Raw genomic sequence first — 494,258 nt, 5'->3', positions numbered from 1 at the left:
TTGGTAACCATAAGTTTGTTTTCTACGTCTGTGAGTCTGTTTCTGTTTTGTAAATAAGTTCATTTGTATTACTTTTTAGATTCCACGTATATATGATATCATATAATACTTGTCTTTCTCTGCCTGACTTACTTCACTTAGTATGATAATCTCTAGGTCCATCCAAGTAGCTGCAAATGGCATTATTTCATTCTTTTGTATGGCTGAGTAATATCCCATCGTATACATGTACCACATCTTCTTTATCCATTCATCTGTCATGGGACATTTAGGCTGTTTCCATGTCTTGGCTATCGTAAACAGTGCTGCAGTGAACACTGGGGTGCGTGTATCTTTTCGAATTAGAGTTTTCGTCTTGAAAAGCTTTTGTAGAAGGGATTCCTGGACCTCCCTGCAGAGATTCCGATTTGCTGAATCTGGAGAGGACTCAGGGGGTAGGTCTCGGAAGAGCCTTTGGAGACCTGGGGTGTACACCAGGGTTAAGAACCACTGACTGACTGAGGGCACCTCCCAACCCCAGCACTAGATCCCCTTGATTCTAGGGCTGGATCATCGTTCTCAGCCGGAGGGTTTAAATTCCAGCTCATTTATGGAAGGGACCAGGTCTGCCCTGAAACAGGCTCTGAAGACTGTTGAAAGTCTCTGAGAAGCAGAGCTCCGTGGCGGGCGGTGGCATCTTGACGATGACTCAAGCACTGAGGAGAAACATTAGAATGGTGAATGCTGCAACCCCTCAACCTCAGGAATATTGCCAGGCTTGGGAAATGGTCATAATCCCGTTTCCGTGTCTACGGAAGTCATGGGACCCAGTTCAGCACCCCTTTGGACCCTATGGTGAGCTGGCCCTAGCCCCATCGCCCCCTCCAGCACTGTCCAGCCCCTAACCTGTCCTCAGGGTGGGCGGGGGCGGGGGCGCTGGAGAGAAGTGTGGGCAGAGACACAGCAGTGGGAAGCCAGCGCCAGGCTCCCTCTCTACAGTTAATAAACCCACGGGTGACCTGGGGATCTTGTTAAAATGCAGATTCTCAGCTGGTGTCGGGCGTGGCAGAGATTCGGCACCCTGACCCCTCCCAGGTGACTACCGACACCCACCGCTGCTGCCGCATCCACGCGCGGGGGGCCGCACTTTGAGTAGCAAGGGTTCGGGGTTCAGAGGGAGGTTCTGGGGTCTGAATGCCTGGGTCTGAATCCCAGCTCTAGGTCATAACAGCTGCAAGACGCTTAACCTCTGAGAGCCTCAGTTTCTGCATCTGAGAAAGGGGGAAATAATCGTATATGTCATAGAATTGCGAGGGTTACACAAGGTGTGGAAAGCACAGTGCCTGGCACGTGCTGGGGACTGAGCACCCGTATTAAGAAGCAGATTGAAGAAGGGCAGTTGTGAGCGGAGCGAGCGCTGGGAGGAGGTGGAGAACCTTCCGGACTGGACTTGAGCTGGACTCTGGGTGCCGCTGTCTCTTCTGAGGTCTTTCCTCCCCACCCCACGCATTACCCCATTCCTCAGAGACTTCACCACTCGTGAGAGCTTGTGGAAACGGCTGCTGCTTTATCACGGGCACTTTCTACGAGGCTTGTCCGGATGGTACTGATTCAGACCCACATTGCTGGTAGAAGCCACTTATAGGGTTCCCTTGAATTCGGTGCCATTGCATCTGCCCAGCTGCCACGCCTCGATGCGCTTCAGATCAGCCATCCATAAACTGCTATCCTGTTGCTTTAGTCCAACTACAGAGAAGCCAGTAACGAGTCCAGACTGATGAGGGATTCAGGTAGAAATATTCTTTTTTTCCCCTAGTGAGATTTCATTGACTCCCCAGGCAAGACCCACTGGGAGCTGTGAATTATCCTGATCTTGTCAGCAGCTCTGGCTTACCATGGGCTGGCCCCGGCAGTGAGTACCAAAGGATGCTCATGGGGCAGAACCCTCACCTATACACCACTTTGTCCAATTTCTCCTGGAAATTCAAGACTCTGATAGGTGGGCTGCTAGCTCATCTTTTTTTTTTTCTTTTGTAACTATGAAAGCTTCGTGTAACTCAGTGAGCAAAAAATCCAGGCTAGGAATGTTGAAGCAAAAAACAAAAATCTTCCAACAAACAAAAGTCCAGGACCAGATGGCTTCACAGGTGAATTCTATCAAACATTTAGAGAAGAGCTAACACCTATCCTTCTCAAACTCTTCCAAAAAATGCAGAGGAAGGAAAACTCCCTAACTGATTCTATGAGGCCACCATCACCCTGATACCAAAACCAGACAGAGATACTACAAAAAGAGAAAATTACAGACCAATATCACTGATGAATATAGAAGCAAAAATCTTCAACAAAATACTAGCAAACAGAATCCAACAATACATTAAAAGGATCATACACCATGATCCAGTGGGACTTATCCCAGGGATGCAGGGATTCTTCAATATACGCAAATCTATCAATGTGATACACCATACTAACGAACTGAAGAATAAAAACCACATGATCATCTCAATAGATGCAGAAAAAGCTTCTGACAAAATTCAACACCCATTTATGATAAAAACTCTCCAGAAAGAGGGCATAGAGGGGAACCTACCTCAACATAATAAAGGCCATATACGACAAACCCACAGCAAACATCATTCTCAATGTTGAAAAACTGAAAGCATTTCCTCTAAGATCAGGAACGAGACAAGGATGTCCACTCTCGCTGCTATCATTCAACATAGTTTTGGAAGTCCTAGCCATGGCAATCAGAGAAGAAAAAGAAATAAAAGGAATCCAAACTGGAAAAGAAGAAGTAAAACTGTCACTGTTTGCAGATGACTTGATATTATACATAGATAATCCTAAAGATGCCACCAGAAAACTACTAGAGCTAATCAATGAATGTGGTAAAGTTGCAGGATACAAAATTAATGCACGGAAATCTCTTGCATTCCTATACACTAACAACGAAAAATCAGAAAGAGAAATTAAGTAAACAATCCCATTCACCATTTCAACAAAAAGTAAAATATCTAGGAATAAACCTACCTAAGGAGGTAAAAGACCTGTACTCACAAAACTATAAGACACTGATGAAAGAAATCAAAGATGATGCACACAGCTGGAGAGATATACCATGTTCTTGGATTGGAAGAATGAATATTGTGAAAATGACTATATTACCCAAAGCAATCTACAGCTTTAATGTAATCTCTATAAAATTACCAATGGCATTTTTTACAGAACTAGAACAAAATATCTTAAAATTTGTATGGAGACACAAAAGACCCCGAATAGCCAAAGCAATCTTGAGGGAAAAAAATAGAGCTGGAGGAATCAGACTCCCTGGCTTCAGACTATACTACAAAGCTACACTAATCAAGACAATATGGTACTGGCACAAAAACAGAAATATAGGTCAATGGAACAGGATAGAAAACCCAGAGATAAACCCATGTACCTATGGTCACCTTATCTTTGATAAAGGAGGCAAGAATATACAATGGAGAAAAGGCAGCCTCTTCAATAAGTGGTGCTGGGAGAACTGGACAGCTACATGTAAAAGAATGAAATTAGAACACTCCCTAACACCATACACAAAAATAAACTCAAAATGGATTAAAGATCTAAATGTAAGGCCAGACAGTATAAAACTCTTAGAGGAAAACATAAGAAGAACACCCTTTGACATAAATCACAGCAAGATCTTTTTTGATCCACCTCCTAGAGTAATGGAAATAAAAACAAAAATAAACAAATGGGACCTAATGAAGCTTTTGCACAGCAAAGGAAACCATAAACAAGACGAAAAGACAACCCTCAGAATGGGAGAAAATATTTGCAGAAGAATCAACAGACAAAGGATTAATCTCCAAAATATATAAATAGCTCATGCAGCTCAATATTAAAAAAACAAGCAACCCAATCCAAAAATGGGCAGAAGACCTAAATAGACATTTCTCCAAAGAAGACATACAGCTGGCCAAGAAGTACATGAAAAGCTGCTCAACATCACTAATTATTAGAGAAATGCAAATCAAAACTACAATGAGGTATCACCTCACACCAGTTAGAATGGGTATCATCAGAAAATCTACAAACAACAAATGTTGGAGAGGGTGTGGAGAAAAGGGAACCCTCTTGCACTGTTGGTGGGAATGTAAATTGATACAGCCACTATGCAGAACAGTATGGAGGTTCCTTAAAAAACTAAAACTAGAATTAACATACAACCCAGCAATCCCACTACTGGTCATATACCCAGAGAAAACCATAATTCAAAAAGACACATGCACCCCAATGTTCATTGCAGCACTATTTACAATAGCCAGGACATGGAAGCAACCTAAATGCCCATAGACAGATGAATGGATAAAGAAGATGTGGTACATATATACAACGGAATATTATTCAGCCATAAAAAGGAACGAAATTGAGTCATTTGTAGAGATGTTGATGGACCGAGAGACTGTCATACAGAGTGAAGTAAGTCAGAAAGAGAAAAACAAATGTTGTATATTAACGCATATATGTGGAATCTGGAAGAATGGTACTGATGAACCTATTTGCAAAGCAGCAATAGAGACACAGATGTAGAGAACAAACGTATGGACTCCAAGGGGGGAAAGCAGGGAGGGGGGCTGGGGGGGTGGGATGAACTGGGAGATTGGGGCTGACATATATGCATGGCTATGTATGGAATAGATAACTAATAAGAACCTGCTGTATAAGAAATAAATAACATTCAAAAAAAATTGAAAATGATAGGATAGATATAATATTCAATGTGTATCATTTATATTATATAAATTATATGTATTATATGTAATATATATATACACATGACTGTGCATATAATTATGATATATAAACTCATGTATTTGGGTTTCCTAGCTAGAACTGAATGTGCTTCCATAGAATAATTATCGTTTAAAAATTATCTGGATTGAATGTAGAGAGACACTGAAAATGAAAAGTTTTATGCTATAGTAGTAAACGCTAAAATTCATCCCCCCCCCAAAAAAAAGAACCTACTGTATAAAAAAATAAAAGAAAAGAAAATTCAAAAAAAGGTCTTTGAAGTGTCTTCAGTCTCATGGGGCCTTTCTTCCTGTGTCAGAAGGATGAAGGGATGGGTCAGCTCCTCCAGGATTCTTACCTGTTATTTCAGAGACTTAAGAACTTACATCTGAACTTTAGGTCTCCTCCATGTGATGGGATTCGCGGCAGGGCCTCGGTCTCTCTGGGTGGAAGTCTACGGCTGGGTGCAGCAAGGGGTCCTTTATTAATAAAAATGAGTCAACAGGAAAGGCAGGTGCAGGAGTCAAAGGCCAGCTTGGTTTGTGGTAATGGCGGACTTGATGATGGCAAGATTCCATTTGGAAGAATTGCACGGGTACCTGGTGCCTCAAGAGACAAAGCATTTCTCACTTGAGCTGTTTCTTATGCAGATTTGTCAGAAATGCACTTCACACATCGCTGTGTGGAAAACCTAACCTTACTTTTTAAAAAAATATTTATTTATTTATTTTTGGCTGCGTTAGGACTTTGTTGCTGCGCGCGGGTTTCCTCTAGTTGCGGCAAGTGGGGGCTACTCTTCGTTACGGTGCATGGGCCTCTCATTGCGGTGGCTTCTCATTGCGGAGCACAGGCTCTAGGCGCGTGGGCTCAGCTGTTGTGACTCGCGGGCTCTAGAGCGCAGGCTCAGTAGTTGTGGTGCACAGGGTTAGTGGCTCCGCGACATGTGGGATCTTCCCGGACCAGGGCTCGAACCCGTGTCCCCTGCATTGGCAGGCGGATTCTTAACCCCTGCGCCACCAGGGAAGCCCCCCTAACCTACTTTCAATGGCAAACCCACCATTAGGATACTGATTATGATAGTGACAAGTTCAAGACGTTTGGAAGTGTTGACCCTTATACAAAAGAGCCCCAAACCTTCAATTTTTTATAATTAACTTGTATTGCTCTCTCTGATTATGGAGTGATAGAGTTAAAAAACATTTTTTTAAAGTTACTCACTTGGTAATAGTTTTACTGTCTCCTTCCAGACTATTCATCTGTCCGTTTGTTTCTCTTGGTCCCTTTTAATCTGCTTGTAGCAACATCCCTCTGACCTGTTATCTTTGATCTAGAGTTAGGCTGAGAAACCAGACAACCAAACTTATTACAGTCGCGTGTGAAGAGTGGCCTCAGGACAGATAAACGCTTAGCCGGTCAATGCTGCTCTTAGGATAGAAGTTTCTAGAGTGGCCTCAGGACAGATAAACGCTTAGCCGATCAATGCTGCTCTTAGGATAGAAGTTTCTAGTGGATAGTAGAAGAACCTTTAGGCTGTGGGATCAGATAGACCCTCGTATGAATTGCCTCTCTGACTCTTACTGGTATTGGGAGCTTCAACAAATGACCTTATCGTACTCAGCTTCAGTTTCCTCAATGTAAAATAAAAATAATAACACCTAACTTCCATGGCTGTCGTGAGGATTAAAAGAAATAAGACGCCACGTACCTGTCAGTGTTTGGCTCACGGCGGTGCCTTGGTGAACACTGGTTCCCCCCTTCCAGGCATCATGATGCTGTGGAAGGAGAACGCCTCTAGGACCGAGGTTCTCAAACTTGAACTTGCACCAGAATGCCCTAGAGGGCTTGTGAAAATACCGGTTGCTGGGCCCCACCCCCAGAGTTTCTGATTCCATCAGAGAGGTTGGGGCTCAAGAACTTGCATTCTGAAGAAATTTCTAGTTATGCTGGCGATGCTGATGCTGCTAGTCTGGGGCGGGGAGGGCACAGTGGGCACACGCTGAGAACCTAGAACTGGTCCAGGAGATCAGCAGACTTTGGTCCAAATTCTGTTTGGCCACTCGGTAGTTATGTGCATTTGAACAAGTCATTTTTCTTCTCTGGGCCATGACTTCCTAGCCCCTCATAGGTTTGAGATAGATACCTAGCATGTAATAGGTCTTCATCAATCTTAACTTTTCCTTATTTGAGGCAGGATCCCTTCCTGTTCAGCTTAAGGACTTTAGTGTCCCAAGGAACAACCACAACTAGACAATTTTGTCCCTAAAATTATGTACATCTCACCTTAGACACTTTACAAGGAAGACCTCTGTCATTCTCTCAGGAGGAGCAAAAGTCGACTCTGTAATAAGTAGTAAATATGGGTCGTGTCTAGGTGGCTCAGTTTTCCACCTGTTGACCTTTTAGGGGAATGATGGATTGATTACAAAATATTTCCCCCTACAGACTAGAAAATGTTTTGCAGGTGGGTACATATACATCAGTGAGTACTTGTTCTGTTGGATATATGTGTGAGGCAGGCTGTAGGTTGGGGACAGTTATCTAAACTCCCATCTTAAAGTGTACTCCTCAGTGGCCAAGCAGGTACAACTCTAACTGGATTTATTCTGTTCAAATGACATACTCTCCAGGAAAGAAAAAAGAAATGTTTTTCTGCTGTGAAATTGGTTTGCTGGTGACCTGCCAAATGGAAGTCTTATCGTAGTAAATACATCAACTTTAATTATTCATTTCTATTTGCTTGAAGAAATATTTTTATGTGACATACATATGTTCATACACTCCCTTGTTGCAGCAATATGAACTAAATAAGTCACTTTCACACATCAATACAACTCCAAGAGTTATGATCGCTAACTTGTGTTCTCTGTACCATTCACACATTTTCCATTCGGCTGGAGAAAAGGTAGTGTCTGGGTAATGGGGAAGAATTATGGAGCAAAAGATGAGCATCTTTTCAGGGTGCTTTCAAGTAAAGGGAAAAAAAGCACAGGCTCCCATCTGCTATTACCGATGAACTGAAACATCTCTATCGACAGATTCAGTAATGTACAACTGGTTCTCCAAATTCATCTACTGAATCTACAGAACCAAAAGGAGATTTCAAGTCTTTGCAGCTGATCTGCAAGTCACCTGTGGCAGACACATCAGAGTCTGTTCCGCCATCTGGTGTTCATGCAAGGAAACGTTCAGCGAACCGAGTTAAACTGCCAACGTTTCATACATTATTGGCGGCTGTGAAATGGTTACGATCTCAGGGAAAGGCAATTCCAGCCCCTCTGCCAAGCTCTGGTAGGAGGCTGTTCGAGAATATCTATTAAAATTTAAAATGCACACACCCTAAGTCTAGTGATTCCACTTTTAGGAATTCATCTTATGAATATGTTTATACATGTGCACAAGGAAATAGGTATAAAGGTGTCTCAGCAGCATTGAATGTAATAGCAGGAAACAGGAAGCAAGCTATATGTCCATCCCTAGGGTACTAGTTAAATAAATAATGATATACCCACACAATAGGTCTAGCATGTAGCTGTTTGAAAAATAAGGCTAACCCTCCTACACTGTTGGTGGAAATGTAAATTGGTTCAGCCACTCTGGAAAACAGTATGGAGGTTCCTTAGATAACTAAAAGTAGAGCTACCATGTGATCCAGCAATCTCACTCCTGGACATATATCTGGAGAAAAAACATAATTCGAAAATATACATGCCCCCTATGTGCAATAGCAGCATTATTCACAGTAGCCAAGACATGGAAACAACCTAAATGTCCATCCACAGATGAATGGATAAAGATGTGGCATATGCATACAATGGAATATTACTCAGCCATAAAAAAGAATGAAATAACGCCACTTGCAGCAACGTGGATGGACCTAGAGGTTATCATACTAAGTGAAGTAAGTCAGACAGAGAAAGACAAGCATCATATGATATCACTTATATGTGGAATGTAAAAAATATGACACAAATGAACTCATACAAAACAGAAAGAGACCCACAGACGTAGAAAACAAACTTATGGTTATCTAAGGGGAAAGAGGGGGATATAAGTTAGAAGTTTGCAATTAACATATACACATTACTATATATAAAATAGATAACCAACAAGGACCTACTGTATAGCTCAGGGAACTATACTCAATATTTTGTAATAACCTCTAAGGGAAGAGAATCTGGAAAAAAGATATATATGTATATGTATAACTGAATTGCTTTGCTGTACACCTGAAATTAGCACAAGATTGTAAGTCAACTATATCTCAATTAAAAAAAAACTTTGAAAAAATAAAATAAAATGGGAAAAAAAATAAGGCAAATCTATATTAACATAAGGCAAATTTATAAGCACTTGAAATTTCCAAAGAGATTTATTAGCAGAAGCGAACCTCAAGCTGGTGAGTGTCGCCGGGGAAATGGCTTTGAGCTGTCCTGTTACTTTACTCCTTTCTTCTCCCATCCCTCCGCCCCCAGCCATGTATGGAGCATGGACTGTGTGTCAGGCACTGTCCTAGGTGCTGAGGGTGCGACAGGTAAAGACAGAGTCAGTCCTGGCACGGTCTGCACCCTAGGTGGGAAGAGAGACAATGATAAACAGATTATCAAAGGTAATTTCAAGTGTCCATTAAAGTGGCAGAGGAGGTAAAGCAGGGCCGTGTGGTGCCGAGTGAATGGGGGACAGAGTGGTCTTTTAGCCGGGCTTGTAGAAGGCACGAACCCCAGGTGATGAGGGGGAAGACAGCACAGAAATTCAGGAGAAGGGTCTCCAAGCACGGAGAGCAAGTGCAAAGACTCTGGTGAGTTTCAGAGAAAGAAAGAAGACTGTGTATATACTCCCAGCTTCATCCCTCCAGCCTACATGTGTCTCTTCGACTCCAGATTCTTCTACCCACCTTGGCTCTTGTAGGTACCCAAGTTTATCAGGTAAAAACCAACCTCGAAGTCAATCCTTTACGGGTCTCCCCATCTCAATAAATGGCATCTTTATTCTTCAATTGCTGAAGCCTAAAATTAGGGTCATTCTTGACTCTTTTTCTGGAATCTCACATCACATCCATCAGCAAACAATGGCTGTTCCTTTCTAATGGAACTGAATCTGATCACCGCATACCACTTGCATTACTACCACCTTGCTGCAAAGATGCATTGTTGCAATCGCCTCAGCAGTTGTTAGGGTGTTGGCTGTGGCGCGGGAACAGAAATATCATCCTGGCTAAGATGTTGAACTAAAAAGATGGCCCTTCCAATAAGATAGCCGTCTTTTTCTCTCTAGCCAAGAAGTAGAAGGCTCTATGTTGTGAGATCATCAGAGAACCAGATTCTTTCAATCGTGTGTCTCTGGTATTCCTTTAGGTATTGTTCTTTTCTTCACGGTTGAAGCAGGCTTACTACCACTCCTATTCCAGTCCACAGACAAGGAGGGATAGAAGTGAGAGAGAGACTGAGTGTGGAGGGAAAGGGCCGCTTCCTTTGTAAGGAAGCAGCCTTGAAGTTGACTGTATCCCTCCACTCACATCCCATTGGTCAGAACGTGGTCACATGGTCGAGCCTAGCTGTAAGGGAGTCTGAGAAATGTAGCATACAGGGGGACAGCCAAGGGCTCTGATTAAACTTGGGGGTGTTCTTAGACTAAAATGAATAGGGGAGAAACTCTAGCAGTCTCTGCATCCACAGAGATGCACCCCCAAAACCCTCCTTTAGGGAAGGACTTGTTGCCCACCTGAGGGGAGGGTGGCCAGCACAGGGTCTCCGCCGTCAGCTGCCCTGGGGCTGCCTCACTGCAGACTGCCTGACCTGAGGTCACACCCTGTCTGGGCAGCCTGCATCCCGTGATGGGCAAGTAGGGGACACACAGGCCCAGCCGTCTTAGGGCCGGCGATGCCTGCTCCAGAGCCCTCGCTGGGTAGCCCAAGGCTCACTGGGCTTGAATTTCAGTTCTACTTCTTTCTCTGTGGAAGCATCTGGAATTTCTTCAAGCTGGAACGGCTCTTTCCCCTACTTAATCAACCTACAAGCTGAGATTTACAGAGATCTTGTGAACTTTATCCTGCGCTTTCTGGCCGATGTGTTGAGCTCTTTTTGAGATCAACTGTCCACATTCTCTCCTCTGTGCAAAAACTAACAATTTATGAAATTTTAAAAGTCTTCATCCAATTTGTTGAAAGTATCGAGTAGAATGGGACTGGGGACAAAATTCTATAGTTTCCTTCTGGAAAGTTTCTCTAGCTTACCAGCTTTTCATAAAATGACCTGAGAGGATAGAAGAGTGTATTGTTGCGTGTGCAGTGCAAGGACCCTCGGCTCTAGGGTTCTGGTAGATAAAGGAAAGGTTTTGGAGCAGCACAAATATAAGAGGGGGCATTCCATGCTGAAGAGTCTAACGCGAGCACATGCAGAAACAAAGGGGGGCCACAAATACTGTCGACAGGTTAATTAACCAGTTGGATGCATTTTTACCTAGGAGACCAGGGAAATCGTCTCTAAAGGTGCTTGATGTATTTGTATATATTCATATAATGAGATGCTTAAAGAATGTTTCTTAAAAATCCATGATCTTCTTAAGGGGTTCATCTAAATCAACATTGTTGAGTGTCCACACTCACTTTAAGTTTGAAGATTTAAATTTAAAATAAGCAGCAAGGGGCTTCCCTGGTGGTGCCGTGGTTAAGAATCCTCCTGCCGATGCAGGGGACACGGGTTCGAGCCCTGGTCTGGGAAGATCCCACGTGCCGCGGAGCGACACAGCCCGTGCGCCACAACTACTGAGCCTGCGAGCCACAACTACTGAAGCCTGTGCACCTAGAGCCCGTGTTCTGCAACAAGAGAAGCCACCGCAATGAGAAGCCCGCGCACCACAACGAAGAGTAGCCCCCGCTCACCGCAACTAGAGAAAGCCTGCGCGCAGCAACAGACCCAACGCAGCCAAAAATAAAATAAATAAATTTAAAATAAATAAATAAAATAAAATAAAATAAACAGCAATAGGTCGTATTGCTGGGGAACATTTATGCTTCTTATTCTCTTTAAAATAGTAAACCATTCCCCAAGCTTTCTTTTACTTTCATTTTATTTATTTATTTGTTTGTTTATTTATTTATGGCCGTGCCACATGGCATGTGGGATCTTAGTTCCCAGACCAGGGATGGAAACCCGTGCCCCCTGCAGTAGAAGTGAGGAGTCTTAACCACTTGGCCGCTAGGAAGTCCCTACTTTCATATAATTTAGACCTATCAGAGCTAATCAAACCTCCTGGGGTTTGGTTTCTTCATATTATAGCTATTGAGCAGAACTTGCCACATACAGTTTGTATAAGCTGCCGCTAAGCCAGCTAATAAGACTGTATCCCAATTCACATTTCAGCATCTCACTCCCAAGGGTACCATCAAGAGAGAAGTCTTCAAATGCTTTGCTAAAATGGAGACACGTTATTGCTAAAGCATTTCCCCTTATTTACTAACATAAAATGAAGTCAGAACGAGAATTAGGCTTAATTTGTTGTAACCTGTTGGAAGAGATCACACATTGTTTTCAGCGATCGCTTCCCGTTCACTGAACTGCACGTGAACCGTCTTGGTTAACAGTTCTTACCACCAGGCTGTGGATTTACGTCAAACCTACTGAAGCTTGGTCTTCACAGTCTCTCGGTTTTCCTCCTGTGTCTTCAGGCATCTCTCTTGTTTATCATTTTTAAAAATTCCTTTTTCTTCCACCATGAAGTGCTACAAACACACTACATAGAATTTGTAGATAGAGAAAACAAGAAAAAAATCTGTTCCTAAATGAATTACTCTTTATATTTTGGTGCATTGACTTCCAGCATTTTTCTATATATTTTCTTGACACAGATCACAATGTTGTACATATATGTCTTAAAATAAAATGTCCGTGGTACTAGATGGGCTTCCTTGACGTCCTATAATGTAAAGATTGATGACAGTGACACTGAGGTCACAATTACAAGTTCATGCAACCTGGGATATATTTTCCTGGGTTTATAGCCCCGAAATGCATTTGGGATGGCTGGTTACTTATATTACTTTCTAGCAAAGCTTCAATTCCTTCTTCATGATGTCCATTTTCCTTTTTTCGGTGTGAGTATAATTTTCTTTGCTGGATAAGCCAGAAGAAAACGAAAAATTAAATAATTCAGTTCCCTCTTTGTCAGTTAACATGACACTGTGTTTAGAACCTTCAAACATTGTCAAGTTGGAACATAAATTGGGCTAACCTTTCTGGAAGGCAGTCAAGCCATTTATGTATCAAGATCCTTAAAAATGTTTTGCCCTTTGTCCAGGTAATTCCACCTCTAGAAATAAGATCCTAAGGAAATAACTGATTCAAAGATTTTGCAAAAGAGCTTAACTGTGGTGTTAGTCGTAATGGTGAAAGATGCCACCTAAATGTCCCAAAGCAGGAGGTGGTTGAAGTATAGATGATGGAAGATTATGTAGTTACTTAAAAAAAAAGCGTGTCTTTAAAGCATAAAACAATGATCTAGGAAAGCACTTATGATATGAAAATCGAACACAAAATTGTATTCTGAATATGATACTGATTTTGACTTGGTTGTCTTTGCAGCGTTGACAAACTTCTCTCATCCCGCACTTAGTTACGTCAGCTGAGGTCCTGACATTTTGCAGACTTGCTTTATGCTGCACGTGGATTCATTCTGAGTAATATTTCCCTTCTTCCATCCTCTTTTATTTTTATTTTTTAACATGGTCTTTTTATATCTGAGCTCATCAGAGGACTTCTTGGAAGTCGTATTAGTTTTCGGGCTGCCTTTTCATTCCCTTCTACGTCAGTTCATTAGCGGATGCATTTTCAGCATTTTGTTCTCAGGCCCTCATCTGCTAACCCTCCTTCCCTTCTAGAATCTCTAGTGATGAGATCATACTGATCTTGTCTTTGGATCTCTTACAATATGTTTTTCTACATAGTGTATGACACTTGTGTGTAGGGTCCCAGGGTTCTCTTCTTTGTGTTCCAAAGTGTAATGAATGGCCTTTTGTCCTAACCTGGGACTTTGAGTGAAGCAGGAATAGGGAGGGAGCTGGGAGCTTTCCCTCAACCCACACGTCAGGGCTGGACGGAGGGCTGAGGAGACTGAGGTCTGGAGGGCCAGGCCAGGGTTTGTAATGACCACTAGACGTTACCTGGGTGAAAATTTGACTCCACTGAATCTCGGGGGGAACATCTGTAGTATTTTCTATACAAATGTGAGTTCCTGCAGCAGGGAGTCTGACGATTTGGTAAATAGCTCCCAGGAACGCTCATTTAACATATTGGAATTACATCCCTACTCCTGTGTTTGTGGATTTTCATACAGACATATCTTATTTTTTTATTTTTATTTTTGTTTTTTTTTTTTGCCGCGCTGCGCGGCTTGTGGGATCTTAGTTCCCTGACCGGGGATTGAACCCGGGCCTGGCAGTGAAAGCGCTGAGTCCTAACCACTGGACCACCAGGGAATTCCTGATACAGACATATCTTATTTTTTCCCCAAATGTGGAAATGGATTTTCTGTCTTATCTATTGACAAGGTTTTAAAAATCAGTGAAAGCAAAATAAAACAAAAATCTGACATATTAAAAAAAAGGAAGAAAGTAAATGCCCGTACTCCTCTGCCTAGAGATAACTGCTACTCACACTTTGCAGTAGGGTACGGAATGTAGCTCTTTCTTTTTGTCTTTTGTTCTTTATGGTTTCTAGTAACGAGTACCAATTCACGGAGTCTCATTGAAATCTCTTAGTTTTTTGGTGGCTTTGTGCACAAAAAGTTATGCTTTTGTGCAGGAATTTCCAGAACTTTGGGGTAAGACATCTGAGGCATCGATATTACTGCTAAGAAGAATGTTAACGACAGCTAAATTTCATCAAGCACTCAGTATAAGCCAGGCACTTTGTAAGTACTCTGCATGCATTCTAATTTAATCCTGACCACGAGCGTGTGAAGTAGGTTTTATTTTCACCCCCATGTTAGAGATGAGAGCTTAACCGTAGAATGTGACTTGCCCAAGAGGCCACAGCTAGTAAGAGGAGGAGTCATGACTCAAACTCCAGTGTTCCCTGATTAAAGCCTCTGGCCCCAACCAGGACATCCCACTTCCTCCAAGGTGGTGGGCTTGTCCTCTTTCCCTGATGGAGTCATCCTATGAAGAACCAAATAATGTGCTCCTTTTCTCTGTTTGTTTCCCATTCTACTCCACAGACTCTGTATCCCAACTATAGGCACTTTTCATATACAGCTTAAAACCTGAACATCTGGTTGATGAATCCTCCCAGCAAAACTCCCTCCAGTTTCTGAGTAATATCCTCAAGTCCTTTGCTAAAATTCCACTCTTCTGGCATCTCAGGCCATGATTTGGGAAATAAAAGCCTTCTCTGCAAAGCGCGCTCCAGGAGAGCAGCACATCTCCTGTGTCATCACGGCCAGGTGTACACGTGGGCAATTGCATAAAAATGTCCCTCGCTCACTAACATGCAACATTGTGCAAGGTTGGTTTGGAAAGTGAGAATGGGAAACAGAGAAAAGGAGCACATTATTTGGTTCTTCATAGGATAATGGAAGATAGGATCAGTGTGAGACATACCAAGGGTTTTCTTTTTTCAACCCCTTTCTCTCCCACTCTGCCCACTTACCCCAATCTGTCGTATATGCCACTGTTAATATTCTTTCCGAAATACACACTTGACTTTGGTCCTCCCTTTCACTGCAAACTCTTAAACATGGCATATAAAGAGCTTTTGTCATCCAGATCCTACCTCCTCCCAGCCTCACTTCCCACTCTTCCTCACCTGAAACGTTCTGCTCCAGCAACATTCAGCTGTACTGCTGCTGTTGGGGTTACATCCTGCTGTCTTACGCCTTCCTGCTTTGACAGCTGCCTGGAACACCTACATCCGTATCATCTCACCCCACTCCGCCTCATGCCCTCTGAACCGCTAAACTCAAGGTTCTTTAAGACATAATCCGAGCGAAATATCCTCTGTGAAATGTCGGCAGACGCTTCTAAGGAAATTAAGAACCTTGGACTTTCATTTTTTCATTTGTAGCACCGCATCTCAGTCCTAGGAAACTGTGAACTCCTTACAGGCAACAGTCAAGTCTCGTGTATTTCTGAAACTCCAGTGTCAGCCACCAAGTACAGCTTAAGGAGGGCTTAGGAAATGTTTGCAAGAGAATGAATGAATATGTGGAACCTGGGAAGTAATTCACAAGCGATCAAGGAATCACACACTACAGAAAGTATAAAAAGTAATCTCACGTTGGCAAGAGAGAGAATTATGTGGTGGAACCTTATCAGTTGAACTTAGGTAAATACTGACATGCTGAATCCATGGGTCTTAAGCCCCCACTGCAATCATAATTACCTGGGGACTTTAAAGAAGTCCAATGCCTGGACCCTTACCTGTTGAATTTTTCTATTTTTTTTAAAAAAACAGTCTGAGAGATTATACTGTGCATCCAAAGTTAAGAATAACTGCTCTAGATAAAAATAGAAATTGCAGTATATAAACGTATTGGTTTCTACCAGGTGAAGGCTATTTGCAAGTAGGGGATCCCAGAATTTGCACAAAGATGTCTCAGTGCAGACTTTGGCTGACTATGCATTTCTAGACGTGTATAATCGTGCCCATGAAGCCCTGGGACACGTTCCTTTATCCCCTCTGCAAATGTGCTCACAGCTCCTGACAGACTTTGCTGTCATAGGAGCAGAAAGGCATTTGCATCTTTCCACTGAGAGCTTTAGTGGTGGAGGTTAGCTGGAATCCCAATCCATAAAGAGACAACATTCAAAGCGTTTTTAAAAATCTAAACCGTTGCTTAATGTTTAACGTTACGGTCAAAGTCTCTGCTTGTCAAGTAAATAAGAACGTTTTTGAACCTGTGATGCAATGGGATTTCAGGACTATGAAACCTTGGACTCTGAGTCTAGGTCTCTCTAGTGAATTTACAAAGTAAAGTAGGAAAGGATATAAAGTCAGTAAGAATTTTTCCGCATTTTAAAAGATTGTGATAGAGTTGATGTATGATGTTATGCTAGTTTCAGGTGTATCACATATGATTTGATATTCGCACACATTGTGAAACGATCACCACAGTAAGTCTAGTAGCCGTCTGTCCCCATACAAAGTCATCACAATATTGTTGACCATATTTCTTACGCTGTATCCCCAGGGATCGTTTGTTTTATAAGTGGAGGTTTGTACCTCTTAATCCCCTTCACCTATTTTATCCCCCTCCCCAGTCATTAAGAATTTTAAGTACAAGGTCCTATGTCTCTTGTGAAACAAATGTTGTCATGTATTCTTCAACCTAAGTGTCTATGTGGTTCTGTATCCTTGTTCTTGGTTAATAAAACGTAATATCCCAAGTGCAACATTAAATCCAAGGGTTGGCTTCTCTTTAGTGCTGATTATAAACCCCAACAACACAAAGCAGGCACTTGATGCATCAGAATTCCTTGGATTTTTATCTTAATGCTTTTTCCATTTGCTCTGCCAAATCACACTTTAATGGCAAGTTTAAATGTGTCTTTACAATGTCATTTCACATTGATTCTCAGCCAGCCCTTCGGTCATTATACTATTGTTACTGGGGTGTGAGCTGCACCATGTGGAGAGGAAGATAGACCAGACTACACATCCACCAGCTGGTGCTGAAGTTATAGGTGAAAATACATCACAATCTAGAAGATGAATGATTGCATCTCATCTTAAGGCTCATCACAAAGGTTTTTCGTTAGACCCATGTGTGTGTTTGTGAGGGTTCTGGGAACATTTTGTAATTCTCAGACACGTTCAAGTGGCAAAGCACGCAGGACTAATAATAATTTATAAATTGTGCAGATTACCATCCATTATGTTTGTATTTACTTTTACAAAGAAGGGAAAGTTTTACTAGCCAAAAAATTTAAAAAACGCAAACACTTGACTCTCCCTTAAAGCCGTCAAGCTAAGTTTGATTTAGTTGTTTCTTCGTTTTCCTGCTGCTACTATTTTTTGCATCATTTTCCAAAGTTCTGTAGTTGGCAAATAGGAGCTGGTTGTCGATGATTCAAAAAAAAAGTTTATATAATAATCTCATATATTATATATTAGTATATATAGTATATATTTTATATTAATAGAATATAAACATAAACCTAAAACTGAGAAAGTTCTGCCCATTGCATTGATTTTTAGGCAGTGATGTAAATAAAAGTTGAGGCCTCATATGGTCCAGTTAAGACCAGTATCTTTTTAAAAGTGGAAACCACCCAAAGGACATGCATTCTTTCCTGTTTTTAGTTATATTTTTAAACAATTTCAAACATACAGAAAAGTTCCAAGAATAGAACAAAAAACTTCCATATACTCTTAACCCAGAGACCCCCTTCGAGTTTCACCAAATGTCCCCTCAGGCTCTCATAGCAAGAGCGTCCTGTTGTCCAGTCACTTCTCCTGACTCCCAGGCTTCCTCAGTCTTTCTTTCCTTTCATGGCCTTTGCCTTTTTGAAGATTACAAGGCAGTTGTTTTGCATGGTGTCCTTCAAGTTTCTCATGACACAACCCGGGTTATTAGGTTTGGGGCAGGAATATCTCAGAAGAGATGCTGTGTTCTTCTCATTGCATCCTATTGTGGGGGAGCGGGGTGGGCACACAGTGTCAATTTGTCCCATTAATGGTGGTGTTAATTTTGATTATTTGATTCTAGTGGTATCTGCCAGGTTCCTCCACTATAAGTTTATTCCTTTCTCCTCTCTTTGTAATGAATTATTAATTTATGTGGTGACACTTTTAAGGCTATACGAGCATCTCATTTCACATCCTACTAACACCCCTAGTTTTAACATCCATTGATTTTTTTTGCCAGAATTAAATATTTCTATGATAAATTCCAAATTGTGATTTTCTAATTCCACATTCCTACTATATTAATTAGTTGGCATTCTACTGTCAGGAAGAACTTTCTTATCTTCCCATCTATTAATGTGTTTATCGCTATCAATGTAGACTTGTTGATTCCTGTTTTGGTCAATGGATTTAATTTGTTACTATGATTATTTATTTTACACTCAAGTTGTCCCATATTTGACTAATGAGAGTCCCTTCAAATGACTTCGGAGGTCTTTCTAACAGGTCCCTGCCATTCTCTGGGCATCACCTGAGTTGTTCCTCACCCCACGTTCCAGGCTTATCTTGCACTTACCCTGCCCCATTCCTAGAATCAGCCAATTTTCCAAGGAGCCCTGGCACCTTTCAGTGGGGAGTTGTATTTAGAAACCAAGATCTAGGCACTAGGTGTGCTCATTGCTACCGGCTATACTGCCATTCCCAGGCTATCTTAGTCGACAGAACTAGGAATTACATGTATACAGATGTACATATGTACACACATGCACACACCTTCTTATCTATATTTACTTCTGGATCTGTCTCTATGTAAGTAAAGTTTGCACTGATATACCCACTTGCAATACACCACCACAGGGTTTATTTGGGCTTCCGTTCTTTCCTTATTGCTACTTCTTTTCATCAGTAAGGAAACTGACTCCCATTAGCCTCAAGATATGTGCTTGTTTGCTCAATCCATTGTATATGCCACTCCCGTGACACCACTGGGCTGCCATTCTCACAAGGGCCACTCTGAATATCCCACTCAGGTCCACCCCATGAATTTGGAATGGAATTAGGAAGGAAGGAAGGAAGGAAAGAGGAAGGGAATAAGGGAGGAAGAATAAAAGGAAAGGAGGGAGGGAGGAAGAGAGACATGCATTTTTAAAATATATATATATATTTTTTTGATTTTTTTGGCTGTGTTGGGTCTTTTGTTGCTGCGCGCGAGCTTTCTCTAGTTGCCACGAGCAGGGGCTACTCTTTGTTGCGGAGCACGGGCTCTAGGTGCGGGGGCTTCAGTAGTTGTGGTGTGTGGGCTTCAGTAGTTGTGGCTTGAGGGCTCTAGACACAGGCTCAGTAGTTGTGGGGCACGGGCTTAGTTGCTCCGCGGCATGTGGGATCTTCCCGGACCAGGGCTCGAACCCGTGACCCCTGCATTGGCAGGCAGATTCTTAACCACTGCACCACCAGGGAAGTCGGTGCATTGTTTTTAAACTGAGGTATAATTAATATATAATGAAATGCACAGCTCTTAAATGTTTAGTGGAAGAGTTTTGATAATTTCATGTACCCAAGTAGCAACCACCTAAAATAAAATATAGACTGTTTCCACCCTCTCCAGAAAGTTTCCTCATGTGAGGAAGTACACCCATCAGCAAGCATCATTAAAAACCCCCTCCTCGGCTTCCCTGGTGGCGCAGTGGTTGAGAGGCCGCCTGCCGATGCGAGGGACGCGGGTTCGTGCCCCGGTCCGGGAAGATCCCACGTGCCGCGGAGCGGCTGGGCCCGTGAGCCATGGCCGCTGAGCCTGCGCGTCCGGAGCCTGTGCTCCGCAACGGGAAAGGCCACGACAGTGAGAGGCCCGCGTACCGCAAAAAAACAAAACAAAACAAAACAAAAAAACCCTCCTCATCACTGGTCCTCCCAATGTCTATCGTTCAGTTTACAGCTGCTGCCGAAACTGCTCTCCTCTATTTCAAACTTCTCCAGGTTTTCTTTTCCTGCTGTGCAGCCCGTGGCTTTCTCTCTGTTCCTCCACCCACCTCACATCTTTATTATACAGGACACCTTGGCCCTTTTCATTCGTTTTCTCTCTTTTCCCCCATCAAGGGAATTCTCCACAATAACACAGAGCTTGCGAGCAATCAAACATAAATCCTTCTTCTTAGGAAAGGAAGGTGGAGTGTGCGTGTGTGTGTGTGTGTGTGTGTGTGTGTGTGTGTAGACTGTGATTTAACCACAAAGGGGAAGGATGCTTGTTTTATGTTAGTGGCGGTGCACTGTTCTCCTCATCATGGAACATCATGTGTGTGTGTGTGTGAAGATTGTGATTTAACCACAAAGGGGAAGGATGCTTGTTTTATGTCAGTGGCAGTACACTGTTCTCCTTAGCACGGAACATCATGTTCGTTAGCAACATCATTAAGAATCGCTGTCTGACAAGAACATTTCTCAAACTGATGTGTCCCAAGGAGCTTTAGACCTGTGGATATAAAACACCATCACCCAAACGAGAACAAGCAAAGGCTATGTATTCAGAGCTTGCTACCGGAAGGCAGTTAGCCATCATCATTCGTGTTTGGCAGACACCCCGAATCTGTTAAAGGATGGGAAACCTTTACTGCAGATGAAAAGGGAAAGCCTCAAGCATGCCCTGACGGGAGGGTGTTGGTTTGGGGAAGCTGGATGTGGACTAACTGGAAGCCGGGCATCCTATGTGCTCGATTAGAGGAACACACTTGGTTTTCTCTGGTTGGTTCTAAGTTTGGCCCATTGTAGAGATTGTGGGTCAGAGCTCTGTCTTTATACGTTGTCTAGCCATTGTCCATTTGTACACTCAGTCCCTCAGAGCGAGGGACATGTAGGAGAACTCTGGGGTCCTGGATGGTCTGCTCTGAGCCCTTTTAAACAGCATCATCAGCCTTGGCCCATCCTCTCCTACTCGACTTCTGTACCTCTTAGTGTCCATACCTGTAATTTCACATCGACTTCCCAATCCCTCAAACAGATCTAGAATCCGGCTCGACAGACCTAAGGAGTCTTCAGAACGGATGAGGGGGGCTTTGCGTTGGTTTGGTGTGGGAGGAGATTGAGAATGCAAGGGTAGTGCTGAGGCGGGAAACCGGCTACCAGGAGGGTCGTGTTACTCTCTGCAGGTAAGAGAGGAAGCAGTCAGTTTGTGAGAGAAGATGGTGACCTCAGTTTTTTAGGCTTTATAATCTTAGATGCTGCTGTGAAGATGTTCTTTGCTCATATATCTGGAACCTGGAACGTCATTTTAGAGGTGAAGAGACCTGAAAATAAGCGATGGTCCTCAGTTTGCATGCCAAGGCTGGGGGTGGAGCGGGTAATTCAGCCTTTGCGTTTTCTATCCACCGCTACACAAACCAAGGATGGAGAGCAAGACGTCTGGACCAGAGGCCGGGCAACCTGGAACTACCAGGATTGCATCAGAGGCGAGACCGAGCTGTTGTGTGTCGTTAACATAAATGTCGTGAAGACAGAAACCATCTACCAAAGATTTCACAACAGACCCGCCAAAGTGAAAAGTAAATGATTAAAGAATGTAGGTCTTGGAGCTCCTTTCAAACCATGATCCTTTATCTTCTATTTACAGAGATAAAAGTACACCCCAAAATGGTTAATATTTAAGCGCTTTAATATTTACAGCTCTCTTTTTAGTAGAGGAAAGCCACTTTGGTAGTGCCAGCGTGAACCCTCCACGATGATTCCTCCCGTGCTCCTCTTGTTTTCAAGTTTTCTCTGCCACGTTGCTATTGCAGGACGAAGTAAGTTCTCTTTGCTTTTGAAAAAAATAATTCATATATCCGTCCCCCTTGTATAATACGCCAGGGATCCATAATGATTGGTTAAATTCCCTTTAGGGTGGATGCTTGAGAGAGCGGATTGGTGCTTGTTCTTTGATATAGCCCTGTCTAAAGTTCCCGCATGAGACATTTACCTTGTTTAAGCCTCAGTGTACAGACCTGTGAAATGGAGATGACAATAGCACCCTTCAAAAGTTGGTGAGATTAGACGAGGTATTGCATAAGTCAAGCATTTGGTACAGAACTCAGCGTGCATATTGTTGGTAGCACGAAATACTTTTCATCTGTGTGTGCTATAGCTGAACTTAAACCTGCAAATACAGATTTCTCGGGCAACTGCTCTGTGCTCTGTTTCAGTCTGTCCCAAGCCAGATGACTTACCATTTGCCAGAGTTGTTCCGTTAAAAACATCCTATGCCCCCGGGGAGGAGATCGTATTCTCCTGCCAGCCAGGCTACGTGTCCCGGGGAGGGATCCGGAGGTTCACCTGCCCGCTCACAGGATTTTGGCCCATCAACACTCTGAGATGCACACGTAAGTCAGCCTCCATCTCATGCATTCTCCCCGTCATTCACATCCTGGACATGTTGGGGAGATGACCTACCTTGTCATGCTCGCGGTACAGAAAGCCAGCAGAACTGTGGAGTGGAGGGCTGTGAAGAAACAGCAGGGTCTGTGGGGAGTTCCACAGGAGAAGAGGCTAAGGACAGTAAGTGCTATTTGCAGCACAGCCTGGAACTAGGGGAGATTTTAAGAAGAGACTTGGTACGATAAAAGGGGAGGAAAACACTGCTGATGTGAAAAGAGAAGTGGAGATTATATTACAAATTATATTTATAATAAAGTATAAATATATTAAATTAATAATGTACAGGAATATTATATATAATAATATATCATATGTAATATAACAGTTATATATGTATATATACATTCACAGATATCTGACTTTATGGTAGATGGTTGCTTTTTTATTTTTTGGCCTCGTGGCTCAGCCTGTGGGATCTTAGTTCCCGGACCTGGGATTGAACCCTCGCCCTCAGCAGTGAAAGCGCAGAGTCCTAACCACTGGACCGCCAGGGAATTCCCGATGGTTGCTCTTACTTATTCCTCAGAGCGTGGTTCCGTGATGCTGGCGTTATTTTTTCACAGTCGGCTCTTGAACAAAATCCACCTGAGAGGATTTCTGGCAATTTTATGCAGAAGTCAAGCAGCAAAAGTAACTGTATGGACCTATCCGAGCTCTGGCTACTTTGGTTGTACGGGTGATACCATTTGTGAAAACGATACGTGTTCATGCGGTGATTTTAATATGCTTTTTGATTAAAAAAGACAAAACGTAATTGTTAATGAAAAACCACTGTAACATCATTAGGGAAAAGTTTTCCGGAAATCAGCCTTAACTTTGGAACACTAACAACTTTCTTTTTCAAGTTATTTTCCACGTGTATACTTTCCTCATTGCAGTGAGTTGACACCATTTTGTGTTTTTCTATTTTCACTAGCATATCAGAAGCGTGGACTATATCTCTGTAGTCTTCATAATCCATATTTTATTGGCCGTATCATATTTCAGGTGGATTTACCCTTTAATTACCATTAATTAAAATAATACCATGATAGTGAACATTTAGACTGTTTGGTTTTTGTCATTAGAAGTAACAATACAGGGAATTCCCTGGCGGTCCAGTGCTTAACACTCCGCACTTCCACTGCAGGGGGCGAGGGTTCGATCCCCGGTCGGTCGGGGAACTAAGATCCCGCATGCTGCATGGCAAACAATACAAGGGGTGCCTTGGTGCATATATCATTTGACTTATTTTGAGTTATCTTCTTAGAATAGTTACCAGTAGAGTTACTGGATCAAATAATAGAAATGAGTTGATACATTTTAATCTTAATAGTAAATTCTATAAATGGAAATTGACCTTTATATCTTTAAATCACAGCCAGAGTATGTCCTTTTGCTGGAATCTTAGAAAACGGAACTGTACGCTATACAACTTTTGAATATCCCAACACGATCAATTTTTCTTGCAATACCGGGTAAGGACTTCTGGCTCACAGATGCAGCCCATTCCTGCGCCCTCAAGCTAATCATCAAGGCTGGTCCTTTTCTAGTCTTTAGGCTGGACTTGCCCAGTACAGATCACTGAATACAAATCCACAGTGGTGTTGAGGGCAGGGTAAGGGGTGGAGAATACAACAGCTAGTGAAATATGAAGTCAACGTTCTAAGTTTTCTGCTCCTGATTAGTTACTTATTTGAGGAGTACATTGAAATTATTGAAACTGGGTGATAATTCTTTATGACCTCTGGGCCAAATCTTGGCATGAGAGTTAAAATACTTTAGTAATCGGACTTGGGCTTTAGTTATGAGGCTAATTTCATCGACTGTGACCTCGTGGAAGAGAATTTTATGGAGAAGCCTGAGTGTGATGATGTAAACCATAATCTTCATCCTCACAGCATCCCCAGAAGAAAGCACTTATGGTTGGTCATATGACTTCCCTGCCTCACGAGCAAATACACCATCAGTGACACTGGCGATGGCTCATCGGCTGTAGAGCAGGGCAAAGTTTCACTGAGGAGGCTTGTTTGTGATTAGAGATTAAGAAATACTGTGTGTGAAAGAGGCAGTCCTTTCATCTGAAACACCAATTGACTGGTAGGCTTCATGATGAATGACCTTGAACAAACTGGCTTCAGGGACAATGGTACATTTGCAATGGAAATAGACTGCATTGTTTTTAAACATTTGGGTCAACAGGCTCTCAGAAAAGGAATATTAGGGATTATTCGGTTTGATTCACTTTTGTGATCCTGAAAAAGAGGTGGTTCTTTGCTTGGAAGCAGTTAACCTGACCAGCTGGTTGGAGACAAGGGGTTTGGGCACTGGGTAGGGCTGGCTTCCATACCCACTAGCGATGGGACCTTCCCATTCTTCAGCAGTTCCCTGCAGCCTTAGGCTGGGAGACTTGATGAGCCTCAGAGGAATGTTAAGCCTCTCAGGAAACAGTATTATAAGACGGAAAAGAAGCCAACAGTATTTTTTTGGGAGGGGGTCTTCGTTGCTGCGTGTGGACGAGCGGGGGCTACTCTTCGTTGCGGTGTGCGTGCTTCTCATTGTGGTGGCTTCTCTCGTTGTGGAGCACGGGCTCTAGGCGTGTGGGCTTCAGTAGTTGTGGCATGTGGGCTCAGTAGTTGTGGCTCGTGGGCTCTAGCGCACAGGCTCAGTTGTTGTGGTGCATGGGCTTAGTTGCTCCCCGGCTTGTGGGATCTTCCCAGACCAGGGCTCAAACCCGTGTTCCCTGCATTGGCAGGCAGATTCTTAACCACTGTGCCACCAGAGACGTCCCGAGAAGCCAATAGTATTAATCTGCAGCAATGTTTAACAGAAAAGACATTTGAGATGCCATGGGTGGATTATTTTATAATTTAGTGGATTACATTTTCCCTTTGCAGGTTTTATCTGAAAGGAGCTAATTCTGTTCAATGCACTAAGGAGGGAGAATGGAGTCAGAAACTTCCTGTCTGTGCTCGTGAGTTTGTGGGTCCCAGTTACAGGGAGGTGACTAGCTGATTTGCCTGGGACTTCCCGGGTTTTACCACTATAAGATCTACACCCTGGAAACCCCTCAGTCCCAGCTCCATGAAATGGTTGGTTGCCTTTCTGGGGACTGTCCATCCTGACATCTTACTCTGGAAGATGAAACAACCGCTTTGGAATGATAAACTCTGACCCTGACCCTGACTCTAACGCTGAAACTCCAGATTAGTTAGGTCAGGACGGCAACCCACTGAGTCTCTGTGTGAAGCTGCTTGTGTAAGCTCCGTACAGACAGAGTACAGAAGCAGGAGGTATTCCACAGGAACAAACAGACCTAAACTAGGACCACGATGTCGCTCAGGTGTCACAGATGACTTGTCGTCATCAGCAGCTATTGCAGGAGGTTCCCTCAGCAAAGTCCTTCGCCAATTCTGACTCTCAGGAACGTCTTCCAAGGTAGCATTTGGATCTAAGACGTATGGTATCATAAGCAACGTGGTCTTGTAGCAGGCAAATCAGTGGTGGCAAGACCTAAATTTCCTTCATCTTTTAGATTTTTGTTTTTTGTTTTTTTTTTAACCAGTACGCGGGCCTCTCACTGTCGTGGCCTCTCCCGTTGCGGAGCACAGGCTCCGGACGCGCAGGCTCAGCGGCCGTGGCTCACGGGCCCAGCCGCTCCGCGGCATGTGGGATCCTCCCGGACCGGGGCACGAACCCGCGTCCCCTGCATCGGCAGGCGGACCCTCAACCACTGCGCCACCAGGGAAGCCCCATCTTTTAGTTTTTTGACTGGTTCAGACATCTGATTTCCAGATCATATTTTCTTCTTTGGCGTCTCCAGCTGACTGTGTTTACCCTGGTATTTGATCAAAGTTTGCATTTTCCCAAGTTAATCTCTGGATTTTTGTTGTTGTTGTTCTGTAAAGAGTACTTTTAAAAGACTCAACTATTTTCATTAAAATGATAGTTCCTTCTTTTTTCAGCTATAACCTGCCCTCCACCACCAATACCGAAGTTTGCAAAACTTAGTGTTTATCAGCCATTGTCTGGGAACAACTCCCTGTATGGAGGCAAGGCCGTCTTTGAATGCTTGCCACAGCACGCAATGTTTGGAAATGACACCGTTACCTGCACAGAACATGGAAACTGGACAGAATTACCAGAATGTAAGGGTGAGTGCAGTGATGAGACAGAATCATCATGGGAGTGTAGAATCGCTTTTTTGAAGAGGATTGAAAATTTCTCTGTCATGGAGGGTTTCTAATGACCTTGTGCAACGAATGTTTACCGGCATCTGCCAGGTACCCAGGATGCCAGATGAGCGAGACCTGACTCAGCTCAGGAAGATGAGCTGTGATGCAGGGGTCTGTCTGCGGCTTCCCAGAGGAAGGGCTCGCGGGAGCAGTGGAGAATGGGGGAACGGCATAGGCATACCACACAAGGGCGCGGGATGGCGAGAGCCTGGGGGTGTGAAGGAGCAGGGTGTGTGCATGGACAGCTGAGTATTACTGTGAGGCTGGATTAAACTGGGGAGTCCTAAGAAACAGGCGAAAAACTGGGTTGCAGTCAGATCGATATAAGCTTTTGTAGTCTTTACCTAAACTTAAGAATCACAAGAATACTTGATTTAAAAATATATATGAAAATTCTTTCTCCTTTAATTTGACTCCTCATTACTATCTTTGAATTTGTCAACTGCATAACAAGTAGAATTTATCACGCACACCAGGAATTATACTAAGGACTGTTACCTTCTCCCGCAGTGGGTGTTACAGATATCTACTGAATGATTCAAACGTAAGTGCTTTTTAGCATAGGGAAACTACTACTACTACTAATACCTAGCACCTTTTGGGGGACTAAACTCTGGGCCAGGCACTGGTCTCCTCCTATATATGTGTCATCTCATTTAATTCTCCCAAGTCCTAAGCAGTGGGTTCTTTTTCTTTTCAGCCATTTACATAGATAGATCAGCCGTCAGCATGTTGTGACATTCTCTCTCTTTCCTTCTATAGACATACTATTTTCCCCCTGAATCATGTGAAAATAAGTTGTACACATCATGACACCCGTGAACACTTCAGCAGCATGAATGTCCGAAGAACAACATTGTCATATGTTATCACTGTACCCAAGACATTTAACATATTTGGAATTATTAACAATAATAATTTAAACAATTACATTACATACAATTAACAATATTTATTTCATATGCAAACTGCCCCAGCTGATCCAGAAGTATCCTTTATACACGTGTTTTGTTCTCTGTGAAATCTAATCATGAATCACGTATTCTGTCTAGTTGTCATAGCTCTTTGGTTTCCTTTAGTTAAGAGTTTTCCCCTGCCTTTTTGGTTGTCTTTCACTGACATTTTTGAAGAGTACATGCTAGTTGTCTTGGAGAAGTTTCCACAATGTGAATTTGGTCGATTATTTACTCATGATTGGATTTGAGTTAAATACTTTTTTTTAAAGAATACACTCCATCACACCAGAAGGCACATGGTGTCAGTCCATCGCTGTCATGCTTGATTTGATCCCTTGGTCAGGTGGGGTATGCCCCTCTTCTCTTGGTAAAGGCATCACTTTCTCATTGAATTAGTAAGCAACCTGCGGGTGATAGTTTGAGACGGTGAGAATATTCATTGTCTAGCAGTCATTTTAGCATCCACTGATAATCCTTGAGCTCAGTCAACTGAGACATTGGTGGTTACAAAATGGTGGCTTTCTAAGTTTATCTTTCTTTCTATATTTATTAGCTGGAATTTTTCTACAGGGAAGAGTTTTTCTTCCATGAACTATTTCTTTTTAGCGTTATTATAGACTCAGAGATTCTTTTGCACTCAATTTGTGGAAGAGCCAAAACTGATCCAAGCAGCCCAGCACTGGATTTGGTCCCCTTGAACCATCTCATTAGACTTCCTCCCTCCAGCCTGGCTTTCTTTACTGGGGTAAATAGGGATACGGGCTTGGGGCTGTACTGCTGAGGATCTAAAGAAAGCCGGGAAGCCTTCAGTTTTCTCCTTCATATTTCATGCTGGTTTCTTGTATAGTCTGAAGACAGTCATAAGAATTAGATTTAACATTTAAAATCCAAATAATGCAGTTCTAGTGTGCATAGAGGGAATCGCTGTGTTTTAATTTCATGGTCTGTTGGTTAAAAGAGACAGACTTTTTCCGTCTTTCAAACCCACCATCTTAAGACTGTGTGCAGATGAAGTTTGCAATAAGTACTACCTTGTGATTATGTGAAAGCCCAAAGCACTTGGTAACTCATTAATTTTCTTTCAAAGTGTTGTTGTTTCTATTTTAATATCCAGAGTCTCACAAGGATAAGATAAAGGGGACAGAATTAAGCACCAAGGTCCCCAGAAATTGTGTTCTAGGCACAGGAACACCCAGTGATTCAGTGGTATAAGAGAGACAAGCGCGTGGCTATTCCGTAACCACTGGACCCCACGCTATTTATACTAATACGTCTTACTGCTTAAACTTTTTAGAAGTAAAATGCCCATTCCCATCAAGACCAGACAACGGATTTGTGAACTATCCTGCAAAGCAAGTACTTTATTACAAGGATAAAGCCACTTATGGTTGCCATGATACATACGCCTTGGATGGACCAGAAGAAGTAGAATGTGGCAAATTCGGAAAATGGTCTGCACAGCCAAGTTGTAAAGGTAAGAAATAGGGGTAAGGTCTTGACCTGCCTCCCAATTCATGGAGTAGATCGCCTTTACTTGCCATCTTCTTGTTCCAGTCATCTTCCACTTTGTTTCTCAGACTTGATTCACAGCTACTGGGATTTATATGGGCATGGGGAAACTTCACGCTTAGCAATCCTGTTTGAGATGAAACTGCATGAAGTAGACATATTTTGTAAGCCTTGATAATATGGTGGAAGATCGTGTGGGCTTCCTATAATTGCTTTTAAGCCTTGGCCCATGAGCATCCTTTTTTGCTTTGTTCTAGTCAAGACCCTTCTCACTGTGGCAAAACCCAACCACACATTCCGGCTAGTTCCAGGAAATGGTGACGAATTATAAACAGGCAACAGGCAATTGTATGGACATTGACTATGAGGAAATGAAACACAACGGGTCCTCTTGAGGACTGCGACTGAAAGTCAGGAACTATTGCTACTCTTTCCACGTCTCATTGGCCTCACGGTCTCTCTCATATCTGTTTCTCTGCTTACTCACCTTGAACCTGGCTTGATGCTACACCAGGACCTCTCAACTAAAGGATGCATCACTCACTGGCGTCTTTTCCCTGAGATGCTGGTTGCTTCTGAGTTAGGTGTCTATCCTTGATCTGGTCCGTGTCATGCTTATGCAAAGAACACCGACTTTGCGCTGCATTTCTGCTCAAGTTGCTGTGGGCTGGACAGTTTTGTTTTTTTAAAATAATGTGTTTATTTTACTTTTGGCTGTGTTGGGTCTTTGTTGCTGAGCGCGGACTTTCTCTAGTTGCGTGAGTGAGGGTTACTCTTCGTTATGGTGCATGGGCTTCTCACTGCTGTGGCTTCTCTTGTTGCGGAGCACGGGCTCTAGGCATGTGGGCTTCAGTCATTGTGGCATGTGGCTTCAGTAGTTGTGGCACACGGGCTTCGTTGCTCCGCAGCATGTGGGATCTTCCCGGACCAGGGTTCGAACCCATGTCCCCTGCATTGGCAGGCGGATTCTTAACCACTGCGCCACCAGGGAAGTCTGGGTTGGACAGTTTAAATAGAAAAGGCAATTAGGCACAACAGGCAAAATGACATATGACTAGGTTGGGGTCCCCTAGAAGCAGAGCCTGAGACAGGGATTCAAATACAGTTGGTTTATTAAGTGAGTCTCAGGAAAAAGAATGTGAGGCAGGTAGGATGGAGCTGGACACTGGTTCTCAAACCTCACTGTGCATCAGAATCTCCTAGAGGGTTTGTTTAAACAGAGTCTCTGATTTGCTGGAGCTGCAGTAGGACCTGAGAACTAGCATTTCTACTGGGTTCCCAGGTGATACTGACGCTGCCAAGCCAGGGACCACGTTTTGAACGAGGATGTGGGCTCAGCTGGAGTCTAACTTCAGTTTAATCCCCCGGGAGCTCTGGACCATGGGAGTCCATCCTATCGAGAGGCAAGGGGACCTGATTATTTTGATCCCCTTCTCAGCCCGTCATAGGCTGCGGGCTGCTCCCTTCCCTGACCCTGGGGTTGTGGACTGATGTGCATACTCTCCTTGGAGAGGTGGCTCTCTTATGGCTGAAGGGCATTTTTCAGAGAAAGGAGCATTTATGAGCTGTTATGAGCCAACACTCACAGTGGCTGGTGGGTGGTGCAGCAACTCAATAAATGGGAGCTGAGTGGGGCGGGGACGCTTACCTGAAAGGGCAGGTATCTGATAGGGGACGCTTACCTGAAACGGCAGGTATCTGATAGAAGTTCTTTTGCACAGAAGCCCAGTATCTGATGCTTCTGCTCTGACCTTTTTTTTTTTTTTTTTTTTTTGTGATACGCGGGCCTCTCAGCGGCCAGGGCTCATGGGCCCAGCCGCTCCGCGGCATGTGGGATCTTCCCAGACTGGGGCACGAACCCGTGTCCCCTGCATCGGCAGGCGGCCTCTCAACCACTGCGCCACCAGGGAAGCCCTGCTCTGACCTTCTTATGTGGCTACTCCAGGGGAAGAAAAGGCGATCTTGGAAGCCACGATTAAAGGTTCTATTGATAAGGAGCAACAGTTAGCAATGATACTGATGTTACTTGCTGTCTTAGAACCTTCTCGTCTTGAGCACTTTGTTTCAGGTCTGAACATCTACTGGTTCAAATGCTACATTTTCTTTAAGAAAGAGTAAATGAAGTCCTGTCTTGACTACAAATATTGTCTCTTTCAGCGTCTTGTAAATTATCTGTTAAAAAAGCTACCGTGATATATGAAGGAGAGAGAGTAAATATCCAAGACAAATTTAAGAATGGGATGCTGCATGGCCAAAAAATTTCTTTCTTCTGCAAAAATAAGGAGAAGAAGTGTAGCTATACAGAGGATGCCCAGTGCATAGACGGCGTCATTCAAATCCCCAAATGCTTCAAGGGTGAGTTCAACACTGGAATGTTTAGCTAGCACTTACGCTTGTCCTTCGCCATAATCAGTACTTTTATTACCTGATGACTAAAAGAAGCCATGTTAATGTGGCCACTGGATTTTTTAAAAGAGAGTGGGGCAGGAGGAAATACCAAGATGAAGCAGTAAGCTGTATTTAGTTTCCCCACATTTTCCTTTCCTTTTCTTTTCCTTAAAACTCAGGGTTGTGGTTTCATTTGATGAGTGTTGAATTATGCCATCATGTATAATTCCAGGTTATGCTTGAATACTAATAATAATATTGAATGGAATACTGAATAATAATACTGATCACCTCTTGGTCCCAAATGATAAAGAACTCACCCCAAACTACAAAGTAACTCATGTCAATGGTCATTGGTTTATAGGTCTTCTAACATTTCTTTCCTTCCTTCGGCAATTCCTGGAGTTTGAAAAGTACCCATTAGCGCAAAGTGTTCGTTAGAGCTAAACATTTTAAGGAAGATGATATTGTGTTTGTGGGTGATAAAGAAGTGTATAATGGCCAGCATTAAAGCCATTAGTTTCAGGGTTTTTTTTTAAATTTATTTTTTAAAATAAATTCTGGATACAAAACTTTTTTTTTTTAACTACAAGCTATGAAAATATCTTCCCCAAGAATGTGATTTTCTTTTAACATTGCCTACAGTAACTTTTTTTTATTGGAGTAGAATTGTTTTACAATGTTGGGTTAGTTTCTGCTGTAGAACAAAGTGAATCAGCTATACGTATACATACATCCCCTCCCTCTTAAGCCTCCCTGCCACCCTCCCCCCACATCCCACCCCTCTAGGTCATCACAGAGCATTAGTTTCAGGTTTAAGGTCTACATATCTTTGTTTCTACAAAGGAGGAGCCAGCCAGAAGCTATTATTGCCTCCAGGTTTAGAAATGCTTCAAGAATGTTGACAGCCCTGTATCAGCTGGCAGAGGAGAGAGTTGGGAGCAGATTAGAGGAGAGAGGGGTCTGAGAAGTGGCCAGCTAGAGAGAGAGAAGGAAATGATAACTAGCAAATAATACCCACCTCATAGGTTTGATGATTAGAAATATTATGCGTGACATGGAGTAAGTACACAATGATAATAATGGTGGTTATTATCACTATAATTACAAATAGTTAGAAATGCACTGGATAAATTGTTATTGTTCAAAACACAGCAGAGCCCTAGTGAGACATTATATACTAAAGTTGACAAAGCACAGTAATCCTAGCACAGATCAGCAGAAAAAATATTAGCGGAAGATAATTTAAAAAACCAAACAGAGCTTTGTTAATGCACTTCCTCGTGCTGTTCTCTTTTAGAGTCTTCAGACAGATGCAGCACTGTTGGTGCATTGGCGATTACATAAAGGGCTGATACAGTTTTTTTCTTTTAATCTTGACTGTCAGAATTATACCTAATCTTTTATTTTCTCTCTTGGAAACGAGTGCCTTATCATTTCCCTGATTTTTCTCGCATCACTTAAAGCTCACACTGAATGCTTTCATTCACGTAATTCGATTTATTCTGCACGTTTATAAAATGTATTTGACTAGGCTTGGCTACTTAACAGATTTAAGAGATGACTGTTTCTCATCAAAAAAAAAAAAAAAAAAAAAAAGAGATGACTGTTTCTCTTAAAATGTTTTTTTTTTTTCTCCCCAAACAGAGCACAGTTCTTTCGCTTTCTGGAAAACAGAAGCATCTGATGTAAAACCGTGCTAAGTTGGTTTCCTGATTCAAAATTAAGTGTCATCCTTGTATGTGTTTGTCCAAGGAACCTAATGGAAATGGAAAAATAAAGTGACTGAATGTATCGCGTCAGCCATTGCAGTGTTACTCCAGGGTAGCTTACTTTGAATTATCTGGTTAAGAAACCCAAATATTCGGAACATTGTCCTTGCATGGCTGTGAAATGGAAAGTGTAAATAATTACCTAGGTAACCCAGTTACCCTCTCCCTAATTCGACTCCTAAACGCTTTCACCTAAAACAACTGCGAGGCAAGAGTTTTCTTAGAATGGTCCACAGACCCCGGCATCAGTATCGCCTGGTAATTATTACAAAGGAAAAAAATGCTGTGTCCCGGAATTTCCGAGGATGGCCCCCAAATCTACATTTATAACAAAGTCCCCAGATAATTCTTCGCATTCTGAAGTTTGAGGAGCATCACCAAAAAGGAATGCATCGACTTTCAGGCCAATAGAAATGGATCTGAGCCCTTCAAGTTTGGTTTACATAATGCCTAAATAGCTTTCCTTACCCACCAGAATTCCGTGACCGGTCACTGACATTGCTCCTTTGTTTATGTCTAACGTCCTTGGCCTTTTCTCCTCCTGTAGTACGTGCTGGCAAAGCCCACCCCAGGCTCTAGCTGCCTTCCCTGTGCCTGCACCAGAGCAGCTGAACGTTGCTGGAAAAAAAGAAAACCTCACAATTATGCTAATAGGTCCCACTTCGATTCACGAACGTGGGCCTCACATACGCTCTCAGCCGTGCCTGGCAATCCTACCGCATTTCACTAGTTTGTTCTCTCCCCAACTCCCCAACGTGGCTGTTTCTCTTCTCAGCCCTTCTCAAGCCATCGTCCCTGTCCTCTCTCTCGGCCGATGACCTTGCTCCTTTTTCGCAGAGAAAATAGAAAAGACCCTTTTCAGTCTTCCCATGACCAAGTCTACCATCTCAGCCATGTCTGTACCAGGGTCTCTGCCCTCCGCCTCGTTTCTCTGAGATCCCGTCTAAGGGCAAACCTCGTGTCCGGGATCCCGTCTTCTGTCTCCTACTTAAGGATTTTGTTCTTCTGATGAATGATCTTCCATGTTTATTTTTTTTCCCCTTTCTACTGGAGCATTTCTATCAGCATATAAATATGCAATAATATCACCACTGTTTTAAAAAAAAACCTTACTGTTACCTCACATCTTTTTCTAGCTACTGCTCCGTCTCTGTATCCCTTTTTATAAAAGTCCCAGAAAGAGTTGTTTACTTTGCCATCTCCACGCTCTGTACTGCCCATCGCGACTGGTAAACTTTGTCTCCGCACAGGTGTTTCCTCCGGGATGCGTCTTCCTCAGGATTCACCTGCCTTCACGGGGTGTGGTCCGACATCTCCTCCAAGATGCTTTTCTCTTCCTCCTCCCTTTACAGAAATCAGTGTGCCCCCCACTTCCCAGGATGTCATTCAAAATCTCCAAGTGCCCGTTACTTAACTTTAAAAAACAGCTTTACTTTTTTTCTCAATCCTTTCCTTCGATATTCTTCCCTCTTCCTCTCTCTCAACCTCTCTCGCTTCCCCCCTCCCTCCCTGCCCCCTCCTTCCCCTTCTTCTTCTTCTCCGCCTTCTGCTTCCCCCCCCCTTATCTTTCTCCATGACGTGTATTGAGGGTCAGCTTTGAGAGTGGGCGGTTACTCCCCTTTCTAAACCAAAAGGCCCTATTTAGGCATTTTGCTGAACAAAAACCCATCCACCCTGGATTTCCTCTTTTAGCACTAAGTTTTAGAACCACTGTTTTCCTTAACTTGTCACTTATTCACTTAAAACTGGACCTCCCCCCATCTTACCTCACAGCTGTAGGAATGGAAAGAAAGCAGTAAAAATTTTAGAGCCTTTCCCCTGCCCCAGACTGGATCGCTGGGTTTGCTCCAGAAAAGGAGAGAATATGTTGTTCTATTATCCTCCCTTTTGTTGCAGATATTTTCCTAATTAAATTTATTGTTTCAAAAATGTTAAATATATAGACTTTTAAAACTGTAAATGAAGCTTTTTTTTTTTAATTGAAGTATAGTTGACTTACAGTATTGTATTACTCTCAGGTGTACAATATAGTGATTCAATATTTCTATAGATTTTACTCCATTTAAAAAGATATTGTAAAATATTGGCTATATTCCCTGTGCTGTACAATATGTCCCTGTGGCTCATTTATTTTATACATAGTAGCCTGTATCTCTAATTCCCTACCCCTATCTTGCCCTTCCCTCCTTCCCTCTCCCCACTGGCATTCATTACTTTGTTCTCTATATCTGTTAAGTCTGTTTCTGCTTTGTTATATTCATTCGTTTCATTGTTTAGATTCCACATATAAGTGATATCATACTCAGCATAATGCTCTCCAGGTCTATCCATGTTGTTGCGAATTGCAAAATTTTATTCTTTTTTATGGCTGATTATTGTATACAATTGTGTGTGTGTGTGTATATATATATACATACACATATATATATATACACACACACACTACATATTCTTTTTTTTTTTTTTTCGCGGTACGCGGGCCTCTCACTGTTGTGGCCTCTCCCGTTGCGGAGCACAGGCTCCGGACGCGCAGGCTCAGCGGCCACGGCTCACGGGCCCAGCCGCTCCGCGGCATGTGAGATCTTTCCGGACCGGGGCACGAACCCGCGTTCTCTGCATCGCCAGGCGGACTCTCAACCACTGAGCCACCAGGGAAGCCCTACATCGTCTTTGTCCATTCATCTGTTGATGGACACTTAGGTTGCTTCCATGTCTTGGCTATTGTTAGTGCTGCTATGAACACTGGGTTGTGTGTATCTTTTCCAATTAATGAAGAAAACATTGGTAGAACACTCTTTGACATAAATCATAGCAATATTTTTTTGAATCTTTCTTCTAAAGCAAAGGAAATAAAAATAAACAAATGGGGGCTTCCCTTCCCTGGTGGCGCAAGTGGTTGAGAGTCTGCCTGCCGATGCAGGGGACGCAGGTTCGTGCCCCGGTCCGGCAGGATCCCGCGTGCCGCGGAGCGGCTGGGCCCGTGAGCCATGGCTGCTGAGCCTGCGCGTCCAGAGCCTGTGCTCCGCAACGGGAAAGGCCACAACAGTGAGAGGCCCGCGTACCGCAAAATAAAATAAAATAAAATAAAAAAAAAAACAAAAAAATAAACAAATGGGAAGTAATTAAACTTAAACGTTTTTGCACAGCAAAGGAAACCATCAACAAATCAAAAAGAAGACCTACTGAATAGGAGAAAATATTTGCAAATTATATGACTGATAAAGGTTTAATAGCCAAAATATATGAACAGTTCATACAACTCAACATCAAAAAAACAATCTGATTAAAAAATGCACAGAAGACCTGAACAGACATTATTCCAAAGGCCAACAGGCACATGAAAAGATGCTCAACGTCATTAATTATCAGAGAAATGCAAATTAAAACCACAATGAGATATCACCTCACACCCATCAGAATGGCCATCATCAAAAAGACCACAAATAACAAATGTTGGCGGGGATGGGGAGAAAAGGGAACTCTCCTACCTTGTTGGTGGGAATGTAAATTGGGGCAGCCACTGTGGAAAATGGCATGGAGGTTTCTCAAAAAACTAAAAATAGGGACTTCCGTGGCGGTCCAGCGGTTAAGACTCTGCACTTCTAGTGCAGGGGGCATGGGTTCGATCCTTGGTTGGGGAATTAAGATCCCACGTGCCATGTGGTGTGGCCAAAAAAAAAAAAAAAAAGACTAAAAATGGAACTACCAAATGACCCAGAAATTTCACTCCTGAATATTTATCTGACCATATATGTTCTTTCAAATCTGTTTTTTGTGTTTTTTTTAAATTCCTTGTCTTTTTTTTTTAACATCTTCATTGGAGTATAACTGCTTTACATTGTTGTGTTAGTTGCTGCTGTATTCAAATCTCTTTTGCTGGAACTTTTTATAAGGAATCTCCAGATGGAACTTTTAATAGACTATTCCATAAAAAACTCCCGGAATATGGCAAGTTTGTTGAGGATGGCTTCTTGCATCATTTTTTTCTTTGAAGGCATTTCAGGCCACTGGATAGGCTTGGGTCCTTGAAAATTAATCAGAGTAAACTTTAGAACTTAGGCCATAGTACTGATTCCTCTAATGATATTTTCACAGAAAGAAAAATCTGCTATTTTTCATTCTGAAGAGGCAATTTGGATTAGAGGAGCCCATCAGAAGAAACTGCCCAGTTGCAGCCCCTCTATTTAGTGATTATATGGTCCATTTAGTCCCATAAGTAGCCTCTCTATTTGAAATGTTTTTCTTCTTAAATGCTTAGATCACCAGGTTGCCTGTTACCAAAATTCAGCTGTACCCTCCCCAGCCAGAGTGCAGTGACCTTCCCTGCTGGCTGAGGTACCAGAAAGTATTCTTCTTCTCCCCCACAGGCAACCTGGTGCAGAAAGAGTGAAATTATAATCACAAATCGATGGTTATCATCCTACATTTTAACAAGGTTGAAGGTGGTCTTCCCATGCTATGTAATGTTGCTTAACCCGCAACTGCAGACCCATGGAACCCTGTAAGCTATTATGGCAGATGGGCTTCTAAACACAAAGGGATCCAGGTCGTCACTTTTATTTCGTGCTCTAACATGTTTCTTCAAGAAGTTATAGAAAATGAACTTTCTCATTTCTAAGACATTGACCAATCTTTCAATATATAGGATCTGATTTCTGAGTCCCCAAACTCAATGATAAGTATTTATCAGTAAAATTTCCCATCTACTAGCCCGAGGGTCATTCCCCACCTTAACACTGAAATAGATTTAAAAGAAAGAGAAAGAAAGAAAGAAAGAAAAGAAAGAAAGAAAGAAAGAAAGAAAGAAAGAAAGAAAGAAAGAAAGAAGGAAGGAAGGAAGGAAGGAAGGAGAGCTTGGGGTTTGTGCATGTGGGTGTGAGTATATGTCTGCACATTTGAGAGTGTGTGTGGTTGGTGTGCACATGTGTACGTGAATGTGTATGCTGTTTGAGTGTGTGTTTTGTAAATGTGAGCACGAGTATGTGTGCACGTGTACACGAATGTGTGATGTACGTGTGTACACAAGTGTGTGTACGAGTGTGTGCTCTTTGTGCCCGTATGTGCATGTGAGCATGCGTGTGTGAATGTGTTTACATGAGTGTGTGTGAGCGTGCAGCATACTTAGTTCTTTGTGTGCTAATGCTGCTTCCCAGTGGCATCTGCCACTTCTGAAAGTTCATGACAGACAGTTTGGAAGGAAAAGATTGACGTTTCCCGCGTCAGGCGCCGGGAAGCACTTCCCTTCCCATCTAGCTCACCTGTGTGAACTCCATCTTCCCAATCATCCCATAAGGATGGTAAAGACACTGAAGCTCACGGAGGTTATGTCAGTTGGTTTACACAAGTGACGGCGCTACAGAGCCAAACTTCAGGACTGTGTTTTCCTCCCTTTTTTTACACTGCTAGGGAAGCAATGCATTTCCCGGTGGCTTCCTGGAAATAACCGAATTCTAGAGCTGGCATTTTCCAGCCTAGGGAGGGGTGCTGAAACAGGGTGGTGAGGAGATTTTTGTAGAGGTGAGGCTAGGAAGTGGCCTAGTAGGTGGTTGCTGTTTGCATGAACGTTGGTGAGAGCAATATGTCTGCAAATCTTCCTCGACGTCCAATGGGGTTACCTCCTGATAAACACATTGTAAGTTGAAAATGCATTTAATACACCCAACCGACTGCTCATCATAGCTTAGCCTAGCCTACATTAAACGTGCTCAGAACACTTACATTAGCCTAGGGTTGGCCAAAATCATTTAACACAAAGCCTGTTTTATAATAAAGTGTCAAATATCTCATGTAAGTTATTGAGTACTGTACTGAAAGTGAAAAACAGAATGGTTTGGGTACAGAATGGTTGGAGTGGAGGGGTTATTTATCCTCCTGATCGCGTGGCTGACTGGGAGCCCTGGCTGCCGCACTGCCCAGCATCACCAGAGAGCGTCTGACTTCAGATCACTACCTGGGACAAAAGCAAAATGCAACATTCAAAGTTCGGTTTCTACTAAATGTATATTGCTTTCGCACCATCATATAAACTGAAAAATCTTAAGTCGAACCATTGTAAGTGGGGGACTGTTTGTGTTATTGAAAGGGAGAGGGGACGAATAGCCGAGTTTATCTCTGCTAATAGCCTCTGGCACAGATCAATTGCCTCAGCTTAGTTCTGGCAAAAGAAAGGAATCCAGAATCATTGTGTTACAGGTTGTAACTCTGTCTTCTAGTGGTGATGAAAAGAAAACATGCCCCATAATTCTTGGTTTCTACACTCCTTAAACTACATCTATCTGTGGTATAATTTATTCTTCTGTGACCTAGAAATAGAAAGTTCTGAATTATTTCCTACCCAATTTAAGGACTTCACTGGCTACAGGATTATTTTATTTATCTCTAATGTCTTCACATAATAATAATAATACTCATTCTTTGTATTTATAAATTGCTTTCCATTTAGATGACTGAGTCATTCATGTATTTCAATGTAATGATACAGAGAATCTTAATAATGCAAAATGGTGAATCACTGACTGAAATTTGGTTATTCAGAATATCAGCTTAGGCATCAGTACTGTGTACAGAGCCATTTGCTGATTTTGAAACAATAGATTAAAATATGGAAGACATGTATAACATGTGAAATTTCCCCCCAAAATGGGCAAAGGACTAGAGGACACTCTGTGGAAGAATTTGAAAAAAGGACTAATAGGGATGTTCAAATATTTCAGCTTTTCTAATAGCGGAAAACACAAATTAAAAAGAGATACTATTTTTATATATATAATTAGCACAGATTAGAAAAATTGTTGATGTGAGACAGCCGCTCTCAGGGACTGTTTGAGTGGAATTGCAAATTTGCAAAACACTTCCAGGAAGCAATTTGGCAGTAATGATCAAAAGCTTTAATTTCATTCATGCCTGCAGGAATATCTTTTATGGAGATAGTTGAAACTTCAACTGAGATGTATATATTAGAAGATAATTATTGCAGTATTATATAAGAGCCAAAAATTGCTAATAACATATATCCAATCACAGGAAAATAATTAAGCAAATTATGTTATATCCAAATGATGCAAAAATAGACACTAAAATGATCATATATATATGTATAAGATTTGAGAATGTATTTATAATTGTTAATAGTGGCTATTCCTTAATGGTAGAATTAATTTTTATTTCTTCTTTAAACCTTTCAGTGTTTTCCAAATTCCGTATAATATCATCAAAACTTTTATAACCTGAAAAAAATACGCAATTCAAAAATCTCAGCTTAGGAAGAAAAATTTTGTTTCTCTTTACAGTTAACTCTTGATTATTCTTGATAGTAAGTGGAAATAATTGCCTGATAATCCACCTCAGTGATCCAAAGTCACTAACATTTGTTTTTGTGTCTTGTACTTGCTTTGCAATGTGTTTATTATTCACAATCCTTCAAACTACTGGATAACTGACTTCACACTGAAGCTATTGAAACCTCGATTCCAAAATGCTTGAGAGGGCTTCCCTGGTGGTGCAGTGGTTAAGAATCCGCCTGCCAATGCACGGGACACGGGTTCAAGCCCTGGTCCGGGAAGATCCCACATGCCGCGGAGCAACTAAGCCCGTGCGCCACAGCTACTGAGCCTGCGCTCTAGAGCCCGCGAGTCACAACTACTGAGCCCGTGCGCCTAGAACCCGTGGTCCATAACAAGACAAGCCACTGCAGTGAGAAGCCCACGCACCGCAACAAAGAGTAGCCCCCACTCGCTGCAACTAGAGAAAGCCCGTGCGCAGCAACAAAGTCCAACTTAGCCAAAAATAAATAAATAAATTTATGGAAAAAAAAACACCCAAAATGTTTGAGTGGGGAAGAATACAGTGAATTTCATAACTTTATGTCTGAGGAGAAGAATACGGTGAATTTCATAATTTTATGTCTAAGTCAACGTTTTCTAAAATAGAGCTATTTTTTGGAGAGATTTGAGGGTATCTAGGAAGTAAAATTGAATGACTTACATCATCTTTAGTTTCATTACCTAGAGATTCACTGTCCGCCTTTGATTCACATCCTTACACGTTGTTTTCCTTTGTGTGTGTATATGGTGAGTATGTAAATTGGTAGAATGGCTTGTAAGCTGTTTTGTAACTCATTTTCTGTGAGTATTATTAGTAATATATTTATTACTATAGACTTATACATTTGGATCTTCAGGGAAATTAAGGTATGAAAGAATGCCTTTAGAAAACATATGTTTTTTTTGTTGTTGTTTTTTTTTTTTGCGGTACGCGGGCCTCTCACTTTTGTGGTCTCTCCCGTTGCGCAGCACAGGCTCCGGACGCGCAGGCTCAGCGGCCATGGCTCACGGGCCCAGCCGCTCCGTGGCATGTGGGATCTTCCCGGACCGGGGCACGAACCCGTGTCCCCTGCATTGGCAGGCGGACTCTCAACCACTGCGCCACCAGGGAAGCCCAGGAAACATATGTTTTATATGCATATAATTTAAAGTTGAGAGAAGTAAATTACTGTATCAGGTCTAAATTTGACTTTATATAAACAGAAAATTCAGAAAACAGTAGCTTAAACAAAATGGAGGTAACCTCTAGTCTCTGCTATAGTTACTATAATTTTATAGAACGGGATTTTGAAATATATGGATAATCAGATTTAATACTTATAACAAAATGCAGGCCTAGCTCAAAATATCTATGAAAAATTATCTTTCTAATTAGTAAAAGTCACATTGTCCCAAGTTTTATGTAGAGAATCATTGACTTCACATTGCTCAGTATTATCCAGACTAATTCTTAATTTTAAGTTTATATTTTGAAAATAAATAGATCCCTTTCAACTTGAGAAGTATAGCATGATTAACTTCCCACCTGGGAAAGAAAAACTATTTTGGGGGTCATGTTTATCCTATCATTATCAACTATGTTACCATTTGATTTTTAAATATTGAGGTAAACCATTAATTTGTTTTTGGAACAATCCTTCTATTTTCATTTAAGTCACTTGTGGCTGATAGGAAATAACATTTCCAATGGAAATAATCCTTCAATTTCAATACCTTTTTAAAGCCAAAGATAAAACAAGGTCCAGTATATATTTTCATATGGTAACTTTATAATCACAGTGATGTGTTTTCTTAATCTCTCCTCTATTCCCATAACATATTATTTTAAACCAGGTGGCATAATCTGACTCTAATATGGTTATTCGGTATTTGTGTTACTGCCTCCTACAATACTGTAAACTTTTGGAGGGAAGAAACTCATCTCTGACCTCCCAACTCTTGAAGCTCTGTTATACTTGGAACCATTTGAGGTAACTCATCCATCCCCTTCTCTGAGAAAAGAACCCCAGCTACTGTCCCCTAAGCACAAGAGTGAGCTGACAAAGTCATGTTTATATGATGGGATGCCCAGTCCTGACATTACCTGATTCGACTAAGTGTGCTCTCCTGATTCACATTAGACAGTCAGACTCACTCTCTTAGAAAGAAATTTGGCCTCTCCCACAGCAGGGAGCTATGGGGCGGTCATATTCCACTCCAGGTACAGAGAGAAGCACGAAAGACCCATCTGCGTTAATTCTTTGGTTCAATAAACATGTATGGATTGCCTCTCCGTGCTAGGAACTCTGGGTCTGCCGTGGTAAAACCCAGCAGATATGGTCCTTGTCCTGATGGAAACTATAGACATATTATTTTTATTATTTATTTATTTTTTTTGTGGTACGCGGGCCTCTCACTGTTGTGGCCTTTCCCGTTGCGGAGCACAGGCTCTGGACGCGCAGGTTCAGCGGCCGTGGCTCACGGGCCCAGCCGCTCCGCAGCACGTGGGATCTTCCCGGATCGGGGCACGAACCCGTGTTCCCTGCATCGGCAGGCGGACTCTCAACCACTGCGCCACCAGGGAAGCCCGACATATTATTTTAAAAAAAATTTTTAGATTTATTATTTATTTACCTTTATTTTTGGCTGCGTTGGGTCCTAGTTGCGGCACGCGGGATCTGTGCTGAGGCATGTGGGATATTTCGTTGCAGCGTGCGGGCTTCTCTCTAGTTGTGGTGGCAGGTTTTCTCTCTCTAGCTGTGGCGTGTGGCCTCCAGAGCGCATGGGCCCTGTAGTTTGCGGCACGGGGGCTCTAGTTGAGGTGCACGAGTTCAGTAGTTGTGGCACGCAGGCTTAGTTGCCCTGTGCATATGGGATCTTGGTTCCCCGACCAGGGATCGAACCCATGTCCCCTGCATTGTAAGGCGGATTCTTTACCACTGGACCACCAGGGAAGTCCCGCCTATAGACATTTTAAAAAGATCTTTAATATCAGTTAATATTTGACTACAAATTTCGATAAAGGCAGTGAAGATAAAGAGCAGGGGGCTTTGAAAGAGAATAAGGGGTAGTTTGAGAAGCACTGATGGCCTCTCTGAGAAAGTGACGTTTAGGGTGAGCTGTCAGAACATTCGTGGTAGAAGAAACATTCCGTTAAAACAATCTACACATACTAGACATTCAATAAATATATATTGAGGTGACAAATTATTATCCTTTATGAAATAACTAGACATAGAAGTCATATTAATTGGTTGCCATAGGTTTGTGGCCATAAAACCTTCGTGTGAAACAGTATTTTTCAGGCCACGCAAGCACTGGAACATTTACAACAGAGTATTTATCTGTCTTCACCCTTGGGGTCCCTGAAGGGACTCCGATTCCAGATATTTCTTCCCAAGTATTCCCAGGGTGGGGCTCATGCGTGCTCTGCATCTTCCTAAGCCACCATATGGTGGGCATCATCTGTTTTTCTCCGAGTGTGTGTAGCTGTGAGGATATTCTTCTCATTTCTTGCCTCTGATGCTCGCTGAAGGCATCCCTGCTGCTGCTGCTTTTCACTAATGCCTGCCCTGAGGTTGCTGGAACCAAGTGTTGAGGGCAGCGATGTCTGTACTGCGTTTGTCCATAATAGCTTCAGAAATTATGGACAAGAATGCCGCTATAGCTTCTGTTCTCAATGTTTAAGTTGATATAAAATCCATAGGGCAGAAGTCCTTAACCGAGGTTCCATGGATGGACTTGAGGAATTTGGGGAACCCTTTGATTTGTACTCATATTTTTGGGCATGTGGGCATTTAGGGGTGGTGAAGTACAGGGGGCAGGAGAGGTATAGCTTTTTAAGATTCTCAAAGGAAAATCTTCACCTTAAAAGATTGGGAATCACTCTGTTACAAGCAAAGGAGGAGAGCTGGAAGTCAACCCATGGCTAGTACTTTACGTGGAACCACCTGTCCATTCAATGTTTGTGTACTGTTACTGAACCATATCTGCTCACTGTCACCTAGGGTGAGTTACTTTCTAGAAGTTTCCTTGGTTGTCATGGAAGGAGATTTCCAATGGACATCGTGACACAAAAGCTTGAATCCAAAGGTCAACACAGCTCAGGTTCCAGTTGGCATCCCAGCTACATATGTATTACATAAATAACTATAAAAATCCTATGTACATATCTTAATTTTTTAAATATATATATGTGTGTGTGTATATATATTTATATATATATATACACACACATAGTGACAATCTCCTAGTTCTTGAAAATGTAAAAGGAGATTTTCTCTTCTTACTTTCACCTAAATATAGAAATTATTTTAAGAAACTTACCTTAATTTTTTTAACCTTTTAAGTCATGTATTTTTTTTTTCTGCTGCGATTTTTTCTTAGATGAACTTGACTTTGTTGCATTTCCCCCCTCAATCCCCTTTTTTCTTCTTCTACTTTTCTGCTAGTCTTCATTTAGACATCAATTGTCAAATTCATTTCATGTTCTTCCAGCAGCATGGTTTTGAACCTCTTCATTGGGTAGTCAAATTCCTGCAATTGCATGTGTGGGTATTGCATCCCAGATTCTCTGTGCAAATGACTGAATTACCCATTATTCTTTAGCTATAAACATGTTCAACTATGCTTTTGAGAAACTAAACATTCCTAAAAGTATTTCATAGCTCTTCTTTTCCTTAGCTTTAATAATTTGTCACTGAAACCATGAAAAACCGTTGGTTCCAGTGGGAGGGTTTGAAAAAGCACCTTGGAAAGAATATGCCTTCCCTCTGGAAGCTTGAAAGTAACTAGTTACAAATGAATGAATCTTCTATTTTCTTTATGGAAAATTGAAAAGATGCTTCAAGCTGTGTTTATGTTAGATTTGGCATCACACTGCGTGTATTGCAGATACTGCAGAAGGAATCCTGTGTGAAATTACATGAAAAACAGTGGTAAACTGAATTTCATTTAAGTGTTTTCACAATTTACATTTTGTTTCTGTTCGGTATTTTTAAAAATATATATAGTTCAGAGCCTTTCCAGAAATGTAACAGAAGACCAGAGAAAACCACAACATAGCAATGGAGACCGCCCCGAGGTGGATGAGACTTCCTGGGAGCAGCAAAAATACATTTTGCTCTTGATCTTGTTATTCTATCCAGAATTGGTAAACACAAAGCCTTTTCATACTATTTCAGCATCTTCGGAATTTGGGGTAAGTTTTTTCAGATCTTGGATAGTTATGAATGCAAAAAAAAAAAAAAAAGCAGTGTCCATTTTCTCCTTTAATTCAACGGTATTCACCTCTGGGTTGTGAGATACCAGGCAGTAAGTTCTCAGTTCTTTAGATTCTTTCTATGTCGTTTGTCCACCCTCTGAATATCCTACTGCAACCCCGTGTTCTTTGCTCTTTACCCGTTCTTTCTCTACCGCCCCTAAAGTGTTCACGAGCTACTTGTCCGAGCGGGATGCCTGAAGGCAGCAGCGTCCGGTGCGTGGCCTGGTCATCCCGGGAGTCTCTGCTTGGGATTGGTCTAGGGGCCGCCACGCTGGAAAGCGAGCCGGAAGCTGCGCTGAGGGCCGGGACGTCGCCATGACAACGCCGCCCAGCGCAGGGGGGGCGGGGAAACGCGAGCGCGGACGTGCCTGCTCCCGACCTGCTAGGCAGGGGCAGCAGAGACCCGTAGCGTCGCCAGCGCAACGGCGCCGCGCGGCCTGGGGGGCGGGGAAACGCTAGTGCGGAAGTCCCCGTCCCCGGCCTGCTGGGCGGGGCAGCCGAGGCCCGGAGCGTCGCCATGGCAACGGCGCCGCGCGCGGCCGCCGGAGGCTTGGGGAAGGGGGCGGGGCCTGCGAGCTGGGCACCTCCTCCCGTCCCACCGCCCAGCCGGCTCCTCCCACCCCCCGGGCCTGCTGCGAGGCTGCGACCTCTGCGCCCGCACGGATTTGAAACCTTTTTGTGGCGGCGGCGGCGGCGGTGGCGACGGCGGCGACGGCGGCGGCCGCTCGGAAAGCTTGCACGTAGGGGCGCCAGATTCTCGTTTTTCCGATTTCCCCTCCGGGGTCCCCACACGCGGGTTCTCGGGTGGAATTTTGCGCGGGGAGCGGTCGCCCCGTGGGCGGGCCCGGGCCTCTCTGCAGGCCTGTGGGGCGGGCGCCGCGGGGGCTTCTGGGCGCGGGCGGCCGCTGCTTCGCGGGCGGACTGGAGTCCGGGCCGCGCAGGGCGGGGAGGTTCTGAGAAAGTTGGGGCGGGTCAGCATGTCCGGGTCTGGGCACCTGACGGGGTCGCGCCCGGGTCCCAGGCCGGCGGGAACACTTCCCCCCGCAGCCGGACGGCGTCCTGGGCCCTCGGGGTGAGGGGTGGTCCCCGGGAGGCCCGGCCCGCCGCCGGCCCGCTGGCCACGACCCAGTGTCCCGGGTCCGAGTGTCCGAGGGACGAGGGACGTCCATGCGAGCGGCCTGTGTGTTGAGGGTCGTGCGCCCTTCCTGTTTACAGGTGCGTGGACACGGGGTAGAAAAGGCCGGTGCGGGGGCACGAGCCGCCCCGCAGGCCTCAGGCTGCGGCCCAGCCGCCCCCCAGCCGTCACTGGCCCCCCCAGGCCTCGGCGTGCTCCCCCGTCTCCAGGGTTATGCCAGGGCGCGGTCAGTGTCCGGTAACTGTCTAAACACCCAAAAGGGCGAGCCGGGTGAAACAGGCACCTGTAAACCGGCTTCATGTACCGGAGGACGGTTTTCAAGTTTTGTGTAATGATCCGCCATCTATTTAAAGTATGGTTTGATTGAACAAAATCGACTTCATGCAACTTTGAGGAGTGTGTTTATTCGGGGCCTGATGTATGTGAGGTGTGTTCCTTGTTGAGCGGTGTGGCTCCTTTTCCGCAGGACCGTTAATGTTTGTGGCCCGCTTATGCTCTGCTGACCCCTATGACAGCGAAGCACCTTGAGAAGGTCTTAGCCCGTTTTGTAGCTGTCCACATAGACACAGGTTTAAAAAAAGACAGTGCCGGTGAGTTAAATAAAAGACATGAGCCAACTATACTATAGCTATAAGCAAGACTCACCCAGTTTACTTCCTTTTTTGCGTTTGCACTAATTTATGTGACTGGCAGGCACGCTCTAAGTATTTTAAACCTAAGTCAAAGATACAGCTTTCCTTATTTTTTAATCTAATAATTTAAATCTGCAATTCTAATAAATCGTAATAAAAGTTTTTGATTAGCTGGGACTAAGTAGATATAACCTACTTATAAGATGTAATTTCTGTAGCAAGAATTCCTTGAAAGTTTGGAACGATAACTTAATTTTTTTTTCATTTTGTTGGAGAATAAATAAGGGATAGGAAAAGCTGAGTTTTAGCTTTTACCAAGTATCACAGTGATTCTTTATAGTGCTTTTAAAAAAAATGTGTACTCCAGTATTGCATGTTATTATAGCAATTATGATCGTCTTTCTACTTTTCTCCAACTTCTTTACTAGTTGGAGATATTGCTGATTCATATTTAAATGGCCAAGAGGTCAGATATGATGGATCTGAGAGCTAACGGTTTCAGAATTTTAGTTTGAGCTTTATGTTTAATTTCACGACTTTGGGTCTTTTTACTGAGTTTTCGTTTCTCTAAACATTAACATCGCCTGCGTGTGTCAAAGATTTGTTGAGAGTTAGTGATTATTAGGAATCTTTTTGTCTAGCTACGGGTGCTCTCAGGCATATGTTAGAGTACGTGTGCAGGATGAACTGTTTAAGCCTGGAAATACACTTCCAGGTCAAAGCTGTGCTTAAAATTCTGGGTTTATGAGTTTCCATTTGTTTGTTCATCCACTTGCTTTTCAGCTTTATGATCTAACATCCAGCAGTGGTATCATAGCCTTCTGTTACCAGGTACATAACTGATGGAGTTATGTATGAATGCAGCTAGTTATTGTAGGAATGCAAAACAAAACCACGCAACCAAATAATGCCAAGCCAACTAACCAATCAGAAAATGCGCTTAAATAAAATTTATCTTAACCAAGTCTTGAATTTGAAATATGTTTCTTCTACTGTAATGCAGAAGGTACAACGACCGGTTTTGGTAAATAGAATTAAGGGCAATAGTATTTCTATTCTAGGGGACCTATTTGGTACTCAGAACAGAATTAAAAAACAAAACAAAACACAGGCATACCTTGTTTTATTGCGCTTTGCTTTATACGCTTTTGCGTTTTTTACAAATTGAAGGTTTGTGGCAGCCCTGCCTTGAGCAAGTGTACCAGTGCCATTTTCCAACAGTGTTTGCTCATTTTGTGTCTCTGGGTTACATTTTGGTAATTCTCGCAATATTTCAAACCCTCCACCCCCGAAAAGGTTACAAATTGCTGAAGGCTCAGATGATGGATAGCTTTTTTTTTAGTAATAAAGTAATTTTTAATTAAGGTAAGTATGTACATTTTTTTACCATAATGCTATTGAACACTTAATAGACTATAGTATAGCGTAAACATACCTTTTATGTGCACTGGGAAAGCACAGTGTTCATGTGACTTGCTTTATTGCGATGTTTGCTTCATTGCTGTGGTCTGGAACTGAACCTGCAATATTTCTGAGGTTTGCCTGTATTAGGCATGTAAAAGTAAGACATTAATCCCTTTAGTTATTAGCTTTTATTTACCAGTCGATTGATTCTTCAGCTTCTATTATGTGCCGTGTAATGTGCTAGGTACCTACTAAGATGTGTCAGTCACGGTCTTTGCCTTTCAGGAGCAGCTCACAGATGGTGGCAGACCTGTAAATAGTACACAGATGTGTAAAAAAGAGGTAACAGCGTGATGAATGCCGTGGCACAGATGTGAGCAGTACACACTAAGATGGAGAGATGAGTCTGGGATGTGTGGGGCAAGCTCTACTCTGAAGTGATGTTTGAGTTGCATTTCTTGATGACTCCATGCAGTGGGACAGCCTGTGTGATCCTGTAAGGGCTTGGAGTGTTTGCAGAATGGCAGGGAGTTCACCGGTGGGACATGGTCATCTGTGCGCGTGTGTGCGTGTGCGCGCGTGTGTAGGGAGCTCAGAAGGCAAAGGCCCTGGCAGGCCGGCCTAACTTTGGGTTTGGATCCTGTCCCGTGGCAGTGGGCGGTGGAGACAGGAAGTGATGTGCGGAGCTTTGTACTTGGGACATCTCTGGTGCCAGTGAGGACTGAAGCAGGGAGAGTTAGGGTGAGTCGGCGGTGGGGAGGGCTTGCTCTGAGAGAGCGGCGGTGAGAATAGGCACACAGGCAGGTTCTGAGACCTTTCTGAGCGTTTGTTGCTGTGTTGGCTCACGGGGCTTAGCGAATGGGGACGGCGGAGGGGAAGGAGTCAGTGTGAAACAGCGAGGAGGCCCCTGACGGTGATGGAGGTCTCGGCGGCAGGGAGGACGGTCAGCGCTTCCGACGCGGGGGCGGGGGCGAGCACGTGAGGATGTGCTCCCGAGGAGGCGAGTTGGGCGGTGGAGGGAAGAGCATGCCGTTTTCCTCCCAGGAAGAGGTGAGCTTCCCACGTGGAGAGTCAGCGGAGCTGCAACGGCTTAGGGGCTTGGAGAGGGCTGGTAAAAGTTTCAGGGCTGCCTTGCGGACGGCGAAATGGGAGAAAACGGAGGATTCCGGTGGGACCTCAGGGCGGTGCCCGTTTTCTCCAGCAGACGCTCAGCTGAGGAGCGAAGGACGGTGTCGAGCGGTCGCTGTCGCTGTCGTGCGGAGTAGGGAGGAAAAGAGGCCGATCGGCCGGAGGGCATTTTGGTGGGCGGCAGCGATGCAGGGGGAGCGCTGGGTCCGGCCCGCTGGCGGGGGCCTCATAAGAGGGGCGTTGCGGGCGGGCTTGCGAGAGCCGTGGCTGGGAGCGGTAGCGTGGAAGTCAGAGACTTCTTCCCTTCCCGGCACGGCTGCCTGCCGGCGCGGGGGGAAGATCCCCGGCAGGGCTCGTCGGGCCCCGAGGGAGCCGCCGGCCCACCGCCGCGAGCTGCGAGGGACGGCCGGCGGCCGGACGCGGAGGGGCCGGGTCCAGGGCCGTCCGCGCAGGGGCTGCTGGTGTTGAGGTGGGCGCCCTGCTGAACGTTAGGGGCCCGCTGAGCAGAGGGAGGGCGTCTGTGGAGCAGGGCCGCCGCCGAGGCACACCGGAGCCTTTCCCCAAACGTGTGGTTTGTAAACCGGCCAAATGACAAATTGGGGACCGTGCATAGCGTAGAGATGGTGCGCATCCTTACCAAGGCATTTCGAACCTGAGAGGAACATGTGGACTCTTGGGTATACTTTTAACGTAAGAAATTTTGTCAGAAGCTCTGTGTCTGAGTTTGGGGGTCCACTCCCTTCATTTTCAGTGGTTTTCTTCCTGATTAGGAAGAAGTACGAGGACCAGTATTTTACGTTTTTTGATGGAAGTTAAACCTTTTACATTACGTACGGTTACAATCGCTTTCTTGGTGTTGCAGTGTGATGAATTTTTACACAGACTCAGAATGGGTTTTTATGACCTCGGGCGCAGAAGGCGCGGGACAGTCGCAGAGCCCCGTGTGCTCTCCTTGCGCCCCAGTGCTACCCCAGTGCGCCACCGAGCTGTTCTGTGTGCCTGTAGCTTTTGCCTTTTCGGGGATGCCGTACGAGTGGGTGTCGTCGTACAGCACGCGGCCCTCCGGGAACGGCGCCTTGCGCGTCGCGTCCTCGCGCATGGACGCTCATCCGTGTGGCGGGGCCAGTGGGCGCTTCCGTCCTCTCTCTGCCCGAGCGCTGTTTCGTTGTGTGGCGAGGCCACGGCGGTTTGTCCATTTCCCGGGGGAGGGACACGTGGGTGTTTCCAGGGTTTGGTGGCTATAGAAGAAGAAAGCTGCTAGAAACATTACATCCGGGTTTCTGTGCGAATGGAGATTTTGCTTCTCCTGAATAGATGCCCAAGAGGGGGATTTCTGGCTCCTCCGCTACGGGTATGTTTAACGGGGTGGGCGATGGCTAACCTGTCTTCCTGAGTGGCTGCACCGCTCTGTGCTCCTCCCAGCAATGCGTGAGAAGGCCTCTCGCGCTGAGCCCTCAGCAGCTTTGGTGGTGTTTGCCTTTTTAATTTTAGCTGTCCTAATAGGCAGGTAGTGATATCTCATTGTGGTTTTAATTTGCATTTCTCTGATGATTAATGAGGTTAAGCATCTTTTTCACGCGCTTACTTCTCAACTGTACATCTTCTTTGGTAAAGGAACTAATTTTTTTTGCTGATTACTTTTATTGGGTTGTTTGTTTTCTTATGGTTTAGTTTTAAAAGTTCTTTATGTATTCTTGATATAGGTCCTTTCTGAGGTAAATGATTTGTAGTATTTTCTCCCAGGCTGTAGCTTATCTTTTCAACTCCTGGAAAGAGTTCTTTGCAGAACAGAAATTTTTCATTTTGATACAGTCCAATATATCAATTTTTTCTTTTACAGGTAGTGCTTGTAGTGATATATCGAAGAAATCCTTGACTAACACCAAGTCATGAAGATTTTCGTCTATGTTTTCTTCTAAGAGTTTTATAGTTTTACATTTTACACTTAGGTCTGTTATTTATTTGGAGTTAATTTTTCATACAGAGTGAGGTTATTTGTTTAAATTTATTTATGCATATGGATCCCCAATTGTTACAGCATCGTTTGTTGTAAAAACTATCATTCCTCCATGAATTGTACCTTTGTCGAGTGTCAGTTGTCCATATTTGTGTTGGTCAATTTCTGGACTCTCTAGTTTGTTCCATTGGTCTATGTGTCTTATCCTTTCACCAATACCATATTGTCTTGACTGCTGTACTTTTATAGTGCATCTTAAATCAGGTAATGTGAGTGTTCCAAACTTGTTCTTCTTTTTCAGGATTGTTTCTGCTATTCTAATTCCTTTAACTTTCCACGCAAATTTTAGAATCAGCTTGTGTATATCTACAAAGAATACTGCTGGGATTTTGATTGGAGTTGCATTAAATCTATAGATCAATTTGGGGGTATTTACTGCTACCTTTGATCTCTTTCATGAGTTTTGTAGTTTTCAGCATACAGATCTTAATATTTTAATTTTAAATCTTTTACAGGCTGAATTATGGAAATGGGAAGCGAAGAAGAAAAATGGGAGAAGCTGGATGCGGAATTTGATCACTTTGTGGTAGATATGAAGCCCTTTGTTCTAAAATTACCCCATAGGTCAGGTAAGATTATGTTTGAAAATTACGTTCTTAAAATTAATTTTTTTCTTTGTATTATTTAGTCAAACCCATGAACTTTCAAAATGAAAAGTGGATTCATTTAATAACAGTTTTCATCTTAAGCTGATAAAGGATTGTTTACCTTGAGCTGTTGGAGGGTAAACAGAAATTTAGTCATGGTGAACTACTGAACTGTGGAAAGGTATTATTACTGTGAGACCACTTCTCACAGGTCATGAGCTTAAATTGCATGGGTCTTTAAAGTTGGCTGTAACTGTTTTTTCCTGCGTCTTTTTCCTCCTATCATGAAGATGGTTCTTCTTTCAGGAGCCTACTGTCCACCTGTCTCTGACCCTTTTGTTTATCAAAGCAGAAAAGAATCTGTTAGTCTTACATGCTCATTGGTTGACTGACTAAAATCAAGTGTGAATGCGTTTTTGTTGGCATCTTGTCTGCAATTCCTAACCTTTTCTCCTCTGTGAGTCTTTGTCTCAAGTAAAAAAGGTTTATCAGAGAGCAGTTGAAGAGAGTTTGAGGGGCAGGGAAGACCCTCTGAGTCATAGTAGGCGTAAGGCTGGCCGTAAAGGTAAATCTGATTTGGGAGCTTTTGCGAGGAGGGTTCGGAGTGGGACCAGGAGACGGGCTTTTACCCCCGTGTTGTCCAAGTCCCCTGTTTCTGTGAGGTGTCTGAGTCAACTTCATATTCAACATGAGGCGCTGACTCAATGTTAGATCTTTATTCCAGGGAGCTGCACTGGGAAGAGGGAGCGCAGTGTATGAGTTACGCGTTCTGTGGTCACCCATCGTACCAGGCAGGGCCTGCAGCCTGTCCGAGTCCAGGGTGGCTTGGCATGGTCTTCCCTTCACGCCTCTTCCTCTGCCTTCTTCTCTTGCCTTGTTGGATGGTAACCTCTTCTTTCTTCTTCTGCTTTTCTTAAAATGAATATTTCCTGTCCCGTGGCTCATTCACGATTAGTTGAATTAGTATTTAATGATATTTCTATACTGTGTCCTCTTCTGATACTCAGTGCCTTTTTTTCCTTCTTGTCTTAGATCTGCTGATTAGCATAAGTGTATATTAAAATCTCTCATTATAAATGTACTTCAGACTATCCTCATATTTCATCTTTTTTTTTAAAGATGCAGTATCACTTTTTAAAAATTAATTTATTTATTTTTGGCTGCATTGGGTCTTTGTTGCTGCACATGGGCTTTCTCTAGTTGGGGCGATTGGGAGCTACTCTTCCTTGTGGCGCGTGGGCTTCTTGGGGTGACTTCTCATTGCAGTGGCTTCTCTTGTGGAGCACGGGTGCTAGGTGCGCGGGCTTCAGTAGTTGTGACTCGCGCGCTCTAGAGCGCAGGCTCAGTAGTTGTGGGGCACGGGCTTAGTTGCTCCACGGCATGTGGGATCTTCCCGGACCAGGGCTCGAACCCATGACCCCTGCATTGGCAGGCAGATTCTTAACCACTGCGCCACCAGGGAAGTCCCTCATCTTCTTTTAAAAAGGGATTTGGGTACATAGAATTGGATTAATTGTGATCTTTGGTTCATGACTCATTGTCAGTATGTATTGGTACATCGCTGACCCTCTTTTATGTAATTAATTCATAATGAATGCTCAGACACTCACATCCCAGTCAAGAACCTGAACATTCATAATAACTTAACTTTCATTATAGTTAAATTCTACTTTTGATAATGGTTTTTGCCATTATTTTAAATAGAGGAATTAATTTTTTTCGCTAGCTGGATTGTTGTACTAAGTTGTATTCACCGACTATTATATGGATCTCAGTTTGCTGCAGGGCGTATAAACATATAGTTTGAAAAACTGTTTGCTTAAGTTTATCCGCTTTAGTTTGTATTTTCTTTTTGCACAAAGTACACCTGATATTTCAAGAAGTTTGTTTTGTGATTATATAATTTTCAAAGCTAAAAATACAAAAGTTATTTAGAGACTACCTTTCATACATGTAGTGATAAATCCAGTATGAGCAAAGTGGTAAATCTGCCCCAGGGATTTTTGTAGGTAAAACAATAAATGAATATGACCTTTAGAAACTAAGACATTGAAGCAGATTTATGATTTGTGTTAGATATATAATCCTCAAATTGAGTTAGACTGATAAAAGATTAATGTCAAAATGGTTTTCCTGAGACCTAAAAACAATTCTGTGTCGTGGTAAGATAAGATAATCAACAGGTCATTATATGTGGATTAAACTGTGCTACATTTTTAAGGTAGCTTTTAAAGGGATAATTATTTTTCAAAATTACATGTAAATATGTAACCCTCAATTGTTTTTAGAGAGGTTAAAAGAAATTCCTAAATAAATCATCCACAAATCCCTGAAGATTACCAGTTTAATAAATAAAACATTTGAGATTCAATTTTAGATTAGGTTTAAAATGCTAAATAAGATTGCATTCTCTCTCTCTTGGTTTGTGTAATGAGAATTACAGAAAGATTTTTCAACACAACGGAAATTATTTTAGAGATGGTTTTACAGCAACCTTTTTTTTTTTTAAACATCTTTATTGGGGTATAATTGCTTTACAATGGTGTGTTAGTTTCTGCTTTATAACAAAGTGAATCAGTTATACATATACATATGTTCCCATATCTCTTCCCTCTTGTGTCTCCCTCCCTCCCTCCCTCCCTACCCCACCCCTCCAGGCGGTCACAAAGCACCGATCTGATCTCCCTGTGCTATGCGAACAGCAACATTTTTGTCTCAGATTTATTTGGTAGCAATCCTGAGATCTTATTACTAGTTTAAAGTTAAACTCTAGACCAGGGTGGGTTGGCAAACTGTAGCCCCTGGGCCACATCCAGGCTGCTGCCTTTTTTATAAAGTTTTATTAGAAAACAGCCATAACCATTTGGTGACGTGTGGTGTGAATGGTGTGTGGCTGCTTTCATGCTACAGCGGCAGAGTTGGGTAGATATCATATGGCTGCAAAACCTAAAATATTCGCCGTCAGCCAATCCCTGCTGCAGACTAGAGCAGATGTTTTATGGGTCTTTAATGTAATGTTTTATTTTTTGAAAACTCAAGTCTCTAACAGCTCCTGTGTATTTCTAGAGCGGCAGAGGTGTGCACTTTGGATTAGAAAACTGTGTGAGCCTTCAGGAACAGGAGCAGGGGTCACAGGCAGGAGGAATCGGAATCTGTACGCAAAGCTCTTACTACACATGCTCAGGCGAGGGGCTCTCGAGGGCCCTTTCACTCACCGCCCTGAGCCAGGGACGCTGAAAACTTTACCTTCATACATGGTAGGTGTCTTTGACCAAAAGATGCATTCGTTTGTTTCTCTAAAAGTGTCAATTTATCATCCCATTTGGGAATGGTCATATTATTAAGCTACAAGTCCTAGAAAATATGTTAGCTAAAACTATTTTTTTGCTCCCTGATTCAGTTTTTTTCCACCTTGAATGGAAATCAGATATTGAGCTCTAATGGAACCATACTTAATTGATTTAGTCATCCTCCAGTATTCTACAATATTTCTAAAAACATTAAAATGAATTTTTAAATATTGGGCCTTAATTTTCCACTAATTTTCACTGGATTATGTAATAATTTATGGATGTCAGTAAATTCTAGTTTATTAAGCTCTTCTGTATGTATTATTTAATGTAACGAGAGGTTGGATTGAATTACTTTTTTTTAAAGTTTTTTAGAAAAATTTATTATTTATTTATTTATTTTTGGCTGCGTTGGGTCTTCGTTGCTGCGCGTGGGCTTTCTCTAGTTGCAGCGAGCGGGGGCTACTCTTCGTTACGGTGCGCAGGCTTCTCATTGTGGTGGCTTCTTTTGTTGCAGAGCACGGGCTCTAGGTGCACGGGCTTCAGTAGCTGTGGCACGCGGGCTCAGTAGTTGTGGCTTGCGGGCTCTAGAGCGCAGACTCAGTAGTTGTGGTGCATGGGCTTAGTTTCTCTGCTGCATGTGGGATCTTCCCAGACCATCGTGTCCCCTGCATTGGCAGGCGGATTCTTGTTTTGTTTTTTTTTATTATCTTTTGGCTGTGTTGGGTCTTTGTTGCTGCACGTGGGCTTTCTCTCGTTGCGGCGAGTGGGGGCTTCTCTTTGTTGCGGTGCGTGGGCTTCTCATTGCGGTGGCTTCTCTTCTTGCAGAGCACGGGCTCTAGGCACCCGGGCTTCAGTAGTTGTGGCGCGTGGGTTCAGTAGTTGTGGCTTGCGGGCTCTAGAGCACAGGCTCAGTAGTTGTGGTGCACGGGCTTAGTTGCTTCGCGGCATGTGGGATCTTCCTGGACCAGGGCTTGAACCCGTGTCCCCTGTATTGGCAGGCGGATTCTTAACCACTGCGCCACCAGGGAAGTCCCAGCCCATCTATTCTTTTTTTTTTTTTTTTTTTTCCTTTTTGCTGTACGCAGGCCTCTCACTGTTGTGGCCTCTCCTGCTGCGGAGCACAGGCTCCGGACGCGCAGGCTCAGCAGCCATGGCTCACGGGCCCAGCCGCTCCGCGGCATGTGGGATCCTCCCACACCAGGACACGAACCCGTGTCCCCTGCATTGGCAGGCGGACTCTCAACCACTGCGCCACCAGGGAAGCCCCCATCTATTCTTAATGACCGAAGGTAGAACATTTTCTGAAACACATGCAAATGTTGAAATATGAGTGTATTGTATCATGCTTTCCCTTTCACACTCATTTTATGGAATTGTAGGAAAGGGCTTTATTTTACTAATGTTAGTAATGTAAAGGCCTAGAGACCTGTCTTGGATTTTTCATCTAGCTTGTGGGATACTGCAGGATGACCAGAAACTTTTATTTCTGGTTTTTATTGATTTTGGTTTCTCTGCCTACTGATATGTGTGTGTGTGTGTGTGTGTGTGTGTGTGTGCGCGCGCGCGCGCGTGCAGAGTAGTTAATGATCACAGAAAGAAATAGGAGAGCACATGATTTAAAAAGAACTTTTCACTTATCTTTTCATACAGCTAATATTCCTTTTGTAATATAAATCATTATTATCAGATGTATCTGTCATGTAATTTTATCATTTATCAGATTTCTTATACAGCACAACATAACTAAAATGTAAATAAGTTATCCATTTTATGTATTTTAATATTTCATTGAATGATACATTTTTATATATTTTTATGTAATTGAATTTGAGTATTTGAAAGGTTGTCACTAAACTTGATGGAAATCTTAACTGATTATCTCATATAGTACATTTTGAAAGAATAATTTTTCTAATTTTTAAAAATCAGTCCATCTATTTTGATGAACCAAATCCAGCACAAGCCAAAGGATTGTCCAGCCCAGAAGGATTACCAGACTGGGTGATGGGCGAGCTGGGGAACGGTGAGCACAGACTCAGCGAGTCACGGACGCTGTCTTCTGGAGAAGATTGCTCTTTGGTACAGTCGCCGACCCATGTCCAGAGGTACGCCATGAACTTGGGGTTTCAAGTGTGTTTCATTATTTAGCCCATCTTTGGAACTGGTTAGTACATTCCATTATTCCATGTTTTTTTTATGGTAAGCAGTTGGTTTACTTTATATTTTTGCTATGAAGTTGAGGGCTATGAAGGAATGTTGTATGGTTAAAATAACAGTTTTGCTTTTCCATTTGTTGTATATTCAAGATTATAGTATGTTTTTAGCTGCTTTTTGGATATATGTTAAATATTTCTATCTAGTCCACTGCTTGGAAAGTGGTGCCTGAAAATCTTTAAATGACACAGTTCTCTGTTTCCCTTTATGACAAGCGTGAATTAAGGACATTTCACTGACTTCAACCAAATATAACATCCTCCATATCCATCTGGAAGCTTATGCTTGAACTTCTGTCCTTCCCCCTCATTGAACAGTGTTCGTTTTGATTTAATAAAACAATGAATGCAAACATAAACCCTATTAAACTGTGCTTTCTTACTAGAGTACTAAGCTTAAATAGGATTTTTAGTACAAATAAACGTGAACTTCTGAGTTTGTTAAGTACACAATAAAACAGTTGTTGTAGTATGACTTTTGGCCTTTAGGACGGATAGATTTAAATTGGACTTTTATCAGATTTTGAGTTTTACCTTTGGCATGTTCCCTGAAATGTTAAAGTATTGGACAGTGTCAATTCATACATTACTCCTCACCATTCTCTTGGTAATTTTAATTTTTGGAATTTGAATAGGTTATGGATATGTAATCTTTCTTTTCTGCTATAATTTTTTTTGGTTTATTCCTTAAAAGATACAGAAATCTTATTAGTAATTTGAAGTGTCTTCGTAGTTGATATAGTCTGGTTATGTTTTTCAGACCTCAGGTATTATGGTGGAAAAGAACAGGTGAACAGAAAGCAAGAGATCCAGTCCATGTGAAATTTTTTTATTAGAAAGGGGAAACAAATTAATATGGAACAGGAAGAGGTGATATAATTAAGGACATGTTTCGGAAGAGTGAACAGGAATGAATAGATGAGTCCAAAGCAGGCGGTGTTAAATACTAATTTTTGCCTTCCTAGGAGATTCAGAAGCAGAAGAGGTGTGACTGGAATTTTTGTTAGCTGTGTAGCAGTAAGTTGGGGTGTAAGGAGATTGTGGTCTCATTACAGAGACTGAGGCAGGGACAGTGTTCTTCCTGTCTGCACGGTATTAACAGTGCCTGGCCCTGGGTGGGCACCTGTGACCAACGGTATGAGTCTTAGTTTTTGGTGAGTGCCTACATGAGTCAGTGAATGGGCTGTTAGGCACTGCCACACATTGAATTTATTCTGGACACAGCCTCTTTGAGGCAGGCATATTGTGGCAGAGAGAATGGCTCACAAGGATTTGCAAAAAGTACTGTTAGAAAAAGTTGAGGGAAGGATAAATTTTAGAAGAAGTTAAGGGATGTGTGGTTATAGGCTACAGAGATGCCCTGTTTGTGTCCTAACCTTTTTATATTTTTAACAATGCAATTAGTAAAGGCAATGAAGGAACTGGAAAAGGCAAGTCTCTTTCTAGTCAAGTGTTAGAATTTCACTAAGGCCAAGGCCAAGTAGGGCTGCAAAAACAAAACTTCTCAGGGGTGTCTTTACTTACATGCTTCTCTTAACTTAACTTGATCTATTTAAAAATTTTAATTTGCATGTACATTAATTAACAGATATTTCTAATTTTATGTACATGAAGGCACTTAAAAGTAAAACTAACATTTACTTCATCTAAAGGCAATACAATTGATTTAAGACCAGATACAAAATGTGTGAGATCAGATCAGTAGTGGTGGTGGAATCTATTGATGGTCTGTCTTCATATTTTTTTCTGAAGTTGTTCCTTTGCTCTGAGTGGTCATACTGTGCTGCTGAAAAAGTTAGAATCTGCTCGTGTTGACCTAATACATCTCCTCCGTTCTGCAAGGAATTGTTTAAAAAGTTTAAGAGGCTTATAATATTTGACACATGTATGTTTTTGTAGTGAATAATTTATTGTTACTTAGAACTGAAGTTTAATGCTGCCTCATAAATGTTACAACCACTTCAACTTGTCCTTTGAACATCCTCTTTAATCTTAAAAGATTTTCCCCCTTAGTGTTTCTGTTTTGATCACTTTATAAAATCCTGCTTTACTTAGACCTTTTTGTATGTGAAGTATTTCTCATGGCATTTTAGATTATGCTGTTTGTGTCCTAGCCTTTTTATATTATTAAAGATGCAGAGTCCTTCTGAAGCCCCTTTGTTAGGACCCTATTCAACAGAGACGGCACCTGCCCTTTACCTTTATTCTTCCTGTAGGATATGGCATGCAGCCTCATTCTAGACACATTAGAAGTATTACGAGGTCATATTCTGTCAGGCTTATTATCATGCTTTTTTCCACCAAATACACATTGCACACTAGTAAACTTAGCATTTCACTTCAGACAGTTTCAACATATAACTAGTCCTGTCCTGGTTTTATCCTTTTTCATAGTTCTTGGTGTAAGCTTATGTTATTACCCATGGTTTATTTTATAAAAACCACTTTCCAAATTGCCTTGCCATTTTATTAGAGATCTTTTATTGTATTTAATGTCAAATAGCTGCTTCCTTTCTTGACAATGAAATACTTGAATTATATTTGAACTTGGAGCATGGTTTTACAAAATGTTACTAATGAGACCATAGACATAGATCTCCTGCCTGTACAGTTTGGTTAATTTCATTTAGACAACCATGAGATACATCCATATAAATGACTTCCCAGTCATCTTTCAGGTGCTTACCATTGAGAGATGGTAAAGATCCTGATTGTCTTTGTGGTACACAGAGTTTCAGGTGGCCCCGAGATCCTGCTCTGGGTGTTGACAGCCTTGTACAGTCCTTCCTCCTTGAGTGTGGGCAGGACCTGTGAGTGGCTTCTAACCAATAGAGTATGGCAGTGGTGATGGGCTGTCACGTCCATGAATACATTGCGATACATAAGACTCTGCCCTGCTGGCAGACTGGCTCTAGAGGCTTGCTGTCTTTTCCTTGCTGGCTTGAAGAAGCAGGCTGCCGTGAATCCCATATCCAGAAGGAACGGAAGCTGCTGACAATCGTGACAGTGGGGAAGCAGATTCTTCCCTCATTGAGTCTCCGGATGAGAACCCAGCTCTGGGCAAACCCTGATTGCAGCCTTGTGTGGCCTTAAGCAGAGGACTGAGCTCGGCTGCACCTGCACTTCTGACCCACAGAAACTATGAGAAAATGTATGTGTTGTTTAAAGCTGTTATGTCTGTGGTAATTGGTTATGCAGCAATAGATGACTGATACAGTTTTTATCCTCATTTTAGAAAATTATACAGTCTATATATGATGCACGCTCTTTGTAAAAACCTCAGTGTAGAACTATGAAGGGTAAAAAGAGTCCTTCCCTCCATGTTCTTGCTTCACTTCCCTCACGAGAGGTAGTTGGCATCAACAGTTTGGTGTGTATCATTCCATAGTACACACATACCCACACGTATGTAATTAAAAATTATAGGGCTTCCCTGGTGGCGCAGTGGTTGAGAGTCCGCCTGCCGATGCAGGGGACACGGGTTCGTGCCCCGGTCCGGGAGGATCCCACATGCCGCGGAGCGGCTGGGCCCGTGAGCCGTGGCCGCTGAGCCTGCGCGTCCGGAGCCTGTGCTCCGCAACGGGAGAGACCACAACAGTGAGAGGCCCGTGTACTGCAAAAAAAAATAAAAAATAAAAATAAGTTGGCTTGTACTACATGTGTTATTCTTTTGTCACTTAACTGTGTCTTAATCCTGTGTCATGTAACCTGTGTAATCTTTTTCATCACAGATAATAATCCATAGCATAGATTTACTGTAACTTACCCGTCTCGTTGCTTTTGATTCTTTAGTGTTAAAAGAACGCCTTAGTTAACTTCCTGGTGCATATATCATTATGCGCCTGTGTGTGTTTGGGCTATTAGTGATGCTGTAGCTGGGCACAGTAAAACATTTAATGGGTGAGCTGTTGGTGGGATTATTAGTAGGTTCAACACCTTGTGCAATGGTAACAAAAATATATGGGCTAGTATGGAATGATCTCTAAGATGTATAAAGTTCAAAAGAAGTACATAAAAGTGTAGTAAGCTTCCATTTGTGTGTGTGTGTGTGTGTGTGTATTTTAAAGAGGATATATGGATACGTATGGGTACGCGTGCATGGAATATTTCTGGGTGCCACATACGAAACTGTTTTACCTTTAGGGAGTGGGAGTAATCTGGTGTGAAAAGTTCAAAAATTTTTTGTACACATGTCTATGTTATTTTTAATAATCACACATTTTTTGATAAATGGTGTCAGGTTGCCTTCCAAAACACTATCTTATTAAAAAGCTTGGGCATACACACTATTTACCATAGTTATGCACGTTAATAAATCTAACCATATATAGCAAATACACAGATTTAAACATAAGAATGAAATTTTCCCAATGAACAGTCTCAGTGTTTGTGGATTTCACTTGTATTTCTAGTTTGTTAAAATAGGAACCAAGTGAGGCAAGTTGTACGTTTATGGAGCACCTACTGTATGCTAAATACTCTTCTAGAAATCTTTTGTAAGTTATCTGATTGCATCCTGTCTGTAGTTCTGTGAGGTTGACAAAATTGCCCTTTGTATTTATTGATGAGGTAACAGCTTCAGTAAGGTCAATAAACTTTCCCAGTGATGGATTCAGTATTGGAATCTAGGTCTTTGTGATTCCAGACCCCATATTCTTTCTGGTGTTCCATGTAGGCATGAGTACTTTATGCAGCAAACATGGAAACTTCACTATAATCCATTTTTTCTCCACTTGAGCTGTGTTAGCAATCTTGGGCGACTATACCTTTGTTCTTGGTTATTTCTAGGTTGAGCTGAAATGAGGCAGTTTGCCTTTGCTCAGATATCACTTGACACTTGGCAACCATGTATCCTCAGGCAGCTTACTTACTTTCTCTAAACCCCAGTTTCGTCTCCTGTAAGTTGGAGATGGGGGTAGTACTAACGTCAGAGTCGTGTGGGTGAAGTGCATACTGCACGTCGAGCTTCTGACCCGGGACCTGTGAAAGTGCTGGCTGTTGCTAACGCCATCATCAGTGGTGCGGGGATGGTTACTTTAACAGGCCACACAGGGGCTTGCTTGTTAGAGTGACTGCTCTTTTGCTTCTCTCATTATTTAATCTTCCCAAAGGGTATTGTCTTAAGGTCCATTGGTCATTAATTATTTTCAGTTCCTAAAAGTCATTCTGTGTTTCTGAGAGAAAGAAATTAATGCTGTGCAGAAAAGTTCAGATTGTAAGTATGATTCCTGCACACTCTCAGAATAAAGAGAGGTAATAGTATTTTAGAAGAGGCTTTTGGGAGTTTCTTGGTGGTCCGGTGGTTAGGACGCAGTGCGTCCACTGCTGGGGCCCCGGGTTCAATCCCTGGTCAGGAAGCAGATCTTGAAAGCCACGCAGCGTGGCCAAAGAAATAAAAAAATAAAGTAAAAATAAAATAAAAGAGGTTTTGAATCAGTCTTTATTTAGATAACTCAGCAAGCCCCCTTTTCCAGGATAGAGGGAACACAGTGTGGCTGGCCCTGTTTTTAAACATTTTATCACAGCGTGTATTAGAAGCTGCCTAAGTGACATTAGACTTCAGTTCTTGTCGTCTCTCTGTGCTTTTTTCTGTGCATTATCCCAAAGACAGACACAAAGGTAATAGATTTTATTTTGTCCTCCTGTTCTGTGAAAAATGTTTTGAAGCTTCTTTTTTTTTTTTTTTTTTTTTTTTGCGGTACGCCGGCCTCTCACTGTTGTGGCCTCTCCCGTTGCGGAGCACAGGCTCCGGACGCACAGGTCCAGTGGCCATGGCTCACGGGCCCAGCCGCTCCGTGGCATGTGGGATCCCCCCAGACCAGGGCACGAACCCGTGTCCCCTGCATCGGCAGGCGGACTCTCAACCACTGCACCACCGGGGAAGCCCTGAAGCTTCTTTTTAATGGCTTGTAATTATTTTTATAGCTTTTCAGTCAAGTATGATGTGGTCTGGTAGCTTATCACCAGAGTGTAGTTAGGTTCTGGGATAGGGGACGATGAAAAAGAATGATGTAATACCCCTTATTGTTTCTACTGGAAACTTTGGTTAAGAGTTACGAGTTAGGAGAAAGCAAAGAGGAGAGATGTGGAATCAATGCCGACCTTTAAACACTGCTTCACGGTGGAGGAGAGACAATGCTGCTTATTTTAGAGGGCTTCACTGCTGAGAAAGAAGGCAGCAGTTGTTTACATTTCCTCAGATGCCACTTTATAAAGAGTCATCATCCAGATTGCTTAAGAATTCTAGGAGCATGCAAGCAGAATTATTATTTATTATATATGACTTTTACCATATTAGATTTAGGTTAATTTTACATAAATTAAAGTTTTATCTTTTGATTTATGTTGTATCCTTCAAATAACAAATATGTTCATACCTTTAAGAAAGGACTTGGAGAATAATTATCCTATTTTACATGAGTGTAGAGGACTATAATTTGTGCATCTTGCTTTAATGAGATCTTTCCATGGGTTATTTGGTGCCAGATTTCAGTTTGGAATGAAGAATCTAATTATAGTCCTGCCCTTATGGAAAATATGATTTGCTTTACAGTGAGCCTCTTTATGATGTGGTTTTCCAGGAATGCATTGTGGCGAAGAGCGGGGACTGTGTCCTTTAAAAATGTCTCCCAGTACAGCCAGCGTTTCGTGTGCTGGTACAGTTTAAGAACATCGCCAGCAGATGGTGACCAAGTATAATGAAAAAGTGTACTTATGGTTGAGTATGTTGATCTGTGTGAAAAAACAGTTTTCACTTTAAAAATATTGATTTAATTTTTAGTCTGTATACTCAACTATAGTAGATAGAATCTTTTAAATTTGTTAAACTCCATTTCTATATGTAAATGGCACTGACCTATAAATAGCCTCTGCTTCTAAATTGTTGGATGAATTTACAGGGGAGCTTATCATTACCTTTCCTTCCTAGGATTTCTTTATGTCCATTGGCATAGATAATTATGGTTAGGGTTACATGTAGTAAAACATCCTTAAATATTATTCACAAAAAGTACATTCATTTTATTTAAGAATTGCCCTGTTGATTAGGCAAAGATACATTCTGCACTAGTACATTACGTATCTTCGTTCCATACGTATACTACGTATATTCTGCAGCAGTGTAATACAGCATCCCGCAGTGGTGGGAATGTTCCGCAGCTGTGCTGTCCAGTATCGCAGCCACTATTCACATGTGACTGCTGAGCACTTGCAGTGTGGCTACTGTGGCTGAGGAATTGAATTTGGGGTTTTAATTAGTTCAAGTAGCCATATGTGATTAGGGGCTACCAAGTGGGGCTTGGAGTTCTAGACCTGGGTCTTCCTGCCAGGTGGAGAGCTGCTGTCTAGGTGGGCAGTGGGAGGTGGGTGTTGGTGCATCTAAACTGCCTCTGCCCCCGGGAGAGACCTGTGCTGTGTGCTTACTGCACTTCCTGGGTATCTCCCTTCTTTGGTGAGGATCGCCTGTGATCAGTATCTGGTAGCTTCCTGTTGGTCAGTCTAAGGTTTAAGAGGACCTCTCCCCAACAAGTCTTTTTGGAAGAAAGAAAAATTAATCATTTTTCTTAAATTAATGAAAGAAAAGTCAATCTTTTTCATCATTGTGTTTGGAGAGAACGTTTAGTGAGGAACAAATGTGATTAACTTGGTCTTTTTGCCAGAATGGACACTTGTTAGGCAGATGTTTAACCTTGAGCTCTAGGGGTAAGACTGCTTCATAAACAAGGGATGGAAACTTTCTTAGGATCCTCAATAGAACAGTATGTTTCACACCCTCATGGGACCACTTAGCTGCTCATTAATTTTCAACAGTGATGTGCTAATTAAATATCATTCTTAGGTATTTACCAAGGCAAGGCCAAGTGACAGCAATTTGTAACTGAGATGGAATAGCTTTGAAAATAATGGCCTTGCATTTATTTTAGGCTTTTTTTTCATTGAGTCAGATTTTTGACAAATTTAGTCACTTCTAACTTTTTAAAATTTTTTAACGAGTGGGGCTTTGTAATAAGTATCTCTTTGTTTCACAAGCAAGTTTCTTTTTGTGAGATCATAATATTGAACAGTTTAGTTCTGATTGTTCTTTTAAACAAAAAAGGATGACAGTAAGCTTATATGTGTTGTAAAACTTAGAGGGAATTAAAATACTCTCTTGAGTGTTGATACTATTAAACCAGAGATATATTAATAAACGTTGATTTAAATGAGTGACTTTTAAAGCTGGTTTTTAATTTTAAAATCAAATGTGTTATTTTAAAGTAGGAAATGGGGAAAAATACAAAGTCTTAAAAAGTTTATGAGTCTCTGATCATTTTTTGGTTTGGTCAAGCTTCTCATTTATTTAAAATTTAGTTTTGTTTTTTTTATTCCTAATAAAGTTCTCTTTGAAATATTAAAATAAATATATTGTGGATCCGTGGAAGTTATTTTCATTTTCTTATTTTCAGTGTTATTTGATACTTTACTGCGGTATTAATTGTTGCTAATTATTTTTATGTTTCATTGATATTTAGCAATACCGTAAGAAAACTATTCCGCAGATGGTATATAACAGTATTACTTGCTGCTCAGATGAATGCACAGATGTGAAATCTAAAGTTAGTTCTCATTTTAGTTTTCTGATTTATAAGGCAGTAGTTGTATTACTCTTAAAAAGTTTTACCTCTGTGAAACATAGCATATATGTAAAAAGGTACAGTTTAAAGAGCAGTTAGAAAATAAACGTCCCTATGCTGCCAACCCAGCCAAGAAATAGCACATCACTGCTCCAGGAGACCTTCGGCCGTGCCTCCTCCCCCTTGTCCTGAAAGGCCAGCGCTCTGTATTCTGTGTTGATCATTTCTTTGCTTAGATCAACATAGAGAACATGACCAGCTCTCCAGAAACCTCTCTCGCTCCCTCCCAGTCATTTATCGTCCCCGCAAAAGGTGACCACTATTTTGCATTATATCAACATAGGTTAGTTTTTGGTTCATAAAGTATTTTCACTTTTTTCCAGCTTCTTTTGTTCAGCATTATGTAGTGAGATTGATCCATGTTGTTGCATTTAGCAATGGATTTTTCTTTGATTACTGTGTGAATATATCACATTTTTATTTCCATTCTGCCATTGTTGGATGTTTGGGGTTGTCCCAGCTTCTAGCTATTACAAATAATCCTGTGAACATTCTTTCACACGTCTTCTAGTGCACATATGTATACTGTGTTGACTTGGAAGTGTAATTATGGTAGATGCTGCCAAAGAGTTTTCCAAAATGGTTATAGCAATTTACATTTCCACCAGGAAGGCTTTCAAAGTCTGTGGCTCATCGTCTTTACCAGTACTTGGTTGTTCAGTTTCTTTTAGCTTCAGCAATTCTAGTCTGGTACTTGTGAGTTTTAATTTGCATTTTCCCTCATGACTAATGATATTGAGCACACTTTTCTATGCCTGTTGACCATTTGGGTATCTTCTTTTGTGAAGTTCCTGTTTGTTCCCATTTTAATAAAAATGGTTTGTCAGTCTTTTCTCCATTGATTTGTTGCAACTCTTTATATATTCTGGAAACAAATTCTTTGATACATGTATGGCAAATGTCTTCTCCCACGTTCACTGGTATGTTCTGTTGAACAATATTTAATTATAATATAATTATTTTTAGTCAGTCATCTCTGATATTCTTTTTTGCGTGTGTCCTGTTTAAGATTTCTTACCTTGCCTGTCTCAAGATCATGGGGATACCTTCTAGAAGCTTCCTTATTTTACCTTTCTCATTTGGATATGTGCTATATCTGGAGTTGATTCTTATGTATGAAGTGATGTAGGGGTCATCCCCCCACCCCTCCTGTGGATAAATGATAGCCATCTGACCCAGTATCATTTAAAAAAGCTATTTTTCCCCACTACTATAGTTGACACCATTATTGTAAACCAGAAAATCTTACTTGTGTGGGTTTCTGGACCCTTGTCTCCTCCGATGGTCTCTCTGTGTGTGTACTAATACTAACCACGCTGCCTTAGTTACTGTGGCTTTAAAATAAAGTCTTGATTTTTGGTAGTGCAGTGCATGCACTCCAGGTTTCTTCTTCTTTAAGACTGCCTTGACTCTTTTTGGTCCTTTGCATTCCCATATAAATTCTAGAATTATCTTGCCAGTTTTAATAACACACATACACATGCCCCTGTTGAGATTTTGATTGAGAATGCATTGAGTCTGTAGATCAACTTGGGAAGAATTAATATCTTTATAATATGGAATTACTCCAAGCCCCAGGCAAGCAATGCTCTGCTCTCTGTCACTATAGTTTTGCCTTTTCTAGAAGTTACATATGAGTGGAATCATGAATTATGTAGTCTTATGCATCTGGTTATTGTTTTTGAAGTTCATGTGGCATGTATCAGTAATTCATTCCTTTTTATTCCTGAATGGTATTTCACTGATGAGTATATTACATTTGTTTATCCACTGACTTGTTAATAGATATTTGGATTGTTACCAGTTTTTAATTATTCTGAATAATGCTGCTATGGACATTCATATACATATTTTTGTTTGGACATGTGTTTTTCATTTCTTTTGTGTAGATATCTAGCAGTGGGTTGTGTGGTAAGTGTATTTTTAACTTTTTTAGGGAATCAAACCATTTTCCAAAATAGTACCATTTGACATCCCCATTAGCAATATGAGTGTTCCAGTTTCTTCACATCCTCAACTCTTGGTATTTTCTGTGTTTTAGATTTTGGCCGTTGTAATGAGCATGTTAGTGGTATCTCGTGGTTTTAACTCACACTTTTCCTAATGACTAATGATGCTGAGCATCTTTTCACATGCTCACTGGCCATTTGTGTCTCTTCTTTGGAGAAATGTCTATTCCAGTAGTTAACTGCTCCCCACACGCCCAACATACAATAATTACTATAGACATTTCTAAAAAGGAGAATAATAGGAGGTACAAAGAAGTCCATAGCAATTCTGAAATCCAGTTGGGTAAATGTTGGAAGTTCCTTAATTAAGGCTCAAGATCTGGGTATAATGCTCCATGTCTCTTGGCTCCTCCCGCTAGGTTTTTGATTCCATCTTCTGAGTTATCCTTTCTTTTTCATGAAAAATAGTAAGTGTTTGCGTTTCGGTAGTTTGTGCTTGCAGGTGAGTAGTTTTCTTAGTCTGCTTCCTTCCAGAAGAATTTTGGGGGTCCAGTGGTCCCTTTTCATTTTGTACTCTGTCCCTTTCAGTCCAAGGACAGTGATTTTGCTGATATAATTTCCTCAAAACCTTTGTAGACCTCCTGTGAATCCTATGTGTGTTCACTCCATTAGACAAAAGCCACATATACTCATCTCTTTTTAGGTTGGGTTACTTCTCAGAAGATTGAAGGACAGTGTCCTTAAGTTTTTCAGAAGCCCTGTTGTTTGAGATGCACACCCTTAATCTTTTTAAAGGTCTTTATGTATGAATGTACTCTGATGTACCACCTTTGATCTTTTTTAAAAAAAAATAAATTTATTTATTTATTTTATTTTTGGCTGCATCGGGTCTTCGTTGCTGTGTGAGGGCTTTCTCTAGTTGCGGCGAGCCGGGGCTACTCTTCGTTGCAGTGCACGGGCTTCTCGTTGTGGTGGCTTCTCTTGTTGTGGAGCATGGGCTTTAGGTGCACAGGCTTCAGTAGTTGTGGCTCACGGGCTCTAGAGCGCAGGCTCAGTAGTTATGGTGCATGGGCTTGGTTGCTCCGCGGCATGTGGGATCTTCCTGGACCAGGGTTCGAACCCATGTCCCCTGCATTGGCAGGCTGATTCTTAACCACTGTGCCACCAGGGGAGCCCTGATCTTTTTGATCTTAACAAAAGGTTGTTGATTTGTACTGTTGGCTTAATCTCTCGGCAGTGCGCAAACTTAGCTTGGTGCCATTTCTTAATTGCTCATGTTTTGCCTCTGGAGAGACGGAGAATTTTTAAAACCATGAAGCCCCAGTTCCTTTTTCTTTGTTTGTCCTTCACTTAACTTACTACTCTCCTCTTGCATTTTACTGTAAGCAGCAAGACATACTTTGCTTGGAAATCTGCTTAGCTATAGCACTCACCCAATTCATTAGGCACGTTTTCTATTTCTCATGTTATTGAAGATGATGGGATGGCTTTCTACCACTGTATAAAAAGGATTTCTCACTTCCTTTTGAGCCCTTACTGGCAATGTCCTCAAATTCCAGATTTCTACTAACAGCCTGTTGAAGTCAATTTCGTGTTTCTCTGGCACACTACTGAAAATCCTTCTAGACTCTGACCACTACCTGGTTCAAAAGACACTTCTGAATTTTTAGGCAGCACCTCACTTCCATGTACCCAAATCATTATTAGTTATCTATTGCTGTGTAACAAATTATTCCAAATCTTAGCAGCTTAAAGCAACAAACATTTATTTCATGAGCATAGCTGAGTTTTCTGGCTCAGGTTCTCTTATAAAGCTGAAATCAAAATATTGGCTGAGACTGTGGTCTCAGTTGAAGGTTTAACTGAGGGGATAATCCATTTCTGTTCTCACTTACGTGTTTAATAGGATTCAGTTATATGTGGGCTCTTGGTTTGGGGCCCTCAGTCTTCTATGGCTGTCATCCAGAGGCCTCATCCAGTTACTTGCTTCTGGACTTCTCTGTAGGACAGCCCACAATAGGGCAGCTGGCTTCCATCAGAGGAAGTAAGCAAGATGGAAGCCAGAGTCTTTTTTTTTTTTTTTTTTGCAGTACACGGGCCTCTCACTGTTGTGGCCTCTCCCGTTGCGGAGCACAGGCTCCGGACGCGCAGGCTCAGCGGCCATGGCTCACGGGCCCAGCCGCTCCGTGGCACGCGGGATCTTCCCGGACCAGGGCACGAACCCGTGTCCCCTGCATTGGCAGGCGGACTCTCAACCACTGCGCCACCAGGGAAGCCCAAAGCCAGAGGGTTTTCATAAGGTCGTTTTCGAAGTGATAATCCATCACTTTTGCCAGATTCTGGTTATTAGAAGTAAGTCACTAGGTTCAGTCCACACTCAAGAAAAGGGCATTACACAAGGGATTTTGGGATAACTGGGAGGCATATTAGATATTGCCTGGCACAGGGTTCCCCAACCCCCAGGCTATGGACCGATAACGGTCTGCAGCCTGTTAGGAACCGGGTCGCACAGCAGGAGGTGAGTGGTGGGCAAGTGAGCAACCTTCATCTGCTGCTCCCCGTCGGTCACATTATCACCTGAACCATTCCCCTCCCACCCCCCGTCCGTGGAAAAACTGCCCTCCACAAAACCTGTCCCTGGTGCCAAAAAGGTTGGGGACTGCTAGCCTAGCACATACCTCGGACAAATACTAAAAGTATAATAGGCATACAACTAGAAAGAAATATAACTAGAGGGATTAAAATGGAATACAATGAAATAGTCAATGAACACAGTCAAAGGAGGTAGGGGAGAAAGAACAGGAACAAAGAAAGATGGGACAAATGTAAAACCAATAGCAAAATGGCAGAGTAAATAGAACCATATTAGTGATTACGTTAAATGTAAATGGACTCAACACTCTAATCTAAAGGTAGTGGTTGTTAGACTGGATCAAAAAGCATGAACAAACTGTATGTTGTCTGTAAGAGACATACATACAAGGACAAGTAAATTAAAACTAAAAGGATGTAAAGAGATGTGTAATGGGAGCAACAAACATAAGAAAGCTGGAATGGCCATATTAAATATCAGATAAAATAGACTTTAAGACAAGGAGAATTACCAGAGATGAATAGAATCATTTTGTAATGATACAGGGATCAATTCATAACCATGACATAACAGTTATAAGTGTATATGCATCAAATAATAGAGCTTCAAAAATACGTGTAGCAAAGGAACCTCCATACTGTTCTCCATAGTGGTTGTATCAATTTACATTCCTACCAACAGTACAGGAGGGTTCCCTTTTCACCACACCCTTTCCAGAATTTATTGTTTCTAGATTTTTTTGATGATGGCCATTCTGACCAGTGTGAGGTGATACCTCATTGTAGTTTTGATTTGCATTTCTCTAATAATTAGTGATGTTGAGCATCTTTTCATGTGCCTTTTGGCCATCTGTATGTCTTCCTTGGTGAAATGTCTATTTAGGTCTTCCGCCCATTTTTTAACTGGATTGTTTGTTTTTTTTGATATTGAGCTCCATGAGCTGTTTGTATATTTTGGAGATTAATCCTTTGTCCGTTGTTTCATTTGCAAATATTTTCTCCCATTCTGAGGGTTGTCTTTTCATCTTGTTTATGGTTTCCTTTGCTGTGCAAAAGGTTTGAAGTTTTATTAGGTTCCATTTGTTTATTTTTATTTCTGTTACTCTAGGAAGTGGGTCAAAAAAGATCTTGCTGTGGTTTATGTCAAAGAATGCTTTTCCTTTGTTTTCCTCTAAGAGTTTTATAGTATCTGGTCTTATATTTAGGTCTTTAATCCATTTTGAGTTTATTTTTGTGTATGGTGTTAGGTACTGTTCTAATTTCATTCTTTTACATGTAGCTGTGCAGTTTTCCCAGAACCACTTATTGAAGACACTGTCTTTTCTCCATTATATGTTCTTGCCTCCTTTGTCGTAAATTAGGTGCCCATATGTGAGTGGGTTTATCTCTGGGCTTTCTATCTGTTGATCTATATTTCTGTTTTTGTGCTAGTACCATACGGTTTTGATTACTGTAGCTTTGTGGTATAGTCTGAAATTGGGGAGCCTGATTCCCCCAGCTCCATTAAAAATAGAATTATCATATGACCCAGCAATCCCACTACTGGGCAAATATCTTGAGAAAACCATAATTCAAAAAGAGACATGTACCACAGTGTTCATTGCAGCACTATTTACAATAGCCAGGACATGGAAGCAACCTAAATGTCCATCGACAGATGAATGGATAAAGAAGATGTACATATATATAATGGAATATTACTCAGCCATAAAAAGAAATGAAATTGAGTTATTTGTAGTGAGGTGGATGGACCTAGAGTCTGTCATACAGGGTGAAGTAAGTCAGAAAGAGACAAACAAATACTGTATGGTAACACATATATATGGAACCAAAAAAAAATGATACTGATGAACCAAGTGGCAGGGCAGGAATAAAGACATAGACGTAGAGAATGAACATGAGGACACAGTGTGGGGAGGGGAAAGCTGGGGCGAAGTAAGAGCAGCATCGACATATATACACTACCGGATATAAAATAGTTAGCTAGTGGGAAGCAGCAGCATAGCACAGGGAGATCAGCTCGGTGCTTTGCGATGACCTAGAGGGGTGGGATAGGGAGGGTGGGAGGGAGATGCAAGAGGGAGGAGATATGGGGATATATGTATGCATATGGCTGATTCACTTTGTTGTACAACAGAAACTAACACAGTATTGTGAAGCAATTATACTCCAGTAAAGATCTGTTTTAAAAAAAAAATACATGTACCAAAAAGTAACAACAGCTAAAGAGAGACATAGACAAATCTACAGCCATTGTTGCAGATTTTAACATCCCTTTCTTAGGAATTATGGAGCAACATGACCAAAGAATCAACAAGGATTTAGAAGATTTGAACAATACTCTGAGCTACCTCAACCTAGTTGACATCTAAGAAATACCCCATCCAATAAGTGCAGATTACACATTCTTCAAGTGCACATGGTATGTTCATCGGGATAAGTCACGTCTGGGTCGTAAAAGAAATTCAGTTGGTCTCAGAGGATGGAAGTCACACGGAGCATGTTTTCTGATCTCGTCGGAATTTAATAAGAAACAATTATAGTACATCCAGAAAAGCCGTCAAACGTTTATAAATTAAAAAAACTCACTTCTAAATAACCTATTTGTCACGAAAGAAATCACAAGGGTTTATAGAAATTTTGAACCAAATGATAAAGAAAATACAACATATCAAAATTTATGAGATGCAGCTTAGAGGGAAATTTAGAGTTTTTAATGCTTGTGTCAGAAAAGAAGAAAAATCCAAAATCAGTGGTCACAACTTCTCCCTTTGGAAGATGGAAGAATAAGAGCTGAGTGAATCCAGTGTAAGCAGAATGAAGGAAATAAAATAGATAAGAGTGGAAATCAGTGCAACAGGAAAACAATAAAGTCAATGGAGGCAAACATTGTTTTTTTTTTTAAGTTAAATAAAATCGATAAATTCTAGTTAGACTCATGAAATAAATAGAGAGAAATACATTGGTAAATATAAAAACCTGTAGAATGGTAATTCTGGTTTACAACTCCACTTTTTATTTTTTATAGGGTTACAAAGGCAGTTGAATAAAATGATATCCAACTATATGCTACCTACAAGGGACAAGGGACTCACTTTAGATCTAAGGACACATCCAAGTTGAAAGTGAAAGGATGGAAAAGATATTCCATGCAAATAGTAACCAAAAGAGGGCAGGAGTGGATTTGTATTATAAGAAATGGATTAAGTAATAACCTGTTACAAGAGACAAAGAATGAACTTATATAATGATGAAAGGGTCAATGAACCAGGAAGATATAACAGTTATACACATACATGCACCAAACATCAGAAGTCTTAAATATATGAGTCAAACATCAACAGAATGGAGGGAGAAATAGCTCTACAATAGTGGTAAGAAAACTTCAGTACCACACATTCAGTGATGGTTAGAACAATCAGAAGATCATAAAGAAACAGAGGACTTGAACAACACTGCAGGCCAATTTGACCAAACCAATATATAGAGAACATTCCATCCAACAGCAGTAGAATACATTTTTCTCAAGTGCACATGGAATATTCTCCAGGATAAAACCATTTGATAGTCCACAAAACCAGTTTTAATATATTTTAAAAGATTGAAATCATACAGAGTATCTTTGCTGATCAAAGTGTAGGGAAACTAGGAATCAATAGTAAAACTGGAAAATTCATAAATATGTGGAAATTAAATAACACACTCATAGTCAAGAAGTCAAAAAAGAAATCAAAAGGGAAATCAGAAAATATCTTGAGACAAATGAAAATGAAAACACAACATACCAAAACTTATGGGATGCAGTGAAAGCAGTGCTATGAGGGGAATTTATAGTTGTAAAATCTTACATTAAAAAAGAAAAATCTGACATCAGCAACCTAAATTTACATCTTAAGGAACTAGGAAAAGAACAAACTCTGAAGCTAGCAGAAGAAAGGAAATAAAACAGAAAATGGGAAAACATTAGAGAAAATCATGGAAACCACTAGAAAAAAAAGAAGACAACTGAAATCAGACATGAAAGAAGAGACATTGTAACTGATTTTACAGAAATAAAACATTATAAGTGAGTACAATGAGCAGTCGTAAACCAACACATTGGGTAGCCTAGATGAAGTGGATAATTTCCTAGAAACACAGTCTACCAAGACTGAATCATGAAGAAATAGAAAATCTATTTCTATTTCTAGAACAGACCTATAACTAGTAAGGAGATTGAAGCAGTATTCAAAAACCTTCCAACAAAGAAAAGCCTAGGACCAGATAGCTTCACTGGTGAATTCTGTCAAACATTTAAAGAATAGTTAACACCAATCCAAACTCTTAAACTCTTCCAAAATTGAAGAGGAGGGAATACTTCCAGCTTCATGGTATGAGGCCAGCATTACTGTGATACCAAAGCCAGACAAAGACACTACAAGAAAACTACAAACCAATATTCCTGATGAATATTGATGGAAAAACCCTGAAAAAAATACTAGCAAACAATTCAACAGAACATTAAAAGGATTATACACCATGACAAAGTGGGATATATTCACGGAATGCAAGGAAAATTTGACAAATGAAACAATCATTATAGTACACCACATTAACAGAATGATGGAAAAGAAACACGTGATCATCTCAATTGATGCAGAAAAAGCATGTGACAAAATTTAACACTCTTTCATGATAAAAATACTTGACAGACTATGAATAGAAGGAAACTACCTCAAAAGAATAAAGGCCGTATATGAAAAGCCCACAGCTAACAGCATACATAAGAGTGAAAGCAAAAGTTTTACCTTTAAGAGCAGTAGTAAGACAGGGATGCCCACTCTCATCACTTCTATTCAACATAGTACTGGAAGTCCTAACCAGAGCAATGAGGCAAGAAAAAGAAAAGTCATCGAAATTGAAAAGAGAAGAAAAATGATCTCTGTTCACAAATGATATAATCTTACATACAGAAAACTAAATATTCCACAAAAAACTATTAGAACTAATAAACAAATTCAATAAAGTAGCAGGATACAAAACCAACAAATAAAAATCAGTCACAATTTTATACAGTAACAGTGAACAATCTGAAAAGGAAATTAAGAAGACAGTTCCATTTACAACAGTGTCAAAAAGAATAAAATACTTAGGAATAAACTTAACCAAGGACTTGTACACTAAAAACACTACAAAATATTGTTGAGAGGAATTTAAAAAGACACCAGTAAATGGAAAGACATGAGTTCATGGATTGGAAGACTTAATATTATTAAGATGTACAATACAACCCAAAGTGATATATTGAATAATATTGGGTTGGGTAACATGGGAAACCCGAATGAACGTTTTGGCCAACCCAATACAATCCCTATCAAAATTCCAGTGGCTTTTTTTTTCAGAAAAGGAAAAATACTTCCTAAAAGTCATATGGAATCTCAAGTGACACTGAATAGCTGAAACAGTCTTGGAAAAGAAAAGCAAAACTGGAATTCTAACATTTTCTAATTTCAAAACTTCCTACAATGCCACAGTAATCTAAACAGTGTCGTGCTATCCTCAAAGGATAGAGTGAGCTTTCTGCACCAGTGTGCAGTTTTAATCTTACCTCCCTTCTAGTAGCTAGCACCTCATAATAGAGATTAGAGGTGTGGAAAGAAGAAGAGGTAAAAAGTGGCTATAAAATTGCTAGAGTTGAAAAAAAAACATCAGAAATGTTACAACCATGTAAATATTTTGGATATAGCAAGGATGGATTTCCCAACCCAGGTATAGTAGTCTTCCTGTTTCTGGGAAACAAGGCTATTTTGCAGGACGGTCAATGCTGATGCTAGTCTAAGATACATGAAGGAAAGAGAGAACTGTACACAACCCTACAGTTCACTTTCACATTTGGTGTTTGTGCTGGGAAATGTGGGAAGCTAGATCTGTTGCCAGTTTTATTTACCTTTTGTAATGAACATATTTTTTTTTTGCATTTTAAATAAAAAATAACTAGCAGTTTTTGAATTAAATAAGTTTCTTGCTTGGCTATACTGAGATGCTAAATTCACTTGGAGAGAGCACCAAAAATATATATAAGTCCACACACCTTTGGAGATTCTAGTAGTTCTTTGTACTCGGTATTTGTTGAAGCAAAGAGGAAATGTACCCAAACCAACCTCTATACAAAGGACAGACAGCACTGTAAATGTGAGTGTGCCCGTTAACACATAATACATTGACCAAATTTGGTAAGCGAGGCACCACAATTTGTCAGTGTTAATGATATAGAGGCCACGGTACTTAGGTACCTGTATGTAGCAATCAATAAAGCGTTTTTTTTTTCCTTATGACTTCATGTTTTATGAAGATGATGCAAAGACTGTTGGGAATGATCTTTAACAAACTATAGAAGGGGTGTCGTCTGCTCTGATATCAGTCTGTGGTTCCTATTCACAAAGCTCCTTGAGGAGAGAGACTGTCTTGCTCACAATTATATTCCTAAGGCCTGTCACTGTACCATGGAGCACAGTTAATAACTCAGTTATTTGTTAAATGAATATGAATGAATGAACAAATTAATGATTGGATAAATTAGTAAAAAAGTCTGGTACTGGCATAAAGACAGACATATAGACTAATAGATTAGAATAGAGAGCCCAGAGATAAGCCCTTGCATATATGGTCAAATGATTTTTGACAAGGGTGCCAAGACCATTCAATAGGAAAAGGACAGTCTTTTCAACAAATGGCGTGGCAAAACTGGATATTCACATGCAAAAGAATGAAGTAGGACTCTTACTTTTTACTATATATAAAAATTAAGTGGGCTTCCCTGGTGGTTCGGTGGTTGAGAGTCCGCCTGCCGATGCAGGGGACGCAGGTTCGTGCCCCGGTCCGGGAAGATCCCACATGCCGCGGAGCGGCTGGGCCCGTGAGCCATGGCCACTGAGGCTGCGCGTCCGGAGCCTGTGCTCTGCAACGGGAGAGCCCACAATGGTGAGAGGCCCGCGTAACGCAAAAAACAAAAACAAAAACAAAAAAATTAACGCAAAATGGATCAAATACCTAAAGGTAAATATCGGGGGAAAGCTTCATGACGATGGATTTGGCATTGATTTATTGGATATGATACCAAAAGCACAAGCAGCAACCAAAAAAAGCTGTAGATAAATTGGACCATGTCAAAATTAAAAACTTTAGTGCATCAAAGGACGCAATCAGCAGAGTGAAAAGGCAACCCATGGAATGGGAGAAAATATTTGCGAATCACCTACCTGAAAAAGGGTTAATATCCAGAGTATGTGAAGAACCCCACAATTCAACAACAACAATAACAAACAACCTGATTAAAAAGTGGGCAAAGGACTTGAATAGACATTTCTCCAAAAAATTGATCAGTAATCATTCTGGAAATGCAAGTCAAAACCATAATGAGATGCCATCTATTAGGATGGCTACTATAAAACAAACAAACAAAACAAGTGTTTGGCAAGGATGTGGAGAAGTTGGACCCCTCTGTGCTGTTGGTGGGAATGTAAAATAGTGTAGCTGTGGTTGAACACCGTCAGCAGCTCATCAAAAAAATTAAAAATACAATTACCATATCATACAGAAATCCCACTTCCATGTATATATCCAAAATAATTGAAAACAGGGACCCAAACAGATACTTGTATAGCCTTGTACATAGCATCATTATTTTCAGTAGCCAAAAGATGGAAGCACCCCAAGTATCCGTCAATGGCTGAATGCGTAAAAATGTGGCATATGATACAATGGAATATTCTTGAGCCTTAAAAAGGAAGGAAATTCTGACCCATGTTACAACATGGGTGAACCTTGAAGGTATTATGCTAAGGCAGATAAGCCAGTCACAGAATGAAAAATACTGTATGATTCCACTTATATGAAGTATAAATTCATAGAGGCAGAAAGTAGAATGGTGTTTGCCAGGGGCTGAGGGGAGAGGAGAAAGGGAAGTTACTGTTTAATAGGTAAGGTGTTTCTGTCTTGGGAAGATGGAACAACTCTAGAGATGGATGGTGATGGTGGTAGCACAACACTGTGATTGTACTTCCAACCACTGAACTGAACACTTAAAAGTGGTTAAGAAAAAAAAAAAAAAAGTGGTTAAGATGGTAAATTTTATGTTCCATGTATTTTGCCACAGTTAAAAATATAAAATGGGAGAGAAAACACAAATTCGCAATGTCAGGAATGAATGAAAGAGGAGGCTCCACACAGATCCCACAGACATTCAGAATACGATGAGGTGGGAATTCCCTCGTGGTCCAGTGGTTACGACTCCTCACTTTCACTGCTAGGGGCCCGGGTTCGATCCCTGGTCAGGGAAGTAAGATCCTGCAAGCACGTGCTATGGCCAAAAAAAAAAAAGTATAATGAGGCTATTATAAACAACTTTGTATCAGTGAAAATTTGGATGAAATAGAAGAATTCCTTAAAAGACAAGAAGAAATGGGGAATCTGAGTATCCCTATAGTTAACCAAAGAAGTTTATTTTATAATTAACTACCTTCCTATAAAGAAATCTGTAAGCCCAGATGGTTTCCTTGGTGAATTCTATCAGGCTTTTATGGAAGAAATGATATCATCCTACATGAATTTTTTTCAGGAAATAGAGAAAGAGGGAATGCTTCCCAACTCACTTTGTTAAGTCTGTATTACTTTGTTTTCAAAAGAAGACAGACATTCCCAGAATGTAAAACTACATACCAATATTCCTGCATGAATATAGATTTTAAAATTCTTAATTAGCATATTGTATCCAGAAAATATACAAAGGGTATTATATCATGAATAGATGGTGCTCCTTGCATATAGAGAAAATATTCTAAATACATATATCTGATAAATGATTTGTGTCTAGAGTATGTGCAACTCAAGGAAAAGTAGACAACAACCCAATTAATGTGCAAAAGATTTTACAGACACTTCACAAAGTGTATATATAAATAAATGGCTAATGTACACACATGAAAAGATGGACAACATCATCCTTTATCAGGGAAATGAAAATTATAAAGCACAATTGTGATACCACTATACACCCATTAGAATGGCTAAAATGATAAAGACAGAAAACCAAGTATGGTGACAATGAGATGAAACTGGAAGTCTCATACAGCATTAATGGGCATATAAAGTGCCCCCACCACTTTGGAAAACAGTTTAACAATTTCTTACAAAGTTTTAGATAATTTACCACATGACCTCACAATTCTATTCCTACATGTCAAGAGAAATGAAAATGTATGTCCACATAAATTCTTGAATGTCCGTAGCAGCTTTATTCATAATAGCCAGATGTGGAGACAAGTGTCCATCAGTACATGAATCAAAAAGGAAATTAAGGTTCATGCATATAATGGAATACTTCTAATCAATAAAAAGAAATGAACTTTGATACATGCAACAACATGGCTAAATCTCTTCCTGAGTGAGAGGAGCCAGACATAAAAAGTGCATTCTGTTTGCTTCCACATATAAGAGATTCTGCGAAATGCAGGTTGCCTGGGTTTGTGGGAGGGAGTAGATTGCTTGCCAGGGAGGCCAAGAGGACTTCTGGGTGTGATGGAAAGAATCTGTATCTTCATTGTACTGGTTACACAGGTATATGCATTTGTCGGAACTCTACATTTTAAATGGGTATGGCTTTACGGTACATAAATTATACTTCAGTAAACCTAATAAAAGTCATATCTAGGTGTAGGTGAGACTTTCCTGGTGTGGCTTCTTCCATTGTAAACACCTGTGAACTAAAGTTGTAAGTTACCTCCCCCCCACCCCCCCAGTGGTGAGAGAGGGACTGGAGAATTCCCATTTAAAAAACAGGGAAAATGGGAGACACAAACCAATGACAGTTCCATAGAAATTCTGAAATCTAGCAGGTGCTGATTGCCAGTTTCTTGATTAGGGCTTAGTGCTGCTTCCTGGAAGTGTTCTTCATGGTTCTCTGCTCTGTCTTTTGGGTTCTTGACTTTTCCTTCTGAATTATCTTTTTTTTTTTTTTTTTTGCTTTTTAACAGAAGCAATGATTTGTTTTAAGCTGAGTAGTTTTCTCAGGCTGCCTCCTGTTTATAGGAATTTGGGGAACCAAATGCCTCTTTTCACTTTTTTTTTTTAATTTTTAAAAATTATTTTTGGTTGCATTGGGTCTTGATTGCTGTGCGCGGGCTCCCTCTAGTTGCGGCGAGCAGGGGTTACTCTTCATTGCGGTGCGCGGGCTTCTCACTGCAGTGGCTTCTCTTGTTGCGGAGCACGGGCTGTAGGGCGTGCGGGCTTCAGTAGTTGTAGCACGAGGGCTCAGTAGTTGTGGCGCACGGGCTTAGTTGCTCCGTGGCATGTGGGATCTTCCCGGACCAGGGATCAAACCCGTGTCCCCTGCATTGGCAGGCGGATTCTTAACCACTGCGCCCCCTCTTTTCACTTTGAACTCTGCCCTTTCATACGACGAGTCTAGTTCCTTGGCTTTGAGGCCATGTCTGTGTTCCTTGCCTTTCCAGGGCACAAAGCTTCTTATAAGCCAGAGCTTTCCAAAGTGGTCACCAGCACTGATTTTCAGCTTCTTCTCAAGAACAAGGAACTCCATCCCTGCTTTTGGTTTCTTGATGAGTTTGACTTTGTCCTTCTACTTAGAGGAACTTTGATTCTCTCCTACTTGTCCAGAGTCATACTTCCTGCTCTTTCTAGCTGTCTCTGAAACCAGAGCCTGGCAGACCTTCAGTTCCTGTCCTTTTTATGACATTACATTTTTTAAAATTAAAGTATAGTTGATTTACGATATTATATTAGTTTCAGGCATACTACTAGTGATTCGGTATTTTTATAGATTATATTCCATTTAAAGTTATTATAAAATATTGGCTATATTCCCTGTGCTGTACAATATATTCTTGTATCTTATTTATTTTATACATAGTGGTTTGTACCTCTTAATCCCCTCCTCCTACCTTGTCCCTCCCCCCACCCCTCTCGCTACTGGTAACAATTAGCTTGTGAGTCTGTTTCTGTTTTGTTATATTTGTTTGCTTTGTTTTTTAGATTTCACACATAAATGATAACATTCAGTGTTTGCCTTATCTGTGTCTAACTTATTTCATTCAGCATAATACATTTTAGGTCCATCCATGTTGTTGCAAAGGGCAAAATTTTATTCCTTTTTATGGCTGAGTAGTATTCCATTGTATATATGTACCACACCTTCGTCCATTCATCTGTTGATGGACACCTAGGTTGCTTCCATGTCCTGGCTATTGTAAATAGTGCTGCTGTGAACATTGGGGTGCATGTATCTTTTTGAATTAGTGTTTTCATTTTCTTTGCATGTATACCCAGGAGTGGAATTGCTGGATCATATGGTAGTTCTATTTTTAGTGTTTTGAGGACGATCCTTACTGTTCTCCATAGTGGCTCCACCAATTTACATACCCACTAACAGGGTGCTAGGTTTTCTTTTTTCCACATCCTCACCAACATTTATTTGTGGTCTTTTTGACAATAGCATGGCATTACATTTTTTGGGGTTTTTTGGGCATTGCATTTTTGTCCGAGCTAAAAGAGATGTTCTAGGTTGTTCCTTTAGGTTTTTCTCCAATGCAGTCTTGACTGGCATTGTCACTACTATTTCTTTAATTATTATTTTCCCAGTTTCTGTTTTATTTATGCCTTCTGGAATTCATATTATTTTGATATGAGAGATTTTGAATTTATCTTCCTTATCTGTTGCATTTTTATTTATTATATTCATCCCTTAATTTTTTTGTGTGTTCTCAGAATATTTCTTGAAGTAGTTTTCTAAGTCACTGATTTGATTTTATGCTATATTTTATCTGCCATTCTCTTCTTACATTGTGGTTTTAAAATTTGGTAATCATGTTTTTCATTTTTAAGCACATTTTTATGATCACAGATTGTTTATTTCCTTTTTATATCTGAAATGTCTACTTGAATCACATTGAGGACACAAATTAAAAAGACATTTTAGAAATTTTCCATATGTATAAGTTTCTTTTGCAGGAAGAAATTCAGTCAGTCTTTGTTTAGGCTTTTAAAGCTTATTATGTGTCTCATTACTTATCTCTTTATTTTTATAGTGACAAGTCTATGTTTCTGTAGTATTTGGAATCAGCAAAGACGCTGGGAGAATGTTTCTGGATTGTCGTTGAAGTATTTTAGCATTAGGAAAAAGTGAAAGGGGAAACTTACATTTCCTCTAGTTTTCCTCCTCCAGAGGAGGAAGGAGGCACTGGCATGCCAGGGAATCTTACTCATACACCGAGACCCTGCTTTCTGGGCTAGCTTGGCACCCACACGTGAATGAGCCACAGTCCCTCCTCCTCATTGGCACAAACTCCGTAGTCCTGACCTCGCTGTCATCGTGTCCCCCGTACCAACGGTAGGCTGTCTTCATAAGCACCATGACTTGCTATTTATTCTCTGTGGCAGGCAGCGCCTGCTGTTCTTCCTAAAGGATAACACAGGGTTAAGCTTTGCCCCCTGCCCTCTGTCTCCCTGTTCACCCTGACCTCCAGCCCCATCACTGTGAATCTGAGCCGTCTTTGTGCCTCCTTAGAGTTCCAGTTAATTGTGTTTCCAGCTGGAGTCATTATCAGTGGCAAGAGATGAAACTTCTGTGCTTAATGCCCCATGCTTCTTGTGCCAGCTGGATCTTAGCAATGATACTGACCTCCTTCTTTAGTTGGCTCAACTGCCTTCACAAGAAGCTGACTTCAGCAATGCCTCTGCTTTACTTGGCCTGCACTGGAGCATGTTTCAGGGGAAACAGAATGAATTTAGTTTGGGGCATGTTGAATTGGAGGTAGGGCTATTCAGTTTGTATTTGCAATGGGGTTGGAGGCCAAGAGAGCAGTTTGGGCTGGAGATGTAGATTGGTAATCAGAGCTTCTCCTTATTATTTGAAAAACTAATAGTATATTGGATTGACCAGGGAAAGCACATAAAAGGAAAATAAATATGGTTAGACACAGAACCCCAGGGATTATAGCATGTATGAGATGGGCAGAGAAAGAAAAGCTAGTGAAAAAGCTGTGAAGGAGATTTCTAAAGGACCGGATAGGAACCGGGAAAGAATGGTTCTGTGGAGCCAGTAAATGTGGCACCTTTAAAGCACCACCCCTAATGTCTTAGTGCCAGCAGCCAGGGTAAGGACAGATCGCGGCTCATTTGCTTGAGCACCTAGGAGATCAATGCTGACTTTACTTACAGCACTTTCAGGATGAGTGGAAGTCAGACTGTAGTTGATTGGAGAGGACATGGCAGGGTAGGACATAGATTCAATAACTTATTTTGAAAATTTACTAAGAAGGGAAAGAGGTAGGATCGTTACAGAAGACAGCTACATGTGACTTAAAAGGATGTGTTGTTTCATGTATGCACCCTGTGTAATAAGTAGATAAATGTTTCAGTCCTCTTTTTATTAATATTTTCTATGAGAAGAATTACTTTTAATATTTAAGCATTTTTCAATTTTTAAGTATCGCTCTTTTTATGATTGTTTAATCTATTCTTAAAGAAGAACAGGCCACTACTTAGTATGGTATATCAGGGTGTCTCTTCCCACATACTAAGTTTTAAATGCTTTATATCAGCTCAAGCACACTGGCTGATGAGATTATTCTCAAAATATTACTTTATCTCCTTTTCTCATTTATTTTTAAGTATTTGGATATCTGGACTACTGAGTAGGGGTATTAAAAAAAGCTACAGCTCTCTTTAAAACAACTTTTTCAGACATTCTCAATTACGTGGTAACTAGTCTAAGGAATGTTATTCTGTCAGTGTTAACTACCAAAAAACACATTAATTTTAATCTTGTCTTTTTGAACTACTGTTCCGTCTTTTGAGAATACTTAGTATGACCCACAACTTGTGAAGGAAATCCTGATATGGCTAGTGGTTGAAAGTCAGTGGCTTTAATTCATTAAATAGTGGTTAGTTTTCGTTTTGTGTCTCTTGAAGTAACCATTCAGAGAATAGATATTTGTAATCATGGAACTTCCATTGAAGTATCTCGAATAGAAATATATGGGAGAGAAGTGGACATGAAGGGAAGTCAAATATTTTCTTAGGAAACTAGATTCCCTAGGGTAATGGATAAAGTAATTTATCCATTATCCTTGGTAGTATAAAAATATGGCAGTACAGGAAGATGATTGCACCAGGTGCCATCCACATAATCCAGTTAAAGAGTTAACAATCTCATCGTATGTGTCTACCACTTCTGCTCTGTCCATTTCTCTGTTAATGGATATTTGGGTTGTTTCCATATCTTCAGCATAGTGCCTAGATAACAATGTAGTATTGTGCTCTTCAAATTTGTTAAAAGGATAGACCTCATATTAAGTGTTCTTACAACAAAACAAAAACAAAGGGTCACAGGGAAACTCTGGGAAGTATTGGATATGTCTGTTACCTTGATTGTGGTGATGGTATCACAGGTGTTTGCGTATGTTCAACCTCATCAAATTGCACACAGTAAATATGTTCAGTTCTTTGTATGTCAATTGTGCCTCAATAGAGCTCTTTTTTAAAAAAGAAAAAATATATGGGAGACTCTAGGCTAAAGTAGAGTATTGAGAATGGCACCTTTTGTACTATATTTTATATTGGAGAAAAATCTTTTTGTTCTAATTCATCTGGAAGCTTAAACTATTTTCCTGTTTATGCTCTACTTATGTTTTACCTAAATTAACATGGCATATTTTTAAATTTAGGACTTTGATTTATCTGTGGTTTCTGAGATGGCTTCAGATTAATTCAGACTTTCAGCTATGTGAAAGTTTTGTTATTTTATATATTTTAAGACTTCATCATGATGTGAAACATGAATCCAACAAAACTTGCTAACCTTTGAAAACAATTATCTTCTCTGAGACTGTATGCTTCAGTTTTTCTCTTCCTACACGTAGGAAAAGGGGAAATGCATGTGGTTTATTATAGTCCCACTTAATAAGAGCATTTGTTTGTAAGCAAGCATGTGGCATTTAGGTGACATTTTACTTATAGTTTAATAAATACAAGTGGTTATTATTCGTATTTCTTTTTTCTTTGCTATTGAAACGTCATTGTTAATATAAACAGTCATCTCATTTCCAAAAGGAAAAGAATATTGCAGTCCTAGATTTGAATACCCCTGTGTCCTCTGAATTCCCCCAATTCTGACTGTGACTGTTTTGGTCTCTCAATAGGGAACAATGCATTGCAAAGCTCCAAACCAGATCACAGTCTATGAGTCCAACCTACAGAGATGATGGACAGATTATTACCCCAAGGAGTTATGTAAGATCAGATTCTACTTTTGTTTTTTTTGTTTGTTTGCTTCTTGTTTTAATATATCTCCACATAGGGCTTTCCTGGTGGCGCAGTGGTTGGGAGTCCGCCTGCCGATGCAGGGGACATGGGTTTGTGCCCTGGTCCGGGAGGATCCCACATGCCGCGGAGCGGCTGGGCCCGTGAGCCATGGCCGCTGAGCCTGTGTGTCCGGAGCCTGTGCTCCGCGATGGGAGAGGCCACAACAGTGAGAGGCCCGCGTACCGCAAAAAAAAAAAAAAATCTCCACATATTTTTAGTTTCATATTGTTAAATTCCAACGATTACTTACAAACAATAAAGTCTGAAGGTTTTGGTGAATATCCTGGTTTCAAAGAAAGTGGTGTATTTGGTATGTTCCATAGCATTCCTTCTGCTTTCTCAAAGATTCTGAGGCATCGTGTTAATCAGTCTATCATTTTTCCTGTGCATTGAAGAATAACTTTGAAAAGGTTTTGTTTTTTAGTTAACTTTTCCCCTTTTACTCAGTATATGTCTAAAAATGATTAGATGCACAATGGTCATAAACTTAAGAAATTGGGATTAGTTTGTAGTGAAGTAGGGAACACTGCCTTCCTGATGAAGGTGAACTGTTCCTATCTTGAAATATGAATACTTCTCTTGCATGTAACTACTTAACATAGATTTGGTTTGACCATGGAGCTAATGAGCATTCCAGTCAGGTTGATAAAGAGGACTCTGCCTGCTTCCTACAGCATAGCTCAGCTTGTCTTGGGTGATGAGACTTTTAGTTACAAGCAAGTCGAATGTGAAACACGACTGTTTCAGAACATTTGCTCTGAACATAACTCCTTCCATTTTCTCCAGTGATGGAGGGGTCCAGTTTGGAACTTTCATAAATATCTTAATATAAAGAGCAGCACATTTTAGATATTTGTGAATTTATTATCAATCATTATATTTACTCAAAATAAATAAGGGAGGTGCATTTTAAAAGACATTCTCATTCACACATACATACACACACATTCAAAAAGCAAGGGACCAACAGTAGAGGCAATAATGAATTTTAATATAGTGTATATAATAAACCCAACATTTTGTTCAGTAGAAATCTGGAGATTCAGTAAAATATGAAGAACATTGTTTTTTCTTTCAAATTTTGAATTTTATTTTATTTATCTTTTTATACAGCAGGTTCTTATTAGTCATCAGTTTTATACACATCAGTGTATACATGTCAATCCCAATCGCCCAATTCAGCACACCACCATCCCCACCCCACCGCGGCTTTCCCCCCTTGGTGTCCATACGTTTGTTCTCTGCATCTGTGTCTGAAGAACATTTTAATGTATTTTTCATCACTTAAGATAATTTAAATGACCATAGATAAATAGATTTATTTGTTAGTAGTGAGGTTTTCTAAAAGCATGAAAATGCTATACCAAGAATTTAAATTTAAATAAAATATTTTGGCTGTACTGTAGGATGTACATTATTATTTTCCACAGACTTACTTTCTAAGTTTGTAGGGCTTTCAGGTCATTGTCCATTCCTGGGTACAGATCTTTGGCTGTCCTCAGTTAATAATTTTAATCTGGTTTGATAAGTTTATAATATAAATTATATGGGAGGGAAAAGAGCATGGAATTTTATTTTATTTTTTTATAAATTTATTTATTTTTACTTATTTATTTTTGTGTGTTGGGTCTTTGTTGCTGCGCCCGGGCTTACTCTAGTTGCGGTGAGCGGGGGCTACTCTTCGTTGCGGTGCGCAGGCTTCTCATTGTGGTGGCTTCTCTTGTTGCAGAGCACGGGCTCTAGGTGCACAGGCTCAGTAGTTGTGGCTCGCAGGCTCTAGAGCGCAGGCTCAGTAGTTGTGGCGTACGGGCTTAGTTGCTCCGCGACATGTGGGATCTTCCTGGACCAGGGCTCGAACCCATGTCACCTGCATTGGCAGGCAGATTCTTAATCACTGCACCACCAGGGAAGTCCCTTAATTTTTTTAAGAAGTAAAGAATTACTTTTTCATAATAAATAATTATGTTTTCATGATGTGAATCCAAAGCTTATTTCTCTTTACGTACAGTGTATGAATGAGAATTAATTTAAGAACAAAAAGCTTCTTGGACAGCAATACAAACTTCCCTGTTAACTAATTTTTTTTTTTTTTTTCTTTTTTGCGGTATGCGGGCCTCTCGCTGTTGTGGCCTCTCCCGTTGCGGAGCACAGGCTCCGGACGCGCGGGCTCAGCGGCCATGGCTCACGGGCCCAGCCGCTCTGCGGCATGTGGAATCTTCCCGGACCAGGGTATGAACCCGCGTCCCCTGCATCAGCAGGCAGACCCTCAACCACTGCGCCACCAGGGAAGCCCTGTTAACTAATTTTAATGAGAGTAAATAATCATTTTTTCAAGTGTTTCCTTACCCCCCTTTAAAGTTACTGTGGTATACCACAATTAAAACTTCTTGTGAAAGAACTTAAAGAGAAGGGTCTGGATTATTTTTTAAAATATTCTTTTGATTTTTTTTTTCTGAAATCTAGTTGCTGTGTGAATATATTGTGAAGGCCTCTCATAGCCTTAAGCAGCTGTAATAAACAGTCATTACTTAGAATTGAGAACTAACTCCGTTGTAACATAATCCTTTCCTCTGAGGGTAGTATAGCATTACTAAAAAAGGCACACAAAACTCTTATTACTCTGAATGACATATATTTTGTCCTGTTTTCTCCCTCCCTCCCTCCCTCCCTCCCCTCTGCCCTTCTTTCCTTCCTTCTCTCACTCCCTTCTTTCCCTCCTTCCTTTCCACTTTTGTTTCTTCCCTCCATCCTGTCTTTTTTTTCATCCTGCTTTTCTTTTTCTCTTTTGTACTTTAGGAAATTCATTCGAGGAAATCTGCTCTTTCTTTGGATGACAGTGACATCGAAGCTCGCCTTAATAGTTGGAATCTTGGGGTAAAAAAGTATTTGTTTCATGTATGTATGTTGATGTGGCAGAATCATGTTGTATTTGGAAAACATCTTCACTAATTTAATTCTAAACAATGACTATTACTGGCTGTTAGACATTTAGTACTGTGTGAGCACTGGGAAGGACTTGGGGAACAGGAAAGAGAAAGAACATTCCAAAGAAGCGTGAATGGTCCCTGCCCTCGACAAGCTGACTTTCTTGTTGGTGAAATAAGAGATATACACATGAAACAGTTAAATAAACTTTAAGATAGTGTATGGTCAAACTATATAACCAAAGTGAGTTATCTAGAAAGTAGAATCCTGAGGCGGAGGAGAGAGGAGGAGGACTTGGAGAAGCAAGGTCAGCTGGGTTAGAAACATTCTCCCGGCGGCCTCAGGATGAGCCGCCATCGTGGACGGCGGTTTTCATGTTCAGAGGCCAGCTGTGAACGTTTCTGGGTGGGTAGGGAGGAGGGGGCAGGAACTAGAGGCAGAAAGAGGCGTGAAGAAAGGTGTGGCCGTGACCGGGACTCAGTTATGGTTAGAGGGCAGTGCCATCAGGTTGGGCTGCATTGGAGCTTTGAATACTAAACTGAGAAGTTTAGCTTTTAAATTTTAGGCAGTAGTGAGATTAATTTTTTTCCCCCTCCACATTCCACTTTACATATATGCTGTTTAAATGCTTTCAGGAAGTGAAAAGGTATTTGATCAATTTTCTTAATCCCACTTTATTATTAAAATAATTTGTAACTTGAAAAATTTGAAAAACACATAAAGTCAGATGAATAAAATTTGTATTAACATTTTGTTAAATATATCTTTCCCTCATTTTTTTCTGTGTGTATTTATAAAATTAAGATTTAAACAAAATTGGGGTCATATTATAATTACTATTTTATTATGTGCTGTTTTAAGTTTGGTATAAGTTAATAATAGTTCTATTAGCATGAATATTAACGGTAGCACTAATTTTTCTTTTGAGTAGATAGTTCATAACCTATTTAAACATTCTGACATTTTTGGGCATGTAGGTTGCTCCCAGTTTATTGCTAATATAAGTAATACTGCAATAAAATTCCATAAAAGAGTCCTTTTATACCTACTTGGTTGCTTTCTTAGGTTATGTTAGGTCTTGGTACATTGCCCTCCAGAAGGTGTATACCAATTTGTTCTCCAACCAGAAGTATATAGGACTGTCTATTTCTTACTTCTTCACTGACATCAGGTGTTGTTAGTTTTTTAAAAAAACCTAAAACCCTTCCTACTAACAATGTTCTTTTTTAAAAATAAATTTATTTATTTATTTTTGGCTGTGTTGGGTCTTTGTTGCTGCGCGCGGGCTTTCTCTAGTTGCGGCGAGCGGGTCTACTCTTCATTGCGGTGCGCAGGCTTCTCATTGCAGTGGCTTCTCTTGTTGGGAGCACAGGCTCTAGGCGCACGGGCTTCAGTAGTTGTGGCACACGGGCTCAGTAGTTGTGGTTCACGGGCTTCAGTAGTTGTGGCAGGTGGGCTCAGTAGTTGTGGCTCGCGGGCTCTAGAGCACAGGCTCAGTTGTTGTGGCACACAGGCTTACTTGCTCCGCAGCATGTGGGATCTTCCCAGACCAGGGCCCAAACCCGTGTCCCCTGCATTGGCAGGTGGATTCTTAACCCCTGCACCACCAGGGAAATCCCATATAAATACCAATCTTTAATGAAGGCAGTGCTTTAGGACATGTGACTAGGTGGTATTAAGAAGGTCACAGTGGGTGTGCATAGACACGGAGAAAGGGAGCCAACCCTCCTTTAGGTGTCTGCGGTGGACTCCACGGTGGTGTAATGTCTGTGAAGACGGAAAGGATAGGAAAGAGACACATTTCAAAGAGAATAAAGAATGCTTAGTGGCTGATTGGTGGGCTGAGTAGGAGGGTGCCTGAAGGTTTGGTTGCAGGAAAATGGGAAGGTTGTGTCTCTGTCAGTTAATTGATTGTCTGATGGGGGAAGCATTTCAGGGATTTCAACGTGTTATTCTAGACTGGTAGGGTTAAGAGAGGCGGTAAGATTAATTGGGGAGTTCAAGGTTTTCAGCTCCATGAGTGAGTCTCCAGGGCTGGCGTCTTGTTTTGCAGCCGCACTGCTGTAGGTGGTGGCTGTATCCAGGGCCTGGGACAGATCTAGTCTTCAGAGACTTCAGAGTGAGGGGGCTGGCAGCGCAGTGGCCACAGTTAGAGGGGAGGGGACCCGGAAGGATTTAAAGCAGTGTGAATCTCCATGGCATTTGGGGAGTATGCTAATGAAAGAGAAGAAAGAATTGATAGTGAGAGGGCAATAAGAAGACCGTTTTCACATTTGAAGGGGTAGGGGAGCTGCCACTGGAGGGGAGTGCTGAGTTACTGGTGTGGGAGAGGAGCACAGGAAGTCCCTCAGAAGGACCCATTCTGTTTGCCAGAAAGCAGTATCAACGTGAAAAATAAAATTCTGGGCTGTCCTTTTAAAATTGCCTTTGCCCTTAGCCATTTGAGACTTCTGCTGTACACTTCTTAGCACATAGTACATAGAGTACTTTTCACAATTATTTAACTGTTCAGAGGATTAAAATTTTCATTCATATAAAAAATTAAGATAAAACATCTAAAATATTTTGAGGTAATGCCCTAAAACTAGGACTGCCTGGGGTTTTGTTTCACATTTTTATTGTTCAAAGAATGCACTAACAGTGTAAAATATGAAAGTCTTGCGTTTTTATATATTTATAACGCATCTGCATTAATCAGGTTGAACTGTATCTCTTGATCACAGTAGAATAATTTAAATACCCAGTGTATTCAAAAGCTTCGATTTTGCTTTGATTTTAGTTTTGTATGGGAATGTGCGATGCACTTTTGTTTCTTTCTTCCTCGGAATGATCAGTTTATAGCTAGTGAATTTTGTGCTCTGTACTAAGGGCACATGTTTTATGTTGCTGGCATGCCTGTCAGCACCTACTTTCTGATTCATTAGATGTTCTAGATTTTTAATTTTCTAGTTATTGTTGAAAAAATATATTTCTCCCCCAATTATATTCTTTCTTTTCTTACGAGTGTGTTAATACTTTCCCTAGGAATGCATAATTCAAGTAGGAATTTACTTGGTAAAGCTAGCAATTAAATAATACAATTCCTCCTGTATTATTTTTTAAATTACTCTTTAACCTTTTTAACCTTTAGCTTTTGGGAAGCTTTCTTGCTTTGTTAACGTATATTTCATGCATGACTGTCTTTATGTAAAATTTTTTTCTTTTTTCATGAGCACGGCTGTGGGACCCGGAAGGGGACGGCTCTCCCAGGCCTTCCATCGGGTCACCAGCCCCCCACCCGTTCCCACCCGGGACCTAGGTGCTGACTGAGAGCCTCGCTCCCATCAGGAGCCAACAAACAGTGGGGACGCTTTCGGTGACGCCCTTAGGTCAGGTCTCTTCAGAATTTGTGCAGGAGATCTCCCAGGACAGGCAGTGGAGAAAATGGGACCCGACGGAGGATGGAGTGGGGGAGGTCAGCGGGAGTGAGGCCCCCCGATCCCGCGGGGAGCTCCCGAGGGTGGACAGCACCCCTACCCTAGTCCGGCGGCCCCACTGAGGGCAGAGCCCATGGGGGAGAACTTCCTGTCCAGGGCTGGGGGGCACCTGCAAGCCCTCGGCAGCTGGAGACGCCCCCGGGCACCCCCTGTAAGGAGTGAGGGACCCCTGGCTGTCTTCCCTGTGGTCGCCCTGCCGGGGCCTGTCCAGAACTGTGCTCAGTCACCGGGCATAGCTGTCTCCCCGGCTGAGTGGACGCGTGGGCGAGTCCAGGTGAGAGGAGCGCCCACGCTGCCGAGCCTCGGAGTCCTGGGCTAAATAAAGTGCGCTAGTTGGAAGCCAAGGAGCTCAAAGCTAATGGATACGGTAGATGCTGCCGAACAGTTTTGTAAAGTGACTGCCGGTCTGCACCGTCATCGGGATGCACCGTCATCGGGATGCGGCGTGGGCCGGTTCCTGCCCCTCTACTTTCTCTTCCGTACTTGGTGGTGTCAGTCAGTTTTTCTTTTAATTATAAAACTTAGCCGTTCTTGACAGTGGTTAGTGACATTGGGAAGTGTGCTTTTAATATGTATTTTCCTGAGGACTGATAGAGTTAGATGCCGTTCAGTATGTTGACTGACAGTTTGGGTAGCCTCTCAGAGTTAAGTGCTTACTGAAGACTTTTCCAGTTTTCCTGTTGGGTTGTCTGCCTTTTTCTTCTGAATATGTAAGAGCTTTGTATCTGTTCTGGATGACTACTTTTGGAATATAGTATTGTAAATATTTCCTTCCACTTTGTTGCTTTCCTTCATTCTCTTACTGGTGTCTTTGATGAACAGAAATTTTAAATTTTAATGCTGTTCATCTTCACATTTTCATCTCATGAAAAAATGCTTTTTCTGTCCTGTTTAAGGTCTTTGACTATCTTGAGTTCCTGACGACGTTCTATGTTTTCTTCTAACAACTCTATTGTTTCACTCTTTCTATTTAGATTTACATGCCATCTGGGGCCGATTGTAGTATATGTTGTAAGATAGGAAGTTAAGATTTGTTTTCGTCCCTTATAAGTATCCAGGTGACACTCGCATTTATTGCAAAGACGATTCTTTTCCTGCTGCGCTGCAGTGTTACTCGTCTCATAAATCAGGTGACAGTACATGTGTGTTTCCATTCTGTTCCTTTGGCTTATTTGCTTTTCCTTGTGGCAGTGATTGATGTCTATATCTGTATTTCATTTGTGCTCATTAAATGTTTGTTGAAACGTGAGTAAACCAACAAATGAACCTTCATTTGTAGTATTTTTTTCTGTGGAAAACATTTTTCAAGTTCTAAAATATTGACTTAAAAACATTATTTTGGAGCATAATTGATTTGACATTGATGACTGAATTTATTTTATGCTATAGAAAGAGTTTTGGCAGTTCTTCTGACGGATGCTGTGACTTAAAAACGCTTATTCTAGTTGTGCTGCTAGTAATATATTGCCCGAGAATGTCCTTTCCTCTAAGACAGCTAAAATATCAGATAAAGTGTCTTTCTATATTTCTGGAACCTTGGAGCATCTCTATTTGATCAACATTAGTTAGTCTATAAGGAGGTCAGTTTGACCAAGTCCTGAATAATCTCTTCAAGAAACAAACTGACAGAACTCTTTGTAACCGAAAAATGAGGCTAAAAAACTTAACAAAATAAAATGTTAAAAGCCAGTTTTCAGTAGAGAGCTTTCAGATATCTGTATTTATGTCTAGTTTAAATTATTATTTATTTTATTATTATGACTCTGTTTTTCAAACAAGAAATGTTTTGTCACGTGATTCATTCATGCTATTGGAACTAAATTATTTTTGGCTTTGCTTTCTGTATAATATTTTGTTAGACTTTAATATTTCACATAAGTTCTTTTTATCTTCCATTTTGGACGTTTCTTACTGTGGTATTCTTTCTTGAGGTGTTATGAGAGAACAAGAAGTCTTCTAAAAGAGCATGAAGACAGTAAATGTTAAGACTACAGATTCCTGCAAGTCCATGGTACTTGTGGGTTACAAAGTGGGAACATTTAACTTCAAAGCACGTCGGCTGCTGTTATAAAATCAGAAAACAGACTGCTTATTTCCCTCAGATAGACTAAAGAACATGCTCTGCTATGAATAGTTCTCATTACATTTTAGAAGTGGGCATGAGACAAACACAATGTGTTGTAAATGAATAACAACAGCAGGAGATTTATACTTGTTTACAGTGTTCATTCTTGCTTTTAAATATTATAATAGATTTTTTTTTTGGTCAACTTGAGAGAGGAAATTTATGATAACAGGATGACTCCTTAATTTCTGTATTTAACGGCTTTTAAAGATGAAGAGGATGAAATAGGAGTTACTTTTGCATACTTGAGATGCTACATTGTAATTAGCTAAACCAATATTTTGTACCCTGCTTACAAATGTAGAGCCGGGTAAAAATAAGCCACGGGTGGTTTTCTTGGCTTTTGGTTTTAAATTTTAAGCTTAATTAGAGCTTGAGCATCTTTGGGAATTCTCTGTTTCCCTCTTCCTTTATTTTCCCCCTTATATTTAATTCTGCTTTATGAATTAGGGTTTTATATGCATGTGTCTTTGAAGGACTTACTTTCTATGCTGGTTTTCTCCATTCCAAAAATAGAGAATGGTTACTTACTTTTCGTATATATACCTTCAGACAATAAATATTTATTGAGTGTACTTTGCTACCTGCTGGAAATTTGCTGCCTCTGTTTTTCAAAAAGTTGTGTATATGTATAGTACAGTGTTATTTACTAAAGACTATGCATCTTTCTCTGGTATGATATTTAAGTAGATTTTACTATTATCTTTACTTAATAAATGTTTCCCAAAGTAAATGCACTAATTCATACACCCAACAGTAGTGCTCCACATCTGGAACACTTTTATTGTCAAATTTTTAATGTATGCCAATCTAGTGGCTGTAAAACACCATCTCTTTGTGGTATTACTTTACATTTTTCATATTTCTCAACAGATTGAGCATATTTTCATGTTTATGTTATTCAGATTTCCTCATCAGTGAAATGTGTCTCAAGTTTTTCCCATTTTTTTTTTTCAAATGGGCTGTTGTTCTTTCTTTTATTTTAAAAGAACTTCTTTACACATTGTGTAGACTAATTATTTGTGCAAATATCTCCATCCAGTTTACGGCTTGCCTTTTCAATTTATTTATAACATTTTTTTTAGAGAGAAGTTCTTACTTAAAGTGGTCAAATTTATTATTTCTTTTTTGTTTATGCTTTTTTAATGTGTTGTTTAAAGAAATTTTCTCTACTCCAAGGCCATGAAGTCATTCTTCTCAGTTGCCTTCTGAAAGTTTTTATAGTTCTGCTTTTAATTATAAGTATTTAATCCTTTGGGAATTTATTATACAGGGTGTGAGGAAGGGATCTGCTCTTATTTTCTTCCTCTTATTGAACACATCCTTATTTTCTCAATAATTTGCAGTGCTATATCTTTCATGAATCATATTCTTACATATATTTGAGTTTCTGGTACTTTCCAGTTAGTTCCTTTGAGTTATTTTCATTACTATAGTTTTATTATGTCTTGTAAGGCAACCCACCTTGTTTTTTTCCTTCAGGCACGTCTTGGCTATCCTTGTCCCTTTATTTATTTATATACATTTTATAATGAGCTTATTAAATTTTCCAAAAACCCTATTGAGATTTTGGTTTGGATAAATTTAGTCACTAGATCTAGTTAAGGGGAATTGACATTTTTATGATATTGAGGCTATCCAAAAACATGGTTTCACACTCTTTTTATTTCAGTCTTAATGTCTTTCAGAAAAAGCTAAATTATTTTCTCCATAAAGGGTTTATGAATGTTTTCTTAGATTTACTTTTAGGAGTTATATATTGTTTTATGATTATAAATTATGTCTTTGTAAAATCGTCTTTTTTCCTAGATGATTTTTGCTAATTTATAGAAATGCAGCTGACTTTTACATATTGGCATCCGGCAGCTTTGCCAAGCTCTTATTTGGTCAGCCTCTACTTAACATCTTTCTGTTTTTTGTCTTTATCTGTTGTGTTCTTTATGAACTTCCTGAAAGTATTTAAAAGTTGTACTTGAATATATATTGTTCTAGTGGTTGTGGAATGTAAATATCATCAAATATTGACCTGCAGGAGAGTGGCCTACCTTAAGTGGGCTGTCCAAAAAGCCTGATGAATCAGAGCACTGCAGACAGGGGAGGCAAAAGGGGGGCTGTATGACAGTTTTCTTCTGTTTCATGGATTTTTAAAAAAGTGATTCCTTCTGCTGACAGGTTTTGATTTTGATGTTCTATTTTTTTATAGTAAGCTTTTATGGACATCGGATTCTTTTTTCTGTTCATGATTATTTCTGTTAGGTTTTTCTGAACAAGCAATAGCCAGCGAGCGTATGAGAGTGGTGGCTTGGGTAGCGTACTTTATTTATTTCTTAGTTCAGGGAGGCTCCCTTCTCCTGCTCCACTGAACTGCAATACCTTTAGTAGATGGTGCCTTCTGTGGCTGTCATTTTGGCCTGTCTTCAGATTCCTTGATTTCTTCTTGTTTCCGTAGGGCCCTTTTCCGTAGCCCCTTTTTCTTTTTTCCTCACGGACAGCCTTCCTTCCAGGGCCCTCTCTACTGCAGAAGTGCTCGCTTCCTAAGACCGCCTTCTCTGGCCCACACCCTGTGACCCTCTTTGACTCCTCTGTCTCCAGCACTCTCATCTCTCAGGCTTTTTGTCTGACCCACTTAAGCCACTTTCCTTCTACAGGTGAATATTGGATGACATTTATGTCCCACCACTAGTAGGACCCTCAGGACTTGCTTTTTTTCCATGTTATCACTCAGGTTTGGCTTAGGATCTAATTCTGCTGATTTGTGATCTTTCTTTGGCCACTTATATGTTATTTGAATTTTTTGTAATCTCTTTCTCCTTGTTGTGATGTAGGCATGGGTGATGGGTATTAATAAAAATAAATGCTCTCTTTGTTCGTCTGTATGGATTTTTGGAGGATGGGGAGAGAAATTTAAATTCAGGCAGTTGCCATTACTTTATGGGAACCAGCCTGTAGGTGAAAGAAATTATTTTGTAAATTTCTTCTAATCTAGGTGCAGAAATATAGTTATTCTTCAGATCCTATCTGTCGCTATAGAGGCTTAAAATTTTTTTTTTGAATTTTATTGAAGTATAGTTGATTTACAATGTTGTGTTAATTTCTGCTATACAGCAAAGTGACTCAGTTATACATATATATATTCTTTTTCATATTCTTTTCCATTGTGGTTTATTAAAGGATACTGAATATAGTTCCCTGTGCTATACAGTAGGACCCTGTTGTTTATCTATCCTATATTAAATATTTTTTTTTTTTTTTTTTTGTTAACGGTACGTGAGCCTCTCACTGTTGTGGCCTCTCCTGTCGCGGAGCACAGGCTCCGGACGCGCAGGCTCAGTGGCCATGGCTCATGGGCGTAGCCACTCCGTGGCACGTTGGATCTTCCCGGACCGGGGCACGAACCCATGTTGCCTGCATCGGCAGGTGGACTCTCAACCACTGCGCCACCAGAGAAGCCCTATTAAAATATTTTTTGATTAAGTTCTATTTTTAATTTCATTGCCGCTATATTCTTTGATTAATTGATTCTTTACCCCGAACTTTATTGTCAAATTGGGTATGGAGTGTTCATCTTCCATGATTATTAATTATAATATACCATTTGAGAAGCTTTTTGAAAACACAGTGGGATTTTGGAGGAGTGGAACCCAGTAATATATGTTTGAAAAAGTTTGTCAGTTGATGCTAATGGTTTACTTCAGGGTAAGAACCACTATCCTAGGTTGAAGTCATAATTAGTGTTACATTCATATTCTTGTACATTTTGAGGTTATCCATGTAGCAAATTGTGAGTTTATGATGTTAAGAGATTGGAATTCCATGATAATGATTTTTAATTATCACTTCATTTGTGGATCAAATAGTTGAGATAATAATCAGTGTTTCTAATTGATCATATAGTACATTAATTCAATAAATATTTCATTGAAAGCCTGCTACATGCTAAGTATTATGCTAGGTTCCAGGAATACACAATTGAGAAGTCATCATCCTTGCACTCACTGAGCTTAAAGACAGATATGGAGACATACTGATTAAACACGTAAATATAACAGAAGAGCCATGAGAGACACACAGCGTACTTCAGGAGATGATAAGAGGGTGGGATCAGGTGCAGTTTGCCCCTTCCTTCCTTCTTTTCTTTCTCCTTTCCTTCTTTCTTCTCTTCCTTCCTTCCTCCCTCCCTTCCTTTATTCCTTCTTACTGAATATTTGTGAGACACCCACTACCTACTGTGTCCTGTGGTGGATGTTGGGATAGGTGTGTTACAAGACAGGCATAATCTGTTTTCAGAGTCCACAATTTTTGCAGAAGATAGATGTTAGCTCACAAAAAGAAGATGAACCTCCAGGGTACTGCTGCAGTAGTAGGAAGTTAACTAAATTTCCTGGTGGAGACATTCCTGAACTGAGAGTCTGGAATAAGTTAACCACATGAGAATGATTTCACAGGTTGCAAAGGCTCAGATATGGGAGAGAGTGTAGTGCTTTCAAGGTAAAGCAAGTTGTTCGGTGTCCTTGGAACATAGGGTATATTGGGGGATAGAAAGGTAGATATAGGAGGAATCCCAAAGGAATTTTGTATTCTGGTTCTTATTATGAAGGTAAAGTTAAGGATTCATACATCAAATCTTCCTGGGAGTGTAGCGATTAAATTGGGACTCGAAGGATGATAGGAGGGTACTTATAGGGGTTAGAAGGGTAGACAGAGGTAGAGAGGCACAGGAAGACCTACCGTATTCTGGTGATGTAGGTCATTCAGCGTCCTGGGGGATGAAATATGAGGTGAGGAGAAGTGGGGATGAGGCTGGGTGGTTAGGCTGTGAGAGGGTCATGCAGGTGCATTTATGGCACAAAGGAGTTTATGCTTTATATTTTATTTGTTCATGGGGCACTAAAAATATATTATGCAATACCCATTCTAAGAAACATACTAAATATTAAGACATATGGGAAACATTTTCATTATAGTTTAATTAAAACTCAAATATTAATGTCTTTATTTTATTTAAAAATTTTCAGATAGAAAATCCTCGGTACCTGAGACAGAAGCCTATCCCCGTTACTTTGGTAGGTGAGAAATGCATTGAACTTTTCCTACGGTTAGATATTTTAAAAGAAAATAATCCTCAAGATATTTAGAGAAAATAATGCAAGTCCACATTATGAAGCATAATAGTCCTATTAATCCTATCGCTTGGAAGTGAATAAATCACTATTTTTCTCCAATATTGGTATTATTTTGGCATGAACTTCAGCCAGTTTAGAGTTTACTTTTTGATAAACCAGGCCTGAAAAAGTATTGAATGACTCTTTCTCATTCAGCAGATGACTCCCAAATTCAGCCTGAGAAAATCCAGCAGTCTCCAGGAGGATCAGTTACTGTCTCGAATGCATGGGAAGGAGGTAGGATCGAGATATTTCTGATGTATCTAGTTTATTAAACAATTTTTGTATTTTGTGTAATGTGAATTTTCTGGTTAGAATAAGGTTGCACGGTAGGAAGAGGTTGTCATTGGTACGGATATAAAATACTGATGCAGGTAAGGCAGGGTTGTCTTCAGCTTTGTGTTGCCCGTCTTCCACTTTGTGTGTCCTGGCCCCAGGCCTGCTGGACAGATTGTGCTGAGGGGCTCTCTCCTGACTATCAGTTCCTGATTATCAGGGCCTGGGGGGGATGGCAGGTTTTAGAAGCAGTATCTTTGACCTCGGTGAATCCCTTCATTCTCTCTTTATCTCAGCTTCCTCATAATGTATCTTTCTAATTTCACTATTTTTACTGTTTCTACTATTTTAAATTGATCTGCTAAATTCAGCTATGCCAGAGCTGCTATAGGACACAATGTACTATCTTTCTTTGATCATTTGAAAATAGAATTATTAAAGAGGCAGTGGTGTTTATTGGTTAAGAGTAAAGGCTGTGGAGTCAAGAATATGTGGATGTAAATCCTCCTTACCAGCTATGTGAAAATGGGCAGATACTTATCCTCCCTCAGTCTCAGTTTCTTCATCTTACTTGGGAGGTGTCTGCTTTACAGGATTAGTAGGAAGATTTTGTGGTCTTTGGGTAACTGTGTACTCCACATGTATAATAGTAGTCATTAATTTGCTTTATTATTTTCTTTTAAAAACTTTTATTCTGGAAAATTTTAAAATCATCATTATTATTATTTTTTTGCTTATGACACCAATGAAACACTGGTCATCTATGTGGTACGATGAAAGACAATTAGATTAGGAACCTGAAAAATTATGTTCTTTTTTTTTTTTTTTTTTTTTTTTTTTGCGGTACGCGGGCCTTTCACTGTTGTGGCCTCTCCCGATGCGGAGCACAGGCTCCGGGCGCGCAGGCTCAGTGGCCATGGCTCACGGGCCCAGCCGCTCCGCGGTATGTGGGATCTTCCCAGACCGGGGCACGAACCCATGTCCTCTGCATCGGCAGGCGGACTCTCAACCACTGTGCCACCAGGGAAGCCCCTGAAGAATTATGTTCTTAATCTGCCTTAACCATTTTCTAGTTATATGACCCAGGGAAGTCAAGAATATTGGTTTAATTTTTGTTTAAACAGGGTTGTTACGAAGTCAAATGAGAACAGTGAATATGTATGTAACTTGTAAATGGTAATGCACTATTTAAATGGGCAAATTGTGAAAAATACTATTGGACTTAGATTAATGGTTCTAATTAATTTATTTCAATAATTTTATCTTTCATTTTAATGGGAGGCTTCTAAGAATTTCTGAAATTTAATTTCAATTTGGGTATTTTTAACATGATAGAATTTTCTTACCATCCTATTTATAAAATATCACAGAAGACAATGATATTTTTCTTAGATATTCCAAACAATATCATGAGCGTGTAAGTTTATTTTTGTTGATAACAGAGGAGGAAGCGCTCTTTTTTCTTTTAAATTTCTTTTTTTAAAAAACTATTCATGTATTTTAATTAATTGGTATTGGAGTATAGTTGCCTTACAGTGTTGTGTTAGTTTCTGCTGTACAGCAAAGTGAATCAGCTATATGTATACATATATCCCTTCTTGTTTAGATTTCCTTCCCATTCAGGTCACCACAGAGCACTGAGTAGAGTTCCCTGTGCTATAGGGTAGGTTCTCATCAGTTATCTAGTTTATATGTAGTAGAGTATATGTGTCAATCCCAATCTCCCAATTCATTCCACCCCCCCCTTTTAAATTTCAATCTGGTGGAGTGACTGCTGCTGATCTCAGTAATATTCCGTCGTTTTATAGCTCCTATTTAAGGCATGCAGGGTTTTGTTTCTTAGTGCACTGCTAGTGTTTGAAGAACCTGTTGAAATAAAAAGAAATTACACTCTAAAAAGTGTTTTTGAGGGTAATACTTATATTCAGATGCACCTTCTTTGGAACTCTTGTTTCGAAATTGTTTCCTTTTTTTTTTTTGTGGTACACGGGCCTCTCACTTCTGTGGCCTCTCCTGTTGCGGAGCACAGTCTCTGGACGCTCAGGCCCAGCGGCCATGGCTCACGGGCCCAGCCGCTCCACGGCATGTGGGATCTTCCCGGACCGGGGCACGAACCTGCGTCCCCTGCATCGACAGGCGGACTCTCAACCACTGCGCCACCAGGGAAGCCCTGAAATTCTTTCCTTTTAAGAAAATTGTCATTAATTGTTTTTACACGTCATTCTAAGCCATTGCCAACTATTTTTCCTTTTCCTTTTACTGTTGAGACTGCTTACCATAGAATAAATAATTGAAAGGACCTGGTGTCTTTTTGAATTTTTTTTTTGGTGTTTCGTGAAATAATGTCCTTATTCTTTATGATGACATCTTGGGTCAGGGGTAAACATACCAAGGCTCCCCACATACGTGTTGAAAGAGAAAACATTTAAAGCTGTTGTGTATTGCATTTGAGATTCATAATTTTAAATGTGTGTGGCTTTATTTTTTTCCCCACCCTTATGTTTTTGTTTTTCTTTTTGGCATACTGTAAAAATATTTGTGGCATCATTGAGAAGTTTGCATGTAAACATCAACTTACACCATATCTTAAAATATATCCAGTGTATATTTTGGCTAAAATAACTCTTTGTGTAGCTACATAGTCATTTCTGACTTTTTTTTTAAACTCCTTTATTAGAGTATAATTGCTTTATAATGGTGAGTTCGTTTCTGCTTTGTAACAAAGTGAATCAGCTATACGTATACATATATCCCCATATCTTCTCCCTCTTGCGTCTCCCTTCCACCCTCCCTATCCCACCCCTCTAGGTGGTCACAAAGCACCGAGCTGATCTTCCTGTGCTATGCGGTTGCTTCCCACTAGCTATCTGTTTACAGTTGGTAGTGTATATATGTCCATGTCACTCTCTCACTTCATCCCAGCTTACCCTTCCCACTCCCTGTGTCCTCAAGTCTGACTATTTTTGATGAAATTTTTTGATCATATTTTTTTCTCCATCCTAAAATATTTAAAAGTATATGCTGAGTTGCCCCAGTGTGAGAATTGTCTTAGTTTCATCTTTCTTTTAAAGTAGTATTTGTGATTATAAAATAATTTGTGGATTTTTATTAAAGAAAACTTGGAAAATATAGACGTATGTAAAGAAAGAAATAAAATCATCTGTGAAATAAAAACACTGGTAAAATGTCATTGGGTTGTCTTTTAGTCTTTTCTTTATGTATCCTGTAAACATGTTATTTTTCTTTAGAAAATTGAGATGATATCATATACATTGTTTTGTATCACTCAAGTATTTTATGCTACTGAATATTGTTCCTAAGCATTTATTTTCAATGGCTGTATTATAGTTCATATTATACAATTATCCCCAGTTAATTTAAATTATCCCTATTGTTGGGTATTGAGGTTGAGTTTTCACTAATATAAATAATTCTGGGAAGAATGTCCTTAGATGTCTGTCTTTATAAGCATTCTAAATATTTCTGTGGGGTAATGAATTATGTCTTACATGGTCAATTGAAATAATGGATTTTTGTAAGTTTAGTGTCATAAACAATTTAACCTCTAAAATAAAAATTAATGCTTGGAAGTGTCATGAACATTGTATGTGATTATAAGGTACAAGTAAAGGATGTATTATATGCAAAAATGAGAATGAATATAAAAAAAGCAAAGATAATTAGGAGCCATTTGAAGGTAGAGGAAGGTAGCAGTTTAGATTGCCTTTGTAAATATAAGATGACTAATTATATTTTTAATACAGAACATGTATTTCTTTAAAGTTTTTTTCAGTTTCAGGAGATAGTTTTTTAATATTTTCATTTTTGAAAATAGAGAATGCTAATCATTAAAAGAAAGATATTCAGACTTTAGGAAAAACATTGATTTTCCTGAATTACATGTGTATCTCTGTGCTAAACATAATATAACTGTTAGAGATCATGGTGTTTCCCCTGTTCTGGTCACTAGAAAGATCAGAGCTTCCACAGCATATTTTCAGCAACTGTAATATTTTATGACGTGTACTTTTGTGTGCTGTCCTTAAATCTTTGTCCTTAGTGGTCTCTTTCTAAATCTTTGTCCTTAGTGGTCTCTTTGTCCTTAGTGGTCTCTTTCTATTTCATATTCTTTGTCCTTAGTGGTCTCTTTGTCCTTAGTGGTCTCTTTCTATTTCCTTAGTGGTCTCTTTCTATTTCATATTCTTTGTCCTTAGTGGTCTCTTTCTCCTTAGTGGTCCTTAGTGGTCTAAATCTTTGTCCTTAGTGGTCTCTTTCTATTTCATATTCTTTTCAATTTTTTGTCTGTGTGCTTTAATCTTATTATATTTGTGTATATCAATATTTGTGTAACTGTATCAAATTCTTTCTAGAGTGGTACATGAATAGATGGATAAATAAAAAAGTCCATTTGCAAAAAAAAGAATTAACAAAAAAGAAAATACCAACCATACCGCTTTAATATTTTTGTCTGTTTTCAAGAGATAGTTTTCTAACTTGGATTTTTCCCTAAACTTAAATGCATAGTTACATTGTGATGTGTGTAGTTATCCTTTAGAAGGATGATCTTATGTCTACTTGATTAAGTCACTTTTGTTAGACATATACTTTTGGGCATGAGGATAAATGCTTTTCTGTTTTGAAATTCAGCAGGCTTGCATGTTCACATCAGACCACCCTGATGTGTCTTGTACATGTTCTCATCTACAAATGCTTTTGTTGTTGCTGGGTGGCATTTTAAAAATAAGAAATAGCATTGTTTCAGGTGAGTTAAGTTTATTTTAAAATTAAATATTAAATGAAATAGTGATCTTCATTTCCTCAGCACCTGATCTTTTCAAGGTAATCATTGCAGAAAATTTAACATGTATTCTCTTTAAGAGTTTCCAGGAATATCTCATTTTTAAAATACAAATAAGATCCTAGCACATACTCTGTATACTGTTTCATTTTGCTTTTTAAATGCTAACATATATTCTGATGATTTTTATATCAGTAGTATGGCATCATCTTTTTACATAGTTGCATTGTATTTTATTTTGCCGATGGACCGTATTTTATTAATATAGATTCCTGTTGGGGGACAGAGGTTTGTAGAGTATTTTGCTACAACAAATAGTGTTTCAAGAATATCCCTGTGTATATTTTTATGTATTGCATATTTCTTCTTATACAGTAAATTCTGTGAAGTTGAATTGCCCAGTAACAGGGTTGCAGGTTTAAAGTTTTGATTGACATTGACAGATTGCCCTTAAAATGAGGTTATGTCTGCCTCAGGCTGCAGGCTTGGGTGAGAGTAGGGAGTGGCCGCCAGTGGGTGTGAGAGTTCCTTTTTGGAGTGATGAAAATGTCCTAAGTTAGACTGTGGTGATGTTGCATAATTCTCTGATGTATTAAAAGACATTGAATTGTATATTTTAAGTGGGTGAATGTTATAGTATGTGAATTATGTATATCTTAATAAACTATTAAAAAAGGTTAGGTCTATTTGTACTTGCACCAATAGTGTATGAGAATGTCTATTTTCCCATTTCATCAACACTGAATTATAAACATTTTTGATTCTCTGTGAGATGAAAAATAGCATCTTGTTGCTTTGATATTTCCATTGCTTTTATGTAAGTGAGAATGAACATATTTTTTGTCTGTTTATTGTCTTTTTTTTGCGGACCTCTCACTGTCATGGCCTCTCGCGTTGCGGAGCACAGGCTCCGGACGCACAGGCTCAGCGGCCATGGCTCACGGGCCCAGCCGCTCCGTGGCATGTGGGATCTTCCCAGACTGGGGGACTGGGGCACGAACCCGCGTCCCCTGCATTGGCAGGCGGACTCTCAACCACTGAACCACCGGGGAAGCCCTGTTTATTGTCTTTTTAATTTCACTTTTGTGAGCTGTCTTTTCTTATACCTTTCCATATTTTTGTTAAAATTGTTTGTCTTCATTGTGATTCCTAAGAATAATTTATATGTTAAGGAATTCAGGTCTTTGTCATATATCTTACAAGTATTTTTCTCTGTATGTCTTTTGATGTATTTCTATTTTTTTACTGTATAGAAGTTTTCTTTTCAGTAGTTGGATCTATCAGTCTTTTCTCTATGGCTTCTGGTTTTTGTAGAATAGACTTTCTTATTCCAAGATTATGAAAAAAATTCGTATTTTTGTCTCTTTTAAAATCTTATTTTTGTATTTAAATCTCAGATCCATTTCACAGGGTTTTACTATGAGTAGTGATGATAACCTAGGTTAATCAATTCTTAATGTTATAAAATCAAAATTTAGGAAGTTGAAATGCTTAAGTTTAAGAATGCAGTAAGTGTGGAGAGAATTGAGTGACATGAAATTATATACAGACTACAGAGTTTGTCTGTGTTTAATAAATGATGCAATTCTTTTGATGCTTTAGAGAGTCCTAAAATATTTAATTAGCCTTTGGAAATCAAACTTTATAAAACACAACTTCCATTTTAAGTTTATAACTGTGTGGAAAATACCTTAGATGTTAAATGAGTAATATTTGCAATATTATTTTATTAGAGTTGAAGAACTGTAGTAGTTTTCTTTTGATTGGTAAAAACACACCTATAAAATATTTTAAGATTAGAAGTTTTTTTCAATTTATTTGGCATTGTGGGAAGGTTTGGTGACCGTGATCCTTTATTTTAACCTTAGTCTGTCATTCACAAACATACTTGGACTTGTTTGCCTTTGTAATTGCTAACACATTTCCTGTGATATCCACATCACAGAATTGTGTGACCTTGAGCACCATCAAGCAGTGGGGTTCTTTTTTTTTAGTATTCTTAAAAAAGATTTCTGACATAGATTAAGACATTTGGAAAACTGTTGTCACTGAAAATGAAAGAAGAGACAACACAAGGGGAGATCAATTTTCAGAGCAACCGTCAGTTTTCAGAGAACAGACAGTAGAAACTGCTCTTTTTGTGAAATAAAATAGAGTATTTCCTTTGAACTTCACCTCCACCCATATTGAATGTTCCCACCCATTGCCTAAAAAGGGATATTGCTTCTTTCTTACACAGAATGCCAATTAGGCATTTTTTCCTTTTGCAAATCTGCTAGTTAAATGTAGAATTTAAATAAATCCAAGATGATGTAATCTACAGTCATTGACATAATGAGAGAATTTATATTTTAAAACATTTCTTATGAATATAGCATTCAGATACACGGAGTCTTACAAACTATAATAAATAATTATACAAAGGAGACCCATTGGAAAGTGCATGCAGGCAAGGATGAGATCATTGCCAAGACGTCAGCAGCCTGCTGTCTGACTCTTCCCCATCTTACCTCATCCATCTCCCCCAGCAGTAACTGCTATCCTGACTTCTCCGGTAATTTCCCTCCTTTGTTTTTAAGCTTGACTTTACCACCAATGCCTGCATTCTTAAAAATGAAAATATTTCTGTTTTAGTGGATTTTGACCTTCATTTAAATAAACCTAAACTTCACATATTTTTTTGCTCAGTAGTATATGGGTGACGTTCATCCTTGTTACGCCATTTAGCTATGGTTGGCTTCATTTGCGTTACTTTCTATTCAATGAATCTTCCACAGTTTCTTGCCATTTTGTCGATGAATCTATTCTGATTTTTGACTTTTGCAAACAATAACCCTATGAACAATCTTGTACATGTTTCCTGACACACATGTACAAGAGTTTCTCTAGGGCAGTGGTTCTCAGCGTGTGGGCTGAGAACCCTGTGGTCCCCAATACTGTTTCATGAGGTCTATGAGGTCAAAATTATTTTTGTAATAATTTAAAAATGTTATTTATTTTTTTACTGTATTGACACTTGCACTGATGTTGCAAACACAGCGCTGGGTAAAACTGTATCCTAACCCACATCAAGGCAGTGGCACCAAATTATACTGGTAGGCATATTCTTCACTGTCACATGCTCACAGGGAAAAAATTACCAATCTTAGTTAAGAATATCCTCGATGAAGCAAGTAGAAAATTATTAATTTTATTAAATCTCGTACCTCAAACATGCATCTTCTGGATATCTGAGTGACGAAATGGAGCCATGTATAAAGAACTTATGGTTCATATCCAAGTGCATATCCACGTGCCAGAGGCAAAACGCTTGTGTGCTTTTTGTCACTTATGAATTGCAGTAGCTGCTGTTCTCGGGGAGTATCATATTTATTTGAAAGAATGACCGAGGGACAAAATATGGTTCTTTGGACTTGGATAGTGTCAGACATTTTCTCAAAAATGAACAAATTGAGCCTGTCACTTTAAGCAAAACAACTGACCATATTTGCTGCTGGTGATAAAATTTGACCTTTTAATACAAATTAGAATTTTGGCAACCTTGTATCAGTCACTGTGAGCTCAAGAACTTTCCAATACTAAGACCTTTCCAGTGAGATCGGTGGTGACATGAAACAGTGTGAAGTTTTTATATTAGGTAATGAAATTTTCAATATTTGGAAATCTCTATAACTCATTGAACTGATGTTTTCCAAATGAGTAATGGATGATGTTATAAAATCACGCATAGGCAAAAGAGCCATTCCAAGTTCAAGACAGACCAATAGAACTACTGTGACAGTGTGAAAAGCGTCATATTCTACAGTGCAAGTAACTTTAAAAACCTAGCACTTACGAGTGTTGGTTTACTTAAAAAGAATATCTACAGTTATTCAGAAAGGGTACTAAAATACTCCACTTTACAACTACGTATTTCTGTAAGGAAACATTTAAGGAAGAACTATTTTCCAGTATTACACGGCTCTTTGAGATTGTGGAGGAGGAGGGAATACTTCTCAACTGCTTTTATTAGGCAGTCCCGACATGGTTAAAACCAAAAAGAACATTCCAAGAAAAAAATCAAATCCCCGTAAAAATAAAAAAGTAGTAACAAAGTTCATTGTCAGTACACTGAGAACAGACTTTTATTTAGTAAATGATCCTGGTACAACTTTTCATTTACTTGGAAGAAAATAAAATTGGGTCCTCTCCTCTAAAAACAAAAGTAAACAAAAACAAATTCTGGATGTACCTTTAACCTATAGAGGCCCAGACAGAAAAAGCTTCAAAACAGCAAAAATCTTGACATCAGAGGATCTTTCTAACCCAAATACCTTTCCAAACCCAGAACGTATGAAAGAAATGATAGAAATATTTGACTCAAGTGAAATAAAGACTTTGTAAGGTAAAAAAATACAACAAAAGATCAATAGAAAAATAATCGATTTGGGGAAAATATTTGAGACAGACTGTGTCTTAATGTGTACAGCATACCAGGTTTTACTGATTGACAGACAGAAGCGTGGATTAAAATTGTGAAAGGGCATTTCATAGAAGACCAGATTCATAAGGCCCCAGGACATGTGAAAAGGGGCTGACACACAGTAGTTTTCAGGGAAGTGCAACTTAGAGTAGTAGTGAGATATCTACTCTTGGTGGAAATGTGAATTTGCCTATAACAGAGGGCAAAACCTATTAAGATACAGCCACCATTGAATCGTTGGCATGTCTTTTGAGAATCCACCCTGTAGAAATCAAAGTTCAAGTGTGTTGGACTCATATGTGAGAATGTTTTGCAGTGTTGTTTGAAGTGGAAAAAGACTGAAAATAGAGTGAATATGCATTAAGGAGGATATGGTTGAACAAATTTTGTTTTCTCCTCATTGAGGAATAGTTGGTAGCTATTTAAAAGAATGAAAAAAACTGTAGCAGGTGTTTTTAGAGTGATTTCCATGAGATATGGTTCAGAGAGAAAAGCAAGGTGTAGAAAACATGCGTTTTTTTTTTTGTTTTTTTGTTTTTTTTTTTGCGGTACGCGGGTCTCTCACTGTTGTGGCCTCTCCCGTTGTGGAGCACAGGCTCTGGACGTGCAGGCCAGCCACTCCATGGCATGTGGGATCTTCCCAGACCGGGACACGAACCCGTGTCCCCTTCATCGGCAGGCGGACTCTCCGCTTTCTCTTGGCTGCTGCCCCTAGAGAACTGGGGTTTGTTCCCCCACGTAGCCGACTGGCTGAGAGCGAGAATCTGAACGATTCTTCTCTAGCTAGTGGATTCCTGAGGCAGGCGCCAGGCGTCTGTTCCTCGCCGCGTCAACCAAGCTTGAGGCAGAGCGGGTGGAGGTGGTGGTGTCGGCTGTGGCCGCACGGTCACGTGGTGTTCAGGGCTGGACCTCGGAAGCTGAGGCCTGACGCGTTCCCTCGGGGAGGTGCTGTGGAAAGACACAGCAGTGAGTTGTGTCTCCGGCATCTGCCCAGCTCTGTCATGTTGCTGTTTGAGTTCGATTCCTCTGCAGTAGACCCCCAGTGCTTCTGTTGAGGATCTTCAGGTGGATGTGGATCACCCAGCGTCCTTTCTGCTAAAATGAGGAAGGATTATTGCGTGACTTAGAAGCCAGAGGATGGAAATGTTCAGAATTGCGTCCTTTTGCGTAGTAACCGGACAGCTCCCTCCCTGTCTGCCGCTCAGAACGTTCATTATTTTTTCTTTCAGTTTTATTGAGATATAATTGGCACACCACACTGTGTGAGCGTAAGGCACACAGCATAATGATGCGCCTTTCACACACATTATGAAACGATGACCACAGCAAGCGCAGTGAACATCCGTCATCTCACAGAGACACATTAAAGAGACAGAAACACTGCTTTCCTCCTGTGGGCGTGCTCAGGGTTCAGTCTGCCAACAACCTGCAGTTGGCGCACAGCAGGGTCCATTCTGTGTGCCCTGCTGCTCACTGCGTCCCTGACAGCTGTTCGTCTTGTAACTGGCGGTTTGCACCGTTTGACCACCCACCTTCCTCCAGCCCTCCTCCCCCCACCCCACCTCTGGTCACCACAAATCTGATCTCTTTTTCTATGAGTTTGTTTGTTTTTGAAGTATAATTGACCCACAGCACTATGTGGGTTCCTGGTACACAGCATAGCGATTTGATACTTACATACATTTCAAAGTCATCACCATGATAAGTCTAGTGACCACCTGTCAGCATACAAAAATATTACATAACTGTTGGTTATATTCCCCACATCATACCTTTCATACCCTTAAGTCATTTATTTGTACCTGAGAGTTTGTACCTCTTAATCTCCCGCACCTATTTCTCTCCTCCCCGGATCCCCTCCCCTCTGGCAGCCGCCTGTTTGTTCTCTGTATATATGACTCTGTTTTGTCATGTTTGTTCATCTGTTTTGTTTTTCAGATTCCACATATAAGTGAGATCATAGGGTATTTGTCTTTCTCTGTCTGACTTATATCACTTAGCGTAATACCCTCTAGGTCCATCCATGTTGTCGCAAATGCCAAGAATTTATGTTATGTTAGCTTTTGTTTGTAAAATTTTAAAATTTCATTTTGATATGTTTATTTGATTATGCACATTTATCATTAGTTCAGATTCATTGTTTATTTAAAACAGTAATTGAAAAATATGAAGTATGTTTCAAAAATTTTCAAGAAAATGTTTTGACAGTACGTTTCTAATATTTTAAAAGCAAAATTTCCTGAAGGTTGTAGACTAATTTTTTTTGCATACCTACTTTGTACCAATCATTGTACTGACTGTGGTTACTTAAATGATGTCATTGAATATAATTTTCACAACTCACTGAGGTAAGATAATTATCCTTAACTATTAGAAGAGGAAATAGAATCTCAGAATGGTGACTTGCCCAAAGTCACCACAGTTAATGTCTAGTGGGATTAGAATTAGAGTTAAAAATGAGGCCTGTCAGAGTCCAATGTACATACTCTTTTAAATAGTAAGGAATCAGGTCAAATACTTTCACATTTGAGATAATCAGTTTTCTGTTGTTCTTCTTAAAACCTGTCACTATTACTCTTTTAATCCTAGGATGCACTCATTATTATTAACACATGTTGGTTACATTTTGCTGGCTTTGCTCAGAACACTGGTGGGCCAGGGGTCAGTCTGAGGAGTCTAGGAGGCTAGGAGCTGTTGACGGACGCTGGAAAGAGATGAAGTCACTTCCCTGAGGGAGTCGGAGTCGGAGAACTGGAAAATCTGTGCATTATCAGTGATATGCCTATATGGACATTCTTTCACAAATTGTTATATTTAAGTATAGAGGTAAATAGAGCATTTAGAAATGAGTACGTAGATATGAGAAAAGAAAAAAGTAAAAAGTTGAATAGAGACTTACTCAATTGAAAAATAATAAACAAAGGCTAAAATACCAAGTGGGTTTAGCAAAATATCGCTTTAAAATGACTGCTTTTTGGTGGTGGAGTGGACTGGGGATCACTGACGAATCTGAGTTCGGTATTTTCACTTTTGCCTGTCAAGTGAGATTTATTCAAAAGACTTTTAATTAGCTTAGAAGTAATCAAAGAATGCAGCCAACATATTGATATATGTAGTATGATTGCTGGACTAGTGGCTATAAGGTAAAGGTGGAAAATGATACACTCTTTCATATAGGTAGTTATTTTAATTTGTGTATTTTTGCCAAAGGGAAAAGTAAATTAATCACACCTTTGAAATATTTTCCTTGAAGTTGGACATGAAAACAAAAATGATGGAAGCTCAATATCATGAAGAGAAACTTAAACTGCAACAGAAGCATGACGCTGATGTTCAGAAGGTAGGGTGTGTGCAGTTCATTATTTGATTGATATTGAATATTTGAAATACTCTAGGTCTTGTGACCATCCATCCATCCATCCACCCACTTATTTATGTACTTATGGGAGTCTGTCTTATAAATGGGATTTGCTAAATTAATATCCTAGCAAAAGTTGATCTTTAAACTTCATTTGCTAAACAGATGTATTTATGTAAATCCTTATAGTTTACATGACCTTTTAGTTCTTCTTTATCTATCGATGGAAGGCTGGTCTTCTTATAGTCCTTTACGTTCTATCATTACCTTTCATAAAGGCTGAAATAAGTCATCAACTGTAAATACTAGAGTTTGTTTTGGTCTAAGATTCTTTCAGTTTTCTGGCAATTAAAAATTCCTTTCTTTTTATTTATTTATTTATGGCCACACCTCACGGCATGTGGGATCTTAGTTCCCCGACCAGGGGTCGAACCCACGCCCCTTGCATTGGAAGTGCGGAGTCTTAACCACTGGACTACCAGAGAAGTCCCTAAAATTTCCCCTTTAATTTAAAAAGAAACCCTTGTATTTAGTTCTCTTTGGTATAGACTGCGTGCACTGTAATGCTAGTACTGCCAGTGTAGGCTTTTGTTTTTCAGTACCTCGTTGGGATTTATGCCTTACAGTATTTCAATTTGTACTTTGAAGTATAATTTTTCTTCTTAATGAGCACAGCAAAAGTCATCAATTTATAATTATTGTACATTGAATCTGAATTTATAACTGTATTTTAGTATTGATTTTAAAAATGTAATGGTATATAATGTATAATTTTAATATATGATGTATGAATTTGTAACTCATGAAAATTGATCCAGATGGAAGCCTGGTGTTGTCTGTTTTGGAACTCAGCCTGTGACCCTGCTTCACAGAGTTAAGTGACAAAGGTGGAGACAGGGAGCTGAGGCCACAGCATCACGTGCCCGTGCTTCCGTAGAGCTGAGAACATGCTAGTATTTAGTCAGGTGCGTGTTTGGCTCACCTTCTTTCAGAGCAACAAGACGGAAACCACTGGCTGAAAATTAGAAAGAGAAAAAATATTGAATCCTTTTCCTTCTCCTTTCCTCTTTTCCATTCAAATTTTAAAGGCAAATATTGCTTTCTCCTCTTACTAGTATTTTACTTTACTTTAAATGGTTCAAGAAAAACAGTTCTCTTTCATGGATATGTTAGAGATTCAGTAATATAATTTCAATATAGCATATGTATATGTCCAAATGAAATAGAACCTATTGATGTATAAGATAAATAAATATAGAAATATATTTGGGAAAATCGTGGTAATAGAATTTGAAATAGGCTTCTTGGTATGTCTGTTACAAAGCTCTGTTCTAAGAAAAACATTTAATAATAGAATCCTTTCCAGGAATTTCTCTTTTAAAATAAATTCTGCATGAAAAAAGAAAGCAATGCAACTAGTTTGAAATGCCAGGTAAAATATAAATAAAATCCTTGATCTCATGCTAGATTTGGAAAGGATATTCATCAGTTTGTTGCATGTATGCCATTTTCCAAGTGTTAGGAATTGGGAAGGAATAAAATTGAGAGTGTTTTATCTGTTTGCATACCTTCTTTATGGACATTGGGCTCAAACTATCTCCTTTTCTTATTTACCAGTCATTCTTAGAGGTGGGACTAAAACAATGAAAGGTGAAGTAAAATGCTGGTAATAAAAGCACTAAGAAAAAGTTGGTTAGACATTGGTGAATAACCTTTTTTAAAAAACTGAATTTGGGTATATAGGAAATATACCTCAACCACAAGAAAAGTGGATATTCATACTTGTGCCTCAATTTGGTTTTCTTTTTTCCCTTTGGTTAGTACATTTCTTTTTCTGCTTGCAAACTTTCTTACTCTTTGGTTATTCTCTAGTTTTTTTTTTTTTTGCGTGTAGATGTACTTAGAAGCATATAATTGTAATTAAGTTTATTAAATGATTCATTTAAAAACTTCTGACACAATATAAATTAAGGATGTAAAATATCCATGCAATTTTTGACATATTTTGAGCTGACTTTTTTGATTCCCAGTAGCAGAACTAAGTATAAAAGAAGCCTATTGCATCACGTGTTCCCACGTGTCTGGGAATTCTTGTTATTGTGCATGAAAGTGATAGAAGGACACTAGTGGGAGGGTTCAGGGATGTGCGTGTCTGCAGATGTGCTATCCCAGTGTGGTGGGGAGGTGAGTTGCACTGTATCAACATGTCAAGTTTCTGATGGCTTCTCTCTGCTAGTTTGTGGCGGCTTAACCTCTGAAGTATATTTTAGAGAATCACCTAATTTATCATTTACGGTCTCCTGAAGAATTGGTACATGAAAATTCAAAGCAGGTAACATGTCTTTCGGTAATCAGTTATTCTAGTGTAGTTAGTATTTTGTCAATGCGCTAACGTCTAATTTTGTCCTCTTTTCTGGGAAGCCATTTATGGGATTAGCTGAGATAGACTTGCAAAAATATTGTGCTATTTTTTAAAAAAATTATGTGTTCCATACATAAAACAGTATTGTATACGAAAATATTTTAAATTCATTTGCAGATTTTAGAAAGAAAGAATAATGAAATAGAAGAAATGAAAACTTTACACAAAAAGAAACAAAATGAGACGGAGGAGACTATTAGAAAACTTGAAAAGAAAGGTGATGTTGTATTGTTATATAAACCTTTTAGTAACACTTCCATCTTATTTTAGTTCTTGTATAAAGTAGAATTTTATTTCTGACCTTTTGTAGTATGAGAAGGGAGTGTTTATGTGGGTTTCCATCAGTCGACCTGTTGATGTGAGCTTCTACAGGACTTAAGAAAAACTGTGTGTGTGTGTGTGTGTGTGTGTGTGTGTGTGTGTGTGTGGGGTAGCAATGGTGGTTGGTTTGGTTAAAGATTTGGAAGAGTCTGTAACTGTTATTCCTTCTTAATTCTCTCCCTCTTCACTGGGCTGGAGCTGCCATAGGTCAGTCTTAGAATTAGAACTTACTGGCTTTCACAAGGAAGTCTAGAGAAATTACTCCTTTTGGTCTAATAAAATTCATTCCATTAAGTATCTTTATGCCTTACAGTATATGCTAGTATTGTGATCGACAGAACAAACATCTAAAAAGTATTCCCCATTTACACTTTCATTATGAAGGAAAAGAAAGCATGTAATCAAGTGTTAAATGGACTATGACTATAGGTTGAAACATTGAAATGCAACAGACAGTCATTAGGGAGAGTGCTGAAAATATTTTGTAAGATTGGATTAGTTGAGAGAAGAGTTCCAAGTCCTGGGATAGGAATGTGATATTGGTAAGTTGTGGAGGGGATGCTGCAAAACCATGTATCTAGAGTGGAGATCCTATACATTAAGAGACAGACTGAAAAAGATTAAGATAGGTGACTTGGCGTGACCTAAGCATGACCTTGAATTTCAGATTTAGAAGTTTCAAGTTTATCCCGTAGATGCTGGGGAGTCAGAGAAGATTTTTGAGAGGTGAGTTTTAGGACCTCATATTTTGGGTGGAGTAGTCTGGTAACAGTGGGCGTGTGAAACATGCTGAGGCCAATTCCCAGTCTGTTACAATACTCAGAGGCAGAATGGAGTGAGAGAGAGAGACAGAGAGCGAGAGGGGGAGAGGGAGAGGGAGAGAGAGGCGAGCACCCCGCTTATTAGGAAACTTGGTCTCTAATCCCAGACCTGCTCTTCAGCGTCTGCTGTGTCACATCAGCAAGCCTCTGCGCCTCGGCTTACTCGTTACAAAATGCGCCACTAGATAGGTCGTATATATGAAGTCCCTTCAGCTCAAGGATGTTATGCTTCCATGCTTCTGGAATTTTGTGTGTAAGATGATGAGGACCCAGAATATCTGAACGATGGCAGTGGGAGTAGTGAGAATGGGACGGAAGAAGCAATTGTGAAGGGTCTGGTGGATGATAAGAGGTCGGTGATGAGTAAGAGGAAAGTGGAGAGGTTTTCCTTGAGCCGCTCCAAATTCCAGTGGCTACAAAAATATTTAAAATTTATTTCTAGGTTTTCGTTTTTTACCCTGATTCAAACCAGGCAGTTTAAACATGCCTATGGTTTAAAAACATTATTTCCTAAGGCTTTTTGACTTGCAAACAGGGCTTAGTTTTAATTTTAGAATTGTGAAGTAAAATGTTGTAGATGCTATTAGACTAATATTAGGTTAACTTGGATTCTTCTTCTCACCTTATTTGTTGCACAGTTGAGATATAAGAGTGAAAGAAATTTCTATGTAAATGTTTATGAAAATTTTGCTATCTTGAAGTAAGTGAATAAAAACCTTCAGGAAGCTAAGGAAATACTGCATTCAGGCAGATACACAGCTGAATTTATTTTGCCATCCAGATGACGTGAATATATTAAACACATTTTCACTTGAATCAATGACAGTTTAAAGCATTTTGAAAAAGATAGAAATTTAAATGATTTATAAGGGAAATCTTTTATATAATTTAAAGCGTATTTTGTTTTAGTCACACAAACTTTGGCAGCGATTTTAGTGTGTCCAGCAGCAGCATGTTGTAATGACGGCCCTTCATCTGTGCACTCAGTACACATAGTTGGGAGTACTTGCCTCTGTGCCACTCTTTTGCTCTGTGGATAAAAAGTTGAAATATCTTTCTCCTCCGGAAATAAGCAAGTAAACCACTATAACACATAATGTAGTAAGTGACTTAGAGGAGAAATCTATGAGGCTCACGGGGAATAAAGAGGAGCTTCTTTCTGCCCCTGCAAGAGGAGGAGCCTGGTTGGCAAACGTTCCATAAAGAGGGCGCGACTCGGGCTGAGACTAAAGATGCTCAGTGTTGCAGCAGGGAAGGCTGGGGCGTGCCAGGTAGATCAGTGATCGCATTGGGCAGCGATGCAGGAGCGGACACGGGCTCAGGGATCTGCAGATGGGCTGGTACGTTTATGAGTTTAAACATGTGGAAGTGGCAAAAGATGAGGCCAGGAAGCAGCCAGATCATGAGGAGCTGTTCTCACGCCAGAGGTTTTTGGCCGCCGTCTTGTAGGGGAGGGGAGCTGCGGGGTGATTCTAAGTCTGGGGGTGGCGCTATGGGATCTGCACCGTAGGAAGACCTCTTCACAGCGGGGAGGATCCACTGGAGGGGAATGGTACCGAGGCCAGCACACATTGTCGAGGGAGTGAGTAACGGGGGATTCAGCCAAGGCTGTGGTAGTGGAAATGAGAAGAAGAGAGGAAAGAGTAAGAGAGATTTTAGGGGAGAGAACGGATAAGACTTGGAGGGAAATGGAATGATCTGTTAACTGGTACACTATGTTTTTATTATCATCAGACTCTTAACGTGGCAGCTAGAATTGGTTTAACTATGTTTTCATCATTTTTGACAGTTCAGACCCTTGTACGTGAATGTCAAGTTATCAGAGAGACCAAAGATAACCAGATTGCAGAGTTAAAAAAGATATGTGAACAAAGTACAGAATCTCTGAATAATGATTGGGAAAAAAAGGTAAGCCACATAAAATAGTTATGGAAAAATATAAAGGGTTATACTTTAACGGAACAAATTTAATTATAAAAATAATGGGTGTTCACAAAATATACAGAAATGTTTGAAAAAATAAAAATAACTTAATATTCTAGACTAACTGGAAATAGCTGTTCGTGTTTTGGTATATTTTTTCTGGAATTTTAATGGTTTGTAAACTAGTTTTCATTTAGAAAAGTTACTTTTAAGAATTCTTGAATTTAATTAAAGTTCTGAATTTTTTGTCAGAGCCAATAGATTTTAAGCGAAATTAGCAGGGATGGAACAGCAGGTAGTTTTTGGAAGTTAAACTGTTTAAACTTTGGCTGTAGGCCCTGGATCATTTCTTTTCTGAAATCTCAGGTAACACAATATTTGTAGCATAAATTTGTTTTTGATGTAAACAAGATCAGTAGTGGATGGCTTATTCTTGGAGGAGCATTTAATTCCGAAAAATATTTTCATAAAATTCAGCAGTGCCAAGAGTAATGTAAAAAATGCTCATTATGAACGAGTCTTACATAGTCACGTGCAGTACTTTCATTAGGAGCCCTTAGCCACTAGTTGACATCACATTACGTATGTAAGAGGAAAGAAGCACGTTACTTCTTTTGAGGAGCTCTGTGATAAAGGTCTGCAGTTAACTCCTCCTCCCGATTGATAGTCCCTGATTAATCTGGGTTCAGTCTGTTTTCCTGAGAGCTCTGATGCCTCCCCAGGCAGACACAGGACTTATCTGTCCTGGCTGTGGCAGCTTCAGTGCCAGCCTGGGAAGGGCCCATGTTCAGAGGGGCAGACTTAGCTCTTTTCTAGTTGCATTTTCATTTGAGTGGTTTTATCTTTTCTATAAATTTGGCATATTCTTCTGCTTGCGTCAGGTCCATTGTGTTCATAGTAGCCCCTGACTCCCTTTCCCCTAGTTCCTTCTTCCCCAATTTAAGTTGTCTGGTGTTTGCAGAGAAGAGTCTCTGTCTCCTGCCACGCGCAAGGGTACGTTTTATGCTTTCAGCTGGACCAGCAGCTCTTTCTTACGGTTAACACGGTGATTAGTGGATGTGAAACACCGCAAATGTGGTGAAAGGTCTTTTTTGTGAAGTACAGTCGCATGTAAATCTGGGCAGAGGTGAATGTCTGGTGCAAGCAGGGGAGGTGCCAAAAATGAGCAAGCAGAGGACAGACGTATGTTGTGATTTTGCGGCCATCCATTCAGAAAGTGTGACGCATCTGTACCGCCCGGGTGAGGTGAGGTGATGTGTGTGTGTGTGTGTGTGTGTGTGTGTGTACTCCCTCGTAGAATTCTCCATCCTACGTTTCTCACTTTAAGGCCCAGGTATCCAACTACCTCGTTAAGATCTCTCCTTTTTAGCTTTTTTAGAGTTATCCTGTGATTGACGCAGCAATGCCTTTCCTACCTACATACCCAAGAGAAATGAAAACGTGTCTGCACAAAAAGTTATACATGAATGTTGATAGCAGTATTATTCATATGAAAACCAAAAAGTAGAAATCAACTGCTGAGTGGATAAATAAAATGTAGTATATTAATACAATGGAATATTGCTGGGCAGTGGAAAGGTATGAAGGACTGGTACACGCTACAACATGGGTGAACCTTGAAAACGTCATGCTAAGTGAAAAAAGCCAATTATAAAAGACCAATTCTATGACTCTGTGTTAAATGTTCAGAATAGGCAAATCTATAGAGGCGGAGAGATGAGGGACATGATAGCTAAAGAGCACAGGTGTTCTTCTGGGGTGATAAAATGGATTTTGGTGATGGTTGCGTAAGTCTGGGAATATACAAAAAGCCCTTGAATGTCTGACTTGAATTGGTGCTCTGTATGCTATGTGAGTAAAGCTGCTAACGTTAATAAAGCTGTGGGGAGAAAATGGATCTCTCCTTGATCTAAATTCCATCATTCTCCCCAAACTCCATCTTCTTCCTTTACTGCTGAAGCAGCCTCCTCCCGAGGTTCCCCTTCTCCCTGTTCCCGATGGTGGTGGCATCTGCTCGGCTGCCGCACACTCTTCTTTCGCCTCACCTCTCACACCTCATCACTCGCACTTCTGTTCTATTTGTTGTGATTTATTCACATTGTCCCTCCCCTAGGTCTGGAGATCGTGTCTCTGGCCTCCGTCGCTATAACTGGACCCTCGGCACCTCCGCAGTCCGTGCCCCATGATACAGCCGTGTTGACGGTCTTTCTGAAACACAGATCTGGTGTTCCTCGTCACTGTGAATCACCCTAGTGGTTCCCAGTGGCCCTTGGGGCTACGAGGCTCTTGGTGATTGAGACGCTGGTCACCATTGAAGCCTCTCTTCCTTTGCCGCAATCCGGCTCCCCTTCTTACACTTTTCTACTGGCTGCACAAGACTGTGCCAGTTACCCGGCTCTGCCATGCTGTTTGTAATCTATGGGCCTTTTTAAAAATTGAGTTACGACTCACGTGCCATAAAATCTACCCTCTTAGAGTGTACAGTTCAGTGGTTTTCAGTCTGTTCATGAGGTCCTGCCACCATCACCACTGTATGGTTTTCAGGACATTCCTGTCAGCCCAGAAGATACCTGGTACCCGCTGTCACTCTCTTCCCATGTTCCCTTCCTCTGCCCTCTGCAACCACTCATCCACTTTCTTCCACACTTTGGCCTATAAAATCATGCAATACATGGCATTTTGTTACTGGCTTCTTTCACTTATCATAATGTTTTTAAGTTTCCTCCATGTTGTAGCATGAATCAGTAGTTCAATCCGTATTATGATCAAATAATATTCCATTGTGTTGAGGTACCGCGTGTCACCAGTTGGTGGACATTTGGTTCCACTTTTTGGATAATAATGCTTTTATGAAAATCTGTGCACAGGTTGTTGTGTGGCCTGTGTTTTCATTTGTCTTGGCTCCTGAAGAGGGAGAAGCACTGCCTGCATTTTCCTTTCCTCGCCCCTCATAGCACTTCTGACGCCACATGTGTGGGCTTTGCACACATCAGGCAGTTCCCTTTGACGCCAGTTGGATGTCCTATAATTCAGTTAAATTTGACACTATTTACCTAGAATCAGTATCACATCCCACAAGTTAAGGTCTCAGTCCCACAAGAGTGCGCCCACTTCAACGTCAGTCTAAAGTCCCAGGTTGTCGCCTGTACGTCTGACGAAGCGGCTATAAATAGGAGTTCTCACCACTTCCTCCCTGGATTCCATGATTTGCTGGAATGGCTCACAGAACGTAGGGAAGCACTCACTGACATTCTACCATTTAACCATTTTATTGTAAGGAATATAATAAGAGATGCAGGCGAGCAGCCAGATGAAGAGATGCACAGGGCCAGGTATGTGGGACGGAGCGCAGAGCTTCCCCGCGCCCTCCTGGCACACTGCTCTCCCGGCCCCAGCTGTTCACCCAACCTGGAGGCTCTCCAAACGCTGTACTTCTGGGATTCTTATGGAGGCTTTATCATGTGGGGATGATTGACTATAAATGTAATCTTCAGCCCCTGTCCCCTCCCTGGAGGATGGGGGTGTGCTGCAAGTTCCCGGCTTCTGATCATGGATGGCTTGTTCTTTCGGGTGACCAGCCCCCATCCTGAAGCTGCCCAGGAGCCCACCCAGAGTCGCCTCCTTGGAACCAAAGACAGTCCTGTCACCCAGGAAATCCCAAGGGATACAGGACCTCAGAGCCAGGAATTGGGGGCAGAGACCAAAATATATTTTTTATATATATATATATATATATATATTTCTATTTCTATTTCTATTTCTGTTATATCACAGGTATATAATTAAGAGTGGAATTTCTGGGTTATGTGCTAATTCTGTGTTTAACATTTCAAGGAATTCCCATACTGTTTTCCAGAGTGGCTACACCATTAACCTGTTGGCTTTTACGATACTTTTTCTTCTATTTGGACAGATTCCTGGTTCCTCTAGGCCTCCTGTGGCGTGAGGCAAGCACGTGGTCAGATGTCCAGGCTATAGACCAATCTGTAGGATACTGAGAGGGCCTTTGCATCCCCTCAACCCGTTGCCAAGCCCTGGCTAAAATACCTCCTTGTGGGTTTATAGATCCCCTTATTGTCAGGGCCACCATGGCATCCTATGGCTTAGCAAGGTTTGTACTTTAGAACATGCCTAATAATATTTGCTGCTTAAGCAGTTTATGCCTCAGGGGAATGTTTGCCCTCTGAAGGCTCCTGGGCCGAGTGACCTGGACTCCAGTTCATTGCTAGGCTTGGGGGAGCTCTCGGGGACGCATTTGCTTGATATATGGTAGATGCTAATAAAATGTGCTGGATGGATGCAGTCAAAATTCGCTCTGCAGTTAGTTGGCTAAGTCCGTGGATGTGAGGCCTGCGGGTGCGGAGGACCGACCGTATTCTTTGGACGACACCGTTTACGTTGGGGCCTGAGCACTGCGGATGGTCCGGAGCATACGCCTGGTGGCTGCCCAGGGCAGACGGAGTGCGCGATTAGTCCCCAGTCAGACCTCTAGGCCAAGTGTGCCTGTCCCCTCCTCAAACGGCTGGGCAAGTTCCAGCACGCTTGTGCTGTGGCTGCGCTCTCACCCTGTGGGCTCCGCTCTAAACCCCCGGGTGAGCTATAAAGGGCTCAGGCTGACTGCAGACGCGCCCCAGGGGCAGCAGGCACCGGCCTCAGAAAGCGATGGTGGTGCCCCTGAGAAGGCACTGCACTCACGGGCCCCTGCATACAGCAGGGGTTTGACGTTCAGGCGGTGTGTGGCGTGGGACGTATGGGGGACCACACACGTGAAGAAACCACCGCAGCCTTCCAAGTGACTCCTCTACACCCTTTATCAGTGTTGCTGTGCACGTCAGTCAGCAGCTGCGAAGCAGTTCTGAGATGCAGGCGCTGTGGGCTTGGCTGCATTCACGTGCCAGACAAGTGACTGACTTCTGAATACCAGCCATGACACTGGTTTAAAACGTATACCTTGGCAAAGAAATGTACCATATCAATGATTTGCGAGACCACTTACAAATAGTCAAAATTGCATTTGTTAAATTTGTGAAACCCCAGGATCTTCCGTACGGCTATTACTGAGCCATCCTTGCTCTTCCTGTTCAGCCAGAAACTAGAAGGAAAGTTCCTGGGATGCTTCCCACTAACAGGTGTAGTTATGGCCTGTCTTCTCCTCTCGTTTCCACCATCTCTCAGGGTTTTCCCTGTCCCTCCAGTATCTTCCTAGTCAAATAAGGTCTCTGTGCATGTGTCATAGCCTTGTCTGTCCTGCCTACTCAGGAATGGGAAGTAAAATGTATCTTTTAGACTATTTTGGGCTCCTGCCCCCCACCCAACCTTGAATGAGTCAGGGATTGGATACAGGGGAGAGGAATTAGATTCTGAATTCCCCTCCCATGAAAGTAAGTGAACAAACGCCCACAAGTCTGGGAGCACAGGTGTTCAGCTCCCTTTGGAACCTGTCCTTTGAACTTTGGTTTCCTTACCTCAGTTACATCGATAGTTTAGAGCTTCATCCGTTTAAACATGTGTACATAATCTTCATAAAAAAAGACCAGTATGCGTGAGGACATAGAGTTCTCCCTAGGGAACTCTCTTTGATTTATAAATACCATCTTTGTGTCCACTTTTGTAAAGGTTATGGGATGGATAAAAATAGTTTCTCATTGGGGGTTAGGCTGAAGGATAAAGCATTTTTAACGTTACCCTTGTGCAAATTTCATGCAACTAAGATGAAAATACAGACAGTGAGATAATATTCCTAAACAATAACAATATTATAAATATTTCTGTTTTCTGATTTCAGGCTAATACTAGTGTTGTTTAGCTGACGCATTGTATTATCTGTCTGATTTATTTACTGTTTGTACCTGAGGTGGATAATTCCCTTAATTATTTGTCTATCCATTAAAATTTTCAATTCAGGAAAGTAAACAAAAAATTGGTTCTTAATCATGCTCTTTACGTGGTATCTTTACTTTGAATGTTTATTTATGAGTTTTATATCTTTTGTTGTTCAGGTCACCATATAAATAAATAGAGAAGTATAGGAAAACATTTTTTTCTGAATTGCAAAATAGTCTGTTCTATAATAGTAGTGAAAGAGTCAGTTTTTGATTTCACCGTGTAGCTCCACAGTGCTGTAGCAGAAATGGAGAAGGAAAAGTTTGAACTTCAGAAGCAGCACACTGAGAATATCCAAGAGCTGCTCGAGGACACAAACGTGCGTCTGAACAAAATGGAGGGTGAATACGTGGCACAAACACAGTCCACAGTGAGTCCTTTTTTTTTTTTTGTCTTTTCTTGCTGTGTTTATAAACTGTCCTGTTCATCTCCATGTCCCCATGCTTCCAGGATGTGTGCAGTGCCTAAATAAGTATGTTACAGAATTAACAGGAAACACCTCACCTTCCCCTCGACACGGGCTTACACGCGACGGTGGACGGTCTCTTGGAGGTGCCGTGGGTTTCACCCTGGATTGTTTGATGCCGCTGTTTGTTTTAAACCCACAGAAGCCTTAACAAATCTTCTTGTTTTCTTTGCTGACTTTCAACCTAGAGATAATTTCTTTTCTTGCTTTATTTCTGTTTTATTGTTTGTTTCAGTCTTTTTAACTGAAGACTTGATTGTTTTTCTGAAAACGTCTCATGCTAGTGTGAAGACAGTCAAATTGGAGATAGGAGTAGTGTGAGCGATCGAGGACAGGTTTTCTTAGTAGATTTGTCTTGACTGAGGAGCCAGACACGGATACCACATGGGTAAGCCCCAGAGTCCCCTTCCGAAAAGGATGCAGAAGGAGGGCACTGTAGTGCACAGCAGGAGACAGTAACTTTCTCCAAGGGAAGACGGGGAACCCCTGAGAGCCCCCTCAGTGAGCACTGCTTGCAGAGGGTAGGTCTGAGGGTGTGAATGTTGTCAGCCTTCAGAAGCTCAGCTGACTTCCTGAGATACAGAAGCCTGGGCAGGTGGGCTGAGGGGCAGGCGGGCTCAGGGGCCCCTGGGCCAGGGCTCCTCACGTCTGGGGCAAGTGCACCTTGTCAGTCTTGTTTCTGATATATGATACGACTTCGTGGTGTATGGAGCCCTGTGTCCTTCCCTGACCACTCAGCTCACCCGGGCCAGCCTGGCTTGGTCCAGAGTGCTTCCTTGAATTTAAAGCTGTGGAATATGAGCAAGAGTCCATTACCCGGGCTTGTCTTGGAGACCCTAGGCCAGCTGAAGGGCCTGTGGCAGAGGGCTAAAGAAATGGGGTGCAGGATCCACAGTGATCTGGGGCCTGGGCTTTAGGTCTCGGGCTCAAATCCCAGATCCTTAAAGCCGTGAGTGCCATGCGAGCTCTTCAGATGTTTAGTTTCCTCATCTGTCAGATAGGGTAACAGTAGTAGTAAAGTGTAATACATGTCGTTGAAAATATTAAATAAATTAATATACATAAGTTATTTAATAAGAGCTCAATAGATAATTGTTAATGTCTTTGAAATAGATAATTGTTAATGTCTTTGAAAATGTAACATACAAGAAAAGTAATCAAGAGAGCCATATACATGAGAAAGTACTCAATTCAAGAAGTTAATCAATGTTTGCTCAAAGATGGCAGGTTGAACTTGGTGTTGGCCTCCATTCCCTCCCACAAAAATGGTAGTAAAGGGATAAAGGAAAAGGCATAGCCAGAAGGACAAAGAGAGTGTGAGGGCAATAAAATTCTGGAGTTGGAAAGGCGGTGGATGAGCTGACACTGACCCAGCCGGTTCAAGAAAGCAGGACCCTGCGTCGGCCTTGGGGAATCTAAGAAGCAAGCTGAGTTACACGTGGACCTTCCGGGGCTCAGGACCTGTTGTACTGCTCACCTCTGGAAGACGGGGTGCAGGTGCTGCTTCAGCACATGGAGAGCTGGGTGGTTTCAGATGCAGCTAGATGTGAGATTGGGGTGAGGAATACAAGCCGGCTTATTATACCATTCCTCCTACTTTTGTACGTTTGAAATGGCCCATAGCAAAACTTTTTTTAATGATAAAATTAACAGCAAAACCCAGCCAGCTCTTTACATCCTCTCCCCAACATCGTGAAGCGTGGGCCTGCTTCTCACCCACCTCAGTGGAAGGTAGGAGGTTACCCTCCGGAGGGAACGGCAGCCTCTGGATTAGGACACGGGGGCACAGCTGGGATTTCTTAGCGCAGCATCTCTCTGTGTGCAGAGAGCATGTCCTTGGGGGGACCCATGAGGGGCCAGGTTGTAACCCTCTCCCCACTTCCCACCGCAGAGAAAGCATCAAAAAATCAGGTCGCTTGTTATGAGGGGAAAAATGCTAAGCTGTCCTCAGATTTCTTCACCTCAGCGTTCCATGCCAGAAGACAGTGGAGCAACACTAAGAGATAAACTGAGAAAAAGCGTGGCCTAAGGCGGTTTTCAAGGGAAGGACACAAGCAGTTTCAAACGTCAGCAGATACCTTTGATTTTTATCTGTGTTAAATGTCACTCCAGTGTCTCTAGGTGTGAGTATTGGGGGCATTATTTGAGCCCTTCAAATTTGTGTTTTTCATTTTCCTTTAATTCCGATAAATTTATATACATTATTTCTTCAAAAAAGTCTATCCTTCCTACTCCTTGGGTCTTATTTTATGTTTTCTGTCTCCTTGTATTTTCTTCCTATCCTCTGCTCCTACGATAGTTTCCCATTCTGATCTTATTCTTACCAATTAATTTTTTAGTAGATTTCCTTCTGCTGTATTTATTTTATTTCTAATTGTATCTATTACACCTTTTATTTAAATTATTATTGTTTTCATATCCAGTATTTTAATTTGGTTTTTCTTTCTCCCCTCCTCCTCCTTTATCTTCTTTAGGAATTTCCTGTTTTTCACATTGTTAATATATTCTTTATCTTCTTAAATATGCTTATTAGGCTTATTTGAAATTCTTGGTCCATCTGTTTAATTATTTGCCTTCAGAATATTATATATTACATATTACTACATTATATATGTATTATAAATTATAGTTGCTATATATTTTATTATTTATATATACATGTATTGCTGGCTTTCTTTCATAGTTGTCTGAAGGTGTCTAATTATTTTGTACTGTGAGCTCATGTCCTTTGGCTTTATCCATTATTCTAAGGTGTATTGGGGAAAAGCTGGAAGACCGGATCCTTGTGGGGATCAATTATACTTTAAATAGTGAGGAGGAGGTGACCCTCAGGGCAGAGAGCCCCAGAAAGCATGGGACCACTGCTGAACTCTCCTTGGCAACTTCCCATTTGTAACACACAAACCTCTTTAACCCTAAGGAAAATGCAACTTTGGAGGAAGGGCATCTCCCTAGATTGTAGTATCAGCCCCCAAGCTTTGGAGAGAGAGATGATCTTTTGATGAAAGAAGGTCTTATTTTTAACTTATTCAAATTTATCAATCTTTTATAATTAGTGCTTTTTAAGTCTTTTTTTTATATAAATTTATTTTATTTATTTATTTTTGGCCGCGTTGGGTCTTTGTTGCTGCGCGTGGGCTTCCTCTAGTTGCAGCGAGTGGAGGCCACTCTTTGTTGTGGTGTGCGGGCTTCTCATTGCGGTGGCTTCTCCTGTTGCAGAGCATAGGCTCTAGGCATGCGGGCTTCAGTAGTTGTGGTGCGCAGAATCAGCAGTTGTGGCTCGCAGGCTCTAGAGCATAGGCTCAGTAGTTGTGCTGCACAGGCTTAGTTGCTCCGCAGCATGTGGAATCTTCCCCGCTCAAACCCGTGTCCCCTGCATTGGCAGGCAGATTCTTAACCCCTGCACCACCAGGGAAGCCCTTTATGTCTTGTTAAACAAATCTTTCTCTAGTACAAGTGCAGAAAGGTTCACCTATATATTCTGCTAAAAACTTTAAAGTTTTGTTTTTAACAGTGAGTTCTTAGTCCATGTGGAGTTATTTTTTGTGCCTGGAATGAGATAAGGATCTAATTTCATTATTTTCTACCTGGATGACCTTCTTCCCCACATGCCCTCCTCCCCCAATTCCTACTTTTGGCTAATTCCTCCTTTACTCATTGATCTGCCATGCTGTCAGCTGTCAGACTTCCATATATATGACGGTCTTTCTTCTAGTTGGTTGGCTAATTTGTCTACCTCTGCTAGTATCATACAGTCTTCATTATTATAGCTTCATGGTTACTCTTGATGTCTGTTAGAGAAGTCTTCCTTTCTTCCTTGTCCATCAGAAGGGGCTTGATTATGCTGAGTCCTTTTCTTTTACATATACATTTAGAATCAGCTTTCCGAGTTGATAAAATAAAACCCAGGGGTCTCTTGAACTCCTTTTGTAATGTTTCTTCCTGAGTCTTTTATATTTTTGTCACATAAAATTTTTATACTTTTGTTGTATAAAAGACTCAGGAATAAATGTATATGTCATAAATTTTAACCCTTAACATGTATGTAATAAATATTTTATTATAGTTTATTGTACCTTGACTAGAACTTGCAGAAAATGTTAAATAATGGTGATGATAGTGGATTTAAAAATAAATTTTTTTCTTTTGGAAAAAAATATACATATACTTTCATTATTGAACATTTAGAAAAGTGATATAGTCAAAAAGAAAAAAAATGAATGTCTACATAATAAAATTACTCTTATTGGAAGTGTGTGAGAGTGCCCATTCTTCTACGTTTTGGGCCCAACAATGGGTGTTTTAATTAAAAACAAACAGACAGACAAACCAAAACTTTGCCAATTTGATAGGCATCTTAGTTTCCTAGACTGCTGTAAGAAATGACCACACACCTGGTATCTCAGAACAAGAGAAACTTATTGTCTCACAGTTCTGGAGGCTAGAAGTCTGAACTCATGGTGTCCACAGGGCCCTGCCCTCCCTGAAATCTCCAAAGGGAGATCTTTCCTTGCCTCTTCCTATCTGGTTATTTTTTTGTTGTTGTTGTTTTTGTTTTTGTTTTTTTGATGATAGCCTTCCTAATGGGTACAAAGTGGTATCTCATAGTGGTTGGTTTTGATTTGCATTTCCCTAATGATTAGTAATGCTTAGCATCTTTTCATGTGCTTATTGGCCATTGTATATTAACTTTTGAGAAATGTCTATTCAAGTTCTTTGCTGTCTTTATGATTGTGTTGTTTGGTTTTTACTTGTTATTGAGTTATAGGAGTTCTTTGTATATTCTGGGTGTCAATCCCTTATCAGATATATGATTTTTTTAAATTGCCTATTTAAAGACCGTCCAAATACAGTCACATTTTGAGGTGCTAAGGACTTAGGACTTCAATGTATGAATTTGAAGGAAGACAATTCAGCCCATAACTATTGTATAAGTTAACAACAAATGTAGCATGCTGTATAAAAGTGAAAAAGCCTAAGTAGTTTTTGGCTCATGAGGTTAAATTTACCAGGCACCTAACATGACCAGGCATTGCAGTGGACCCTGGGGACAAAGTAGTAAACAAGAAGTCCCTTCCACAGTGTTCATGTTTCCATGGGGCGACAGCCAGTGAACAGCTACAGGTGTCCAGTAGTGATAAGTGGTGGGATGAAAAAGAAGCCACTGTAAGACATGCATTTAAGTGGGGTGATTTCAGCACTCCCTCTTTCGAGAGCACTGGAATCACAACTAACTGCTGAACAGTCATCGACAGGAAGACACTGGAACTCACCAAAAAAGATACCCCGCATCCAAAGACAAAGGAGAAGCCGCAGTGAGACGGTAGGAGGGGCGCAATCACAATCAAATCAAATCCCATAACTGCTGGGTGGGCGAGTCACAAATTGGAGAACATTTATACCACAGAAGTCCACCCACTGGAGTGAAGGTTCTGAGCCCCACGTCAGGCTTCCCAACCTGGGGGTCTGGCAACGGGAGGAGGAATTCCTAGAGAATCAGACTTCGAAGACTAGTGGGATTTGATTTCAGGACTAGGCCTAGGAGAAACAGAGACTCCACTCTTGGAGGGCACACACAAAGTAGTGTGCGCATCGGGACCCAGGGGAAGGAGCAGTGACCCCACAGGAGACTGAACCAGACATACCTGCTGGTGTTGGAGGGTCTCCTGCAGAGGCAGGGGGTGGCTGTGTCTCACCATGAGGACAAGGACACTGGCAGCAGAAGTTCTGGGAAGTACTCCTTGGCATGAGCCCTCCCAGAGTCCGCCATTAGCCCCACCAAAGAGCCGAGTAGTCTCCAGTGTTGGGTCGCCTCAGGCCAAACAACCAACAGGGAGGGAACCCAGCCCCACCCATCAGCAGACAAGCGGATTAAAGTTTTACTGAGCTCTGCCCACCAGAGCAACAGCCAGCTCTACCCACCACCAGTCCCTCCCATCAGGAACCTTGCACAAGCCTCTTAGATAGCCTCATGCACCAGAGGGCAGACAGCAGAAGCAAGAAGAACTACAGTGCTGCAGCCTGTGGAGCAAAAACCACATTCACAGAAAGACAGATAAAATGAAAAGGCAGAGGACTATGTACCAGAAGAAGGAACAAGATAAAACCCCAGAAAAACAACTAAATGAAGTGGAGATAGGCAACCTTCCAGAAAAAGAATTCAGAATAATGGTAGTGAAGATGATCCGGGACCTCAGAAAAAGAATGCAGGCAAAGATTGAGAAGATGCAAGAAACGTTTAATAAAGACCTAGAAGAATTAAAGAACAAACAGCTAGAAGAATTAAAGAACAGACAAACAGAGATGAACGATACAATAACTGAAATGAAAAATATACTAGAAGGAATCAATAGCAGAATAACTGAGGCAGAAGAATGAATAAGTGACCTGGAAGACAGAATGGTAGAATTCACTGCCATTGAACAGAATAAGGAAAAAAGAATAAAAAGAAATGAAGACAACCTAAGAGACCTTTGGGACAACATTAAACGCAACAACATTTGCATTATAGGGGTCCCAGGAGAAGAGAGAGTCCAGGAAGCACAGAGAGCCCCAGGCAGGATAAACCCAAGGAGAAACATGCTGAGACACTTAGTAATCAAGCTGACAAAAATTAAAGACAAAGAAAAATTATTGAAAGCAACAGGGAAAAATGGCAACATACAAGGGAACTCCCAAAACATTAATAGCTGATTTCTCAGCAGAAACTCTACAAGCTGGAAGGGAGTGACACGATATATTTAAAGTGATGAAAGGGAAGAACCTACAACCAAGATTACTCTACCCGGCAAGGATCTCATTCAGATTTGACAGAGAAATCAAAAGCTTTACAGACAAGCAAAAGATAAGAGAATTCACCACCAAATCAGCTCTACAACAAATGCTAAAGGAACTTCTCTAAGTGGGAAACACAAGAGAAGAAAAAGACCTACAAAAACAATTAAGAAAATGGTAATAGGAACATACATATCGATAATTACCTTAAACATGAATGGATTAAATGCTCCAACCAAAAGACACAGGATCGCTGAATGGATACAAAAACAAGACCCATATATATGCTGTCTACAAGAGATCCACTTCAGACCTAGGGACACATAGAGACTGAAAGTGAGGGGATGGAAAAAGATATTCCATGCAGATAGAAATCAAAAGAAAGCTGGAGTAGCAATACTTATATCAGATAAAATAGACTTTAAAATAAAGAATGTTTTAAGAGACAAGGAAGGACACTACATAATGATCAAGGGATCAATCCAAGAAGAAGATATAACAATGATAAATATATATGCACCCAACAGAGGAACACCTCAAAACATAAGGCAACTGCTAACAGCTATAAAAGAGGAAATTGAGAGTAACACAATAATAGTGGGGGACTTTAACACCTCACTTACACCAATGGACAGATCATCCAGACAGAAAATTAATAAGGAAACACAAGCTTTGAATGACACAATAGACCAGATAGATTTAATTGATATTTATAGGACATTCCACCCAAAAACAGCAGATTACACTTTCTTTTCAAGTGCACGCGGAACATTCTCCAGGATAGATCACATCTTCGGTCACAAATCAAGCCTCGGTAAATTTAAGAAAATTGAAATCATATCAGGCATCTTTTCCGACCACAGTACTATGAGATTAGAACTCAATTACAGGGGAAAAAACCGTGAAAAACACAAACACATGGAGGCAAAACAGTACGTTACTAAATAACCAAGAGATCGCTGAAGAAATCAAAGAGGAAATCAAAAAATACCTAGAGACAAATGACAATGAGAACACGATGATTGAAAACCTATGGGATGCAGCAAAAGCAGTTCTAAGAGGTAAGTTGATAGCAATACAAGCCCACCTCAAGAAACAAGAAAAACCTCAAATAAACAAACTTACCTTACACCTAAAGGAACTAGAGAAAGAAGAACAAACAAAACCCAAAGTTAGTAGAAGGAAAGAAATCATGAAGATCAGAGCAGAAATAAATGAAATAGAAACAAAGAAAACAATAGCAAAGATCAATAAAACTAAAAGCTGGTTCTTTGAGAAGATGAACAAAATTGATACAACTTTAGCCAGAGTTATCAAGAGAAAGAGGTAGAGGACTCAAATCAATAAAATTAGAAATGAAAATGGAGAAGTTACAATGGACACCGCAGAAATACAAAGCATCATAAGAGACTACTACAAACAACTCTATGCCAATAAAATGGACAACCTGAAGAAATGGACAAATTTTTGAAAAGGTATAACCTTCCAAGACTGAACCAGGAAGAAATAGAAAATATGAACAGACCAATCACAAGGAATGAAATTGAAACTCTGATTAAAAATCTTCCAACAAACAAAATTCCAGGACCGTATGGCTTCACAGGTGAATTCTATCAAACATTTGGAGAAGAGCTAACATCCATCCTTCTTAAACTCTTCCAAAAAATTGCAGAGGAGGAACACTCCCAAACTCATTCTACGAGGCCACCATCACCCTGATACCAAAACCAGACAGAGAAACTACAAAAAAAGAAAATTACAGAGCAATATCACTGATGAATGCAGATGCAAAAGTCCTCAACAAAATACTAGCAAAGAGCATCCAACAACACATTAAAAGGATCATACACCATAATCCAGTGGGATTTATCCCAGGGATGCAGGGATTCTTCAATATACGCAAGTCAATCAATGTGATACAGCATATTAACAAATTGAAGAAGAAAAACCATATGATCATCTCAACAGATGCAGAAAAAGCTTTTGACAAAATTCAACACTGATTTATGATAAAAACTCTCCAGAAAGTAGGCATAGAGGGAACTTTCCTCAACATAATAAAGGCCATATACAACAAACCCACAGCTGACATCATTCTTAATGGTGAAAAACTGAAAGCATTTCCTCTAAGATCAGGAAGAAGACAAGGATGTGCCCTCTAGCCACTATTATTCAACATAGTTTTGGAAGTCCTAGCCATGGCAATCAGAGAAGAAAAAGAAATAAAAGGAATCCAAATTGGAAAAGAAGAAGTAAAACTCACTGTTTGCAGATGACATGATACTATACATAGAGAATCCTAAAGATGCCACCAGAAAGCTACTAGAGCTAATCAATGAATTTGGTAAAGTTGCAGGATACAAAATTAATGCACAGAAATCTCTTGCATTCCTATACACTAACAACGAAAAATCAGAAAGAGAAATTAAGTAAACAATCCCATTCACCATTTTAACAAAAAGAGTAAAATATCTAGGAATAAACCTACCTAAGGAGATAAAAGACCTGTACTTAGAAAACTATAAGACACTGATGAAAGAAATTAAAGATGAAACAGATGGAGAGATATACCATGTTCTTGGATTGGAAGAATCAACATTGTGAAAATGACTCTACTACCCAAAGCAATCTACAGATTCAATGCAATCCCTATCAAACTACCAATGGCAATTTTCACAGAACTAGAACAAAAAATTTCACAATTTGTATGGAAACACAAAAGACCCCGAATAGCCAAAGCAATCTTGAGAAAGAAAAACGGAGCTGGAGGAATCAGGCTCCCTGACTTCAGACTATACTACAAAGCTACATTAATCGAGACAATATGGTACTGACACAAAAACAGAAATATAGATCTTTGCAACAGGATAGAAAGCCCAGAGGTAAACCCATGCACCTATGGTCAACTAATCTATGACAAAGGAGGCAAGGGTATACAATGGAGAAAAGACAGTCCCTTCAATAAGTGGTGCTGGGAAAACTGGACAGCTACATGTAAAAAATGAAATTAGAACACTCCCTAACACCATACACAAAAATAAACTCAAAATGGATTCAAGACGTAAATGTAAGACCGGACACTGTAAAACTCTTAGAGGAAAACATAGGAAGAACACTCTTTGACATAAATCACAGCAAGATCTTTCTTGATCCACCTCCTAGAGTAATGGAAATAAAAACAAAAATAAACAAATGGGACTTAATGAACCTTAAAAGCTTTTGCAAAGCAAATGAAACTACAAACAAGATGAAAAGACAACCCTCAGAATGGGAGAAAATATTTGCAAATGAATCAGCAGACAAACAATTAATCTCCAAAATGTATAAACAGCTCATGCAGCTCAATATTAAACAAACAACCCAATCCAAAAATGGGCAGAAGACCTAAATAGACATTTCTCCAAAGAAGACATACAGATGGCCAAGAAGCACATGAAAACATGCTCAACATCACTAATTATTAGAGAAATGCAAATCAAAGCTACAATGAGATATCACCTCACACCAGTTAGAATGGGCATCATCAGAAAATCTACAAACAACAAATGCTGGAGAGGGTGTGGAGAAAAGGGAACCCTGTTCCCTTGCACTGTTGGTGGGAATGTAAATTTATACAGTCACTATGGAGACCAGTATGGAGAGTAAAAAATAGAATTACCATATGACCCAGCAATCCCACTTCACTACTGGGCATATACCCAGAGAAAACGATAATTCAAAGAGACGCATGCACCCCAATGTTCATTGCAGCACTATTTACAATAGCCAGGTCATGGAAGCAACCTAAATGCCCATCGACATACGAATGGATGAAGAAGATGTGGTACAAATATACAATGGAATATTACTCAGCCATAAAAAGGAACGCATTTGGGTCATTTGTAGAGACGTGGATGGATCTAGAGACTGTCATACAGAGTGAAGTAAGTCAGAAAGAGAAAAATATCGTATATTAATTCACATATGTGGAACCTAGGAAAATGGTACCGATGAACCAGTTTGCACGGCAGAAATAGAGACACAGATGTAGAGAACAAACATATAGACACCAAGCGTTTCAGGAAAGCAGTGGGGGTGGGTGGTGGTGGGGGTGGGATGAACTGGGAGATTGGGATTGACATGTGTACACTGATATGTATAAAATTGATAACTAATAACAACCTGCTGTATAAAAAATAAATAAAATAAAATTCCAAAGAAAATCAGTGGTGTGATTTCATCCTCAAGGAGGTGGAAATTGGTTCTTGGGATTACAAAATTTAGATGTTATAATGGATTGTGACCCTCCAGCGGGCATAATTTATAAACAGCAAGACTGTGGTATTAAAATTTCATAGTAGGGGATGATTAGAAGAAAAATATCTAAACTGGCTTCTTAGTTAATTAAGTAATGGCAATAATTTTTTTTTTTTTTTTTTTTTTTTTGCGGTACGCGGGCCTCTCACTGTTGTGGCGCCTCCCGTTGCGGAGCACAGGCTCCGGACGCGCAGGCTCAGCGGCCACGGCTCACGGGCCCAGCCGCTCCATGGCATGTGGGATCTTCCCGCACCGGGGCACAAACTCACGTCCCCTGCATCGGCAGGCGGACTCTCAACCACTGCGCCACCAGGGAAGCCCTGGCAATAGGTTGAGCAACACTGGTATGTGGAATAAAGCAGAGGCGAGCGCTGCTGCAGACAGGTGCTGGGGAGCCTTTCTTCTGAAGGTGCGATGCTTACACAGCGCCTTTGGGAAGTATGGGGGCTGTGCAATCCTCTGGGAAAAGCGTTTCGGGCAGAAGGAATGGCCTGTGCAAAGATCCGAAAGCTGGGACTGTCCGGCAAGTTCATAGAAGAGCGAGGGGCGGTGCGGACGGGGCTCTGGGAGCAGAAAGGAGCAGAAAGGAGCGTGGTAGGAAAATTCGTCAGTGGGCAAATCAGGGAAAACCCTGTATTGGGTTATTGTTAACCATCCTTCATACAGTTCAGTGAATTTCTGGTATATTTGCATTGAATTTGTATTGGATTGAGCACATGAAAGTGGTTCCATCTGACTATTATTTTTAAAGAATCTGTTTTGCTCTGTGCGGAGAACAAACTCTGGGTGGCCAAGAATGGGAGCCGGGAGACCAAGCAGGATGCTGGTGTCATAGGTACAGGAGGGAGAGGTGGGCGGCTTGGCCTTGGGTGTCAGTGAAGAGGTGGGAACTGCCAAGTGCTGCTACTGTGCCCTGGGATGGAGAAGGCTGAAAGTGGATCAGGTTTACTAGGGGGAAAAACCAAGGGTTTATTTTCTGGATAATCAGCATAGTGATGATATTCAAAGCCATGAGCAAAACCCAGATTTATATCTGAAATACATTTTCATCATCTCAACATCCTAAATTTTCACAAAAGTGAATAAATACATTAAGTAATTTTAGGGTTGAAATTTATGAAACATATTGATTGTCTAAAATGCCTACTGCACTGTTATATTTCATTAGTTGAATATCATTGAGTAATAGCTTTCACAGTGGAATTTTAATTTTTATCAATTTGGGATGTAAAGTAAAGTGATACTTTGGGGCCAAGAGGTTACTGTTAGAGAAACTTCATTATATTTTTAATGAAAGTTGAATTTAAACATTCGCATTCAGACCTTGTCATTAGGTAACAGTAAGTATAGAGAGAAATGGACAGAGTCTGTCAGCAGCGCTGAATTTAAGAATCATCAAACTAGACAGATCTTGCTGAGCCGCTCCTGATTTAACAGTTAAACAAGGTGGAGTTCAAGGCATGTCTCCAGATGGAAGGTGAGCCTGTCACGGAGAATGAGTTCCTGTGTTTTGTTCTTTCAGGCTTTTTTGTTTTTTTGTTGGGTCTTATTCTGTTTCCGTGCCATTTATCGTAAGCAGACAATTGTATAGATGATTAGACTCATGTCTTTTGGTATTGGCAGGGATTTTCTTGTGTGAAATTAGTAATTAAACATGTAAACACTGGATTTTGTTTTTTTTTTAGTTTTGAACTGTATTAATTTTATTTAGATAAACAGAACACAAAATAATGTTGATAGAAAAGTGACATTTTTATAACTAAATCAGTGTGGAGTAGTATGTTACATTGCTCTTCTACTTGGAAATATTCCAAGTTCTTTTGAAATAAGATATATAATTCTTCATTATTTAGTCTTAAACAGAGTCCCTTAAACACTGGGTTTTTAAAACAATATATTAGAACTTAGAAATATGAAAATGATAGCAAAATTCTTAGATGCTTGGGGAGGGGACAGCTGTAAAATACAGGGCTCTCTTCATACCAGGGTTTAGACACACGAAGTCTGTGAGTAGATTTGTTGAGATTTTAGGCTTTATTAGTGGAATTCTTTACCCATTTCTGTACCATGGATGCCACTGGCCATCTTGTGAAGTTTATGCACCCCTTCTCAGAATAGTATTTGAAAATTTAATAAAATATATGAGATTGCAAAGCAATTACATTGAGTTACCGTCATCAAAATATTAATAAATCAAAGCCATGATAAAGTAATACATATGCTTCTAAACTAATGCAGTACATTTCAAGATTTAGCAGTGGGCCTGATAACTATTGTAATTTATGAATAATGAGGAGGACCAACAATATTAGTGATTATCCCACACTGCATGGTCTATGGAAATATCTACGTTCCTGTTATTCATAGGTCTTGCTCATACTAACTTGGTTGTTGGCTGTGTTCATAGTTAAAGGGAAATGCTGAAGGTCAGTTAGTTAGGGGACTGAAAATAAAGAGGAGCTATTTTTTTCCATTCAGAGTCCCTGACACTCTGAATTCTATTCATGGACCTGAATCAAGTTTAAAGAGTATCAAAAGGGCCTAGACACATGAAGTGTTGTGTTAACTATTATTAACTGTTATCGTTAGTGGCATGTGGTGATTCATACAGCAGCTCGTCACTCTCTGAGATGGCCAGGATTTGTCATTTTATAGTCGCCACCAGAATTTTTCTCCCAGCCTCACAATTTTAAAGAAAAAACTCCCACATAGCACCAGTTCATCATTTTGAACAAGATGACCTTTTAGAAAAATAGATTTTATTTTTTAGGACAGTTTTAGATTTACAGCAAACTTGAGAAGATGGTACAGAGAGTCCCTATATACCCCACACCCAACTTCCCCTCTTTGTAACATCTTACATTATTTTGGTACAGTTGTTACAATCAGTGAATCCACAGGATACCTTAATAAACTGAAGTCCATAGTTTATTCCATTTTCCTTAATTTTTACCTAATGCCCTTTTTCTTTTCCGGGATCTCATCCAGATACCACATTGTATTTTCTGCTTAAGTTCCTTTTGGTTGTGGCAGTTTCTCAGACTTCCCTTGTTTTTAACAACCTGGACAGTTTTGAGGAGGACTGGTCAGGAATATTGTATAATGCCCTGTATTGGAATTTGTCTCATGTTTTTCTCATGATTAGACTGGGGCTATGGGTTGAGGTAGTAAGATCACGGAGGTACAGTGCTGTTCTCGGCATATCACATCAAGGGTATATGCTACTAATGACTTACTGTGGATATTAACCTTGATCATCTGGCTGAGGTAGTGTTTGTTAGGTTTTCCACCGTGAAGGCATTCCCTCCCTGCCTTTCCATACTGTCCTCTTTGGAAGGAAGTACCTATGTGCAGCCTGTGCATAAGAAGTGGCGAGTTATACTCTCCATACTTGAGGGTGGAGTATCTATGTAAATTATTTGGAGTTTTTCTGCATGGGAGATTTGTCTCTTCTCCCTCATCTGTTAATTTATGGAATCATTTATTTTTATCAGTATGGACTCATGGATGTTTATCTTATGCTCTGGACTATAATCCAATATTCCTTTATTTTGTTGCTTCAATTGTTCCAGCTTCAGCCGTTGGGAGACCCTACAGAGGCCCCTCTGCCCCTTTGACCCACCCCATCAATGTGGGTTATATGGAGATGGTATTAGAAACCAAGATCTGTTTGCTGGGTGTGTACTTATTACTGCTGGGGTGTCATTTCTTTTATGTCCTCTCACCAGACAGAGTATTTGCGTATATATAAACCTGTATATATATGCATATCTATAAACATTAGTATATGTAACCATCTGTATCTGTATTAAGCTAAACATAATCTCTTAATGATGTCTGTAACTGTAAACCATTACCACGTGGATTATTCTAGCCTTTTCCTCCCCTCTGTAAATTCTCAATCCAACATTGGAAACTTGGCCTCCACCATCATCTTCTAATTGTTCAATTTCAGTGTACAGAAATGGATATAATCAGAGTTGTTGACCCATATCCCCATGGGAACCAACTTTGTCAACTAGGGAACAGTGCTTACGTGCAATTCCTTTTGCCTTTGGTCTCACAGATGCCACTCATTTCAAACTTGCGTAGGTCATCACCTTTCCCGCTACCCCTTCAAAGAGGTTTTTATGTATTTGTAATAGAACTAGATTCTTTTATGTATTTGTAATAGAACTAGATTCTTTTTTCACAGCCTGCATTTCTTCTGGGGAAGAATGTGCCAGTTCTCTTGGCATATTAGATTTTGAACCTGGAAGATTTATGATTTTTCCACTTTTCATCTCCTGCATTTAGTATTTTACTCAATCATACTATTTACTTCTCTGAAAATTTTCCTGGACCTGCTCTCTCCCCTTCTGTTTCCACAGCTACCACTTGAGTTCAGGCCATTGTTGCCTCATTCCGGGATCTTCCAGTAGACTGCCGGTTGCTCTCCCATTCTCTTGTTCCAAATCCCACAAGTGCAGTTTGTCCCATTTTCCCATGACTGAGAACTTGAATTACTAATCTAATGCCTATTATAACTTCTGTCTACAAGTCATGTCCTTTTAAGAACTCCAACCTCGTCTTCCGAGTGCCACCTCTGAGTTCACAATGTGGGAAGATATTCTTTGTACCCAAGGTAATCTGTTTGTTCCTTCTCTGATTCTGCAGTTATAAACTCTGGAATTCCCCTCCAACACTGTTTGTTACAGCCTGAAAAATGTGATTCTACATCAGCATCTTTTTTTTTTTTGGGGGGTACACGGGCCTCTCACTGTTGTGGCCTCTCCCGTCACGGAGCACAGGCTCCGGACGTGCAGGCTCAGCGGCCATGGCTCACGGGCCCAGCCGCTCCGCGGCATGTGGATCTTCCCGGACCGGGGCACGAACCCATGTTCCCTGCATCAGCAGGCGGACTCTCAACCACTGCGCCACCAGGGAAGCCCGCTCATTTCTTTTTAGTGTTGAACAATGTTCCATCCTCTGCATGTACCAGTTTATCCACTCACCTACTGAAGGGCATCTTAGTTGCTTCCAAATTTTGGCAGTTATGAATACGAAGCTGCTATAAACATCTGTGTGCAGGGACTTCCTCGGTGGTCCAGTGGTTAAGACTCTGTGCTCCCAATGCAGGGGGCCCTGGTTCGATCCCTGGTCAGGGAACTAGATCCCACATGCTGCAACTAAAAAAAGATCCCACATTCAGCTAAAGATCCCGCATGAGGCAATGAAGATCCTGTGTGCCCCGACTAAGACCCAGTGCAGCCAAATAAATAAATAAATTAAAACAAGACAAAACATCTGTGTGCATATTTTTGTATGGACACAAGTTTTTAACTCATTTGGGTAAATACCAAAGAGCATGATTCCTGGATTGTATAGTAAGAGTATGTTTTATGAGAAACTGCCAGACTGCCTTCCAAGATGGCTGTACTACTTTGCATTCCTGCCAGTAACGAATGAGAGTCCCTGTTGTTCCACATACTTGTCAGCATTTGTTGTCAGTATTCTGGATTTTGGCCATTCTAATGGGTGTGTAGTGGTATTTCATTGTTTTAATTTGCATATCCATGATATATGATGACATGTGATATGACATCCTTTCATATGCTTATTTGTCATCTTCTCTGGTGAGGTGTCTAAGTCTTTGACCCATTTTTTAATTAGTTTTTTATTTTATTATTGTTAAATTTTGAGTTCTTTGTATATTTTGGAAAACAGTCCTTCATCAGATGTGTCTTTTGCAAATAGTTTTCTTAGTCTGTGGCTTACATTCTAATCCTTTTTTTTTTTTTTTTTTAACAGTACGCAGGCCTCTCACTGCTGTGGCCTTTCCCGTTGTGGAGCACAGGCTCCGGACGTGCAGGCTCAGCGGCCATGGCTCACAGGCCCAGCCGCTCCGCGGCATGTGGCATCTTCCCAGACAGGGTCACGAACCCGTGTCCCCTGCACTGGCAGGTGGACTCTCAACCACTGTGCCACCAGGGAAGCCCATGTTCTAATCCTCTTAATATATATTATCTTTTATGGAATAGAAAATTTTAATGAAGTCCAATTTATCAATTTTTTTTTCATGCATTGTGCCATGGACGTTGTGTCTAAAAAGTCATTGCCAAACTTAAGATAATCTAGGTTTTTCATATGTTATCTTCTAGGATTTCTGTAGTTTGGCATTTTGCATTTAGGTTTGTGATCTGTTTTGAGATAGTTTTTAAGATGTGTCTAGATTCTTTTTTTTTGCACATGGTTGTCCATCTAGCACCATTTGTTGAAAAGACTATCTTTGCTCCATTGTATTGCCTTTGCTCCTTTGTCAAAGATCAGCAGACTGTATTTATGGGGGTCTCTTTCTGGCCTCTCTGTTCTGTTCCGTTGATCTATTTGTCTTTTCTTTTGACAGTACCACAGTGTTTTGATTACTGTAGCCTTATAATAAGTCTTGAAGTAGGCAGTGTCAGTCCTCCAACTTTGTTCTTCTCTTTCAATTTTGTATTGGATATTTTGTGTCTTTTGTCTCTCCATATAAACTTTAAGAGCAGTTTGTCCATATCCGTAAAATAACTTGCTGGGATTTTGATTGGTATTGCATTAACTCTGTAGATCAATTTGGGAATAACTGACATTGACATTATTGAATCTTCCTATCCATGAACATGGACTGTCTTTCCATTTATTTAGTTCTTTGATTTTTCTCATTCTTTCATCAGAGATTTGTAGTTTACCTCATGTAGATCTTGTACATATTTTGTTATAGTTGTATGTATTTGATTTTTTGGAGTGCTAATGTAAATAGTGTTGTGTTTTTAATGTCAGATTCCCCTTGTTTATTACTAGGAAAAGTGATTGACTTTTGTATATTAACCTTGTATCCTGCAGCCAAGCTATAGTGTCTTATTATTTCCAAGGGTTTTTTTTTTTCCCTTCCCCATCTTTCCCCTTTGGTAGCCATAAGTTTGCTTTCTATGTCTGTGAGTCTGTTTCTGTTTTGTATATAGATCCTCTCTTCATTTGTATTATTTTTTAGATTCCGCATATGATTGATATCATGTAATATTTGTCTTTCTCTGACTTACTTTACTAAGTACAATATTCTCTAGTGTCTTATTATTTCTTAATGTCTTATTATTTTCAAGAGGTTTTTGATGTATACTTTTAGATTTTCTACGTAGATGATCATCTTTTTGTGAACAAAGACAGTTTTATGTCTTTCTTCCTGATCAGTATACCTTTTATTTCCTTTTTTATATATTGCATTAGCTAGGATTTCGAGTTTCATGCTGAAAAGGAGTTGTGAGAGAGAGAGCATCCTTTTCTTTTTCCTGATCTTAGTTGGAAAGCTTCTAGCTTCTAACTGTTATCTGTAGGTTTTTTGTAGAGATTTTTTCCTCAAATTGAGGAAATTCCCCTTCATTCCCATTTTACTGAGTTTTTTTTTTTTTTTATCATGAATCAGTGTTGGATTTTGTCAAATGCTTTTTCTGCATCTATTGATATGATCATGTGATTTTTCTTCTTTAGCCATTGATGAGATGGATTACATTAATTGATTTTCAAATGTTGAAACAGCTTTGCATACCTGGGTGAGAGTTACTCTCTTTATTTGTATTATTGATGAAGTAATTGGGAGTGCACTCTTCATACTTGTATGGTGCTAGAGTAGGAGTTGTTATAAAAAGTGAAGCATAATCTTGTTGAGTTAGAGAAGTCTTCCATCATAAAATTCAGGATGGACAGTTTAATTTGTTCAAATGGGAAAAAGACTACATGTACATATTATTGAATGAGATGATTTGATCATTACTCACCATTATACTGCTGGTATGGGTGTAAAGAGCAAAGTAAGGAAAAGGTTAGAGTTGTTCAGGGCAGTTTGGAATGCAAGAGTCAGAAGGTAATCGTATGATACCCAGTTGCGTTGCCACTGCCTATTAGAGGGGCAGATTGTATAGGTATATGTACAATATGTACTTTATTTTGCTTATTTTATTTCTATTTTATCATATATATTTTATATATATATATATAAAATACATATTTTCATCACTGTTATTCTGTATAATGATATACAGACAACTGAGATCAAAATATTGCTTCAACATCCTGGACTTTCTTCTCTGATTTGTTGGGTATGTTTTCCTCTCACCTATTTTTTTCTTTCTCATATAACTAGTACTTTTATTCTTTTCTCTCATGTCCACTGTATTCAATATTCATATTGTAGAAAGATGGCTGACTGCTTTTCTGGCTAATAGAAACCCTTTTTCCTTAGCAAATTCTGGAGAATTACTTATTTGTATCAATTCAATACTCTTTGCCTTGGTTTCTTTAACAATTTCTAATATTTTATAAGGATCACATGTTTCTTTTTGCATTAAGAAAAAGAAAAAACTCATTTTCAAAAATAATTTGAATATAGGGGGAATATCTTTATCCCTATTTCGAATTTCTTGTGTTCTATCTTTACCTTTTACAACACACACAAAAAGCTTTTTGGTATATTCTATGAAGAACAGATGTGTAGGATGGAGATTTTGAAAATTTAACAATTATCCTATTTTAATTTAAAAAATATTGAGAGTCTACAAATTCGTATGAGTGCTTTACTACAAGCCAAGCACTGTCCTAGAAACAAGAGATTTATAGTGAACAAAGCAGTGTCTTGAGCTTACATTTTACTGGTGAAGATAAACAACAACAATAAAAAAACAAAGAAATACATGAGTTTGTGACAAGTACTAAAAAGAAAAATGAAGGTTAATAAAAGAGAAGGGAGAGTGGTAGGAGATGAGAACAGAGAAGCCATACTAATCCCTTCTTTCTCTGAGTAGAAGGGAAGTCATTGGATGGTTTTGAGCAGGAGAGTGATATTTGATTAACGTTCTGAAAAGATCATTTCCTTGAAGTTCAGTAACTTTACCATAACTGTGGCATTTTTCATCTGTGTCAGTTTTATGGTGTGCCCTTTGTACAGTTTTCTTATAGTATGTGTTTTATTTTCTTTAGGTACACTAATGATGTAAATTTGAACTATCATTTTTCTCTTTTCTACATCTGTTGTATGCTCTTGTGTTTAATTTTTGTCCATTCTGGTTTGCTTGCTTTCCACAAGCTTTTCCTTAATTGTTTTTTTAACTGTATCTCCCCCCTAAACATTCTTTTTTTTGGAGCTATTTTCATTTTAGTTTTCCTTTTCCTAAGAGCTGTGTATTCATGTTTCATTACTTCCTGTCTCTCAATATAACTACCTGAGATCTTACAGTTTTTCTCTGACTTATTTTTTTATAGAGGTGAGGTTTACTAAGTTTTTATGGATATGTGATTTTTTTGCATATTGTAAAAGATGTTCCTTATGGTACATTTGGCATTGATTTTAATCTGTCACATGTAAGTGGTTTTATTTAGTGAATATTCTTAATTTGTCTTTTGTTTTTTCTGCTTTTCCTCTCATTTCCTTACCATATATTTATATAGATAGACTCCTGGCCCATTTCTGATTATTACTCATCTTTCAATATACAGATTTCTTCCTTGGCCAGTTATTTGAAGACAGTGTCTGGGTATATAGGACCAGGGCCATGTTCCATCATAGTGTGAATTTCTTACTATGCAGGGATGTATGTGAGAGAATTCTTTGAGCATTTATTGCTCAATAGCTGCAGTAATGCTTTTCATAATGTCATTTCTTTCCCTTAATTGCCCTAGCCATAGATTGTTTCCAGAAAATATGGCTTGTATGATTTTTCATTCAGTCCAGCCTTTCTTTCTTCTTTTTCATGCCCGGTTGGGTTCAGAGTTTCCAGCCACAACCTGTGCACATGTTATCACTGAACCAAGGAAGAGATAATTTGCATGCCGCTTAGTTTGGATAACTGTGTTCTGATGATAGTTTCTAAGATCTCCAGCCATAGGTCATTCTCTCCTGGAGTATTCCTGCATTTCTATTTGATCATTTAATTTTGCTGGCCATCCTCATATATTTTGAGTTAAGATAACAAATTCCTCATAGGTTTTATAATTTCAATATCTGGACCATATGCATGTCTATTTCTGTTTTTTTCCTCTGGATTCTGTTTCTTGGAATCCTGGTATTTTCTGATTGAATGCCAGGCATTGTGTATGAAAAATAATAAATGCTCTGGATGATGTTTTCTTTCTCCAGAGAGGCTCCACCCTAAACTCTGAGATGCAGCTGGTATGGAGATAACTCACCTTGATCCATTCACGGACTGAGCAGACTCAAGGCTGGGTTGAAGTCTTTGTAATCTTTGGTCTTCTGCTGATTCATTTCCAGTCCTAATTGTAGCCATCAACACAGGTCCCAAGTGAAAGCCTGTGATGTTACTAAGGGCCCTCCTTGAATAATCTACGATTTCTTACTCCTGAGTACAGTGACACTGCCAAAAACTCTAGTCTGCTTTTCAGAGTATTTTATCTTGGTTTCTTGGCTTCCTGCCCTGAGATGTTAAGAATTTGCCAAATGCTTTGAAGAGAAGCTGCTTGTGTGGAGCTCCTTTCTCTCAGGGATTTTGGTTCCTCTGCTCTGCTCTGCTTTCCTTGCCCCATTCTCATCCTTCAAGATTGGAAAATGCCTCAAAGGTAAAAGCAGCTTATACAATGTGGACTCACTTCTCTGGTGTTTCCTCCTCTGGCCCCCTAGGTCCTAGCTGCCTTGGAAGTTCTCCAGTGCCTTCAAATAGATTTCTTCTGTATCTTTTTGGGTTTTCAGTTGTTCTCAGTGGGAACATGACATGTTGCAAGCTACTTCTTCATAGTCGGAAATATAAGTTCCTCTCCTAGGGTTTATTAAATAGAGTTTCATTTATGTTTCCAGTATATCTTGTCTCTCTTTGGTAATTTCCAAGAGAAGGAAAACAAATCACCTTTTTTCCACCATTTAAAACTGGAAGACAAAAGAAATATTCTTTTCTTTATTTCTTCCAGTAAATTAACATTTAGGAAACGGGGAGTTTAGGATATATATTGAAAAATTGAAACTATCTTCTGAAAGAAACTCCTAAAGCAGAGGCATCACTAACAAAGAAGCAAAGTGAATCGGGTGTATAGAGAAGAAATCTGAGCATCTGAATGTGTCAGGCTTTGAGCTAGAAATTGTACATACTTTTAAAAGTTAATCTACATACCATATTTTTACATTAGACATAATTATTTCCATTGATCAGATTTGGAAGTTATGGCACCAAAATCTAAATTATGTACCTAATTCATATTGTAGTGAAGAAAGAATGAAATGAATACAGGATGTTGGAGCTGTAATATTATTTAATGGAGAAAAGACAGTCTCTTCAATAAGTGGTGCTAGGAAAACTGGACAGCTACATGCAAAAGAATGAAATAAGAACACTCCCTAACACCATACACAAAAATAAACTCAAAATGGATTCAAGACCTAAATGTAAGACCGGACACTATAAAACTCTTAGAGGAAAACATAGGAAGAACACTCTTTGACATAAATCACCGCAAGATCTTTTTTGATCCACCTCCTAGGGTAATGGAAATAAAAACAAAAATAAACAAATGGGACTTAATGAAACTTAAAAGCTTTTGCAAAGCAAAGGAAACCATAAACAAGACGAAAAGACAACCCTCCAAATGGGAGAAAATATTTGCAAACGAATCATCGGACAAAGGATTAATCTCCAAAATATATAAGCAGCTCATGCAGCTCAATATTAAAAAAACAAACAACCCAATCCAAAAATGGGCAGAAGACCTAAATAGACATTTCTCCAAAGAAGACATACAGATGGCCAAGAAACACATGAAAACCTGCTCAACATCACTAATTATTAGAGAAATGCAAATGAAAACTACAATGAGATATCACCTCACACCAGTTAGAATGGGCATCATCAGAAAATCTACAAACAACGAATGCTTGAGAGGGTGTGGAGAAAAGGGAACCCTCTTGCACTGTTGGTGGGAATGTAAATTGATACAGCCACTATGGAGAACGGTACGGAGGTTCCTTAAAGAACTAAAAATAGAATTACCATATGATCCAGCAATCCCACTACTGGGCATATACCCTGAGAAAACCATAATTCAAAGAGACACATGCACCCCAATGTTCATTGCAGCACTGTTTATAATAGCCAGGACATGGAAGCAACCTAAATGCCCATCGACAGATGAATGGATGAAGAAGATGTGGTACATATACACAATGGAATGTTACTCAGCCATAAAAAGGAATGCAGTTGGGTCATTTGTAGAGACATGGATGGATCTAGAGATTGTCATACAGAGTGAAGTAAGTCAGAAAGAGAAAAACAAATATCATATATTAACTCATGTATGTGGAACCTAGAAAAATGGTACAGATGAAGCATTTTGCAGGGCAGAAATTGAGACACAGATGTGGAGAACAAATGTATTCACACCAAGAGGGGAAAGCAGCGGGGTGGTGGTGTGGTGGTGTGATGAATTGGGAGATTGGGATTGACATGTATACACTAATGTGTATAAAATGGATGACTAATAAGGAAATAAACATTTTTAAAAAAAGAATGAAATGAATACAGGATGTTGGGGCTGTAATATTATTTAATACTTAAACTTTATTTTAAATGTTCGTCTTAGAATGAGTATAAAAGGATACTATCTGGAACGTCATCCTAACCTTTTCTAATTACTGGAAGTGTAATCATTAAAATGAAAATTGATTATCCTTTTAGCTAATGCTTGCTTACCCTAATTTTAGATAAAGTACCTAGTTGTAAACACCTTTATCTAGTTCCATAAAGATAAAAAATTCATCACAACTTAACTATCAAATAAGAAGGAAATGATTTAATTATGTGATAATTTTGAAGACTGTGGAAAAATGAAGTGCTTTTGATAAAATGGTAAGTAAATAAAAAAATGAATGAAAAATTTGTGCACAAACACTGCAGCTATGTAATAAAATATTCCTGTACACTTATGTGATACTATATGTGTCACTTATAACCTCTTCATTAAAATATTTGGGTTATGAGTTTCTTTTTTGAACATGTTATTACATTGCTTTTATAATTTAAAAACTCTCTAAAAACTTCAAATGAAGGGCAAATAACTGCTGAATACTCACCTAACAAATACAGATTTATTAAGTTTCATAAGAATATAACTTTCTGGAGGCTAAGGACTTCACCTCTTCTATTTACTGCTATGTCCCTAGATGAGAATAGTGCCGGGTTCAGTAAATATTTATTCAGTGAATGAATGAATGGCTAAAAGCATATAAACACATTAGCCTTACTTTTATGGTAGAAAGCACTCCTTTTTTTAAAAAAGAGACTTGGTTAATTTAGAGGTTGGTTTAGTTTTTATTAGTATGGTTTATGATACATTTGTTTTTTCATATTCTTATCTCTCATACGTTGTATTTTTTCTTCAGGCTATTTAATGATACAGAATTGTTATAAAGTTAGAGGCTTTCTTAACAATGACCCATTATTTTAGAACCAGATGATCAAAGAACTGGAGTCCCGTGTCCAGCAGCTGACTGGAGAAGCAGAGAACAGTAATTTACAGAAGCAGAAATTAATTCAAGAAAAATTGGAACTTGAGAGATGTTGCCAGATAACATGTAATGAATTACAAGAAGTAAAGGCAAGGTATTGTCTGAAGTCAGATATCTCTCAGGTGTGGCTATAAAGTACTGATATTAACTCTATTAAATTATCTGCTGAAATTAATCACACTTGTGCATTTAACTTGGGAGGTTTCCAATCTAAATGCTGCCATTTGTTAAATTTTTTAAAGTACCATTTAATATAAGAAGCATACTGTTTAAAAACAGTTGATAAAAATGTGGATACTTACTTGATATATTGAAAGATAATGCATTTGGATTTGGTTGACTAAAAAATTCCATTTTAGAGATTGATTATAAATATATTGGAAATATGTTTTATTCTCTGATTGCTTTTAGGCACAACACATTGCATAAAGAGAAGGATCATCTTGTAAATGATTATGAGCAAAACATGAAACTGTTACAAACAAGATATGATGCTGATATAAACCTTCTGAAAAAGGAACATGCTCTTTCAACTTCTAAGGTATTATAGATGCTGGTAGATGTCCATACAAAGTACTTATTTCCTTTACTCAGCATATAGCCAAAGGTAGTAGAAGCTAACTACTATCTGGCCTTTAAATTAGTCTCTCCTTTGCTTAATTTAATGCTAAGTGTCTAATATATAGCATAACGCAAATATTTAATAAACTAAAATCTGCTATAAATTAACCCTTTTAATTACCAAAGTTTTTAAAGGAGGAAACATAAAAATCCGAGAAGAAATGTTCAGTTGTGTTAATAATACATATTTTGGAGTAACTCTATACATTATTATTATTATTTTGAAATCTTGGTTATGGTTTAGTTTTCCTGCCATCACATATGCTTATATGAGCCCACAGACACCCTCAGGGGCACCCACACACTTTTGTGTCAGATAATTGAAACTTTCTGCAAAGAAAATCCTATAACCTCAATACTAAAATAGTTAATTACTTGATATTTCATGAATTAAATATTCCAGTGGATTTGGTTTTAAAATTAAAATTTAAAAAGTTTTCTGTATACCTATTCTTTTTACATCAGTATTATATTTTCATAACTTTAAATGCCATGCAGTACTTAATTTATCTTTTTACTTTAAAAGATTTTTTAACTTAAAATTTTTTTAAAATTCAGATTTATAGATAATTTTAATTCTAACTGAAGCTTCGGGGGGGGAAAAAGTTAAATTTATTCAACCAGAAGTTTGTAAGATGGTAGAAAAATCAAAGTTTCATTTTTTTATTATTTTCTTAAAATCTTTTTAGGCATCTGGTATGATTAAAGAATTAGAACAGAACATCTGTCAATTAAAACAGCAGTTACAGGAATCAGAACTTCAAAGAAAGCAGCAGTTAAAGGTGAGTCCTGTCTTTTTACACAGAATAATGGCTAAAACTCACCTCTCCTTTTCTTGGTATATACATATAAATGAGAGTCGATGAAAAAAACTCAGAAATGCAGGTAGCCATTTCTGATTCTTTTATTGCACTATATCATTTTTCATCTTATTTACTTTAACAAAAGTAGATGCTAATGGGATATAGAGTAAAAAGAATAATAATTTTAGTTTGAACAATCTACTTTTTTTGAGATTAGTTAAAAGAATAAACCTTATTTAAATATATTATTATTTTAGAATTATTTCCTCTCTTTAAATTATTATCTGCCATTCTTTATAATTTCTCTCTCTTTCTTTCACACCTTTAATTAATTAATTTATTGTTTGGGCTGCACCGCTCGGCATGTGGGATCCTAGTTCCTCAGGATCCCCCTGCGGTGGAAGTGCGGCGTCCCCTGCGGTGGAAGTGCAGCGTCCCAACCATTGGACTGCCAGGGAACTCCCTCTTTCACACCTTTTAGATCTTGCCTTTTCTCTCATGGTCAAAAAATACCAAGCACTTCTATATGATATAACTTCAAACTTATTATTTTCATGTTGATTCATTTGGTCATTTTTAAGTGATCTCCTAATTCTAAGGATCAGAAAGTTTCTCCTTCACTGTAAAGTATGTACTTTTGAGAGTGGTAACATCTTCAGATAACTAAGGTTTTATGGCCTCCAACATAAAGCTATGCATGTTTCTAGTTGTAGTTTAGAAAACTGGACAGGTAGGGCTCTCTTAATAATATGCAAGACTCAAATAAGGTTTGTCATCAAAGAGATTGATTTGTTTCATTAGATTACCAATGTTATTGACCCCAGAAGCAATTTTAAGTATAATAAAGATAAATATTTATTATTCACAGGATCAAGAAAATAAGTTTCAAATGGAGAAATGTCACTTAAAACGCACCTATGAGAAAAAGGTAATATGTTTCATGGGAAGCTATGACATTTAAAATAGCACATGAGGCAGTTAAGAATGAGGGTTGATTTTTATACAGCCGTGCATTCCAGCTCTTATTTCTGAGTTCCTTTCAGTTAGCCAGTAATCAAATTTTTCTTCTTTTTCATGTTTATAAACAGCTTCTTTTTCATGTTTATAAACAGCTTCTTCAGTTTGATTTTTAATTATATCAACATTAAAACACCACTTCTCTGTTATATTTGAGTGAAGAGTATTATTATGTTCACCTTTCATAATAACCTTTTGAAATTATATTTTCTTTCTGCCAGTAAAAATGTGATGTGACTGTTGGGTGTTATTTTTTTCTGTTGTATCATATGTGTAATAAGAACTCTAAGAAATTAACCAAAGAATATGAAACAGTGAAAGCACTGTCTACTACGATCGATTAGTAAGAAATGGATTAGTCATTGTCTCTTGCGATTTAGAGCAGTGACGGTAGTGACTGTTTCTACTGGTGCATGCTGGTGTCCTTGTTACCAGTAACAACTAGGGTCACTGCCACACTGTTGACACCTTCGGTGATAAAGTATAGAATTCTATGTCTGTGACTTTCAAACTTGAGTTTTGAATTTGTTGTTTGCTGCATGACTGTAATTGAAATAGCAAAGATTTTGTTGCTGCTTTTGTAATTATTTACAGTTCTAACAGCCACCAAATTAATCCTCTTGTAAAATACCCACATAATGGAAAATGAGAAAAAAGTTACCCCTTCGACTAATTAAAATACATACAAATTAAAATTAGACAGATTTTATAGCACAAAATTGTTAAAAGATGTAATACCACATCTTATCTATGCATATCGTCACAGCAGACGTGCATTAAATGCTTTCACGGGGCGAGGTATCACAACAGGCACCGGATGCAGGGTAGGGGTTGAGGGTGAACTAGCCATAGACTCTGCTCTCCAGCAGCTTAATGTCTGGGAAGCAGAAGGTTTCTGTCCTTTGGAAAAGTGAGTATTTCTTCTGATGTGCATTGACCTAAATATGTGCTCTTTAAAATTATAATTAATTTTCTTATTGTTAAAGTTTCTTTCCCCTGCAGTTTTAATACAGCTCAATGCAAGATACTGAATATATTTCATGCCTACAAAATGATATCTGAACAGGAGGGAGAAATACTGCCTTCACTGAAATAAAGAATTTTTTCGGTTTCTACTGTTGAGCCATGCAGCTGCTTAACAATCTGACTTACCCAGAGCAGACCATGCACTGTCATAAGCCTTTCTCCCCACTGCCTGAGGCATGCACATCCTCTGGGTGTACCTGTTAGTCCTTTGTTCTTTCTTTGGGCAGATGTCTGGCTCCCCATCCATCAGGGCCACCTTCCTGGCCTCCTGCTCTGTCACACTCCGTGGTCAGCCCTCCTCCTGAGTGATGGTATCTGCTTACCTGTGAGCCCCAGAGGATTTGGTACCAGGAGGGAGGCGCACACTGACTCATATACAAGATTGTCTTCCTACCCCAAAGTTGAGTCCTCCTGTGGGCTGTGACATACAGAGTTGGGGCTGGAGAGGCAGAGTCTCTCTTACCACAGTCTTTTCTTGGCTGTTCGGCCACTGAGTAAACTCAGGTTTCTGCACCAGCCCCTCTCCCTGATGGACACACACAAGAAACAGAATGTTAAAGCTCAGTTCATCCCTAGCCAGCCACCTTCCCCCATCCTATTCTGTTTCACTTCAGGGAGCAGACCTAAATCCTTTTAATTAGGTGTCATAACTACAGCTTTTCCCTTTCCGTGAGCTATCAAGTGGTCTCGCTTTTAAATAACGTAACTAGTTAAAGAGTGTTAATTGTTTTCAGTGTAAATAAGATGTGTTTAGAATAGCAGCCATCTGTAAAGACAAATAAGCGTAGTTGTACATATTGCATACGTTCTAACGTTGTTTGTATTGGAAGAAAATGGCGCTCAGCGTGCCACTTTTTGTTTTACAATTAATTCCATAATCTCCCCCTTTTAAATTGACATCTGTTCTTCTTTCTTTATTAAACCTGCTGTGATCTCAGCCCTTGAAGATTTGATGTCCCGTACCCCCCTCAGGGAATATCCTCTTTGACTGCTCAGAGAGCTGACATAAATCTTACCGAGCACCAGACTGTGTAACCGGATAGCCAAGTGGGATGGATAGCGCTTTTGTTTTTGTCTTAGACAGTGTTACAGGTGTGCGCATTCAGTAACTTTTGGTATAAAACTAAGTTCTGAATATCTGTTCAGGAGGAGGAAATGCCATCTGAATGACATTATTTCCTCATGCCAACAAGAAAGCAGCATCAGAGTCTAACTTGTCTTTGAGGTAAGAGAAGCAGCATCAGATGCTGTCCCTGATTTGAGCACACACACATTACCTAATGGTCTTTATTGATCTCTGGTGGCTGTTACCTGCTCTTCAGATCTTTGAACATCAAACAAATAATAGGTAGTAAAACTAAATTTCATTGTTTGATGAAGTGTCCTAATCTGTTAAATCAGGAAACGGTTAGGCTGAATGATTTTACTAGCAAGGAAACACCTGCCTCCTACAAGTAACCTGTTGCCTGTTTTCCACACAGGCACCAGAGAGTTAAAAGATGGTGCTGTTTACCGAAAGACGTTCATGAGACAGATGTTAAGCACGTATATCCTAAAATGTGCTGGAATTGAAATATCTACTTATAATAATTCTGATGTAACTGTGTCACAGTTGAGATCTAAAGTCTGATGGAGTTCAAAATTATTAGGAATAGTTATTCCAGTCTTTAGTGTTTATATATAATTCTTTTAATTAGGTTAAAAAAATTTAAATTTACACAGTTCTATGTGTATTGCATAGTGTTTTCCAACTACTACCGGCCTAATTTTCTTTAAGAGGACAGGTGTCTTGAGTGAAGCTTTAAAAAATGAAATTGTGCAGTGAAATGATTTATAGAGTTAATGGCGCGCAATGCACCGTATTTGTCATGGTGAGAAGCAGAGTGGGCAGTGTGGTTGCGAGACGCGGTGGGGCCGTCGGCTGGTCCACGCACGAGCCAGCCGCGGTTCCACGCTCTTCTTTATGCTGTGGTGTCTGCCGTCATCTGTTTCCTTGCACATAGCAAACCTCTTTCTTCTTTATACAAGCACACCCTTTTGATAACTTAACTTCTTAGGGTGCACGGGAATGAAATCTACATTTACTAAATGCTCGATAAATGTGCTTCTGGCTACCTGGCTCACTCATTTACAGCAGACGCCCGTGTTGGAGAATATATGCTGTGTCTTTGTCTATCTGGTTTGTGTTTCCATTATTTAAATTATTAAAATTCATTTTTGATGCTAACTATATAGTAGGGAAAGGATTGCAAGCAAGTCAATTTAAGGCTTATTTCCCACTGCCATTACTACATTCAGAAGCAAAGGTTGGCAGTAGCATTATTGCCATCACCCCCAGCTCTCTGGAATATAGGTAAAAACTAAAAGTATAACCCCAAGGGTCCCTTTAGCATTCAATACACATATATTCAATTAAGAACAAATAAGCAAAAAACAAACCCAGAACAGCATTTATTGACTATTCTAGTGCGGGCCAAGTGTTGTGCTGAGTGCCGAGGATATAAAAATAAATGAGAAACAGCTTTTAGCTTTGAGGAGCCACCAGCTCAGAAGCCTGTGCGTTGACACATGCATGTTTCACTCAGAGGGAAGGCTCTCATTCTCCCACCCAGATAGCCTCATTGCTGCTTTAGAAATGGTCCTAATAGTTTAGAAGCGATAAATTAGATCAAGGTGCTTGGGTAGCACAAGCCAATCAGGAAGTGGCAGCTAGAACTTGACCAAGGTTAAGATTGAATCGTGAGTGGTAAAAAGTGCTTACGAGAACTCAAAGTTCTTAGCAATTCAGGGGCCGTTTTCTGAAAGGGCAAATAGTCCACAGGGAATTCCATTATGTGGCATGCTGTATTGTGGTTTGGGGTGTTCATAATGACCTTGAATTTTCAAGAAAATGTTTGTGTATAGAGTATTTAGTCTGGGGAGGTGATGATAATTAACACTGCTGAGCATTTATCATGTTCCCAATATTGTTCTAAGAGCTTTACCTGGAGTCACTTATTAACTCATCACAGTTTTTGAAAAGCATGCTCATCCTGATTTCCGTCCTCATTTTCTAAAGAGGCGACTGAGGCACAGTGTCGAGTAGCTTGTGAAGGGGCGAAACCTGTGCAGTCTGGCTCCAGAGCTTGCGATCATAATCACCGTGTAACCCTAATAGATTTTTCTCAAAGTTGGTTCAGTTTTTGACATCTTCACCAAAGCGGGTAAATCTCAATTATGCTAGCGTGCAGAGAGTCCTGAGTCCCAGAAGAAAACCGAGCAGGAAATCGAGGGGGAACCCTGCTCGTGCAGCCAGCTGGAGGCCAGTGTGTCAGGTGCTGTTGACTTGCCAGTGGCTCTGATCGCGGGTCCTGCGAGGTTTCCACATACCGTGTGGTTTCGCCGAACCCGAGACCTAGTCTGTGGGGTGAGGGAAAACCTCCCCAAACCCTCCTGGGGATTTCCTGGGAACTGGATTTTCACTGCAGCTCTGAGGAGACCTCACTAGGGGACATGGGACAGGAGCAGCGTTATGCCCCCCGTATTTTTTTTTTTTGGTCAAGCACCAAATCTGAACAGATAATACTCTGTTTAAGAATGAGTAAGAGGAAGAAGCCAGAATGGGGTCTGTGGAAGAAATATTGTGGAGCAAAGGGAGGAGAGCGTGATACAGGCGACTCGGAGAAAGAAGTTTCTTCAAAAGAAAACATTAAGAAATTCATCAGTAGAATCCCCGAAGACATGATGTCCATGAAGGAGAAACAGGCGTCACAGGGAAAGAAAAGGCTGAGGTGCAAGTGGAGGCACTCTGCACCTTGGTGGTCGCCATCACAGCAGCCAGTAGGCGCTTTCGATCAAATATTGTCCTGGAAAACTCCCCTCTGTCCTCACTCTTTCACTTTACAGGCAGTTTATTATTTATTTTACTAAAATACCAAAGGAGAAAAATATAAGAGAATTGTAATAGGAAAAGGCTAAAGAACATAGAATTTTTGAGCTAAATAGTGCTCTGTCCCAACCAATAAGTAGCTAACTAAATACAGGTATTTTTGAGGAGCACTGACTCAGGGTTTGAAAAGGTTTGTGACTGTGTGTGGGGGGGCGTGTGTGCGTGCGCTTCGTCGACTTCGTTCTTCTCACTCCTCCCCCACCTCCTGTGCCCCACCAGGCACGCAGTCCGCCTCACCTGGATTGCCGGCGGGTTGTGCTCGGGACCCCCGCCTGCTAAGTGACTTGAGCTCCCTTACCTTCCAGCTGGGCTCTGCACCCTCAGCTGTGTCCTCTGTGGGACCACAGCTGCTGTTTTACTCTCCCCTTCCCTCCAGCTGTAGCAGTTTCCTCTTCCTATTTTTAGATCCGTATAATGGGTCCGTGTTAGGTGTGCTTATCTGCATTTGCATAGGGAGAGCTTTCTGTGAAGAGAAATATTCATTTGACCCTCATTATTCTTGCTGCCATCCCACCTGTTCAGAGGATGCCACATTTAGTAAAGAGATTCTCAGGGTGGGGGGACTTCCCCCCAAACTCAGTAGACGGTTATATAGATCATTCCCAGAAGTGGAAGACTGTTTCATCATAACCTGTATGTTTTGGGGGAATATAGACACGTTATTTATTGTATTCTCCTGTGTCTTGTTGGATTAATTTCCTTTGGTTAATATGTAATGTTAAAAAAATTCAAAAGTGATTCCTCCCTTTTTGAATTTCTTACATATCAGTTTATTTTACAGGGAATCCACGTGCAGGTACATTTAAACAATGATTAACTTTGACCAGAAAATTATTACTGGGAGAATACTATTAAGATAATTCTATGGTAAATGATTATGGTTAACCAAGCCTCTATCTTGAAAAATCTAAATCTAATTTTATATTAAAAATAGATTTAAGATAACTGTTTCATTGTATTTCTCCTTTGAGTAAACTTGACTTGTCTTTTAGTAAATTTTACATCTTTGTCACGGCAGGTTCATGACTTGCAGACTGAACTTGATAAAGAAAAAGAAGATGCTCAAAAGAAAATCCATAAATTTGAGGAGGCTTTGAAGTGAGTAAAATTGTAGTATAGTTAATTAAAAGAAATACTCTTATTCTAAACTGTGAGCCAAATTAAGTAACTAAAACTCAAACATTATAATATTTTTATCATAACCGTGCTGTGGTTTAGCTCGAGTCGGTTTTCTATCATCAGTCTCTATTTTCAGAATTTTATTACTAGCCAGTAAAGGAAAAATATCAGTTCAGCTGTCTTTAAACGATAGGAAGGTAAGAAAGACAACTTAGTGGTTTCAGATGCTTTCTTCCTCTCACATGAAAACAGATTTAAAAACAATAGCAACAATAAGATTTAGATCTAGGACATTTAGAAGTTCCTCTGTAGCTTTTTTGGGAGGAATTTGGGTAATGAAATGTTTCAGTTGTTATATTTAAAAATGGACTACTATACAGGCATTGTTTAGCAAAGGTTTTGTCTTATGGTACGTAAACATACACATTAAAATGTTATATTTTATTTGTCTTTTCCATTCATTTACTAAGTCGATTAGGCCCTACTTATCACTAGGTATTATCCTGCAGTTTTTAGCTGGAGAACATTGATTTATTCAGTAACGGTTGCGTTCTCACCATGTTTGAGGCAATGCCTAATTCCTTCCTGGAGGGACCTGTATTATAGTCCAGTTGGGAAGATATTCATGCACTTTGGCAGTTACAGTCCGGAGTGATGAGAACTTTCACAGCATAGAGGTCAATAGGGTACCTGCCCCAAGAAAGTGATTTAGGAAGGGAAGCTTACTTGGGCACAGTATATCTGGCTAACTCCCAGTGAATCAGCACATTCCATTTTTTATGCTTTTCCAAACCTCCAAAGAGGAAAATTTAGAGAAAGGCCAAAAGGAATATCCAGGATCAAAGAAACCTAGTATCAAATTCTTCCTGGGAAGATTGCATAACCGGAAGTTCCCTCTCCTTCACTCTGCTTGTTAGTAAAATGTCCTGAATGGGTTGCTGAATAGGACATCTTAAAATAATCTATGTGCTGTGACATCACAGGATATCAGTTTCTTATCTATACCAGGATTGGTGCTTATTTGTTCACATCACCACGTATGAATTAGGTGAAATTAGAGGAGAACTGTAATGTCCATTAAACATTAAGCCAGATAACTGTATTTTATACCCCAACTTGAATAGTGACACAACTAGGGCATTCTTGCTTTATGCATGGGATGCCCTCCCTTTATCCCTCATTAATTCATTTTTTTTCCTCCTTAAAATGTTGATTCACAACTTTCTTCGTATATTCAACTTACCACACTTTGGTTTCTTTTTTGTTCTACCTTGTCTGTTTTTTTTTGTAATTTCTTTATACTTTTTCCATTAGCTTGTTGATGTGTATTTTATATCCATAAAGGAAGAGGTAATTCCTTCAAATAACAGGAAATCAACAAATATTTGTCTAGTACCTACAATGTCTATATACTGTATTATCATACGAAAGGAAATCGAAGGTTTAGAAACTGTAGCTCGAGACATAATCCTGTTCTTAACAATTTTATAGTCCAGGGTAGGCATTTGAAGTCCCTGGAGTGTTAGGTATCAAGTTGTTGACATAAGTGCAATTGGAATAATAAGAAAGACTGTTTGCAGTTGGAGAATTGGGAGTCGATGTGTAATACAGCATGGTCTCTTAACGTTCACCAGTGGACGGTGAAAACACCCTGAAGCCTCTGTAGTTGCTGTATGCAACATGATCTATTCAAGGCTTTAGAGGTCTTTACCAAAATACCAAATTTTACTTGGAGTTAAAAAAAGCTAGTTTAGATTGTTAATAACATTCCCCTGTGGATCTGTTTCTTCCATTCCTTGTGTAGATGATGTCTTCATTTACACTAAATGTTGGTATGACCTTAACAATATAGCACCTGGTATAGCAGGAGCAATCTGGTCTGAAAATAGTAGCATAAGTTATTGTGTGGTCTGAACTTCAAAGTAAACAGTACAACCTGGCTGTCTTCCCAGAGGAAAATATTCTGGGGCAACTGCTACTGCTTTTCAATCTAAGAATAGTGTTAGACCCGGTTGGTCCAGAGACAATTCCATTTTTCTAAAAGACAGGTATATGATATGGAAATTTGCCATGATTATTAGCATTTTTTTTTGTAATAAAAATATGCACAAAGGTGAAAAAAATCTCACTTTTAGAATGTGGTGGTATTCATTCATTTATTCATTCATTCTTTCACTCAGTAGGGTTGTTGAATGTATAGTGGAGGATGTCAGAGAGCTGGAATTAACATGTGAATTAATGTACATATAAATACATGATAAGTGGATCCAACTCAATCTTTGGTTTAGAGCTCAAGTTGATACTTCAGACCCTGTTGGTATTTAAGAGGGACACTGATTTGAAGTTAGCACTCACTGTAAATGTAACTCCTAAAGCTAATTTGCCTACTTGTTACTGTTTTTCAGAAAAATAAGAACAGTTTAATTAATATTACTGTCCTACTACTTACAATTTTTATTCTACACATATCCTAAACAGTTTTTTGCTTCCTATTTCATTTTTGTTGCAGAAAATATTTTAATAACCTCCAGTAACTGAAAATTATCTGAAACTATAACTGTAAATGGTATGAATTTTTTTTTTTTTTTTTTTGCGGTACGCGGGCCTCTCACTGCTGTGGCCTCTCCCGTTGCGGAGCACAGGCTCCGGACGTGCAGGCTCAGCGGCCATGGCTCACGGGCCCAGCCGCTCCACGCCATGTGGGATCTTCCCGGACCGGGGCACGAACCCGCGTCCCCTGCATCGGCAGGCGGACTCTCAGCCACTGCGCCGACAGGGAAGCCCAATGGTATGAATTTTGTGTGTTCATTTTTCAAAGATAGGTAATTAAAGTAAATGGGAAACGTAGTACTGAATGGAAAATTACCATAGGTAATAAAATAACTTGGTGTAACTCTCTGAAGGACTAACACTGAAAAAGTATGTTATTTTTTTGGAGGAGTTAAAACCTATGAACAACAGATGTAGATAGTATAGATTTGGTTTATCCCTTTTTTGATATTTATATGTTTACCAAATTTGATTTCTAAGTTTTTGGTGCTATAAAACTAATAAAGCATTGTTCTGAGATATTGTATAAATTGACTATTTTAAAGCATTCAATGAGACATTCCAAAGTCATCTTTTTGTAAAATATTTATTTATTTTTATTTTATTTATTTTTGGCTGCATTGGGTCTTTGTTGCTGCGCGCAGGCTTTCTCTAGCTGTGGCGAGCGGGGGCTACTCTTCGTTGTGGTACGCGGGCTTCTCATTGCTGTGGCTTCTCTTGTTGTGGAGCATGGGCTCTAGGCACGTGGACTTCAGTAGTTGTGGCATGTGGGCTTCAGTAATTGTGGCTCACTGTCTTCAGTAGTTGTGGCTCGTGGGCTCTAGAGCTCAGGCTCAGTAGTTGTGGCACATGGGCTTAGTTGCTCTGCGGCATGTGGGATATTCCCGGATCAGAGCTCAAACCCATGTCCCCTGCATTGGCAGGTGGATCCTTAAGCACTGCACCACCAGGGAAGCGTCATCTTTTTGACTGATACCTTTTTCAAACTCCTCTCTGGCAGTAAAATACAAAACTGTCTTGAAACATTTATTCCGATCCATTTTAACTTTTTTGTATTGTCAATTGTAAACATCATAAATATTTCTACTCTGACACTACTATATATAAGCTTTCTGTTTTTCAGTTAGTACTGAAAGTGAGTAGTGGTAATTTCACTAGAACATGTTACAAAATCAGTCTTTAGATGATATGGTTATGAATGACCCTACAGGAGGCAAGCCCTTGTTTAACTAAAACATATTCTTTCTGTTGTAGTTGCTAACATATACATGTACATGTATACATGACTGTGTCTGAATGTATCCACCACAAATAAAACTTTTACTGGGTTTAAAAAAATACAGAGAGATGAGGCAAATTTAAATCTGGGCTGTAACCTCAGGCCAGACGCTTTCATGTTACTAAAACAAACAAACATGCATTTTTGGTAATAGGAGGTGTCTCATGAAAACTGGATATTTCATGAGTCCCCTTTTAAATCATTATCTTGAATTTTTGTCACAATTACTTTATAACCCTGAAACATATGTTTAGCTGACTTTTTGCCAATTTATATAATACACAAAATGTAGATATATGAGATATTTGATTATATAAATATTTAGAAATGTCTGTTAAGTTGGCTCTCATTTAGACTTTGCTGTCAATAAATATAAGGAAAAGTGAAACAGTGGCTTCTTGTACCCTTACAGTTTTTAAAAATAACTTTTTAAAGCTAGGTAATAGAGTTCCATGGTTTGACATATGAAAGATAGGAAAAATGAGCATACAGGGAAAAGTGCCCTTCCGTAGGAGCCCTCTCGCTATACATTTTTCCTCTTGGGAAGGAGCAGTGTTACCAATTCCCTGTGTATCCTTTCATATGGAAGCATTGATACTCTTTCCCCACTATCTCTTCCCCTTATGTGCTACCTATATCCTGATATTTTTCACTTAACGTATCTTGGAGGTTATTTCATGTAAGGACAGAAAGAGCTTCCCCATTCTGTTTTATGTATTTGATGTACTTTATTTCACTAATTCTTTATTGATGAACACATGATGAAAATGTTTCCATTTTTCTCCTAGTACATACATGGTTTGATTTTAACATTTAAATCTGTGACCCATTTGGAATGTATCCAGTGTAGGTTGTGAGAGATGGATCCTGTTGCTTTTGCTTTTTGTTAAGTGGTTACCCAGTCATTTCAACATCATTAATTTAATGACCTAGCCTTTCCCTCTTCAGAGTTCTGCTACAGAACCTTTATCATTGGACTTGGGTCTAGAATTTTGGTTCTGTTTGAGAGATCTGAAAATGCTTGTGCCAGTCCCATACTCTGTTGATTTCCACTGTTTAAAGGTAATGTTTAGTGTCTAGTCAGACTGCTTATCCTGTCACCTGTGCTTTTTCAGAATCTTCCTTTTTTTCTTGTTTATATTTTTCCGTTGGAGATTTATAATTAGCTTGTCTAGTTAAAAAAGAAAAACCATTAGTCTTCTGTTAATGTTGCTGAACAGATACAGTTCAACAAAGGAAGAACTGACATCTTTTAATGTTGAATCTTTCCACACACAACATGATACGCCTCCCTTTGTTCAGGTCTGCCTCCATGTCACTCTACAGCCAGATCCTGCTTTTGAAACAGACAGTTTGCAAGGAATTTGTGTTACTTAACTATCACAAGTTGGTTCTTTTATATTAAGTGTGTATTTTGACTGTCTATTAGGGTATGTGTTATGCAGCTTAAAATACGTAGGGAGTTGTATGTTCTGGGTTTGACGTTTCATACAGTTTGGGATGTGGACTTTAAACTCTGTACTTTTGGTCATACTGTTTATTTTTGAATGAAGAATGTAAAACTCTTGCAGATATCACTTGTTTCGTTTATACTTCTGTAGCCATTTAATACCTTAATATGTCATTTTAATCAAACTCATTTATTAATTCCTCCCAACATCTATTTTGTTCTAGGAACTTTGTTGGTACTGAGTATAAAGTGCCTGAGAAAGCAGGCAAGGCCTCTGCTGTGGCCATAGTACGTGGCTGCACAGCTTTCGTGTTGAATGCCCCACCGTGTCAGTGTATCAGTGCAGGACACTGGGTGTTGGTCCCCACAGAGCGCAGGGCACTTCCACAGAGACCCTAGGTGGCGGTCGGTGTGTTTTCCCTGCTTCACTTGGTAACATGAGATATTCTTGATTTTATTTTATTTACTTTAGTGTAAAATAAGTATTTTGCCTCCTATTGAACAACGCATTGTTGGGATTGCTGCATTGTTTGTAAAAGTAGACATTTTGGGGCTTCCCTGGTGGCGCAGTGGTTGGGAGCCCGCCTGCCGATGCAGGGGACATGGGTTCGTGCCCCGGTCTGGGAAGATCCCACGTGCCGCGGAGTAGCTGGGCCCGTGAGCCATGGCCGTTGAGCCTGCGCGTCCGGAGCCTATGCTCTGCAACGGGAGAGGCCATGGCAGTGAGAGGCCCGCGTACCGCAAAAAAAAAACAGACAAAAAATAGACATTTTGTAATGTGGAAAAAAAAAAAATGAAGTGTTCCAGTCACTGTTTCAGGAGTTACGATAGTAATTTATAGGAAGTCCAGAAGCAGTCTGCTTAACCTTCTGTGTCCATAACATCCTTTTTAAAGCTCAGTCGCCTAAGGGCCTCCTCATCATCTTACTGCTCACATGGCTCTCCCTCAGCTGGTTACCATCGACTCAGATGTTCAAAGTGCACCATGTTCCTCCTCTGAGTAATTTTTTTCTCTATTCCTGTATGCAGAATGAAAATCAGTGTTTTTTCTTCCAGAGGCTGACCTAATAGAATGTCTTCAAAGCTACTCAACTTTTCCTTTTGGAGAAAAAAAATCTTAGGGATTTAAATACAAAGTCTTATTTTCATCATGGAATTTCTATACAGAATTTTTTAGAATGCTACTGATTTTTTATAGTTCTGATTCCAAATAGCACTGTGAGTTTTAAATGCTTCCAGGATCATATCATTAAAATAATGGGTGAATACAGGAAAAGTAAATAACAGTAATGTTTTTTTTCATTTTTATTAAACTTTTTATTTTGAAATAATTTTAGGTTAACATGCAATTGTAAGAAATAATACAAAGAGATCTTGTGTACACTGTATCCAGTTTCCCCATTGGTAACAGCTTGAAACTCTGTAGTACACTATCATGACTAGGAAAGTGACATTGACATAATTAACCCATCTTGTTCAGATTTCCTTGGTTTTACATGTACTCATCTATGTGCTTGCACGTGTGTGCATGTGTGTGTGTGTGCTTGGTTCTATGCAGTTTTATCAGAGTTGTTTACTGGTATATCCAACATCACAGTTCTGTCACAACGAAGATCCCTTGTATTGCCCTTTTATAAACATAACCGTATCCTTCCTACCCTCTCCCCATCTTGACCTTCCTGTCTTGAGATTCACTGACTAATTGTAATTTGTTCTCAATCTCTATTTTCTTCAATTAAAAAAAAATGTTATGCAAAAGAATCATATATAGGGAATCACACAGTATGTAACCCCTTGGGATTGACTTTTATCATTGAGCAAGTTCTCCTGAGATTCATGGAAGTCATTGTGTGTATCAGTTGTTTACATCTTTTTATTGCCTAATAAGCAATTGTATGCATACAGCATTTTTTTGTTTGTATGTTTTGTTTCTGTTTGTTTAGTTTTTACCAGTAAACCACTGAAGAATATTGGATGTTTTTATTTTCTATTATGAATAAAGCTGCTATGAAGATTGTGTACACGTGAACATGTGTTTTCATTCCTCTGGGATAAATGCCCAGGAGTGGAATTGCTGAATTGTATAGAAACTGCATGTTTAGTTTTATAAGAAACTGCCAAACTGTGTTTTGGCTGCTGTGCCGTTGTATTTTCCCATTGGTGATGTATGAGTGACCCTGCTGCTCTGCATCCTTACCAGCTTTAATGTTGTCACTATTTTCTTTTTTTAACATCTTTATTGGAGTATAATTGCTTTACAGTGGTGTGTTAGTTTCTGCTGTATAACAAAATGAATCAGCTATATGTATGTATATATATCCCCATATCTCCTCCCTCTTGCATCTCCCTCCCACCCTCCCTATCCCACCCCTCTAGGTGGTCACAAAGCACCGAGCTGATCTCCCTGTGCTATGCGGCTGCTTCCCACTAGCTATCTGTTTTACATTTGGTAGTGTATATATGTCCATGCCACTCTCTCACTTCGTCCCAGCTTACCCTTCCCCCTCCCCATGTCCTCAAGTCCATTCTCTACGTCAATAACAGTAATTTTTATTAGAGTTTATTTCAGCAAGTAAATAGTTCCTGTACTTCTAATACATAGTTACAGTGAACTTATTACAAGAAACAACATAAAATATCTGTCTTTATTTCTAAAACAGACTGAAATGGTTTACAGTATAAGCAAATGTTAACATATAATTGAAATTAAAATTTATCATAAGCATGTAAAGAAGGGTGGATATTGTTGTACCAGAAATAAAATTATTTCTAATTTAAATACTAAATTTAGTATTTAAATTCTAAACTTCCCTTGACCTGAACTCTTTCAGGTGGTTTTGGGAGACATTTGAGTTTAGTGTACGTTAAGAGAATGGACTCTGGATCCACTTATCACGGGTCCAAATTCCAGCTCAAATCACTAGCTGTGTGACTTTGGGCATGGTGCTCAATCTGTGTGATTAGTATTTACAACTGTAACATGAGGATAATAATAATATCTTCCTCCTAAGGTTGTTAGGAGACTTAGAATGTTTAATACAAAGCACTTCAAACAGTGTTTGTTGTATATGTATATTAGCACTTATTATTTTATTTCTCTTTATCTTATAAAGGATACAAACAAGTTCGTCAGAAGAAGTAATCTTTTCCTGGCACAGTGTTTTTTTTTAACAGCTTTATTGAGATTTAATTATCACCCCATAGAATTTACTCAGTTTAAGCATGCAGCTCACTGATTTTTAGTAAATTTAGAGTTGTGCAATGATCACCATAGTTCAATTTTAGAACATTTCCATCATCCCAAAAAGATCCCTCATGGCACCAAATTTTAGAAGGAAATTATCATGATTGATTTTTTTCTGACCAAAAGGAATAAGTAATAAGGGACAGGATCTTCAATAGTTATTTTGCAGAAAATGCTAAATGGCCACTTCTCATTCTGACCCTCAATGAAAGCTGAAATCATAATATTAAGATGTGTTTTGGCATTTTGTGGAGACCTGAGCTAATGTAGCCCTGATACGTTGCTTCCAAATTGACTGTCTGATGTTTTAACTTTGATACAAGGATGAATTTGAAAACAGATTCTGTGTGTGCGTGCACACGCACGTGTGTGTGTGTAAATGTGCTGAAAGGGGCCTGGAAATACATATATGCCAAAGTGTTGGGGTGATATCCATGTTTTCCTCTTTATATTTCTGTATAGTTTGAATCTTCTCCAATAAGAATATTGTATGTTACTTTGGTATCTTAAAACAATAGTAAAGACAAAAGAAACCAGTAAAGATTTTCGAAGGAAGAATGACAAACATTGATGATGGTTATCTTTAGTTGGTGAGCATATGGGATTTAAAAAAATTCCTCTACATTTTACATATTCTACAGTAACTGAGCCCAGCAACCCCTCAGAGTCTTGAGAAGTTTCAGCTTGTCTCAAATCACTGAGCACCGGGTGGGGCAGCCTGTGAACTCAGACAGTTTCTGGAAATACCTGAACTCTAATTATTTTGGGGTTTTGACCAGAAAAACCTTTTATGTATTTCTTATAATAAATGGATAGGTGATAAGGTTGATATTCCATTTTTTTTTAACAGGTGAGAATTTTTCTCACCTAGAATGGAAGGACACCCTGGCACAGCATTTTAGGGGAGGGTATTAGGAGGTCAATAGAATACAGACTACAAAATACAGCTTTCTAGTAAGTGTAAAATTAGGATATTTTAAATGAAAATACAAGGTATTTTCCATGAAAGGTAGGTTATATTACATTTTAAATGTGCTTTATGTTTTCTGACTGTGGAAATTCGCATGAAATTCACAGATTCGTTTTCCACATTTATCAGTCTGTTTTTGTAAACTTGAATCTGATTTTAGCACATATATGTTGATTCCTACTGTCAGAGCAGGTTACTGTGCACTGGTTACCAATCCCAAGAGAGTAAAGCACTGTGCACTGGTTACTGATTCCTGGGGAGGACTCCAACTATTGAAACCGCACAGGACCCTGTGAGGCTCCTGGGCACAGAAGCCTTTCTGTCCCCTGTTTGTTGCTTGTAGGGAATAGACTCCAGCCTCCATGACCTTCCCTAGCCCCAAAGGGCAGATTCGAAGAGTTGCTTATCAGGGAAGGGAGGGGATGCAGAGACAAGGGAGAAGCAGTCAAGAAACAATGGTGCAGCCTTGGGGCAGGTCCTGGTTCCCCCTCAAGGGATGCACACAACAGTATCTTTAACCTCTTCTGCATAACTAACACCCCAACCAAATGGAAGATGTTCCAGAGAAAAGGTCACAGTTTGATAACCTTGAAGCTCATCAGGAGACCACCTGAGACCAGATTAAAGGAGCGCAGGCCCTGCACACACCCTGATCCTTATCAGAAACCCCGCCCTTGAACCAGTGCTATAAAACTCCTCACCAATCCCCCTGGGTTGGGACACACAGTACTTCAGGGCACGAGCCCGCTGTGTCCCCCCTTTGCCTGGCAAAGGAATAAAGCTATTTTCTACTTCACCCAAAACTCTATCTCTGAGATTCGATTTGACACCGGTGCACAGAGGCCAAGTTTTCGGCATGACTATCTGGAGGAAAGCAAAGATCATCACGATGCCAGGCACCAGGAATAGAAGCGCAGATGTTTCTGCCAACAGCATCTTAGTACTGGAGTCACCAGGAATACACTGCAGTCCAGCACTGAATGGAACAAGCTTCACTTACACAGAAAGAGGCAGAGAAGATCAGCTTCCGTGGTGGGTGTCCGTCCCCGGGGCACTGGGTCTCTCCTGTCCGCTAACACAAGACACAGGGCAGTTTTCCTGCCCCTCCTGTGCTCCCTAGAGAGACTCCGTCCCCTCCCTGTGAGGACAGAAAACAGTGGGGTTGGACAGGTGCCCTGTGGTGTACACACTTCAAGCCCAGACAAAAGAGCTTTCTTTGAGCTGAAGGGAAGGATATTCCTGCACGAGGCGATCGGCCCAGCACAGACTTTGTGGGCTCTTTATCTCAGACAGGAAGCCTTCCGGCCTGAGGCCCATCCTTACGTGGCTGAGTGGCTTTGGAGGACTGCATGCAGGAGACTGCCTTGCCTGACCCCGAGGTAGCCTAGGATTTCAAGGTGCCTGAGCTGTTCTTTAGGGAGATTATCCTGGCAGGAATGAGGATGTCATCAGCTTGAGTAACAAGCAACAGGAAGCAGGAAAATAAGGAAGATGAGGCTACAGTAATAGTCCCTGTAAGAGACAGTGGACCCTGTGAAGGTGGCAAGTCAGTGATGAAGAGAGTAATTGCAGCCTCCAGGAAAACAGCCTCTCTGGAAGCACTGTCTCATCTCAGCACCTTTATTTCATTCAGAGTCAGAATCAACTTTCACAAGTAATTTCCAAGGTATATACTGATGGAAGAGCTACACACACTGTTTTATATTTTTATTCCATGTGGAAGTAACTTAAGATTGTTGACTAAAAGGAAACATGAAATATTAATACTGAATTTTTAAATACTGTTTCATGATTTCAGATGATTCCAATTTAAAGATGTCTTACTTATTATTAAATATAATTAAATAACGCTGCAGTGAACATGGGAATGCAGATACGTTTTTGAGTTAGGGTTTTTGTTTCATTTGCACATATTTCTAGAAGTAGAATTGCTGGATCATATGATTCTATTTTGAAATTTTTTTCAGGATCCTTCATACCGTTTTCCCATAATTCAGCTGTTATTTCTTTAAATATGCTTTCTACTCCCTTCTCCCAATTTTCTCCTTCTGAAACTCCAATAATTCACAAATGGGTTCTTTTTTTTTTTTAAACATCTTTATTGGAGTATAATTCCTTTACAATCGTTTGTTAGTTTCTGCTTTATAACAAAGTGAATCAGCTATACATATATCCCCATATCTCCTCCCTCTTGTGTCTCCTCCCTCCCACCTTCCCTATCCCACCCGTCTAGGTGGTCACAAAGCACCAAGCTGATCTCCCTGTGCTATGCGGCTGCTTCCCACTAGCTATCTATTTTACATTTAGTGGTATATATAAGTCCATGCCAACTTGAGTGATTTTTGATAGTTTGTGCTTTGGGGGTAATTTGTTTCATCCAAAATGTAGAATTTATGGGCAAATATTGTTGATAATATTTGCTTATTATCCTTTTAATGTCTTTAGGGATTATAGTGATGTCTCTTCTTTCATTACTAATATTTGTAGTTTGTATCTTTTTTGCTCTCTGACAGTCTGGCCAGAGGTTTGTCAACTTTATTGATATTTTCAGAGAATCAGCTTTTGGTTTCATTGATCATTCTCTGTTAATTTTCTGTTTTCAACGTCATTGATTTCTTCTCTTTGTTTTCTTCACACACATGCACACACTGTATTTTATTTTTACAAGAGATAAATAAACTGACACCAAGCATTGTAAATGGATGACCACAACAAAAGCAGCAACGATTGCAATTACCAAACACAAAACACACTCACAGCATGTCATAATGTTGACATTCAGTCCAGTAATCCTCCAATGTAACAGCTCCTTTACTTTGCAGTGAAATTTCATTTGTATACTTTTTGCCTCTGAGTCCTTGTGGGATTTTTTTTTTTTATTCAAACAAAGTCACAAAAATTATAATCATCCTCATCAGTTCACTCAGTCCCATGTAATTATTTTTTCGTCTTGATCTTTTGTTAGCACATTTATGAGTTCATCAGTTTTCCATTAGAGTTCTGAAAATGCTTATTCATTCAGTTCAGCAGTATAGTCAGTTACCAGAAACCTGTACTTGTCAGAGTCTTTTCCATGAATTCCTTGAAGATGAAACCCTTTTATTTATTTATTTTGTGGTACGCGGGCCTCTCACTGTTGTGGCCCCTCCCATTGCGGAGCACAGGCCCTGGACACACAGGCTCAGCGGCCATGGCTCACGGGCTCAGCCGCTCCATGGCATGTGGGATCCTCCCGGACCGGGACACGAACCCGCATCCCCTGCATCGGCAGGCGGACTCTCAACCACTGCGCCACCAGGGAAGCCCTGAAACCCTTTTATAGGAACATATTTGCAAAGCATCAGAGTACACCCAGAACTGTCTGTAAATGACAAAAGACTTAAAAATGACCACGGTTAAAGATTTGATGAAAGTTCATAATAATGCAATTGACAAGGAAATTTAGTTATTTCTGAGATATACATTTTAAAGTAATAACTAGAATTATGACTTATAACATTATACCAGAACATACAAGATTTTTAGAAATTTCATGTAATGTCTGAAACATTTATATTAACATATTTCCATACAATTAACCCAAAGAAAGTTTAGTGTTAGTTGGGTTTTTTTGTTATTGTTGTTTGCTTGTTTATACTGCAGGTTCTTATTAGTCATCCGTTTTATACACATCAGTGTGTACATGTCAATCCCAATCGCCCAATTCATCACACCACCACCACCACCACCCCGCGGTTTTCCCCCCTTGTTGTCCATACACAAATGAGTTCTTCTGATGGTATTTCATAGCCCGTGTAGGCTTTCCTCACTCTTTTTCCTTTGTTCATCTCTCCTCTGACTGGGTAGTTTCAAAGTTCCTGTCTTCTATCCCACAGATTCTTCTGCTTGATTCATTCTGCTGTTGATGCTCTGTATTGCATTTTTTATTTCATTCACTGTATCCTTAAACTCCAGAATCTTTTTTTTTTTTTAACATCTTTATTGGAGTATAATTGCTTTACAATGGTCTGTTAGTTTCTGCTTTATAACAAAGTGAATCAGTTATACATATACATATGTTCCCATATCCCTTCCCTCTTGCGTCTCCCTCCCTCCCACCCTCCCTATCCCACCCATCCAGGTGGTCACAAAGCACCGAGCTGATCTCCCTGTGCTATGCGCCTGCTTCCCACTAGCTATCTATTTTACGTTTGGTAGTGTATATATGTCCATGCCACTCTCTCGCTTTGTCACAGCTTACCCTTCCCCCTCCCCGTATGCTCAAGTCCATTCTCTAGTAGGTCTGTGTCTTTATTCCCGTCTTACCCCTAGGTTCTTCATGACATTTTTTTTCTTAAATTCCATATATATGTGTTAGCATACGGTATTTGTCTTTCTCTTTCTGACTTACTTCACTCTGTATGACAGACTCTAGGTCCATCCACCTCATTACAAATAGCTCAATTTCGTTTCTTTTTATGGCTGAGTAATATTCCATTGTATATATGTGCCACATCTTCTTTATCCATTCATCCAATGATGGACACTTAGGTTGTTTCCATCTCCGGGCTATTGTAAATAGAGCTTCAATGAACATTTTGGTACAAGACTCTTTTTGAATTATGGTTTTCTCAGGGTATGTGCCCAGTAGTGGGACTGCTGGGTCATATGGTAGTTCTATTTTTAGTTTTCTAAGGAACCTCCGTACTGTTCTCCATAGTGGCTGTACCAATTCACATTCCCACCAGCAGTGCAAGAGTGTTCCCTTTTCTCCATACCCTCTCCAGCATTTATTGTTTCTAGATTTTTTGATGATGGCCATTCTGACCGGTGTGAGATGATATCTCATTGTAGTTTTGATTTGCATTTCTCTAATGATTAATGATGTTGAGCATTCTTTCATGTGTTTGTTGGCAGTCTGTATATCTTCTTTGGAGAAATGTCTATTTAGGTCTTCTGCCCATTTTTGGATTGGGTTGTTTGTTTTTTTGTCATTGAGCTACGTGAGCTGCTTGTAAATTTTGGAGATTAATCTTTTGTCAGTTGCTTCATTTGCAAATAGTTTCTCCCATTCTGAGGGTTGTCTTTTGGTCTTATTTATGGTTTCCTTTGCTGTGCAAAAGCTTTGAAGTTTCATTAGGTCCCATTTGTTTATTTTTGTTTTTGTTACCATTTCTCTAGGAGGTGGGTCAAAAAGGATCTTGCTGTGATCTGTGTCATAGAGTGTTCTGCCTATGTTTTCCTCCAAGGGTTTGATAGTTTCTGGCCTTACATTTAGGTCTTTAATCTATTTTGAGCTTATTTTTGTGTATGGTGTTAGGGAGTGTTCTAATCTCATACTTTTACATGTACCTGTCCAGTTTTCCCAGCACCACTTATTGAAGAGGCTGTATTTTCTCCACTGTATATTCTTGCCTCCTTTATCAAAGATAAGGTGACCATATGTGCGTGGGTATATCTCTGGGCTTTCTATCCTGTTCCATTGATCTATATTTCTGGTTTTGTGCCAGTACCATACTGTCCTGATTACTGTAGATTTGTAGTATAGTCTGAAGTTAGGGAGCCTGATTCCTCCAGCTCCATTTTTTGTTCTCAAGATTGCTTTGGCTATTCAGGGCCTTTTGTGTTTCCATACAAATTGTGAAATTTTTTGTTCTAGTTCTGTGAAAAATGCCATTGGTAGTTTGATAGGGATTGCATTGAATCTGTAGATTGCTTTGGGGAGTAGAGTCATTTTCATGATGTTGATTCTTCCAATCCAAGAACATGGTATATCTCTCCATCTACTTGTATCATCTTTAATTTCTTTCATCAGTGTCTTATAATTTTCTGCATACAGGTTTTTTGTCTCCTTAGGTAGGTTTATTTCTAGGTGTTTTATTCTTTTTGTTGCAATGGTAAATGGGAGTGTTTTCTTGATTTCACTTTCAGATTTTTCATCCTTAGTGTATAGGAATGCCAGAGATTTCTGTGCATTAATTTTGTATCCTGCTACTTTACCAAATTCATTGATTAGCTCTAGTAGTTTTCTGGTAGCATCTTTAGGATTCTCTATGTATAGTATCATGTCATCTGCAAACAGTGGCAGCTTTACTTCTTCTTTTCCGATTTGGATTCCTTATATTTCTTTTTCTTCTCTGATTGCTGTGGCTAAAACTTCCAAAACTATGTTGAATAAGAGTGGTGAGAGTGGACAACCTTGTCTTGTTCCTGATCTTAGTGGAAATGCTTTCAGTTTTTCACCATTGAGGATGATGTTGGATGTGGGTATGCCATATATGGCCTTTATTATGTTGAGGAAAGTTCCCTCTATGCCTACTTTATGCAGGGTTTTTATCATAAATGGGTGTTGAATTTTGTCGAAAGCTTTCTCTGCATCTATTGAGATGATCATATGGTTTTTCTCCTTCAATTTGTTAATGTGGTGTATCACGTTGATTGATTTGCGTATATTGAAGAATCCTTGCATTCCTGGAATATACCCCACTTGATCATGGTGTATGATCCTTTTAATGTGCTGTTGGATTCTGTTTGCTCGTATTTTGTTTAGGATTTTTGCATCTATGTTTATCAGTGATATTGGCCTGTAGTTTTCTTTCTTTGTGACATCCTTGTCTGGTTTTGGTATCAGGGTGATGGTGGCCTCGTAGAATGAGTTTGGGAGTGTTCCTCCCTCTGCTATATTTTGGAAGAAGTTGGGAAGGATAGCTGTTAGCTCTTCTCTAAATGTTTGATAGAATTCGCCTGTGAAGCCATCTGGTCCTGGGCTTTTGTTTGTTGGAAGATTTTTAATCACAGTTTCAATTTCAGTGCTTGTGATCGATCTGTTCATATTTTCTGTTTCTTCCTGATTCAGTGTTGGCAGGTTGTGCATTTCTAAGAATTTGTCCATTTCTTCCAGGTTGTCCATTTTATTGGCATAGAGTTGCTTGTAGTGATCTCTCATGATCTTTTGTATTTCTACAGTGTCAGTTGTTACTTCTCCTTTTTCATTTCTAATTCTGTTGATTTGAATCTTCTCCCTTTTTTTCTTGATGAGTCTGGCTAATGGTTTATCAATTTTGTTTATCTTCTCAAAGAACCAGCCTTTAGTTTTATTGATCTTTGCTATTGTTTATTTCATTTCTTTTTCATTTATTTCTGATCTGATCTTTATGATTTCTTTCCTTCTGCTAACTTTGGGGTTTTTTTGTTCTTCTCTTTCTAATTGCTTTAGATGCAAGGTTAGGTTGTTTATTCTAGATGTTTGCTGTTTCTTAAGGTAGGATTGTATTGCTATGAACTTCCCTCTTAGAACTGCTTTTGCTGCATCTCCATTTTCATTTGTTTTTTGGTATGTTTTGATTTCCTCTTTGATTTCTTCAGTGATCACTTCGTTATTAAGTAGTGTATTGTTTAGCCTACATGTGTTTGTATTTTTTACAGATCTTTTCCTATAATTGATATCTAGTCTTATAGCGTTGTGGTTGGAAAAGATACTTGATACATTTCAATATTCTTAAATTTACCAAGGCTTGATTTGTGACCCAAGATATGATCTATCCTGGAGAATGTTCCATGAGCACTTGAGTAAAATGTGTATTCTGTTGTTTTTGGATGGAATGTCCTATAACTATCAATTAAGTCCATCTTGTTTATGCATCATTTAAGGCTTCTGTTTCCTTATTTATTTTCATTTTGGATGATCTGTCCATTGGTGAAAGTGGGGTTTTTAAGTCCCCTACTATGAATGTGTTACTGTCGATTTCCCCTTTTATGGCTGTTAGTATTTGCCTTATGTATTGAGGTGCTTCTATGGTGGGTACATAAATATTTACAATTGTTATATCTTCTTCTTGGATCGATCCCTTGATCATTATGTAGTGTCCTTCTTTGTCTCGTCTAATAGTCTTTATTTTAAAGTCTATTTTGTCTAATATGAGAATTGCTACTCCAGCTTTCTTTTGATTTACATTTGCATGAAATATCTTTTTCCATCCCCTTATTTTCAGTCTGTATGTGTCTCTAGGTCTGAAGTAGGTCTGTTGTAAACAGCATATATACAGGTCTTGTTTTTGTATCCATTCAGCCAGTCTCTGTCTTTTGGTGGGAGCATTTAGTCCATTTACATTTAAGGTAATTATCGATATGTATGTTCCTATTCCCATTTGCTTAATTGTTTTGGGTTTGTTGTTGTAGGTCTTTTCCTTCTCTTGTGTTTCTTGCCTAGAGAAGTTCCTTTAGCATTTGTTTTAAAGCTGGTTTGGTGGTGCTGAACTCTCTCAGCTTTTGCTTGTCTGTAAAGGTTTTAATTTCTCCATCAAATTTGAATGAGATCCTTGCTGGGTAGAGTAATCTTGGTTGTAGGTTTTTCCCTTTCATCACTTTAAATATGTCCTGGCTTGCAGAGTTTCTGCTGAAAGATCAGCTGTTAACCTTATGGGGATTCTCTTGTGTGTTATTTGTTGTTTTTCCGTTGCTGCTTTTAATATGTTTTCTTTGTATTTAATTTTTGACAGTTTGATTAATATGTGTCTTGGCGTGTTTCTCCTTGGATTTATCCTGTATGGGACTCTCTGTGCTTCCTGGACTTGATTAACTATTTCCTTTCCCATATTAGGGAAGTCTTCAACTATAATCTCTGCAAATTTTTTTTCGTCCCTTTGTTTTTCTTTTCTTCTTCTGGAACCCCTATAATTCGAATGTTGTTGCGTTTAATGTTGTCCCAGAGGTCTCTGAGACTGTCCTCAGTTCTTTTCATTCTTTTTTCTTTATTCTGCTCTGCAGTCGTTATTTGCACTATTTTATCTTCCAGGTCACTTATCCGTTCTTCTGCCTCAGTTATTCTGCTATTGATGCCATCTAGAGTATTTTAAATTTCATTTATTGTGTTGTTCATCATTGCCTGTTCATCATTGCTTGTTTCCTCTTTAGTTCTTATAGGTCCTTGTTAAATGTTTCTTGCATTTTCTCTATTCTATTTCCAACATTTTGGATCATCTTTGCTATCATTATTCTGAAGTCTTTTTCAGGTAGACTGCCTATTTCTTCTTCATTTGTTAGGTCTGGTGGGTTTTTATCTTTTTATCCTTCATCTGCTATGTGTTTTTCTGTCTTCTCATTTTGCTTATCTTACTGTGTCTGGGGTCTCCTTTATGCAGGCTGCAGGTTCGTAGTTCCCGTTGTTTTTGGTGTCTGTCCCCAGTGGCTAAAGTTGTTTCAGTGGGTTGTGTAGGCTTCCTGGTGGAGGGGACTAGTGCCTGTGTTCTGGTGGATGAGGCTGGATCTTGTCTTTCTGGTGGGCAGGTCCACATCTGGTGGTGTGTTTTGGGGTGTCTGTGGCCTTATTATGATTTTAGGCAGCCTTTCTGCTAATGGGTGGGGTTGTGTTCCTGTCTTGCTAGTTGTTTGGCATAGGGTGTCCAGCCCTGTAGCTTGCTGGTCGTTGAGTGAAGCTGGGTGCTGGTGTTGAGATGGAGATCTCTGGGAGATTTTCACTGTTTGATATTATGTGGAGCTGGGAGTTCTCTTGTGGACCAGTGTCCTGAAGTTGGCTCTCCCACCTCAGAGGCACAGCACTGACTCCTGGCTGCAGCACCAAGAGCGTTTCATCCACACGGCTCAGAATAAAAGGGAGGAAAAGTAGAAAGAAAGAAAGAGGATAAAATAAAATAAAGTAAGGTAAAATAAAGTTATTAAAATAAAAAATAATCATTAAGAAAAAAATTTTTTTTAAGTAAAAAACAAAAACGGTCAGATAGAACCCTAGGACAAATGTTGAAAGCAAAGCCATACAGACAAAATCTCACACAGAAGCTACACACACACAGTCACAAAAAGAGGGAAAGGAAAAAGTAATAAATCTTGCTCTCAATGTCCACCTCCTCAATTTGGGATGATTCGTTGTCTATTCATGTATTCCACAGATGCAGGTACATCAAGTTTATTGTGATTTAATCCGCTGCTGCTGAGGCTGCTGGGAGGGATTTCCCGTTCTCTTCTTTGTTAGCACAGCTCCCAGGGCTCAGCTTTGGATTTGGCCCCGCCTGTGCGTGTTGGTCGCCGGAGGGCGTCTGTTCTTCGCTCAGACAGGACGGGGTTAAATGAGCCACTGATTCGGGGGCTCTGGCTCACTCAGGCCGTGGGGAGGGAGGGGCACGGAGTGTGGGGCGAGCCTGCGGCAGCAGAGGCCGGCGTGACGTTGCACTAGCCTGAGGTGCGCCATGCGTTCTCCCGGGGAAGTCGTCCCTGGATCCCGGGACACTGGCGGTGGCGGGCTGCACAGGCTCTGGGGAAGAGGGGTGTGGATAGTGACCTGTGCTGGCACACAGGCTTCTTGGTGGCGGCAGAAGCAGCCTTAGCGTCTCATGCCCGGCTCTGGGGTCCGCGCTGTTAGCCGCGGCTCGCGCCCGTCTCTGGAGCTCCTTTAAGCAGCGCTCTTAATCCCCTCTCCTTGCTCACCAGGAAACAAAGAGGGAAGAAAAGGTCTCTTGCCTCTTCGGCAGCTCCAGACTTTTCCCCGGACTCCCTCCCGGCCAGCCGTGGCGCACTAACCCCCTGCAGGCTGTGTTCACGCCGCCAACCCCAGTCCTCTCCCTGCGCTCCGACCAAAGCCCGCGCCTCAGCTCCCAGCCCCGCCCGCCCCGGCGGCTGAGCAGACAAGCCTGTCGGGCTGGTGAGTGCCGGTCGGCACCAATCCTCTGTGCGGGAATCTCTCCGCTTTGGCCTCCGCACCCTTATTGCTGCGCTGTCCTCTGCGGCTCCGAAGCTCCCTTGCTCAGCCACCCGCAGTCTCTGCCCACGAAGGGGCTTCTAGTGTGTGGACACCTTTCCTCCTTCATGGCTCCCTCCCACTGGTGCAGGTCCCTTCCCTATCCTTTTGTCTCCGTTTATTCTTTTTTCTTTTGCCCTACCCAGGTACGTGGGGAGTTTCTTGCCTTTTGGGAGGCCTGAGGTCTTCTGCCAGCGTTCAGTAGGTGTTCTGTAGGAGTTGTTACACGTGTAGATGTGTTTCGGATGTATCTGTGGGGAGGAAGGTGATCTCCGCGTCTTACTCTTCTGCCATCTTCCCCCTCTCCCAGAATTTTTTTTTTTAAATGATTTCTATTTGCTAGACTTGTTTTCCTTGTGTATTGTTTTCCTGATTTCATTGAATTGTCTTTCTCTGTCTTTTTTTTTTTTTTTTTTTTGCGGTATGCGGGCCTCTCACTGTTGTGGCCTCTCCCGTTGCGGAGCACAGGCTCCGGACGCACAGGCTCAGCGGCCATGGCTCACGGGCCCAGCCACTCCGCGGCATGTGGGATCTTCCCGGACCGGGGCATGAACCCACGTCCCCTGCATCGGCAGGCGGACTCCCAACCACTGTGCCACCAGGGAAGCCCCTCTCTGTCTTTCTTGTATCTCACTGAATTTCCTTCAGATAGCTATTCTATATTCTTTATTGGGTAAATCACAGATCTCCATGTCTTTGGGGTCAGTTACTAGAAGATTATAATCCTTTGGTGGTGTCACGTTCCCTTGATTTTTCACGTTCTTTGAAGTTTTGCGTTGCTGTCCTCACATTTGAAGCAGCAGTCACCTACGAGGGTGACTTTGAAAAGAAAAGAACCTCTTTTCAGCTCTGCTGGTTATTCTGAGGCTTTCTCAGCCCTTCTGGGGCACCCGCTCCCTGCTTCTTCCTCCCTCTTGTGGCAGAATTCTTAGGTTTGTTTGCCTTTTTTCGATCCTGCAGTGTATCAGGCCAAGTGCTGACAGTTTCTCTTTTGTCTTACAGCAGTGGTGCTGAAGTCCAAGTTTGTGCTCTGTCCCCGACCCTTAGCCTCGGGCTGGCTTTGTACGTGTTCTCACTAGCCACCTGCTGAGGCCTGCTCTGGCTGCCCCGTTGGGAGCACACACGGGGAGATGGACTCGGGCTGGGGGGTGTGTGGCTGAGGTGCACCCAATGCTGGGTGTGGGCCTTTGTCTGTTGGGGGCCTGTTGCGTCGGGTGTGCCTAGTGGCCCATGGCAAGCTTCTTGATGGGGCCCAGGACGTAGCTGGTAGGATCTGCGTCCTTCAGTGCTCTCCAGGGGTCCTGTTTGCCATCCTCCTAGCCTCATCCTGCCCCTCATCATGCAGTTCTCGGTTCAGTGCTTTGGATGGGGTGACAGAGAAGTGGGCTTCTTTCAGGTTCGAGAGTTGCATTGTTAACATCATTGTAGTTCATTCATTCTCATTTTTTTTAGCTTCTATTTTTTTAATCGAAGTATAGATGATCTACAGTATTATATTAGTTTCAGTTGTACAGCACAGTGATTCAGTATTTTTGCAGATTGTACTCCATCATAAGTTATTGTAAGATAAAGGGTATAATTTTCTGTGCTATACAGTATAGCCTTGTTGCTTCTATATTTTTTTATGTTATTATTTTTTTTGCGGTACGCAGGCCTCTCACCGCTGTGGCCTCTCCCGTTGCGGAGCACAGGCTCCGGACGCGCAGGCTCAGCGGCCATGGCCCACGGGCCCAGCCGCTCTGCTGCACGCAGGATCCTCCCGGACCGGGGCACGAACCCGTGTCCCCTGCATCGGCAGGGGGACTCTCAACCACTGTGCCACCAGGGCAGCCCTGCTTCTATATTTTATACATAATAGTTTGTGTCTGTTAATCCCATACCCGTAATTTGTCCCTCCCCACTACTTCTTCCCTTTGGTAACCACCCGTTTGTTTTCTATGCCTGTGAGTCTATTTCTGTTTTGCATATATATATATATATATATATATATATATATATATATGTATATTTGTGTTTTTTTAGAGTCCACATATAAGTGATATCATACAGCATTTGTTTTTCTGTGACTGATTTCACTAAGCATAATATTCTCTAGGTCCATCCATGTTGCTGTAAATGGCAGAGTTTCATTATTTTTTATGGCTGAGTAATATTCCATGGCCACATCTTCTTTATCCATCCATCTGTTGGTGGGCACTTGGGTTGTTTCTGTGTCTCGACTCTTGTCATTAAGCAGTGCTGCTGTGAACATTCTTATTATTAGGTATACATACGTCCACCCAGTTTTTATGCTGCGCCAAGTGCAGCACCAGTCTGGGGAGGATGCGCCTGTAGCCTGTGCCCTGGCGTTATCACAGAGCCAGCTGAACTTAGTGGGGGTTAGGGTTGGTTTGGGACCAAAGGTAAATTATTGCAGGCCTTTCCTCACTGTTATTGTACTTTGGTGTAGTTTTGAACCTCTAATTCTGAGGACACAGTCATTACATCCACTTCATTTGTTTAGGAGGATCTAAGACACAAGTGGTCTGATTCATGGACCTGCTAGTTGGTGAATGGGTGATGATAGGCTAACTGAGCAAGCATTATGAGCCAGGAGCCAATGTGAATATTTCTTAAGGGCTTATTTTTACCATATTCTTGAGTTTTACAAATATTCGTCCCTCCCATAAAGATTTCTGTTATTGGTAGCCGGCTTTTTTAGAAAATGTTTAATTTTATTTTCATATACCATTGCATTTACAAGTACAATTTTACTTGCACATGGATTGTTAGAAAAAATGCCTGATGTTTTCTAAAGTGATTCATGATGTTCTGGAATTATGTTTTTATTTGGCCTGTTTTGAAGCCAACTTTCAATAATAGTGATATTCAGCAAGTGTTCACCATCTGGTTTATTGCAAGCCATTCTATAAAATTATTTATTTATAAAAAATTCGCAGCACCCCTTCTTTTGCCTGGCTTTATCTACAGTTTTGTCTAAAATAAGGAAATTTATGAAACACTTTTGGGGTGTTATTTTTCCAACAAACTGAGATATAGCTTTCAAAAAACACAGTTTTTTCTTGCTCAATATACACAGTATTTATAATCTCCCATTACAGTGGAAAATACATTATTTACCCTTACAGTTATATTTTTAAAGAAGTTTTATTTGTAAACACAGATGGAAAAGCTTTCGTATAAGGTTCTTTTAAATCTCCATTTATCTTTGGTTGCTTGTTTGTTGTTATAAATCAACATTTATAATATTAGTAGGAACAGGGATTAATCTTCAGATAAGAATGCCTTAGAGTAAAGATAGTGAAACTGCAAAGTTATAATGACAGTGTGTTTTGTACTTTTATTTGCTAGAAACTAATCTTAAAAGAAGATTTAAATGGAATACTAAACAATCTTGTGATTATTCAAAGAGGGAGTGGACTACATGCTGATTAGGTTTGTTTTTCAGTGGAACATTGCTTACTGCAGAAACTTGGATGAAGATGCATTAAAAGCAGATAACCTTGCAGTTTGCCCAGGGGCTTGAATTTTGAATTTTGGTAGAAAGGGAGAGCTAGGCTAAATCAGTCTTGTGTAGGGATTTTAAAATGCAGCTAAATAGTATAATTCCAGATTTCATTTTATATACTGCCAAATTGAGGAACTGTAGCTTGGTCATTTTGTTTGTAAGGTTGGTGAAAAATATCTCAGGGAATTAATAGTTACATATTCTTTAAAACAGAAAAAAATGGAATCAAGGGGCCACCTAGAAAGAAGCTAAAGGAAGCCTGCAAACTTGAATACTCAGTCTAAAGATTTCTGTGCCTAAGAAGTGGATGAAAACATCTTTACAGGGTCACCTTGAAAAGAAATTTTATTCTGTGCAAAAAACACATTTTTACTTTATAAAGTTTTCTTGGAAGAGTTAGTAAAAATGGGTTCCACTACAATATAAAAATAGCCTGTAGCTTATGGTACTTATTAAAGAAGACGTGGTGTTGGTTTTAGCCAAGAATATATAAATTTAAAGACTAATTGATTAACTTTGTATATTTTCAGTATTTTTTCTATTACTATTGTGACTAAAATTAAGAACAGATGCAATTTATAACACATTATTCAGTTAAAATATATCAGATTTTCATATCTGCCTTTAATGCTACCACTAAAAACCTTGGTACTGTGTAGGGTTGGGGTAGCAGGAAGATATTTGACCTATGTGAAATCATTTTAGATTTTATGTAGCTAGAATTAGATTAATTATATCAAAACAGGATTAAATGGAACCAGAAATCGATAAATTGTTTTATAGTTGAGTTATTTAAAAAGTTGATTATATGTCACTGCCGCTTAAGTTCTGGACTAATCCAAAAGAGAAACGACTTTTTCTACCATCCTAATAGAGGGCTTATGTTAAAATGAACCTATCTAAGGCCCTTGGAGGGTGAGGATGCTGACATTGTGCAATGAGAAAACTTTTCAAAGTATCTATTCTTTCCTTTTATTTGCATCACAAAACTAGTACATGCTTGCTGTAGAGCATTGTAAAATTACAGAAGAGTGCCAATAAGAAAATGAAAATAGCTTATGATCCCCTTCAGTAGAGCTGTCTACTCTTTTGCTATTTTAGTTTATTATTTTTTATTGAAGTATAATTCACTTACATAGTTATTAGTTTCAGGTGTACCACATAATGATTTGATATTTTTATACATTACAAAATGATCACCATATTAAGTCTAGTGCCACCTGTCACCATACAAAGTTATTGCAATATTATTGACGGTGCTCCCTAAGCTGTACATTCCATTCCCATGCCTTACTTACTTTATAACTGGAAGTTTGTCCCTCTTAATCTCCTTCACCTGTTTCACCCATCCCCTTACTCCCCTCTCCTCTGGCAACTACTAGTTTGTTCTCTGTATCTATGAAGTCTCTGTTTTGTTATGTTTGTTGGTTGGGTTGTTTGTTTTTTTTTTTAGAAGACCACAATGAAATATCACCCTACACCTGCTGTGATGCCTATTATCAAAAAGACAAGAAATAGCAAGTGTTGGTGAGGATGTGGAGAAAAGGGAGCCCTCCTGCAGTGTTGGTGGGAATGTAAATTGGTGCATCCGCTATGGAAAACAGCATGGAAGTTCCTCAAAAATTAAAAAGGGAACTATGATATGATGCAGCAATTCCACTTCTGGGTGTTTATTGGAAGAAAGTGAAAACACTAATTTGAAAAGATATGTGCACCTCAGTGTTCATTGCAGCACTATTTACAATAGCCAAGATGTGGAAGCAACCTAAGTGTCCACTGACAGATGAATGGATGAAGGTGTGGTACCTACACACAGTGGAATATTACTCAGCCATAAAGAAGAATGAAATCTTGCCATTGTTGACAGCATGGATGGACTTGGAGGGCATTATGCTAAGTGGAATAAGTCATACAGAGAAGGACAACTATTGTATGATTTCACTTATATGTGGAATCTGTTATGCCATTTTGATTACTTTTAATACAGATTAAATCTTGAGCTCTCAGAGAATGAGAATATCCTCTTCCAGATTCTTTCTTCCTCCCCCATTCCCTCTTTGTCTCCAAACAGACTATTCTTAGCCATTTGGTCTTCTATTTCAATTTTAGAATCAGGTTTTACTAAAATTTTGTTGGGATTTTTATTATATTTTCATTATTTTTATAGATTAATGTAAGTAGAATTAAAATTTTTACTGTATTGGTTTCTGTCTTCCATAAATAGTATTTTTCTCCATTAATTTATCTATTTTAATGTCTTTTCATAAATGTTTACAATTTTCTCCATATATGTTTTACATATTTTTGTTAGATTGATTCTTTAGTACCTTATAGTTCATGCTACCATTTTGTATTTTATCTTTTTATCTAAGTAATGGATCTAGCTGAACAAAAATACATTTTTTTTAATACTGAAGTCCTTCATCTAGCAACTTTGCTGAATTTATTTTCAGGGTTTGCAAGTACCTTGGATTTGTTGTGCAGATAATGACAGTTAAATAATTAGTAAATGACCTTTCTTTCTCAATTTTTATGTTTTCTCTGTCATCATCCTTAACCTTTCTGAACTGGTTAGAATTTCCAGTAAAATGTTGAATATTGTGGTGAGTGTGGGCATCATTATGTATAGGGAATACTTTAACTTAAATGTGTAATTTTTGGTTGAAGGCTTTTGATAGGCACCTTGTATCAGATTAAGGAAATTCCCTTTCATTCCTAAGGATTCTTTATATATATATATATATATATATATATATATATATATATATTTTTTAACATCTTTATTGGGGTATAATTGCTTTACAATGGTGTGTTAGTTTCTGCTTTATAACAGAGTGAATCAGTTATACATATACATATGTTCCCATATCGCTTCCCTCTTGCGTCTCCCTCCCTCCCAGAATTCTTTATATTTTAAAAAATTATGAATGGATGTTACAGTGTATCAAAAAGTTTTTGTTTTATTAAGATGATCATATAACTTAAAAAAAAATCTTTAAAAAGTTTAAGTTCTACTTTCCTAGCAAATTTTAATTATATGATAGTGTTATCAACTCTAGTTATCATTGTATCCTCAGACCTTATTTATCTTTAAGTGAAAGTTTGTGCTCTTTTAAAAACCAATCTCTACCTATTTCCCCCACCTCCCAGCTCCTGGCAACCATTTTTCTACTCTCTGTTTCTGTGTGTTCAGTTTTTTAAAAAATTGAATTGTAGTTGATTTACAGTGTTGTGTTAGTATCTACTGTACAGCAAAGTGACTCAGTTATGTTCATGTGTACATTCTTTTTTATATTCTTTTTCATGATGGTGTATCACAGCATATTGCATATTGTTCCCTGTGCTCTACAGTAGGGCCACTTTTTTTTTTTTTTAAGATTTCACATATAAGTGATGCCATGAAATATTTCTTTCTCTGCTCGGATTATTTCACTTTGCATATAATGTCTTGTAGGTTCATCAGTGCTGTAGCAAATGACAAGATTTCCTTCTTTTTACTTTTTTATTATTATTTTTTAACATCTTAATTGGAGTATAATTGCTTTACAGTGGTGTGTTAGTTTCTGTTGTATAACAAAGTGAATCAGCTATATGTATGTATATATATCCCCATATCTCCTCCCTCTTGCGTCTCCCTCCCACCCTCCCTATCCCACCCCTCTAGGTGGTCACAAAGCACTGAGCTGATCTCCCTGTTCTATGCGGCTGCTTGCCACTAGCTATCGATTTTACATTTGGTAGTGTATATATGTCCATGCCACTCTCTCCCTTTGTCCCAGCTTACCCTTCCCCCTCCCCATGTCTTCAAGTCCATTTTCTATGTCTGCATCTTTATTCCTGTCCTGCCCCTAGGTTCTTCAGAACCATTTTTAAAAATTTTAGATTCCATCTAAATTTTAGATTTAGATGTTCTGCCTATGTTTTCCTCTAAGAGTTTTATAGTGTCTGGCCTTACATTTAGGTCTTTAATCCATTTTGAGTTTATTTTTGCATATGGTGTTAGGGAGTGCCCTAATTTCATTCTTTTACATGTAGCTGTCCAGTTTTCCCAGCACCACTTATTGAAGAGCCTGTCTTTTCTCCATTGTATATTCTTGCCTCCTTTATCAAAGATAAGGTGACCATATGTGCGTGGGTTTATCTCTGGGCTTTCTATCCTGCTCCATTGATCTATATTTTTGTTTTTGTGTAGCTTTGTAATATAGTCTGAAGTCAGGGAGCTGATTCCTCCAGCTTCGTTTTTCTTTTTGAAGATTGCTTTGGGGGTTTTTGTGTTTCCATGCAAATTGTGAAATTTTTTGTTCTAGTTCTGTGAAAAATGCCATTGGTAGTTTGATAGGGATTGCATTGAATCTGTAGATTGCTTTGGGTAGTATAGTCATTTTCACAGTGTTGATTCTTCCAATCCAAGAACATGGTATATCTCTCCATCTGGTTGTATCATCTTTGATTTCTTTCATCAGTGTCTTATAGTTTTCTGCATACAGGCCTTTTGTCTCCTTAGGTAGGTTTATTCCTAGGTATTTTATTCTTTTTGTTCCAGTGGTAAATGGGAATGTTTTCTTGATTTCACTTTCAGATTTTTCATCATTAGTGTATAGGAATGCCAGAGATTTCTGTGCATCAATTTTGTATCCTGCTACTTTCCAACTATCATTGATTGGCTTTAGTAGTTTTCTGGTAGCATCTTTAGGATTCTCGATGTATAATATGTCATCTGCAAACAGTGACACTTTTACTTCTTCTTTTCCAATTTGTATTCCTTTTATTTCTTTTTCGTCTCTGATTGCTGTGGCTAAAAATTCAAAAGCTATGTTGAATAATATTGGTGAGAGTGGGCAACCTTGTCTTCTTCCTGATCTTAGTGGAAATGGTTTCATGTTTTCACCAGTGAGAATGATGCTGGCTGTGGGTTTGTCATATATGGCCTTTATTATGTTGAGGTAAGTTCCCTCTATACCTACTTTCTGGAAGGTTTTTATCAAAAATCGGTGTTGAATTTTGTCGAAAGCTTTTTCTGCATCTATTGAGATGATCATATGGTTTTTCTCCTTCAGTTTGTTAATATGATGTATCACATTGATTGATTTGCGTATATTGAAGAATCCTTGCATTCTTGGGATAAATCCCACTTGATCATGATGTATGATCCCTTTAATGTGTTGTTGGATTCTGTCTGGTAGTATTTTGTTGAGGACTTTTGCATCTGTATTCATCAGTGATATTGGTCTGTAGTTTTCTTTTTTTGCAACATCTTTGTCTGGTTTTGGTATCAAGGTGATGGTGGCCTCGTAGATTGTGTTTGGGAGTTTTCCTCCCTCTTCTACATTTTGGAAGAGTTTATGAAGGATAGGTGTTAACTCTTCTCTAAATGTTTGATCTAATTCGCCTGTGAAGCCATCTGGACTGGGCTTTTGTGCCTTGGAAGATTTTTAATCACAGTTTCATTTTCAGTGCTTGTGATTGGTCTGTTTATATTTTCTGTTTCTTCCTGGTTCAGTGTTGGCAGGTTGTGCTTTTGTAAGAATTTGTCCACATCTTCCAGGTTGTCCATTTTATTGGCATAGAGTTGCTTGTAGTAATCTCTCATGATCCTTTGTATTTCTGCAGTGTCAGCTGTTACTTCTCCCTTTTCTTTCTTTCTTTTCTTTTTTTTTTTTGCGGTACACGGCCTCTCACTGTTGTGGCCTCTCCCATTGTGGAGCACAGGCTTCGGACGCACAGGTCAGCGGCCATGGCTTATGGGCCCAGATGCTCCATGGCATGTGGGATCATCCCGGACCGGGGCATGAACCTGTGTCCCCTGCATCGGCAGGCAGACTCTCAACCACTGCGCCACCAGGGAAGCCCTACTTCTCCCTTTTCATTTCTAATTCTGTTGATTTGAATCTTTTCCCTTTTTTTTTCTTAATGAGTCTGGCTAATGCTTTATCAATTTTGTTTATCTTCTCAAAGAACCAGCTTTTAGTTTTATTGATCTCTGTTACCGTTTCCTTCATTTCTTTTTCATTTATTTCTGGTCTGATCTTTATGGTTTCTTTGCTTCTCCTAACTTTGGGGTTTTTTTGTTCTTCTTTCTCTAATTTCTTTAGGTGTAAGGTTCGGTTGTTTATTTGAGAGTTTTCTTGTTTCTTGAGGTAGGAATGTATTGCTATAAACTTCCCTCTTAGAACTGCTTTTGCTGCATCCCATAGGTTTTGGGTCATCGTGTTTTCATTGTCATTTGTTTCTAGGTATTTTTTGATTTCCTCTTTGATTTCTTCAGTGATCACTTCGTTATTAAGTAGTGTATTGTTCGTTTAGCCTTCATGTGATTGTACTTTTTACAGATTTTTTCCTGTAATTGATATCTAGTCTCATAGCGTTGTGGTTGGAAAAGAAACTTTATACGAGTTCAGTTTTCTTAAATTTACCAAGGCTTGATTTGTGACCCAAGATATGATCTATTCTGGAGAATGTTCCGTAAGCACTTTAGAAGAAAGTGTATTCTGTTGTTTTTGGATGGAATGTCCTGTAAATATCAGTTAAGTCCATCTTGTTTAAAGTATTTAAAGCTTGTGTTTCCTTATTTATTTTCATTTTGGATGATCTGTCCATTGGTGAAAGTGGTGTGTTAAAGTCCCCTACTATTATTGTTTTACTGTCAATTTCCCCTTTTATGGCTGTTAGCATTTGCCTTGTTTATTGAAGTGCTCCTATGTTGGGTGTATAAATATTTACGATTGTTATATCTTCTTCTTGGATTGATCCCTTGATCATTATGTAGTGTCCTTCTTTGTCTCCTGTAATAGTCTTTATTTTAAAGTCTGTTTTGTCTGATATGAGAATTGCTACTCCAGCTTTCTTTTGATTTACATTTGCATGAAATATCTTTTTCCATCCCCTCACTTTCATTCTGTATGGGTCCCTAGGTCTGAAGTGGTTCTCTTGTAGACAGCATATATACAGGTCTTTTTTTTGTATCCATTCAGCCAGTCTGTGTCTTTTGGTTGGAGCATTTAATCCATTTGGATTTAAGGTAGTTATTGATATGTATGTTCCTATTACCATTTTCTTAATTGTTTTGGGTTTGTTATTGTAGGTCTTTTCCTTCTTTTGTGTTTACTGTTTAGAGAAGTTCCTTTAGCATTTGTTGTAAAGCTGGTTTGGTGGTGCTGAATTCTCTTAGCTTTTGCTTGTCTGTAAAGGTTTTAATTTCTGTGTTGAATCTGAATGAGATCCTTGCTGGGTAGAGTAATCTTGGTTGTGGGTTTTTCCCTTTCATCACTTTAAATAAGTCCTGCCACTCTGTTCTGGCTTGCAGAGTTTCTGCTGAAAGGTCAGCTGTTAACCTTATGGGGATTCCCTTGTATGTTATTTGTTGCTGTTCCCTTGCTGCTTTTAATATTTTTTCTTTGTATTTAATTTTTGATTGTTTGATTAATACGTGTCTTCGCATGTTTCTCCTTGGATTTATCCTGTATGGGACTCTCTGTGCTTCCTGGACTTGAGTGACTATTTCCTTTCCCATATTAAGGAAGTTTTCAACTATAATCTCTTCAGATATTTTCTCAGTCCCCCTTTTTTTTCTCTTCTTCTTCTGGGACCTGTATAATTCAAATGTTGGTGTGTTTAATGTTTCAGAGGTCTCTGAGACTGTCCTCATTTCTTTTCATTCTTTTTTTCTTTATTCTACTCTGTGGTAGTTACTTCCACTATTTTATCTTCCAGGTCACTTATCCATTCTTCTGCCTCAGTTATTTTGCTATTGATTCCTTCTAGAGAATTTTTAATTTCATTTATTGTGTTGTTCATCATTGTTTCTTTGCTCGTTACTTCTCTTAGGTCCTTGTTAATCGTTTCTTGTATTTTCTCCATTCTGTTTCCAAGATTTGGGATCATCTTTACTATCATTACTCTGAATTCTTTTTCAGGTAGACTGCCTATTTCCTCTTCATTTGTTTGGTCTGCTGGGTTTTTACCTTCTTCATCTGTTGTGTGTTTCTCTGTTTTCTCATTTTGCGTAACTTACTGTGTTTGGGGTCTCCTTTTTGCAGGCTGCAGGTTCGTAGTTCCCATTGTTTTTGGTGTCTGCCCCCAGTGGCTTAGGTTGGTGCAGTGGGTTGTGTAGGCTTCCTGGTGGAGGGGACTAGTGCCTGTGTTCTGGTGGATGAGGCTGGATCTTGTCTTTCTGGTGGGCAGGTCCACATCTGGTGGTGTGTTTTGGGTTGTCTGTGACCTTATTATGATTTTCGGCAGCCTCTCTACTAATGGGTGGGGTTGTGTTCCTGTCTTGCTAGTTGTTTGGCATAGGGTGTCCAGCCCTGTAGCTTGCTGGTCGTTGAGTGGAGCTGGGTCTTGGCGTTGAGATGGATATCTCTGGGAGAGCTTTCGCTGTTTGATATTACATCGTGCTGGGACGTCTCTGGTGGACCAATGTCCTGAACTCAGCTCTCCCACCTCAGATGCTCAGGCCTGACACCTGTCCAGAGCACCAAGACCCTGTCAGCCGCTCGGTTCAGAAGAAAAGGGAGAAAAAGAAAGAAAGAAAGAAAAAATAAAGTTATTATAATAAAAAAATAATAAAATATTTTTAAAAATTAAAAAAGTAATAAAAAAGAAAGAAAGAAAGAAGAGAGCAACCAAACCAAAAAGCAAATCCACCAATGATAACAAGCACTAAAAAGTATACAAAAAACAAAGAACAACAAAAAAACGGACAGAATGTACTCTAGGACAAACGGTAAAAGCAAAGCTGTACAGACAGAAGCACACAAAGAAGTATACACATATACACTCACAAAAAGAGAAAAAGGAAAAATATATATATATATACTTAAAAAAAAAGGGAGAGAGCAATCAAATCAATAAACATATCTACCAATGATAATAAACTCTAATTCCTAAACTAATATAAACATAAAACCAGAAACAAATTAGATGCAGAAAGCAAACCCCAAGTCTACCGTTGCTTCCAAAGTCCACCGCCTTAATTTTGGGTTGATTCGTTGTCTATTCAGGTGTTCCCCAGATGCAGGGCACATCAAGTTGATTGTGGAGATTTAATCCGCTGCTCCTGAGGCTGCTGGGAGAGATTTCCCTTTCTCTTCTTTGTTCACACAGCTCCTGGGGTTCAGCTTTGTATTGGCGCCGCCTCTGCGTGTAGGTCATCTGAGGGCGTCTGTTCTTTGCTCAGACAGGATGGGGTTAAAAGAGCAGCTGATTCAGGGGCTCTGGCTCAGTCAGGCCGTGGGGAGGGAGAGTATGGATATGCGGCGAGCCTGCGGCGGCAGAGGCTGGCGTGACGTTGCACCAGCCTGAGGCTCGCCATGCGTTCTCCCAGGGAAGTCGTCCCTGGGTCACAGGACCCTGGCAGTGGCGGGCTGCACAGGCTCTGGGAGGGGAGGCGTCGACAGTGACGTGCGCTTGCGCACCGGCTTCTTGGTGGCGGCAGCAGCAGCCTTAGCATCTCTTGCCCGGCTCTGGGGTCCGCCCTGGTAGCCACAGCTCGTGGCCATCTCTGGAGCTCATTTAGGCGGTGCTCTGAATCCCCTTTCCTCCCACACTACGAAACAATTGTCTCTTGTCCTTTAGGCAGTTCCAGACATTTCCCAGGACTCCCTCCCGGCTAGCCGTGGCGCACTAACCCCCCGCAGGCTGTGTTCACGCCGCCAACCCCAGTCCTCTCCCTGCGCTCCGACCGAAGCCCGAGCCTCAACTCCCAGCCCCGCCCGCCCCGGCGGGTGAGCAGACAAGCCTGTCGGGCTGGTGAGTGCCGGTCGGCACCAATCCTCTGTGCGGGAATCTCTCCACTTTGCCCTCTGCACCCCTGTGGCTGCGCTCTTCTCCGTGGCTCTGAAGCTTCACCTGCATCACCCACCCCCCGTCTCCGCCAGTGAAGGGGCTACCTAGTGTGTGGAAACCTTTCCTCCTTCACAGCTCTCTCCCCAAGGGGCAGGTCCTGTCCCTATTCTTTTGTCTCTGTTTTTTCTTTTGCCCTACCCAGGTATGTGGGGAGTTTATTGCCTTTTAGGAAGTCTGAGGTCTTCTGCCAGCATTCAGTAGGTGCTCTGTAGGAGTTGTTCCACATGTAGATGTATTTCTGATGTATCTGTGGGAAGGAAGGTGATCTCCACGTCTTACTCTCCTGCCACCTTGAAGGTCCCCCCCCTCCTTTTTTTTTTTTTTAAAAAAAAGAGCAAGTTTATTTTCTTTTTAAAAAATTATTTATTTATTTATTTATTTATTTTTGGCTGTGTTGGGTCTTTGTTTCTGTGCAAGGGTTTTCTCTAGTTGAGGCGAACGGGGGCCACTCTTCATCGCCTCTCGCTGTCGCGGCCTCTCTTGTTGCGGAGCACAAGCACCAGACGCGCAGGCTCAGTAGTTGTGGCTCACAGGCCCAGTTGCTCCGCGGCATGTGGGATCCTCCCAGACCAGGGCTTGAACCCGTGTCCCCTGCATCGGCAGGCGGACTCTCAACCACTGCGCCACCAGGGAAGCTCCCCGCCTTCTTTTTCAAGAGAGAATAATATTCCATTGTGTGTGTGTATGTGTGTGTGTTTGTGTATCTGTGGAGTCCAAACCCTTTGCTCTGGGGAGAAGCTGGGAGTTGAGAGTTTCCTCTCTGTTATGTGGCACTGCATGGAGGAGTGTGTGCATGGGGGCAAGAGTATGTCTCCTACCCTATGAGGTGTAGCCCTGGTGTATAGCCAGGGCTGTCCCTGTGCCCATTCAGGACTGCTTCTTTGTTTGCTGCAGTCCTGTGGGACTCGTAAATGCAGGCCCTGCTGACTGTCAGGGGCAGCCCGTGTGTTGGAGTTTCTCAGATAGTTTCTGGTTTTCTTTTAGAGTTAATTGCTCCATGTGTAGCTGTGCAGTCAGTGTGTCTGTGGGAGGAGGCCTCCTGTGTTATCATCTTGGTTGACATCCTCTCATTTGAAGTTCTTTTTCCTCTTCCTGGAACTCTTTCCTCCGTGTGCTTCCATGGTACCAGAAGCATCTTACGGTTTTCTCCCTAACTCATTGGGTGCTCTTTTTCAATCTCTTTTAAACTGAGTCCTCCTTTTCTGCCGGGATTCTATGTTTCAGAGTTCTCCAGGTTCAATCCTTGACCATCTCTTCTCTATATACACGCACTTCTTAAGCGATCTCATCAAGCTCCCTAGCTTCAAGTACCATGTATTCAGTAAATGTCACATCTTTATCTCTGGCTCAGATCTGTCTGTTATACTCCAAACTCTTGTATTCAACATCTTTACTGAGTTATTTTGTATTTTTTAGCATCTTCTTTCCACACCCATTTTTTAATCTTTCATCATTCCTTCATATTTATAATTTTATTTACTGTTCCTTCATCTGTGTATTTTTTGTCCTCTGAGTACATGTTCAAGATGGTTTATAACATTATGATTTTATTTTCTGCACCTAAATTTCTGCTCTTTTCTATTTCTATTATGAATTTTTATTCTGCTCTAAAGTTTTATTTTTTTATCCCTTCTTTATCTTAATCATTCCTCATTTTTAATATTATTGAATTTTTTTTATCTTAGATAATTCTTAAGGCTTTACCCCCTATTTCATTGAGACTCTCTTCTGTCATTCAGGTACCTCACAGTGTTTCTGATACTTTCTCCTGGATCTTCTATTAGATCATTGGTAGTTTTTTCTTCAGTGTACCTAGAATTTTCTTTTCCCTGCTTCTATTCCTAGGTTCTGCAGTAGCTCTCAGACTCTAATTGGTATTTATCTACATTGTTACTCAACTTGGAACAGGTTACATTTTGTGTGGTCTTGATGTTGTATTACTTAACAAACACTTACTGAAGTTCTACTGTGTGTGCACTTTTGTAAGTACCGTCTGACATTAGTGTGCTATGCATTTTGGGTATGAATTGTCTCTGCTCCATGTTGACTTGCATAATTTTCATGTTCTTTTGAAGATACGCAGCTGGGTAGAAAAAAATTATTTGTCAGCTGCCAGTGAAGTTCCAAATTTCTAGGAAAATATCACCTATAGAAATTCTGCTTTACTGATGAGATACTTTTTCATAACCTCTATGATGAGTATCTGCTTTTCTGAACGGATGTGAATCCTGCAGTTCTCAGTATAGCTTGAACTCGGGTTTCTTCTTTTGTGTCCATCTGTATGACTTTTTTTTTTTTTTTGACTAGTTTATGTAAACATTTTATTTATTTATTTATTTTTTAACATCTTTATTGGGGTATAATTGCTTTACAATGGTGTGTTAGTTCATCTGTATGACTTTATCTGTGCAAATTACAGTTTTCTGCATACAGGACATCACCATTTGTCCTTTCCTCCCAATCCAGATATTTTGTGGGAGTTCCTGGCTCTGAATGGATGTATGTAAAATGTCATTCGAAATTACTGTGTTGTCTTCTCTTCATGGAAGAATCCCAGCTACCAAAATTTTTGATTTTTTTAGACACAGAGTCTTTGACCTGAGGGAGGAAGATGGTTTCTTCCTACCTCATTTTTCTGAGCTTCTGTTTCCTGAGACCAGTTTACATTTGCTCTCAGGTGGACCTGTATAGATCTTTTTTATCAATCCACTTCCATTTGCTTTTTCTTTATTCAAGATTCCTCCCAAGTTCTTTCATTGGGTTTTTTGTTGTTTGTCCATCTCAGTTCTTGTTATTGAGATTTTTTTCCCATTTTTTCCTCTTTCTCTTTCTAGGTATTTTAGTGTATATTTGAGAGAGGCTGTTCAGGAGATGGTAGCCAGATGTCATTTTGTGTATGAAGACTAGAACTAGTCTCAACTTATTTTTTGATAGAATTCTTTTTGAAATGTAATATATACACTCCCATCCATTTTATCCTTGAATAATGAAAACAATTTATGGTAAATTGGCATCATTTTTGGAATCAATTATTGTGATTTTCTGTAGATTGAATTATAGATTAGTTTGTGTGACTAAAATCTAAACACACAGTGACCTTCTCATGACCTTGAAACTTGATTTTTAAAAAAGCCCTTGATCTCAGCTTGGTTTGTGGTCTTTTGCCTCTTTTTCAAGAGGACAGTGAGCCATGTGGAGCTGTATGACCTCCTGAGCTGTGTAACACTGTTAGCTTTCTGCAAAATTAGTAAGTGAATCAAAGGCTGACTCAGATCTCCCAAATGTTTTTTTTTTAACTCCAGAAAATCATCATATTCTTTGTTGCCATGAGTGTTCTTTGATTTTTCACACCAGTGCTATATGCTTTATTATATATAATAGAACACAGTCAACTCCTTCTGAGCTCTTATCCTTATTTAAAAAATTCCCGACACCATTCGTGGAGCATGTAGGCACGCCTTTGTCATCACCTGCTCCACCTCCGCAGTCTCCTATCGCCCATACATGTAAAAGTGGTCTATTTCTGTTCTGCCAACTCCAGTCTCAGATACTCTTTCCAATTTCATTAACGTCCTTGTTTTAAACCCTTACTTTCTTGATTCTATTAAGCTACAAGGTGTGTCCCTGGCAGCCATCCTCCCCCCAGTTCTTTGCCCCCCTCACAATTTCCTGCATGTTCCCAATGTGCCATCTAACTCAGGACCCCAGCAGGTCTCAGCTGCACTGGTCCTTTTAACATGTAGACAAAAGAAGGTATCCATCTCAAAACCTCCTTTCTCAGCCTCAACTCCTGTTCCTTCATCTGTGATCCTTTCTCCCTCTTTGCTTTTATAGTCAGTTCTCTTTAGAGTTGCTTTACTTGTTGCCTCTGTTTTCTCGTCTTTCACTTCTGTTCTCCAGCCCAGTCTGGTCTGGCTTCTTCCCAAGTGGCAACAAAACTTCTTACAAGATTTCAGTGCCCTCCAGTCTGGATTTTGTTCAGTTCCCCTTCCTTACAACATTCCCTTCTTCAGCTCTTGTGACACACTTTCTCCTGGTTTTCTTCCTTTCGGTGTGTCTCCTGTGCATGTCCATTCTACTCTCTACTCACTCTAGAGTCTGTCCTGAGACAATCCAGTGCAGGACCGTGGCGTTAGAGCCCATTATTCTATACCATCCTTATGGCAATGATTTACAAATGTATATCTTAGTCTCAGACCATTTACTTCCTTTATTTTCTTTATAGCACTCTTACTAGGTGGTATTTTAATATTGTTATTTATTTCTCGCTTTTTAAATTCCACTTTTAAATTCATTTGCTCCAGAGTTCCAGGATGTGGCATAAGCCACTCCTTGCCCTTCGTTTTTTCTCTTACGTGCTGCTCTTCTCTACCCTGCTTCTGCGCTTTTGTCCATTTTGTTGCTCTCCTGTTTGAGTTCATGCTTTCCAGCAGCTGTTACAAATTCCTGGGCTGCAGGTTCAACCATTCTACACGTGTGTTCAGTTTGGCCTGCACAACACTTTGAAAATTTTTAAATTAATTGTGAACATTATAAAATCAGGAGATTTCACATGAAATTTGGAGTTCTGATTTCTCTTGAAAAACGTGATCTCTGGCAACAGTCAGCCATCTTCTTTCACGGCAACACATGGCTGGAGCTGATTGGATAGTGCTTGCATAGTTTTCAAGGAATCATTGTTACCAAGACCACATTTTCTGTTCTTGGTTCAATTAGTAACAATAAACAGTTTTCTTTTTTTTTTTTTGCGGTACGCAGGCCTCTCACTGTTGTGGCCTCTCCCGTTGCGGAGCACAGGCTCCAGACGCGCAGGCTCAGCGGCCATGGCTCACGGGCCCAGCCGCTCCGCGGCATGTGGGATCCTCCCGGACCGGGGCACGAACCCACGTCCCCTGCATCGGCAGGCGGACTCTCAACCACTGCGCCACCAGGGAAGCCCACAGTTTTCTTTTTAAACCCTCATATTTGGAAACTTAAAAATTCTACTTTTAAGTAAATTAGGTTTAAAAAGGAAATCATCATAAAATTTCCCAAATACTTAAAACTGAAGATAATGAAGGTATTACTCATCAAATGTTATGAAGTATCTCTAATCCAGTATCTGTACTGAAATGAGCTAAGCCTTCACCTCAAGAAGCTAGATAAACACAAAAAAAGTAAATATGAAGAAAACATAAGAAATAAAGCCAAGGGCAGAAATCAATGAAATTGGAAACAGAATGCAGAATATTACCAAAACCACTTTGAAAAGAAGTTAATAAATTAGACAGGTCTAATTCATTAGATTGGCTAAGAAAAGAAGACAAAAGACTAAAAGGAAAAAATTAAACAACTTTAAGGAAAAAAAACCCCAATCTGGGAACATAACTACATGCAGAACAAGTTGTTTTCAAGTCACTTTTCTCATTTTTGTTACCTGGACCCTGCAGACATTATGATTTGGACCCCTGCTCCACTGTTCCTGCTTTCTTTTCTTCTTTTTAAATTGAGGTGAAATTCACATAACATAAAATCAACAGTTTTAAAGTTTAGTACATTTAGTACATTCATAATGTCGTGCAACCACAACTCATGCCCAGTTCCAAAACATTTTCATCCTCCGAATAAAACTCTGTCCTCACTGAACAAGCTAGTCCCCATTACCCCTCCCCCAGAGCCTGGCACCCAGCGGTCTCCTTTCTGCCTCTGTGGAGTTACCTCTTCTGGATATTTCGTACAAGTGGAATCACACAATATGTGACCTTTTGTGTCTGGTTTCTTTCACTGAGCATAACATTTTCTTGGTTCAGCCACATTGAAGCATGTGTTATTGCTTCACTTTTTATGGGTGAATAGTATTGCATTGTGTGTACTGTAGTTTTTTCTTCATTCAACTGCTGATGGACATTTGGGTTTCCACCTTTAGTCTAGTGTGAATAGCGCTGCTATTAACACTCAAGTGCAAATATTTGTTTGAGCCCTTCTTTTAAATTCTTTGAGTGTATATTCAGGAGTGGAGTTGCTGGGACAGCTATTTTTTCTTGTATTTGGCTTCTTTATTGGTCTTCAAAATGATACGCTGGCAGATGGCACACGTATTTCCCTTTCCCCTCGTTGCAGCTGCTACTATAGCTCACGGAAGGAGAAGAGTCATTGCAAATTGTGTAGAGGGCTTCTAGGCATTTGGTAAGAATGTTCTTTTTTAGTGGACTAGCCTGTTAAAGAGTTCAGACCATTGATTAAAGCATTATCTGATAACATAGAATTATAACTAAGAGAGTTGGTTGTTCTCAAATGGTATTTCTGTTAAGTTAGGGTAAGCAGTTAAGTTGGGTAATTTACCCTTCTCTACTTTGTGGGTATTTTGCTTGTATCTCCTTTGCTAGGCTTCATAAACAAAATTTTTCTGTGCTCATCAGTGCTGAAAGTACTCTGATGTATTTTTACCTTCCAGATTCATCCCTGCATAGTCGTCAGCATAAAAAATGGGAAACTGAAAACATCACCACCTTGTGCCGGGGGAGTTACAACAGAATTGTTAGGTTATTACACCTGCTGGCTGTTGGGCAGTATGTGGGTGTTGTCTCCTTTTGCTATAATAGCTCATTTATACAGTAATTTTAATATTTGATTGTATTTTTGCAAATCAGAAAAGTAGTGCCAATGCTAGTGATAGGAAATCAAATCTTATGAAGGAAACATAATTGTGACACGATAGAAATCATTAGCCATGTTGAAAGCAATGCTCAATTAATTTCACATTGGGCTTAAGCTTGTGTGTTAAAGTATAAAGGAAGAAAGCAAAATTAAATAATGCATCTGAAATACTGGAAAAACATCCTCAGTGATGGTAACTTCTCATGGTTATATTCGTTATTAACTATCAGATACTTTGGTTTTTTCATAGAGACTCAGAAAATAAAGTTTATCAGTAATGAATCTGTATATGCTAAGTCTCAATCTGGTATTAATTTTGGTTGGTAGTAGATCTCTTTCCAGTGGTGTCCACAGTATCCTAAACACAGTGGGTTATATACCTGACGTATTTATTCTTATATATAATAAGAGTCATCCAGGGAGTTGCATGAGTGTGAACCAGTGTCTAGGATGCAGAGTGCAGAGTGCATGTGAAGAAACCTGTGAAGCTGAGCCCACCTGGGACAGAAAGTACAGGAGACTCGTGGTCCAGGTGGAGGAGAACCCTACATCCCTCCAAGGGTGGGGCGAAAGGCCATACTTTTCCCCATAGGGAAGAGGGAACGGGGAAGAATTGGTAGCAGTGTGGTCTGTGATGACAGTGACATTGGAAGAAGACTTACTTTCCTAAATATTTCTCTGCAATAAACCAGGTTTTGAGGGAAGGACGAAAAATGAGCTGGTGGAGAGGAGAAAATTCCCCTGCCAGATGGGGTAAAGTATTTCAAAGGCGTAAATCTGGTAACATGTTAATGTACAAGCCATGAGGTTAGGAGTAAAGCAAACAGACCTCATTTTCTGGAAGAAAGATTCTGTCAGAATATAATAAACAATAGATAAGTAAATGTCAAACATTTCCATCCTTAAGAAAAACATGCTTTTATTTCCTTACTGAATTTCCTTTATTCTTTCCCTAAATCACAGTCCCTGAAGGTTTATGTCATGAAATTTAACAAGAGAATTTAAAAATTGGTGGCTTTGTTAAAATTCAGATCCTCTAGTTTTTTATTACTTGACATAAAAGTTACTCATGTTAGGTGTGAATACACGAATGTCAAGGAACTTTGAAGGAACTTTAAGTGACTTGAACCATATATCTGTGTTCTCAGTGAAGAATGAAAACACCCCAAAGGAGGTTTAATGTGGAGTAAACCAGGTCTGGAAATGGTCTGCGCTGAAAGACCTAATGGCCTTTTGATGTCTGATTCTTTGATTTGGCCTTTTCTTTTTAAAGGGGTACTGTGTGATTATAATTAGAAACATTTCAAGCTCTTTACCTGGGAAGTTAATTGCTCCCTAACTTGCTCTGCTGCGACTCATCGTGTGGTTTTGAATGATAGCCGTATTTGAAATGACTGCTTGTGCAGTCGAGAAAGTTCCAGTTCGTCATGAGTTTTATCACACACAGCTGATGGGAAGTCATTCATTTTGCAGCTTGCGGCTATGATGTGAACATACCTTTATCATATACTTAAGATGTTTCGTTTTAATGATTTTCTAAGTAATTAATGGGAATATAATAGTTTGCTTTTCTTGCAGGTGGTACCGTCGTATTTGAAGTGGGAAATTATGGATAAATAAGTAGAAGGCATTACGAAAATTTTACATTCTTTTTTGTTAGGTGTCTTAAAAAGGATTCGGCTTTGCATTGATAGCGACATTTGTGTCGTCTTGAGCAGTTATCCCTATGCTTTGGGAAAAATGTTCCTAAAAACTCTGAATATAATTTTCTTCTCAGAAATAGCTTTCTTAAGTATCACTGGTGGTGGTGGTGGGGACCCATCTGTTCTCTTTTCTGCACTCTGCTTGAGCATCTGAAACCATTTTAGATGGAGAGCAAAGCTTCCAGTTTATTGTAAGCATTCCTGAGCCCCAGTGAGCATGCTGACATAACCCTGCCTCTAAGAAGCACGATGGAAAGCTCGAAGGGAGGACAGAAATCTGCGGTGACCTTGTTTCAAGTTGAAAAGGAAATTTCTATTCTGTGAAGTCCTTCTTTGTGGGCACGTCTTCACAGAGCTCTGCGTTTCTTCTCGCTGCTTTAAATGAGTGTCTGTATAATATGACAGTCAGGAGGCCTCTTATTGACAGAGACAGTTGTGACACCATTTTACACAATAGGTTTAATTTGGAACATGAGATTTTTAGGTTTATTGGATGCTTTCTTTAGAAATTAAGTTTGCAAAACTCATATCTTTTAGCTTCTTGAGTTTTACTACAATCAAAATTGACTTTGGCAATGAGATGTGGAGAACTAATATAATCCAGTGGGAGTTGATAAACTAATAAAATGTAGCAATTCTTCATTTAATGTTTTATAGTTACCAAAATGATTTTAATAGATACCCTCTTAATTAATCCTCAGTAGAGTTTTATGTGGTTTATTAATAAGTTTATAGCTTATTATTATCTGCATTTTAAAGGGAGAAACTGAGGTTCAAAGAGGTGAAGCAGTTTAACCAGTGTGGCTTAGCTAGGGTGTGGCTGAGCTGGGACTTCCACCGAGGCCTTTAGATCCCTGATTCAGTGCTAGAACACTTTTACCTTTGGTGTCACTCAGTAGATTTCCTTTTGTGCTTTTTTAATGACTTGTTCCAAGTGATGACAACATATACTATGCCATTACTTATTAATGGCTTAATTCCCAAATGGGAATTAAGCTTCTGCCAACTGCCCACCATGTTCTGTGCATAGGGCCGCCTCCCCTTCTCTGCCATGCTCACTGGGTCTAGTGTGGACGCCTGGTCCAAAGGCAGCAAGTTCATTTTACTCAGAGGTACACAGAGCTCAAGGTCACACCGCTGGTAAATGGAGGTGCCAGGATTTGAAACTGTGTGTGTTTGACTCTAGCCCTGATCTTAGCTATATTGCGCTGCCCCTTCTCCCTGATCTTGGGAATTTGGAGCTGGAAAACCAAGAGACTAACTCAGTGCAGAAGCTAAAATCATTCCAAGTTACTCTGAGGAAGGTTGGCTGGGCAGCTGCGATGGGCCATATGCGAGCTGAAGTTTGAGCAGTTAGTTGATGCCAACAGGAAAATGGAGCCAGATGCACAGAGAGAGGCCAGACGCCTGAAGAAATGCAGCCCATGTGTAGACGAGCTTTGTCTCTTCCCGTTCCTTCTCAGGAGAGACACTTCGCCGCGATCCTGCATCTTTGCAGTGTACGGCTGTTTTATTTTAGGTGGTGTGAGTTGGAAGGTATTTTAAAAATTTATTTAAATAGTTACGTTTATTTTAAAAAATAGACAAAATGTGGCCTATATACAACATGTATACGTTAAAAAAAAATACATTTATCTTAGAATAGACAAAGGCGAACTGAAATGTCCCATCAAAATCATCACAAATTCGTGCTAACAAAGTCTGAATTAGTTATGGGTATGGCATGCTTTTGTAGATTCCTTAGGAATATTACGGAAGATTATTCATAAAAAATGAAATTAATGATACTACTTTTTAGCAACATCTAGGGTTTATTCAGTAGAAATAAATTCTTAATGTGTATAAAATCTGAAAAATTTGCAACATTTTTTATTTGAGAGAGATTGGAGACCACTAAATAAATAATAAATAATCCTCCCGCATCGGGCTGAGTGTGCTCACCTGGTCACGGCCAGAGCTGCGAGCAGGAGCCTGTGCTGGATTCCTGGAGAGAGAGGACGGGCTGAATGAACAGTGCTTTCAGGGCCGTGCCCCTCCCAAGGCCAAGGACTGTGGCGTGCTGGGGAGAGGGTGGGGCGGGAAAGGGCAGAGGTCCTCTTCTTGTCGGGGAAGAGCTGACTGCGGTCGGAGAAGAGCATCACACACGCAGCCCGCAGGTGCACATTTAACAAAGGGTGCCCCTTGTAATTCACGGGAAAAATGTCAGCAGTGTCGGTTTTCTCTCTTTCCTTCTCCAGAGGTAACCGCGCCTTTCTTGATCCTACTTTATGCTTTTACCGTATCTTTTAAAGGCTGTTTACTTCCTTGAAAAGATACCTCATTTTCATTAGGATGAAGTCTCTTCAAGGAGGGTTGTTGTCTGTGCCTTGCGCAAGTAGACTTTTGATAGTCATAACTGAGCAGTTTCTCACACAGACCAGGACACGTATGAATCCCACACCGAAATCACAAATTAGTCCCAAGTTACGACTCCCACTGTATGCACTTTAAAGTGGAACAGCGTAATTCCACAACAGATTTCAATTGCTTTTCTTTTTCTAACTTGTGTGTTTAAAGCTCTAAATTGTTTTAAGAAATGCTGAAGTTGTGGGCTTCCCCGGTGGCGCAGTGGTTGGGGGTCCGCCTGCCGATGCAGGGGACGCGGGTTCGTGCCCCGGTCCGGGAAGATCCCACGTGCCGCGGAGCGGCTGGGCCCGTGAGCCATGGCCGCTGGGCCTGCGCGTCCGGAGCCTGTGCTCCGCAAAAGGGAGAGGCCACGATAGTGAGAGGCCCGCGTACCGCAAAAAAAAAAAAGGACATGGGTAGAAAAACTGGGGTGATCCAAATAAAATCTGTGTTTAACAGTAAGGTACCGATGTTCCTTTCTTAGTTTTGACAGATAGCCATGGTTATGTAAAATATTCATGACATTTTATCCTTCATGGGTGAAGGACACACAGGAACTCCGTACGACCTTTGCAACTTTTTTGTTTATCTAAAATTATTCCAAAATAAAAAGTTTAAAAAAAGCATATGAGAACACTTAAAATTTGGGGGAGGATTTTTAACTAAAAGATTAACAGGGGGCTTCCCTGGTGGCGCAGTGGTTGAGAGTCCGCCTGCCGATGCAGGGGACGCGGGTTCGTGCCCCGGTCCGGGAAGATCCCACCTGCCGCGGAGCGGCTGGGCCCGTGAGCCATGGCCGCTGAGCCTGCGCGTCCGGAGCCTGTGCTCCGCAGCGGGAGAGGCCACGGCAGTGAGAGGCCTGCGTACCGCAAAAAAAAAAAAAAAAGAAATGCTGAAGTGGTATCCTACCAATTTTTATGTCGTGTTTTCCTTGTAGTTCATTGATCTTCAGTATGAGTTCTTATTAGACAGTTAGAAATTACCTAATGATGTGTTTTCTGCTTTCCTGAGGAATGACCTTTATCCCCTCTCAGCAGGCAGAGATAGGAAACAGATGAATGTATACATCGACAAGCATATATGTGCGTACATATATAAACATACATATATATACATGTGTGTTTTTATTCATATACATACAATAATACACATATCTACCTCTATTTCTATATCTAGCTAAATGTATAAAAATCATGAATTCACACTAATTCCAGTTCCAGGGAGATACCGCAGGGTTGTTTTTTCCCTTTCCTTATTTGTTATTCCCTTCTCTGACAACGAGAGGTCTGACTTCCAATATCTGTAGAGTTGTTTGCCCAAACCTTGAATGCCAGGAAGTGGTTTTTGAATTGATAAAGGATACTCTGTGACAAAAGAAAACTAAAACTGTAGTTTAATTCTTCTTTGAGTTCTTTTTGCCCTTAGCCTTTGAGCCTTCGATCCAAGCGTTGTGTTCAAAAGTTGACTTGGTAATTCTTCCCCCTTCTCCCGCTTCAGCATGATTGTGTTATTAATCTTTTGAAGTGCCACTGGATTTTTTTTATTATTGTTGTTGTTTCATCTTAGAATTTCCCTCCTCCGTCCTTGTTTATTTTACTTCTTACTTTTTAGTAAATGGAACATTAACATGGTTTTAAAAATCAGATCAGAACTACAATGTGTATTCAGAGAAGTGTCTCCCCACCTCCATCCCTTCGGTCCTTTCCTCTCCGTTCCCAGCCTCCCCTGTAGATTGGTGGTCTCATCGGTCTCAGGCTGATCCTCTCTGTGTTCGTTTTTGCACAGATGAGCAGGTACATGTATATCTCATGATTTTCTCTTCATTCTTACGCTTTGCTTTTTCATTAGTTGTAAAGTGGAATCAGTCACTCTTCTTTCATCAGCATGGTATGTTAATATGTGGATGAATCATAGTTTATACAACTGCTGTCCTACCTATGGGCATAGAGATTGTATCCAATATTCTCAATGACAGGATAGGAGATATATATTTTTGCATTGCTTGAAATACATATTCAGGGTAACTTTTTAGGAATGAGAATGCTGGGTGAAAAGACAAACATAGATGTAGTTTTGCTGTGTATTGCCAAAGACCCCTTCATGAAGGTTGCATTGATTGAATCTCTCCTGGCTCCATATTAGAGTGACTTTTGACCCACAGCCTTCCAAGTAGAATGTGTGGTTGTATTTTAAATTTTTTGAAAATCTGATTGTTGATAAATAGTTTCTCAGTATAGTTTTAATTTTCATTTCTCTTATAATAAGCGAGAGTAAACATTTTCATATATTTAAGGGCCATTTTAACAGCTTTATTGAGTTATAATTGAAATACAGTACATTCATGTTTTGACATATGTATACACTTGTGAAACTATCAACACAAAAAATATGTCTATGTGAGCATTAATTATTCCCCAAAGTTTCCTCTTGCCCCTGTGTAATCTCTCCTGCCCACCCTTCTTCCTTCTGCATATGCAGGCAACCACTAATCTCCTGTCGCTATATTTTAATTTCTGGAATTTTAAGTAGCTGGAAGCATATTGTTTGTATACTTTTTGGTCTCACTTGTTTCCCTTGGCTTAGTGACGATGAGATGCATGCATGTTGTGCTGCATATCAGTAGTTCATGCTTTTTTTTTTGAGTAATATTCCATTGTATGGATTTACCATAATTTGTTGATCCATGTGTCTGCTGATGGACATTCACACTGTTTTCACTTTGGGGGCTATTACAGGTAAAGCTTCTCTGAACATCAGTGTCGAGTCTTTGTGTGGACATTGCTCTTTGTTCTCTTGGACCTAAAAGTCAAATATCCAGGTCCTGTGGGAGGTGGGCGTTTAACTCTTCAAGAAAGTGCCCAACTCTTCTCTGTTTTACATCCTCCCCAGCGTGTGTAAGAGCTCTAGTTCCTCCACATCCTTGCCAAAACCTCATATGACCGGTGTTTTTATTTTCACAGTTCCAACAGGTATGTACAAGTATCTCTTTGTGGTTTTAATTTGCATTTCCCTAATGACTAATGTTGAAAAAACTTTTCATGTCCTTTTTTCTGCCATAAATCTGCTTTGGTGAGTGTTCAGATTTTTAGTCTATTTTTTAACTAGGTTGATTATTTTCTTATTATTGAGTTTTGAGAATTCTTTGTACATATTGGACACAAGTCCTTTAACAGATAGATTTGCAAATATTGTCTCCCAGTGTGTGACTTTTCTTTTCATTCTTTTAATAGTTTCTTTCAAAGAGCAGGTGTTTTCAATTTTGATGAAATCCGGTTTATTTATTTGTTCTTTTATGGATTGTGCTTTTAGTGTCATAGCGAAGGACTCTTTCCCTAACTTCGGGTCACAAAGGTTTTCTCCTGCTTTCTTTTGGCAATTTTATAGTTTTAGGTTTTACATTTAGGAATATGACTTGTTTATTAAGTTAATTTTGTATATGCTGGGAAGTATGAATTGAAATTTTTTTCTGTTTATTTCATGACATTGCCTTCTTGTCCTTTTAATACAAGAGTATAGAATCTGTAGTGACGTAAGCTGCCTCATTCGTAATATTGTTAATTTGTATTGTCTTTCTCCAAGTCAGTCTGGCTACAGTTTTATAAATTTTATGAGTCTTCTCAAAGAATCAGCTTTCGGTTACACTGATTTTTTTCTAATGTTTTCTGGCCCTATTTTATTGACTTCTGTTCTGATTATTATTGTTCTTTTCTTTCTTCTACGTATTTTGTGTTTAATTTTCTAGTCTTTTTCTAACTTGTTAAGGTGAAAGCTGATGCCATTGACTTGAAATCTGTATATTAAAGTTTTTCTATGTAGTTATTCAGTTCTATCAAAGTACAGCTGTAGCAGCATCTCTTTAATTTTGATATGTGTTATGTTCATTTTCATTAAGTTCAAAATATTTTCTAACTTCTTGTTTTATTTCTTCTTTTGACGCATAGGTTTGACAGAAGAGTGTTATTTAGTTTTCAGTTATTTGGGGGTTTCCTAGAAATCTTTCTTATATAGCTTTTAAATTTAATTCCACTGTGATCAGAGAGTATGCACAGCATGACTTGAATCCTTTTAAAGTTTTTGAGAATTGTTTTATGTTCCAGAATATGGTCTATTTTGGTAAGTGTTCCACTCTTGAAATCAATATGTATTCTGCCGTGGCTGGGTGGAATTCGATTAGATCATGTTGGCTGATAGTGTTGTTCAAATCCTGTTTATACTTACCTGCCTGCTTTTCCTATCAATTAGTGATAGAGAGCGATATTGAGATTTTTAATTATAATTTTGCATGTCTTTATTCATCCTTGCAGTTCCGTAAGTTTTTATTTTTTGTATTTAGAAGATTTGTATCCTGTTAGTCTATTGAGTAATTATTATGAGATGACTTTTTTATTGTTGGCAGTATTCTTTGCTCTGAAATCTACTTGGGCTGATATTAGTATAGCCATTCCAGATTTCTTTTGATTAGTGTTGGTGTGGTATATTCTTTTAATACTTTTAGTTTATTGGCCTCTTTATTTTTTATTTATTTATTTATTTTTTTGCGGTACATGGGCCTCTCACTGTTGTGGTCTGTCCCATTGCGGAGCGCAGTCTCCGGATGCGCAGGCTCAGCGGCCATGGCTCACAGGCCCAGCCGCTCCGCGGCATGCGGGATCTTCCCGGACCGGGGCACAAACCCATGTCCCCTGCATCGGCAGGCGGACTCTCAACCACTGTGCCACCAGGGAAGGCCAGGCCATTTACATTTAATGTGACTAATGATATGGTGAATTTTAAATCTGGAATATTGCTATTTGTTTTTCCTGTATGTCCATTAGTTTCCCTTTTTATTTTTTTCTGCATTCTTTTGCATTGTTGCATATTTTTAATGAATCCTTTCATTTCTTTTATTGGCTTGTTAGCTGTAACTAGTGGCTTTGTTATTTTAGTGGCTGCTTTAGAATTTAGCATGTACATTTTAAAGTTGTCACAGTCTACCCTCAGGTGATATTATACTAATTCACATGTAAGAATCTTACAATTGTTTACTGCCATTTCTCCTCCTGTGACTTTGTGTTATTCTTGTCATACATTTTACTCTTACATGTCATAAAGCACACACTACATTGTATTATTTTCATTCAGTGAATTATTTTTTACAGATATTTAGATAATATAAAAAATGTCTTATATGCATACCTTGGTGTATATCCATATTTCTGTTTCATGTCATTATCCTTCAGCTTGAGGACTCCCTTTATTATTATTATTACTGTAGGTGTCCTGTTATGAATTCTTCCGTCATTTATTTGTACGTCTGGGAAGTATTTCACCTTTTTTTTTGAAAAATACTTTCACTGGGTATGGAATTTTAAGATTTTTCTTTCAGTAATTTAAGGATGTTGCTTCACTGTCTTCTTGATTACATTGTTTCTGCCAGGAAGTCTGCTGCCGTTCTTATTTTTGTTCCTCTAATTTTTTCTAGCTGTTCTCAAGATTCTTTTTTTCTTTGTCACTGGTTTTGGGGCAGTTTGATTATGGTGTGCCTTTGGTGTAGTTTTCTTTATTTTTCTTGTGCTTGGAGTTCTTTGAGTTCTTGGATCTGTAAATTTATAATTTTAGCTAAATTTGAAAAGCTTTCGGCCATTATTTCTTCAAATATTTTTCTGTTCCCATCTCTCTCTTTTCCTTTAGGAACTCTAAGTACACGTATGTTAGGTTGCTGAAAGGTGCTTCGTTTCTTTTTTATTATTCTGTTTTCCTTTCTGTGCTTTGTTTTGGTTAGTTTCCATTCCTATGTCTCCAAGTTCACTAATCTTTTCTTTAGCAATGTATAATCTGCCTTTAGTCTCATCCATTATATTTTTCAAACATTGTAGTTTTTCTGTAAAACTACAAAAATTCTCTCTCTAGAATTTCACTGTGAGAAGGTAATTCTCAGCATCATCACAAGCCCTTTTCTCTGTTCTCTGTACTTTTGTCCTGTTGGCTCCTGTTCTCTTCCTTGAATTAACAACAGTCTTTCCCTTTCACAGCTTCTCCGTTTATTATCCTTTATGCTGGAATGCTCTTATCCTGTATTTTCTTTTAGCCAGTCCTTCTCATCCTTCAGCTAACTGGAACATCACTTTCTTATATCCTAACTCCTAAGCAAGGTTTTTTTTTCTCCCTGTTATACGAACCCTTAATACCCTATATTTCTCCTTTGTTCATTGAATTGAATATTCATTAATAGTGATGTATTAATTCATGGTCTTTTCCCCTGCTAGACTGAAAGCTTCCTTAGCGTAGGAACTGGTTGTGATTAGTCCAGTGGTATTTCCTCAACCTCCAGAAGGTACCTGGCACATAGTGGGTACTTAACACATTAATGGTAAATGAATTAATGAATGCCACATGGTAGCAGATTAGCAGATGACCGAACTTATTATTACACAAATGTAAGATCATCACTGGAGTCTTTGGAAGAGTTTAGAATGAGGTGGGAAGAAATGGTCAGTGAAATATGGATATATGTTTATAAATAGATAGGTATCTTAAAACCAACATAAATCCAGGTAACATACTTTTATGAACTTATCAATAGAGTGTTTTATAATCAGTAAAAATTGTTCTGTATTTTATTACATCTCAAAGAAAACTTTAATCCTATCTTTAGAAATTTTTTGCCCCTACCATAGTCATCTTCCTCTTGCAAGAAAAATCTTCTCATGGAGATTTGCTTTTTTCATGGAAGGTATGATGGTAAGGAGGAAAATAAAAGATAATTTATAAATATTAAATACCAATATATATTTGACAAATACATACACATTTCACATACATATAGTTAACATATTATATATACATATATATAAAATACCTTTTAAACATTCTTAGTGATGATCTTACCAAAATGACATGCCCTCTATGAAGCTTTTTACTCTATACCACAATGAATTCCTCTGGTCTTGTTCATAGTATTGTGTTCATATCATTGTGTAGTTTTTATCACATTGAAAACAGTATAGAATCTATCTTCCTTCCATATTGAAAGCAGGGACAGTGTCTTGATTATTTTTGTATTTCTAGCACCAAACTCAGATCCTGGCATACAGGTGTTAAGTAAATGCTTGATGAACATTTTAGCTTTCAAATGTTCTAAAAGTGATTTGATGTGCAAATATTAATGTCATGTAGGAATAAATTATAGTAAGGACCTAGTTGTAACTTCAGTTAATTAACTAAATCAGTGATTTTGTTAAATATATATATTATATATATGTATGTACATACAATACAGATCTAAAGAAATAGAACAACTTTGACTCTGAAGTCAGATGGGCTGGTTTAACTTCTCATTCTGTCATTTACTACATAAACCTGGGTAAATCACTTAGCTCTTCTAAATTTCATTGTTTTCATTTGTGAAAAAAAATAAAAATTTTTATAGTTATAATAATGAAATGAAATAATATATGAACTGCTCTACACTGTAATAAGCATAGAAATCACTCAATGTTTACTCTTTTTCACCATTTGCAAGGACATTAAAAATTATGGTTACACTATAAACATCACAGTTTGTAGCAGCATCATTCAGTAAAAGTACTAGAAAATATCTATTGTGACTTTAAAATATATTTCACATAATTTAGAAATCATTTATGAAAAGCAGAAAAATTTCTCTCAGTGATAAATATTACATTTATATTTGGTAAATAAAGAAAAAATTTGCCTACTTAAAATTTGATCTACTTGTGCACAGTGATGAATGTAAGTGAGAATATTTTCCAGCTACTTTGAAATATTGAACTGCCCAGGGACAAGGCATGAATGATGTTTTGAAGGAAATAAATATTTCAGCTTCACATTTCAGCCTTTCTTCTTTATTCCTTTGATCTGGCTTTGGTTTACTTATCATTCTGCTTGAATGACTTCACACTGCCTTTTTCCTCTCCATAGTAACAAGAAGTGGTCTGCACCTATTTCAAAATATTTAGGCCTTGTCATTTCATAGGATGAACATGTATTTCCTTATTATTTACTGATATATTGCTGCCTGTAAAGTAGGATGAATTGGTGGGTACATATGTAGCTTTGCAAGTATGATGTATAATTTATATATGGAACTTTTAATCAGTACTTTTTAAAATATAGGAAACATAAAAGGAAACAACATTAGATTTGGGATTTATATTGAAGTTTAAAGTGTTTAAAGGAATTTTTCTTCTCTGTACACTGAAGCCGTTTTGTCTTTAAGGATCATTGTCTCAGGGTTTTCTTATTTCACTGTAAAAGTTTGAATCGCTTTTTTATTTGCTGAGGTAGAGTTCTTTTAACTTATTAATAGACCCATATTATAGGCAGACCTTAGTTTAGCACAAAATTCTTATGTAAAACTTTAAACTATTTAAATATTTCATTACATTTACCTATATTGCTTTATTTTTCACTTTACACACAAATCTTCCGATCTTCTGACATTGGTTTTCTTATATAGACTCTCACTGCCCCTTTCCCTTTTTTGTATTCCTATAGTATTTACGATTTGTCACAAAATATCCATAATATTACCCTACCATTTGATTTTGGCTTGCATTTTTCTCTTTCCCTAATCAGATTGTAGTTTCTCCAATATAAGAACCATTTCTTACACTTTGTCTAAGTTTTCTGCAGTGTTTCGCTGAATAGCTCTTAGAATTTGCTGCCAGGACCCTTGCCTCAGCTCCTGGAACATGACTAAGTTGGCTGAGAATGTTGGCTAGGAGGTTGATGCCAGGATCAGTTCTTTTGAATCATGATTCAAATCCAGGTGATGTCAAAGGATTTATGGACCTCCTAGCTGACGTCCATATCTTCTTAAGAGATTTTTGGATAGTTGAAGAAGATTCCTCATTCTTATTCATAACTATCATGCTTTAACCAAATACGGTTCTTCAAGACTGGAGTTTGACCCTGGGGCCATACTTTCTGTCCCAGTGGTTCTCAATCAGGTGTGATTTTGCTACTCCAGGGGACATTTGACATGTCTGTAGGCATTTTGGGGTTGTCAGAATTGGGGAAGGGATATTGTCACTGGCATCTAGAGAGGAGAGGCCAGGGATGTTGCTAAGCATATCACAGTGCACAGGACATGTCCCCAAGCAAAGAATTATCTGGCCTGAAATGTCAACATTTTTGTTGTGTTCCCTGGTTTTGTTCTGGTTCCATCTAGATCAGCGGTCCCCAACCTTTTTGGCACCAGGGACTGGCTTCATGGAAGACATTTTTTCCACGGACCAGGGGGGGATGGTTCAGGTGGTAATGCAAGCGATGGGGAGCGATGGGGAGCGACGGGGAGCGGTGGGGAGCGACGGGGAGTGGTGGGGAGCGACGGAGAGCGACGGGGAGCGGTGGGGAGCGACGGGGAGCGACGGGGAGCGACGGGGAGCGGTGGGGAGCGGTGGGGAGTGGTGGGGAGTGGTGGGGAGCGACGGGGAGCGGTGGGGATCGGTGGGGAGCGACGGGGAGCGACGGGGAGCGACGGGGAGCGACGGGGAGCGACGGGGAGCGATGGGGAGCGATGGGGAGCGGCAGATGAAGCTTTGCTCACTTGCCCGCTGCTCACCTCCTGCTGTGTGGCCCAGTTCCCAATAGGCCGTGGACCACTACCAGTCTGTGGCCCGGGGGTTGGGGATCCCTGATCTAGATGGTATACATTTATCAAAAAAATATTGAATAATTCCATATAAGTAATATGCTAAAGGTATGTGCTATAAATAAGGGGAAGACACTGTTCTGTCCTCACACTCTCCATTCCCCTGGTCTCAAAGAGATCTGATTATCCTGAAAAAGATAAATGTATAAATTAACAGCTGTAATAGTGTATATAAAGTGCTATAGTAGTAGTATATAAAAGGCACTGACAAGGATGAAAGAAGCAGCTAGCAGCTCTATCTGAAGAGCTGACATTTGAGCCCCTAAAGAATGAATAGTAATCTGCCCATCAAAACAACCAAGAAGGGAGCTTCCAGTTCATTTGGTGGCCGAGAAAGCTCCAATCAGACTGACCCTCTCACAAACATAAACTCTGTACAAGGTATAAAATACCACTACCTGAAGACCCTGGAGAATGAATAGGCACAAAGAGATAGTGGAAGGCAGTACACACTTGGAAGAAGTAAGGGTGAGCTTCCCACTTTTGTAGCATTTATCTGGCCGCATTTGATGCCATGTGGGACAGCTAGAATTTGGGTAGATAACTTGTCCTCTTAGTGCTTGAAGAACCTGATGAAAGAATGGACGGTTATAACCACTGGCAAACTAAGATGGAGAGACACCCAGGAAATAAGAGAGCCAGAGAAGGGAGCCCAAATTCTTCATGTGATCTCGGTACGTATTTGTGACTGACCCCTGAAACTCCAAATAGCCCAAGTAAGCTAAAAGAGCTGAATTTATATATGAGCTTCTGGGGAGACAGAATTTATAGATTGAATTCAGCCAAGTTAACTGCCTGCTATAAACAAATAATTAAAATTACCAATCAATACTATTCAGAGGAAAAAAACAGAATCCAGACTCTTTACTATGTATCATTCATAAAGATATAAGCGAAAATTACTTGACATATGAAGAATCAGGATAACACATGACCTGCTTATTTTCAATTAGGATAACATGGCCCTTTTATTCTCAAAGGAAAATGCAGTCAATCAATGGAGACCACCCTAGGATAAATTAGACACTAGAATTAGTGGATAAAAATTTAAAGTAGCTATTATAATTATTTAAAGAACTTTAGGAAAAATTGGTAGTAATGAATGAAAAGCTAGGAAATCTCAATAGAAAAACAGTGGAAAATACATTTGAAATTTAAAATGTAGACTGAGTATAACAACAAAATGGAGATTACAAGAAGAGCATGAAGATAAATGAATAGAAATTAGTCAATCTGGGGACAACGAAAAATGTACCAGAAGAAATATGAGCTGCAGAGACTTGCAGGAAATGACAGTGTATGAAATATATTTAATTTGAGTCACAGAAGCAGAGGGAAGCGAGTAATAGAGCAGAAAAATATTTGAATAACTAATGGTCCCAAATTTTCCAGTTTTCATGAAATACAAAATTATGCTAATTTAAGAAGCTCAATAAAGCCCAAGCAAGGTTAATGGAAACCAGAACAAAACAATAACACTTGTTATTATCTGTCTTTTGATTATAGCCATCTTAGAGGTTGTTTAATGGTACCTCATTGTGATTTTGATTTGCATTTTCTTTCTTTCTTTTTTTTTTTTCTTTTTGCGGTACGCGGGCCTCTCACTGCTGTGGCCTCTCCCGTTGCGGAGCACAGGCTCCGGATGCGCAGGCTCAGCGGCCATGGCTCATGGGCCCAGCCGCTCTGGGGCATGTGGGATCTTCGCGGACCGGGGCACGAACCTGTGTCCCCTGCATCGTCAGGCGGACTCCCATCCACTGCACCACCAGGGAAGCCCAAGATTTGCCTTTTCTTAACAGTGATACTGAGTGTCCTTCCATGTGCCTATTGGCTAATTGTATATCTTCTTTGGCGAAGTATCTATTTGGATTCTTCACCTATTTTTATTTATCTTCTTTTTATTGTTATTTTTAATTGAAGTATGTTGTGTTAGTTTCTGGTGTACAACAAAGTAACTCAGATATACATATGTGTGTGTGTATATGTATATACTCTTTTTCATATTTTTTTCCATTATGGTTTACTATAGGATATTGAGTATAGTTCCCTGTGTTATACAGTAGGACCTGGTTGTTTATCTATTTTAGATATAATAGTTCATATCTGCTAATCCCAAACTCCTAATTTATTCTCCTGACCCCACCCCCTTTCCCCTTTGTCATTTGGTAACCATAAATTTGTTTTCTAAGTCTGAGAGTCTGTGTCTGTTTTGCAGATAACTTCATTTGTATATTTTTTTCGGACTCCACATGTAAGCAGTGTCATATGATACTTGTTTTTCTCTGAGTTCACTTAGTATGACAATCTCCAGGTTCATCCATGTTGCTGCAAATGGCATTATTTCCTTCCTTTTATGGCTGAGTAATATTCCATTGTATGTGTGTGTGTATATATATATATATACATATATATATATAAAACACATCTTCTTTGTCCATTCATTTGTTGATGGACACTTAGGTTGCTTCCTTGTCTTGGCTGTTGTGAATAGTGCTGCTATGAACATTGGGGTGCATGTATCTTTTCGAATTAGTTTTCTTCTGATACATGCCTGGGAGTGGGATTGCTGGATGATATGGTAGCTCTATTTTTAGTTTTTTATATAAATTTATTTATTTATTTATTTAGGCTGCTTTGGTCTTCATCACTGTGTGCGGGCTTTCTCTAGTTGCGGCAAGTGGGGGCCACCCTTCGCCGCGGTGCGTGACCTTCCCATTGTGGTGGCCTGTCTTGTTGTGGAGCGCGGGCTCTAGGCACGCAGACTTCAGTAGTTGTGCCTTGCAGGCTCAGTAGTTGTGGCTTGTGGGCTCCAGAGTGCAGGCTCAGCAGTTGTGGTGCATAGGCTTCGTTGCTCCGTGGCATGTGAGATCCTCCCAGACCAGGGCTTGAACCCATGTCCCTTGCATTGGCAGGCGGACTCCTAACCACTGTGCCACCAGAGAAGTCCCCTCTATTTTTAGGTTTTAAAGGAACGTCCACACTGTTTTCCATAGTGGCTGCACCAACTTACATTCCCACCAACAGTGTAGGAGGGTTCCCTTTTCTCCACACCCTCTGCAGCATTTATTTTTTGTAGATTTTTTGATGATGGCCATTCTGACCAGTGTGATGTGGTACGTCATTGCAGTTTTGATTTACATTTCTCTAGCAATTAGCGATGTTGAGCATCTTTTCATGTGCTTATTGACCATCTGTATGTCTTCTTTGGAGAAATGTCTATTTAGGTCTTCTGCTCATCTTTTTATTGGGTTGTTTGCTTTTTGTTATTGAGTTGTATGAGCTGTTTGCATATTTTGGAAATTAAGCCCTTGTCAGTCAGTTGTATAGTTTGCAAATATTTTCTCCCAGTATGTAGGTTGTCTTTTAATTTTGTTTATGGTTTTCTTTGCTGTGCAAAAGCTTATAAGTTTGATTAGGTCCCATTTGTTTATTTTTGCTTTCATTTCTGTTGCCTTGGGAGATTGACCTAAGAAAATACTGATACGATTTATGTCAGAGAATGTTTTGCCTATGTTCTCTTCTAGGAGTTTTATGGTGTCATGTCTTATATTTAAGTCTTTAAGCCATTTTGACTTTATTTTTGTGTATGGTGTGAGGGTGTATTCTAACTTCATTGATTTGCATGCAACTGTCTAGCTTTCCCAGCACCACTTGCTGAGGAGACTCTCTTTTCTCTATTATATATTTTTGCCTCCTTTGTCATAGATTAATTGACTGTAGGTATGTGGGTTTATTTCTGGGCTTTCTATTCTGTTCCATTGATCCATATGTCTGTTTTTGTGCCAGTACCATGCTGTTTTGATTACGGTAGCTTTGTAGTATTGCCTGAAGTCTGGGAGGGTTATGCCCCCAGCTTTGTTCTTTTTCCTCAGGATTGCTTTGGCAATTCTGGGTCTTTTGTGGTTCCATATAAATTTTAGGATTGTTTGTTCTAGTTCTGTGCAAAATGTCATGGGTAATATGATAGGGATCACGCTAAACCTGTAGATTGCTTTCAGTAGTATGGCTATTTTAACAATATTGATTCCACCTGTTTTTAAATTGTGTTCTTTATCTTTTTATTATTGATTTATGAGAGTTCTTTATATATTCTTGATACAAGTCTCTTTTCAGATATATGATTTGCAAATATTTTCTCTCATTTTGTGGGTTTTCTTTTCACTTTTTGATAATATCCCTAGCAGGGCAAGTTTTTTAACTTGCTGAAGTCTATTTATCTATATTTCATTTTCTTGTTTATGCTTTTGGTGTTATATCTAAGAAGGCTTTGCTTAGGTCAAGGTCACAAAGACTTACTCCTATATTTTCTTTCTAAGAGCTTTGTGTTTTTAACTCTTACATTGAGGTCTGTGACCCATCTTGAGTTCGTTCTGTGTGTTGTGTAATGAAGGAATTCAACGTCACTCTTTTGCCCGTGGATGTCCAGTTGTCCCAGCACCATTTGTTGTAAAGACTATTTTATTCCCGCATTGAATTGTCTTGGCATCCTTGCTGAAAATCTACTGATTATCAACGTAAGGATTTATCTCTGGAATCTTAATCCTATTCTATATATGTCAATCTTTATGCCGGTAGCACACTGTTTTGATTACCCTAACTTTGTAGTAAGTTTTGAAATCAAGAAATGTGAGTCCTTCAACTTTGTTTTATTTCAAGATTGGTTTGCCTGTTCTGGGTACTTTGCATTTCCAGATGAATTTTAGGATCAGCTTGTCAATTTCAGCAAAATGCCCTCTGGGATTTTGACAGGGATTGTGTTGAATCTGTTCATCAATTTGAGGAATATTGTCATTTTTTCGCTATTAAGACCGCTGTTAATTTCCAATTTTACTGGTATTCCTTTCTAACTCTTGAAGTATCTAAATGTTTAGATGTGTCCACAGTGTTTATCGTTTTTAAGAAGAATTTAGCAGAGACCATTAGTCTTAGCAGTCACGTGAAGAAGAGGCAAAAGAAGTCTATTTATTTATCATGCTTAGTGAAGGCATTATTTTTAGTGCCTTTAAAAGCATAGTTGTATCTTAATGTTTTTGACTGACTCACTTTAATCAACCTAAGTACCAATAGCAGCCAGGAATATAGATGATACAGCTGCTTGAAAGTCTTGTCTTCCAGCCCAGCTGGAAGGGGAGTGGAGACACTTCTAGCTGTTTTTCAGACGTGTTTGAAGTTTTTTGTTTTGTTTTGTTTTTCTTGGAGTTTCCAGTGGAGATGCCAAGCTGGCAGCAAGTGAAGTCTACTGTAACATGAAGCCTTGTAAATATGTGTTGGATCCCTGCCAACGTTATCAGAAGTGCTGGTGCAGAAATGTGCAAAGGGAAGGCTTTCAAATTAAGGTTGGCCTGTACATAGAAATGTTGGCTTTCAAGCTCAAGAAATACTAGATTGTAGTCCATTAGTCTCCTGCATTTTATTGCGTGTTTGGAATAATCGTGTACTTCAGAACATCCTTTAATCTGAACTGGCTTGTGGTTGGATAAGATGCAGCTTCTTTTGTTCTTTATGCTTTATATACTCAGATGAGGAAAATTTACTGTGTTTTATAAATAACTCAGAGTTAAAAAGCAGATTTTCTTCCCACCTTTTTATCCTCATGGAGGCCCAGCTTTAAGGCCTTTCAGTGATACGTGTATACTTGGCCCCGCAACTAGTTCCACGGAAAAAAATAATCTTCAAAGTCGCTTTTTTTTTTGCTTCTTACAGGACACGTTATTTGGACTCATGGTAAAAGGAAGTACTGTTCTTACATTAGTGAGGAGCAGACTCTTCTCTCTTTCAAGGGCTGAAAATTTCCACTTCTCTTTCATTACTTTGATAGAAATTAAAATGGATCCCTCATTAAAACGAATATCATCTCTTTATTTAAAATAAGACATATTTTATTTATATTAAAACAGAAGATTTCTAAATATTAGTGGAGCTCAATGTATTTTCACAGTTAAACTGGACAGAAACATTGATACATTGGGTGGTGCCTTCACCACTCTTTGGTATTTAGCTTTACCACTAAATTAGCTTTGTAGGTGTGGTGGGACTGAAAATGAATTGGAAGGTTTTGGTCATTTCCTTGTGTCTGCTATTTAATATAAAACAATATTTGCTATTTGTAAATCAGGCTAGAAATGATCAGTCAAAAGCAATGTGCCTCATTGCACTAGGTTATATTTTAACAAACAGTATTTTTAATATGGTCTCAATATATAGCTGATCATGGGTAAAGCTTATGACTTTGATTTATGTAGTCATAAGTCAATTATAAAGTAAATGAACTAAACTCTTGGTAGGTAAGAATGAGGTAATATAGAGAAAATATTTGTCCTATTAAATTGAAACTATTTACAGTAACTAAGTAGCTCAGGTGAATTACTGGACAAAAAATGTAAAACAACTGACTTTCAGCATTTATAGAAAAAGTTGATATTTCAGCCATACGTTATATATTTTTATAAATTGTGTTAGCAGACTTTTCTCCTGGCTAATTAATGATACGTAATTTTAAATTATACGATTTATAAATTTTTAAAGTTTTCAAATATTGTCCAATGTACTTTCTTTTCTATTTTTATTTTTTTTGCGGTATGCGGGCCTCTCACTGTTGTGGCCTCTCCCGTTGCGGAGCACAGGCTCTGGACGCGCAGGCTCAGTGGCCATGGCTCACGGGCCCAGCCGCTCCACGGCACGTGGGATCTTCCCGAACCGGGGCAAGAACCCGTGTCCCCTTCATCGGCAGGTGGACTCTCAACCACTGCGCCACCAGGGAAGCCCTCTTTTCTATTTATAGACAGACTGAGCAAGCAAAGGTAAACCTTTGAAAACTTGTAATCCTAATTGTGGAATCGTCTTCCCAAGTGTGTTTAGGAGGGCCTCAGAAATTAAAGAGCAACATGGGATGAACTAGTCATGGAGTGTGTGGCAGGGAAGTAGCTCTTGGGCCTCCTAACCTTAGCCCCTCGTGGGGACATTCGCATGGACCGCGGCGGCCTTCGCCTCTTCTCCAGCCTCACGGTCCTTTGAATAGAGCATTCTAGGCAACTTTTTCCGGTCAGTTGGGTCCATCGGTCAGAATAGACGTCCCTCAAACATTTGTAACAACTCTCTATCACATTTGCCAATCTGTATCTAGGCGGTCGTACCCAACATGGTACCTTTTATAAGGGCACTAATCTCATTTTGGGGAGACACGTTCAGACCATAGCATATGGCATCTGGAAAATCAGGAAAGCAGCACAGCAGAGTAGTCAACAGCAGGAGCTCTAGAAGCAGACGGCCGGGACTCGAGTCCTGCCTTGACTGTTAGTGATGTGTAGCCTTGGAAATATTCTCTAAGCCCCAGTTTCCTGTTCTGTAAAACTAGAGATATAAAAATAGTCTTATAGAAGTTGACTGTGAGAATGAAGGAGAGAAGACGTATTAAACTAGTTTGCACAGTGCCTAGTACCTGGGTAGAACTCAGTAGAAGTCAGTAGTAACTTTCGTGTACTTATAACCTAAAGCCTTCATTTGTTTCTTCTAGCAACATGCAGAGATTTCTCTTCTTTTGTTGGACCCTTTTGACTATTTAATTTTAGTTCAAGGTATAAAGAAACGAGATGGTTATCGGTTCTTTTAGGCAGATGTACTTACTAGAGAGCAGCAGAATAATTTCAGGCGGCCACATCGCTCTGTTGCCCTGTCACCCTGCAGGTTAGCTTCTGCCAGATGTGCATGTTAGAGGTATTCTTATGGCACAGTGTTTTTTTTTAATTGAGATATAATTCACATACTATTAAATTCATCCTTTCAAAGTGTACAGTTTAGCAGATTTTAGTATATCCATGAGGATGTGCAACCATCACTACTATCTAATTCCAGAACATTTTCACCATCAACCCCCTCCCCAAGCCCCCTGTGTGTGAGCAGCCACTCCCCATCCCCCCGTCCCATCGGCCCAGGCGACCACTGATCTGCTTCTCCTGTCTCTATTCTGGATATTTCTCCTAGATAGAATCATGCAACATGTGACTTGTGTCTGGCCTTTACCCCCTGCACACTGTTGTCGAGGTTTGTCCGTGTTGTAGGGTGCATCACAGCTTCATTCCTTTTTTGAGGCTGAGTGATATTCCACTGCATGGATGGGCACATTTTGCTTATCCATTCATTGGGTGATGGAGGTTCCTGGTTGTAGACAGTTTCGTTCTTAGGGAAATCATCAGAAGTAGTGTGTCCTCATCAGAACACATATTATGGGTTTATATCCTTTTTTTCCTGAGGCAGATCATGTTATTGCCAGTTTTTTAAAGGGAAGTTTTATAGAATTTGGATCAAAAAATGGAAATCTGAATTTTATTTTAGAGAGGGTTAAATTTTGTTCTTTGATCCAAGCCCAGTTCCTTTATTTTATATTTTAACTCTGCGGCTTGTCTGAACTTTTCTAGGGAAAAAGAGGAGCAGCTCACCCGTGTGACTGAGGTTCAGAGGCTGCAGGCACAGCAGGCAGATGCAGCGCTGGAGGAGTTCAAGCGGCAGGTGGAGCTGAACTCGGAGAAGGTCTACGCGGAAATGAAAGAGCAGGTGAGAGGCCTCCGCGCCATCCGTGTCGAGAGCCCTTCTCTCGGGGGGGAAGGTACATTCTGATCTCACGTGTGCCAGCAGCATGTTTACTTGTTCAGAATTAGCCCAGCAGCTGGATCAGGGATTCAGGTGAGAACGAGGTCCTAGGCCTGGCGCGGGAGGACAGGCACCACCTCCAGGGCCTCGAAGGAAGGGGAGGCTCCTCGCGGCCAGGAACAAGAGCCCGGGGGGAGAGGGCTCAGCCCGCAGACCCTCTGCTCCCTACAGGGCGTGTGAAGGGCAGGGCTGGCTCTGTGCCCCTCCTGGGTCGCTGGGTGGGCTCCGGTCGGCAGCTCCTTGGTGACAGTGAGTGGAGAGGGCGGGGTAGACCGGGAGAGGGTCCTCCTTCCTCCTTCAGGATTGCCTTGATTCACCCCCAGAGCAGTGCCAGAACGGCCATTTCAAAGTCCTGTCGACAAGTGTGGTCACGGCCAGAATGTGTCAGGCTTTGGAAGCATGGGTCAGTTGACAGGCAAAATCCCATGACCAGTCATTTTCTCCAGAGCAAGGCTTCAAGTTATCCTTGTCTGTGTTTGTTCATGTGCCCTAAACCGTGCTGTATTGATCAGTTACAGCAAATTCTTTTCAAGTGGCAGTTCAGGAGGACAGAGGCTGTCTCCAGTTCTTATACAAGTGGTATGTTTTATAGCTTTGAGAAAAATTTAAAAATTTATAAAAGAATACAAGGGAACAAACACCTAGGTACCCATCAGGAAGAATCAACAATTGTCAACACTGTGTATTTAAACTAAAATGTTACAGATGTAGTTTTAGTTTGCTTTGCTATTCATGTCTAATCACATTACTCTCTCCTCTCCTAAGAGAAACCACTGTAATTAATTTAGTGTGTATTATTTCACACTTTCATATGCATCTGTAATGTCCATGTGTATTATATGCATGTATTATATGTGCATATATTTAATATCTACATATATATGTAGTTTTTATGCTTCCATTTAAAAAGAGGTAAGAACTACAGATTTTGTGTATTAGTCTTGTTTGCTCTTTTACATTGAATATTATATATCTGTGCCCTGTCTGTGTTGATTTAGTGCAGTCCTTTTGACACTGAATGTATTTTATTGTATGAATATACCCTGTTTTATTCATCAGCTCCCCTATTCAAGGGTATTTAGTTTATTTTCAAGTTTTCTTGATTATAAAGAGTGTTGCAGTACTTGCTGTGATTTCATTTTCAGCTGGGGTTATCCTCCTCAGGAGTCCTGAGCACACACTGGTGGCAGAAGCATCTCTATAGAAGGTTTTATGGCAGAGTCCCGTGGGGTTTACGAGTTCGGAACTGTGCTTTCTTGTTATTTTCTCGATTCAGATTGTGCAGATCTGGGTCCTGCGAGCAGGGTCTGAGACGCGCCCCCTTCTGTCTGTTTTCCCACTCAGTGCCTTGGGCAGAAGCTAGATTCCTGCTGAGAGTTTCTGGGCTGGAAGGTGGGGACTTTCAGTCCCTGCTACACGAATGTGCATCTCTTCCCAGCTCCCTCTGCTATGATCAGAGCCCAGACCCAAGAAAGTATATATGGCCCAAATGTGCAGTGGAGCTGCTGCACAGGAAACTCTTTGATCAGCTTAACATTTACAGGAATACAGAAAATACTGAAGGAGGGGCCCTGGCAAGAAGTGTTAAGTCTACAGTGAAGAAGGCTAAAAAGGGGCTCTTGACAGTGCTCAGGCTGACAGTACAGCTTCTGACAAAAGCTGAGACTATGCCAGGCACCTCTGGCTCAATGAATGCACCTTTTGGGGCTGGTGATGTAATATTAACAGATTACCCAGAATTCATGGGTAAGGAGAAAAACAAGCAAACAACACGGGACTTGTGAAAACATTTTGTAGAACAAGAAAAAGGCGTCTGTATTCAGCAGTCACAGAATAAAAGCATATTTCCGAAAACAGTTTACTGTAAACTTCAGAAAAAGAAAACTCAGAAAAGTAGTACCTTTAATAAGAAGACATGAAAGAGGCCACATATATTAAGTAAAATTAATGTAATTAAACCTGGATACATTCTGGAAAAAGTGTTGAACCTCAAGCATAAAATGAAAATCCACCAAGTTTCTAGGTAGGATGCAACTGGCAAAGAAATTAGAGAAATAATGGAGGAATGCTTCAGAGTTCTGAAGGAGAAAGGCAGTGACCCAACTGCATGCACAACCAAGGAGTTTTTCACTTGCAAAATAAACAGAAAAACATTTTCTTACTAAGAGCTCACATAATGTATACTGATTATTCCTTTTCTGGAAAAATTATATCAATTCAGAGATGAAGCGGAAGACATCCCACACATGAGGAAAATATCATACTGAAGGATGAGTAGAGAAAAATGGAATGCAACAAAATGAAGACAAATTTAACTAATTTCTACAAATCTAGTTATAAGATAGAATGCTAACGTTTACCGATTCTTGAAGCAGAAGGTACAGAATATAGAAAATACAAGTGTGATAACAACTTAAATCTAAATCCTTAGGTTATGTTAGTAAAGTTCAAGAAGCAGATGGATAGGGAGAGAGGGAAGTACAGTAACTAACACTCTGCCATGAAAAGGTGAGATTCAAAGGATTCTTAACATTAGGGAAATGTAGGTTAAAATACTCTTTAAATGCATAAATATAAGCACTAATAAAATGAACAAGATTTTACATTCCCAGCAAAATCTTGAGCAGATAAAAGCAAAACTCAAGATATTGCCAAAGGAACAGGAGTGGAAACAGAACAGAATGTCCAAAATAAGATAGAGTCTATAATTGCAGTAATACATTTTAATAGGTTAAAAAAAGGTACTGATTAGCTGACATAAATCTGTATATATGCCATTTATAATAAAGACACAACTAAAAGTTACATAAAAGTTATATGTGGAAAATATATTTTATCACTTGTATTCAGAATAAAAGAAAGAATGTAATACTATCATATAAATAAACATCGATGCAAGTCAGTAAGCTGGACAAAGGAATATATTTTTGCATGAGAAAGCCAAGAGTCCTTATGAAAAGGGTGTTAGCAATATATGAAAAAATTTACATAAATAGTCATGGGGTGCTTTAGTAAATTTTTCTCCATATTTGACTGCTCAGGGGGGCAAAACCTAAACAAATAGGAGATCTAAATAGCAGTTTATAAAACAGCTATATTTCTACTTTCTACGCTTCAAGTATGACATATTAAATTCCTATTCCCATGGAGCAGTTACAAAACTCAGTAGACCATAAAGAAACACTCAATATATATCTGAAACTTGACATGACAGAGAGCACGTACTTTTTACCACAGTGCTTAGTAAAACCAGAAATTAAATTTCAATTAAAATTGCTACATTGGACTTCACCAAAATTAAAACCTTTTGTTCTTTGAAAGACACCATTAAAAAACAACAAAGGGAAGTAAGGCAAGCCAGAGAATGGGAGAAGAGATTCACAAATATTTCCAAGAACTTGTATCTAAAATATAAAAGCAATCCTACAACTCAATAATAAGAAGACAAACAACCCAGCTAAAAATAGGCGAAATATTTGGACACCTCACAGAAGACTAATAAGCACATAAAAAGATGTTCGATATCATCATTCGTCAGGGAAATGCAGATTGAAACCAAAATGAAGTGCCGCTGCGTGCTCACTGGAATGGCTCGAACTGTGCAGACTCGTTGGCAGTGCCCAGTGTCGGTGCAGGGCCACGGGCTCTTCTCCACTGCTGGTGGGAAAACTGCCGAGTTCTTTACCGCTAAAACATCCACCGCCATATGCCAGCCATTCCATTCCTGTGTGTTTAACCAAGAGAAACGAAGCCAGATCCAGACAAAGCCTTGTACACAACAGTTGCCAGCAGCTTTATTCACAAAAGCCTAAAACCTGAGCAACCCGCAGTTCCTCAGAAGTTGAAAGGATAATCAAAATGCAGTACAGACCATGGAATACTACTCAGGAATAAATAGGAACGAACGACTGATACCCTCAACAAAGGACGTGTCTCAACGTCCTGCTGAATGAAAGGTGCTAAAAGCAAAAGAGTACGTAACTGAATGTTGTGCACTCCCTGAATGATGCTAGCATTCCCTAGACAATGTCAAGTTGTTTGTTCTAGTGGATTATCAACCCAGTCTGTTTCAGAGCAGAAGGCCTGTCTCATTTTCTATGGGTGGGTTCCAGTTTCAGTTAAGTTTCCAAGCCTTTGCTCTGCAGGGTTGGGTCTGTTTGTATTGTGCCACTCAGGAGTGAGTCTAGACTTGGGTGGTGATTTAAATCACCACCCAATAACCCCAGGCACTCATGGAACATTCCCCAGGGTAGACCATATGTTTGGCCACTAAACAATTCTCAACAACTTTTAAAACGACTAAAATCATACAAAATGTGTTCTTTGACCCCCATGGTAATAAATTAGAAATAATAAGAAATCTGGGAAATCCCCATATATTTGGAAACTAAATAACACACATGAATAACTCATGGATCAAAGAAGATACTACAAGGAAAATAAAATATTTTGAACTGAATTAAAATAAAAATATGGTATATTAAAATTTATGGAATGCAGCTAGTGCAGTACCTAGAGAAAAGTTTGTAGCTTTAAACATCTAACTCCAAAAGGAAAGTTCTCAAATCAGTAACCTAAACTTCGTCTTCAGAAACCAGAAAAAGAAAAGCAAGCTTCTGCTCAAGGAAGCAGAAGAAAGGAAATAATAGATAATTTTATATACACGCAGAAAGAAAAGAAAACATTAAAATAGAGAAAACCAAGAAGAAATAGAAAGTCCAAATTGTCTTATAATAGATGATGATATTTAATTAGAAAATTGAGGAGGAAGGTACACTTAATCAGTTCATTCTCTAAGGCCAGTAGGACTCTAATATCACAGCCAGAGATGCTGCAGAGCTAGAGGAGTATCTGTCATCACTGTAGACACGAAAACCCTTAATGGTATTTTAGTAAACTGAATCTGGAAACTTATAAAGATTATTCACCAGGACCAAGTAGGATTTATCCCAGGAATCCAAGGTTCTTTTAACATTCAAAAATCAATATCGTATAGCATATTAATAGAATAAAAGACAAAGCCACACGATCGTCCCAACAGAGGCAGAAAAAGCGTTGGAAAAAGTTCAGCATCATTTATGATTTTTAAAAAATTCTTGGCAAGTTAGGACTAGAAGCAAATGTACTCACCCTAATAAGGTACATCTATGAGAACCCTGAGCAAATATGCTTAATGTTGAAAGACTTAATGCTCTTCCTCCTAAGAAGAGGGAAAGGACGTCTGCTTTTGTGACTTCTGTTTAACATTGTATTGGAGACTCTAGCCAGCCTCTAACAGGGCCAACAAAACCCCCCCAAAACCCCAAACAAACAAACAAAACCCCAAAAGACATACAGATTGGAAAGGAAGAACTACCAATGTCTTTAGATGACATGATTCTGTATGGTCAAAATCCATAAAAGAAGTACTAGAACTAATAAATGATTTAAACAAGTTTGCAGGGTACGAGATCAACATACAAAATTCAGTCATGCTTCAATATACTAGTAATGAAATACCTGAAAATGAAATTAAGAAAACAATTTAATTTACAAAAGCATCCAAAAGAATAAAATATTTACAAATAAACTGATGAAACAATGTGAAGACTTATGCATTGAAAACTATAAAAGATTGCCGAGAGAAATTTTAAACGATGTAAAGAGAGCTATTCTGTGTTAATAGGTTGTAAAGCTCAGTATTGTCAAGATGAAAGTTCTCCACAAATTGATGTATAAATTCAATGTAATTACTGTAAAAAATCTCAATACATTTTTTGGGTAAAAATTGGCAATAAGAAATGTTTATTTTCACTAGTAAATTTGTTAAAAGTAAGTTAGAATAGCACTGAGCTATTTTCCAACTAACACATAGGTAGAAATCCATGAAGGCCTGTGGACACGGGCAGTGACACACATTTCAGGAGGAAGAGTAAAGATATGTAACCTTTCTGGAGGATTGGTTTAACATTGTGCTTATGATTTACCTGTTCTACTTCTAGGACTTTATTTTTCAGGACTCCAAGGTTTGCAAGATACGTGTTCAAGGATGTTTGTTGTGATGTTATTTATTAATGGTAAAAAATTAGAAACTATACGTCGAAAAAGTTAGAAAGAATGTAAAAACTGATAATCTTTTTTTAAAAGATAAAAACTGAAGTCTCAGAGTTGTGTGGCAGAACGGAAAGCCCTGGAGAGAATGTGATCTTGGGAACCATGAAATGAAGAACCCTAGCCAGCCGCAAAGTGAGACTGCCGTAACATGAGGCAAGCCAGGGATGAGAGACAGCATCTGTGCAGTTGATTCTGCAACCACCCTTCCAGTCGGTCCACCCTCACGTCTGACTGCTCTGCTCTGTGCAGGGTCATAGTCTGTCTGTCTTCCTTCACCAGCTCCGCCCACCCATTTGACTCTCCCATTTCTTGACCTTAAAAGAGTCCATGTGTTCCTACCATGGAGATGTCACATCACTGTGGACTGGTTAGATGATCCAATGGAGGACCCTCTTTGGTGCACGCCTGTAGGGTCCCCTTCACCCCCAACATACCCCACACCTGTGTCCTGTCTGTCAGCAGTCCTCACTGATCTGTCCAGTGGTGCTAGATTCAGACTCAGTGAAAACTGATAGTGATGGCAACTGACAAGAGAAAATGTTTTGATTGCTTTCTGTTGGAGAAAAGTTCTTCTGTGGTTTCAGTCATAAATAGTTTTGCCAAGTGAAGTTGAGTTTCTGAAATAAAGTACCTTTGGTGTGAGTATAATAATAAGGAACCCCATTTATAATGGAATTCTTATAGCCAGGCTCATTTGCAAATTGAGTAATTCTCACATGGCAAATTTGAACAGACATTCAATAAAATGTATATGTCAAAACATGATAAATTAGATATCTTCTATTCCAGATTGTCAGTTGATTAAAAAGTGTGGATCTGGGCTTCCCTGGTGGCGCAGTGGTTGAGAGTCCCCCTGCCGATGCAGGGGACACGGGTTCGTGCCCCTGTCCGGGAAGATCCCACTTGCTGTGGAGCGGCTGGGCCCGTGAGCCATGGCCGCTGAGCCCGTGTGTCCGGAGCCTGTGCTCCGCGGATCTGATATAGCTCAAATTCTAAAAGAAAATCACTCAGCAGATTTAGTATTTGGAGAATCATAATGTTTTCAGATTTTTCCATAGTCCATATTTTCCTTTTTTATTGTTGTTTTGAACTGCTCTTTTCTCTTCTCACTGAAATCTTTTGTGTAAAAGCCAGCAGAGCTTAGGGCATCTTTTTCCATTTGGAAACAGCTGCAGATAGAAGACAACAGGAATTTGAATTAAAAAATAAAAGCTTTGAGTTTGTTTTTGAAAGTGAATTGCTGTTTGAAAAATGAGGCCCATGAGAGAAAATGAAACAGACTTAAACTTTTAAAAAAAATTGCTTCACACTGTTTCTTTCACTTTGAAGAACTTTTTATCTCATTTAGGATTGCTTAAATAACCTAATTTTTACTCCAATGGTGAAATCCATTATATGTGTTAGCTGTCAGCAATTAGTTGTGTAAAATATACATATTTTAATTGCGAAAGTATATTACTCTGTTAGAATTATTTCTGTATATATGTATATAGTTGTATTTTTTAAAGAAATAGTGTTCTATATTTACCTATTCTCTGTGAAACAAATAAATGACTGAAAAAGACAGCTATGTTTTTTGAAGTATTGGCAGCAATTATAAAGTGAAACTTTTTCATCTTGAAAACCGACTGAATGAATGTCAGATAACTACTTCCTCCTGGGGCTTCCACTAACCACTTGACTTTTCTAGTTAATTTTTCTCCCCTTGAAAATTCATCCTCATTAACTGGTATTTGCTGCTAATATCTGGCTTTAAATTCTGTTCCTTTTTCTTTGCAGCCGTCAGCTACATGATATTAGCTTTATACTTGGAAAACCCAGTGGTTTGCCTTGAAAACAAAATTCAGAAACACTGCTGTTGACTAGTGAGGTTGCTTCTGGTTGCCAGTACATTTGAAACTGATTAGCAGTTTCTTAACATTCTTAGGGATTATAAGTTTAACTCATCATCTCATTATTGCTGTTGAATTAATGAAAAAATTCTCAAGGTACAAGGAAGGAAGAATGCCTTCTGAATATATTTGTGCCTCTATAAATGTAGATGGATAACAAACAGACTTAGAGAGAAAGACGCATCGTACAGACCACTCATTGTGACTTGTACATTCGTCCTCTTGTCCTTTAAGGGTCATGCTGGCTCATGTAATTTTTTTTTAAATTTATTTATTTGTTTTATATTTTAGTTTTGGCTGTGTTGGGTCTTCGTTGCCGCACGCGGCCTTTCTCCAGTTGCTGTGAGCGGGGGCTACTCTTCGCTGTGGTGGTCGGGCTTCTCATTGTCGTGGCTTCTCTTGTTGTGGAGCACGGGCTCTAGGCGCGTGGGCTTCAGTAGCTGTGGCACACGGGCTCTAGAACGCAGGCTCAGTAGTTGTGGTGCACGGGCTTAGTTGCTCCACAGCATGTGGGATCTTCCCGGGCCAGGGATCGAACCCGTGTCCCCTGCACTGGCAGGCGGATTCTTAACCACTGCGCCACCAGGGAAGTCCAGGCTCATGTAATGTTAAATGAGTCTTTTTTAGACCAGTTTTAAGGTAAAGATCCAATATAAATAGAAGCATTTTCTCTCAGTTTTTTAAAATAATTATTTTTGGCTGTGTCGTGTCTTAGTTGCGGCATGCGGGCTCTTACTTTGTGGTGCCCGGGCTTCTCTAGTTGTGGTGTGTGGGATCCAGAGCACTTGGGCTCTGTAGTTTGCGGCATGCGGGCTCTCTAGTTGAGGCGGGCGGGCTCAGTAGTTGTGGTGCGTGGGCTTAGTTGCCCCACGGCACGTGGGATCTTAGTTCCCCGACCAGGGATTGAACCCACGTCCCCTGCATTGGAAGGCGGATTCTTTACCGCTGGACCGCCAGGGAAGTCCCCGCTCTTAGTTACTTTTTGATGATAATGGAGAAAGCTGTCTACCATTTTAACATTTGAAATTTTGTCTTTAAATGAGATTAGGTAGCAGAGGTAAAATTCTAGAACTATATTTAAATATTTCAATAGAGCCTATTGTGCTAATTAATCAATTCCAAATGACAACATCCAAGGACTATGTATAAATACTTGGCTTTGAAAAACAAAATTAAACAAAAAATCAAACAAATAATTAAAAGAATCTTTAACTCTCATCCTTAAATGCCTAGTAGAGTAGTAAGTGAAACTTTTCCTAATAATATTCATCAAATCTCTTTTGCAGAAGAAAAATAAGCCAAAAAAAATCTACTGAGAACATCGGACCAGGAAATACGTCATTCTTTTTATAATTGGCTGATGTGAAGGATTATTAATTGTGAAAACAGCAGCATTATTATTTTTTAATATTTCAAACTGTTTTATTGACTTATTGGCCAAGGATTTAACAGACTTGATTTCTTCTTTCATTCATTTATAAAAAATTTATGAATACTTGCTCTGTATCAGCCATTGTTGTAGATTCTTGGAATTCAGAGACTATTAAGCCACGTTTGTGGTCTGTGCGATAGACTGATGCGTAGCTGTGTGGTCGTAATTGGCGGCGTAACTAGTGGAATTAATAGGTCGTTCGGCGAACTCAGAGGAGGCACGTCTAAGGTAGCCCAGTAGGTTATGCGCTGATCTGCAATTGTGGCATCTTTGTGTAACAATGAATTTCTCAAATGTTTCCTGTTAAAATGTAATTGGTAGTGAATTTAGCAAGGCTTCTAAATATAAGGTCAGATATACAATGCAATTTTATTTCTATATATTAGCAACCAACAGATAGAAAATAAACTTTGAAAAAGATATCGTGGTACCAGAAAGCTTCTCTTACCTAAGAATAAATGGAACAAAAGAAATGCAAGGCCCCTGTTTTGAAGACTAGGAAACATTACTGAGAGGAACCAAAGAAGACCTGAACAAGTTGAGGGATGTATCACGTGTATGGATTCAAAGACTCAGTGTTATAAAAATGTCAGTTCTCCCCAAAGTAATCTATAGAATCAACACAATTCTAAAAATCAAAACGTAGCAGTGCTTTTTGGGGGGAGGAGTGAGGGAAACTGGCGAGCTGATTCTAAAATGGATATGAAAATAGAGAGGGCTCAGAACACCTATGGCAACCTTATACCACCAGATATTGAGACTAATATTAAGCTATAGTAATTAATACAGTGTGGTTTTGGCACAAGGATGACCAGTGTTTTACAGGAAAGAGACCAAAAAGTGGACTCACACATATATGATCAATCTGATTCATGTGAAAGGAAGTATTGCAGTACAGCAGGGAAAGAAGGATCATTTCAGTAAATGCCGCCGTGTCAGCTGGATAGCCACATGGAAAAAGAATCCTGCCCCTTATTATATCCCATCACAAAATTAATTCCAGGATTGTAGATACACAAGTGATAGGTAAAACAATAAAATTTTCAGAAGAAAATGTAGGAGCTCGGTGAACATTTTCTGAATAGGAAACAAAAAGTGATAAAAAACAAAATGTTGTTAAATTTAAATTCATTAAAATTAAAAACTTCTGTTAATCAAAAGAGACCAGTAGATAATATAAGAGCGAACTCAGAGTGGGAAAAGATATTTGCAGTTCAGATATTGAACAAGAAAATTCATATCCAGAATTGATAAAGAACTCCTACTAATCAATAAGAAAAGGATAGGCACCACGCATGTGTTAATTAATTTTCTCTGTTAAGGATATTAGTTTCTACTGAGTCTTTAGCCAAGCACAGAAATAATTATTTATCTGTCTTTCTGCCATTTATGTCTGTCTATCTATCTCTCTCTCTATATATATGAAAATATTTGAAGGACAGTTTCTTATAGTTTAGCTAAATATGTATTAAATACAGCAGAATACACTTTGAATTGTGTATCTCTATAGAATTGTATAATTGTCTCATACGAATTATACTGTCAAATAACTCAGAACATAACACAAGAGTACTTTACTACAGAAAGAACAGTAACGCATTGTGACCACATTTGACAGAGTGCGCCAGATCTTGGCCCAGTGCCCACTCCCGCTTTCTGAGTAATACAGCACAGCCCTGATTTTATTTAGGGCAACATTAGACACAGTTTTAAAACTGCAGTCTCTTACCTTGCAGGTGGAGTTTGGCTTTTAATGTAGCTCTAGTGAATGCGATGCAGACAGCATAATTAATTTGCTTTTGACAGGAACTTGCAGGAAAGCCCCTTAAAAGGGTTTCCACTCAGCGAATGTGGACCCTGTGCCCTTGTCCCGTCACCCTTTGCTCTTCCTCTCCCAGGTGTTCAGAGCTGCAGAAGCCATCCTGCAACCATTCTGGAAGTTGAATCACAGAGCCCTTCACCCTGACATCTGTGAACTGCCGATGTCGCAGCCTATTTCTGAATGTTTTGTTACCCGAGGAAAACATAAAGGGCCTGTGTTGCTTAAGCTCTGGAGGCTTAGGTGTTTTCTCACATGCAGCTCAAGTAATGCTGGAGGCGCCGTCTAAGGAAAAGCCAACGCCCTTGTTTACCTCTCTCTATTACCTGCAAGCACTAGACATTCACAGAAATACACCCCAAGCCCTTTTCTGCTCCTAATTTGATCTTCAAGTGCCACTCTTGGATTTTTTTGGAAGCCAGAGTTACACATTGAAGGATTGGGTTTGTTGTTTTCTTTCCTTACCCTTGAAGTTAAATGGAATATGGAATGCTGTGTGATCAAGCAGAATCTTTTGTATCTACGGCAACTGAGAACGCTGCGTTTCTACGCAGACTTCAAGTATTTTACAAGACTTGTTTTTACATTTTTTTGGTTAAATTGTGGAAGGAGAATGGAGTGGGGTCTTGCATTTTCGGTCAGTATAAAATAACATTTTCTTACAGCAGCTATTATTTACTTTGAATTTTTCTTAATGTTTAGGTATAGAAGGTCTTTCATGGGCTTTAAATTGTTTTCTATTTTGATTATAGAAGATAATTCAATGTTTTGAAGGAAGACATCCTACTTTTTACGAATGTTGAGTACACAAAGCTCTTCATTACATTAAAAATATTTTAATAATTTTTATTTATTTTGAATATTCAATCTGTGCTGAAGTAGAGTAAGAACCAAAAATCAATTTCATCTGAAGATCTGTCTTAAAAGTACTGAAGAAACCAGGTCTTGCCTCCTTGGTTTACCTTCTCTTGTTTTCTTTCTCTTCTGCTTTTGCCTACCCTCCATTCATCCTTAAGAATTTAATTCATGTTTATTCTGCGTTCTGTGGCAATTAGTTAATAATTAAGATACAAAAGAATTATAAGCTGTAGTGTCTTTTATTTGGGAGCTCACGATCTAGATGAACAAACAAAGCGCACACATTTGAAACACGCCCACACTCTAGAGAAACACACAGTGTGCCAGGAAAATGAAGATGTTAGGTCCTCGAGCACAGAGAGAAGGGAGATGCTGATGCCAGTTGGCGGATCAGAGAACACCACAGAGAGGAGAGGAGGCTTGAGTCAACCTTGAAGATGGGTTGTTGGATGAGGAAAAATACAGAGGGGTTTTCAGATAGTGTGGGGAGCGAGGGCGAACCCAGAACAGCCACGGGAATCAGAGTGTGTAGGGGCGGAGCCTGCCGAGGACAGATCAAGGGGCCCTCGGGTGGAGGTCTAGTGTGAAAAGCACTGAAGGAGAGAGAGCCTTGAAATCCACGTCTTGAGGTAGAAACGGAAGAAAACAACGCGGGCTCGGCTGTGCTTCCTTTAGAAATCCTTTGACATATTTGAGCACGAGACTGATGGCCGACAGGGTCGGTCATCTTAGAACTCTGATCACTGAATTTAGAAGCTGATGACTTGGTATTATCAAGGTTGCAGTCTTTGGCATTTACAAAGAGATACTTAGGTACTAAATATCATGCCATAATCTAGAACTCCAGCCTTCCGTGTAAGAACCAGAAATGGTTACATAGCAGATTCGTGGGCAGGAATATGCCTTTTGTTCTCATCCAGTGAAACTGGCTGCTTCTCGCTGAACAGCTCTGCTCCTCAAACCTTAAAGTTTAACTGTGTCTGAATAAATGTATTTGAATGGTGTTTTTACCCCAAAAATCTAACACGAAAAACTGAAGGGAGCCTTTTCATGGTTTATTTCCTCATGTTTTATCTAATCTTAGCACCTACCAAAAGGTAGCCTGCAAGAGGACATTGTGTGCAAGTTGAAAAGAAGAAAAATCTCAGCGTATCAGCAAAGCAGAGCAAGAAGTGATACAAAGTAGCCGGTGACAGAATGGTTGTCACAGGAACTGACAGGTGCTTCAGAAAAACGAGTTTTCAAAATTAAACTGGGGTAGAAAGACAAGCGTAATCTTGCACCACTTTGAATGGAAGGCACCATTTCCACGCCACCCAGCTGAATAGCTTTCTCATTACGCAAGGACCTCTCTTGCCTGTCGCATGTAAAAGAGCAAGGAAAATAACACATCGTCTATCTCATTTTCTAAGTGACAGAAAACATTAGATTCGACACTTCATTTTATATGTGTTACAAAGAATTTGGCCCTATTAAATGTTGAAAATTGTCTTTTTTTTTGAAAATTGTTCAGCAAACTTCAAACCAAGTTTGGTGCACTGTGTCTTTTGGGGGTTTTTGTTTGTTTGTTTGTTTTCATTTGATTAGTATTTATTGAGTCCCCATGTGCTCCAAACAGTGTGCTGAATGGTTGGGATGCATGAGTCAACGTGGAGTTACATCCCCCTGGGGGAGACAGACATTGCAAACAACCCTAATGAATAAGTAAATTATATAGTATACCTGAAGATGTTATCTCCTGTGGTTAAAAAAAATCATTAAAGCAAGGAAGGGCGGCTGGGAGGGCTGCAAATTAAAATAGGGTGGTCAGGGAAGCCTCAGTACAAAGGTAACATTTAAGCAGAACTTGAAGCCTTTGAAAAACAAGCTACATAAATGTTGGTGGGGGGCTTCTAGACCCCAAGATGAGAGCTTTGCTGACACGTTTTAGGCCTAGCAAGGAGGCCGGTGGGCTGGCGTATGGTGGTGATGGGGGCCCTAGAGTTGAGCCGAGAGAGGTACTGGGATTGGATCATAGACTGTGGTCCTTTCTTTGACTTTGACTTTTTTTTTAAGTAACAGCTTTATTGAGGTATAATTCACATACCAACAGTTCACTCGTTGTAAGTGTACAATTCAGTGTTTTTTAAAATATATTCACAGAATCGTGCAACCATCATCACGAACAATTTTAGAAAGTTTCCATCACCCCACAAGAAACCCCATACCCTCCCAAACCCCTTTCACCCTAGGCAATCCCTAGTCTACTTTCTGTTTCTATGGATTTGACTCTTCTGAAAATTGAACACAAATGGGATAACACAGTACATGGTCTTTTCTGACTGCCTTCTTTCACTTTGATTTCAAGGTTCATCCATGTTGAAACGTGTATTAGTACTTCATCCCTTTTTATGGCTGAATAATGTTTCATTGTATGAATAGGCCACATCTTGTTTATTCATCAGTTGATGGACATCTGGGTTGTTTCCTCTTTTTGGCAATTATGAATAATGCTGCTATGAATATTTGTGTATAGGTTTCTTTAGTATGGATGTATGTTTTCATTTCTCACCTTGGAGCAGAATTCCTGGATCGTATGGAATTCATATGGGTTCATGTGGTTCATCTCTAAGTTTAATCTTTTGAGGAGCTGTCAGACTGTCTTCCAAAGTGGCTACCTCACTTTACATTCCCACCAGCAGCGTACGAGGGTTCTCATTTCTCCACATCTTCAGCAACACTTGTTATTATCTGTATTCTTGATTATAGCCATCCTAGTGGGTGTGCAGTGGTATGTCGCTGTTTTAATACGAAATTGCCTGATGACTGTGATGTTGAGCATCTTTTCATATGCTCGTGGCCATTTGTGTATCTTCTTTGGAGACATGTCTTTCCAGTTCCTTTGCCCAATATAAAATCAGGTTTAATTGCCCGTTTATTATTGAGTTGTAAGAGTTCTTTACATATTTTAGATGCAAGTCACTTTTCAGAGAGATGGTTTGCAAATATTTTCTCCTGTTCAGCACATAACAAGGGCTTAATAAAATCTTGTTGAATAAGTATTTGGATGTTCAAAATTATATTTCCATCACAGTGTCATTGTAGCTTTAGAGTTTAGTCAATTGTATACCAATTATAGTTTCCCTGACTTAAAACTATTAAAACCTGTCAAAATAAATGGACATATCCTTCATTATTTTATCTTTAAATTCAGCGTTATGATTGGTGAGGTGTTGAAAATCTGTCATTTTAATGATGGACAAGTGACAAAAATATGGAATACAATTTGTCATTTAAAAATTTAATATTTGACTTTTAAATTTTATAGATGGGAAAAGTGGAAGCCGATCTAACTAGATCCAAGTCTCTTCGTGAGAAACAGTCGAAGGAGTTTCTGTGGCAGCTGGAGGACGTCAAGCAAAGATACGAGCAGCAGGTCGGTCCTTCCTCTGACGGCTGCCTTTGATTCTCTCACGTGCATATACGCTCTCTTCTAAATATCTCTTTATGTCACAAAACCTCTGCACAACGAAAATACTTATAAGAACATTATTACCAATATATTTGAAATGTTTAAAATAATGGTTGTTTCACTGGAATCTAGAAACAGAGAACTTTAACTCTCCGCTGAAGTCTGTTCTGACAGTTGACTAAACTGAACATTTAATTGAAACATTTATTGTGGTTCTTGAGTTCTCCTCCTGTCAGAGCACAAGTTTGACTTATTTATTTAAGAAATAGTTTGGGGCACCTACTGTGGCCCAGGTGCTGTCACTGACCCTGGGCAGAGCGGTAAGCAGGGCCGACAGGGTTCTTTCCTCACAGAGGTTGGATTTTGGTGGGCAGCCAGTCCATCAGTTAAAAATGAGATAATTTCAAAGAGTGAGTTGGGAAGAAGGAAAGAGGGAGTGTGCATAGACTTTGCCAGGCGGCGGGCGAAAGGGCCTGACGGGCGCGGACAGGTGGGCAGGGGCCTGGTGCTGAGAGCCCTGGCGACGGGAGGGGCCGCGAGAAGGCTCTGGAGGAAGGGGGGCCAGGCTGGAGGGATGGCAGGTTCAACGATGCTGCGGTGGCAGCGGCGGGGGCTGTTCGGGGAGCGAATGACGCTTGGGCTGGATTGGCCGGAGCACCGAGGGGAAGGGTCCGGCTGGGACCAGGACGCGGGGGCAGCAAAAGGAGTTTAATTCTGTGCTCAGTACCCTGCCTCTTGTTTATTAATAAAAAAGGCTTTATCTTTATCTTTTTAAAAATATATCCCTGCAGACTCTTGGAATAGTCAAGGCAGCTATTAATTTTTACTTGTTTGTCTAATTTGCTTGCCTTGTTTCCTTAACATCTAGAAAAATATTGATTAGCTTAGTCACTCAGTTAAAATTGTTTCCCAGACAGTATTTGAACCTTTTTGTTCTAGAAACCTGAATAACTTTTTCTTTCATTATTTTATTTTTAATCCCTTATTAAGTGGGTCCTTCATCTGCAGTTGCTATAGAAATATTTTCGCATGTGCAAGATGATATATGCTCATGGAAGATTATTTGAAATAATGAAAAAAAGTTATAAATAAAGCCAATGATTAAATTATTGTAAATCTATACTATGGAATGCTATGTACTCCTTGAAAAGATTGATATAAATTTGTAGGAACCAACAGACACAGATTTCTAAGACACAGTGTTAAGGGGGAAATAAAGCACATGACAGAACAATTGTTATATTATGATCCTATTTATGGAAAATTAAAATATATGTGTCTGTATCATACAGCTAGGTATGTTAGTTTAGCTTTAAAATTCTAGAAGATTACACATGTCTGTAGAATGGGCATGAAATAATAGGTTAGATTATGATAAATTGACACTTTCACTGTATGCTTTAAATAGACTTTTTTACTTAAAATTTCACAAAGAGCATATGTCATGCATTACTTGCATAGTTAAAATATGAAAGTTATGAATGTAAAGAAACAATAGAATAGAATAAATGTAGAACATTTATATTATATCTGTAGTATTTTAAGTGGGTAATAAATTTGGATTAATGCAAAAAATCATTCAAGCAATTACACATAAAATTGTATATACATAAAATTACATAAGAGATGAAAATCCTAAAAGATAAGAAAAGACAGAAGAAAGAGCACTAGCAGATTATTTCAGAAATACCAGAAATATATGGGTAACTTCAGATTTTCTAACTCCAAAACCCAGTGCAATAGAATTATTTTCTCAGAATCTTCTTTAAACAATGGTGTGAGAATGACGTATCTAATTTCTGATTAATAGAGGATGGCAGTGAAAGTCATTCTGACATACACCAACTTAAAAACATGTATTTCCACTGACATACACTTTCTTTAAATAGTCGTGGAAGACGTTTTCCGGACCTTTAGTACTGGAGCGGAGGTTGCTTGGGAAACTAGCTTTAGAAACTAGGCATAGAAACTTACATAAGAAGTGGAGCCCACAAGTAGGAAGAGGTGGGGGTCAGAGGGAAACTGAGGGAATAATTCATCAAATATAAATAATATTTAACGAGGCTTGTTAACAAGATACAGTGTATAACCGAGGCGACTTTTGGATTAAAAACTGTATAGACGCACTAATAAAAACAAGAAAAATGTCAGCTTCTCCATGTAAACTGATGAAGGAACAGGGGAGAGAAGGAAACCAAGTTTTAAACTCTTTCTAGGACACCTGTGCTCATCAGAAGCTATTGTATGGCAGGGTGAGTGTGTGTAAGGGGTTGAAAAGTTCTCTGAGTGTTTTTAAAATTCTGTTTTCATTTTGATGATAACCATGTGGGTGACAAGTTTATAACCAAGTGTGGCCAGGTCACTGCAGGGCCTGATTTGCATTTATTCTGTGATCATTTTGGCACAGCTCTGACTTTTTAAAGTCGGATGTAACACGTAAAACCACTGAGGAAAATGAACATTTGACTAAATATAAATTATTTTAAGTTAAAGAAATAACATTTGCCACAAATATCGTAGACAGAGTGATTCCCTTTGTCAAATTAATAAATGTATAACCAATAAAAATAATTAGCATTTAAAGTAATTAGCATAAATTTTAACAAAATCATTAATGCTCCAAAGGAAAAGAAACATATATGAAATAAATTGAGTGAACGACCATGTAGAAACATCTTCAGCCTTGGTGTTAAGAAAAATGCAAATTAGAATAGCGATGTACCATCTAAAGCTGGCCAAGGTTTAGTAAAACTGGTACTTTCATCTATTGCTGGCGTTATAAATTAATGTAGCCCAAAGGACTTTGGCAGTATCTACCAAGAGTCATAAAATTTGTTTACCTCTTCTGGCCAATTATCCTTAACCTTGAAAATCGGACAGAATTATTCAAACAATGATGTTACTTATTTTTCAGGTGGAATCATGGTCGATTCTTTTCTCACATGCTCTACTTTGCACATTGTGTCTTTTTAACGTGACAGTCGCTTTTTTAGTGTAAAAGTAAATTTATATAAGCTCGTTTGAAGGAATGTTAAGCTTTGTAGGCTTTTCTCTGGGTGATAGATTTAAAACTGTACCAAATTTTTGTCTTTTAAGTCTTGATCAAAAATACTTAATAAGGAAAACATTAATTCTTTAAAGAATTCATACTATTAGTAGAAACCATACACTATTGCATCCATTTTTCTGTGTTTCATTTTCATGAAAAAGAGAGAAATGATATAAATGTTATACAAGTGTATAATAGGAATTTTTTTAAAACCACACAAAGATCTCTGAGGTCAGTGCAGATTTCACCTGCTTTTATCCTTCCTATGTCTGTAGGCCTCTTCACTAGAGTCCATGCTGAGAGTGAAGATCCCAGGCAGTAACTTGTAGAGGAAAGATAAAAGCAGGAATATGAGCTAGTAGGTTTTAGGGGAATATTTTTTGATGTGATAATATACAAACTTTTTAAAACCTTTTTTTTTTAAGCAGAAAATTCTATTAACTGGAGCAGCATTGCCCCGGCCACTCCAGATTGTTGGGGTTTTTACTGTGAACGCTTATCACGAGGAAAGATAGGCATATGGGAGCAGGTCCCTATGAGCCAGCTCGAGCGAGCTCACTGAAAGGGAAGCCGATTAAACTGAGCTTATTCCCTTCTTTGGGCAGACTGGCCAGGCTGGTAGATAAGGAAAGAGGAGTAGATGTGATAGATTTGGACTTCACTGAGCCGTCTGGCAAAGTCCTTCTGGAAGGCCGAATAGGAAATACGGTTTAGCCATTGGTTCATTTATGGGGTTAAGGGAGAGTTCAAAGGGCCATCTCTGAATGACGATTGACACCCTAAGTGAGATTTCTGTGTGTCACACTGGGTAATGATATAAGAGGTTAGTTTCCTGCTTCCTTGGAGTTCAGAGGAGTAGTTAACATGCGGGATATGAAAATCAGTTTTCTGAAGCTTTAAACAGATGAAATTAAGAAGATTAAGTTTATTGGGATTGAATATAAAATTCCGTGCTTTGGTTCAGAAAATCATCTGCAGAAAGTATGCGGTGGGGGAGATGTAAGGTTGTCTAGGCTGGGCGGGGCGGGGGGGGGGGTGGTGGCGACAAGCAAGACAGGAAGAACCCCCTGGGGCGATGGATCCTGGAGGGTAAAAGGTACGGCCTCCTTCTGTTGTTTTCCCATCAGGTCGTATGAGGAGTCAGTCAGTTCTGGTCGCCACATTTAAGTAGGACGCTGACAAACTCAAACATGTTCAAAGCAGAGTTTCCAGAATACGGGAACGTTTGGGTCTAGGTCAGAGGGAATATATCAAGGAATAAGGGTGTTTTGCCAAGAGAAGATGAGACTGAGGAGGGTTGCATATCTGTCTTTAACTCCAAGGTCTGGAACAGAGGAGATTTTATGATTGGTTTGTGTAATAACAGTCGTGATAGCCACCAGTCAGGAGGTCATACGCTGAGCCGGGTACCGTTTCCACCTGCTTTAGGTGACTTCAGTCACCTCCCGTCCTCACAGTCATCTTGCGAGGCAGTGCCATTGTTCATTGTTCCATCTCCAGTTGTAGAAACTGAGCACCTCCAGTTAAGTCACTGGCCAAAGGTGCCGCACGGTTAATAGGTGATGAGATCAGACGTGAACGTGAGCCACGCTCTTAACCTCACTCTGACGGACCCCCAGGGGGCTCCAGGGGGCAGAAATTGAGCCTCTGGGTGTGGAACATTTTGGGTTATTTCGAGGTGGTTCTTTCCTAAAGAATTATTCAGATGTGCAGTGGTTCGTCTCGTAACAAAGTAAGTTGCCCACCTGAGCGTGTTGAGGTGACTGCCGGAACGCTGCAGGTGGATGTCCCTCCCAGATCCGCGTTCTGTGACCTGTGCCTTCGTTGATTCGCCCCCAGCCTCCCGCCTGGCCCTGTGTGCCTCTTGACAGCCGTAGGGGTCTCTAACTTACTTACACACCTGTCCATACCTGCCTTCTCTACCTGCCACTCAAGTGCGAGGGTGACAACTTTTCTGTTGTCTTGTCCTTGCTTAGGAATCTACAAATCTTAAATGCTACGGGTATAGCGTTTCACCCTGGAAGGGGATTTACATGCTGTTCACCAGGCCCTTGCTTCTCAAACCGGGGTAGGCGGCCCCTGGGGCAGCGCGTGAGCGCTGGGGTGCAGGGGCCTGATGCCTGTTTCCTGGAGTGTTGGGTTCACTTGATGACCTTGTGGGAAAGCAAAGTGGTTTTTACTATTGAGGTAACATTCATATTAAAACAAACATAGACTTTTCCTGTTTTGTAAAATGCAAAATTCTCATGAATTTTTAAGATAAAATAGGACATTTCAAAGAAACTTCCAGTTTGCAGAGGCTGCTTCAGGCTATGCCCTCAGATCCCCCAGGGGGATCTTATTCATTCTCACTGCTGTGAGGGGTGCTTTGGTGGAAAAGTTTTAGAAGCACTTATCCGGTCCAGTCCTCACATTTTATGATGAGGGAACTCGCATCCGGGGAAATGAACGACTGGTGCGCGCTGGGCCTCAATTTCCTTATTCAGCGCAATCTGTGAGCCACTCCCGTTTAGAAAGCATCGTGCCAGGAACTGTAATGCAGTGAAAAAAGCAGAGTGGTATTTTAAAATATTTTAGCCAAAATGCAGGCATAAAGCGTGCAGATGTGGAGAGAAAAACATCAAACACATGGGATAAACACTCACACCAATATCCTGTAAAGGCCAAGCTTTCCTCAAGGCTTCCTGTTTCTTTCCTGTATAACCCATTGGAACAAAGAGACAATTCTAATTGTCTTTTCACAAACCTCATTCAAGTGGGAAACAAACAACAAAGCAGGCATGCTAGGATTTCCTGAACTAGGGAGATTTTTTTTGGCAGTCCCATCATATCATTCTTTAATCTTATATTTTATATCTTCTCTTTTCACTACAAAGCCTTTAAAGGGAAATGTAGTTCAACAGATAAACAAGTGGTCAAATTCTCCAGAAAGAATAAATACTTATTGTTGATGATGATAAAAAAACACTGAAGGGCCACATCCTTACACATTGCCATTATTTGAAACAAAACATTTTGCTAGCAAAGACAAGTCAGAAATTATACAAGGTAAGCAACTGGGAAATTTTAAGAGCAGTTGAGATATTTAAAAAGCAGATAGCATGCAATTCCCAGTTTTTTCTGTAAGTATTTTAGTTTTTAGTTATCTAGATTTTTTAGGTAATATAGCCTGAAGACATGGACCTCTTTTAAATTAGACCATTCAGTCTTCACTGGGAAAGGACATAGCAGAAAGCAAGAGAGAGGAGACAGACAGGGTACTGGCTCCCGGCGCAGGCGTGGCGGCTGGCCTGGGGGGACAGGCCGAGGCCTCAGCTGTAAGGGGAAGGCTGGACACGGCACAGAAGTCTGTCGATCTGCAGTGGGAGAACGAGGACGTTCTTATTCCTGAGGGTTTTCTCTGTGAAACAAGAGGGAAGATCATTTGCTGACACTGAAGGAATCACGTGGACAGGAGAGCCGATGGAAGTGGGGATTGTTTGCAGTTATTTTGGTGACGGCGTGACTGATCAGACTAGAACAACTTGGTAAAATTTCTTTTTGGTATTGAGGTCCCGGATGAGGTTGACGTTGATGACCATGAATCTGTGAGTCTCCCTAAAATTTCTTCAAAGTGGATTTTCACATGATTTATTCATTTCTGCACCTGGTTCACCTCTGTTTCTTGCTTTGCCTTATTCTTCTTGCTCACCTTATCACACTCTTTTTTTTATTTATTAATTTTTTTATTTTTTGCGGTACGCGAGCCTCTTACTGCTGTGACCTCTCCCGTTGCGGAGCACAGGCTCCGCGGCCATGGCTCACGGGCCCAGCTGCTCCACGGCATGTGGTATCTTCCCGGACTGGGGCACGAACCTGTGTCCCCTGCATCGGCAGGCGGACTCTCAACCACTGCGCCACCAGGGAAGCCCCACACTCTTTTTAAAAGTCTTTTTTGCTTGGCTTTCCTTTTTCAGTTTGTAATCGTTTTTGAGCCTCAACTACAGTCATTGGACTCCTCGATGGTGATCAGGACAAATTCAATCCCTGATCCAATGATGCACTAAGTCTTTCAAATTCTTTCTTTCCATAACTGCCTGATCCAGGGCGTGCAGCAGTGCTACAGGGCACAGATGGGTCCTACAGGCAGCAGGCAGAGCCAGGTTCCTGGTGTCTTAGGGTCCAGAATGAGAGAGCTCGACTATGAAGCTACAGAGCCTGTAGTCCAGGCCCAGTTTTGGGAGCCTGGTTCATGTGCAGTGATACTTGGTGAAAAGTGCTTAAGGCAGGGCCTTTTCTTCCTTTTTCTTTTTTTCTTTTTCTCGGCTTGAATCTTTTCACATCTAGGTTCAAACAAATGCACCTTTACCTAGAGTGGGAATGAAAAGGGCAAAGATGAACATAGTTTTTTTCAGTGACTGTAATATGAAGCATAGATGATTTGTTTTAGGGATACTTCATTTTAAAAAATGTTTCCTAGACAGTGATATGGCTACGCGATGATCCCACTCTCCAGGTACCTTAAAAATCTAAGGTCAAATCACGTCTTTGCAATCGTTCATCACTTAATTCATGTTTACTGAGCAACTACTTTGTGCTAAACACTGTTCTGGGCGCTTAGGATGTGGGTGAACACAGGAGAGTCTGCACTTATGGTGGAGGAGACAACGGTCCCCCAGCCTTAGGATATACTGTTCCGTAAGGTCATGGTCACTGCCGTGGTCAAGCAGGACAATGTGTCTGTGAGTGAAGGGCTATTTTATAGAAGGTGTCATTTTGTCTAAGACGTTATTTTCGAGAAGGTCATCAGTGAAGGACTTTAAAGAAGTGATATTTGAATTAAAACCTGAATGAAGTGAAGGAGGAAACCTTACAGAATCTGAGATGAGGAAAGGAGATTTCAGGCAGAGGGAACGGGCAGGGACGTGGCTGGAATGGAGTGAGCGGGGGTGGGGCAGATCCTATCAAGCTCTGTCGACTGTGGTGGGAGCTTGGATTTTGTTCTGCGAGTGGCGGGAAGCCAGTGGAGCATTTGAGCAAGCTCTGGTTTGTGTTTAGAAAGCTTCCTCTCGCGGCTTTGTGGAGCGCCGATTGTACAGGAGGTGGCAGAGGACGCAGGGAGGATGGTTGGGAGGCGACTGGAGTCTGATAGTCAGAGGCTGATGAGAGGTGACCGGGGCGGGGCAGTGCAGGGCGGGGGGTCAACCTTGGGCTGTGCTCTGCAGGCAGGACTTGTGGATGAAAGGGAAATGGAGTGTGAAGAAAAGAGGGGACTCAGATATGACTCCAGCTTCCCCACTGAGCCACCAGGTGAATGGTGGTGACAGACACTGACACGCAAGAGAGAAAAGAAGAAGTGCCAGGACTGAGCCCAGGGACCAGTAACAACTAGACGTGGGGACGAGATGGAGGAAAACCAGCAAAAACGTCCGAGAGGGAGCAGCTGGTGGGTAGAAGGAAAAACCAAGGAGGTGTGACTTCCCGTGCGCCGCGCGCAGCCAGTGTTTCAGGAAGGAGGACGTGAGTAACCTGTTGTTCAGGTGTCGCCGAGATGGGAAGTTAGATGGAGACTGACAGCTGACCACTGGGTTTGGCGAGAAGGTCTTTACCACCTTGACAAGTCCATTTTCAGTAGAACGTGGGAACAAAACCCAAGTGATGTGGGTGGGGAGAGAACACGGTGTGAGCAGCCCGTAGAGGGACTTTGAAAGAAAGAGGAGCGGAGAAGTGGGGTGGCCTCTGGAGGGTTATGGAGGGTCAGGGGAAGGATGCAGCGAAAACATCGTGTTGATGAGCACGATCCAGTGGAGAAGACGATGCTCATGAGGCAGAGAGCGACGGGGTCACTGTGAGAGGGGCGTGCTTAATTTGGCGAGAGCAGACGGCAAGGCTTCCCTGGGCCACAGGGCCAGCCGGGCGTTCAAGTCAGGAGGGCAGAGACTGCAGGTGGCAAGTCAGTTTGGTGATAAGGTAGATGAAGCCGCTCTCCTCTGACGGCAGGAGTCCCTCGGTCCCCACGTCCACGGATGCTCAAGCCCCTCAGATAAAACAGCGTCGTCTTTGCGTATCGCCTATGCACATCCTGCTGTACACTTTACATCATCTCCAGATGACTTACAATACCTGACGCAATGTAAGCACTATGTCAATAGCTGCTGAAACGCTGCAAATTCAAGCTTTGCTTCTTGGAACCTCCTGGAATTTTTTCTTCGGTCCTTGGTTGGTTGAATCTGCAGAGGGCCAGCTCACCTTTTAGTTTTTGGTTTTTACTCCCGAATGCCACTCATTCCACGCAAAATGTTGAATAATTATGCTGCATTGTAGGCAGTGTGAGGACAGTATGAAGACAATACAGCCTTCGTCCATATGTTGGAGGAGTTTATAACCTGATTGATCTGTTTGTCCTTCTAAATTTTATACTAACTGGGAAACTCTGATGGTTTTTACTTTTCATATTCAACAGCAGGGATCTACTAGATTAAGACGAACTGAATGTGTTTCAGATAAACAGACATACGGTAAAATAAAGTAAAATTAAAATACACAGTTAAGACATGCGTTTTTCAAAAGTGTTGAACTCTGCCTGAGGGGGTATATTCTTAGTTATCTCAATTTCATTGGCTTGAGTAAACGATCATTAAACCACGAAGAAAAATCTTGAAACCTTCGGCTTTCTGGCCCCTTCCTGGGTTTTAATTGAGGTCCGCCAGGTACAGACACAGAAAACAGTACGGAATTGTTCAGAAAGTTGTAAACGCTGCAGGTGGTTACTGTCACTCACCACCTACAGGTGGGGGGTAAGTATTTTGAAGTGTTACCTGGGAAAGAAAACTGCCGAGAATAGGACTTGCTTCCTGCCCGGGCAGCACGGATGGGCTGATCTCTGCTGGGCCTTCCTCCTCCATGATGTCTGCTGGGGCCCTCCAGCCTCCAGCCTCCAGCCCTCAGCCCTCAGCGCATCCCAAGCTTGGGGCTCCGTCGGGCGTTTGTCCCCAGCTGTACAGGTTGACCCTGGAGGAAAAGGAGTGAAGAAGCAGTACAGGCCGGCAGAGCCTCGCTGTGCCTCCCGTAGTGGTTAGCACACTCCTATGAAACTTTCAAATAAAGAGAATTTGTGTGCTAAACTGAACTGCTGATGGACAGATTTCGTGGAAGGCTCATTTCGTTGTAGCAAATACCTAATCCTGGAGCCACAAGGCTCTCCATAGGTGACAAATTCTATTTCTGTTCTTGACACACTGCTGACTTTTTACTGTTTCTTTTGGTGCCTGTTTCTATTAACATGTTCAGAAAGTCAGACCATATTGTAGTATTTTCTGTGCTAAAATGTTTTTTTCCTCTGACTCCAAAGGCTTGGAGTCTTTATCGGTCATGAAATGTAACGTCCAATAGCGCATTTTATATCATATAACTGCAATTTAAAAAGAAAAGATTTGAACATCTTTTAGTAAAGAATCAGTCTAGTGAAACGGTGCTATCTTTACAGTAGACTCTGCCTCACTGGACCTAGATTTCTGGAGCTCTAGAGAATTTGGTAACTTATTTTGACATTTCAAATGTGCTGTTTTGCAAATGCAAATGGAAAATTGCTCAGAGACGTAGCCTGATGATGTTAAGCCCTCTATCTCATTAAATGGAAAAACACAGGGTGTGGTACATTTGTCTTTTAGTGAGGATCTTAATGAGTCTTACCAACGACACAAAAGTAGTGCTGAATTTCACAACCAAGAAGCAAAACTTTTCACAGGGATCCCTCGAGTAGGAAGTGGGATGATGTGGGAGTGTCACCTGGCAAGCCCTACCGAAAATCTTCGACTTTCAGTGGCTAGCACTTTATATCAAAGTGCCTTTTGAACTGTTGTTAGTCTAACGTATATGATTATTGACAATTTTGAGCTGACATTCATTGCTTTTTTTAAGTATGTAGCATGTTAACGAAGCTTGTGATCTTACTAGGTAGTGGTCTTCTCTACTACTCCAGCCGTGTTGATCCGAGGTGGAGATGCCAGAACTGCCTTGGCATAGTGCTGAGGACGAGGTCGAAGTCTTAGGAGAATGAGAATATTAGAGTCATTTGTTACTTTAGGCCAGACACCCTCCACCCAGGGAGGGCCTAGGAGGTGCTGAAGAAGGCATGGTGATGGGCCCCTGATTCCACTGAGCGGCTCTGGTCTGGCTTCCACCGTAGGCCAGGCCCTCCCTGGCCCACCGTAGGCACTGCTGCGCTGGAGCCGGGCGGCCAACTTTCAGTGGGCTGCTGGGGGTCTGCCAGTGGGGCCCTGAACATCAGATGGATGGTAGGAGTGACCGCTGCAGTGGGCAGTGTGGCAGGAGTGGCCACCAAGGTGTCTTGCCCTGCAGGGGCCTGTGGCGATAGTGAATAAAGCACGGAGCTCTGAGGGATAAGACAGAGACCAACGGGAGTGATACTTGTACAATATCAAGAAAGAAAGTCAAGAGCTGGCAAGTGAACTTTAGACAGTTCTCCACTTCAATGGAAAATCATGGTTCAAGTTTCCAGATTTAAGATCACAGTTCACAGACCCAGAATCCATGTGCTTGAAGGGAGACCATGTCTCCTGATAAAGGCTCTTGCAACGCAACAAGTTAATATTCCCCCCAAAGGGAGCTGTAGCCATTTGACATGGTAAATGCATACGATGAAGGAAGCAAAAATTCTAGCAAAATCTTATCTTCCAGAAACGACTGTTGTTCATCTTAGGTGGTTATCATCCCAGACACTTTTATGAGATAGTAGAAGGATAGACAGGTATAGAGACAAAAGCAGTTTTTAAAAAATGGGACCATGCCATATTTGTCACTTTTACTAAAATATTTAATTTTATGTGAAATCAGTTAAAGAAGCAGGGGAAACTGAGGAATTTCTGAAGTTTAGAAAATTGTTTATCATATAAGAAATGATTTCTTAGAAAGTTAAGAAATAAAGGTTACAAATACATTGAGATTAGAGGCATTTCTGAATTTTATGGTTCAGTTTTTACTCCCTGTTATGAAAAGATAAAAGATACATGCTTCCACTTCCTTCCACCCACCCCTACCTTTCTTCTGTCAGTTATAGTATTACTTATACATTGTTGAGTTTTGTAACATTTATATTCTGTTCCATAACCATGCTTCTCACAGTCATATAGTTAGCTTTTTAAGTTTAAATCGATTATATGTACACCACCAGAACTTTTTTTCATATCTGAGTCCTTTATTTTGATTCATCTGTTGACTGCTGAGATTTCATCAAGTCATTTTTCCCAGAAGGGCATGTAGCTGTCGTATCCACTGTGTTTCTGCCTGCTTGAGAGTCACCACTTGTTCCCTTGTTTTGAAGGATAGTTTGGCTGGGCATGAAAGTCTCTGCTCCTCCTTTCTTTCCCTGAAGCTTGCACACGTTGACCCACTGCCTTTTGGCACAAAGGTTGCTCTTAACACAGCTTTGTCAGTCATCTCTTGGTTGCCTAAATTTCGTCCTCAAGTATTTTTTTTCCAAGAGTGGTTTAGGTTCTATAATCTTTGAGTTTTTCCATGTTTGAGTTTAGTTATAGTATTCTTGAGCCATTCTTTTACTCAGTCTAAATCAGTTTTTCTTGGTATACAGTTTGCTTTTTTGATATAGGCATTTAACTCTTCATTCATTTCAGGGAAGTCTTCTGATAACGTACCTGTGTACACACGGATTTTCTTTCTTTCTTTCTTTTTTTTTTTTTGGCTGCACTGAGCGCCACATGGGGTCTTAGTTCCCCAATGAGGGGTCAAACCCGTGTCCCCTGCATTGGCAGCGCAGAGTCTTAACCGCTGGACCACCAGGGAATTTCCCACACACGGATTTTCTTTTTCCACTTTCTCCTATATTATCTTTTCTTTGTGTCCTTCATGGGCCTTTACTGTGATTATCTCCAGTCATTTGTCTGTATCAGTGGTTCCATTTTTAGCCCTGTTTATTCAACTCGTTTCTAACTTAGAATTTATTTTGTGATGCAGTTATTTGATCCTTAGTTAATTCTGTTGTTTTATCTTCTTGTCTTTGACTTCTTCTTTCATTGCACTCATGTTCTCACTAAGTTCTCCTATCACTCTAGTTGTTTCTGATTTTTAAGGTATGTTTTCCTCCCGTCCAGAATGATGGGGCTTGCAGAATATAGATTTTGTCGTCTGGTTACATTTGAGGTTATTTCAGTTAATATTTTTGTACTGCAGTTCCTCCTTTTTTATGTGTTGGGTGCATTCTATTACGTCTTTAATTTACTCCTCTGGTTTTGGAATTTCTGACCTTGAGGAGTATTACTGGGATGTGTTGCTCTTCTATATACTGTGTACGGAGAAGTAATGACTTCAAAAAATAAGATTATCAAAGCGTGTTCAGGCCATATTTGCTAGCACTAATTCTGCTGTAAAACAGTTAGGAGATCTTAGCGTGTGTATTCCAAGGCCCTCAGGGACTTGGCTGTCTAGCACCCGCATCTTGTCATCTCAGGGCCTGGGTGTGCTCCTACCCAAGGACACATGCGTGGAGCTTCAGGCGGAGGGAGGAGGCCAGTCTCAGGGCCTGGGTGTGCTCCTACCCAAGGACACATGCGTGGAGCTTCAGGCGGAGGGAGGAGGCCATCAACATATGTGGCAGGATACGGTCTGGGAGGAGGACTGTGCCTTCAGGGATCTCAGAACCTCAAGATCAGAGTGCATTGGCATGGCATAGTGGGTGGGGCAGGGCCCTTATTCATCTCCTGTTGGATAATTTCGTGTGAGTCAACCTAGTAGCTTCTAGGCAGTAAAGCCATTTTCTCACGCAGGCCCCAACCAGCAGGCTATCAAGTCCAGCATCACAAAGGCTGGCAGGTGCTCCCAGGCACTTGCACGTGAGGCCTAATTACTCCCCTTGTCCTGGGAGACATGCCAGCCTGCTTTCACACCCGTCGAGTGGCATTACAAGCATAGTTACCTGGCCCACAGCTCCATGCTTTTGGATTAGGGAGCTTAAAGCCTTCCCTTCTGCGTTACAGGGAGCTCTTTACCTGCCTTACTTAAGAATTCCTTGGTGATGGGGCCTCCTCTTCCCCCTGGAGCATAGATTATGGGCTCTGGACCACCTTGACTTAGAGACCCCACTGACCACTTCATCATTCACCCTTGCAGATGCTGTCTGCTTTCCCATCCTCCACACTCTCCATGACGTACCACCTCCTGGGAACCGCGAGCTCCATTGCACATTATTGTGGCCAACTAACAGTATCTAGTAGCTCAAGGTAAAGAGGATGCGCTACTTCCTGTTTGCTGTTGAGAAGCACCCACACGTAAAGCACATTTATCTACCTGGAAGGGGCTAGGTTGGACTTCAGCACAGATCCACCTTGATGATGGCATTGACTATGGTTATGAATATCATCATCAAGATGCCCCCAGAACATTAGGGCTTTTCTCCTGGACTCTACCATTAACCTGGGGAGGACACCCCTGCCTGAACTTGCTGACAGTGAGGAAACCTAGGCAAACACTAGAAGGGGCTTGTAACCTCTAGTTGGCCAAACAGCATTGGATCGAGCAGACAGGGCTGAGCGATTTCATTTGAAAAGGCTCTGGCAACCTTGAGATTTGTTCATTAACCAGCATCACTGAGCAACAGACCCTGACAAAGCAGCGAACTCTTTTAATAGTTTAACTTATGAACATCTATCTTTAGGCTTCAAATGCCATTATCTCTATTTCATTTGTTCCTGACTTTTTAAAATGAATGAACGGAAAGCAGGGTCACTGGTCCAAGTGTCGGAACTCCTCAGATAACTCAGAGTTTCTGTGGAAGGGTGTTGGTTCTGGAGCCTAGACCCAGGCAGCGCTGTTACTAACGATCTCACAGCCAGTCCTGGTCTTGTGTCTTTTCTTGGGGGAAAACTTCTGTAATTCTTCTGCCTTAATTACTTAAAATTACTTAAATAGTAATTTTAAGAAGAATTACTTAAAATTACTATTCCTTAAATACTCTAAGGAAAAGTCAATCGGTTACTTTTCCTTAGAGTATTGTAAAATATTTTGCTTTCTGTCAATTTTAAATCACACCATTCTTCCAGTTTTTTTGAGGCATTTGAGAATCAGGTCTCAGTAGAACTTTTTACTTCCTTCTGTTTCCTTTCAGTGTGGTACATGTTTAAATGTTTTACTAAAATTTATAATTTCATTATTATAATGCTTGATAGTATAACACTGAGCAGAAATAATAATGTGTCCAAGACTGTTCTAAAAATATCCTAACTCAGTAATTCATATACTTGACTGCCTGAAAATGATGCAGTAATGTCAATAAAATTTTAAATTCTCTTTTTTGTTGGGATTAACATTGTGGTTGTGTGAATCACAGAGAAAACCATACACATTTATTTTAAATAATCATAGAAAACTTTTCTACTTGGCATGGTATATAAAGAGAAAATTTATATGCATTTTTTCTGTATATTGCCTATAGTAGAATAATAGGCAAGAAAGATCCCTAAATTTTAAACAGACATAAATTCACTAGAATGCGTCTTTGTTCTCAGATGCAACATAAAATTTTCCGTATTATTTTCTGTACTATCTTGTTCCGATAAGTGTGTATACTCCAGAGTTAGTGCACTTTTCTTTCTTCTAAATAGTAAGTTTATGAGCGGTTAGGAGTTTATTGTTGATTTTCCCACCCTCAAAGAAAAATCCCAGTAAGAAAACATTTTGAAACGTACATTTAAAAACAATTTTAATCTGTGTTCTGATTCTTAATTTGCAATTAGCGGATGAGAGTTTTACATCTCCAGAGAAAATAACTTCGGAAATGTGGTGCAGCGTGCGCGCCTGGAGAAGTGAGTGCTATAGCTTTAAGATAAGGTAGTCTGGCGATTCGCTGCACGAAACAAGATCGATTCGGAGCAGGCTCCTACTGTTAGCTTTTTTGAAGATGGATTCTCACGCCGAAAATAACACAGCGTATTCTAGATAACAGCAGTTTTTCCCCCTGAAATCCACCAAAACTGAAGAAAAATCCAAGTGACTGTTCTTAGCAGCTGTGTGGCCTGGAGTTCACTGGGGAAGCTGGCTTCCTGCAGTCCCTATTCATCACCTGCTTCAAAGACAGCCTGGCTGGCTATAGTGTGCAGGCCAGGTAGGGTGCCATTGTGCACAGCCTGGGAGGATTAGTATCAAAGCTGCGGCAACCAGGCCCTCGGTCTCGGGCTGCCATTCAGTCTAGCAGGGAGAGGCTAAGACTGGCCAAGGTCACAGTCTCCAGTGTGGAGTGGACTGGGAAAGGATCCTGAGAATAGAATGCTTTTTATGAAATCATGGCGCAAGCCTGCAGCACAGCAGGTGCCCCTCTGGAGCACATAACATCTGTTTATGTTGGTATACCGTAGCTGACAACGAGATAATAGAGCTTTGAAATTTATCATTTTATTTTTAGAAAGACAACTGTATATACAATAATCCAGATGCGTATTTAGCTTCGATCTTTTATTTGAAAACCATAAAGAAAACTGACCGATTTAATTGCTGCTTTTTACGTTGTATATATTTCAGCAAAAAGCAAAGCGTACTGACGATTAACCATTTATAACCATTGCTGGTCAGTAATACCCAAATTCTTGGGGAGGAAATACGTAGCATTCGACATAATTTTTTTCAATGTTTCAGGCATTTGTGTCAACAGATTGCAGAAGGATTTACTGAATATGCCCAACTGTCTTGAATATTAGGAGGTTTAGATAAAATCCACCCCCCCACACACAAAATGAGAGTATTTTAAGGGTGAGGTAATAATGACGCAAAAAATAAAATTTTCAACTTGGGCAAATTAGAGAAAAATTAAGCTGGCCATGAGTTGTCATGACGACAAGTATGTTCTGTTGATGAACTGTCCTCATTGTCCAATCAGATAGTAGAGCTGAAGCTGGAGCATGAACAGGAGAAGACGCACCTATTACAGCAGCATAACGCAGAGAAGGATAGCCTAGTCCGAGACCATGAACGGGAAATTGGAGACCTGGAGAAACAGCTTCACACTGCCAATATGGAGCACGAAAATCAAATCCAAGAGTTCAGGAAACGAGATTCACAGGTAATTATCAATAATATTTGATACAACGGGGATCTATTTTTAAAAAGTCATCAGCGTTTCATGTTTTCTTATTATTCTTGTTGATGCACGCTGTTTGATCATTTGCAAAACTGACAAATAAATGTGATTTTTTTGTTTTCTCCCCACCCCCTCTTTTGGGGGATGAATAAAGCTTTAACTACAGAAACCACAGGTAGCCAGATTAAAAATCCCATGGCGCGCTATAACTTGGCCCCTTTTTTATAATCTTGTCTCAGTTCCTTTCATGATGGATTTTTTTTTAAGGTATCTGCCCCTTACCCCTCCCCTCAGCCTTAGCAAATCCCTAGGAAATATATCAGCCTCACTCCTTGCTTTTTGTTTTAATCTCTGTAGGTAATCAAGCAGCTGTTTTAATATTTGCTTTTCCTTCCTAGTGTTGCTTTTTTTCTTTGGACTCTATATTTGATTAGGTTACTGAGATGATAACTGATAAAGAGAAGGGCTACCCCCCATGAGCACGCCACGCCTCCTGCCTCACCCCTGCAGTCCCTGCTGGAGGCCATTTGCAGAATAACCCCCAGCTGTGGCAGCATTTGACTCTTCAAACTTAGGGATGGAATGTGCACTGTCAGCATGGAAAATTACCTTTATAAATTTCAGATGGAAAAAAATCTTATCGGGTGTGTTTCTTTGTGGTACAATACATTCTTTACGGTATATATAATCAAAGGCCTTTAGTGTATCCTCTTGAGGAGGTTGCTGTGAAATTTTATTAAAGAAAAATTGAAGAGCAATTGATAACAATAAAAAGATAATTTTCTTTTCTAATAAAACCATACCATCCAGTAGGTCTAAATACCTCTCTCCCATTGAAATCTAGCCATATTATCCACACCACACATGAGCTTCTTCCTGGTTATCCTTCCTCCCCAAATAACGTAGATTTTAAATAGCGAAATAGACCTTCTGTTTGTTATAATATGCGTTTAAGCAATTCCATAATTATCTAAACATAAAAGTACTGCTGATTAAATAGATGTTATGTCTTGAGTGGAAGGCGGGAGACGGTAAGGCAAAGAATAGGGCTATTGGTCATCTTCATTTGACCTTGCGTTGTGTTTTACCTTTGGATAAAGATGGAGGTACAGGCTTTTTTGTCAGTCACATGCATTTCTAGGAAAATTATTTAAATTTGTTTTATGGGGGTTTGTTAATTAAAGAGGTAGTCATTGTAGTAGCCCTAGTACCAGAATAGTCAGGTGGTTCCTGTGAAATCAACGTGTGTTATATTTTTGCCACCAACCTCATTAGAGCCTTTATAAAATATATTCTGATCTTTTAATTGTTAGTATTACAATTTGTTAAGAATATTTTCACACTTACATTCTCCTTCGAAGATGATGTTAAGCCTTACCATTGTCTTCTTTGAGAAGATATTTGGGTTCTGAATCAGTGCAGGATCTGTTTGCATGGTAGAATTGAATAATCGATACAGTTAAATACATTAATTTATACAACTTCTAACTATTTTCGTGGTGTTGTAGAAAGCTGACACAAACAGAGGCCAAATTTAGAGGAAATCTTTGTGACTTTGCATATGTCGTATCTGCCATATATAGGGTGCGGTTCATCCAGTGATAACAAAAGGGAAATTTTAGAATTATTACATATAATTAAGCCACAGGGAGAGTATAATGAAGTTATTAATTGAATTTCTTCTAATTGAAGTATTAATCTGACCTCTTCAAATGCTGTAGCATACGATTGATTATATTTCTGAGATTTTCTGTCTTTCTTGGAACAATTGGAATTGCTGTCCCGGGAATGCTAGTAAGCATTGGAAACTTAGGCTAAATGCATTCTTGATCAAAATGAAAATGATTTTCTGCAGAAGCTATGCTAAGTTGTTTTTAGAGAACATAGTTTTAAAAAACTCTTATCAGTAAGTTATATTTTAAAAAATCTTATCGTGTATACCAAAATGCTGAAACTTGTATTTATTTTGGACTATTTATTGGGGCTATTAATTCACGGTTTCCTCAGGTAAGTCCTAAATTTTCCAAATATATCTTTTCATGACTGTGGTCTAAGTAGTCTAATGCATAATACCTTTTAGGTTCTGAATTCCATTCACAAATTTCAGAAAAAGCAAAGTGACATATCTTTTTTAAAATAGAAGAGCCTTTTTAAAAAATCACTGTTTTGTGGTTTGATGCAGAACAAACACAAGTATCTTAAATACTGGATTGTGTAATGTCTTATTTGCGTTCCAGGGAGACATTTGATATTCAATTCATGCCCGGCTGCTCCCATTTAGCAATGGAGGCCATTTTGTAAAAAGGACTAGTTGGAATATTTAAGCAAAAGAGGACAGTGAAATATCTATTCCGGGGGCTCTGGCTTTGTTCGCTGCTTTTCTTCTGTCAGATTCTTGATTGCAAGCAATATACTAAAAATCTACTTTTGGCTTCTTTCAACTATGTAATATGTTGTATGCTAATAAAACCATTGTTATAAAGTATAGTCACCTACCTTAAGGTGAATCATATCAACTGGGAGCTCCCTTTTGGTGAATATGCTATATAATTATTACAGGTGCGTTGTTATTCAAGTAATTTTTGTTTTATAGAGAAACAATAAGATACAGTAATATAACTAAGGACAGTTAACCATTTCTCTCTTTTTATTTGGTGCATTTAGCTAATTATTCTATGCATACATTATATTTTTGCCATAATTCCTTGATTTTCAACGATGGGAGAGTTTATGTTGTGATACTTACATTTGCTAACATGCACATTAAATTTTCCTACCTTCATATAAGATGTTCGGTCTGCTATGTACCTGAGGTCATAACGTTTAAGGAAAAGCACCCAGATCAGTAGATTTCAAGACATATGGAAATTCGCAACCTCATTATCAGATAGTTCTCATTTGCCAGATCCCTCTTATTGAAGTTATTTCGGAGAATGATTTGCTTGAGTCCGTCATGTTTTTTAACATAAAGGACATTTATAGTTTTGTTGTGATCATCTTAGGAAAGCTTCTTCCAACATGGTAGTCCTCGTGTAATTCTTGTTTTGCTTTTGAACTGCAATGTAGTGAAAGAATTTCTGCAGTTTATCCCCTCGAACTTGAAGAAAAACAGAACGTAGATTCCTTGATCCCTTGGTTGTGCTTTTAGGACCCTGAACCACTCAGAGGTTGCTTGATCTTTGATGTTTGCTGCTGAAGTGAATGGTGTGTATGAGCCCTTGTAGAGACTGTTCTAGAGGACCTTTGTGATTCGCCCCAGAGGTGGTGTCCCCATGTTGGGACAGCTCTCTCTGTGAGCTGTTGAGGTTCGGATGCATTGAGTAGTGAGAGAGGAACCACGGCAGCCACTGTGAACCACCATCTGTAGAGTGGAGAGGGTTTTCAGCGACATCTGAAAATACATTTAACTGGGGATTTGTATATAGTGAGGTGGGTCTTGCCTAATGCTGGCATCTCGATGCCTGTCTTGATTCCCTAAACTGAGAATCATGATTCTCATATGAACAGTTTTGCGCAATAAAGACAGATCATCTGGATTTTGCCATACTGACTGACAGTAAGAGGCTACATCGATCGCCGATTCTAAAATGTGGGATTTTTAGAGCCCCTCTTCTTTCTCTCTTACACTTAAAAAAAAGTTTTCCAAAAAAGATGTTTATGATAGGACAATTTTAAAAATTATATCTTGATAACATTATCTTCCATGAATTTGGGAATCTGGGCACAAGATAAAATGTCCATTTATGAACTGGGTGTGTACATGTGTGCAGTGGATTAAGTATGGGTTATTATTCTTCAAAGATTACTCGAAGGGTGAATTTAACGATATGTATGTTCTGAACACTATTGTTGAACCTATACATGGTCTTTGGGCTTTGGGGTGGCTAGTACTTTTTCTGTTGAAAACGTTTGATTTTAATTTCTTTATATTCCAAGCATTTTCAAAAAGGATTTGAGGCAGCATTTTATGATAAACACATACAGATGCAATATAACTGAAAATGGTAATTAAGCAATAAATGATATTAACCGCATCAGAAAATCCATACTTTTAAAGAAAATGCTCCAGTTAAGTACAAGTTTTAGCTCTGAGCTTGCCTAGAAGCCACAGTGAAGAGTGAAACATGATGAATTGTGTAATTCTAAATATCTAATGTAAGAAATCATACCAGTTCATTTTTTTTCTAACGCTCAATTCTGAGAGAAATATACGACGTGGGGCTTCATGTAAAAGGCGCTGACCAGTATAATTGATGATTTTCTCGATATGTTAAAACATTTGGGAATAAAATCCAGTGGGAAAACCTAAGATGCTTTAAGTACTTCCACAAAATGTAATTAGCAAGTTTATTTTAATGTGCCAAATTTTCATTTTAATTTATGGGTAATGCCATTATCCTCAACATCAAAAAATGCAGTTGCTTTGGGAGATCCAATTTAGTGGCTGTTATGAATCAAAAGAAAGCATATTTTAAGTCATAAGCCTACATTTCTGTATTATCACTATATGACTCTTCCAGAAACCCTTAGAAAACATCTCTAGATCGGAAGTGCTTTAAAAGTTAACGCCCTAAACCCTCTTGCACTGTTGGTGGGACTGTAAATTGATACAGCCACCATGGAGAACAGTATGGAGGTTCCTTAAAAAACTAAAAATAGAACTACCATATGACCCAGCACTCCCACTACTGGGCATATACCCTGAGAAAACCATGATTCAAACAGAGACATGTACCACAATGTTCATTGCAGCACTATTTACAATAGCCAGGACATGGAAGCAACCTAAGTGTCCACTGACAGATGAATGGATAAAGAAGATGTGGCACGTATATACAATGGAATATTACTCAGCCATAAAAAGAAACAAAATTGAGTTACTTGTCATGAGATAGATGGACCTAGACTCTGTCCTACAGAGTGAAGTAAGTCAGAAGGAGAAAAACAAATACCGTATGCTAACACACATATATGGAATCTAAAAAAAAAAAAAATATATATGGTTCTGAAGAACGTAGGGGCAGGGCAGGAATAAAGACACAGACCTAGAGAATGGACTTGAGGACATGGGGAGCGGGAAAGGTAACCTGGGACGAAGTGAGAGTGGCACAGACATATATACACTACCAAACGTAAAATAGACAGCTAGTGGGAAGCAGCCGCACAGCACAGGGAGATCAGCTCGGTGCTTTGTGACCACCTAGAGGGGTGGGATAGGGAGGGTGGGAGGGAGACGCAAGATGGAGGGGATATGGGGATATATGTATATGTATAGCTGATTCACTTTGTTATACAGCAGAAACTAACACAACAATGTAAAGCAGTTATACTCCAATAAAGATGTTTAAAAAAAAAAAGATAACCCAAGAACTTTCGGTGTTTGTTTAAAATACAAATAGAGGTTTTTCCCAACTAAGCCATTTTTAAAAGACTGTGGGGGAAATATTCTTTTTCTGACGTGAAAAACATAGGTTATTCAGAATTTTCCAAATAGGACAAAAATCCTTATATTCTGAATAGATGCATTGATGCAAAGATCTCACTTTATTAGTATCCAATGGTGATGTAATAGAATTACATATGAACTAATAACATATTTGCATTAATATTGTATATATTACTGTGTAGAAGAATACTATTTCTTAGATAGTTAATTATGAGAAAATAGAGAAAGATGCCCTTTCAAGTAAAGTCTACATTTTTGAGAGGTCACCAGCTTTCTTTCTCCATAATAATTCTAAAATTCTGTGATTATTTTCATCTTAAAAGCACAAAAGTAGCCTATATCTACCTATAATTAAACTATTATAAATAATTCAACTTGGTCCTCCTTGTGGAAAAAATTATATTAAGTTTAATAAACAAAAACAGGCTGAGACAAGGAAATTGATTTCTCTAAGAATGATGCATTTATCGAAGTATTATACAATGTATCTTTAGTCCTGTGCATATTTTTAAAATGTGGCAGTTACCATGGAAACCACATTCTATGGCATGTGGTCCACTTTTAGATAAAGAATATTCCTTTTCAAGACAAGCCTTCCAAATAATAACATATAAAGTATTCCATTTGCAATAAGAACTTCATATCAATCAATAATGATTGCTTTAAAAATCTGTCCTATGTTCTCATTATACTTAATGGATTTTTAAAGAAATATTTAAATTGTTTTGAAGAACATTAAGTTGTTCTTAATGATTAAATGCTGAGGATATTTACAATGGAGGGTATAATGTGATCACTCTGCAGTGGTGAAAACCGGGAGACTGCAAGGGAACACAAGTCTGTGTACACAGCGTGTTCCTACAGATAAGAAGCCTTTAGTCATATCGAGTGTCTGAATATCCAGCAATAATGTTGTCAGATTAAGTCATCACGAGAGATGACTGCATCCAATTATTTTCATTTGACACATAAAGAACCTGTGGTTCCAAGGTCATTATCTTGCCCAAGGTCACAGAACTAGCAAACCGGGGCTTCTTAATTCAGTGCTCTTTATCTCACGGCCTCTTCCAAGAAAGGTTTTAGATTTTTGGAGACACTTGGACATGGCAAAAAAGGAAGAGGGCTGTGTGAATCTCTGCCGGGCATGGGAGAGAGACACTGCTACCTTTGTTCCCATGCTGAGATTCTCATCTCAATTTGCATTTCTTTCATTGAGTTGGTGTACTTGATGGTGCTGCCGGTCGTAACTGAACTGGGCTGCTCGAGTCCGGTTTGAGTCAGCAGTGCCTCTGGAGCAGTCCTGAATTTCTCTGCTCGGCCCCTTCCATCGCATCACCTCATCCAGCCCTTCCAGTCCCCCGTAAGGATTAAGTTTCCTATTTGGAAACGGTTTTGACCTTCTTGCCTGGGTCAGAAAATGACTTGTATGTATTTCCGCTTTATCAATGAGGAAAGATTCTGAAAGTGCAGCAAGTTGCCCAAGGTGACATAACTAGTAGTGTAGCTGGCGCTCGTGACCACTTGCCCTGCCCATTCGCCTGCTTATGGAGGAGCGCGTTGTCTCTGAATTTCATTTATTCTGCATAAACTCCATTCCATTTTCATTTTGGATTCTTAATACATTGCTAGGTTTAAACACTGATACCCATACCTCAGGCTATATAAATCCAAATCAGGTTTTAGCCAGTAGTTTCAGTCTCTCTCCAAAGTGACAGTCATGGCTATGTCTATTCTGAAACCAGCTAAACTCGGAAGAGATATGCATTTCTTAATATTTTATTTGGAATAGAATTCCTTCCCACAAATTTTAGAATTTAAAGTTTCCTATGCTTTTAAATGGGTTCACTTTTGGTTTTCACATTATTACTGAAATAAGAAGGTATGTCCAGAGTAAGAATCCAGTAAGCTTTTAGGTCAGTGGGACCTACCAATCTTCATAAGATATTGCTTAGGAATTTGCTTTCAGTATTGGCGAAATACGGTTTGTTGTGAATGGTTTACTATAGATGAATGTCTGTTATATTCATACTAATTTGGAACATTACATATGATCCATTCCTTTTAACGGAGTGACTTTTTAAAGCTCAAAGACTTCAATGTTGGCATTTTTTTCCCTAAAGGGATCCTTGTAAGAATCCTATCACACGGCAACAGCTGGTCAAAACCTCCTAGAAATGAGGTCAAGGTGGTTTAGTAAGTTCAAACCTGGAGACTTTCTTGATAGAAATACAAAGAACAATTAGAAAAACAAATTATGTTGATGCAGTTTGAGCTGAGTTCTAGAGTAATTTTGGTCAAAATGAAAAACTTTCAGAAGAGTTTTCTTTTACATAAAATACTCCAGCAATAAATCACTGTTCCACATGAGGGATGTCATTCCCGTTGACATATGGAAAAACGCCTTCGTTTAGCCCTTTGCCCTTAGCGTTTTGCCCTTCCTTCTCCTCGCCTCTGCCTTAAATGAAATTACTGAGGAAGTTGGCAGAAGTTACCTGGGAGGAAATATGGGACGAATAGCTCTTCTTCCTTGATGTCTTGGAAAAGTCATTTTTGGGTTTCTGACTCAGTTCCCTAAGAGACGTCCCTGATGTCTTCATTTGTATATTTGAGGTAATTTTTTGGGACTGAGAGGTTGAAGACAGAGTACAAGAAGTGACTGGCAAAATGATGATATCATCAAATGTTCAAAGAGCTGGCAAATTGAAGCTCATTAAACTGTCATTTTGTCTTTGGTTCAGGACTAATTGGAATCACGCCTAGTTGGAGGATACGAAAGATATTTAACACCTGAGCATTTTCCATGAGAAAAGTCACAGAAATTTCTGTTGGGGAGACCTTGAACTCCTGTTTGAGGAGGAGAGCAAGGCATTACATGAAAATAATTGTCTATTTTCAAGCTACTTTAATATTTGTGTAGAGAAAACCTTGGAAAATATTGTCGCTAGAAGGAAACTTTTGGATAATAAAAAGTGGCCTCATTGAGACCTAGTTGGTGGATCATTGTGGAACCTGAGACAATATTTTTCCATTGAAACAAATATAAAAATTTAGTGAAAGCTGTTTTTCTTCACTTGTTTTAACAACTAATTTAAATTGTTACCTGACCTCTCAAGTACTTTCGGGTATTTGTATGCTGAGAGGTTGGGGAAAGATCACAAGAAATCGTGAAGAAACAGTGCACAATTAGACCTGCAGGGTTTGAAAATGTGTGCTATTTTTCCTGTTCATTTGGATTTGTTTTGCTCGGGTATGAAGTCAAAGCCTGGAAGTAGTAGTAAGATTTGAGAATGAGCTAATGGTGTCCTCAGATACCATAAGAAGTTTGCTGAAGTTTGTGGCCTGGACCTGGGGTCTCTTTCCTTGTTAGTGGGGGCAGTTGCAACGCAGCAGTGCTCTCAGGGGGTGTGTGTGTGTGTGTGTGTGTGTGTGTGCGCGCGCGCGCACGCGCGTGCGCTTGCGCACGCATGGGTGTGTTTGTGTCCCAGTGACATTATCGCTCTGTGGTACAGAGGAGCTTTCAGTGAACATGCAGCAATGGTCCAGCCAGGCCTAGCATCTTAAAACGAGGGAATTTTCCAGTAAGGACTTGAAAGTTGTAGGTCTTTAAAAAGGTTAAGATTAAACTGGTGACTCATTCATCTTAAGTCTACTCCTTAAGTCAGTCTTTATTAATGAAACAAACCCCAGATCGCTAGGGTCAAGTGGGACCTTATTTATTTCGTTATTTGCAAAGATGTCATTTAACGTACAAAATGCATGTGTTTACCAAATGTTTCCTGAAAGCTAATTTTTGTAATGTAAATGTTATCCACACTTGTTGGGCAAATTTTACAATAGCTCCAGAAAAAATGATGCTGGCATGTGCAACAGGAGAAGTAGAGTGTGAGGGTGGAAAACTTTTGGTTCTTTATTTATTCAAAAATTGCCTCCAAGGCTGTTGTTAGACAAAAGCCCTGAGTTCAGGAGGTGCCGTGTGTCCCCGGCCCCTGTAAAGCCTGTGTGGCTGGTTCAGGTCTTGAGAGCCGTGCAGGTGTAGGACATGCAGCAAACATCCCAATCTATTGCCATAAAGTCGGTGTTTCTTAAAAAAATTCAATTCAGAAATAGGAATAGCAGAGTAGATCTTCTCAGAAAAATCATAATTATTGTTGACTGTTCCGATTGCTCTTTGAAGTCTCATTGTTCCATATCGATATTGACAAAATGGAACTCTGTGACTTGAACACTTTTATAATTGTGACTCTTTGGATCATGTATAAATCAAATTTATTTCCACATACGTTTTCCTATCTGTCAGAATTAGGCAGAATTATGTATACGGAATTTGCTTCTGACACAGCCTTCCTTCAACTTGATTCATTTACTCAGTAAAGGTATTTTGAGTGCAGTTCTGTGCCAGGCCCTGGGGATGGGGGTATACACCTTCAGGAGGTGGCTTTCACATGAATGTTGCCCCAAGTTGTGTAGGGAATGGTCTCTCTGGCCCTAAGAGGATTCCTTTCAGGGTTACAGAAAAGAACAAGATAGATCAGTCCTCTGCTCTAAAGGAACTTACACTTGAATGGGGGAAAGACAGACGATAACACAAATCACAACTTAACAAGGAGAGCATTGCGTGACAGTCCCTGTTAGGTGCAGAGCTGTGGTACTGTGCCCGGTGACTGTTCGCTGGCCGTCAGCGAGGCCGCTCCAGGGGGAGCTGTCTAAGCTGACGGAAGAGAAGAGGAAGCCTGTGTGTCAGGAGCAGAGCAGGTGCAGGAAGGGCCGGGCCTCTGAGGAGCTGGGTTTGACTCTGCATGCGATTGGAAGACAAGGAGAGGCTTCTGAGCAGGAAGGTGACGTGATCTGACTCACGCTTCTAAAAGGCCACTGAGGCTCTGCGGGCAGTCCTGGGTGTCTGTGTGATGTTTGCATTTGTCGGTAGGACTTGCTGATGGGTAAGCTGTGGGGAGTGAGGCAAAGAGGACTTCTGTAGAGTTAGGGTTTGAGCAGCTATAGTTAGACGATGGTGCCAGCTGTGAGGGCAATTAGGAGGGAATGAAAACAAAGTTCTGCCGAGTTAAGTTCGAGCCTCACGTTAAATATCCAGATGGAGGTGCGTCAGACAGGGAGTTGGAGATGCAGGTTGAGACTCCAGAAATACGAATTTGGACATCATTGGCATACAGGTGATAGATAACGTATGGGCCTAGATGCAGTGATCAATTTCTTTCGAATATGAAAACAAAGGTGCTGGTTCATGACCAGTCTCGACCACTTGCTGGCTTTATAAACCTGAGTAACCAATTTCATATCTCTGATCATTGTTTTCCACATCTGTGATATCCAGTCGTTCATTCAGCGGTGTCCTCTACTGAGCTCCCACTACGTGTCAGGCACCGTAGTCAACCTTGGAATATTCAAAACGGAGTGATTCTTGCCCTCCAGCTCATATAGTCTATGGAGAAGCAGGCATTTGTGCATCTGTCATGATAGGAGGGCAGTATGGTTCCTTCCAACAGCTGGGGGCAAAGAATACCTTCCTTTCACATAGACGGAGGGTGCGTCTGCATAGAGCAGAGACACAGTAACACCCCTGGTCAGAAGGACAACCTGCCCTGGCCCACAGGTCCCCATGGGGCACCCTTTTGCTGGTGGTACCACCTGATCCATGTGATGATTTAATCGGGCCCTTTAGGATGCCTAGCTCCCCTTTCTTTGGGGTGGAGGGAGGTCGGTACCCTCCTGGCTGCTTTGTACTCTCTGGAAACTGCCTACATGCCCGCCTTGCCCACCTTGTGTGTAAGGAACTAGTAACAGTACCAGCGTGGAAATGGGCAGTTATATCTCGGGGCCTCCTCTAGCGGACCCAGCCTTTAGGCCTTCTAGAGTTACACACGTGTGTATAGCAAAGTGCAATGAAGTGAGGAAGTGCCTTGATCCCAGGTAAAGAAGAGATGGAGTTATGGAGTGTGGGGAGATAGGGTCTGGGAGGGGATCAGAAAAGGTTGATACCATATGCATTGAGGTTTTTTTAGTGAATAGAAATTTGCTACGCAAATTAGACTAGGAAAAGTATTCTAAACAGGAGTAGCAAGATCAGTACCTGCAAAATACTTTACACCATGTTGGGAAGTCAGAACCAGCTCTCCTTGAACGCCGGTCTCCAGTTTGGGGTTTACACTGTCTATCTGTGCTGCCATTTCTGTGTCTTCCATTTCCTTACCTCAGTGTCCTACCTGCAACACTTGTTACCCCTTCTGGTAATTATTTAGAACAGTGTTCTCCCAAGTAGGGTCCATTAGGATATAGGAAGAAAGAAAAGAACTTCCATTTATGTGTATTTGTATTTCATCTATTTTGTGTAAGTTTTTGTAATGTGCAGAATGTATTAATATGGCAGTGTCACAGATTTACACATATACATGCTAGGTTGCATGCTCCAGTTTTTTATGATAGGCGTGTCCAGTGCAAAGTGGAGAGATCATAACTGTCGACAGTCAGAAGTCACTGGAGAATTGAAGCAGAGGATTAAGAGTCGTAAGGCAGTGAGATTGGAGGCTGGGTGGCTCGTTGGGAGTCATCCTAGTGACAGGTGATGAGGGACTTAGCCAAGGCTTTGGCGACAGGAAAGCTGATGTGGCAGAGAGGGAGGGAGAGGAGGCCGGAGCTGTGGTCCATGTGCACAGGGCATCAGGTGTTGATGTCACTTAGGCACCTGGGAATATAAGGCTAGAGTTCAGAGGAGAGCTCTCCTCTGGAAATAAAGTCTTGGGGGTCACCAGGATGGATGGCAGCAGGTACCAACTGTGAGGATGAGCCCCTCTAAGGAGGGGAATGGAATGAGGGTGGGCCACACTCATTGCCTAAGAGAAGATGGAGGACATAGCACTGAACGAGAAGACTGGGAAAATGGCTCAAGGATGAGGGCAAGGGAACCAAGAAAAGGTGGTGATTCAGGAGCCATAATGCCTGACTCCTGGGTTTTTGTGAGTTTGAAATGGGCAAATACTTTCAAATAAGCCTGTAAATGTTAGTTTACGTATTTCAGTTTGTGAACCGTGGCCAAACAACGTAGACAGATGGCCGCACCAAATGAGCAGCAGTCCGTAAGGACCGACTCCACGTGGCCCAGTCCTGCCGCGGGACACGGGCTCTCAGATCAGGGAAGCCAGCGATGGGAAGGTAGACCCAGGTGAAAGCCGCATCGCGGCTCGGAGTGGCGGGTCGTGCTCGACCTGCACCCACGCCAGCCCGGCTCCCGCCCGGCCCCACTTCCGGGCCCGCTGCCGCTCCCGGGAGGCTGGGGTCCACGGAGAGCCGCCGGGTTGGGGACAGAGGAGGGTGTCGCAGACGCCCTGGAGATCAGCCAGAGAGGCGCAGAGGAGCAGGGTGTGTCCTGGCCCGCACAGGAGCTCAGCGTCTGAGCCTCCGAGGTCGAGGCCTGGGAGATGGGAGACCACAGGCTGCCCGCAGCCCTGAGATGCCCCGACGGCGCCCCTGCCGGGCCCGGGGCCCAGCCGCGAGGCTGCTGGAAATCGCCACGGGGAGCCTCTCTCGTTTGCCCTCTTCCTTATTTAACGCGCGCGCCTTCACTGCCTCACTCATGCGTGCGTTTCAGTGTTCAAAACGGATAAATATTACACAGCAAGGCGACTTCTGGAGTAGGTAACTCGTGACCGCTTTTACACCTTAAATGAATAGAGGAGAAAGGAACAAGTGATTTCTCTTAAGATGGAACTGTGTCTCCAAGGGTTCCTTCACTTACCTCTTTGTTCATTCCGCATTTACGGAGCACCCTCATGCGCCAGCCACTGCGCTGAGAGAAGGGACACAAAACACATAAGACACAGCCCTCGCTGGAAGAGCTCCCACTCCGCCAGGCAGTTTAGCAAGTCCGCAGAGCACCGGGAACGAGAGAATCGCCCTTCCCTGCTTACCTGCCCCGCGTTCCCAGTCAGGAGGCTGCGTGTGCCCCAAAGAGCCTGGGAACGCCCCAGAGGAGGGAAGGTCTGAACAGCACTGAGGTGCAGAGGAAAGTAAGCGACCGCATCACGGAATTGTTTCTCGTTAAATGGCTCTCGTCAGAGTGAAATCCGGATTGACATGTATACACTGGTGTGGATAAAATCGATGACTAGTAAGAACCTGCTGTATATATAAAAAAAAAGAAAAAACCTATTTATTAAAAAAATAATAATAAAAAAATAAGGCTTTTTCCAAAAAAAAGTTCTCGTCGCATACACACACAAAATTGTAACTACGTGAGGTGAAGGATGTTAACTAGACTTATTGTGATAATTTCACACCATATGCAAACATCAAATTATTATGTGGCACTCCTGAACTAATACAATGTTGTATGTCAATTATACCTCAATTTAAAAACCATTATGTACATCTAAAGCTAATACAATGTTATATGTCAATTATATCTTTATTAAAAATTAAATTAAAAAAAAGTGAAATCCGTCACACTGAAGAAGCGGGAGTTTTGATGGATGGAAAGAGTGGAAAAGGAGACGGAAGAGGAACACTGTCCTGGTGGGACACCATCGAGGGTGGGAGCTGCGGTCTGGAGACGCGCGCGCCTGGCGGTGGGGGGCGGGGCAGGGACAGATGCAGGAGCTGCAGACGACGAGGTGGGACCTTCAGCTGCCTCGAAGTCAGGCCCAGGGTTAGTGGCGCCCCGACAGTCACCTAGAGACACGGCAGAGGCCGCAGCCCCTACCTGAGGAGGGTGACCCCTTGGAGCACCTGTCCTCTAGGGCCCGGGGGCTCCCGCCGCGTGGGCACTCTGCTTACCGCCCCCTGCCTGCCGGGGCGCCCTCCCCTGCACCCCAGCCCCGACCCTGGTCCCCGCCTGCTGGGCCGCCTCCTTGTGGGACTGGCGGAGGTCAGCTCTCCGAAGCGGACAGGCGTGTGCTCAGGGCCTGACCCGTCGTGGCCGCACAGGGTGACAGCGAAGGGCAGCGCCCGGGCTCCGAGCTGTGGAAATAGGAGTAGCCCTACAGGAGGGGAACGTTTCCAACTAGAAATGGCCTGCTTTTATTTGTTCCTGAGAAGGAGAACCGAGCAGAGCGCGCGTGCTGGACACCTGCACCGGCTTTCTGGGAGGGGGCAGGTGTGAGCTCAGTTCTGACAGAAGGCGGGCAGACCCGGCCGGGCGGCGCTGGAGTAAGGGGTTGGGACTTGCCCCCACGTCGTGTGCCTTCAGAGCTGTGAGCGCTTCCCCCGCACCTCGTCATGGTATCAGTTACAGGCCAGCCCTTGGTGGGACAGCCTTTTTCTGCTACTGCTCTCTGGTGGCCCGTGGTTGCTGTCCAGGAATACCGTGAGGCCGCTTCGCAGAGCACGTCAGATCGACGAGTCAGACGACCTAGAGCCTCTCGCCACCCAGAGCAGCGCCCAGGGGCTTACACGCGGTATTAGGGCCCTTGCTTTTCGGGTGGCATCAACGTCATACTGCAGTTGGGGCTGCAGTTTTTCCCCCTAAGCACCTCTTTCTCTTCTGCAACCCTATGGCAGCCCATGGTTGTTTAGACGGAGCTCAGGAATGTTTTTAAATATTAATTTGGTTTGACATGACTTGGTGCACAAATTAATTATTCAAGCACATATTGTTCCACGTACATGAAAAGAATGGAACTGTAGTGAGTCGCGTTCTGACTACCACATGTGCATCATGATGTTACCAGCAACAGACTATTAAGAGAACAAAAGCTGGCAACATACAGTAACTCTGGATTTGGCCAGTCCCACAAAATTAGCATAAATATGTGAAGCGATCAGAACACTTTGGGACTTCCTAGGAAAGTGTCCCTATTCTTATCTAGTTCTAAAAGAATGTGGAGTAAACAATTCATTTAACCGAGGATAAAAATATGTCTGCTATGCAGTTATAATCGTGTGTCATTAATCAGAAAATACTGCAGAAACTCTGACAAATTAAAAACACAAGGATGTGTCTGCAAGGGTTTTTTCAGCCATTAAAAAGCTGCTTCACCTCTCAGGCAGGCTTTCATGGCAACTCCTTGCTCAGTGTACTGACATCTTCAAAGACTCTGACATCTGTCGGCCTTTGAACTACCATTAAAAAATATTATCCCATTTCCATTCTTTTATGCCCATTTTTTTAATTATAGCCCTTCTTTCAAGTTGAGAACATGGTTGGTTTAAATGATGCTGTCCTTTCGTTTTCAGCCACCCAGCTGCGGTTTGAATAAATTGATGTAGAATCAAAGGCGGGACTTTAAAGGAAAAAGGTTTGATGGACTTGGACTCCGAACCAGATGAGGTTTTATGATGAAAAGGGTTTAATCCCAGCACAGGCATTGCGTCTATCAGTTGAGCAGAACAAAGCAATTCATATATATAGGTTCACGCGAAATGATCTATTTTTTTTTAACAGCACAGATCTCTTCAGGACTTGCAAATGTGGCATTAGCTAATATTCAGAGAGCTGATTTCCTTTCATCCACCAGAAGCTTATGATTATAGTACAGTTCTCGAATTGGAAATGAGAGCTGCAACACAGATTTAAAGCTGTGCTGTCTGATTTGTATTCAATCTACATGTCACTGCGGGACAGGGTAGTCTGGGCCAAGCTGGTTCAACACAGGGGAGAACAGTTTCATCATCTGAGATTCTTAGTCAAAAATATCACCAGCTAATTAAGACAACAGTCTCATGAGTATTAGCGAGGTGTTTGGTTGATTGGTATCTCTTAAAATTTGACAAGAAGGATTGAAGATGCATCCTCTCTTTTATTTCATATGCTTCTTGCAGTGTTAATGTGCACAGGTGCATTGCAGGGGAATGAAGTGTAGTCAGTTAACTCAGACCACTTTTTTAGAAAAGGAAAACAACGTAACTGTAAAACAATGACTTATTTGGCCTTCAGATATTTCCCCTCATCCAATTATTGATCTGAAAAACAAAAAATCCTTTCTGAAAGTAGACTTCAACATTGCCTTTGCTCAGTAAACTACTGAATGATAAACGTTATTTTGAGCCAGACCATTCAGTAACTAGATAAGTCATTTAGGATAATTGCAAACCTAGAACATAGATCTAAGTCCACTTTAAAGTAAAAAGTGATTAAAAAAATTTTTTTTCTATAATAATTCAGGGTAAATTGTACTTTTAATCCATTAGAAATTTACTTAAGATCATGCGCACCTGTTTTACATTAGAAATGTGCTATTTTTTCAGAGTAAAGAAATGGTTCTTCCATTTACTTGGAAGGTTTGGTACCATTTACTTGTACAGATTTGATCATTCTGCACCAATTATTTTTCATTCTCTTCAAATAGAATTTCTATTTTAAACTACAAATTAGTATCCAAACCGTATTTGAAGAAATTCTGAACATGCATAGTTTTAATCTGGCAAAACAGATGTCAGTTAGAGGAGCGGTACTTTAATTCTTCTCCTACTACGATCTGTGGTCTACCTCAATAGTCTAGAATGCTTCATTGTCTTTTTTTCCTCCCTTCTCTTTAGAAGAAAACATGGAATAATGCACTTTGATATAGGGTTTACCAGGAAGTACATTTTGCCTAGCCCTAACATATTTTTGTAGATTTATAAGTTTACTGAGTTACTTGGAAGAAGTTGGATTGCTCTCAGTATAATCATCATTGCTTTTCACTCTGGAATCCTATTTTAGCTTCCCCCTTTTTTATTATGCAATGGTGAGCCAATCTTTCACTGCTGTTAACCATGTAGTTAAGTTTTCATCCCTATATACATCCCTTTTGCTCTATCCTACTGAATTATGTCTGTGTCTTCCCAGTGAGTCCTAGTTTTCCCCTGCTTCTCCCACTTCTCCATCTGAATTTCTTATTTCTCTACCAGCGCCACGACCTTACACTAAATATTGTGGTCTCCCCGCCCTTTTTTTCCCTTAATTCTTCTGTTAAGCAGCCGTCTGCATGTCAGTGGCCTTAAATAACAGCTATGTGCTAATGACTCAAAGCTCCCATCCCTCATGTGAGAACTGGTCGCAGATATCCAGCTGCTTCCTGGCCCCTTCTCTTAGCTCACAGACGCCTCAGATGTCACATGTCCAGAACTGAAACCTCCACCCCCGTCTTTTCCATGTCTATGAGCTCAGTGCTCAAGCCACAACTTGGGTGTCATTCTCGAATGGCTTACCTTTCTCTTAATCTGTCAGTAAATACCATAGATTCAGCCCCCCAGAATCTATCTCGAATCCATTCATTTCCTTCCCTTCCAGCCGCTCCCTAGTCCAGGACACCACCGTCTTTCACCCAGACCTCCACAGTAGTCCCCTAACTGATAGTCTTGCTTTCCTTCTTGTTCTTCTCAGCAACCATAATGATCATTTTCAAAATATATGTTGGATTACAAAACCTCCCTGCTTAAAATCCTTCAGTAGCTTGTATTTAGAATAAACTCCAAGCTTCTTAGCATGGCCTACAGAACCTTGCATGAACTGGCCCTGTTGTTACTTTCCCAACACTTTCTCCCGCTCTTCTCCCCTGGCTAACTGTGCTGGAGCAACACCAGCTTCTTTCTCATTGCTGAAATATACCAGACTCTTTCTAGCCTTCATACTTTGGCCCGTGCTATTTATTGGGACTGGAAAGCTTTTGCTCTGGCCCTTGGCATGAGCAGCTTCTTCTCATTCTTTAAGTCTTAGCCTAATTGTTAACTCCTCACATGGGCCTTCCCTAAAAAGGGCTTCCTTTCAGTGATGCAGGCCTTCCTCAAGAAACTAGAAAAATCTCAAATAAACAACCTAACCTATCACCTAAAAGAATTAGAAAAAGAAGAACAAACAAAACCCAAAAGCAGAAGGAAGAAAATAATAAAGATCAGAGAGGAAATAAATAAAATAGAGATTAAAAAAAAAAAAGGAAAGGATCAATAAAACCAAGAGCTGATTTTTTGAGAGGATAAACAAAATCAACAGACCTCAAGCCAGGATCACCAAGAAGAAAACAGAGAGGACCCAAATAAACAAAATAAGAAATAAAAGAGGAGAAATAATAATTGATACTACAGAAATACAAAAAATACAGCCTGCCAAACTGAGTCAAGAAGAAACAGACAAATTGAACAGACCGATCACTAGAAGTGAAATAGAATCTGTAATTTTAAAAACTCCCTGCAAACAGAAGTCCAGGCCTGAATGACTTCACTGGGAAATTCTACCAGACATACAAACAAGAACTTACACCTTTCCTTCTCAGTCTCTCCCAAAAGATTGAAGAGGAGGGAACACTCCCCAAGTCATTCCATGAAGCTACCATCACCCTGATACCAAAACCAGACAAAGATACTACCACAAAAAGAAAATTACAGGCTAATATCTTTGATGAATATAGACACAAAAATCCTCAACAAAATATTAGCAAACCAAATCTAACAATACATAAAAAGGATCAAACACCATGATCAAGTTGGATTTCTTCCAGGGTCACAAGGATGATTCAACATATGCAAATCAACCAAAGTGATAAACCACATCGATCAAAGAAAAGACAAAAACCACATGATCATCTCAATAGATGCAGAAAAAACATTTGATAAAATTTAACATCCATTCATGATAAAAACTCTACCAAAGTGGGTATAGAGGGAACATATCTCAACATAATAAAAGCCATTTATGACAAACCTACGGCCAGCATAATACTCAACAGTGAAAATCTGAAAGCCTTCCTGCTAAATTCTGGAACAAGACAAGGATGCCCACTCTCACCACTTCTATTCAACTTGGCATTGAAAGTCCTAGCCACAGCAATCAGACAAGAAAAAGAAATAAAAGGTATCCAAACTGGAAGGGAAGAGGTAAAATTGTCATTATTTGCAGATGACATGATACTGTATATAGAACCCTAAGGACTCCACACAGAAACAGCTAGAAATAATAAATGAATTCAGCAAGGTAGCAGGATACAAGGTTAATATACAGAAATCAGTTGCATTTCTTTCCACTAATAATGAAATATCAGAAAGAGAAAGTAAAACAGCCCTGTTTAAAATGCATCCAAAAAAAATAACCTTGGAATACTCTTAACCAAGGAAGTGAAAGACCTATATGCTGAGAACTATAAAACATTGATAAAGCAAACTGAAGATGATTCAAAGAATGAAAAGCTATCCCATGCTCTCGGATTAGAAGAATTAATATTATTAAAATGGCCATACTACCCAAAGCAATCTACAGATTTAATGTGACATTACCCATGACATTATCAAATTACCCATGACATTTTTCACAGAACTAGAACAGGTAATCCTAAAATTTATATGGAACCACAAAAGACCCAGAATCGCCAAAGCAATCCTGAGGAAAAGGAACAAAGCTGGAGATGTAACCCTCCCAGACTTCAGACAATACTACAAAGCTACAGTAATCAAAACAGCATGGTATTGGCACAAAAACAGACATATGGATCAATGGAACAGAATACAGAGCCCAGAAAAACTGGCGCACCTGTGGTCAATTAATCTGCAACAAAGGAGGCAAGAATATACAATGGAGAAAAGATAGTCTCTTCAATAAGTGGTGTTGGGAGACCTGGATAGCTTCATGTAAATCAGTGAAATTAGAACACTCCCTACACCATATACAAAAATTAACTTGAAATGTTAATATCTAAATATAAGACACGACACCATAAAACTAGAAGAGAACATAGGCAAAAAATTCTCGAACATAAATCATAGCAATATTTTCTTAGGTCAGTCTCCCAAGGCAAAAGAAATAAAAGCAAGAATAAATAAGTGGGATCCAATCAAACTTACAAGCTTCTGCACAGCAAAGGAAACCATAAATAAAATGAAAAGACAACCTACAGACTGGGGGAAAATATTTCCCAATGATGCGACTATCAAGGGCTTAGTTTCCAAAATAGACCAACAGCTCATACAACTCAATATCAAAAAACAACCCAATAAAAAAATGGCCAGAAGACCTAAATAGGCATTTCTCCAGAGAAGACATAAAGATGGCCAAGAGGCACATGAAAAGGTGCTCAACATCACTAATCATTAGAGAAATGCAAATAAAAACTACAATGAGGTATCACCTCACACTGGTCAGAATGGCCATCATCAAAAAGTCTACAAATAACAAATGCTGGGGATGGTGTGGAGAAAAGGGAGCCCTCCTGCACTGCTGCTGGGAATGTGAACTGGTACAGCCACTATGGAGAACGGTATGGAGGGTCCTTAAAAAACTAAGAATAGATCTACCGTATGATCCACCAATCCCACTCCTGGGCATATATCTGGGAAAGATGAAAACTCTAATTTGAAATGATACATGCACCCCAGTGTTCATAGCATTATTTACAATAGCCAAGACATGGAAAAAACGCAAATGCCCATCAACAGATGAATAGATAAAGAAAACGTGGTACATGTATACAATGGAATACTACTCAGCATGAAGAAGAATGCAATATTGCCATTTGCAGCAACGTGGATGGACCTAGAGATGATCATATTTAGTGAAGTAAGTCAGAGAAAGATGAGTATTATATGGTATCACTTATGTGTGGAGTACAAAAAATAATACCAATGAATCTATATACAAAACAGGAACAGAGTCACAAACATAGAAAACAAACTTATGATTACCAAAAGGGAAAGGGAGGGGAGGAGGGATAAATCTGGAGTATGAGATTAACAGATGCGAACAGTAGTTTGTACATAAAATGGATAAGCAACAAGAATTTACTGTATAACACAGGGAACAGTATTCAGTATCTCACAATAACCTATATTGGAAAGTAATCTGAAAAAATATATATGTATATAACTGAATCACTTTGCTGTACACCTAACAATATTGTGAATCACATATACTTCAATATAAATAAATAGATAATATAAATAAATACATAAATAGGGCTTCCTCTATCAAGCACCTTGTTTGTGAACTTCATAGCACTTTTCCCAGTTTATATTACCTATGTATTAATTTTTTTGTCTACTCCCCCAATGGACTGAGAAAATGGACCTTCTGCGCTTTCCTCACTTCTGTATACCCTCTACTGAAAAGATTCTTGGTGCAGACCGTGGCCTCGGCAAACGTTTGTGAGCATCTGTGTCAACAAAGGCAGAGTCACTGAGCAATGGGAGCCACAGGAAAGCGGAGCTGGGCCTCCTCCGAGGAGCCGGCAGTGGCTTCAGAGCTGGGTTAGGTCACAGGGGTCGAGGCGACGGTCTGCCAGGCTCTCAGCAAGCCGCCAGCTCGTTAGCGTGTTTTGGTTGTGTGTGTGTTTGTTCTTTGGGGGATGGCACCGGCAGTGTATTGTCATTCCCATCTCTGAGTTCTCACAAAATTTCTAATCTACAATGACAAAAATAGGTGTGTAGCATTAGCCCATAATCACCGTGACGTCATTATTGTTTCCATGTTTGTGTCTTCCAGAGGAGGGACTGCACCTTATGTCTTTGCATCCAAAGATCCTGCCAGAGGGCCTGGCCCAATCAGTGAATGAATACAAATCAGTAAATTTAACTATTTTGCAGGGATTGGTCTCGGTCTGGGCTCTGCTTGTTCCCATATTTTTTAACCTTCAGATTTCTAAAATATGCAGCCAGTTTCTTTATTAAATCTCCAAATCGTATTGACTTCAGAGAATTGGTTGCCACTTGGGTAATAATAAATTATAGCATTTAATTATAGAATATTTATATTCTATAATTATAGAATATTTATCCAACATATGCCAAGGCCCTCCTTAGTTTCGGACACATTGCTAGCTGCTGAAGATGTAAAAAATGAATAGCACACACTTAATCATTGGGGGAAAAGACAAGAAACATAAATGTAAGCGGAGCGTTAGAGACCTAATGGGACTTTGTGAGCTGCGAAGGACGGAGACCTCAGCCATCGCGGATGGGGTCCTCGGGCAGGGCGGTAGCGCCGTCTCTCCAGCGTGCACGTGCCTTGGGCACTGCTCATGTGTTCTTTTCTCCCAACTGAAAAGAGTGTAACTTTCCTCCTTTATTATTTCTTTAACTTTTTTAGTACGTACAGAACTATCTTACCTCTGTGTGGTGTCTCCGTGCAGAGGCTGTCGTGACCATGAAGGTCCAGGCACATAATCTGTAAACGTTCCTTTTTTAGTTCTTTGCTGAAAGCCATCACAACCAACTGAGGAGTGAATTACGCTACTGATTCCGTGGTGTTCGAACAATATTCCTACATATTTTAGTCTTCCTCTCCATAATTTATATTAAAATCTTCAAAAGGGTGGGAGAGTGTCTTTAATTTTGTTGTCTACTGGTAGCAACCATGAGATTGATCTGGTCTTATCTTAGAGGACTTCTGAGTGTTTCTCTGGTACATAAACTGAATTCAGTGTGTAGAAATCCTACTTTCCTATCACTGAGTGTTGCTACTCTGAGGACAAATGTAGCATGTGTGTCATGGGGTCCTGCGGTACCATAGAGACATCGCTTGTTCTTTCTATCCACGTCCAATGGGTATGATGTTATAATTAAGGGTAGTTAGCTGGCAAAGGGAACATAGTCTGAGTTCTTCAGGAACTTCTCTAGCTCTTTTCCAGGCAATAAATTAACTTTTAAGGGGGTAAAATAATGAGACGGTTGTTTGAAGCTATGTCTGATGGCCAAGGCGAAAACATATACACATGCAAGTGTGCGCGTGCACACACACACGCACACACACAGAGCCTTTCTTCTGCTTTGCCTCTGAAGTTCATGTGTGAAGTTGGCTGCATCTGTTCTCATAAAAATGACACAAGGGAAAAAAACACATCAGTCATAATGAAGCAGCATTGCTTTAGCTCCAGAGGGCCTTTGACTTCCTATCTCTATTTTTTGTTTTTACCATAATCATAAACTTTCTCATCTGAGATGAAGAGTGTGGAATTATTACATTTTGTTCCTTTATTAGGCAACTCTGGAGGTTGAACCATCAGGAGATTTTCTCGCTGGAATAGGAAGCGTTAAGACAATTACCTGGCGTTGAGTACTGTCCCCACCCTTGTCCTGTGGTCAGAGGGGCGACAGCCTCACCCTCAGGGGTGCGTCTTTTACACCCCACGGTCACAAGTTTGTTCACTCTAAATCAAAGCCCTCAGAAGGTCTTCCTGACTCTTAGTTTTTTCTCAAATTTTTCATTTGGACTTTTCAGTCAGTGTCTTTGGGAAGTCAGATTTCTTTCCCTTTATGCTCAAGAGTGATAGTTTCAAGGTCTTAAAAAAATCTTGTTGTACTTTTCCTGTTTATTTTCAGAGCCTCTTGTTTTCATTGTATAGATGTAATAAAATGTCCTCTTCCCACGTTTATGAATTACCGCTCTCCTCCAGGGCGTTTTCCTGTCCGTCTGTTCATTCATGTACTTGTCTTGGCTCTTCTGTGCTTGCTGGCTTTGCTTTCTGTTCATGTTACAGAAGATGAATATTGTATTAGTTGCCTGTTGCTGTTGTAACAAATTACTACAAACTTCGTTGCTTAAAACAACAGAAATTTATTATCTTATAGTTCTGAAGGTGACGAATCCAAAATTAGTCTCACAAAACTAAAATCAGGTTGTGGGCCAGGGTGGTCCCTTCTGGAGGCTCCAGGGAAGAGCCTGCTTCCTTGCCTCTTCCGCTTCTAGAAGCCGCCACCTTTCTCCGCGGGCCTGCCCCACATCACGCTCCTTCTTGTGCTTCCATGGTCAGCTGTCCCCTCTGGCTCTGACCCTCCTCTGTCGCTCTTCTAGGGACCCTGTGATGGCATTGGGCCCACATGCATACGCCAGGGTCCCTGGTCACATCTCTACCCAAAGATGCCCCTTTTACCATGTGAGGTGACACAGTCATGGGTTCTGAGGGTTATGACATGGACGTCTTTGGGTAGAGGGGCCATTATTCAACCTGCCACAGATGGGATGGCAGGAGAGCTGTTCTGTTGTATAAACAGAGTTTCTTTCCTGCCCCGCCTCCTAATATGTCTCTCCCTGAGTGGTACATCAGAGTGAGTTCTTGGGTAGGGGTGACATTTAGACTGAAAGATGTGTTAGCATCCAGGTCCCTTAAATGCTAGACTGAGGAGGGCTTTATTCTGGGTTTGTAGAACCCACACTAGAAGCCTTAGGTTTCCCTGGGTTGTTCATTCAATTTCTTTTTAGGTAAGAGCCTTCTGTTTCTCACCCAGATTGCCTGCAATCTACAGATTGGGGTGCGGCCCCCCTCCCCTGTACACAGAACCTCAGGAGCTTGTTTGTATTTTCACCTCTCGCTGATGTATTTACCATCTTTGCAGCACGCGAGCCCAGAACCCAGAGGGGCCCGGGTGGATGGAGGCCTGGCTCAGCTGAAGCTTCCCCATTGGCTCTGCTTTCACAGCTCATTCTATCCTCAAACACCTCAATATTCTCGTAACTACTTTCTAATCTGCAGATGCACCGACAGCTCCTGATTGGTGAATGTCTCCCAAACATGCCTGTAGTGACTTTGTTTGTACATCTACAGCTTTTCCTTTATTCAAGGTTGCTTCTTAGCCGTTCACTAAATGGGTTAAAGGTCACTAAAAGCAGGATTCTTAACATATCACAATATTCACTTAAAGATGTAAAAATATTTGTGATACAATGACGAAAATAGTGCATTCAAGGAATGAATACTGGTTAAAACTTTTTGCTAACTTGTATCTGATAACAAAATAACTTGATACTTATTACTTCTTAAACGAATGGCCTTTGAAATTGACTGGAATGAAGGGTCACTAGACACCTTAATAGACATGCAGCCTGCCGCTGCCTTCGGAATTTCACATTATAAAGTAGTGCAGTCACAGAGCACGCCATTAGGGGCCTTGCTGAGGTTTGGGTTATTCTGGAAACAGAGCCCGATACAAGAATCAGCATACAGGTAGTTTACTGGGGAGGGAATTCCAGGACTCTGAGGCGAGGGAATGGGGAGAACGAAACAGGGAAGGGAAAAGCCGATTGATCAGTTACTACTAAGAGCAAGGGGGTCTCCATCCCACTGAGGACCCTGCATGATCTTTCAGAAGACACCACGGAATTGTCCTGCCAAAGAATGTGAGTCTGGAGCATTTATCCCTGGAATTCTGGCTCCTTGTGATTGAGGGTGCTCCCAAAGGGCATCTGCCCCTGCACTTCCTGCTCCTGCACCTGCACTTCCTGCCCCTGCACTTCCTGCTCCTGTGCTTCCTGCTCCTGTGCTTCCTTCCTGCTTCTGAGCTTCCTGCTCCTGTACTTCCTGCTTCTGAGCTTCCTGCCCCTGCACTTCCTGCTCCTGCAGTTCCTGCTCCTGTTCTTCCTTCCTGCTTCTCAGCTTCCTGCTCCTGTGCTTCCTGCTCCTGCACTTCCTGCTCCTGCGCTTCCTTCCTGCTCCTGTCTTTCTAGCTTCACCTGAACCTGGACTGAGTGGCCTTCCCTGGCTTTGAAGAAAGCTCGAGGTGGAAAACTGAGCTGTACCACAGCCCACTTGAGGTGGAATCGGGTACGAGTTGCCTGCCTTAGCTGGGCTGCAATCAGTCGGGTCAGAAAGATGTGGCCCAGGACGCCAGGAAGCATCTAGAATTTAATGGAAACAGTGAAAGTGGGTCAGAAATAGAGAAGCATCTTTTTTTACACAATAGAGTCTTCCCTACATAACTGCATTAAAACAGCTTTCATAGATTTGAATCATGTTTATTTAAAACATAGCAAAGAAGCCCCAAGTAATCAGACTACATGAGTTTACTTCCTGTCCCTCACTAGGCCCCTTTAAAATGACAATAATGGAATAACAAAGGTATAAATCTACCACAACAAAGAAAGCACGAGGATGGCCATCAGCAGACAAGAGACTTAGGCACATTTCTGGAAGCAGTGCTGAGATGGCCAGCTGCTAGCTACACGTGAAGACGATTACAGCCTCGGAGAGAGCCTGTCTTCCTCATAAAACCCAGGAGAGGGCCAGGACTGAGAGATGCCACGAAGGAAGGGTAGCAGAAGAGATGTGAGGTGAAAAACAGGATTCGGTGAAAGTCAGCGTACAGAATAGGCGACTTATCTCGACCACAATCCCAGGATGGACAGCATTTATTCCCAGGCTGAGGGGAGTAAAGGAGCAACTGCAGAGAGTGCAGGGAAGCTAGTGTGGGAAGTGACAGCTTGGGGCAAAGCCTGCTCTAGCACATGTTGGGGGTCCGTACCATAGCAGCACCCTCTCCTCTTGTTCACCCTCGAGCGCAGCGAGCCCTGTAAAACGCAGACTCGGGCTCCAGACACACACGGAGCTTCCACTCGGCATTTTACCTCCTCAGTCTTGAGCGTGAACAGACAACCCGGGATCATCTGACATTTGAGGCATGAAAGAGAAGGACAAAACAAACATGACTCCAGGGAAAACAAGGTACTTTAGGGAACAAAAAGTAAATTTAAGGAGAGCAAGACTGAAATACCAAATACGGTATTATATTTATAAAAGAAGAGCAGGCTGCTATGAAAATGTAACAATCAAAGGAATAAAAACGGGTCTGAAAGTTAAAAATTGTTTAAAATGTTTGCCAAAGCTAATGTTGAACAAACCTCCCACAAGCAGGAACAAAAGGCAGAGACAAAAATATGAGTATAAAAATGTGTTTTTGAAAGGTGAGACAGTTGATTAAGCCAGGTTGCTCAATAGTTAACTGACGTTCAAGAAATAAAGCATGGAGGAATTATCAGTGTAGTCATAGTGGTCAAGTTCACAAGGCTGAAGGATGTGAGTCTTCAGATTGAAAAGGCTAATAAGTACCAACATAATGAATGAAAAAAACCTGCCTCTGCGCACATCACCACTAAACCTCAGAACAGGAGTATAAGCGATATCCTAAAGCCTTGCAGGGTTCTTCACAGGAACAAGGTGGATTGGCATTGCATTTCCAGTAATAAATGGGAAAATACAGTAATGCCTTCACTAGAAGCATGAAAGGGAAAATTTTCAAACCAAAGATTTTTCAAATCAAAAGATTTCTATACATAAGTGAACAATCAGTCATATTGGGGAAAGCCATTGCAAACATGCAACGATTTGGAAAGTTTATTTCCTGCGTTTCTTTGGAAGTTGCTTGGAGGTGTTCTTCAGTAAACTAAAGGAGCAAATACAAAAGAGAAACGCAAAGGATTCAAGGACCGTTGGATCCAGACAGGAGAAGAGAAAAGGGAAGGCCCAGAGAATGGCTGCACAAAGAATCCAGAAAATACCCAGTCCAGATCGGCACAGATGGGGGGTGACGGGAGGAAAAGTCTAGATTCTATCCAAGAGAATTCGTAGTGTTAGGAGGCAATAAAAGCAGAAAATGAAAGGGAAAAAAAGAAAGTGAATTAGAAACCTTGGGGCATGGAGGGGAAAGGGCTGGAAAACTACCAGAAGCAAAATGTAGTTGTTTTGTAATATATTATCTGGTTGTTTTGCACAATAATTAGACTATTAAATTTCACCTTTTGAAATCAATTTTATATAAAGCATAGAAAATTTATTCATGGTTACAGATACAACATAAATGTTACCAACCTTAACAAAAATACAGATAATAGAAGTAAAAACTCAGATAATCAAGGTTATGAGCATGATTCGGTGAAGATTAGGTCGTACTAATGTACTCATCGAATTAAGTGGGGAATTAAAAGGCACCACCCATAATTGCTGGAAAAGGAAGGCTTAATTATTTTATTCAAAGTTGTGTTTTTAATTTTTGATGGAACCTCCATACTGTTTTTCATCGTGGCTGCACTAATTTACATTCCCACCAACAGTGCACAATGGTGTCCTTTTCTCCACATCAAAAAATTTAAAATAGAACTACAATATGATCCAGCAATTCCACTTCTGGATATATATCTGAAGGAAACGAAATCACTATCCTGAAGAGATATTGGCACACCACGTTCATTACAGCAGTGTTTACAATAGCCAGGACAAGGAAAAAACCTAAGTGTCCATAAATGGATGAATGAACGAAGAAAATATATATAGATACACCATGGAATACTATTGGTCATAAAAAAGAAGGAAGTCCTATTATTTACTACAACATGGATGGACCTTGAGAGCATTATGCTAAGTGAGTTAAGTCAGACAGAAAAAGACAAATACCATATGATCTCACTTATATGTGGAACCTTAAAAAAACAAAGTCACAGAAGCAGAGAACAGATTGGTGTTTGCGAAAGGGTGAGACATGGGGGAATTGGGTGAAGATGGTCAAAAGCTACAAGCTTCTAGTTATAGGATAAATAAGTTCTGGGGATGTGATATACAGCATGACTAGAGTTGACAATACTGTATTCTAGATTTGAAAGTTGCAAAGAGTAGATCTTACAAGTTCTCATCACAGGAAAAATAACTGTAACTGTGGAGGTGATGGTGTTAACTGAACTTATTGTGATAATCATTTCACAATATATACATATATCAAATCATTATGTTGTATACTTTAAACTTATACAGTGTTATATGTCAATTATATCTGAATGAAACTGGAGGAAAGCTATAAAGGTAAACCATAAAGGAACTAAAAAAAGCAACCATGTTTCAGAGATGGGAAGGAGTGATGGTGGATGGCTTGAGGAAGCTAACTCTTTCTCTTTCATAGCAGGAAGTAAATAGGTGGTGAATAAGTAGTAATTCATGAAAGATATAAAGATATGAAGGTCATTATCGGAAGAGTTAAAAACACACCTGGGGCTTCCCTGGTGGCGCAGTGGTTGAGAGTCCGCCTGCCGATGCAGGGGACACGGGTTCGTGCCCCGGTCCGGGAAGATCCCACATGCCGCGGAGCGGCTGGGCCCGTGAGCCATGGCCGCTGAGCCTGCGCGTCCGGAACCTGTGCTCCGCAACGGGAGAGGCCACAGCAGTGAGAGGCCCGAGTACCGCAAAAAAAAAAAAAAACACACCTGAAAGAGTTAAATGTGTCTACCTCCTGGTGGGGGGGGGGGATTGGAGATGGGGAATCAAAAGCAGTAAAGTACTGTTTGCATTAAGAGCCGTTCTGTACCATTTGGTTTGTTTGATGATGTGTATTTTAAAATTGTAAAGAAGCATTTGAGTGAAAATTTTCATAAGAACACTTTTGCCAATACAGTGGCCTAATTTTTCTTTTTCTATTTTCATTTAATCTTTGTTTTCTGAGGTGTTCCATTAAAACAGATTCACAAAAGTTTTGGGCAGATTCCTAACTAGTTAATTCATGATGCACTTTTTCAGAGGAATTTGGAGATGGTCAGAAGACATTTGCAATTTGTTGCTGATGTTGTGGAATGTATTTATCTTGCATCCTGTAGAAACATCTCATGGTAACATCATACTATGTTCTTATAAGAATGGTCAGTAAAGTATTTCTGTCACTGGTGCAATGAAGTTATATACATTTTAGAATTAAGAAGACAAGGATACTCATCAGTTGGAGTAATATATTGGGATGGATAACTTAAGGTTGCGTAGGGAAACCTTATCCGTGCTCCATAGTGGTGGTCATAGGTGCTTCAAATAAGAGTGACGCCAAGGTGAAAAACAGAACACAGGCATAGTTTCATCAGCATAGAAAGTGCATTACCATTTGCAGCAATACGGATGGACCTGGAGATTACCACACTAAGTGAAGTAAGTCAGACAGAGAAAGACAAATACCATATGATATCACTTACATGCGGAATCTAAAAAAATGATACAACTGAACTTGTTTACAAAACAGAAACACTCACAGACTTATAGAACGAAAGTATGGTTACCAGGGGGAAAGTGCCCGGGGTGGGGGAGGGATAGATTGGGAGTTTGGGATTGACATGTACGCACTGCTATAATATATTTAAAATAGATAACCAACAAGGACCTACTGTATAGCACGGGGAACTCAGCTCAGTATTCTGTAATAACCCAAATGGGAAAAGAATTTGAAAAGGAATAGATACGTGTATAGGTATAACTGAATCACTCTGCTCTACACCTGAAACGAACACAGCATTGTTAATCAACTATACTCCAATATAAAATAAAAATTAAAAAAAGAAAGTGCATTAGACAGGCCCCATGATACAGTAGTCAGCGTTGTAGTAAGTTGAAGATATGAAGTCTAAGTATAAGGATTATAAGATGCTCTGAGAAAGAGAAACTGCATGAAAAACTGAAATCTTAGTGGAAATAAATAGAAGACTGATTGAGGCAAGACTTTCTTAATAAATCTTGAATGTCGTGTTGAAATGTAATTTCATGATGCGATAAAATCTGAAGTGAGAAGCAACATCAGACTGTAATAAAATAGTATTATTTCAGATGGGTAATTCACCAGTGCATGGGAAATCACTCCATGGGGAAGACTCTAACATATGCTTTTTCCCACTAATGTTATTTTAGAATTCTTTAGCATTGACATGTTAGTTGAATCATTTTTATTGATCCAGGAGGCAACTGTTTGAAAAGTAAAATAAAATAAATAATGGTCATTTAATTAAACAATTAAGTGCCTCAATCACTTGAGTCTAAGCCTCTGTGCAGAATTTCCGTGAGTTCTAGAGCAGGAAGTGTTAATTAATCTGTCTAACGGAGCAGATGAGGACAGTTAGGTACCTGGGAGCCAGTCCTGATTGCTGCTTGCAAGGTTTGTGAACTTAAAACAGACACGTTAACCCAATCTCTTAGAGCACCCACTTAATCATTTTTATGGAAATGATAATACCTATGTATTTATTATAAGGATTCCAAATAAATCTGTGAAACTGCCTGTAAAATTTTGAAGCATATGGAATACACACACAAGTGCGCACACAATGGTTTTCTAAAATGTAGAATTGAAATGCAAGTGGTTTGCCTTATGCATAACATTTCACTTAACAGCATCCACTTCATTACATACGTTCAATCGTAATCATACAGAGCTGGGAAAATTTTTTTCCTTTTGACTTATGAAATTAGTAGATGGCATATACCGACATTCAAGTCATCTCGTACTGAACGGACAATGAAGACAAACAAAAACCACTTTATTTAATCTCCTGCTAATGAAAATAATGTACTTTCTGATTTCTTTGATCACATTGCTTTAGTTACGTTTCTGCCTCCTCATTGGCTGCTTTGCTTTGGAACTGCAAGAATAAAATTAAGGTCATAAATGGAGTTCTGTATCCATAGCAACGTCTATTTCTGTTTCAACACGTTGCAGGTATTTCTTTTCATCCTAATGCTTTCTTAGGGTTTGCTGGTTTCTTTGGGGATACATGTCTCAATAAATGGCCTGGGAGTAAATTGAGTATTTTCAGTATTCTAGAAGACACAGGGGAAGGAGACCAGAAACCTAGTTAGCCAGGTATTAACATGGGCTGTTAAATTGTTGGGAGGGTCAGAAACTCAAGTAGATCAGTTTTAGGAGAAGGAACTCAGATCAAGAGGTCAGGAAAAGGTCTTCCAAAGTCCAGGTAGTTAAAACAAGAGATAAAAAGGATGTAATCACTTAAAGGCAAGAATCTAATCATGACGGCAGGTTTGGGGAGTGAGTAGTAACTGTAATTTTGAAACATGCATGAAATCAGGAATCCAAATCTCAGATTATGAAGCAAATAAATATCCGAGATAAAGGGTAACACGGAGGATTAGTCAGGCAGCTGCGCCTGACAGGCCACAACCAAGGTCCGTGGCTGTGAGCCTGGCTTGGAGGCGAGCTGTGTTCTGGCACGTGTCCTGTAGGTGAGCGCTTGCTTAACAGGGGCTGGCAGGTGAGTGGACGGGGCAAGTGTGAGCTTGTGCCTGAGGTGGAATCTGGGAGACAAGGTAGGAAGGTTTGCTGAACCTTTCAGGTTAACAAAAAGGAAAATAATCTTGGAAATCATCTGTCTTATAAGCTGTCAGGTGGCTTTGTTCTCTGCGCTGAGTACATAGTCAGCTACCAAGAGTTTAACAGGCCTTGGGAGCTTGGATACTGACTAGTGGAAGTTAGAGATGGTCCCACGGACGTTTTCATTGCAGAGTGGTTTTGGAAGAGCTCTGCATTAAATTGAGTAGAACATTTTTCTTAACAAAACCATCAGTTTTAAAATCCATTGGATGTTGATTAGTGTTTACTGGAAAAAACTCAATTCACATATTTATCAAAAAAATGTTAAGCGAATTGAAACGTTTATTTTTTGTTGTTGTTCATCTCTAAATTTACTCATAGCACTTTTTCCTTTGGGTTTTGAAAAGCTATTGGTATCCATGATCTTGACCCTAGGTAGCCTTTGTTCCTCAGTTTGTTTTTAAAAGCGTTACGATGAGGATCAGTGTGCCTGAGGCTGTGTTTGTATGTCTAAGACATATAACTTTACTGAGATCTCATAACTGTCTAGTTTTACCAGACGCAAGAATATAATGTTGAAAAGAGTTTAACATTGTATTTAGTAAGATAGTAAGATCTATCTATCAATTCATTGAAAGCCTTTATTTTTATATTATATCATGGTTACGAATCCTGTTTCTAATGTCGGCGTGCCAGTTATGATGGAACTATGTGTACCTTTATTTTTATATTATATCATGGTTACGAATCCTGTTTCTAATGTCGGCGTGCCAGTTATGATGGAACTATGTGTACCTTTATTTTTATATTATATCATGGTTACGAATCCTGTTTCTAATGTCGGCGTGCCAGTTATGATAGAACTATGTGTACCTTTATTTTTATATTATATCATGGTTACGAATCCTGTTTCTAATGTCGGCGTGCCAGTTATGATAGAACTATGTGTACCTTTATTTTTATATTATATCATGGTTACGAATCCTGTTTCTAATGTCGGTGTGCCAGTTATGATAGAACTATGTGTACCTTTATTTTTATATTATATCATGGTTACGAATCCTGTTTCTAATGTCGGTGTGCCAGTTATGATGGAACTATGTGTACCTTTATTTTTATATTATATCATGGTTACGAATCCTGTTTCTAATGTCGGCGTGCCAGTTATGATGGAACTATGTGTACCTTTATTTTTATATTATATCATGGTTACGAATCCTGTTTCTAATGTCGGCGTGCCAGTTATGATGGAACTATGTGTACCTTTATTTTTATATTATATCATGGTTACGAATCCTGTTTCTAATGTCGGCGTGCCAGTTATGATGGAACTATGTGTACCTTTATTTTTATATTATATCATGGTTACGAATCCTGTTTCTAATGTCGGCGTGCCAGTTATGATGGAACTATGTGTACCTTTATTTTTATATTATATCATGGTTACGAATCCTGTTTCTAATGTCGGCGTGCCAGTTATGATGGAACTATGTGTACCTTTATTTTTATATTATATCATGGTTACGAATCCTGTTTCTAATGTCGGCGTGCCAGTTATGATGGAACTATGTGTACCTTTATTTTTATATTATATCATGGTTACGAATCCTGTTTCTAATGTCGGCGTGCCAGTTATGATGGAACTATGTGTACCTTTATTTTTATATTATATCATGGTTACGAATCCTGTTTCTAATGTCGGCGTGCCAGTTATGATGGAACTATGTGTACCTTTATTTTTATATTATATCATGGTTACGAATCCTGTTTCTAATGTCGGCGTGCCAGTTATGATGGAACTATGTGTACCTTTATTTTTATATTATATCATGGTTACGAATCCTGTTTCTAATGTCGGCGTGCCAGTTATGATGGAACTATGTGTACCTTTATTTTTATATTATATCATGGTTACGAATCCTGTTTCTAATGTCGGCGTGCCAGTTATGATGGAACTATGTGTACCTTTATTTTTATATTATATCATGGTTACGAATCCTGTTTCTAATGTCGGCGTGCCAGTTATGATGGAACTATGTGTACCTTTATTTTTATATTATATCATGGTTACGAATCCTGTTTCTAATGTCGGCGTGCCAGTTATGATGGAACTATGTGTACCTTTATTTTTATATTATATCATGGTTACGAATCCTGTTTCTAATGTCGGCGTGCCAGTTATGATGGAACTATGTGTACCTTTATTTTTATATTATATCATGGTTACGAATCCTGTTTCTAATGTCGGTGTGCCAGTTATGATGGAACTATGTGCACCTTTATTTTTATATTATATCATGGTTACGAATCCTGTTTCTAATGTCGGTGTGCCAGTTATGATAGAACTATGTGTACCTTTATTTTTATATTATATCATGGTTACGAATCCTGTTTCTAATGTCGGTGTGCCAGTTATGATAGAACTATGTGTACCTTTATTTTTATATTATATCATGGTTACGAATCCCGTTTCTAATGTCGGTGTGCCAGTTATGATGGAACTATGTGTACCTTTATTTTTATATTATATCATGGTTACGAATCCCGTTTCTAATGTCGGCGTGCCAGTTATGATGGAACTATGTGTACCTTTATTTTTATATTATATCATGGTTACGAATCCTGTTTCTAATGTCGGTGTGCCAGTTATGATGGAACTATGTGTACCTTTATTTTTATATTATATCATGGTTACGAATCCTGTTTCTAATGTCGGCGTGCCAGTTATGATGGAACTATGTGTACCTTTATTTTTATATTATATCATGGTTACGAATCCTGTTTCTAATGTCGGCGTGCCAGTTATGATGGAACTATGTGTACCTTTATTTTTATATTATATCATGGTTACGAATCCTGTTTCTAATGTCGGTGTGCCAGTTATGATGGAACTATGTGTACCTTTATTTTTATATTATATCATGGTTACGAATCCTGTTTCTAATGTCGGTGTGCCAGTTATGATGGAACTATGTGCACCTTTATTTTTATATTATATCATGGTTACGAATCCTGTTTCTAATGTCGGTGTGCCAGTTATGATGGAACTATGTGCACCTTTTGAATATACACTTGAAGATATTTAAGAACAACCTTTTTTATACTTTTATTGAGTCTCAGCTAAGAAAAAACCTACAAAAATGTTTGAAAGTAATTTTAAACTGAAAAGCCTAAATTATGAAAAAAATTAACAATGATATTCTTTGCCTCTGCTTATGTTTATAAGCAGAGGCAAAGAATATCACCTTGGATTTAGTTAGTGCATTTTTCCCTAGTTATTTGCATTGGCTTTACCCGTACAATTTCCTTTTGTATTAAGTGATTTCATTTATGAATAGAGAAGTAAAAGCAGCAAGTAGCAGGTCATGCACAAAAGTACAAATTATTATAGTAAATTAAGTTATTTTTCACCATTTCTTGGGGTTGCTGTATGGACATCAGAATTATCCAGGATGCTTTCCTGAGTGGGATGGATTAATAGTGAGGTAATCTCCCTCTCTTTTCTGACCCTCTACCCTACACCTCATACAAGGTATTCTAACACCTAAGAGATCTTGGGAAGGCCCACCTGGCAGTAACTGTACTTCCATCTCAAATCTGTCTTTTTTTTTTTTTTTTTGCCTTTTGTTTTTGTTTTTTTTTTTGCGGTACGTGGGCCTCTCACCGCTGTGGCCTCTCCCGTTGCAGAGCACAGGCTCCGGACGCGCAGGCTCAGCGGCCATGGCTCACGGGCCCAGCCGCTCCACGGCATGTGGGATCTTCCCAGACTGGGGCACGAACCCGTGTCCCCTGCATCGGCAGGCGGACTCTCAACCACTGTGCCACCGGGGAAGCCCAAAGCTGTCTTTTAAGGTCACCTTGACATAGGAGGATACTGTGCTACTGTGTGAAGATACTCACTACCGATGCCTTCGTGGCTTTAAAAGGGTACTTACTTTGAGCTTCTTTCAAAATTCCTAGAAGTAGATCTACCAAGAATTACGCTATTTTCTGCAGTGAGTGAGAGGACAGGAATATTAAGCTAGAAATCCTGGTGTTGACATGGTACTGACTTAAAACCCATCATGTGATTTTTCTGCTTTAGTTTCGGCGTAGATTTAAAGAATTGGTTGTATGTAGTGCACACAATGCACAAAAGTACACATGCCTGGGAGGAAATGCTGTTAGAAACAAGAATAAGAGAGCACGCACCGTGTCCATTCTGACAGCGGCACACCGGCAGGCAGCTTGGACTTTCACCGGAGGCGGGCAGCCCTTCCTTCCGTTGGCTCATTGTTTAAAGCCAGAGTGTTCTAGATTTTCTTATATTTAATTAAGCAGCCAAAACTTCTGAATATCCTGCTTTAGTCAAGGCACCTGGTTATTAGCACAGTAATTAGTGTTTTCTTAATGGCACTAGTATAACATTTGGGCTCTTGTGACCCTAATGCATATAGAATGTTTGGATAGAGAGGCTAAAGAGAACCAGGAGAAAACTGGTTCTTTGCTTTCCTGGGAAAGGGAAGTATAGTAAGTGGAGAGAATGCTGAAAATCTGCTTTCCGATTACTTGAATGTCACTCTTTATAGAAGAAGTTTTCTAGTGGAGAAGAACCTACCCTGAATTTTATTTTTCTTCCAAGGCCAAATAGGTTACCTGTTGCTCCTGGAAACACTCTGTCAAAGGGATAGCTTTAAGGGTTTCTAGATGCTGCAAATAACATGTTCCCGACCTGTGGTCCTGTTCGTTAGCCCTGATACTCTACCAAAGTGAGTTGTGGATAATACGTCCGTGTTTGCTCTTTAATACTTTATGTTGCATTCTCAAGATGAGATTATTAAGAGTGCTGTTTGAAGACAGTGTCTTTGTAGTGTCCCAATTCTCCAGGGGACTGTTCCCACTTTTATAATTCCATGTGAGTCTAGAAAATATATACATATTTATATTTTGTGCTTCTGTTCATTATTAATATATTTAATCTATAAAATAAATGCTCATACACAGTCATTTTAAGTGTAGTAGACATTTCACTTGCAAGTTTCCAAAATAGGCCAATGAGAACTTCCTTTTTTCCCTATTAATTGTAACTTAACCTAAAAGCAAATTGCTGTTGGTTTTCACTCACTTTCCTCAAGACCTATTTGCAATTAGATGATTTGGGTGGTTCTTTTAGAATAAAACTATAAATTTCAATATCAGTTATGAATTTTTAGTAGTATCATCATTATTCACAAAAAACAAATGCAGACATAATACTTGCCAGTTCATGTGTCTCATTATATGTTCTGCTTCTCCTTTTGAAGTTTTTTTCCTCCAGATAGGCATGTAAATTAATGAGTGCTTTTCTTTTGTACTTTCACCCTATTTCTTTTTTTCTTTTTTATTCTCCACCTAGAGTGCTCTCTTCTTTTGCAGGTAAAAAATATATTTTATTTCTTGACGTAAGCCCTTTGTAGTATGTTCCAAAACTGAGTATTAATTGTTCTAAAAAGTTTTAATCAAGTTAAAGTTTTTCTTGCCTTTCCTATATGTTAGGCTCTGTCCTCTCCTTCATCATGTAATTTAGTAGTGTCATTGTGATCAACGATACCACATTTTAATTTTGTGTATAGAATTCCTTCCAGAGCTAAGCTATTCATTTGGAATTTGGGGCAGTTTAAACTCCTTTCTCATCTTTACAAGTTGCAGAGGTAATATTTTTCCTGAACTGCAAGGTGGGCAAATGATTATATTTTTAATTACTGGGTCTAATAACTGTAGAACAAGAGTCTAGAAATACAAATGTACCTTAAATATCCTAAACATGCATATTGGATCTTAGAGAAATCTTTGAATAACCATAAGGTAAATCTGCTGACTCTTCTTTCTAAATATCTCTGAGTCACTGAAGGGATTTTTTAAATGTTTTCCATTTGACAGAACATAGACATTATGAGTCAAGAAAGTTCTGTTTGCAGCCTAGATGCAGCAGGTTATAAACAGGAAATATGCTGCCCTAGGAATCTGAAGACCTGGTTTCTTACCCAGACTTCTATGTGACTTTCCCTGCATCTCTTAATGTTTCTCTTTTCTGCTTTTATCAACTACCTGTCTTTCCTATGGCTTATGGGAACATACTTTAAAAGCTTTTTAGCCCTATAAAAACACTAAAAAATACAAACTTTTATTCTAAAACTCAGGAAAAAAATTAACTCACATGTAAAGTAATTTTATAATACTTGGCTTAATTTGAAATCATTAATTTCCAAAATATGTTAAAAGATATATTGAATGTTGTAGGATATAATTATACAGTAAAATAGGCTTTTATTTTAACTCTTTAGATGGATTTCAGGTTTTAAATTATAATCAACATTGGATCTCATGTAAGATATAGTTTTATGCTTGGTATAAGTTTAATGTCTGTAAAATAGATATAGATATTTCTAAAATATTATTTTTTGTTGATCCAACTGCATTTTTCTAATATATCCCACTCTGGACTTTTTTTTTTTTAACATCTTTATTGGAGTATAATTGCTTTACAGTGTTGTGTTAGTTTCTGCTGTATTGACTTTCTAATATAGATACTATCCTTCCTTGAAGTCTGAATATCTACTTTCACATCAATTCTATATATTTAATCAGATCCCCCAAATTCACTTTTCATTCAAGGTATTCCTTTTATTCAAAAATAAAATGAGACATTTGGAGTAAAATTAAAGTTCTAGAAGAATAAGATCTGAAGTTGCTTCGAAAATAACTGACATAAGGAGTGATCAATAACCGAGTATAACAGAAAGAATCTATTATCTGTATTTTAATTTTTAAAATACAATATTTAATAATAAAATATATAATACTATAAATTTATAGCAAGTATATTATATATTTAGATTATATATTATAGCTAACAAAAACCTTACTAGTCATCAGGTTGTTTTCCCCACAAAATTATTTTTAAAAACATCCATGGGTTACGTTTTTCCATCGTAAGCTGGCAGCTGCCAACACTGAAAGTTATCTTCCAGTATTTTCTGTTGACAACAAACTCAGTGAGGTTTTAGAGACATCTAACTGAGGACAAATTTTAAATGTTTACATAAAGCACATTTAAAGCAGGAAATATATTAATAAATAAAGCTAAGTTATATAATGAACTCCTACTTATTAATAGACTCTAAGGCGAAGGAGCACTTCCATCCTGTTCTCTGTGCTAATTCTAACCTCTGTGACCCGGCAAAAGACGTTCATGGAAGGCCGGTTCTTAGGTTCCTCACCCTTGATGGTGGCAGGGCACCTCCAGTGAGTAGGCACTGAGGGGCACGGGCTGTTCTCTTGAAATTCAGCCCCGCTGAGGATTCTGCTTCCTTGATAAGCCCTGTGTATAGATGAGAACACAGCTCTTCAAAAACGGACCCTGAGAATCATGAATAGATACAGACAACCCAGCTCCTTAAGATAGGATGTGATGAGGCAATGGCTGTTGAGATGGATGGGCTCATAGATGGGCAGACAAACCAGTGACTGACACAGCTGACCAGAGAGCTCTGAACTACCTGAGGATCGAACGTCTCGGAAGACCTGAGACCTAAGTCAACGCGAGAGTCCTCTAGAGATGCTTGCCATTCTGTGAGCACCTCTGCTTCAGATCATACTACGTTCCAACCTCCTGATCCTGACTTCCTACCATTTTGTTTCTCTTTAATCCTCCCTAATCCGTATTGTTTGATCCTACGACTGCCTGAACCATGGTGTTCATTACATACCAGTTGTGCTGGTTCAAAACAGAGCTGATTGGTGTTTAATTATTGTATTTAATTTGTTAGAAACACACTAATCATCTATCATCATTTTTGATACTTTTTTCTTTGGGAGACAAAAGCAATGTTTTCTTACAAGGTTAAACTGTCTTTTATGCTAAGGTTCCTCTGAGAGTTGTTTGCAACAAAAAGAGAACATTCTGTTGCACATGATATTTATAAAATAATCTTAGAAGGTTAAAAGACCATAAGTTAAAATAATGTGTTTTCTTTCATCTGTAGGCTTAAATCCAAAGATATATTTATTGTGTCCAGCATAATGAAAATAGAGAAATTATTTTTGATCAATTTTGTATGACTTAAAATAATGTTTAGTGGCCTTAATATTAACCATAAAGTATTAAAATATATTCTAGAACTATTAATATGTTGTTCTAAAGAAAAGATATTTTAAATTAACTTTTTTCATGATAAAAGTAAAGAATAAGGAAACAATGTGGTATTTGAAGACATGATTGAAATTGAGGGTTCCCTATGAATTAGCCCCAACAAAAGGAAAAATTGTAGGATTTAAAAAATTTTCATAATAAATAGAAAGACTATATTAAAATAAGTGTTGTTAAAATTTATTTTAACAACAAGAAGTTTTTCCTTGTTAGAAGCATTCTCCTTGCCACCTGGGCTTAAACCCCTGCAACATCTTTTTAAATTTATTTATTATGTTGTGTTTGATACATACGAAGAATATATGTCATAAATAACACTTCAGTACTAATGCATACAAACAAAATGAACGTCATGAACCAACCTCCCGTGTTAAGAGTTAGAAAAACATTATTATTCAAACTCTCACCTCTACTGTATTCTTCTTTCCTTCCATACTCTTGGCATCCCTGTCCCTGAGGCAGCCGTTGTTCTTGTGTGTTGATAGTTTCCTAACATTGTTTTCAGTACAGCTTCATCACGTGTATGTTCTCTAAGCAACATACTCTTTCCTTTTGCTTGTTTTTTAATTTTATAAATATGATTACATATTATAGGTAATCTATTATTTGCATTTTCACTTACATTCTATTTGTAATATTCACCCATTGTCGTGTGTAGGTCTGGTTTATTCATTTTGCTGGATATAATATCCCATTGTATGACCAGCAGTCAGTTAATTGTGATGGAAACCTGAGCCATCTCTAGTTATGTAGTTTTTAAAAAGCTACGATGTATATTCTTGAACATGTCCCTGGAGTACACATGAAGAGTTTTCTCTATAAAACGTTGGGACATAGCTCATGAAAATGTCCAGCTTCTCTAGGTAAAGCCAGATTAATTTACAGTGGGGTTTTACAACTTTACACTCACATCAGTAGTGTGTAAGAGCACCATCCTTGCCAACATTTGGTACTGTCAGACGTCTACATTTCTGCAGATAGAGTGATTGTAAAATGATATTGCATTTTCTGAAGAGTGATAAAGTAGGATACTTTTTCATATGTTTACCATTAAAATGTTGCCTCTTATGAAGTTCCTGTTCATGTTGCTTCCTCATTTTTCTGTTGGGTTGTTTATCTTTATTTATTGGTGTGCTTTACAAAATCTGGATACTATTCTTTCGTTAATTACCTATATTGTGAATCTCCCCTTCCAGGTTTTGATTTATCTTTTCATTAGCTCTGTGGTGTCTTTTGATGAATGAAGGTTCTTAATTATATTTTATCTAATTTATCAACCTTTTCAAGTTAGTGCCCTTTGAGTTATGTTTAAGAAATCCTTCCTTACCTTGAAGTAGAAACGCCATCTCCCAGGGAATTCCCTGGTGGTTCAGTGGTTAGGACTCAGCACTCTCACTGCCGTGGCCTGGGTTCGATCCCCGGTCAGGGAACTAAGATCCCGCATAATGTGCGGCCAAAAAAAAAAAAAAAAGCCATCTCCCATATTTTAAAAAATTTTGTCTTTCACATTTGGTCTCTAATCCAGTAAGCATTATTTTTAAAATGATCCTTTGTTGAGAGGTAATTTCCGTTCCATGCAATTCACCCATTTAAAGTGTACAGTTAGGTGAGTCTTAGTCTATTCGCGGAGTTGTGCAGCCATCGCCCATCAGTCTTAGAGCATTTTATCACCTCCTCTCAAAACACTGATAGCCGTTAACAGTTACTCTCCGTTTGCCCCAAACATTCCAGCCCCAGGTATCCACTAATCTATTGATAAATCCTCTCTCTGGATTTACCTGTTCTGGCTAGTTCATATGGTGGAATCATGCCACATGTGGTCTTCTGTGACTGGCAATTTTATTCAGTATGTTTGCAAGGTTCATATATGTTGTCGTGTGTTTTAGTTCTCAGTTTCTTTTAATTGTTGAATAATATTCTGTTGTTTGTATAGACTAGACTTTATCTGTCCATTCATCCGTTGATGGACATTTTGGTGGTTTCTCCTTTTTGGCTGTTATGAATGACGCTGCTTTGCACACTCTGTGCACGTTTCTGTGGGGATGTGTTTTGTTTCTCTTGGACACGTAGCTAGGAATGGAGGGGGTTTATTTTCGTCTATTGTGTAAGATGAGGATATGATTTCTTTTTTTCCCATTTGAATCACTTATGATCTCAGCACCGTTTTGAGACTAGTTCATTACTTGCCTACTGAGCTGCAACGCCAGCCCTGCCCCACGGGAGCTCGTTTCTGGGCTCCCCGGTCTCTGTGATAACACGACACTGTTCATTTCAGTAACGTTATTCTAGGTCCTGATATCAGGGTGGAATGCCACAGCACCTGTTCTTCTTTAGGGACAGCATGGTACTGTGTTCATTCCTGTACATTTTAGATCCCTCTTGCCAAGTTTTTGGAAAGCTTTTGTTGAAACTTCAGTTGGATTTGCATTGATTCTGTAGATCACTTCGGGGAGAGCCGATGGAGAGACTTTTCATCACTGCGATGTACCTGTTGGGTATTTAGAGCTTCTTTAATGTTGTTCAAAAAGGGTTATAGTTTTTTCTTCAGAGTTTTGCACATCATTTGGTAGATATATCTGAGAAACTTACATTTGTTATACGTAGCTATAAACGGTGTTTTATAATTTTTTCGGGTGTATAAAAATTACAAATGATTTTTAAACATTGGTCTTTGATTCAGATACCTTTGTAAACGCTCTTATTATTTCTAGTAACTTGTGCATTGATTTTACTTTTTCTCAATAGACAATTACAACATCCATGATTAAAGACAGTTTTGTTTTCATATTTTTTTTCTTGTCTTGCACTTATGAATACAAGCAGTGGTAGCAGGCATTCTTTGCTTCTTCCTGGTTTTAAAAGAGCTATTTTGAAACTTCACAATAAAGAATGAATAAAATTTGCTGAGCTTTTGGTAAATACTTTTATCTGGTTAAGAATGGTCTCTTCTATTCCTATTTTACTAAGAGTTTCTATGGTGGAATTTTATCAAATGTTTTTCTGTGTATTGAGATAATAATAAGGCTTTTTCTTTTAATACATAAATGGAATAAATCATATTATAGGTTATTGTCTAACATTAAACCAACATTATGTACCATCCAATTTTTTCATGATGTAATGTCATTGGATTCAATTTGCTAATAATTGTTGAGAGAGATTGACCTGAGATTTTTCTTTTTTGGACGTGTTTTTCATTGATGTTGTGCTAGTCTCATAATTTGAGTTGCTGAATAAACCTTCTTTTTCTATTCTCTGAAAGAATTAGTGTGCGAGTGAGGTATTTGTTTCTTGAATATTCGGTGGAACTGGCCAATAAAGCCATCTGGGCTTGATATTTTATTTCTGGAAAGATTTTTGACTACTATTTAAATTTTTTTAGTGGTTATAGGATGATTCACATTTTGCAGTTTTTTCTAGTCAGTTTTGGAAAAATTTTATAGTTTAGGAATTTTTCCTTTTCATCTAAATCTGATATTTATTGGCATTTATAGAATTTTATAAATGTTATACTGCCCTTGCATTCTCTGCAACTTGCTGTTTACATATTTTATTTTTATGCATTACTGGACTTGATTTGCTAATAATTTATTTGAGATTTTTATGTCTGGTTCATGACTGAGTTGGCCTATAATTTTTATTTCTCTTCCTATTCCTGTCATCCTTTGGTATCAATATTATGACTTCTGAAATAGTTTCAGTGTATATTTCTCATTTTCTATTCTCTGGAAAAGTTTGTAAACGATTAGAATGATCTACCTCCTGGGTTATTTTTCTAGAACTCACCTACAAAATTATCTGAGCTTAGTGTTTTCTTAGTGTGAGAGATTCTTAACTGTTCTTTCAATTTTTTTTAATTGGATTGTTTTAGTTGATTGTTTCTTCATTCTTTATTTTCTAGGAATCTGTTTCACCTAGGATCTCCAATTATTGGCATAATATTGTTATGGTATCACCTTATTATCTTTTTGATCTGTGATGGATCCCGTACTATGTTGTTCTTAAATTTTAATATTAGTTATTATCTCTTTTTTCTAGATAATATTGCCATACTTTATTTTTATCTCTCATATTTGTTTATTTGTGCCTTCTTTCCTGTTTCCTTCATCAGTCTTACCGGAAATAGTTCTATCTTGCTAATTCCTTAAATTGGCTGCCTATTTCACTAATAATTCACCTTTTAAAAATAAGTAGCACGTTAAGGCCACCTATTTCCTTCACTTTAGTTTCATCCTTCAGGATTTGATAAGGCATATTTTCATTATCAGTCATTTCTCAGAATTTAAATGTTATGAATTTATTTGATTAGGAAATGTGTTAACACCAATCAGAATTTAAAAGTCATAAAAATAGAGTGAAATATCTCCCATGTGCCCCTGTCAGCACTAACCCCCTCATTCCCAATTAAAACAGCACAAATGTAAAAAGCGTGTGTGTCTTCTTCCAGAGATTATTTCTAAGTACATTTAATTTTTATCTTAACTTCATTTTGAAGCATGAGTTATTTAAGGTGTATATTTTAAATTTCGAAGTATATGGGATATTATTTTGGTTTTGTTGTTGCTATTTTTGTCATGGTTCTTAATTTAGTTGCAATCGTGTTAAAGAATATCTTTGATACCACCAATTTCTTGCAACATGTTGACACCTGAATTTGGCATGTGTTTGTGTGTGTGTATGATGAACTCCTTTACTGGAATGTTGGATTTGACCATTTTCCCCTGTAGTTCTGTTAAATTTGTTGTATATATTTTAAGGTTGTTTTATCACATGTGTACAAACTTAGATGTGTCTCTCTGGTGAATGACATTAAAAAATAATTTAGTGATACTCTATTTTGAGACTACCTTTCATTAATAATTTACTGGTATAACTTTTTTCATCCCTTTGGTTTCAATTTCATGTCTTCATTGTTCTCATAAAAAACATAGATGAATTTTGTGTTAAAAAATTTAAACTATTACACTCTTTTAATTATGGTCCATTTACATGTATTGTGATTTTTGATATACCATCTTACTTTTTTCATCTTTCCCACTTTCTTCTATGTTTCTTTTTGCCCCAGTTTTTAAAATAGACTATTTTAAAAACAGTTTTATATTTATGGAGAAAATGAGAGGATAAGGTATAGAGAACTCCCGTTTATCCCACACCCAGTTTCCCCTTATTAACATCTTACATTAGGACGGTACGCTGCTTACAACTTTGCAGCATCATTAACTAAAATCCATACCTTATTCAGATTTCCTTAGCTTTTACCTAATGCGTTTTGTCTGTTCCAAGATTCTACCCAGAACATCAAATTAATTTTAGTTATCATATCTCCCTAGTCTCCTCTTCACTGTGATTGTCAGATTTCCCTTATTTTTGATGATCTTCTGATGATCAGAATTTGTAAAATGCCCTTCTATAGTAATGTGGAATTCTTTTGCAAGGAAGATATGTCTCTTCTCCCTTATTATTAATGAAATCATTATATCAGTATGTACTCATAGATATTTATTTCACCTTGGGACAGAATCCGATGCTAGTTTCTCACATTGTTCCGGCTTTGGGCTTTGGGCTCTGTCAGTGTGCACTTCTAGGACAGCAGGGTGTTCCACGCTCAGCTCAGGTATTTTCTGCCCATTTGCCCAAGGACCACTGGTTCCTTTCACTGGAGGATGGTATGAGAAACCAAAATCTGGGACTTGGTGTGCTTATTGCTACTGGGATGTCACTTACTGAGTGTAATCTGTTTTTTACCCACTTTGTCTGCTTTTAAGTTTTTCACTTTGTCTTTCATGTTCTGCCATTTCATTACCCAGTATCTAAATGTGGATTTCTTTTCTTTCCTTCTTTCCTGTTCTTTTTCTTATTTTCTATTTTTCCGTCTTGCTTGATATTTATCCTGCTCACTATTTCTGTGGAGTCTTGCTTTTCCTCAGTTCTGGCAGGTTCTCGGTCGCCATCTTTTCCTGTCTGCCCTGTCTTCCCTTCCCTCTCCTCTCCTGCTGGAACTCTAGGCATATGTCAGCCTTACTTTCTATTCTGTAACTTTAAACATCTCACTATTGTTTTTCTGATATTATTGTGCTGTATTGTGGGTAGTTTATTAAGGTCTCCTGTTTCACTGCTTCTCACTTCTGCTCTGTTCAAGCTGCCTTCACTCATCCATTCTATCTCTTATACAAAATTTTTATTTGGTTCTTTCTCAAAGCTTGGAATTTTTGTTTAATCTCTTCTGGTTTACTCATTTTGTGACTCCGTCCTTTGTTTCTTTAAACACTTAACACATGTTTATTTTATATTATTTTTCTGATAATTCCCGTATCTGACGGACTTGCTTGTGGGAATGTTTCTGCTGACTCTTACCAATGGTGTTTTTTGGAGGAACTTAGTAATTTTTTATTAGGAGCTCATATTTGGTTTATCTTAATTTGTGGAAACCTGGAGACATTAAAATGAAGAAGCTTTTCCCCAGAGGGAACTTGTTTTAGCTTCAGGTGGAAGCTGATAGCACTACAGACCTGAAGCCACTTCTGTCCTGCTCCAGGCTCCCCACCTTGGTCGGTGGTGTCATGTTCAGCTCACACATCGCTTTCCCTTGAAGCAGCAAAGTAGACGAGGACATTTTCCCTCAAAGATACCTGGCCTTTGATTGTGCTTACTGCTTATTACCCTGTTTCTGGCACGTGCAGTTTTACATGTATGTGGTTTTTGTTGTTTTGTTTTTCCCTTTGAATGTTTCTCTTACTTCCAGTGAGCAAAGAAAGAAGCATTGAGTTTTATACAGGATCTAGATGCTTCATCTCATGAGGGTGTATCTAGTCTGGCAAACTACTTGAAACAAACATCCCCCGTCACCAGCATGCCTCACTCCTCCTTGCCTTCAACATGCACTTAGCTGCTTAGTTCTCTGAATTCTGCCTCTAAGACTGCATTCCTGTCTGTTCCACTTTTTCCCCACTGCTGGCCTTCTTGCCTGAGTGTGCCGAGTCATTGTGTAAACTGCCTCTGGGTTCATCTTTCCTGGTACAAATGCAGTGGCATCGCTTGGCTCCCTGGCCCCCCTTCCCTCTCCAGCAGCCAAGTTAAATCTCGTCGCTGCTTCTTCAGTTCCTGAAATCCAACCCATGTAGCTTAACGTTTGAAATCCTTCAATAACCTCACCAAGTTTCTCTTTTCTGAGTTTCCCTTCTTCCTCTTTAATGCTCTGTTTTTCTTCTTACATGTGGCTCATTCTTTCTGCCTGAAATGTCCTGTGTCTATCCCTGTCCCCAGATGGTGCTAATTTCTCTCTTAAGGTCCATCTCAGATGCATTCAGTTTTATTCAGTCTTCCAGAATCCTTCCAAGCTCAAAGTAGCTCCTCCCTCTTTTGACCTCTTATGGCCCTTTGTCTTCATGCCTTGTGTGTGTGTGTGTGTGTGTGTGTGTGTACATGTATGCGTAGCTTATGTATTATAGTCTAAAGTATTTTAGGGAAGATTTTTTTTGGAAGTCATTTATCACAGTGGCTTCCACATCATAGATCTTAATAAATAGTGAATTATACATAACTATAAATGAAAGAGAGGCACAAACAAAATATTTCAGCTTGTGGTGATGATTACCCATAAACTTTCTATGAATGTACAAAGGTGACCTCATATATCAATAAGTTGTTAATGTGTCTTTATTCCCAAAGTGCCTGTAGAATAATTTTTCAATTTTGAAAATAATCTAAATGATTATTTCTTAACCATGAACATGTCCTCAACTTAAATACATTTTGCTTTCATAAAGTGCATTTAAAGTTTTTGTTTGGGATGATAATCCTGGCATCCATAATCCTTTATAAGACGTTTCAACCTCTTCTTTTCTAGGACTTGTCAGATTCAGGGTGGCTTAAAGAATCATTAACTTTCTAAGGAAACTGGTTTATATTGTTGGGGGGGGTTTTGTAATAATTTTTTAATCATGTTAAAATACACATAATGTAAAATTTGCCATCTTAACCATTTTCAAGTGTACAGGTCAGTGATACTAAACACGTGCACCTTGTTGTGCAACCACCACCACCATCCATCACATAACTCTTTTCATCTTATAAAACTGAAACTCAGGGCTTCCCTGGTGGCGCAGTGGTTGAGAGTCCGCCTGCCAATGCAGGGGACACGGGTTCGTTCCCCGGTCCGGGAGGATCCCACGTGCCGCGGAGCGGCTGGGCCCGTGAGCCATGGCCGCTGAGCCTGCGTGTCCGGAGACTGTGCTCCGCAACGGGAGAGGCCCCAACAGTGAGAGGCCCGTGTACCGCAAAAAAACAAAACAAAACAAAACAAAAACTGAAACTCTGTACCCATTAAACAATAACTCTCTTTTCTTCCCACCCCCCAGCCCCTGACAATCACCGTATACTTTCTATCTGTATGATTTTGACTAAGTACCTCATACAAGGAGAATCATACAGCATTTGTCTTTTGGTGACTTGCTTATTTTACTTAGCATAATGTCTTCAAGATTCATATATATTGTAGCATATTGCAGGATTTCCTTCCTTTTTAAGGTTGAATAATATCCCACGTTTTGCTTGTCCATTTATCCGTCAATGGACTTTTGGCTTGCTTCCACGTTTTCTGGTCTATATGTTTTTAAACTGCTAATTGAGAGTCAGCTTGACTAAAAGTTGTCCTGACGGTTTGTCTCTTAGAGACACAAGCTTTATTAGATTTTGAATTTTGGGAATAAATCTGCTTTTTCATATCAGTCACGTAGATGCAGTTTTATAGCTTTACTATTTATAATATTAAAGAAATGACACATCTATTCCAAATCCATCTTGGCAGTCTCATCACTCTAGCTATCAGCACATGCTAATGACTAAAATATTAAATAGCTAAGGGAAGCCTTTGGCATCAGGTTTTTTCATTTAATGTTTATTTTTCCATAATTAGTTGATACATTTTTCAGCATAATTTTTCTATTTGAAAATCACCATTGGATTGAAGCCAGTTCATATCAGTGTTGCCAGCAATTTAAAATGTCTTCCTCTAAGTTACCATTACATACCTAGTCAACTGATAAAAATACACAGAATGGTGAAGTGCAGCCCTGGAAGGGTGTGGAGGAACAAGTACACATATATGTGTTGTTCACATTGGAAGTGGGTTCAGTGTTTTTGCAGAGCAATTTGGAAAAAAAGTTTAAAAGTTATTCTTAGAGTTTCTCCAAATAATTTTAGAGGACTGCTGTGAGCCTAAAAGCCTGATATTGTAGGCTTTTATAACCTAAAAGCAAAATATTGTGATTCATTCCCTGATGTCGCCTATGTAATAATAATTGGAAATAAGGCAGATATTCAAGAATAATATGATTAAGTAAATTATGATACACTGTAATGATGAAACACCAAACAGCCACTAAAAGTACCGAATACACTCATGAATGAGACTAAAGATAAACAACTAGTTGTGGGGAAAGGTAGGACGGCATCTACTCGGTGATTATACCATTAAAGATAGTTTTACGTACAGTGACAAACACTGAAATTCAGTTTGCAGTCGTGTCAGTGCCTGTGGAAAACTAACTTTGTTTGTTCTTTTTATTTTTTGTAAAGATTTAATAACCTTGTGGCTTTTGGATGTTAACTTTGTATTAATCATAGTGAAGGTTAACGATTAGAAGTGCACAGTAAGAATAAGTGAATAAAATACATACTATACCGCATATGAATATCCTTCTTCATGGGAAATTCTTGCTACTTTGACACAGTGTAGTATGTGATAAAAAGCAAAGGTTTTCAAATCAGATTGAACTTGGACAAAGTCTTTCCGCGTCTCTTTTTCTCAGACCCCGTGACGTAGTTTGTCCGGGATGCTACAACAAGACACCACACACTGGGTGGCTTATAGAAAACAGACATTTGTCACAGCTCTGGGTGCTGGAAGTCGAGGTCAAAGCAGCAGCATGGTCGCGTTCTGAGGGACATCCTCCTGGTTTGCAGCAGTGCCTTCTCACTGTGTGCTCACGGTGGAGGGCAAGGGAGCTCTCGGGGGTCTCTTTTATAAAGGCCCTAGTCCCATTTCATAAGGGCATTAATCACCTCCTAGGGGCCTCACCTCCTAGAACCATCAGCCTGGGCATTAGATTCTCAGCTTGTGAATTCTGTGGGGACACTGGCATTCAGAGCGTAGTACTCTGTTACCCCCATGCCGTCACTTCCTCTGTCCTCCACAGATCTCAACTTCTCTCTCATAGTTCCTGTGTCATGACCTTTTCCTGGTGCCTCTGGGAGAGTTCTTCCATCTGATCATATGTACAGTATACAGTTCTCTTCTCTGGCTGTAGCTGACCTTTTCTTTCTCCCATCATTTCCACTTCTTCATTCTTTTCTGACTTCTTATTTCTGCTTCGTGTCTCTAATTTCTTTGCTTACCCTTTTCAGTATATTTTTATGCATATATACTCACATATATATATTTATTTTGCTTTTAAAAAATACTTATCCACCTGTTGCAGTTATACTGCTGCAGATAACATATGCCATTCGTTGTTGTTGCTTCTCGATAGTAGCTTTGCTCCTCAGGGATCCTGAATTTGGCCAGTGAGCTTGTATTCCCCAGGGACTATCAGATAGTCTAGACGGTCACTTCTCCTGAAAGAGCAAAAGGCCAGGCTTCAGCTCCCGACCTGCTGGATGAGCTCCTAGAAGGAGGAGAAAGAGGTTAAGGACCCTCAGCCAGAGCACCTCATTGGTGCACCTCCCCACTCACAACTCCTCCACCGGGAAAATCTGCTGCCCAGGAGCTCACCTTAACCTCCTGGACAAGATGGCAGTAGGAGGACGCAGTTTTCTAAGGTCGAATGTCATTAGTTCTGGAAGCTGGAGGGGACAGTGCAGAGCGTGAGTGCCCAAGAAGCTCCGTGAGTGAGCACCTGCTTTCTCCAGCTCCTCTCGCCCCAGCAAGGCATCTGCTTGCCTTGACAAGACTCAGGGCAACACCATGTTGGGTTCTTGTTTCCAACACGGCAGTGGGACAGATGAGATTGTCCCAGGGCTGAGCAGGGGGAGGCGGGAGCAGAGAGCAAAGCTTGCTTCCCATCCTGCTTCTTTCAGCTTACGGGTTCCGGGTTTTCCTCCCGGACCGCAACCCCTTCCCCTCCACAGACGCGTGGTCTGCAGTTCAGGACAGCCTTTGTCCTCCCCAGGAGCTCCTTGGAGTTTGTTTTTCTGTTGTTTTTATTGTTGTGGTGGTTGTTATTATTAATATCTCAGATTCATGCCTCCTGTGGTTTCTCCATGGTTGATTCTGGGAAACAGAGTCAGCAGCCCATCCTATTCTGCCGTATCGATATCACTGAGTGTTTTTTAAAGGATTATTTTTTGTCCCCTAAAAACATAACTGTTGTCACTACCTAAGCCTATCTGCTCTTAGAAGATTTCTCTTCTGTTTCAGAACGTGATTAAATTGACCGTCTCTTCTCTTATTACGCCCAAATATTGTGTTCAAAGGGGAGGAGTCTTAAAACAAGGAGTAGAAAGCAAGAGACTTTGTTTTCAGGATAGTTGGTTTAGAGCTGTGTACCAATATCCAGGTATCAATACATCCATGAAACAGGGGAGCAAATGCACTTAAAAAGCCTTTTATATGAAGTCCTCTTACACTCTTCCCAGGGATCATCTATTTCGAATCAGCTTTTTAAGGATAGAAATGGAGCACCTGTCACCTCCAGCTCCCAGTCTCAGATTCGTTATCATTCAGCCGTTTCTCCTTCTCCAGCATAAATGTGTTTGACCAGCCATCTGTCGTTCCTGTCTCTTGTGATCTAGTGTCAAGAGGGGGCAGGGCCAGTAGCTGAAATAGTATGAACTAACCCCAAGCCAAGGTGAAGGAAACTTTGGATTTTAACAGTGTCCATCATATTGGCTTATTTAGCATCTGTCACCTTCAGTGAAGTAATCGGCATCAGGTGCCAGGTGCGGTCAGTACTCAGAGTGCTGTTTAGCTTTGAGGAAGGCTAGCAGTTATTACTTAGCTCACAGAAATGGTTAGCGTTCAAAATAAGTGAGTGCAGGATGTTTATGGAAAATGGGGTAATCTCATAGTGTAGGTATTTTGATTTTTAAAGCAATTTCTCAGCATTTGCCTTTGTATCCTGTTCCCATCATCCCAATGTAACTTTTGTCCTTACTGTCACTTTCGGGTCTTCTAGTTCCCGGTCAAGGAATTGCTGGTTTATACAGTGCTTGTTGAAGTACGTAGTACCTAAAACAGTTATCACTGTGTTTCAGAAAATGCTGCATTCTTAGCTAATGCAGAGACAATAATAATAATAATAACAACAACAGCAAGTCCCCTTAGCCTGAACTAACTGTTCATCTGATAGCATGGCATGCTAGGTTCCCTGATCTACTTTCCCTCTGAAAACAACTAAAAAGGCTAAATACAATTTTCTTTTTAAAGAACATCTTTTTGAGTGTATTCACAAGCTGTTAAGTTAGGTAGGATACTCAGATATCAACATCTAAATGAAAACAGAAACCCCGAGGTGTAAGCAGAGCACTGAGGCAGCTCTCACCTTGAGGACCTTTTCTAAAACTGAGTGAACTTGAACTTCAGTTTGGGGCCTCTTATTGGGCACAGGGGAAAAACAAAGCCCAGGGTTTGCTTAAGGTAGAAGATCTAGGCTACTATTGTGCATAAAGCTGGGACACCAAGGGCCACACCCACCATGTGCACGTGAACTAGAAACAACCTTAACGTTGAGTGGGGTGCCCCTGAAAATTCATAACCGTAAGCCAGTGCTCGTGGATGTGTGATGCCTGAATTCGCACTGTCACCGTGTCCTGGAAAACGAGTCTGAGAACTCACTCTAAAGTCGTCCAGACATGCTGACATCTCCAGGGCCCTGTCAGAGTCACATGATTGCCAGAGAACCACTTTCAATTCCAACAGATACGAACTTGCACTTAAAAAGAACAACAATGGGGCTTCCCTGGTGGCGCAGTGGTTGAGAGTCCGCCTGCCGATGCAGGGGACACGGGTTCATGCCCCGGTCCGGGAAGATCCCACATGCTGCGGAGCAGCTGGGCCCGTGAGCCATGGCCGCTGAGCCTGCGCGTCCGGAGCCTGTGCTCCGCAACGGGAGAGGCCACAGCAGTGAGAGGCCCGCGTACCGCAAAAAAAAAAAAAAAAAAAAAAAAAAAGAACAACAATGCAAAACGGTAGGAGAAAAAACAAAGTACCATGAACCAGGGTCTTAAAAGTTTTTGAACAGCAGAACGAGACCTGCAAAGGCTTGAGATGCTGGAATTATCAGCCACAGAATAGAAAATAGTCATAGTTAGTATATGATGTAAACTTAGAGATTTTAAAGGAATTGAAAACACTAAAATGGCAAGGGCGTTTAAAAATTACCATGCGTATTTGTAAAAGAATAAACTCCTAAAAATAAAACAACTGAAATTCAGAATCTGAAGGGATTTGAGAGCAGATTACACACAGAAAATGTCTAGAACGTAGGTGAGAGGACAAGATGAAAAATATGAAAGAGAGGTTAGATGAAATGAAAGAATGGGAAGATCTATGTACATCGTGTGGGTTCATAAAGAGTGGAGATAGAATGGAACAGAGACGTTAAATTAATAGGTTAAGCCTGAGAGTCATGCAGTCGTTATAAAAAACAGATCCAGGGAGGAGCATGTCCCAATCAGAATGAATAAAAACGTATCTACACTTAGAGAAATTAAAAAATTGAAGAATACAAAACACGAAGAGAAGATCTTAAAAGCAGCCAGAGAGAGAGAAAAAAAATTACCTTCCAATGAATAGCAGCTGACTTTTCAACAACACCCCTAAAAATATTTTCAGATTAGTGAAAACTGAGAGTGCTTGGCACTAAACTTCTTTAAAGAACTTAAAGGATGCGCTTGGGGCTAAAGGAAAATGCTTGTATGGAAGGTCAGAGTTGCAAGAAGGAATGAGGAGACAAGACGGGGAAATATATGGATATATCTAAGCAGCTACTGAATAATTAGCAATTTTGAGTTGATAAAAACGAAATAAACTGAAAATAACAACTCTAGCATATAAATATGGGAGACTGCTACAGGACTTAAAATGTCCTAAGTTTCTTTTGTTGTTTAAGAGCATATAAAAAATAATTAACTTTAAAATTTGATAAGTGAAACATGGGTGTTGAGGCCTCTTACTGTGAGCACTAAAGAAAATACAGTGTGTCACTTCCAAACCAGAGAGGAGAAGAGAGTTGAAGGAGGAAAACATTTATTCATTCAGAATAAAAGAAGGAAAAGGGGGGAGAAAAGCAAAACATGCAGAGCATAGGGCAAACAGCACAAAATAAGAGACAAAATAAAGGCAAATATGTTAGCATGTACAAACTAATGGACTACATTGGAATAAATGCCCCATTTATTTTTTTTTTTTAACATCTTAATTGGAGTATAATTGCTTTACAATGGTGTGTTAGTTTCTGCTGTATAACAAAGTGAATCAGCTATACATATACATATATCCCCATATCTCCTCCCTCTTGCATCTCCCTCCCATCCTCCCTATCCCACCCCTCTAGGTGGACACAAAGCCACCGAGCTGATCTCCCTGTGCTATGCGGCTGCTTCCCACTAGCTAACTATTTTACACTTGGTAGTGTATATATGTCAATGCTACTCTCTCACTTCGTCCCAGCTTACCTTTCCCTCGCTGTGTCCTCACATCCATTCTCTACGTCTGCGTCTTTATTCCTGTCCTTCCCCTAGGTTCTTCAGAACCTTTTTTTTTTTTTTTTAGCTTCCATATATATGTGTTAGCATACGGTATTTGTTTTTCTCTTTCTGACTTACTTCACTCTCTATGACAGACCCTAGGTCCATCCGCCTCACTACAGATAACTCAATTTTGTTTCTTTTTATGGCTGAGTAATATTCCATTGTATATATGTGCCACATCTTTATCCATTCATCTGTTGATGGACACCTAGGTTGCTTCCATGTCCTGGCTATTGTAAATAGAGCTGCAATGAGCATTGTGGTACATGACTCTTTTTGAATCATGGTTTTGTCAGGGTGTATATGCCCAGTAGTGGGATTGCTGGGTCAGATGGTAGTTCTACTTTTAGTTTTCTAAGGAGCCTCCATACTCTTCTCCATGGTGGCTGTACCAATTCACATTCCCACCAGCAGTGCAAGAGTGTTCCCTTTACTCCACACCCTCTCCAGCATTTATTCTCTGCAGATTTTTTTGATGATGGCCATTCTGACCGATGTGAGGTGATACCTCATTGTAGTTTTGATTTGCATTTCTCTAATGATTAGTGATGTTGAGCGTCCTTTCATGTGTTTGTTGGCAGTCTGTGTATCTTCTTTGGAGAAATGTCTGTTTAGGTCTTCTGCCCATTTGGGGATTGGGTTGTTTGTTTTTTTGATATTGAGCTGCATGAGCTGCTTGTAAATTTTGGAGATTAATCCTTTGTCAGTTGCTTCGTTTGCAAATATTTTCTCCCATTTTGAGGGTTGTCTTTTCGTCTTGTTTATGGTTTCCTCTGCTGTGCAAAAGCTTTTACGTTGCATTAAGTCCCACTTGTTTATTTTTGTTTTTATTTCCGTTTCTCCAGGAGGTGAGTCAAAAAGGATCTTGCTGTGATTTATGTCATAGAGTGTTCTGCCTCTAAGAGTTTTATAGTGTCTGGCCTTACATTTAGGTCTTTAATCCATTTGGAGTTTATTTTTGTGTATGGTGTTAAAGAGTGTTCTAATTTCATTCTTTTACATGTAGCTGTCCAGTTCTCTCAGCACCACTTATTGAAGTCTTTTCTCCATTGTATATTCTTGCCTCCTTTATCAAAGGTAAAGTGACCATATGTGCGTGGGTTTATCTCTGGGCTTTCTATCCTGTTCCATTGATCTGTATTTCTGTTTTTGTGCCAGTACCATACTGCCTTGATTACTGTAGCTTTGTAGTATAGTCTGAAGTCAGGGAGTCTGATTCCTCCAGCTCCGTTTTTCTTTCTCAAGATTGCTTTGGCTATTTGGAGTCTTTTGTGTTTCCATACGAATTGTGAAATTTTTTGTTCTAATTCTGTGAAAAATGCCATTGGTAGTTTGATAGGGGTTGCACTGAATCTGTAGATTGCTTTGGACAGTATAGTCATTTTCACAGTGTTGACTCTTTCAATCCAAGAACATGATATATCTCTCCATCTGTTTGTATCATCTTTAATTTCTTTCATCAGTGTCTTATAGTTTTCTGCATACAGGTCTTTTGTCTCCTTACGTAGGTTTATTCCTAGGTATTTTATTCTTTTTGTTGCAATGGTAAATAAGAGTGTTTCCTTAATTTCTCTTTCTGATTTTTCATCATTAGTGTATAGGAATGCAAGAGATTTCTGTGTAAATGCCCCCTTTAAAAGACAAACTTTGATGAGATTTTTAAAAGAAGTTTCCAAAGTATATGCTATTTATAAGATATATAGCTAAAACTTGAGGGTACAAAAAGGTTTAAAAGCGTGGATAAAAATATACCACACAGGCTTCCCTGGTGGTGCAGTGGTTGAGAGTCTGCCTGCCGATGCAGGGGACACGGGTTCGTGCCCCGGTCCGGGAAGATCCCACATGCCGCGGAGTGGCTGGGCCCGTGAGCCATGGCTGCTGAACCTGCGCGTCCGGAGCCTGTGCTCTGCAACGGGAGAGGCCACAACAGTGAGAGGCCCGCGTACTGCAAAGAAAAAAAAAAAATTGTACAACTGGCCATCAAGCAATCTCAAAAATTTTCTGGCCATCAAGCAATCTCAAAAATTTTCAAAGAAGTAACGTAGTATAGAGTACATTCTCTGGCCACAATGCACTTAGAAGTGAATAACAAAAAGACAGTCATTAAACTTCACATCCTAAATTGGTTGTTGTCCCCCTAAAATTTCATATCCACCCAGAAGCTGGGAGTGTGACCCTGTTTGGAAATAGGGTCTTTGCAGATGTAATCAAGTTAAATGAGGTCATGCTCGATTAGGAGGAGCCCTAAGTCCAAGGTGACCATTGTCCTTATAAGAAGAGGGAAATTTGGACACAGAGATACAGACACACAAGCACAGCCACGAGGAGATGGGGGCAGAGGCTGGAGCGACGCATCGAGAAGGCAAGGATGGCAAGCAGCCACCGAAAGCTGGGGGAGACTCTGCCTCAGAGCCTCCAGAAGGAGCCTGCCCTGCCAGCACCTTGCTCTCAGACTTGCAGCCTCTAGAACTCTGAGAGAATAAACGTCGTCTTAAGCCACCCAGCTTTTCGTACTTTGTTGGGACGGCTCTAGGAAACTAGTATACCCCATAGGTTTGGGAATTAAGAAACATACTTCTAAGTAGATCATAAGTCAAAGAAAAAAATAAAAATGGAAGTTCAAAATGTTTTGAATTAAATGGTAATGAAAATGTCGTGTATCTAAACCTAAGAGATTAAACTTAAGCAATGGTAGAGCGGTATTTATAGTCTTAAGTTTATATAAATCAGGAAAGAAGAAAGGATAAAAATAAATGAGTTAAATATCCAAGATAAGGAGTTAGAAGAATAAAAAACCCAAGAATGTAGAATGAGGGACATAACAAACATAAGAGCAGAAATCAATGAAATAAAAACAAAAAATACAGTAGCAAGTACTAGACGAATCTTAGAAACATAATGTTGCCTATTTGAAGAAGCAAGTTGCAGAAGAGTACATGTAATGTTCCATTTACATAGGTGTTTGAAACAAGGAAAACTAAATGTGATGTATGTGGCAAACGATTTTAGGTAGGATCTCTGTCTGAGCTAGAAGGGGTGGCATGGGATTGGAGAAGGAGGGAAGCAGGAGGAAGGAAGCAGTGAACTTCCTTTGTTTGGTAGCCTCTTGCAGTTCTTCTTTTACGGCTCTCCTAGTCATATCCTCTGACCATTTTCCCATTTTTAAAAACAAGGTTATTGCTGACATGGAGGCACAAGTCCACAAGTTGAGAGAAGAGCTGATCAGCGTGAACTCCCAGCGGAAGCAGCAGCTGGTGGAGCTCGGTCTTCTTCGTGAAGAGGAGAAGCAAAGGACTGCTCGAGACCATGAGGCTGCCGTCAACAAACTGAAGGCTGAGTCAGAAAAGATGAAAATAGAGCTGAAAAAGACTCATGCCGCTGAGACAGAGATGACGCTGGAAAAGGTAAGATGCCCACCTGGATGTGTTATAGACAGTCGAGACCCGTGTTTGCAATCCACTGATGCCACCGTTATATTTAATCTCGAAGAGGTGGTGGACTTAGAATTAGTCTCCAGTTGATAAACCATTCAAATGAGCAATCTAAGTGTCTTGCTGTATGTCTCAGGGAGTTTCCTGACTTTTCCCTTGACTTTTGTGGAAGGGATTGTATGGAATATCCCTTCCATAGTTATTAAACATACACTGTGAGAAAAGTGTTATAATATTATCAAATATTATACTGATTAGGAGTATTGGGGTTGTAACCTTGAGTTTTTCCTAAGGTAAGACTAGGTTTCAGATCTTCCTTATGTTGTCTAATGGTCATTTCTAGACTTTACAGTTTTTTATGTGTCCCATAGATGATGACATATTTTCCCAGATTGATATTTCAAATGAAGAACTTTCTTTAGAATTACACATTTTTGAAATATATGTCAATATAATGTTTACACATTTTGAGTTGACTTATATTCCAGAGACAGCCACAAATATTTGTTCTTCTGGTGTTCTGGAAAAGTGTAAATATTTTAATCAGGTAGTAAAAGCGAATTGCTATTAATCATCACAACTGTCAACTGCCCCTTGAGTTCTTTAAGACCAACCTCTATCCTGGGATCAAGACACTGGGAAAGGGTAATTTAAGAATCTTCTGATTTTATTTTTTTCCTACCTCTTCTTGATCTTTAAATGGGAAGCCTTCATAGAGCATACCATGGCGTTCCAGGTGCTGCTCTACTAATTTTACCTGGATCGTGGCCCTAAGGTGCTCACTTTGCATCAGTACCGTCATTTACCTGAGGGTCAGATTTCAGCAGACTGGGCCCGTGGCAGCCTGGCTCTGAACCCAGAGATAAACCGGAAGAGGGCTCTGAAGAGGCAGGAGTGAAGAGGCAGGAGTGCACCTGGCTTCCTGGAGGGACCGCAAGGAGGCCAGTGTGGCTGGGAAAGACAGAGGAGGGGAGGACGAGGGGCTGAGGTCAGGGACGAGGCCTCTGGGGACGGACCGGGCTCCGTAGGGCTGTGGAGGCCACTGCAAGGGCTTGGCTTTGACCCCCATAAGTAGAGGAAGCCTGGCGTGTTTGGAGCAGAGGGCTCTCGGGCCACGCCCGCCTGCGAGGGTGAAGGTGGAAGTGGGGAGACTAGTTCAAAAGCTATTGCAGTGATTTAGACCAGAGTTGAGAGATGCTGGGCTTGGCCAGTAGCACTGAAGGTGGTACACGGGTCCAGGTGGGTTACGGTCTGATGGTCTGCAGGCAGAGCTGACGGGATCTGCTTTGGGTTCAGACGTGGGAGTGGGGGGTCGGGAGAGAGGCGGAGGGAGAGAGAACCTGTGAGTGAGTCGCCCAGCGTGATTCCAAGGCGACTTGCTGGAGCCACGAAGCGAGCGGAGTTACGTGCCCTTTGCTGTGTGTGAGAGACGGCAAGAGCTGCGCAGGCCACAGGGACACGACCTGGCTGAGGGGCCTTCGTACCCCAGTGAGGATGCTAGCAGTCATTCCATCAGAGCAGCGCGGAATCGTGCTCTTTGAGGCCAAAATATACAGGGTGTCAGGAACTGGGGAATGTCCTGATACCGAGTAGTTTTCGCCCCCTGACAAGCGCACAGGAGAAGGGGAAGCTTCCCGATGGGGAAGCTGCTGGGAGCTGACACACGCCGCACCTCAGCTCTGCTCACTGCCGCCAAAAGTTCAAAGTATCTCCAAGTAAATGTGCTTAAATGGCACGGATACCAGTGCACCTCGAGTTTTTAAAACACTGGACATAGTAAAGCCAGACTTACAAAACATACAGTTTAGCCTTCATTTTCTTGAATCACGTGTTCACATTTTAAAGGTTTCTTTTTAATAGGAGATGAATTTTTCAAGGATAGGTTTATATGTGTTACTAACGAATTGACAGGTTACAGATAATAAAAGAAATTTGTATTAGAAGCCATCAGTAATTTCTTTGGCAAGTATTTCTTGAATATTTTCTATATCTCAAAGGCATTATCCCAGGCACTTTGGGGCTACACAGAAAAAGGGAAAAAAGGCACCGTCCTTAAGGAGATTATAAAACAGTAGTGGCTGCAGGACACACACACGTACACAGATAACTGTAATGCAAGGTAGAGTGTGAACTGGGGGGAAATGGTTTTCTATTAAGAAAATCAGGGGAAATTACCTGGAAGAGATGGATGTCACTTGAACTGGACACGGGTAATGTGTAGGATTTTCTAGTGGGTTCTAAGCCACAGGAATGACAACAGCAAGAGCCACGTGCGTGGCATAGCGGCTACCGAGGGAGGGTGGCTAGCGCCGAGGCTGGAGACGGCGGGGCCGCCGGAGGCCTCCGAAGCTGTGGTGGGGATTAGGCCTCATGGGGTTAACAGTGAGGAGGTACTGAAGGTTTGTTTGTTTGTTTGTTTGTTTTTTTGCGGTACGCGGGCCTCTCACTGCTGTGGCCTCTCCCGTTGCGGAGCACAGGCTCCGGACGCGCAGGCTCAGCGGCCATGGCTCACGGGCCCAGCCGCTCCGCGGCCTGTGGGATCTTCCCGGACCGGGGCACGAACCCGTGTCCCCTGCATCGGCAGGCGGACTCTCAACCACTGCGCCACCAGGGAAGCCCAAGTACTGAGGGTTTCTAAGCCATGAAGTGTCAAGGTTCAAGCGGTTATTAGGAGAATCTTTCCAAGGTGCCGTGGAGTAGAGGTAGCTGGCAGGACTGGATTAATCCAGGTGACAGGTCCCCGAGGGCACCTCAGAGGTACGGGAATGTGGGGGGGGCCTCGTGGTGAGCACGGGCCAGAGGAGGCGTGTTTGAGAGTCAGCCCAGCCAGGGCGCCGATTAGACTTGTGAGGTGTAAACCCCGCCCTGGATGAATGGGGAATGTCGCAGTCTCTGGTCCGGGGAAGAGGATGAAGTCGGTTATGAACGTCAGTTGCATTTGGACCCAGCTGTGACGTTCCCTTGCGGTCGAAGGGACGTCTGTAGCTAATCCCAGGAAGAGCAGGGCCGGAGGAGTAGCCCCAGAATGGAGCCTGCGCAGGGAGAGTACAGACGGAGAACCAGCAGCTGGGGAGGGCTTCATCGGTGGAGTCGGAGAGGTGGCCCAAGAAGGGCCCTTACGGTGAGAGGGACGCGAGAGAGAAGGCATTTTCATGGGAAGGAAGGAGGAGAGTATTTGGAAGGAGGCTTGCCAAGAACGCGACAGAAGACCCGGAAGGATGAGGGTGAGAGAAGGGCCCCAGGATTGGAAACCGAGAATCGCTGATGAGCCTGGACGGATCGCTGCAGGTGGCGGTGTGGCCGCAGCACGGCTGCAGGGGTCAGGGAGGGGGGAGCGAGGGGCTGGAGATGAGGGGAAGCCTGACGCTCCAGGGAGGTGTCACCCGGAGAGCAGCGGGAGTTACGGAGGGCGCTTGGGTGGAAACACCTGGAAGTGCCTGGAAGAGGGAGAGAGAGACGAGAGACCCGCGCACCACTGCGGCTTGTGACCCGAGCGGCGAGGGCGTGAGCGCGGCAGGCAGGGCTCTGCTCCTGGGACCCGCCTCGCTCTCCCTGCCTGGGGTGCTCTCCCTGCCTGGGGTGCTCTCGCGCACGTTCTCCTATAGTCGTCCTCCCGCCTGTCCCCCGCTCTCCTTGCAGCCCCACCTCTAGCTGATGTCCTGTCCCCCTCCCTCCTCAGCACCTCCCGAGGTCTTCACAGTTCGTCTCACTCTCTGAATACATCTTCATTTTTTTACTTATTTGCAACGCCCACCCCCCATTAGACCATAACCTCATTAGCAGGACTTTGTCTATCGTTCATTTCTGTACTGCCAGTGTCTAGAAAACTTGGCCCATGGTGGGTGCTCACCTGTGTATGTTAAGCAGGGGATGGCAGGAGCCGTGACTTTCTAGGGGGAAGAAGGAAGGAGAGAATTGGGAAGGATACAAAGGAGTCTGGCGAGACTCGAGAAGAGCTTCTGTCTGATGCCATCTGGATCCTTAGTAAAGTGTCACCGCAGTCTGTGCAGTCTGAGGAATTTCAAGACGAGTGGGGCCCCTGGGCTGCAGGCTGAGCAGATGGTTGGGATGCAGCTGAAGGAAGGGGATGGAGGGAATGTGCACGGGTAGGATTGGGGTTCTGCAGGGAGAGAACAGAGCATGGCGGGGTGAGTCTGGAAGAATGGAATGCCCTGAACTGAACTGAGAACACAAGTGATACAGGAAGATAGAAGCGGGCTTTAAGTGGAGTGATTTTAGCTGACGTGGATAATGAATTAGAATGCAGGCACTTGGTGGCATCAGGAGGGCCTGGGGGACAGGAGGAGAGCATTAAGTTGCCATGTTAGTGCCATGAGTTCCAGAGTCCGTATGATAAAATACAAGTGCTCTGCTCTTGATGCGAAGAGCAATTTGCATTTCCCATTGATGTATATTTTTCCTTAGCTAGTTGAAGGAGTTCCCCACGCAGTGAGAACAGTGCTGTGAGTTCCCTGAAACAGTCCTTGAGAAATACTCGTTTCCAAAGCTTCAGGATCACGCATGGTGCCTCGTACAAAGTAGGCATTCGTACATGTTAAGTGAATAAACGAATGATGATGAACTTAGAAATTCAGTTCTGCGGTTTCTGCTACTGTGAATGGTAATACGAATAAATTAAAAATTGCCATTGATTCATCCAAGTTTGCTTTCAACCCAGTATATGTACTTTGGGTAGGACAAGATGCACCTTATATTCAAATATTCATTTCTATTGTTGTAATTCCCTTCATATTAGTAAGTTAAAAGCAAAGCATAACATCTTTTAAAGATAGTTTTAAAAATTAATAGATATTTGAGTTCTCACTATAAAAATTTGAATTAGCTCTAATGAATTGATAGATAATTCTCTTGCTAGCCTGTTGTGTCATCGTGCATGTTACTTGAATTCTTCTCACTATGTCTTATAAAAGGTTTAATGTTTTATCATTTTAAAATAAATCTGAAAGTTAAAATATTTGCTAGTGTTTCAAACTCCAGTGAGAATTGAGGATTTAGAAATTGATTTTCTCTCATTAAGTATAAAGTTGAGGTTCAAAGAGGAGAGAATAACCCCAGAATAATAAATAATCTAAATGTAGCCTTCCCTGTGGGTCTGGGTTGTTTCAGTAGCACTTACAACGTTAAGGTTATAAAAGAATTCCTAAGTCCAGATCCTCCCTGAGTTTCTGTCAGCAGCGATTTAGACCCCAGTGATATCTTCAATGGCTCTGAGTTAAGAGAAACATGAAATACCTCCACAAGGTCAAAATACTTGAAATAGAGAATCCAAGAGAATGAATGATTGACATTTGCAAAGTGAAAGCTGCTTTTCCAGCCTTTTAAAATCTTTTTAAACCAAATTGAAACAAAGTCCATAAAATCTGAACCTTTGAAAAATTAAAGAACATTATTATTAAATGATGGTCGTGGGTAACTCTCAGATGTTTGATTAAAACTTTGGTATTTTGGGGCTTCCCTGGTGGCGCAGCGGTTGAGAGTCCGCCTGCCGATGCAGGGGACACGGGTTCGTGCCCCCGTCCGGGAGGATCCCACGTGCCGCGGAGCGGCTGGGCCCGTGAGCCATGGCCGCTGAGCCTGCGCGTCCGGAGCCTGCGCTCCGCAATGGGAGAGGCCACAACAGTGAGAGGCCCGCATACCGCAAAAAAACAAAACAAAAAAACTTTGGTATTTAAAATTTACCATTCTTTCAGAAGTCTATTCAGCTATTTTAAAAATAGCCTTTCTTGAAATAGAAGATATTTTAGAAAATATGGGAAATAGAGAGGTGTAAAATTCCTTGTTACTATCACCACCCAGAGATAACCAATAGTAGTAATTTAATATGTATATAAAATAGCTATATTAACTTAGCTGACTGAGATCATACTAAATAAACAGCTATGCCTTTTGCTTTTTTAAGAGCTATGCTAATAATATTCCAATGTCATTTGGAATTCTTTGAAAATGTAGTTTTCATTTTTTCATAATACTGTGTTTTATGGATGTAGCATGATTTAGTGTGAAATTCCTTTATTTTTAAACATTTAGCTTTAAACATTTTTATGTAAATTGATGCAAAAATTAACATCTTCATACATCAAATTTTGTCAACATTTCCCTTTTTTTACCCCTTAGTTTAAGATCCCAGTAGAATTACAGGATCGAATTGCTTTTCAAAACGGTTGTACTAATTTGTATTTTCCCCAACAGAATATCTGTTTTATCTAGACAGTCCTTAGTATTAAACCTCTTCTTTGATTTGGGGTGGGGGGTGGTGAAAAACGTTAATTGTTTCTAATTTGCATTTTTAAGAGTGAGACTGAACATATATAATAGATTTGTTATTCGTGTTTCATTTTCTGAGAAGTGCTTGTTCACCTCCTTTGTCAGTTTCTCTTCTGTTAATGTCCTAGTGTTATCCTCATCACCTTATATAAACCTGTTTATGTTTAGGATGATGAAGCTCTTTGTGGCAGGTACTTTTGGTATTTGCCTTCTACTTTTGTCATTTAATTTTATGATACACAAAATTCTTATTTGTATTTGTGTAATCTATCAATTCCTTTGTGAAGTCTCCAGTATAAGTAGTTGTTTTAAGCTTCACGATTTGATATTTTAAAATATATGAACACATCAAGCATTTTCCACGCCGTACTAAGTAAAATGCTCTTATGAAATTGACATAGTACTTACCCGCTTGGGCTCCTGGTCTGTAATTTTAATGGTATCTGAAGGATTATACTGGAATTCTGCCAGCCTGAAGTCATTAAAAGGCTTTGAGCAACAATTCAGCATCTTTTTCAAATTTAAGAAAAGCTCCATATGGTACAATTATTCAAAGCTAAGGTCATAGAAACTACTTAAACCTTTGAAATTTATAATTAAAGGATTAATATTAACTTATGAAGACGTCATTTTGGCTTAAAATGGATTTCTAATCTCAATTCTGTTCTTTTTACTTTGATCTTTTCCCTGAGTTTTTCCTTTGCTAAAAATGTGAAGTTTGTATCCTTAAATTTTTAAATATGATTCTCGAACAGTTCAGATTTATAAAAATTGATTGACAAACAACATCCCATTTGATTTTTACAGTATTCCACAAACGTTGATGAACTTCAAGTCGGTGTTTTCTTCTGGGTTTTTAACCCACAGCTTGGTATAATGGACTCTAATGATACCTCTAAAAGTAACAATAAATTAATCTGGAAAAGAAAAAACTTGCACAAATGGAAACTTGGAAAACTTTGGGTGTGTTCGTAATTTGAATATGATGGATTGGTGTTCATTTATATTGTTTAGAATTTTGAAGTATCTTCAAATGGCCTCAATCGTAAACCTTCTTTTGAATGGTGAGAGGGGCTATGTCTTATACAAAAGCTAAGTTTTTTGTCATTTTGACAATATATTCAAATCAGTCCAAACCACATATTTTAGTTCAATCAGTTAATGTATCTCTGTGTAACAAGAGGAACTGTGTGTTCCTTTGAGACTCAGTTTAACATCAATTCCCAGCTCTCTCGCACTTCTTCTGATTCTGATGCGAGGCACCTGTTTCACAGTGCTCCCACTAAATACTGGAATCGTATCTGGGGTGTCTGCTTATTCAGCCGAAGTAGCAGAGGATCTGTCATCATTCGTGCTTGAATAGTTACGTTGCCAGGGTTTTACCGCCCTCTCCTGCGTGGGCTGCAGAGTCGCGGGCGGGTGAGGTGGAGAAGCGCTGCTGCCTGATGCGCAGCTCCCCACCGTTTCCCTGAGAACCTCTCGCACCCCCTCTACCTGCGCTGCTTCCTGTAGCGGAGGGCTCCTGTTTTCCAGCAGATCTGGGAGAGCAAAGCAGTAGCTTCACTTCCGAGGCTGTAGCTTTCCTAGGCTGGAGAGCTAAGTTTTACTAGGAGGAAATGAAAAGACAGTGTATTTTACGTTAGGGATTATTTGAAAATCAGATCTAGAATTATAAATGAATCATTGTTTATTTTTAAAGTAAACATTTAAAGTTTCTAAGATTAACCCCCCTTGTCATTCTGTAGCCTAACTTTCTAATACTCTAATCGTACCAGTATAAATGGGAGTTCTGCCACTCGCCAGTTGTTGTTGGTTTTATCCTTTTTGGACGTTCTTAAGGGAAAAATTTTTACCTAGAATAAAGGAAAAAACTCTTAGGTCAGTGCAGCAAGTGATAGTAATCGGTAAGTTATTGAAAGTAGAGCAGTTTACTTGCCGTCCTCAGGGACTGATACCCAAACTAAGAGAGTCGGGAGCAAGTAAATGAGCAGGTATTTGTGCCCAGAGCCTTTTGTGTGTGTGTGTGTGTTTAAGGTTAGTATTGATAACTGTACAGGTCTTTTGATCCTTTTGGCTTCGTGGCCAAACCTATAGGAGTGTTATTTATTTATTTATTTGAAGCATACTTGACATACAATATTATATCAGTTTCATGTGTACAACATAATGATTCAACATTTCTCTACATTACGAAATGATCACCACAGTGTACGTTTAGTTACCATCTGTCATCATACAAAGTTAACACGTATTATTGACTCTATTCCCCATACTATACAGTATATCCCCATTGTTTATTTTATTTAATTTATTACTTATTTTATGACTGGAAGGTTGTACTTCTTAATCCCCTTCACCCAGTTCATCTTGCCCCTCAACCTCCACTCCCCGCTGGCAACCGGTCAAACTATTCTCTGTATCCATGGGTCTGGGTTTTGGTTTGCTGTTTAGATTCCATATATAAGTGAAATCATGCACTATTTGTCTTTCTGTGTCTGATTTATTTCACTTAGCATAAAGCCCTCAAGGTCTATCCATGTTGCACGTGGCAAGATTTCTTTCTTTTCATGGTTAAGTAGTATTCCACGTCTTCTCTATCCATCGATGGCTACTTGGGTTGTTTCCATATCTTGGCTATTGGAAATAACGCTGCAGTGAATATAGAGGAGTATATATCTTTGCAAATTAGTGTTTTCATTTTTTTCAAGTAGATACCCAGAAGTGAAATTGCTAGATCATGCGGTAGTTATATCTTTAATTTCTCATATTCTGTAGTGGCTGCACCAATATGCATTCCCACCAACAGTGTACAGATGTAGCCTTTTCTCCACATCCTTGCCAGCATTTGTTATTTCTCGTCTTTTTGATAACAGCTATCATGACAGGTGTGAGGTGACAGCACATTGTAGTTTTGATTTGCATTTCCCTAATTACTAGTGTTGTTGAGCATCCTTTCATGTGTCTCTTGGACATTTGTATGTCTTTGAAAAAATGTCTATTTAGATCCTCTGCCCATTTTTTAATTAGTTTAGTTTTTATTGTTGATTTGTATGAGTTCTTTATATATATTTTGGATATTAACCCTTTATCAGATATAATTTGCAAACACCTTCTGCATTCAGTAGGTTGCCGTTTCATTTTGTTGATGGTTTCCTTTGCTGTGCAGAAGCTTTTTAGTTTGAGGCAGTCCCATTTGTTTATTTTTGCTGTTGTTGTCCTTGCCTTTGGGGTCAGATCCAAAAAAACACGGCTAAGACTGATGTCAGAAGCTTACCGCCGATGTTTTCTTCCAGGATTCTTATGGTTTCAAGTCTTACAAGTCTTTCAAGTCTTTAACCCATTTTGAGTTTATTTTTGTATGTGGTGTAAGATAGTGGTCCAGTTTCATTCTTGTTCATGTAGCTGTCCAGTTTTCCCGGCACCACTTATTGAAGAGACTGTCCTTTCCTCGTTGTATACTCTTGCCTCCTGTGTCGTACATTGACCATACACGTGCGGTTTTATTTCTGGACTCTCTATTCTGTTCCGCTGATCTGTAGGTCTGTTTTTATACCAATACCATACCACTTTTTTATTTCTATAGCTTTGTAGTATAGTTTGAAACCAGGGAGCATGATATCTCCAACTTTGTTCTTCTCTCTCAAGATTGCTTTGGCTATTCAGGATCTTTTGTGTTTCCACACAATCTTTAGAATTATTTGTTCTAGTTTTGTGAAAAATGCCACTGGAATTTTGGTAGGGATTGCATTGAATCTGTAGATTGCTTTGGGTAGTATGGACATATTAATGGTATTAATTCTTCCAATCCATGAGCACAGAATATCTTTCCATTTATTTGTGTCTTCTTTAATTTCCTTCAGCAGTGTTTTATAGTTTTCAGTGTACAGGTCTTTCACCTCTTTGGCTGAAATTATTCCTAGGTTTTTATTCTTTCTGATTCAATTGTGAGTGGGATTGTTTTCTTGATTTCTCTTTCTGATAGTTCATTATTAGTGTATAGAAACACAACAGGTTTCCATATATTAATTTTATATCCTGCAGCTTTACTGGATTCATTTATTAGTTCTAACAATTTTTTGGTGGAGTCTTTAAGGTTTTCTATATATGGTATTATGTCATCTGTAAACAGTGACAGTTTTTCTTCCTTTTCAGTCTAGATGCATTTTATTTCTTTTTCTTGCCTAATTGCTGTGGCTAGGACTTCCAATACTATGTTAAATAAAAGTGACCAGAGTGAGTGTCCTTGTCTTGTTCCTGATATTAGAGGAGAAGCTTTTGGCTTTCCACAGTTGTATATGATAGTCATACACAGACTTTATTATGTTGAGGTACATTTCCTCTTTGTTGAGAGCTTTTATAAATGGATGTTGAATTTTGTCAGATGCTTTTTCTGCATCTATTGAAATGGTCAATGATTTTTATCTTTCATTTTGTTAAGGTGGTGTGTCATCACCTTATGAACCATTAGAATTATGAACCATTCTTGCTTTGGAGTAAATCCTACTTGATCATGGTGTATGATACTGTTAATGTATTGTTGAATTTGGTTTGCTAATATTTTGTTGAGGATTTTTGCATCTATGTTCATCAGGGATATTGGCCTGTAATTTTCTTTTTTATGGTGTCTTTGTTTGGTTTTGGTATCAGAGTAATGCTGGCCTTCCTTGTAAAATGAGTTTGGAAGGATTCCTTCCTCTTAAATTGTTTGAAAAAGTTTGAGAAGGATAGATGTTAAATATCTTTGAATGTTTGGTAGAATTCACCCGTCAAGCCATCTGGTCCTGGACTTTTGTTTGTTGGGAGTTTTTTGATTAATGATTCAGTCTCCTTACTAATAATTGTTGTTGTCAGAGTTTCTCTTTGTGTGTGTGTGTGTGTGTGTGTGTGTGTGTGTAAGATTAGTAATGATAATTGTACAATCCTTTTTGATTCTTTCAGCTTCATGGCCAAACTTATAGGAGTCTTATTGGACACAGCATCTTTTTTTCATAACACTGAAGAAAATAAAATGAAAAAATCTGTTTTATTAGTATCTTCATCAATGATGACATGATTACAAATAACAACATAAATAATAATTTATGGCACTATCTTGATAGTTTACCATAAATAGTGAGCCTATACATCCCAATTTGCCCAGGAAAGTCCCTGTTTATACCTGTTGTCCCAGTATCCTGTATGATTTAATGTTTCCCTAGCCTCTTTCACTCTTAAACATGTCCCAGCTTGCATGCTAAGTTATATGATTACCCTAATTATGAAGGTACTTTTTATGTAAAGGAGGCATCTTTTCTTTTTATATATTCTATGACTTAATTATTAAACATTATAATGCTGAATACATATATTTTAAATGAGTACCTTTTTGACAGTAATACTGAACTTAGGTTTAGATAACTAGACTCTAGTTATTTTAATACCTCAACTAGCCTTTACTGATGTTTTTTTCCCACACCAGACTAACATTTCAGTAGCATTCAATGCACTTAGCGCAAAAGTTTATTAGGAGACTTAAGGAAGTTGGAGTAAAGAGACAGAGCCTTCCTATCCACACTCTTGCCTTATTTTGCTTAGAGAGTCTCTGTGAGGGGAGGGCAGATGGTGAGCTGATGGGCGTTAGGTGTTGGGTGTTGAGTGTCAGAGCATAGTGCAGTGGAAGAGCTCTGGGCTGAGTGTCACGTCTTGTTCTAACCACTGTTCATAATGGAAGGGAAGCAATCGTGCTATGTGAGGCAGGGTTTCCTGATTCAATATTGTGATGATTAAATAATGATTATAAGTGGTCAACTAACTGAGTTGAATTGAATACATTACAGGATACAGAAAAAAAGTGATGTACATGACTAGGAAAAGTGCAGTTGGCTTAAATAAACTTCTGCATCTTCACGAGTAATCAAGGAAACACTAATTGAGACAAGATGCTACTTCGCATACATTGAATAAACACATTATTTTAATAATACCATGTTTTGTTTTAAATTAATAATACCAAATACCAAGCGTGCAGTGAATAAATACTCTAAAACGTTGTTAGTGTGAGTAGAAATTGGCACAACCTTCCTGAAAGCCTTCAGTAACCTAAGTTATTAACTTTAAAAATATCTATCTCTTTTGACTTAGTAATTTTTCCTGGTTAGCATAATATTGATAATAAAAACCCCAGAAATATATCCCTCTAAACAGAAATTAATCTCACTCTGAATATTGTTAAAAAATGAAATAAAGTATTAGGCAATAGAATCTAATAGTGCATTTAAAACATCATATACCATGATCACATGGGTTTTATTCCAGGAGTGCAAAGATGGCTTGATATTAGGAATGCTATTAGTATAATTCACTATATTGATAAATCACAAGTGAAAAATTGTATACAGTCTTCTCCATATTCTTCACAATGAGCCTAAGCTGCTGTAAAAAAAGAACCCCGAAACCGTGGACAAGTGAGATTGGGAGTTTACTTCACTCTCTCATCACAGTCTGGTTCAGGGGTGGGAACAAATTGTTCCATCCCACTAGGTCATTCAGGAACCCAGGCTGGCTCGTGGAATGGCTCTGTCATCTTCAATGTGGAGCTTCCGCCTCTGCCTTAGATGGTTCCAGGTGTCACCACTTCTCCACCAGCAGGAAGGGGGGAGGAAGATGAGGACAAGTAAGTACTTTTTAGGAGGTGCCATGGCAACAGTCGCATGTGTCATCCCCACTCACGCTCCACTGGAGGAGTCTTAGCCCTAGGGCTGTGCCTGCAGAAGCGGGGACTTGTTAGCATGTGCGCATTACGAGTTGGGGGGACTATTATTTAAAAAAGAAGAACTGATGCTAAGGGGAATGAGCAGGCAATGGCACGTTTGTAATGCTTTTAGCGTTTGATACCTGTTCTGTGTAGAGTGGTCCTAGACGCTTGCTACAGCAGCGCACAAAGAGCCAGATAGTCCTGCCTTCTCAGAGCTCACATTCCAGCAGGAGAGATGGACTTAAGCCGAGAACGTGCTGTGTAAGCAGCATACACGGAATTTTTAAAAGTGTCCAAGTGCTACTGAATAAAATGATAGAGAAGATCAAGGGAGGCTCTGGAGTTCCAGAGTTGGGACCATTTAAATAGTGTGGTCAGTGTTGGCCTCACTGATAAGGTCAGTGAAGGGGCTGAGTCGGCCTTGTAGGTATTTGGAGGAAGAAATGTACGGCAGGGTGAGCAGCCAGTGCCAGGACATGGCAGCAGGAGCATGGCTGGCATGGCCAAGGAACAGCAGGGAAGCCCAGGGAGAGGAAATGGGAGATGAGGTTCGGGGGACCCCCGGGGTCCTGACCACACAGGCCCTTCGAGCCTGTCGTAAGGACCTTAACTGCAGGCATGGAAGAAAGCCGAGTACCGTGCCGTGATCTGACTCAGGCTGGAAAAGGTCATTCTAGTCGTGTGAGAGCGCGGGTGAGAGGCAATGACGAGGGCGCTGCAGTAACCCTCCTGAGAGGTGGTGGCGTAGACCAGAGTGGCACCAGCGCGGGTGGCCAGGTTCTGGATGTGTTCTAAAGTTGGAGCCAGCACGGCTTTCTGAGGGATTTGATATGGGACGTGAGATAAGAAAAAGTAAGCTATAGATAAACTTACACTTAAGGGAAGAATGGAGATATGCTAGCTCATTTCCTTGTGTGATGGGTTTATATGGGATTTTTAAATTATATTTTTCAGTTTTTTCTAAATGTTCTATGTTATCACCACTTTGTAAGCTGAACAGTGATGTACAAAAGTCCCCATCTAGTTATCTTATTGCCCTGCCCGTAGGCCCTAGGGCATCTTCAACTTTCTTCCCATTTTCTGCCCCTGGGAGACCAGAGTCACAAAGAAAGGGATGTGCTGGTACTCAACCCTGGAGTTACATGAGCAGTTACACGAGTTACATCAGAAACTGTTCAGCGTGATTGTGACATCAGTAGCCCCTGCCCACCCCTGCCTGAATCCCTGTCCCCTGACTCATCTTTCTGTCAGGGCAGGGCAGCTGTGCCCTCATTAGCCTCGAAGAGGGTTGTCCTGCAGCCTGTTCATCTGGCTCTCATCTTAGCTTCTGGAATCTTCCTGAGGGTCAAAGGAAATGTGGGCTTCTCTGACGTTAGACTCCTCGTCTCTCAAGGAAAGTCAAGCCCTGCGTCTGGTGGGGATGAAAAGAGAACATGGTAAAACCCCCGAGACAGAGCAGGCTGGTAGTCTGAGGCCCCTGAGGGACACAGGACCATCTGGCCTCAAAGAGAAGAAGGTAAGACTGAGACACAGGGCAGGGGTCTTCCTAAAAGACAGATCTCATTGCTGGGCTGGATCAGGCCCTGGCAACGTCAAAATGGCCTCTCGCCTCAAAGAGTTATTTTAATGAGGCGGGGACGATGGAAGGAATGAAACTCTGATTCCATGTGACTGAAATCAGAGCCTCTGTCTAGATCTGTTGGACAGCTGCCCTGAGAAGCACCAAGGAACAGCGTCAGGCAGAACCTTCAGGACAAGGTGGACTGTGAGCGAATGGCGTTTCCCACTCCCGCTTAAAACCTTCCGGGTACCATTGCCCACGACAAAGTGAGTTACCATGGCACCTTAGTTTTCTGACAAAGGATTTATATAACCTCATTTCTCTCTTCTATTTTCTCCTTTTTTTCCCTCTTATTAATTTTAATTACCTTAATTTTTTAGTGTACAGTTCAGTGGCATTGAGTGCATTTAAATTATTGCACCATCCATCTCCAGAACTTCTTTCTTCATGCAAAACCTACATGATGCCCATTAAGCACTAACTCCCTATTTACCCATCCCCCAGCTTCTGGAGACCACCATTTTACCTTCTGTCTCTGTATCTGACGACTCTAGGTGCCCCACACGAGTAGAATCCAGCAGCGTTTGTCTTTTTGTGACTGGCAGATTTCACTTAGCATATTGTCTTCCAGGTTTATCCACCTTTTAGCGTATGTCAGAACTTCTTTTCTTTTCAAGGCTGAATAATATTCCATTGTATGTATGTATAGACCACATGTTGTCTACCCATTCATCCCGTCAATGGACACTTGGGTTGCTTCCACCTTTTGGCCATTGTGAATAATGGTGCTATGAACATGGGTATACAGATGTCTGAGTTGCCACTTTCAGTTATTTTGGGTATATATTGAGTAATGGAATTGCTGGATCATATGATAATTCTGTTGTTAATTTCTTGAGAAATCTGCCGTGCTGTCTTCTGTAGCTGCTGCACCATTTTACATTCCCACCAGCAGTGCACAAGGGTTCCAGTTTCTCCACATCATTGCCAACACTTGTTGTTTTTGCTTTGTTTCTTTTGTTTTTATAGTAGCCATCAAAATGAGTGTGAAGTGGTGTCTTCTTCTACCTTTAACGGTCTCCCCCACCACAGACACATCTGTGCTGTGCCCAGGCCAGACGCTCGCTCTGTAAACAAGCAGGCTGCAAACACTCTCCCTTCCTGGCTCCACGCGGGCAGTGCCCTCTGCCTGGAAGACCTGCCAAACTCATCCTCATTCAGCACATGGCCTGTCCGTCTCCCGCTTCCTACACCAGCTCCTGAGAAATCATGCTCTTTCCGATACTCCTGTAATTCTTCATTGATTGCTCTCTTTTTAAAATATTTTTAATCAAGATATAACTTACATACAGATGATGTATAATTCCACAGATTTTGACAGACCATCGCCACAATCAAGATAACTGTTCCATCAGCTCAGATATTCCTCCAGACCTTGGGTGTCGCCCCTGTTCCTCCCCCTAGCCCCAGCTCCTGGTACCCGCTCATCTGTTTTCTGCAGCTATAGATTTGCCTTTTCCGGAGCGTCATATAAATGGATCATTCGATATGACCCTTTTGAGTCTGATTCTTTCCTTTAACATCATGCATTTGAGATTCATTCACGTGTGTGTCACAGTAGCTCGTTTTTTTTGTTTGTTTTTTTTAAATAATAATATTGCATGGATGTACCAGTTTGTTGAGAAATTTGGGGACTGTTAAGCATTCATGTAAAGATTTTGTGTGAACATAAATGTTTTATTTCATTTGCATAAATAGCAAGGAGTGGGATTGCTGCGTTATATGGTAAATCTATTTTTTAACTGTACTAGAAACTGCCAGTCTTTCCGCGGTGGTCATATCACGTTGCACTCCCATCAGCAACGCGTAGTAGTTCCGGTTGCTCTGCCTCCTCACCAGCACTTGGTGTTCTTGAGTTTGTAATGTTACTTTAGCCACCCTGATAGGTGTACCTCATTGCGTGTGTATTTCCCTACTAACTAATAATGCTGAGCATCTTTTCATGTGTGCATTGCTCATCTGAATATCTTCCTTGGTAAAGTGTTTATTTAAGTGTTTTTCTAATTTTATATTAAGTTGTTTACTTTCTTATTACTGAATTTTGAGAGTTCTTTATGTATTTTAGATACAAGTCCTTTATAAGATATGTGATTTGAAAACCCTTTTCATAGTCAGTGGCTTCTTTTCATTCCTTTATCTTTCAAAGAGCAGAGGTTCTTAATATTTATGAAGTCTAGTTTATCATTTTGTTCTTTTATAGATAGTGCTTTTGGTGTCACATCTAAGAAAATGTTTGCCTAACTTAATGTCACAGGGGTTTTCTCCTGTTTTCTTTTACAAGTTTTGTAGTTTTAAGTTTTATATTTATGTTCAATGTTGAGTCAATTTTGGGGACTGGTGCAAGATACAGATTAAGATTCCGTTGTATTAGCACTGTTTGTTGAAAAGACTGTCTTGTGTGTATTGAATCACCTTTGCAGCTTTGTTGAAAATCAGTATACTGTCCATGTGTGCAGCACTACTGGACTCCCTAATTTTGTTCTATTGACGTATATGTCTTTCCTTTTCCAGTACCACACCATCTTAATTATTGCAGCTTTTATAGTCAGTCTTGGAGACTGGTAATGTGAGTTGTCCAGCTGTGTTCTTTTTCAAAATTGTTTTGCCTATGGTAGTTCCTTTGCTCTTAGAATCAGCATAATGAATTCTACACAAAATCCTGCCGGGATTTTTCTTTTAATTGTGTTAAATCTATTTCTCAGTTTGGAAAAAATTGAAATCTTAATGATATTGAGTAGTCCAGTCCATGAACTTAGACTGTCTTCTCGTTTATTTAGTTTTCTTTAATATCTTTCATCAGTGTTTATAGCTCTTAGCATATAGATGTTGCATTTATTTTGTTAGATTTATGCCTTTCATTTCATGTTTTTAACTTTAATTCCCAATTGTTCATTACTAATATGCAGAAATACAATCGAGTTTGTTATAGTGATCGTTTATCCTGTGACCTTTCTAAACTCACTTATTAGTTCCAGTCACTTTTTTTATAGATTCTTTGGAATTTCTACATAATCAGATAAGTATCTGGTATTTGATAGTTTTCCCTGTGGGGGAATTAATTTTAATGTAATGAAGCAACATATGTCAACATATTTTATTTCTCGCACTAGCATATTTTATCACTAGGCTGATGAATTTTAGAAAATGACTTCTCAAAACAAACCTAACGTATGAAGAGTCAGGTGAGGTCACACTAACCAGAGAAAATGCTTATGAGACACGGAGGTCCTGGTTTATGTGAGTGTGTCCTAGGACACCCATGTGGCTTCTTAAATAACAGTAATACACAGATATTTTAAGTCCCTCTTTTTTTTTTTTTTTTTTTGCGCTACGCGGGCCTCTCACTGTTGTGGCCTCTCCCGTTGCGGAGCACAGGCTCCGGACGTGCAGGCTCAGCGGCCATGGCTCACGGGCCCAGTCGCTCCGCGGCACGTGGGATGCTCCCGGACCGGGGCACGAACCCGTGTCCCCTGCATCGGCAGGCAGGCTCTCAACCACTGCGCCACCAGGGAAGCCCTTAAGTGCCTCTTTTTAAGATACAAGTTATTCTTGGTCTTGACTCTCCATATTAATCATTCTTTTTAAACATCCAAATGATTTAAGATAATAGTTTATGTACATATTCTAAATATTGCATTAGATTGAGAACCTCTACTACTTAAATAACTATAAAATTTTTGCAAAACCAACAGTATTGAAATCAGGCCCCAAATATATTTCTCCTACACATGAAAAACTGGTGGAAAAAAAAAACCCACCATTGCTTGTAATATGTCACTCTCAGTGAAAGAATGTCCTTTTAAAAAAACAGTATCACTTTGATAGTTGAGAAGTTTTTTTTTTTAAATGTTGGAATCCCCAAATTATGTAGAAAAATCTGACTCCTGTCTCTTAAAATTATAAAACGCTTAAAAATATTTTCTCTTTTTAAATTGATTACAACATTAGGGTATGTTTTGAATTTTATATTCTGAATATATACATATGGAGAGAGAGGCAGAGAGAGAGTGCTGAGATATATGTCCAAAAAAGTTACTAATAGATACACACATATGCGTGCATATATCCACAGAGCACACTAATCAATTTCAGTAATAGTATAGACTGTATCATTGCACTTATGGCTAAAACACAGCTAACCAGCCAGGTGCAGAGTATTGTATGCTATTTTTTTAAATGTTCACAATGTATTACAAATTATTATTGGAAAAAAAGAAAAGCTACACTTTTAAGTGTGTGCAGATGTGAATTTTGGCTAACAGAACTGTTTTTAATATTCATCTATGGTATTTTCTTGGCAAAGAAAACAGACATTTGTTCCCACTGCATGAATTTAGCAGCTCAGTAGACATCCTAGGAATACTCTAAGGAAGCAGCCCTGGTCATGGAAAACATCTCTTCAAACATCAGTATCTTTGAATCTTATTTGTGACAGCTGCTTTTACTATTACACGTTTCATATTATGATTGGATAAGGAATTTTAACAGATTTTTAAATAAGATTTTAAAGATTTATAATTTAGACCCATATTTCTACTAATTATTGCAATTCTAGCATGGATTATGGTATTTATTCAACCCAGATTAGCTTATTAAATTGAAGGAAGCATTGTACAGTTTAGAGACTTCCTGTGAACAAGAAAGTATTAGAATTGCCATCCTTAGCGCATAACTAATGGCCCGTTTCGTCCTGTATTTGGTGTCTAATAACACAAAGAGGGAATAAATGGGTGATGTGAACTTCCAAATCTTTAGTTTCCTTAGTTTGTGGGTGAATGAGTCAACATATATTTAACAAGCGTTTACCGTATACTTAGCTCAGTGCTGATCAGGAAAAGGAATGTAAATCTGTCCCTGCTTTCTGGAGACTTTTCTTATAGTGGTGGTAATGAGAAATACAAGCATAAAAGAACTTTAAAAACTATATAACAATGCATAGTAAAATTCTAGATTAGGGTACAATGCTAGAAATCTGAGGTCTGGGTAATCAGAGGCTGTTTTATGGAGAAGATGGTCTTTGAAATACAATATTTGAATTGACACTAGATACAATTTTCTGAGGCAGTCCAATGGGGTAAAAAAATGGCAAGCTAAGAGCTTAGGACAAATTGGGGGAATGTCAAACGGTAATTATGAAAACTCTACTTATAAAAAGATAGAAGATGACTTTGTAAAACTTTTTATTTACACTTCCTGAGAAGTTGCAAACATAGTGCAGAGAATTCCCACATGTCCTTCACCCTGCTTCCCCCCTCGCAGCACCTTACTTACCCGTAGTGTGGTCACTGAAACCAGGCGGTTACCACTGGTAAAAAAGACTTGACCTTTACGCTGGTGAGCAACCGTAGACCTGCTCTGAATCTCACCAGGTTCCCACTAAGGCTCTTCTGTTGTTAAGGGCCCAGTCAAGGGTCTGACAATGCGTTTAGTTGTCATACCTTTTTAGGCTCCTCCAGTCTGTGACAGTTCCTCAGTTTTTCCTTATTTTTCATGACCCTGACACTTCTGAATAGTACTAGTTATTTTGTACAATGTTTCTCATTTTGGATTCATGTCATGTTTTTCATGATTAGATTGAGGTCCTGCATTTTTGGCGAGAATCCTACGGAACTGGTGTTGTGCCCATCTCAAGGGCATAATATCGAGGGGTACATATCGAGATACTGTATTTGTGGTGACATTACCATCGATCGTGTGGTTAGGTGGTATCTGCCAGGTTTCTTTGTTGTAAAGTTATGTTTCCCCTTTGTAACATGTGAGATATCTTCAGGAGATATTCTGGGACTATTTAAGTATCCTGTATCTCCTCAGACTTGCAGCTGCTACTTTTATCATCCATTGGTGAATGTTGCCTGCGTTTTTTTTGTGTTTTTTTTTTTTTTTTACTCGAGCTCTTTTGAAGTTCTGGCATTTTCTGGCTTTAACTTATGCTAAGGGTGTTGTTGTTGTTTTTCCTTTTTACTTTTCCGTATCTTTAGGGGAGAAAATATTAGAACTCAAAGATGACTTTTTAAATGCAAGTTTTTTGAGAGTAAGGGATCAACTCTAGAGGGAAATAAAAAGAAAAAGCATGAAGCTAGAGGTAAGGTTTATGAAAGAACAATGAACGCTAAGAGGGTTTGTATTCCTCCGTGGGAGCGACATGCATTTGACTCCACATTTGTCAGGAACAAATGTAGAGAGAGCATCACAATTAGAAGAAGATTCAGTGCAAAAAACAAAAAGATTCAATGCAATATAATTTTAAAAGTCATTCGTTCAAATTCCCGGAATTGAACTCTTCAGAGAAAAATTTACTAGGGGCTCTCAGTGAAGAAGACAGTATGTAATGTGGTTAATATCCTCCAAACATTTTCATGGAACACGCCACTTTTATAGGGTATTTTCGTAAAATGGAGGTCTAGTAGGTATCATTTTGCCTTTAACTTTTCTAAAAGAGTGATTATTAGAGTGAGATGTAATGGATTAGAAGTCGATCTGAACTCCAGAGGCCCTTAGAACTCACAAACTGTTTGAAGGTTTGTTAAATTATTTGGGGATCCAATTACTGACCAGATAGTTTTCACTTTAACAAAAATTCAATTTCTGCTATTCAAACGCTACAGTACTAAGTAACCAAAATCTTCTCATGATAGTACTTTCTCTGGAGTAGAAATCATTTAGTCTCAAACCACGTAAAACAGATTAAATAGAGATGTCCCCAAATGACCTTTTTATAAAATAGTACCACAATATTAACCTTGCAGAGAAAATTAACAAAATTGACATTTGTCAAGCATTCGCCTTATTTGTTGTAATTCTTGACTTTTTCCTTCTGGTTTTGCCTTTTTTTTAAATTGACATATGGTTGATTCACAATATTATATTAGTTTCAGGTGTACAGCACAGTGATTTAGTGTTTTACAGATTATACTCCATTAAATGTTATTGTAAGATAAAGACTATAACTCCCTGTGCTGTACAGTGAATCCTGGTTGCTTATCTATTTTATACATAGTAGTTTGAATCTCTTAATCTCATACCCCTAACTTGCCCCTCTCCCTTTCCTCTCCCCTCTGCTAAGCACTAGTTTGTTTTCTATATCTGTGAGTCTGTTTCTGCTTTGCATATATATATATTCATTTGTATTTTTTTTAGATTCCACATATAGGTGATATCATACAGCGTTTGTCTTTCTCTGTCTGACTAATTTCGCTAAGCATAATATTTTCTAGGTCCATCCACGTTGCTACAAATGACGGCATTTCATTCTTTTTGTGGCTGGGTAATAGTCCATTGTTTATATGTACCACATCTTCCTTATCCATTTGCCTGTTGACAGTGCTTGAGCTGCTTCCATGTCTTGGCTCCCGTCAGTAGTGCTGCTGTGAACATTGGGTGCATGTATCTTTCCGCATTAGTGTCAGGTTTTGCTTCTGACCGTAATCTTACCCACCGGCACAGAACCCTGAGAAAGGGTGTTAAGAGAAGTGGGAAGCAGAGAAAAGGCACTCATACGCTGCCTAGGTTATCCCTCACTGTGTTTCTATCTCCAAAGAGCTAGAAGTATTTAAGATTTTGACATTATCTTAAAATATGGGACTTTTGATCTGCAATGAAGGCTTTGCTATTTTTAACAGAAAAACTTTAAAAACCCCTTTCACAATATTTATATGAATGGCTGCCCACCTGAGATATGCAAAGTGTATTTGTACATTTAGAACAACTTTAGTAAAGGAACGCTAAATGCATAATTACTGTTTTCATTGTATGTCCCATTAGGGTCTGGATTTCTGGATTATTTTGCAAGTCGCCACATCAGCAGTTAAGCATTTGCTGAGGACCTAAAATGTGAGCTTGGGACTGTGTTAAAGACCAAAGATACAAAGAAGAAAATTTATCATTATTGATCAAAACATGAAAGATTAAAAAATATTTTAACACAGATTTTTTATTTTTCTGCGGTACGCGGGCCTCTCACTGTTGTGGCCTCTCCCGTCGCGGAGCACAGGCTCCGGACGCGCAGGCTCAGTGGCCATGGCTCACGGGCCCAGCCGCTCCACGGCATGTGGGATCCTCCCGGACCGGGGCACGAACCCGCGTCCCCTGCATCGGCAGGCGGACTCTCAACCACTGCGCCACCAGGGAAGCCCTTAAACAGGTTTTTTAAAAAATTACAAATCAGTTTATTTCCCATAAAATGTAGCTGGGAATAAAATAGCCCCAACATGGTATCAGCTCAAATTAAGTAAAAAGATAACCCAGGGTAAGTGGACTACATTTGGCAGGGTTCATAGAATTTCCATGTTATTTGCATTTGTTAGGTTATATGCTGAAAATAAAATACTATAAAAGTTTCCAGGCAGAGTGGTGCTTTGGCATGACTTTTAACTGCCCTGTACCATCCTTTTAAAATGTACCTTATATGGCCAAGGAATTAGATGGCATTTTAATAAAAAATCCAGATGTGACGATTGAGATTTGTTTTTTAAATACTGTTTGAGAGCTCAGGAGTAGCACCAAGTCAAAGTTGTTGAAGGTTATAAACCTGATCTTCACTATTCAGAAGCTAGAAACAGCACAGTGTTTGATAGGCAAATCTTGAGGAAATCTTAGATTTTAAAACCTACACGTTTATAATTAATTGTTTTTTGACCAAAAAATGTGCTATAATGAATGGGGAAAGGATAGTCTTTTCACAAGTATCAATGGCTCTGGAACGATTGACTGTCCATAAGGGGAAATAAAGAACCTCTACTTTCTCCTTACACTGTTACCAAAGAAACGTGAAATAAATCCTGGACCTAAACATGAATGCTAAAAGTATGAAACCCTAGAAGAAGATCTTAGCAATGTTGGTTCAGGCAAAATTTTTCCTTGATTGGAATAAAAAAGCATGAGCCATGAAAGAAAAAAATTGGTAACTTGGACCTAATCCAAATCAAAACTTTTGCTCTTCAAAAGACACTTTAAGAAAATGAAAAGGCAAGCCATGGACTGGAAGAAAATATTTGCAAAATATGTACCTTATATAAAAGATTTTAATCTAGTACATATTAAGAAGTCATAAAATTAATAAGGCAATGTGCTTTTAAAAAATCAGAAAATCATGTAATAGACTCTTCACCATAGAAGATGTATTGTAGTAATTGAAAATTTAACTATTACGTTGTTGAGGCACTGGGTTTATCTAACCCACCCATGGAAACTGAGATGCACGCAAACCAAAATGGTGCACAGCAAGGACCACCTATATTTTAAAACCATAATCACAACTACTTTCAACATTTGTGAATTTCATGGGTTTTCATTCGTACTAAGTGTCGGACAAGGGACACGTCCTATAGTATTTTGGGGAGAGCGCCACACCACGAGTGTGTTGACATCTGGTATTAAACACTCTTTGCCCTAGTTGCCCTTACTGACTAGTAATAAAAATGACCCACATGTATTGCATCAAGTGTCAAGCATAGTTGTAAAGGCTCATTTCATTATCTCTTCTCACCGCAAAGTGTAAGTACTGTTGTTCTTTGTGGAGGCTTAGGTAGGCTCAGTAATTTGGGGAGAAGAGATTCAAACTCAGCTGGACTCCAGAACCTGTGCCCTTCACTACTGTTATACATGTGGAAATGAACCGTATGGTGACTTTGCGATGAGGGGAAACACAAGGAGTTGTGACCTATGCCAGAGTGGACAGCTTAGCTGTGGGACCACGCGAGACTTTCCCCGGGAAACAAGTTAACTTCTTCTTTGGTGAGAATGAACGCTAGACACACATGCAGGGAGACAAGTGGGTTCTAACCAGGCCTTTGTCAATACCTGGGTAGGCAGTGTAGACCAGTGATCTCCCCGTACAGGATTCTGTCCTTCACTCACACGGCTGCTGTCTCTCCAAGCTTCAGCTTTTCATGCTTATCAAGAGATAGGCACCTTTAGGGGATAAAGGTATTTATTATCTGAGTTTATGTTTGCAAATAATGTTTGTTTACTATCTTCTATTCCCTTCTCATTTCCATGCCAACAATTTGACGAGGAAACACAAGATTTTTTAAATAGTTGTTCTTATAAAAGTTGACATTGCCAGTGTCATGACACAAATTATCATCTGTATTTTCTTAAGGTCACACAACACAGATCCTCTGATTTGCATTTCCTTGTGCTCAAATTCCTGAAAATAATTGATGTGATTGAAACAGTGGAGAAGCGTGTAGCGCATGTATTGGCCCGACGGAGGAAGGCGTTTGTGCGCCCTCCATGTGCCAGGCACTTTCACATACATCGTTTAACTCTCACAACACCTTGAAGTTATTATTCCCGTAGAATAGTTGGTGATACTACGGCTCAGAGGAGTGAAGCAGCTTGCTCCGAGTTACACAGCTACAGGTGCAGAACCAACATGCTAATTCCAGCGTATCTTTCTCCAAAACTTACGCTGGGAATCGTTTGCTTCCCATGCCATTACCCAGCTAATCCAGCTGTCTCTTGGCTCAGACAAGTCGCCATGAGCATAAGGTAGAAGGAGATCCTGCTTCACAAGACCATTGTTGTTGTTTTTTTTCTTCATGTTTTCCTTTTTTTAGTATTTATTTATTATTTGGCTGTGCCAGGTCTTAGTGGTAGCATGCGGGATCTTTAGTTGCAGAATGTGGGATCTAGTTCCCTGACCAGGGATCAAACCCAGACCCCCTGCGTTGGGAACACGGAGTCTTAGCCACTGGACCACCAAGGAATGAACCAATTCATGCCTACTCCACATTCCTCACTCCCAGCCGGACTCTGATTTGGGTTCCTAACTGCCCATTACCCATGTTCCTTATTTCTACCTTGATTGGTCTTCTTGACTATTTGGTACCTGACTGATCTTTAGCCTTTATTTGATCGCTTTGAACTCTATCTGAGATCCTTTCAACAGTGGAATCCTCTTAATGTACCTTTTCAAGCAGAATTATTGGTCCAGATCCCAGGACAAGAACCAGACCTTTTCCTGGTGTTTGTATAGGATGACCAGAAGTGTGATCTTCCTATAGTGTCCTGCAAGTCACCTGGGTCCTATGGTATCAGAGGAAATGCTCACTCGTGCGTTACCTTTATTTAAATTGAAGTATAGTTGATTTACAATATTGTTAGTTTCAGGTGTACAGCATAGTGATTCAGCTATTTCTTTGCAGAGTATATTCCATTATAGGTTATTATAAGGTATTGAATACAGTTCCCTGTGCTATACAGTAAATCTTTGCTGCTGATTTTATGTATAGTAGTTTGTATCTGTTAATCCCATAGTCCTAATTTGTCTCTCCCTTTCCCCTTTGGTAACTGTAAGTTTGTTTCCTATGTCTGTGAGTCTGCTTCTGTTTTGTATATTGATTCATTTGTGTAATTTTTAGATTCCACGTATAAGTGATATTTGTCTTTCTCTGACTTTTTCACCAAGCATAATATTCTCTAGGTCCATCCATGTACTCTTTATTCTGAACATTTTTGTTCAATAATAGCTTTAGAAAAGCGGTGTCTGCTTTTTTTCAACCTTAAAAATGTTGAAAACAAGATTTTATCTCATATAAATTCTAAAGTTTTATACATTCATTTAAAAAAGTGTTAGTTCTCTTTTTAAATTCTGCATTTTTGACAACTGCAGAAATTTCTGTCCATTTAAATAGCCGTGCTTGAAAGTCACTTTGACTTTTGAAAGCCGCCAGATTGCCTTATCGTTGTCTTTGAGAGATTAGGGATGCTTGTTTGGAAGGTTGCTTTATTTCTAAATAAAACTGAAGTTTTGTTTTTCCATTGTAATGTTTCATTTTAATCTGGTTGGTTTCTATCTGGAGATAATTTATAATAGGAACCCAAAATAGTTCAATGGAAAACCTTCCATTATAAATGGCTGACTGTCATTTGCTGCCTTCAGGTGTCCTTGTCAGCCGCATTAGACCGCTGCGTTTGATAGACAGGGAAGAATTTTCTCTGGGCTCTTTAGGTCTGTGTTGGAGCAGGAATTCTATTCCTTTCTTAAACATGAACCATCGACAAGAGGAAGAAGCCATTTTTCCATATAAATATCCTTCAAAGCAAGAAAATGAAACCCACAGACGAGTTAGATACTTTGCAGTAAGAAAAAGGTGCTTTCAGGACATATGAGTATGATTGGAAAACAGCAATGAAAAAATAGGTATTCATGGAGAGAAATTAAGAATGGTTTTTACATATATTTTAGTAGTAAAGTGCCACTTCAGTTTAGAGTTCCGACAAAACTAAGGCGTTCTGTTACTGTAGAACTGCACGGCTTGCCCTTTAGCTTTGCGTTTTCGAGAGATCAATGAAGAGCAAAATTTTTAAAACTTTTATTTAATTAAATCACACTTTTCTTATGAAATTTAGATATTTTTCAAACACTATCTTATTCCTAAGGCTTGACTTTCGTGGCTGTAACTTGTACGTGATTAAACCAGTATAGAAAGTACAAAGCATGTCCTGACACGAGTCATGATTGTCCACAGCCAAGATGGCGTGGGATGGATGGGCCCACTGACGAGAAGCATTCCATCACGCTGGCCTCTCGGTTCCCTTAGCTCATCGCTCTTCTCCTCAGCTCTCTGCCCATGGTTATGACCTAGAGTCCTTGCCCTTTCTAATACCTGTACCGTCTTCAACATCTTGGCTTCAGGCATTCCTCTCTCTCTCCCTGTCCCTAGCCCACCCCCTTTCTAACTCGGTTTAGCATCCTCACTAAGATCTTTGCCCCATGGGGACTTCGAATCCACGAACCTCGCCACGTTTCACATTCCGTCAACTTCCTTGTGCCTTCCTTCCCATGCTTAGCTTTCATATCCCAGCAGTGCACTCACCGCCCCCTTGGACTGGCCTCAACTTCCTCCTCCCTCCCTTGCTTACAGATCCCCAAGCCTGGTTAAACCAGATTCTCATGGACCCTACTCTTGTGTCTAAACAGTTGAACACAGTTCAAGAGAAGACACACTTAGGTTAACTGGTCTCGCTTAAACGTAAGGCCAAAAAGCTCGAGTGGGCCCTCAGCACTTCCTGGTTAATTCATTTTCCCGCTCTCTAGGACAATTTCATACCTCTCTTTTCTTCTCAAACCTCCAACAGTTCCTTTTACTTTCTTCCTCATTGTTGACTGTTGTTTTGCTGGAAAAGTAGAAGCAACAGAAGAGAATCACCTCATCAGCCCATCCCACATCCCCCTCCAGCTGCATCCGCGTCTGTGTGGTCACCCCTCCCCCCTCAGAACACGCATGGACACCTTACTTAAGGAAGCGTGTGCCTCTGTCTAAGGACTTCGCTGGTGCACTGCAGGCCTCACCTCTACCGAAGGACTTTTTCCTTTAATCATTCATCTCTTGTAGCAACATTTTTCTCTCTACAGTATTATTTCCCAAATCATAAAAACATTCTGTAATATTTTAAAGAATTCTTTGACCACTTATACCAAATTGTGCTATGTTATACTGTGGTAGCAAATTGACCCCAAGATTTCGGTGGCTTAACAAAGGTTTACTGTGAAGTCATAAGGAAGTGCTGTTTTTGTAGGTCTAAACTGGTTAATCACCAATAAATTTCATGTGATTAATACTTTCCCAGATCGTAACTCCTGTATCATTCGACAAAGGGATTCCACTATCTTTCTTTTAAATATTTTTTTATTCTGTGTAGATTTAATATTAAAATATTTTTAAAAGAGTACAAGCAAAAACATAGGAAAGTATTTTTATAGTCCTAAAGTACAAAGGTCTTTAAACTTTTAAATTTTTTAAAATTCTACCTTTTCTTTTAACTTTTTAATGTGACCACTAGAAGATTTAAAGTTGCATATGTGGCTCAAATTATATTTCTTTTATTAATAGTGGAGTGTATTTGATTAATAATGTGTTAGTTTCAGGTGTATAACAAAGTGATTTAGTTATACACATACATGTATCTCTTCTTTTTCAGATGCTTTTCCCATTTAAGCTGTTACAAAGTATTGAGTAGAGTTCCCTGCACTACACAGTAGGTCCTTGTTGGTTAGGTAGCTTAGGTACAGTGTGTGTCTGTTCATCCCAAGCTCCTGATTTCTCCCCCCACCCCCTGCCCCGCCATGTTTCCCCTTTGGTAACCATAAGTGTGTTTTGGAAGTCTACGGAGACTCCACTCTTTCAAATGTCACTAGACAAAGGCCCACTTACCTGCAGGGGCTGGAAAACGGAGGTGGGGTGTGGGGAAGGGGAATGGTACTCGACGAGCGGTAAATGCTCTGCTGCAATGACGCAGACCCCCTTCAGCCACCGTTCCTCTGCTTTTCTTCGTAGCCAGACTCCCCAGCAAGGGTTGGCTGCCTACCTGCTCCGTGTTCTCGTACTCTCTTCTTCCACCCGTGTCCCCGGGTCTCTAGCCACTCCAGGAACTGAAACATGTGTCGGATCAGCAAGTGGCTTCGGCACTAAACGCGGTGTTCGTCCTCAGTCTTCACCTCAGTCGACCTTTCGGCAGTTCTGACACGACCGGTCACTTTCTCTTTGACAGACTTTAATCACGTGAACAGGTGGTGTCACACTCCCCGGGGGTTTCTCCTGGTTGGACGCCTGCTGTGATAGTGGCTCCACCGTGTCCTCACGCCCCTTCATGTTTCTTTTCTCATCCTAGCTGACCCTGTCTCGCCCCACAGCGTCAATGCCATCTGCATGCTGGCGGCTTCCAGTCTGCATCTCTTGTGCTCGTCTCTCTCCCGAGCCCCGGACTTGTGTATCCAGCCTCTTCCTAGATTTCGGCCCTGAAATTCTGCTGGGATGCTGGGACCCCGCACTTAGCATTTCTGAAACAGAGCTCTCAGTTCCCCTCCAGTCTTCTCCAAGTCAGGAAATAAGACTCGCAGGCATCCCTGACGCAGTTCGTTCTTTCACAGCTGCATCCTTCCTATCAGGAAGCCCCTCTGATTTTGTCTTCAAAGTACGTCCCGTGTCATACGGCTTCCCGTCACTGATGCCATGACCGCCTGGTTTAAAGCACCCTCGGTTCTCGGCTGGACTCTACGGCGGCTCTCACCCGGTTTCCCTTCCGCACTTGTTCTCTCTAAACGCTGCTGTTCACACGGATTTCTCTGCTCATCACCTCGCAACAGCCGCTCACCACTATTATAGGACAGAAGGGAAAGTCCCTCACTTTGCCCTCAAGGTGCAGTGGGATCTGGCCCTCTCCTTTCCGACTTACCTCCTGCCCCTCCCGCTGTCCCCCAGATCCAGCAGGGGGCTTTCTCGCCATCTGTAAACAGGCCGAGATTGTTCTGGGTTTCTCCTCCAGACCTCGTCCCAGCCAGTGACCAGCTGGTTTCTGCCTAAATGTTAGCGGCCCCTCCCACTGTCTGTGCTTGGAATGTACCTTTTTTCTCCACGTCACTTTGCACTTCCTAGGACTTATTATTTTTATTGCTGGATTTTTCATTGTTGTTTCTCCTGTGTCTGGAACAGTGTCTGGCACGTAGTGGGCAGCCAATAAAAATGTGTTGGCTGGATGGATGGACGGACGGACGGATGGACGGATGGATCTTCATTGTTTTCTCAACTCTAGCTCCCCAGTTAGACTGAAAAGATTTCGTAAAGAAGAATTCTTGGGCCGTGGTTCCACCAAGCTGTGAAACTGACACAGACACTTCTTGCTCTCTGGAAACGGAATAGAGCAAAACATTTTTTTCTGCTGTTGTATCAAATACGATTTGAATGAACTTAATGAAGCTTAAAATTATGAAGATAACACAGAACTAGTGAACCTTTGAAACAGGATAACTAAAGCGATAAAGGGAATGAAGCAACTTGGACACGAAGACATGTTTTCACTTTAGGCAGAAGATCGAGGGATTCTATGATCACATTCTCTAATCTTCTCGTACCATGAGTGGGTTAATTCTGATTTTTTTTTTTTCAACAAACACTGTTTAGAAGAACTTGAAAGAGATAGTTTCAAGACAAATAAAAGGAAGTACAGGAATGCCTCATGTATCAGATATTGCTTAGGAATAAATTGTTCCACGTGTCAGTTTCCAAATAACTAAAATGTAATCACCACGTATGTGCCAAAACGTTCATTTTGAAGGCTTTCTCTAACATACCGCTCTACTCTTTCAGACAAAAAATGCCGAAACCACCAACGCCCCTTCCTGACAACTCAGAGTCGTCACTGTGAATGTTTGGTGCCACGCAGAAACTCCCTACAATAAGTGTGCCCCACGTTGTCATTCTGGTTCTCTCTCCCTTTCATGGCTCTTCCCACCCCTCCCTCTTCTTTCCGTTGTCACTTTATCCTGGTGGCAGCTGCCTTCAATTTGTTGACTGATTTTCTGCACCCGATAGCATACGGGCAGGGGCCGTGGGGCAGCTCCTAAACAGTATACGTGATCTTGCCACTGGAACTCTGACCTCCGGGCAAGGGAGTATTGTGGTGGTAGCAGAAACAATACAATAACATAAAATATATTAATGATGGTGTTGATGAAGACCTTTATGACTCTTCCTGTTACTGTGTAGATTATGGGTACGTAATGGACTTGGCCAGATGGACTGTGGAGCTGACCTAGCATGGTGGTGTTTAATCTTGTTCTGTTAATAGTGTAGCGGAGATGTAATTCATACTTAGAGTGACCTCAGGTTCCTGTTTCAATGCCTGTTTTCTCGCTGTGCTTCTTAACACTCCATTCACTCTCAAAAGTTATCGAATTCTGACAATAAATTATACATTCACCCATATACATATAGTATTTTAAATAATTCACAAAGCACTATTAATTTTTTTGCTTCAGCCCAGAATGTAGCTGCCTGAAATTGGCAAATAAAACTCAAATAAGGGATTTTTTTTAATGATGACATCAGAAATACACTTTATGTGAAATTATGCTCAATGTACTAAGCAAAAAGAAAAATGTGAATTGAGGACAGTTTTCCTGATATTTAACTGTAAACTATATATCTCTTCTAAGGGAAATGTTGGCGGTTTATATAGTGCTCCCAACATATGTGTTGAGTGAATAATTAGATTTCTTCACCAACATTTGAAATGGAAAAATATCTAAAATTTCTTTTTTAAAAAAAGCTTTATAGACTTAGAATACAAAACAGCGTCAGGAGCACAGATTGCATATTTAATTTTAATGATACAAAGAAATTTTCTTTTGTATTTGTGAGTCAAAGCTTTTCTTGTTTTTACTTAAATTGCTCTTCCTTTTGGCTTAGATAAACCAGACAATACACATTTTTAGAAACTATAGGTAATTAATCCCAACTCTTAAAACACGTTGAAAGGTTATTGAAAAGTGGCAAATTCTTTTGGATGAGGCTTTGTTTAATGTTTAATTTCTTTTATCTGTGTTAAGTAAGCATCTGTTCTAAAGAAATATAATCTCAAGATATTCACAGCTATTAGCTTGAGGTTAAATATGTGTTAAAAACAGAATCATTATTTCTGTCATTGTGGATTTGTTTACATCTAGGCTATCTTAAATAATTCATAAATATAAACTATTTTAAATTCATTAAGTATCACTAATGTGTGAAAATTCAGAATTAACAGAAGTGCTCAATGATTTATAAAAGGACTGTCTTGATTAGAACACTACAAAAACATATTAAGACATCTAATATAGGAAACATTTACCAAGAACAGTCAAGCATTGTAACATCAATGATCCAGAAGTTATCTTTATGATCCAGAAGTTATATTTATGAAATTATCTATTTGGAGGGAATGGAGAATAAGGTTTTTGCCTTTTGGGGTACCATATAGCACTTGGTTAAATAAGCAAATTATTATTTGAAAAACTATATTTTGAGAAAATAATGCAACCCCTAAGTATTTTGGTAAAAGACTTCCTTGCTGGATGCAAGTTCATTTTGCATACACATTAATTACATTTTGACATTTTTTGATGCAGGTATGAGATACTTTTCTTTTAATCACACATTTACCACTTTTTTTCCATTTAAAAATGATGCATGGTAGAGAAAACAAAGATGAATATTGTGTATGCACCAAGATACTTCTCTATCATCATCTTCATTTCTGCATTTATTACTTTTTCAGTTATCTAATGTTGTAAAACAAATCACCACAAAATGTAGTGGCTTCAGAAACAACATTTATTATCTCTTAACTGTTTCTGTGGGTCAGGAGTTGGGGAGCTGTTTAGCTGAGTGTTTCTGGCTTGGATTCCTCCTGTGGCTGCAGTCGGACGTAGCTGAGGCTGAGGCCATCCGAGGGCTTCTTCACTTACATTTCTGGCTTGTACAGGGAAGGCTGTCTAACAGCTCCCCATCTCCACGTGGTCTCTTCACGTGGCAGCTTCAGGGTAGCTAGACTTCTCACATGTTGGCTCAGGACTCCCAACGCACATGTCCTGAGACAGAGAACCAGGTGGAATCCCTACCACCTTTTTGACCTACCCTTAGAAATCAAGCACTGTCATTTCCACCTCATTCTTCTGGTGGAGGCAGTTACAAAGTTCTGCCCAGGCTCAAGAGGAGAGAACAGAGACCCCATCTTTTGATGGAGGAACGTTGACACTATGTTGTGAGAAGAACATGTGGGAAGGTATATATATTGGTGTGGCCATCTTTGGAAAATAGTTTGCTACACGGATAAAACATATGACTGACTCTAATATGCTGGGTGCTGTGATGAGTCCTAGGGATGAGAACATGGGTCAGTTCTTGCCTACGATGCTGAGAGACTAGGGAGAGGATCATTGTGTAAACAAATGTTACACAACGGGAGAAGTGTATTAAGAAAAGAGAATGACTCACTTTGTGGGAGTTGGGATGTTGGAATATTCGACAGAGGAGGTGTTTTAGTGAAGACTTGAAATTTTTTTAAAAAGAGAATAATCTAGGATGCTTCTAAGTTTCCTAGTATGGGAACCAAGTGGATGAGTGGTTTCAGACGTGTTGGGCTGGAGACACCTGTGAAATACACACACAGAAATGGCCATTGGTCATCAGTAAGTCTTCCAAGGGAGAATGTTAGTGTAGAAGATGTAGGTTTGAGAGTCAATGACTTTTGGGTAGAATTTGAAGGCCTAGACAGGGATAATATTTCCCAAGGAAAGTTTGTGGAATAAGAAGAGAAAACAGGAAAGGATATAACCCTGTGGAAAACAACACTGAATGAGTGTGCTGGGGAGAATGCCAGGGAAAATGGCAAAATAAGAACCTCCAAAAATTGTCCTCCATAAAAGCAATTAGAAAACAGGCAAAAATGATCATAACCTTTTCAGAACTATGGAAATTAACCGAAAGCTTACAGCAATCCAAGGAGCATTCATTCAAAAACAAAACAAAAATAAAATCTGGGTCTTGGTAGGAACAGCCAGCTTTGTGACTTTTCAACTTTCCCAATGTCCGTACTTTCTTCCCAGCTCTGCAGTAGTGTTGGAAACCAACAGCCAGCAATCAAGGAGAAAACCAGTAGCCTGGAAGCCACCAGAGGGGGCGGAACAGGGCAGCTCCTTCAAAGCCCCATTTCCTGAAAACTGTCATTTGATTACTATTTGACCCACCTGTCTGATGGGTCCCAGGAAGACCCCACCCACAAGGCTGTCTTTATTTGTCCTGACTTGGAGCTCACTCAGTATGAGGACCCTTTTACCGGAGGAGCATTTTTCAGAAACAGCTAGAGATCATTGTTTAGGGTCCCAGCTGCCTGAGGCGGTGTGTAACAGTCAGGGCAAACAGTAAGCTAACTCAAAAGCTTAAGGTGTAAGCTGGGACCGAGCTGTCCACGGGGGCTTCGGTGATCTCCAGCGCATTCCTTGGAATCTAGCGTGCCATGTACACGCGTGGGGCTGTGCGCGTGCTCAGGAAAGATCTGAGGAGGTTCCAGTTCGCGCCTCTGCACAAGCGGGAGGAGAAGGCAGGGTTGTGATCTGCCACTTGAGTGTGGAAGGTGTGCACTCACATGCACACAGTGCCCTTGTTGAAATCTGGAAGACCTGTTGGTTCTAGGCATTTAAGGAAACCTCTGCCCGGTCATTAGCAGACCACTAACCGAGCAGAGACTTCCGTGACCGTGTATGACAGAGAGTACATACTTTATAGCATTAGTTCAGAGGACTCACTAAAAAACAAAACAGACAAACAAAAAAACCCTAGCAACAACAACAAACCCCGGGGAAAGGAGAGAATCTGATTTCCATAATTGCCACATTATGATATTCAAAATGTCCAGTTTTTAGCAAAAGAATTATGAGACATGCAAAGAAACAAAAAAGCATGGCCTAGGGGCAGGTAAAAACAAAATCAGCAGAAACTGTTCCTGAGGAAGCCCATGTTGAACTTACTAGATAAAGTCTTTAAATCAGCTCTTTTAGATATGCTTGAAGAACTAAAGAAACTATATCTAAAGAGCTAATGGAAATATTAACAGCTGTTTTCTGATCAGAAACCATGAAGGTCAGGAGGCAGTGGAATGAAATATTCAAAGTCCTGAAACAAAAAGACTATTGACCAAGAATTCTCCATCCGGTAAAATCATTCTTCAAAAATGAAGGAGAAATAAAAGATTCATGGAGAAACGAAGACTAAGAGAATTTGTTGATAGCACCCCTGCTAGGCCTCAATGTAAGAGTTAAAGTTATAAAACCTCTTAAAAGAAAATATACCAGTAACTTTGGGGGACCTTGGATTAGGCAGTGGTCTCTTAGGCATGACAACAAAAGCAGAAGCAACCAAAGAGGACATAGACAAATTGGACTCTATCGAAAGTAAAAACTTTTGTGCCTCCAAGAATATAGCCAGCAAAAATGTGAAAAGATAACCCACAGAATGGGAGAAAATAGTGGCAAATCATCTGTCTGTTAAGGGTCTAGAAACCCATATGAAGAACTCTCATAACTTAACAATAAAAAGACGACAATCCAATTTTAAAATGAGCAAACGATTTGAATAGACATTTCTCCAAAGTAGGTACACAAATGGCCAATAAGCACATGAAAGGATTCTCAGCATCATTTGTCATTACAGAAATGCAGATCAAAATCCCAATGCAGTACTACTTCGCACCCACCAGAATGGCTGTAATCAAGAAGACAGACAAGAGGAAGTGTCAGAGATGTGGGCAAATTAGGACATAAGGTGCGGCCACTGTGGAAAACCATTTGGCAGTCTCTCAAAAAGTTAACTATAGAATTACTATAGAGCCCTCAGTTCCACTCCCGAGTGTTTCCCAATTACTATAGAGCCCTCAGTTCCACTCCCGAGTGTTTCCCAATTACTATAGAGCCCTCAGTTCCACTCCCGAGTGTTTCCCAATTACTATAGAGCCCTCAGTTCCACTCCCGAGTGTTTCCCAATTACTATAGAGCCCCTCAGTTCCACTCCCGAGTGTTTCCCAATTACTATAGAGCCCTCAGTTCCACTCCCGAGTGTTTCCCAAGAGAATTCAAAACATGTTCATGCAAAAACTTGTGCACAAACGTTCATAGCAGCATTATTTACAGTATTCGAAAAGTAGAAACAACCCAATTCCCATCTAATGATGATAAGTAGACAAAATGTGGTATATCCATCCAGTGGGGTGCTTTTCAGTCATAAAAAGTAATGAATTACTGATACATGCTACAGCAAGGATAAACCTTGAAAATATTGTGCAAGTGAAAAGAGCCAGACACAAAAACCCACATATTATTCCATGTATATGAAACATTCAGAATAGACCAATTCATCGAGACTGAAGGTAGATTCGGGGTTTCCTGGGCCTGAGGGAAGGCAGGGATGGAGAACGACAGCTAATGGTACCCGGTGTCCTTCAGGTGATGAAAATACCCTGGAATTAGACAAATACGATAATTACACAGCTTTGTGAATGTACTAAAAATTGCTGAACGGTACACTTGAAAAGGGTGAATAAGATGGTAAATAAATTATATCTCAATTTAAAGAAAGAAAATGGGTTATGGAAGAGAAGGCCATCAGTAATACTGGGAAGAGTGTATCAAGAGGTGGGAGCAGCTGTGAGACGTGACTTCACATTCACACGAAGAAAAGGCTCTTATCCTCAGTTTCTAAGGGATTATTTATGATTCACCCATAGTTAGATCTCTCAGTACATCTTCCATTTATCCCAGTTGCACTCTGAAAAATATACCAAAATTCTTCATCTTGGAACGAAGAAGTACTATAGGAAAATCCATTTGTGAGCGTGTCAGCATTTGGGTGCCCACATGTTTCTGTAAGATAGATGGTAGAAAGGTAGATGACACATAAAGAGTTCAAAATGCTGTTGTTTCCTTTGGTTTAACTTTCTGATTTCCCCTAATGTAACTTTCTCCTTCAGAAAGAGGCACAAGGCTGGGCTAACCCCGTTTCACTTCACTTGTCTCCTCAACTACTGTAGCTGTGTTAGGACTTGAAACAAAAGCAGCAATTCTCCGACTGTCGCCCCCGTTTTCTGCTCTGCTCTTCTGGTTCCTTCTCCTTAGTCCTGGGGGATGCGTCTTCCCTGTGACGGCTCACCTCGTCCCGGCTCACAAGCTCTGCTCCTCTGGTTCCTTCTCCTTAGTCCTGGGGGATGCGTCTTCCGGTGACGGCTCACCTCGTCCCGGCTCCCAAGCTCTGCTCTTCTGGTTCCTTCTCCTTAGTCCTGGAGGATGCGTCTTCCTGTGACGGCTCACCTCGTCCTGGCTCACAAGCTCTAATGCACCCACTGCATCCAGAGTCGCGTCCAGATTCCTTGGCTCGAGGCGCCTTGATTTGGCGAAAACCCTGAATTTCTGTCTCTGAAGTCAGAGTCGAGAAGGAGACACAACAAGAGAGTAGATCTAACCAGTAATGCATATGTCGGGGTGAAGCGGAGAGGTGAGCGTATGGGAAGCATCAGGAGCTTTTCGTCCAAGCTGTGAAGGATGTAGGGTTTCTTACTGGTAGATGTTCCTGAGGATCTTCTGTTGGCAGCACAGATTTTATTTCAAATGTGGGGAAAAAACACTTTAGGAGACTGTGCATAGAAAACATTTTCTCATTATTTCACCTCAAAATAGAAGGGAAACAACACTGGAGAATTAAATACTCCATTTTTATATTTGAACTTTGGAAGCCAAATGGAGGGGAACAGCTTTTGAGTGTATTTTGGGTTGAAACATTTGTATTATACCTTTGACCAGTCAAGACAATTTTAAATTTTAGTTTCTGCCTCTTTGGCTAGTAAATTATTTAGTTCATGTCTTTTGGGGTTTTTTTTTTTTTTTTTTGTATTTAAATATTCAGAAGGCTTGTGACCATTTTAAAAGATTGAGAGTCCACCAGAGCACTGCGGAACAAAGCCTGGCTTGTGGTACATTTGCATATAGAGTTTTATTTGTTCTTTTATTTGGGATGGATTGAAAAGCAGTCATACAGTTCATCAGAAAAGCACTTCAAGGATTTTAGTAGCTTTGCATTCTGAAGCAATTAACTATAACCTTTCCGAACAAGAAACAGTAAAAATTCTTCAAATTCTTCCAAGTTCTGTTCTGAGATTACAGTACTAGAGATGAGTGTTTCTGACACGTGATAGGTATGAAGCATGTCAAGAAGCTGGTTTAGAATGTGAGCAAGGTTATGTGCAAATCTAAAGGAGATTTAAGAAAGGATAGAAGACAGGATAACAGAAAACACCCTCTAGAACCTGGGTCTGCTATGGCTTCAGTCTGTACGAGTCAAATAACCCACCCAGGGGCACTGGCAACACTGAGTGTGTGTGGGGACCTGCAAAGCAGGGGATCAGATCGTGGCCCATGGTGGATTCAGGAAGACAGATGCAGCGCATGGATGGCGTCTTGGAAGTCCCAGCAATATACTCACCTAGGTGAGAACCTTTCATTCAAATACCTGTAAGAAAACGTTGTGTCAAATATTTGAATTGAAGTGATGAATATATAATTTGTCTTTTATAACCAAATATCCTGGAGAGGCGACAGGAGGTGACTCCTCACTGGATCATAGGCTGACAGATATCTAAAGATCCAAGGGGCGGGGGTCTGGGGGGATTCTGTTGAGAATCTCAGCACTAGGAAACCAGTGAGGTTCCAGAGGCTACATGGAGCTCCGGAAGCCCAGCCAGACCACTTGGCCGAGGCCTCGTCCTCTGCAGGGGTGCTGGACGAGGGAGCTGGGGGCAGCCCCGCTCTGCCACCTCGGTCAGGAGCGTGAGACCCTCAGGCCCACCGCCACCCGCAGCACCAGAGCCACCATGACCCCCTGAGAAGTGGTCTCACAGGAGACCTTAGCACCATCTGGTCTGACATTTCCTGCCCTGAGTGCAGACGCATGTTCAGAGAGAGGGAATTTCAGGGAAACTTCTGTTCTAGCAATTCCAAAGACAGGTCTTGATTTCATTATAAGTAGTGCCTGACTATCTAACCTGTCCTTTTTCTATATCATAACCAAATATAAATTTCCTTTTTTTTTTAGAGTCTCCTAAGATTCCCATGTTTGTGTTTATTCACTTATTTCAAACTAAATGGAGAAATTTAGTCCTTTTCTTTGAGAAAAGAGCATTAGTATGTGACTAGTCCTGCATTGTTTAATGAGAACAAAAGCAAAATGTTCCAGAATTTTTTGCTTGCAGCCACAAAGCACGTTTAAGGAATAAAAATCTCCTTCGTCAAATGCATGAGAAAAAAAGAATTGTTTTAAAGTTCTTGGGATCGGCCTGTATAGGCTCCATTGTAAACTAGGCTAAAGAGTCCCCATTATGGTCGGTGCATTTTGGTGCCAGAAGGTTTTTCTCTTATGCTAAATTATTAAGTTCTGTCAGCTGCTGGGCTGTCATATAGAGATATAGTAAATCACATTATATTTTGTCATGGATTACACAGAGCAGTAAATTTGGGAATAAAGATCAAAGTAGTTCCACAATCACATCTGAGTACAGGAGGGATGTTTAGCTCGTAGAAAACTGATTTAGGTGAGGCTGCTGCAGTTCTTGTGCAAATTCGAAATGAATTTGGATATTTGGTTGAAAATGAATGAGGATCAAACCCCAAAATGACTTTCCATATTTGTATTTAGCTCAGAGACATTAATTCTAACACCTAGCTGCATGATTTGAATTAGATAAACAACTACATGCTGAGAATGGCGGACTTGGTGAAAATTGTATTTATGTGTTTTAATTGCTTTCATGAGTAAACAGTATATTCCAGTCTATTTTTGCTTGGGGTTTGTGGGGGGCACACAATTAGTCTCGTACTCTGGTAGTAATAGTGTCTGGCTCCTTGGAACTGTTCGCTTTTCACTGCATTTAAAACCAGTAGAAGTAAGCCAGCCTAAGATCACTAAGCAACCTTGATTATTTAGGTCTTGGTGGTTATTATCTTTGTTCTGTGTTACCATAGAAACCCTTTCAGGGTTATCAAAGTTGATGATATTCATTCATTTAAAACAACCAATCTCAACTTATTGGGCTCTTTTTACGAAAAAAATAAATCACAGTAGAAATGAGATAGCAGAATGGTAAGCTGAAATTATGTGCTTTATATAAATTATTGTCCTAATGCTTTTTAAAAACATATGCTTATTTGGCTGTGCCGGGTCTTAGTTGCAGCATGTGGGATCTTTAGTTGTGGCATGCAGGCTCTTTGTTGCAGCATGCGGGATCTTTAGTTGCAGCATGCGGGATCTTTAGTTGTGGCATGCAGGCTCTTTGTTGCAGCATGCGGGATCTTTAGTTGCAGCATGCGGGATCTTTAGTTGCGGCATGCAGGCTCTTTGTTGCAGCATGCGGGATCTTTAGTTGCAGCATGCGGGATCTTTAGTTGTGGCATGCAGGCTCTTTGTTGCAGCATGCGGGATCTTTAGTTGCAGCATGCGGGATCTTTAGTTGCGGCATGCAGGCTCTTTGTTGCAGCATGCGGGATCTTTAGTTGCGGCATGCGGGATCTTTAGTTGTGGCATGCAGGCTCTTTGTTGCAGCATGCGGGATCTTTAGTTGCAGCATGCGGGATCTTTAGTTGCGGCATGCGGGATCTTTAGTTGTGGCATGCAGGCTCTTTGTTGCAGCATGCGGGATCTTTAGTTGCAGCATGTGGGATCTTTAGTTGTGGCATGCAGGCTCTTTGTTGCAGCATGCGGGATCTTTAGTTGCAGCATGCGGGATCTTTAGTTGCAGCACGCGGGATCTAGTTCCCCAACCAGAGATTGAACCCAGGCCCCCTGTATTGGGAGCTCAGAGTCTTAACCACTGGACCACCAGGGAAGTCCCTATCCTAATGCTTTTATTTAAGGAAGTGCCCTCAGTCATATCCTCAATTAACTAGAACAGTGGTTCTGCAAATGGGCTGATCATCAGAAGTAACAGGAGAGCTTTTAATACAAATTCCTGGATTATGAGATCCTGGTGATTCTGATTTAGTAAGTTTAGAGCCTCAAACAACATTTTTCTTCTTTCACACTGATACCTTTTCTCCTGATTTCCTCCTTCATTGTAATCCTGTTTGGGGAATACTTTTCAATGCTATAGACCATTAACAGACATTTAAGCTTTACAGATTATTTCTCAAGATTTTGTTTCCTTGTTTTATTTTGTTTCCTCTTGCCATACTTTTATTGATTCCTTTTTCTCTAGTGAAATCAGACTTACACTAATACTATAATAAATCAATCTGACATTAGCTATAAACAAATCACCCCCCAAAACTGATATGAGGATTAAGACTTCCCCATTCCAAATGGGATCAGAATAACGTGTAGCTGGGGTATAGATATGATGGCCTGCAGTGCTGATTTTGGTCTGAAGGGAAGTCAAAGGCCAGTTGGTGAGTGAGTGCGTCAGGTGTGTTCCCACGGGGGGTGTTAGACTAAGAGGGAAGGCTTGGCAGTGATGCTGCAAAGGCCTATTGGAGGAAACGGAACAGTCTGAAGAACTCAGCCTCTGTAATGGGGGTTGGGGCGGCGGGGAAAACCCTTCCACAGAAGATCACGGAGATTCTGTCTTCAGGCCCCGAGCGCTTCTAACGGGCTTTTTCTCGTGTCCCCTGATAATGTTGTGATGCTTCTAAGTCCAAGGCTCCCAGGTTGGAGCCACTATTTTAGACCATCACTGTGAAAAGACAAAAGCAAGTAGAGCCTTCGGAGAATGACCTAAGCTCATGTGTTTACTACAGCTTCTGTGCAAGGAACGGAAGGAGTGGGGGACTGGAGAGGTTAAGGCTGCAGAGAGGAGGCTGGGCGACGGGATCACATGCACAGTTTACATAGAACACCAGTAGGTGGATCTATATCAGACAGGAAAAAAGTGGATGGAAAGAACAGGACAGAACTGAGAGAATAGTGAGAAGGCTGTTGTAAAATTCAGGGGAGAAAAGGTGAAGACCTACAAGTGAAAATGGGCAAGACAATCAAGGGTGAGAGGAAAGGATCCTGGGAAATTCTTCTGTTTCCGGTTTGGGTGACTAAATGATGGTGCTGTTAATGAGGTGAGGAAGGACAGATCTGGGGAAGATGATTGAGTTCAGCTGGGACGTTAGTGGAGTGCCTGTGCGAGGTCTCAGAGAGCAGTGCCTCTAACCTGCGGCTGGACAGGAGTCTGGGTGTGGGTGCAAAGGGAGGTCGAAGTTAGAAAGAGTAGGAATTCACACCAACAGAATGGTGACTTAACGCTGTGAGCGTGGATTCTAAAATTTTAGAGAAGAGTGCAGTTTAGACAGGGAAGAGCAGGTGGCATGGGGCAATTCTTATTTAAAATCAGCTGAGACCAATAAGCAGTTATCAGAGGGGTGCCTGGAGAATCAAAAGGAAATAATGTCATGGATGCCAAGGCAAGTAGGAAGTTTTAATAAAAAGTGAGTAAGTCATACAGTAAAATCAAAACTTGATCCTTTGAAAGACTAGTAAAGTACAGACTTTCTGGAGGACTAATCAGAAAAATAGGGAGAATGCACAAATACACAAGAGAGGAAATGAGAACAAGGACTCGTGACCAGGAAGGATAGAAAAGATAAGAGTATAGTGAGTAACTTTATGCCAAAAAAATTGAAAATCTGGACAAAATGGAGAAATTTCTAGAAAATGTGATTGAATGAAGAAGAAATAGAAAACTCTTAATAGTTCCATAAGCTGTTAAATAGAGCATTTAGTTTTAAGTGTTTCGTCAAAGAAAACAACAGGCCCAAATAATTCTACACTCAAGTTCTTACCAGACTTTCAAGGAACAGATAATTCCAGTAATATACAAAGCCCTTCAGAGGAAAGAGAAAGAGGAAATATTCCCCAGTCCATTCAAGGCCAATATAATCTTGATATGAAAACCAGCCAAAAACAGTAAAAATACAATTACACACCAGGCTCACGTTTCATCTTAAGTGTAAAATTTCTAACAAAAAGTTAGAATCTAGCAGCATATAAGAATGGTTGTGACCGTCATTTGGATATAATGCAGGAATTCAAGGGTGAATTCAGGTTACAGGCCCATGCATATAATGCACTGCATCTGCCAGATGGAAGGAGAGAGTCCATGTGATCGTCTCAGATGAAGGAAAAGCATTTGCTGAGATTCCACCCCCATCTGTGATAAATACTCTTAATGAGCTAGGAATAGGAGGGAACGTCATTAACCTGATAAAGAATAGCACGTCAAAACTTAGAGCAGGGCTTCCCTGGTGGTGCAGTGGTTGAGAGTCCGCCTGCCGATGCAGGGGACGCAGGTTCGTGCCCCGGTCTGGGAAGATCCCCCATGCCGCGGAGCGGCTGGGACCGTGAGCCATGGCCGCTGAGCCTGCGCGTCCGGAGCCTGTGCTCCGCAACGGGAGGGGCCACAACAGTGAGAGGCCCGTGTACCGAAAAAAAACAAAAACAAACTTAGAGCAAACATCACTGTTATGGTGAAATATTAGAAGGATTCCTTTTAAAACCAGGAAAAGAGAAGGATATCCACTACCACTTCTGCTGTTCAACATTGTAACAGAGATGCCATTAATCACAACACAAGAAAAAGAAATAAATTGGATAAGAATTAGAAATAGAGAAGCAAATCTGATATTATGTCAGAAATGACCCATAAAAGAACGGGCTAAAGATGTGACTGTGTTTCACAGAAGTGAGAATATAAGTAGCCAGTAAAGACATGAAGACCTGCTCATATCATCAATAATCAAGAAAATGAAAACAAAGACCCTAACGAGATATCGTTTTATACATAATAGATTAACAAGAGAAGAAATAAAGGGCATCCAGATTGGAAAGGAAAAAGTAAAACTGTTCCTATTTGCAGATGACAAGATCTTACACACAGAGAGATTCTAAGGCGTCCACATCAAAGCAAAGAAAAAGCTACTTGAAAAATAAATGAGTTCAAGGTTGCAGAATACAAATCAATATACAAAAGTCAATTGTATTTTCATAAACTAGCAATGAACAATCTGGTAATGAAGTTAAGAAAAATCCATTTAAAGTAGCAGGAATGAATTACTGAGGAATAAAGTTGAACCAAAGAAGTGGAAAATTGTACATTAAAAACTAGAAAACATCACTGAAAATTTTAATGAGTATGTAATGAATGGAAAGCCGTCCACATTCGTGGATTGGTAGACTTAATTTTGTTAAGATGGCGGTAGTACCCAAACTGATTTGTGCTCAGGTTCAGCACGATCCCTGTCAAAATCCCAGCTGCTTTTCTTGTATAAATTGACAAGCTGATCCTAAAGTTCATATGGAAATTCAACAAATAGACCGGGTACAACTGGATATCCACATGCAAAAGAATGAAGTTGCACCCCTGCCTCACAACATACACAAAAAATTAACTCAAAATGAATCATAGACCTAAATATAAGAGCTAAAACTGTAACATTCTTAGAAGGAAACAATAAAAGAGGAAAATGCTATACAACTCAGAAGAAAATATGTGAGGAAATCTTCATGACATTGGATCAGGCAAAGGATTTTTAGATATGACAACAAAAGGACGAATGACAAAGAAGAAGATAAATTGGACTTTACCAAGATATAAAACTTTTGTGCTCTAAAGGGCACTATCAAAAAAGTATGAAAACAGCTCATAGAATAGAAGGAAGTAATTGTAAATCACATATCTGGATAAGAGTCTAGTATCCATTCTATATAAATACCTCTAGAACTCAGCAATAAAAAAAATAAATAACCCAGTTTTTTAAATGGGCAAAAGATTTGAATACACATTTCTCCAAAGAAGATATACAGATGGCCAACAAGCCCACGGAAAGATGCTCAGTATCATTAATCGTTAAGGAAATGAAAATCAAAAAATGCAGTGATATACCACATCATACCACTAGGATGACTGTCATCAAAAAGATGGAAAATAACACATTTTAACAAAGATGTGAAGAAATTAGAACCCTCATACTTTGCTGGTGAGAGTGAAAAATGGTGCAGCCACTTTGGAAAATCGTTTAGCAATTCCTCAGAAAGGTTAATATAGAGTTACCACATGACCTAGCAATCCCACTCCTAGGTATTTATCCATGAAAACTGAAAACATATTTCCCAAACAAAACTTTTACAAGAATGTTTACAGCAGTGTCATTTTATAAGAGCCAAAAAATAGAAGCAACTCAGATGTTCATCAGCCGACAAATAGATAAGCAAGTGTGGTATATCCACACAAGGGAATATTATTTGACAGTGGAAAGGAATGAAGTACTGATGCATGCCGCAACATAGGTGGGCCTTGGAAACGTGCTAAGGGAAAGAAGTCAGACACAAAAGGCCTCCGTTGTATGACTCTGTTCATGTGAAATGTCCAGAAGAGGAAAATCCATAGAGACAGCAAGAAAGTGAGTGGTTGCCAGTGGCTTTGGGGGAGGAGAAAATGGGATGTGACCACGAGTGGGTGTGGGGTTTCTTTTTGACGTGATAAAAGTGTCCTGGGGCTTCCCTGGTGGCGCAGTGGTTGAGAGTCCGCCTGCCTGATGCAGGGGACACGGGTTCGTGCCCCGGTCCGGGAGGATCCCACATGCCGCGGAGCGGCTGGGCCCGTGAGCCATGGCCGCTGAGCCTGCGCGTCCGGAGCCTGTGCTCCGCAACGGGAGAGGCCACAACAGTGAGAGGCCCGCATACCCAAAAAAAAAAAAAAAAAAAAAAAAGTGTCCTGGAATTTGGTAGCGGTGATAGATATATAGCTCTGTGAATATACTAGAAAACAGTGACTTGTGCAGATTAAAGTGTGAACTTTATGAAATGCGAATTATACCTTATTAAAGCTGTTGTGAAAAATAGGAAATTGACAATGCAAAGTGTGGTGGAAAGTGTGGAACAGAAAGGATGCATATACTGCAGTGAGAATACAAAATGTTGGTGGCATTATCCTGTAAAGTTGAACATTCGATTTATCAACCATCAGTTCAACTCACTAGCATACACCGTAGAAATTCACAAATACACACCAGAAGACGTGTACTGGAATGTCCGTAGCAGCCTAGCTCATGGAGGAAGAAACTTGCAAAGTTCAAATGCCCGTTAACAGATGAATGCATGATTTTTGTCTGTTCACACAGTGGGATATACTAAAGCCGCGAAAATGGACGAAATACAGCTTCAAATGAAACATCGTGAATAAGTCTTAGAAACAGTGCTGTGTGAGAAACCGCACAGTTCAGGAAATTACATGGAGCACAATTAACATGGATTTATAAAGCTGAAAATCGTAAAACCAAATAATACGTTAGAGGCACTTACACGTGTACTATTTTGTAAGCCAGGCAATAAATAAAATTCAAGAGAGCGGTAATCCTCAGGAGAGTCAGGGGATGCCGTGGGGAAGGAAGCGCCGGCACTTGCAATGCTGGATATTAAGCTGTATGGTCGTTTTAAGAGGGTTCTTTATCGTGTTTCATAAGCATACATATGTCCTGTATGTGTCAGTTATAAACATCGACAAATAAATATTACTAGCAGTGGCAAAAGCAGCCGAGCACCCCAGTCTTGGGGACATGTCAGGAAGGAGGTTGCTTCTTCAGTGAAGCAAATTGTTAGTTTTATGGACTTGAAGTGGGAGAACGAGAAAGAAAGAGTAACGAGAATTGGCTACAAAAGACTGGTTTTGATAGCTGACTTCTCTAATACCTGGCCTTACAGTTTCATAAGCTCAGCTTTAGTAAAGTAAGTTCTGTCTTGCTTCCACTTTATCCATCAAACAATGCACCCGTGCCTTAGACCGGAACCTCACTCAGCTAGTTCACCTTCAGGATCTGCGTCTACCAAGCTCTGCTTTTGATCGCTCTTGCCTCGCCTTTTGTTTTTCCTGCTCCCTCCCGCATAAAGAACGGGGCCTTATCCTCCTGCCAGTGCTTACTCAGCGCTCTCTGATCCCTTGCCATCTTGAGCGCCCCGCCCCATTCCTACATGGCTAAACCTCAGTCCAGTTTAATCTTTACTGTCCACCTTATCTGCACATTATAAAGTAATTCCCCAGAAAGTTAGCTAATTTGCCTGTGGTCACACTGCCGAGGTTGGTTTAACTTCCAAGCTCGTGCTCGTAACCACCATGCTCCATTTGGTAACGGTTGTTGGACTAGCCAATCAAAGCATCTTGGGTTGATGAAAAGCATGGTTGGAGCAGCTCTGAGGGTCTGGGTGATGGGAAATTCACCTGCACAGCCACAAAACTCACTGAAGACCTTCTGTGTGCAGACTGAATGGGGGACGGGGCAGCATACTCGTTGTCAGATGTTTCGGATGTTAGTTTTCAATGAAGTGGTATGGGAGTTCTCTCGGTACAGATGACCCTAGGAAACTACGTATGCTCTAGGCCTTTTTTAATAAGGAAGGTCTAACGGCTAGATCTCAAGAATGTCCTTTCAGTACCTCTCGAACGTCCAGATCATCCAGGAAAGGAGCTAAAGCTCTCGTTAAGTATTGAGATTACTGCTTTATATCGAACTGCCAACAAACCTAACATAGCTACTTCCTATAAATACATTATTTTATAAACTTCCCAATTAATATTCATTACATTTCTTTGTATACAAGTGAGCCAAAAATGCAGAAAAATTTCCAAAATAAGTAAAATATTAATGGGATTTATGAGTGCCAAATCAGGACATCTAACTCCTAGATTCAAAGCTTATTTGAAGTAATTTATTACTTGACCAATAATTCAGTTAACATCATTTGATCATTGGACGGTGCCCACGTTTTCTGATGTCTGAAGTCATGTATTTGAAATACATCTTCTAAAAAAAAAAAGAAATACGTCTTCTATCTGCTTCCTATAAATACCATACCAACAAATGTGCCACTCATATATAAATATATTAAGCATATTTAAAATATGTGTTATGTATGTTGAAATTTGTTAAATACAGTAGTCATTTTCCTTTAACATTTGTCAAGTCGTGCAACATTAGATTTTGGTATGAAGCATAAGAGTAGCAAAGACATAAAAATATTATAGGAGGTAGAAAACCTTAAAAAAGTTAATTGGCCCCATTTACATTTGGTCTTTGATGATAAATTCTTCTTTGCACATCAGAGAATAGTTGCTTCTTCCCTAGAGCAAAGTAAAGGTTTTTTTTTTTCTCCTTCGTTCTCCTAAAGTTTGTATTTCTGCCCAAGTAATACATGAGTTTCAGTTTCTGTGGCCTCTGCTTCAGAGAGCTTCTCTAAGAGTGAGCTTTTGAAACATGATTAGATCTTAATTCTTTAACTATTTCCATAAGCTTATTTCACAGTTTGCTTTCTTATTCAGTAGTGGGAAGGAAGTTCATGTAAATCTTACGTGATCATTTATGGGTGTTAAGGCCACGTAAGGATATATGTTGCAGTGGTGAGAAAATTCGCCCCGGTGAGTTACAGCGAGGGCAGACAACCAGCTGCCCCATGTTATTCTTTAGGTTTAGCTGTCATTAAATGCACATTATTTTAGTTCACAGCAGACCACAGTTACTAAGTCTGTACAGAGGACGTAACCAATACTAATTTGGCATATTCAGAAATAGGGCCAAATTCAGGAATCTGGGCATTCTTTCTGAGAATGGATCCACCAATAGTTACAGAGCAGATAATCAATAGTGATATTGATAATGATGTCACAGCCCTTTTCCAAAAGTGTCCAGTTTCTTCCTTCTATAATAGAGGATGTAGCTTCTCCATGGATTCTTACAAAACAATAGGCAGCGACAGAAACCAAAACACTTGGGGTTCTATTTATTAGATTATTGTTCTGGGTAAAGCAGCCATAGAAAATGACTCAATCAATTCTCTAGAAGTGACTTAAAATTGAAGAATCACTAAATATGACGTTTGTGAGTGTTTTGCAATTTAGACTAGTTCGCCATTTTCTCTAGTTAGGATTTGTACATAATGATGGAAAAGAAAAAGGAGTCTTTAAGTACCGTTTCTTGTAATGATTGTATCAAACTGAGACCTTAACCTTGACTCAAAGTGAGATTCAGATGTTGTAGGATGCAGCAGCAGGGACTTTCTCTTATTCATGTGGGTATTCTCACCTGGCACATAGAATGGATTTGACGAATGTTCATTCATTTCCTGTCCCAATTAGTTGTTTCAAAAAGAGACTTTGAAATTAGAAATGTGATCATCAGAAGTCTTGGAAATGACCATCTCCCCACTAATCCTCCATTAAGTAGTTGACCTTGGAGATTGTCATGTGATTGAGAGAATTAGTGTGATCACGTCGTGGATGGATTAAACCTTTTTCAACGTTCAGTTCAATGAACACTGTGTCCAATGAATGGCAAAGCAATATGAGTATTTCATTAAATGAACAACAAATAGAAAATGTACATTACATTAATTTTTAATTAATTATATTAATTTTTAATGTAATTTTTAAATTAACTACATTGATTTTTTTAGGCCAGTCTGAAAATTGAAGGTTGTAGAAGTGAAAGTAAAGATAGTTCCTTAAAAACATGGATATTCTGTTTGAACAAGCATAATAGCCTGCAAGACATAATTACATATTATCTCTCACTTAGCTTTCATGTTTTTAACTAAGGAAAATTGTGTCATTTAATATGATGTTTGGAAAAAGTTATCACTATAACTGCAATGTTAGAAAAGTAATACTTTGAATTGATATTAAATTATACCTTTAAAAAGTTATTTTTATAATCAACTTTCTTGTAATATTTGAATTATCTTAAAATGTCTTAAAATGTCTGTGGCATGTAAAATAAGTTACATTTACGAAGACGAGAAAGAGTATGGATGCTTTCTCTCCTAAACATTTATGCTCAATTTCCATTCTGCTCCAAGATGTCTTTTATCTCCTCTTAGAAGAGATAATAAAGTATGGTAAACCACATTTTAAAAATACTCATGAAACTTCTCACTCTGCCTCTCCTCCACCTTACCTGTCATATGCTGAGTGGAGATGAAGAAATAGAAAGCGATCTTTTTCTTCAAAAGTTGTCAAAAATCTTGCCATTTCAAACCATGTACACTCTTTTCTTCATTAACTCATTAAACAGTATTTTCCAGGAAACTACTAAGGGCACAGCAATAATGCCAGAGCCACAAACTCTGTTCATAATCCATTGGGAAAGATAAGACTTATTTTCAAAAGACTACAGTACAGCCATGCAGATTACCAGGAGTGAGGCCTGTACGTACAGAAGGAAGGAAACCGAATCAGTTCTAAAGGATGTGAGCAAAGAAAACGTCAGCATCTGAATTGGTCTGTGTGTGTGCATGGGTAGGCTTAGAGAAGAACGCTATGCTTGCAGAGAGATGGAGTCTACAAAGCAGCAAACTAGTCTGGAAAACCCCATTAGTCCATATTAGAAAATATTGATTCACTCATTCAACAGTTACTGGTCGTATTATGTGTCGGTCTTGGGATATATCAGTTAATAGAACAGACAAAGATTCCTGTCTTTGAGGAGCTACCGTAACAGGGTGAAGTTAGTGCTTGGGGTGTTGAAGCAGGAGAGAGATGTGGGCTCCGCATCACCGAGGGCCTTGAGGACCGGGCCAAGGGGTCAGACTTTGGAAGCAGGATTCTTCCGCAGGGGTTCAGGGTAGGTTAGAAGCAGAGGCAGCGAGGCAAGTCAGGAAAACATTGTCGGCGTGAGACTGAGAAAGAACTGAACTGGGTAAAGCGGAGGAGACATCAGAGGCCAACAAACTAAAGGAAAAGCAGTGGTTTAAACCCATGGAGAGGCAGAATTGGTTCCATGGTAAACGTGGTGAGGCCGCAGGGACAGAGGCGTTCAGTCTTCTCTGGGTCACGTACTCCTTTGAAAACCTGTTGAAATATTTAGATCCTCTTCCAGAAGAATACAGTAAACCTAAAACTTTGCATAAAATGTTAGGGGTGTCCATGGACTCGTAAAGCCTGTCCGTAGACTGTGGATTAAGAATCTCTATGAGGAGGAGAATTTCAATCCCCAAACCATTACTGAGCATCTGCTCTTTAAAAGGCACTTGAGTTTGGCCTTGGTGTGGGGTGGGCTGGGGGGGGCGGGGGGGGGGGGAGGATAAACGACGGTAGCACAGCTCCTACCCCCAAAGTGTACAGAATTGCAGAGATGTTGGATTTTGATGTTGCCAAGGGGACACCTTAGGTGGAAGGGTTACTTATAATGATAAGGTATTAGAAACAATCTCAATATCCAGTAATAGAGGAGTATGGTTCGATAAGTCATGCTGTATCCTTTCAGTATCTGAAATAAAAAGAGAAAGCTGAATTTATTGCTTATTATCATAAGGGACAGCTTTGCCGGTCAGGCACAGCCTCTGAGCACAGCAGACTGCTGACCTGCTAGGGGGCTCGGGCGGAGAGCTCTGGGCTGGGGTGGGGACTTCCAGAGCCCTACGTGAGACGTGCTGCCTGGCCGAGCCTCGCAGCCGTGCTTGTTGGGGTGGGTCTGCCTCTGGCTGCCGGCTGCCAGGAGTGAGGGGTTGGCGCCGGCTGCCAGGAGTGAGGGGTTGGCACCTCCTGGTTGGCTTGCAAAACTGCGTTCACCAAAGTGAGATCACAGGTTTAAAACCGGTTCGGATGACTCCTTGCGACGTGGCTGCCGAACGTCTTTTCCTACATTTGTGGAGCATTTTTGATTCTCAGCTCATATAATCCAGTATTAAGCTTTTAAAAATTATATTTTGAAATATTAATTACATGGAAAAACGTTGCCTATATAATGAAAAGAGGCAAAGCCGATCCCAGTACTTTTGCCCCCGTTCCCAGCGTACGGAGCTGCCCTGATGCTGGCCGGGTTTGCTGGGGGGGCAGCCTCCCGCGTGTCTCACTTGCCTGGCTCTGTCCCCCTCAGTTCCCTCGGCCATCCTTTGCGGGCCGAGACTGGAGTCTGTATGGAGACAGATGGTTATTAGATTTATCATGCTGATCATTTCAAAATGCATGCAGTTGTCAGATCATTCTTTGGTACACCTGAAACTAACAAAGCATTGTATGTCAACTATATTTCAATTTAAAAAAGGAAAATCATCTTGTGTTGTTCGGTAGCACAAGATATATAGCACAGGGAACTCTACTCAATATTCTGTAATAACCTATATGGGAAAAGAATCTGAAAAAGAATAGATACATGTATATGTATAACTGAATCACTTTGCTGTACACCTGAAACTAACACAACATTGTAAATCAACTGTACTCCAATATGAAATTAAGAATTTTTTAAAAAGCAAAAAAAAGTCTTCAGGTTAAAACCTTACAAAAAACATCATCTTATGTTAAGATTTATCATCGACCACTCCCTAAAAAGGATGGGCTGGATATTATGGGAAGAAAATTATAGGGGGAAAAAAGACTTCAGAAATATCCTGGGACATGCAAATATATAGCACATAAAAACCATTAAAATGTCAACATTGTTACTTTGGATGATAGATTACAGGAAATATATATCTGTCTGTTTTTGTACATTAAGCAAGTATATACTTCTTAATTAATGATTAAATGAAAATGGAGGCAGAGGGTAGAGATTATCTTTTCAGGAAATATGGCTGGGTAGGAAGAAAAGAAAGCACGGTGCCTCAGATATGCCATGTTGGAAACCCATTTTGTACCTGTTACCACTATCACCTGGAATTTTCTTCTCTTTCTTTTTCAGTTAGTTGATTCCTATTCATTCCCAGCTGGTAACCTTGAGCAAGTTTTTTTTTACCCTTTCATCTCTCAGTTTCTCTTTCTATAAATGAGGATAATAATCGTGCTTACTTCACAGAGGTTTTGAAGGGTTAGATCTGTTAATTTGGGTAAGGCATTTAACAGTAGAGTAGGAACAAAATAAATACTAGTTAACTTGTTGCTATCATCATCACCATCATCATCACCATCATCATCATCACCACCACCACCATCACCATCATCATCACCACCATCACCATCATCACCATCACCATCATCATCCTCACCAGCATCACCAGCATCATCACCAGCATCATCATCACCATCACCATCAACACCATCATCATCATGATCATCATCATCACCATCACCATCAACATCACCATCATCATCACCATCACCATCATCACCATCATCATCACTACCACCATCATCATCATCACCACCACCACCATCATCATCACCACCATCATCACCATCATCATCACCATCACCACCACCACCATCATCACCATCATGATCATCATCACCACCATCAACATCACCATCATCATCATCAACATCACCACCATCATCATCATCACTATTATCACCATCACCATCATCACCACCACCATCATCATCACCATCATCACCATCAACACCATCATCACCACCACCATCATCATCACCATCATCACCATCAACACCATCATCATCATCACCATCACCATCATCATCACTACCACCATCATCACCATCATCACCACCATCATCACCACCATCATCACCATCACCATCACCACCATCATCATCATCACTATCACCATCACCACCATCACCACCATCAGAAACACCATCATCATCACCATCACCATCATCACCATCATCATCACCACCATCACCATCATCACCACCATCACCATAATCATCACCACCATCACCATTATCATCACCATCATCATCACCATCACCACCACCATCATCACCATCATGATCATCATCACCATCATCAACATCACCATCACCATCATCATCACCATCACCATCACCACCATCATCACCATCAACACCACCATCATCATCATCATTGCCATCATCATCCTTTAATATTTGTCTCCTTACAAAAGCCTTCTCTGATGTGAAGTATCTCAGGTAGCTTTTCTCTAATAACACCCTGTGCATAGCTCTCTCATGATGCTTATGCTGTATTTTATTTACTCACATATCTGTCTCCTCCCCAACTTCATTAAATCATTTTCTTTATTTTTTAATTGAAGTATAGTTGATGTGCAATATTTTATGAGTTACAGGTGTACAATATAGTGGTTCACAATTTTTAAAGGTTATACTCCATTTATAGTTATTATAAAATATTGACTATATTCCCAGTGTTGTACAATTTATCATTATAGCTTATTTTATACATAATAGTTTGTACCTCTTAACCCCCACCCGTATTTTGCCCCCTTCCCCACTGGCAACCACTAGTTTGTTCTCTATATCTGTGAGTCTGCTTCTTTTTTGTTATATTCACTAGTTTGTTGTATTTTTATATTCCACATATGAGTGATATCATTACAGTATTTGTCTTTCTCTGTCTGACTTACTTCACTTAGCATAATGCCCTCCAAGTCCATCCATGTTGCTGCAGATGGCATTATTTTATTCTTTTTTATGGCTGAGTAATATTCCATTGTCTATATGTACCACATCTTTTTTATCCAAATTCATCTGTTGATGGACACTTCGGTTACTTCCATATCTTGGCTATTGTAAATAGTGCTACTGTGAACACTGAGATGCATGTATCTTTTTGAATTAGTGGTTTTGGGTTTTCCGGGCCTACACCCAGAAGTGGAATTGCTGGGTCACATGGTAAGCATCCTGTGCCCAACACAGAGGAGGTGTTTCAAGTAAATGTTTGTGAAATCATCACAGGGATATACCAGGATTTTGGGGAGGGCTGTTGGGGTGTGTGTGTGTGTGTGTGTGAAAACTAGCCTATTTATAATCGCATGGTAACAAGTCGATGTAGGAGAAAATATTGGTGACATGAGAAGAGGGAGACTGGGGAGAACTGATGGTGTAAGTCTTTTGATTGTGGTGAGAGGTAGAATCCATGTTTTGGTGAAGGAACATTTTGCTCCTTTAACCAGTTGTCCTGGTGTAATTTATGCCTTCTGTTTTCTGGAAGAGTTTATGTGGAGTTGATATTATTTATTCCTTAGGTGTTTAATAGAGTTCACTAGTAAAGCCAGATGGGCCTGAATATAGGTAAGTAGGGTTTTGTGTGTGTGTGTGTGTGTGTGTGTGTGTGTGTGTGTGTGTGTTTTAACACATATAGGGATATAGGACCCTTTGAATTTTCTATTTCTTCTTGAGTTACTTTTGGTGATTTGTATCATTTAAGAGATTTATGCATTTTTGTCTAAATTAGAAGAAAACTTGACGATATGTTTACAGTATTTCTTTATTGCTCTGTTAATGTCTGTAGGATCTGATAGTGATGTCCCCTTTCTCTCATTCCTGATATTGGTAATTTATACCTTCTTTCTTCTGTTTCTGATCAGTCTGTCTAGAGGTTTATTGATTTTATTGATGTCTTCTCAAAGAACCAGCTTTTGGTTTCATTGATTTTCTCTTTTGTTTTTCTGTTTCATTGTTTTTCACTCTTATTTTTAGTATTTTCTTTCTTCTGTTTACTTTCTCTTTAATTTGCTATTCTTTTTCAAGCTTCTTCAGGGGAAACTTTTATCATTCATTTGAGAATTTCTTTCTTTGCTAATAAAATAATTCAAAGCTAAACATTTCCACTAGGCACTGACTACCATTCCACAAATACTATGCTTCCATTTTCATTAATTTCAAAATATTTTCTAAGTTCCCTTGTGATTTCTCATTTGACTCATAAAAATTAGATTATATTGTTTATTTTCCAAACATTTTAGGGACATCAGATACATTTCTATTACGGATTTATAATTTAGTTATATAATTATAACTAAATAAAATTATTGAAATTTGTTGTATGGTCTAGAATATGGTCTTTCTTAATTAATGGTCAAGTTGTTTGACAGCCTTTTTCAGATCATTTATATCCTCACCAATTTTCTATCTACTTTTTCTATCAACTCCTGAGAGAAGAGGGTTGAAATACCCTCAACTGTAATTTGTAGATTTGCCTATTTCTCCTTTCAGTTCTGTCAGTCTTTGCCTTATGTATTTTGAAGCTCTTGAAATTAGGTACAAACACATTAGGATTTTTATATTATATTTATGAATTAAATTTTTTATCATTATGAAATATCCTTCTTATTTTCTGCTAAGCTCCTTTGTTCTCAGATCTACTTTGATATTAGCTATGCTACTCTACTTTTCTTGTAATTGCTGTTTGTGTGGTACATCTTTCTTCATCCTTTTAATTTTAACATTTTAAAATATTTAAAGTGTTTATCTTGAAATTACCATGTAGTTACACCTTTTTTTTTTTTTTACACCTTCTTTTAAATCCAGTCCAACAATCTCTGTGATTTAGATGGAGTTTTTGTTTGTTTGTTTGTTTTTTGTTTGTTTTTTTTTTTGTTTTTTTTTTTTTTGCGGTACGCGGGCCTCTCACTGTTGTGGCCTCTCCCGTTGCGGAGCACAGGCTCCGGACGCGCAGGCTCAGCGGCCATGGCTCACGGGCCCAGCCGCTCCGCGGCATGTGGGATCTTCCCAGACCGGGGCACGAACCCGTGTCCCCTGCATCGGCAGGCGGACTCGCAACCACTGCGCCACCAGGGAAGCCCCTAGATGGAGTTTTTAAACCATTTATAATAGTTAATGTGATTATTGATGTTGTTGGGTTTCAATCTATTATTTTGCCATTTGTATTTCTACTATTGGCATATTAGATATACCTCTTTTTTTTTTTTTTCCGGTAGGTAGGCCTCTCACTGTTGTGGCCTCTCCCGTTGCGGAGCACAGGCTCCGGACGCGCAGGCTTAGTGGCCATGGCTCACGGGCCCAGCCGCTCCGCGGCATGTGGAATCTTCCCGGACCGGGGCACGAACCCGTGTCCCCTGCATCGGCAGGCGGACTCTCAACCACTGCGCCACCAGGGAAGCCCTACCTCTTCATTTTTTTATATGTACTTTGTTACATCTGCCTTCACATACTATTATACCAGTTTACATAAAATGTAAGTATCTTAATAACAGTATACTTCCATTTCCCTATACCTGTTTCTACCTATATCGTAAGCTCCACAATATACTTTTATAATTTTTGCTTTAACAGTAAATTGTCTTAAAAAGAAATTTTAAATGAGAAAAAGAACAATTTATATTGACACACATATTTTCTATGTCCAGTGCCCTTTATCCCTTTGAGTTGATCCAGGTTTCCATTTAGCATCATTTTCCATCTGCCTGAGCAACTGCCTTTAACCTTTTATGTAGTGCATGTCTGCTAGTAACAAATTCTCTCAGATTTTTGTTTGAAGATATCTGTATTTCATCTTCAGTTTTGAATGATGTTTTCACTAATTATGCAATTTCAGATTGACAGATTTTTTTGCTTTCAGCACTTTAAAGGTTCATTATGTTATCTTCTGACTAGCATAGTTTCAGATGAAATATCCTTATTCCAATCTTTTTAATGTATCTTTTTTTCTGGCTGCTTTTAAGACTTTATTTCTGTTCTTGCAATTTGATTATGATGTTTCTGATGTGATTTCCTTTGTGTTTATGTTTTGTTGTTTTTCATTGATCTTCAACTTGTGGTTTTATAGTTTTCTTCATATTGGAAAATTTTCAGCCATTATGTCTTCAAATATTTTCCCAAACCTTCTCCTCCTGGTATACAATTTCACATATGTTAGATGATGTGATATAGTCTCAGAGATTCATTAAATCCAGTCTTTTGTCTCTCTGACAATCACTTGGATATTTAAAATGCTTTTTCTTCATATTCGCTGGTCTTTTCTTCTATAACGCCGAATCTGTTGTTTATCCTACCAGTGAAGTTTTCCTTTCAGATAGTATATTACTGTGCTCTAGGCTATTTAGTTCTTTTTTATACTTCTATCTCTCTCTTTGCTGTGTTCAATTTTTTTGTTTAAATATCTGGGTCTGTTTTTAATGGGTAGTTTAAGATCTTTGTCCACTAATTCCACCATCTCTATCATTTCTAGGTCTAATTCTGTTGACTGATTTTTCTCCTGCTTACGGCTCACATATTCCTGCTTCTTCTCGTGTTCAGTTATGTTTTATTGGATGATCAACACTGTAAAATGTATATTGTTGGAAGCTGGGTTTTCTTGACTTCTTTTAAAAATTATTTGGCTTTGTTTAGGAAGCAATTAAGTACTTGCAGGTGACCAGTCTGACCCATCTGAAGCTTGTTCTTGAACTTTGTTAGAACTGACTTGAGGTTTTCTTTACTCTAAGGCTAGTTTAACCCCATGACTAAAGTGTGGCCTTTGTGTATGTTCCGTGATGACTCTTCATTCTGGCCGGTTAAAACTCAAATATCTCCCAGATTTGGGTGAGCTTTGGGAGTTGTTCATCTTAAAGCTCACCAGTCGCTGTTTACTTGGCCTTACAGAACTTAACCCTTTACATACGCAAAGTATCAGCAACAGACTCAAGAGGAAACCAGGTAGATTCTGAAGCTCCTTCTCTACATGGCTTCCTCCTGTCCAGGACTCGGTGCCTACAAATTCCAGCTTCCTCAGATTCCCAAACTCCAGTCTGTGTTTCCTCCACTCACAATACTGCCATGCTGTGCTTCGATTCCCTTTCCCTGTGTTCAGGCCCAGAATGTGCCCTGCGACGGAAGCAGGCGTGATTGTAGGGCTTGCCGCATTTGCTTCCCTTCCCTTCACAGGGTCGCAATCCTGTGCTTCTTGTTTCCCAGCATCCTAAAGCTGTGTTTCCTGTGTCTTGTCCAGCTTTCTGGCTGTTTACTACAGCCGATTAAGTATGGCCCCAGTTACTCTATCATGGCCCAAATGGAAATCATGAATTTTGTTTATGACTCTAAATTTATACTTTTATTTTAAGGTAGAATGCAGAGATTGTCAAGTCTGAAAGTTCTGTAAATATATTAAATTACATATAAGTGTTTGTTATGAATTCTCTGAGTACTTTTGTTGACAGGGTAGCACACACTTATATATGAAAATCTGGCACCGGCTGGCCATGACTGTATTCACAGCGTTTGAAGAAGCTTCAGATGAATGCCTGCAAAGCTTTTGAACAGGAAATACTGCACAGTGCACTGAGCTTTATGCTGTGTTTCAAGAATCTGAGAAGCATCTTTCTTTTAAATCCTAAAAACAAATATTTAATTCAGAAATGCATGCTATTATATTTTAAAGAAATTTCTCTTTATAAGATCTGGGGCTGCCTTGAGTATAAGTATTCTAGGGGAGTCTCCTAATCTTCTTCTCTCCACATCACCTTCCTGGAAATCATGAATGCCTGAAGTTTCACCATTAATGATAGGAAACAAAAAAAAAAAAAGGAAGGAGAGACTTTTTTTTTTTTTTTTTTTTTTTGCGTTATGCGGGCCTCTCACAGTTGTGGCCTCTCCCATTGCGGAGCACAGGCTCCGGACGCGCAGGCTCAGCGGCCCAGCCGCTCCACACGTGGGATCCTCCCGGACCGGGGCACGAACCCGTGTCCCCTGCATCGGCAGGCGGACTCTCAACCACTGCGCCACCAGGGAAGCCCCGAGAGACTTTTTTTGAATTAAGACCTGCAGAGAAACAGTAGCAATTAAGATGGTTAACAACCATCGACACCTTTGTGAAACTGTTTGCTTTGCTCCTTTCCAGTAGGGGTTTTAAAGCCAAGATTTTGATGGCAATAACGTAGAGAAACAAACACATTGGGCTCTTCAGCAGAGAAGAGTGACCTGAGGACAGCAGAGGGGACTGAGTGCTTGGCGGAGGCGGAGGGCAGGCCAAGCACACGTCGGGGCAGAGAGAAAGAGCCGGAGATAAGAAAACAAAACAACTTTCTCCTTTCAAGATGATGATTTTCCTCTCATCTGTTCAGGTCATGCTACAGATGATTGTTTGAAAATTGTATTTCTTCTAATCACGTGCTTTTCATGTGTTTAAGAAGATAAAAAAAGATCCAAGATCCTGCTAAAGTCTAAATTTAGCATACTGAGAAAAGAATTTGTACTGTCTTTAAAACCATTGTTACCAGTTTTCTTTGGTTTTACTGCTTTCTTAAATAAAACACTGCATGACTTCCAAGTTGCGTATGTGCATACTACTTAATTTACAAATTATTTTTTAATCAAATATCTTGATATTTCGTTTCCTTTCCTTCAGGGTGTTTAAATATGTTACTGTAGTAGCAAAACTTTTTCATTTTAAAAATCTCTACTACTGATTTTAAAGTTGATTTGTGTTAAGTGAAAGTTAAGTCATACACTGCAGGGTGTAGGAAGATTTGTTTTAAAGAAGCCAATGGTATAGGTTTGATTACTGAGTTTGAACTGTTAACTGTTGAACAGGTTTAGACTTGCGGCTTTCTTTCTTTGGTTCGTTTTTGCTTTTACTTTTATGCTACACTAGTTTGCCATGTAGCAGTTGCACTGTGCAATATTACAATAAGGACTGGGAAGATTTTTATGGATGTAAATGTCTATTACGGTTTGCGATAGTATTTCCCTCTAGTTCTCAGTGATTTAAATGTGACCAAGCCTTCTGTACTTTGTCACGAAAAGCGGGTTTTCCAGGTGACTATTTTGGTGAGTGTCAAAATAAGAATTTATGGTGTATTACTGTCGATTCACTTTGAATTGAAATATATATTTTGCAAAAAAAAAAAGAAAGAAAATTGTATTTCTAAGTAGTAATGATAGCTGTAAAAATAAGATTTGGATGAAAAGAGCTAACCCTAACCTAAGTTTATGTATGGAAATAAAATGGACGGTGAGAACCATCCTGAGAATAAAATTATTCAAAGCTGTTGTAGAGACACTTTGCATGAGAAATGAGCTATCAGTTTTCAGCCATGCTAAACTGGAGCTTTTCAGATTCATCTAAGAAGAGTTCAGAAATCCAGACAACTGTGATTTAGAATCAAATAAATAGTAAAAACCTTGAAGGTTGATAAGTTCATTGTATTTCTTCAGTTATTCCCATTATCCTCCAAAGTGTTGATTCTGCTCCATGTTGCTATTGGCAGCTTCTAGAAGTGTTCATATCTCACCCATTGGCCGCACTTTAAACTCATACTGGTAATGTCGGGTGGGCCCTAATACTTCCTGGAGCCCTGGGGCTCATACCGGATTCCTCAGCCTCTTCCCTTTCCCACTTCTGACATGGCTATTCATACCCTTTCCTCACACCTCAAATCTCCCAACAGTCTCTTCTGCCATCCTCATGCTTCGCTGAGGAATCTTTCCTCCTGCTCCACGGAGAAGTTCCCACCACTGTACCAGGGATAATTGACCTGCACTCCCAGCAAAGGCCACCCTGTCCCCTTGTGCCCTAGAACTCACCCCTTCTCCTTCACTCCAGGACATGCCACCAGTAGGTCTCTGGCATCATTTGTCTTTTCCTTCTCTACGGCCAGACCTTTCCCATCATCTTACACACATGCTGCTCTCTCGTCTTGTAAAAAAGAAATCAATCATCAGCCCTTTCTTTACTCACTTTCAAAAATGGCAACTTCCAGCCCATTTCTCTCCTTTTGTTTTGGTAACAAAACTGTGGACAACTTGTCTCGTCTTCTCCAGTTCCCCCTCCTACCCTGAGCTCCCTCCGGTCCAGCTTTCCTCCTTGGTGCTGTACCAGAATCACTCATGTCCAGGCCATCACTGTCCTCCACACGCTCATGTCACATGACTCCCCGTAGAGCCCGACACAGTTGCCTAGTCCTGGAAACACTCTCTTCCCTTGGCTTCAGGATCCCATACGCTCCTGATTCCTTCTCTCTCTGGCCATTACTTCCATTTACTTTCCTCCCTATCTCCAGCCTCCTGACATCTGCAGGCGCGGGGCTCAGGATTCTTAGACTTCTGTTTTGGATACACACGCAGTGCCTTGAGATCACCTCCAGTAGCATAGTTCTACCTGCCGTTTATATACTAGTGACACTTGAATTTATGCTTCTAACCTAGACCTCTCCTCTGGACTCCAGAACATTTGAACACATTCAGATGTTCACCTCAACACGAGGTGTCCAGTAGGCATCTCCAAACTTCATGTGTCCAAAACCAATCTCTTGATCTTTCCCCAAAATCTGTTCCACGTGTAGTTTTTTTTGATGTAAGTTAATGACAACCCCACTCTTCTAGTTGCTTAGGACAGAAATCTTGCAGTCATCCTTGGTTCATCTTTTTATCTTGCAGCATTTCCAGTTGGTTCTACTTTGAAATCTTTCTCAGAATCTGACCACTTCTCACCACCTTTTCTGTCACCGTCTGGATTATTTGCGGTAGATTCCCAACTGGCTTCTTTGCCTGATTCTTGCCCGAAACAAGAGCTAGAGTGATCGTATGAATACTCATGTGAAACCATGTCACTCCTGTACTGAAAACACCTCCTTGACTCTCCATTTCACTCATATTAAAACGCACGTTCCTTACAGCTGCTTACAAACACCATGAAGGATCTGGCCCCTCGTTCTGTCTCATCTTGTCCAAGGGAGATGCTTCTCACAGATCCTCCCTGTGCCTTGAACACACTGTGCATGCCTCTGCCTCGGGGCCTTTGCACTGGCTCTCCTTCTGTCTGGAGAGCTCTTTCCCTAGAGTTCACCATGGCTCCCTCGTCTCCTGCAGGTCTCTGCTCATATATCACCCTCTCAGTGAGGCTTTCCCTAACTAATATGTTTTTTAAATTGTAAACTACCCCCTACCATTCCTCACTTCCCATCTCACTTTCTTGCTTTATCCTTCTTCATAGCATTTGCACCATCTAAAATATTATCACTTTGATAAGTTATATGATTGCTGTCTAGGTTAGAAGTTCCATAAAGGTAGGGAGAGATTTTTGTCTGTTTTGTCCGCTGCTCTAGTCCCAGTTGCCTGGAATGGATGCATGAACTGGGTGGTTAATTGTAACAGACTCTATCTGAGGTTGTGGGGTTCTGGGGCTGAGTAGCCTCAGACTCTCGAAGAGTAGCTGCATCTTCGTCACAGGATGTCGTACACTAACCAGCCTCTCTGACTCCAACTTTTTTGGGGAAAAGTAACAACCTTTATGACACTATAATTTTCGTATTTTCTAGTAAGTATTTTTAAAGCCTTTAGAACAGTGTGTGCCACCGGGTAAGAGCTCTACAAGTATTTATTAAATAAGCAACAAGTACTTTATCAACAGCATTTTTTGATTAAAAAGTATTGGCAGGATGTGAAGCAAGACAAATAACCCTCATGAGGCTCCCTCATGTGGCCTCGATTCTGTAGTAGAGAGTGGCTTTATTAGTCATAGAGCTAGAATAGAGGCTGGTGATTTAGTAGAGAAAACAGCAATAGTCACAAGCCCTCTCTAGTCGGGAAAAAACAAAACTACCCAGTGTATTCAGCGCCATTATAGATGCGAAGAGATTTATGGGATAAACTCTAGAGAGCTGCTTGTGAACTTCAGTTCATAAGTCACACGGCTGTTGTCTTAGCTTGGGTTCTGTTACAGAACACCACAAACTGGATGGCTTATCAAGGACTGAAATTTATTTCTGATCGTTCTGGAAGCTGGAAGTTGGAGGTCAGGGTGCTGGTGTGGTCCAGTTCTAGTAAGAGCCCTCTGCCAGGTTGCACACGACCATCCTCTCACTGTAGGCTCAAACGGCAGAAAGAACTAGCTCACTGGCCTCTTCTTATAAAGGCGCTAATCCCATTCATGAGGGCTCCACCCCCACAACCTCGTCACTTCCTGAAGCCTCACCCCAAATACCATCACACTGGTATTAGGGCTTCAGCCTTTGAATTTATTCCATGTCCACCCCTGGTTTGCTCCCTGGAGAGATGGAATGAGAGAGGGGACCCAGGTATAGCTCAGGGTTAAAATAAAAACGGGGTTGTAGGGCTTCCCTGGTGGCGCAAGTGGTTGAGGGTCCGCCTGCCGATGCAGGGGATACGGGTTCGTGCCCCGGTCTGGGAAAATCCCACATGCCGCGGAGCGGCTAGGCCCGTGAGCCATGGCCTCTGAGCCTGCACGTCCGGAGCCTGTGCTCTGCAACGGGAGAGGCCACAACAGTGAGAGGCCCACATACCACACACACACACAAAAAAAACGGGGTTGTACAGGAATCAGTATCGTGAACATCTAGGCACCCTTCTGAACACCCTGGCAGCCCGACGTCTGCCGCCAGGCGGTAAACCAGGGGGCACAGCTCTGGGCAAAAGGGTCCAAGAAGGGTGTCCAGTCAGATACCGGTATGAGAGAGTCCAGGAGCCTTAGTGATACCCTGTGATGACTCCACCTGTCCCCAAGCCTGCCTGTTTTAGAGGGCCACACTTTAAACAAGAAAGAACACCAAAGATCACCAAAAATTGAGGACAATTTCTAAAGTGAAAAACAGAGGCCAAAACAGGCTGGTACAGCAAAGAAATAAAAGGAACTAAGAAAAATACAGACACTCTAGAGAACAGAAAGAAAATTTAAATGTGTGTGTGTAGGTATAGACATTGTATAGGTGTGTATGAAATCAGTCACCTCGGAGAAGTGGGATTCTCTGGGACGCCCTGTGCTGTGTGTTCCAGCCGGTGAAGCGCTTGTGCTCTGCCACGTGGGGTCGGGTCCTGGCTCCATCGCTTCCTAGATGCGCCGCTGAGCAGCTCTCCTAACCTCTCTGTGGCACAGCTTCCTCGTCTGTTAAAAATGGGGAGTGATGGCGTGTTCAGAGAGCAACAGTGAAACTCTTGGAAATTACAAACAGGACAGCCGGAGTCTTTAAAATCCAATACAAAGTTTAACATTTAAAGTCGAGAATTGCTACAAAAGATCAAAAAGACAAAGTAATGGAAGATAGAAACAACAAGAAAAAGATGCTAAACCTGTGAGGTCCAATATTCAGAGCTGCAGAGACAGGCAGACAGAGAGACGAGAGAGAAAGAGACCGGGGGAAAAAGAGAGAAAATTAAGAGAGAAATGACCAAAGCCTTTTCTAGAAATGCAGGACACGAGCGCAGATTGAAAGGGCCTGTTTAGTGCCTGCACAATGGATGAGAAAAAGGCCCGGCTAGGGCAAGTCACCGCGACATTTCCAAACACGGAGGATAAAGTGCAGGTCCTGAGGCTTCCAGGGAGACGGAAAGCAGGTCACACACAAAGGATGGGCACTCGGGTGGCAAAGGAGATCGTGGAGTTCTAAGTAACGTGGACTTCTTCTGGGAAGGCCTCCCTACTTCCAGGCCATAGAAATTGTTTGATTTAGATGTATCTGTCACTTCAAAAAAAGAGCTCTTGTGTGTCAGCAGAGTAGGGCTCAGACCTTGGCTCAGTGAGTCTAAAATCTCCTATCAGCCTCCACCAGGAGGGTCTAGTTCTTTTCTCTTTAAACTAAGGGAAAGAGTGTTAAATTTACCGTCTTCCCTCCCCCACCTCCGATTCCCTCTCCCCTCGTTTCCTCTTCCTTCTCCTGTGTTTCCTCTCTTCCCTGACTTCACACACGTTTGCTGGGTCTATTTCTGTCTCTCCTTCTCCCTTTCTCTTTCCACAGAAGTCTGTGTTTGTCTAATAATTGGCAGGAGAGATCTTTTTTTTTTCCTCTTTTGCTTTTTGCTTTTTAAGTGATGAATAGTTGGCGTTAGATCAAAGGCAAGCCCTGTGGTTTTCTGGCTGCCCCAGAAGGGCGGTGCAGCTGGCAGCCATCCCAGCTGCCTGGTGATAGGCGTGTGCGAGAGATACCAACCTCACAGGTCACTGTGTGTGTGTTCATTGCATGTGTTTTTCAGGCCAACAGCAGGCTGAAGCAGACCGAGAAAGAATACACTCAGAAGCTTGCCAAATCCTCACAGGTAAGAGCTTTAAAGAAAAAAAGAGCAAAACCAAAACAAACAAGAAAGAAACCTACCATAAAAGCACTTGTACTTTAGAGCTAAATGTGATTCTTTTCCGTTTTTTATGGATTAGTGTCATATTTTCGATGAGTATGCAGATGCTGTTAATATTTCAGTCTCAACTTTCTAAAATCAGCATACTGAACCATTTGAACCGACACACACACACACTCACACACACACTCAGATATTGTAAAACCAGCCTGTGTACTTGAACAAGTCCAGGCTGAAACGTATTTCACAAGGGCTGGAGAGACACACCTACCTTTGTGATGTAAGCGGTTTGATACATCTGTGCTTTTTTTGCAGTATTCCATTTTGCTGCACCTAAAGACTGCTTAACAACAAGATGCAAAATGGCAAATATACTGGGTTAAATTAGCAGCTCAACTGTTGACTCCTTTTGGGAAAAAGAAGAATTACAAGGGCCAACATTGACATCTTGCTGGATGTTGTTACTATAGTAGTTGTAGTAGAAGGCCAAAAACTGAACACTTGTCTCTACTTGACTTACGATGCTTGGAGTCCTTCTTCTGCACAAGCTGTTGTAATGATGTCCTCTGGCGTCATCTAGGGAATTCCAAACATTCCTTAGTCGTATGAGTCATTGTGGAATAAATAAAATGCTAATTTTCATCTTACAGATGGATAGATGAAGCCATTTCACTTTGTGGACATCATATCTGATGATTTTTAAAATCAGTTTTTCTTAGTATTTTTGCCATGTATAGTGAGATGTGGCCGTCAGCTGAAATGTACGTACACAGTGGTGGTACTAGCAAGGCTACAACAAAACGATAATGAAATTAAGAAGTTTATGGGGCACTAATCATATTGATTCATTCAGTTTCATTCACAGGAACTCTGGGATTAGAAACTATTACTGGCCCCATTTTTCCGTTTGAGAAAACTGAGACTCAGAGAGGTGAGGTCACACAGGTTAGCAAGTGACTAAGCCAGGACCCAACCTGTCTTTGACATTGGAACGGAAGGTCTTAACCTGACACCACCAAGTCTGGCCCAACCCCTCACGTTTTTAATATGGCAGAACTCTGCCGATAATTATGAAATTGCTTAGGTTCTACAGTTATTTCTAAAATGTGCATATGTTATATAATTCACATCCCATTAGGAAAGCAAAAAGTCTTTGTCTAAGTGAAGACGAACGTGTTTATCTAAAAGGTGACGGTGATGTCTCAAGGGCCATTATTCCAGGCAATAACATGGGGAAATATCCTCTTTAATCCACTGAGAAAGATTCTTATAATCAAAAGAAATCTTATTACTCCAAAAGCGAAACTAAAACGTGAAAAAACCCAGCTGGCATACCCTTACATCCTGCTTACTTTGCTTTATGTTAAATGGCGGAGGTAGACCAAAAGTGAGGTACAAAACAGCTGGTAGAAATGCTTGAACACTGAGAGTATTTGAGTTTTACCTAAAGGAAGGTGTGAAGAAGCCTGATTAGTCCATATTAAAGCAAATTAAATGTAAGTTGGGGGGAAGAAAGCCTAAGCTTTGGAGTCCACAGACCTGAGTCCGAATACCAGCCCCATCACTTACGTGACCTTGAGCGAGTGACCTGCTCTCTCTGGAATCCAGTTTCCTCATGTGTAAAATGGGGGAGTAGTATACTTACCTCAACACAATGCCAGAAAAGTGCTTGGTACAGGGCCTAGGACACGGTAAAGCATTTAACAGCCATTAGTTCTTATAAGGGCCTGTGAAATCTCAGTGGAGAAAGGAAAGGGGGAGCAAAGAATGAAAAATGTATGGAAGGAGCAAGAAATGATGTGTTTGAAATTTATTTCTGGGCGTTCAAGAACTGATAAAATCTCCCTCCAGAATTTGGAGAGGCAAAGGGTTGCTGGATATTTCCCCGTGTACGGACATGAAGGAGGTAGGAGCAGACATCAGCTGGTGTCCTGTGCTGTGGCCACCCTTCATAAATGAAAGGGCAGTGCAACACCTAAAAAGAAAAATCCTAGAAAAGATAGAATAACACGATACAAGATAGTCCACCTTCTCATAAGAGGTAGGATGACCTTACATTACAAACATTTTGTTTGCCCACCTCTAAATAATATAAATATTTATATGCATATAAATATATGTATATGTTTATATCTGTGAACTGGCATTTGAGAAACACTTGTCTGTAATAAAGTCAGTTCAGAGAAACAGATTATTTGAAAATAAACCTTATACAGCAGAACTGCGGATGGACGTCTGCCGTCTTCCAGTGATGGTCTGCTGGAACCTCTAACTCACGTCTCGCTGAGGAGAGTGCCCGAAGCAAAGCTGCTTAACCGCTTATCAGATTTTTCTAAATCCCTCTCTCTCCAAAAAAAAAAAAAAGTAATAAGATGCACGCATTAGTAATGAATACACTGGTACCTAGGGAAGCATCAGGTTAAATTTGGAAAATATTTTAAGTATTTTACTCCCTTAAAGGAAGTCACTTAACCTTTAAGATTTTATCAAGCCCCAGGACCTAGTAGACCATGCACTCTGAACGCTCACAGGCCCAGGACGGCGCCCCTCCTGGGTCGCGCGGTGTTCACCCTGATGGCAACGGTAGCACCATCTCTGAGCACACTCCCCAATATAACTTCCATCAGAATCGCGTATTTGTTCTTTTTTATCTTAATATTACATATTAACCTTGCCTTTTCATCTTTCATGTGGTTTTCCCCACTCATCTGACTTACCTAGAGGCCATTTTTCAAAGAAAACTAATGCCGTTTTTGCAGGAATGTAGGTAGCTGCGGAGAAATGCTAGCAGAGCCAGCCCATCGCCGAGGGACCGATGTCCCCCCACGTGGCCCCCAAGCTCCCACTGGCGCAGATTAGAGCCTGGGCTCATGCCCCGTGCCCATATGCCCCCCTCCCTGCCACTCTTCAGGGTGGCCACCCAGAAGGCACGGGTGCCCCTCTTCCACTTATTTTCTAGGGATCTTCAATGTTTGCCAAACCTTGCCATGTATGCCTTGTCCAGTGTATTTTAAAGAAGAGTTTTATGAAAATCTCAAACTCTACTATGATCTAAAAAACAAGAGAGTTAAAAATGAAATCTTAACCTCTATTTAGAATCCTGTTATTTTTAAGACCTAATAAGCCCACTGACACTTATGCAAAGTAGAAATTGCTTAACAATATGATGAAATATTACAGCTTTCATTGGTTAGGTTGCTTACAGTATTAGCCCCAAATAACTTTCCTTTTGCTTCCCCAAATCTTAATTTTGAATATCCATATGGAAATGTTCTTATCCACTTCTTTCTCTGAAGCTAATACAGGATAGACATTTAGTTGAGTGGTAGCATTTTGTCTTACGATTTTTAATATGATTCAGTCAAACCCTGTGGCGTTTGATTATGATTGCACAGGTCAGTTTTTCTTTTTCTCAGAAACGTTTTACATTATTACTCTATGAAAAGACTAAATTATCTCAATATAATTTGCCAGGGAATTATTTTTTCTTATTTACTATGATTATAGTTCCAATACTTAAATATCTATCGCGTGCCAGTTGTGTGCCCTGAGCTAAGGAGAGAATAGTCTGTTGTCTTATACTCTAGGTCTACAGCCAAGACCTAATTCATCTAGTTAGTGTGATTATTTCTCAATCTTAAAGTAAACCTCAAATCTGCTTCCAATATTATCCGTATTTCAGCCGCCTCTCTAAATCCATCATGTCTATCAGTCTATCAATTCATTTATCTATATGAGGTATTTCACCTGAAGTGTTTTGACACTCTCCCTATATCATCTTCATAAGTTTTAAAATATAACTTGCCAAAGATAAGCTCATTATTTCCCCAAAGGAATTCCATTATTCCCGCAAAGAGTGTGAAGGCTTCATTTTCTACACAAAAGCGAGTGTGTTCTCCTCAGAGCATCCTGGTCTTCACCCGTCATTCCTTCCAAAACCTGCATTTATTTATTTTTGACGTACGCTGTCATAAGTCTTCTGAAAAGAAGAGATCCATGTCTTATGTCCTGGTGGTCATTTGAAGAGCCCCCAAATATTTTTTACCTTCAGTCTTGGTCAGTTAGAAGCGAATCTAAATCTTACTAATTTTTAAAGACACAAAATTACTTTGTACCATAAAAATGCGCTGTGTAATCGTGGTGGTGGTCTACGAATCTACACGTGATAAAATTGCATGACAGAACTAAACACACGTGCGCACGCGCACACACACACACACTGAACACATTACAGAATTAAACTCAGCACTTCTACCACGTTTCAGTTTACTCAACTTGAAACACTGCACTAGTCATTGCAATAGTTATTTTTACTATTTGGCCCCATGTTCTTATAAAATATCACTCTTAAGTTTCATGCTGGGCCAAGGAAATCTGGCTGTTTCTTATCTCCAGCTCCCCTTGCTCTGTAACTGTGAGTGAGCTGATTATTCTGCGCCTCAGTTTTTGACATTTACTCTAAGAATTTAACCTTCCCTGTTTCATAGAAGTGCTATGAGAATTAACTGAATTGCAGCCAGAATGGAAACACTCAATCAAAATTCAGAAAACAGATGAAAACATCTTCATTCTCAGTAAATGAATCCCTCTTCTCATTGCAGAAGGTTCAGATTTGCATTTAAAAATATTAATATATTTTGTCATTTATTTCACACTTGTTTTATATTTGATTATTTACAAATTCTAAGTGTTCACCTTTGTTACAGTGAGTTTGCTCACTTCTCAAAGCTTAAATGTTCCTTTTTTGGGTAAATATGCTACTTATGTCAGTAGTAACAACTAATGCTTCTATAGCACTTGGCATCTGGAAGACTCCAGACACTTTCTGGTTACTGCCTTATGATACTGTAATCTAGTTTTGTCATCAAATAATAGTTGAAAAACTGAGCTTCAAGGAAAATCTAGTACTCACTGGTTCAGTGTTTCTCACCAGTCAGCCCTTCTCCTATAGACCCAACAGCATAAAGTTCTAACCCAGGACCAAGGTTGCTGCTTTTATTAGAAGAAACAACCATTTTCTGCTTTTGAAAGGTCCATCACTATTGAATTTGAAAGGAAATGGATACATCCAAACCAAAGGAAGAGCAGTGCTCTCAGTAAACCTGTTAAAGAAAAGGTCCCTCATCCGATTTACTTTGAGACCATGGAGGGAACCCAGTCATGGAGAGACCCGATTCTCAAATGTAGAGAGTACTGCGGGAGCCTCTGAAATGACTCATTTGAACCAAAAATAAACTTTCATGGATATACATCAGTTAGGAAGAAAGCAACCTATTTGGAACTGTATCATAATAAACTTCTCTTCAATACCAAAACCTTGTTTAAAAGGAAGACAAAGTAGTAGCTAGTTAAGAGGAACCGACTAGTACAGCATTCGACCTGTCTGCAGGGTTCACATCCTGCCTGTCTCCTGGTCGCATGGCGTCTTCAGCAAGGTCACGGGTTGACCTCTTGCACTGCCTCTGTCTCTCCATTTATAAAAGATGGGCAGTGACAGTGCTTGTCGCCCAGTAGTAACTGACACAGGAACCGAAGTGCTTAGCACAGTGCACAAGCGTTAGTAAACACTCAAAAGTCATTGTGTAGAGTTAGGTAACTATGAACCATGAACTCTGTTCATGATTTTCTTTGGTTATTAGAGTTCAAAGTATTATGAAAGGCAAAATGGTTTTTTTTCACTCTAACAAGTATGTTTCTCAGTAAAATGAATCCTGACACATTTCATAGTTTTGAGATCACAGATGTCCTTTCCTCTGATGAGTAAACATTGTGGAATGTTATAGTGGGAACGGCTTCCAAGTATATTTGGTTCAGCAGTTGTTCACCATTCACAGTTTTATTATAGTCTTTTATTGTGTGGAATTTCATGCGTTAGTGTGTGTGATACATTAATTGAAAATATTTAGTTTGTGGACTAGAGTTTTGCCAAATCCATTCTTTCGTGAAGCATAAATACATATAAAATAGAGGCCTCTCACTGAAGAATTTGAAGCTACAGCATGCTGTTTTCATTTTAGATCATAGCAGAGCTTCAGACGACCATCTCCTCTCTGAAAGAGGAGAGCAGCCAGCAGCGGCTCGCTGCAGAAAGGCAGCTCCAGGACGTTGTACAGAAGTTTGAAGATGAGAAGAAGCAGCTGATTAGAGATAATGACCGAGCAATCAAGGTAATCTGGAGACCCCAGTAACCAGTGGTACCAGCTGCTTTAATGTAATTAAAAGGAGGGCTGAAACCCCAGCAGTGGGCGGATGAATGCAGGTATCTGGCTTGCTCACACAGCCTGCAGTAATCCCTTCACTGGACTCTAACTTTGATGTAGCCAGTGACTCAGGCTGCCTTCCCTCTAAAAGATCACATGCCAGCGGAAAAAGTCATTTTGGGCGAGCCCAGTCCATTCACATTGAACAAATATTTGAAAAATACCCTGTCCTTTCTCTTGAGAACCACTCTGGAGCTGTCTCTTGAAATTAGAATGACTGTGTTAGCCAAGGACTGCTGGCTAATGAATTCAGAAGTCAGCTTCCAGTTTACATTCTGTTCTCTGCCCACATCCTTTCATTATGGATTCGCATAATGAGAAAGAACCTGTTGGAGGTTTGGAATGCCAACCGTGTGATATGCTTGGACACCGTACTGCGTTGCTGCTGAGAACCTAGGTTGTTTCCAAATGGCTTCAGAGGATCACACCTTGAATAGCAACAGAAAATCCCCTGGACCCCGATTCTTTAGGTGATAGGCAGTTAGATCTCAAAGTAGTTTCTTCTTGGCTTCATAGCAGTGAATATTTTTGTAAGTGTCTACATCATGCTGTGTTTAATCTGTGAGGATAAGCATCTGGAAACCTTTATAAATAAGATTTAAAAGAGATCAAAACACTTTTTAAAGAATTCCCAGCAAAAGATTATTTTTCAGTGATTTTGCTTTGTTATAACAATGCTTGAAGTATGTGATCATACAAAGCAAAGAAAAATAAAAGAGACATTTGGGTCACTGCCTTTTTCTGCCTAATCCCTCCATCTTTCTTTTCTCTAGCCTATTGTAGGCAATCTGAGTAATTTAGGGAGAAGTCAGTGTTAATGTCAGTTGCTTTGTTGTATATACCCTTTAAGCCTGGACAGCACTGAATACAAGAGAAACCTTAAGACATGGACCAAACCTTAGAGGCGAGTATATCCAGCCTCCTCACTTTAGAGGTGACGACTTGTTTTGTCGTTAATGAGATTTTTCCTGTATTTTTCCATCTGTGAGCGTTTTCTCCCCCTACGTGTGATGAGACAAAAAAAGATGTTTCTTTTTCATATTCTGGTAATTTTTACAAATCTTTGAAACTCTTCATTTATAGATGCAGAGGAAGTACTCATTGATCTGTAGAACTGTTTTGCTTTGCATGAACTGAGTTACAACTTTATTTAAATTCTTTTGCTATATAAAAATTTCATTTTACGTGAGTTTCTTTTCCACTTGATACCCAGATACCGAGTGGTAGGTAATTTCCACATTTTAAATAAGTAATTGAATCCCAATATATGCAAAAGGGGAACATTCATTTACTTCATAACAACAGAGTTTCCAGTACTGTTTCTCAAAGATTAAAACATCTTGGAAAAAAAAAAAAAACATCTTGAAAGAAATGTAATTAGTATAACTGCCTATTTTTAATTAATTTTTCTGTAGTTTTAATCCATTCACCTGTTAAAAGGGAAAAACATTCTGACCCTAATCTCCAACAGACTGTCTAATCATAAAAACTGAAGTTGAAGTTCAAAGATGGCAGTATATATATATATATATGTACATAAATATATTTATATTATATTTATGACATATAATGACCAAAACATAGGTACGTGAAAATAATTAAAATCACAATGTAGATAAGATATAGTTGAGTTTTGATTCACTCACGTAGATTATGGATAAAGTGAATGACTTTTTCTTTTACTAACCTATATCAGATAGTTAATGTATTAGCACTTGTTGCCTTGCACGATTTTTTTTAGGCTGTGTCACAAAAAATAATAGAAATAATAGCTGATATTTCTTCAACAAGTAGTATGTCCCAGGCTCTCTACCAAACATTTTCATTCACCTCACGTTCCATTGTCTCATTTAAGCTTTATGAGTAATTTTTACGAGGAAGAGTGTTTCTATCATCCCCATCTTACAGATGGGAAAACTGAGGCTCTGGGGTGAAGTAACCAGCCAGAGGTCAGATGGCCAGATAACTGGCAGAGCCAGGTTCAAGTCATGGTCTTCTGACCTGACAGCCTCAGCTATTAACCGTTACACCAGACCCCTGCATCTACATTGTCTGTGAAAGTGAATTGGGGACCAAGTGCGTAACCAAGTCAGGGTGTCGTCACTCTGATTCCCTGTCTGCCTGAATGATGACAGCACTTTTGCAACAGCTGTTTGATCTGGACATTCTAATTGTGTGTGAGTGTTTTGTACACGCAGCTACATGGAGGGATAGAGATACTCAGAGAGAGACAGAGTCACCCCGAGGCTTGTATTTGGTTTTCTGAGACCAGGTACATTTGCCTACATGTACATTCAAGTAAGCTCGTATGGACCTGATACTTTGTAGTATTAGGTCTTCCTGTGTTTAAATATTCGCTATAAGAACAGTGTGCGTGCTCGTGATGAAGTGTGCCTCACCCCACTTCCTGGGTGGAGGACAGAGTGCACAGAAGGCCCAGCGCTCACTCGGCGAGGGCCTCAGAGTGTTCCCGTGGGTAAGGAGCCCTTTCATTAAAGTCAGTCTTCAGAGAAAACGGAGGTATCGAGTGGAGGCCGCTGAAACCCAATTAAAGGGCCACCGGTCTGGGGTAGTGTAACACGATAAAACATCTCCGGAGAATAATTTGGCAATACCTACCATTATTACATTGCCCGAGAGACGTGCCTAGGCTTTGACCCATTTCCAGAATTTGCCCTACGTGGCAGTTAAAAACTTGCACTGAGCTTTAGCTAACCAAAAAGATGCTCATTCTAGCACTCACTCATTTATCTCATAACTGTTCATTGATCTCCCGTCATGGGAAAGGCATTCACAGCACCGGCATTTTTGGTCTCCTTGCTATACTTTCTTTTCCACCGTAGCACATCAGCTGAAAACTAAGCAATATTGAAAGCGATGTTGGAGAAGGATATTTAGGGGTCTTGAAGATGTTCGCAAGACAGTTGTCAATGAAAGTGCAGTTTACAAGACAGTAGGTACATACGAGGTCATCTTTGCCCAAAAAAAGTACATATAAAGAGAAAAAAAGACTGGAATTACACATCAGAATTTTACTCGTGGTTATATCTCTGAGTGGTGGAATTTGTGGTAATTTTCTTCTTTTATCTTAGCTCTATACTTCAAGTTATAACAACAGTTTTACAATAAGAGACAATAAGAAGTGTCTGGTAGAAAAGGAGGAGCCTTCGTTAGCCCAGAGGAACCCAGTGGCCATAAGGGAATCACGCAGCCGAGACTCACAGCAGGCAGGAGCCTTGTGGCTCAGAAGCGAGGCCTCTCACAGAATGGAATTCCTGGGGCGCAGAAGGAGTTAGAGCAGAAGCAGCCCGGTCCCGCGAGCGCCTCTTTCGTGCCGCGGCGCACCCGATCTCGAGAGCAAAGGGTCTTCATCACTTACTTCCTGCTTTAGCCCACTCCTCACCTGCAGAGTCAAGCTTCTAAGAAGAGCTCTCTCTGCTGTAGAACAAATCACCCCAAAACTGGGCAGTTTAAAGCCACAGCTCTGTTATGTGCCCACGATTCTGTGGATCAGAGATGTGGGCAGGGTTGGACTGGGCGGTCTTCTGCTCAATGAGTAGCATAGGGGGTTGTACGTGGAAGCTGCTGTCTAGAGTGGGGTTCAAGTCGGTGAGGGCAGACCTGCGCCTCCCTTACGGCTACCGTAGGAGGCTCACAGTGGCGCTCCCACCACATTCTGTCGGTCAAGCCAGGTCCCAGGGCCAGCCCCGAGCCAGGGGGAGGGGAGACAGTCACCACCTCTCAGAGGGGCGAGGGGAAGAGGTTGTGAGGCCACGTAGATCCCCAGCAGTGGTCTGTGCCCAGCGTCCAGCGCCATCTCCTCTTACCCCTCACCTGCACAAAACAGTACAGGGGAAAACCTGTGTCTATATTCCTACCACCCAGAATCAACATTGGTCATTAACTAATCAGGGCATATTTTTAAAGAAAATCTACTCTATTTTTGTAAAAACTGGATAATGGCATATGCTCGTAAATAATTCAAAATGCAGGGAGCCAGAAAGGTAAAAACATTTAAAGTCACCACAGATTGCATCACCCAGAAATAGCCATCTTGGCATTAAGATGAACATCATTTCAGATATCCGACTACATATAAGGAGAAAAGAGAAGGAAGGCCAGAGAGACGTACAGAATGGGTTAATACTCTAGATCCGGTATTTTTTTAGTTTTAGAAAAATCTCAAGTTAATTTTACTTAAATTCAGCTGATGAAAGAAGCTAGACTAAAACAGGAGGAATTGTTAAACTTTTGGGCAGAATTTGATTCGGGGCTGAAAGCTGAGTAGATTAGAATACTCACAGTCGTTCCCATTACGCCCCCTCACCACCTCCTGCCTGGGGTTGTGTTGTATCTTTACAGCGTCTGGGTTTACGATATTCACAGTTTGTCTTTAACCATAGCCCTTAGTTTAATACCCATGCTATCTTTAAAGGACATGAATGACATGGTGCTTACTACTAGGCCTTTTATACCCCAGCCTTTTGCACTTCCATTCCCGAAGTTTTTACTTTGATGTGGTTCTTAATTGGGGGGACTTCATGGTCAAGTAGTTCCTTCAAGATTCATGGTACTGGGCTTCCCTGGTGGCGCAGTGGTTGAGAGTCCGCCTGCCGATGCAGGGGACGCGGGTTCGTGCCCCGGTCCGGGAAGATCCCACGTGCCGCGGAGCGGCTGGGCCCGTGAGCCATGGCCGCTGAGCCTGCGCGTCCGGAGCCTGTGCTCCGTAATGGGAGAGGCCACAACAGTGAGAGGCCCGCTTACTGCAAAAAAAAAAAAAAGAATGTCTGCCAACGACCTTTATGTTTGAATGACATGTTAGATGGCACAGTATGCTTGTTTTCATTGTTTCCCCCGAGAACTTAGACATGGCTCATCTAGCAGTTAACGTTGCTGTGGAGAAGGCTGAGCAAGGTTTGAGCTTTCCCCCACGTCAGTGATTTGCATTTTCTGGGGGATTCCTGGAGCAGTCTTTCTTTATCTGGTAAGTTTAATAGATTAAGCAGGATACATTCAGCAGTTAACCAGGTCCCTCTAAACGTTCAACGTCCCATATCAAATGTTTCTGAAACACAGCGCATCTCCCCTGCACCAGTAACACTTATTTGTAGTGTCTCTGTGTTTTCTGGAACCCGAGGGAAGGGGAGGATGAGCTGGAGTAGAGACGTGCCTGCAGTCTGGTTGGGCTGACTGTTCAGTTGCTGAGTTCGCACTACCTTAATGGGGTGGGGGGGGGCATCACAGAATCCATTGGGGGTTGGATTATCCCAACTTGGTGTGTCGTCCTGAAGGCTGGACACCTTCACTTTCCTCAGTGGTAGACAGCCCTGACTTCTACCTGTTTTCCCACCCATCCCACAGCCAGAAGAGGAGAAAGCTGTGGCTACCCACACAGTGTCCTTGTCTTCAAAGGTGGTGGTATTAGTGGGAAGTCCTGGGGCTTTGCTGACCCTAACAAAGTGGCAATGTGGGGACATGGGCAGATTCTGAAGTCAAGTCACTGAAATGCTGTGGTGTCTCCAGAGTCATGTTTGTTTCCTTCACCACAAGCCCTTGAGGGTTTTTTCCCATTATGTCCACCTTACTACCCTATCTCAGTGCCTTAGTGCTTTTCTGCTCATTTTTACTCGTATTTACTCGCTTCCTTTGGTGTTGGGAGAGGGAAATTCAGTCTCCTTTGTGACCTTAGAAGCCTGTTTGACTCCTTAATAACACTTAACAAGGAACCTGTGTTAGTCAGCAGTTGCCACAATGCTGTGTAACAAACGATCCCCCAAGTTCAGTGACTTGTCATAACACACATTTGTTTTTCTTAAAACATATCTATGGACCATTCGTGTGCTTTGACTCCAGGCTTTAGATTGGGCTCAGGCCTGCTCTACTTGTCTGTACAATCTCCTTGGACTAGTAGCTGCCTGGGTGTCCTCCTCATGGTGGATTACAGGAGGGCAAAACACGAGCAGGAAGAAAGTCCCTGCAGCCTCAGCTTCATTTCCATCCACGTCAGTGGGGCAGGGAAATCATATACCCTCTCTAGTCTGAGACCATGAGCATCTATGAACAGTGATTTAATCCGCCAATAAACAGGCTCTGAAAACTGCCTTAGCTCCATGGCAGTGCTTTCCCAGTTCATCAACCATCCTGAAACCGCTTCTCCCATCCCCTGTCTCCTTTTCCTCTTTTTGACACTCAAATATTGGTGTTAAGCAAAGCCTCTTCTGTTTTCTTTGTATGTGCTGTCCCTGGACAATCCCAGCCCCTCATGTAAACTTCCACGCAAATGACTTTTGAATCTCCACCTCCACCCAGACTTCTTCTGAGCTCTCAATCCACATTTTTTTAAAACAGGATGGAAATTTTATTTTTATTTATTTATTATTTATTTATTTATTTATGGCTGCATTGGGTCTTCATTGCTGCATGCAGGCTCTCTCTAGTTGCGGTGAGCGGGGGCTACTCTTCGTTGTGGTGCCTGGGTTTCTCATTGCAGTGGCTTCTCTTGTTGTGGAGCGTGGGCTCTAGGCACACGGGCTTCAGTAGTTGTGGCTCGCGGGCTCTAGAGCACAGGCTCAGTAGTTGTGGCGCATGGGCTTAGTTGCTCCGCGGCATGTGGGATCTTCCCAGACCAGGGAACCTATGTCCCCTGAACTGGCAGGCGGTCAGTCCACATTTTTACGTACTGTTGCACAGTTTCACTTGGAGGACCCTCAGGCTATTCAAACTACATACACCATAAACTGACTTTATCTTCCTCCCACTCTTCTCTCACCCCAACCTGTTCTTCTTGTACTGATTATGAGAATTAAAGTACCACCATCATCCACTCAGTCACTCAGGTCAGATTCTGGAAGCCCCCTTGAATGAATTCTTTGCCTCCCTCCCTCCCCAAGGTCAGTCCCTAGAATAACGTCTGCATATTTCCAAATGCACACCCCATCCCTCAGTCACTAGCTCCTACCTTCTTAGACCTTCATGTCTTTGACTTGCCTGTTACAATCCCTTTTTGTAGAATCACTGCCAGTAGCTTGCCCCTCTCAAATCTGTCCCTCGAACTGTTGATAAAGTGACCTTTCTTTTTTTTATTTCTTTTTTTGCTGCATCAGGTCTTAGCTGTGGCACGTGGGCTCTTAGTTGCAGCACGCGGGCTCTTAGTTGTGGCGCGTGGGCTTCTCTCTAGTTGTGGCTGCAAGCTTCTCCCTAGTTGTGGCGTGCAAGCTTCTCTCTAGTTGCGGTGCGTGGGCTCCAGGGCGTGTGGGCTTTGTAGTTTGCAGCATGCAGGCTCTCTTGTTGAGGCGTGCGAGCTCAGTAGTTGTGGCACATGGGCTTAGTTGCCCCACGGCACGTGGGGTCTTAGTTCCTTGACCAGGGATCTAACCCATGTCCCCTGCGTTGGAAGATGGATTCCTTCCCGCTGGACCACCAGGGAAGTCCCATAAAGGGATCTTTCTACAACACAGATATGAGTATGTGGTTTGCTTCTTAAAATCCATCGGTGACTTTCCATTGCCTACGAGATGAAGTCTACCCTTGTAGCGTGGCGTATGAAACACTTCACCACCTAAACCAGTGGTTCTCAAGGTGTTGTCCTCAGACCCCTGACCCCTGTGGGCCCCTGAGATCTTTTCAGGGGCTCCACCAGGTCAAAACTGCTTTCATAATAGGACAAAGACATCAGATGCCTTTTTCACTGTGTTCACATTTGCACTGATGGTATAAAAGCAGTGGAGGATAAAGCTGCTGGCGTTTGATCATGAGACATGGCATTGACACTGAACTGTATGGGTAGTCATTTTCTTCACCACCACATACTTGTGCTTTAAGAAAAACTGAAACACATAGTATTAATTTTATTAAATCCCAAGCCCTGAGAACACATCTTCTAATATTAATAGGAAGTACACATAAAGCACTCCTGCTGCATACTGAAGTAGGATGGTTGTCTTGAGGAGAAGCAGTTCTGCATTTGTTTGAGTGTGAGCTGAACTCTAGCCACTTGGAAGGACGATTGAAAGGCAAACTCCGCATATTCTGTTCTGACTGCCTGGCAGAGGTTTTCTTGAAAATGAAGGAAGTGCGTCTGATGCTTCAAGGATAGCAACTGACTATATTGTTGCTAATGATAAAATTTGAGCTTTCAAGCAAAAATTAGGAATTTGGAAAACTTATACCATCACTGCAAGCTTGACAGCTTCCCAGTACTTGAAGACTTTTCCGATGAGATCAGTGGTATTACTAATGATGTGCACGGGAAGAAACAGGGAAGAATTAGTGAAGTGTATCAACATTTGGAAGATTTTTATAAAACTCTGAACCAGTGTTTTCCAAATCACTCTTGTTACAGAATCACGCATAGGTGAAAGACGCACTCAAAAAACAAAGTGGACCAGTGCATTTTAATGTTCACAGTACACGGAGTTTACTGACAGAGTTTCAGATTCCACATGGCAGCTAATAACATTTTTAAGAAACTACCGCTTGTCAATTTTTGATGTAGTCACAAGGAATATCCACAGTCTTCTGAAAGGTTACTAAAGGACCCCTCCCTTTTCAACTGCTTACCCATGTGAGACTAGATTGTCTTCCTATACTTCAGCCAAAGCAACGTCTCGTAAGAGACTGAATGCAGAAGCAGAGATGAGAACCGAGCTCCTTCTACTAAGCCAGGCGTTAAAGATTTGCAAAAGTATAAAACACAGCCACGCTCCTCGCTAATTTTTTCTTGCTTTGGAAAAGTAGTTACTTTTATTTTTAAAATATATGTTTAGGTTCATACATAATGGGTTTATTACTGGTATTTTTAAATGAATTAATACATAAATGTTTTAATAGTTGTTAATTTTAATTTCTAATATAGTGAATATCAGTAGATATAACCCACATAAACAAAACCTCTTCGGGGTTTTTGATTTTTTAAGAGTGTAAAGGGGTCCAGAGACCCAAAACTTTGAGAACCACTTGTCTAGATGTGGCCCTTCTCTCCACTGTATCAACAGCCAGCCCTCAACCTTCACGCTCTCTGTGATCACACGAGCTCCCTGTAGAGTCCTTTCTCTTAAGATTTCAATGTCATCTTTCTGTGAGGTGTCTGAGTGAGAAGCCCATGCCAGCTTTGCTCCTTCCTCTACTGAAGTTTTCTCTGCACTGTAATGGTGGTCCCCAACCCCTTATCCAAAACCTAGAATGTGTTTTGCAAATCAGCGTCTGCAGGTCTAGGGAGGTGGCATAGTGCTTGTCTTTATCTCCAGGTGGGTCTGGGACAACACGCTGCACCCAGACTCACGTGCAGAGTGGTGCATGTGAATCCCCCAAACGGGACAAATAGGAACTCTGAACACCCTCACAGCGTCAGTCAGGTTTTGTTGCTTCACAAGTTAACCGCAGCCTTTCAAAAACAGTTCATGATTTGAGGAGGATTTGGGGACTGAGAAGAGGAGATTGTGACCTGTATTTGATTCTTTCTCTTTATCACCAAGTAGACTCTCAGCCTCTTGAGAGCAATCACTTATTGAAGTTCATGGCTTAGTGGAAGTTCTAGAAATATACTGAGTAACTGAATGATGTTACCACATAAATCAAGGCTCTGGAAACTAATCATGTCACTTTATTCTCATTTAATTGATGGCAGCAAACTTGTAAATATTTTGTGATGCTATAGCAGATATGCAGAAGTAACTGGCTTGCGGTAACAGTAATATATTTTGCCCAATAGGCAGACTCTAATAAAATACCCTACACCTTGTTTACACATAATTTCTGTACTCCAGCACTCCAGTGGGAGGTCCCACCAGGCTGTACCCCAAAGCCAAGTCATCTGCTCGGCAGTGACTGCTCTCTGCTGAACTCCCAGAAGTTCATGGGGGGGAAACTGATAGAAATAGTTGTACGGGAAGACCGGGACACTCCCCCGGCACCGTGCCCCACCACGGCTGAGCCCTTTCTTTGAAGCTGGTGTATTGAAAGTCCCTCACTGTGAAGCCAGATGTCCGAGCAGAGGTTTCATATCAAGGAGAAATGTCATCAAATTTTTGCTTGCAGGCCCAGAAAAGAGATTCTAAAGCACGGACGCTCCTCTCCCTTGGCCACTGACTAGAGTTCACGAGAAAAGGTCGGCTGCCAGTAGGACATCTAGAAATCTGGTCTGTGTTACCCGAAGGGCTTGAGGGAGGGAAAAAAGAACATTTCATAAGATTGGGCAATTCTCACTGTGCTAAAAGCTTACAGGAATCCATTTCTCAAAGAATAAAATTACAGACCTCATTGTGGGGTTTCAGGAGCGTTGGGAAACAGAGGAAGCTCAGTGCCTAGCATCACATGGCTTTGTTTGGGACCCGCTCGCTCGTTATTTAATTGTCGTCCCCCCTGCCTGCACGTCCTAAGGGCGTGGAGGGTGCAGAATCGGAATGAATAACGCTAAGAAGAGAGATGTATTTTCCATCCCACCCAAGAAGGCTTGCCTGCTCACTCAGAAAGGAAGACAGCCATTCAGTCACGGCAGCATAAAGCATGAGTGCCATTGTCCAGGAAGGGTACTGCAGAAGACGGGCTTGGATACAGTGAGGCCGTGTACTATGACCCTGCTGCTAGGGCAAGGAGGCGCAATGGCAGTGCGTGAGCAGAGAAGAGATGCACGGCCCCCCAGGTGCTCTGCCCCCGCCTTCCTCCAGGTCTGCTCTCTGGCAGATTTTTGTTTTATTTAAAGACCAGTTGAAGATTATTTGTTCAGTGGGAAAAAAACCTTCAAGCACTACGAAAAATGCCTTTAGCCCCTGGGACCTCGCCTGTGTGTACTAAGGAACGGAGTAGGGCTGTGGATGGCTGAGCGCGTGACTGAGTGGGGGCGACTGAAGGCGTGCAGGTGAGACAGGTTCCTCCCGCCCTGGCGGCGCGGACGGCACTCCCTTCAGGAGTAGAGTCACTAGGCGACTCTGCGCGGTTAGTTTAATTACCGCCCCGTCCAGAATACGAATGGCTTCGGCTAATCAGACATTGGAATATAGGTGTATCGCTCAGGTTCTTTAATGTATAAAAAATTAACAATAACTATTTGGAAATATTTTCATCTTTAATAATTCTGAACTGTATCAGAAGCCATTTCAATGTCTGTATGATGGACTGAAATATATAATTTCATCATTGCGTGGGCAGCAACACCTACAGTGACGGAATGATTACCGCGTACACGTGCGTGTTTATACAGGCAGTTGTATACGTTTACATACATGTGTATATGCAGAAGCGCTGGGTTATATAGGACCCTAATTATTAGAAGACTTGATAGTGATTTAATATATTAAGGTAATTTTATTTTAAAAATCTGGCCATGTCTCACCACAAATGGCTCTTTCCCTCTGGCAGAAGCTGAGCTCCTGTTCCGTGCCTGGTGACTCAGCCAGCCTCTCTGTCACCACTTCCCAGTATTGAAGTTCGTGCCTTTTCCTTCCACCTGCCATGACATTACCTCTTGCTTCCCAGGACTTCCTGGGAAAGGATTCCACACGCTGCTCATGTCTCCCTAGGCCTCGGCGCTGGTGACAGCATCACCCAGTTGGTGTGCTGGCTTGAAGGAGCCTGTTGGTACATTACCAGGAGTACTGCCAGCTGGGGCACGTGCACCGTGGAAATCGGGGCACACTGCTGCAAATGCTTCTTGAGAGCCAGCTTTTCCCAGCGTTATTAAACTTTCACCAGCCTTCAGCTGCCATGGTCCCCTCCCCCTGCTTCCAGCGCTGGTCCCCCTGGTCATGAGGACCGTCTGCCTTCCCAATACAAGGGGTGTAAGGACAGATGGGTGGATGGACTGCGTTTCACCACCCTTCTTGGTACGCTTTCTAGCTACCCACCAACCTCGTGCTCTGCTCTCTCTGACGCATATGCGTCAACTCTACCAAATGTTCCCTTAAAGCCCCTTTTCTAATCCCAATGCCACAGTCTTCAAAGTAACCTGCTAACTCTTGTCTAAACTGGGTGCTGTTTCCCCACTTCTAATCATCCTCCAACTCCATGCAGCGTTTGACCGAATTGACCAACGTTCCTTCTAGAGCAAGGCTTGGAAAACTTTTTCTGTAAAAGGGCTGGATAGTAAATATTCTAGGTTTTGTGGGCCATAAGGTCTCTGTCACAACTACCCAGCTCTTGCTGTTGTGGTGTGGAAGCAGCCTTAGACATTTGATCAACAAGTGGGCGAGGCTATGTTCCAATAAAACTTTATTTAGGAAGATGGGCCAGGTGGCAGATACGGCCCACTGGCCACTGTTTGCTCACCCCTGCTGTAGAAACTCACTCTTCTCTTGGCTTGTCTCCTCTGCTGGTCTCTCTCCCTCCTCGTGGGTGTCCTTAAGTCCGTGTCCTGGGCTTTGCTTCTCCTTTTTCCCGCACAGTGAGCTCATCTCCCCTGTGACTTGAGCTGTCACTTCTATGGAGATGCTTCCCAGACCCCTTGCCTGATTCCTGGTTGGGCCGCGCGTCTCCCACTGCCTGTAAATCGTCTTCTTTCGGAGAAGGCTCCACTGTTTCACACTCAGTAATTGCAACATGCAGTTAGCATCTTCCCTTCCAAATTGGCTCTTCTTTGCAGTCTATCAGGGTTACCCCCAGTCTTTCTGTTTCCTGTTAGAAACTTTGGGCCCGTCTTTGTCCTTTCTTTCCTTCATCCCCGTTTATCTCAAGTGTATCACCAGAGTCCTAAAATGTATTTCTTATTCCTCTGATAGGACCCTGTTCAGAGCCCTTCTCAACTTGCGATTGATTTAAAACAGTCTCCCTCAGCTGGTGTCCCTGCCAAAAACTCTCAGCTCCGGTCCAGCATGAAGAACTCTGCCAGAGAAATCTTAAATCACCGATTTCCCTGCCGTACAAAGAGTGCTTAGAAATCAATACAAAAACACTAACCAGCCAGTGGACCAAAAGAGCAAAGGATATGAACACAGAACTCACAGACAAAAAGTAATACCCAGTAAATATGGGAAAGCGCGCTTATTCTCATTCCTCATTTAAAGATGTAACGAAACTGCAAAGTTCGGAAGGGCCTGGCTGCCACTTGATGGGCATAAATTTTGAACCTGAAAAACCAGCCCGTGATGCAGCAGCGTTACTGGAGGTTTAAATCCGTGCAGCCTCTTCGGAGGTCAGTGTGGGGGAATGTGCTGCCACTTCAAGTGCACAGAACCTTTGAACCTTTGGTTCCACTCATAGGAATGTGTCCCGTGGACATAGTTGCCAGGCTCTACAATATCTTTGTAGCGCCATTTGAGCAAAAAGCTAGGGGAAAATAAATTACGGTCCATGCAAGCAATGAAATAGTATGAGGCCATTTTAAAAGAATGAAGTAGACCTCTGTGAAAGTGAGACAGGATTGCCGACATTAGTAAGTGAAACGAATGCAGAATGCTGTGTACATCTAAAGTTGCCGGAATGCATCTCAGACATGGGTAACTGGTTATTTTGGAGAAATAGGACTTTTTATTTTTCATTTTATGTCTTCTGATGATATTTTCATTTCTTACAATGTCATATTACTAAACTGAATTTAAAGGATCTCTTTTAACGACAAGGTCACTCTCTTGCGCCCGGCTTTCAGAGCCCGTCCAGGTTTCTCAGCATTCCTCAGCATGTATGTTCTGTTCTAGCCAAGCTGGACTTCTCGCTGTGCTCAGGTTCACGGCAGTGCCGCGTCCTGCCTTCACTCGTGCTCACTGCAGCCTCTTCGTCTGTCCTCAGCCTTGTTGAGGTCACCAAGGCCATCTCAGGGCCCTCCCTGCCTCCTCTGGGGAGTTTCTCTGACTGCCCCGGTCCCTGGGGAGCCTTATACTTTCATGAGGTTCTGCCATTAATGCTTAGTGATCCTCTTCTTGTTTCTGGTTTCTGCATCGCACCCACAGTACTGGGCACCCAAAAATAAAGACTTAGTTGACTTAAAGAATATAATCTCGAATTATTATATGCTGAATTTTATGTCTGTTATTGTATTTTAAGGCAGCTTTAAGCACATTAGCACCAAGCCTGCAGTTAAAAGAAGGGATACACACACACACACACACACACACAATCAGATACCTAAGCCTTTGGGTTAGCAAACTCCTCTCTGAAGATGCAGAGATCCTTGATGTGTTAACACCTTCAACCATTTGAAGAAGTTCATGCTGTAATGTGAAATTGTTTCATCAGAGACTTTCTTCCCAACAATTAGATGAGCTCATCTCACTTGAAGGACCAGGAAGGACTTAGCATCTAGAGCAGGAAGTGGGGAGGGGAGACATAGACGGTAATTTAGGGGCCTGAGGAGTAGAGCTGGTGGTGTCTTCAGGGGTGGGACCAGCAGCTTCAAGGTTGGGCCACCGTGGAAGAGGGGGAGTGATTCATACGTATTTGTTACTGTGGTTTACATGATCCTACACTGACACGTACAGGCTGAGATACAGGTACCCTTTTTTTTTTTTTTTTTTTTTGCGGTATGCAGGCCTCTCACTGTTGTGGCCTCTCCCGCTGCGGAGCACAGGCTCCGGACGCGCAGGCTCAGCGGCCATGGCTCACGGGCCCAGCCGCTCCGCAGCATGTGGGATCTTCCCGGACCGGGGCACGAACCCATGTTCCCCGCATCGGCAGGCGGACTCTCAACCACTGCGCCAAATCAAATCAATAAATTAATGACGATAAACCTAGTTTTTATATATAGATTATATTTTCCAAATGCATATAATTGGAAAAAGTTCATGTGATGCTGTCATGCCATCAAAAAAGACCAAAATGTCATTTCCAGGGATGTCAATAGGAGTCTTTTGCTATCATAGCAGCAGTAGTAGCAGCTAAAAGTAGAGGTTTGGAGCGAAGAGATCTGGGTTGGTTGGTGGGTTACAGGAATGCTTTAATGTTGGAAGCACAGAGGAAAGAGTAGAATTAAAAACAAAGACACTGCCCCCATGTTTTTTGAGAGGCAGGACCCTTTTGCTTTTATGTTTCTGTCACTTGCTCCAGGACCCTTCAGAAAGCCCTCTAACCACCTAAATAAATATTCACATGGCTGCTCAGCGTCTCATTAATAAACCAAGATTTGGTGGTAAAATATTCCAGAGTAACATATGATTTGCATCTCACCCTTGTTTAACTTTAAATCTCAAGCAATTAATAAATTAGACTCGAGAGGTTTTTAAGAAGTAACATCTTACACGCACCACAAATTGCATTATTTTTATGTGTAAATAATGATGAAAGGAGAGATTGTTCCTTTGATGTGTATAAACTGCGCTGTGAAATATGCAGAGAACATTCTTGAGTTTAGTCGCAGCCAAAACAAATAGACTAGTTCATGAAACAAAGCAGCAGCGTTCTTAGAAACAGCGTTACTTTTTCTTTTCTTCCCCGTTGCTCTTTTCCCATCTTATATTCTTGCCATTCCTTGGGGCAGATTCATTCCAAGTTCAAAAGCGATGCTAGCCTGCATTTCCTCATCCAGGCAACCGGGTCCTTCTCAAGTTCTTCCCGGTGAACTTGTCTTCCTAGCAAGCTCAGACCAGATCGCAGTTGGACTTGCTGGTTCTCCTGCAGTGAATCATTTTTGTCAGTAGTATTTCATTGTTGCTTAAAAAGCCAACTATTTCAAATGTTAGCAGTATTTGGAATATTGATTAGGAATATCGGTATTCCTCAGAGAGATATATTTACTTACTTTTCTATCTTCCAAGCTGGCTTATCTAGTTTCCTTTCCTTTTATTTTATTTTTTATTTTTTATTTATTTTTTTGGCTGCGTTGCGTCTTCATTGCTGCGTGTGGGCTTTCTCTAATTGGGGCGAGCGGGGGCTGCTCTTCGCTGCAGTGCACGGGCTTCTCATTGCGGTGGCCTCTCCTGTTGCGGAGCACGGGCTCTAGGCGGGCAGGCTCAGTAGTTGTGGCTCATGGGCTCTAGAGCGCAGGCTCAGTAGTTGTGGCGCACGGGCTTAGTTGCTCCATGGTACGTGGGATCTTCCCGGACCAGGGCTCGAACGCTGCATTGGCAGGCGGACTCCCAACCACTGAGCCACCAGGGAAGCCCCTCCTTTTATTTTTAAATCGTATCTGCAGATCCTTGTTTACAGAGTCTGAGTCTGGCCTGATTTCGTCTTTGGTATATACTCAGTAAACAGCACCTTGTTTTCAGTTCACGTCTCCCAGGGGAAAAGGATGCAGAAGCGGTTTGGACTCCTGTTAGAATGTGGAGCAAGTTCAGGACGAACCTCACAAGATGGTTCGTGTTCTACATCTGACCAGGCACGTCTTCTTCCTTGAACACAACGTGTAGCTAAGATGAACTATGAGGTAGTTGTGCTGAACTGCAGAGGCCAGAGGTGTACACCTGACCTGCAGTCCCTCCCAGCCTAGAGAGCGGGCTTTCCGCCACGTGAGCAAATTTGCTGCGGCCCTGTCTCAGCCTTGCTGGCAAGTCCACCTTCCCTTCTTGGCCTGGTGCTTTTTCGTTAACACTGATCCTGAGCGCTGGTCACTTCAAATAACAGTCTTGTCTATCAGATCCTGAGTCACCTTTTCTCTAGCTGAGTTTTTATTCCGATTTCTTTTCTTCTGATAGCAGTTTTCCACTCAAGTTCACCATCTTCCTGTTCTCCTCCATCCTCCCTTTATTCTTAACAAAGTTTGATGAGCAGAGTATTAAATATAGTGGATTCCTGTGAAACTTGCGTTTTATATCAGCTAAAATCGCAGTCCCACTATACCTCATGGATCAATGGTATCTTAAAGTTGAAAAGACTCTTAGAGAACTGGCTCCCCCACCTCCCATGCTCATCCCATCTCACAGATAAAAATCCTGAGCCCACCTGAGGGGACGTGCACGGTCCTTTTCACGTAGCTGTTGGCAGCTTCAAGCCTCGAACCCAAGGCTCCCACGTCTTTGGTCTTGCCCTTGTGCTCCATGTATTCAAACACACATGAGAATGGAAATAAAGTAAAATGTATTTTACTTTAAAATACACGTGAGCTGCCGAAATGGACGAAGCCTCTTCCTCACGACCTGATGCGGTTCCTGTGACTCAAGCAGAACTTCCCTTTGGCTTTTAGACTGGGGCTCGGCGAAGGCATTGCTTGTTTGGACGGTTGGAGAAACGTTTCCTTCTGTCGTTGGCTTTGTTGCTTGCTGTGATTTTTCACAATTATCACTAGTTGTCCTTGGAATCAACATGTTTAAGGCCAATTTAGAATAGAGGTCGTGATTTGAAAAGCAACTTTCTAAAAGCACGTTACCTAACTTAAAGAGCGTTTCGAAGGAGGGAAACGGTGAATCACGGTCTCTCACAGCCTCATAGACGTGGAGCTTCGGCAGACACACCACGATTGGTTTGTGAGAAGCCCGGAGAATTCGTTTTCCAAGAGGAAACCGATCATTTTGAGAATCCGTGTCGTTCAGATGGCTTTATTTGTATGATTCCAGTGATCAGTGAACGAAGTCAATACAGCAGCCTTCTTTATTTCTGGAAGGACGCTAACAGTGGACTGAAAATGGCAGGCTCTGGGGTCCCTTGGAGTAATTTTTTCAACCTTTGCCAAACTGTGAAGTGTTACCCGAAACCCCATCTTTTTGTTCCCACTGTTTCATTTTTCTGAGGCTCAAAGCATCCTCTTAGATGTGCTTGCCTGTGTTGCATTTCAGAGACGTACAGGGCTTAATAACGTGGGTTCTGGAGCCAAGACTGCCTGGGTTCAAATCCTGCTCTACCGTTCAGAAACCGTGGGACCTCAAACACGTTACTCTCTGGGCTCTCTGGGCCCCAGTTGCCTCATTTCACAAAATGGAAGTTACAAAAGATGAGCAGGAATTGCTGTGAGAATTAAATGATTACTGCTCCAACAGCATTTAGGACAGTGCTTCCATTTACTAAGTCCTACGTATATGTAACTGTTCAATCATGAGTTCAAAGACCCGATCCAGTGACAGTGGAGGGGTGCTCGGATGGAGCCCCGCTGAATCCCCGCTCTCGAGCCCGGCCCCTCGAGCCGCTGTCTGCGCTCCGCGCCCGCGCGCTTCCTCTCGCTTTACAGGCTGACTTGGGTCCCTGCCCCTCACGGAAACCGCTCCTTGTGTTGCTGGCGGCGCCCTCGTTGCTCAGCCCTCGGACCCCTGCCCTCACTCTGCGGCCCCTGCAGCACCCGACGCTCGGCCCTATGTGTCCCTCTTGCCCTCGAATCCCGTCCATCCTCCGGAACTCTTCCACCCTTTTCTGGTTCGGCCGGGTGACGCACGCGGCCTCCGCCCCCACTGCCGCCTGGACGTGGAGCGTCCTGTCCCTACCCCACGTCCCCGGTCTCACTGCATTCCAGACCTTTCTGCAAGTGCCCTGGTCCTCCACACACAGCTCGGCGTAGCCTGCAGGAACCTGAAACTCATCGCGTCCAGACTGCGAGGCGTGCCCGGGCCCCTTCCAGGCGCTCCCGGACGCGGTAGCGGCCCCGACCTCCTTCCCGCTCACCTCCTTCCCGCTCGTCGCTCGTCGCCGCAGGCGGCCTGTCGCCCGGCCTCGCGTCCCCTTGGCTCGGCCCTTCCCCTCGCGCAGGGGGCGTCCTCTGTGTCCTGACGCTGAGCGGCGTCGCCCGCAGGCTCGCCCTCCCGCCGCTTCTCCCGCGCACCCAGCGCCGGCTTTCCCCCCCACCCCGGGTCCCGGGCTCCCCCAGGCTTGCGAGGCTCCCGACCCACTGCCTCGGCAAGCTCGTGCCTCCGCCCCGCGGGCACCCCAGCCTCGCTCCTCCGCTACCTCTGCGACCTGACGCCTCTGCCCCGAGGAGTACTGCGCTGGCCACGGCCGCCTCCCAGGACTGCCTTCCGCTCCACCCTTTCGGCCCCCTTGTGGGCTCGGATTCTCTCCCGGCCGTGGGCACACGGGCGTGGTGACGGCCGTCACCTCTGCGCTGGGCGCTCGGCTCCAGCAGGACGAGGGCCACTCACCACAGCCCCGGGCCCAGTCTGGTGCCGAGACCTCGTGGTCGTGCAGCGCTCGTGTGTCGGCCCGCCGGATGGTCACTGGCGGATAAAGGCCTAGTGTCCGTCCACTCGAGTGTGGCGTGTATGAATCGGTGAAGACAGAGTGCCTCTCAGAAAGCACTTTGCTTTCTTCAGAAACTTTTTTAAAATGTTATTGGCGTATAGGTGACTTACAACGTTGTGCTGGTTTTAGGTGTACAGCACAGTGATTCAGTTCTACAGGTACAAATTTGTTTTTCAGATTCTTTTCCCGTACAGGTCATTACAGAATACTGAGTAGAGTCCCCTGTGCTGTGCAGCAGGTCCTCGTTGATCATCTATGTCATACATAGTAGTGTGTATATATTAATCCCAGACTCCTAATTTATCCCTCCCCACCCCTGACGCTTCCCTCCTTTGGGGACCGTAAGTCTGTTTTCAGAATCTGTGAGTCTGTTCCTGTTTTGTAAATAAGTTCTTTTATATCAATGTTTTAAATTTATGGCAACACTCATGCAGAGAAAGCAAGCGATTTAATTTCCGAAGCATCCCTGAACCCTTATATTCTCCACCACGCGTCTGGGGCACGTCCTCAGACTCACCCTCACACCCCCGCCCAGTCCCTCCTCTTTCCTGTTTTCTGTACATCTCTCTGGGGCAAATCATTCATAGCATCTCTCTGAATTTTTCATGCAGCAACACTTGACAAAATTTTAGGGCTGAAAAAACAATCATACTTACAGTTTTACCCCAAGATAAGAACATTTTCTGGTCTGTCCTCTTTCAGTCATCAACCCCTAGACCATCTAGAAGTTCTGAAAAGCTGGATTTCCTTTCCCTTCTCCTTAGGAGATTTACCCCACTTTTTGTTTCAGCATGTTCAGGCTGGATTGTTTCGTGACATTTGTTAATGTTTTATCAATAAACATAAAGAAATATGTGCCCCCCCAAAAGTTCAGCTAACTCCTCCCAAGAATGAAATCAATAGAATTTAATACAAATACATGTTTAACTGCTAATGAAATAGACATTAAAATTAAGGGGTCCGTGAAAAGAGGCTGTCTCCCTAATGGGATGAGTTGAAGGAGGCGCTTTGCGAAAACGTAATCATTGATTATATTCTAGAGAAAAATAGTAAGTATTTGATCGAAATTAAAATGGTAAATGCAACTTCCAGTTAAGAAAGAGCAAAATATCGCCTTAACATTCCAGGACATTCACTTAGTCAAGTATTGAGAGTTGAGATAGATACATTTTACATTAATAGAGAAAAGTTGTCAGAAAAAAATACCTGCAGGCAAAAAAGTTGTATCGTTCCCTTTAGTTTTTAGAGTGAGATTGCTTCAGATGCTTCTGAGGTCTGCCTGCCAAGTGCCCATCAGTGGGCAAGACAGAGCAATCAGCTTCTCTACTTCTTTTCCCGTATTTCTTCCTGGCCGAGAAGCCAGGGGCCCTTGGAAACATTTTCACCTTCAGCCACCCATGCCTCATCGGGCACAAATTCTCTAGCTACTAGTTTTCCAAGAAATGGTGTGCAGGAAAATTAAAACTTGAAAGCCGAGAGAGTCTGGAAAAAGAGATTTGACCCAAAAAGAAGTTTTCAAAGCAGTGCTTTGTGTTTATCATATGGCATCTATAAAGTACAGCTCCTCCGCTGGGGGATACTGCATGAGAATATGTACTTCCAAATGGCTGCCTTTAGGTTAAGCCCTGGAGCCAGGAGGAAGAGCCAGGATTCAAAGGCCAGAGACGAAAAAGCGCTAATCAAAAGAATGGATAAAAATTATGTACAGTGACCATAGTATGGCATTTCTGAAAATCATCAGATTAGTTTCAAAACCTTATTTTTGTTCTATTCCTAGTGTCTTTTTGGAGTTTTTCTCTGTCTTCTGGGACTAACCTGCCTTCCTATCTGTGAGATCATTACAGTTTAGAGAGAGAGAGTGAGCTGTGTGCTGCCCATCTGGCCACTTGCCTGAGGTACACGACGTCCTTTCAAAGGCTATTTCTGGGGAAGGTTTAAAATTCATAGTAAAGACTTTTAAGTGTGGTGTAGTCAGAAGTCCTACAATAATACATATTTATTTAGCTGAGCAAATTACATTTCCCAACAGGAGCCCAGTCATAAAGGTTAGCATTTTTCTAGGAATTAAATAAAATGGAACATGTAAATATAAATGTCATTGCAAATGAGAATGTCTTCAGGCTTGAATTATTTGCACCATTGTTTAGAGACTGGCTTCTGTCGGTATAAATGCCATTTTTAACTGAAAAGTTATGGCAATATTAATCATTTCTAGAATCCAGACCTGGGATTGCAGCATGACTCCCAGTGTGCCATTTGCCGTAACTCTCTTGCCCCATCCGGTTCCCAGCAAGGCCCTCAGAATCACATCATCCCCTGAAATGCCCGTTTGTGGCCTCGTATTCTCGAATTGTTTTTCTCATCATAGTGTCATGATCCCGACTCTTCACTCCCACCCTTAGCCCCCAAATTTTGAATCGATTACACACACCACCAAGGCTATTGTAGGAAGATGTCTCCCTTGCATCCCAAACGGAAACGTGTTTCCCAACAGAAACATTGTAATAAATGGTGGATACTGGGTCTCACAATGGTGCAATATAATATTTCATACACATACGGGTTCAATAAGCTTTTTCAGGTTCAGCTCTTCCCCCAGATACGAACTTTGACGTGACCCTGAGTACCCTCCTCCCACCCGCCACCTGGCCCACTTTCCCCTCTCAGCCTCTTATACCCGCTGGAGAGCAGGGCTGTGCTGTTCTCTTCTTTCTCCCCGTGCGTTCCTTTCTGGTTCTTTGCTCGATTCCCAGCGTCCAGTTCAGTATATGGCAAATAGTGAGCACGCGTTCAATGTATATTGAAGGGAGAAATGAAGTTGGCATTACATCCACCAGCTCATAAAAGCACACTCTTAAAGACGATCGACTTCCGCCCACTTGTTTTCCGTATTGGCCGTGGGAGTGGGGCTGGCGCTGGGCCTTGTGACCGAGGTCACGTTGCTGACGATGGGGTGGAGGCTGTTGGTCGTGAAGCCGTGGCTCCACACTCCTCTTAACGTGTCCTCTACGGTCGCACTCACTGGCTCTTCTTTTCTCTTCGGGAGCCCTGAATATAAATTCTGCACCAGTGCTCTGCGATTTTTTTCTCTATTTTTTTCCCTCAGTAAACTCACCGCGGATCGCTCTGCAGAAGAATCACTGCTTTGACCCTAGTTTCCCCTGAGTTGACACCCCAGTGGGGATGAGCTCTCAGAATCCAGAGCTCAGGGTGTTTTCTCCCCACCCGCACGGCGCGTGACCCCGGTTGTACTCGGCTCCCCGGCTGCCTTGTCCCTTCCTTGACTCCGGCGCAGTCTGCTGTTCCTGCGTCGCACATTCACCCTTTGCTTTCTAGCCGGCTTACGCCTGTTGCCTCTCTCTCCCGACTCTTCCTGAGTCTCCCTGCTCCGTGCCGTCCAGCTCTTCCGTGTGTCCCTAGAGCAGATAAATCAGCCCCATGTCTAAACAGACCGAATCATGTCCCTCCCCTACTCAGAAGCTTCCAGAGGGGACGATTTTTATTGCCTAAATATACCCACTGTTTCCATGTATATAGATCTTTAATGATGTTGTGTCTTTCACCAGGTCAGAATATGGGATTGCTTAATTTGACAAAATGGAGGCGAAGTTAAGGTTTTCGGAGGAGAGGGAAGAGAGGAGCTCAGAGCATATGCCTAAGGACACAGGTGGCCGATTAGTGTAGGGTTCGGGGAGGGAGACGGCCAGGGCTGCGCACTCACACTCTGAGCCCAGAGGGGAAGGGAGAAGAGTCAACCGACAGACGCATATTCCGTTAGGTAGCGTTCATCTTCACATCGGGGGCCAGTAATTGCCAAGTCAGTGGTGAGAATTTGGACGCTACATAGACCTTCCCCCCAAACACGAATATTGTAAAATATATGGTTTGTTGGCTCTTGTACACTTTGATTAGTTGGGTTATCACAACCCAAGAAAATTAGATGTGATGTACAGAATTACCTAAAGAGGTCACATATTTACACTGTGGGGAGGGAAATGAAAATATATATTTTTATATCTATATATATGTACATACGTATGCATGTGAACGTGTGGGACACAGAGAGACGTGGGCGGGGGCTGGGAGGGGGTGTTAGAGCTGAGTTGGAACTGTCTGGTCCCTGCTCTAATTTTCACTTTTGAAAACTGAAGTTCAAAGGGACATATTGTCTTGGGAAAAATCAAATCCTTTCTGGAGAGAAGAAGGTAGAAGATGATTTTACATAACTTAGGTGAAGATTATATTCAAGGTTTGAAGAACTGATATTCAGACTCCTTTACAAGCGTGGCTGGGAAGCTCGTGTGCGCACGTGAAGAGTGGCCAGAATTAGAGAGAAGAGGCAGTTTGCGTGTCATGCCCTTCAGCTCCTTGGAGGGGAACCTAGGGCAGAAGGAGAGTAAACTGACTTGGCCTGCAGGAAATCATAGCTCTCAAAGGATTCAAGGGATGGAAATGGGCTGTATTCATGGAGTATTTGCATTCTGCCGTCACCTGGACCTGTTTTGTCAGGAACCAACGTGCAGCACGACAATTTGGCGTGGCTCTTAAAATAACTTCTAAATTGTTCTTTAGACAGTATAGGTTTTCCTTAAATGGCTATATTTAGGTTTTCTTATGTTTTTGTTTCTAAAGTTAATATAATTTGTATCCTTTGCAGATTTGGACTTGAGGTTCCCCAAAATAAAAACAGCAATTTCAGAAGGCTATGTAATAATTTCAATTATATCAGCAGGTTCTAATTGTCTGCATACCTGGTAACACCCTAGACCACTACTATCTGCTAGAAAAGCCATCCTCTACTCCCACCTTACATTATGCGTTTCCATAAGCGACCAGAATACTCGGGAGCCATATGTCATCTACCTACCTTACTATAAAGTTCAGAAACCAGAAAAAACACAGGAAAAGTGAGAATGATTGACGTATGGAGATTGCAGTGGGGTTTGTGTTGTCAGTGTACTAGGCTGCGAATGCTTCGAACGTGTTTCCCATGTGTTTGTTTGTTTTTAATTTCTTTTTAAGATTTTTATTTTTACTTTTTTTGGCTGCATTCGGTCTTTGTTGCTATATGTGGGCTTTCTCTAGTTGTGGTGAGCAGGGGCTATTCTTCGTTGCAGCGTGCGGGCTTCTCATTGCAGTGGCTTCTCTTGTTGCGGAGCACGGGCTGTAGGTGCAAGGGCTTCAGTAGTTGCGGCACACAAGCTCAGTAGTTGTGGCTCGCGGGCTCTAGAGCTCAGGCTCAGTAGTTGTGGCGCACAGGCTGAGTTGCTCCACGGCATGTGGGATCTTCCTGGACCAGGGCTCGAACCCGTGTTCCCTGCATTGGTAGGCAGATTCTTATCCACTGCACCACCAGGGAAGTCCCTTCCCATGTGTTTTGTGCCTTGAGTCTGCCTTTCCTAGTTTTTATGCCCAGTTTTCACCTCGTTCCTGAGCCAGCATTAGCCGGTTCAGCCTGGCACAGGTGATTTTTGGCATAAACGAAGTTTCATTCCAGTTCCATGGTGCACAGCCCTGAGTCCCATCTAGTCCCAGCTCTAACCCAGCTCACTTTCTAGTACTATTTTGGTCACTATTTACATTTGCTGGGGAGAAAGCAGAAGGCTGTTTTTGTTGCTCACAACCCTTCTGAAGCCCCATGGCACAGCAGAAATTATATGTTGGTCTGGGCTTTGCTGGTCAGATGGACGAGGGCGGTCACTACACATGGAGGATGGGGCTGCGTGTAACCCTGCCCGGCTTCGTGTCAGTGCCGCAAGCATTTTAATACGCCGTTTTCCAAAGTCTTCGGAACTATTCCTGCGTGGCGTATAAGCAATGTTAGACATCGTTTTCTCCAGACTGCTCGCCACCTGACATATAAATACAGAATAGTCTCCTCGGAGACCCAGAAGAAGTGGATAAAGAGGTGTTTATTTTTTGTCCTATTATTCATCTTCTGTGTGTCTTATCCGTGAGTTATAGGAAAAGTCATCAGAATTACCCTGTGAGGGCAAGACCCATCCATCCCTCAGCCCAATTTCCCTCCCTTGCAGCATCTCGGCAATTGTTCTGTTGAGGACAGCGGGCTTTTGATACAAATCCGTTGCATGAGCACAGGGTGAAAGTGAGACTTCTCTTCCACGTGCCGCTCTCTGCAGAATGGGGGGCGGGGGAGGGAAGGTGACCCCCGCATCCAGCTGGCGGAGAGCAGCACACAAGGGGGCAAGGGGAAGGCAAACGTGGAGGGGTGTTCCCAGAGGAGCGTAACCTGGAAGAACTAGTGTGGGGAGGCCAGGAGCACCCCACATCCACGCCCGTCTCAGCCATCATCAGGGGTGCTGGGGTGTGGGGGGCCCCCCAGGACCACCCCGCTGACTCAGGTCCCTGTTCAAAGATAAACAGGAAGTCGGAGTGCCTTGATAACAAATCATGTTCGCTGATGTTCTGGAGTCCCTTGAACGTGTCTTGCCTTGGATTAGATTGAATTAGGAACAAATTGAATGTGTTGAGAATGATCCCAGAGGATGAAGACCACGTGTGCCACTTAAAGTGGCCGTAGGACTGGAGGGACCTGGAAACTCAAGGCCCCTTTCTGAGTTTTCACCGAGGGGTGGAAGAGCTGCGTGCATGAAGCAAGATTAAGAGAACAGTGGGAGACAGAGGGATAGAGGCTTTATGACTACACTCAGTGAGCGCGCTGCTCTCGGGCGCGTGGGGAGAAGACGGGAGAAAGACGCTGGGCTCAGAGAGGTGTATGTGGGTGCGGGGAGTATGGAAATTTTATTTTCCTCGTTATGCTTTTCTGTTTTTCTTCACCTGGCATGTGTCATTTTACAGTCAGAGGTAAAACATAAAAACAGGTAAAACATCAATTTTTAAAATAGATGCTAGGCGCTGGAACAGAGATTGTTCTGCCAGCGGGGGACTGAGAGGCCTTAGCTGTGCTGAAGCTGGGCCAACAAGCCATGCTAGCAGTGAGTCAATGAGGGAGTAGAATTTTAAAAAATTTATTTAGAAAGTCAGATTTCCTAGGCCACATCTTGCAATGCACTAAAATGAGTTTTACCAATTTTGACGAGAAACCACGCTTATCTTAAGCTGTAGGTAGGTGTTTGGTTTGTGGCAATTCATTTCAAAAAAACCTGTGCTAGCCTTATGGTTTTAGTTACAGGCATAATTCATCAGTAAAAGCAACCCTTTGATGAAGTTAAGGTTGAACAAATATATTTTGGCTTCATTCTACCAAGAAACAGCTTTGGTTTTTGCTTAAAAATATTTTTTTGACGATTTGCATCCCTGCATTAAGTGCTGGGTCTTTTGATTCAAGCTGGTTCTTCTATAGTTCATGAAGTCTCGCACATTATTGTCTTTTACTCAAGTTAGTTTGAAAGGTGTTAAAACGTTATTAAGGGCTTTTCTTTGTATTTATCACGTGCTACTCCTAGTGATTAGAAGGATAACACTTACACTCCTGGAAACAGTTACTGTTAATTCAGTAACTCACAAAAAGTTTTAATCCTTCATGTTCTCTTTTTTAAATTTTTTTTTTTATTGAAGTATAGTTGATTTACAATGCTGTGTTAGTTTCAGGTGTATAGCTAAGTGATTCACTTATACATATATACATGTATATATTCTTCTGCAGATTCTTTTCCCTTATAGGCTATTACAAGATAATGAATATAGTTCCCTGTGCTATACCATAGGTCCTTATTGTTTATCTATTTCAAGTTTAGTAGTGTGTATCTGCTAATCCCAAACTCCTAACTTATCCCTGCCCCCCCCCTTTCCCCTTTGGTAACCATAAGTTTGTTTTCTGTGTCTGGATGGGTCTATTTATGTTTTGTATATAAGTTCATATGTATCATTTTTTTTAGATTTCACATATAAGTGATACCATATGGTATTTGTCTTTCTCTGTGTGACTTCACTTAGTATGATATTCTCTAGGTCCATCCATGTTGCTGCAAATGGCATTATTTCATTCCTTTCTATGCTGAGTAGTATTCCATTCTTCTTTATCCATTCATCTATCCATGGGCACATAGATTGCTTCCATATCTTGGCTACTGTAAATAATGTTTCAGTGAACACTGGAGTGCTTTTTTTGAGTTACTCTTTCGTTTCATTCAGATACATACCCAGAAGTGGAATTACTGAATTGTATGGTAGTTCTAGTTTTAATTTTTTGAGGAATCTTTATACTTTTTTCCAGAAAGGCTGCACCAATTTATATTCCCATCAACAGCACATGGGGGGGGGGTCCCTTTTCGCTACATCCTCGCCAACATTTGTTATTTTTTGTCTTTTTGATAATCGCCATTCTGACAGGTGTGAGGTGACATCTCATTGTGGTTTTGATTTGCATTTCTGTATTGATCAGTGATGTTGAGCATCTTTTCATGTGTGTTGGCCACCTGTATGTCTTCTTTGGAGGAATGGCTGTTCAGGTCTTCTGTCCATTCTTTAATCGGGTTGTTTGAGTTTTTTAATGTCAAATTGTATAAGTTCTTTATATCTTTTGGATATTAACCTCTTATTGGTTATATGATTTGCAAATGTCTTCTCCCATTCATTCTATTGATGGTTGCCTTTTCATTTTATTGATGGTTTCCTTTCTTGTGCCAAAGCTTTTTAGTTTGAGGTAGTCCCATTTGTTTATTTTTGGAGACAGGTCCAAAAAAATATTGCTAAGACCAATACCAAAGAGCTTACTGCCCATGTTTTCTTCTAGGAGGTTTACGGTTTCAGGTCTTACATTCGAGAATGTCTTTAATCTATTTTGAGTTTATTTTTGTGTGTGGTGGGAGGCAGTGGTCTGGTTTCATTCTTGTGCATGTCGCTGTCCAGTTTTCCCAGCACCATTTGTTGAAGAGACTATTTTTCCTGCGTCGTATATTCTTGCCTCCTTATCATAGATTAATTGACCATATATGGGTGGGTTTATTTCCTCTTATTTACCTTGGCAAATGCTGTTTCTTTAGCAGACAGTTTTCCCCCTTCCCCAGCTCTGCCTGTCAGAATTGTTGCTGTTATTCAAGGTTTTTCCCAAATGCCACTTCCTACCGGAAGACTTTCCTAATCACCTTGTGCTTTTCCCCCAGGTCATTTAATTGTATATGGGTTTTTTTTTTTTAAGTTTTATTATAAAAGTTTGCAAACATACCCAAAAGTAGAGAGTTTAGTAGTATGAACTCCAATGTATCCATCATGCAGCTTCAACAATTATCAAGATTGGGCCATATTTGTTTTACACTTTCTCCTTCTTTTCTTGGCGAAAATATTTTAAAGCAAATTCCAGACATCCCGTCATTTTATCCTACATATTTCAGAATGCCTCTCGGAAAATGTGGACACTCTGTCACTCAGCCATGGTGCCAGTGTCACACCTAAGAAAATTAACGATTATCTTTTAGTATCATCTAATACCTGCTTCATAATTAGATATCCCCAATGCTCCTCAGAAGTGCCATTTTAAGTTGATTCGTCTGAATCAAGATCCAGACAGAACCCGCACGTTATGTTTGGTCGTTACGTATCCTGTGTCTTTTTCAGTCTAAAGCGCACCCTCCCGGCTTTCTGTTCCATGCCGGTGACTTCCTGCAGAAGCCCGGTCAGCTGGCCTGTAGAAAGTCCCACCTTCTGCACTCATCTGTCGTGGAACTTCTTCCTGTGTCCTTCCCTTTTCCTTTTGTTCTCTCAATTGGACACTTAAGACACTTACAGAACTCGCCTGCTTTTTGTCCTTATCACATACCTTCTAAGATAGTGCGAGCGCCTTAAAAGGTGAGACCATGGCTTATTCCACATTTTGCTTCCTACATGATGTCTAACACATTGTATGTATTTTAAAAAATATCATTCAGTTGAATTACCTAGAAAGAGTTTTGCTTCCTCTTGCACAAATGTGAGCTGGAGGTGTAGTCAATGCCAAGGTATTTATATTAGGAATTAAGCTGCCAGAGAAATCTCAATAATGTAAGTCGCTGTTTCCTAATTTGCACTGAAAGAATTAGAGCCTAAAGTCAAGGCGCACATTTTTATATCCGAAGATGCTATACACTTAAGTGACATCTCTAAGCCCCTTACACTGTCTCCAGATCCATATAAAAGTGACCTCAGAAATCAGCTGTGTTGTGCATTCAGCATGAAACTAGGTCACTAATCATTTTTCTGATCAGAGAATTGAATTTTACTTAGTAGTTCGGAAATCAAACTGAAAGAATGACTGTAAAAACGCCATCACGTGTATGCTTTGTTGCCGATAACTAACTGCAGTCCAAGCCTCAAGAACCAAAAGGAAGTGGAAGACACTTCAGAAGGCTGCACGATAAACGTTTCTGACAGTGTGTCAGCCGAACATTAAGCAGGGTCTTTGCAAACCCTCTCGTTCTAAGTGGTTTAAACGGAAGGTTTTAAACTTCCTCCTTCATGAGTATTGGCCCCACATAGTGCAGTATGCTAAGGATGAAAAAGAAAAAGAGAAGAAAAAACACTTTACCTGGCATACGTATAATTTCCATCCCCTCTCTGAATGGGAGTGCCAGAAAGGCTCACCTAAGAATCTCTATGTTCACGTCTTAGGAATTTTCTCCATCATGTGTAGGAATGTGCCAGTGTGATATTGGAATGGGCTCCCTCCTAACCTGACAGGACTGTGTACACACAATTACGGGAAAACCAGCGAGTACATATAATAGCAGTGATACTCTCCTAATGCGGTTTTCCAGATTGGCTCGTAATGAGAAAACTCTTGGTCCTTACATGGATGAAATGAGGTGTAGGACTGGGTAGTACGAGAGGAGTGGAGGCGGGGCAGAGTTTCAGAGAGAAAATATGTAAAACAAGGGAATTTTCTTGCCATGTATATTAGTTCCTAGGGCTGCCATAACAAAGTAACACAAACTGGGGGGCTTCAGACAGAAAGCTGTTGTCTGACAGTTCTGGAGGCTAGAAGTCTGAGCTCAAGCAGGGCCGGGCTCCCTCTGAAGGCTCCTGCCTTGCCTCTGTTCCCTTCCCGGGTCCTCCGCGATCTTTGGGGCTCCTTAGCTTGTAGGTGGCTCACTCTCCAGTCCCTACGTCCATTGTCACGTGGCCCAGCTCTTCCTGGGTGTTTCTCCTCTTCTCATAAGAACACCTGTCAGATTGCATGCAGGGCCCACCTGCTCCAGTATGACTTCATCTTAACTAATTACATCTGCAGCAGCCTGTGTCCAAACAAGGACACATTTTGAGGTTCTGTGGGTTAGGACTTAAACATATCTTTTGGCAGGGATGTAATTCAACCCATAATTTCTTTTCTGACGTCATACTGTAAGAGGCAAACCATTGGCATCATTGTTACGGTTGAATGTGTGACTTAGGAACTTTTTCTTCCTGTTTTCCTACATTTTAATGGATCGCGTTAAAGTCTAAACATAGTACAACCGAACCGAGTCGTTCCAGGTCACTGGAGGCTTCTGAAGGGAGGTAGCAGGGCGTACAGGGAGAAGAAGAGCGTTGCAGGCGAGGCGGGGAGAAGCGCCAAGGCCCCGGGCGGTGCGGGGCTGGGCCCCCGGTGGGTGGCGGGCGCAGTGACCGCGCGTGGGGTGACGCCCCGCGGACTGTGCGCGTTAAACCGGGGCGCGGGGAGGCGGCTGCGTCGCCGACCAGAGGGCAGCCGGGCAAGCTGCTGGGGTGCCCTGAGCTGCGTCTTGAGCTCGGTGGGTTTGGCGTGACTCTGCTGACAGCCGTGCGCGTGGGTGAGAAGCAGGTGGAGGGAGGACTCGTGAGGTGATGGGAGCGCGGCTGAGCTCGGGGATCGGCGGCAGGAAGGCCCCAGTGGACCCGCGGTTACCGGGCAGGTGTCCGCGCACGGTCGCTCCACCCCCGAGCTGTGTCTTCCTCGGCCCCGTGTTCTCATGTTCAAGGCCCTGCCGTCACGTTGCTTCTGAACGTGTGTCGCCGAGGAACTTATTTTTCTCTCTTCTTGTCCATATGTTTTTTTTCTACCGTGTTCCCCGCCTTGGTGGGTGGCGGCTGCTCGCCACCGATGCTGGGGTCCTGCTTTAACCCTCCTCTCTCGTACCCGCGCCGGCGCACTCTTACCAAGCCCCGAGGTTCTGGCTCTGGCTCTTCTCCCATCCCCGCGTGCCCCCGCCCCCGCCCCAGGCCCAGCCCTTCTCCCCAACTCGTATCCAAGCCAGCCCCTCACCCCTCGTGGTATCAAGGTGGCCTCGTGATGGTCCCCCGGCTCTGACAGGGGCAACTCCTAAGGCAGATGGTCCTGCACAAGACAGTCTGGAAAATTGTGCTTTTTAAATTTCTTTTGATTTTTTTAGGGTTTCCGCAACATCTCTCACTGACCTGAAACTTGCCGTTCTGCCTCATTCTGTATTCCTAACCCTCGGCAAAATCCCTGTGCCCAGCCTTGGCACAGACGGTCATGAGGCTCTCCCACGCTGACACGCAGCGCGGAGGCACGCTCTTTCCCCGGCTGGTCCCGTGGACGCGCACGTGTGTCTGGCCGAGGCCCTGAAAGCACTTCCGCTTGCCTCGCTGTCACCTGGATGTTCTTCCTGATCCGTCCAGCTGGTCACCCTGGGCCCTTTGGTGGTTCCCTTTACTGCAGGATAGAATGCATAATCCCCTCGGCCCCCGAGGCCCGTCTCGGGAGCCCAGGCTGCCTCTGCTAGTTGGTTCCAGGCCCACCGTCCGCATGCCAGGCCCCGTGTGCCACCAGCAGCCTGCCCCCGTGTGGCCACGCCTTGCCCTCTGCAGTGAATCTGTGCGGACGCCTTCCCTGCGCCTCCCGCGGCCGCAGCTCACCTCCCCGCTCGTCTTCCTCCCCACGTCCCGCCTTCCTCCATGCTTGCCAAGACCTCTCTTTGGTGCTGTTTACATGACGTAACTATTCCTTTATAAATCTGCCATGTACACAGGAGCCAGTGCTTTCGCAGGGTAACGTTTGACACGGGGCCTGGTATACATTCAGATCATAGACATACTTTTATTAATGTATGAAATGGATTGTCTAAAGAAGACTGGTTAGAGAGGAAAATGGAGCGACGAGAACCTGGTTCGGGAAAGATCCACAATTTAAAGGGAAGAACAGGAGGATGAGCAAAGCGCTGGAGGAGGAGGAGGGTCGCCAGGGCCTCGTGGCCTCGGAGCAGCCCTGGAAGGAGGGGCTCTCGCAGCGCTCAGGGCAGCAGAAAGGTCGAGGCAGGCAGAGATGCGAGAAAGGCCATCGCGTTGGCAAGGAAAGCTTCACTGCGGACCCTGCAGAGAGCAAGTTTAATAAGGTGTGGAGACCAAAGGCAGGCTCCAGGTGAGGAAAATGGTAGCTGATGGGCGAGAATCTGGGTCACAGAATAAAATGCTTGAGAGACGTGGCCGTCATGGGAAAAAGGAGCTTCAGGACTGAAGGGGCCTGAAGAGCGTCTCCCCAGAGCCGACGTCCGTTCCCCCGAACAACGCGCGCAAGGGGACCAGTTTCCAGCGGGCAGCGGGGAGAGACGAGACGCCGAGAGAGGCTCGGCAGAAAGGGAGGGGTCAGCAGTGTGGCCGGGCCTTGCCCGGCACGTGGTCCTGTCCAGAACGGCCACTGGGTCCACGATTCACTAAATAATACAAACATTTAACCTAGTTAAAATTTCATTGACGTTATTTTTATTGTCATTCGTGGTGGCTTTTGGATTTTCCATTTATTGTTGTTCTTCCTCATCATGAATCAGCAGGGTTACTCTTAAGCCAATGAGCAATTACTCTCAAGTACGTGTGGACCCGACTATTGGCGTCGTATGTGTTAGATAATACCGTGTACAGTTTTGGTTGTATGAATTTGATCTTGTCAGTGTTGTTGTGAAGCTGGAGCTGTACTTGAGTGTGACCACCAGGAACCTGGGTGACAACTTGTCGCGACTTTGCCGTTTGTCTGTTGGCGCTTCAGTAAATCTCCACATGGAAGGGTGATGCGCTACCACCAGCTTCTGAGATGTGCCGTGCCAGCTTCTGCTGGGCTGTCCGTCCTGTGATCACCGTTTAGTGCTGATGTGTGAACATTCCAGGTTTCTGCTCCACTCTTGGGGCGTCTGGTCTTCTGCCCTGCCAGTCCTTCCACGGACATACACCCTCAACACGACCTATTTGGTCATCTGATTTTTCTTCCGCCTTCTCCACAGCGTACTCCAAAGTGTCGTTTTCATCTTCCAAAGGCACAAATGGAAGTTTAAACAGCGCGCATGCGCGCTTACAGGTGTACAGGTGTTACTTTCCGTTGTCATACACCCCCACGTTAGACCCAAAGAAGGTATTTTTCGCCACAGTGATTGTGAAAGGTGAAACAGGCATCCTCTTACAACTGCGTTAGGCTGAGTAGTTGAATGGCAGTCACGGTTGCAATCTTGAGACCCGTCTGCACAATGAAGGGTTAACACTGAGCCTTCTTCCCTGTGCAAATGCGTTCTCGTGTATGTATTCGTAAGTGTACTTTTGCCTGTTCACGGTTAAAGGGTCCATCAGAGGCACAGTGTAGCGTCACACAGCAGCTCACAGTCCATACGTGCGTGACCTGTGTCGGTGCCGCTTGAAGGTGTTGTCACTGAATAGTGTGCCTGGCACCTAAGTAGCGAACAGTGTCACAAGCCGTGCAAATAAGCATTCTTTCATTGTCTTGAGCACCTGAATCGTCCCCAGGAAATGGTCTTCTGCATCTGGTCCCTTTATACTCATCTGGAATTTCAATTCCATGCGATGACATTGGGTTGACTTGCCTCTTCAGTGAGTTCTTTCTGCCAGCATCATCAGGACTCCTTCATCACGAATATCACGGAGAGAGTTCTTCCATGGCTTTGCGTTTGATTCTTCTCTGCGTGTCATTTTAACCTGTCGTGTTTCCTTATCTCCCCTTCAGCGTCCACCTTGTGCGGATGCTTTCTGGTCCCGTCTGGAATGATTGTCGTGTTATCCAGGTCCCAACTAGTCGTCCATCAGGCACTGCAGAGCCCCGCCTCTTCGTGGTGTCAGTGCCTTTTACTCCTCTTCCTGTTAGAAAAGTGGAAACGGTAACAGAAACCAGCATCATGTAGTGCTGGCTTTTCTTTTTGTGAATATACTATTGCCGCCATATTCCCCTGAGAACTTCCAGATAAAGGTGTTATATTGCCAAGCAACAGAAGAAGGGCTACTTTTGTTCTTTTGTAGCCATCTGACCAGTGATGACTGGTTTACTGGTAGGGGAACCTTGCTAATGTCTGAGGGATTCCACACCCCATTTGGCTGGGCTGGGTCAGCCGGTAGCTGGGCAGCAGCTGAGGGCACGGCGGCCCACGCTGACTAGCAGGTACGTATGGGGGTCACACCCACTGAAACCCCTCCAGAGAGCAGCAGGTGCTCCTTGTGGCCCCCCAGGATGGTCCATCTACAGGACGCTGATTCAAGAGAACATCTCCCGTTAACCCCTGGCAATGGGGCAACGGTGGGAGGCTTAATCAGATGCCTGGTGTCCCCTCACGGTGGCTGTCACACGCGACTGCCGTGTATCAGGAGAGCACGCCTGTCCTCGCTCCTCCAGAGCCAGTGCTCTGTCACTGCCCATGTTACATGGAGGCTGGGCCAGGCTCCTCCCTTCAAACTCCACCCTCCACCAGATGCCCGGCGACGTGTCAACACACCATGCGCCGCGAGATCCCAGCCCCGACTTGCCATCCTCTGCGCGTTTCTCTAACTTCAGGTCTCCTCTTGGTGCACATACTTAATACGACCCCCGCGATTCTGTAGGAGTTGGACCCCAGCCCGTCTACCTACCCCTGTGCCCGGCCACCGAGGCAGGGGGGTTATCGTTGGCAGCTGCAGCCACAGCACAATTATTGGACCCATAAAACATGATAGTATCTTCAATACATTTATTCTGTTAACCAAAGTATAAAGAAATGTAATGGGCTGTTTGAATCCAGTGGACGTTTTGATAGGCGCAAACACCAAGGACCTTTGGGCCTGGACCAACGTCTCAATGGCCATTTTGGACAGGACTAAATGTCCGCTAGTTGTGACCAACCCCTTAGAATTTGAAAAGAGAAATGAGGGCACTGATGGATGCCCTCCCTTGAGGAAACAAGAAGGGACACCCCTTTGGACAGTTGAGGGAGCAGACTGGGTAAACCTCAGACATTTTTAGCTAGGGACACAGTAAGGAAGGTAGTTATGTAATTTGAGGGGGGGAATGAAATCTGGAGAAGTTTTAGCAGGAACACCCCAACTGTTTTCAATGAAAAGCAGCTTGTTCTTTATATAAGTGGTTCATGTCACCAGTAACTACTATTACCATAGTCCCAACACTTTACTAAGCGTTTCAGAGATTACTTTAAAAATATGGGCAGGAGTGTTACCCTTGTGAAGCTCATAGTCTAAGATGCAGGGGGGAAGTCAGATGAATTCACAATTCATAAATATGTTATCATATAGGGGACATACTGACTTAGTGAGAAATACGACTTCAGGTTCAATGGGGTAGAAATTCACGTCCGTTGGCAGGGGTTGGAATGATGCTGCAGGCCCAGGGGACTGCACGTGTGAACGATTAGACATGTAAGTAAGCAAAAATTTAAACCAGTGACTTACGGGCGCTCCGCATTCCCTGGGCTCACGCAGAGGAGGGGCGGCCTCTGTTCTGCAGAGACTGACTGCAGTGCAAATGCTTATCACACAGGCTGAATGAGGAAATTCCTCTGAGATCCTGAAACATCGTAGCCGGGCTTCTTGAACTTGATCCTCGATTCCTACCACCCGAGATAAGAATGTGTTCGCAAGTGAAGCTGTCTGGAGGGACGCAGTAGGGCAAATGTGCTTTGAATTTCCTGAGTACAGATGCACTGACCACTCCCAGAGGAGACGTGGGTGATGTCAGGACGGTCTCTGTGTGACTGGGAAACATTAACGAGGTGTGTTAGGACCTTCCAGCTTCCTTAGATCATCCAAGTTTTGGAATAACGTGATTTCTTTTCCTGGAACCTCTGTGAAGACTGGGAAACACTAACTTTTTAAAAAGTGCAGTTTTAAGACTTTTAAAGGAAGGTTTTTAGGAAATTTTAAAGGCCTGAAAGTAGGTGAGAGAGAGAAGAAAAGAGAGGGAAAGCGAAAACTTTCGTATTCTTTGGTGAAAGTGCTACTCTTGTTTTTTATATTGGCTGCAATACTTTTGCCTTTTCTGTTGAATCAGTAGCCTAATAAATACTATAAAATCGCTCATATCAAAGTGCAATTTCTCATTCCTGCGGTTTGTTGCAACAACTAAAAAGTTTTCACCGGAAAGGAATTTTGCCTCATGTGAAGAGTATCATATGTATTAAAGCCCCTTTTCTTCATACCAGTACCACGAGAGGCTGACTTATGAGGGTTAAAAAAAGAAAAGAAAGGGTACCTGCATGGAGCGTGAAAAAATTAAAAGCCTGAGTGGAAGCCTTAACGGAAAAAAATTATACTATCGTGTTTTGAATATGGTAGTGGCCTCGGCAGTAACTGTGGTTCTAGTTCAGTGACTTCACCTCTAGAGCACAAACCTGTTCTCGGTGCTACAGAATCACTAATAAAACGTTTCTACGGTTTGTTATTCATCCTGGGTAGGTCTGAAGAAATCACTTTAAAAGAAATCTTGACCGGCATTTCAGCTGAAGAAGACTTGTTGCTTTTGTTAGTAGGTTTAGCCTACTTAAAAATAAAATAAAATGAGAAAAGGAGTCACAGGGGCCCGTGTAAACAGCCAGCAAGGCCCCCCAGTCAAAACGCCACTCTCTGCTCTTGTGTCACCTCCCCTAACCCCAGATTTGTGTCTCCTCATCCGGGGCACAGGGCTTGGGCTTTTTGCTGGATCCCAATTGTTTAAGATGTGATTTTTTTTAAAAAAGTAATGAGATTTTATTGTTTTATTTAATTTTCCCTTACCTTTCAGTTAGCAGTAGTAGAAAGAAAAGCATTTGCTGTTTCTGTGTCAATTTACCTGTCAAAGGAAACCTACTGATCAGAAATATTGTCAGCACCATTTGTAACCTTGGGCATTGTTAAAAAGGCAGTTAAGGTCTAAATGAGAGTTCTGCTTCCTTCCCTTTTATAATTTGTGTCTCTTCACTGTAGTCACAGGTCGGGTGTCATTTCGGTTTGATGGATAAACCAATCAGTGGAAGATGGTTTATAAGCAAGATTTTATTATCTGAACAGATATTTTATGACACAAACTTTTAAATCATATTACATGTTTTAAATGGAAAACAGACCATCACCATTTTTTTAAGAAATTTTAGAGTTTTACCATAAGTAAATTGTATCTCAATAAAAATATAAGTAAGCCTTCCCTTTCCTGTTATCTTCTCCTGAGGTCAAAATATGAACACCCCACTCCCTGCTTCCAAAATATACATGGGGAAATCCTTACACATCCCGCCTACTCACTGAAGGACGAATGAATCATCTGTTTTTTCTGAAGTAAAACAGTAAATTCAAACCTCATGAAAGGAAGGATATGGTGACTTCATGTTTTTTAACTAGAAAAAGCTTTAAAAATTCTTTTTTTCTTTATTATGGAAACTTTCAAACATACGCAGAAGTAGGGAGAATAATATGCAGAATCCCCATCTACCCACCACCCGGCTTCACCAGTTTTTAACAGTTTGCGGGACTGGCTCCTTCTTGGCAGTGTCTTTCATACGCTCTGCTTTCCTTCCTTGCTCATCTCCTTGGCTACGCGAGTTGCCGCTGGTGAAGCCCCTCCTGTGTCTCACCCAGCAGAGGTTCGTCGGCCTCCTTGATTCCTGACCACAGACTTAACGCAAAATCAACGACTTTGAGAACCCCAGTTTTATACTTAAATAGGGCAAAACTTCATCCGCAATCTTTTTCGCTTACATCTGATTTAATCCAGTCCCTTCAAATAAAAGAACCTGCATCATTCAAGGTCCCACTTCCGGGAGAACACGTTCTATGGGCCAGCACTCAGGGAAGGAGCCGTTTACGCTTCGGCCCTCATACGGATGGCTGGCCCAGAAGATGTACCGCCGACCTCGTGGTGACTTGTGACCAAGCCAGACACAAGCGTGAGCCACGACCTGGCAACACAGAATGAGGCAGGGTGCACGGAAGACACACCAAATCTCAAGTCAGTGAGAACCGGTCTGAAAACGCCTAAAAAGTGGAGGGCACAGTTCTGTGTGAATCACACAGAATGTGTGATTCAGGAGAAAGGTGACTTCTGTGCTACTGATTCTGTTTCGATCTGCAAGTGGATTTTTCCACATTTCTCACAACTGAGGTTTTTGGTGAAGATGGGAAAGTGGGGAGTTTGAGATCATGCCGTCTGGTGAGACCCTGCAGTGCAGGTGTCCCGGGTTATGAGACAAGTCTGCGTGCTCGGCCGGCCAGATGGACGCCCACCCCCCAGTCCCACCCTCAGATGAGGGGAGGACCTGGCTGAGAGTTTGGCCAAAGACAAGGTCAGAAATCTCTAGAAAAACTTGTGCTAAATCCTAAGTCTGAAAGCCTCTGTCATGCCTTGTACACTAGGGACGCTCTGACTATATCTTGTGTATCATTACAGCCCAGTCTTTCTCCTTTCCAATGAAGTTTTCCTGTATTAAATAACTTTTTAATCACTTATAATTCAAACGAACTTGCATTTCATGTGTCCATTATTAAAAGGCATGTATCTGCCATCATTTCATGTTTGTTTAAGGCCTATGAGAGATACTTCGGTGTTTTGTTTTGTTTTGGCTGCCTTGGGTCTTCGTTGCTGCGCGCGGGCTTTCTCTAGTTGTGGTGAGCGGGTGCTACTCTTCGTTGCGGTGCGTGGGCTTCCCATGGCGGTGGCTTCTCTTGGGAAGCACGGGCTCTAGGCACGTGGGCTCAGTAGTTGTGACTCGCGGGCTCTAGAGCGCAGGCTCAGTAGTTGTGGCGCATGGGCTAAGTCGTTCCGCGGCATGTGGGATCTTCCAGGACCAGGGCTCGAACCCACGTCCCCTGCATTGGCAGGCGGATTCTTAACCACTGCGCCACCAGGGAAGTCCCGATACTTTGGTTTTTAGAAGTCCTTAATGAATGGCTTTACGAGTTGAGCAGCTGGCCTCGAACCATGTTTATAAGTTTTATGGAAATAGCGTTGACTATAATACTCTTTCTCCGACGAACAGCAGAGCTCTGGGACCATCACAGGTGCCCCTCTGGGCACATTAGCTACCCTGGCTTCTCCTCACCCTGGAGAGTCCATGAAACTGTCAAATCTTTTACACTTTAATGTGCTCTCACTACTTTCATATTTTAAATAAACAAATCAAATTATCCTATAACCGGCTCCCTTTTAAAGAGTGTGGCCTGCCCTCGTTGTTCTTGTAGAGCTGCTTATGTCATGTACGTTTTTCTTCTGGAAAATGTCATTCTTTGTTCACAGTCCCCACGAAGTTCTCCGAGAGCCAGCTGAGGGTGGCCAGGCCCAGCAAGCCCACTTGCATGGCATTTAAAGGCAGGTTTAACTGGGAGAAAAGAACCGTCTTTCCGCAGTGATGCAAGTTCACACAGCAGAGTTGAGGCGGGGCCTCCTTGTGCAGAATAAACAGCGTGGCCGTTCAAGTTGGATTTTGTTTTAGATTTTTGACCCAGTGTTGGACATTCCATTCTTTAATGATCTTGGGCTTTTCTCAGGAATAAAGTAAAAGTTCTGTTTTGTGGGTGTGTCAAATGTCAAATTGGAAGGTTTTTGAATAAAGAAGCCACAACTTAAAAGAAAGGTCCTTCTTGTGCTCGCTCAGTCGTTGTGGTTGTGTTCATACAGGCCTCTGGCAAACTGAGGATGAACATCTCATGACCTAATAACTTTTTAGAATATGAGACCAGGAACAGCTGTCCTTTTCCTTTAGTCTGATACATTTTCACTTTTTGGAAAGTGGGATATTACTTGGTTACTTTCCATTTTTTAAACTGATTTTTTTTTTTTTTGAGTTTTTTGCTTGTTTTTTTTTTGCGGTACGCGGGCCTCTCACTGTCGTGGCCTCTCCCGTTGCAGAGCACAGGCTCCGGACGCGCAGGCTCAGTGGCCATGGCTCACGGGCCCAGCCGCTCCGCAGCATGTGGGATCTTTCCAGACCGGGGCACGAACCCGCGTCCCCTGCATCGGCAGGCGGACTCTCAACCACTGCGCCACCAGGGAAGCCCTATACTCTTATAAATAGAGGTTCTTAGCCTGGGGTCCATCCAGGGACAGGCTTCAGGCAACTGGACTCCCTGAAATCACAGGCAAAATAATAAGCACTGTTTTCCATGTGGGGAGTGACCACACGGCATTTGCCAGACGCTCCAGTGGAGCTAGAACTCCAGAAAAAGGTAAGAACCATGGTCTCTGTCTGCATGGAGAAAAGGCTGGAATTGCATTGAAAGAATTTTTAGTGGATACAAACCGAGACATCGTGTCTGAACTCCAGACTCTTCCCCCAGCTGCTGCCCAGCATCCCGGCTTGGATGTGGAACAGGCATCCCGCACTCGACGTACCGCAGGCTGAGCTCCGACCTTCTCCCCCACACCTGTCCCTCCCGTCCCGAACCTCCCCAACTGCGGTCTTCTACCTGCTCAAGCCAAAATCCCGGAGTCTCTTCTCTGTTTTTACTTTTCATGCTCTGCGTCCTTTCCCTGGAGCCGCGATCTCTATCTTCAGATAGACTGGGAATCTGCCGCTGCCTCGCCCCCGGCTGGTCCAGTTCTCCACCACCCTTTCCCGGTGTGTTTTCACGGCCTCGACCCTGCCTCTCTGCCTCTGCCCGTGTCCCTCTTCCATCTGTTTTTCACGGCAACCAAAGCAACCCTGCCCACAGCCCTCCAGGAGCCCCCGTCTACCTCGAATAAAGCCTGAAGTCCTCAAGTGCCCTCTGAGGTTCACGGGACCTGACGTGACTCGACCCCCGGTATGTGCAGGGGTCCCTGCCTGGAAGGTTCTTCCTGCACGTGTCTCTGTGACCTGCTCGCTCTTCTCCTTCAGGTTTGGCTCAGTTAGGTTGTCTTGGGCCATCTGTTTAAGACTGCAACACCCCTCCTCACCACGTTCCAGGATAGCCTCCTTCCCCGCAGTATTTTCCCTCCGCACTTACCACTGACATATATCATGCTCCCCGTTTGCTTATTGTCTGCCCCAGTACAGCAGAAGCTCCGTGAGAGCAGGGAATGTGTTTCATCTGTTTTCTTTCACCGCTTTATTTGGAATACGTGTCACAGTCCTTCGCCTAGAGCAGAAACTCAGGAGTCTTAATTGAATGAATTTTATTTTGAGAATTCGTTTAGCATCTTTGCAGTCACTCTTTGAGAGTGTGTTCTGTTCACCGTCATTTCCCACGTGCTATATCTATAATTAACATCAGATTGTTTGAATGGATCCTGTTTCTTTTCTAGTTCACCTCTTTACTTAAAGTAGTAATGGATACAATGATATTTACTGATCTTTCCATTCCCGGCTTCCCCCAGCCTGAACCTGAATTTGATTTCCAACAGCTACTTGGCAACTGAAAGTGTTCATCTCTGTCTATTTCTTACAGTTTCCTCAAATTCCATGCCATCCTCAACGGCTTAATAAAAAATGCCTTTAAGGTTACCATAACATACTCCAATGACCAGAGTATAATTCTGAACAATGCCGTGTCGGTCCAGTGTTACGATTCCTAGCTACCGGGACACTTTTCAGAGTGTGGGTGTGCCTCGCAGGTGTCCTGATAAGGCTACTTTAATTAGCAATCGTTCTGCACTTTATTGCGTGCTTGTGTGTCTATGCTGGGAACAGGAGATGTTTTTATAAGATGCATTGACACCTGCTAATGTGTCTGGTGTGTGAGTCTGGAGTTTTTGATACTAGTTATTCCTAAAGTAGAAAACATCTGGGCCTGAAACGAAAAGGCTGGTTTTGGAGCCGCAGTAATAGACCAGAGCTGAGGCCTTTTTGATACCAGTTCAGGTGGTAAAACTGTTTTCCAAGGCTGCTCATTTTTAATGTTTTTGTATTTATCTTATACCGTTTCAGGCTTTACAAGACGAGCTAGAAAAGCGCTCGAATCAAGCACGATGTTTGGAGAAAAAACTGCAGCACAAGGAACTGGAATCACAGGAGCAGGTACTGCCCGCTCGGCTGGTTTGCTCGTTCACTTTCTCCAGGTCCAGGAGCTCACGTGTGTCCTGTTTCCACCGGGTGCTTTGGCCGCGAGTAACAGAATCCTCGGCCCCTTGCTGCGCGTAAACAACAAAGGGATCTGTTGCCTCGCAACCTGTTAACCTCTGTCGCAGAAAGCCTGGAGGTAGGGTGGGCTCTGGGCGGGGAGCCCTGGGTCGCTGGCTCCGCCTCTCTCGCGCTCCCGCGGCTCTACGTCCCGTGTAGGGTCCATACCAAAGCCAGCTCCGCGGTGCTCACAGCAGCTCCAGGCATCCCGCGCAGATCTAGCAGTATCCAGGGGCAAAAAGGGACTTACGTTTCCGGGGTGCCCTTCCGCAAAGTCAGGAGACCTTTCCCAGAAGCACCCCCGTACGCAACTCCCTTCTCATCTCATTGGCCAGAGCAGGTCACACGCTCAGAGCAGGTCACACGTCCAATCCCTGGCGGGAGGCTGGAGGGTACCAAACTAGGCTGGACCACTTAGGGTCTGCCTGCCGGCGTTGGAGTCATAAAAGGAAGGACAGCCCGGACAAGGGAGAGGGGAAATGTGTTGGGGACGCAGCCAACGGTGTCAGCTGCGTCCTCATATCAGAACACAGGGACGTAGATCATGTTTTCTTTTGAATTTTAATTTTCTCCTCCTTCTTTCCAGTGTGTTAATGAAACAATCTAGTATAACCAGAATAGTCTGGCTTTGACAATAGCCAGTGACCACAGGATCATTTTCATCCAATTCTTTTACATTTAAAGTAAATTTAACTAAATTTAAACTGAAAAGTCAACCGTGTATTAATAAACTTCATGAGTCTTAATGAAACCTTTTGTAAACGCACTGTCCTCAGCTACTGCGTACAGCATTACTAAAATTCTTCTAAGTGCCACAAATCTTTATGGACAGAACCCGCTGTAGGTGTTGGCAGACACTTATACTTTGGTTGTCTCGTAGTCAATTCAGTGCAGGGATATTGGGTTAGGTCATTTTGGCCTTGTCAGAAGAGTAAGCCCTGAAGTAAGGCGAATAGAGGGACTTTTGTCATCTCTGGAGTTGTTTACAGACAAGACCCCAAGGTAGGGATTGCACGAAATGGCAGGTGTAAGCGTCTAATAGATGCCACGTAATAACACTTACTGAATGGACTTGACCTCGTGTAATTCCTTCCTACTGTCTAATGTATGCCCTGCATCATATACATGTCATCTTTGTGTCATGTATGTATATATCATGTCTATATACGATATGTCTTGTATAGGGTCTGTGTCGGACAGTCCATGATAGGGTCACAAAATAGGAAATTCTAGGATGAAAAACTAATAGTAACTATATTTATTGAAGGCCCACAAGATGAGAGACACTGTACAAGAAACGTTACACATGTTAGTTCATTTATCCTGATAATAACCATGTAAGGCCAGTATTATCCCCCCATTTCCCAATTGGCATGCTAAAACCCAGAGAGGTTAAGTGACACGTCCAAGGTCACACAGCTGGTAACCAGTACAGGTGGATTCACACCCTGGTTTAGCTGAATTCCAAATCTTTGCTCCTTTCATGACAGTTTTGGGTTTTTTGTTTTTTGTTTTTTTTGCGGCACGCGGGCCTCTCACTGTTGTGGCCTCTCCCATTGCGGAGCACAGGCTCCGGACATGCAGGCCAAGTGGCCATGGCTCACGGGCCCAGCCGCTCCGCGGCATGTGGGATCTTCCCGGACGGGGGCACGAACCCGTGTCCCCTGCATCGGCAGGCGGACTCTCAACCGCTGTGCCACCAGGGAAGCCCCTTGACAGTTTTTAAGTTACAGCATTTCTAGTTTAGAAAGCTGCCTAGCAGTGATAGGGAAAGTGAGTTTATTAAGGATGTCAGGGAAAAAAATACCGCCCCAGACACCCGGTACGGCGGGCAACGCCATTAACTCTCTGTGGGCAGAGAGCAGCAAAGAGCAAAGCAGACGGAAGCAGAGCCCATTTGGCCACAGGTGAAAACACGTCCTTGGGTGGCTGTGTGGCCTTCAGGTGGGACTGGCACAGGCTCAGCTGTCACTGAGGTCATCTGAGCCTCCCTGCAACCCCCCAGCTGGCTGGGATGCCTGGAACTAAAAGAAGACAAGCTTCTTAAAAGCAGGAAACAGGTCTCCCTGGAGGACTGGGCCCTCCCCAGTTTGTGATAGAATATGACTTAAGGTAAAACTTTGTTGACATCACTCTAATTCATGGCAGAACTTCACACGGAAAATTCCGTAACATATTGAGAACAGGGAAATTAAGAAATCCCAGATGGACAATAGGGAGGATTCAGGAACCACTTCAGTCTTATTTCATTGGCTTCTGCTTGATCATCAAAGTTGCTTTCATCTTTGTAGTGACAATAGCTTTCTAGACTGTTTCTTACGCTAATTCCTGCTATCTTCTATTAGCCTCCAGTTCACCCAAGAAATGTCAGGAAATACCCATGGGTAAAGCTGAATATTTCATAATCTTTGCAACCATGAAATGTTGGGTTCTTTCCACGAGGTCCTAGGATGTAGCTAAGCAGAAATGCCAATTGTTTCAGGAAAGCTGAAGGACAAATCATGGGCACTTCATAAATACTATTCATCCATATTTAATTTGATTTAACTTTTATCTAAATCTGACCTTTCCATTCGTGACACTAATAGAGGTAGTCAAAAATAATTAGAAGTACAGAAGTATCGTCATGTACAGTTTTTAGGGTCTGTTTATATATATGCTTACTGAGGGATTTTAAAATGTTGAAATTGTTCTTTTCTTCTTTGCGTCTGTCAAAGCAATTGCAAAATAACAGTAGCTAGCCTGACATCAGCCAATCAAACAACCAAAATGTGTGCAGAACAGCTTCTTGGAACTTTTCTTCTCTTTCATTTCAACCAAATATTATTATCCTGATACTAGTTGCATAAAGAATCAAAATTGAAACTGGCAGGATTACAAAGGACAATTTCCTGGGCTTCTTTTTTTAACTCGCTTGCTTAAAAAAAAAAAAAGTTGAAACTGTCTCTGTTTTTCATTTAAGAAAAATTCCTGTGTTTTGATTTTATAAAAACAAAAAAATGAATGAGGCATTCTAAAAGTTGTGTTTTTAATTAAACGCAAAAAGCTGCTTCTCATCAGGTCTTGATGGGTGGTACCCTAGCTGCCCACCACTTGCCCCAGTGGCATCAACCCTCTCCTCTAACTCCACACCCTCGGCAGGTCTGTCACCAGGGCGCCCAGGGAAGGCTGGTTTATCCGTGGTTACAAAGGGTTAATTTGCCCCTCCTGAAGCGTCAAGACAACACCAATAAAATTAGAAAAGACCAACTTCCTTCTCAGTCAGCCTTATAGAAACATATCTTTCCTGTAATCCATAAATAGGAAAGTAATTAAAAGGGATCATTCTTTTTCTCCATACCAGGAGTTAATAATTTCTAATTCCCGATAAGATCCGAGCAAGAATCCCGTAGTTGCAGCAAAGGAGGGGAGATCAGAGTTCTGATCAGACTTCCTCGTTATGTAAGGAAACTGAGTCATTGGAAAAGGCCACGGCTTCCCTAGCATGGCAATGGCAGAACCGGGGCGGGGCAGGGGGAAGCGGACGGCCCACCCTGGGATATGATTTTCCACTGTATTGGCCACAGTGTGAAATGCATCTATGGCGTGTATCACTCAGGTTCAGGCTGTGGGTAAAAATAAATCTCCTATTTGGGAACAAACAATGTCTCATTATTCACAGGGAGACTAGGTGATTTGCTAGCCCTTGCCAAAATAATTCGGTCTGATAAATTACAGAAAAGAGAGGGAGGAAAAGAAACAGTCTACAGTTTTACTTGGCGCTCTCAGCACTGTGCAAAGCAAGCATATACTTACCACGGAGGCGCTAAACAATGTCAGCCTTGAACCTCGTATAATACGTAATATAAATGTTAATATGCACGTAACAAAACCCCTGCTTTGAACTGGGCTTTTTCAGTTTCGAACGTATGAGTAGCTTTGATTGCATGCATCACTCCGTTTCCCAGAAGATTCTTTCACATATATTAGTGAGAAGAACTAATACCTTGAGACCTAATAAAGGGGGTGCAGTGCCGTGCGTTTCACAGCAGCGTCATACAATTACCCCACACTGCATGCCTGTGGCAGGCGTGTTGTGCTGGCCCATGACACGTACTGAGAAGAAACACGGATGAGTTCTCCTTCCAGCCGCAAGGAGTTTACAGTCTAGCAGAGCAGAGATGGGTGTAAAGTGTAGACTGCAGTCATGGCATTTAAAAGACCTTCTTCTTCTTCCAAAGGCTTCGAGGCTCAGCTCACACGGTGCGGGCTGCGTGCAGCCCTGGTACTGCCCGCCGTCCTCCCGACCCTGCGGGAAAGGGTCCACCACCCAAGGCAGGGCCTGGTGCTTGCTGACAGGCAGGAAGTGTTTCCAGCACCTGCGGCCGCGGCCTCTCGGGTTTCCTGGCCGGCGTGTTTCAGCCACCGGCTGGTTTAGTTCTCATCTAAACCTGGTGTGTCCAGGCATTCAGGTCTGGGCTGTGCAGGCGCAGGTCACCCTAAAGTGTCTTAAAATATATTCCAGTCACAGCCTTGCAGCAGGCATTTTATATCCAGTTAAGGCCTAGACACAGCAGATGCTTCAGCAGAGGTGAATCTGGTAATTCCGTGTTTGGGGAGGGAACAGAGGTTGTCCTGAGACCCCTAGCGAGACACAGGGAGGGGAAACAGAAGAGGCTTCAAGGGCGAGTAGGACGCAGCAGGGAAGCACTGCAGGTAGCAGTCCGCCTCTGCCACCACCGGTCGTGTGGTCTTGGGCAAGTCACTTAACTGGTGCACATATCAGCCTCCTAAGATGTCAGTAATAGCACCTCCCGCGGGGTTCACGTGAACGCCAAAACAAGATGCATGTGAACCCTCAGAAACTAGAGAACATAACGCGGGTGCCATGCGCGTGGCTATAATTCTTCACAGAGGAGAAGGCCCCGTGAGCTGGTCACCAGCAGAGAGGGGACCCCGGGCTAGGACGAGGGGTTCAGGGGTGGAGCAGGCTCGGGGGCGTCCTGGCCAGAGGGGGCGTCAGTGGGGCGAGGACCCAGGAAGTTAGCTACCTTCGTTTCATCCACTAAAAATAGCGATAGCATCAAATCTTTGTTACTGTCTACTCCTTACCCTGCACTGTGCACCCAACAAGCTTGGATACAATGCCGGGGACTTCGGTCATTGGTCAGAAAGCAGTTTTCAGCCACTGTGGATTTTTTTTCTTTAACTGGGTAGTGTTAGATGATTGCGTCTTTCCTTTAGAAAGATTAATCCAGCAGCAGAAGATAAAAGGAAAAATACGAAAAGAGATGAATTCACACTAAATTCACATCACTAGTCGCAAGAGAAATCAAAAGGGCTTGAACTGGATATTGTCAACGGTAGTAGAAGAGGAAAAGAGTAGATGTGAAGACTCACTTAAAATTCATAGAACACAGACTTAGAGAGTAAAAGAAAGGAATATGTCAAAAATAATACCAAGTGGACGACAGCATCATTGCCTAGAGGCAGAGTCTGAGATGCTGGCAGCCGAACATCCCTTTGGAGACAGCTAGCTAAAAATCTGAACTGGAGCCCCAGAAAGAAAGTCTGAATCTAGAGGGTAAGGAAGAGGCCGCGTTGGAAATCTGGATCTAGAACTTAAGAAGGAAGCGCGAACGTTTCTGAATTATCTTGACGGATGATACTGACAAGGAGAAGCAGAGAGGGAAGAGGGCCGTGGGTGGAACCATGGGCTGGACCAGGTTCCAGGGGCCAGAGAAAGCAGGGGAAGATCCAGAGAGGATTTAGAAGGGGTGAATGGTGAGAAAGATGAGAGCAGAGCCAGAAGAATTTAATGTCGTGAAAACCAGAGAGAGTTTCCTACTAAACATTAAGCCCCTTGAGGGTAAGGACCCAACTGTCATCTTTACGGCATCCCCAGCCCTTGTTGTTGAATTGAATTGCTTGTGGGGCCTCTGCTCTTCTGAGTCTTATCCTCAGGACAGTCTTGCCCTGTCCCCCTTTGCTCTGTGCTCTGGTCATACTTTCTGTGAAGCTCCATTAAAGGTTTTCCCATCAGACTCCCTCGGGAGACATTGTTCTTTGAGGGAGGGTCCCTGAGCTGGGACTGTGTCCTCTTCATCCGTACACTCAGCATTTAGCCCAGCACCTGACCCACGTGGCACTCAGTGAATCTGTGGAAGAAAGGAAGAAGTGGAGGAGGGACGGAGGGAGGGTTAGCGGCGTCGTGTGTGCAGGGAGTTTGAGGGTGGAGAGTTCAAAGGCCACCACGCCTGAGCAGTGATGACAGGGCTTTGTAACGCGCATCCTGCACGCGGTCTAGATGGACTTTTTCTACGCATATTCTTTTCTAGACTTTTCTTGTAATAAAGATTACAGATTTTTTCCATAATTTTCGTCTGGGGTGAGTAGGATTATCAAGACTTCTCCTGGCTCGTCTGTGGCCCTCAGCTCTTCCCCAGGCTTCTGGCACCAAAGGGTCCGTGGTCCAGGGAAAACCAAGACGGAGCAGGATGCCAGCACCCTCTGCCACATGGCCCACCTTTCCCCTTTGTGTCCTCAGTCTTTGTTTTTCCAGTCTTACTGAGGTACAGTTGATAAATAAAATTGTATGTATTTGAAATGTACAGCGTGATGACTCGACATGCCCTGTGAAGTGATTGCCACGGTGAAGCTCATTGGCACATCCGTCACCTCCCACGGTTACTTTTGTGTGTGGTGAGAACATTTAAAGTGTCCTCTCTTAGATTATCAATTATACTGAAAGGGTATGTAATCCTTTTGGAAAAAAATGAAAGAGAAGATATTACAATTATTCTCACAAAAAAGATTATAAGATATTATTACGAGCAATTATAAACCAAAAAATTGGACGGTCTAGAAGAAACAGAGAAATTTCTAGACATACAACCTACCAAGACTGAATCATGAAACACTGCACAAATCTTTTTTTTGCGTTTCAGTTGCATTTTTACCTTTCTTGAAATAATAAAGCATGATATGCCTAAAAAAAAAAAAAAGTGGCCTCTCTTAGCCAATTTCCGGTGCCCAATACGGTATCTTGAACTATAGTCATCAGGCTCTGCATTTAGACCCCAGAACTGTCTGATGTCTGGAGGTTTGCACCCTTTGATCAGAAGCTTCCCCCACCTTCTAGCCCCTGGCAATCACCATTCTTCTCTGTTTCTATGAATTCAACTTTTTCTTTTCTTTTTTTTCTTTTTCATCCCATAGATGAGTGAGCTCTTCTTTCTGTGCCTGGTTTACTTCTCTTAGCATAATGGCCTCCAGGTTCATCCACGTTGTCACAAGTGCCGGCCGTTCTATTCTTCCCTGAAATAGGGCAGACCTTCCTTGCAAGATCTCTTCCATGGGATGCCCTCAGAAGGCCAAAGCAGGATCAATACAAGTGGAGCCCTTGATTTTCTCTACTGAGAAATTGAGCTTTCTTCTGCTTCCTTCCCAGGTTCCTTTGGTATCAGTAGCTTTGGGATAACGTTAACATCTCAGCTCCTTCCGCCTGCTGTACTGTTACAACATTATCATTTGTATTCCCAAAGAATGTATTGGCTTCCCACCAAGCCCAGTGATCTGTCGGGGAGAAACATGAACACCAGGAGAACCAACATCAATATATGTAAAGCTTTCATTGGGTAGCACCGCTTATCTTTAAAACACCTCGGTCCGCATCGAGGGTAACCAGCAAATCTACAGTCACAGGCAGGCTTACGGAGGAAGATGCGATGCAGACAGAAAATCAGTTAAGCAACAATCATGACAGTTGTTAAAAGGAAGAATTCGTCTTTTACGGATTTCCATTTTCCGTAATGGATTTTAAAACTTCACAGTCTTAGCTGCTATGGGCTAACTCATCTGCAGTGAAATTTACTTAAAAGTACTAACAGCTCAAAACTATGTTTTATCCCTAAGCACGTTATGAAAACAGGAATAATAATTGCAACAGAAATATAATTCAATGACTTTTCATGTTTAATGGTTATTATTCTGGCTTGTTTCAAGTAATTTTTATAACCACAGTTTATTTACAAATTCAGATAAATTCTTTTGTTCCCAGACAGCTGGTATGAATGCATCATTCTAAAATTGGAGTTGTTATGAGGGATAGAACCACGTTCAATTTTGGCCACATCTTATTCTCAATGAGAGTTTGAATACTTGCCGCTGTTTTCTGAAAAACACGTGAAGCATACATCTCATCAAACCATTCCTTGTAAGTCAGTTATTCTGGTAGATTTTAGTGGCAAAGCAAGTCAAACACTTGTACCCAAAACCAACGCTAAAAACTACATGATGATCACAGAGCCATTTTTGATGGATAACTTGCAGCAGCTCTTGTGGGGTGAATGGGTTCTGTGTTCCATCGTTGCTTTCTTGAGATTCCCTTTGTTTTGAACTTCGCTGGAGGAGAGAGCAGGCGGGTCCCTGAGGCGCCCGCCACGTGGTTTTAATCCTGTGCTTTGCTGACGTATCAAAGCCAAGTGTCAACAAAGCACCCACTGCATCATTGCAGCTGTTTTTCCAGAAAGCATTTTCTGCGTGGCTCTTGGTCAATGCACGTTAGTGAACACGGGTGGGAGCGGGGGGGGGGGGACGATGAAGCAGGGGTGGAGGCTGCCGGGCTGGCCGTGCTGGAATCTGACCTCTGACCTGGGGCTGCCAGGTTCAGAGCCGGGCTGTGCCTGCCCAGGGTGAAGTGATGTGCTCATGCATTCTCACTTCTTTCGGTTTGTTCCTTTTTTTGAGGTAGTTTTGGCTTTAAGTTTAGTCTTTTTTAAAATTAATTTTTAAAATCCAAAAATGATTTAATCCAAATGATTTACTCCAAATCAGCAAATTATGGAGGGCCTTAAAGAAAAAGCAGGAACAAAAGCTTAAAACCAAGTTGGGTCCTACCCCACCTTTTAAAATTGGAGGACAAGGAAAATGATCAGGGATTAACCTGGGTAATCAGATATCGTCTCCCAGGAAGATGAAAAGGGAGACTGTATCCCTAAAGCTGTGTCTTTAGGGCTCACTTTTCTGGCAGCTCCTAAGCACTGAATTCATGGAATTGAGTGAACAGCTGGAAAGAGGAAGTAAAAGAAGAGATAAACACAGAGATGGTAAAGAGGGTGGGAGAGTCAGCACGGTTAGAGGGAGAGATGTCCGATGACGATTTACTGTGCTTGTCACGTTCAGGAAAGAGTATCAGATAGTCTACGGTGCCACTTACATGCAGTTCCTTTTCTACCATAGTCCAGCCAGAAAAGACCTCCTTTTCCTGTTGAGGAAGGGCTATTTTGAGGTAGAAGCAATTGAAATTGTTTATTGTCAAACAAATGACAGAGCAGAGGCATTTTAGATGCATCAGATGTATATCAATTTGAATTAGAAATAAGGAAAGAAAGGTGATTTTTTTTTTAATACAAAGGAAAATTCAGAAGTTTAAAAGGCCATTTGAGTATACTTTCCACGTAAATCACCTTTTGGGTTTCTACACAGAATTAGAGGACATAGTTCCAGTTTGAAAAAGAGTATTATAAAACCTTCAAGGAAAAGAATGATTTATTGAATCAAATGGAAAATGTAGAACTAGTGAAGAATATAGCGTCATTGGCATTATTAAAGTTTTGTGAAATAAAAGGCCTATTGTGAATCAGACAACCTAGTACCTACTCAGCTCTCAGCGTACTGAATCTACGTGGAAAACTTGGTGTCTTCTAGGAGCTTCTGTTATTATAAGAAAAGAAAGCATTGTTTAAGGATCCATTCTTGGTTTCGTATGTGACATTTACACTCAGGTTTATTCAGAAGGGATGCGGAGAAGCAGCGGGGAGACTCTGACAGGAGACTGTCTCACTTTTGACTAAGAAGCAAGAGAGGAATTCACAGCCCGCTGCTGTGGGCCCTGACAAACTCGCGGGGGGCTCTTCCCTGATTGGTAGGTAGCCCAGTGTGGGCAAGAGAGGGCACAGGCGCCAGGCTCGGACGCTGTGCTGGGTCTCCCAGGGGCAGCAGCAGCAAGGTGGCAGTGGTCGGAAGGGTGGTGTGTCAGGCCGGGCACCCCCTACGGAACCAGAGCCACCGTCTCTCGTATATTTCTGCCCTTCAGCTTTAAGATTTTATTTGAATGAACGCCCCTGCAGAAAGAATGGGAGAAAATTGGAAAACTGGACTGAATGATCCCAAATGCTTCATTCAGCACCTAAGATTTTGAGGCTCTGCTTGACTTGATAAACAGAGGAGGGTAAATGAGATGGTAAATCAGCGTGTGCCACGGAAACTAAATGACAGCCCAGAGTGAATTCTTTTTCTAAACTCCCAAGTGATACATACCTTCGACATTTCAATTCAATTCAACAAATATTTACTGAGCGCCTGTGATAGACCATGCCCTTTACTGGCCCTGATACACATCGGTGAACAAAGCAAACAGAAATCCTTGTTCTTGTGAAGCTTACATTTTAACGATAGGTTCTTCGTAGCCTTTTGCATTTCTATATAAATTTTAGACTGGACTTGTCAATTTCTAGTAAATCTTCCAGTCCATGAACATAGACTATCCCTCTGCTTTATTTAAGCATTCTTTAATTTTTTTGTTATATGTTTTATCATTTTATGTAAAGATATCTTGCACATTTTGTTAGATTTATTCCTGTGTATTTGACAATTATGATGCTATTTGAAATGACATTCCTTTTAGGTTTCACTTTCTCACAGTTTGTTGCCGTCCTTAGAAATACAATTGACTTTTGTATAGATTCCCTTATCACATTTAGGAGGTTTCTTTCTCTCCTCACCATGAGTCTTTTTTTCTTTTTAAAATCGTAAATGGATGTTTCTTACATGCCTTTTTTCCATCTTTTGAGATAATTACATGAATCTTGTCCTTTATTCTGCTAATGCAGTGATCTTCATAGACTGATTTTCTAATGTTAAATCAAGTTTGCATTTCTAGAATAAGCCCCACTTGATCATGGTGACTCATCCCTTTTTACCTTTTGCTGGATTTTGGTTCACTAATATTTTGTTTAGAATGTTTACATCTATGCTTATTAATGAGATTAGCCTACTATTTTCTTTTATTGTGATGGTATTACTAGATTTTGGTATCAAAATTTGATGGTCTCATAAAACAAAATGGAGTGTTCCCTCTCTATTTTCTGCAAGAGTTGGTACAATGTTGATAATTATTTCCTCCTTAAAAAGTTTGGTAGATTAAGCTATCTGGGCTGAAGTTTTCTTTGTTGGAATATCTTCAATTAATTATGGATTTACTTTCTTTAGTGGTTATAGTATCAGATTTCCTATTTTAACTTCTGCCAGATTCTCTCTTCTTTTGAGACTATAAGTCTATATACCTATATCTGATCTTCTAACTATATTTCCTGCATTTTGTATTGATTCTGGATATTTCTAAATCTAGCTTCTGTTTCACTGAGTCTCTCCTCAGCTGTGTCTAACCTGCTGTTTACATCCATTCTTAATTTTGGTGACTGTAGTTTCCAGAGAGAGAATTTCTCCTTAGTTCTTTTATTAGTCTCCTGTTCTATGCTGAAGTTCACAACTATTTTTCTTATTTTGTTGAACATTTATCTTGGTTCTTGTAAAGTCTAGGTCTGATAACCATTATCTGGAATTCACATGGTTCTCATTTCGTTGTATTTGTTTCTCTTGGCTTTTGGTCATATAGTCTTGCTTTCTTGGGAGCCTGGCTACTTTTGATTGTGTGCCAGATATTTTATAGAGAACTTCATAGAAATAATTTGGGACCTGGGATGATGATAATTGTCTCCAAAGAGAATTTACATTTGCTTCTAGGTAAGCAGGTAGCGGCACTTGCCGTCTTGAATGACCGTAATCCATTTTCAGGGACTGAGATTGTTTGAAGCTAGATTTCAGTTTTGGAGAGGGCTGGTCTGTTTCCAATTCACTCCTACTCCGAGGGTGTAGCCCTTTGGGCTCCACCCAAAAGCATGGGATTTTAGCAGGAACTCCTGGACTGCAGTTTGTGTCCCCCTGACTTCTTCTGTGAGGCTGTTAGAAGATCTGTTCAGCTTCTCAACCTCTCGCCAACCAATCTAGAAATGGCAAAGGCCACTATGTTAAAATGTCCCCAAATGCCAGACTTATAAGTTCTCTTGATTTCTCCCACCTCCAGGATTGGCCCCATAATTCTTCCCTGCCTTCTTAGTTCCCTAATACCCTGAAGCAGACTTGGGAGGGAATTAACGTAGGCTTCCATTACTAGAAGTGGACATCCACTACAGATCTCCCTTGACTTACGATGGGGTTACATCCTGATAAACCCATCCTAAGTTGACAATACTGTAAGTTGTAAATTCATTTAATACACCTCACCCACCCAACAGGAGAGCTTAGCCCAGCCCCCCTTAAACGTGCTCAGAACCCTTACGTTAGCCTACAGTTGGGAAAAATCATGTAACACAAAGCCTATTTTATAACAGTGTTGAATATCTCATGCAGTTTATTGAATACCGTCCTGAAAGTGAAATTTTTTCAGAATGGTTTGTCTGGGGACACAATGGTTGTCGGTATGTTGGCCGTTTACCCTCGTGATCACATGACTGGGAGCCCCTGCCCTGCATCGCGAGAGAAGATTGTATCGTTAGCCCAGGAAAAGATCAAATTCAAAATTCAAAATTATGGTTTCTACTGAATGTGTATCACTTTCACACCATCATCAGATCAAAAAATCGTAAGTTGATCCATCATAAGTCAGGGACCGTCGGTATCTACGTTTCTGTAAAATACTTGGTCACATTCGTTGCTAATCTCTTCTGTTGACTTGTGTTTCTAATTGGATCTATAGAAATTCATTTTCTTACAAATTCTGTATATTAATCATTTGTTAAATAAGTTGCAAATACTTTCTCCCAGTTGCTTATCTTTAATCTTTTTATTCGGTGCTTTAATTTTTGAGAACATTATCTTCCATGTTTTTCTTTATGATTTCTAAGCTTGCTTAGGAAGGTCCTCCCTACCCCAAATTATAAAATATGTTCTCTTTTATTTTCTTCCATTTTTACTTCTAAGAGTTTTGTTTTCTACATTTAACTCTTTAATCCACCTCAAATTTATTGCTATATACCATGTGGTATAAGGATTGCAACAGAACGTTCCCCAAGGAGGTTCATTCCCTTGTCCCTGGAATTTGTGCATATATACATTATGTGGTAAAAGAGACTTTGCAGATGTAACTAAAGTTAAGAATCAGTGACCTTAAAACAGGGAAGCTTTCCCAGATTATGCAAGTGGTGAGCCCAGTCTAAACACATGGCCGCTTTAAGGGCAGAGAAATTTCTCAGGTTGAAGGCAGAAGACAGGTAGCCGAAGGGGAGGCCAGAGAGCTTCTTGGTGTGAGAAGGGTCCAGTGCCCCAGGGTGGGGGGCACATGAGGAGGATTGCCGGGGGCCTTCAGGGGTGAGAGAGGCTCCCAGCTGGCAACCAGCAAGGCAGGGGGGGACGTCGGCTCTGCAGCTGCAGGGAGCTGAAATCTGTCCACAGCCCGAAGGAGCTTGGAAACAGATGCTCCCTCAGCGCCCCCAGGTAAGAGTCTGGGCTAGCCCACACCTGGACTTCGGCCTGTGAGACCAGAGCAGAGGAACAGCGGGGCCCGCAGCCTGCAGCCCGCTCAGGCTTCTTACAGAACGAGGACATGATGGATTTGTGTCGTTTCAAGCTGCTGCATTTACGGTAATTGGTTACAGCAACAGTAGAAGCTTATACAGGGATCCTACCTAATTTTATTTCTAAACATATACGCAGTTATTGGTACCACTTACTGACGGAGATAGTCTTCCGCCATTTATTTGAAATTCTACTTTGTCAAAAATCACATTTTCGGGCTTCCCTGGTGGCGCAGTGGTTGAGAGTCCGCCTGCCGATGCAGGGGACGCGGGTTCGTGCCCCGGTCCGGGAAGATCCCACGTGCCGCGGAGCGGCTGGGCCCGTGAGCCATGGCCGCTGGGCCTGCGCGTCCGGAGCCTGTGCTCCGCAACGGGAGAGGCCACGGCAGTGAGAGGCCCGCGTACCGAAGGAAAAAAAAAAGAAATCACATTTTCCACGTGTGCATGGATCTGTTTGGGACTTTGTATCCTTTCCTGACCATCCACTTCCTGTGCCCTGTGCTATGACTTCATGAGTCATAGATTATGGCACTTGAAGAAACAGACTCTGTAGCACCAGTGCCTGGGTTCAAATCCCAATGCCACTTCCACTTACCTGCTGTAGAACTTCACACAAATTAGTTTCCTTTTTTTGCTTAAGTTTCCCTGTCTTGAAAATGGGTTAATAATAATGCCCACCTCATAAAATAGTTGTGAGGATTGTCAGTTATTACAAGGACCACTTTAGAAGGGCACTAGTACACAGCAAACTGTATTATCTGTAGGGGAAAGTCTTCCCTCATCACTTGTTTTAGAATTGTCCTAGTTATTCTTAAGCATCTGTACTTTCATAAGATTCTTAGAATAACTTTCGTGTTTTAAAATCTGAATGATTGATGATTAGAATTGGTCTTATTACACCTTCACGAATTAGTCTGGGAAGAATTAACGTCTTTGCATCTCTTTGAACTTCATTAGGTCTTCTTTAGTATCTTCATTACAATTGAAATGTTTCCTTTTATGGATGGTGTGCATTTCTTTTTAGATTTTTTTCAAAATATATTATGGCATTTTCTTCCTTTTGTGGATTTGCCCTCATATTCTCTAAACCGTTATTGCTGTTGTTTAGGGACGTAGTCACATTTGTTTGTATACATCCAGCAACCAGAGCTATTGTCAATACTAATTCTGATGATTTTTCAGTGGATAATTCTTAAGTTTTCTAAGTAAATTTTCTGTTGATTTCCTCAATTTATCTATGTAGGTAATTACATAATTCCTTAACAGAGACAACTTCTGTGTCAGCTTGCATCCCCCTCTGTTTTGGTTGGTGCACAGGCCAGGTCTCTACTCAGCACTGAGGAGTCACAACAGAACACGTCCCTGCCTCTTACTCATTTCCAGTGGGAATGCTTCTCAGGTTCCGCTCAAGCGTTTGGTTTCTTTAAATTTTATTGAAGTATAGTTGATTTTACAACGTTGTGTAAATTTCTTCTGTACAGCAAAGTGATTCAGGTACACATGCATACATCCTTTTTCATATTCTTTTCCATATGATTTATCACAGGATATTGAATATAGTTCCCTGTGCTCTACAGTAGGACCTTGTTGTTTACCCATCCTATATATAATAGTTTGCACCTGCTAATCCCAAACTCCTAATCCATCCCTCCCCCACCCCGCTTCCCCCCTTGGCAGCTACAGGTCTGTTCTCTATGCCTGTGAGTCTGTTTCTGTTTTGTAGATACGTTCATTTGTATCATATTTTAGATTCCACATATAAGAGATATTATATGACATTTGTCTTTCTCTTTCTGACTTACTTCGCTTAGTATGGTAATCTCTAGGTCCATCCATGTTGCTGCAAGTGGCATTATTTCGTTCTTTTTAATGGCTGAGTAGTATTCCATTGTATATATGGACCACATCGTCTTTATCCATTCATCTATTGATGGACATTCAGGTTGCTTCCATGTCCTGGCTGTTGTAAACAGTGCTGCTGTGAACACTGGGGTGCCTAGGAGTGGGATTGCCGGGTCATATGGTAGCTCTGATTTTAGTTTTTTGAGGGACCTCCACACTGATCTCCATAGTGGCTGCACCAATTTACATTCCCACCAGCAGTGCAGGAGTTTCCCTTTCCGGTTCTGAGGGTTTCTGCTAGCTCCTCTTTGTTGCGCACACCATCATTATAATTACTTGTGTATACATTTCGTCATTCCTGCTAGACTAAGACACCTTTGAGGCAGAGGCCATATTGTAGTAGGAATACACACACACATGCACGTGTACATGTACCTGTAGATGTGTGTGCACACACGTGTACATGACCTATAGATGTGTACACACACACACATGTGTATTGTGTGTATGTGACACCCGGAGAGCCTCTCAGGTGTGTGGAATGGAAGCGTCACCCCCTTCCCACGTGTCCCTCACCCATCACGGAGTGACTTCTCGGCCCACCCTTATTACCCCATCCCAGGGTCTCTTAGACACAGAGCAGGATCCTCGTCTCCAAGGTACAAGATCCCCTCGTTAGGGGTCCGAGGGGGCTTCTCCCCTTCCTGCACACTCTCCCTCCCTCCCAGTTTCCCCACCTGGAGCTCTTCGACCACCATCAAGGGGGCTCTTTTCTATGATGTCACCCTGTGGTCTGACCTTCAGATTCCTGGCTCACTGACCACCGCTTTCCCTTTGACAACCTGCTTAGAAAATGTCCCTTTTCGCCCAGCTGCATGCTGTTTGTTTTACCCACGCTTTGCACAGCCAAGCGACCTCAAAAGGCATCTGGAAATGCATTTTCCTTTGGAAATAATAGTAAACAATGCTTTATGTACTTGCATGTTAATCTGTTATATCTATTATGCGTGTATTCTTTATTTCTTTTCTAAAATCATTTATTTATTGAAATATTTATTTATCTTGGCCGTGCTGGGTCTTAGTCGAGGCACACGGGATCTTTAGCTGTGGCACGCAGACTTCTTAGTCACGGCGCGCGGGCGGGATCTGGTTCCCCAGCGAGGGATCGAACCCAGGTCCCCAGCAGTGGGGCTGCGGAGTCTCACCCACTGGACCGCCAGGGAAGTCACTGCTTTGTGTCTTTATAAGAGTGAGTTCTTCTCTTGAGGACGGTGACGTGAGTTGGTCCCTCAGTCATTTCCATGAAGCTGAATCTTGACGCGTCCAGCCCCATGTCCCCAGCCCGAGCATCCACACGGTGCTACACGCAGGGGGGGCACCTGCTGCTTCGTCCGTGAATACATGAGTTGTACAGTCCGTTCGTTTTGGGATTAAGTTGGTTAACGATCAGATTGATTATTCTGAACTGATGTCTACTTCGTTTTCATTAATCTTTAAAACTGCTAGATTTTTGCTTATGCATACACTGACCTTTTCAGTGAATCTTGCCAAAAATTGATTGTAGCGCACGCAGAAATCATGTTACTGAGTCGCTGCCGGTTCCACTTCTTTGTGACCCGTGGCATTTAGGAGCATCTAAGTCTGGGGGGAGGTGAGGTCGGGTGGCAGCTTGAAGAAGGCATGATGTGCTTTAAAGGTGGCACTCGTTGGTATTTGGGTTTTGGTACAGTGACAAAGAATGATCAAAGTGTTTGCATTTGTGGGTACAAAGTGTTGCCAGCAAACAGAAAACGTCCTGAGATTTTAAATTACGAGGTTTTTTTTAATTCCGACTGAGTTATAGCAATATACAGAAAGTGAAGTGACCCGAACAGTGAGTTGACCCGCCCGGGAGGAAAGTCTAGCTAAGATACGTACACAGGCATATTAGAGTGTGGTTAGAGTATATTTCAAAAATCAATAAACCTCGAAGAAAACATGCCTCACTGAAGAGAGAAACAAGTTATTTTCCTTAATTTAAAAAAAATTTGTGTACAATTTTTAAAGGTTATAGCCCATTTATAGTTATTATAAAATCTTGGCTATATTAATTCCCTCCCCCTACCTTGGCCCTCCCCCTTCCCTCTCCCCACTGGTACCCCCTAGTTTGTTCTCTGCATCTGTGAGTCTGCTTCTCTTTTGTTATCTTCACTAGTTTGTTGTATTTTTTATGTTCCACATATAAGTGAGATCATACAGTATTTGTCTTTCTCTGTCTGATTTATTTCACTTAGCATAATGCCCTCCAAGTCCCCAGTCCATTCATGTTCCTGCAAATGGCAAATTCTTCTTCTTTTCTATGGCTGAGTAGTATTCCATTGTGTATATGATGTTGTGTACATCTTCTTCATCCATTCATCTGTGGAAAGACACTTAGGTTGCTTCCATATCTTGGCAATTGTAAATAATTCCTCAGAAGCAAGTCATTTTTTAATAGGAGAAGACTCTTATTCATTCAGCCAACATGTATAGAGCACCTACTGTGTGCCAGACACCATTAGCCCTGGAGCATAGCATGAGTGGATCTTTCCCTGGAGGAGCGCAGATCTAAGCAGCAGAGATTCTTAAAGTTAACTTTCATTGGCTTGTTGATCCGCATTATCCTGTTTTTCTGCTCCGTTTTAGACCCCCCTTTACAATCTCTTCTGTGGACTCCCGGGCTTTGGCCTTTCCCCTTATCACAGGTAAGCTGTCTTCTGGTCTCTATTTCTTGCTTCTTCCAGCTATACTTTCTCTTTTCTTCAGTGATACCATCTATCCCCAAGGGCCTCCGCAGTCATTTCTGCGGTGATTTCCAAATTTCTATCCCGAGGGCGCACCTCTCTCTCAAACTCAGGTCCTGCCTTTATATCTGTGTGGTGACACATGCCCCTCAATGTGGCACGATAGCCTCTCAAATCTGAAGACAAAGTCTTGAGAAGAAGCGCTCCCTGATGCTAAATCCAGGTTTTACAGTTGATCTAACAGTTGGGACTCAATGTCGTAACATCTTGGAAAGGAAAGAGAGATGAGTCACTCATAATAGGCAATGGTAATACAGTTAGTCTTAGTACCAGGCAAAGTCAAACCGGTGGTGTGATTTCAGTGAAGAGAGAAGGGTCAGTTGCCTCTCTCCCAAAACGTCTCCCTACTCACACACTGAAAACTGAAATCACCGGGGCAGGATTTCAGGTATCAGGGACCAGAACTATATTTTTCCACTAGAGACTCAAAGTGGTCACCCATCAGAGCATCTTTACCCAAGGACAGTTGTGCTGGGAGAGTGGTGAGAACACGTGACAGTACTGGGCACCGGAACGGTGGCGGGGGGGGGGAGGGGGGAGGCGGGACTCCGCGTGCTGGGGAGGATGGAGAAAGGAGAGACCAGGGGCAAGTGTCCCTCGAGAGTTCTGCGTGGCGCAAGCCTGTCCTCGGCTGAGGTGGTGGCGGCAGCTCTTACCGTGAATCAGTGGTGCTGAACTGGGAGAAGAGAAACCGCTGAAATTTTAGCAAAACTAGAGCGGAAAGGAAACCCTTCTGTTCCATCCCAGGAAAGGAGGAGACGTAGGTCTGACTTTGTGTTGTTGTCAGAAGGTGCTTTGATTCCTTTTCAGCCTGTAATCCCAGGAACGCTGCTCCCCAAAAGCCGCGTGCAGTCGGGTGGTTTTAGGGTTTTCTCTGCCCTTGTGGTTTTGAATTATATAGACTTTTAGTGCTTAACTACAGAGGATTTTCCAGGTGGGGGATCGGAGTTATGGAAAGAAAAATGCTGAAATACAAGTCACTGGGGTAATAAGGTCTCTTGGATGTGGGTAGAAAGTTCTTGACTTAGAGCCGAAGGCTTACCGTGTATACTGAACAGCTCAGCATACCTGGAGGGCCCCGGGGATGCGTCAAAGAACAAAGCCTAGCTGGTTTTGATGTGTGAATTGTTCACAAGCCAAAAATAATTTTTTTTTTAAATGGCCTCATCAGCAAATTTTAGTTTATCAAAATGCGGTGACCTCCCTCAGACGTGTCCCAGGCATCGGGCCCCAGTCCGAAGGGCAGGGGTAGAGGCTGGGACCAACCTTCCCAGGCAGAGGGAGACCCTGGACAAAAGTGACTGCTCGCCTGTCACGGTTGCTGTGACAGCCGTATTCTTGTGCATACTTCGTTCTTCGAGGTTCCGCAAGTTTATCCTCAGTGTGCAAACATTACAGACTGATCTTAATCCTTTTTCCATTTTGTCTAAACGTATGAAATTTAAAATATACTTGTTCCTAAAATTAATTACCACCCTCATTCCCACTGCTAATTTTTTGCTGCTCTTGGATCCTTTTCAAAAGGCGCGCGCACGCGCGTGTGTGTGTGTGTGTGTGTGCGTAGGAATGTTTTTAAAATGCATATCCTTAATATAATAAATTATAGAGGGATACAAGAAAAGAATATCGGATTGGGGAGTTTAAGGGGTTTATTGGGGGTATTTTGTCGTTCTAGTTGTTTGGTTGGGGGTTTCTGTTTTGGGGGGGTTGGTTTGGTCTGGTTTTGGTCTTGGTTTTCGCTTTCTGGTACCTCTGAGTGGGCCCACAGTTTTAGTCAATCCGATAACAGATACCAGCTCAGAAAGTATCATTTTGTTCCCCCACCCCGTTGCCCTGAAGTTGTGATCGCTCTCCGAACTCACTGGGCTTCTCCACTTGGTTCCCTGGACAGTTTCCCAAGCTTGCTCAGCCATTCGCCTCCTGGGCTTCTGGGTTGAGGTGCTGTCAGATCAGATCGAAATCATGTGTTAAGGCTCAGTGAGACCATAATTGTCTTCAGTTTAAGAAGCATTTATAGAAGTCACGACTTCGCTACAAAGAAGGTGGCTCCAATCCCTCACTCTGTGAAAGGGAATGCGGGGTGTGCGTTACACCAAAGGCACCAGGACCCCAAGAACCAGCCGTGGGCTCGTTTTGTCCTCTAGCTCTGTGTACGTCAGGGGTGGGTGGTACAAAAGCAGATGTAAACTATTTTTCAAATACTCCTCTGACTTAGCATTAAAGTTCCCTTAGACCAGATGCCAGTGTTTAACTAATATCCTGCAGGATCCAAAGAGAAGGAATTACTCATCGTGTTTCGTTCGTATAAAATCTGAAATAAAGGGGAGAAAAGCACAAAGAAACCAAAGTACCTTGACTCTGCCTTGCCAGACTATGGTCATTTGGAAAGAGCTTTGCCTCACTTACGAAAGCTCAGGAGTGAAGCGTTCTTTTTCTTTAATTATCAGTTGAAGTTGCCAGTATTTGTTATTAGTGCTTTTTAGTGAAAACAAAGGCAGGCCGTTGTAACTTCTCTCGCAAAGCCGTTTGGCTATGTTTTTTGGGAGGTGGCTCTGTCCTTTAAGCACTTCCATTTACTTGTGTTATTGATTTATACCTTGCTCACCGCAGTGCCTGCTTTGATGGGCTGCATCAATTAAGACACAGCAGAGAACTAAACTCTTGACTTTGAATAAAGTTATTTTCTGGGGCGCTCCCGACATATTGCTTCTAAAGCTTCACCAGGCACAGGTGCCCCAGGCCCTGAATTCCGGGCCAGTCGCTGGCAGATCATCGGCCGCGTCGGCTACTAGGTCTCTTGTCAGATAGCAGTTGTGTGGGAAAGGCCCGTACAACGTAACACAGAGGCTGGCAGCGGAGAAGGGCCACTGAGGTTAGCTAGCGTGAATTTATAGTTGACCCTGTCAAGACAGTGTGCGTGTGTTATTGTTGTTGTTTACTCTCTGCGGCCCCAGGTTGAAGAAAGCAGGTGTCAGGGAGCCCCCAGAGCTGGGATCTGGCCCAGAGGACCCGGCGGTACCAGACGTCAGCGTATCAGGTCTAGGTTAGGTCAGCAGGAGAGATGAGGAGAGAGCTGACCAGTTAACTGGGGAGCAGGCAGACTGTGGGTGGCAGAATCGTGATAGGATGAAGAGGAGGTGAGCTGGCTGGAGATGCAGAGGGAGGTTTGGCTCCAGCTTGCGGCCGGCGTGGCAGTTTCCCCCTGGCGTCGCTACCTCGCGGGCCGCCTGGTCAGGACCCTGGTTTTCAGGTGCAGAATCAAGGCCCCTGGCAGAGAATCTCGGCTCCGGCCAAGAACTCCGTTAGAAATAGCTGGTGGGGGCTTCCCTGGTGGCGCGGTGGTTGAGAATCTGCCTGCCAATGCAGGAGACGTGGGTTTGAGCCCTGGTCCGGGGAGATCCCACATGCCGCGGAGCAACTGGGCCCATGAGCCACAACTACTGAGCCTGTGCTCTAGAGCCCATGCTCCGCAACAAGAGAGGCTGCGACAATGAGAGGCCCGCGCACCACGATGAAGAGTGGCCCCGCTCGCCGCAACTAGAGAAAGCCCTCGCACAGAAACGAAGACCCAACACAGCCATAAATAAAAAAATAAATAAATTTAAATCATATAGGCTTCTAAGGAGACCTCTGCTTAAAAAAACAAAACAAAAAAGAAATAGCTGGCGGGAACTCACACTGGTTTAAACAATAAGAACTTTTTGCTTCATGTAACTGAGAAGCAGTGGAGGCTTAACCCAGTTACTCAAGTTATGTGACCAGAAGCCGGTTGCTCTCGCTCCGTTTTCAAGCTGCATTTCCTTATCGTCGGCTCCAGCCCCAGCAAGTTTTCTTCCTCGTGGTTGTGAGAGGACTGCTAGTTCCTGGTCCAGGCTCAAATCACAGAAGAGAAAGCTCCTTTCATAGCAGCTCCTTTGTCACTGGCCTGAGCTCCAGTCCTAGTAGGGACCTGGCGCAGCTGGCAGGGGAAAGGCAGCTCATGCCTGGGAACTGGGTTAGTGAAGCCAAGCATCGCCTGGGGCCCGAGGGCCCTGGTCCTGGGGCTGCACGAGTAAGAGAAATCCAGCCGTTTCCAGGTGCTGGGCCTTGGCCACTAAGGAGTCTCCTGTCCTTACCTGTGTTGTCTGAGCAGCTTGCGAGGTCTGGGCTTGCCAGTGAATAAAAGGCCAAGTGACACAGCAGGTGGGGGTGGAAACGCCCATAGTGTGGAAACAGAAGCTGTTAAAATCGAGGTGGTATCATGGACTGGTTATCGTATCCACCTAGAATTCATATGTTGAAGCCCTAAGCCCCAGTGTGATAGGACCTGGAAATGGAGCCGTTGGGAGGTGATTAGGTCGTGGGTGGAGCCCTCTGGATGGGATTAGTGCCCTTGGAAGAAGAGATGTGAGAAATGGCGTTCTCTCTCCACCCTGTGAGGACCGTGGCCGTCTGTAGGTCATGAGGAGAGCCCTCGCGGAACCCGACCCTGCTGGCACCCTGATCTTGGACTCTCCGGCCTCCAGAGCTGTGAGAAAGAAAGGCCCGTTGTTTAAGCCGCCCAGTCTCGAGGATATTATTGCAACAGCCTGAGCTAAGACAGGTGGGAACCAAGAAGCCAAAGGTATCAGGACGGCTCCTCTGTGTGGACGCTGAGCCCTGACAGCATCAGCGGGGCTGAGAGAAAAGGCTCTGCTGGAACTCTCCATCAGTCACACTTTATAACCATTTCATCACAAGTCCTGTTATTTCACCTCCCGAAAGTCACCTCAGTTCTGTGCATCTTTTCCATCCACCTCACGTCTCTGTCCTCCACACTGCCACCTTTGTTGGAACCCTGATCACCTTGTGTTCAGGTGAAACAGCCTCTCCCTCCTTGGCCTCCCTGCCTCTCCCCTCTGAGTAATTTCCTTAAGTGCTGCTGTCATCGTGCTTCCCTGCTTGAAAATATATGCCTGGCTCCCACTCACTGAGCGGACTTCTCTGCCAGACGTCTGAAGGTCTCTGTAGTCTGGGTTAATTGACTGTCTACTGTTTCTTCTAAGCATTCCTTGACGTCTCCAGTCGGGCCCTCGGCTGGGTGGGCTCTGGGCGTCCACACCTGCCGCACTCATTTTTCCCTTGACTCGTGCTTTCTTTCCCTTTTGCCTGGAATTGCCTTTCACCGAACCTTTGCCCATCCAACTGCAGTTCACCTTTGGGTGCTCACCTTCTCCCTCAGTCCTTCCCAAACGGTGCCACGCCACAAAGAGCTTCTTCTTGAACCCAATTTCTGTTATACTTAGTTTCCCCGTAGCTGTTTGTGGGCTAATTTTGTTTCCAAGGAAATGTTAAACTCTCTGAAGACAGCGTTTAATTCGTCCTTGTCCCCCCGCCACATACACAGAGCACAGACTAGCGCTGGTGACCTGCTAGGTGCTCAACACTGGACAGGACAGGATAGGTAAAGAGAGACCCACTGGCGCAAGGTGTGTGTCCAGTCCTGGGCACGCCATAGGCTGGTCTTCCTTGAAGCAGCCCCACCCGTCCTAGGAGGCTCCCACCTAACCGCCCACCAGGCTCTACCATCCCGCTGGCCTGGAACCCTTTACATTAAGAGAAGATTGCTCCAGGGACCCTGAGATGGCGGATCCGTGGCCTCCACGCCTACCACCAGCCACCCTTTGATATCCTATTGCTGGTCCCTAGACAGCGTGCTGGCCTGCGCCTCTCCCAGCTTCTTAGGGACAGTCACCACCTGCGATCCAGAAACACAGTCGAGCTACACCATGAATAGATTAAATTTAAAATTCCAGACGAGTCTTCCAAAAGTTCCCATTCCGTCAAACATTTAATTGCCTTAAGGGACGTTTAAAGCATATATTAGCTTAAATTCACAACAGCCCTTCTATTTCCAAGATCACTGGACCAAGGTCTCACAAGGCCACTGTTAGGACAGGGACTTGGGCTCATCTGTCTGACTATTTAAAATCTTCGTCAGGCCAGAGGAAGCGAGATTAATTTTCTCAAAGAAAATCTTTGAGGAAAAGATTTTCTCAAAGTTGCAAAAAAAATCGTTCACATAATGCAAGATAAAATAGTATCCTTACCCCAAATCTTAGCCTTGCAGCTGCCAACGTCGGTTTTAAATCCACATGGGAGGTAAAGAGAGGGGATGGAATTGCTCCGGAGCCCTCAGTTACCACTTGGCCCTCAAGCTGCGCAGACAGAGTCTTCTGATAGCAGCCTCCAGTGGTTGGAAATAAAGCGCACACAGACCTTCGAGAACTCCACCCGAGTAAGAAAAGACCCTTTCTGTTTGTTTTCACGTATAAATAAGGTAGTTAAAATTTTCACCGTAGTATGTTTTACCTTGAGGGCCAATAAGCACAAAGAACGACAGTGTTAGTCATCATTAGTCGTAATATCAGAACACAATGTTCAGGGTCTTTCTAATTTTAGAGAGTGATTTTTCTCTGCCATTGAAGTCAAGAAAAAAGCTGTCCCACAGAGGAGCGCACAGCCCTCTGCCACCAGCGACAGTGGAGAGCTTTCTTCTTTGTCTCTTTTACTCTCTGCCATGAATTCTTCTCAGACATCATCAGAGTATGTTTCTCGATTTCAGTACATTTTTAATATGAAAGCAATGTCTTCCGACTGAAAGAACAAAAGCTTCCTGCTCTTGATTTGACCTTTGTTGGTTTGATGTGTTTTAAAAAAGATCTGGGCAACAGTTTTACAAAGAACGCCCAGAGACATTCCTGGAAAAGCAACTGAAAATAATGATGAAAAAGACTAGGAGAGGAGGCTTCTCGCTCAGCCTGACGCACTGTTGCTCTCCCCACACAGTCTCTTAAGGCCGTGGTGGTTTTGTCTGAGTCAGGAGCAACTCACTGAAGTTTTTTAAAGATACTTTAATGGGACTGTTTCTAACAGAAATTTTACTTTCACATCTGTCCAAGTGAACCAAGCCAAGTTAATATTCATTACCGATTTATCTGATTTGTAAAAATAGAAACCCCAGCCTCTTTTTAACTTTTTTTGGCCACACGGCATGGCATGCGGGACCTTAGTTCCCCAAGCAGGGATTGAACCTGTGTCCTCGGCAGTGAAAGAGCTGAGTCCTAACCACTGGACCTCCAGGGAAGTCCCTGAAACGCCAGCCTCTCTTGAAAGCCTGAAAGTGGACCGCTCTCTGGCCCGCCATTTCCCCATCTCACCTGGCACAGGTGTGGTGCTGGCCATGTGAGCCCAGGCATATGTCTTCGGGTGTGTTCTGCTTCCTGCGGCCTCCAGCCTGCATAAGGGGCTTGCAAAGATGCCTTATGTTGGCAAAAAAAATCCATGTAATATTTTCACACTTCAGACAAATAATGTAATCTTATATAATCTCCAGTAAAACATAGCACCTACCCTCAGGGAGCCCACAGCCTATGGGAAAAAGCAGTATGTAATCAATAATTACAATTCATGTGATAATGAAGTAAAAGCAGGGGCGCTGGGGTAAGGAGGACCTCGCTGTGGGTGTCAGCTCAGCTACTAGTTAATTAGCTGTGTGACTGTGGGTAGAATAGGAACCTCTCTAGGCCTATTCCTCCATACATAAAAAGCCGTGAATGGACCACATGGAGTTGATTGACAGGGAGATTAAATAAAATATGATACACTGTGCAGAAGAGCAGAAGACGGCACCTGATGCGTAGAACACACCGGGTAAAGGTCATCGTTGACGGTGATGGTGATGATGACGGTCACAACTGTTAGGTGCACAAGGTTTGCGGCATCTTAGAGGAGGGAATGGCTACCTTGACCGCAAGGCTGAGGACGGGGGTCCTGGAGCAGGTTCCGTGTGAGAGCATCGGGGAGCAGAAGGGGCACGGGACAGCGTGTGCAAAGAAAGGCACGAGGCGCAGAGTGGGTGGGGTTCTGGGGAGAGACGCAGGTCGTTACTGGAGCACAGATGTCCTGGGAAGTCAGGCCCAGGTCAGCTTGAGAAGGTCCTTGGATGACCCGTGCCGGGGACGTCGTTCTTCAGCTACAGCTAAAAAAATCACGGAAGTACTTTTATGATGGGGGAGAGAGGGCTGGGCGGTCAGGTCCGCCTTTCAGGGAAACGGGCCGGCAGCGCAGAGAGTCAGCTTGAAGGGAAATCTGGAAGCAGGGCGGCTGCAGTAGGCTCCCTGTCCCGTAGTAGAAGTCAAGATGCAGTAGTCTCCAGTCGGAGGCCTTGAGATTTCCCATCGTCTGCCGCGTGGATCCTGACCGTACAGCCTCCACGTGGCTCCCTCAGCCGCTGCCCCTGCACGACCTCCATCCACAGCAGACAGCGGCCCCCGCCGGCGGTCCCTAAGTGCCGCACACGTCACCTCTGTGCTTCCCACTCTCCCCTCCGCCAGCAGCTCCTGTCCCTTTCGTCCACCTAGAAAGCATCCGGGTCAGATTCCATCACCTCTGTAGAGACTTCCGTCCCCCGCTTAGAGGTGATCAGTCGGCTCCTGTCCGGGGCCTGTCACACTCCAGTCGTGCCCTTTCTGCACGTCTCGTGGGGACAGTGTAAGCTTCCAGGGGACAAAACCCGTCTCACGCTCACTCTGCTCCCCACGCAGAGCTGTGCCGGGTCGCCAGCCGTCACGCTGGCTGGACACACACCCTGACCGCCATCGCTCAGAAAGCCTGTGCGACGTCTTGATGACTCCACATTCCCTAACTTTTAATCGAACGGAAATTCCTCGTGCCTCTGCCGTGTGAAGGTGAACACTCGGGAGCTTAGTCGGTGACCGTTGACGTGGTGTTTTGAAGCTTTCTGCTCTGAGGCTGCGGGGCCTCGGTTGCCATCAGCTGGGAGGTGAGGGGACTCGTGCACAAAATCCTCGTTCTGCTCACTGGAGCCGCCGGCGTGCATGGCGGGCGCGCCGTGGGACAGTGGCCGCCGTCGCGCTCCTACTGTGTGTTTTGTGTAGGACGCCGTATCTGGCAAGGCAGGCCTCCTTAAACGTAGGAGGCAGTTGGTGCTTCCACGGAGAGGTTTAACTTACTTATAATCGTCAAGAGTTTAAAACTGCAGGAAAGAAAGAGCAGTCATGGCTTGCCTATTTTGAAAGGTGCCCTCGAACCAGTTCAAAAACGTCTGGCAAATCAGGTATTTTGCACGATATCTAACTGAAGGTTAGATCTGGGCACTTCTAGTGTAATTTTTGCTTTAAAAATAGGAGACAACGGTTTGGCACTGATTGCCTCTTGAACTCTGTTGGTAGCATCGCTGCTCGCCAGCATCTCTGATGACTGACAGGCTAGCTGGGCGGCCCCGTTTCGTGCGAGGTGGCGGCGTGCCAGGGAGACGACAGAGGTGGCCTTGGCCTCCCGGCAGCATCTGACGGCTGACGGCTCTCCCCTCCTCACTTGCACCCACCTCTCTGGCCATCCCGGTCCTAAACGTTGGTGCCTCCTGTGCATAAGTCTTGGCTCCTGGGAGATTCCTGGTCTCTCTCTCCCCCTGCAAGGAGCCCCCTTTCCCCGACTTCTGCGTCCTCCTCTGGCTCAGTGGTCCTCAGGTGTCCAGGCCCAGCTTCCTCATCAGCTGTGCTCGTGCCTATCTCCCGAGCACCTGAAACACAGTAAATGCGAACCCAAACCAGGCCTTCTCTTCCCCCCGTTCTCACTGTTCTTGGCACACGGCTGAGACGTAAATTCTCAGTCGACTCACCTCGGGCTTTTATTTTTCACAAGCCACTCAGTCGTCAGCTTCTGTGATACGAGGTCCCCACAGCCGTCACCCTACAACAAGAACGTCTCCTGATCCCTGCACCACGGCTGTCCCCTGAGTCCCAGGCCACCTCCCCTCCTGAGCTTCTTTACAATATTTCCGGATAATTCCTCCTCCCAGGAATGAGGAGGTGGCAGTTTCCGTCGTGGTTCTCGCTGGGAGCCTGCGTCTGCATCCACGACGTGGGTAGGATAATGTCCCCCTCCCAAAGTTTATATAAGGATTAAATACAACCTTCACGACGTGAGGAAGGTTATCTATCAGCCCCTTGATACAGGGCCTGGTGTCTGTCAGATGCTCCTAAGCGGTGCCTTCTCTTATACTTTCTACGCCATTAAATCTAAACTTTCCTGCCCGCCGTGATTTCAAAGTCCCACCTCCCTATTCAAACGTATCTTCGTTCACAGTATTACTGAGCACCTCCCGTGTACCACGTGTTCCAACCTCACTTCAAGGTACAAAGAGGAAACATCCAACGGAGCCCAGACCCCGCGTCCGCCTTACTGAATACCAGTCTCACTGCATAGGTCTTCCTGGCCTTTTATTCACAAAGTCGGTTACACGTCTCGGGTGTCTCCCCCTGCCCTTGGCTGGGGTTTTGCTCCTCCGTCGATGGACACCCCCTTTTCAGGAAGGGCTGATCGACTCTCCCTCTGGGAGGAAATCCAGACAGTAAACAAAAGGGAAAACCGCGTGTCTTCCCGCGGGCGTTCTCTCCAGACCCTTTCAGGGACGTACCTTTTGACGTAAAGTGGACAGTTTGCCGTCCTCTGACGCGTGTGAACTTGCCCTCCACGTGCCCACGCACCTCGCCGCACGGACTCCCCACCTTCGGGTGAATCTCTGAGATCACTTTTGATCTTGGCAGCCCCGTAGGTACTCTGGACCTTCTGAAGGTCCTGTCATCTTAAGACAAAGACTGGCTTAACACCCACAGTTGTGTGCGCTGAGGTTTTGATTCGTTCATTCACTCAGCAAATACTAAGGAGGCGCTGCCACAGGCCAGGCAGTGAGCTGGACGCCCGAGCTGAAGGAGTCAGCCAGCCGGACACCGTCCCCGACCTGCAGTGTCACAGTCTAGGGCAGGGGTTGGCCTGCTTTCTGCCAAAAGCTAGACAGAAAAGGTTTCAGGCTTTGTGGGCCACAGGGTCTCTGTGAAGAGCCCTCAGCGAGGTCATGGCCAAGTAGCCACATCGGTGGTACGCAAACAAACGCGCGTGGCTGTGCTCCAGTAAAACTTCATTCCCCAAAAATAGGTGGTGGGGGCTGCCCTGGTGGCGCAGTGGTTGGGAGTCCGCCTGCCGATGCAGGGGACGCGGGTTCGCGCCCCGGTCCGGGAGGATCCCACATGCCGCGGAGCGGCTGGGCCCGTGAGCCATGGCCGCTGAGCCTGCGCGTCCAGAGCCTGTGCTCCGCAACGGGAGAGGCCACAGCAGTGAGAGGCCCGCGTACTGTTAAAAAAAAAAAAAAAAAAAAAAATAGGTGGTGGGCCGGATTTGGTCTGCAGTCCAAAATTTGCTGACCCCTGGTTGAGCAGATGCATCACATAAATGCAGGTTAATATTTTGCACGTTCTGCCTTGTTTCAATAGGAATGTTTGGGGTGCGGGTGACAGAAAAGGCAGCCCAGGCAGAAGAGTCCAAGGATAGGCTGACTCCTGATCAAGGGCTGGTTTCAGGCTCTCCAGTCTCAGCTCTTCCTCCTCTGGGCTGGCTCCACTCTGTCACCTCTAGCTTCTGGGCAGCAAGGTGGCTGGTCACACCCGAGTGACATCCCCCGGGGAAGCCCAGCGGGGAATGCGATGCACTGTTGGCACTGCATTCCGCACCCCCAGCGCCGCCGTCCCTAGACCCCGCTTCCGCCCACCACCTCCCGGGCTTTCCGACCCCCTCCGACCCTTCAGAAGCCCAGTGTCTTTGTAATGCTCTCTACTGACCCCCCGCTCACCCTCCCTCAGATTGTGGACTGGACTCCAAAATTCTCTCTTGTTATTTCGCCCTCCCCACCAGTCAAACTCAGTTTTCTTTCTGGCCTTCAGCTCAGCCATAGAAGGACGGGGTTCTGCATAAACTAACCCACAGTGAATAGGAGCGTCTGGTGATGTCCCTTAACCCTCCCACAGATTTCTGCTTGGGAGGGATCCAGGCTGGGTGGGTGGTCTTGAGCTGGGATCCCTCCCTGAAATCATTGATCAGGGAGCACTTGTTCCCCACCTGCAGCGAGGGTCTGAGAAAACCCGTGGACACAGCAGTCACTGTTGTGGCTCGGCTAAATAATACGGCTCAAAAGCAGATAAGTCGTGCTTCCAGACGCATGTAGGTTATTTCGATTATACAGTGAAGATTCATTTGCGATCGATTCTGAATCCATAGAAGCTTCTGGTCATGATGTCCTTTCTCAGTCAGAGGTTTAAACGGAGCCCTCAGGCTAAGCACGAACACACGCAGATAATTAGCCGAACGTCTAAAAGGTTGGCTACATGAAATATGTACTTCAATCTAATTCGTGACTTATATGCATAATAATATAATGAAATACGTTACATGCGTATAACCTCCATTATATGCTGTAGTGATGTTTATCGAACTTGACTAAGTGCCGCTGTTGTAAAAATTATACATGTATTGAATCCTCTAGTCCTCACAGTAGCCTTGAGAAGTTTTCATTCCCATTTTCCTGATAAGGAGACAAGCACAGAGAAGTTAACCTTCCCGGGGCACGCAGTTTAGAGGCACAGCCCAGATTCAGTCCCCGACGTTTCTCTTCCAGAGTCTGGGCTCTTAACCCCTAGGCGTTACTGTACTGAGTTAAAGGCAGGTGGCAGCCGTCTGCCCTTGTACAGGAAGGCTCTGCTGGGTCATGTCACGGGGCACCCCTGTGCTTCGAACACTCGGCGGTGATGGGTAAAATACAAACAAAGCAGAAGATGTATTTGGTATCAAAAGCGTGATGAGCACGTGTGTGGCTGGAAGCGGATCAGAACCCCAGAGTGGTGGGTGAAGCTGAAGCCTCCGGGACGGGATCCCAAGCCCGACAGCAGGCAGAGGCGGCTGGGAGGAGAGGCCCGGGGACGGAGATGCAGAAAGGGCTCTTGCTGGTGAGTGACAAGAGACTGGGTCGCAGCTGGAAAGCCGGGCTGGTGTGGAGACTGTGGACCTCCGTTACCTGCCCGTAACCAGGGCCGTGGCTTCTCCAAGGCTGGAAGGCAGCGACCCAGACATAGCCACATCAGGGTCTTGGGAAGCTGCCCCGGCTGGGTGCCTGGACCTACAGCAGCCCTGAGAGCACCGCAGAGCAGGACCTGCCAGCATCCCGAGTCCAGGTGGAGGCAGTGGCACGACCCCCCATGAGACAAGAAGGAACCATCAGAGAAACACGAGAAAGGCCCTGGTGAGAACAGGCATCCGGGCACTTGGTGAATAAACTCAAAGCAGGCTAAGCTGTCTGATGTTGCAGACGTGGGGAGACTCTCTGGGGAGACCACGGGGTGAGAGACGTTTAAGGGCCAACTGGGCAGGACCTCGTTGGCCACGTAAAGGATTTTGATTTTCACTTTAAAGATTGAGCAAATTTGACTCGAAAAGCAAAACCAGCATACGGGCATTGCAGTAGTTGGGGGCAAACTGAGGCACTGTGGACGGGGATGGGCCAGTGGAGAGGCAGCTAGGAGGTGACAGCAACTCTAAGAGTCCTTACAGTTCCTTGGCGCTCTGCCGAACTGACCCCACGGGGCTTGGTTGGAACGCGCTTTGTAAAGCAACACTAGGCACTGTCACTCTGCTGACCCCGCCGACACGTGTGAAAACCCGCAGGATTCCCCAGTGGCGACTCAGCAACTGGCCTCCCCACGGCTCAGCCCTTGGAAAGTGAGTCTGGTATTGGCTGCATTGGCACCTGTGATAAAATATCGTGTGTTTGCGACCCCGTCCCTACGTTGTTTGTACAAAGCTACTCACTTCCGTCTCGTTGTTTTTACGATAGGAGGTTGACGTATTTGCTGTAGTTTGGACGTCCTGACATGACTAATTGATGCAGGGCCACCAGACATGTGTTACTTCTCCCTTCCATATTTTTAATGAAATTATAGAGTTCCAAGGTTCAGTCTTTTCTTCAACATCACTTTGAATTTTTCTCTGCAGACACCCTCTTGGCTCAGGTCCACGTCATGCACTCCTATTTATCACATGAGTATTTACCTGATGATACAGGATGTGAGCTTTACTCCATTGTGATGCTGAACTCCAGGTCTGAGGTTCTTGGTCTTCATAGTCTTTTTTTTTTTTTTTTTTTTTTTTGCGGTATGCAGGCCTCTCACTGCTGTGGCCTCTCCCGTTGCGGAGCAAGGCTCCGGACGCGCAGGCTCAGCGGCCATGGCTCACGGGCCCAGCCGCTCCGCGGCATGTGGGATCTTCCCGGACCGGGGCACGAACCCGCGTCCCCTGCATCTGCAGGCGGACCCCCAACCACTGCGCCACCAGGGAAGCCCTTCATAGTCTATTTTTAAAGTCAAAGGGAATACTGTCAGTGCTGTGCCTTCGAGGGAAAGGTGGGCGGTCTGTGGCCAGAGGCAAGCACAGCCCTCCCTGTTCACGTGGGTACCAGGTTATACATACGCCGTTTCCACTCGGCTTACATTACAGGAGCGTCACTGTTTGTCATGATGTCCTGAGTTTCCTAATCTTCCTTTCCTAAAGGAAAGAAGATGGAAATGGAGAGAGAAGTAACCATCGTGGAGAGAGGGAAGCTGTGTCTATTGGGTGGGATGCTGGAGGGACGAGGAATAGCGGTGCTAATACACGGTGCTTCTCGAAGGCAGTGGGAAGGGTGAGGTGGGACGGAAATTCCTTCCAAGAAGGACTCAAGCCGAGAACGACCTTCGAATTCTTCCGCATTTCATAAACATCATTCACTAATACAGTTGGACACTGTATGTGAATAAGATTTAATATTCAAATCTAATAGTAAAATAGATTTACCTGTAAACAATTTTGACCTCCCTTAGTTTGTATGCCCATCAAACCCTTTGCTTAGATCAACTCAACTTCCCCTTGTTTCTTGCTGGGTTAACAGCCAGAGGGGGAAGGCAGGGAGAGGGGGAGAGGGAGGGAGAGGGAGAGGGGCACGGTTAGCGGTTAATAGTCTGCACTCAGTCTGTAGGCAAATGTCATCGTTCCCTCATTGTTTCCCCTCAAACACATCCTGGGACAGACGTGGGGACAGAAAAATAGTAGCGGGAGTCAAAAGTGATAAACAGAAAAAAAGTGATGTACAGGACTCTACGCTAATTCTTTCCTTCCTCCTTCTCCTTTTGCTGTGGAACAAACTTAGATATATCCTTCACTGGTCGGACTTCAAAATGTGTGCTTATGTGGGGGATTTGCGGAACTTTTGTTTTAGGTCAGTATGTGTACTGCATTTGTACAGATGTTTAAAAATTAGTCTTATCATAAATGCTTGGTAAATTAAAATTTTAAACCAATGGGAAAGTATAGGGAAAACATACCATATTGGAACCAATTGTTGTTGGCACTGTTGTTATTGTTGTCATTAAAAAAATTAAATAAATAGAGCAAAGATCAGCTGGATGTCTGGAAGGATGTCCCCTGGCCCCTGTTGCGCTAGGGAGAGCACAACTGTGCAGTGGATGAAACTGCTCTAGCTGGTGGTGTCTGTGAAGGAAACCCGTCAGCATGTGGGAAGATTGTGTGAGAAACTGCAGAGCACAGTGGCTAAGAATATGTGCTGGAGGGTCAGACTGCTTGAGTTCAAATTTGTACTTACCTCATTGGGTTGTCAGAGGGATTAAACACTTCTTAAAATACTCAGAATTGTAACCGGCACATAGAAAGTACTCAATAAACGTTTGCTGGTAGTAACGTCATTAACCTCATAAGTAGAGTAAAACGGATTGGTTAAAGTTTTCCATGACTTTATTGAAGTCATAGGCGTCTGCTTGGTATAATGATGATTAAATTCAGGATTTGGGTTTAAGGATTCAGGATAGTAATATTTTCCTGAGTGATAGTCTCACCCACAGGAGAGGTAATGTCGGATTTTCCAAGGGCCCATTTTAAGTTCACTCAGATTCACCAAAATCATAAAAACAAAGAAGAAAGGGATAGACAGAAAGTAGAAATAGCAAGATCCTCTAAAAGTTGGGGAGTATAGCGTACTGAATTTTAAAAGTGGTGCAAGGGATGGTGGTGATCAATGAATGACCTTGCTCACGCACAATCTTCTGCTGTCTGCGACTCGCCTCCAGTAGAGGGAGACCATCAGGTGTGAAAAGTGAAGTGGGAAAAAAAGAGAGTCCAGAGAAGCTATGAACATTAACTAAAGAGCTTCAGTACTTGGCCCTGACCTCCAACATAGCTGAAAACTAAGAGCAGGTGGGCCCCAAGAACAAACGAAATAATAGGTTTGATCAAAGGGTGTTGATGACAGCAAAACTGAACCATAGCTGTGGCCTGCCCCAGCTTACTCCCCACCTCAGCATTCAGAAAATTGCTGGTTCCATTCAAAAATGAAATTTAAATTTTTTTTAAGAAAAAGGAACTAGGTTAAGAGCCTTGCTAGATTAAGAGAGAGAGAAAGAAGGAGTGGAAGCAAAAAGCAAATTAGAACATAGATCTAATGGGAAATTACCCAAGAAGTAAGGAGAAGGTTCAGACAAATTACAGTTCTTTGAAACCAAAACAGTTCTTCATAATGTCAAAGCATTTACAAAACACATTGACATATCTCTCTGTCAAGGAAAAAGGTGGGGAGAGAGAGAAGAAGAAGAGAGATGTGTTTAAAGATGATATAATTCAACAAAGATGAGAAGTGATTTCTCAGAGTTTAGGAAGAAAGGTAGTCAAAATCAAGAGATTACAGAGATTGAAACCATATTAGAAGAAACAAAAATGGGAAAATCATAACTGAAAACATCTAAGGAAATACGGTGATCACACAAAATAAAATGAAAATAGAAAATAGATATAAATTGATAAGAAAGTAAAATAATAGAGAAAATTGTAAATATGGAAGATAGTCAAAGAAGAGCCAACACATGCAAAATCTCTGTTCCTGAAGAAGAGAACAAATAGAAAAAAAATCATATATAACATGAATATATGTAACTATTGATATAATAGAAAACAATTCTAACAGAAGAAGCTTTTCTTCAAAGAATTGAATATAAAGATAGAAAGAGGGACTTCCCTGGTGGCACAGTGGTTAAGACTCCATGCTCCCAAAGCAGGGGGCCTGGGTTCGATCCCTGGTCGGGGAACTAGATCCCACATGCATGCCGCAACTAAGGAGCCCACCTGCCGCAACTAAGGAGCCCTCCTTGCCGCAACTAAGACCCAGTGCAACCAAATAAATAAATAAATAAATATTTTTTTAAAAAGATAGAAGGAGCACGCACATTGTCTCAGGAAAATTGATATAGAATCATTAATACCAAAACATATCCCAGTGAAGTTACCTAATCCAGGGAAAAATAAAATCGTATGGACATCCAAGCAGAGAAAGAAAGTCACATTCAACATGGAAAAAAAATTAGCCTAACTTCAGACTTCACCATAGCAACGCCAGAAGACATTGAGGAAACACCTCCAAAGTTCTGAGAGAAAGAACGTGGGACAGAAGCATTTTTATACCCAGACAAGTTATATTTCAAATGGACAGGCAGAGGGCAGACATTCTAAACAAACAGGGATACAAAAAATAGAGCAAACATGAGTCCTTTTTAAGAGTAGTAGCTCAAAATTTCAGAGCCAGTGATGAGCGATAGAAAAAAAATACTCAATATATAGTAGCCTGTGAGCCCTTGATAAAGGTTGCCCCTAAAGTCTGATTTATAAACCATGTGTTTTACTTTGTGTTTGCCTTTCATTTGAGTCAACTGACAGATGTTACTATTGGACTTACGTCCAAGAAGATAAAATGGGAAAAATCAAATATTTCTTCAGTGGGAGACATCATTTTTCATCATTTTTGTTTACCCTTTAGGCATAAATCACAAGATTGTAACATACCTGAAAAAAATACTTTGCTAAAAATTTAAAAATTGTGTTCTAGAACATTTGCCATGGGATTGTAGTAGGTAATAAACTATTAGAGCACATTTCCCCCTTAGTTTAGTTTAGTATAAGAAAATTTGGGAATTAAAGGCTAGTAATTTTAAATTATCCTCAGTAAACCCATAGACTTGTCTAACTGAACTCAGTTGCACATATTTTCATAGTCTATTACCTTATTTCCAGGTGTGTCCAATGACTCATTTGTGGGATACACTGCAATTCAGCTTTAATATTTAGTTAAGTCCCACACAGCACATGCAACACAGTTTTGAATTCCATAGCATCTCAGATTAGGAGAAGGAGAAATAAAGAAACAGAGCTGGAGGAGGGCACCGAGACGGACACACTCACATTCGTGCTCACCCTCAGACACACCTCTTCATCCTGCTGAGGCATATTCCTCCAAAGACTTTTCTTCCACCTTCCTTACCTGTTTGTAGTTGGATGAGCCGCCAGCTTTTCCTTGACCAGCCCAGTGACCATCAGTTAGTTGAGCAAGACCTGGCTGTATTCCAGAGGCAGAGGGAAACTCATGAATCAGAGATGCTCACGATGACAAGGGCCCTCTGGTTTCCTGTATGGGGAGGCTTGGAGACACAGCTGTGCAGATTTTCCTTCACTCGCATCTTCATAATCACATGATGATATCAAGCACCCAGGTACCTAGACGGTTAGCGGGGAGTGCCTTAGCCAAACAGATGACATACCACGAATTGTCCTCACACACAGCTTAGTATGATCACAACCCACACCCTGATCAGGAAGAGGACGTAGGATTAGCATCGTGTGTACATAATGAGTGGAGAAGAGAGGACAGGTATTTTCCTTATCCAATGCCAAAAACTGTGTCAACGAGGATTTTAAAGAAATAAAGTGCTGGTGCAGGGACTCTCTCTCCCAGATTGACAAGGACAGAGCACCTTGTTCAGTTTGTGTTTCCTCTTATTTCATCTCAGTTGTCTGGTTTCTGACCACATGTAACAAACTTACCTTTGTAATGAATGGACATTATTCTGGGATTTCTTAAATTCAAAACAATCATTTCTGTGGTTAAAAAGATACGCTTTTTTTGTTCATTTTAGATAACTTACATACGACAAGAATATGAAACAAAATTTAAAGGATTGATGCCAGCATCTCTAAGACAAGAACTTGAAGACACTATCTCCTCCCTAAAGTCACAGGTAATTTCTAGAATCAGGGAATTTTCCAAGGGTTTAGATCAGCGGTCCCCAACCTTTTTGGCACTAGGGACCGGTTTCATGGAAGACAGTTTTTCCACGGCCGGTGGGGGTTGGGGGGAGGCGGCGCGGGGGGCAGGGGGATGGTTCGGGTGATAATGTGAGCAACAGGGAAGCTTGCCCGCCGCTCACCTCCTGCTGTGCGGCCCAGTTCCTAACAGGCTGCGGACCAGTACCGGTCCACGGCCCGGGGGGGCTGGGGACCCCTGGTTTAGATGATGTGCATATCTTAATTAATGTTTGTTTCTGAACTGATGCCAGAAATCCATGTGATGTCACAGAATAACCGAGTGCCCAGGATGAATTGTTTTTTGTTTTGTGGGGTTTTTTAGAATTTTTTCTTACTAGCTTAAGAACTCTTTGTCTCGATAAGATTTTCTTAAAAGCATCCTTGAAATTGAAAAGCTCAGTTATGGTTACTTTTATTTACAGTCTGCATTCCAACACAGACTCACCCTTTTATTCTTGGTTCCAGGCCCAAAATGCCATCAGTTAGCACATTGCTAACTCCTTATCATGTGAAAGTGCAGAGAAATAAAAAACATGGCTAAGTTAGAAGCATTTTTACTCTGGTGTATTTTATATGATTGTCAGAGATAACAAGATGCATTTTAGGATCGAGGCAGGATAATGACATGGTATTCAAACAATTCGGTTAAATATTGATATTTCTGCTGAAACGTGTAGTTCTTGGTACAGTAGTTTATAAGAGATAAAATTGACTTCAATTTAGATATTAATTAAAAACTTCCTACATAAGTTTTCTCTAAAACAAGTTTTATATATTGCTGTAAATATTTTATATAGCATTAGTTTTATAGATTCCTGGTTTTTTGAAAAACAAATGTTTTAACTCAACATGAGAAGAAGTTCACATATTCCCATTTCTAATACACTTAGAAATTTAAAACATACTTTTTTCCTGGAAGAGCTCTGCAAGGGAAAGATTTCTTTTCTCTTTGTGCCAAGAACAATGCCTGTCACAGAGTAGGTCCTCAAGAAATTTATTTACGAATGAAACAAATGCTGTAGTTTGATGAAATTCACGTTAGCTATTTATAATGTATAGGACAGATACGTGGAGCAGATGTTAGCCTGCCTTTTCTGTTCCCCTCAGCAAAAGTCTCTTATCTGAAAATGAAAAGTTCATTACATCAACCCTTATGCTACTGTTAGCTATCGCTTCTGTAGGCTAAGAAGTTTGGCTGTGCTCACTCCTACCTATAAAAATAAGTATGACAGGAGGGTGTTAACTTACAAAGGATCAGGTCGTCTTTATTTATGTGGAAGGCTCTCCTCAAGATGTGGCTTACCCATTCACTTTGTAGGAGGGCTTTCTTAGGGTCAGCTGTGTAGGACCCAGCACCTTCAGAGGAGGTATTTTTAAGAAAAAAAGAAAGAAAAGAAAGAGAAATCTGATATCCACCTGCAGGGCTTCTGTTATCATTCACATCATTTCACTGTAATAAAAGCCACTCAGCCTCCTAAAACTGGATGTTGACCCAGAAAGAGAGCGCTGCCAGCTGCGTGAGGGCCTCAGAATCGGCAGCTGTGCAGAGGTGCAGCCCACAGAGCCAGCAGATTTAGTTTGAGAGCGCAGGTGCCTGTGTTTTTGAAAATTGTTGGAATTCCAGTGGCAAAGCACGGTGGAGGCAGGGAAGTGGGATCAGTGTAGTCCCTGCATCTGTCAAAGTTATCAGTGGTCCTGTGGGTCACTGGATTAATTGGATAAAATTCAGACCAGGGTGATGTAAAGAGTCAGAAAAGCAGCGGGACCACTTTGATATGTACCCATTTAGAAAAGCCGTGCTCAGGGAGATCAGCTCGGTGCTTTGTGACCACCTAGAGGGGTGGGATAAGGGAGGGTGGGAGGGAGACACAAGAGGGAGGGGATACGGGGATGTATGTATACGTGTAGCTGGTTCACTTTGTTATACAGCAGAAACTAACACACCATTGTAAAGCAATTAGACTCCAATAAAGATGTAAAAAAAAGAAAAAGAAAAGCCGTGCTCCCTCTCTCCAAGCACAGTTTCTACTCTGCCAGCTGTCCTGTCTTGCATAACCATGTTTCAGAATCGACCGTTGCCATGGTTTCAGTTCAGACCAAAGAGACAAGAGTAAAGCTCCAAAGTGATCAAATGCCACTGACTCCTGGTCACGTTAAGCCATAGTGTAAGTGTCCGGAAACTACTTCCAGTGGGTTGTGGAAAGTGCTTTTGAATTTATGCCTGATACAAGTATTTTTAATAGTATAGAAATTCATGCTTCAGGCTAATCCAACCATGCTGTGAAGGTCTGACTGAAGAGACTCTTCTTGACAGCCCAGTTTCCCCCATCCCCAGCCCCTCAGGGGCAGGGGCCACAGGGTGGTACCTGCCAGGATCTCTGGACTAGGCAGTTCCTGTTAGTCATTTCCTGTCATCCTCATGACCTTGGGAACTGGCTGTCGTTCACCCCATTTCACAGATGAGGCATCAAGAGAAAAAGGACCTTTCCTAGCGCTGTGGAGGCCAAGTCAGGAGCTGAACGCCAGTTGGCCTAACTCCAGACAGAGCGCAGGCTCTTCCCACGACAAAATACTACCTCTGCAACCTCAGGGAATCCCCGGAGAGATTAAGGTTTCTAGTAGGCAGTAATGTTGTTTCCACTCACTCACTCATTCCCGAAACAGCTAGGGAATGCCAGCTACATGTCCAGCCCTGAAAAAGAAACTGGGGTTACAGAGACGCTCCAACATTATCCCTGCCCCAGGAGAGCTCTCGGGTGTGAGGGAGAGACGTGAAGACAGATCACCAGAAGGCAGTTGGAAAAGTGCTAAGAACAGAACAGGAGAACACAGAGGAGGGGCCGCTGGCTGCCTGGGGCAGGAGGTGATGAGGGGCAGGGCTGGAGGGGGGGCAGAAGAATTCAGGAGCAGAGGTGACCTTGAACCCAACAGTGGACAGTGAATAGGAGGTAGTTGGCCAAGGATTCCCAAGCAGACGATGGCAGATGGCCGCAAAGGGCCAAAGGGCCGCAGAGTAGGAAGGATGCGAGGTGGAAGGTGGTGATGGTGGAAGAGAGGAGATGAAGCACCCAGGTGGGCCAGGGCCAGGTCCAAACAGCTCTGCAGTGCGGGGTTTGAACTGGGTTCTGTAGCCTCTGATGGAGTGCCAGTGGGGATGGGAGGTGATCAAATACAAAACCACAGCATTAGCATTCAACAGATCCTCTGCGTTTTATCTAGAGAGTTGTCTGAATTTAAATAAAATCCGACCAGACACTGTATCTGCACAGTGTCGCCCTGTAAGCCACCTTCACCTCTTCTCACACGAGGTCTCTTTTCTAGGTTAACTTTCTGCAAAAGAGGGCATCCATCCTTCAAGAGGAGCTGATGACCTACCAGTGCAGAAGGTACTGTTGTGGCCAGAATGTCTCCTGAGTAGTTTGTACTGTCTGCACCTGTGGGTCTCCTGGTTGGGTGTTAAAATCTTCATTAAAAATGCGTTGGGGCTTCCCTAGTGGCGCAGTGGTTGAGAATCTGCCTGCCAATGCAGGGGACACAGGTTCGAGCCCTGGTCTGGGAGGATCCCACATGTCACGGAGCGACTGGACCCGTGAGCCACAACTACTGAGCCTGCGCGTCTGGAGCCTGTGCTCCGCAACAAGAGAGGCCGCGACAGTGAGAGGCCCGCACACCGCGATGAAGAGTGGCCCCTGCTTGCCTCAACTAGAGAAAGCCCTCGCACAGAAATGAAAACCCAACACACCCAAAAATAAATTAATTAATTAATTAATTTAAAAAATTCGTAAACATATCAGTTTTGAAAAAAAAGACTTATTTTTCGTAAAGAGCCTGTCTTGGAGAAGACCCCCTCCTTGTACCATCCAAACGAGATGAGGGTCCGCCAGTGCCTGACAAGGCCGGGCTCACCTGCAGAGTCACGACAGGACGTTGCCTTGAAGCCCAGTTGCAGGGTTAAGGAGACACTGTCTTCCTCTTAAGAGAGTGAGATGGCGTGGTCCTCAGTGTGGTCACCCGCATCTCCAGAGCCCCACATCCCTGGACACTTGGCTCTGTAGCAGATGTTTACCAACCCCAAATATCAATAGATAAACGGCTCCGTGGTGTGCAAACACTGTGCCCCCAGGAGCGCACACCTCGGGGATGCAGGAGACCCTTCCAGTCAAAGGTTCCCAGAGACGTCACTGACATAGATCACATTTACCTGTTCTGACAGCCCTCCTCTTGGTACAGTGAAAGGCTGAACCATTTAGTTGGCACTGGATTAAAAGTAAAAACTTTGGTTACACAGTACCATGTATAAAATAAACAACGAGGACCCCAGGGGACTATAGCGCAGGGGACTATATTCAATATCTTATAATAACCTACAATGGAAAAGAATCGAAAAAATATGTACGGAGATATATTTGAATCACTTTGCTGTACACCTGAAACTAACACAACATTGTAAATCAGCTATACTTCAGCTTTCAAAAAGTAAAAACTTTGAGACTCATTCACCTTTCAAAAGATTCTTGGTACAGATAGGGCTTGATCCCTTATGGGTGTCAGTGATGAAATTTTGATATCAAATATACTTTTTAGCCTCTCTCCAGCTCCTCCTGAGTTAGAACATATTTTGTTATGGACGTGCCCGTTAAACCTAGAGAAGGTTGTAACTTTGGGGTTTTTGATCTTCAGGTAACCACGTGGTGACATACCTGAGTAACCCAGGAGAGGGGGATGGATCTACCCGTCGGGACAGAGCTTTCGATTTCTTCCCACAGGTTTGAAGATTTGGATGTTGTAAAGTAAATTGTGAGATCAATGGCGCTTTTTAATACTTAAATGTAATTAAGATCATAAAAACATGCATCACTCATACACTAACGGGGTGGTTTTCTTTGTGTCTGCCTACATTATTTTTTTTAACATTCCTTTATTTCTGATTTCCATATCTGTGTGCGTTTGAGTGTGTACTGAGAACTGCTTATATTGGGAAAAGAAATGATTTCTTGCGATGCCTTGTTAATGCCTTTACAGAGAATTTTACCAGTTGCAGCTGATCAAAATCACGTTTGTAGAATCATATAAAAATTTAACGCTTACATTGTTTTCGTGTTCATGTTCATATATTATTAAAATATTACTTTGTATTTTCAGTTTTATTTCTACTTTTTAATTGCACCTCGTTTGCTAAAATAAATATGACATGGCAGTCTTTCCCTAGAATATACTGACCATCTCAAATTGTGCTACGGGAAGAAATACCTATGTCATGTCAGAAATCAAACCCATAAGTAGTGCATTTATTTAGAACAAAAGTCACTGAGTCACCTGACGTCAGTCCAGGTATTTGTCATGTTGGTTGTCAGTCCCATCTGGGACCAGAGGCAGGATAGGGTACGAATTTTATGTAGCAGCTCTGGTTTTATTGTTACTTGCTTGATCTCTGATTTTGTGGTTGTGGTTTAATTATAATATCAATTGACGCTCCTTAAGGAAGCCTGAAAATGTCAAGATGTGTTGGGAGGATACTCAGCACACCAGCAAGTGATGACAGAATGAGCTTTGCTCGGTCCTGTTTTCCTTGTGGAGAGAATTTGGTGTTGGCTCCCAAGGCTGGGTGTTTTCAGTCCCCACCCGAATGCCAGTAAGCAGTTCTGTGCTGATTGGTCGACTCTGATTTGCCAAGGGAACCTTGAACCGCAGCGGATGGTCATGTTCTCTGGGCTGTGCTGTGGTGCCTATGCCGCAGGCCCTCGGAGGCTCTCGGAACATCTGGGGCGTGCGCAGGGCTGTAATCACCCGGTTTGCTGTGAAAGGACAGGGCAGAACGTTTACTTCGTTTTTCAAATTCTTTTCCCTTTCCCACGCCCATCTTTGTTGTTTGCTGCCCAAGGATTAATTACCCTTTTTTGTACTGTAACTGAGACATGGGATGATAAGGAAGTAGCAGGTTTTCCAGCCGCTTCCACAGCCAGGCCAGGGTCAGCAAGAACACCGCCTGGTCATCAGTGAGAGGCCTCCGAGTCTCGGCCTGGTCACCACGCTGCCTGCTAAGGTTCACCCGACACCTCCTCCAGGAATGTAGGTCTCTGTCCTCTGAAAGATCGGGTTTTCCTTGCATGTGAAATAAATGATAGCACTGGCTTAAAGACTGTTCGGAGAAAAAGCAAAACTGTATCAGATGCTATTAAAACTAGCTAACAAGGAAAGACAGTTGGTACTCAGACTGTGATTTAGCACTCGGTAGGGAACGATTGCGACACCGTGATTAGTTTTAAGCCCTTCTGTACAGACCGTGGCAGACGGGTTGACGGTCAGCAGATTTCATTAGGAAGGTTATTTAGCGGCTTGAAGTGAAAACACCTTGTGAGTTGCGTCGTGCGCTGCCATTGGGTAAATAGGTGTTTTGGAAAGTTGCCTGCTGTTCTTTCTTTTCCTTATTTCAAGGGTTATGAAATTACAAACATGGGTGGACCTTGCACATCACCCAGATCCGGTTTCCCTTCTGAAGAGTGTCGTACAGGTCAGCTGGATTGTGTGTGGTAGGGGCTAGGTGGCTGACACTGGTGTTTCTGTAAACGTCCTCTGATAAGGAAGAGGAAGAAAGATTGCACTTGGCATGTTGAAAATTCCTTCCTGAGTTGAGTACTCAGTTTAAAAGTGGCTACCGGGAGAGAAAGCAAGTGCTTAGGAATAAATTATAAACCGTGTGCCTTATTGTAAAGTCATCTAAGATGTCATCCTCGCTCTTATCTGGTGGAAGATCCATTGCCCATCACAAGTATCTAATTTAGCCACATTGCCAGCAGTCGTGGGCACTGCCCTGAGTCAGGCACCTGTGCTTGTTCCACCTCAACATGCCACGGTCGCCAGGTAGTGGCTGGCAGAGCTGAGCAGGAGGAGAGGTGTGGGGTCACGGTGCCCTCGGTGTGCACGTCTGCCCGGTGAGGGGGCAGCAGGAGAGCGGTAACGGGAACGCTGGCACCGGCCATCGGCACGCGTCAGGGTTTCGTCTGACCCACCGTTTCTGCGTCGCCCCACAGTGAGCCATTTCAGGGGTCTGGCCTCTGGTTTGGCCACATCCCCGCTCAACAATCAGCTCTCCTCCGAGGGCAGCCGCCCAGGGGCACAAGGGAGAAAAAAGAGGACAGAGAGGGAGGGAACGGAGAAGGGGCGGACTTGCTTCCTAGTTTGTACAAAAGGGTTGACTGAGACTCAAGGGAAATAGCTCGGATTCGAGCCTTATCCTGTAATGTCACAGACGAGCAACAACTTCCTCGGAAACAGGCGCGTGGCTCTATGGCGAGCAACCTCATTAAAGGCATCGGCAGAGAAAGTGCAGAAAGAAGAAACTGAGTTTGAATGAACAATTAACAGCTTTCTTATTGAAGTGTCTGCCCATCTGCAGAAGGCAGGGGTGTCTTCGCTTTCTTTCTAAGAGTAAAAAGGAAAAAGGTAAAACATCAAAAATGGTGGGAGGAAAGTTTCAGAACACGAGGTCATTTTAATTCATAGTTTCCTCAGCTTTCATATTTTGTTCAGAAAGGTCGTCTCTTTTAAGCCTTGTCATTAGAGACGGTTTGCTCTTTAAAGTGGATTATCAAAGGGTGTAGAAATTGCAAGTTACTGAAACTAAAATGCATGATCGATTTTAAGTCTGTAACTAAAGCTTACTTAGAATTGGATGTGCTTTTGCCCTGGCAGCCCCTTTGATAAAACCAGGAAGAGATACATGGTTGGTCAATTCAAAGTAGGAAAAGATGATAATTAGATAAAACTTTTCTTCAACTATTGAAGTGGTTCTTGGATTCGGAGACTTGACTAGGGAGTAGTGACATAGGCTGTATTTGAAAAGGAAAAGTTGAAGAGCCCAGATTTTGACCTGTATTAACATTCTTCTCTATAGTTTTAAGAGCTGAATCAAACCTCAGATCATATTATTTACCTCTCCATGGGGGAAGAAAAATGCAACTTGAAACATAAGGTTGAAGGAATTTTAAAATCTGGGTCCCTCACCAGTACCTAAGGCAGCTGAAGAGCTGGGCTTCTAGACAGTTCAGTTATTTCAGTTTTAAGCAAGGATTTCCACCAGGCAAATGGTTCAAAACCAAAGGCCCAAGACGCTCCTATAGATTCTGCTGTTTTTAGAGCTGAGCTTGGTCTAGACCTGAGGCTGATAAACGCTCTTATATCCTCTTTGGGAGTCTCCCGTCTGCGAGCCGTCTTACAGAAAACAGCTAGGTGCGCACGGAGACTTTACACGGAGCGACACGAGAGGGCTACCGAGTGAGAAGCCTGGTAGAGGTAATTAGCTAAAAACGGGCTTACGTGAGTGAAACGTGCAGTTTTGTCTGCACTCCTTCACTTCAGCTACAAGGGGAAACTAGTTCATAGGCGGAGTCTGCACGTCAGCCTTGTTTCCTTAGAGGCAGTTCCCTTCAGCGACTCGGGCCTCACTGTTCCAATCTGTAACGTCAAGGGTACAGCTAGACCGGTACTTCCTATTCGGTACCATTTCAGGCCTCTAACTCAGTGTTTCTCACACTAGCATTCCATCAAGCCCTGTTCTGTGTATGACTCGTCTTCAGGCATCCAGACAGTCACATTTAGGAAACGTCACGCCGCTAGAGCCCCCCTCTGCAAGGTTCACATTCCATCGCTGGCCCGGCCGTTCACTCATCCATTTACTAAATAGCTATTGATGCCTGCTACATGCCAGACAGCACGCGAGCCACCCGGGCCCGGCAGCTGAAAGCAGTGATCTATCATCATCTCTCTGGTTGCTACGGGTCGACCAGGCTCCAGTAGGCTGTTCTCACGTGGGCCTCACGCAGGTGCAGTCAGGTGTGGGCTGCCCAGGCCCGCGAGGGTTCACTCACGTGGCAGCTGCGAGGGGTCCTCAAGAGCGAGCTCACCCGGAGGCCAGCCGTAGCAGCCGCCGGCCGCGTGAGGCCTGGGCCCAGAGGCGACCCAGCATCACTTCTGCTGAATCCTGTCAGAGGCAGAGGCCCCCAGGAGCCAACGGTAGGAGACAGAGACCCCAGCGGTATCTGAGAGTCTGTGACCATCTCTTTCTTTGTTAAAGAAGCCTATCTAATTCTTTCCTCTGGAATCTCCTAAAATGATTGGATCCATGGAATCGTTTTCCTGTGGTCCACATATTTTATTGTTTAAAGTTCCGTGAGATATTGATTAGAAAAGTCCAGATCTAGGTGATGACTTAAAAATTCCTTCCTGTTCAAAAATCCTGTTAATCAGTGTTGTGTCTGTGCAACCACAGGTTAAATGAGGGATCTGGAAACGCTGCTTGGGTTGGGAGTATTCAGGGAAGCCATATCTTCCTGTGTAATTCTTTAGGAAGATGGTAGTGACCAGAGTTGAATGATTCTTCCCGTTCTTCTCTGTTTGAGGCTTGGTACGCCTGGTCTTTTGTAATTATCTCGGCTAGCGTGTTATTATAAAGCTCCGCCAAAACACATACCCTGTGCTTAGCCTGGTTTTTCCTTCCTTCGTGGAAATATGGAAGGATGTGGACTTGATGAGGCTGAGAAGGAACATTTCCTGAGCCACAGGACACTGACAAACTGCTCCTCTAAGCAGAGCAAAACCATCCGGATAAACAAGTGAATCAGCCTCCTAGCTGCCCGTCAGCGTTCTCACCCCTGCTAAGGGATCTCGATTCATCCCGCCTCTGCCTGGTTCTTCCCAGCCTGAACCTAAGTGAGGGGCCGTAAACACGCGAGTGCGGCCAAGCGCCCAAGGACAAGAGCGAGGCCGCCGTCCTGCTGTCTGACCCTCCGAATCTCACCGACTGCCGCAGGTCACTGGACAGTCCAGCCACCCTGGTGACCAGCATGTGTTCTGAAAGAAATCTAAACAATTGGTATGAATGGCGTTTGGCTCTGTTCCGCAAGCAGGGCCTGAAAGTTTAAGGCGGAAAAGGAAAACAGAAAAGAAACATTGTTTCTTTCGGAAGAGGAAGTATTTTCCTAACAGGCTAGCAGAGGGTCCTGAGAATCTTGCATCTTTTGCAGAAATATCTTGACATCAACTGAGATTTCTCGAAAGCAGCTTGCGTTTCCCAACTTGGTTTCACGTGGGTTGGCTGTGGCTGGCGTCTGCTCAGCGCTGATGCTGAGGTTGCTCTTCAAGTTTTGTGTCAGCTCCGCTCCCGTCCGGGTTCCCTTGAACACTTACTTTCGTGTTTCCCGGCTGCTGCCGTGTCACAGTCCCGTGTGAAATCCTTTTATAGGACTGATCACTTGGCCCATGACATGTCACTGTGTTTGTAATAAAATATTTATCCAAGCCGGGTGCAGGGTTCCCGCGTGAAGCCTGGGCGGGTGGCTTCCTCCTGGACCCACCTGCTTCTCCTTGGAGCTAAGGATCCGGTGGCAGTCTTCTACCTGGGGTGATATTTCTTCCAACGTCAGGGAAACTTTCTCTGACCGAGTTCCCACTTATGTTATCTGATTTTCTTCAGTTTTTTTATTGATGCAGTTCAGCATGTGAATCTGGAAACTGCTAGAATACAAATTGGGTTAAGGGAATTTTTTTTTTTAATGCTTTCTACAATCTCATTTGGAGTGTGTGTGTGTGTGTGTGTGTGTGTGTGTGTGTGTGTGTGTGTAGTGGTAAATCCAAATACTTTCAAAGGCCTATCCATGCATTTTTTTCTTGTAGTATTTTTCTTTTCTTTCTTTCATTGAAGTACAGTTGATTTACAATGTTTCAGGTGTACAGCAAAGAGATTCAGTTATACATATATATATTCTTTTTCAGATTCTTTTCTGTAGTATTTTCTGGCAGAATTTTTTAATCGGCTAATTAAGATAACAAACCTACATAGACCTCCTGCCCCTGCTATTAGGTATTTTGCCTAAAACCATGTAAAGTTCACTCTCTCCGCCTTTTTCTGGGCGGAGGAGAAAGGCGAATAGGCCCCATCTTACACTGTAATTACCCTTCTCTCTGCGACATCACGTCTGACATACGAGGAGCATTTTCACTTCCTGCAAACTGTAAAGTGAGCTCAGCTCTCCCATTTGCTCCAAACTTAAACCTCCTGCAGGTCCCTTGCCGAGGCCCTCCTCTGTCTCAGGGGCTGAGCCGGGACTCTGCGACGTACAGAGATGAACGGGACCTGCCCCTGGCCTGTGATGAGCTTGTCATCCACAAGGGAGGATAAGACATGAGTAGAAAAAAGAAGATAATACAGAAGAGAACAAGATCTTTGTATAAGGGAAGCGCCAAATATTATGGGAATCCCAAGGAAGTAGTAACATTTTGAAATCCAGTTCCATAGGAGAAGGTGACATTTAAGCTGGACATTGGAGTAAGAGTCGGATTTCAGTCGGTAGAGATGTGGGGAAGGATGGTCCAGATGGAGTCACTCGGATGATCTAGATCCCAGCAACCTGGGAGAAAAGTACTGTCAGAGATGGTTTAACAGGTGTGTTGGAATCAGATTACAGATGTCAGAGGAAGCTGACCACCCCCAGTGCTGGCCAGGCCTCAGCACATGTGCTTAAGGGCTTCGGAGTCAGAGGATCTGGAATTGGGCAAGTTGCTTAGCCTCTCTGAGTCTGTTTCTTTATCTTAAAAAATGGAGGAGGACTTCTCTGCTGGTCCAGCGGTTCGGGCTGCGTGCTCCCAGTGCAGGGGGCGTGGGTTCGATCCCCGGGTGGGGAAGTTCCGCATGCTGCGTGGCGAGGCCAAAACAATGGAGGACATGGTAGAACATGGTTGTGAAAATTAAAGGAGATAATGCATTTTAAAAGGCTAACATGGGGGCTTCCCTGGTGGCCAGTGGTTAAGAATCCGCCTGCCAATGCATGGGACACGGGTTTGAGCCCTGGTCCAGGAAGATCCCACATGCCGCGGAGCAACTAAGCCCGTGTGCCACAACTACTGAGCCCGCGTGCCACAACTACTGAAGCCCACGTGCCTAGAGCCCATGCTCTGCAACAAGAGAAACCACCGCAATGAGAAGCCCACACACCACAACAAAGAGCAGCCCCTGCTCACCACAACTAGAGAAAGCCCGCACGCAGCAATGAAGACCCAACACAGCCAAAAATAAATTAATTAATTAATTAAAAAAAAAAGTCTAGCATGCCATAGACGTTCCATGAATGAAGACTATTCTTATTTTCTGACAGTCCTCCATGATTGCATGAGCTAAGTATTATTTATACTTGAGGAAACTGAAGGAAAGAGAAGAGAAGTTTGGAAATTTGACCAAGGCCATGTTTCTAATATGCGATGAGAGCGGAACTGGAACTCGTGACTCTCTGATTCGCTCATTGTCGCTTCTCCTACTTTTATTCGGCTTCTTGTACTAAACTGCGTTTCCTCCGTGGAAGAGGCGAGGCTTGGGAACAGTGAAAGCGTCGTGCGCAGGGGGTGGCTCCCTGGATGAGCATTTGTCCAGCAACAGCATGAGGGGGTGATTCAGAGGAGACAAGAGGCTGGAAGCAGAGAGAAGTCCGGAGGTGAACACACACCGCCCGCTGCACCAAACCCCCAGCGAGAGAAGCTTCCCTCCGTGAATGGAAAGTAAGTCAAAGATTCCGGAGCTACCGTGGCACCTGAATGAATGAGATGATTGTGAAAGAGAAAGAAGCAAAAACGGGGCCAGGGTTGCTAGCCTCGGAAGACGCGAGGCACAGGTTTGGGGTGTGGGGAGGAAGAATGATGGGCTTGGGTTTAGATAGACAGAGCTTCCCCAGGTAACTGGAAGTGCGGGTCGGCGCCCAGAGACTTGTCCAGCAGCAACACGTGGGTGAGAGTCGGTGCTGAGAGAGCCGCTGGGGAAAGGCTGGAGAAACGGCAAGGAGGGGGAGAGGGACGGGAGGGGCCCAGGGGGTGCAGGCCTGGCCGTGCACATAGGTGCCTGGATTATCTATGAAAGTTTAGAGTAATGTTTGTGAGAGTTCAGCTCTTCTCTCATTATACAACCTGCACCAATTCGTAAATTTTGCAGTCAGTAAATGAAGTTAGCCATTTTGCAAACTAACCCTTAAGATAGATCATAATAATAAAATTGATCATCCTCAAGGAGCATTCCTCTACTTTGAAACAGTTTTGTTTCTGATCCTTACTTATATGAATTATCGTTGGTTTTTAGGCATTTTTATTTTTACAAGAACAACCAACGAACACTCAACTTGAACTTGAGACTTAGGCAGAACTTAACCTTGACTGGTATACTCGATCACAAAATTACTTTTTTTAATGTCCAGCCACCCCACCCAAAACAAACAATAGTTAAGAAAACCAGGCGAATGATTATGAATACATTGGCGGCAGGGAGGGTGAAGGAGGCTGCATTAAAAACAGAGGGCGGTGAGGACAGCGTACAGGCTTTGGTACTGAACCCCAGGAGATGAAACAACTTTAGAAAGTTGTTTTAAACTTATTAAAATTTCTTTAATAAATTTTGTAAATTTGTTTAGGGCAATGTCTAGAAACCATAAATGCCTTCCTTTCCTTCTTTTTTTTTTTTTTTTGTAGGTTGGCACCAAAATTTCCTTCATGCCAACACCGAAAATTATAAATAGGGACTTAGAAAGAGGCAAGACATTATAATCCTGTCAAAATAGATCATGGTCTCGTCTTAGAGGGAAGGAGGGCAGGGGCTTTTTTCTACTAAGGAAAATGGAGAACAGGACATTTGGTCACTTTATAATTTCTGGGGCATCTTGGAGGGTGTAAACGCTTTAGATTTGCTGACTGTCCTCCCAAGAAGTGACAAAGGGAACCCAACTCTGCCCAGTGCCCTCGAGCTGTTGGGAGAATTCAGTCGACTCAAGGTGGCCAGGCTGCGGTCCCCCCTCCCCTGTGCAGAGGTCGGGGTCCCCCACGGGGAACGTCTGGAGATGCCTACATACCTAAGCATGCCTCCGCCAGTCCAGCTCTGGGTCTCTCTTTCGGTAATAGAACACGCCCCTCCCAGCTGCTGGGACCCAGTCACAACTTTAAGCATGTCAGTGTTTGGCCTGTCCGTTGCAGAGATCAGCTGTGTGGACCGTGAGAGGGAGGTCTGTAGACAGCGCCTCAGGGTTTTCCTGCCGCTGGTGTCTTAGAAGCGATGCCACTCCTCTGCCAGACGCACCAGCTAAAAGCAAACTGAGAAATGCCACGAGCGATCAGGAGCTTGATTTTCAAATGCTTATCATTCTCCTGCTGATAGGATGCGCTTTGTTCCCAGAAATGTATGTAAAACGGGGAGTAGCACTTATCTTCCTCTGAAAGGAGTCTTTGGACCAAAAATAAGTAGAGTCTGATTTCAGATTAGCTTCACTGTAATACCATCTAAATAATTCCATTTTATGCAGTTAGATTTTATACTGTAATGCCGACTTGGTGGTAATGGTTTTACCTGTGATTATGCCTCTGAGGGTAGTTGAATTTTGCATTATACCTTCTGACCACAGAGAAGAGAAAGTATAATTCTACTGTGTCTTCAGACCACTTATTAACTATTTTATTGCTGCAACTGTCATTCACAATACTTTATAAGAGCTTGTATTGATGGACAAATTCAATTTCTAACACTGATTAGAATGGCCTTTAGGCTAGCCACATAAATGCTGTGTGCCGTAGGTTCACCAACAAGATAAATAGACAAGAAAAAATGACTATAGGATTATCAAATTAGCGGTGCAATTAAGATATAGAATAGAAGTCACAATGCAGAAATCACTTAGGCCATCTTGAAAAGAGAAATGCCACCTGCAGCTACAGTAAACAACCCTTCACTTTCAACAGCCTGTCTGGGTACCAGCCCTGCTTCATCCTCTTCTCTTAACCTGGTTAAGACCGCTAACCCTCAAAACGCAGCCTAACTCAGCTGGATGTACGGTCTACCCATTCAAGGTCAAGGTGGCTAGCGATTCCTCTGACTCCATTTGCAACTTAGAAAAGATAGATCTTTTTTGCAAGACTTCATTTTAAAAAATTCATCAAGTACTAAAATGTTCCCATGCTTCAGTGTTTCTAAGAAAAGCAAATGTGATGGGCAGATTCTGGAATGGACAAAAGGAAAGAAAGGCCATAGTTTTAGAAATAAAGCATTTCAGCAAAAGGAAGACATCCTATTTAATTGTAAGCACAATTTTGAAGAACACAAAAAATGTTTGAGGTATGTATAGAGCCAATTCCTCGGTTATAAAAGAATGTGATAGGCTCGTTTGTAAAGCAGGAAGAAACTTGACCTAATCAGAGGCAATGAATCCGTGTGCCTCCGAATAAGCAGTAATTTGGGTAAAAGAACGGCTTGCCTCCTAAACACATAAGAATAGGAAAAGGCCTTTTCAGCGCCACCACAGCAGGTTCAGCACTTCCGGAGGCGACCTTGGGTTGAGGTCAAAGTACAGGAGAACGCTTTAAGAACCTATTCAGAAACGTCAAAGAACTACACAGAGAAGTTCGTGAGAGGGAGCAATAGAATCTGCTCTCCCCAGGCAGTTACCCATCAATGGATTTTACGCCATTTACACAGTTACTATTCTCTAGAGACGACCCAAATTTTGAACACAGCTCCAAGGCCCTTGGAGCAATGAAAAATGTTGACACAAAGATGCCTTTTTTCTGTCCAACATCATTGGACTCATATTTTAAGAAAACTCATCCAACTCCGCCCATGAAGAAAAGCCTTCAGGGCTTCCCTGGTGGTGCAGTGGTTGAGAATCCACCTGCCAATGCAGGGGACACGGGTTCCAGCCCTGGTCCGGGAAGATCCCACATGCCGCGGAGCAACTAAGCTTGTGCGCCACAGCTACTGAGCCTGCGCTGTAGAGCCTGCGAGCCACAACTACTGAGCCCGTGTGCTGCAGCTACTGAGGCCCGCGTGCCTAGAGCCCGTGCTCTGCAACAAGAGAAGCCACCGCAACGAGAAGCCCGCGCACCGCAGCGAAGAGTAGCCCCCCACTCGCCGCAACTAGAGAAAGCCCACGTGCAGCTACGAAGACCCAACGCAGCCAAGAACTAATTAATTAATTAAATTTTTTTAAAAAAGAAAAAAAATTCCTTTGAAGAAAAGCCTTCAGAAAGGAACATTTATGATTCAGTGTTCAATTCGATTGATTTTTTCTGAGATCAAAAGTGATTGTTCTGAGACCAAAATCAGCTACAAGTGACCAGATTAGGTCCAGAACCCAAGTTTTTGGTTTCAAAGCCCACCCTTTGCCCCCTCTTGCTGGTTCTCCCCCTCCCATCCACAGCACACTGGGAGCATTAGAAACACTAATTTAACTTCGTGCTGAGATGAAACAAGCCTTTTTCCTTTTCACAATGGTTGCGCTTGGCCAACGTCCATTTACTGGTTCCTTCGGTACTTTGCGTGTCTCGTGATCTAGAAAGGCTAAAAAGTCTAGCCCTTATTCGTCCTGGGAACAGTGTCTGTTTAAAAATGTGCTATAAGGCATCAAAGCTTCATCTCATAAACCATCTGATAAGACATTTTATAGGAGAACAACGCTTGCCCAAGAGCGTTCCGTACGAGAGCCCGCTCTTCGGCAAGAGTGTGATAAATGGCGAGGGAGCTGGGAGAGGGGACTCCTGGCACTGCTTCAGATGCTCCCCAGTCTCAAGCTGCCCCCATCCATACCTGGGCCCTCGGCCTCCTCTCTCTTCTCTAGGGAGACGGTCTTCTGGGCGGTGGGCAAAGGGTCCGTGAGGGAGCTGCCGCCTTCGAACCTCAGCTGTTGCTAAAATCAAATAAGGAAAAATCCTTTCTGTCTGGAATTTCATTTCCTTCCCGTCATTTGCATGGATAGAGGAGCCATCTGAGGTTGACCTTCCCATCCCTGTGGAGCTAGCGGGTCCTCATTCCTGCAAGTCTTTGAGCAGTGGTGTCAGGGAAGCAGGAGGGAGAATGAGAGTTTGCATAGTGCAGGCCTGTGGTTGGTATCTCGTGGGCGCTTTGTAACTGCAAGATGCTGTGACAGAATCTCAGGGTGCAGATAAGCAGCTATACTTGGGCAAGAGAAGGGAACAGTGGGAAGCGACCAGACAGACCCTTGGCGTCCAGCCACGTGCCGCACGTGGAGACGGGATGAAAACTGGATGCCTTCAGAAAGACTCTGACGCATAAGGGTCTGGCTTTGCCGTTGCTGGAGTCTCTGGGTTTCCATTTGGAGAGGACGGACACGCAGCTGAGGGCTGTAAACGGAGTGTTGCTGGTTCCAGGGCAGCCCGAGAGATCCCTCGAGAAGGAAAGAAGCAGAACCTCCTGTTTTCCAAGCTCGGGTCTCCCTGTCACTGAAGATGGATTCAAAATGTCACATCTCACTTTTTGCTTGAAATAAAATGCTCCAAGATAGCATAATATGCAAATCATATCTCAGGGGCTAGCAGCTTCCGGACCCCTCAGGGCTCATCAGGAGGCAGGGTTACTTCAGAATAAGCCAGAAGCCCTCATCTCTTCCGTAGTTTGCACATAGGTTGAAAAAAGGGGGCTCGAGAGTGCTGGCTGTGTTTACTCTGAAGCAACCTAAAACATGCCAGCTGTGAGCTGAAAATGTTCGTGCACGGATCAATGCTAATGGGAAATCATCTGTGTTCTGAGGGCAAGCCACTTCGACAGGCGTTTCTCCCTGAATGCTCACAGCCCTTCTGTGAGCTGAGATGTCACCGGCTCTTCCTTACAGATGGAGAAATGAGGCTGCCAGGCTGTTTGCCAAGAAGAAACGATCCTGGTGGTAGAACAGGGACTCCAACCCAGGCCTGTCTGGTGAGGACCTTTCCCAACCCGGAGAGAGTGGTCAGTGGGCCTCACATTAGGATCGTCTGAGAAGCTTTTAAGACACACCCAGGCCCGTTGCCCACCCAGAACAATTAGATATAATGCTCGGACCGGGGCTGGAGCCTGCGAACGAGAGCAGGAAGACTGGCCTGGATTATTCTAACACACGGCCCGGACACGAACCACTGCTGAAGGACCTCCCAATCCCAGACCTGAAAGAGATGAGAATCCCCTGGGACGAGAGGTCCCCCCGCCATGTGCCAGGGCGCACCGCTAGATGAGGGTGCTGTTGGGCTCTGAAGCGCTGTCTGTGGGATGGAAGTGGGGTGAGGTTCCCGATGAACGTGGAGGAGACGCACCGCCGTGCCAGCGCCTGCTCGTGGGGAATCGGTGCGTGGAGGCGGGGCCAGTGAGCTTGTCCGTCTGGCTGCCCGCTCACTGCTTCAAAGCCAGTGCCGACCAGGGGATCCCGCGGGCTGCCAGGCGGTGTCGTCCTCCCTGCAGATGCCTTTATGTCACCCATGAGCCCTCGCACTGGGAACGAATCACACGTGCCCGCGGGTCTGCTTCTTGCAGCCTGCGGCTTCCCCAGAGCCCCCCCCCCCCCCCCCCCGTCACCAGGCCCCGTGAAGCGCCTCTGCCAGCCCTGGTGCCAGCAGGGCGGCAAGGGCACTGTCCTCAGAGTCCCTGCCCGCCCCCCTGCAGAGCCTCACTTAGGGTTAGCCTGGGGCTAGGGGTTGGGTGTGGAAACCTGCCTCAGGGTAGCTACAGGCTTACAGGCAGGAACACAAATACTGAGCCCATCTGGGGCCTTGCACCCCGTAAACGGTGATGGAAGCCCCGGTGACGAGGAGGAAGAGGCGTTTACTCTCCTGGTGTCCTGGCCCCTCCGCCACCCCAGTGTCTGGATGCCGTTTCTTAGGAAAACATGCAAAAGCACCGAGTGCACGGAAAGGGACACGCCCACTGCCTGTGGAGGGACACGCCCACTGCCTGTGGAGGGCAGCCTGCAGCCACACTTTTCCTGATCACCCCCTTCACCCACAGCTCATCTAGGCTGCTTCATCCCCAGGCAGGGGACGATGGGGGCCGAGGAACCTGCTCTTCCTAACAGCCCACCTGGCCTGGGAAGTGAGGAGGGGAAGGAAGCCCGAAGCCCGAGGGGCCTCACATGCTGGTCCCACCTCTCCTCGCTCGGCCGCCCTGAGAGCCGCCTTGGGCGCGTGGGTTTCATCCAGTCTCCCGCGTGACGGGGCCGGAGCGCCTACCTAGCACAGGGTGGTGCTGAGCCCAGCCGCACCCCATCGCCCTGATGTGTCACCCCTCCGAGGCAACGCGGTGCCCCAACCCAGACGAAACACTTAAGTCTCGAGTCCCAGGCTGAGCAGAAGGCTGGGGCAGGCAGGTTGGTGAAGCCTTTTATCAAAACCCCTACAAGTGAGTCCTGCAGGCAGTCCCCCCGCTTCCTTCCCCTTCAGAGCCCCCCCCCCCAGCTTTGTCCTCACCGCCACTCCAGTGCACATCCTCTCTCCAAATGTAAAGCACTTGAGGGTCCATCACCAGCTGTTTCCAGATCCTCGGGAGCGTTTCATAAACCAGTTCACTCAAATAAGGATCCCATTATACCGTGCTGATTCACTGTGTCTTCCTAATGACCAAAGAGACACGAGGTCGAGATGAAACTTTTCCAGTTCAACATCAATTGGACTTTTCAAACTTCATTTCAAAGTTCTGTTTTGAAGAAGCAGCAAATGTCGCATTAAATCTGCAACATATGTGGATGGTTCAGACGCATCGTCTTCCGAGGCGTCATCTCTCCTGGGTGACCTGAGAGTTGTGGTGGCTTCCCGGTAACAGTAAGTGGCCCTTGTCTTCACAGAGTTGGCCAGCGTGGCGGAACAGAGGAGAGGCTGACCCTCCAGCCCACTTACGTGAGATTTAAGCCCCACTGTCTTGTTCCTCGGGGAATGAAGAGACACTGCCCACGGATCCCATGGACACAGAGTTCAAGGAATTCCATTCCAAGGGACCACAAAATGACAAGCATCCCAGGCCCTTGTGTTTCTGTGGGGAAACAGAGGACAGAGATCTGTGGGGAAGTGGAGATCTGCAGACAGAAGACGCAGGGCTGGAGGCCTCTTGGGAGATCCTCAGGCCTGAGCCAGTTGGGATGAATGGGGTAGGGCTGCCATGTTGGACTTTATGAAGGAGGAATTTGCCCAAGTTCACAAAACCAGAAAATTGCAGAGCTGGACCTGCTCTGACCTGAAGCCGTGACCTTGGGGATTCATCTAGTCAGTTGAATTAGCGGGCAGCTGAAGTGCCTTTTCCTTTCATTTGTTAAAAAAACAAGGGGAAATTGGGACTTCCCTGGTGGTCGCGTGGTAAAGAATCCGCCTTCCAGTGCGGGGAACACGGGTTCAATCCCTGGTCGGGGAACTAAGATCCCACGTGCCGCAGGGCAAGTAAGCCCACACGCCACGACTACTGAGCTTGCGCGCCTCAACGAGAGAGCCCATGTGCCACAACTACAGAGCCCACGCACCCTGGAACCTGCACACCACAACTAGAGAGAGAAAACCTGCTGCCACAACTAGAGAGAAACCCACATGATACTAAGACCCGACACAGCCAAAAATAAATAAAGAAATAAAATAAATATTTTTTTTTACAAAGGGAAATTAACAAACCACTATTGTTATAGAAGGCCGACTTGGGCCCTGGAAGTGCAGACCAGGCACAGGCCCTGGAGACCAGCTCAGATGGGCAGGGATTTCTTGATGGAGAAGGTGTGAGGTATGAGGGAGAAAATGCAGGATGGCTCCAAAATGTTTGGTCTGAACAGCGAGAAGCACGCAGTTGCCCTTACATGAGATGGGAGAACACAGAGGACACGGGTTCGAGCCCTGGTCCAGGAAGATCCCACATGCCTCGGAGCAACTAAGCCCACGAGCCACAACTACTGAAGCCCGCGAGCCACAACTACTGAGCCTGCGCTCTAGAGCCCTCGAGCCACAACTACTGAGTCTGTGAGCCACAACTACTGAGCCTGCGCTCTAGAGCCCGCGAGTCACAACTACTGAGCCTGCGCTCTAGAGCCCGTGAGCCACAACTACTGAGCCTGCACTCTAGAGCCTGTGCTCCACAATGAAGAGTAGCCCCTGCTCGCCACAACTAGAGAAAGCCCACGCACAGCAACAAGGACCCAATGCAGCCAAAAATTTAAAAAATATTTTTTTAATTAAAAAAAGTTCCTCCCAGAGCTGGAGCTCATGACCACAGAATGGGAGCTGGGTGCCATGGCAGGGCCCTTATGTATTTGAAGATAAGGAAACAGAGACCAAATTGTGGGAGGAACTTACCCACTATCACACAGCCTGTTAGGGATAGACATAAGATTAGATGTAAAGTTTTTGATCTACTCTCTACCACGCAGCTACTTCCAAATGGGGATGAATCATCTTCCATAGGTTGCTGTGTTTCTGGGTGAAATGGGGTTTTTTATTGTTGTTTTAAGGGCATGTTAAGTTCTTTGAGAGCAGGAACTCAGTTCAGGTCAACATCTGTTGACCTTTGATTTTGTGCAAGGTGCTTTGTTGGCCCTGGTGCCTCACAGAAGTATGGACGATGTGGTCTCTGTCCTGAAGGATCCCTGGTGTTTACCTCAATTCCCTGCCCCTACAGATGCTTAGGAAATTTCCAAATAGGAGTGGACCTGGCCATCTGCCTAGATGCCATCCTCCTTGGTTCCTCTGTACTCCCCACACAGAAACGTACACATACCCTAGGTGTTCCTACACCAGAGTCTTCTTTACACCACAGTTTTTCTTATACCTTTGGACAAAGGAGGATGTTCATTGTATAAAGGTTAGGGGATAAAAAGCATAAAGAGTGTGTTGTGTTCCAGTTCTCGTAATGGTGGAGCAGCTTGTATTGAACTAACTCTCTGGAAGAGATCAATGAAAAACTCTTGACAAAATCATTAAAAAAAGAAAACAGCAAGTATTTTTGGAATTTCCTGGAGGTCCAGTGGTTAGGACCCTGTGCTCTCACTGCCGAGGCCCCAGGTTTGATCCCTAGTCAGGGAACTAAGATCCTGCAAGCCACACAGCACAGCAAAAAAAAAAAAAAAAAAAAACTCTAATATTTGGAGAGACTAGAAAGTGGCCAAAATCAGGAATAATCTGGAGGTAGTCAACCTCTGAAAGAAGGAAGCAGAACGGGGACCCATAGTCTTGTTGTTTTCCCCCCGAGGGCAACCTCCAGTCTACAGGACCTGGGGAGACAAGAGCTCAAGCAGAAGCCCATACTCTTATTTCTTTGAGGTATCAGAAGACACAAGTGGGGCTGCCAGGGTGGCCAGAAATTGAGGAGAAATCTAGGAAAAGAGGGAGCCACAGATGGGGAACCTCGAAATCTGCAGATGAACTTATCTCCAATTCTTTTTTTTTTTTTTTTTTTTTGCGGTACACAGGCCTCTCACTGCTGTGGCCTCTCCCATTGCGGACACAGGCTCCGGACACGCAGGCTCAGCGGCCATGGCTCACGGGCCCAGCCGCTCTGCGGCATGTGGGATCTTCCCGGACCGGGGCACGAACCCGTGTCCCCTGCCTTGGCAGGCGGACTCTCAACCGCTGCGCCACCAGGGAAGCCCTATCTCCAATTCTTGACAGATCCCTGAACTGTCAATGTGTGGAGAGACCCCAAGGAGCACAGACAGCAACTGCTGGAAAATGCAAGTGTGGAGCAAGTGTCTCAGCACAGCTACCACAGGAGAGATACAGGTTAGGGTGTGAGTCCCATCAAGTCAGCTGCCTGCTTAAAAAAAAAAAGCTGTGATCGTCAAAGGAAGATAAAATCCAAGCTCTATAGTGTTTAAAGCGCAATGTCTAGTATCCAGTTTAAAAATTTCAGGACGTGAAGAGAAACAGAAAATATTATCTTAGTCAAAAGAAAAAACAATCAAAAGCCATTGACCCCAAAATGACTCAGATGTTGGGATTAGTAAACAACGACTTTAACGCAACTTTTATAATCTTGTTCAAGGACTTAAAGGAAAAGATAGTCACAATGAATTTAAAAATGGAGAATCTGAGAGGAGAGGTAGAAAAACAATTTTTTAATCAGAAATTCTAGAACTGAAAAGTGTATCTGAAATGAAAATTGTACTAGGTGAGCTTGACGACAGATTTGGAGAGAGTGAAGAAAGGTCAGTAAACTGAAAATTAGATCAACAGCATGTAATTTGAAGAGAACAAAAAGTATATTGCAAAAAACGAGTAAAGCTTCTGTGATTTCTGGAACAATAATGTGGGTTAGAAGATATGTGTAATTAGAAGCACAGGAGAGAGAGAATAAGGAAGAAAAAATATCGAAGAAATAATGGCTGAAAATTTGGTAAATATGGTGAAAACCATTAAGTTACGGATCAAAGAAATTCAGCAAATCCCAAGCAGAATAAACAGTACAAAGAAACCATAGCTAGGTACATAATAGACTATTGAAAACCAGATATAAAGAAAAATTCTTGAAAGCCACTGAAGAAAAAAGACATTATAACCGGGAAATGATGTTATGAATGAAAGCTAGCTTCTCATCAGAAACTCTGGGGACCAGAAGACAAGGGATCATCTCTGAAGTGCTGAAAAGGAAAGATGTGAGCATCCTTTCAGATTGCCCCTCCCTGTCTGCCTGGCCACTTCCACAGCATGGCTTGGGAGCACTGGATGTGTGTGGTTAGTTCTATGCAGTGTTGTCACATCTGTGTCTATTTTGTTTCATTTTGTTGGATTTTTTTTTTCTAACAGATATTTATAGTCTGATTAAGAAGACCAAGGAAACATATAAGAAAAGTTCAGGGAATGTTTTTGGTTGGTTTTATTTAGCTTTTTCTTGTGGTATAATTTGCATACAGTAAAGAACACAAACTTTAAGTGTACAGCTAGATTAATTTTTATACATGTAATCATCACCCAGACGAAGACGTAAAACAAATCCATCACCTCGGAAGGTACTCTCATGCCCCTTCCCACTCAGTACCCAGCAGCAGAGGTAATCACTAGTCTGACTTCTATCACCAAAGTTAATTTGCCTGTTTCACACTTCATATAAATGGAATACAGCATGCCCTCTTGTGCCTGGGTTCTGTTACTCAACAAGACCTCTGTGAGTTTTAGCTATGTTACTGTTTGTACTAGTACTCAATTCCTTTTCATTGCTGTGTAGTATTCCGTTGTATAAATACCCCCCAGTCTATTTATCCTTTCACCTTCTGATGGATCTTTGGGTTCCAGTCTGGAGCGATTATGAACGTAACTACCATGAACATGATCGTACGTACCTTTTGGTGGACGTGTGCAATCATTTCCCCTAGACGTGTACCAGAAGTCGAATTACTGGGACATAGGACAGACGTAGGCTTAGCTTCGGGAGATATTGCTAAATGATTTTGCAAACTGGTTGAACCAATTTACACTCCTGTCAAAACGTACAGGAGTTCTCAGTGCTTCATGTGCCTGCAAACACACGTATTGTCAGTCTTTGAAATTTAAGCCATTCTGGGGGCCGTGTGGTGTTAACTCTTGTGGGTTTACTGATCATTTGCATTCCACTAGTGATTATGCTGTACCTGTTCGTCACCCCAGCACTCAGCACGGACGGAGGCGCAGAGTAGGTCCTCGTGCTGGCGGGATTGAATTGTGGCCACTCTTCCCCAGCCTCCACCCTGTCTCGGCTTCACAGAGAGACCGTGGAGCAGACTTTTTCAGGAGTCAGAATGGGAAACTGGGGGGAAATAAAAGTACCCCCTGCCTTCAGGCTCTGCCTTTAGAATAGGGACAATGTGTCTGCGTCTTCCTTGCAAGGGACCTAGAATTGGGCGTTGTCCTGTGGTTCTTCACGACTTCCCTGTACAGTGAGATCACACAGGACTCTAGCCCTGTAAGTCAGCCGTGAGAAGGAAAGTGGTGTCCAAGTTCATCGTCTCAAGACAGTAGCACGGCTGAGGTGAGAACTCAGGTCCCCTGGCTGAACCTAAACCCCAAGACAGTAGCACGGCTAAGGTGAGAACTCAGGTCCCCTGGCTCAACCTAAACCCCAGGCTGGTCTCCTGAGACACAGAGCCCAAGGCGAGTTGCACCTGATGCCCCCGAGACACCGCGCACTCGATACTGCTGTGCTGGGGACGGTAGCCCTTTGCCAGGGGGCAGATGCGTGGGGAGCAGCTGCCTTGGCCTCGACCCTGGATGGGAAAGACTTGCTTCTCATCCCCACCTAGATATTAATCACGCCGCAGACTGCCAGCCTGCTCCCAGCTGCATTCCTTGACGGCGCATGTTTTAATAAGGCCCGAGCACTCCCGGCAGGCTGGAATTCGCTGTGCGGCTCCACCAGACAGGATTACAGAGGGGCTTTTCTTCGCTGCACCGGGCCTGGGAGCGGGTGTGCATTTCTGCCCAGGCACAGCATCTCCAAGGAGGCGTTCACTTTCTAAGAAGGATGCTACCCACTGAGCTATTCAAAGTGGGTAAATGAGAAAATGGGTTAATAAAATACACGCTAGCGAAAAAGAAAATAAGATTAAGGGCTGATGTTTGGGCGGAGAGTGCTTTTCTGGGCTCCAGGAAAAACAGAACAAGATTTTTTTTTTTTCGGCCCAAAGGACGTCATGCCCAGAACACCACCACTAATCCAATTTTCCTTTCCTAACAAGTATTTTATCAACACCCTTTTAAAAGTTCAGTTCTCATACTGACGAGCCACTAGTTCCACTTTGTAGATATATTTTCAATTTCTTTGGCAGAATTGACTATACAATGCTGATTTGCCCTGAGGCAAGGGCAAGGGGGTACATTTGATATCATCTTTCTACACAAGCACAGTTTGAGGGGTTCTCACTTTTAATGGCCCCAAAACCTGTGAGTTACTTACAGTCACTCAGGTAGTGCGGCCACTATTAAGGGAGCAGCTGGCACCGGGTGCCTGGCCCTCCCCAACCTGCTTAGAGTTAACCTTGTTCGGTGACTAGGCAGGGATCTTTTCTCTCCTGAATCAGGAAAGGGGGAAGGGAAGACACAGGGAAGCTAAGAACTGAGGGTTTCATCAGTTAAGACTCTTTCCCAAACTTTCAAGCCGAAAAGGTTTTTGAAGAGTTTCAAGCATGTTTTTGCAAGCCGTGAAAAAAGAAGAAGAAAGGTTAAATCTAAAAATTGCAGTTTGGCAGGCAGTATTCCCTGAACTCAATGCATTGCTTGTGGTATTTTTGAAAAAAGAAAAGAATTTTGCTTTGAAAATGTCATACTCCAAAGAAGTGTTTATAAGTTATTTGTAGGGGAGTTGACTCCGATTTAGTTGAATGGGTGAAGAGTCTGCCTTTAAAGATATTTCAAACTGTTCCAAACAGTCTCTCTCCTGTTTTTTTTTTTTAAAACAACAGAAGACCTACCAGTAAATCAGGGTAGGAGGAAAGACATTTCCATCTCAATGGAGAAGTAATAATTACAAAAATGTTAAGACACTAAGGCTCATGCCTGATCATCTTCTCAAAAGATCTGGAAACGCCTGCGGTTCTGCTGGGCCCACAAATCCCCCCAGATGTGAAGCCGGCATTAGGGTGACTTAGTGGAACTTCAGGGAGGAGTTGCCACCATGCCGTCCATGAATGTTCTAGAAAAAGCACTCTGCCTCTCTTTATTCTTCCGCCTCAAACAGCCTGCCTTCCTCCTGCCCTTTGGGGGCTACTCAGAGCAGGGAGGAAGTGCTGTCATGTCCCCGACTTGTCTCCTTGGCGTCCGGGACAGGCGTGGCATCCAGGCAGTTCTGACAGGCAGCCTGCCAGAAACGGGCGGCACCAACCCGGCGAAGCTCTCGCAAGCGGGGAGCGGGCTTTTGATAACGGGGCGGGGGAACATCTGTGTGTGAAAGGCAGGTGATGTGGCAGGACATGGTCAGGACAGATGGCGAGGACCCCTGTGCCTGCTCTGAAGCGACACTGTGCTTATCCAGAGCGATGGCGGCTACCTGGTCTTTTCCACATGGAGCGTGGTACTTACGTTTTTGCTGAAAGAGACCTTGGAGAGGATCTAGTCCAACCCCTCACTTTACGGAGGAAGAAACTAAGAATTTCAGTGTCTTGACCAAGGCCACAGGGCTAACCAGTGATGAGTATGACTGAGCTGCTCAGACGGCCCTGACACAAGGTGAGCACTAGAATAGATGCAAGCCCAGGCGGCCTCCGTATTCTCAGCTTCCACATCCTCGGAGTCAACAGACTGAGGCTTCGAACCCGCGAAAGTGGAACCCGCGAATACGGAACCCGCGACTACGGAGGCCCGCCTGTACTCTGCCATTAAAAGTGAGGGATTTGAGCGCCCTGGGATGTTGGTGTGCGCACGGGGTCCTGGAACCAATCCCCCACCGGCACTGAAGGACTCTGGTCCTCTCTTCACTCCTCTCCAGTAGGACTTCAGTCTCAGCACAGTGCCCACCACACACAGTAGGTGCTCAGTGAGTGGTCGTAGAAACACGTACGTGCACAGCCTCATTAGGTCACCTGCACACGACTCCTTCCGAGAGCAAAGGTCGAGGCAGGGGCATGAAACAGCGGGTTCTGGCAAAGATCACCGTAAACCGAATCCTGTTTTCCCACTGACTTCTTCTGCTGTCGTCCTGGTGGGGATGGGAACCTCTCTGACTGATCAAACACCAAGGCCGTGGCTTTGATCTCCTCTAGCCCCGTCCTATTTTCCTCGTGCCGGCATTAGCGATCTGGCCCTGGTCAGTCGTACGTTTGTGATGGGCCGCGGAGCCCAGACGAGATAACGAGGGTGGATGGACACAGATTCGTCACAGTGCTGGGCGAGCAGAGCCACTCGTAGGGTCACAGTCCGCTGGGAAGGGGTGCTGTGGCCTGTCGCCAGCAGTTTGAGAACTTGGTAGCATTCGACTCTTCCCAAGTTAAGACTGTCTCCTTCACCTTCATCTCCTCTTCTGTAGCTTCTGGGTCTGGGGTCCCAACCCCCGGGCGGCGGTACCTGTCCGCGGCCTGTTAGGACCCGGGCCGCACAGCAGGAGGTGAGTGGCGGGCGAGTGAGTGAAGCTTTGTCTGTATTTACAGCCGCTCCCCATTGCTCGCATTACCGCCTGAGCTCCACCTCCTGTCTGCGTTATGGCGAGGGGCATAATTATTTCATTATATGTTACAATGTAATAATAATAGAAATAAAGTGCACAGTAAATGCAGCGCGCTCGCATCATCCCGAAACCATCCCCCCGCCCCCGTCCGTGGAAGAACTGTCTTCCACGAAACCGGTGCCTGGTGCCAGAAAGGTTGGGAACCGCTGCTCAAGGGCCAAGGATCCCCAGCTCAGAACCTCCTTCTCCCGGCCCTTCGGCTGATTGCCGACAGTGTCTAATAGAATCGGGTTGCGCTTCCAGGCTTGACCAGTAGGTGTCCCTGTTTAACACGTGATGGGCTTCACCCTGGGCCTGAAAGTTTGCCCCGTGCTTGAGCAAACCCAGTGCGCCTCCGGTCTGGGCAGCCCTGCAAGATGGCGCTTGTGTGAAGCAAGGGCCACTGTGGCTCTCCTCGTCCTGCCGCCCCTCCCGACCGAGCAAGTCTGCGGTGGTCCGAGTGGCAGCCACGACCCCTCGGCGCTGCCCGTCTGTTCCAGGCAGCGTGCCAGGACCTGGGGGTGCAGAGGGAGACGCAGTCCCCATTCTCAAGAAGCTCCACGAAATGCACCATCTTTCCTGGGTCTGTGCACACAGAACGACAACGCCCGGAGGAATTCTGATTGCCGAGTGCCTGCGACAGGGAGCCAGAGACACCGCCCTGCCTCTGACGATCACGGTGGTCCTGAGACAGGGTCCCGCCCCGCCCCGCCCACCTTGCAGACGAGGAAGTCGAGGCACAGAGCGGTTGGGAAAGTTGTCCTCGGCCGGTACGAGGCAGCGCGCGCTGTAGACTCAGGCTAAATGGTGGATAACACGGGGCAGTGGGTGTGACTTCCAGTGAGGCCTGCGGATGTCAAGGGCATTCCTTACTTCCCCCAAAGTGAAAGGCATCCCGGAGCGGGCCCTCTGCACACACACGCCGCCCCCTCCAGCGGGCAACTGGGCCGGGGAAGGGAGGCTGTGCCTCCTCTGAGCGCTGACCTGAGGCCCGTTCCCGCTTTCAGGCCAGAGCCGGGTGGAAGCTTATTAAAAAGAATGTCCCTGGCTCTGGGCCCGCTCATGCCTCCAGCAAAGCCACCTTTAATAGGGCCTGTTCCTGACATGTCCTCTCGTCACACGCTCAGCCATCCTCTCTGAAAGCCACTTGAAAGGAAGGCCTTTTGCTCGGTTCCTAAAGGAACACCGTCTCTGTGGCCTGCAGCACCTCTTGGAGAACCCTCTGGGTGAATTCAGGGTTAGCTTCACTTGGTAATGAACATCCGTTCTTCTCCGGCTGCAGAAATGTTTGTCACATTAAAAAAAAAAAAAAATAGCAAGGTACAAAGGGGGAATATTGGCATACCCCAAAGGGAAAGATGGATGAAGGACCGAGCCCCGACCCCAGCTCCCCTGGAGCGTCCCGCTCACCACGCTGGACTCCTAGGACCTCTGTGCCCACCCACGGCCCCCCCCAAACCCCTTCCTGCCCAGCCCCGCCCCACAGATTTACATATCAGAAGCCAGGATTAGGCTTTCTCAAAACCAATCATTAAAAATAAACTTCCTATCAAATCTTCCTTTTGTGAGGAGAGAACACTGAAAGAAATGTTTTCAAAAGTATTTTAGAACAACCCAGGGCATTTAAAAGCTTAAAAAAAAATCCATGCCTGCCATAAATTTTTTTTCCCCTCTTATTATAAACAACCCCAAGCATCTTTACTTTCCAATGTGCAAAGATTAGAAAACCACTAGGAAATGGAAAATCCTGCCGTGAGGAGGAACGATCGCGATGATCCCTAACGTGGGCCAACGTGGGCTTCCAGGGCTTTTTCAGCCTTTTATTTCTTCACAGTAGAAATGTCTGAGCAGTTGTAGTTCTGGCAAAGATGCAAATGAAACCCTCCAATTCAAGTAGAAGTTCCTCCAGGGTCTGTACAAATCATATTAGAAAGCAGCTTTTATGTATCTAGAATAATTACACTTGATTTGAAGGAGTTTGTTTTCTGTTAAGCTAACTTTAGCATCCACGCTAATGCGGAGCAGCTGTACCGCCGCATCCCAGGCCGTGCAGCATCATTCCGCTCACGTGGAAGTACGTGTACATGTTGACATAGATGTAGCACGTCAGAGGTGATCACGGCCGGGACACCTGCCGCCCCCCAATCGACCCCGAATTTCTGCGCCTTCTCACTGGCTGGGCCCGGGGGATCTGCCCCCCTCTCCTGGGCCGCCCTTATGCACGTTGCCCACCCTCCTCCCCCAAAGCAGGGTGGCCCAAGGCCCTTGCCTCCTTCTGAGTGACTGCCCACATTTGTGACCCCTCTGGTTCCTTTAAATCCAAGAAATGGAAGAGTGACCTAAAAGAAATGAGGGCTGATGCTTTAAAGGATTTACTCTCTCAGAGAAAAAGTTCAGTCCCTGGGAGAGAAGAGCCCTAGGCCTTTGGA

At 41.6% G+C, this 494,258-nt stretch overlaps 2 protein-coding genes and 1 non-coding gene across 21 annotated transcripts; all 3 read left to right on the top strand.

Moving 5' to 3' along the window:
• The first annotated feature begins 22,036 nt into the window (after positions 1–22,036).
• On the top strand, positions 22,037–33,650 carry APOH (apolipoprotein H). Its single transcript, XM_067714665.1, has 8 exons — positions 22,037–22,153; positions 22,550–22,726; positions 24,142–24,238; positions 25,658–25,734; positions 26,726–26,914; positions 29,246–29,425; positions 31,618–31,815; positions 33,496–33,650. The coding sequence occupies exons 1-8, from the start codon at positions 22,090–22,092 to the stop codon at positions 33,549–33,551; spliced, it is 1,038 nt and encodes a 345-aa protein (XP_067570766.1). The 5' UTR covers positions 22,037–22,089; the 3' UTR covers positions 33,552–33,650.
• Positions 33,651–46,768: 13,118 nt separating this feature from the next.
• CEP112 (centrosomal protein 112) lies at positions 46,769–468,791 on the top strand. 19 transcript variants are annotated; one of them, XM_067714849.1, is made up of 27 exons: positions 46,769–46,924; positions 52,956–53,069; positions 56,154–56,344; positions 58,310–58,485; positions 86,998–87,088; positions 89,957–90,055; positions 100,702–100,749; positions 101,005–101,085; positions 113,638–113,724; positions 116,282–116,381; positions 119,096–119,214; positions 125,339–125,482; positions 150,101–150,255; positions 150,573–150,702; positions 151,472–151,564; positions 152,454–152,513; positions 158,575–158,654; positions 221,042–221,177; positions 236,675–236,782; positions 253,750–253,932; positions 312,224–312,454; positions 378,031–378,093; positions 384,147–384,296; positions 426,413–426,502; positions 463,754–463,855; positions 467,244–467,308; positions 468,603–468,791. In XM_067714849.1, the coding sequence occupies exons 2-27, from the start codon at positions 52,964–52,966 to the stop codon at positions 468,604–468,606; spliced, it is 2,892 nt and encodes a 963-aa protein (XP_067570950.1). In that variant the 5' UTR covers positions 46,769–46,924; positions 52,956–52,963; the 3' UTR covers positions 468,607–468,791. The 19 variants fall into 19 exon arrangements, with proteins under 19 accessions (XP_067570950.1, XP_067570964.1, XP_067570952.1 ...); XM_067714863.1 differs by having other exon boundaries at positions 46,806–46,924; positions 52,956–53,026; positions 58,338–58,485; XM_067714851.1 differs by having other exon boundaries at positions 46,815–46,937.
• On the top strand, positions 295,661–295,732 carry TRNAE-CUC (transfer RNA glutamic acid (anticodon CUC)). The gene has a single exon. It is a non-coding gene; the product is annotated as a tRNA-Glu (tRNA).
• Positions 468,792–494,258: the final 25,467 nt, after the last annotated feature.

This window comes from Pseudorca crassidens, chromosome 19 (genome assembly GCF_039906515.1).
Source record: "Pseudorca crassidens isolate mPseCra1 chromosome 19, mPseCra1.hap1, whole genome shotgun sequence".
Classification (NCBI taxonomy): Eukaryota; Metazoa; Chordata; class Mammalia; order Artiodactyla; family Delphinidae; genus Pseudorca; species Pseudorca crassidens.
Note: the sequence above shows the minus strand (reverse complement) of the source record. Positions and strands in the feature narration are given on the sequence as shown.

Excerpts from the sequence above, each read along its gene's own strand:
- APOH (XM_067714665.1), top strand. The coding sequence starts at position 22,090 with ATGATTCCTCCCGTGCTCCTCTTGTTTTCAAGTTTTCTCTGCCACGTT. Across the intron at positions 26,915-29,245 it reads AGAATTACCAGAATGTAAGG|AAGTAAAATGCCCATTCCCA; the intron begins GTGAGTGCAGTG and ends TAAACTTTTTAG. Across the intron at positions 29,426-31,617 it reads TGCACAGCCAAGTTGTAAAG|CGTCTTGTAAATTATCTGTT; the intron begins GTAAGAAATAGG and ends TGTCTCTTTCAG.
- CEP112 (XM_067714849.1), top strand. The coding sequence starts at position 52,964 with ATGGAAATGGGAAGCGAAGAAGAAAAATGGGAGAAGCTGGATGCGGAA. Across the intron at positions 150,703-151,471 it reads ATGCTCTTTCAACTTCTAAG|GCATCTGGTATGATTAAAGA; the intron begins GTATTATAGATG and ends AAATCTTTTTAG. Across the intron at positions 158,655-221,041 it reads AAATTTGAGGAGGCTTTGAA|GGAAAAAGAGGAGCAGCTCA; the intron begins GTGAGTAAAATT and ends GAACTTTTCTAG.